General features: G+C 46.3%; 2 protein-coding genes across 2 annotated transcripts in view; one reads left to right on the top strand and one right to left on the bottom strand.

Moving 5' to 3' along the window:
• DRC12 (dynein regulatory complex subunit 12 homolog) overlaps positions 1-884 on the bottom strand; it is a 106,527-nt gene extending 105,643 nt beyond the window's left edge. The window contains exon 1 of the mRNA XM_086958773.1: positions 831-884. The gene's annotated coding sequence lies outside the window, so the exon portion shown is untranslated. The remainder of the gene's footprint in view (positions 1-830) is intronic.
• Positions 885-201,579: 200,695 nt separating this feature from the next.
• CBL (Cbl proto-oncogene) lies at positions 201,580-566,485 on the top strand. The gene is made up of 16 exons (XM_086956760.1): positions 201,580-202,004; positions 259,355-259,602; positions 321,117-321,263; positions 327,809-327,965; positions 350,045-350,166; positions 392,892-393,029; positions 402,688-402,775; positions 402,981-403,112; positions 404,104-404,313; positions 417,220-417,345; positions 461,343-461,726; positions 532,276-532,370; positions 539,095-539,244; positions 559,296-559,393; positions 559,848-560,039; positions 560,331-566,485. Exons 1-16 carry the CDS (start codon positions 201,861-201,863, stop codon positions 560,594-560,596), a joined length of 2,697 nt encoding a protein of 898 aa, XP_086812886.1. The 5' UTR covers positions 201,580-201,860; the 3' UTR covers positions 560,597-566,485.
• The last annotated feature ends 10,231 nt before the right edge of the window (positions 566,486-576,716 follow it).

The raw sequence follows: 576,716 nt of genomic DNA, 5'->3' as shown, positions 1-576,716 counted from the left end.
TGTTGCAGCCCTTGCTCATGGCTGAGCTCTCACTCAATGAGTACAACCATCCGGTGGAGCCACAAACTGTGAGGGAGGGAGGGACAGAATTCTGCCGGTTATTTACTTCTACACAACCCTACTTGCTGTAACACTCAGAGCAAGCAGCACCGACTTTGGTCAGAACACATACAGGTGCACGTATCGCTGTTAGTGCTTAAAAAGCAGCTTAGTAAAATACATATCATGTTAGTTGGAGTGAAGTCATTAAGTATAAAGTGTAGTTCCACTAACAGTGACCAACTCTGCTCATTAGGTCTCATTCCTAAGAATTTAAAGAACGTGAAGCACTGAGCTTACAGTAACACGTTATACAGGCACAAGAATGAGGAGGTGTCCCCACAGACCTTACTTTGCTGGTATTAGAGGCACAATGGGGTGAGATGTAGCTCCCTGCAAAGAGAGGGTGTGGCTTAACGGCTAGAGCGACCGACTTTGAAGCTGGGCAACCAGGTTCGAGTCCGGCGAGAGGTTCAAACATCCTGTGATTCTGGGCACATCACTGTGCCTAAAAACGGATGTGTCCGTATCCAGTGACTGGTGCGCATATACTCTGATACCTTCGGGTCGAGTTCGCGGCCGCTATATATGCAAAAACTTTTTTTTCTACAGAAACGCGTCATACACACTGGAAAGTGAGAGGAAGTTCTCTGCAAAGCTTACAAGAACGCGTTATTCAGGCACAGAGGTTGTGGAGGAGCTTTCAGCAGAAATCACAAAAACAAAATAAACCGGCATGGGGGAGAGAAGGTTGTAAATCTTGAAGCCCGAGCCGCCCCCGCCCTCCGTACCTGCAGACAGGAGCCGTCCCCGTGCTGTTCTACTTTGAGGGATTCCTCCTACACTACAGGGCCAAATAATAGAAGGTGGTGGGCGGGACTACAGAGGGCTGTCTCGGACCTTCCGATAATGCGTTGCTAGGCAGCAGCTGGGTAACTAGGGACGCTATACCGGGTTCCGCGGAGGCAGCCTGTCCTGAGCAAGCGTGAAGTCACGCTCAACTCCAACAGAGCACTTGCTGCTGTTGTCAAGTGTAATAAAATCCCTAAGTACACGTATCGCACAAACAAAGCACTGCGTCACTCATAAATGTAACCAGGTCTCCTGGAAGGAACTCACTCTGCTTGGATACTTCACGAGACGTCCTATAATATGCATAACATCCCTCTTACTTTAGAAATTCCAACGCACAGGTCTGTCTGTACAACCCTCCGTGCACTGTGTCCCACTTCATTCGGATAGACCTTGCACTATTACATGCCATAACCTCTCTGAGTGCCATTGTTAAGGCATGGGCAAAGTGGGCTCTAGCCCAGAGCCAGCCTTTCAGGGGCCCCCTTATAGAGACACCTCTGTTCTGCAGATAGTTGTTGTAGAAAGATCGTAGGCTCACACGAGTTGTTATAGACAGGAAACGTAGCTTAATTTGCATAAGTAGAAGAACAACTGGAGAGGACTTAAGGGGACACGAACACACACACGAGGAAGAGGCAATGTACAACAAACCTCCTTCACTTAGGGGAACTTTAACATATGTAATCATTTGAATAGAAAGGAAGTCTATGAAGACGTGAGCACCTGGAACTACGAGAAGCAGAATGATCTTGAGTAACAACACCCTGTTCACTGGGACCAGTGGCAACAAGACCATCAAGATCACCCTGTTCACTGGGACAAGTGGCAACAAGACCATCAAGATCAGGAACATTATCAAGACCATCAGCATCCCCACCACCTTCCTCCCTGCGATTAGAAAGATTGGAAAGTGAAGGAACACACGTTTCCACAGGAGAGGGAAACATGTACCCATTATTTTGCAAGGACTTAAGGGAACACGAACACACACATGAGGAAGAGGCAATGTACAACAATAGTCTTGTCCTGATGACCTTGAATACTTCTTAAACGGATTGTAATAGGCTCTCACACATCACCTATATTCAAAATAAACGAAAGGAAAATGGTATTTGAAACAGAAGAGAAATGTTGCTTTTATGTTTCATTCTTTCAGAACAAAGCAGGACCTCACATATTCATATGTCAGAGATTATTTGCAGTAATTTTAGTGAGCTGCCGCTGTGTTAAAATATTGAAAACACACCTCACTATCCATAAATATTAGATGTAAACACATTTAGAATATGGACTTCTGTGCCTGTTCACTGTCAGTGACTTGGCCAAAGAGGGCATGAAAGATCTGAAACTGGATCATAAATTCAAAGCTGTTCTGAACAGGGGCCCCCAAAATACGTTTGGTCCAGGGCCCCCAAAATCTTTAAGATGTCCCTGAGTGGCACAAATCTCTAAATCACGGTCACTGTAAGCTGTCCAGCAAGGGTTATACTGTCTTGCACCTGTGTGAATTAGTGCACTGTGTAACAAGGCCTCCCGCTTTGGGCACTAGTCTTAAGTGTGCCATGCTGGATCAATGACACAGAGCTAAAGTATGAGCCAGCCCGTCTCTGTCCGTTTATGATATAGCCTCTGGCCACGCCTGGCAAGAGGATGCATTAGATTCAATTCCAGGGCCTATCGTCACAGCGGGATCGGTGCCTGGTGGTTGTTACATCCCTCCCTAACTTACCGTTGGATTTTGCTGTCGTGCTTGGCATGCAAAATCTCTGAGTCTCTGGCTTAGGAGTGGATTGGGCCTGAGGTTGTACTGCTGGTGACGGGAGCAGTTGTTATTGTTCTCAGACGCCTGGCTGCCCTGATGAGTGGTGACGACATTGTGTCTCCTGTCACTTGACACAGGGGTAGGGCTGTTTGCCGGGGCATAACCAAGCCACGGGAAAGAAGGGCAATGTTGCTAAAATGCAATGTGCCTAGGCCACGGACTGCTTAAACAATGGACGCTTATTAAATTGGCTGAATCGTGTGAATAACAAATGCTGTAATGGGGAGGAAGTGCACATCCACCCAAATGTATCCAATCAGAACACAGGATGTTGATGTTAGTTACTTTTCTAGATAGATTAAGTTGAGAATTAGGGTAAAAAAAAACTGGACTTGTAAGGTTGGGGTCGCTTTTTCCATTTCTATCGGAGATGCTTCCCGTTTGCTGACCGATTCCTGGATGTAAGACCTTTCATGAATTTCTTATTTGTTTGCTTTGCAGGACTGTTAGGATAAGATGAGGGTGTTAGTCAGGGATGTTAGGAGTGACGGAATTTGGAACTATCTGCTCTTTGCTAAACTTTACTGAATTCTATAATAAAGCGATTTTCTGAGCTCTTAATAAAATGATCATGTTTTGAAATAAAGTCTAAGAATTATTGAATAAAGAATAAATAAATGCATAATGTCGGACATACTAAAAGTTTGCTTTGAATAAAAATTAGATAAATGACGAATTAAAAGCTGGTCTTTGTTTCTTCCTACGCCTAATTTTCGTTCCAGCAGATCCATTGCCATTATGTCGGTGTGTCTGAATATAAGTGTTTCATATAAAACCATGGTAAAATTGTTTTGAACTTTTAGTGTAAATATTAAATAGGTTTTAGACGCTCCACCAAATGTTACAGCATTTCTCCATTGTGATTCATCAGAAGCCTTGAAACCAAGTGTAAGTGAATAGGGTAAATGTGCAGTGTTATGGGCCCCACTGGTGCATGTTTTGTGTGTTTAAAGGTTTCAGGGAAATGGTGAGTAATGATAGAAATAATTTCTGGAGCCACGCTGTAGCACAGCAATTCTGAGGTTTTTGTTCAGGGTGTGCATGAAGCGCTCAACTTCGCAGATGGCTTGTGACCATTGAGGGGCAATTCTGCGATGTTTGATCCCCAAGTTGTCCAGAAGTTCTTTGAATCCCGATTCCTGGAAGGGTGGGCCACTGTCTGTCTTTATTTCATGTGGGAGGCCAGGCAGCGCAAAAGTTCTTTCCAGCTTCGGGCTATGTTTGTGAAGGCTATGGATTCTACCACATGAACAATGGGAATCTTAAAGTAACTGTCAACCATTACGGTAGTATTGTGTCTATCTGGGAAGCTCCCAAAGTCTAGACCATGGAGGGGTGCTCGGTTCCTTAGTGATGATTGGCGCTGGTGGTTCTTGAAAACATGTGAGCTGACACAAGGGAGGGCGTTTCACAGCTTCATCAACAGCTACCCCTAGCCTGGGAAACCAGACTTTTTCTTTCATTCTGGACTTCATTTGAACTGTCCCTAGGTGTTCTCCATGAGCTAAGGCAGTTACCTTGTCTTGCAGGGTTTCAGGAATTACAATGGGGGTGCATCGCAGCACTAATCCTTCTGGGATGGCGCTCAGCTCATCATGAACTTACCACATTTTGATCAAGCGTTTCTTTTCGGGGCCAAGCTAGTCATTGGCCTGTCTTAAGAAATTCTGCCACGACCCTCGATGGAGGGCATCCATAACCTTCATTAGGACTGAGTCTGACTACATGGCATCGCTGCTCTCCTGGAGGGGGAGTGCTTTCGGGCATGCACTTTGTGTCACCATGCTGAGGTACTCCTCGATATCGCTGTCGAGGTTGTCTTTGGCATAAGCCGACGGGTATCGGGATAGAAAGTCCACTGGATTCTTGGCCCCAGGTTGATACGTTATTTCCATGTGCTAGTATTGCAGGTGAATGTCCCAGCACTCGATCCATGGAGGAGGATGTCAACCTGTGCCACAAAATAGAGAGACAAGAGGCTGAAGGTCCGTGCTTTCAGGCATGCACTTTGTGTCACCATACTGACATACTCCTCGATGGCTTCCAAGCTGTCGAGGTTGTCTTTGGCATGAGCTGGTGGGCGTCGGGATAGAAAGTCAGCTGGATTCTTGGCCCCAGGTCGATAAGTTATTTCCATGTGGTAGTGTTGCAGGTGAATGTCCCAGCGCTCGATCCATGGAGGAGGATGTGGAGCTGTGCAGCAAAATAGAGAGACAAGCGGCTGAGGGTCTGTGACCACACAGAATGGCCTACCACTGAGGTATAGATGAAAGTGGCCACATATCCATTTGATAGCCACTGCTTCTCTCTCTATTTGGAAGTATTGGGTCTCTGTTGGCGTGAGGGCTTTGCTAGCGAATGCAAGGGGTGCCCATTTTCCTGGCTCTGCTTCTTGTTTGAGGATGGCTGCCTGGCCTACGGGGCTGGGATCAACCAGGAGTTCAATATGTTTCTTGGGATTGAAATAAGTCACTGTGATTTTGCTCAGCAAGGCTTCTTTCACCTTTTGGAAAGCCTCCGCCTCTGTCTGGCCCCACTGCCATGGGCATCCACATTCGTCAAGGCATGTAGAGGCTCATCAATAGTTGCTAGGTTCAGGATGAAGCAACCACAATAGGTAGTCATGCCCATGAAGCTTCGAACTTCAGGTACTGTTGTTTGTGCTGGGGCTTGCTTGATGGCATGCAACTTGCGTGGATCAATCTGGACTCCATCTTGGTCGAAGACATAGCCGAAGAACCCAATATTATTTTGAAAGAAGAAGCACTTCTCCCAGTGGATGGTGACACTGTGCTCTGACAGCCTCTTCAGTGCTGCTCAGAGGTGTCTCTGGCGCTCCTCGGTGGGTGCAGAGTGGATCAGGGCCCATTGAAGGCCAGACAGTGTCTCTCTGATAGCATCTTGGATGATTTCCGCTGTGGACGAGATCTTGAAATTCAGCCGCTTATATCTGCGTAAATCTAGATGCATTTAGAAGGTGGTGATGTAGTGATTCTCCTCTGTTAGCAGCAGCTGGTGGTATCCTGTGTTGAGATCCAGCTTAAAGAACTGCCTTAATCCATTCAGATCAGCAATTTTGTCATCCATTGTTAGAGTGATATGTCATTCTCACTTTATGGCTTGGTTGGGATGTTGCATATCAATGCAGAGACGTATCTTGCCAGGTTGCTTTGGTTTTTCAGCGATGACCATAGGAGACACCCACAGGATTGGACCGGATACTTTCTTTATCACCACTAGGCTTTCCAGCTTGCTTGGCTCTTGCTCCACCTGTGGTCTCAGATGGAAAGGCACACGCCTGTGGTGAAGAGTGATTGGTTTCACAGTTTTGTTGATGTGTAACTTCACTTGTAGGGCCTTCAGGCACCCGAACCCTTGGAACAATTTGCGGAACTGACCGATGAGTTTGTCTACTTGAAATGCTTTCATGTTCCTTGCAAAAGATTCTAATCTGAGGTCTTCCGCAGTGTGACTGCTGATGTGGGTGCTGGCCTCTTTGTCAACAACATGGATAGTTGCTATGACTTCTCGGTCTTCAGATCTTATTTGTTCTGTCATTTTTTCTCTTAGCGGGAGTGTCAGTTGGCTTCCATATGTGAATATTTTGGTATTCGTACTGACTAACAGCGGCCTTTGTTGTAGGCGCTGATATTGTTGGATTCCCATTACATTTACAGAAGCACCTGTGTCAATGAGGGCTTTGATGCTGGAACCTGTGACATCAACCAGGCAAGTCGGTAGTGGCCATCGGTGTTGTTTGAGTTCTATTGTGAAGGATATAAGGAATACTTCTTCCTCGTCATCAGGTGAGGAGTTCTCCAGTTGGCGTGGAGGTACCTTGGCTGCCCTTAAGGATGTAGGGTAATCCGTGGACAGCCTTCTGACTCACTTTGGCCTGTTCTTGCCCCTTCGTGTGTCACGTCTTAAACGGTCTTTTCTACAGACGGCAGTAAAATGGTTTAGCATACCTCATTTATAGCATATGCGACCCTGTGCTGGGCATTCGTCCAGTAGATGCTCACTGCAGCCGCAATAATCACAACTCAATCCCAGCTAACATGGCACTGACGTCTTTGTTTTCCTTGCCTTGCTGCCAGTGTGCACAGTGTCAGCTCGTTCCACTTTCACCGTGGGCATGCGTTCTAGCTGTTGCGTGATTGGGATATTCATTTTAGCATCTCTTGCTACAGACAGGTCATGAGACCTGACCAGAATCAGAATATCATCCAGGCTGATGTTTGGTTCCCTCTTAGTACTTTGCTCCTGTAGCCCTTGGTGATTTGGGCCCCCACCTTTTTAGGTTGATCGTCAACTGTACAAGTACTGGCTAGTTCACGCAGTTGTTCGTAGAAAGTGTCTATCGACCCACCTTCCCTCTGGCAAGCTTGGCGGAACTTGAAACGCTCCAAGTCTGGGTTTAATTCTGGGTCAAAATGCGCACTGAGCGCTTTTACTGCAGCCTCATAGTCAGTTGCAGCACCTGTGTTAGGGAGGTGCTCAAATAATTTGTAGATTTCTTTGCCTTCATAATGAAGAAGGAGAGAAAGCTTTATGGCCCCATCAGAAACACGGGTAGCTATGAAGTAGTTTTCTAACCTTCCAAGCCATGTCTACCAACACGGAGAGGCTGTTGCTGGGTCCACTAACCCACTGAAGGGTGTCAGGGCGCCAACTATTGCATGTGGTGGGGCAGGCAGATCTTGTGACACCCTTGGCTGAGGTGCTACATTAGCATCATCTGGATGTGACAAGGTATCGTGTCTTGGCATGTCCCTTCACTCTCTTTTACTTTGTTTGTGTTTTTATTCATTATGATCCCCTTAACACGTCTTGTGGCTCTTCTTATAACTGGTTCTTTCTTTTTTTTCTTTCAGGGTGCTAGTGTTTCACAGTATCAGATTTGCGCATCTTTCTCTGATAGGTGCCCTGGAGCCGAGTGCGGCAGCAGTCGGGCATAACGATGCAGAGGGAGGTCTTGGGCCCTCTCAACAGGGCATCCGAGCTTGCAATTGCGGGAAAAGAGGAGGGCCACTGAGCGCTGCGTGTACCTGAGCTGGGCCGAGCAGCTGTTAAGCGATCAGCCCGAGACTCATGCTCTGATGCGAGCCACCTGATGTGGGTGGAGTAGGGAGGAGGCTGGGAGCAGAGGCATGCACAGCCAGCCGTGGGGCAGAAGCAGCGGAGTGTTGACGATGGTCAGGTGCAGTTCTCACCTCTGAAATCAGGCAGGTACTTGGTCGGCAGCCCGTCACAGCGGGCGCTGGGCAATGCCATCTCTGCTATGCGTGTTCTGCACACCGCTGACATAAGTTGACTAGACTGGAGTCGATACAGACCTTGCGGACGCCACCGCTGAACAGGTCGATGGTGGCTAGCGAGAGTCGGCAGTGTAGTGCCCATGGAGTCACTGTAGTGACAACAGTGTAGCCCTCATTGCTTTAAAAAAAAATGTTAACTCTTTTTATTTTTGGAAAGTAAGCACTGTAATAACAAATCAATCATATCATCATATAGAACATAATACATAAACAGCAAGGAAAGAGGAGATGCCGTTATATATTAAACAAATGAGTAAACAAGTAAAATATAAAGAAACATTAAGAAAATATATATTCTTCCTTACTTAATCTATCAAAGGTCCCCAAATTCGATAGAACTTCCTCCATGACCCTATGTCTCTACCCTGGGCTATAGCCATCTCTCTCTCTAAAATCTCCCTTAATGTTTCCCACCATTCAAAAGCTCTAGGCGGTTTTTGGATATCCAAGCACGGGCAACGCAAAGGCGTGCTGTTACTAGCATAATTGATATTAGAGATCTTAGTCTGAGAGGTACATCTGCTTTATAGCCAAGTATAATCTCTTTCTCTGCTAAGTAAAAATCCATTTTAAACGATCGGCTGTAATGTCCCGTATCTCATTCCAGAAGACAGTTAAGTCTGGACAAGTCACAAACATATGCAAACTATTTGCAGCTATCATTCCACACTTGGCACATTTACATTTGTCATTTGTGTTTATATTACCAGAATCTATCCACTTAACTATACGTTCTGGTGTATAGTAAAGCATAAACATTGTTTTAAACTGTTGCAATTTAAGGTTAATAGACTGGAACAAACTATTTAAGTTCTCCATTGATTCTTCTATATCAGCTGGATTAACAACTTGACCCAGTAGCCCAGTCCATTTGAGTGCTATCTTTGGATAATCATTCTCCCAAGTTTGGGAAAGTAACTGATATGCCTTGCTGATAGTCAATTTTGAGTCTGAATGTATATATTGCAGTAGATCTGATCCCATAGGTTGTCTTATCCCCTTGGATCCCAGTAAATAATCTTTTAACTGCAAATATTTATAAAACATGTTTTTCGGAAGACCAAATGAAGTCTGCAAATCTAAAAACGTGCGGAATCCAGCAGCATTATACAAGTGGCTAAGCTGTCTAATACCAAATCTATCGAAAGATTTAGCTACCACATCATGGAAGACATCAGGGAACATAGGATTCCCGCATAGTGGCATGTTAAGATGTATCAGAGGCAGAGAATGATTAGCTGTAACTTCACGCCATATATAGGCTATATCTTTAAGAGTCTTAAATCGAACCCTCTTAAAGTAATTTGGGTCGTTTATTCTGTATATAAACATATTATTCTCTTTGCCGATAACAAGATTATAACAGCTTTGTTTACTCCTAACATCAAGGAGATCTCGCAGGCGCCCCAAAAAAGAAGCCCAAAAATATAATTTAAAGTCTGGTAATTTGAGTCCACCCTGACAGTAAGGAAGTTTTAAGTATTTTATAGCACGCCTCGGCTGTTTATAGCTCTAAATAAAGCTACTAATGGCACCCTCAAGTTTATTAAAAAAATAGTTTCGGACTCTCAGAGGTATTGCCCTGAATAAATAAAGAAATTTAGGCAATGCAATCATTTTTATAATATTGCAACGCCCTATAATACTAATTGGCAGTTTGTGCCTGACCCTCGTTTTAGAAATTATTGATTTAAGTAGAGTATCATAATTCATTTTTATGTCCTTCATATGTCTGAGGTGATCTGAACACCTAAATAGGTAGCTGACGTACAAGCGCCAGTTATAGGCATTCTTGATTTAAAGTTAAGGATAGTCGGAGTTTTACTAACATTAAGCTTATACCCTGAAAAAATGGCCAAATTAACTTCGGTTTGAATTACTTCTATTGCTTTTGATGGATCTGTAGAAAATACCTCGATGTCATCGGCATAAACCGTGACTTTCAGTCCTTCAGACCCTAGAGTAACAGGTGGGATAGATGGATTGGAAAGCAAAGATTTAATATATGGTTCTATATATAAGGCAAAAATTAGGGGTGATAAAGGGCACCCTTGCCAAGTAACCCTAAGAACCTTAAATGGTATAGACTGGTAAGTTAGATAGATTAACTTGGCATTCGGCGACCTATACAGGGCACAAACGCAGTCATAAAAGCGGCCATTGATATTATACGCACTAAGTGTGGCCCATAGACAGTACCAGGTTACACGGTTTAATGCCTTTTCTGTATCGAGTATAATCATTCCTATGTCCAAATTAGTTTTAGAGGCAACATCAAAGGCAACGATAGCAGTGTTCACATGTGCAGTTGTATCCTTTCCAGGTATAAATCTGTGTTGTTGGGCAGAAGTAAGTTGTAACATAAAAGGTGCAAGGCGCATCGCCAATATTTTTGCAAAGATTTTTGCGTCAGCATTTATTAATGATATTGGGTAGTATGACTCTATAACTTTAAGCATTAAAGGGGTTAGACCAGCCTTAAAGATCTTATAAAATTCTGCCTGTAAAGTATCTTCTCTGGCTGCTTTCCCTGGCGGTAGAGCATCAATAGCACCGATATCTCTTCCACTGAGACTACTGAGTTCAATACGACTGCCTGATCTGTTTCCAATCTGTTAGTCATTTCATTAAAATCACACTTTTCCACATAGCTGAGAAATGTTCCCTCATCAAACAAATTAGAGTTACTATATAAGGTCAGGTAGTAGCAAGACAATTGTTTGACAATCTCTTCAGGTTGTGGGTGAAGTTGCCCATCATTACCTCTTATACATTTTATCACCCGCTCTGCACATTTATCGGAAAGTTGATGTGCTAACACTTTTCCAACATGCTCACCATATTCATACTGTAGAGTTTTATATAATTTGCAGCCATTCTTTCTTTTAGATATCGATTTGACGCTGCACGTTTTTCAATTAAAAGAAGATATTTTGGAGAGTGTGTAGGAGCTACCAAGTGTTGAAAAGTGCATTTCATAATTTTGTCTGCGTGTGCTACCTCAAATTGTCAAATAGCATCTCTAGTGTCCTTATTTACCTGATTTTTAATTCTATTCTGTCTTAATACATATTGTTGAGTAGCACCCCTTATATAAGCCTTAAGTGAATCCCAAAAAAAAAAAAGAGAAGCAGAGCCTTAATTATCCTGTATAAAATTACTAATATATTCCAGCATAAACATTTTATACTCGCTATCTTTCAACAGATAGCGGGGAAAAAAATTAATGGACTGGTCTGATGGATGAGCTGTGTTAGTGTTAGAAGTAAGGGAGTGTGATCTGAAACTATTTTAGGGCAGACTTCATATCTAGCACTTTTAAGAAGGGAATCACAAATAAAAAGCATATCAATTCTTGAATATGATCGATGTGGCGCACTATCATATGTATAGCCGGGCATTGAAGGATACAGTGTCCGCTAAACATCTTTCAAACCGTGTAGCCTAGACATTTCCCCAAAAGTCGCTCTAACTTTCCTCAATCTGACCGAAGCTCCTTGATTTGTCGAATCAATACTAGGATTCATAGTACAATTTAAATCACCCATAATTATTAAGTCTTGCTGCCAATCAAGAAGCTCCATAGTTAAAGTCTCAAAAATATATGGATCATCAGTATTAGGTCCATAGATAGTACATAATACATTTTTATGACCGTTCATAAGTAACTGCAATATTATTCACCTGCCGCGTTGTCATAAGAAGCTCTAAGCAAAGTGTAGTCTAGCCATTTGTCGACTAAAATTGCAACCCCTCTGATAAAAACTGACTGAGATGTGCAAGCAACTATCTTATAATTCAATTGTTTAAGTAAATGTCTATCTTTGTGCGCTAGATGCGTTTCGACTAGTGCAACAATATGAGGCTTATAATTGCGAATTTCCGCCCGTACCAACTGTCGCTTATTTGCTGAGTTCAAGCCAGCTACATTCCAACATAAACACTTTACAATACCCATTATTGTGATACTTGAATCATAGCAAGGCCCCATGGCCAAAGAGCTGTGGTCCCTTTAACATCAATTTAAAGTAAAATAAAATACATCAAGCATTCATAACATTCCCTGCTGTATATGTCATTACAGATATAAAGTATTAGATCAGGCATATTCTTTCTGCTTGCTCCTTCCAATTTTTCCTGCTTAACACCCCCAAACTCACCCCCATCCCCAGCTCCCTGAGCACCAACAAGACCAGCACTAGCCAGATCTGGGGGGCCCTCCTCCCACCTCTCCCTGTTCCTTGGGGGAAAGAATCACCCCCATCCAGGCTATCGATGGACTTGACCGCCAGTGTAAACTAGCACCACCCCGAATGAAACCCGCTCCTCCCCTAACACACGGTATAATTCTTTAAGGTAAATTGCAGAAAAAAATCCCACTAAGGCCTATTGATAATATTAATTCATTCAAGCTCTCATAAACATTATCAAAGATATACATTCAGTAGATATAAAGTCTTAAGGAACTGGTTGTTTGGGAGACTTCCATTGATCCAGAGCAAGTTGCGTCTCTTTGACTGAATGAAAAAGCCAAGTATGGCCCCCACGAATAGCTTTAAGTCTAGCAGGTTCTTGGAGAAATACTTATGCACCAGTGGCTTTCATGGGATCAATCAGCTGACGTAGATTCCATCAACGCTCCATAGTTTCCTTACAAAGATCTAACCTCAAGGAGAACGAATATGAGTTGGATGAGCCAGGTCGAGCTTGAAAGAAAACTGCCTATCTAAGCAAAAAATTGCCAAAATAAATAACCAGAGGTCTAAGATGCTGTCGGCTGACTCGTGCTTCTTGATTTAGGAACGAAGGAAGCCTGTGGGCCCGCTGGATCTGGGAGTCCCAGTCCCAGTCAGAGAGATCTGGAAAAGATTTCTGAAAAAGCTGGAACACATAGGCTCTAGGATCCGCACCCTCTTTTTCCTCAGGAATTCCAAACAGCCGTAAATTACTCCTTCATTGTCTATTTTCCAGGTCCTTGACCTTATTTTTAAGAGACATAATTTGATTTTCATGTATCACTATCATTGAAGCTGATACTGCGACAGTGACTTCCGAGGTTGCCAAACGTTGTTGCAATTCCATTATTTCTTGAGTAATTCCAGTTAAGTAGGTTCATCATTACTATCTTGCCTTTGATCGTTTGAATTTATAGAAGCAGTAGAAGCAGTAGGAGTAAGAGCAGTGATAGTTAGTGAAGAGGAGTCCCGTTCAGTGCCAATCGCACTGCCTGCCGGATGAGCAGAAAGTGTTTCACCAACATAAGCACCAATAGCAGAGCCTGGGCCAGAGCCTGGGCATGAACCAGGTTCCAAATCCTATGATTCCTGTATTTGTATTTGCGTTTCATTGCTTGGAGAAGATAGTCTTAAGATCATAGCTTTTACATCCCCTTTGGTAGTAACCCATTTTCTAAGGGGGCTAATTTTATTAGCGCAGCCATCTGCTGATATTGTCTTTGGCGCTACAGAGTGTAACATAGCCTGCTCCTTGGCTTTCTGCTTCTTCTTCAGCTTTGCCCCCTTTTTGCAGCCGTTATCAGCTTAAGGTTGCCTCCAGTTTATATCAGCATTGAATTTGAATTTAAAATTATTTATAAAGCGCTCGTTCGCCAGCGGCTTCATGGCGCTACAACTTACAGAAAACAAGACAGAGGGCAAATGTAAAGTAAAAGAAAAAAGAAAAGGAAGTACAAACTACAAGAGAACCGTTAATTGAAAGCTTTGGTAAACAAGTAAGTTTTAAGTTGTTTTCTGAACTGGGGATATAGAGTCAAGGCTCTGAGCTCAGGAGGCAAGGAGTTCCAGAGGAGTGGAGCAAGGGTCGTAAATTTCGAGCCTCCCCATTTCTTCCTCCGCAGACCCCTTCCTTTTAGATGGAAGATTACTACCCTTAGGTGCTGGATCAGATGTAGTGACAGAGGTAGAAGAGTAGTTAGGGGGATGAGTAGAATCTGGAGCAGCATTCATCAGATTGTTTATAGCTGGGTCAGTATCCTGTCCTAAAGTCGGTGCAGATATATGGCAGACCCCAGCTTCGATAACAAGACGAAATATCGAATTCAAAATATAGAATTACCAAAATACCTAAATCAAAATATAGAATGGACAAAATATTGAATGAACAGAATATAGTGGTGAAAAATATCGAATTGAAGGTAAGTAATTTAATATCGAATAGTAATTTTAACCCCTACGCTATCCAATGCTTTCCCTACTGTTGCACTCTCTGGAGTGGGAATAGTAATTTTTACCCCTACGCTATCCAACGCTTTCCCTACTGTTGCACTCTCTGGAGTGGGAATAATAATTTTTACCCCTACGCTATCCAAAGCTTTCCCTACTGTTGCACTCACTGGAGTGGTAATAGTAAATTTTATATTTATTATTTCATTGATTTTAAATAACTTTTAAGACATTTTAAAAAATTCGATATTTTGCCTAACTATATTTTTTAAAACTTCATTTTTGATTCAATATTTTTGTACTTACCTGTTTGTAGATAGGAATTCGATATTTTTGTATTCTATATTTTTTCTTCGATATTTTGGTAATTCTATATTTGTGAATTTGATATTATGTCAGTGATCTCCCAGCTTCATAAGTTGCGTTTTCATTAAGATCTATTCTCCCAGGGTCACTACATGTATCCTGACCTTCCCCAACTTCCTCCCCTCCATTTATTATTTTATCTGGCAAAGAAGCAGTTGTTTTATTAGCAGCCTCTGGCCTTTCTGAAGAAGAATATGTGGCAGCAAACGCCTCAGGATTCACAGTTGACATGTTGCAGATATCATTGCCGGCATTTAACGTGCTGATAGAATTGGCTGAGTCACAACTGCGGCTACAGCTACAGTCGCTGCTACAGTCTCATGCATTAAAGATTTCTGCACACTCTCTACTGGCAAACAATCTGAGGCAGTTTTTAGCATCAAGTCATTACTTCGCATTGCTGTTGTAGTCGTCGGACTGGCGTTCAGTTCAGTAGAAGAAGAGCAGGATACAGAAGTTTCTCGGTCTCTCTCCTGCCCTCTGACCTGTTCCATCTCCACTGCCTCCAATAGAGCTGCTGCCACAGACTGATCAGAAGAGGGGCTTGGGGGGGGCAGCCGACCGAAGGGAGGTCCCCCCCGGGCAGTTTGGGAGGGTCCGGTGGGGGGGGGGGTTTGCAGCCCGGGGTTTTCATATTTGGGCTGTTTCTTCCCTACCAGATTATAACTCAAGCATAAATGCTTGCGGCTCCTCCCCCCGGCCACCATTTTAGGTTTGGGTGACCTGGTGGCCGGGAGTTTCAGTCAGGAAGTTTTTTGAGGTAGTTTTAGGTGTCTGATTAATACAATTAATTTGAATTCTAGCTATTTGCTATAACGGCGGCAGAGGATTATAGAGTCTTAGAAGCCATCCGGCTGCTTAGTGAGGCAGGGAGGCTGGATTTAGTGATAGGCAATTCGGCGGGCCCGTCGCGGCCTCATCGCCAAGCTTCAGATGGTGTTGCGGCGGTGGTGGCGACCTGTATCACCCCTAAGCGTTCTTGCTCGGGGGCAATAAGTGAGCGTGGCCGCTCCAGGGTAAGGAAGACGGTCCAGAGCGGGAAGGCGCGGAGGCCTGAGGAAGCGCCGAGCGATGTCACGGAGCGGTCTTTGGTGCCGGTAAGTCCCGCTACTGTTGGGGCTTTGCCTGCTGGGGGGCCGCGGGAGTTGCTTCAGGCTCCGGCGGTTTCCATTAGGGCGGGCTCGGTTCCTCCTTTGCGCGGAAAGAAAGGTGTGCAGCGCGGAGGCCAGAAGCGTTCTGCTTCGGCCTCCGTGTTTGAATTGTCAGCGGCTGCGCGGTAAGGGGGGGGGATCTGGCTCATGTTGCGTGCTCCCCCTCGCGCTTACAGTCGCATCCTTTTCCGCCGAGTATGGAGGGTCATGGTTTCACTTCCCGCCCAGCGCTTGCTATGGTGCCGCAATTAAATGTGTTGGGGAGGGGGCGGATTTTATGTCTCAGCCTTCCCCGGGGGGCAGGGAGGTTTGGTGAGGCAAGGAGGTTTTCAAGTGCAGGTAGGGAAGGAGGTCTGTGATCAAGGTGCGATGGGGCAATTTAGCCCTTTGCTGTTTCCCCCCCCAGCGTCTGTTAGGGGCGATGTGATTTCTGTTCAGAGTGGGTCTGTGGGAAAGGGAGAGTGGGCTCAGACAGGGGGTTGGGAGGAGGTGTCTTTTGGGGCTAGGGGTTATGAGGTAGGCGTTTTATCTTCCCCTTTGCATTCCCTGGGGTCCAGTAAGGGGGTTCCCAGGAATCTGTTGCAGGCTGGCACTTTTCCTTCTGGGAGTGTGGTGAGTGGGAAGTCTGGAGTGGGGGCAAGGTCTTGGGAGGGGCTTGATGTTTTTCCTTCATGGTCCAAGGGTGTACAAGAAGCTGGTAGGGATAGGCCTGGTGTTAGTTTTGATCATCAGAGAGAGTTTCAGGGTTTTGTTGATTTGAGCAATTCTGGTTTGGGGGGTCAAGCACCTCAGGTTCAGGTTGTAGGGTTTCCGGGACAGGAGTTTTCAGGGGGCCAAGCTTTGGGTTCTGCGTCGGCGGTTTTACAGGCCATGTTAGATTGGAGTAGTGGGGAGGAGGTAGTGGAGCCTTCCCCTCCTTCTCGCAGGGTTGGTTTTTCTTCAGATGTTGTGGTAATGCAGAATAAAGGAAGTATGCGGGGAGCTTGGTCTAAGGATTCAAGGGTTTCAGGTGTAGTTGGTAGTCAGGGTCCCGGCACATCAGCCCAGCCTTTTTCTTTACAGGTTATGGATCAGCGTGCGGCAGCGGACTCGGTAGGGCGCAGTCCAGCCCATGGTCACCGAGGAGAAGGGAGGGTGGAGCCTAGCGTGGCACATTCCGTACCGTCGGGGGAACCCGGCGCGGTAAGCAAATGCAGGTCTGGCGCGACCTCGCTGGCCCCTACGTATCGTCACACAAGGAGGACGGATTGGACAGCTGACAATTTTTACAGGAGTGGTGAAAGGTTGGAGGAGTACCGGCGTGTACAGTCGGCTCCCCCGTTAAGAGTGAAAAAACGGGTTGGTAAGGCCCATTCTTTGGTGGAAGAGCTTGGAACAGCTCATAAGAGGTTGTTGGTGTCTAGCCCTCCCCAGATTGAGGAGCCTTTAATTTTGGACTATGATGAGGATAGCCCCGAGGAAGGGGAACTGCGTGATACTGTTTCTGGGGGGGGGGGGGCATTTTCATGCTTCTCGTAGTGTTTTACAGGCACCGGTGGAGGTGCAAGCGAAGAAAGCGGTGTCTGGACCAGCTCGAGAGCGCGGCTCCGCAGGAAGGGTTCCTCGGATGGTGGACAACGCAGAGAGGATGGCCTGGAGGTCGGGGCCAGGGCATGCCCCTGTGTTAAACCCAGGTGAGCTTGGTGACCCACGGGCCAAACCAAAAATGGTGTCGGTGGGGATCGGGGGTGAGCCTGCGGGTGAGTCGGAAGGAAAATTGTATAAAGGTCGCTACGTGAAGGATCAAGGGGTAGGCACAGGTGATGGTGACAGTGCGGCCGCTAAGGCTGAGAGTGGCACGAACACTGAGTCGATGAAAGGGTCAAACCCTCTGCATAGCAAGGAATTAAAGATTAAAAAATTACCCTATATGGGTGTGACTAAGCCTTTGGGGGCGCATTTGATGGTTTCTACTAAAGAAAGAATTTGGAAAGGTGAGTATGTGGAGCTTCTGAAGCTACTACATAGGGAAGTGCGCTCTAAAGAGGGCTCAAAAGAGGAGGAGTATGAGCTGGCTAAGCGCCCTAAGGTACCGCTGATGATTGAAAATTGGACGTCAGCCTTTTTGATATATGCTAGCGTTTATTGCGAAAAGTTTCCAGAGCGCTGCGTTGCTTTATTTAAATACATGGATGTGATCAGAAAAGCGCAGATCACTGGTAGTGGCTTTGCATGGGCACAATATGATGAGGAATTCAGAGCTCGTATGGCTTGGGACCCTGATGCCAAGTGGGGCGAGTCGGACACGGATCTTTTGCAACACACAATGGGGGTTTCTGTCAGTGGTAAGACGATATTTATGGCTAGCGGCTTACTTTTAGTGTATCGGCCCTTTCAGGGTAAACCCACCAGGGGAGGGATGGGAAATACAGCAGTTACACAGTCAGGAGGGGGGCATGTTGGGACTTTAACAAGGGTCTCTGTTCAAGGGAATACTGCAGATTCCGGCATGAATGCCCTCAATGTGGTTGGAAACACCCATTGGTCAAATTTTGGGGGCCTCGACCAGCAGGCGGGCAGCTGTGGCCTCAGTAGTCGGCTAACACATCAGGCCCCTCTCAGCAATCTCAGTAAAACAGAGGGGGGAAGAATGCCCCTGGGTTGGGCCAAAAGGCTCGTACTCCGGTTAAATTGGATCAGTTGGCAGTCAGTTTGAAGGAATATGGGGATGTAAGAGCTCAACAACTTTTGCTGTCTGGTTTTCGAGAAGGTTTCCGTTTGGGTTATTCAGGGCCCCGCCTGCGGCGATGGTCCAAGAATTTGAAGTCGGCAGATGAGCTTAAATCAGTGGTGCAGGGCAAACTGGATAAAGAAGTGCAGGAGGGTAGGATGGCTGGTCCTTTTGATGATTGGCCTTTGGAGGACTTGATTGTTTCACCCATAGGAGTCGTTCCAAAAAAGGAGCCAGGGCAATATCGATTGATCCAACACTTATCTTGGCCAGAGGGGGCATCAATTAATGATTTCATTGATGAAGAGTCAGCTTCAGTGTCCTACTCATCGGTGGATGTGGCTATGTCCTTAGTGGTGACAGCAGGTCCTTTAGCGGAAATGGCGAAATGCGATATAAAATCTACATTTAGACTGCTTCCAGTCCATCCTGAAGATTGGTGTCTTCTGGGCATCCATTTTCAAGGAAAATGATACGTGGATAAGGCACTGCCAATGGGTTGTTCGATGTCCTGTGCTCTTTTTGAAACCTTTAGCACTTTTTTGCAGTGGTTTTTCACACACCAATCTGGTCATGAGCTAGTGACACACTACTTAGACGACTTCTTTTTTGTGGGGCCCCAGGGATCTTCTAAGTGTCTGGCAGCTTTGGAAAAGTTTCAAGAACTTATGGCATTTTTGGGAGTTCCTCTGGCACCGGAGAAGACCATGGGTCCTTGCGCGACCATGTCTTTTTTGGGCATTGAGCTCGACTCCGGAGCGATGCAGGCTCGCTTGCCACAGGATAAGAAAGTGAAAATGCTGGATCTTTTGCACTCCATGTTGTCAAAACCAAAAGTTACAGTGAAAGAGGTACAGGTCCTTTTGGGGCATTTAAATTTTGCTTGCAGGGTTGTGAGAGCAGGTAGGACCTTTTGCAGGCGACTGGGCAGGGCACTGTCGGGTCATCATTTACCTCATCACCGTGTGAGATTGTCTGCTGGGGTGAAGGAGGATTTAACGATGTGGTCCACGTTTTTACATTCATTCAATGGAATTCCTTTGGCGCAGGAACAGGATTGGTTGTGGGAGGTCCAGATCTTCTCTGATGCGGCAGGCAGTGATGGTTTTGGTTTGTACTGGCAAGGCAGGTGGTGTGCAGAGAAGTGGCCGGACCGGTGGAAGGATGGAGGTAGAAGCATTGCCTTTTTGGAACTGTTTCCGGTGGTGGTGGCCTTGACCATATGGGGGCAGGAGTTGTCTCACAAAAAGGTTCTGTTTCGCATTGACAATCGTGCTGTGGTCGACATTATCAACAGACAGTCTGCCAGGGATACTCAAATCCTGAAATTGCTGCGAGTTTTTGTGCTGAGGTGCCTCAAGTTTGACATCAGCTTTAGGGCCCTACATATTCCTGGTGTGGACAATGACATTGCTGATGCTTTGTCTCGTTCACAGTGGGAGAGATTCCATGGGCTTGCTTTGGAGGCGGACAGGACACCGACACGCATGCCGGAGCACCTTTGGGAGGTCGGCAACACAGGGTCTTACAGTTGGTGGTAGGTTCGTTGTCTTCATCTACTCGAGCCGCTTATGACCTGGCTTGGAGGGATTTCCTGGCGTCAGGGGCTTGCAGACGTGAACCTGGTTGGAGGCGTACTGAAGATGTAGTTCAATTCATTTTGTGTTTGATGGATAAAGGGTTATCTGGGATTACCATTGCTGGGAAGTTAGCCGGCATTTCCTTTATGGGTAAACTCCTTTGGGGATATTCTCCTTCGGCTGGTGAACTAGGTAGGAGATTGTTGGAAGGGTGGACTCGTGAGAGAGGAGTGCATTTGTCGGTTCGGAACCCTTTGTCCTGGCAGAATTTGGCACGGGTGGTGGAGGTTCTTCCCCATATTTGTATAAATGATTTTGAGGTTTGCCTGTTGTCCACGCTCATGGTGTGGATGTTTTTTGGAGCTTTTAGGGTTTCAGAGTTATTGGGTTCCAAGTTTCATAAAGGTATTGGCTGGTTGGACGTTCATTTGTCTGAGAAAGGGGTACATTTGTGGCTGCATCGCTCCAAAACTGATCAACGAGGTAAAGCTAAAGGGGTTTGGTTGATGGCATCGTCCCCCTGTGACATGCCCCTTACAATGGGCCAGGAGACAGTGTTCTGTTTCCGGGGGGGCTCCTGAAGCTAGAGTTTTTCAACATGCTGATGGCTCCAGGGTCACTGAGTATCAACTGCGCATGGTATTGCGCAAAGCATTGAGGAGTATTGGTTTGAATGAAAAGAACTATGGCACTCATTCTTTTCGAATTGGAGCAGCGACTGAGGCACATAACAGGGGTTGGTCGGGGCAGGATATCATGCGCTTAGGGCGTTGGTCCTCCAGGTGCTTTCAGCGCTATGTAAGACATGACGTGTCCGGGGCGCTGGCGTCATCCTCGTTGTCTTAAAATCTGATACTGCTTTTCTCATTTCAGGTTCGGTGGCTGGTCCTCAGTCAGCGGCGATGACCATTTGGATTGTGGGTCATTCATTTGTGAAGTAGGCGCAGATTCAAGCACCGAATAGCTATTTTGGATCACTACTTGGTTTTAATGAGCGCTTTTTCAATGTGAATTGGAAGGGTAGGGGGGTATGTGCTGGAAGGATTTGATTCCTGCCCTTAATTCTTGGTTGGGTGGAGGCAACTGTCCTGATGTTTTAGTTATTCACCTTGGAGAAAATGATTTGTGCTGGGTTAAGGGAGTGGTTCTTTTACGAGCAATGAAAAAGGATCTTCCTCTTTTGAGGCAGCAGTGGGCGGGTTGCCATGTTTTTTGGACGGAGTTAATCCCTAGGAGATCATGTAGAGGGGCTCATAAGCCCAAGGCAATTGATAAGGCTCGGAAAAAGATCAACGTTGAGGTTTCTAGGTTTTGCAGAGATTTGGGTTTTAATCGTGTGACACATGGTGACATTCGGTATGATGAAATTGAGTTCTTTCGTGATGACGGTGTTCATCTTTCCAGGTTGGGTATGGACTGGCGGGGTTTAGTTGTGTTTTTTGTCAGGCTTGGCAAGTTTGTGGTTGGTTTAAATTGGTTGGCTCATTCGGCAGGGGGAATTGGGCATGATGACTTGTTGGGATGGTTACAGCGGTTGGGGGACAAAAATGGGTTTGAGGGTAAACGGTGGAGTTTGTTTTATGGTTTGGAAGGTTTTGATAAGTTGAAATGTTTATGCGGGGTTTTTGCATTGTTGGATTTGTAATGATGTAATGTTCAGGCGGGGGCGTGGTCAATGATGTTTAGGGGTGGGACTGGGGTATGGAAAGTATATAGTTGTGGAAGGCTTTTTGCCGAGTTTTAAATTTGTTAATGTGCACCTGTTTCAATAAAGCAGCCTTTTTCACACACAGAAATGTGTCCGCGGTCTGCTTTCCCCCCTCACCCCTCCCTCCCAAGGGGGTTTGGGGGGGGCCGCCGACCGAAGGGAGGTCCCCCCCGGGCAGTTTGGTAGGGTCCGTGGGGGGTTTGCAGCCCGGGGTTTTCATATTTGGGCTGTTTTTTCCCTACCAGATTATAGCCCAAGCATAAATGCTTGCAGCTCCTCCCCCCGGCCACCATTTTAGGTTTGGGTGACCTGGTGGCCGGGAGTTTCAACAAGGAAGTTTTTTCCCTCCCTCCCTCCCTGCTTTTTTCGGGCCCCTTTATGTTACATGGTTTTGTTATATTTTAGCGTTTTTTAGGTTGTGCATTCTTTCACTTTTCTTCTTTTTCTTTTTTCCTGGGGCCTTTTTTGCTGGAACAGGTGGACATGGGGCATTGTTTTGTATATTTGTCGCTTGGAACAGGTGCTGTGCGGGGTTTAGTTGTGTTTTTGTCAGGCTTGGCAAGTTTGTGGTTGGTTTAAATTGGTTGGCTCATTCGGCAGGGGGAATTGGGCATGATGACTTGTTGGGATGTTACAGCGGTTGGGGGATAAAAATGGGTTTGAGGGTAAACGGTGGAGTTTGTTTTAAGGTTTGGAAGGTTTTGATAAGTTGAAATGTTTATGCAGGGTTTTTGCATTGTTGGATTTGTAATGATGTAATGTTCGGGCGGGGGCGGGGTCAATGACGTTTAGGGGTGGGACTGGGGTATGGAAAGTAAAGAAGTTATTATTTAGTGAGGACTAGTTTTGGAAGGCTTTTTGCCGAGGTTTAAATTTGTTAATGTGCACCTGTTTCAATAAAGCGGCCTTTTTCACACACAGAAATTTGTCCGCGGTCTGCTTTTCCCCCTCACCCCTCCCTCCCAAGGGGTTACGCAAGACTGTATAGCGGCTGCCGCCTTGTCTGATTGGAGCAATTTAAGAACAGGTATCCCAATGCGATTATTCTCCCCTCTAGCATCACTGACAATGCGTGGGACGGTGGAGGTGGATTCATTTGTTTTCGTACCCCTGCTGTCTCGCGCCGTTGAAGCATTACTAGGCACTGTGGCAGGAGCATGCTGGTTTTGGCCGTGCTGCGGGCCATAACCCTCTCCAGGTGCTGCAGACCACGAGAGCTGAAAGAGTAGGTGTTCTGGGAGTGCATATTCAAATCCCGTCACGGGGCACCCGCGAGCCAAGCAGCTACTCGGCAGAGTCGCAGCGGTCGACAGGCAGCACTCAGCATCGGCACTTTACACCAGAAGACTTCAAAAAACCAGCAAGCCAATACGGAACAGGTTGGTGGTAGCCGAAGCCGGGACCAGTGTTCTGGGAGCAGTGGAGCCGCGGTGACGATTCAAATCCCGTCACAATACACCCGCAAGCCAGGCAGCTAGGCGGCAGAGTCGCAGCGGTCAACAGGCAGCGCTCAGCATCGGTGCTTCACACCAGAAGTCTTCGGAAAGCCAGCAAGCCAGTAGAAGAGGTACGGAACAGGTTGGTGGTAGCCGGAGCTAGGACAGGGTCGGGAGCAGCCGGGGTTAGTAGTTCACAGCGGCCGCATCAACCCGCCATCTTCCTTCCCCACATGACCAGCAATCCGTTGGTGGTAGCCCGTCGCCCTCGCTGCAATTGGGCCTCGACATTACACCCTCATCGCCAGTGTAACAAGGCCTCACACTTCAGGCACTAGGTCTAAGCGTGCCTCGCTGGATCAATGATGCACACACACAGAGTTATAATGTGGGCCAGAAGACCGTGTACGGTCTCTACCCGTTTATTATATAGCCTCTGGCCACGCCAGGAGGATGAATTAGGTGCAGTTCCTGGGCATATCATCACCGCTGGGTCTGTGACTGGTGTTTGTTACATGCTGGACAAGGATAAGGAAGTACTCTATTAGGGGAGGGGTATGCCTCAGTAATTGACAGCTGTCTGCTTGCGTGCAACAACCGCTAAGCGAAAGTAGGCATCAGTGGCTGTCAGGCTGTAGGCAGTAGCAGCTTGCTTGGCACCTGTTGTGTTCTTATTTTGGCGCAAAATTTGCTCCAGTGAGCGCACTGCAAGAAATTTGATCTCACTTGGTACTGGCTCAGCTTCTGCATGCCATTAGCCTGGTCCGTTTCCCTGCTCGAACAAGGGTGTGAACAGAAAATCCTCAATTTCAGAGAGTGGTGCAAGGAAACCTCGGTCAGCGGAGTGTTCATCCGACTTGATTGGTACCTGCTTGGCAGATTTATAAAGTATGTGGAAGGTGACCATATAGCCAGCTCCCCTGTCTTGAACCAAACAAACAGTATTTCTTGCTAATTCATATGTTACCCTTGAAAGTAGCTACAGTAGTAAGCCTCCATTCATGAGAGCACATCACATGTGGTGTGTCCTGTGGTCATAATAAGGACACAAGTTACGATCTGCCGGAACGATGGATTTAGCCCAGATCTCTGTACTGGGGTGAATGTATGACATTGTTCTGCATTCTGTCCATCAACTGTTGTTTTTGCACTTACCTTGAGCCACCAGCTCTGGTTATTTCAATATTAACTTGCCAAGGTCACATGGGCTAAACCAAACCACAAGAGTAATGGGGGCCCTCTAGAAACTTCCCTCACATCGACATATTACCACACCTCCAAACGAGCATGGGCAATGCTCCATTCCTTCCCACAACATAACCGTTCAACGTGACAGAATTCTTCAAATCCCCCAGCTCCCTTATCCTACTGTTTCCAATGACAGTATCTTTTTCAATGAGTAGGATGAGTTTGGATATGGTACTGAGGATGTTCAGAGGCCCCACTTACAAACCTCCCCTCACATTCACTTCAGAGTCTTCCCCTGACTTAGACATTCTGTGAGGACTGGGCACTCTCACCTTCTCTGGAGGAGCCAGTGCGGGAGGCCCTTTCACCCCTTCGCAGACAATACCACATCCTCATCTGATATGGCTCGATCATGTGCCTGAGAACATTGGGAATCTTCTGCATCATATCCTGCTCAGTCAATTTATTTGAGAATGACACATTACAGTAACTGTCTCAACCCCTCAGCGTGATATCACCTTAGCGTCCCAAACTTGCACTGTCCCTGGGGTGGGACCCGATGATGAAGCATGCCACCAACTAGGTTGGTGGGTGAGGGTCTTCATAAAAAAAAAATGTTTTTTTCGCACAACCTAAACATTGAGCTTCTATTCTATAGCTAGATCCCATTGATTTTTACATTATAACACACACATTCATTTGGGGAAGACCTTATAAAATGTAACATTTTATCTCTACTTGTTATCCTGAACTTAAAACATAAAAGAGTTATAAAACGAATGCGTGCTGTTGAAACAGCAAGGCAAATATTGATAATATGTCTCACGTCTTGGGTACCTCCCTGACACAAATCACACACTCTAGTGGACTTGCACCAGCGGCTTTTGTAGAAATTGAAAGAAAGCACCCCTAACATAAACAGCGGCGGTTCCTCTGTTACGGCACAGGAGCATCACCCCACTGCACATTCAAGCTTGAAAATGCAATGATAATAACAAAAAATTATTAGCATGCTGTTTTTCATCCTGCAGACTGCTAGCCCAGCAGACTAAGCATCTCAGCCAGTCTTAGGGCGGGGCCATCCTGACAGGGGTAGGAGGAGCGGTGGGCACTGCAAGGGCGCATGGCAGTTTGGCTGTCTGTCCTAGGACGGCCAAACTGACATGCTCACTTAGATCTCTCCCACCCGAGCTATGTTGCAACGCCGGTGAAGAAAGCACACAATCTCCCAGTCTCTATGTGAGCACAAAACCAGTCCACTCACTCAGACCAATCCCGGCGCCTCGCTGGGAGCCTGTGTACTGCACCCATGGACTGCCAGGAGTCTGTCACTCCTTGCACGGATCACTTCTGTCTGTAGAGAGTGAGAGGAAGGTTATTTGGAGCTGCTGCAGCACGAGGCGCTGGGCAGGCTTTAAGGCACACAGTATTCTGAGAATGGAGCAGTAAAGCGCAGGTCGTTCCGCACAGAGGGTTGCACAGCCACCTCTGTACTCCTGCACTCACCTCAGATAAGTGCCATTAATTTCACTACCTCCTGGACCAGGGGGAGTGGGTCAGTTGAGGTTCTGTTGTCTTTGAGGACTGCATACAGCTACTTTCAGCTGACTATATTTGTTGGTTAGACCAATGGCAATGCATTTTTGTGAGGTTGTGTAGTCACGTGCTGTAGATTACACTCACCCCTGACTTTAACAGATCATTTCTTGCTCAAAGAAAGTCTATTAGTAAATAAAAACTCACGAGTGAGTCAATATCACACATGGTATGTGTTGCAAGCTGTGAGGTATGCACAGTTTTCTCGTTCTGTTAAAGGGGTCTGGTAGCTGTAGTTGTTTGTTAAATGGCCTCCAGTAGCTATTCTCATGTTAATGGCTTCTGACTCCAGACAGGAGGAGAAGAGCACTGAGTCGGCAGCCGGCAGTAGTGCTAGGTAAGATGAGCAACAGGCGAGAAAGCCTGTTTTTTTATTTAATTGTGCTGCATGCCAAAGATTCCCTTGTCATGGCCACATTCGAGGCTTTTACCTGCCTTGTAAGAAGACGAAAATGCGTCAATCAGGTTTACTAAAGGCTGCACGTTATTTGCAAACTTTTCATGAACATTAAAACAATGGTTGTCGTACAATAGCAGAGACCTGACATTTAACCACCCCCATACACCTCACCACTTTCAAATGTCACTAGCCGCCACTGAAACCTAAGCAACAATGTTGTCAATTTAACAACATGTCCTAGGTTGAATGATCGATACTTTTGTGTATATATATATATATATATATATATATATATATATATATTCACTGAAAAAACCATAGGTTTCACACCAGTTATAGTTAGCTGGAAATTTTACTGATATAAAACCATTGAAATTCCCACGTTATAGTTAGTCGGACTCACTATAACTTGCGCGTGCAATGCACTGCTGATGACATCACATATTACATCACTCATGACATGGTCAGTGACATCACTCATGACATCACTGATGACACCATCCTTGTGACACAGTGACAGACCTCCTCTCAGTGTAAAGTAACCCTTGAGACACATATTCAAAAATAGAAACTGAAATTTTTAAAAAATGGACATACCTATATCAGTTACAACAAGCAATTCTGTACTTCCACTATCTATATACTCATCCACTCATTCACCAACAGTTCTATATAGTCACTCATACATATACTCACTCATCATATGAAGAGATACACCTATACATTCTGTTACACACCGACATTCATCCAAAAGTTACTCACACACATATTCACACGTGCAAATAAACTATTGAACAACCATTTATTTGAATATAGAGTTATACACACACTTCCACCTTACTTATATTGAAAATTACACATATTTATTCTCTTAAACAATCACTTATAGAAACACATACTTATTTAAACAGGAAATCTTACAATCTCTTACTCTCACATATACTCACTTATATACATCAATATTCATATATACTAGATTAAAACATATGTAGTTAATGATAAAGACACTAGTGAGACAGTCATTCACTCACTAACAAACACATATAGACACTCATCCACCCATACAGTCCTGTACATATGCTGTCTTCAAAACACATACAAACAAAGAGTCAGTCACTCATGCATCTATGTGCTAAGTAATACCTCCACCAAACCATATAGACACTCATACTAAAACTAATAAAAATATCAAATAACCCATATACATACGCATGTAGCTACTTATCAACACATGTAGCCACTTATACACAAAGTGAAACACTAATATATGTATTTAAATATTTAAACATAACTCACTAATATTTATTTTTCAGAAAGACACATATTCACTGGATGGTGTCATCAGTGATGTCATGAGTGATGTCACTGACCATGTCATGAGTGATGTAATATGTGATGTCATCAGCAGTGCATTGCACGCGCAAGTTATAGTGAGTCCGACTAACTATAACGTGGGAATTTCAATGGTTTTATATCAGTAAAATTTCCAGCTAACTATAACTGGTGTGAAACCTATGGTTTTTTCAGTGAATTTAATAGGTTTTTTAAATGCTAATTCCTAACTATAACTGGTGTGAAACCTATGGTTTTTTCAGTGAATTTCATAGGTTTTTTAAATGCTAATTCCTAACTATAACCGGTGTGAAACCTATGGTTTTTTCAGTGAATTTCATAGGTTTTTTTAAATGCTAATTCCTAACTATAACTGGTGTGAAACCTATGTTTTTTTCAGTGAATTTCATAGGTTTTGTTAATGCTAATTCCTAACTATAAGTTTCACTTTATAAATAAGACTGTTAGCACTCTAGTTGTTCTTTTTAACACTCTGGTACATTCTGTCATTGGGCTACAGTTGGGCTACATCTAGTTGAAATTTGGGCTACATTTACAATTTTTGGTCTCTGGTGGCCATCTTTGGGCTACATTGGGCTACTTTGGGCTACATTTGGGCTACATTTTGGCTCTAACATATATTAAGCCCAATGTAGCACAATACATATTTTTCTAAAGTTAATTTTTTTACAAACCACTTCAGAATAGGGCTACCTGTCCCTACAATTATCCCATTTTTTTTTTTTAATTTTTGGGGGGAGCGCTCCCGGAGCGCGCCTCGGGGAGCGCCCCGAAAAGCGTATTTCTGAAAAGCGCCCCGGGGCGCGCTTCGGGGAGCGTCCCGCGAGCGCCAATATCGCAAACGAAAACATGATCGTGACGTATCGCGTAGCCGCGACCGCGTAATACGCACGGCGTAAGCGCACCCGGAAGCACTCGAGCGAATACGATCGTGCAACGTAGGCGTCTGACACGCTTACGCGGCGCGCCTCTGGCCGCGCCCCGAGGCGCGTCGCGTAAGCGCGTCGGTTCATGTGACCAGAAAATAACACTTTTCATTGGTTCATAACAGTTTTGGTTTCATAATGATGAAGCCCATGGTCATGTGACCTGTAAATAACACTTTTCATTGGTTCAATAATTATTTTTTTCTAAATTTAGAGAAACCCACCCATTTCTCTCACTATTGATTTGCACTTGGAGAGAGCAAGAGGTGTTTTGTGAATTGTCTACTCATTAATTTCCTGATCTACAGCAATGGCTGCAAGGGAGTCATCCAGCAGTGATTCAGATGGATTTGTGCAAGAGGACCCTCCTCAACAGAAAACAAAGAACCACTTCATCTGGAAATTTTATGAGATCCCTGAAGGACAAAAAAAAGTTAATGCTGGTAAAGTAACCTGTAAAATATGTGGCAGTATTTTATCCAGAGGCAATCCTCTAAAAAAATACAGCTTCGGAAATGCCAATTTAATTAGGCATGTCAAAAGAAAACACCCCAACAATTACTCCAGGGAGAGTGTCAGGGAGCTGGCAGAGAAGGCACGGAGAGATGGCAGCAGCACCTCCACTGGTGGAGCAACACCTTCAGCTTCAAGACATGCAAGAATGGTCCCTAACATCCAGCCGGTATTTGCAGGAATAACATTTTTATGCAAGGACTGTGACGAACTACTCTGTTACGGGGAGCAGAGCGTTGAACTCATTGCAATAAAGAAACAGGAACACCAATGCTCTCCCCGTCCCTAAATTTTCTCATTTTTTTGCTCCTGTTGAGCATTTTTTGAATCCCTGTTTTTGTTTTTCCCCTGAAAAAAAACCAAAAAAAATATAAAATCGTTTCAAAAAGTATAAAAAAAATATAAAACAAAAAAAACAAAAAAAAAGTTCTTTTCAGAACTACCTCCAATTTATAAAAAAATGACACTTTTTTTTAAAAAAAAAGTGTCATTCTTTTTCTCAATCGTACGCTCACCGGTGCGCGTACCAGGCGCTCCCTCGGCGCAAATTTAAAAAAAAAAATTTTTTGGGGCCCCGTACGGCTTTTTTATGACCCCCACATCAAACCTAGGGGGTCAGGGGGGGTGTACCCTGCCCCCTTTTGCTCATTTCCCCCTTTGATTTTTACCACCTCAATCCTACCGAGGTACAAGATGGCGGCCGCTGCGGACTGTTTCGAATGTTTACAGACACCCGAGAGCCAATCAGCTTTCCGTACGCAAGTCGCGTGGCGCGCTTTGAGCGCTCCCCTGCGCGCGTACCGGGGCGCGGCTCTAGATATATATATTTTTTTGAACCTAAATTACTCAAAATCCACTTGAGCACATATCTCGAGACATAGCAAAGGCACATCGGACTACCAGTCCCTACAATTTTGACAAATTAGGTGGAAATCCATTCAGCCGTTCGGGCTAAAAGTGACATCGACCGCCCTATGGAAATTAACATGGGGAAAACGCGTTTTGGGACCACCCTTTTATCTCGGCCCCCGCTTCACGCATCCCCCCCAAACTTTCAGGAAAGGACCGGAGCTCCACGAGGCCATTTTCAGGACATTTTCAGGCAGATTCGTCAACCGGCGCCAAAGTTATTCCAAATAGAATTTTGAGATTTAACATTGAAAAAAATCCTAACTATAACTACCTACTGGCGACCGCCAGTAGGTAATATATATATATATATATATATATATATATATATATATATATATATATATATATATATATATATATATATAAACATATACATATACATATACATATACATATACATAGAGGTTATAGCAGTACTCCAATAGAAGGAGCCATTAGACGTACTAGGAAAATCACGAGGGAGAATGCACTTATGCCTAAAACCAAACCCAGTGCAGAAGGTAGTAACAATGAGCAAATCCAATCTAGAGCCATTGTAACCTACAGTAACCAACATTCCCAGATTAGAAAATCCTAAATAAGAACTGGAATCTGGTCAAAGGTGACCCTATTATAGGTGACCTGGTACCAGATAAACCTAGTATAACTTTTCGCAAATCTCCTAGCCTTGCCAGTGCCCTAGTCAGTAACATGTTAGAACCCACAAAATCCTGGATGGATCACATCACTGGTTTCAAAAAGTGTCTTACCTGTAAGGCTTGTCGCCATGGGATTAATAAAACTCAAGTCCCACGCCCCTTCTCAGATAAACCCTTCATTATCAACAAAAGACTAACATGCAAGACAGAATACGTTGTCTATGTCTTGCAATGCCCTTGTGGACTGCAATATGTTGGGAGCAATCGCCCACCTGCACACAAGCGCATTCTACAACATCTGAGGGCAATCTCCGGGAAGGACCAGGCCTACCCAGTGGCCAGACACTTTGAAACCACACATAATAGTGACCCCAGCAGCTTACAATATTTCCTTGTGGATTCAGTTTTGCCTCTAAAGAGAGGGGGTAACCGGGACGCAAAACTGCGCCTTCTGGAAACCAGATTCATTCTTGAATTCAATACAAAGAGCCCGGGAGGTCTTAATAATAGCGAGGATCTTTACACCTGCCTCTAGCTGTAGAACATATTTTCTGAGAATTACTCCTGATGTAAATAGTAATTTCCCCTAGCTGACTCTCAATCTGTTTTTATCTGACTCTGCTACCTGCAGTTAACTGTAGCATGTTTTTAATCACTAGTATTAGCACTTATTCACTTTATAAACACTTTTTGCTCTGCAGTAACTATAAGAGGTTGCCTTAAAAAGTGCATGTCTTTATTTTTGTTATTTAGCTTGTGCAATTGTTCTATATATGCCCACTGGGGCATAATAATCTCTTTTGAGTGAAGCCATGTGTTTCTACAAGTGGTAAATGAGGGTTCCTGAAACTATATGTGTTATATATACTGACTAAATTTCGTGTGTATATATATGGAGTATAATCAATGAACTTAATTACTATGGTTTAATAATTTTTAACCATGTGTACATATATGAAATGAAATCTATTTATGGTTTAATACATATTTTTTTACCATGTGTATATATATGAAATGAAATTTATCTATTCTTTTTTTTAAAATAATAATGGTTATACTGTACCATTGCGTTATTGCACATTGGAACCCCTCGGGCACTATGCCTTTTATTCATGTTTGATTGAACGCAGTATGTCTTCACTGTTCATGACTTGAAAAAAATGCAATTTGCACATCTGAAGTGAATTACGCATTTGCACTTTAAAAACCCTCGTTTGTGTTCATGACACGCTATGTGAACAAGCCTCTCTCGAGGTGAAACGCGTCATGGCAGAATTGCAGGCTTTAACTTTGGCACGAAATAAATTGCACTGAGAAACTGCACTTATCTTGTGGTCTCGCTTTCTTCGTTGTTCTGTGCGGAAGGCAGAGTGTACTACGACGACCTTTTGGACATACATATACATATATATACATATATATATATATATATATATATATATATATATATATATATATATATATTCACTGAAAAAACCATAGGTTTCACACCAGTTATAGTTAGCTGGAAATTTTACTGATATAAAACCATTGAAATTCCCACGTTATAGTTAGTCGGACTCACTATAACTTGCGCGTGCAATGCACTGCTGATGACATCACATATTACATCACTCATGACATGGTCAGTGACATCACTCATGACATCACTGATGACACCATCCAGTGAATATGTGTCTTTCTGAAAAATAAATATTAGTGAGTTATGTTTAAATATTTAAATACATATATTAGTGTTTCACTTTGTGTATAAGTGGCTACATGTGTTGATAAGTAGCTACATGCGTATGTATATGGGTTATTTGATATTTTTATTAGTATCAGTATGAGTGTCTATATGGTTTGGTGGGGGTATTACTTAGCACATAGATGCATGAGTGACTGACTCTTTGTTTGTATGTGTTTTGAAGACAGCATATGTACAGGACTGTATGGGTGGATGAGTGTCTATATGTGTTTGTTAGTTAGTGAATGACTGTCTCACTAGTGTCTTTATCAGTAACTACATATGTTTTAATCTAGTATATATGAATATTGATGTATATAAGTGAGTATATGTGAGAGTAAGAGATTGTAAGATTTCCTGTTTAAATAAGTATGTGTTTCTATAAGTGATTGTTTAAGAGAATAAATATGTGTAATTTTCAATAGAAGTAAGGTGGAAGTGTGTGTATAACTCTATATTCAAATAAATGGCTGTTCAATAGTTTATTTGCACGTGTGAATATGTGTGTGAGTAACTTTTGGATGAATGTCGGTGTGTAACAGGATGTATAGGTGTATCTCTTCATATGATGAGTGAGTATATGTATGAGTGACTATATAGAACTGTTGGTGAATGAGTGGATGTGTATATAGATAGTGGAAGTACAGAATTGCTTGTTGTAACTGATATAGGTATGTCCATTTTTTAAAAATTTCAGTTTCTATTTTTGAATATGTGTCTCAAGGGTTACTTTACACTGAGAGGAGGTCTGTCACTGTGTCACAAGGATGGTGTCATCAGTGATGTCATGAGTGATGTCACTGACCATGTCATGAGTGATGTAATATGTGATGTCATCAGCAGTGCATTGCACGCGCAAGTTATAGTGAGTCCGACTAACTATAACGTGGGAATTTCAATGGTTTTATATCAGTAAAATTTCCAGCTAACTATAACTGGTGTGAAACCTATGGTTTTTTCAGTGAATTTAATAGGTTTTTTAAATGCTAATTCCTAACTATAACCGGTGTGAAACCTATGGTTTTTTCAGTGAATTTCAAAGGTTTTTTAAATGCTAATTCCTAACTATAACTGGTGTGAAACCTATGGTTTTTTCAGTGAATTTCAAAGGTTTTTTTAATGCTAATTCCTAACTATATAAGACCTGAAAGCCCACCAGGAATCTCCAGTATGCGCCAGGGGACTGCATTGCAGAGAGGTGTAATGAAGCCACAACCCTTTTTACACCTCTCTGCAACGCAGCCCCCGTGCATGTTTGAAGAGGGGGAACTAATTCCCCTTGCATACTGGGGGCCCCTGGGGGCCAATTAGCCCACCTGGAACCTCCAGTATGCGCCAGGGGCTGCATTGCAGAGGTGTAATGAGACTATGCCCCTTGTTACACCTCTCTGCAACGCAGCCCACTGCCGCGTTTGCAGAGGGGGAACTAATTCCCCTTGCATACTGGGGGTCCCTGGGGTCAACTGGTCCACCAGGAGCCTCCAGTATGCGCGAGGGAGCTGCATTGCAGAGAAGTGTAATGAGGCCACACCCTTGTTACACCTCTCTGCAATGCAGGCCACTGGCGCGTTTGTAGAGGGGGGACTAATTCCCCTTGCATACTGGGGGTCCCTGGATCATATCTGCCCAAACACCGATATTCCGAACGATTGTAAATTACTTTCCTTGAGAAACATTTGGATTTGGATTATCATGTCCTATACTTTGGAATTTTTGAAAGACTGACTTTGAGGATGCTATAAATTACTCAAGTCTGCCCGAATTGTGTGGGTAAAATTGATACCTAGTCACTTTGAATAAGAATATACTTATGTCTCGTCTAACATTTGGAAGAAATATCTAGTTATATGACAACTGGATACCGACATAACTTGAAGGAAATAAGAACGCCCTGAAGAAGTTCTGTTGTACAGAACGAAACCTTTCGGCTGGCTGTGGTACATAAACTTAAGGAAAATAAAAGCATTTGAATATACACCAAGATTCAGCGCTTCAATAAGGACTCTAAGTGATATGATTTGATTGGACTCATTGTGAAAGTGGTGCTGTGCCAAACTTTGGAATATTCTCCACTACTCTCTACTACTTACTCTCTCCTACTCCACTACTCTCAAATACTCACTGTCTACTACTCATTCTCTACTACTCTACTACTCTCTCTCTACTACTCACTCCCTACTACTCGCTACTCACTACTCCCTACTACTCACTATCTACTACTCTCTACTACTCACTCTCTACTACTCTCTCTACTACTCACTCTTTACTACTCACTACTACTCTCTACTACTCACTCTCTACTTCTCACTCTACTACTGTCTACTACTCACTCTCTACTACTCTCTCTCTACTAGTCTCTACTACTCACTCTACTACTCACTCTCTACTACTCACTACTATTCTCTCTGCTACTCATTCTCTACTACTCTCTACTACTCACTCTCTACTACTCACTCTCTACTACTCACTCTTTACTACTCTCTACTACTCACTTTCTACTGCTCTCTACTACTCACTCTACTACTTACTCTCTACTACTGTCTACTACTCACTCTCTACTACTCACTCTCTACTACTCTCTACTACTCACTCTACTATTCACTCTACTACTCTCTACTACTCACTCTCTGCTACTCTCTCTACTGCTCTCTACTACTCTCTACTACTCACTCTCTACTCTCTATTACTCACTCTCTACTCTCTACCTCTCTACCTCTCTCTTCTTCTCTCTCTACTAATCTCTACCTCTCTACCGCTACCTCTCTACCTCTCTACCTCTACACCTCTACACCTCTACCTCTCTACCTCTCTCTACACGCACACATATACACATATATGCATATATATATATGAATATGCATTTATATATATATGTATGTGTATGTATAAAAAAAAACAACAAAACATTTTTTTTTAAACAGCTACTTTTAAAACTGTCATTCTTTTTCCCCATGGTACACTCCCCGGTACGCTTACCGGTGCGCGTACCGGTGCGCGTACCGGGCGCTCACCCCGCGAAAATCAATATTTTTTTTAATTTTTTTTTTGCTCCGCGGGGCCCTTTTATGGCCCCCACATCAAACCTAGGGGGTCAAGGGGGGTCTACTCTGCCCCCTTATGGTCATTTCCCTCTTTGTTTTGGCCACCTCTCGTGTCTCGATCCTACCGAGACACAAGATGGCGGCCGCTCCGGACTGTTTAGAATGTTTACAGACATCCCAGAGCCAATCAGCTTTCTGCGCGCAAGTCGCGGTAAGCGCCCGGTGCGCGTACCGGTGCGCGTACCGGAGCGCGGCTATAGATATATATATTTTTTTGAACCTTAATTACTCAAAATCCACTGGAGCACATATCTTGAGACATAGCAAAGGCACATCGGGCTACCAGTCCCTACAATTTTGCCAAGTTTGGTGGAAATCCATTCAGCCGTTCGGGCTAAAAGTGAAATCGACCGCCCTATGGAAATTAACATGGGGAAAACGCGTTTTGGGACCCCCCTTTTATCTCGGCCCCCGCTTGACGAATCCCCCCCAAACTTTCAGGGAAGGACCGGAACGCCGCGAGGCCATTTTGAGGAAATTTTCAGGCAGATTCGTCAACCGGCGCCAAAGTTATTCCAAATAGAATTTTCAGATTTAACATTGAAAAAAATCCTAACTATAACTACCTACTGGCGACCGCCAGTAGGTAATATATATATATATATATATATATATATATATATATATATATATATAAATATATATAGTTCGACTCGGGCAGCCAACGAAGATTTATGTAATTTTAACTGGGTGCAGTGCTTTATCCAGGTGGATAGATATTCCACTTTGCACTCCAACTTATTTAAGGCCAATTTTAGGTTTTCATTAAACGTATTATGTTTTTCCAGTGTTATAAAGGATTCCTTCCTCTAAATGCCTTAAGTTAGCCTTCTGTTGCTTGCCACTAGATTTGCCATTGCTGAGGCAGAGGAACTCGTAAGGTCAAATTCATGTTGCAATGCCTGAACGGGGACTGGTTGGCTTACTGAGGACAACTTGCGAAGAATTTTCCCTTCATAGTAGTTCAAAATTACCATTGCCATATAGGCGTATACTCAAGAGAATATATGAGGTTTGGAGGGATTTTTACTGCGTATATTTCTTGTAAATGTTTAAAATGTCTCTTTCCTGAGGATTTATAGAATTGGTTTAAAATAGCCATATGCCCCATGGCCTTATTTCCTAAATGTGTGGAATGAGATTTACTATTGAGATTTTGACTAAATGCTATTCCTAAATATGTATATGATTTTACCATTTCCAAAGGTGTTTCACTTATACGCTAGTTGAATGTTTTTTTCTTCCTTGAAAAGCCATTATTTTAGACTTTGTGCTATTAATTTGTAAGTGATCTTTTCTTGCATACTCATTCAAAACTTCTAAATTACATTGTAGACCTAGAGGAGTACGGTTAAATCAAACCACATCGTCTGCATACATTCAAATATATACATGATAAAAAGCGACACATGGAGGAAAATTGCGTAAATTTGCAAAGTGGGCTGGCAGTGAAATATAGAGAAAAAAGGTAATGGGGCCAACAGGCAGCCTTGTTTCAGGCCAATCTTCATTTGTATCTTTGTGGTTAGGCCCTTACTTCCTCCCATTAACACTCTGCACCACGTGGAGGACCTTTATGCTATTAGTAGTCTCAGTAAATTCAGAGGAACGCCCAGTGAGCTCATGTTCATCCAGAGGGTTGGCCTGTCGACTTTATCGAATGCCGTCGAGAAATCAATAAAAGCACTATGCAGGATTTGTGATTTTCTTACCACATATTTATTTATCTAGTTTAGTTTGGACCATTCCAAGGTTCGTCCATCACAGAGTGGTTTGATCTGAAACCTATACAAAAGTTTTCCTCTGGATTTGTTGTGAAGATCCAAACTTTCCCTATGTGGATGCTTAGTTATCAACCTGAGAACAACAGATATAACTTCAATTTAAAAATAACAAATTATGCTCCAATCACAATATTAAGAATCTCATAAATATTTAATAAAATACACCTAAAATACTAGTGACACTTGTTACTATAGCTTATCATCCTTTGGGCCAGATACGTCATCAAAAACATCTGGTCCAGAAATAAGATAGAATACAACTGCATCCAAAGTATGCAAAAAAATTCTTGTGTTGACGCAGCGTTTCAGTGGCTCCTTGACCTTTGTACCATCTTCTTCAGGACCAATAACTGAATTAAAACTGGGAGGAAACATAAAATATATATCTCCATAAAAACAATTGTTATCTAGATTATATAAACACATAGAGTTGGGCATACAATGTTGTCCTTAACATAATTATTTTACCCATACCACAGATCAAAACAGAAAGACATGATTATCAACATGGTGTATATTTATACATATCAAGAATCAATAGACATGGTTTCTTTGTTATATATTATTCTTTGCCATGCCTAATTTCATACACATTTAATTAATATTTTCAGGTATATTGTTTCCACGAATAGCAAATAAAAAAATCTTAAGGGACATCCTTAATTTCCTTCCTTTATATTTTACGTTGTTTTAACAGCGTTCTTACCCAATTGATATTCTCCAAGATTTATTGTGACATACATGGATTAATAATAATTTATTATTGTCTTTATAAAAGAATGAAAAAAACATTTTATTCCTACGGGTTCTTCTCTCATTGGGAAAGAAACAGACCCTTCGTACTATTAAGGGTAAAGGACAATAAAAGCAAGACACCTTCAATATACATGATACAAAATTCCTGAAAACTCTTATGAACTTGCCCAGGTCAAATGGGCTAACACAAATCACACAAAGTATCGGGGTTCCACTAGAAACATCCCTCATATCAACTTTTTACCACCCCTCCAATCCAGCATGTGCAATGCAACAACATGTCCTCCCAAGGCCTGGCACGGCCCACGGGATACATTTATGGGGCAAGACTGCCCAGGGTCTTGTGCTGGAACAGTTCTATTATAGGAGTTCCTGGTATGCCTAAACGCCTGCATTCAAAGGTCTAGTGCCATTTTTTTGCACTCTTTACACTGGTGCAAAGTATGCGCTCTGATCATGTATTTGTTTATTTATTTGATGGGTTTTATATAGCACCTGCCCTTCGCTGAATAGACCTGATGTGGCAGTGCGTGATGTCTCAACAGAGAAGGCATCGACAGCCTACTCCACATAACACCCTGGCCTGCAGCCCTCCACTCGCCAGCAGTGCAGTGGGCTGGCTGTGCTCGACGACTTGGCCCTCGTGTCGGTTCGGACTGCAGAGCACTGATCCCTTGAGGTGCCTGAGGCAGGAGGACTTTTCGGGATCAACGCACAGGTGGAGGGCAGCGGTCCATCAGCTTCTCAGCTCGCCCTCACGGTGCCCTTCGGTAAATCCCTGAATGGAGGTGCTGATAATGTGCGCCACTGCCTACCCTTACCAGGACACAGCCGTCATCACAAGCCCAGGCCAAGCTTACGAGCCATGACGCAAAGGTGGCAGGTGCATGACAAGGCCACAGGGTTGGGAAAGGTAGCAAACCAAGAAGCATCCTCATGTGGAACTCTATAACCTGTCTACTGTGCTCACAGTAGACAATGAGGACTTCATGCGAGAAAGTTCATCATATACTAGCGCGGGTGATGGTAGATAACCAGAAACAGGGAGAGGCTCCTTAAAAAAAATATATATGCAAAAGTTGCAGTGCCAGCATCTGCACCACCAACCCAGGGCTTCCTGTCAATACACTACTCATTGACTGCACTTCCGTCATTCAGCGAACGGGTGGATCCTGACACAGCAGTACTCCAATGGAAAACATGTCTCTGCAGGCTCGATATTTACTTCTGGGCCACCCGTGATACTAGCAGCACTGCGAAAGTATCTCTACTGCTCCTCGTTACAGGGGAAGAGGGGTACAGGCTGTTTGAGAAGCTCCCTAACTCCAGAGATAACCTTGATGCTGCTGCAGATCCCCTTAGTGGATACTTTGACCCCCGACAAGAGGTTCAAGCTTAGACAAGCAAGGCAGTGAAAAGGGTTGTTGATAGACTTTTTCTCTGTGCGGTTGCATGAGCTAGCAAGTACTTGCACTGGCCATGATCCGGCAAAGGAGGTGCAGGCACAAATTATACAGGGATGCAGCTCCTCAGCTAGTTCTACGCAGACTGCAAGAACCCGGGATGAAGCTTGACACCATATTTTGCTGGCCTCGTTTAACGAACTCTCCAACAGCAGGGCTGAAGAGATGGAGACTGACTTCGCAAAGGGATCCATTGCACCGAAACCAGACATCATGCCATGATTGAAAGAAAAAAAAAGTTAAAGCTCTATGGAGTAGTAGGTCCCCACAAACCCAACCTGCTGGCCTAAGAAAGGGAATGGGTCAATCTGGGCCCGGCAGCATGGAACCCCAAGCACCACGTATTTGTCCACACAGAGCGAGACCTATTCTAAATGCAGAAAAACAATTCAGCTTGCTGAATCTGTCGCAGTGGGGAAGAGGTCAAAAATCAATGGAGAGAACATCAACATTGTCGTCACAACAGAAAATTGTCACAAGATCTACACACCAAACCTAAAAAACACACAATTTCACGACAGGCAACGACTTTGATGACGAAGAATAGATGTTCCTCATCTAGGCCGTCTATAATGGGAAAACTCAAAGAAGGCCACAAATTATGTGTGAGGTACAGAAACATAGATTAGAATGCTCATTCACTCCATTGCTACTAGATCCATCAACATTTTTCCAATACACTTGGGGCTCCCACAATACAAGTGGATCTATTTTGAAAATATTCTGCTGTTGAAGTATTGCAATATGATCATAACCACCAATGAATCACTGGGACTCAAAGGAGTCATAAACATCGATTATTACATCCTGATCTTCTCCAAGACTGTGGATTAACATCACAATAGCCTACATAACACACTAAAAAAACTGTCAGACCAAGGTCTCAATGGGCACCAAAAGAAATGGAAATATTTTAAAAAACAGATTCAATTCTTTGCATATGTCTTTTTGGAGGGGGGGATCGAAGTATATCAGAAGATTCACCCCACGTCCCGGCCCGAACCTCAGCAACAGTGGTGAGGAGTATTCTAGGTATGGTAAACTATTATGGGTGCTTTAAACTAATTCTAATGCAAAAACAACAGTTGATGGACAGAATGCAGAGCAATGTCACACATTCACCCCAGTACAGAGATCTGGGCCTAAATCCAACGTTTTTTGCTCATCATGCCATTCCAGTTTGAACCCAGCCATATACAAATCAGTCCTGACCCTGTGCCCCATGGGAACAGTCCAGCCCGAACTGCCAAGCCAGGTCCTCCCTGGACCGGAAACAAGCATCCTAGGACAGGTTTCTGGCTTTCAGCCCTCATCAGCCAGGATAGCTTGATTCCAGTGGCATGGAGGGCACGGGACTCACGTCTGAGCATACCCGTCCCACTTGGGGTGACAAATGCAACAGTTGATGGAGAGAATGCAGAACAATATCATACATTCACCCAGTACAGAGATCTGGGCCTAAATCCAACGTTTTTTGCTCACCATGCCATTCCAGTTTGAACCCAGCCATATGCAAATCAGTCTTGATCCTGTGCCCCATGGGAACAGTCCAGCCCGAACTGCCAATCCAGGTCCTCCCTGGACTGGAAACAAGCATCCCAGGATCGGTTTCGGGCTTTCGGCCCTCATCAGCCAGGATAGCTTGATTCCAGTGGCATGGAGAGCACGGGACTCACTGGGGTGGTGGAGTGAGCTAAGGAATGATGATGGATTACACCCAGATCAGTTGACTGGGGGTGAGTGTTTGATTTGCTCGCGCGCTCCGTCCATCATCCCCTTTGGTATCGCTTTGTTCGCTCTAAGTTGGCAGGGTATGCCCAGACGTGGGTCCCTTGCTCACTTTGCCACTGGATTCAAGCTAGCCTGGCTGATGACTTCTGATTAGCCAGAAACCGATCCCAGGATGCTTGTTTCCGGTCCAGGCAACACATGGCTTGGCAGTTCGTGCTGGACTGTTCCATGAGGCACAGGGTCAGACTGATTTGCATATGGCCATGTCTGAACTGGGGTGGTGGAATCAGCTAAGGAATGATGATGGATTAAACCCATATCAGTTGACTGGGGATGAGTGTTTGATTTGCTCCAGCGCTCCGTCCATAATCCCCTTTGGTATCGCTTTGTTCCCTCTAAGTTGGCAGGGTATGCCCAGACGTGGGTCCTTTGCTCACTTTGCCACTGGATTCAAGCTAGCCTGGCTGATGATGGCTGATAAGCCAGAAACCGGTCCCAGGATGCTTGTTTCCAGTCCAGGGAAGACATGGCTTGGCAGTTTGGGCTGAACTGTTCCCATGAGGCACAGGTTCAGACTGATTTGCATGTGGCCATGTCTGAACTGGGGTGGTGGGGTGAGCTAAGGAATGATGATGGATTAAAACCAGATCAGTTGACTGGGGGTGAGTGTTTGATTTGTTCCAGCGTTCCGTCCATCATCCCCTTTGGTATCTGTTTGTTCTCTCTAAGTTGGCAGGGTATTCCAAGATGTGGGTCCCTTTCTCACTTTGGGCCCGATTCACAGAATTAATTTAAGACTAAATCCTAAACTTACTACTATTTGGTACTCACAGAATGCACTTACTACTTTCGGGATTCACAAAGTGAACTTACTACTTTCGGGATTCACAGAATGAACTTACTACTTTCGGTATTCACAGCATAGATTTAAGACTACTAACGACATCCACGGCCCCTGGTCAGACCCATGGCTGCAGGGGAGCTCAGTGACACTGGACACCCTTATCTCCCTGCTGGTGGCTCTGGGAGACAGCCAGGGGCACCCCTTCACAAAGGTACCTTCGCCACTCCTGCGTCACAGGGAAGTGGATGCATCTTGCCATTGCTGACAGCGAAAAAAGACTGCAACACTGGATGGCGGTGGCCATCTTTGTTCACAAAGTATTTCCCCCTCCCTGCCCACTCCTGCCTAGACGTATCCCTACTAGGAGAAACTGGGGTAGGACTATGCACCATCTTTTCAGCAACAGGCAGCCATTTTGGAGGCTCTCCCTTCCAGGACGGGCACATAAAATGCTGAAGGTCTACTCCTTCTTGAGGGTCTATTGTATTGTTCGTTTGACGCAACCCAAATAATGTTGGCGTGCAAGGCACGGTCCCTGATAGCTGCAGATAAAAAGACTGCCATGTATGTAAGTCCATCATCTATCCGAAAATGGATCATCCTATACTTCCATTGTATATCATTTCATATACTGTCCTTTGTCTACTCTCAGTCTATAATGTTACCTTTGTTTATCATAAAGCTATGCAATATAATATCATTATGCTATTGCTATATTCTTTGCGCTAACTCTCTCCCAATACTCTTTATGGGCACTTCCCACCAATATTGGCATATTATATCTACATTTTTTGTGTTTAGACGCATGTATCTATTTCGTAACTTGTATGTAATGCAGTTTCTCGGATGTCCCTTTGCAACATAACTGGTTTTTATTTTAATTTTATTTTATTTTAGTGCTTTATAGAGCGCGAACCTGACCCGCGAGGGTTTCAGAGCACTTTACAGTAGTAACAAGTAGCATACAAGGACATAGGGGGAAAGGAAAAAGTCAAGGGAATAGGGACAGGTAGATGCACCATATGGTAGAAACAAACAATCATAATAACCAGAAACATTTTGGAGTAGGATCAAATCGATACATCAAGCCAGAGAAGCAGATTCAGTACCCGGGGGTTTGTTCGGAAGAGCCAGGCGGGTATCAAAGGAGAGAAAGCCCCAGGCTAATGCAGTCACAACAGGCGAGGCCAGGTTACGGAGGTGGTTGTAATATGAGCGTTAGGAGAGGAATTTGCCCATTAGGAAAGTTTTGGCTTCTTTTTTGAAGTGAGCTAGAGATGGTAATCTTCTGATGGCGGGAGGGAGTGAGTTCCATATTCTTGGGGCAGCCCCAGAGAAGGCACGATTATACGTTCTTTTTTTCCTGAAGCGTGCAGGTTGGAGCAAAGGTCCCTGGCGGACGGGGAGTTTCTGGTTCCTCCAGATATCACATGTTTCTGGGCGAGAAAAGCAGGAGACTTGGAGTAAAGGGCCTTGTGGGTGATGCAAGCCAGCTTGAATTGGATTCTGGCCTCAAGAGGGAGCCAGTTCAGAGCTTTGAGATGGGGTGAGATAAGGTCGTACTTCTTGGACCCCGTTAGAAGTCTGGCGGCTGTGTTGAGGCAGGCTTTCAAGGGTGCCACAGAGCTCTTGGTTAGGCCTGTGAGGGTGGAGCAACCATATTCTAGCCTAGAGATGACTAGAGCCTGAGTTGCTAATTTTAGATCTGGGGTGTCAAGTAATGGTTTCAGGTATCTTAGGTAGTTCAAGTGAAATCTGGCTGTTTTGGCCATTGCATTGATATGGCGACGCGTGTTCAGGATGCTGTCTAAGGTGATTCCAAGGGATTTGGCAGAGTTCACAATGGTAGGAGAGCAGTTAAGAGCTGTGATCGCCTTGATCCATTCTTGAATGTCTGAATTGACGTTAGGTGGTGCAATTAGGAGGAATTCCGTTTTTTAGCATCGAGTTTAAGCTGGTTAGAAGTGAGCCAAGTGAACAGTCAGCTTCAGGGCCTCATTCAGGGAGGAAATATCCTCAGGAGAAGAGATTTTAATGTAGAGCTGTGTGTCGTCAGCATACATATGGCAGGAGATATTGGCGGTGCGCAGGACCTTTGCAAGTGGTTCAAGGTAAAGGTTAAAGAGGGTAGGGGATAGGGTTGAACCTTGAGGGACTCCGACCATGATTGGAGAGGCGGCGGACAGGTTACAATTGATCAGGACTCTCTGTGAGCGATTCTGGAGGAAGGACCTAAACCAAGCAAGAACAGTGCCATCAAGGCCCATCCTAAGATTGAGGCGATTAAGGAGAATTTCGTGGTTGACCCTGTCAAAGGCCGAATATAGGTCCAGGAGGATCATGAGACAGGTTTTGCCTTGGTCAAGGGCTAGAAGGGCATCATCCACAATGTGGAGGAGTGTGGTTCCCGTGCTGTGACCAGGTCTGAATCAGGATTGCAAGTCATCTAGTAGGTGGAAGTTGGTGATGTGACTGCTCAACTGCTGTTGAACCCATTTTTCCAGCACTTTAGGTAGGAGAGGGATGTTGGAGATGGGTCTGTAGTTTTCGGGAGAAGCAAAATCTAGGGTGTTTTTTTTTTTAAATGGGAATGACCTGGCCGGCTTTGAGAGAGTCAGGTATTGATCCCTGTAAGAGGGAGGCGATGATTATTGCAGTCCAAGATGGGATGATAGCCTGGGAGGCAGCGGCTAAGCAGTTTGCAGGGAGAGGGTCGTTATAGTGATTGTTGGGGTTTAAAGAGGGTAGAATTTTAGAGACAGATTGTTCATCATAGACTTAAAAAGTTGGTCCAGGACGCTTGGTTTTTGAGGGAAGTCTGGCTGGGCGACGCGGAGTGAGGAAGTTGCGCCGGCGGGGTTTGGAGGTAGGTAGCAGATATGAGTTCCTTTCCTAAGGCAGAGATTTTATCACAGAAGAAGGAGGAGAATTGCTCGTATGGGATTGTAGATATAGGAGTTTCTTTGGACGATTTGGCCAGTTTGTTTGATTGGTGTTTGACAAACTTGAATAATTTACGAGGTCAGTTCTTGGCGTTATCCAGTTCTGTCCTAAAGAAATCTTTTTTAGAGTTGAGGATTTTCTTGTTATAGGCGTTTTTGGCCTGGCGGAGAAGTTTAAGATGGGCTGCTGATGGGTGCTTTTTCCAGTTCCATTCTGTTTGTCGGAGGGACCTCCTCTCGTTGTTGAGGGATCCGTTGAACCAGGGGTTCCTGTCTTTGATCTAGGTTCTTTTTAGTTTAAGCGGATCAAGGTCATCGATAATATTGGAGATAGTTGTGGAATAATGTTCAGTGAGGTTGTCGACCGTGGTGAGATTTGGAGGAGGGGGGAGGTCAATTACGCAACATGCAGCCAGTTTATCGAGGTCAAGGTTCTTGGTGTCTCTGATCCATCTTTTGGGGATCACCAGTTGTGGTGTCTATGTCTTGTGAGTGCCAGGCCAGGTCAGACCAGTCGCAAGGATCTATGGAGATGAGTTTGACCACAGATTCCTTCGAGATGATCCAGTCTAGAGTGGCGCCTTTCGAGTGGGTAGGGAGAAAGCAGGCTTGGGTAAGGGCTTGGTCGGCCAAGAGGTCTCTGATGGCGTTGACTTTCAGGTCCTTGGGGTCATTCCAGTGTAAGTTAAAGTCGCCAAGGAAAATGTCATTGGAGTTATGGGAGGCCTAGGCTGTGATGATTTCCATGAGGTAGTCGGTGAAAGTGTCATTGTCATTCCTGCCTGGGGGGTGGTAGAAGATGTGCAGTCTGAACTGAGGGGTGGTGTTGCTGCAAACGGAGAGAGCAAGATATTCGCTAGAGTCTGTGGGCTCGGCCAGGAGTTCAGTGATAAAGAGGTTGGAGCGGTAGATGCAGGCAATGCCACCCCCTTTTTTTCGGATTGCCTGTCCAGCCTTACGATATGATAGTTGGGCGGGACTAGAAGGTCTAGGCATGGTGATGAAGACTCATTTAGCCAGGATTCAGTCAAGATCGCTAAGTCCGCGTTTCGGTTCAGAATAAGATTGGCAACATCAGAGGCATGCTTTACTGCAGAGCGGCAATTGATAAGGAGACTGGAAAGAGGGGGATTGGATGCGTGTCGTGACTAAGGGCAGAGGTTGGGACTAGCGCTAGGTTCCTGTTGACTACCCCTCTGTTGTGGAGAGTGGCTGATCTGTAGGGGTTGATTGCAACTGAACGTATAGGTTGTTCTTTCTGTGGGTTAGAAGGGCCTGAGGTTTCATAGCTAACAAGGAGGTCCACAGTCTTGTAAAGCACTCTGACACCTTCAGGTAAAGTATATGCTATATAAAAATGCATAAATAAATAAATGCAGACTTTTGCACCATTCCGGATGGAAGACACTCCTGCGTTGCCATTGGTTCCTGCACTAAATTCCCATCAATGAAACCCAAATCAGAAATAATTGTTGCCACTTATGGATTCTGCAGGAAGGAGTGACTTTTAATGCTACCTGCAACAGCTTGTAGTGCACTACGTCAAAATCACCCCTCGATGAACCAAAGCCAATGCAGAGGTAGAACGCTTCATGAGGACCCTGAACAAAGCACTCAGGATCTAGGTTAAGCCCAGCACGGACGAAGAGTGGTCTCTGCACATTTTTCTGAGAATATGCAGCACTCAGAGTGGCTAAACACTAGTGACTGTCAGCAGAAAACTAGGAAAACCAACGAGCAGGTGAAGACAAACAACACATTCCAACCTGCATGTGGGTGACCGTGTTCTGGTCAAGGGTCGCCACCTGGGGTGGAAATTTCACACTCCCTATGAGAAGTATCTACGGACAGTCTTTCATATAAATGGAACAATAATAACAGCCCAGATGGGCCTATTGATAGTATAATCGAAAACATATCAATGTTTAAAAAAATACCCTAGCCTACACACACTGTCTAGGATCCCAACCTCTTCCTGGAGGGTGAGAAATGGGAATAGACGCCAAGATCACTAGTCCGGGTCACCGTGTTCATTGGAGAGCACTGCCAAAGGGGCGCCGACCCCCAGGGACAGGCCACACTCAGGCAGAAGCTCTACCCAATTCCGGAGAAATCCCAGTTTGACTTGAGCCCAAGAGCAAGGCGATGCCAGAGACTCCAGGACCAAGGTTGAAAATGATGGTGTTTTGACCCAAGTGACTGAGTAGCACTCTAATGTGGGAAGACATGTAGTAAACTACCCGGCCCCAGTACTTTTTACGTCAAGCCTCGGCAGTGCATGGAGCTGCTCTGCCAGGCATGCTGTTTTGAGTTAGGGACTTGAAACTCCGCCCACTCTCCGTCCATATTTTAAATTGGCTTGTGTCATTTTCCACTGTAAACTGTGACTGTTCATTGGTCAATAGGTTTAGTAGTCCGTCCTTAGTACTGCCTTGTCTCATTTTGTGAACTCCCATTGCGACATCCCCTATTACGAGTGTTGTTACTCGGTAGGCTTTAATTGCAGCCTCCGAGCCCTATTTTTTCAAATAGCAATAGGTCTCGCATTTGTGAGAGTTTAAGCTATTGGCATTGTAAATGACAATGCCTTTTATTTATCTGGTTTAAAAACAACAAATAAATAAAAGGCATTGTCCTTTACAACTCCAATACCTCAAACTCTTGAAAATGCAAGACCTATTGCATTGCAAATGCTTGTTGTACCAGTTGTCTGTCTGGGCGCCTGCTTCCTCCCTGCGCAGATGGCTCATTAGAGCTTCTACCTTAATAGAAAACCTTCTGCTTGCAACACTACACTCTGCACCCGGAGCCATCAAAATACATTCTTTACGGTAGCTTGTAATTCGTAAAGCGCTATTTCGAGGTCTAATGGTTACTGCACTCCCGTAAATCATACCATGCGTCGTCTCTATAAAAGATATACCTCAGCGATATTGAGTTTATCAAATGTAATACAGCTCAGTGGTTTAATCCATATTGAAGCAGGTGTCAATGCAATCGCGGACGGCATGGTTCGCGGGTGGGAAGTGGGCACAGGGTCGCGAGTGACTGGGAGGGTCAATAATTTTTTAAAAATCAATGAAAACTTACTTTCTTGCCAGCCTGAGCTCCGCGTCTTTATTTCTCCTGCTCTCCTGCCTCCGGCAGGAACAGGAGGCAGGCAGCCTCCCTCCTCCAGTGGAGCGTAGTGATTGGTCGGCAGGACACCCAGCCAGGAGCTGTAGAGGATGACATGTTCTCCATGTAGGCTGTAATGCAGCCTGCATGGAGAAGTGAAGAGTGTGCATGACTGGTTTGGACGTCTCGAGAAGGCAGACCAAGCCAGTCATGCGTACTCTTGAGTGGGCGAACCACTCCTGCCAGGGCCGGACTGGCTACTGGGCAGTTTGGAATGCTGCTGAGCTGGGGGCTGATTTCGTTGATGGGGGCATGCGTGTACTAAACGAAATTTGTTTTGCTTTCATTATTTCGAAGCGCACGCAGGTCTCCATGAACAAAATCAGCCCCCACTGAAGTAAAATCCGCCAGCAACTCAGCAGCATTCCAAACTGCCCGGTAGCCAGTCCGGCGCTGACTCCGGCCCTGCCCAGGCAGCTCTGCCCACCTGCCCGCCCGCAATGCAAAAATAAACATAAAATGGTAGTTACCAAAAGTTATTACCATTTTATGTCTTGGCTTTTTCGCACTGCGAGAAAGCAGTGGGGCGACGCTCCTCCACCCTAGTGTAGGAGCCCCCATGTGTCTGTGTGCATTGTATAGGTTTCATTACCGCTGATAAAGCTCAGTGGGTTAAAACATCTGCTGCAGGGCTCTATGTATGAGCCTCTGCAGGACACATATTCTAGGGCCAGATGTAGGTAGCCCTTTACCGGTAAGAAACGGCCGAAAATACCGATTATCGGCCGTTCCCGACCGGTAAAGGGCTATGGAGATGTAGGGGCTGAAAAAACGTACATTTTTGGTAATTTTACCGAATCGGTAATTTTACCGAATCGGTAAAATTACAGAATCGGTAAATTTACCGATTCTGTACATTTTACCGATTCGGTAAATTTACCATTCGGTAAAAATACAGAAAATGTATTTTGTGATGTAGGTAGCACTTCTACCAGTGCTACAGGGCCTTTAAAATTCGGTATTTACCATGCAATACAATTGCATGGTAAATTACGAATTCTTGTGTACATGCACATCTGTGCATGTACACCTGTGCCATGTGGCACACAGACATGCCCTAAGGGCATGTATGTGTGCCACATGGCGCAAAAGCCAGTTATAGGGGTGCAACAGGGTGTCAAAGTGACACCCTGTCCCCCTTAGCAATTCGGTATTTTTACCGATTCGGTAAATACCGAATCGGTATTTGCTATTGAATCCTATGGGCTTCAGGGCCCATAGGATTCAATAGCAAATACCGATTCGGTATTTACCGAATTGGTAAATACAGAATCTTACCGATTCTGTAAAAAATACCGAATTTTTACCTACATATCATTTACAGATTCATAAATACCGAATCTGTAAAATTCGGTATTTATGAATCGGTAAATGAGATTTACCTACACCTGACCCCTAGTGTCTTAACCCCTTCGCTGCGGCGGCTATTCTGCCGCAGCGCTAAGGGGGCGGGGGGGCCGCGCGGCGGGCGCATGCTGGTGACGGAACAGCTCCGTCACCAGCCGCGGTTGAGCTGTGCTCATGACGGAGCAGTTCCGTCATGGCCCGCCCTGCTCAATAGAACGCGCCGCGCAGGCGCGAAATCAGCGGCGCGCAGGCGCGGCGGCCGGGCCATGACGGAACCGCACCGTCATCAGCACAGCGCCACCGCGGCTGATGACGGAGCGGTTCCGTCATCAGCATGGAATGAGTTAAATAAAGCATCAGTGGGTTCACAGCGGCTTCGCAGCTTGTTTGTAATCTGAAGGACACAGATCTGCATATGTCCTACAAGTTGCAGTTGCAGCTTCTTTGGTTACTTATCGTGCACAGACCGCTTTGCATGTCGACGGGCAGAGATTTCATTCTCAGAGGGGTAGCTCAGGGGGCTAAAGCACTAGCTGCAAATATTTGTGTCTGAGCTGTAGGCCCACATCTTCCGTGTCTGTGACTTCCGCCAGCATTTAATTATCCTTAAGTTAATAGCTTGAGAAGTATTTAGTGGTTTGTGTCATAACACTGGGTGCTTAATGTGCCAAGAAAACACTCTTGCAGTCTGTCTGGGAGCTAGATGTTGTGATCTGAACATGGTTGAGAGGGTGTGGTCCCTTTTTCTGGGAGGACAAAATGATAATCCATCCCATATGGGAGGACAGTATAGGAGAAACCGTGCCTGGGTTTCCACACATGGATATTGGATCGAAACCCATAATTACTCGTGTTCGTTTGTGTGCGACGTGAACGGGAACCTGTATTTTTGCTGTAAAGCTGTTCATCAGGTCGGGCAGCAACTGAAATAGATCTGGAGCCAGTCGCACCACGTGGCAGGTATTATCGACCCGCCAGACCGGCAGAGGGCAGATCCTGTCATCCGTTGTTTCCTGCTTAAGTTGTTGCGCCTATTAACGCCCTCCTCTTTTTTCCCAGTTTCTGTTCCGCGTATTGTCCTTCTGTACCGCGTATTAGGCGCTCGTTTTCAAGCACCCCCCATCTTTTTTTGTATTAAAGTGTTTCACTGTAATGTAGGCCTTTTACACTTCGTGGTTTTTCGTTATTTGAGAAACCAATCGACTGATAGAATGAAAAACAAAAAAGTGAAAGTATGCAGAAACTTAGACGAGTTCCCTTTCCTCCTTGGATTTTACGTCAGGGGCTAGAAATTATGCTTGTAAAATGTTTCAATAAAATAATTTTGAATTAAAAAGTATGGGGACGGTGCTCATTGTACTGAGGGTGGGGTCCGCGAATTTGCGGCCAATGCAACAAGAGGTGTGAATGATAACTGCTAGTGTAAAACGAAAAATGATTGGGAACGGTGTTCCCAGTAGATCCCACCCATTTCAACAAGGGATTTGTATGACTGGGCCAGACAGCGCAAACATTGTTTTTTTAAAGAAACAGCAGATAAAAAATGACGTTTGCCTTTGCCACCACACCCGTGCTTCCTGCCATTAAAGAGTCACTCCTCTCTACCCAAGATTCCTTAGATTCAATAAAAACTCCTGAACATCCTTTGAGTCCCTGCTGCTGCTCACCTTTCTCCCTGACTCCTTAGCAGGTCAGGTACCAGTTTGTGTACAAAATTCACAGTCGTTGATACTTCTCTCTTACTGATCTGTTGTTTCTTCCTCAGAGCTGAGACACCTTTGTTGCTTCAGATCCTGGGCAAAAGCTCACGAGGTCATGAAGAACAGAGCACGTGCCTTAAACCAGCCTAACAGCTAGTGCTTTAAGTGGGATGAAAAGACTGGGGGGGTGGGGCGACTCTGAAAAGGGTGTGGTCGATATAACTAAGGGCGTGGTTTAAAAACACCAAAACAAAAAATCCTGGGGCAGATTTACAACTTCTGGCGCATCTCTGCTAATCAGCAGGGATGCGCCAGAACAGTTACGACACGCCAAGGCACCCGTGCGCCACCACTGATGCGCCGCATTTACTATGCATAAATCAACAATAGCTCAATTGGATTCACTTGAGCAACAGATATATTTGCATGTACAGGACATTACAAAGGATCTGGACATAAAAGAAAGAGAGACTCAGAATTTCAGTTTTTTAGAAGTGCATATAGCATCATATATTTTAGGATAGATTTTTATGCAAAACAGTAAAAAAAAACAGTTAAGAAACAGAACTGGAGGCATATAATGCGGTGACAACCCAAGGGAGCTTTTGTGCACTACGTGATAGTGAAACAAAGGTGGCGGCGCGAGTGACATATGGGTGAAAACAGCGAAGGATGCAAAGTGACACAATGAACAAACAGTATATACAAAGTTGTTGGATCCTCCTTAGAGAATTAGTAATTGCTATTAGTTTGGGAACCAAAGAAGGTAATGCGCCATGAGTCGCGCTTTATTGCGGGTCAACAGCGTTTCGATCCTATCGAGTTAGGATCTTCATCAGGACCGGGTTGTCAGATAAGGAGAGTGAGGAGGGTGAAGGCTCAGATGAGTGGCCCCGTTAGGATTGAAGGGCAATAGTGGTGGGTGTTAAGTGGCCGGGTTGAGGACGCACGATCCACTTTGCAGGTCCAGATGGATTCAAGTAGGTGGTTGCTCAGAAACAGGTCCCCATTCTGGCCGGAAAAGGTAATGGAAAATTGATGAGGGCGCTTCAACGATTCAATGTGTCCACTTGATTACGCGTGTGTGCGGGAGAAGGCACAGAGACGGAGCCCCGTTTTGGCCTGTGTTTCAATCAAATTGTTAATGGGACAGGAATGGCAGGGTCAGTGGATCCGCTGCAAAGGTCCCAAACGGATACCTCGAAATAGGTGTAATACCACCGTCACAGTCCGGGGGTCCAAGGGCGGGGTGTGATCTGGTCAGTAGATTACGGCCATTGCCAGTCACGGACTGTGATCCATTGTAATGTCCTGTACATGCAAATATATCTGTTGCTCAAGTGAATACAATTGAGATATTGTTGTTTTATACGTATGTACACCCAGATCTCAATCTGGTCTACGGGTTATACTCCTGTTGCTTATCCCTGCATTTACAATGCGGCGCACCGTGTTGCACGGATGGACGCGTGTCGCATCCCCCGGCGGAAAGGCTGCGCATTGCTTGAGTCACGTCGCAAGCGCGACGCAGCTCCAGCAAGGCTCGGAATGCCCCTATTTCTTAACATGCCACGTCAATCCTTACGCCTGCTTCAAGCAGGCGCAGGGTTTTGACGCAGCATGACCGTAAAAGTGACTGAGTGAAATCTTGTAGATTTCACTCAGCCACTTTTCTGAGGCATTCCTGCACGTGAACCCCCCCCTGTGCCGGAACGCCCACATGTGGGGCAGGGATTTACAACGTGGGTCATCTCCCAGATGTGTCACGTTGTAAATACCCCACAGCATGGCGCTGGCTTTGCGCCACCGCTGCGTCACAAAAGTGATGCAACGGCGGCGCAAATGTGGCGTACGGGGCTTGTAAATCTACCCCCCTGTGCTTAGCATAGTGTGCCGCCTGGCTGGTATTTTGCTGCTTCTTTAATTGCATCCAGATATATGATACAACAAGTAACATTACACCTACAGGAAGCCAGGACTCTTGGCTTTGTTAATGGTTGTTAGTTGCAAAAGATAAATAAGCAGCAAGTATGGCTTCGTTGTATATGATATGGAAAATGCTTTTCTTCTGAAATGATGAGACTGTGAAGAGCTATACCAAGTCTTGTTGAAGTTACCTCAAATATAAACAAACAATGGTCCGAGACCTATATATTTCCAAACGAGCAATAAATCAAAACTTATTCAATTAAAAGGCGTATGTTATTTAAACAACCCTGCTCAATCAATGATAAACGTAAAGAAGATAGGCAACAGCCACAGACTCCAAATCTATCTGCAATATTTTTAATCTATTGTCATAATGAAAGCGAATTCACAGTATTATGTACATTTTCTTATATACATTGCCCCGTATTTAGAGCGTGCAGTAAAGCAAAAAGAGGTGTCAAAAGAGTGTGAACGTGGTGAGATGAAAGGAAAAGAAATCACACAGAATTATAAAGATATTCTCAATGATTCAAAAAACAGCCAATGAAGGCCGGAACAATATATCCTGGCCACTTCAATTAGTCAGCATACAATCCCTAATATTATTCTAAGACATAAGATGTAAAGATGTCTGCACTATATCATAGAGGGAGATATAATTAGTGGTCCAGGTTTCTAATAAGTGTCGACGTTTCGACTCGTCTTGCGGCCTTGCGGTTGATTATGCCTGGGCCATGCGAGTCTTCTTCAGGACAGATAGGACGGGGCAACACGGGGATCTCATTGATGACCCCTTCTCGGGATGTAGTGGTCGTTATTCCCACTCCAATTGACTCAGTCCTTATGAATCCAGAAAAGTTATTGTCCAAGTGTTCTCTTCAATGTGTTAGGGTTTCCTATCCTAAGCGGATGCACATGTGCCACTACATGTCTTTGAAGAACAGGAAGCTTATATTCTGATTCCAATCGTAGGTATTGGGCAATTTCAATGTAAAATATTGGTCAGGCAACTCTTCACGGACACGCGTCTGTAGGAAAACCCAGGACAACTGCTCACCCGCGAGCAGTTGTCCTGGGTTTTCCTACAGACGCGTGTCCGATCTAAGCTACTCTGCCTCATTTTTTTCGCTGCCTGACTGCTTTGTTCAAAATCGGCAAGTGACCAACATTTAGCCCATCGACTAAGCCACAAAAATTAACCAATTCAGGGTCATTATTTCGTGAAGAGTTGCCTGACCAATATTTTACATTGAAATTGCCCAATACCTACGATTGGAATCAGAATATAAGCTTCCTGTTCTTCAAAGACATGTAGTGGCACATGTGCATCCGCTTAGGATAGGAAACCCTAACACATTGAAGAGAACACTTGGACAATAACTTTTCTGGATTCATAAGGACTGAGTCAATTGGAGTGGGAATAACGACCACTGCATCCCGAGAAGGGGTCATCAATGAGATCCCTGTGTTGCCCCGTCCTATCTGTCCTGAAGAAGACTCGCATGGCCCAGGCATAATCAACCGCAAGGCCGCAAGACGAGTCGAAACGTCGACACTTATTAGAAACCTGGACCACTAATTATATCTCCCTCTATGATATAGTGCAGACATCTTTACATCTTATGTCTTAGAATAATATTAGGGATTGTATGCTGACTAATTGAAGTGGCCAGGATATATTGTTCCGGCCTTCATTGGCTGTTTTTTGAATCATTGAGAATATCTTTATAATTCTGTGTGATTTCTTTTCCTTTCATCTCACCACGTTCACGCTCTTTTGACACCTCTTTTTGCTTTACTGCACGCTCTAAATACGGGGCAATGTATATAAGAAAATGTACATAATACTGTGAATTCGCTTTCATTATGACAATAGATAAAAAATATTGCAGATAGATTTGGAGTCTGTTGCTGTTGCCTATCTTCTTTACGTTTATCATTGATTGAGCAGGGTTGTTTAAATAACATACGCCTTTTAATTGAATAAGTTTTGATTTATTGCTCGTTTGGAAATATATAGGTCTCGGACCATTGTTTGTTTATATTAGTATAATACCCAGGTCCAGTACCTTTTGGGTTACCCCATTGCTTTAATGGAAGTTACCTCAAAGGCAGTGGAGAGTGGTACTGCTTCAAAGTTAAGAATTTTTTTTCACCCTGAGGGTGAGGGCAAAAATGGCGAGCCCGATAGGGGCCCGTCTCGGCACCTGCTTTTTTTTTTTTAGAACTGCCGGTGCTGATCACCGGCAGGACCCGGCCCACTTAAAGCCCTGATAACAGCCATGTAGTTTTAAAGGTGAATACTATACCACGCTTCTCCGCATACACTCTGCTTGGGCTGCCAAACCCCCTGACTTTCCCTCTGCGCTCGCTTCAGGGTCGGCAGATGGCCTTAGTGTTAAATGCTGCACCAAGTGATCCTTGCACACTGGGGGTCTGAGAGCATCCCAGACCATGTTTCATGGTTACATAAACTATGGTTTTCTTCAGCAATGGAACGTATGTCCCTCACTGTCGATCACAGAGCATCCGCCTACCCTGATTAATAAGCCCCCTTTATCCGAATCCTCTCAGTAGAATGTAGGGAAGTTACCTGCCCCAAATACCTGAAGATATTGCGCTTGCTCCCCCCAAGAGAAGCTGAAGTAGCGTAGACTTTCCTCTTCGTATTGGACACATATGGGGTGGGGCCTATTGCTTTGAATTTTTCTTGTGATTTCTCTTGCTTGCTTTATTTGTTTATCGTTAAAATGGTCCATGCATCACTGCCGACCTCTGGGTTGTAGGTATACAGCTATGTATATTTGGTTGGCCTTCTGCTGTTTACGCTGCCGGCCATTGGTTGTAGGCAGTAAAGCTGTGTTATATACATTGCGGACTCCAGTAAACAGAACTGTTCCATAAAGGTGAATACTAACAATGGAAGATTCATCGAATTCAGTCCATTCTGTGTTAAGATGGGACCACTTCCTGCTTCCATTTTGCTCAGAACCCTTTGTTTTGGTTCGTACTGAAAGTATTGCATTGTAGGCCTTGAAAGTGCTTGTTTTTTTTGTTGAATTAGGTCCCCCCTCAAAAGCTGCTTGCAATATATTTTGTTAACCAAAAAACGAGCATTGGCAAAGCCAATAGGTCTTGGCAATCCGAGAGATATAGGCATTGGCAATGCATTTGTGAACGGCTCTAGGGCTGTTTTTATTGATATCCCAGCAGTAGTATTCAGTCATGGGCAGTGCCACCCAACCCCCGCACCCAGGCGCCCATACATTGTGCCTGAGTGAAAATGTTACTTGATGAATGTATCGATTCAATTTGGGGAGGGGGGGCTCTTTGTCTTATTCTTGCATTCATTAATTCACATACTAATTTTATGTTTACTGTAAAGAAAATAACTCAAAACAGGTATTATATGCATTTTAATGCATACACTAAAATTCTAAATGTTATCCTTGTAAATGGAATCACTGTTCTGTGGTACATAACCGTTAAAAACAGCGGCAACATTACTTGCACATTCACCCCTTGAACTTTCCCCACTGACTATTAGAGATTATTCAAACATATTTAAACTTCTGGATTCAAAATTGCTTGGCATTCAAGTAAAACTGTATGTGGTGGGCTAGGAACAAAGAGCAGGGGGAGTGAGGATATCCAAAAGCAGGATCTCTAGAGATCTCAGGGGCTGTTGATGCCTACGAGAGGTCGCACACAATATGCTGAAAGCTGCTCAAAGCACACACAAGCAGGAATAGTGTGTAGTATTCGGATGTTATGGTTTCTCTCCTATGTTATCCTGTTCCCTAGCTGCTCAGCCTGTGTGAGTGTTCTGAGTGGAATGTTGGTGTTTGGGCCATGTGTAGAATGCATGGGTGACTGGATGAGGAGTGACAGTTGGTGGGTGGGCTGAGCAGCTGGCAGGCTGCTCCTGGTGGGGCTGCTGTTTATGATGGTCTACAAGTTACCTGTCAACCTGTAAATAAACCTACTTGGTTTACATCATACCAGCGTGGCGTGATTACTACATACATTTTGGCGACGAGTTGAAAACCTCCGATGCTCTACAGTTGGTAAAGATGCTTTCTACAACACGTTGAGAAGAAGCCACAACAGGGAGAAGACCACAGGCACAAACTACAGGGAAAAGAAGCAAAAAGCAGGAAAAAGACGCAAAAAACAGGAACCTCGAGATGAAACACAGACATTTAAGGAGCCTCAAAGGGAACATAAACAGCGCGCCATGCAGCCCCACCCGTGTCCATCACATCGGACAGCCCCAGCCAAAGCGTGCTGTGTTGTATTCATTTTAAACATATCGACAAGAACTGCGTCATCATTTGATGTAAGTGACATAATTTTAGATTTGCTAGTTGACATGGTTGGAGTGTTGCAATGTACCATGGTGATTGAAGTTGAAGCAATGTTGGTCCATATTGCAGAAGAGACTGGAATGCTGTGGCCCTACACAGTCTTGTGGATGCTTTTCTTGTATACCACCTGACTCCATCAAGATGTGAGGAGGAGTGTCTGTTCAGAAGGAAAAAAGTATGGATGCTGTGCACGCTGAGTTTAACATGTACATTTGATCTGCAACAAGCCTAGGCAGGTGCTTTGCATCCTCCTGGAAACCTACTCCTGGAGAGCAGTGGTGTCTCCAACTACATAGTGGAAGGTGTGTTTACTCTAACTGTGGCATTGAGAAACTGGTATCAATGTAGAGATGTGTTTGGTGTTTGGGCTACACACCAGTGGTGGCTTACAGGCGAATTTGAAGCGCAAGCACTAGATAAGAGAGGTGTTTTACTGGCAACGTGTTTATTTGGGTCTGTTCTGCCGGCCACTGGTGCAGAATTTGTGTGGTGACCTGCAATTGCGGTGGACAGTTATCGTCTTTCGTTGTTAGTGTCCTTTGAGCCAAAATTGCATTTGTGCCCGTTTAACCGCTATTGGCAAGTTTAAATGGAGACGCGAGACATGGACAGCGCGCACATACAGAGCGCATGCAGAATTGCCTGCGTCATGAATTCTTGCTGTTTGTCAGTGGAATCTTCTTTGACGATGTAGTATGCTCAGAGTCTTTTGGCTGCTACTGATGGACGCTCTGCTGCGCAAGCGTGCCATGCGCCACTCGGCAGGTGTCACTGTGTGTCCCGCCATCTTGTAGTAAGCTGCAGCATTGGATCTCTGGATTACTTCGTGTTTGGCAATATTTCTTCGGAGCTCTCTGTCGGAGTGAGCATACATCAGTTTCCGGCACAAGTAAAAGGGGATATTTTCAAGTAAAGGTAAATTTTAGTTCTTTGTCTGTTTCCGATCTTCAGATTTGTTCCGTTTTTCCAGTACTTGCTGTGACCTGCAAGATCTCACGCTGCAAGAGGAGCCAGAAGGTGGATGTCTAATTTGTTTATTAATCCTCAGTACTGAGTTTTGAAGAGCCATGGGACATGACGTCTGATGTACTTTTTGGTGGTTTATCCGGATTTCACCTTTCACATGCCCTAATATTTCAAGGAAATTTGTGTGAGACATCGCTCATAGCTGTGACCTTAGTTGTGGTGGACAGTTTATTTCATTTTCACATTAAAGGTTACAGTTGGGGTGCACTAGGTGAGAGTGTACCCTAGGTCCCACTGCTTGGGTGAGAGATCGCTCACCGGCGTGTCACAGTTTATTATTAATGCACTACTATTGGAAATGTTTTTACATACATATGTATTAACTTTTCGTGTGTTTTTTATGCCACAGTTTACTTTTGTCTACATTGGGTGGCCTATATGTTTTCTAGATGGCTCTCACAGTTTTACTTGGGGTGTGGTTTGTGTTATAACCCCATTACAGTTGTTTCCCTTACTTGACGGAAGGGTTTTGGGTTAAAGTCCCATTTCGTTTTTTCACATTTTTTGACCTCCACATGGGGGTGGGTTTATGGTTAAGCTAAGGTACCCTTACATGAGTGTTTTTATTCAGGAATTTGTTGATGCAAGGAGACATTTTCCTTGCGTGTGTAGACACATTGTGTCACACGTTATTTGTTTGTTGCAGGGGTGGGTTCCCTGTGTGCGTAAGACACCTTGTGCTGCACGTTATTTGTTTGTTGCATGGGTGGGTTCCCTTGTGCTGCATGTTATTTGTTTGATGCAGGGGTGGGTTCCCTGTGTGTGTAATACACCTTGTGTCACACGTTTTTTCTTGTGCAAGGTTTTGACCTTGCATGCCTTCTTACATGGAGAGCACATACGTTTTTTCAGGTTGTCCCTTGTAGATGTTGGGAACAGGACACTGGATTTTTAGTCTCTCTAGTCCACATGACCTGATTCTCCTCACAGAGATCATGTACGGTTGTCCCTTGTTATGATGGGGGCAGGACATTGGGTTTCAGTCCCTTTAGTCCACATGACATTTTGATTTATATTTATTTTCCATATTTGAGGAGGGGGGTGGGTATTGTATTCTGTCTCCATCTTTCCTTCTTGTCTTTGGTTCCTTTCCCTCTCGTGGTGCTGTGTTCCCGTCATCCCTGGGTCTGGGCTTTTGACTCTGTTTTAAATAGTTCATTTCCTCTTTATGATGTGTGTTTTGTTTTCTTTATCTTTGGGTTGTGGACTATTTATTATTGCTGTATTTTTATGTTTATAGTTTTATACATTGGTTCCGTTATTCTTCTGTTCATTAGGGAATAGGTAATGTAGTATTCTGATGTTATGGTTTCTCTCATATGTTATCCTGTTCCCTAGCTTCTCAGCCTGTGTGAGTGTTCTGAGTGGAATGTTGGTGTGTGGGCCATGTGTAGAATGCCTGGGTGACTGGATGAGGAGTGACAGTTGGTGGATGGGGCTGAGCAGCGGGCAGGCTGCTCCTTGTGGGGCTGCTGTTTGTGGTGGTCTACAAGTTACCTGTCAACCTGTAAATAAACCTACTTGGTTTACATCATACCAGTGTGGCGTGATTACTACACAGTGATGGGTCCTCGTTAATTTCATTTTAACTAACAATTAAAATCTTAGCTATCCAAATGACACAACAAGAGGCCAATTCAAGAGAAGAGATGGTAAAAGTCTCTATACATTAAGTACATTATAAAAGGTTATTAACACAAGAAGATCTTGGCTAACAGCAGACTTTAAAACCAGAAGTGCAGTATGAAGCGCTATATGCAGAACAAGTTTTAGTATTCAAAGTGTTGGGGGAGGACATCTGACCGAGTCTGTATGCAAAGCAAGGCATTAGCCAAGTGTTGGAGGGGCTGAAATTGAGTCTTTCACAGTGAGAGAATGACTGGGCGGGGAGGGCGCTTATAGCCACATAAACTGTCTACATTATGTGCTACTGTGAGAAGTTGGCCTTATATGTTGTGTTTCCAATTCTGGAACCACTTGGTATCAGTCCAAACAAACCCCAAAGATGTCTGGTTGTAAGTCAACCTTGTTAGACAAGCTATCCTAGTGGTAGCATGGACTAAGCAGCCTTAAAGGCTTAACTTAAGAGGTCGTGTTAAGCGAGCTGTTTTACCACATACAATCCTGTAATCAAATGAAAGGACACCACATAAGTATATATTATAAAAATATATGTATTTATTTCTAAATTACTCCCCAGTACTCTTTATGAGGAAAGGGGCACAAGCGTTAAATCAAAAGCACAGTATAACATACAAAGTTGCACAATTTTGGATAAGGGCCGGTGGCCACTTAAACCATATACTAAAAAAATGGTATAAGAGATACCAATCGAACAGTGGTTAGGCCTAGGGCCTAGAGATTCGCTGGGAGCAGTCAGGACTAGCAATGCTGAAGTCGGGAGTAGCCCACAGGAGACGGGTGCAGCACGGAAAGTGCGGCTTGCACCAATGCAATGTCAATGGTGCGTAAAAGTTACACAAAGTGAATTAAAAGAGGCTTCCGCTGAACCTAGAGGAACAAAACTTTAGACACAGACCCTAGAGGTGTGTACCAGTGTGGGAACACCGGCCTTGCAATGTTACCTCACCCACAGGCCGTGGGTGCACAGGGTCGAAGTGGCGTCGGGTTTTGACACGCAGGCTCTTGGTGCTTGGAGCTGTTGCAGCTGCAGGCGATGTGAAGCAGAAGTGTCCGGTGCGATCCAAGGGTGGATCGAAGTGGAAAAGTACCTGAAAGCAGAGGGGACAGAGTCTGGGTCACTCAGCAGTGACCAGGGTGGAACCAGGACGGAACCAGGCAATGTCGGGCGCAATCAGGTGGTTGTCGATAGGCTTCTCTCCGCTGTCACGTGGGCTCTGGGGCATCTGCGACGTCCAGGAGCAGGTCACGATCTGTCCCACGTAGGCTCTCGCCGTCAGCACCGTTGGCTTCAAGATTGCAGCAAACAGCACTTGGCAAAAGCAATCCACGCGGAACCGGGAGATTGCTTATCACTCGAACCAGGAGGGTCAGAGTGGGGGCTCCTTTTCACAGGAGCTGGTGCAGATCTGGAGCAACCAGAAAAGCAAGTTGTATTCAAGTTTTCGTCGGCACAGGGGCCACAAGCCAGCTGGCAAGTGACCGGGCCAACGCGTCGAGCCAACACAAGCAGAAGGGCCCCACGCAGCACTCGTCGAGTGTGGAGGGGTGAGCTTTGGTGCAAGTGGAGCTCGGGGTGGGGGCTTCTCAAACCCCGGTGTACAGCTTCGAGGGTCACTCGTGGGCTGCACGGTCAGCGTCTCGTGGCCTTTTCAAGATGGCGTGCCCCACGCTTCCGGTCGCCTCCACTGGTCTCAGCTCTGCAGGGACTGTGGATCGGGCAGGGAGAAGGCAGGCAAGCTTGATCTCGTCGATCTCTGTCGCTTGAGTTCCGGCGGGAACTGCAACAAAGCAAGGGTCGAGGGCTGGATGTTGCCTGTTTGCACAGGGTTGTCACTCCTTGACCACAAGGGAGATTCTTCAGTCTTCTAACGTCGAGTAGAAAGTCGAAGGGTCCAGAATTCGTTTCTTATGTTTCTTCAGGATGATCTGAGTTGCATTAGCACTGCTCCCACTCTTATTCGAATCTGGTGGGCTGGACATCCTGCTAGGTCCCCTCCTATGGGTGGGACCCAGGAAGGGGGTGGTTACACCCCTTTCCTTTGATCCAGGCCGCGCTGGGACGGGGGCTGGAAGGCCCCAGAACCGGTTTGGCCGGATTATGCAAGGGGCAGCCTTGTGCTCCCCAGGCAGTGTCTGGTTTCTTTGAAACCTCCCTACTACAATCCGCTATCTCCTGTCTGGGGTGGTTTGACACCGCCCTGCGACAGGAAACTCTTTGTCCAGGCCACCATATGCTGAGTTTCGGTCAGCAGCAGGAGGCCATACCCGTGTCTGTGGCAGAGGCATCCATTTTGTGGATCTGAGGCTCATTTTAAATCAACCGCGTTTCAGTAAAGTAACATGTCTTATCCCTCTAGAAGGGTGGAATGCTACCCCCGTCGCCAGAACTGGCGAGGGGGTAGTATTCCAAATCGTATGACACCTTACACGACATGTTTTGATAAAGCCAAACCAAAGTTGCTATATAACCGCGAGGATTATAAGGCGCTTAAGAGTATATGGTATGGCATTATCCCGGATCAGCTTAGGGAGTTGTTCCCGACAGCTGCAGACAGGCTCAGCTCATGCCAGAGCTCCATCTCACATAAAACCACGCACTCTGCCTCCAGGATTGATGAGGCCTTCCATAGGAGTGGCTTACAGGCTATATATGTGTCCAGATATAGGTTTAGATATAGGTATACTATATCTAAGCAAGGGGTGATTACACCCACTTGCCCCAGCTGAGTGATCAGCCAGTTGTGTCAATTTAAGAACCAGCCAGGGGTGGCAAAAGCTATGCTTCAGCCCCTGGTAGGCCTTGGTGGCACCTATGCCCTGAGCACCTATAGTGCATGGTACAGGGGCTGACAAGGAGTCCATTTCCAATTGTGGTATGTACCTATAGCACATGTATTATAAAGTTAGAGAGAGAACAGCAGGCTGGGGGTCTGATTAGCAGGCCCACAGCCTCAGTAAGTCGAAAACCAGTGAAGCAAAAAGCAAAAATTGGGGTGACCATAGGATAGCAGACCCTACTCTCCTACAGCTACACAGTGTGACGAGTACAATAGGAATGGTACATAACACAGAAGGAGTGCAGGATGAAAGTCAGAGTGGTGGTTGGGCGGGGCGGGGCAGCTGCATCAGCCAGGCACATTTTTATTGCAGTTCTGTGCTTAGGAGCAGTTTCAGAGAGGATGGCCCTGGTAGCCTTATTGTGTGCAAAACCTAGAGCTGGCTTTGGAGACACCTTTTCTGTTTTGTTTAGTCACCAGTAGCTTCATTTCATTAAAAATGGCTAGGCGTGATGGAGTGGGGCTGGGTTGCACACTACAGTAGGTGTCAGCCGTGTGTCTGTGAATATCGATGTTGTTGACATGTTGTAGTTGTCCTACAGCTGCAGGGTTACATTTACACAGAATGAAGGTTTTCTTTGGTGGTCAGTCTTCCCCTCACATGTCTAATAACCTCAGATTGCCGACGATTGCTATCGTGAGCAAGTGAGGTCTCTTGTTCTCCTCATAGCACTGTGCCCGCTCCCTTAGAATACGTAAAGGAGATCGGTATAGCACTTTGTGGAGCTAGACATTCAGGGATGTTACGCACGCTGAGAGAGCACGAGGCGGGGGATGTGTTCCTCTTATAAGGAGAAGAGTATTACCTAGGGAGTACTGAATGTGACTCTGATGGTGTACAGAGGCCTTGGTGGCACCTATGCCCTGAGCACCTATAGTGCATGGTACAGGGGCTGACAAGGAGTCCATTTCCAATTGTGGTATGTACCTATAGCACATGTATTATAAAGTTAATGAGAGAACAGCAGGCTGGGGGTCTGATTAGCAGGCCCACAGCCTCAGTAAGTCGAAAACCAGTGAAGCAAAAAGCAAAAATTGGGGTGACCATAGGATAGCAGACCCTACTCTCCTACATAACCCCCCCCCCCCAAACGCAGGGACATTAAACTTAACCTTGACCAGATAAGTCTTCATGTTCTAAGTGGAAGTACCTGGAGAGACCATCTGCATTACCATGGTCAGTCCCTGGGCGGTGCTCCACTGTAAAGTCCATCCCCTGTAGGGAAATGGACCACCTGAGCAGTTTGGGATTTTCACCCTTCATCTGATTTAGCCACAAGAGGGGCTTATGGTCTGTCTGAATTAGGAAGTGAGTATCAAACAAGTATGGCCTCAACTTCTTCAGGGCCCAAACCACAGCAAAGGCCTCCCTCTCAATAGCTGACCAACGTTTCTCCCTGGGGGTCAGCCTTCTGCTAATAAAAGCAATGGGCTGGTCTTGACCATCTTGATTAAGTTGTGAAAGCACAGCTCCCACCCCCAACTCAGAAGCATCTGTCTGTACAATGAACTGTTTGGAGTAGTCAGGACTCTTCAGGATAGGTGCAGAGCACATGGCCTTCTTCAGGTCATCAAATGCCTTTTGACAGCTAACTGTCCACTGAACCTTTTTGGGCATCTTCTTGGATGTCAAGTCATTCAATGGTGTCACAATGGACCCATAGTTCTTTACAAATTTTCTGTAATACCCAGTCAGGCCCAAGAAGGCTCTGACTTGTGTCTGGGTAGTTGGAGGAGCCCAGTCCTGTATGGTCTGGATCTTGCTCTCCAGTGGTTGAACTTGACCCCCACCTACTAGGTGGCCCAAGTACACAACCTTGCTCTGCCCTATCTGGCACTTAGTAGCCTTGATAGTCAGGCCTGCCTTTTGCAGGGCCTCCAGAACCTTCTTCAGGTGGATCAGGTGATCCTCCCAGGTGGAGCTAAAGACAGCAATATCATCTAGATATGCTGCACAAAAGTCATCCAACCCAGCAAGGACTTGATTCACCAACCTTTGGAAGGTGGCAGGTGCATTCTTCAAACCAAAGGGCATTACCACAAACTGATAATGTCCACTAGGGGTAGAGAATGCTGTTTTGGCTTTTGACTCTTCAGCTAGTCTGATTTGCCAGTAGCCAGCTATCAAATCAAATGTGCTCAGAAACTTGGCAGAAGCCAATTTATCAATGAGCTCATCTGCTCTTGGAATGGGATGAGCATCTGTCCTAGTGACAGCATTGAGACCTCTGTAGTCCACACAAAACGTCATTTCTCTCTTCCCATCTTTGGTATGAGGTTTTGGCACAAGGACCACTGGGCTAGCCCATGGGCTCTCTGATGGCTCAATCACTCCAAGCTCCAACATCTTTTGCACCTCAGCCTTTATACAATCCCTGACATGGTCAGGTTGCCTGTAGATCTTATTCTTCACAGGCAGACTGTCACCAGTGTCCACCTCATGGGTGCACCAGTTAGTCTGGCTGGGTGTGAGTGAAAACATATGTCTGTGGGCCTGCAACACCTGTCTGCTGTCCACCTGTTGCTGCTCAGTGAGGCTGCCTGCCAAGGCTACTCCATCAACTGAACCAACATCAGGGTTCTGGGAAAGCAGGTCTGGGAGAGGGTCACTCTCTTCCTCCTGATCCCCATCTGTGGCCATGAGGAGACTCATGTCCTCCCTGTCAACAAATGCTTTTAAACGGTTTACATGGAGCACCCTGTGGGGGCTCCTAGGGGTGCCAAAGTCAACCAAGTAGGTGACTTCTCCCTTCTTTTCAATGATAGGGTAGGGTCCAGTCCATTGGTCCTGGAGAGCTGCTGGCCCCACTGGGTCCAACACCCACACCTTCTGCCCTGGCTGGTACTCAACCAGAACAGCCTTTTGGTCATGCCAAGCTTTCTGTAATTCTTGACTGGCCTCAAGGTTTTTGGATGCTCTTTCCATGTATTCAGCCATCCTGGAGCGGAGACCAAGTACATAGTCCACAATGTCTAGTTTAGGCTTTTTGAGAGGTAACTCCCATCCTTCCTTCACCAAACTCAATGGACCTCTCACAGGGTGGCCAAACAAAAGTTCAAAAGGGCTGTAGCCAACCCCCTTCTGTGGGACCTCTCTGTAAGCAAAGAGCAAGCAGGGTAAAAGGATGTCCCATTTCCGCCTAAGCTTCTCTGGTAAACCTTTTATCATTCCCTTTAGGGTCTTGTTGAACCTTTCCACAAGCCCATTGCACTGTGGATGGTAGGGTGTGGTAAACTTGTAGTTTACTCCACACTCTTTCCACATTGCTTTTAAGTATCCAGACATAAAGTTGGTACCTCTGTCTGAAAGAACCTCCTTTGGAAAGCCCACTCTTGAGAAAACCGCAATGAGGGCTTTTGCCACCACAGGAGCTGTGGTGGTCCTCAGGGGAATTGCCTCTGGGTACCTGGTGGCATGATCCACTACCACCAGTATAAATCTGTGCCCAGATGCTGTTGGAGGATCCATGGGACCCACAATGTCTATTCCAACTCTTTCAAAGGGTACCCCCACCACAGGTAGTGGTATCAGGGGGCCTTTGTTGTGCCACCTGACTTACCACTGGCTTGGCAAGTGACACAGGAGCGACAAAACTCCTTGACATTTTCTGACATGTGAGGCCAGTGAAAGTGTGGAACAAGCCTGTCCCAAGTCTTATTCTGGCCTAAGTGTCCTGCAAGGGGAATATCATGGGCCAAGGTTAGAAGGAAGCCCCTAAACTTCAAAGGTATGACCAACCTCCTGGTTGTGCCAGGCTTGGGGTCTCTGGCCTCTGAATAAAGGAGCCCTTCATCCCAATACACTTTATGGGTACCTTGAGCATTCCCTGCAGCCTCAGCAGCAGCTTGCTGTCTGAGGGGTTCAAGTGAAGGGCAATCTAATTGGGCCTGCCCCAGGTCTGCCCTTGAGGGTCCCCCTGTCCCCAGAAACTCAACCTGTTCAGGTTCAAGCTCATCTGAGACAGTCTCCTCTTGGACTGCAGAATCAGTTTCCTGTGAAACTTGATCCTCAACCTGGGACAAGTGGGAAGGCACAGCCTTAACCCTCTTGCTCCTTCTCTTGGGTTGTGGTTGGTCTATTGTTTCAAGATCCACCACTGGTTCAGGAAGGCACTTCTTAGCCTGAGACCTTGTCACTGCAAGGACATGAGCTGAAATCCCTAGCATTTCTGCATGAGTCCTGTACTCCACTTCTGACCAAACTGAGCTTTCATGATCATTGCCTAACAGACAGTCTACCGGGAGGTCTGCACTCACAACAACTTTTTTTAGGCCATCTACCCCTCCCCAGGAGAAGTTCACAACAGCCACACTATGTGAAGTAGTGGAGTTGCTTGCATTGGTCACTAGGTAACTTTCACCTAGTACAATCTGACCAGGGTCCACAAAGTCAGGTGTCACCATAGTGCAGGGGTATTCAAACTGTGGGGCGCGACCCCCAGGGGGGCCGTGGAGCGATGCAAAGGGGGTCGCGCCTTCACAGTGTCACTTCTGCCCTGGCCTCCAGGGCTTCAGCCCCCCTCCTCCCCCATCCTGTATCTCAGCCCGGGCTGCTGCAGTGCAGCTTGCGCTCCTGGGGCCTCGCTGGGCAGTGTCTGGAGTCTTATCTCAAGCCCGAGTTTTTCACAGGTCTTTAAAGACCATTAGCATATTTACATGCCTTTGTTAATTGATTACCAAAGCTTAGTTTTTTAATGGTTCCTGTACCCCCTGGGCCCCCACTCTGCCTATTCCTTACATTTGTATTTTTACACTTACTGCTGTAGTGTGAGAATGCATTTAAAGAAAAAAAATATAAAGTTGGGTTGCCAAAAGAAACATGCCTGCTATGTGTTGTTTAAAGATCCTGCAGAGACCTGCTCTTGACACTAAATTGAGTTATAAATAAAAAAGAATGTATTAATTAGTGATGTGACTTTTCTGTCTTTATTTTCTTTAATTATTAGTCATGGATCATTGAGGCATCCCTAGAACACAATTAAAAGTGCTATCTATGTATATTTGCTGTTTTAAGTATTCACAGATAAGTGCAAAAAATACAGCTTTAGGTGACTGCTTATTTCTGGGCCATCAAAATAATGAGCTGGTAACCCTAATCATTAGAATGGAAGTTTGTTACAGGATCGGCACATTATTTATTTCCTCCACCCTCGAACCCTGATTAATGCCATTAAAGCAACAGTTTAACTTATATCTGAAACCCTACGCTTCAAGTTTCTGGGAATGCACCCTGCTTTCAAACTACTCACTTCTCATTCTCGCCTTCACTTTCACGTTCACCCTGCACTCCCAGCGATCGCAATGCACTCACACTGATCACCATGCACTCACACTGATCACCATGCACTCACACTGATCACCATGCACGCACACTGATCACCATGCACTCACACTGATCACCATGCACTCACACTGATCACCATGCACTCACACTGATCACCATGCACTCACACCAATCACCATGCACTCACACCATTCATCCGCTCACCCTGCACTCAGTGATCACAATGCACTCACACTGATGACAGTGCACTCACACTGATCACCATGCACTCACAACATTCACCCACTCACCCTGCACTCACAGTGATCATAATGTACTCACAGTGCTCACAATGTACTCACAGTGATCACAATGCACTTGCACTGATCACCATGCACTCACACTGATCACCATGCACTCACACTGATCACCATGCACTCACACTGATCACCATGCACTCACACCAATCACCATGCACTCACACCATTCACCATGCACTCACACCATTCATCCGCTCACCCTGCACTCAGTGATCACAATGCACTCACACTGATGACAGTACACTCACACTGATCACCATGCACTCACACTGATCACCATGCACTCCCGGCCATGGCCAGGTGAGCTTCTAATTTGGCAGCGCGTATTCCTGCGGATTGGGAGGCCCTTCACAGAGGTTGACTAGACACCTTTCTGATGTTAATTGCTGTATTTTGGTTATAAACTGGTACTGATGGGGGGAAATCTTTCCTCAGTATTACTGTGTTTAAAAAAAATCTAAATAATAAAGCAATGCTACCCCAAAATACGCAGCATCACAGAACATTATTTACATTTTCTACTCTCACAATTTAGTCAAGCCTGTCGCATAATTTGGTCCTCACCTTCCTCATAACCTAGAGGTTTAGAAATTTTTGTCAGGAGGGGGTCCTTACGCTTGAAAATGTTGACCGGGGGGTCTCGGCATCCAAAAGTTTGAGGACCTCTGCCATAGTGACACTGGCACAAGTGTCCCTGTAGGCCTAAGCCAGTTTCTCATTGATTAAGGGAGTCTGCCTATATTTGCCCAGGTTACTGGGGCTTACTGCAGTGGGCAAAGATAAGTCCACATCATATAGGAGAACTGCCTGTGTGGGGATTCTGACTAGGCCAGATTCCCCTTCAGTACCCAGGGTCAACCCTACTAAACCCTTTGGCTGAGTACCACCTGATGTAAATAAATAATTTACTCTTAATTTCTATGCAGGTAAGTACTTAATCAATAATAACTCAATTGGAAATGAAAGAAAACAGAGTCTGTGGTGTTAGAGTTCTTAGGGGTTTTATTCCTTAAAAAGGAAGGGTCAAGACCAAATTATCATGTTCCGAACACCACACAGGGTGTCAGAAGGGATAGAGCGCGCTACATTTTATTAACAGTACATAGCTTATATACTTATTTTGCATCATTGGAAACAGTATAGAAGGCGTAACAGCAGAGAGAAGACAAGATAACAGTATACACGTGGTACATGTGCGTAATCAAGAGGCGTGAACTGGAGGTGTGTTCTAGAAACGTCACAGGTAGGTGTCACCAAAGGGGTGGCACCAACAGAAAATGTTGCAATGTCAGCAGAAATCGGAAACTTGGATGCGCGCGCAGCTGCATGACGTGTGCATGACATGGAGTCGGAGGGTGCTGGGGACTTGACATTTGCACTGACGGAAAGAGACAGAAGTCTGGCATGTCAGATCAACTTGTGCTTCTATCATATCTGATATCTGATGTTTAGGAACTAAGCTATCTGGGCGGAAAGGTCTCTGGGGCAGAAGCTATTCTATACTGACTGTGAGTGCGTGTATAAGCGCCTGAATGTCTGTATGAGAAGCGTGGGGCACGGGGCCTTCCAGGGGAGCATGGCAACAGAAGCTATGAATTACTTGAATTAGTTGCATAGAGACAGGTCGGCCCTTTGGCCCTGTAGCTGAGGAAGGATGTTTACTGGAGCTAGCAGGCAGGAATGTATTTTCGGGGAGGGAAACAGATAACTCGAAGGTTATAGTCAATCTTGGCAGGCAGCAGGCTGAGCCGAGCGCGAGGGGCCGCGCTGAAAGTAAGTCAGAGTTCACGAGTACAGGGGCTGCCTGGGCAGAGATTCTCGGAGTCAGAAGCCAGAAAAGAGGTTCGGTGGCAGAGATTCAGGGCCTACTTCAGCCAGAGCTGAAAAACGTAGGAGTACACTACAAAAAGACGTTGGCATAGCATACTTAGGAACGGACCACTCAACCCATTCATGGTGGGTCTGAAACAGGACATGTTAACGTTGGACGCAAATGTATTTGCGTCTTCATAGCTGGCACAGGAGGGAAGTTACATGCACTTTAACTCGTACATGGAGACGGTGGGGTACTCGCTAGGGAACACAACTCGACCATAAAATTCATATTTCCTCATTCCCTCCTTGTTCCCTACGGACCCTTCATGAAATATCGATCCTCATGAATCGATCAGTTTGTTCTTGTAACATTATATGTTCATCTTTCTTTCTTTGACGATTTGAGAGACAACTGGAATGTTCAATGCAGGAAGTGGCACACAGTCCACATATTGCCGGTCCACATTGTAGACACAGGCAGCAACTGAATACTATGACTAGGCCAATGCCTAGGAAGGATAGGATCTTCCATCCCCAAGCTGTTAACGTTGTCCAGAACCAACCAGACCAAGTCCAGGTGCCTGGATTCTGATGTATCTGATTTGCAATTTTATGCAGACGGGTAATAGCTTGATAGACAGATGGTGCATTTTGTGGGATGAAAACGCAGCAACTTGACCCGATGACCTTACAGGCTCCACCTCTATCTGCCAAGATGACGTCAATAACAAGACGATTTTGAAGGACAACAACCCGCATAGCAGATTGCTCCTCTGTTAAGTTACCTAAGGCGGAGGCAGTTTCATGTACTACTGCTTCAAGTGTTCTAGTTAATCTACGTATTAATTTACTGTTTTGGACAGGTCCTAGAAAGAAAAAGAATCCTTTATTGAAATCAGTGTACTGTTCCCATGCCGTTTCTGTGTAGTCGACAAGTGGGATATCTCTTCTGGATCTATTCTTGACTAGATTCGTGTTTCTATGGTAATCAGGGGGAGCTAGAAAAACAGGTGGCAGAAGGAATGCAATATAACAGGTACCATCCCAGTCTGGAGGCAGACGTATGTATGCGGTATGACCACAAACAAAATAAGAGTGACTGATAGCTTTGAAAGACGATTTACCCTGATCACTGAATTCGACCACAGTAGTGCATTTACTATGACCTACGTGTACTGAACCTTTCTTTCGGACACACAATTCACCTGTGACTGGTAATACTAACATATGGGGCAGAACTGGAACGGCTTCGGATTCAACAGTAAGGATCATGAGACTAATTGTGTAGTTACCTAATCCATATACTTCATTTTCTAGATCAGTTCCTATTCGAGTAGGGAGTCCCTCCTTGTCAGGGTAACAGACATCTAACAGAACTGAGTTCAAGTTTCCCCAAACCCAGCCTCCATCGAAAACAGCAATATCAGGATCTAAGGAATTAATTATTTTAAACCATGCACCACAGGAGCCATTGTGAGTGAACGGGTACGGAAAGAGGGGCAGAGCTCCCTTGTAATTCTGGTAGGGAGGGAGTCGGCCACATATCCAGCAGTCTGTAGCATTATTTGTCTGATGAGAGTGGTGTAACATACTAATGAATGTGTTGTTACGCAGCGCAAGTCTGTAAGAGAGTTTATGTGCAGGTAATTCACTAAAAGTGTGTTCAGCAGAGACATTGTAAGCAGATTGTTCACGCCTGAAAATAGGCCAATAGATGGGTAGCAGAATGCTGGCAATAATAATTAGAACACTTAAGAAAAACATTATTAACAACGTCACTATACAGTGACTACGCAGGGATTTGCAGTATGTACGTTTCTTTGCTTCTCTCTCTCTCTCTCTATCTCGATCTAGGGGATACATGTCAGAAACTATTTAACCGATTCACCTAGGGGAGGACTTAAACAATTAAACTGTCTGACTTGCTAGATCGGAGTTTCATACGATATTGTTCTTGGGGAGTCTTTTCTCGTTCGGTAACGGTAAAGTCACTTGGTTTTATACAGTCTTTGGTGGGGGTGGACGAGTCAGAGTCCTGTTTTAGTTCGTTTTTTAGTTCATTGCAAAGCTTGATGTGACTCGTGTGGACCCACCCCTTTCTCCCCTCTATCTTCACGGCGGTCCTCGTGGTGAGAAGAACGGTCTTCGGGGACTTCCAGCGGGGCTCCAGCGGACTTTTCCGGTCGAAATTCCGGACGAGTACCAGATCCCCAGGACGGACCTCGTGCGGCTTTACATCAGTGTTGTCAGGGAAAGCTGCGGCAACCTGTGAACGACATGATTGGAGTGCAGACATCAAGGAGGCAAGGTAATCTGTCAACATATTGCAATCAACATCAGTGATTTTCTTCGGAATGGGCGTCCCCCACATATTCGGTGGTCTGCCAAAGACCACTTCGTACGGGGATAGCCCTGATCTCGAGTGGGCGACCATTCTCATGTAGAATAGTGCCACGGGCAGGGCGACTATCCAGTCGACCCCTTTGTCCTGACAGATCTTTGCAAGACGTAATTTTAGTGTCTGATTATGCCTTTCTACAAGGCCTGCTGCTTCGGGATGTCGGACACAATGGAACTTCCACTGGTATCCTAGCAGTAGAGAAACTTCTTTCATTAATGCAGATGAGAATGGCTGACCGTTATCTGAGTATACGACACGAGGCAAGCCGTATCGTGGGAAGAATTCACGAACCAGTGGCTTGGCAGTGGTCGGAGCAGTGTAATCTGATACTGGGTATGCTTCGGTCCAGCGGGACAGAGCACAGACAACTACGAGAACATATTTAAAACCTCGACAGCGGTCCATCTGGATATAATCCATCTGGAGGACTTCAAAAGGGTGATCGGGAGGATGAAATCCACCTTGCTCTACAGGGACGCTTTTACCTGGATTGAACTGACAACAGATCATGCAAGTACGCACTTTCTGTTTTGCTGCTGCTCGTAAGTGTTTGTTGTGCCAGAGATTCTGTAAACTGTCTAACATCGCTTTCTCTCCTAGATGTGCCGGGCTATGTGCTGTATTTATCATGACTTGAACCATTGAGTCAGGGAGAAACCATATAGATTTTTCCTTCGTTATCCAACCTTGATCTGTCTGAATCCCTCCTAGTTCAGTCCATTTCTTTATTTCATCTGAAGTAGCATGTGTCTGGATATCAATTACGTCTAGGGCGGGATCTCTAACTGTCATACATTTTGTCGGTACTATTGTCTTTGTCACATCAGTAATCTGGGTGTGAGTCAGTGCTGTATGTTTTGCTGTCTGGTCTGCCAGGTCGTTACCCTGGGACACAGAATCTGTAACTTTAGTATGTGCTTTACACTTCATGACTGATATGCCCGAAGGCAAATGTATTGCTTCTAACAGTGCTTGAATGAGGGGACCGTGTTGAATCTTGGCCCCATGAGAGGTCAGGAAACCTCGTTCTTGCCAGAGGACTCCGAAGTCGTGTACAACTCCGAATGCATAACGTGAATCTGTGTATATGTTAACATTTCTGTTTTTGGCTAGAATACAAGCTCGGGTCAGAGAGATGAGCTCTGCTGCTTGAGCAGACAGTGTGTCAATACGATGTGTTTCTTTAACTTCAGTTTCAGTGGTCACGGCATACGCGGCCACTAATTCTCCTGTACTTGTTCTCATGCATGAACCGTCCACATAAAGTGTCAGGTCTGGATTTGTCAATGGAACATCTGTTAAATCTCGTCTAGGCTTTGTTACTGCATTAATGATTTCTATACAATCATGTGGGGCTGGATCCGTCATAACTGTTGGTAACAGTGTTGCGGGGTTCAAGATACTGCAGCGTCTGATTTCTATGTGTGGCTGGAATAGTGTTAATTCATAACCTGTCAGTCGTGCTATAGTCAAGTGTTGAGTCTGGGTTCTGTTTAACAAAACCTCTACAGAATGTGGTACTTGAACTGTTAACTGATGACCTAAAACAATTGAATCACTCTGTCGTATTGCTAACGCTGTTGCTGCTACAGATTTTAAGCACGCAGGGAGTGCCTGGGCTACTGAATCCAATGTACTTGAAAAATAAGCGCAAGGCTTATGTGAACCTGCTTGATCTTGGGTGAGGACAGACAACGCTGTACCATCACGTTCTGTAACGAAAAGTGTAAACGGTTTGCTGTAACATGGTGTCGCTAAAACTGGTGCTTGACATAAGGCTTTCTTTAATTCTTCAAAAGCTTGTGTGTGTTCCTGAGTCCAAGGGAGGGCAGTCGAAGTTGCTGCCTCCTGTGTCGTTAACTGAATGAGTGGTTTAGCTAGAAATGCATACTGGGGAATCCATTGTCTGCAGTACGAGGTGAGGCCTATGAAGGCCCGCACTTCCTTTTGTGTCTGGGGTTGCGGCATGTTTACTATTAACTGAATGCGATCGGGAGTGAGCTGTCTCCCCACTTTGGACAGCAAGTGACCCAAGTACACAACTTGCTGAACACAGAATTGTAGCTTCGAAGGAGACACCTTGTGCCCCTTGTCGGCCAGGAAATGTAAAACTGTCAGTGATGCTTCTTCACATTCGGGCTCACTTCGTGCGGTGATCAGCAGATCATCGACGTATTGCAGTAAAGCGGTGTTAACTGGCATTTGAATGCAATCTAGTTGTCTTTTCAGTGCTTGACTATAGATGCTGGGGCTTTCTGTGAATCCTTGAGGTGCGCGCGAAAATTTGAAACTGCGTCCATTTAAACTGAATCCGAAGAGATATTGGCTCTCTGGATCAATAGGCACGCTGAAGAAGGCGTTCTTGAGATCAATTACAGTAAAGAACGTTGCTTCTGAATCAATGGCAGTCAATAGGGATGAGATATCGGGGACCACAGGATACTGTGGAATAATGCATTTATTTAATTCTCGAAGATCAATCACCAGCCGATATACTGGCGGTGCATTGGGATCTGTACGTTTAAGAATCGGAATGATGGGTGAATTACAGATATTGGAGTCGGTCTCGACGACCACTCCTTGGGCAATGAGCTCGTCAATGATTTTCAGTAAAGCCACTACAGCATTGGGTGGTAACTTGTATTGTCTGATTCGGGGTAATACAACACCTGTTTTGAGTGTTACACGGTATGGTGTGATATGCATGCAGCCTACATCAGTTGGGCCTTTTGCCCACAAGTAATCTGGTACATTTTTCAATCTGACATCGAATTCTCGCAAAACATAGTGACCCTTGAAATCCCGCAGAAAGAGTCTAACCCCCTCCGGGGAACAGCATATTATAGCTCCTAGAGCCTTCAATGTTTTAATTCCTAACAGATTTTCTGGACATGATTTCGTGAGTAACAGGTCTGTAACACGTGATAATGGACCCACAGCCAGGGGAACTGGTTCTGATACCTCATTTATAGGCTGTCCTGAAAAACCCAGGGAAACATTCTGTGAGCCTGAGAGGGGTGCCCCTGGAACTTCATCATGACTGATTGTAGTACGACTTGCCCCTGTGTCAATTAAAAACTTTCTGTCTTTTCCCAATACTTGACTGTGTACATAAGGACCTTCTTGATCTACAGGAATCTCAATAAGAGGCAAGCCACCTTCCCTCTCTAGGCTGTTTCATGTATATCGTGAATATTCGGGGTAAGCGGACTGGGCATATTGGTACATCTGCTGTGAAACTTGTTGAGTTGCAGCAATGGGCTGTGGCTGTGGTACTGCTACGGTCTGTGCTGGAGTCGAGGAAGCATGCATAGGCTGTGTACTCTGTGTATTCTGTGAAGACTGATGCTGGTTATGGTCTTGTCTAGGCGGATGCGGTCTTTCCTTAGTTTTACCTGTCGCTATGTTATGTTTCAGGACTGGGCATTCGTGTACGTAGTGACCTGGCTGCTTGCAATAATTGCATGTCCCTTTAACGGGAGCTGCCGTGTGACTGGTCTGGGTCGTACCCTTTCTGTGACCGTCGGATGGGACCGTCTGAGCTACTAACATTTTCATCTTTGTGTCTTTCATGCGTTTTTGTTCCTGATCTTGTTCTTCTCTTATTCTGTTCTGATGATATTGTAACATTTGTAACATCTGTGATGGCGTATTTGCTTGCCATGTACTCTCAACCTTGTATACACGGTTTTTAACTAACGGTAGGGAATTCTCGACTAACTTTGATACAAAAAGATGCGGGTACGACTCGCTACTTGGCTGGAGGCCACTATTAATAATGAAACATTTCTCGAATCTTGAATAGAAGTCACTAGTATCTTCATCATGTTTCTGCTTACAGGACGAGATGGCGTCCCAATCTTCCTTTCTAGTTGTCAATAATCTGGGCAGGACCTGTACTATCAAACCTGGTAATGCTTTAGTTTTGTCCCCAAGGCCTAACCCTGGGACCCGTTTCTTTTCTTCGTCCTCTATTTCTGCCCAGGCAATCTTTGTGTCCCCCACCTCCCATTCCTTTTCCTTTAATTTCTCGAAGATACCCGTGGGTAATAGTACCTTTAACATTTTCATGATATCATCATACGTGTAATCCCCCATTAGTAACATGTCTTTAAGCTCTCTATGAAAACCTGCAGGGTCTTTATCATGGCATGGTACTAGTTTCTTCATTTCTAACAGTTCTAATTTAGTCAGAGGCGTGTGTACATACACGCGTTTCAAGGTTTTATCCTCACCCATAACAGGGTGCACTTCTCGTAAGGGGTTCTGACTTTCAATACTACCCCCGCATTGCATATGGTACATTTTCCTTTCTAGAGGTGGGGCGGGAACATATTCAGAGCTTACAAAGGTATCATATCTATGTCGTTGTTCTAGAATTATTTGAATTAATTTGGTACTTAAGCCTCTCCATCTATCCATCAGTAGTGCTTCTAGTGTTTCATGTAAGGGACCGGGATCAGAGTAATGTTTTCTGTATTTGATAAGAAGGTGCTGAATCATGTATACACCTGCTAATTTCTGTTCGTCGGGGGAGAGGTTCAGAAATGTCTGTGCCACTGTGTCATCATTATATATGTCTGCATTTTCGGCCCATGATACAGCTGATCGGGCTAGTTCTTGTTCATCCATAGAATTGAGTACATGGTACCCAACTCGATCTCGAAGCCTTTTATCAGTTTCCTGGAACTGATGCTCAGCAGAATTCGGATTTGTCAAGGCAGAGAAGAAAACTCTCTTGCTCTCTGGACGGATACCCTTCCTAAGGTAAGTTCCCTTACCTACATATGCTATGGTGCCTACATTTCTTTCGGATTCTTCCTGTTCTTCTTCCTCCTCGGAGGAAGCCTCTTCTTTCTCTTTCTCGTGTACTGCTATCACTGCTTTCCTAATCTTCCTGTACATAGAGGCTATGCAAGTCCCCTTGTCGTGTTTTCCTTCAGCTATATTTTGACCCCACTTGTTCAATGCATCTAATTCACTCTGATCTGTTCCGGGCCTGTCTCGTTCTCTTATCAGACAATTTATGAAAAATCGTAGTACCAGTGCTTGCATGTCAACTTTCTGTTTCTCCATGGCATCCTTAATACTGTCGGGGTCTTTTCCTGTCTGAACAAACTCATATATTCTATCTAGACGCTCCTTCATTCCTACATAGCATAGCAAGTTATCAGTAGCAGATCTTAACCGTAATGATGCCAATATCATTAAATCGTCTTTTCCGGGTACTGGATCATATCTGCAAACTGACATGTTTTCTTTTAATGCGTCAAGGCGGGATGAATTAGAGGAGTGGGGAGACCTGTACGTAAGAGGACTCTGCATACCTCTGAGATTGAATCTGTGAGTTGGTGGCGGGGTCTGAGGACCCGCGGTCGCACCTCCTGAAGCGGAAGCTTGTGCATTACCTCCCTGTGGAGTCTGTATCTGAACTTGAACTTGTCGTTTAGGTGGATCAGATAAACGTGGTTTCGGTAGGTCAGTTTTGAGTACGGGAAGCGGCGGGGCTGGCGGGACAGGAGAAGTCTGTTGTGGAACTGGCGAGGCATGATCTGGGGGCGGGGTGCCGCTCCCGTCCCTGTCGGTAGGCAGGGCACGAACAGGCAAGTTGGTGTAAGCTGGAGCTACATCTTCTAGGTAGGAATTTAGGAATATGTCTTTAGTAGTCTTATGCATTACTTTAGTTGGAACTAATGGCGACGGCAAATTTTTCGGTATTTCTGAAATGGCGTCAGGTGTACCCTCGGCCACAAGATACATGCCGTTTACTTGGCTATTTCGGATGCGATCTATTTGTTCTGATTTTACTCGGATTCCTTCAATAACTAGTTCGTTTTCTCGAGCTTTTTCTGATTCTCTAAGTCTGTCTTCTCTACGAAGTGCTCTTTCAGCACGTTTATGTGATTCCTTACGCCAAAATTCTATGGCATCTTTCTGAGACTGTCTGGCTTTCTTTTTCCGTAATGCCTCTTCTACCTTCATGATGCACTCGGCATCCCATGTTCCATTAACTGGCCATCTGTGTCTCTCTTCTAGGTGCTTTGTATAATCGGTCCATAATTCTAGATACAATATGGCATCTATGCCATGCTTATTATACATAAAATTGCCTGGAGTGTCCCTAGGAGGGATAGGAATTTCTTCCTCTAGCATCCCTTTCCTAGTTCCTATCTGCTTTAACTTGTTGAAAAACGGCATTCTGCTTACTTGATACTGAAATGCGCAATCCTTGATACTTAATTCTGAATGTAACTAGTTATACAAGAAACAGAATAATGCACAAAAACAGTCACATTCATACCACGACATTAATCACACAAAAACATTTAAGACATAGATGACTACCCCACTATACTGGATGTACTGCTCAACAGTACAGATACACTGGTGTAACAGTGCAAAAATTCAGAAATTCGGAATACTAGATATACTGCTCAACAGTACAGATACACTGCCCAAAAACAGTGCAGACCGGACTTGTGTACCCAAACCCGTCTAGATACGACCCAGCAATGGTACTCACCGGGAAGCACGGAAACAGAAGGCCTCGGAAAACTCGACTGGACTCGACTCGATACTTCGGAAAACTTCGGAAAACTTCGGAAAACTTCGGAAACCTGGTGGGCCTCTTGACACCTCGGACCTTGCTTCTTTCGGCTGGGCTCTGGTCGGGATCCTCCGCACTCCTCACCGCCTCGTCTTGGTACTGATCGCAGTCTTCGTCACCTCCGTGGGTCAGAGGGAGATGCAGGAAATCCTGCCGATACGCGTATGTTCCGGCTAACTGACGGCAGGGGACATAGGTTGCAACGCACCAACCGGCGCGTGAGGTGGGGGAGGGGTCCCTGTTCGGGCGCCAAAATGATGTAAATAAATAATTTACTCTTAATTTCTATGCAGGTAAGTACTTAATCAATAATAACTCAATTGGAAATGAAAGAAAACAGAGTCCGTGGTGTTAGAGTTCTTAGGGGTTTTATTCCTTAAAAAGGAAGGGTCAAGACCAAATTATCATGTTCCGAACACCACACAGGGTGTCAGAAGGGATAGAGCGCGCTACATTTTATTAACAGTACATAGCTTATATACTTATTTTGCATCATTGGAAACAGTATAGAAGGCGTAACAGCAGAGAGAAGACAAGATAACAGTATACACGTGGTACATGTGCGTAATCAAGAGGCGTGAACTGGAGGTGTGTTCTAGAAACGTCACAGGTAGGTGTCACCAAAGGGGTGGCACCAACAGAAAATGTTGCAATGTCAGCAGAAATCGGAAACTTGGATGCGCGCGCAGCTGCATGACGTGTGCATGACATGGAGTCGGAGGGTGCTGGGGACTTGACATTTGCACTGACGGAAAGAGACAGAAGTCTGGCATGTCAGATCAACTTGTGCTTCTATCATATCTGATATCTGATGTTTAGGAACTAAGCTATCTGGGCGGAAAGGTCTCTGGGGCAGAAGCTATTCTATACTGACTGTGAGTGCGTGTATAAGCGCCTGAATGTCTGTATGAGAAGCGTGGGGCACGGGGCCTTCCAGGGGAGCATGGCAACAGAAGCTATGAATTACTTGAATTAGTTGCATAGAGACAGGTCGGCCCTTTGGCCCTGTAGCTGAGGAAGGATGTTTACTGGAGCTAGCAGGCAGGAATGTATTTTCGGGGAGGGAAACAGATAACTCGAAGGTTATAGTCAATCTTGGCAGGCAGCAGGCTGAGCCGAGCGCGAGGGGCCGCGCTGAAAGTAAGTCAGAGTTCACGAGTACAGGGGCTGCCTGGGCAGAGATTCTCGGAGTCAGAAGCCAGAAAAGAGGTTCGGTGGCAGAGATTCAGGGCCTACTTCAGCCAGAGCTGAAAAACGTAGGAGTACACTACAAAAAGACGTTGGCATAGCATACTTAGGAACGGACCACTCAACCCATTCATGGTGGGTCTGAAAGAGGACATGTTAACGTTGGACGCAAATGTATTTGCGTCTTCATAGCTGGCACAGGAGGGAAGTTACATGCACTTTAACTCGTACATGGAGACGGTGGGGTACTCGCTAGGGAACACAACTCGACCATAAAATTCATATTTCCTCACACCACTGCTGACTGTACTAGGGGGTGCAGGTGCTTTAGGAGCTGCAGTGGTGGGGACTGGATTTTTCTTAGTGCATTCACTGCCCCAGTGTGAAACTGATTTGCAGGTATTACACCAAGGTTTCTTTCGGCCATCATTCTTCTTTTTCTTGTTTCCATTTTGGGAACCCCCCTCCTTATTGCTAGTTTGGGGGCCTGAAGACTTCTGGTCCTTTTCTTTATCTTTCTGATTCCCACCCTTCTGGTCTGTTTTCTTCTGGTCACCTTGGTTCTGGTTTTTCTGCTTAATCCTTGTTCTGACCCATTTGTCTGCCTTCTTTCCCAATTCTTGGGGAGAGGTCAAATCAGAGTCAACAAGGTATTGATGCAACAGCTGGTTCTGACAGTTATTAAGGATCTGCTCTCTCATAATAAGATTGTACAATCCTGTATAGTCTGAAACTTTACTTCCCTGCAGCCAACCCTCCAGAGCCTTAGTGGCGCAATCTACAAAATCAGTCCAGTCCTGAGTCTGTGCTTTTTGGGTGTCTCTGAACAACAACCTGTATTGCTCAGTCGTTAGGCCAAACCCTTCACTAAGAGCACTCTTCAGAACAGAGTAGTTTTTGGCATCCTCAGGTCTAACAGTGAGGAGCCTGTCCCTCCCTTTCTCAGAAAAGGAGTACCATAAAATTGCTGCCCACTGATCCTCAGGGACCTGCTGTACCATGCAGGCCCTCTCAAGAGCAGTCATCCATTTGTGGATGTCATCCCCTTCCTTGTAGGGGGGCACAATTTTTGTCAGGTTTCTATTGTCATAGGCCCTGTCTTTTTCTTTAGGAACTTTGCTGCCACCAGTGGCATCTAAGCCACTCAATTTCTGCTCCCTTGCCAAGGTAAGTTTAGCTTGAGCCAAGGTAAGCTTAGCTTGAGCCAGGGCTACCTCCTCCCTCTCTATCTGGAGTTGGACAGCCCTCATTCTGGCCCTATGCTCTTTCCTCTGGGAGGGAGTCATCCCTCTCTGAGATTCTCTTGAGGCACTAGAAAGATGAGAGTCCCCTGATGGAGATCTCACCCTCCTGTTACCTGGGAGAATTTGGTTATGAGATCTGGAGTGGTGCTGGCCCTCTCCATTCTCATGTAGGTCTAGGTTGGCCTGGTTAAGCCTGGCAACCTGTACCTGGTTCACCCTCTGATCCTGATCTTCAGGCTCATCTACATCTGAGCCTTCCTCTTCCTCTTCCTCCTCCTCTTCTTCATCTTCTGGAAGATCCTCATTCTCAGGGGAGTTTATCCCTTCACCTGAATCTAAGGGAGCCTGACTCACCTTATCTAAGTCATCCTTTTCTAGGATAGCTATTAGGGAAGGAATGGTAGGGCCTCTGCCCTTTTATAGCCCCCTGGCTGTGCATAAGGCACTCAGGTCTTTGTGGCTAAGGTTGTCATATCTGGAAGTTGCCTTGGTAAGGTCAACTGCTACAGGGGCAGACCCTGAGGCTCCACCTGTATCAGACATGACTGCTAGTGAGGTGTAAGTGATGCACTTACCTACACCTACTGTACCTTGCTAGTGAGTTGTAGTCAGGGTGTGCTAATCCCTTTAATCTACAACTACTAAGTTCAGTAGAACTTAATATGCTAAGCTTTTGATTTATATGTACCTAAGGTACTTGATGTGATCTTTCAATTTGATGTAAAGATTGCAATGGTAAAACAAACAGCAAGCTCAAATCCGCACCGCTGCACACCAATGTGAGAAGTTGGCCTGATATGTTGTGTTTCCAATTCTGGAACCACTTGGTATCAGTCCAAACAAACCCCAAAGATGTCTGGTTGTAAGTCAACCTTGTTAGACAAGCTATCCTAGTGGTAGCATGGACTAAGCAGCCTTAAAGGCTTAACTTAAGAGGTCGTGTTAAGCAAGCTGTTTTACCACATACAATCCTGTAATCAAATGAAAGGACACCACACAAGTATATATTATAAAAATATATGTATTTATTTCTAAATTACTCCCCAGTACTCTTTATGAGGAAAGGGGCACAAGCGTTAAATCAAAAGCACAGTATAACATACAAAGTTGCACAATTTTGGATAAGGGCCGGTGGCCACTTAAACCATATACTAAAAAAATGGTATAAGAGATACCAATCGAACAGTGGTTAGGCCTAGGGCCTAGAGTTTCGCTGGGAGCAGTCAGGACTAGCAATGCTGAAGTTGGGAGTAGCCCACAGGAGACGGGTGCAGCACGGAAAGTGCGGCTTGCACCAATGCAATGTCAATGGTGCGTAAAAGTTACACAAAGTGAATTAAAAGAGGCTTCCGCTGAACCTAGAGGAACAAAACTTTAGACACAGACCCTAGAGGTGTGTACCAGTGTGGGAACACCGGCGTTGCAATGTTACCTCACCCACAGGCCGTGGGTGCACAGGGTCGAAGTGGCGTCGGGTTTTGACACGCAGGCTCTTGGTGCTTGGAGCTGTTGCAGCTGCAGGCGATGTGAAGCAGAAGTGTCCAGTGCGATCCAAGGGTGGATCGAAGTGGAAAAGTACCTGAAAGCAGAGGGGACAGAGTCTGGGTCACTCAGCAGTGACCAGGGTGGAACCAGGACGGAACCAGGCAATGTCGGGCGCAATCAGGTGGTTGTCGATAGGCTTCTCTCCGCTGTCACGTGGGCTCTGGGGCATCTGCGACGTCCAGGAGCAGGTCACGATCTGTCCCACGTAGGTTCTCGCCGTCAGCACCGTCGGCTTCAAGATTGCAGCAAACAGCACTTGGCAAAAGCAATCCACGCGGAACCGGGAGATTGCTTATCACTCAAACCAGGAGGGTCAGAGTGGGGGCTCCTTTTCACAGGAGCTGGTGCAGATCTGGAGCAACCAGAAAAGCAAGTCGTATTCAAGTTTTCGTCGGCACAGGGGCCACAAGCCAGCTGGCAAGTGACCGGGCCAACGCGTCGAGCCAACACAAGCAGAAGGGCCCCACGCAGCACTCGTCGAGTGTGGAGGGGTGAGCTTTGGTGCAAGTAGAGCTCGGGGTGGGGGCTTCTCAAACCCCGGTGTACAGCTTCGAGGGTCACTCGTGGGCTGCACGGTCAGCGTCTCGTGGCCTTTTCAAGATGGCGTGCCCCACGCTTCCGGTCGCCTCCACTGGTCTCAGCTCTGCAGGGACTGTGGATCGGGCAGGGAGAAGGCAGGCAAGCTTGATCTCGTTGATCTCTGTCGCTCGAGTTCCGGCGGGAACTGCAACAAAGCAAGGGTCGAGGGCTGGATGTTGCCTGTTTGCACAGGGTGGTCACTCCTTGACCACAAGGGAGATTCTTCAGTCTTCTAACGTCGAGTAGAAAGTCGAAGGGTCCAGAATTCGTTTCTTATGTTTCTTCAGGATGATCTGAGTTGCATTGGCACTGCTCCCACTCTTATTCGAATCTGGTGGGCTGGACATCCTGCTAGGTCCCCTCCTATGGGTGGGACCCAGGAAGGGGGTGGTTACACCCCTTTCCTTTGAACCAGGCAACGCTGGGACGGGGGCTGGAAGGCCCCAGAACCGGTTTGGCCGGATTATGCAAGGGGCAGCCTTGTGCTCCCCAGGCAGTGTCTGGTTTCTTTGAAACCTCCCTACTACAATCCACTATCTCCTGTCTGGGGTGGTTTGACACCGCCCTGCAACAGGAAACTCTTTGTCCAGGCCACCATATGCTGAGTTTCGGTCAGCAGCAGGAGGCCAGACCCGTGTCTGTGGCAGAGGCATCCATTTTGTGGATCTGAGGCTCATTTTAAATCAACCGCGTTTCAATAAAGTAACATGTCTTATCCCTCTAGAAGGGTGGAATGCTACCCCCGTCGCCAGAACTGGCGAGGGGGTAGTATTCCAAATCGTATGACACCTTACACGACATGTTTTGATAAAGCCAAACCAAAGTTGCTATATAACCGCGAGGATTATAAGGCGCTTAAGAGTATATGGAATGGCATTATCCCGGATCAGCTTAGGGAGTTGTTCCCGACAGCTGCAGACAGGCTCAGCTCATGCCAGAGCTCCATCTCACTTAAAACCACGCACTCTGCCTCCAGGATTGATGAGGCCTTCCATAGGTGTGGCTTACAGGCTATATATGTGTCCAGATATAGGTTTAGATATAGGTATACTATATCTAAGCAAGGGGTGATTACACCCACTTGCCCCAGCTGAGTGATCAGCCAGTTGTGTCAATTTAAGAACCAGCCAGGGGTGGCAAAAGCTATGCTTCAGCCCCTGGTAGGCCTTGGTGGCACCTATGCCCTGAGCACCTATAGTGCATGGTACAGGGGCTGACAAGGAGTCCATTTCCAATTGTGGTATGTACCTATAGCACATGTATTATAAAGTTAGAGAGAGAACAGCAGGCTGGGGGTCTGATTAGCAGGCCCACAGCCTCAGTAAGTCGAAAACCAGTGAAGCAAAAAGCAAAAATTGGGGTGACCATAGGATAGCAGACCCTACTCTCCTACAGCTACACAGTGTGACGAGTACAATAGGAATGGTACATAACACAGAAGGAGTGCAGGATGAAAGTCAGAGTGGTGGTTGGGCGGGGCGGGGCAGCTGCATCAGCCAGGCACATTTTTATTGCAGTTCTGTGCTTAGGAGCAGTTTCAGAGAGGATGGCCCTGGTAGCCTTATTGTGTGCAAAACCTAGAGCTGGCTTTGGAGACACATTTTCTGTTTTGTTTAGTCACCAGTAGCTTCATTTCGTTAAAAATGGCTAGGCGTGATGGAGTGGGGCTGGGTTGCACACTACAGTAGGTGTCAGCCGTGTGTCTGTGAATATCGATGTTGTTGACATGTTGTAGTTGTCCTACAGCTGCAGGGTTACATTTACACAGAATGAAGGTTTTCTTTGGTGGTCAGTCTTCCCCTCACATGTCTAATAACCTCAGATTGCCGACGATTGCTATCGTGAGCAAGTGAGGTCTCTTGTTCTCCTCATAGCACTGTGCCCGCTCCCTTAGAATACGTAAAGGAGATCGGTATAGCACTTTGTGGAGCTAGACATTCAGGGATGTTACGCACGCTGAGAGAGCACGAGGCGGGGGATGTGTTCCTCTTATAAGGAGAAGAGTATTACCTAGGGAGTACTGAATGTGACTCTGATGGTGTACAGAGTGTGGAGGCTGCAAGTGAGGGTTACAAAGCTCAAAGGGTGCGCGCCAAAGCACTACCCTCTGTAGATGGTGCAGGTGGTACAGCTGCATGGTTTAGGAAGAGGGTGCGGCTGAAGGTACATGAGGCCGAGGACACGTGGGATTGCTCACAGGGTTGATGGGGAGACAACTGGGCAGAAGGTGCGTGAACAGACTTGTGGAAGCGTGTGACGAAGCGTGTGACGAAGGGTCTGCGAGAGCTTGGACGTGGAAATGCATGAAGGAAAAACAAATTAAACAAGAGGCAAGCAATGGAGGGAGTAGGGCGGGGCTGTATATGTTGTAGGCAGATTGTATCACCAGAGAAAAAAGAGTGGGATCGACGAGAGAGCATGCCTGCACTCACCGAGCAGCAGAGCACCCCTGTGGCAATATATTATGGCCCATATTATACAAAGTGCAACGGGGGACGCAATGGGCGTTTGCACCCACTTTGCAAACCCCCACTGTACTAGGGGTCACAGACGCTTGTGCTGCCCTATCTGTAATACCACTGGCGCACATATAGTGCCAGCGCTATCACTAGAATGTGTTCCCTCATTTGTATGGGGGCGTGGCCACATGCAAATGAGGGTACCCCTTTGCCTCTGCACCCACGCCGTGTTATAGACACAGGGGCAGAGGCAAAGAAGCTGTCAAGAGATGCAATGGTGGCGCACTCTCAGTGCACCTCCTGATGGCAGCCTTCTGGAGAGAGCAAGGGTGTCCTCTAGACCCCTCAGACATCCCCTTGCGGGCAGGTGCATTACTTACTGCAGCCGTCTACAAGGGGATCTTTAATCCCTCTTAAAAAAGCAGGCAGGTTGCCGCCTGCACAGTAAAACACGCAGTGGCTGCTTCAAAGCTGCTCTGTTTTTCACTTGAATGCGCTGTCCTGAGGGCAGTGCAAGTTCACAGCTGCCCTGGGGGCAATCTATTCAATGTAATAGGGCGAAGTTTCTCTGTTTGCGCCCGGGGTACTGGTTTTAGGTGGAGAACATGCGCTCTATCTGTAATAGGACCCCAGTTGTTTTTTTCCGGCTACGACCAAAGAGGAAATTAAAGGGGACAGAGTTAAAGGTGAAGCCGAGCACGAAACATGAGGATTGTTGTCCCGGCATACTCCTGCAGAGGAGTATGCCGGGACAAAATGCAGAGACTCAAACCCATTTTAGAACATGTTTTGCTCAATCTAGAAACACATTCTATTTCTTCACATTTGCCCTGGGTGCACGTTTTAAAAAAAAATGTTTCTTTGCTGGTACTACATGGCACTTCACAGCCTTCAATTATTAAAAAAAGAATTACAAGCACATGCTGATTTTATAACAGTAAAGGACAAGGAACACAAAAAAACAGTTAGGAGTAAACACAGGCAGGAAAGGAAGAAAAACATAGTCCCACAAAACTAACACATAAACAACTAAAGCGCAAAGATACAGTACTTGTGCTGTGCTCCGTGGGAGTTAACAAAACATAAAAAGGAAGGTCAAAGAAGAAGGAGTCACCACTAGCAAGTAAGCATCTTTAAAGGACAATGGAAGGAACGACGAAAAAGGCAATTGGAGGTCTGTAAACCCACAAAGTATACACAACAAGTCTCGAAGAGACAGCACAAGCGCTGTGTAGCTGAAACCTAAAAAGAAGACTTTACAACCCGCCCATTCCTAACCATTTGCTGGCTTCATGGCACACTAATTTCCTTGATTCTCATTGGCCAGCACATGCTGTTTCACTTTCTTCTCCTGTGCTTGTCCCTTTGATGAAGCATAGACAAAGTACTGATTAATTTTAGTTCACCAGTGGCCTCCTTTTGCTGCACAACTGGCATTCATTTACTTTTCGTTTCTTCTCCTCTTTGTTAGGTCTTGCCTATCAGTGCTCATGTGCTGCTGCTGTTAGGGGTACCGTATGCAGTAGAGGGCTTGGAGCCCCACCATCACTTACCATTTGCAGGCTCGATTGTCACTATATGTAGCTGCCTCCTAATTGGCCGCCATATCCCTGAAATCACTTCTCGATATTTTTCCAGCGCATGGACCAAGTAGTAATTAATTTTGCTTAATTTGTGCCCGTTTGCAATTTGTGCTCTGCTTCCGAGAACTTTTTTTTTTTACAACATTTATTTTGGATCGCTATTTTTATTTTAAAAAAATGTATTTCACTTTTTTTGGACAACAATTTTTTTCAGATGTCCATTTTTTGTGTTCAATCTTTCACTTTGTTGGGCATCACTTTTTTAATGTCACCAACTATTAAAGCAGCGCATGTGACTGCATGTCAATAGGACTTACCTTCAAGTTTACCAGAGCTTTTGTAGGCTGCATTCTTTGCCTTTTGGGGGGGGGGGGGGGTTTGAGTGAGAGAATGTGCTTTGGGGATTCGGTGCAACTGGAACACATATTGCTCTCTCTTTCATCCCTCTCCATATGCCTCCTCCTTCTTATCCATGCCTTTTTTGTTTCTTTTTGTTTGCAATCTTGTATAGGGCCAACTCGACCTAACAGTAACTGAGCAACAGTTACATTACACAAGGTCACATTCCTCTTTTTTAGGCACGGGGAGATCAAGCGATTAAACCTTGCACATGGCAACTCCCATTGCAATGAAGCACGGCAACACTTGTATGTGTTTGGAAGTATTTGTCCAAAGTTGTATTTGTTCAAACGGATATACAGCATGTGCCCCCATTTGCTTTATTGGTGGCCATAGATCATTCTGCCTGTGTGTGGGTCATAAATCAATCACTGTCAAGGTAATTGTCAGGACTCCATTAAAGTCCTCTAAAATGGTCATCCAGGTTTTGAGGTCCTGTTTCACCCCCATCCCTAATCTTGTATGGTGGTGCTTCTTATGCAGCCCCCTAGTCTGTTGGGTGAGGCGCCGGGCAAATACTCTTGCCACTGGGATCACCATCACCCAAAATTCAGCTTCCCTATGAGCTCATGCAGCTTTCCTAGTGTAGCCTTCTCCTTGCTTCCCAGCACCTTGATCCCTTTTGTTATGTCCTGCACCTCGTCCTCTGGTATGCGACTGTACCAGTGGTGGAGTCCAGCTCTATGCTCAGAAACACCAGCTTTGTCGAGGGGCCCACTGTTTTGTCCATTGCCAGTGGGACACTTAGCTCAGCCACCAGTTGATGGAAGCTTCCACACTCTGCCCCGCCCTGTCAACCAACGAACAAGAAATCATCCAAGTAGTGGGGCCTGCCTCTTTAGGGTTCCTCTTGTGCAGTGTCCATTCTAAGAGTGTACTGAAGTGTTCAAAATATGCACATGATATGGAGCACCCCATGGGCAGGACTTGACAAAATATGTCTTTCCTTCCAACCTGAAGCCCAGGAGGTGGTATTTGTCTGGGTGCACTAGGAGGAGTTTAAAGGCAGATTCAAGATCCACCTTTGACATCCTGGCACCCCGCCATGCTGTGCATACTAACTCAATTGCGTCATCAACAGAGGCATACATTATGGAGCAGTCTTCTGGGTTGATCCTGTCATTCACTGAACCCTCCCTCAGAAAACGATAGGTTGTGTAACAGTCTGAATCGGGAGGGTTCCTTCTTGGGTACCACTCCCAAAGGAGAAATTACCAGGCCAGATGGGGACGGGGAATGAGGCAGGCCCCCTACTCTTCCTAAATCCTTCTCGCTCTCGATCTTCCATTGTACTAACACTGGGTGTTAGAGAGCTGAGTGAAGGTTTTTTGTGTCTCTCAACCTGATGGACGCTGTGAAAAGGGTTTTATAACCTCCCTCAAACCCTTCGCACAATAGTCGTGCATCTGCCTTCTTGTCATATTGGTTGGCTGGCTGCCTTAGCCTGTGGATATTAATGGGGGAGCAAGCTAGCTGGGAGTCCTGCCATGCCCATGTGTTGTGCCTCCTTCTTCACTAGATCTTCTCACTTTCTCTTTCTTGTCCCAACAGTAAGGCCATGGCAGCGTCTTTAAAGAGATTTCACTGCTCACGGGACCATGAGACAATTTTGAATCAAGCTCTGCCCCCCTCCTCCCATTGTCTTTTTTTCTTTCCCTTTGGCACCACCGCTCCCCATTGCCTCCCCCACTCTCTTTTGGGGCGAGGGTGCAGCTTCTGTTTGTTATTTATTTATTTGTTATTTTTATTTTATTTTTTCATGCAAGAAGTGTACAGTTCAGTTTTACAAAAAACACCAAACAGGCATGCTGAACAGCTAAAAGAAAAAACAAAGAAGCCGAGGACAAGCAAAATAAAGCAAACAATAATAGATAAAAGCAAGCACGAGACAAAGATGGTAGATAACATTCTAACCAACATCATTGCAACCTTAAGCCAACCCCTACTACCACTTAGATCCAGTCAGTAATAGCGGACCAAATCTTAGCACCAATTGCACTCTTCCTCCTCCCCTTGGTCTTATATATTGCTAATTTAAAATTATACATGGCTAATAGTCTTGACCGCCAGCACGAGAATGTCGTCGGGTCAGGGCTAATCCAATCCTTAGTAATACAGGCCTGTACCACGGCCATACAGATAAACAAAAAAGATACCATTGCACCTGATCTTGTCTGTGCCTGGATGTCCGTGCTAATCCCGATCAGAACCAATTCCCCTGTGATACAGATGGGAGATCCTAATAATACTCCTAAAAATTGCTCTATTGAACAGAATAATTCCCCTAATTTGGGACATTTAGAAAAGATATGAACAACATCCGCAGCATATAAACCACATCTATTACATTTAGTCCCAGAAGATGTTCCCCATTTTGACCCATTCAAAATGGGGGAGGGTGAAACTTCTGACCTCTTTTGTTTTTCCCCCCACCGTAGGTCCAGGCCTCTGTGTGGTTTACACCACCACCCCCTCTAGGCACGCTTTGGGTGCCGGCTTCTCGCCGTGCCCAAAATCCAAAGTCAAACAAAAGGGGATGATGGACGAATCCGAAACCGGTCCCAGGATGCTTGTTTCCGGTCCAGGGAGGAATGGCTTGGCAGTTCGGGCTGGACAGTTCCCATGAGGCACAGGGTCAGACTGATTTGCATATGGCCATATCTGAACTGGGGTGGCTGAGTGAGCTAAAGAACGGTGATGGATTAAACCCAGATCAGTTGACTGGGGGTGAGTGTTTGATTTGCTCAAACGCTCAGTCCATCATCCCCTTTTGTATCGCAAAATCCAAAGTTGGCAGCTTTGACCATTCTGCCACAACTTCTCTCAATTATTATTCAGTACGATTTTAGGTTTCCATTTAGAGTAACAGTAAACGTGACGTTTTATTTGAAATGCTGGATGGGCGTCCATTCGATGAGATAGGTACATGAACGCTTTTCGTTTTTTTTACTACATGATATTGGTATTTGAATCGGGTCTTTTTCCTGCCGCCTTCCCTGCCCTGACAGCCATTTGTCTGTGGTGTTCACAACAGCCAGTTGACAGTGGTTGATTGATGTAGAGGCTGGAATCGAACAGCTGCTCATTTGATGATTACTAATGCAACTCTGGTTGCTAGTAGATGCGCGCGCTAGACTTCTCTTTTTATTATGGCTAAATTTGGAAATGCGCATGTGTGAGCGTAGCTGTAAGCTTATCTGTGGCGCCAACGCTCCCCAGCCATTTCATGTGCACAAGGCTATTGCCGCAGCCATGACACTTGATGAAGACACCTTTTGTGGGGCATAGTCATTCTCAAGGCTTGTTGATCGGTTTGCACACCCTTGGCATCTTTGTCTTTTTTTCAGTTCATTTCCTCGGTATGTGCTTCAATTAATTGAGATTGCCGACTTATTTATTTATTTATAAAGTTTTATATAGCGCAAACTTGAACCCGAAGGATATCAGAGCACTTTACAATTCTTTTTATAACAACAGTTGAACCGCATTGTAACAGTTGGGAACATAATTCAAAACATAAAGTGAGACATCAAATCACCGCAGGCGCATGCATCAGGAATTCTCCATCCGGAAATGTGATAGGACTATGTAGCTTTTGTGCAGTGGCTGCTTTGCTTGTGCTTTATTTTCCAAACATCTTGTTTCAAATCAAATCGACTATTCTTTTCCTCAAAACATGCGAAGTGTTCATTTTTCACATATTAAGCAATCGAAAGCTGCATGAACCATGGTTTCTGGCGGATAGGGCGCATTGTATGAATTTAAGCTAGACCCTTTATTCAGTCCCATGGTTCGTCTTATGTGCAGGTGAGGAAGTGCCTGGCATTTTACACACCTTTCCGGAGTGCACCAGATGTATCATTGAAAATGTACTTGCTTCGATAGAGTGGATCACGGTGTGCCTCTGAACCCTTTCTCTCCATCAGTGAAGAAGATGAGGCAGTTCTGGCTGATGATAAGTTACAAACATTTAATCACGCATATGGACATTTTGAAGTTCTCTCCAGTTTCAGTGCCAAACATATAGGCCCTATTGTACATATACAATTTGCCAATTGTTGTACAACTGATTCTTGGCGATGTTATTTCATTCCCCCACTATAGAAACAAACATTGGCAGTGCTTTTTGCCAATGCTGTCCAACAGCAGAAAAAGAAAACAAAATAGTTACTGCAGATGTTGAACATCATCAGCAAAAAAAAAAAAAAACATTGATGAAGCCAATAGGGCTTGCCAATGTGAGATCTATTGGACATGTCTATGTTTTTTTAAGCATGGTGCACAGCTGCTGTACAGTACGGATACAAGTTTTAAAGAAAAGAAGCTGCTATGACCAATGTTCCCTCTAATTATTTTGCTCTCTGTGCACCAGTGAAGGGTTTCTTTGCACCGTAGCAAAGGCTGTGTGCGCTGAAGACTAGTGAAAATTCACTATGCGTGAAAGTGCGTGAGCTTTTAAATTTAGTTGTTTTCACTCTAATAAAGATTTATTTGAAAATGAATTCAAATTTTTCATTTTGTTTCAGTTTATCAACGTGAAAGCAGTGGCGGCTGGTGTATTTTAAATGTGGTGAGTGGAAATGTTATACTGGAGTATAATGTGCAAGTGCAGCAAACGAGGACTGGAAAAGGAAGGTGCGTGGAGTCTCTCACCGCAAGAAACTTTTTACATAAAAAAAATCTAATTGGGGATATTAGGGTATACAGTTAGTCATTATAAACTTTGCACTTCAGTGTAAGGCAAAGAACAACAGCACATTGTGAAGTCTTTTAACTGAGACATAACTGCACACATAAGTATGCACAGACAAATTGAGACCCATTTCCTGGCTTTGCACAGAAAATCTGGATAAATCAAGACTTCCCTGCTTAAATTATGTGATCTTAAGCAAATTTTGTATTTAACCAAAAACTCTTTTTTTCTTCAACATCACTTATAAAAGCTCTTTCAAATACGTGAATTCAAACTGCCAGGTGTACAAAAACTATGACTTTTGATAAGTACTTCTTTAGTGCAATGCTATAATGTGCCTTATTGATGTTAAAGCTTCCACATGGTAAAGAAATATTTGAATTCTGAAGAGATTTTGCTATATTTTACACAATTTTGTTGCGTGAATTGCATAGCAAATATTTCCAGGAATCGGCTTGTGCCCGGACTCTAAGATCCAAGTCAGAGCCTTGGCTGGGCCCGGCGTGGTAATTTGTTGGCTCTCCCACCTCTACAAATTTATTGCCAGCACTGAAGCCCAAACAGACCGTCTTCAGTGAGCATCTCTAATTCTACCATTGAAGCATGTGGCTTGCTTGTGGCTGAACACTAGTGTGAGAGGGATGATTGAGATGTAAGAGGGAGCGTTTTTGGATACGCAGAACAGCCCACCCAAGAAGCAGCCAAATTATGATTTCTTGCTCATTCTCTGTGGACCTCTTTTTGAATTAATTAAACTAAGGAGACCCAGGTAAGCATGATGAAAGCACACAATACACAACAAACACAACAACATTTTCTTTCCTACTCTCACCCTGCACTCCTCGCACCCTACCCTCTCTCCTCTAGCCCCTCTTTTGCTGTACTTTGTTTCTGTGACTTTATGTCTCTGTAGCTTACTGTCACAACTTCGCTGACCTCCATTGGGCCTGTACTCTGTCAGGGTCAGGAGCGGCCTGTGCAGGTAAGAGCGGTGGGGCGGGGTGGAGGCACTCGACAAACAACAAAGGCGAGGGAAAAATAAATAGAATAATTAATTTTCCCTGGTCGTGTGTCGAGTCTTACCCCCGCCCCCCACTGTTACCTGCACGGGCCACTCCTGATCCGGGTCACAGCAGACAGACATGGGGCCATATGTATCATAATGTTCTTTTGCGATTCTCAAATAGCGATTTTTTGCGAATCGCTATTTGAGAATCGCAAAACGCTATGTATGTAGGATTTGTAAATAATTTTGTGAATCTTACATATTCCTTAATTGCGAATTGAGAATCTCAAATAGTGATTTGCAATTAAGGAATACCTCTCTATTCATTCCTATGGGCCTAGAGGCCCATAGGAATGAATGGGAAGACATTCTCAATTTGCGATTCTCAATTAGAGAATCGCAAATTCAGAATGCAATTTCAAGGGTGCCAGGGTGTTAAAAGGACACCCTGTTGCACCCCTGAAATGTGCATGTGTGCACATATGGCACACATACATGCCCTAATGTATGTGCAGCACATGGCACTTTGAAAAATGCAAAAAAGTGAATTTTTCAAAGAAATCGCAAATCACAACCAACTGGTGGTAATTTGCGATTCTTTAAGGCCAAATCGCACTTTTTCTGTGCCTCTTACATTGCATTTAAGGAATTGCAATTTGAGATTCCTTAAATGCAATCGCAAAATAGGGAATGCAAATTTTGTGAATCCTTATTTTGCCAGAGAGTTTTTCTTTAATACATACCATTAAGCCCAATGGCGATCGCAAACGCCGAAATTCTGCCAATTTCGGCGTTTGAGATCGCAATTTGAAATGATACATATGGCCCCAAATGCGGGCATGCTCATTGAACAATCGGACTGTGGCTGCGTGGGAAAGTTTACCTGTTGTGTGATGCTGAGGGCTCTGAGCACACGCATGCACAATTGTACTGCTATCGAGCCACACCAGTCTCTCTCCCAAAAACCAGAAGAGCTGCTAAGCTGGAGCAGGCACATATTTCCACTGCTCTCCATCACCTCATAACAGCAAAGATTGTTTTAAATTGTTCTCCCACCCTGGGCCCTCAGGCGAGCATTTGATTGCAGAGCAGAAAGGTGAAAAGCATGTTTTAAGCATAAAGTGGTTTTCTGCAGGGGAGGATTACAAAGTCATCGGTGTGAATGCCTGTTAAGGATGCGCTTTGTTACACCCTGCCCTGGTGTTTGGGAGGGGGCAGAGGTTGGTCTAACCCTCACTTAAAAGAGAGACCTTGACAGACTCTGCCATACTGCCTTATACATTCCTAACTGAATTAGAAGTGGAACAGGCGCGCACCTTGGAAGGAGCATAGGCTATGACGTGGACACTGCTGGCCGCATAATAGTGGTCTTTTCAATCATACTGCACAGCAACCACGCTGCTGTACAACAGGGCGTACACAACACTGGCAATGCCTTAAAATACAGCTATTTGGCTTAGTCATTTGTTGCCATGCTGTCCAGCAGTGCTGCCGCTGTGCGCATGACATAAAGTAAAAAAAAAAACACTAAGACATTAACAGTGCTTTTAATTTTTTAATTTAAATCTTTATTTCGACATATGACTGTCATAAAAGAAACACAGTAAAATACAACTTTAAGAATGTTAAAACATCAATTACTATGAGGAATTAAAAAAAGAAGTATAACACACATTATCTAACATTAATTTTTTTACTTTCAGCCTGACTGTACAACATGACTTAAAAAAGAAATATTGACAAAGACAATAGATCTTGCATAGGAAAAAACTATTTTCTTTGCCAAAACTTGCTAAAGGAGCATAAGTGTGTGAAGTTCTCAAAGAACTGGGTGCAGCTGCATCAGCAGAGTCGAAATCTGTGGTGTCACAATCGTTTTACCGAATGCGAACGGAGCCCCTAACCTGTTTTGCATAGCGCCACATGGTCATACGCTATTTCATGGAGCTCATTTCCCCATAATGCACTGCAACTCCCCCGCGCCTATGACGGGCCGTATCCCCCAGCGGCATAAGATGGGGGGTGCGGTGGGTGAGGGCCACCGTGGGTGTCATTACTGGGGGGGGGTGACAAAATGGCAAAAATCTGTGTTTTAAACACATATTTTTGCCATTTTGTCAAGCCAGGGGTGGCAAGTGTCATTACTGAGGGGGGTGATAAAATGGCATAATTATGTGTTTTAAACACATATTTAATTTTGCCATTTTGTCAAGCCGGGGGTGACAAGAAATTTTCCGCACCGGGTACCACCTGACTTTGCTACGCCAGTGCGCCACTATTATCCCCAAAGGCCGAGGAGGGATTGGGAAGCATCAACCCCCATTAAAATTAGTACTCAAGGATGGGTTGCTGTTACAAGAAAAAAATCTATTATTTGTCTAACCAGTGAAGAAAATTGTGTAGCACATGGCTCTAGTAATCAGTGCTTCACCTGTTCGACGCTGCTGACGGAACCGTTCCGTCACGACCCTCGGGTGGGCTGTGCTGGTGACGGAACGGTTCCGTCACGGCCCGGCCGCCGCGCTTGCGCGGCGCTGATTTCGCGCCTGCGCGGCGGGTTTAATTAAGCGGGCGGGGCCGTGACGGAACCGTTCCGTCACAAGCACAGCTCACCCGCGAGCCGTGACGGAACGGTTCTATCACCAGCACGGGTGAGCCGCGCGCCGGCCCGCGACCGTTAGCGCTGCGGCGGAATAGCCGCCGCAGTGAAGGAGTTAATTTGAGCCGGTGGTTTCTGGTGCTCGGCACCGGCACTTAATTGTCAAAAACAGCACTTCTATTAAAGATGAGCAGAACAACACATGTTTATTAATTCAATATACATTAAAAAAAAACTATTATCAGCCGCCCAAGCCATTCTTATAGCTTTGGAGTGCTCAAACAGTCTGAATTGTCACACTTGTAGCAGTGTGATGATTAGTAGTTGTGTATGTACTGTAATTGGCCGGGCTGGCAGGGGCAATGGGTGATGCAACCTGTGGTGGCTAGTGACGAGGGCCCTGGCACTTATTGTTTTTACAAATTAAGCACTGCCTTAGTTTAAGACACAGAGAGCACTGTCACCAATTTATAATAAATTACAATAAAATAGGTTTCCAGTGTTTTGTGATTCAGTGAGTTTTAGGCTATATGATATTAAAACATTCTTTAAGTACCGCAAAATGTCAGTGGTGAACAGTTTACGGTTGTGTCACACGTTAGGTGTCCTACAGCAGTTGTGCATGCCTCCTCTCACTAGGCTCTGATATACACTGGGCAGCATAACAAGCGCATCCTCGTGGATTAACAACCGATAGGCCATACATGTAAGCCACTGGCGTGACGAAACTTTAGGGGTGCCCCCTGCAGGGTATGTGGAGTGGTGCCCTCCAGACTCAATCAGGAGCTCTCCGGCCAGAGTACTGTGATGAGGGGGCCCCCTGGAGATTGGGGCCCCCCCCGCACCGTGGGACTGCAGAGCCCGTGTTACGCCACTGATGTAAGCATTTCACTAACTTGTAACGCAACACTGGTTGTTTAACAGGTTTAAAAATAAAGCAACACGGCTCCCAACATGCCCACACCCTGGAGTAAGGAAGGTTCCCACGAGGACAGTGTCACACGAGTCCCTGGAAATGTGTACTGGTGGAAATCGGGGCAGAGTGCTCGGAGACACCGGGAGCATATTGTAAATGCACCATGGGCAGCAGCACCCTACACACCTCATCGGTGCAGGTGCCCCTCCCACTGGTGAGTGTGTAAACCCCAGCTCACACCAGAGCTTGTCACCCGTGAGGCACAGTACAGGATCCACACTCCATATAAGGTAACCGCAAACCTGAACTACCACAACATACTGATGCGGTGCAGGTGATATGTAGTCTATTGCACTAACAGCATGCTCACTGATATCTCAATACGTGCATTGCATGGGGTGTTAATTATGTTGCATAGGATATTAATTATGTACCACAGGCAGCATAGTGTTATGCCGGGAGATAAACACTGTATATGAGCTAAAGGTACAATGAGGCATTTTATTGACTTGAGAGGAGACTTAGTAAAGTCAACACCCATGTACTGCATATGAGATCCTTTTACAATCACCTGCACCACTGAAACAAGCATTGGCAATTCCATTAGGCATGGCTTTAAAAGAAGGCTGCATGGTAATGAGAAGCATCAAATAAATAGCATGAGAATGTATATGTATTTGTGTGGAAGCAAAGAACGGTAGTATAATGTTAATGTAGGCTAAAAGGTCAGGTGACAGTGCATTGTCAAGCCACACCTAAACATCAATGTAGGTTAATGACTGCCCCCCTCCCATCTGTGCTGCTGTCAGAGAAAACCACTATAAATTATCTAGTTATCTAAGACACTTATTAGCAGTACAGTGTCATGTGTGTGCCCCTGAAATTTCAAGCTCAGGCAGCTGGATAAATAAACAAAATGCTCACAGCTGTGCGGAGGGCAAGCACTTTTTTGTGAAAGCACACAACTTCTGTCCAATCAAAACCTGTATTCCAGATTCCCAATACGTGGGTGGAGCCAAAGCCCCTCTCTAGTGATGCTCACATAATTGTATGGCGAAAGCTGTGCTGTCAAGCCAGACCACAAAAAGGGTGCACTCAAGGACGGGCACACAGACATACACATATGGATTAAACTGTTGCATACAGTGCCAACTAACTTTTAACCAAGTACACAAACACACTCAGCATATGAAATATGCACACAATAGTAATTCCGCACAATGGATGTACTCACTGATGGTGGGCAAGCCAACATATGAGATATGTGTACAGTCCATTATACTGTTACGTATGCATATATACATATGTTTTCCATATGAGATGTGTGTGCAGTCGGTAAGACCGTTACTCAGAAAACCTAGTACCGGAAGGCGTCTGTTCAAAGTCCAGCAGACAGTGTTTCAAACTGCAGCAGTAAAGCATATTTGCATAGAGCACACTGCAATCGGAAAGCCCTCTAAGCACGGACACCAAGCTAATGTCACCCACTTTATTGGTGCCGGATGGAGGAAAGAACTCCTCGCTATTTGAATCTGGGAGCTTCAGATCACTGTACCAGGTGCTCTGATCCACTAAGCTACTTAAAGCATATGCTAAGTTACACTTCATGAAATAATCCTAACTGCAAAACATAACAAGTGGCTATTCTAACTTTTAACCCCTTCCATGCTGATAACGGCCGGGAGCCGTCATGACACACAGTGCTCGTGTGCTGATGACGGCTCCCAGCTGTCATGACCACGCCCGCGATCGGAATGTGCCGCACAGGAGCGGAATTCCGGCCACGGGCAAGGGGTTAAATGGGTGAATACACTGTGTGATTTGTTCCTATAGTAGATGACATACTAAGTGGCTTATTCATAAGAGGCTTTTGCTGCCGGAGCACCCCTTTTTCTGAGGCTCCAGTGGAGCAAACCTTTCTACCATATCTATGAGGCCACGCAAAGCCACTTTGCGTGAGTTTGCATGGCCGATATGGAGTAAGACAAAGGAACGCAAGTCGCTGCGTTACCTTACTCTGCGCCAGGGAGGCGTTCCAAGGGCATTGAGGTGGGTTTTCCTACGTAACAACTATTGATTTTGATGTTGCCCCAGAGTTACTTAATCACGTGAACCTAGGGCAGCACCGAAGCCTTACACCTCCTCAGAGCAGGCGTAACAAGGAAAAATATTTTTTTTTCTCCTTATTTTTTCCTCTATCCATGTATGCTTAATTCTGCAGCACACACAGAAAGAGGGAAATACCTCTTGGGATTGTTTTTGTGCAGGGTAGCGGCCCTTACTGCACAAAAGCATTCCTGCGTAGAACACAGACACTCTTGCACCATGGTGTGAGGGTGCCTGCGTTGCCGCTAACAGCAAATTGGGCACCAGTGTGGGGGGAAAGAACAGGAATGCATTGCATTTCATAAACATGGTGCAAAGTAAATTTTCATTCCAATGTGACGTAGCAGTCCTTTCTTTTCCATGCACGCTTGGAAGTAGCCCGAGGTGAGAGGGTGAATTCCTGGACCTAGCATTCCGAGTGAGCACTTGGCCTGTGGGGACACGAGCCCTGAGCATGTCTTCACAGGTGAGTGTTACCGGACGGTGATGCAAGCTCAGAGACCGGTGCCACTGTACACAGCCGGTGCACCGACGTGCACGCGCTCCAAGTGCACAGGCACTGAATCCGGCAGGTTCACCAAATTATTGACATTGGACGGTTTCCTACTTTGGCAACATCTTTAAACAAACATGTAGCAACTAGCGGGTACAAGTATCTTTTATTTAAAAAACAAAAAGTAATACAACCTTTTGATAGTTTGCGAACAGATCAATTTTTGTGGTTAACTTTTTCCAAACTCTTCTTAGCAACCCTTTAGGCACAAAGAGCAGGGAACGAAAGTCACTTCTGCGCATATGGATGTATGTCGTTACAACGCATACTTTTACAACGCATACCTTTACAACGCATTTTTTACACAGCAACATCCATTACAACACATGCCATTACAACGAAATCTTTGAAACTACCTTTACAACGCATTCCACTACATTGCATACTACATTTACAATGCATACCATTACAATGCATACCATACATTGCATGACTGGTAAGTATTGGATAGTGTAGGGGTAAAAAATACTATTCTAACTCCAGGGGGTGCAACAGTAGGGTAAGTGTTGGATAGTGTAGGGGTAAAAATTACTATTCTAACTCCAGGGGGTGCAACAGTAGGGTAAGTGTTGGATAGTGTAGGTATGCGTTGTAATGGTATGCGTTGTAATGACTGCGTTGTAAAGTTATGTGTTGTAGTGGTATGCGTTGTAGTGACATGCGTTGTAATGGTTGCGTTGTAATGGCATGCGCTGTAATGGATGTTGCGTTGCAAAAGTTTCGTTGTAAAGGTAGTGCGTTGTAAAAGTTGTGTTGTAAGTGTTGTTTCCCGCGCATATGCATGTGAACTTTTGGGATACTGTATGTTTTGTTTGTGTGTGTGTGTGTAGTAATAAATGTAGAAAATGTTTTTCTTCTGTGATATACACTGACTTGGTTTACTATTTTCTCACGTTTGTACATTTTAGTGGTGTGTTTTTCCAACGCCAATGATGAAGCATGACACTCGCAAGGGTGTGTGAGGCCATTATTACCAACATATTGGATACCCAGATGTGAAATCAGACGAAACCGATGTACATAGACAGCATTCATTTCCCTTCTTCTCCCACTCCTCTCCCTGTGGGCTCCATAGATACTGTAAATTATTGATCGTATCACCCTGTCAGTAAGAACCCGTACCCTTATGCATATGTACAGCCATTCCAGGCACCATGGCCTTCCTACCCACTGGAATCCCCAGCTTCCCTCCTGCGCGTATCTTGCACTCTCTCTCTCATGTATAGACCACGAAACCCTTTCCCTTTGCGCGATCCTGATGTGAAAAGGTAACCCTCCTGCTTGACCCAGGCCTTCCCCATTTCCCTCTCGAAGAAGCATCCTTCGCCTCAGCTGACATAGCCCCCCCCCAGTTGTATCTGACTGCCCCTGTTCTCTCATGTACAGGTCATAAGATCTCTCTCTCTCTCTCTCTCTCTCTCTCTGCGCGACTCTGGCCCTGCACGCACCCTGACCCCCTCCTTCTCCTCATATGAGCAAGTCATAAACCCTCTTCTTCCGCAAAACCCTGTCCTTGAGAAGTCACGGCCGCGCCTGACCAGCACCTCCTTCCCTTCCCTGAATGCCCCTCTATTGACAAACCCTCCCTCCACGCTCGATTGTCCACGCAGGCATGAATACCACTCCTTTGATGACCCCTTCCCCCGAGTTCGGCTGACCACACATGTCCGAGGCCATCGCCTAAGCCAGGAGATACCATTTACTGCCCTTATTGTATGCCTAGCCACCCCACCCCCTGGGCCATGATCAGGCGCACACATCCTACGACACACTCAGCTGCATGATTGCCCTCCCCTCTTATTAGCAGGTCAAGGGTCCCCATTGTGAATATATGTGGAATAGGATCATCACGAGGATTATAGGGCTGTCCTCCTTTTGCGACATACTGACCTGATTGTACCATCAAATGTTTTGCAAAGTATATAAGCAAGAGTCTCAAGCTCACTTGTTAGAGCACCTCCCGAAAGACACTGTGTTTCGTGTCCGAAATGACTGGCTCTCCTCATGAGAAATAAACTCTGTTCTTGATTCCTGCTCCCAGCGCCCGTCTCTTTATTTTGGTAAATATTCAGCATGGGAACTAAGAGGCGGTTTGCGCCAGCAGCCTGGGCATCGATAGAATTATGGGCTCACTTTCAACAATTGGCGTCCCAACGCGGGGTCCATCAGTGACATGGGGTTCGGTAAGAGAGATCCAGACGAAGAAGTGAACGTCTAAAATGATCGGAGTATACCTGCCTTGAGAGGGCCCTAGCCCGGCTGCCGATCGACAGAACTTCACCAATTCTGAACGGACCTCTCTTGAGTGACCTATTGTCCTGACTGGAATCCCACAGGAATGCTACATGGAGTAAGAGAACGATCGGGCGCTGGAGGAGGGAGTCGAAGAACTGTCCGTATGGTCCGGTCCGGGTAAGATTAAGTAGGGTGTTTTTACGCCTGATTGGTAGGGTGGTTCTATCCACCTGATTGATTGATTGATTGTATTGAAATCGGTATTTGTATACTGATATTGTATTGGTTGGTATTGGTTCATTTAGCTTTGAAGGCTACTTGACATATTGGTTCTCTTTTGAGAACGAGACATTCTCTGTTTGCAAACAGCGGCGAATAGGAACGTCGTCCCTCTTTGCAGATAGAGAAGGGTAGGTAATGCAGACTTTTGTCCCCGTTGTAATCCGTCATGCCTACTTTTCTCCCCACTGAATTGTTTGAAGTCGATTAATAATCGATTGTTGCTCTTTGAGATCTTCCCTGTCCACAAACAGAGACGAATAGGAATATTCTGTTCCCTTTATGGATAGCGAAGGGCAGGTAGTGCAGACATTTGTCCCCGTTGTAATCCGTCATGCCTGTTTTTCTCCCCACTGATTGGTTGGTTGCCTGGACATTGTTGTTCCAGGAATTGTTTCGTTTGAGGTATTTTCTATTTGCAAACAACGTGAAATAGAAACACTCTGTCTAGTCTTTGCAAGTAGAAAAGGGTAGGTTATGCCCCTTTGTGAATTCGTCAGTCCTACCCACTCCCCACTGGTTGGTAATTGTGGGGTAGCTCGCATGGTCCGCCCAGGAGACTACCCTTATGGAGGACATATGCTCTATACTCATGGGCCATTTAGTAGAAAATAGACCGACTGGTCCGTCCAGGAGGCTACCCTAGTAAGTGGAAGTACATCGCTCGGTCTGTCCAGGATGATACCCTAATGAAGGAATATATGTTCCCCTTTTGATCGATAAATCTCGTTCCACCCCGGACCATTTATTGGAGGGGACTCGTCTGGTCCGTCCAGATGTACCCCCCTAGTGAAAAGGACACATAAAAATATGAAGTGATCACCGTTCCCTACTAACAGAAACCTTTAGCTCGAAACACGCTAAGGAAGAGAAAGAAAAATAAAAGGAAATCAGGCTAAGTCAGTAACCCCCTGATGAGCTTTTGACTTCACCAAAAATAAGAAACATTAGAAATAATTTGTAATAAGAAATGTAAAATGGCGAAAAGATTCGATAGCAGAACATAGCCACGAGGTAGCTAGGCTTCACTGCCTGTTCCTGCTCCCAACATGTCTGCCTCATTGCCCGCCCCGCCCAAATAACGGCCACATGAAATAGAAACAACTCAATAGGTACCTACCCCCGTTCCGGAAGCTCCCGAAGTGCAACAGGTCCGCGGTTACGCCCATCCGGAAGGCGAGGCCTGGAGGCACGAGGGACTCGCCTGGCCACGGTCAGGAGGAGATGATGTTGGGCAGGCGGTCCAAAGGATGACAAGGACCTCTCCATCTTCTCCCTTCTGCCGCCCTGCAGGCCGCGGGGAGAGAGGGGGCTGTCTTGCCTCGGCCACCGACCACCCCTCTCTCTCACCCGATCCGGCTTTTGCCGAAGGCCGACGCCAAGGCGAGAACGGCGGCGAATCAAGTAGTCCCGCCACATTTCAAATTCGCCGCATGCCATCGCCTGCTGGTCCAGAGCCGAAGCCAAGGCAAGAACGGCGGCGAATCAAGTAGTCCCGCCAGATGCCAAATTCGCCGCCTGCATAGGTGCAGGCAGTCCCGCCACATTCCACGCTCCCTGGAGAGTTGAAGGTAGTCCCGCCACATGTCGCCAAGGGAAGGGGGGGGGCTGTCTTGCCTCAGCCGCCGACCACCCCCCCCCCCATCATCAATGGCTGGCACGGCCAATGTCGAAAACGATGGAGCCGGAGAACGGCGCGGGGTCGCTGGAAGGGGGAGGTGGCGCGAACGACCCTCCCCCACCTCCCTCCAGGTGGAGGCTTCCAGCGACACCCCAACACTCTTTGCTTAAAGAGGGTCAACATCAAAAAGAGGTCTTCTGCCCAGGACGGGCACTCGCTCCATATCGCCTCTCCTCGACCTTGAAGATTCTATAAGAGCCGGGGTGCCCCCGCCCCCTTCGCCGGGAACCACGACATCGGTGCTACTCCTGCCGGCACCAGACTCGGATCGGAAATGGCTAAGATGCCGCCACGGCACAGGCTTGTTCAGTTCCGGAGGAACACCAGAATGACCCGGTAGGAAAATTGTTGCCGCCCTTCCCACTCTTTGACTCATGGTCCATATTTGTTAGATTGTTAACCACATTGCACGAGACTTTCTGAACTGCCAATGGAAAGTTCTGGGCCAACCTTGCGAGATTAGAGACACTCTGACTGTGCTAGAACTTGCCTGACCCCACCCAAAATGGCGCCGACCCAAAATGAGACGTTTTTAATGAACTTTGTTGCACCCTGATTGCGACAAATAAAAGTTTTTTAAAGACGTAGGCTTAAACATGACTGTTCCTCCTTAGAGCATAGCAACGGGAGGATGGACTGACATAGAGACTGGACAAGTACTGAATGACAAAAATAAAATTGACTAGAAACGACGCGTTAAATGAAATGACTGGACGTTTTGACTAGGTAGGGAAAGGACAAAGAAAAATTGTACGGGTAAGGGTTGCCACGGCACCACCCGCCTAGGAAGTTAGAAAATGTTGCCGATGTTCAAAATACACTGCCCCCTTTCTCACACTCTTGCAGATATAGCCAAGCTGTCCGACTGTTTTCCCGATCAATACTTGCCATTACCTCAGCCTGGAGAACTTTCCACCAAAGGAAGGAACTGAAAAATGGTTTAAAGATCCAACCATGGGTAACTAGCGCAACCAGGTTAATTTCTGATCGACCAACCGAGGTGTGAGTATTGGTAATTGGGAACGCTCGCAGGCATGACACGCGAGAAGGGAAAGGGGGGAAGGGCAGAAAGAGCTAAGCACGTAGATAAATAGGATAGTAACGATATGTAGAAAATATAAAAACAGATCTTGTAGACTAACACTTGTTTCCTGTCTTGTCGTGAATGTCTCGTACATGCGTAATATATGTGCTGTCTTCCCTGTCTGAGTTTGTGTGTATGTAACGTACGAATTTATGTCTCCCCTCTGTCTGTATCCATAGGTCACCTGACCTTTGCCGTTCTGTGTTGTGAGCGCACTAAATGACCTATTTTCGTACACGTCTCTCTCTCTCTCTCCCTCTCTCCCTATCTCTCTCTCTCTCTCCGCTCCTTTTTATCTCTTTCTCTATCTCTCTCTGTCTCTCCTTACATGTCATACGTGTACCAAATGGCTCGTTTAGATTGCGGACGACTCTCGCTCTCTATGAGAGTCTCCCTATTTGTTTCTCCCTCTTTTGGTAAAATTGTGCCCCACCGGCACCAGTCTGATTTGATACATATTTGAACGCAAAGGTGTTCAGCGAAATTGACCGAAACTAAAATGAACATCTCTCGCCATGTTACTGCCTCTCCTTTCTGTAAAATGAATGAACTTGAATTGGCCGAGATAGAAAGGACAGGTAAGACGACTAAAGTCCCCCAAATCTGGCCATTTATAGGGGAACTGTATGTCAATGGCATCCTATGTCTGTTCTTCAGAAACGAGCGCCAACGTCTAGACTGACACCCAATACCCAGATTGTCCCACCCCCTTTGCACCCAAGCGCAAGCGCCCGAAGCATCCCTGCCCCATTTTTGATAGAACAACTTCTGCTGTCCCGGGTATAAACATAATGCCCATGAGTAGCTGTTGACCCTTGAGGAAATGTTGTTTTGCCCGACTCTCGATGATAGCACCCCCGCCCTGTCTGAAAATATGATTGTTCCTGAAAGGAAATGCTCTGTAATATTGAATATGATGTGACGCACAGTTGATGGAAATGTCATTTATCCTCATGTGAGTTATAAATAGGACAATGAATAAACCTGCCATAAACTCAGTAGGAATGCTGATACATGCACTACTTGGTAATAGACCTCTGACTGTGACCGATGAGCATAAGAACTCAAATGCGGAGGATTGAGGGAGGAATTCATATGCGTAGATGTCTTCTTCTGCCATTTCTCTAAAAACGTTGTCTTGTACCCATTCAAAGATTCACGATCACCGGAGGAGATGGGTCAGATGTGACGTTCAGCCTGACTGCAGACCTTGGGACACGTATGACATCGACCAGAAGTGGAGCTGCAGAGCGACAAGGCACGGGACGAGACCGCAATTTCAACGTGGAAAATGAAAAATGACGGGCCGCCTCGAAGCCCTCCGACTGCTAACCCACGTGTGCCTGGAGTCTCCGTCTGCCTTCTTTGGGCCCGATTGATGGGCCTGCCTGCTCGTTATCCTTTGCTCCCTTGGTCCCTTTTGTGTGTCCCAGGAACTCTGACCCAACTCCGCTCGCCTCTTTCTCCTATCGACTATTTGAACCACATCCACCCACCTTCCCACGTGACTTTCTGCCAAAGGAAAAAGCTGCAATTATATGGGAAGAGGGTGTTGCCACAGAACTATAGGTGCCGAGCATAAGGCGCTGCCAACGGACTGTTTAGGGAACAGGACTGTGGTCTAACAGCAGAGGACTGACCGCACCCTGCAACGCGTAAGGATCGAACCGAGCTGGACCTATAGCTCCACCGCCGGTGCTCAACAGCGCCAACGAAAGTACCCGGATTAGAGCCTACCAGTGATGGCTCGCTGATAAAAGACACTGTGACGAAGAGATCTTGTGTATTGAACTGAATTCCGCTCTCAACTATCTGGTCAAAACTGTTCATTGGTCACATTTTTTTTTTTTTTTAAGTCAGAAAGATTTATGCGATGTAGTGCGTTTAATTGCCAGGAACACAACGAAGAAGTAATTTCCTATGTACTGTATTCTTCCCATCACCTTGACTGTCTATGATTGTACGTCACATGTTAGTATCGACAAAGTGCTAATTCGTCAACGATGCTTGTCTACCTGTAATGCCATCAGCTGCGAAAATGATTGCTGCTATGTAAAAAGGGGCGACTGTGAAATCAGACGAAACCGATGTACATAGACAGCATTCATTTCCCTTCTTCTCCCACTCCTCTCCCTGTGGGCTCCATAGATACTGTAAATTATTGATCGTATCACCCTGTCAGTAAGAACCCGTACCCTTATGCATATGTACAGCCATTCCAGGCACCATGGCCTTCCTACCCACTGGAATCCCCAGCTTCCCTCCTGCGCGTATCTTGCACTCTCTCTCTCATGTATAGACCACGAAACCCTTTCCCTTTGCGCGATCCTGATGTGAAAAGGTAACCCTCCTGCTTGACCCAGGCCTTCCCCATTTCCCTCTCGAAGAAGCATCCTTCGCCTCAGCTGACATAGCCCCCCCCCAGTTGTATCTGACTGCCCCTGTTCTCTCATGTACAGGTCATAAGATCTCTCTCTCTCTCTCTCTCTCTGCGCGACTCTGGCCCTGCACGCACCCTGACCCCCTCCTTCTCCTCATATGAGCAAGTCATAAACCCTCTTCTTCCGCAAAACCCTGTCCTTGAGAAGTCACGGCCGCGCCTGACCAGCACCTCCTTCCCTTCCCTGAATGCCCCTCTATTGACAAACCCTCCCTCCACGCTCGATTGTCCACGCAGGCATGAATACCACTCCTTTGATGACCCCTTCCCCCGAGTTCGGCTGACCACACATGTCCGAGGCCATCGCCTAAGCCAGGAGATACCATTTACTGCCCTTATTGTATGCCTAGCCACCCCACCCCCTGGGCCATGATCAGGCGCACACATCCTACGACACACTCAGCTGCATGATTGCCCTCCCCTCTTATCAGCAGGTCAAGGGTCCCCATTGTGAATATATGTGGAATAGGATCATCAAGAGGATTATAGGGCTGTCCTCCTTTTGCGACATACTGACCTGATTGTACCATCAAATGTTTTGCAAAGTATATAAGCAAGAGTCTCAAGCTCACTTGTTAGAGCACCTCCCGAAAGACACTGTGTTTCGTGTCCGAAATGACTGGCTCTCCTCATGAGAAATAAACTCTGTTCTTGATTCCTGCTCCCAGCGCCCGTCTCTTTATTTTGGTAAATATTCAGCATGGGAACTAAGAGGCGGTTTGCGCCAGCAGCCTGGGCATCGATAGAATTATGGGCTCACTTTCAACACAGAGTAGTCCTCCACAGAGCACTACCCTTACCCTCCTTGTGACCATACCTTAACCTCATCTAACTTTTCTTAACTTCTAATTTGTAGGAACAACCTAGTCTATCTTTGCTCGACATTATCCTTAGGGCTCTGACTGTGGCTGGACCTTCCATTCTGAGATTTTCCCGAATGGTAATTTGAGCCCTTGGATCTTGATTTGATCCACTTCCCCTCCTTTTTGATATATAATCTGCATACTGAGTTCACATGACATCTGTCTTGCCCCTTCGTTCACTAATCGTACTGTCGCCAGGGTGGCAGCAGGGTTAGGAACGGTTCTAAGTTCATTTTAAAAAACGATCGTTTCTGAGAGGTTTCCGAGCGGTGCTATAATGTGATGTATTAATGTCAAAACTTCCGTATGTTAAAGAAATACACTTTTTTTTAAGAGGCTTTATCGCATTTTACGTGATGTTTGTTGTATGATTTACATAGCAAACATTTTCAGGGTTTCGCTTGCGCATGGGCTCTAAGATCCACACCAGACCCTTAGCTTGGCTGTGGCTCGGTTCTCCTTGATAATTTGTTAGCTCACCCACCTCTGGCAAATATATGTATGATGTATTAATCTGGACTACTCTGGGGTGTCAGGAGCCCAGAACAGACCTGGGAGCCTCAGGATGTATATAGGCACTAAAAAACATTAAAGTAGTTAAAGAAAGAATAATGTATACACACGTGTGTGTAAAAGTGTACACATGTGTGTGTAAGATCCATCCATACCACACAATGCCAGGCCAACCATAATATGCCATACTATACAATGACATGCTAAACCATACCATACCTTGGCAGACCATACCATACTGTACAATGATGGGCCACGCCATGTCATACCATACTGTACTATACAATGACAAGCCATAGCATACAATATGATGACAGGTCAACCCATTCCATCCCATCCCATCCCATATTATACAATGACAATCCATACCATACCATACCATGCCATACTACACAGTGACAGTCCACATCATTCTATACCATACCATACTATACAATCACAGGCCATATTATACCATACTATATAATGACAAGCCATACCATACTTTACAGTGACAGGCCATACTATGCCATACTATTCAATGACAGACCACATCAGACTATATACAATACCATACCATGCCATACCATACAACATAACTAAACAAAAAACAAACAAAAACACTGACGAAGCCAATAGATGTCTCATAGGCGAGGCCTCTTGGCTTTTCCACAGCTTGTTATCTTGGATGAGGAGAGGTTGTATCCAACTTCAGAGAGCAGGTGGTCAGACGAACTGAGTATGCACAAACAAAGGATAATTTACCTACTTGGGGCTTCCCTAGAAACATGCACATTCCAGAGTCTTCCTTGCTGCTGCTGAAAATACCTCCGGGACGTCTCAAGGAACAAAATCTTTGACCACGAAAAAACATCATATGGATTGTAACATTCTTTAGGCTGTGCCATATCTAGGATTTTAAGACACCGACAGAAAAGTAAATTTGGACGACCACTTGTGGTCAAGTCTGATTGCAGTTATCCCATGAAATAGAGACAACAGGATGTTATGTTATTTGGATTTGTTGTAGAGCGTGACTTATCCCCCGAAGGGCAGCCAAGCGCTGGATGTGGTGTGATGGGAATATGTTTGACGTAGAGACGCAAAATAAAGCCCTCCCCAAAACCAAATTTCAGCCCTTTTCTGGCCAATTTTTATTCGCATCTGGTGACATAAGCTTGTCCGTCATCTATGTTTTACCATATTTCAGAATTAAAGACTTTATTACAATTAAATTAAAGGAACTGGTACTTGTGATATTGAGGCTGTGCATACGCAATGAAGCAAGCCAAGACAAGAGTACTGGGCCTGCCATGAGTCTTCAAAATTACCAACCCCTCAGCCTGTGTCTACCCACAGGGAGAGCTTTTTTTACCTCTTGCGCTCTACCAGAGAAAGACAAGCATTTGCAACGCAATAGGTCTCGCACTTTCGAGAGTTTGAGCTATTGCCATTGTAAATGACAATGCCTTTTATTTATGTGTTTTGAAAACCTGCAAGTGGTGCGTAAACACACACTTTGTACTTTGCAGGTTTTCTTAACACATACATAAAAGGCATTGGCCCACATGCATCAAGCTATTTAGGAATCGCAAACGGTACGATTCTGTAAAATCGGCCGTTTGAGATTCCTAAATACCTTTTTACTATGCATCAAGCATTTTTGGAAAAATCGCTATTTTTAGCGATTTCCAAAAATGCAATTGCTTTTAAGGAATCGCAAATTTGCGATTCCTTAAAAGCAATGCATGATTGTTTTTAAAAATGCGAATTCGCAATTATGGGGGGCAAATTAACACGAGGGTGAACCTCGTGGTAATTTGCGAAAAATGTTTAAAATGCTCAAATTAGCATTTTAAACACTGTCATGTTACAGACACACATGTCCTTAGGACATGTGTGTGTGAAACATCCATTTTAAAATACATTTCAGGGGTGCAGGGGGGGGTCCTTTGGACCCCCCCTGCACCCATGGAATGCATTAACATTTTGCGAATTCCAATTTGCGAATTCGCAATTCCCATTGATTCCTATGGGCCTTTTGGCCCATAGGAATCAATGGGAATTGCGAAATCGCAAATTGGAATTCGCATAATATTTGCGATTCGGTAAAAATTGCGATTTTTACCGAATCGCACATTTTATGCAATTTAATTCATGCATCCCGTTTTGCGATTCCTTATTTGCGATTCGGTAAAAATCGCAAATTAGGAATCGCAAATTTGGACTTTGATGCATGTGCTCCATTGTCATTTACAATGCCATATTGCATTGTAAATGCTTTTCGCAGTGTGTATTCTATAAACAATCCCTTCTCTGCAAGAGCAAAATGACAAAAATGGAAATCGAGCAATAATTGCCAAAAAGAGAAAGCGAACAAGGAACAAACTAAGACTTGAGGGTTAAGAAAGATCTGAGCAATAATGCGAGAAACAAGGGTTAAGGACAGAGAGTCAAGATCGAGGAAGAATCAAAGGGGAAGAGAGAATGAGTGACAAGGTGCGAAAAGCACCAGGCAAAAGAGAAGAAACGAGTGAGCAAAAATTTGTAAACAGGGCAGCGAAGCAGAGAGATGGCAAAAAGAAACCACACTGATAACCGGAGCAAAAACGTGGCAAAATAAGGCAAACGGAGAGGTACAGCAGGGAAACAATGGCAATACCAAACAACCTGAAGAAAACAAGGCGAGAGAGAGAGAGAGAGAGCGCAGGACAAGAGAGAAGCAGCTGGAGCAAGGCAGGAGCCTCACACGCACTGGACCGGGGTCGGAAAGGTCTTTCGCTGGGCAGAGGACCAGGTACAGATAAAGTCCTCGAAAAGCACCTACACAAACAAACAGAAAGTAAACTGGACAATCAGCATTATTATCTGCCGGACACAGACCCAGGTCTAAAAATTCATCATTTTATGATTGGCCTATCACTAACATGAACATGAAGTAGCCAGCCTTCTAAGAGTATCAGCTTCACATGTTTTTTCATTCCATCCAGATGGGACTCAACGGTAAATAGAATTGTGGCTCAGAAGGGCCTAGTCTCCCAGCTGTGAAGCAGCGTATCTTGTCCTAATCAACATGCTTAGATTACACATCAAAGTCAGCATCAGCTTTACTACAGTATTAAGCAGCACACAGCAAAAGGGATTACATTATTTTACAAAAGCTGCTATCAGCAGGCATAAAAGATAAAACCTAACTTATACATGCACTTAAGGCCAAGTTCCGAGGATGTCCCTTTGCTCTTGCACATATAGCCCAGAACAAAACGATTTATCGATGGTAAATTCATAAACGTGATTTGCAATTTAAGTACAGAAGCAGACCTGCTCAGGGGAACAAACATTTGTTCACATTAGTAACATCGACTCAAGTCCACAGTAATTACAGTGATATTTTCTTACATAATGCCTGTCCAACAAGCCTTAACAAATTGGCTGTTTCGGACAGTTTGTTCTTACAGTAGCTCTCTGAAAACCTAAGTGCCCTATTGCAGTCCCAACACCAGCAACATCACTGTGGCCTAACAGCAAGAGCGATCGACCTCGAAGCTGGGGAACCGGCTTCGAGTCTCGGAAGGGGTGCTCAACACCTTGTGATTCTGGGCAAATCACTTCATCTTCATCACATCTCTAGTCAATGAATGTGTCTGTAACATAACTGGTGCTCATGTAAAGCGCTCTGATGCCTTCGAGTCGAGTTCCGCTATATAAAACTTTAAAGAAAACAACGCACCTATACTTGATGCGGTATATTAGTAAGTCTTGTAATGGCGCTTGGTGCAACAGCTTCTCCACTTAATTATTGATAGGTTTCAAATAAATCCGTTTTCAATTTTTAACACCGTGGTAGCTCAAAAAAATATGAGAACTCAAAGTATGACCTGATAGACTACACAATACATCCCAAATAGTAACTTAGAGTTTCAGGTTTTCTAAAAACACGCTGATCATAAAATACTTTCACATGGCATCAGCTAGTCAGGTATCCAATTTCTGCTGCCTGTCAAGCAGGGCAAGGGGGCGGAGTTATAGTAACACAAGGATCTGTGAACAGTAAAGGGAGTGAGTATCAGTATAAAAGGTGCCGTCATAAGGTGAAGGGCTCGACCTTCATTCCGTTCTGCGGAGATCAGTCGTTTAGAGCGATGGGACAATGATCAAATCAGTCTTGCGCCGCCAACACGAGCCAAATGTAACATTTTCGTTTTTTTCCTTCCAGAAAAAAACATAAACATGTACACATCAACTTAAGTTTTGAGCAGCATATTAGATGGAATAACAAGCAAAGTGAATCGGGGATAAGTGGCAGGACAGAGTATGGGGCAGAGTGAAAGGCACAGCAAGGCAGGAACATTAGTATAGGTGGCAGGACAAAGTGCGGTGCAAAGGGACAGTCACAGTGAGTCAAGAACACAAGCAAAGAAAGCATGTTTAGAGATACAAACTAACAACTAGGTTACATGTTTTCATGTTGAGGTAATATGGCTTTGTTTGTATGTGCGTAGAGGATGCAACATCTGAAATGTGAAAAGACTACGCTTGGGAAAAAAAGATGTTGATATGCCTGAGCTCTGAAATGTATGTGTCTGCCTTGTGTGAAGTCGCAGCGCCGTAGTGAAAGTGAAAGCTAAATCAAGCGCGTGAAAGTGAGAGCACGGTGGGAGAGTGTGAAAGCTAACATCGCCAGAGAGGAGATGCTGTGCACGTGCACATTGGCTGCCCAGGCAAGTGCACATTTCCTGTGCCCCTTCGCCTACCAAACCAAAAATAGGTCTTGCCAAGGCGAGCAGCACATGCGCTGCATCGCTAGACGCGACCTAAAAATTGGGAAAACTGGCAGTGAGTCCCCTTACCCATGATATGATAGCATGCCAGGAGTGTTATGCCCCTTGTCATTGGCTGTTGACAGACAGCATAGAATGCACACTTTGGGATTAATCCCACTTATAAAAAGATAGAATTTGGACCCACGGCCCACATAACGGACCGCACCCCGCCAAACCAACGAGTCAATGACAGACAGCAAACTGTTTTGGGAAGAAAGTCATGTTTATTACAAACATAACATGACATCTTAACATTCTTATCCTTTTAAAATTTAAACACAGCACACATCTTTAAAAAATTGTCAGCTGGGTCAAGAAAAACACAGTTACAATTGAATGAATATAGAATAGCAAATCGTTACAATCGGACATTGTCATGCTAAAATCATTGATATTATACAGTTTGTCATATTGGAGCCTCCATTACTTAATGATGCAGCACTAAATTCCAGTCAACCTTCATTCCAAGGAGAACAGCACAGGTGGACTCCACCTGCATACCTGAGGGACAGTCCACACTCCCAGTAATTTTGTTCGCACTCCCAAGGACCCGCCCTTACAACACCAGGATGTCTGCGGAGTAGCTGGAGTGTGACCAGGGGCTGGAGCCCCATGCCCTACATTGTCTAAGCGTGCGGTCTTGCCCCAAACCGGTGTGAACATTCTCATTTGGGAATCAGATTGCTGCCTACCCCCTCAGAAATGAGTTGGAGGACTCCCCCCGCTGTTGTAAAGCGATCTTGTGGTTCATTTTTTTGACACAAGGGCAACCGGTCCTTCACCTTCTCCAACAAAGAACAAGTTTTGGGTAGAGGCCCAGATGCCGCCAATAAACCAGTAGGTACCCAAGTCAGATCAGTGGACCCCATCTCTGTGAAAAATATGTCACCCCTGATCAACTTGTGCGGTATATCGCACAGCCATCCCAGCCCGGGGAACAGCTTGGCCATTTCAGTGTTGAGACACCTGATTGACACATGCAGAGCCCTGGATATAACCTTTGGACCCCACTTGTGATGCGGGAAAACACAATGCCTCCTATGCCTGAGAAAGGAAGGGACCAGGGACGTCATGCCCTAAATAGGCACGACTATCATGACAGCGGAAGCAACACGCAAACCGGTCACCACTCCCTACCATCGCTGGCCCCACAAATTCTCTGGATGCCGCCCTAGGCCCGTCCCGAAAGTAGACCTACACCCACACCCCTCCCATGGCCAGAGAGTCGTGATTGTGGGGAGGGAAGGTGGGGCTGGCCCTCGGGCTCCCGGCCCTAATGCCACTCCCCCGGTGAAGTGGGACTCTCTGCCCATTCTCGTTGGTTTCAAATAGCCATAAATTGCTTTATGATATTAGTCACAATTGTAAACATGAATAGTATCAGGTAACCAATTACGAATATTTAACTTGATCACAGTAAAATGGAAGCATGGATTATCCTACTTTTACTTCGATGAAGGCCATGAAAACATATACAAGAAATGTTTCTTTTTTTTAAACATTAAAACCTAGATAAAATAAAAATATCATTTCATTTAAGTGTAAAATGCTGACATATAATGCGACCAAGCGACAAGTAGCAGAGAGATATGCCTCAGATTGTTAAACAGAATAAAAACCTCAGTACATCCAACTACTTATGCTCATTGACAAGTAAAATCCTCCAGGCTCTCCCTTAGCCTCACTACAGCCACAAGAAACCTGAAAAGTGAGAAACAGCTAAATGAGTTTCATAGCATAAATTAACAAATGTAGATGTACGTTCTCAAGTCTCCTCTTTCACCAGCACTAGGTACAGGTACCTGCACCGCGGATTGAAAAACAAAATATAAAATAAGTATAGAGAGAAGAAAGTGCACCCAGCATTGCCTACAGATAGAATCGCAGCGGCTGGGGAAACGCTGCACTATCAGATCTATAGTTCTGAGAAAGCTAAGTCTCTAGGAAATCAATCTGAGCTTAAAGTGAGAGGGCACAACGCCCTCACATGCACTCATACACATTCTAAATATGGTTCCATGCCCAACCAAGACGAAGTGCGGACAGAAGACCAAACAGAAGTTTTAAGGAGCTCGGTTGTTTTCCTTTCTAAAGTTTGATTTACCATAAACCATGCTACAAACAGTTTGACATCCTTTGCTGCAACAGAGAGTGGTGTACCCGCGAAATAATCGAAACCTAGTGATGACGCGGGATTATCAGAATTTTATTAACTTTTAGGAGTTACACCTACACCATGACTTACCAAATCCTTGTCACTTGTGCTCTAAGTCCTAAATCTAAGGGATCAAAGGAGTTAGAATAATAGGTAGCGATTGACATTTACCGTCATGAAATAACCACAGACTCGGGTAAGTTTTAAACACTCAGATGCCACAATAGTGAGATTAGGGACTTTGCAAGTAAGAAAATAACTACTAAAGCATAAATCTTGCAAGACTTTAAGAGAATACCTTTAGACATTGTTACCTGTGAAGGGTGAGAAAGGGAAACGGTACAAGGACATACCACATAGATTATATTTAACTAGAATGGTGCGAGGACCAACCCTGGCCACTAGCTGGGACAAGGAAAGGGCTCCCAACTAATCAGTTGCCAACAGGACAGGACAGGTATCCTCAGCGAAGTGCAACGCCAGCGTCACACCCCTCTCTGCGATTACTCTCGAAATCCCTTCTGGGTGACAGAGTCTTCTCCCTCAGCAATTTCCAGATTCTTCTTTCAGAGTGCTCGATAGGCCCTCTGAAGTCTGCGGCATCCACGATTCTTCTCCAGCATACGTTGGGTCAGTGACAAGCCTGTGACAAGTCGGACAAACTAACTAACTGAACCTAGCTTAGTTATACCACTTTTCAGGGTATGTACCACCCCCCAGTGTTGCAAATTTGTGTATTCCCTTCATTTTATTGGTCAGAAAGGCGAGGAGAGGTCATCACACCACTACCAGTATGAGATCATTTCCATTCAATAAAGTTGATCAATGTTCCCGCCCATGATTTACTTTGCCATGCATTTTTATTTCACCCAGCAATATTATTTCATTTAATATACAATGTATAAAGTTTGTGCTTTTTCTTCCTCTTGCTTCGGGTCATAAGGTAAAGTTCCCATGAACGTCGCGGGTAAGATGGGTTTTGGCAGCAGTTCAATGACAGAGCTTCAATGATCTTGGTTTTAGACTGGGCATGACCGGCAATTTAAAAATGGAGTTTGCGACACCCTTCAGGAGGTGCAGTACTCTTTGCAAGTTGCTTGGGTTCAACAGGTGCAGTCCGGTCTTTGGTGCAGCCTCTGAGGACTGTGTGCCAGGGGTGCCACTTTTATACCATCTTTGTGGACGTGGAAGGGGAGGACTCACCAGTCAATGGGGAAACAATTCCCAGGTGGAACGTCAATGGGTTATTAGATCGCATTAAACGCACTGCTGTCCTTAGGAGCGCTCAGCGTCAGTCCCCCGACGTCCTCCTTCTGCAAGAGACAAACCTCCTGAGAACCCAGTGCTCCTTCCTTGCCCGATATGGGTTTGACAGGATTTGGCATTCAGGCTTCACGTGTGGCTCCCGAGGGGTTGCAATATTGCTTCGACGTGGGCTCCCCTTCACACCCCTCCAAGTCTCGACTGATATGCAGGGATGCTACATATCCCTCTCCAGCAGGCTTGAGGGAAAGGCCTTTAATTTCCTCTCAATCTACATCCCCCCTGCTACGCTTTCCTCCACCCTCCGCTGCCTAACGGAGGTGATCACCGCCCTGCCTCACGGTCATACCATAATCGGTGGGGACTTTAACGCGGTACTGCAGCCAGCCCTAGATGCCACAGGGCCCCCTCCTCCTCCTGTCTCACCTGTTCAAAATGACTCTCGGACTGGTCATCTGCACTCGGGCTCTGCGACACCTGGAGGCTATGGCACCCCCGAGAGATGCACTACACTCATACCTCTGCAGCTCACCATACCCACTCTCGTATCGACTTGCTTCTTCTCCCTGCCACCAACTGCTAACTGATCTCTGGAGTTTCTATCCTTCCACGAGGAATTTCAGACCACTCCACTATTTCTCTCCGCCTTGGTACCTCCTCTGGGGGAGACACGCCTGGTCTGGCGGTTTAATGCCTGGTTTCTGCAGGACGCAGAGACTAAGGACGCGCTCGAACTAGAGTTGAGAAACTATTTCTTGGCTAACACAGGTTCAGTCCCTTCCATCTGCATTATGTGGGAGAACGGCAAGGCCACCATACGTGGGCTGGTCAGAGGTCTAGACCATTCGAAATGGGCGGAGTAGATCGCCTGCCTGACTCAGCTCGAAACACAGGCTGCGTGAATGGAGGCCACATCTGTAGCTGCGACGGACGCCTACTCAGACAGACAACTCCCATTGCTTCGCGAGGAGATCCGCCAAATCTCCCTCGACTCGGCCAAGACACTGTGGCACTCTTCTGTGGCCCGTGTCTCTGGGTGGGGAGACAAAAATGGTAAACTGCTTCATAACTTGGTCTCCTTTCCTAGAGCTAACAGGATTGTCCCCGAAGTACAAGATGCTGCCGGTACCCATCACTGTACCTCTACAGCCATAGCCCTGACCTTTGCGGGGTATTATGCCCAGCTCTACACAACGCGACCCCCGTGACATCCTTGGCCGCGGTACTTGTCTGTGTGTACGTCCGACTTCCCTGCCTTTCCCAGTCTGACTCGGCAGAATTGGACCATCCCTTCACTCCGGAGGAGATCAGGGGTGCTATTTCCTTGTTACACTCCGGGAGGACTCCAGGGCCGGATGGTTTCCCGCAGAAATACTATGCGGCGTATCGAGACCTACTGGTTGCCCATCTCACCGATCTATTCCAACACATGGTCAAGACGGGGTCCATTCCTCCCGAGACTGATATGGCCACCATCGTGGTCATTCCAAAGACTCAACCACCCTCCCTATCTTGTGTGGTTTAGCGCAACGTCTTCGCCCCTTGTTACACTGCTTGATCCACCCCGACCAGTGCAGCTTCATGCCTGCATGTGGCACTGCATACAATGCCTCCTCTTGGCCCTTGCCCATCGCCATCGACTCACCCCGTACATAGCCCTGCTGCTAATAGACTTTGAGAAGGCCTTCAATACCGTAGACTGGTTCTATTTGGGGAATGTGCTGACTGAAATGGGCTTCAGCCCCCACTTTGGGAGCTTCATTCAGGTCTTGTACTCAAACCCTCAGGCTAGGGTCCTGATTAATGGCGTCCTTTTTGAGGCATTCCCCATCCGAAGAGGCACCCGCCAGGGCTGCCCCCTTTCACCACTTTTATGCACACTGCCGATGGAGCCATTAACATGCCCCATACACACTGATCCCCAGATTCAAGGCTGGTCTTGGGGTTCCCAGAAGACTGACAAAATTGCCTTGTATGCAGATGATGTTCTGCTTTTCTTGTCCTTCGAAGACGTCTCGGGCCTGCGACTCAACCCCGCAAAATCAATTTTGGTCCCCCTTCACCCCTTGTGATCCTGCTTTGATTGGCAGTCTACAAGCCCTCTGCGGAGACAGTCATTTAAATATTTGGGGATTTGGATAACCCTGCTCCCTGAACCGGAATGGGCTCCCAATCTTACCTCCCTGGTAACAAAAGCCAAATTTGATCTCAAACGGTGGCAGTCCCTACCACTTAACCCTCTCGGTAGAGGAGCACTTTTTAAAATGATCCTTCCCTGTTTTTTATACATTCTACAGGACACTACTTTTCATCTCCCAGGTAGTTGGTTTTGTGAGTTCGAAGGGGTGATTACAAAGTTCCTGTGGGTGAATGGCAGACCACGTATGGCCCTGGCCCTCTGTTGGATACCTCCCTTTGACGGAGGTATGGGAATGACCAACCTCTACTACCTTGCTACCCGGCTTACTGTCATTCACGATTGGGTTGCTGGGGGCTGGTCTGACCCGGCTTACCAGATCGAACTTGGGACCATGGACTTCCCTCAGCGGCAGGCCTACCTATACGGCTCCCCTATCCCACAGACTATTCCACCCATCACCAGAAAGGTCTTAATCGCATGACGCTCGGCCCTGCGCTACACACACTGGGACAAGAAAGTCACCCAACATACCCCTCTGTGGCTCGGGACCTGGCTGCCGGAGGTATCAACCCTTAGTGGGTTTCGCCAGTGGGACCGGATTGGAGTTACACTTTTTGGGGACGTCTGGGTTGGGGACCACATCCGAGCTTTCTCAGATCTGCAACAATGTCACTCCCTCTACCCGACACAGTTTTACAAATATTTGCAACTCCGCCATGCCCTCCTTGCACAGGTTTCCCCCGGTACCTCACTTCCCGAATTCGACCCGCTTGAGGCGCAGGTCATGGTGGGCGACTTGGGGAAGGGGGAGTGTCACAGATCTATCGTTCCCTGGTGAATAACAGCCCGGCCACCTTAGATGCGCTGCAAACATGTTGGGAGGGATGGGTGGGCCCCCTAGAGGACGCAGATTGGCGAGACGCTCTTATGGCACCCAAAACTCAAACTACCTCCTCCAAATTGCACCTTATCCAACTCTACTATCTCCACACAGCATATCTGACTCTGGTACGCCTATATAGGGCTGGGAACCGTCCCCTACGGGACTGTACCCAATGTAGCCATGTTCCGGCCAATTTCTACCACATGGTCTGGCAATGTCATGGTTTGGCAATGCCCTGGTCTTATCTCCTGGGCGGGTGTAGAATCTGAACTTACACAAACACTGGGTTGGCAGGTCCCCCACTACCCCCTACTTCTCCTACTAGGAGTCTTTCATGGATTGGATGGCTCTCGAGCCGAAAAACGCTTCTTGGGTACGGCGGTGGCGGTTACCAAGCGGGATATTGCTCCTGCATGGTCCGAAGCTAGGCCTCCTACTGTTCGTAAATGGTGCAGAGGGGTGGACTGGTGTTGGGCCCAGGAGGAACCCCCTCTTTAAGGCCAGGGCATGCCCTAAAAAGTTAGGGAAGATATGGGACAAGGGGTTAAATCTACTGTTTTGAGGTCTGAGTCAGCTTCTCCTTCCCACAAATGTTTTTTCCCTCTACAGGGCACATTGTGCTTATGAAAGGGCACAGTTCCTAAAGTGGGGTGCTAAAAGTCACCCAAACTTAAGGTGGCAAAAAAAGTCACCCATACATTTAGAAAGAAAAAAGGAAAGAAAGGAAAATCTTAGGTAAGAATACCCACTGGTGAGGGGAAAGAAACCTTTGTCCTCTGTTGCCCTCACACACCCCAAGGGGTGTCATGCTTCATCATCGGGCAGTTGCTCCTCGTAGGGCCGGCGCTGCAATTCCCTACGGGCCCCCGAAGGGACACTTTGTCGGAGATCTTTTATAGGACTGCCGGATGGTGCATGGGGGTGTGCGGGGAGTGGGTTCAATGAGGGTAAAGAAGAAGAGAAAGTGCGTGCAAAAATGTTTCATGAGATAAAAAGGGTCAACATGCAGCGACATTGTAACTGTTGTACCCTAGGCAGTCCGAAAACCGCAGAAATAAAATTGCCCCAAAGGCACACTATGCCCGGGTGACAAAAGGTCATAGGTCAACATGTTTCGCGCTTGTCTCGCCCATATAGGGTCGTTTGCGCTTCTTCAGGACCAAAGTAATTAAAATAAGTGAAGTGCACGTGAATAATGTCAGTAGAATAAAATACCCTCTGTCTCAATCAGGGTGGAACAGCGATTTGTTTACCCTCAATGTGGCAACGGCTGTATGTTGGAGACCACTCGTGATTTAATACCTAGAAAAGAAAAAACAAGATGAACCACAAAATTGGACACCAGTACAACTTGATGCCACAAAATATGCCACAACTATGTGCATATTGGTTAAGTAACAAAGGAAAGGAGTAACCAAGCACACGAGACCTGTCCATCATATTAATTAGGTCCCATCTTTTATTGGCGTGCTACTCTGTAGTTGACAGCCACATGCTGCCTGCTTGGATTCCCACCATGGTTAAGGCTGGAAATGCACATGATTATTAAAGCCCGGGGTTTGCTTACCTAGCCATGCTGAGACAATTCATAAAGACGCAAGCGTAAAGTACGCCCGCCGGTGGCCGGAGAGTTAATGCATGGACTGCCACCGCCGTGTATCACCCTTCAAAGCGTGTGCCGGTAAATGATCTGCCGGAATTAGTTCAGGTAAGATAGAAGGGAACTGGGCGGCGTCCTTTTCCGGCTCCCGGTTCCCCGCCTGCCCATCGGATGTCTGAGCCATGCGCTTCAACAGTGGAGAAGTGCGCACGTGCAGAAGTCGGGAAAACTACTCCCCCTGCCATGCGCGTTTAACATTCCAGATAGCTTAGCGCTGTTAGTAAATAATTATCTATAGCTATCTCCTCCACACCTCTCCCATCATTTGAAGAGTTGGTAAAAAAGGGGGGGGCGTGATTACACACTGTAATACTAGTGGGATGGGGCGGTCTCGTGTGAGGGGTGCCAAATTTAAATACAAGGTGCTAAAGTTCAGCACTAGTAAATTATGCATATGCAACTGTTCAGAGTTGAGGACTCCCTGTATCGATGTGACTGGTACTCGTGTGCCTGGGAGAAAAAAAGGAAGTTATAGAATAGTAAGGTCCCTCGGCTGAGCCGCCGTACAACATATATCACACAAAAGAGGGGGGGACCCAGGAGCTATTGAAGGTCCAGTGTCCATGCTCCTAATGCATACGTGTATACCAATGAAAGGACACAGTTCCTAAAGTGGGGTACAACAGTTACAATGTCGCTGCATGTTGACCCTTTTTATCTCATGAAACATTTTTGCACGCACTTTCTCTTCTTCTTTACCCTCATTGAACCCACTCCCCGCACACCCCCATGCACCATCCGGCAGTCCTATAAAAGATCTCCGACAAAGTGTCCCTTCGGGGGCCCGTAGGGAATTGCAGCGCCGGCCCTACGAGGAGCAACTGCCCGATGATGAAGCATGACACCCCTTGGGGTGTGTGAGGGCAACAGAGGACAAAGGTTTCTTTCCCCTGACCAGTGGGTATTCTTACCTAAGATTTTCCTTTCTTTCCTTTTTTCTTTCTAAATGTATGGGTAACTTTTTTTGCACCCTTAAGTTTGGGTGACTTTTAGCACCCCACTTTAGGAACTGTGTCCTTTCATTGGTATACACGTATGCATTAGGAGCATGGACACTGGACCTTCAATAGCTCCTGGGTCCCCCCCTCTTTTGTGTGATACACATTGTGCTTATGGACATATTCCTTGGCTTGTGCCTCCTAATGTCTGAAGGTGATGAGTTTTAACGTGCTGTGTATTTCATGGCTGCCTTTTTTGTTCTCAGCATTGAAAATGTCAATAAAATTGATTATCCCCAAAAAATAATTTAGCACCCTGCTTTGTGGGCTACCAAAGCCATCCCCATGGATGACTTATTATTATTAACAAGGAAGGTGACTGATTGCGGAGGGAAGGCTATGCTGGTATTATTGGATCTTTCCGCGGCCTTTGATACCGTCCCTCATAACCGTCTTCTTGCAAGATTGCAGGATATTGGACTTAGAGGGACGGTATTAAATTGGTTTGAGTCCTTCCTGTCCGAGCGCCAACAACTGATCTGGGTCCCTCCTTTTTCAGCGATTGTTCCTCCATTGGCAGTAGGTGTGCCACAAGGGTCGATACTGAGTCCCACTCTTTTTAATATTTTTTTATCCCCCCTGGCCGAATTGGTGGAGCCCTTTGGCGCCCGAATCGTGACCTACGCTGACGATACGCAGCTTCTTTTTACTTGCGATAAGAACACTGAGTTCGATGGCGATTCCATTAAGAGCTGCCTTGAGGCCGTTTTCGCTTGGTTTCAGCATAATCAGCTAAAATGTAATTCAGATAAATCTGAAATTATCTTTTTGGGCGGTGCCCCTGACACTCATTGGAAATCCTGGTGGCCTGTGGATATGCACCCCCCGTCTTCACCCACCTCGGTCGCCAAAGATCTGGGTGTCAAAATTGACAATGGTTTAACTTTTAAACCCCAGATTCTCAGTTTGGTTGGCCAATGCTTTGCCTTGCTGTGTACTCTTAGGAAATTTCTCTCTTTTCTCTCTGTCTCTCACAGGAAAATTATAGTCCAGGCATTGATCGGCTCTACACTTGACTATGCTAATGTTCTTTATTTAGGGCTCCCAGAGTACCTTCTAGCTCGCCTGCAGACTGTTCAGAATTCTGCTGCCAGGGCAATTTTTGGCCTTAGTCGTAGGACTCACACCTCAGCCCTTCTTGACTCGCTCCACTGGCTCCCAGTGAGAAAGCACATACTTTTCAAGACCCTGACCATTACTTTCAAATCCTTGCATGGTATTGGTGCTGTCCATCTTAGGAAACGCGTTCAATTTTACTTTCCTTCCAGATCACTACGTTCGGCCACTCAAGCCTTGGCCATTGTTCCAACTACCAAGCGTGCCCGTATTGGGGGCTGCTCCTATAGATTATTGGCACCTCAGCTTTGGAATAAGCTCCCACTTTCTCTCAGGAAATTAGACAACCTGTTGGCCTTCAGGAAGGGTCTGAAAACCTGGCTGTATGGCCTTTAGTCTGCTGTGTTCCTGGTTTCCTCTACAGATCTATACAGCGCCGGAACACTCTGTCTGAGTAGCCGTGCGCTCTATAAGTCATCCCCATAACATAACATAACATAACATAACATTTTGACCTGGCAAAACGTATTTATTTTGCCATGTTGGGTTAGCAGTTGTAACTCTGCTTAACTAGACTGCAGTAGCAGGGCTAGATACACATTCTCACTGTGTCACTGCAGTTGTGGCACAATTAGGTGCTGCAGTCCACTTGTGACATTTAACTTACTAGCTCTGAGTACCTATTGTACTATACTAGGGACGTACGGGTAAGTTACATATGCCAATCAGGTATTAGCCAGTTGTACACATACTTTGAGGGGTGAGAGCACATGTTCTGGGGGGAACATCCCCAGTCCACAGTCAGAACAATGACTTGCCTTTACAACCCAGTCACTACCCTGATCACACATTACCACATGTTCCTTTATCCTGTAAGTCATTATAACAATTTGCTTTAGGGGACGCGTTGTTGGACTGGTGCTGTATTCTAAGTCCAACACCTTCCCTACAGTTGCATAGAATGGAGTTGGAATAGTAATTTATATTATTCCAAAGTCCAGCGCGGTAACATTGCAGTTTGGGTAGTGACTATGTTGTAAAGGTATGCAGGGTAAATGCATGTGGGGTTCCATTATATAACCGCTCTGGTACTCTTAGGAGGCAAATGTTCGCACAGGTGCTGGAACAATTTTCAGAGGTGGGGTGCTGCCATCAATGTTACCTCAAATCATCATAATTGTGAAAAATCCATGCATCACACAAAGAACAAGTCTACCAAATGAGCAACACCCATTCAGCAGGAAAGTGGTAAGCAGGGGTACAACTAGACCTGAATTTGCAGGGTTGGGGATGCTAGATGGTCAGTCAATGGTGGGCGCAAACACTTCAAGAAATAGGGAGGAATTATCTTTGGAGCCAACTGATAAAATAGAGTGATACATTTTGCATTTTAAACATTTCATCAAACCCTATTCGAAAACAACAAGCATGTTTTAGTGTATTTGACAAAGGGTATAGGCTACAGATAGATTTTAAAAAAACAGGCATTGGAAATGCAATAGGGCTCGCATTAGGAAAGTTTGAGCTATTGGTCTTATAAATTAATTTTTTTTATTTATGTGTTATTTTTTAAAATAGCTAAATTAATAGCTTTGTCATTTACAATGCCAATAGTTATAACTTTCGCAAACACCTATAGCATTTGTAATGCAACATGTTTTGTATTTACGTGACTTAGATGTATTGATATTACAAATAACAATGGCTTTTTAAAATATTTAATACTTAAATAATTTATTTAATTTGTAATGGCAATAGCTTAAACTTTTGTAAATAACTTTTGGGAAGATTATTTTCAGTGTTTTTTATTGTGACGAAAATCCAAGAACAGAAGTGAAATATTAACATCTTTTTGTGATTTGTAATAAAGCATGAAAGCTTGAAAACAGCTTGAAACATTGAAAGAACATATTTGAACCAGTGATGCTGTGGTTGCGCTGAGTGATGCTGTGGTTGTGCTGAGTGATACTGTGGTTGCGCTGAGTGATGCTGTGGTTGTGCTGAGTGATGCTGTGGTTACGCTGAGTGATGCTGTGGTGGTGCTGAGTGATGCTGTGGTTGCGCTGAGTGAAGCTGTGGTTGCGCTGAGTGGTGTGTGCATCGGTGGAGCTGCGTGGGTGCATTGGTGGAGCTGTGTGATGGGTGCATTGGTGGAGCTTAGTTAGTGCATCGGTGGAGCTGTGTGGTGGGTGCATCGGTGGAGCTGTGTAGTGGGTGCCTCGGCAGAGCTGTGTGGTCAGTGTATCGGTGGAGCTGGGTGGTGGGTGCATCTGTGGAGCTGTGTGGTGGGTGCATCGGTGGAGCTATGTGGTGGGTGCTTCGGTGGAGCTGTGTGGTGGGTGCATCTGTGGAGCTGTGTGGTGGGTGCATCTGTGGAGCTGTGTGGTGGGTGCCTCGGTGGAGCTGTGTGGTGGGTGCATCGGTGGAGCTGTGTGGTGGGTGCCTTGGTGGAGCTGTATGGTGGGTGCCTCAGTGGATCTCTGTGGTGGGTGCATCGGTGGAGCTGTGTGGTGGGTGCATCTGTGGAGCTGGGTGGTGGGTGCATCGGTGGAGCTGTATTGGTGGAGCTGTGTGGTGGCTGCATCGGTGGAGCTGTGTGGTGGGTGCATCCGTGAAGCTGTGTGGTGGGTCGTTCGGTGGAGCTGTGTGGTGAAGAACCGGGTTTTAGAACCCAGCGGCACCAGGGAAAACGCCCGATGTCTTCGAGTTCCCCTGCCTTGGCAAACAGAGACACAGGACACTTCCTGATGACGTCAAAGACCAAATTTATTGGCTGCAACCAGGAACAGAGGTCTACGAAGCACAACACGGGTGGTTCGCTAGAGACTGCACAAATTCATAGAGCGGAGCATCGTCTTTTATGCTAAAAATCACATTCCTGGCTAGCATCAATTACATACAAACTGACCAATTGGAGGGTGATATTTCAAACATATCGCATGACGACAATCCCACTTTCCGTTGTCCAGCCCACCAGAAATGACCAAGCAAAATCCAACATTCCTGCTCCAACAGGCCGGACGGACCCATCATAAAGACCTCAACCCATATCAATAATTAAGCCATAAAGGAAGGAACAAAAGCAGATGAGAAGCAAGATAGAGGGGTGTGTGCATGTACCATAAACTCAGCAATGTCCTGCTCTTTGATCTCTACCTGACCAGCTGCTTAACAAGGAACTGGCTCAACGAGATCAGCCTCGGGCAAGGAGTCAGCTCGTTCAGGTCACTCAGAAGTCAGCTAAGGTGTACGTGTCCCAAAGACTCGTTCAGCCGTAGTCATATGCCTATGTGAGGGCAACCACACAAAATGGCTGCCGTACACAAAATAGAACCCGAGGGTTCAAACTAAATCCATGAATACGTAGTGTTCTCATTGATCGATTATTACGAAAACACTTGTGCATACCACACTCGTCATTTGCGGTCTGCTGACACCAAAATCGTTTATATCCGACGACCTTTATTGAACAGGTTCAGAATCACGGAACCACAGAACCACAGTGGTGGGTGCCTCGGTGGAGCTGTGTGGTGGGTGCATCGGTGGAGCTGTGTGGTGGGTGCATCGGTGGAGCTGTGTAGGTGGAGCTGTGTGGTGGGTGCATCGGTGGAGCTGTGTGGTGGGTGCATTGGTGGAGCTGTGTGGTGGGTGCATCGGTGGAGCTGTGTGGTGGGTGCATCGGTGGAGCTGTGTAGGTGGAGCTGTGTGGTGGGTGCATCGGTGGAGCTGTGTGGTAGGTGCATTGGTGGAGCTGTGTGGTGGGTGCATCGGTGGAGCTGTGTGGTGGGTGCATCGGTGGAGCTCTGTGGTGGGTGCATCGGTGAAGCTGTGTGGTGGGTGCATCGGTGGAGCTTAGTGGGTGCATTGGTGGAGCTGTGTGGTGGGTGCATTGGCGGAGCTTTGTTGGAGCATCGGTGGAGCTGTGTGGTGGGTGCATCGGTGGAGCTGTGTGATGGGTGCATCGGTGGAGCTGTGTGGTGGGTGCATCGGTGGAGCTGTGTCGGTGGAGCTGTGTGCTGGGTGTGTCGGTGGAGCTGGGTGGTGGGTGCATCGGTGAAGCTGTGTAGGTGGAGCTGTGTGGTGGGTGCATCTGTTGAGCTGTGTGGTGGGTGCCTCGGTGGAGCTGTGTGGTGGGTGCATCGGGGGAGCTGTGTGGTAGGTGCCTTGGTGGAGCTGTGTGGTGGGTGCCTCGGTGGAGCTGTGTGGTGGGTGCATCGGTGGAGCGGTGTGGTGGGGGCATCTGAGGAGCTCTGTGGTGGGTGCATCAGTGGAGCTGTGTCGGTGGAGCTGTGTGGCGGTTGCATCAGTAGAGCTGGGTGGTGGGTGCATCGGTGGAGCTGTGTCGGTGGAGCTGTGTGGTGGGTGCATCAGTGGAGCTGGGTGGTGGGTGCATCAGTGGAGCTGTGTGGTGGGTGCATCGGTGGAGCTGGGTGGTGGGTGCATCGGTGGAGCTGTGTGGTGGGTGCATCTGTGGAGCTGTGTGGTGGGTGTATCTGTGGAGCTGTGTGGTGGGTGCATCAGTGGAGCTGGGTGGTGGGTGCATCTGTGGAGCTGTGTGGTGGCTGCATCTGTGGAGCTGTGTGGTGGGTGCCTCTGTGAAGCTGTGTTGTGGGTGCATCGGTGGAGCTGTGTGGTGGGTGCATCGGTGGAGCTGTATGGTGGGTGCCTCGGTGGAGCTGTGTGGTGGGTGCATCGGTGGAGCTGTGTGGTGGGTGCCTCGGTGGAGCTGTATGGTGGGTGCCTCGGTGGAGCTGTGTGGTGGGTGCCACAGTGGAGCTGTGTGGTGGGTGCATCGGTGGAGCTGTGTCGGTGGAACTGTGTGGTGGCTGCATTGGTGGAGCTGTGTGGTGGGTGCATCGTTACAGAGGGAAGGAATCTGTACTTGGAGGAAGTGGTGAGAAAATCGGTAGGGGATAGGTAGAGCTTGAGCAGGGAGAGAAATGCATCTACAAGCGGCTTGCCAATAGTGAGATTACAAAGCTTCACACACAAAGCAGAGCCGAGGAGTTTGACAGAAACAAAGGTAACTCCGGGAATGGGTACAAAGCAAAAAACTAAGTTTTTCATGAAAAAAAGAGAGTAAACTGGCAGTGGAACTACCCAGACTACCGGAGCAGTTTTGAGTTTCTTAGCACACCTCCGCCTGAGCCCACATTCAAGGAAAGATCAAAATGTCAAACAAACATGGGCTGCATTGCTAGGCACTGCTCGTCAGACAATGTCCACAGGAAAAAGAGAAAATATATCCTTAAATGCGCAATGAAAACAATTACGACTGGCAAGGTGATCTGCAAGAACTATACTTACAGAGGGAAGGAATCTGTACTTGGAGGAAGTGGGGAGAAAATCGGTATGGGATAGGTAGAGCTTGAGCCGGGAGAGAAATGCATCTGGGAGAGAAATGCATCTACAAGCGGCTTGCCAATAGTGAGATTACAAAGCTTCACACACGAAGCAGAGGAGTTTGACAGAAACAAAGGTCACTCCTGGAATGGGTACAAAGAGAAGGGTTTAGTCCGGGAGATTGATGGGAGACGAGAATAGGGTGAGGGAAAGCTAGAAGACATTCAACCAGAAAAGGAAAAGCTGCCATGTTAAAATAAACGCGAGACACGGCCTGGCGGTCGTGTAAAGTGAAAGTACGGCCGGCCTGGGCAGTGAAAGGGGAGGAGGGAGGAGAAATGCGAGTCACGGCAGCAGCAGCCTTCGATGTTGCTGCCGGCCGTGCAGTGAATAATTAGGGGAGGAGAAATGCTGGCTGGGGGAAGCTGAGATGGCTGTGGGAGGGAGGCTTTGATGTGCACGCGCTTTTCGCCAATGCGCTTGAGCATTGAGCTTGTTTTTCTCGGGCACAGCAACAAATCACCGAGATGGTTAAGCTCTAGTTAAGCCACAATATAGCTCGCCAGCTATGCGCAAGCGCATCAGCAGGCGAGCCCTAAAAAGGAATTAGTGATTAAACTGCTAAAAAGATTTCCACACAGATCACTATGGAACCAGTTTTTGCAAAGTTATTTCAAGACAACGACCCTTTTTCCAGTTTTCCAAAACTCCTTATGAAAAATGATAATGGGCTCACAAAATATTTTTCATTCCACCTTCAGAAAGATGCTACTGTTTGACTGTTGCCCAAAGGGAAGTTTTATTTTGCTCACTGGGGCGTTCCAACGTAAACATCTTTGAGGCTACACACATGTGCAGGTCGCAGAATACGATCTTAGTGGGTTAACACACTTGATTTAGGAATGTGTGATAAGGCAAAGGTTTGATTCCAATGCATCTTCCATTCCTCCTGAGATTGAAGAAGTGATTGTGCATCAGTTGGCAATAGACAATATTACCGCCTGTTAATTGCTCTGCCAGGAATTTGCGCTATTCTAAATCTAAATAAAATCCATGCTTTTAGGACCCCACTTTGAGCAATTGTCACATGGGATGACAAATCTACATCCTTGCAGGAAGCCATCAGGTCAAAAGAACTGGAAAATAGTAGTTGCCTTGAAATTGCTTTGCAACAAATGGTGTTCTAGCAAGAAAACATTATGGGTATTCCTTAAAGCTCCAAAACACCTACAAGGTGTGGCTACTGGGCAATGCCCTAAAAAGAAAGAGTGGCTTTTTAAAAGCATATGTTATATTAATAACCATGCTTTTGATTCTGTTCCGCAGCCCAAGCACAAAGTGTGAAATCCACTAAAATATCAATATTGTTTTTTTAAATCTTGCAGGGACCATGCGCGTTATAAAAATGCAACATTTGTGACAAAATGTTTCCAAAATTCCTTTGAGAATAGTCACCATAGTCTCCATAATGGTTGTTCCTAAAGGTAAACACTAATTATAGCAATTAGCCTGGCATGGGGAGAGAGACAACCTTGAATGGTGTAAAAGAGAGACACCAGGCAGGCAACATTGTTACCCGTTTGTCATTGTAACACTGGAAGAAGAAGTGAGCGAAGTAGTGTTTTCATTTTGCAACACTTTTGCTTTGGGACCTCTTATACACTATACACTTATAACAGATCCACACTGAGTTTGCCGGCAGAATAAGGTTTTACAAGATTTTTGCTATCACTACACTATTTTGAAGAGGCAGGACACAGTGGGGCTGTGCCAACACAAGGGGAGTGCAGGTGTACTGGTTTGGCATAGACAACACTCTGGCAAAAAAATCACAAGTTACAGCAAATTCTACATCTATCTTACAATGCACTCTGAGAACCTGATCACAAAGGTGATTGCTTGAGGCGGAAGAGGTATGCCTCTGGCTAGACATAAACTCTATGTTCAGGATTAACATAGTTGAGCTATCTCTCAGTGTACCCACAGGTCCGGCAGTAGACACTTTTGCTATGCCTCAAGTGACAATGTTCCATCAGCAAAGGACAACAGCCACAACCTATCATTTCTTTCCAATTTCTTCTAAAGTTGCCATCAGCCCTGTGTTTAGGGCCTAAAGGCATCCATGAAATATATTGAAAACCTACACATGCAAGATATGAGTTGAGTTATTACTTTAGTGCAGCGAAAGTCCTAAGGTGTCTTGGCACTGAACTGGCACTGAACTGACTAACATCAGAAAAGATATGAAGATAATTAATAAAACATATTACGTTTAAGATCCATCCTAAACATAGATTGGTCCTCTACTTTGTGCAGGCCAAGATGAAGTACATTCCAAAGAGATGAAGCAATTTAAGAGAGGGAGCATTTCCCTCAGCCCCCATTGAGTCTTTCTCAATTGGGTGACTGATTGTAAAAGAGAAGAGCCACAATGAAGAAATTGTTTAGACTTGTAAGCAAACACATATGCCGCATGGGGCCTGTTTCATAATAGGCTCTATGCGCAAAGCTGACTGCCTTATCAGGGATCCTACATGCCTTTATGGATATTATCATGATAGAAGATTTGGAGACTAAGGCCATTTCAAGTTTTGAAGTATTTGGGTTATAATTAGTGCACATGGTAATTGCCACTAACCTAGTGTAGGATATTTAATGCATAACAAAATTAATGTCTCCTGAGTTCCCTCACTTTGAATGAAGCTTTATTAGGGACTCGCCGTGCTAAGGGGTTTGAGAATACGGTTTTGTATTATACTCGTTTGTATACAGTACTTCATACTCTTAATGAGGCACAAATGCGAAAAGGCAGAACACTCCTCTGTGGAGTGCCATAGATAGAGCAGTGTGTGCTGATTGTGTGGTCTATACAGGAATCCTTTTGATTTCATCAGGACTAGAGGTATGCTCTAAATAGGTTTTGCGGCTATGCGTCTTTGTGAATTTTAAGAAAAAATGAGTGAGAAATAGGTTGAAGTGATTTTACCTCCTGGGATTTCCAGCCGGGCAAATCTGTTTTGTTGTTCCCTCATCTAGTAAATCTCAAAGGAAGAATACTGGAGCTCTTACAATTCTGCCTAAGAATTCCAGTCTGTACAGTTCCCAATCAGGGCCCATGGGCACTTTGCAAATGGGCTGATTAGGCAGAGAGATGACGACACCATTAGGCGTGAGAAGCAATGAAAAAACAATCAAAGACTCCTCTACATGTAAATGGCTTTTGGATCACCTCAGTGGTTGAGGTGGGCGGGATCCATTAGTAACAATATTTCAAGATTAGTTGCCAAACTTTAAGAAAGCAGACTTCCAGATTGGATAGTGCTGACATTACAGGGCCTCTGAGTGAAAAGGAAGGGGGTGGTCTTCTGTTCTATAAAGCCAAGGTACAGGCAGATCGCAAAAAAAGAAACAAGCTTTCTTGCCAGGGTACTGCTACCTGAAATAAATGTAAATGTGTGCAGTTGGTTAATCAGCAAATCTTAAGGCTGCTTGAGACCCAGTATACAGTTTTACTTGATGGAGTCATTTAAGGCTTTATGGTGACAAAGGTTTACTCTTTTTGAGAGGAATGTACAGGTGTATCAGCTGTGTTTTGCCTTCTGATGGAAACTCATTCAAAAGGTTTGCACTACATATAGTCTGATTGCGTATTAATAAAAATATATAGTTTTATCATATTTGCTGTATTTTAAAGTCTAAGGGCCTAATATATCAAATATAAGTGGCTGCAATTTAGTATCACATCATGATACTGTTGGTGGGGGAGGGGAGTGGGATGTGCAGAAGTGGCGACATTGGGCTTGGCTGTTCAACATGATTGGATTTGATGTTTTGATCTCTTCTTTTAGTTCCTTATGGACCTTTAGGGCATTTAAGATATTATCTATCTATATGACATTATATATGCAGTTTGTATATCAATTTGGCTAAGAATGCCTATTGGCACTAATGTGTTGCATATTTCGTTGAATATCACATAATGACTGCTTTCAAGTTCTTCTGATGTTTGTAGATGTTTGTTGAGAATAAAATCGATAAAAAGATTAAAAAAATATTGTGCACCAACTTTTCGTGACTGCAAAAGAATTTTGCGAGCCAACCTATGTACTAATAGGTCTGCTCACAGAATTGCAAATAGTAGTGGATCACAATCTGGTCTACCTCATCAATTTTCCTTAGGTAGGTCACAAATTGCAATGTACTATGACTGGAGGCCATCACAGAGATGGATGGTGGTCAGCTGGGGTCAGCAGATCATCATGTCTGTGATTGCATGTTACTAAAGCAAACTTTTTTTAAGTGCAGCCTGTTTTTCTCAGAGAAAACAGGTCTGCATTTTAATTAGAAACGTTTTTTGTGACGTTCATTTGAGAGTTTGGGGGAGTCCCTTGGACCACTGCTTACTCCCAACAAACTTTGTTTTTACATTCACATTTGCTATTGTTTTACCATGTTAGCTCAGGATTGAGTTAGTAACTTTTAAATGTTTTGCGATCGGATTTAATTTGCAAAATATTGATACATACCATTACAAATCCCTATTTAGAAAGGATGCCTTAAACACACCCCTTCTGAAAAGTGATTCATTAGGCTTTTCTAACCCCATCTTGCAATTTAGTAACTTGTTGCGCTAGCAAAATGGGTTTAGTACTGTTATAATAACGTCCTCGGTATCGGTTTGTTGATTAGTACGCCCACCTCTAGATCGAACCAACGCCTGAATTGCCGTAATGGCACAAAGCATTGGGAAGAACAAGTGAGGGGAAAAAAGGAAATGATCAGGGAAGGAAAAGAAGGGGACAGCGGGGAGGTAGATCTGAAAGACATAAACAGAGCACACACATAAGACTACGTTTCCACTAATCAGTACTAACATTTACACATCAAACATCCTTCTATTGGTTATACCTGTAAAGGAAAAATAAACCTCGTAGATGTGCAGAGGTATCTGGTAGCGTTGGAGTTGTTGCAGTGTAACTACAGCAATACAAAAAGGCATGGAACAGTAATATGATAAATGTCAGAACCCTTACAGGATGTCACTCGAATCACATGTATCACCGATATAAGAACCTACCTAATTATACCTCTACAATGCTTCACAGGGGTAGAGTGTAAGCCATACACCTCCAAAAGACCCCTGTTAATTAGAAGAGGTATAAACAATAGTTAACACCCATACACAAATCAATGCACGCTGCCACATTAGGATGAGAAATCCAATCCAACGGAAACAAACAATTGAAGACCCCTGGAACACTTAGTTCATCCAAAGACCCATATAATGCCTCTTAGATGGGTGTGGGGTAGAACCCTCAGTATATGCAAAGCACAATCACTAGCGTTAATGTTGCACACAAAAAACACCACAGGCCAGTAGCGGTGTTTCCCTCCGTCGGCCAAAAATGCCGACCGAGCCAAAATCCAACTCTCCAAACAGTCAAGAAACCAATACCGAAGTAACAGCCGTTACAGTTTAGCCAAAACACACAGTCTTCCTGGAATCAGCGATCCCGCTGAAAAGCACGGTGGTGCGAAGCACCCTTGCCGCACCGTCGTAGATCCAAAACCCAAACACAGCAAGCCAGTACTCTAAAGAAATTCCCGACACCGGTCCCCTGCCTTAAGTGCTCTCTCGTGAGATTGCGCTCCGTCGCAGAGGATCATGGGAACGGTAGTTCTGGCCCATGGAATGCCTGGAACTGTAGTCCCGTACTACCGCGATCTTGACAAGTACACACACAAAAGCCATTTTGTGATGGTAAACCCTGTGATTTTGCAATGGCCATTGCGTGCTTGGTGTTAAGGGTATGGTATGTAGTCGGTGATGCATTTTGGAGCACACTCTTACACACATATTACTATAGCATGGTGTGGTAGCGTGCAATTAGTTACAGAAAGCACATATTTACATTGAAAAGGTCGAATTTGCACTGACTTACAGTTTTACTGATAAAACTATATAGCGCACAAAATTTGTGTGTGGAAATTGGTTTCAGCACATATTTTACTGCTGCATATAAAGAAGTATAGTGCCTTGATTTATTGTGATTCTTTTAAAATCTGTGTTTTCATCACACTTCAGGAATACAAAAATGCTTGATTTGTGCTTTCTTAGCTGCTTGTATATTCTGAAATAGTTGTACAGTTCATTTACAGGTATTTAAATTTTGTTCTGTGATGAAAAAAAATGACGCCCAACAGCCTTTCCGTTCACATTCCTCGTACCCCAGCAAGATTGTCAGACACGCCTTTAACTTTACAGTCAGAGAAAGAAAAGTAAAGCCCAATCTCCATGTTAAAAGATTAATCAGAAATTTGTCAGAAGATATAGCCTGACATTTGACCTTTGTCTTTGAAGGCACAGAAAATATGACAAGATAAAAACAAAATGTAATGGCAACTTTATTGGTCATAAACCTTCTGAACCCCAGCATGGTTATTTTGAGGGGTGCTGCAGCACCCCATACTCCTACTTCCAGCAATTATGTCCAATTTTGCCCTCAAAGGCAATAAATTCCGACCCCAGCGTAATCCCCTGTTTACGGGTTGGAATTACGTGTAGTTCATTTTTTAACACATCCTATAATTATCCTACGTGTTGAATAACTCAATCATCATTTCATTTCGGCAGGTCAACCAGTGCTGAAATTTAGCAAAAGAAAACCATACTGTATTTGCCGTGTCATGCAGATTTTACTGCGTTAAACACTAAAATCAGCATGTTATTGCCCAGCAATGTGCTATAAGTGGTATTTTTCTTTTTCAATAAATTGAGTACCCGTTATTTTACGTTTTCCGCTGCATCGTTAGTTATCACGTGCGCTGTTTACCATTGTATCATTATTTATTCACGTGCGATAAATAGCACCTATACTTGTAATCGGGGTCAAAGTGTTTAAAATACGACAGATTAGTTATATAGGGGCAGATTTACAACTTCTGGTGCATCTCTGCAAATCAGCAGGGATGCGCCAGAACAGATGAGTCACGCAATCCCACCCTTGCGCCACCACGGATACGCCGCATTTACAATGCGGCGCACCATGAAGCAAGGAGGAGCAGATGCATGACATATCTTGTGGCGTACGAGCGGCGCATTGCTGGAGTCGCGTCGCAAGTGAGACGCAACTCCTGCAATGCACATGGTCCGCCCATACGTGGCGTAGTGCGTCACTCCTTATGCCTGCTTCAAGCAGGCGTAAGGGTTTGATGCAGCAGCGTGGTAAAACTGACTCAGTGAAATCTTGTAGATTTCACTGCGTCAGTTCTACAGGGCTTTCCTGCGAGGGTATGCCCACCCTGCGACAGAACGCCCACATGAAACCTGAAGCAGGTTTCATGTGGCGCAGGGTTTTCACAACGTGATGCATCTGCATAGATGTGTCACATTGTAAATAAGTTGCAACGTGGTGCATGGTTTACGCGACCACTGTGTCACAAAAGTAATGCAACATCGGCATAAAAGTGTTGCAAGGGGCTTGTAAATCTGCCCCATAGATTTGAAATACTCCACACTTGCGCCTCTTTCTCAGGAGTCACTTGACTTCCTGTCCTCTGCATCAGGACCCATGAGTTTACTGCACTCTACAAGAGGTTTTCAAAGTAGACCCCTATTTGCATAAACTGCTGCATCAAAGCTTTACCCCTATATGGCCACTGCCTTTTCATATCTTACTTTCGCTCAGCAGGACAGGGGGCCTTATTTATGAACGCCTTGCGCCGCAGTTACGTCACTTTTTCCCATTTTAAAAGTGACGCACTGGCGGTGAAAGGCCTTCATAAATAAGGCCCAGGGTGTTTTGTAGTACAGAAACTGCCCACTGTGTGTCATTTCTTCCTTAATAACTATTGGTGCTGTTAAGACCCATTGCTACCTTGCTGACTGCTGGATTCAGGTAGGAGTTCAATCTTCCACTAAGCCATGCAATTCCATTACCTTTCACCAAAGCTGAACTGCACAACTTTTGTCAGTGGCCTTGACTTGACCAACCCTTAGGTTTGTCTCTCTGACCAAGGAAGAATTGCATTCTCTCAGAAGTCTTTGAAAGTTTACTGCAAGGAAACAGAAGGTAAGTCTTTTAGTTGCAGAGGATCCCCACCATGGCAATGTGTGCATTTAGGATAGGCTGCACTGATCTGGGAAGGCATCCATCTTGGATTACGTGTATCCGCCCCTGCTCCAACAAGTGTGGCATCCATGCGCCATAAACAGGAGCCTGTTTGGAGGTCTTGGTGGTGCCATCAATGGAATGCAATGGGGTAGCTGGCCCAGTGCTTAATTTGTAAAAAGAAAGACGTACAGGCGCTGAAAATTTTGCCAAGGAGGCAACAGCTCACTTCTTCCTCTGGTAAACCCCACTTTCAACAGTCACACTGCCTCAGTCTCTATCTTCTAACCTTGATCTGTTATCTGACCCCTAAGTCTTTGCTCTAAGAGTCTATCATCTCACCTCTCTAATTGTTTTCTATCATCTTTGTCACAACTGGTGTGTTAACTTGTTCCCTGTATTTCTGATTTGCCCTCCATTCATTCTAGCCCTGCCCTTTTTCCTCTTTACTTTTATCCATGCTCTGCTCTCTCCCCTCGATCTTGTCTCTTTACTATCACTCTTCTAGCAGTGATTAGCTGTGTCTCCGTTTTATCATTTGTCTGCTTTTTTTCCTCTGTCCTGTCCTTTCATCTTCTCTCTTCTTAATGCTCCCTTCGTCACATCATGGCTGCTTTCTTTATCTATCTGATTTGCTCTCCGTCCTTTTCTTCTACTTTGCTCCATCATATCTCTCTCCTCTCCTGTTGTTTCTTTCTCCTCTTTACTCCTGCTCTCTCTCTCATCTATAACACTGTGCTGCCTGTGACCCGTGTCGTCAGCCTGTACATGTCCCTGCTATTTTGAACTCTGCGTTTTCCAGTTGTCATTCCTAAAGAAGTGGAAGATGCCGTGTTTTACTTTCTTACCTACACCGAGTGCAAAAACAAAATGTACACCAAATGAAAATGCTTTTTTTGCATATATTGATCAGTGCGGTATGACTGGGTTTATTGCGGAACAGACGGCTGCTCAAGCAAAGCAGGTGATGTCACTGCTTGTGCTGCCTGTAATTAGTAGGTCCAGGGATGGCTACGGCATCGGCATCCACTACTCAGCTTACTGTGATCCTGCTTGCTACAGCACAGGCATTGTCCCCAGCCGTATTGCTACCAATGCTGGTAAGTATGGCTGTGGTACCTACTGGGCTCACGCACGCTCAGCAATTACCATGCTGGGGCGCAGCGAACAGATTCTACAGGTGACGCCATGGCGCACAAAAGTTGTGTTGGGTCACAGCCGCATCGAGCACGTTGATGATAACAGCAATGCAGGGCTGCAGTATATGCTACTCTGGCTACGCAGCAAGTGGAAAGTCCACACTTGCTATCGGTTATTCTTCCTCAAGAGCCCTCACTCCCAAGTTCCAAATGCGCTCCCACAGCTTCCTTGCCTCAACTCCGTCATGAGCCAGCCCTGTTGTTGACTTCTTGGACTTTTGTGATGGGCGTGATGACATCATCACTAATGTGGAGATACACAATCATGCCTGCCTGGACAGGCGTATACTGGCCTGTCTATGAACATTTACCAGCCAGTCACCATGCAATGTATGTTATTTTTATTTTGAATTTGAACAATTAATATTGAGACCACCACCTACAGGGTCAGAAATTGTAGCCCTGGCCCTGTGAAAGAAGTGCCAGTGCTAAGCACCTGAAAGCACCTGCTCAAATTAAGCTCTGCGTACACACTCGATGTGGCATTGGAAGCTTTTTTTGAGTAATTGCCAAGTATGAATTTGAAAAAAATACTGCTCTAAACACTTGAGCACAAAGGGATCCTGTGTGACATAAATAGCTACACTTTAATAAAGATAGTACAGGAAAATGACAGACAGTGGAGTAATGCCTTCATATCCGTGACTTCACACCAGATTTCTCTCTTACGGCTACACCACTCCACTCTCCTGTTTCCTCATTACAGGTCCTATTTACTTAATCATGACTGATGTTCACCAACCCTACCACAAGAGATTTTTGGGAATTTACAAGTCGTGGCCAAGCTAGAAACTCAGAACTTTGTGCTTAAACAGGTGTCTCAGCCACTCATTTAACCAATGGCTAATTACGCGTATGGCTGTTGTGAATGGTAACCTCCAGTCCAGGAATCACTGTTTACTGGACCTCTTCATGTTTGAGGACAATGCTGTTTGTGTCTCGAACTTGGTAGTATCTTCTTTTTCAAGGGATTGAATGTTTTTCTCCCTCAACGGTCGGTTTATTTGTCTTTCTCCATCTTGACTGCAAACTTTCCAGAGTGCCAAGTGATTTTTGGTCCACCTTTTTGCTTCAATTGATTTTTTTTTTTGGACCTGCAAAAGCACCCTAAAGATGCTGTGCATTGGGATGACTATCCAGCAGGGATGCCTAGTTCTGTACCTTTATCATCAATTTAAGAACTTGCCCGCTTGGTCTCCATCTTCTGTTAACTTGTCCATTCTGAGACGTGTGACAAAAAACCATCCACACAGTGAGTGGACAAGAGTGAATGGCTTTGGCTCAGAGTTAAGGAGATCATTTTTTTCAGGGATTGTTATTTTTTGTTTATCTTACATCAGGCCAGGTGGCACATTGTGAACAGATTTGTGCAAATCATATTTAATATCAGTGGTGCTTACAGGAGTTGATTTCCCTAAAGAACATTGTTAGGTGGCTCTTGAAACTCTATTGTTCTCCCTGTTCAGCGAGTCTTGGCCTAGGGTTGTGATGATAAGCTGCTGACATGGAAGAATGTTTTCCTTATACCAATATCAGCCATAAGGACAAGACAGTTCTAGTCCTTTCTTATGGTAAATCGCATTGTACACAAGGACAAAAAGCATTTCTCAATTTTGTTTTTGTCCACATGTATGTCAGATTTCTATTTGAACTAGGACATTTCCTTTCCTCTTTTTTATGTCTGACCTAGAGACAGCTTTATTTGGTTAGACTCATGTAATTAAAACAATTCCTAAATAAAAGAATATATGAATAAATACACATCAATCCCACGTTTGACCAGAGGTTTTGCTGCCTTTTGATCTGGTGCTGGTGCGGCCAGTCTCTTTGATATGCATACAGAATCCTCCTGACTGCTGAGAAAAAGAAATACGCCAGCTTTCAAAGAGGCATGAGAGTGGAATGCATAATTTAAATCATGTGTAAAGAAATTGGGTAAAAGGCAGTGAAATGAGATTCGACCCTACCTTCATGGATCTACCTAGGACATATGGAGTGCTATGTTTCTTCCCCATAGAAATACACAAAATCTTAGACGAAGTCAGTGTTTAGTCCATAGAAAGCAAGGAAAGACTATAACTTTGCCTCTTTTTCGTTGTCTTTATTCTTGCTTAATCATATTCACTGATAAGCCTAACATAATTGTATGCAATTTCTGCTACATCTACAAGTCCAATATTACATTAAATTCACCTGATTTTCTAAATTGAAAAGATTAATATTCTTAAGGAATATACACTTAATAAAAGCCGAATAGCAGTGTTTGCTTTTAATGTCCACAAGGATATGATTATACACAAGTGGAAAATCATCATTCTGATTGTAACCTTTTTCTTGCTGCTGTATTACTTATAAGAAGAATCAGTCGATAAAAAACTGTTTATTGGAAGTTTCACCCTGTTATAAAACTTTACATTATGATTCTTTAAAGGAGCATTTTTTCATATTTATGTGTCGTTTGAATTCAGCAGTTAAGGGTTTATTCATTGAGGATTTTACGTGGATACACAAAATCAGAGTTCATCCAAGCACTATTGGAAATCAATTCTTGTAACACATTAGGAGTCTATATGAGTCACCCTTTCAAGTTTCTAAAAACAAATGAAACAAGATAAAAAGTAATGAACGAAAAGGGCAACTTGGACTCCACAGCTGGTTGGCTTTTAAGTCTAAACTGTTTCAATTCACTGAAATCAAATGTATGTTCAATTCTTCCAAGTTCAAACCTGTTGGATGTTTAGTTTATAAAATAATATAACATAAAATAATGTATTCTGACTTCAGTTTACACAACTTAAGTTCAGTATTGCCGTCCCTCTCATTTAATTTAACAGTGTCTATCTCATAATAACTAAGGGCCTAATTTAGAGTGTAGAGGAAAGGGTACTCCGTTGCAAATTTAACAGAGTACTCTTTCCGCTGTACTGAAGACTCTCCCGCCTCATTTAGAGTCAGTTAGACCTTCAGTATGTCAGTGGCTGAGACTACTCCGTTCTCCGCCACTCATCCGCCTCCGTTGGCTTGGCGGCCTGTGAAAGAGATTCCTGCCATTGTAAGAGATGTCCTCTGGGACAGCGTATATCACTACATTTGGAGTGCAGTTACTTTGTCATGGGTAACACTGACTGAGTAACTGCACTATAAATCAGGCCCTAAGTAATTCTGAGGTACCATTGAGCTTGTGGTACAAATGTTGAGCAACTGTAGATGTAAAATGTCAATTTCTTGATGTAAAATATCGTTCTCCTCTGAAAAAATGGTAATGTCCGTATATTTAAGTTTGCATGGATATCTAGTAATGTGTATACCTTATTCTGTTTAACAGATCATAAATGCTGTAATGGGTACTTGTTCTGATGTGGCACTCTGTATGTTTTCTTGTTCACACTATTCTTGCAAGCTTTAAAAGAAAATGACTCAGTGAGGGCGGAGAGAGAATTTGGCTGGAGGGTCAGTCTTCCCATTTGGAATCTTTTCTGGGGGCTGCTAAAAAAATGCTCTGTGAGTGTTGGGGAAAGATCTGGAAATTTAAGTTCAAGTAAGTCACTTGCGCTTGTGTTTATTTGTGGTGTTGGCGACTTTCAGTGCTGTGAAAAAATGTAACGTTTAGTATTCAAGGTTGTTTCAGCATGCCATGCATGCTTATTTGGCTCTGGCATCTAGGAGAAACGTTTCCTAGTTGTGGTTACAAGGCTCTCCCCTGCTTAAATAACACATTTGCATACATGAGTCATTTAAATAAACTTTTCAGAACTCTGCTTTTAAGTTGCTTCTCAGTCCAGCTTCATGTTTGTGTTCAAGTCAAGTCTTATGCACTTGCACCATTATCTTTAAAACAGGTTTATAAGTACCTCCATTACGATCTTTTGTTTCATTGGTACAACTGGTGTAATGTATACTTTAGTGGACTGCTATGACGGGACTGAGAATGCTTCTTCAATTGTACAGAAAATCAAAGCAACCAAAAAGCACACTGGTTCTAATTAGAACAAGTGGCTGCATAAAACTTTGACAATTTCAAATGTGGACGTCAACATTCAGCCTTCCAGCTGTTTCAAGTGTTAAAGGAAGATATGCTTCCTGCTGTTTGTACAGGCAAACTTCTGCATAATTATGTGTCAGTCAGATAACTTTATTCGGTTATAATGCACAATAACCATAAAAGTACAATAAAATCACATCTTCTATTCAACATATAATAAATATAAAATACAGAATAACAATCAAGTTATCCAACTTCATGCAAAATTCATACAATAAGCTCATTACGATTTAAATAGTTATTGATTTCCGTGAAAAAAAAACATTTTTAAGAAAAGCCGAGAGGGATGCGACAGTAAAAATGTTATCTAACCTCTGGATTGCTAAAAAGGCAGGTCGACATTGTCTAAAATTCATATACTTTAAAATGGGCAGTATAATTATGTGAAATAAGCCACTGATGGACTATGTTGACATAGAAGCAAGTGTTTTGAAAAACAAAACAAAAAAACAGAAAAGATAGAGAGATAGAGAGATAGATAGAGAGATGGATAGACAGAGAAATAGATAGATAGATAGATAGATAGATAGATAGATAGATAGATAGATAGATAGATAGATAGATAGATAGATAGATAGATAGATGGATAGATGGATAGATAGATAGATCTAACATTAGGGGCAGGCAGGTCTCAAAACAGTCCAGCAACCCCCCACTATCAGGTATCTGCTTTTGGGATTTGCATGTACTGTACCTCAATTCACTCAAATTTGAATTACATTTTTTCTCAAACTGTACATTTTCTCTTCACATCTTGAAATGAATTTGGTGTAGTACTCAACTAAACTCATAAGGGATCATAGTTGGTCTGTATTGGCTGGTGGCCGAATCTCCTCAATGGCTTTTAAAAGACTAGACTTTGGTTCAACTCACTCTGCCAACAACTTGTGACCCAAGTAATCAACACTCGATATGTTGATCTTGCACTTATCCACACTGAGAGTTACCCCTCTTTCTTTAAGCATATTCAAAACCTGGTGTAACCTCACACCGTGTTCATTTTGGTCCTTCCCAAAAATTAGGACATTTTTCCTGAAATGTAACGATTTCTTTTAAACCTTTAAAGTAACTCTCCACCACCCTAGGGAACCCAGCTGAGGCCAACGCTAAGCTGAAGAGCATCCATTTGAATTGGTATAAACCCTTCGGGGTTATAAAAGCTGTGAAATGTCTGGAATCTGGGTGTAAGCTGATTTTGTGGTAGGCTGCAGCCATATTGAGCAACGTCAAAACCTTGCCCCATGTCAAGGTAGACAACATCTCTGTCTGTTAGGAAGTGGGTGGCGATCGATCCATATTTGATCATTCAAGTCTTGCAAATCGACACACATGCGTATGGTCCCATTAGCTTTACAAGCTATTACAAAGGACACAGCCCCATCTTAAGATTAAATTGACTCATTCACATCTTGCTTACACAATTTATCTAATTATTTTTTCTACTCTGAAGGTAAAGCTAAAGGCACTCTGCGGACCTTATGTACGATGGGACACGCTTGATCAGAAACATTTATCTTATGCACACAACCCATAATAATGCTTAAGTTCTACTTGAATACTTCAGATTACTGTTTTTGCCATAGTTGCTTCTCAATACACAGTAATTGCATGTAGACCTTCTTTAATACTCACTGAGCTCGATTACTAGGATCTAATAGTATACCTAAATTCTTTTGATCATGCCACCCCAACATCCACAGCCACATACGAAACACCCTGTGTAATGCTGTTCTGAAAATTGAATACTACATCAAATACTCCTATTATGTCAATAGTTTTGCCCCAATAACCAACTGGAGGAATCGGTGTCTCTTTCAATTATGATCCACCAAAGACCTCCTTCCACACTTTTCTGCTCAATAGTGTAAAAGGAGATCCAGAGTCAGCCATGACCTTCACTTCAAGTCCATTGATAAATAATTAGCTAAACAGCCTTTTTAACATGTTCGACAATACCCCACATAACACTTCCTCATTTTGATTATTACACATTGACACTTCTTTGACCATGAACATATCATCATCACTTGTCGACACCTCATTGTCACATGACTTATTAAGTTCCACTCTGTGAACCTTGCTCAGTTGGTTTCTTGCAGATGACTTGCAAACCCTTTCAAAGTGCCCCTTTTTCGTGCACTTGGCACATGAATGATCTTTAGCAGGGCAGAAGTTGGCATTTTCTAAATGCAATGTGCTACCTCATCTATAGCACTCTAATTGCTCAAACAGTTGTCTCCTGCCCTTATCTAACAGTTTTTCGCTCCCTTCCTTCTTCTTACTCTTCTCGTATTTACTTTTTATTTACAGTACATTCTGTGGTTGCTCCTTTATATCAGGCACTGATAATTGATCTATATATGACACAGTACACTGCATTATGGTAGCTATCTCCACTGTCTTTTCTAAAGTCAAATTAGGTTTAGATAATAGCACCTCCTGGGTGTATTTTTTATTGTTTTTTTCGATCAGTTGATCCTTGATCATTTCTTCATCAAAGGTTTTAAAATCACAGGATACAATCAAAATTCCTAAAGCTCCCACAAAACTTGGTGTTTACTCTCCTGCGACTTGTACTCTTTTATAGAAGTTGTGCCTCTCAATAATCACATTTTTGTACTTCCTGAATCTTGGTTCAAGAGGCTTCATGGCCGACGCATGTTTGTCAATGCCACCATCACCTTCCTCCAAAACCACAACTTCCTTTGGAATATGCTTTAAAATTGTGAACCATTCTGGACCTAAACAATGTCTTAAAATAGCAAATTCAGTTTTTACGTATCAAGGTATCCCCTTCTAAAGCATCACAGTAGGTTTCAAAACTTTCTTTCCAAAGTTCCCAGTCTGATTCAGTAGAAGCCGGATTAGGGGAAAAGCCCAGGGGTGGAACCCGCAAGTTCTGCATTGGATACTAATTGTTTATGTATATAAATATTTGCTCAAATTATGTGCAAAACTGAAAGATAACACAACTGTGTTATTCTTCACTCTATGACATAAATATAGTTTGCTGGAACAACTCAAGGTAAAAACATTGACACTTGTAAATAAAATTCACTCTTGAATGTGTGCCTGTCACCGGCATGAAGGCACTTAATTTGAGAGGTGTGCCTGTCACTAAACGTGAAGTCACTTATTGAAGGGAGATCTAACCCACACAAATTTGAGCAACAAGACAATGATCTGTGCGGATCAGTGAATGTGGACCCTCATAATGGCTCTCACATGAAGACACCTCAGGCTTATTTGCAATCTAGTGTTCCTTGTTCAACGTCACAAAAGTATGCAGAAACATGAAACGCTTAGAAAACTGCAGCGCGTGGCAACCATACACGCGATTAGGAGCCTCTGTGTCAAGGAGATCGCAATACGCGCAAGACACGAACGCGATGAAGCAGAAGAAAATATGGCTATTTGGTTTAGGCCAGGAATGGTGGGTCGGTTTTAAGAGTGCACCAGCACTCGATTTCGGATGGTTGCTGGTTATTTATGAATTATCTCACTGTCTCATGGTCATGGGTTCTTCACTGGCTTAATTTACATTTAATAAATCAACTGCTTAGTTTATGTCCTTCATGCTGGTCATCATTTCAACCCCTACCTATTGGCAATGTGATTCTGAACTGGGAGCCCACCTACATGGTTTTTACAATTATCGCTGCATCAGATTCAGTGCACAGTTAGGATTACTGTGATCGGATTGCAGGCACAGTGAGAATTACTGTGAGGAATGTTGGTGATCATCATCACCATTACTTCGCTGATCTCAACCATTCTGGGGCTGTATTATGGAAAGAGCCCCGGGGAAACGACGGGCATGTGTGCAAGCTTTGCGCGCCCCCAGGGCACTTTGGTATTACAGAAAGGGCCGCAGGCGCTTGAGCGGCTCTTTCTGTTATAGAGATAGCGCTGGCGCACATATAGCTTATGTATGTAAACCAAGTGCTGTGGGCATCATTTGATTAGTAGGAAAATACACAAAGAATTAGTGAATTCCTCAATTAATGCACCAACTCTATTGGTATAGAGAATGTTCTCAATTCAAAATATACAAATACAAACAGGTCTGACAAGGGTTTCATTGATAAAGTATATTCTCCAGATTCGCTGTAATAATTAATATGACAATATATACACAAAAAGCTCAACTGAAGGGGAGGGTATATCAATCATACACAAAAAGACAATGTTTGCCCTTGGTTTAACTATCAATTCAAAATGAGTATACGTAGTATATCATTGCATATCCATAGTAATCCCATTGGATCACCGGCCCAGGATAAAATGTCTATGTTTCATCCCAAATCGAATGGAAGGGACTCCTCAGGACTAATTTCTTTGGCTTTAGTGCCATAGAGAGTGTGAGAAACCTATTAGGATATTCTCACAACACTGCAACCAGGAACTTGCAAATGAGGGAATTCTTTTGCCTCTATGCCGTTTTAAAGATGTGGATGCAGAGGCAAAGATGCTGTCAGGAGGTCAAAGAAGCACTATCAATGCATTCCTGATGGCAGCCCTCTAGAGGAGGGAAAGGAGGTCCTATGGACCCCACAGAAATCCTCTTGCAGGAGTGTGATCAGTCATTGCACCTGCCTGTGAAGGGTTCTCTCTCCCCTCTTAAAAGTGCAGGCGGGTTTGCAGCCTGCATAGTGAAAGACGGAGCGGCTACTTCAAATCTGCACTGTATTTCACTTGAATGCGCTTCCCCAAGGGCAGCACAAGTTCACAACTGCCCGGGGGCAGAACATTTAATGTAATACGGCGCACTCTGCTTGTGATCGCACCTTTTGAAAGGTGCCCCTGGCGCTAACAAGAAAAATGTGCTGTGTTGTATAATACTGCCCCTGGTGAGAATATATACATTCTATTATTGCAAATTTCCTTGTTTTAATCATAACTGTACCGGCTCAAGCGCGCTTGCTTGAGCACAACATTTAAGTAGAATTTAACCTAGCACTTGCAGCATTCCATCTCCAACTCATTACCTTGCTGCCATCCTTCATCATATTATTTACACGCTTTGCGTTACTCTGCCCATACACACATAATGTTAGGGAAGCCATTTTAGATTGGTCAAAGCCCATAATACTGTTCAAAGTGACAGGATTCACTGTGTTTTCAGCGACGGCAGGGGGAGACAGAGTGAAGAACTCTTCAAAAAGCAGCTGCATCTTTTTTTTTCAGGAATTCATCTCTATCATTCCTGGGCATTTTTTTCAAATAAGATGCTTTGTTGGAGATAACATTTTTGCTCAATGTTGTACCTTTGCAATTACTTTTGGGTCTTCATAGACCTCCTTTGTTTGCACACAGTAATTCATTGCAGTACAGCCAAACAGTTCTTCTTATTTGTATTTACCATATTAAACCGTCATGGCAACAGCACAACAGATTATGCAACTTCCTCCATTTTTACAATTAGTTGTCAAACTAAGTTGAAAGAATGGTCGCACATTTTCAAAAAATACCTAGTTGCAATTGTTGCAGTAAAGTTCGATACTCAGCGCAAATCAGCTCTTATATTTATTCATACTGGTCATGCCAGTCAAAGGGTTTTCAATAACCTAGCAGAATTAGACACAAGATATGGGCAGTTTAGCACATGGGTTGAGTAGAAATAAGTGAAAAGAAAAGACAAGTAAAGAATTTGATGATGAACTAAGTGTATTGTTGGAATGCCATACCTTTTTTAACCAAAAATAAGAATATGGAACTTTAGAAGAATATGTAGCAGCACTGCACATTTATCATGTATATATAATATTTTAATTCCAGGGAATGATCGACATCTACATCAGGGACTAATATGAATGTAATTGCAACTCGAAGAAAATACAGGAACAATTACTAATTTGCAAAGATTTGAATCTATCTGAGAATATAGACATCGCTAAAAGTACTGAAAGATCTCATATTTCTCAAAAAGCTTTAGGCTTCTCAAGATAATTTATCTTCTGTAAATAACGGCATAGATGAAACTGATATTTATGTTGTTAGTGATCACAGATCTAAAATGTCATGACAAAACGTACTATTCAATGTTATGTTGTACTTGTGGTACTAAGTAATTATGAATTATGAATTTGTCCGGCAATTAGCAAAAGGTGTAGGAAAATGGTACACTTTCAAGTTATTGCTAAATTCAGTTATTATAGAATGACAATTAACACCATATGGTTGGCTGAGTGTGAAAGAGATTTAAAGATTGTAATGCTTATTCTTGATGTGACAATGCATCAGAATTCAGGTAACATCAAAGGTCCTGTGTGTGAAGCCATAATTGACGGTGCATGTAAAGGTGTGATGGCAGACTCTGGAGCACCAATAAAAAATTTTTCAGCCAATACACACTTTACGAATTAGCTACAAGCCAAAGTTTTGATGGATACAGATGTAAGTTCCAAATCCTCAGGTGACCACGATATTGAAATGAGTGAATTTTTTTTGGGTCAATTTGAATGTTCAGGCAGAAAGGTACAATCCAATACCTATGTTGCAGAGAAAGGACATACATTACTGGTGTGGAAAGATTTGGCATTATTGGGTTTATTGCTTAAACCAGGTTCAGATAGTCACACAGTACTTGCCCATTTTGTTGACCAGAAAGAAAATTCTGTTCAGAATGTAATTTCAAGATTTCCACAAGTTTTTATTAATAAACTGGGAACTGTTAAAGGTTTTGAGTACAAAATTCGGTAAAATAAATTAAGCTCTACCCACTTTTCACAAACTCAAGTCAGTGGCTTTGAGTATGTGCACTGATTTGAAAACATTATTAGATAAGCTTTGCTCTGAAGGTATCATAGTTCTGAAATATTCACCTAAATGGGATTCTCTAATTGTTCTAGCCAAATAACACTGGGGAAATGTATGTCTATGTGCAAATCTACACATGTTAAATAAGAATTTATTTTGGTGGATTAACACATTATCACCTGAAATCCAAGAGATGTTAGCAAGGCTACCTCAAGCAAGGTATTTTCTATCATAAATCTTCATTTTGCGTACTATCAGATACAGTTTACCAAAGAGTCACAATATTTAACCGCATTCATAACTCTAGCTGGAGCATATAAATACCTCTAAATTATCATTTGGATTTGCATCAGCAGCCAGCTTTTTCCAAAAGTTAATTGCTACACAGGTCACAAACCCCTAGTGTACCTATTAGCTGGTAATGGTTTGGGCGAAGCTTCTGCTTGACTAGTAAGGTTACTGTCTAAATTACAGAAGTATAACATAACTGTAAAATAAATACAAGAAGGCAAATGTTTTAGAGCAGATTGTCTTTTCAAAATGCCTATTGTAGTGGATAATACTAATTTGAGTCTAAAGATGACATTGAATGCGTGACTGCCCCTTTTGATACTGTGTACAAATGAATTGGAGTCTCTACAGAATAAGAATGACTTAAGGGTTCCGAAGCAGACGATGCTCAGCAGCAAGTTATTACTTATTTATGCAAAAGCTGGCCAAACATCAGAAATGTGATTGAGGAGCTTAAAATCTTTGTATAACAGCGACCTGCAAAAAACGTTGCTAGTTTTATTGGTGGCCTCATATGGCTGCTCGGGTGAATAATCTGATTGATAATTGTAAAGAATCTTAGTGCTCTGACAAACATTGATGTACAACAGAATGACCACTTTTTCCGGTGCAGCTTCCCAATGAATCTTGGAAGAATGTAGATATGGATTTTTCTCATCTTCTCAAAATATCATATGAGATACTTGATTGTTTTAGTGGACTATTTTTCAAAGTTGTTGTATTTTTCGTTTGGTGCCTTCCCAATCACACAAAATGTGATTATATTTTTGGGGAATGATGTTAATAATAAAGGCTCTCCCAGATTATTGTTACTGATAATGGTACACATATTTGTGTCATACAACGTACACATTTGTAAAAGAACATGATATTAAATACCACAAAGTAGCTCCATATATTCCAGCTTCAAATATTACAGTAGAAAGCTCAAACCATTTCCTAAAGGAGGGCATTCAAAGAGCGTTGTCTGCTGATTTGGAGGTTAAACAATTTTTGAGTTACAAAATGTGCCCAGTTCTTCCATCTACTCATTTGATGACTAATCTGACGCCATTCAATTTAATAAAGGGGAAGAGAATCAAAAACAAAAGGTTTCGTGACTGGTCAAGACATTTTTTAAAGATGTAAAAGGTCAGTTGATCACTGAATCAGATAAAAGTTTGTGGAAGAGGGTGTTTGAAAAGCAAATGAAAGCAAAAAATGTTTACAGATTCATAGAGAAGAGCAAAAGAGATTGATTTCTGGATTGATTCTTACCAAAAATATATTCAAAACAGTAAAAGGTGAACCCAAATTTTCAGAACCTTCTAAAGCTCTTAAAGTATCCAAAGTTTCTGTTTTATTAGAAGAGAAAGGATATTGGAAAAAAGTGTGTCTGGTTCCAGTCACTGTTCATTAAGCAGATATTATTAATATACACAAATCAGATGTAAATAGTAGATGGCTGCAGTATTCTGACTCTATATTAATGTTCTGACATGGTTTTTGGCTCTATTTCGGAGTGATGAAGACTTTAAGCTTGCCAACATCTATAGTCTGTATTCTTACCTTGTGTTGGCCCTTTTAAGCCCTTTCTTCCAGACCTAGAAGAGGATAGCTGCTTTAAATGATGATAGATCCCTTATTCTTGACTCTAATCCATCTATTGCCTATTGGCTTTGACATAATTATGTGTCCTTTCATTATCCTGCCTATAGTAGAGGGTGGATCCTGTGGTCCTGACTTTATATTACACATTTGTATGGTCTGTGTAGGTACTCTGACAGAGCTAAGGGTTATTTCATCCTTCTCAGGCCTACAAGGCCCAGAACTAGAGAGACTCCATTTTGCTTTCTATCCCTGCAGAGCTGAGATGCTTGAAGGGTAAAGGTAATGTTTATAGTTAAGCCTGTTGTCTGCTAGGGGAAAACCAGCCAGGACTGGTTCTTATCGGAAGAATGTGTTTGTCTCTTGGACCCAGACGTAACATGCAGATGGCCACTGCGGTTGCGCGGAGCGATCTGGAGCAAGCACAGGAATTCGGTGGGAGGCAGCCCTCTGTTGGAAATTTCCATGAGGGGAGAGGATTCTATATTAGCGAACTGCAGGAGAGGAGGAGTGGTCAGTTTGGTTCTTGAAGAGTGAAGGGTAGAATGATTGCTGGAGCTGAAGAGTACAGTTCAGTTCAATTGGTTTTCTGGAATGGAGAAAGAAGGTAGATAATTGCTGAAGCTGGAGAGAGCAGTCATATGAACAAAGTTGGAACTATCAGCTGGGGCTGCCAGTTTATCAGAATGCATTAAAGCAGATGGAGGAGTTGAAGCTGCCAGCTGAAGCAGTTGAGCCAGAGGAGTGAAGCTGTGGTGACGGAGGGAGAGAGAGAGAACCCTGATCCCACCAGAGAGAGAGAGAGAAACATTCCTTCTAATAGGTGAGGTAGTCTAAATTAGTTTGCTTTACACTTACACCTTAATCTTGTCTTTATTCCCTAGGCTATTGTATGTCTAATCCTTTTTCTTTCAGCGGTGTGTTACAGTTCCTGTTAGTTACAGAGACCCCGCAGATCTGTGTATGTGTCTATTCCCATTTTATTGTTATTGTAATAAAGATACCCCAGTTCTTAGTGAACCAGTGTGCATGTGTTATTCTTATGATAGAGCTAACCTTTCTTCTAACCAGATGCTTTAGCAACTGATGGATCAAAAGGAAATAGGAGCGTTTAAATCAGGGAATAACTCTTGCATACAGTGTGTGTCTCTTGTTCTTAAAGCGCAGGTAACCTTTCCTTCTAGTCAGGTGTTACAGCCAGAACAGATGCTGCCCCTGATCAGGTAAGTAGCCCCTGAATAATTAGGGAGAGAGAGGAGCCCTTGAGCTAAGAAAATAGATAGACACTAAGTAATTCGGCCATTCCATAATATTATTGTAGTAGTGAACCTTTAGTGAATAGTGAGAGAAACTTCCCAACATAGAGAGAGAGAGCTGAAGGTATTCATAGGAAAGTGATTGTCGTTGGTAAGCGGCGTTAAAGAGAGCATCAGGTGGAAGCCTGATGTGTAGGTCCGCCGGAAGTTCCCAACCAGGTTTTATTAGCAACAAGACACTAAACAGGTAAAGTGTTCACCACTAATTGTTCAATGGGGTCACCAGCAAAAGACTGCGACACTGGGGGCAATTCAATCCCTCTTTAGCCGGCCCACCGGGACCAGATCTTTCCATGCTTCTGTGGGCATCCCTTCGCCTAAAACACCATGACCTCTGCAGACATGCATCTGTCGAGTGCCTTTCTCCATGTGGTAATGCCGGGTGGGGATGAGTCCTTCCAATGTTGTGCTTTGTCACACTTGGCTAAGGTGAGGCCCAAAAATAAAAGGTGTCTCTTGTACCGATTCCCCCCAATGTCCTCTGTACTGTGTAAAAGCGCCAGTCTGGGGTCTAACGGGATATCCCACACCAGGACACGGCCCAGGCAGTACACCACGCCGGACCAGAACGGCTAAATCACACAACCCCACATCGTCTGCAAAAAACTAACCATCATCCGCGTGGCAACGGACACAGATCGGATATTGGATAGCTCCCATTTTCCAGAGTCAATGGCGAGTGTAATACACCATATGGAGGTATTTGAACTGGATTAGTCTGTATCTAGTAGACACGGCTGCATATCAAGGACTAGCCAAAATCTCAGCCCAGTCATTGTCTGTAAGGGCCGGCAGGTCGGCGGCCCAAACCTCCCAGGTTTTATGGATAGTGGTCTTAGTATGTGCGATGTGTACACATAGGCGGCTCCCCTGACACTCACAGGGAGCTTAGCCGGGCACTACACGGCATCACAGAGCCGAAATTGCTTTTAAAAAAATTATTTTCGAAGTTGGTTAGAAAAAATTTGTTTTACTTTTTAATTCACTCCTTGTCACAGCGCCTGGTCATATTAGCAGTTGGGGGCTTTTTCGAGCCGTTTCTGGGTTCTGAATGACCTCTGGTAACCAAAGTCTAAACCGGAAGGTCCCGCCATCTTGGATTGGGAAGAGGGCATTTTGCGCTCTAGTGGGAGGGCGAACACAGGCCCTCGTGCTTCATAAATGGCTGCACTCACTCGTCCGCGCAGCGGGCGGGCGCAGCGGGCGCGCCGATGGCGCGCCGGAGGCAAGCCCGTCTGGGCCCGTCCGGGCCCGTACGGACCTAGGGCCAGACATGCTGCCCAAAGCAAAGCGAGGGCCTCTCACATACTCGCAAGAACAACTTTTGTCTCTCTGCCCCAAAGCCTCCTGCCTTTGTCCGAGGAGATTGAGGATGGATGTGCTTTTCAAAGTCTGCGATCTATGTACTACGGAAAGTAAAGAGGCACAGAATGCTCCCCCCCACAGGGAACCACTTCGACTAGCCCTCCTGAACTGTAGATCTTTACCTAGGCACTCCTTACACATCCACCATCTGATTTTGGATCATAAGCTTGATGTGCTATTTTTGTCGGAAACATGGACATCTGACAGTTCGGACTTCGACATGGCGAACGCTCTTCCCCCCGGATTTTGTATCTTCTGCCTGCACAGACCGCGAAGCAGAGGGGGCGGGCTGGCCATTATATATAGAGACACGTTGACATGTAGGGCCGCTGAAGGGTCTATCAAGGATGCGGAAAGTTGTAGATTTAAGATTCAACTGTCCCCCAACGACTCACTGTCGGGGCTGCTGATTTACCGGCCTCCGGGTAACATCAAGCAGTTCGTGAACTCTCTGCTTGAAGAGGCCCCAATGCTAATAGCGTCGGCACCCAATTTTCTCCTGCTTGGAGATTTAAACCTACATTTCGACTCAGCGGAGGATAAAGTTGCAAACGACCTAAGATCCGAACTTGGGTTGGGGAACATCACCCTCCATAATCAGGAGCCCACCCACGTCAAGGGCCACCTATTGGATACAGTGTTTTCTAATCTTCCCCTTCTCTCCATGTCACCGTCCCTGCCTCTCCCTTGGACTGATCACTTCCTGATCCCCTTTCAAATGGGTTTTGTTACAGCTCCCCCACCTCCCCCGGCAGCCACAGCACAAGTACCAGTAAGGGTATGGTCGAAACTCCCGGTCAGCGATCTTACACGCAAGCTGACACATACCATCCCGGTGCTTAATAGGGATCCTATAGAGGCAGATGAGGCTTTCTGCGAATGGCTCAGCACAGCCTTAGATGCGGTACTTCCCCTGAAAATAGCCAACAGGAAGACGGGGGGCCCCAAATCCCTATGGTTCACCCCAGAGCTGGGTCTTCTGAGAAAAATTTGTAAAAAGAAAGAACGTGACTGGCGGAAAAACTGGACAGGAAACTCCAAAGAAGAGTACAGGGCAGCCATGAGAACGTATAAAGTGGCACGCAATGCCACCAAAGCGGCCTACCTTGAAAATAGGATAAAATCATCAGCCAGTTCTTCAAGGGAAACCTATAAAATTCTCAAAGAGCTGCTCAAAGTTCCAGTATCTCCAGAACCCTCAGAGGGGAGTACGGACCGCTGTAACCTTCTGGCCCAGTACTTTGACCAGAAAATTCAAAACATCATAGCCGGCCTCCCCTTGCCCCGTCAGAGCCCGCCCTTAGGGGAGAGCTGTCTGGCCACTGATAGAGTCGTGCTAGACAAGTTTGCCCCGATCACTAGGGAAGCTTTCAGTAAAGACCTGGCCGCGCAAAAAAGTGGCTCTCCGACGGATCCCATGCCTATGTACATCCTAAAGCAGTTTACGGATGTCATAGCGGGTCCGGCAGTAGATCTACTCAACGCTTCCTTTGCCGCCGCCAAGGTCCCCCCCAGTTGGAAGCAGGCTATAGTAAAAGCCCTGCTAAAAAAAGCGGGCCTTGACCCCGCCGATTTGTCCAACTTTCGGCCAATCTCCTTACTGCCAGGGATGGGAAAGATCGCTGAGAAATGGGTTAACCGGCAACTCTCGTCCTTTTTGGAATCCAACGAGTTGTTACGGCATACCCAGACTGGCTTTCGGCCCGGTCAGGGCACTGACTCGGCGCTGATCACCATGGTAGAAGAGGGCAGGTGCATCTTAGATTCAGGAGGATCAGCAGCCCTGGTCCTCCTGGATCTGAGCGCGGCATTTGACACGGTGGATCACAAGATCTTGATCCACCGGGTGGAGGAGCTGGGAGTAAGAGGCCTGGCGCTCACCTGGCTAACGTCATTCTTGAGTGATCGAACATATCAAGTGTGCGAGGGCAACAATAGATCAGTGCCCACCCCCCTTCAGTGTGGTGTCCCGCAGGGCTCATCTCTGAGCCCTACGCTTTTTAACGTCTACATGGCCCCACTGGAGGGGGAGGTCGCACCCTTTGGAGTGAAACTCGCAACGTACGCGGATGACACCCAATTGATTGTTTCGCTCTCGCTCGCAGAAAACCATGGTGATAAGTTTGCCGCTTGCCTTACCAACATCATGGCATGGATGGCCGACTCAAGACTCAAGCTTAATGCCTCCAAAACCGAGGTGATGTTGCTGGGAAATCTCTGCACCTCCCTCCCCAAATGTATGTGGCCGGCCTGCTTAGGAGATCCTCCGACCCCGAAGGGATCCATAAAAAGTCTCGGCGTCTGGCTTGAACCGGAGCTGTCGATGCACACTCAGGCGAAAAAAACAGCAGGGTGTTGCTATGGGCTGCTCCGCTCAATACGGAAAGTTATGCCCTTACTCCCACTAGACTCCAGGAAATTGCTGGTACAGGGCCTTATTCTGTCAAGACTGGATTATAACAACGCCCTTTTCCTGGCTGCACCGGAATACACCCTGAACGTGCTCCAGAGGGCACAGAATGCAGCCGCAAGACTGCTGACGAATACACCCAGAAGAACGTCAGCGAAACCGGCCTTGAAAGCACTCCATTGGCTGCCCATAAGAGCGAGAGTGAAATTCAAAGCGCTCTGTACAGTGTTCAGAGTCCTCCAAGGCACAGGCCCTCCGATCCTCAGAGATCTGATCCGCCCTTACAAATCATCACGAACGCTCCGCTCTGGCGAGGAAAACCTGGTAGCTATCCCGAGAGCAAAAAGAGCAAGGGCCGGAGGACGCCGCTTCTCAATAAATGCAGGTCAGCTATGGAACTCCCTCCCAACATCAATGAGGAAAGAACCTAACTTGACCAGATTCCGAAAATCTCTGAAAACGTTCCTTTTCCCCCAGAATGACTAACATCTCTGGATGCGGTTCAGAGGAGGTCTGTCTGTGTGTACACGTAGCGCTGGGACGCTCAAGGGCAGCCATGCGCTTTAGAAATTCTTTTTCATTTCATTTCATTTCATTTCATGAGTTTCTGATAAATTTGCCAGATTGTGTGAGCCCCAATATCCCCCATTAACGAGCGACTCTCCAACGGATGAAACTCAGGTAACGCCTCCAACTGCTGAAGCAGGGGAGTCAGGGCATGGAGGAGCTGCAGGTAGCGATGGAACTGCGACTTGTGAAGATCAAAATCCGATTTCAGCCTCTGAACGGATTTAGGAGTGGTCCCTTGCGTAATATCTACGAGCGTGGAAATACCAATAAGGTCCTACCTGCTGACTCCCTCAAGCTTCGAAACAGGCCGTAAGTGGGTGCCTTGCCAGAGGGTAGTGGCGCCCGTCAGCCTGGCCCACCAACCTTTGGACCGAACCACCCGCCTCCATGTCTGGATGACTATCAGATAAGCCGCAGGGAGCACATCCAGTGACGCACTGATTTATAGAACCCTCCTCTTCTTTTTAACAACAAAATCACAACCACACAACCCTTACACTCCACTGTACCACACATATTACCTCTTTTAGAAATCAAATCTAACACAAGCACTCTTGAAACTTCTTCATCCCTTCACACACCACAAACACTCTTTTCCAAAACACATCACTACCCCCTTTACCTTGCAGCTTCCACTCAACAAGACTTTACATAAAAATACTCCTCAGAAGACAAATACATCATCGCCTCCTCTCACTACTCCTCAAAAAAACAAACATAAGACACACACCAGCACAACAAAATCTCACACACACTGTGGAAATCGATAAACTTTAGGTATACATAAGCGGAGTTCATTTATGTTCGCCACAGCCACTGTTAAGAGCAAAGTGAAGATCGTGAAACATTGCCGGCGCCATCTTGCATAGTAAGGGTCTCTGCGTGCGCGTATGTAGCAACCATTTTAGATATCGCAGCCATTTTGTATTCTAATGGTCACCTTTTTCTCACCCTGCCCTTACTAGCACCCATCTGACCCTCTGACCAAACCTGGTATGTGTGCTGAGGCCATAACTAACAGGCATGCCTTTGATGGTATCTTCAAAGAGACATTCTTTTGCCACAACAACCCTTAGCGCCCTTTGGCTATACCACCACCTCTTCCTGTCCTCGATAACTAATGAACTTATGACCCTTTGCATTCTTCTCCCCTCCCCACACTTGTGTACTAACCAAAGATTTCAGATACTAAGATGCCCCTTGCAGACATGGTTTATTGCAACGCAAACAGCAAGACTTGTTTTCACCAACAATGGGACCTGTTTTATCAACGGAACAAACTCTTAGATCTGGCCGGTTTCACATGTTTTAGACCCTGAAGCAAGTCCCTGTTATACCATAATATTGTCTGTTTGACCCGGGTGGGAGGAGAATAACAGTGGGGCTTGTATGACAACACACTCGGAGCGGGGACTCAAATCTTGTATAAATATGTTGATATAACAAAGGTGGGCTGACATGACAACAATGCATTGTGTAAAATCTGTATAAAAGGAAGTACCAAAATGAGATGCAGTTAGAACACCTCACAAAGACATTCTGCGTGTCCGAGTTGATGTGTTCTCCTCTGGAGTAATAAACCTGTTCTTGCCTTCCAGTTTGCCAGTGCCTGCCTCTTTATTTTGGTAACTAATATTAAAGGGAATCAGAGGCGTCTTGCGCCGGGCAGCTTTGGTATTTACAAGAGAAATGCTGTTTTTCTACAATTGGCGTCCCAACGTGGCGCCCATCAGAGACTCGTGGGTCCGGTAGAGAGGTCCTAACGACGGAGTGAACATCTAAACGATTGGAGTGCACCTGCCCGAAAAAGACCCTCGTCTGGGCTGCCGATCAACCTGAATTTCACCGGTTCTGAACGGACCTCTCTCGAGTGACCTGCGGTCCTGACAGGGATCCCACAGGAGTGCCGCAGTAAAATTGGAGTAAGAGGACGATTGGGCGCTGGAAGGGGAAGGCGAAGAACTGTCCACATGGTCCGGGTAAGGTTGTGTAGGACGTTTATTGTCTGATTGATTGTTTGATTGTCTTGGAATTGTTTGGATTGAATACTAGTATTACGCTTTTTTTTGGCTCTTTGGTCCTCAGGATATTTGGTTCTTTTTGAGATGTTCCCTGCTTGCAAACAACGAAGAATAGGAATATTCTCTCTCTTTGCAGACAGCGAAGGATAGGTAGTGCGGACCTTTGTCCACAATTGTTTGAGATTTTTTATTGACCGCTAATACGTCATGCCTATCTTCTCCCCACTGATTGGTAATTGGTTCAGCCCGGACAGTTTATTAGAGGTCAGTCATCCGACTCCACTGGAGGGCAACCCTAATTAAAATGACATGTATGTGAAATACGGATTAATCGCTGTAGCTTATAGCAAACTATGGCATACAACTCACTAGGAAAAATCGAGGCCACTGATGGGATCTTTCAATCCCGCTAAAATGGAAGCGCTGGGAATAGCCCTTCACAAGAAACATGGAATTAGCATCGCAAAATATTGATTGATTGGTAGTTTTTGAACAATGGTCACTATTTGCAAATAGTAAAGGACAGGTAATGTAGACTTCTTGTCTGAATTTAGGATTAATTGAGAGCTTTGTTTTGACCGATATCCATCATGCCTGTCTTTTCTGAAGTTATTGGTTGTTTAAGCCTGAATCGTTTGTCGAATAAAAAGTATGGTATTTGTCCCATAATGTATGACTCATTGTGGAACAAATACGCAAAGAAGAAACTCGAATTTAAATGGCCAGTAAAATGAGTAACTCGATTCTAAAAAGTTAAAAAGATACAGTACGCAGAAACAACATCAAAAGAATAGTCAAGATCTGTTTTATTTTGCACTCCTACAAAGTAAGCAATTGGTAAAGATCCTGACATTTAGATATATCAATGAAGAGGACAGTAGATCGAACCTCTTTTACTTAGCAGCTCCCTCAGAGGAGCAAAAGCGCGCCTTTTTATCATTAGGAATTTTTTGTTTATATTACAGTTGTAAGGTTCCCAAGGAAGTACATTAGCCCAAAATTGGTTAGCTATGAACCCCAAATGCATTCTGGTTCTTGGAGTCCTAAATATCGTAATCTTTTTTTTGCACACCACATGTTTCAAAGGAGTTTTTCAAACGCTCCTGAGCCTCACCAGGAGAATGCCATCCAGTCTAACATTAGGCCGAAGTGAGTTATAAACGTATTAAGTAACAAGCATTTGCAATGCAATAGGTCTCGCATTAGGAAAGTTTGAGCTATTGGTATTGTAAAAGACAATTTTTTTATTTGTGTTGGTTTTGAAAATAGCGAAATGAATAGTTTTGTCATTTACAATGCCAATAGTTTTAACTTTCGCAAATGTAACATCTATAGCATTTGTAACGCAATATGAGTTGTATTTACATGACTTAGATGTATTGATATTACAAATAACAATGGCTTTTATTTTTTTTAAATAATCAATACTATAACTAATAATTAATAATAAATGATAACAAGGGTCAAAACCAAGCAAACAATTATATTTATATCTGGAAACACTTCTTGCATTGTAAACAAGAGCACAACAGCAACTTAATGAATAATGAAAAAGTTAAAAAAGCGCCATGACGCAGCCATCATTAACTGCGTAATAGTGTTATTTTTATTTTACAGAATGTAATGCTGTGCGACGTCAAGTGCAAAAACAGCAGGGGGGTTTGGGTCTGGCAAACAACAAGAATGAGGAGGGTGGGTAACAAGAATGTGCAGCAGATATACACATTGTATTCTCTGCGATCTGACATGGTGGTCAGACTTTGATATTCCCCCACATCCTCATCCATTGAGTTTGTGCCACACTGGATGTAAGACGGAAAATTGCCGGCTCACCATCGCTACTTTATTGGGTTAGGGTCGGCGTCCTCTTGCACGGACTACAGTATGAGAAAATAGGAAAGCGCACAGTGGACTCTCTCTGATCTAGAGCTGTTGCTTCACACTCGGATCGACCAATAGGCATAATGTAGGTGTGGCCTGCATTAGCTCCACCAGTCTAAAAATTGTCACTCACTAACTCACATAGGGTAGGAAGCGCTATACAAATATCTTAATACAATACAATACCTTGGATACTATGCCTAATGTGTGAGCACCTTCCCATGTTGTCTTTGTTTGATCCTCCTCCGATTCACACCATGGGTGCATACATGGCCACGCCTTCATGCCAAGAGCCCGAATTTTATCATGTAAGCCCACTCTGTTGCCAAAAAAGCCCAGTATTTTTCTGTACAATCTCCTATTGTATCTTCTCAAATTGACTCTGCACGCTGATCATCTCCCAATAGCATTCAATAAAGCACATCGAAAGAGAGCCAACTTTCCCACTGCTTGCAAATAAATTTGTCATTTGCAGTTCAGTACTATCCCAACACTGGTAATTGGAGTGATTATGGACATCATATGCAATAAAAAACAAAACAAAAAAACTGTATTCTGGGTGTTAACGACGCTAAAATGATGTTCACCTGTTGTACAGTTTGAGAAGTCTCGACCTATGGTAATCATATCCAAGACGCTTATTGCATCTGGGGCCGGCCCATTTGTTATTTCTAGGAAAACAAGCAATACACAATACGGGAGCGGCAACCGGAGTCACAGAGTGTAACAAGAGCAGCCTTGTCCCCCTCTACCCAGTTGTCATAACTTAATCTCAGCACGCCTACCAAAAATGAATGTGTTGTTCTGTAACGAATGTGGTGTGCATGTAAAGCACTCCAATACCAACGGATCGAGATCGCACCTTATTAAAAAAAAAAAACTGACAATTCTTTTCCAGGGCCGGCAGCGGGGGCATAGTGCAGTGTTATTTGCCCGACCCTAGAGACAGAGCAGGCGCCGCTGGGAACCAGCAGGACAGGCACAGCAAGTAATACAAAATGCAGGAGCGGCAAAGGGAGTCACGGAGGTAGTGACATCGGCCCTGACTCCGCTCACTCAGGCGTCATGAATAACTTAATCTCCACGCGCCGCACGAAAATGAATGCGTCCTTTTGTAACGTTTTTGGTGCGTATGTAAACCACTCCAATACCTATGGATTGAGTTCACGCTATATACAAAAAAAAACAAATACAACAAGGAGCAAGACTGCCAAACTGACGGGGTAGAAATGAATGTGTTTAAAAACAAGGATTGGCGGCCCCTTTGAAGAGAATGTAATGGTACAAGCAGCAGTCACTGAGCTCCGCCAGACAGAAGTACTGCGGCAAGCCTCTGACATCACACAGGTATGACTGGTGCCCCAAGAGGAAGAGAGGGCAGCGGAGCTCTGGGGTCAGACGACGCAGTCATTCACAAGCGCCCGGTGCATCCTGAGGTGGCCACACGGGATCAACAGACAAGTGTGTGTCATCGAAGCTGTTGGATAAAGAAATCAGACACCCATACAATGTGTTACATACGACATGGGGCCACTTGGCAACTATGAACTGCACAGCAGTCACCAGAGTGGATTAAAAGCGTGAGAGCAAGAAAGTTTTCTTACTTATTGAAAGAGATGGGCTTCTCCTTGTCGTACCTGTTCCCTGCAACCGTAAGCTGAGCAGGACTGAACCATCTTCACACCGAGCACTACGACTGCTGCGCGTTTTTAAGAGAGGACGAACAACATTGATATGTGCCTTTTTGTTTTAACAAATAACTTGTTTTAGAGACAAACACACCTCTTTAACTGCCGCTGCAGGCTAGAATACTATACGTAATCTCTCACTGGTATCGTCAAACTTGCTCGCGGTCCACTACAAAAAGAAAGGAAAGCTGGTTCAAACTCGGGCATGACACCCAACGACACAATCTCCTGCTGGCCTCGTGATTAGAAAGTATCTACCTGTGCTCCCCTCAGTTGTCGCTTCTAGATTCTCCCATCCGTAGCTGACCTCTCGTAACGAACCCGGCTCTCGGTCAACAAACAATTCTGCTCAGCGCCTATTAAACACCTACAAAAATGACGTGCCAATCACGCGCGATAGTGAAAACTGACGACGGACTCAAAAAACTAAGGTAGTCCTCAGTGCTAACCCCATGGGCGCCATCTTAACATGTGAAATGTGGTGTGAATACGATCACAAGGTGAAAATAATACTGTCTATTATATGGTTTACAGGTTACAAAGATACAAATGAATGACACATCGCAATCGGCCTCTGTGCGTACTGTTCTGTGCAATATCACAAAAAACAACTAAAGTCAACTCGATCATTGATCCCTTTGGGATCTTGTGTCTGCAACCTCTTGATCCAGTAAATTTCTCTTTGTAGTAGAGTTCTTGTTAGACTTTTTCCGGGTGTGGGGGTCACCATTTCTAAAATCTGGAATTTTAGTTGAGCGATGGTGTGTCTATTTTTGTCCCAATGCACTGCCAGGCTGCTTTTTGCGTTCTTATTGCGAATAGTGCTCTTATGCTCTGAAATCCTTATTTTAGCTTTTCTCTCTGTTTTCCCTACGTACAAAAGACCGCAGGGACATTTGATGGCATATATGATATTCATGGAATTACAATCCGCATTTACCCTGAGGGGGATAGTTTCACCCGTGTGTGGGTGTTTTACCGAATCTGTAACAATCACATTGTTGCAATGAATACAGTTCTGACATTTTTTCATCCCTTTGAAGTTGGTAGAAGTCCTTGTGGTGTTTGATTTTAGTAATTGTTTAATGTTGCAGGACCTTTTATAGGCAAAAATAGGTTTGTGTATAAACAATTCCTTGAAATCAGTCTCATTGCTCAGTAAATCCCAATGGGAAATAATGCTTTTCTTGATTTCCAGCGAGCAAGTTGAGTATTTGGAAACAAAAACCTGGCGCATTGATTGCTCTCTTATTTTTTTGGTCAACAGAACTTCCCTTGGTAATTTATCAACCTTGTCCTTCGCTGTCTGTAATACATTAGCAGGGTACTTTTTAGATGCATATTTACTGCAGATAGTGTCAATGTTTTTATGAAGAGTCTCATCCAGGGAACAAATCCTTTTTGCCCTTAGCATCAGGGAAAATGGTAAATTGTTAATGAGGTTCTTAGAATGGAAGCTGTTGTATGCTAAAGCCGTGTTTTTGTCAGTGGCCTTATGATAAACCTCTGTTTCCAAAGTGTCTTCACCCAATTTCACTAGTACATCCAGATATGGAATTGCCTTGTCATCAATGGTGTGCGTGAATTGAATGTTCTCATCACATGTGTTCAACTCAGCTATTTTCTGTTCAAGCAACCTTGTTGAGTTCTGCCAAATCAAAAAAATGTCGTCTATGTAACGACAATAGAGAACAACGTTGTCGGTCCAATCTCTGTCATTCATTAAGAATTGTGCTTCAAATCTTGCCATATAGGTATTCGCATAGGCAGGGGCCCCAGAAAAGCCCATGGAAGTTCCTTTGTTTTGTAAGTAAAATGCATTGTTCCAAAGAAAATAGCTGTGGTGAAGGCTAAAGTGAAGGAGTTCTAATAAGAATACTTTGCTCACGGATAAGTTCTCTTGTTGCAGCAACGCCCATTCAACCGCCTCTATTCCCTTGGAATGTGGAATAGAGGTGTAAAGGGCCTTGACATCCAAGGTACATAAGCACATTCCTGGTTTGATTACAATTTTTGATAATTTTTGCAGGAAATGGGTGGTGTCTTTGGTATATGAGTACCATGCCTGTACAAAAGGTTGAAGAAATCGATCAATAAACTGCCCCAGAGGTTCGAAAATGGTGCCACACCCAGTGACGATGGGACGAAATGGTGGGTTCAAAAGATTTTTATGGACTTTCGGTAGCATATAAAGTCCTGGTTGTTTAGGAAAATGAACTGTGAGAAACTGTCTGGTTTTGGTGTTAATCCATTTCATCTCCTCTGCTGTATCCAGGATTTTTTCTAATGTTTCTTTCAGTTCTCTTATAGGATCTTTATCAAGCATCAAATAAGTGTTCACATCAGATACATGTTCACGGACTTTAGTTTCATAGAATGTCTGATCCATTACTACTATGGCGCCGCCTTTGTCGGCTTGCTGAATATGTATTTGAGAGTTCTCTGACAAATCCTTGAGGGTAGCCCTCTCATGTTTTGAAAGATTCCATTGACACTTTTTATTAGTTTGGATGTTTTTCAAGTCTTTCAGAACCAGGTTTTCAAAAGCATCCAGGATCTTATGTGATGTCGGTGCTTGAAAGGTGGATTTGGGTCTAAATTCCAAATATTCCGGTGGTTCTGATACAATCTCTTGGCTAGGAAGGTTGGCGAAAAAATGTCTCAAACGCAAGATTCTCATGAATCTAAAGAAATCAATTTCAATTTCAAGAAGATTGGTTTGGTAGGTGGGAACAAAGTTGAGTCCTTTATTGAGCACTTTAGTCTGTTGCACAGACAGATCATATGTAGAGATGTTAATTACTAAGTTGGTCGGGTGCTCCTCAGGTTGGGTTTTGTTACCTCCTTTGCCTCTCCTGGTTTTCCTTTGATTTTTCCCGGTGGTTGGGTTGTCTCCGCGTCCTGGGCGGAAAAAGACGTCTTGGAAGAAGCTGCTCCTTGACTTTCTGGGGCAACTGGTGTACTTGATGTGGTTGTTACAATTGTAGGGGGTGCCCCATTCGTGTTGGTATCTCCTTCTGTAGCTATACTTTCTTTTTTTTTTTTTTTTTTTTTTTAAAACCTTTATTGGTAGGACGCACATTACACAGCGTCTGCCTACAACCCATTCGGGCCGGCCGCCATGACACAAGGATAAAGGGAAAACAAGAGGGCAGTACGCCTTCGAAGCAATCAAGGAGCGTGCATTATCATACTGTACATGATACCATAGATAAAAGGATAAGAGAGGTTTAATTTTATAATTTTGTCGAGTGCGATTATACGAAACAATGAGGAGAGTTAGAGCTAATAACTGACCAGGAGAGCCATCATCAGTCCCATAGCGCCTGGAGGGAAGCATGAAGGAGGAAGGCATATATCAAAGACACAGTTTCTCCTCCTCGAGGTAATAGAACAAGCAACTATGCAAAGCTAAGTTACAATATAATAAAATCCCCGCTAGCATCAACCCCCGACCCCAAATTAGAAGAAAAGGAGTTTAGGAAAAGGAAAAGAGAGAGAAGAAAGAGAAAGAGGGCCATAGAGACAAAGAAGAAACATAAAACACAACCCATCCCCCCACCCTGCATACCAGCGGAAGGCCACGGCCCACCCCCCCCCCATTAGGCATGCCTGTCGCCCCAAGAGACCCCCAAGTGGGAAAAAGCGGAGGAGGGCCCCAGCTCCAGCCCCATGCGCACCCCCAATCCCCCAACCCCCAAAAAGCGGAAGTCCACTAAGAGGGAGCGTAAGCAACATTGTAATAACACCCCAGCCATTGTAAAGTTTTCAATTCGAACAACATTCCGCTTCGGCAACAAGAAGACTCAGGAAATATCGAAGCAGCGGTCAGCCTTGACCGGACCGGAAAAAGGTCTGTACGCCACCCAGTCCGTGCGCAGTGAAAGGCAGTGCACCAAAAGTACCAGTTGGGGCCACAAAGATCCCCAGCAAAAGCCACAGTGATAGCACAGGGAAAGTTCTCCACGGCATGAGGATAGTCGGTGGTAAGGCAGGGCGCCAATGGTCGGGAAACAAAGGAGCCGGTAGTAGATCGATGAGGGTCGTGGGCACCTCATTATAGGTAGAATGTTCCTCAAACTGCCCATCTGGCGGCACATACACATGAAAATCGACCATTGCGGCCGTCGGGGATGAAGAGGGCAGATGCTCTTTGATGGACTCATCCACAACAGGGTGCGTCGCGACAGGAGGAGCAATCCGCTGCACAGGACGCAAAGTAGCCCCCAAATCTTGTAAGGCAGTGTGGAGGTCGTCGATAGCCAGCAAAACATCCCTCACTGTAAGCGCCATTACACACCAGTCAGTTAACCGGGACCTCGGGACTCAATGCACAAAGGATGGAGCCGCCGCAGCAGCGGACAAAATGCAGCAGCGAGCGTGCAGGTCGCAGGAGACACCCCGAGGGTAGGAGTTGAGCCCCAGCCAGCCACCGCAGCGCGCACTCCTTACCACAGTCGGGTTACCGTCAAATCCGGCAAGAAAGCCTGCCTCGCAGCATGCCGTTCCCGATGTTAGAAACTCCAGACAAAGAACTGTGGCATACAATTAGTGGGTCCGGCGCTGCGAGCGCGATCGATGTCTGCGGCAGGGAGGTTTCAGTTTCACCTCCGGGGCTCCGGATCATCATGGCCGTTGAAGGCCGTTGTTTATCCACTGCAGGGCGGCCATACTGCAGCCCGAGGTCCCGGCTTATTCGGACTGAGGGCCGAAGACTCCCGGACGGCGTTTCCAAGCCATCCGGGGGAGTATGCGGACCGGAGTTGGACGGTCGGGCTCCGCTACCATTCCCACGCACGAAGCCATGGCTGGGGTGAAGGATCTCAGGCAGGAGACAAAGGGAGATGAGGGCGAGCGGCGGAGCTGGGCGTCCGCGCGGCCATCTTGGCCGCCGTCCTGGCTCCTCCTAGCTATACTTTCTTGAGATGAAGTATTCGGTGTACGTTTTACAAAGGTTCTCCTTTGCGCGTACACCTCCGCCCAAGTGTACACCTCATTCAACTTGTAATCAAGTGTGTCTCTTTTATATTTCCTAAGTTTGCCTTCTTGGATCTCTTTAGAGTGCTTCTCCATTCTGGCGTTCATTTCCTCCAGAAATTTAGACCAATCTTGCTCATCCATTCTGGTTTTTAGGTCTGATTCAATTACTGTAATTTCGTCTGTGATTTCCTTGATTACTACAGCAAGTTCTTCCAGTAATAAAAGAATCAAATCCAAGGAACACTTATTTAACACTGCATACCAGCGGTCCATAAAATCTTTTTTCATATGAAAACGAAAAAGCATGGGTTTGATGGGCATTCTGAGGCCTCTCGGTATTCTTTTAGCACGATGATACTGCACCAGAGTGGACGCGTGGAGGCGCTGATTTAATTGTCTCTTTGTCAAAAATTCCAGTTGTTTCAATTGCTGTGACAAGCTACTCCCTTGCACATTAAAGGACCTAACATCATGAATCAATGAATATATTTCTGAAGCTTGTTCATTGGTATATGTCAAAATATTAGCTCGATTGTCCGTCAAACTGGTAATGGCATCAAACGACATTCTTTAGTTATAGTGGGTGCTCAATCCCTGTGGACAGGGTACAAAACAAAAGTTAATAATGGGAAAGGCACTCCTTTACTCACAATACTCACAATGAATGATTCAACAAATGTATCTATGCGTGCTGCAGAAGGAGATGGATAGTCCAAACTCCATCAAGTAATTATTGAAACAAAGACATCAAGCAGAACCGCTTGCCTATAAAAGGTCCTGCAACATTAAACAATTACTAAAATCAAACACCACAAGGACTTCTACCAACTTCAAAGGGATGAAAAAATGTCAGAACTGTATTCATTGCAACAATGTGATTGTTACAGATTCGGTAAAACACCCACACACGGGTGAAACTATCCCCCTCAGGGTAAATGCGGATTGTAATTCCATGAATATCATATATGCCATCAAATGTCCCTGCGGTCTTTTGTACGTAGGGAAAACAGAGAGAAAAGCTAAAATAAGGATTTCAGAGCATAAGAGCACTATTCGCAATAAGAACGCAAAAAGCAGCCTGGCAGTGCATTGGGACAAAAATAGACACACCATCGCTCAACTAAAATTCCAGATTTTAGAAATGGTGACCCCCACACCCGGAAAAAGTCTAACAAGAACTCTACTACAAAGAGAAATTTACTGGATCAAGAGGTTGCAGACACAAGATCCCAAAGGGATCAATGATCGAGTTGACTTTAGTTGTTTTTTGTGATATTGCACAGAACAGTACGCACAGAGGCCGATTGCGATGTGTCATTCATTTGTATCTTTGTAACCTGTAAACCATATAATAGACAGTATTATTTTCACCTTGTGATCGTATTCACACCACATTTCACATGTTAAGATGGCGCCCATGGGGTTAGCACTGAGGACTACCTTAGTTTTTTGAGTCCGTCGTCAGTTTTCACTATCGCGCGTGATTGGCACGTCATTTTTGTAGGTGTTTAATAGGCGCTGAGCAGAATTGTTTGTTGACCGAGAGCCGGGTTCGTTACGAGAGGTCAGCTACGGATGGGAGAATCTAGAAGCGACAACTGAGGGGAGCACAGGTAGATACTTTCTAATCACGAGGCCAGCAGGAGATTGTGTCGTTGGGTGTCATGCCCGAGTTTGAACCAGCTTTCCTTTCTTTTTGTAGTGGACCGCGAGCAAGTTTGACGATACCAGTGAGAGATTACGTATAGTATTCTAGCCTGCAGCGGCAGTTAAAGAGGTGTGTTTGTCTCTGTTTAGTCAGTATCGTACGAGTGATGCTGAAATTTCTCAATATAATGTAGCACGCCTTCTTTTAAGCAGTGGGTAGTGTTACGGAATTCATTTGCACGTTTCCTCATGTTTTTTTTCAGTTGTCATGGAGTATACCTTTCGGGTCCAGTGATATATAACTTGAGTCCTGTGTGACCAGTGGTCGTTTGTCACGTTGAAGCCGGCATTTCCATTTGCGTGCTCTCGAGTAAGTGATAAGGAATCCCCCATGGAGTTTCTGGTTAATTTTTACAAATGTTGCAATATGGTACTAAAAGCGAACCATTTTTTAATTTTAGAAACGGAGGGAGGCTTCCACATTCACACACTTGTATGTGACTGTCTTCATTCAACTTTAATTTTTTGTCTCTAAGTGAGTATGATCACACAATACTGTTGACAGATTTACAGGATGATTAATTAATCAGTGTAGTAGCAGGTTCAATGAACGCACTTTTGTGACTTGCGGTGTACTTTGCATATTTAAAGAACCTAATGCATTAAAGTAAAAGCATTTTTTTTGTTTTTTTAGGTATTGCCCCTGACGAAGGGCCGGGAGGCCCGAAATGCATTGGGCAGGGAACATATGAATAGTATCCCATTGTTGATTTATTTCTTCATTTGGAAATGAGATGTTTGTAATTTATAATCTTCTTTGTACCTATGAGAGTTGTACATTGAAAGAATGTCATGAGTTGATTTGAAAGATATGTCAGTAAAGGCAAAAATCAAATACACATAACTTGTAGAGTGTTCTTGTATTTAAAATGTTTAGTATTTAAACACAACGTAATTATTAATTCCACTTTTTTGGGAATTGCAACAGTGCGCAGAGGGCAAGCGGTTCTGCTTGATGTCTTTGTTAGCACAGAATACTTTACCAACTCAGAACTGGGCGGAATAAAAAAACAGGCGGGCGCACGCACTTCCGCACAGGCGGAGAGTGTTATTGGGCACTTCTCCGCTTGCTGATGGCGTACAAGAGGTGATGGACGGTACGAGAGGAGCCCAAGAGACTCGGTGAGTGGGGGGGGAAGGGGGATGGGGGGACGCGCGTGTGTCTGTGTGTGTTTGAGTGTGTCTGTTCGTGTGTCTGTCTGTGCGTGTGTCTGTTTAAGGGGGGGTGCGTGTGTGTATGCAGTGTGTGTGTGCGTGTGGCTGTGTATGTGCGCATGCGTGAGTGTAGCTGTGTTTGCGGACCTCAGGGAATCTGAGGCAGAGGATCGGCACGGCGCCGGGCTGGGCGTGCGCGCCCACGAGGTGAAGTCGTCGCTCGTACCCGCCCCCTGTCTCAGATTCCCAGGAGACGGGCGGCTATAGTTGTCAAGCTGGACTCCAGCATGCTCCGCATGCTTTCTCTAGCTCGACCTAAAAAGGAGAGAAAAATCTTCTCTAAACATATTTTCCCGCATGGACAAAGCTAGGGTTCGAAAAACATCGCAAGAAAGCTTGTTTTAAATGTTAGCGTTTGATGTCCTTGCACAAGTTATATGATTAGAGAGCATTTTTAGGAAAGTCCTGCTCTGTTTTAACCTCTCGTAACCTCCTAAAGCAGCGGTCATCTGTTTAGAATATATATGGGAAAACATTTCTAGGCAATGTATTTTAGCAGTCAGGCACAAATGCATATTACCGGTTTTTAGAAAGGTACAGTTTCTTTTGTGCATTATAGATTGGTATGCCTTACACAAATATTTAAGGCATGGCCTAGTCCGTGCTTACGGACCCCATGAAACGGGTCTGCCAGCCTTGGCAATTATGAATCTGTGATTTTCTGGCACAGCTGTGTCCCCGCGTTATCGAACTAGAGCTGCGCTGTGCCCCCCACCCGCCCGTAAAACTGATCACCATGCAGACATTAGACAAGTCCCTTAGTGGTCTTACCGTGTAGCAAGAAGGCATACCGTTGGAAACCCGAATGCACCCAATGAAACTCGCCACCTCCTATAGTTTCCCTGCTTTGCGAATAGGAACAGCCCCAGGCCACTGTAGATTGTTTTCTTTAGTAAAAGCACTGATCCATCACCCCCCCTCGCCTTATACTGAGTACCTCTGGCACTTGACCCCCTTTTTTTTTCTCCACACGCGGTCCGTAATACCGCACTCGAATGATCTATGTAGTGATCATTCTACCATCAGTTATCTTTACCGCACTAACAGTTCTTCTGGGCTTCAATGTCAAGATGCCAAGGACTGCATCCCAGGAAATAAGTCAGTAACATGGTAAGTAAAAATATTTTCGTTATAACATGCGTTGATGTGCTTTAAATGCTGCCCCCTCTTATCTTTTTCTTTAGGTTACATCGGAGTTTCAGCTGAAGAATGGAGAAGGCCTAGCGCACTGTATTCTACGCGGAAATAAGCTAGTACTGTGAGATAGTACGTTGTATGCAGAGGCTATCTCTGGGGCGTGAAATATTTGTATAATATGAATGCGTATGTGTCATGTGCGCCTGGGTCGATATGAGAATGCTTTTTGTATGACTGAGGTGTTGATCGAGCGGTCAATGGGATGAGAAAAATAGGCCCGAACATGGTGCCTACATGCGAAAGACGAATAGCATTTTTTTAAAAATAAAGCACATTCCTTACTTAGAAATGAGTCTATCTCTTAAGCCAGTGAATGGGAGGGTAGCCTATATCAGGAGCTTGAAGGATTATTGCAGTACAACAAGCCGACTCCAACCGTTATCCCAAGTGTGCAACCTTTTCTAGGAACACTTTCTATCCTGTTTAGACCAAAGTAATGCGCACCAGTGAGTTGATTTATGTGCTGACCAAATAGAGAAGTGAAGAGCCCCCCGGGTTGGGGTTCATCCAAATCCTCCTCCACCCAGAAGTTAGGGATATTGTCATGTTTTAGATTTACCCCTTCTTCTTCCATCCACATAGAAAGATAAGAATTGTACCGTTGCACATCCGACTGGCGTCCCTCCTTTACCTCAACTTGGACTGTCGTTGCTAGATGTTGGGGGAACCCCACCGTATCAGTACAACTGGGCTAGTGTCCGACCAATTAAAGGGAGTAAGTATTTTCAAAATAGGTCGTCTGCTTAAATGATCGACTGTTAGGAAGGAGGGAAGGAAGGAGCCTGACCCCCGAGTAAAATTAAATGAAATTCTGAGATGTGCGACATGCAGGAAAAAGTCCTTTTGTCCAAAATACCTCTGTGTTTTGTCTTCGGTTTTTGTACTTGGTGCATGTACTGTTGCGTCCTATTCGGTATTTGTGTGTATGTAAACTATGCATTTATGTTTTTCCTTAGCTTGTGTGTTTAATATGAAAATCGTCCTGTACTTTTCTATGTTGTACGTGTACTGAATAGCCTATTATTGTACACACACACACTCTCTCTCACTCTATGTTGTACGTGTACTGAATAGCCTATTGTTGTGCACACTCTCTCTCTCTTTCTCTCTGTGAGCTTACCTACACTGTCCAGGAATGACCATACTGGGACCAATTCCATAAGACAACTGGGTGGACTCACCCTTAGCCGTTCACTTCACAGAATGCTGTGAACTCACTTTTGAATAAATGACGACACTGTACCTCACCGGTACACATCTAATTGGCTTTAAACACGACAGTGTTTGAACAAATTGACAGAGACGAAATACCATATTTTGCCAAATTACTACCCCCTCCTTTCTGTAAAATGATGGAATTTAATTGGCTAAAAATGAAAGGATGGTAAGACGACTGATGCCCCCTAATCTGGCCCTTAAAAGGGAGCTATATGTCAAAGGCTTTTGTTTTAGTGCCTTAGTGGCACAACCATCATCGTTCATGTTACCATGCACATTGCACATAAGTATAGTGACCAAAACATCCCCGTTTTGCCAGAATGGTCCCAGTTTTGTACCAGCTGTCCCAGAAAATTTCAAGAAATATAGCTCATGTCCCGGTTTTTAAAGATAAATCGACTAAAATTGGTAGGAGTTAGCAGTTGTTTCAAGAAAAGATTTAATTAACAAGCAAGCTACCAGGTTTAAAAATCGAAATTTATGTAAGTTCTTACTGACCGTTCTGCAACTCTCTGCTAAGGAACGCGCTCATCGCTTGAAGTAAGATCGTAGTCCTTCTTCCAATTCTGTGAAATGTCCTCTGTTGTTTTGACTTCAAGACTCTGGTCACCCTACATATAATTCGCATGGACACCGCAAGTCCTTCATTAACTAATGAAGTAGCTAGGTTGTAAAGGATAATGCAGAAACAAGAATGATGTTTATAAAAAATGATTTGAACTAAAGTGAAAGGAATGTTGTAGTAAGCCCTGCTGAATAGGTACTGAAGTCAAAATGTTTAGCTAAAAGTAAGGAACATTGACAGGATGGAGCAATGCTTAGCCTGTGTACTTTATGGTAAACAATAGCTAGGAAGGGTACCTGTATGCCCATGATAATAGCACATCACACTTTTTGTAGTTAGCAAACCTTGAAGGAAATAGAGCTCAACAGGATTTAGTTTATTACGACAAGTCTCTGCCGGAGGAGCCGGTTCGAATTTGACAGACTATATAACTGATAGATATTAGATTTCTTACCACAATCACAAACGTAAAAGGAATGGACACCGAAGATAAAAATTATGATGAAAATTCATAGAAATGCTCGCAGACCAGCACAACAGTAATGGTTCATGAGTAAATAATATGCACAGATGTAAGGATTAAGAGTATCCATGCTATTGTCATTTTTGAGTAACCGATAAATGTTTCCCCAGCTACTTGGGGTTGGGAGAGAAATTTAATTGCGTAAACATCTTCCCATGCCAGTTCTCTAAAAATTGTTTTATACTTATTACTAGATTGAAAATATCATACAGTCTTCGGAAGAGAGGGGTCGGACGCGACGTACAGCCTGGCTGCAGATCATGGGACACCTATGACCATGACCTAGGTGGAGCCGCAGAGCAAAGAGATGCTGGACGAGGCACCATTCCCAACAAGGAAAATGAAAGAAAGAAGGGCTGTCCAGAAGCCCCCAACCTGTTGATCCACCTGTGCCGGAAGTCCCAGCCCATTGAGCCTAATTGGTGGGTTCACTTGCGTGAAATTTCTGCCCCCCTTGGTCCATTTCAGATCTGACCCCACTCCACCCTCTCTTCCCTTGACCTCCCCAAACACTCCCCCCCCCTTTTCATATGGGGTGTTTGTAATTGACTTGATAAGGAAACACAGCATAAAGATAGAATAGGGTTAATAGGGATGGACTTTGCGGATCAAGAATAGGGTGCGGGTACCCTGGCTAAGGTACCTATGATAGATTAGTTAGGGAACAGGGCAAAAAGAACTGTGATCTGAGAGCAAGAACGACCATGCCCTGCAACGCGGAATCTGGATCAGAGCTGGACGCATAGCTCCACCTCCGGTGCTCAACAGCGCCAACTAAAGGAGAAAACAATGGTAGCCTACCAGTGATGGCTCGCTGTAAAAGACACTGGAAAGAAGAGCCTTTTGAACATTATCACTCCCTGACCATCACTTATATTAGGTTGAATTTCTCTCCCAATCACCTCGTATTGATTATGTCCCAATTGGACAAGAAAAAGATTTTCCTTTGAAACCTTACATCGGTCGCTTTCACTGTGTCATATTGTGAATAAGTAACGTAGAAATATGGAAGAAAGTGTAAACTGTGCATCATGATAATTGTAGAACATCAGTTGTCCTCATGAACATGCTTATTAGTTTAGATCCCCAAGGAGTCTAGGCCTCAAATAATGAACTCAATGGTCCTTATCCTACCAGAACAACTTTAATGATAACATTTTTTATTAGAATGCATTTACTGCATCATCTAAGAATTATGCTCATCTCCAGGTCTAAACGTATGGTACGACAAATGTCATTTTGTATGCACTGTCTCCCCGCTTGTTACATTGACTGCATAGGTTATTGACGAAACTGTTTGTATTGACAGCAGAATTGTTTTCATCTGCCTGTAAAACATATAGGCCAACAAAGACCTCAATGGACAGCCCAACTGCATACTTAACTTTTGTGTGTAATAATGTCAACGTGTACATCATCACAACAGATATGAACAGAAATGAACTAACTTATGATAAAAACGGGGGGCTATGGAAATCGATAAACTTTAGGTATACATAAGCGGCGTTCATTTATGTTCGCCACAGCCACTGTTAAGAGCCAAGTGAAGATCGTGAAACATTGCCTGCGCCATCTTGGGTAGCAAGGGCCTCTGCATGCGCGTAAGCAGCAACCATTTTAGATATCGCAGCCATTTTGTATTCTAATGGTCACCTATTTCTCACCCTGCCCTCAGTAGCATCCATCTGACCCTCTGACCAAACCTGGTATGTGTGCTGAGGCCATAACTAACAGTCATGCCTTTGATGGTATCTTCAAAGAGACATTCTATTGCCACAACAACCCTTAGCGCTCTTTGGCTAAACCACCACCTCTTCCTGTACTCGATAACTAATGAACTTATGAACTTTTGCATTCTTCTCCCCTCCCCACACTTGTGTACTAACCAAAGATTTCAGATACTAAGATGGCCCTTGCAGACATGATTTATTGCACCGCAAACAGCAAGACTTGTTTTCACCAACAATGGGACCTGTTTTTATCAACGGAACAGACTCTTAGATCTGGCCGGTCTCACATGTTTTAGACCCTGAAGCAAGGTCCTGTTATACCATAATATTGTCTGTTTGACCCGGGTGGGAGGAGAATAACAGTGGGGCTTGTATGACAACACGCTCGGAGCGGGGACTCAAATCTTGTATAAACATGTTGATATAACAAAGGTGGGCTGACATGACAACAATGCATTGTGTACAATCTGTATAAAAGGAAGAGCCAAAATGAGATGCAGTTAGAACACCTCCGAAAGACATTCTGCGTGTCCGAGTTGATGTGTTCTCCTCTGGAGTAATAAACCTGTTCTTGCCTTCCGGTTCCCAGCGCCTGCCTCTTTATTTTGGTAACTATTATTAAAGGGAATCAGCGGCGTCTTGCGCCGGGCAGCTTTGGTATTTACAAGAGAAACGCTGTTTTTCTACAACACACACTGCCTCATAATAATTTAGTCATAAACTAGAAATATTTATCATAAGTGGACTAAGACACTTGCAACTATGTTACACACAGTTGTGTATATAACCCTCATAAACGCTCTGTTTGACTGGATGCGGTTTATCTTGATTCTCCACCCCACATAAACGTTATGGCATTTATCATTGGGTCATCTATTGTGCTGCATGCCAGCCTCAAGCCTGAGGTCAACTCTGGAGTAGCGTAGTAGTGTCCAGAGAAAGGTGACGCCACATGAGAGGGTACATTTTTTAAAAAACACACCTACATCCAAAATCACTTTATTCTAAAAAGGATGTGGTCTGTTGTTAAAAAGCTACATTTGGGTATACAATTGGATCAAGTTACTGGGTCCTTGTATATCACTTGAAACAAACTGTCAACATGTTTCTGCTCCCTTTGGCCAAGCCGGGTCTGTGGAGCATTCGTCAGGACAAAAACAATTTTAAAATTATACTCACACACTTTTTGTGTTGTATGTCAGGGGTTATAATTGTACCCACTTTGATATTTTATGGAAGGTTCTGTTAAACCTAGAAAGGAAGTCACAATTATATTCATGGCGTTTCTGTTGATCTGTGGCTGACACACCTATATTAATGCAACATTGATTGAAACACTCGCTTAGCTTAAATTTCTCTGCAGGCACATTTTGCCTGTTTAGATTCTTCAATAAGTGTTAGCAGTAGTGGGGGACTAGTTGGCGAATTACAGTGGGAAAGTTAATCGTGAGACTCGGTTAGCATGTTTTTAACCAGACAGATTTGTACAAGTTTATATCTAAATTAATTCGACACGGTGTTCGCACAGTAAGTGATATCGAACTTTGCTAAGACATGGTTTATCTGTGTTCCAGTTTACTTCTAGTACATCGGAAAAGATTATACGGCTCATCGTTACTTCTAATGCTCAGTGGTACTACACATAGATACAGAATTCATTATTCTGCGTGATAAGCACTAGTTGTTAAGTTCAATACTGTATATTAGCGCAAGCATTACCTCTGTTGTATCAAGTTGTGTGTCCTCGGGGGAACGGACACATGGGTCCCAGGCTGTGGTCAAAAGAAGGGGCAGTTATGTACATTACTGTCATGAAGTTGCGAACCCAAAGTGTTCAGCTGTTGAAAGCAGTCTCGTTGTTGCCAGGCGTCTCTCCTTACCCGCAATGAAAAGCGTATTCCGTGTCTGGTGCTGGCGCTGCCCCCAGACGCGGAAATGTCGTCAAGGTAGAGTATTTGTATTTTACAAATTCATGGAGATAGATGACAGACTCTCAAGGGATTGATTAAAGAGTACACATAAAAATCGGACTTTCTTGGTGTTAAGGGAACCCATGGCTTGTTTTTTGCACATAATTTATAAACCATATTTTGTGTTTTATGCAAAATGGTGCCACTGAACATTATCATTTAGGCCCCTTTGGTGGGTTTTGAGTCTGTTTACCCATCTTTGTTCTTTTTCGTATAGGGTTTTTTCTGCATTGCCCGTCTTACCTGTCAACATTTCAATTACAGTCCATTTAAATATTCTGCTTTGTGGCCAATTTCTACAAAATGTGTGCAGAGTTCGGTATTCTTTTTAATCTTATATTGCTCTTATGTTCCCCGATTCTGAGCTTTACTTTCCTAATATAGGTGTGTCAGCCACAGATCAACAGAAACGCCATGAATATAATTGTGATTTCCTTTCTAGGTTTAACAGAACCTTCCATAAAATATCAAAGTGGGTACAATTATAACCCCTGACATACAACACAAAAAGTGTGTGAGTATAATTTTAAAATGGGGTGAAAGATTCTTATAAGTTTGAGTCAGTTTTAGATGATATCTTTCCAAACCTGGCCAGGAAGTTATACCTCCAATGGCGGTATAGTACTCTTCCGCTAAGAGCATTTACAAGTAAATGGAAGCAGCAGTCCCTGGAAAAGTGCCCTGGTTGCAACTGTAGGCTTGAAGATGAATTACATCTAGTTTTCTTCTGTCCTGCCTACACTGCGGCCAGAAGGTTTTGGGTTATTCCCTTATGTAAAAACCTAGCGTTAAAACTGACCTATCAAAAGCTACTGTGTTTGCAATGGCCAAATTTCTAGAAGCAGCGTGGCGCAAGAGATTGCTCCTAATTCCCAGGGTATCGCATTCCTGAGCCCCCGTTCGTGCTATATTTTTGCCTTAAATATTCTGTGTTATGTCACTATATGTATATGTAGATTCTAGTTTTACTTGATACATTGTTTTTAATTGAAAATTAATAACATTTTAAATTGTTTAAAGGAATCTCTAGTGGCTCATTGGACTGTTATATAGAACAGGTGACGCTTTCTCTTTCTTTACTTATGTGTTATGACGATTTGATGTAACATTGATGTCTGTTTTGCTTGTACCAATTTTATGTGTATCTTTTATGGCTGACCGCCGAAATAAAGATTAATAAAGAAAAGAAAGAATTTTAAAATTGTTTTTGTCCTGACGAATGCTCCACAGACCCGGCTGGGCCAAAGGGAGCAGAAACATGTTGACAGTTTGTTTCAAGTGATATACAAGGACCCAGTAACTTGATCCAATTGTATACCCAAATGTAGCTTTTTAACAACAGACCACATCCTTTTTAGAATAAAGTGGTTTTGGATGTAGGTGTGTTTTTTAAATTTTATCCTCTCATGTGGCGTCACCTTTCTCTGGACACTACTACGCTACTCCAGAGTTGACCTCAGGCTTGAGGCTGGCATGCAGCACAATAGATGACCCAATGATAAATGCCATAACGTCTATGTGGGGCGGAGAATCAAGATAAACCGCATCCAGTCAAACATAGCGTTTATGAGGGTTATCTACACAACTGTGTGTAACGTAGTTACAAGTGTCTTAGTCCACTTATGATAAATGATTCTACCCTGGGGAACAGACTAGACACCTATTCCTCCTCCCTACCTTCTGATTAAAAAAGTATTAAGCAGCGCACAGCTGCGGGAGTACAAACCGGCTACAAACTCGAGTAGCACTATAAGAATTCATAAGAATAGCACCATGGAGGATAACCTGGGCTTGAGTTACACGGAGAATGACATCAGTGAGATACTAGCGGCACAACCGTTATTACAGAATACAGATCTAACCCAGGCATTAGCACAGACGGACGATTGGGATAGCCTATCTGAGAAAAAACGAGACCAAATAAGAACAGCCATCCATGGCATCATAATGACCGAGTATTTAAGATCTAAATCGGCACCAAGAGGCTTGTGGGTGAACAATGTACCGAGAATCTTCTTATATGACCTGGCATTTAGACGCGATTGGTCTTCTATATCATGCAAGTGTACCCTTGACTATCTGGTCCTCATAGTAAAAACAGCGAAGAGTCTATCAGAATCACTACTGGCACAAATACAAGCTTGTGAAAATGAATTAAGGAAAGGTATATCTCCATCAATATTCAAAAAGAGACTTGATGAAATCAATAAGGAGATGAATGAGACACGGGAATACCTAATGCAAAGCAAGTTACAAAAACTTGCTAAAGATCTAAAGAGATTTAGCCAAGAGAAGATGCATCCCTATATCAAGGAAGAGTATACACCACCAGACCAAGACTCGGAGCAGGATTCAGGAGGTCGACACTCCAGTGATGGCTCAGAAGATGGCTCTGAAGACTCAATCCCCAGAAGGGGGAGAAATAACTTTTGCCAATTTCGTAATAAAAGAGGGAACAGACGACCAAGACAGAATTTCACTGGCAGGGGATTCAATGGCAACCAAATCCCTTACTTTCAACCTTTCATGCCACCATATGGAGCATGGATGAATCCCTAAAATAACGGAATGTCACATATGCCTCACATGATGGGTCTTCAAATGCAAGGAACAGAAAGTTCTAACCAACAGTCTTTTTTAGGAAGAGGCCAACAGCAAAGAGGACGTCACAAAACCCTCACTTGGCAAGAACAACACAGGAACATACAAACACGCAGCATGACAACCGAGAAACCGGGGACCAGCAAGAACAGTCATTGATTGTCAATCTAACTGATTTGATCCTCTCTAAAGACAAAATTAATGTCCTCAATAAGGGACTCGGATTTGTGCCCACTCCATCCCTAGATACTTTCAAACTTAAATGCGAGCTGGCTGAATTTTGCCGCACTTTGAAATTGAAAGCACACTTCTGCAATAGTGATCAGAGAATAGAGGCTGGCGATACCAATCTGAGGAGAAAGTCTACTTTCAACCCTCCCAACATTTCAATACCTATTGAAATCCAAACTTTCGAGCAGGCCATTCTGAAAGGAATTGACAAAATAAGTACTGAAGAGAACCACACTTACCAAAATCTGTCAAGAAAAGAACGACAAGCTCTGGATGATCTACGAAACAATGACAAAATTGTCATAAAACCCGCAGATAAGGGTGGAGGTATTGTTATCCTTGGAAAAGAAGGCTACAAACAACAATGCATATCGTTACTGGCCGACAAGAGATTTTATTCCAAAATAATCTCTGACCCAACACCAAGATTGAAGAATTCCATTGCCATGATGGTCTACGAAGCAGAGACGAACGCCTGGATATCTAAGAAGGAGGCTGATTACTTAATCACGAAGGAACCAAAGATCCCCTTTTTCTATTCTTTACCAAAAACACACAAGAATAGATCCCCTCCTCCAGGTCGCCCCATAGTATCGGGCATAGGCTCAGTGTTAGAGCCCCTATCACAATTTGCAGACCAATTTCTGAAACCCCTAGTTCAAAAGACACCGACTTATCTCAAAGATACTCGTGATCTACTCAATCAAATACATGAAATGCCTTTCGACAGTACTACAACGCTGTTAGTAGGACTCGATGTAGAGTCATTATATACGAGCCTACCATAGCAAGAGACACTACAAATGTTGGAAGATACTTTGTTCTCTGAGGAATGGAACTATCGAACACCGCGTCATTTTGTCCTTGAATGTTGCCGACTGGCATTGACTGAAAACTATTTCGAATTTGATGGCAATCTGTTCCTACAAAAACATGGAACTTCTATGGGAAGTGCATTCGCCCCTTCGGTGGCAGGTTTGTATGTCAGCCAATTTGAACACAATAATGTATTTTCTGACACCAATCCCTTCGCTACCAGTGTGCTTTATTGGAGGTGCTATATAGATGATATTCTAATGTTCTGGAAGAAGGACAAAGATCTGAATTCATTTATAGACTGGCTAAATACGAGAGATGAATGCCTAAAATTCACGTTTTCAGCAGATGACACCAGTATAGACTTCCTAGATCTGACAATCTTTGTGAAAAATGGACAAATCGAAACAAAAACTTTTACAAAACCGACAGCGAAGAATAGCTTATTGTCTTACAAAAGCTTTCATCCAAAACCTCTGAGAGACAACCTGCCCTACAGTCAGTTTTTGAGACTTAAAAGAAATTGTAGTCAACAAAATGATTATAAGAAACAGGCACAAGATCTCACAAAAAAACTACAGTGTCGTGATTACAAAAAGACCACCATTGCAAAGTGCAGAAAAAGGGCAAACAACCAACCAAGAACTGCTTTGCTGGAAACCTTTGAAAAAGAACCTGTCCAAGATCTGGTCACGTGTGTCACCACATACTGCCCGGCCACCTACAAAGTTCAGAAACTGGTGAACAAAAATTGGCGAATACTAACTTCGGGGAATCTTGAATGGCCAAAGCCCAGATTTGCAAATCGCAGAACTCGCAATCTCAAAGACATACTTGTTCATACTCGTCCAAGGAAACAGCTGTCTATTTGTAATTTAAGAAATCCATCAATGACCATAATAACGGGTCACTACCCCTGTGGGAGCTGTCTCACCTGCAATCTGACCACGACTAGCAAAACGTTACAACTAACAGAGACATTACTCTGGACCCAGAGACAACATACCACCTGCAATTCAACACATGTTATATACATGATTACATGTCCTTGTAAAAAACAATACGTCGGAATGACGTGCAGGAAAGTAAAGCTCAGAATCGAGGAACATAAGAGCAATATAAGATTAAAAAAGAACAATACCAAACTCTGCACACATTTTGTAGAAATTGGCCACAAAGCAGAAGATTTAAAATGGACTGTAATTGAAATGTTGACAGATAAGACGGGCAATGCAGAAAAAACCCTATACGAAAAAGAACAAAGATGGGTAAACAGACTCAAAACCCACCAAAGGGGCCTAAATGATAATGTTCAGTGGCACCATTTTGCATAAAACAGAAAATATGGTTTATAAATTATGCGCAAAAAACAAGCCATGGGTTCCCTTAACACCAAGAAAGTCCGCTTTTTATGTCTAGTCTTTAAACAATTCCTTGAGAGTCTGTCATCTATCTCCATGAATTTGTAAAATACAAATACTCTACCCTGACGAACTTTCCGCGTCCGGGGGGAGCGCCAGCACCAGACGCGGAATACGCTTTTCATTGCGGGTAAGGAGAGACGCGCGGCAACAACGAGACCGCTTTAAACAGCTGAACACTTTGGGTTCGCAACTTCATGACAGTAATGTACATAACTGCCCCTTCTTTTGTCCACAGCCTGGGACCCATGTGTCCGTTCATCCGAGGACACACAACTTGATACAACAGAGGTAATGCTTGCGCTAATATACCGTATTGAACTTAACAACTAGTGCTTATCACGTAGAATAATGAATTCTGTATCTATGTGTGGTACCACTGAGCATTAGAAGTAACGATAAGCCGTATGATCTTTTACGATGTACTAGAAGTAAACTGGAACACAGATAATCCATGTGTTAACAAAGTTCGACATCACTTACTGTGCGAACACAGTGTCGAATTAATTTAGATATAAACTTGTACAAATCTGTCTGGTTAAAAACATGCTAACCGATTCTCACGATTAACTTTCCCACTGTAATTCGCCAACTAGTCCCCCACTACTGCTAACACTTATTGAAGAATCTAAACAGGCAAAATGTGCCTGCAGAGAAATTTAAGCTAAGTGAGTGATTCAATCAATGTTGCGTTAATATATGTGTGTCAGCCACAGATCAACAGAAACGCCATGAATATAATTGTGATTTCCTTTCTAGGTTTAACAGAGCTTTCCATAAAATATCAAAGTGGGTACAATTATAACCCCTGACATACAACACAAAAAGTGTGTGAGTATAATTTTAAAATTATTTTTGTCCTGACGAATGCTCCACAGGCCCGGCTGGGCCAAAGGGAGCAGAAACATGTTGACAGTTTGTTTCAAGTGATATACAAGGACCCAGTAACTTGATCCAATTGTATACCCAAATGTAGCTTTTTAACAACAGACCACATCCTTTTTAGAATAAAGTGGTTTTGGATGTAGGTGTGTTTTTTAAAATTTACCCTCTCATGTGGCGTCACCTTTCTCTGGACACTACTACGCTACTCCAGAGTTGACCTCAGGCTTGAGGCTGGCATGCAGCACAATAGATGACCCAATGATAAATGTCATAAAGTCTGTGTGGGGCGGAGAATCAAGATAAACCGCATCCAGTCAAACATAGCGTTTATGAGGGTTATCTACACAACTGTGTGTAACGTAGTTACAATTGTCTTAGTCCACCATTTCTGAAGATTACTACAGCAGCAACTTTCTAACACTGCCGACGAGCGGGAACGAGCTCATCTGTTGGATTATTTTATTTAAAGAGAAAAAAAAATACAACAATTATTGGTATTTGGGGTTGGACACTCTCTTTTACAACTACGCAAAGGAATACAATTTGTGGATTTGCTCATAATTGTTTGTGGTGAGTAAGTAGCAGGAAACTTACTTGTTTTCTGACTATTGGAGCCGCTGGGAACCGTCGATCGGCCACATTTATCACGCGGCTGCAAAGTTCTATAGTTTCTGCGAAGTACGTCTTTTAGCTGGTTGTGATGGTGCCTGATGTGACATGGAGCACACTAGGAAACACGGAGCGTGTCAAGTCATCATGTGAGGTCGTGCAGTGTGACCTTGCGTGACATCCATTTTGGGAAAATTCTTTGGTTTTATCGTTAGCCAGCATCTCCAGTGTCGGAGGATTATCGAGCATGTTGTAAGCTCGGAGTTCCGGCTCAGTTGTGGTGCGATAAGGACTAAGTATTTTACCAAGTGCTGATTTCTACTACTACTACAGATTTGGGAACAGGTGAGAAAATAGCAAGTTCAGCACGTTCTTTGGCGGCCATCTTTACTGCTTGGGAGGATTACCATTGTTGAACTTGGAAACACAACGTTTATTTTTTTTTGTACATCTGTCCGGTTTGCTACTTACGCAAGTCAGCAGCTATCTCTGGGGGCACTTAGTTTTGTTGTATCGTGGGAACCAACAAACCGACTGCATACACTGCATCCTGTGATATGCATACATTTCGTCTATATTGTTAAATGACCACGGTGACTACTTTTTTTGTTTTATCTAATTTATTACATACTTTCTGCTTTTGCTAATTTATTTCTACAGCTATATCTGGCATTGTGTTTCATTAGTATATTGTATCAACTATGTCTGGCATTGTTCCACCTCCTTCTTTTCTGGCATCTCCTGAAGAACCATTAATGGACTGGGAAATATGGGAACCAGTATTTCTAGCTTATGCAGAAGTACTTGAGGGCAGGAATGTGAACCTGAAAGAAAATTAGCTTTATTGAAACACTTTTTATGTGGGATAGGTATAAAAGAATTCAAAAACGTACCTCCATTAGTGAATCCTGGAAACATTCATGTGTACGAGTATGCATCCCTGCAATTTAATCAAAGATATGTGGAAAAATAAACATATTGTCATGGAAAGATTCATTTTTTATTCTAGGAAACAACAACCTGACAAGTAGATTGAAGATTTTGTTGCGGCCCTTAGGTCTCTTGCAGTAACATGCGATTTCGAGCATATTTCATTTGATCAAGTACTCAGGGGTCAAATATTAATGAGAACAAACAACAAAAAAGTGCAAGAAAGGTTATGGACTACATCGATATGTCCTTAAATGCTGCTATTGATATAGCTAAATCAATTGAACATTCTAAAAAATGTGTTAAAGAGATAAGAGGCAATGAGGAAAGTGCTGTTTTTAGTGTCCCTAAAGAAACTGAGAAACCAAAGCAATTTGTTTCACAAAAGATCAGCAATAATTCAAACAAGCATTTGCAATGCAATAGGTCTTGCATTAGGAAAGTTTGAGCTATTGGTCTTGTAAATGACAATTTTTTTTATTTATGTGTTGGTTTTGAAAATAGCTAAATTAATAGCTTTGTCATTTACAATGCCAATAGTTATAACTTTCACAAATGTGACATCTATAGCATTTGTAATGCAACATGTTTTGTATTTATGTGACTTAGATGTATTGATATTGCAAATAACAATGGCTTTTAATTTTTTTAATTAATTAATACTTAAATAAAAGTGATTGTAATTTATAATGGCAATAGCTTAAACTTTTATAAATAACTTTTGGGAAGATTATGTTCAGTGTATTTTATTGTGACGAAAATCCAAGAACGGAAGTGAAATATTAACATCTTTTTGTGACATTTGTAATAAAGATTGAAACATTGAGAGAACATATTTGAACCAGTTGTTGTTGAATGGTTGCACAGAATAATGCTGCGATGGCGCTGAGTGATGCTGTGGTGGAGCTGAGTGATGCAAGAGTGGCGCTGAGTGATGCTGTGGTGGTGCTGAGTAGTGCTGTGGTGGTGCTGAGTGGTGCTGTGGTGATGCTGAGTGATAATGTGGTGGTGCTGAGTGGTGCTGTGGTGCTGCTGAGTGGTGCTGTGGTTGCGCTGAGTGATGCTGTGGTTGCTTGTGCTGAGTGGTGCTGTGGTGGTGCAGAGTGGTGCTGTGGTGTGCTGAGTAATGCTGTGGTGGTGCTGAGTGGTGCTGTGGTGGTGCTGAGTGATGCTGTGGTTGCGCTGAGTGACGCTGTGGTTGCGCTGAGTGATGCTGTGCTTGCGCTGAGTGATGCTGTGCTTGCGCTGAGTGATGCTGTGGTTGTGCTGAGTGATGCTGTGGTTGTGCTGAGTGATGCTGTGGTTGCGCTGAGTGGTGCTGCGGTTGCGCTGAGTGGTGCTGTGGTGGTGCTGAGTGGTGCTGCTGAGTGGTGCTGTGGTGGTGCAGAGTGGTGCTGTGGTGTGCTGAGTAATGCTGTAGTGGTGCTGAGTGGTGCTGTGGTGGTGCTGAGTGATGCTGCGGTTGCGCTGAGTGACGCTGTGGTTGCGCTGAGTGATGCTGTGCTTGCGCTGAGTGATGCTGTGCTTGCGCTGAGTGATGCTGTGCTTGCGCTGAGTGATGCTGTGCTTGCGCTGAGTGATGCTGTGGTTGTGCTGAGTGATGCTGTGGTTGTGCTGAGTGATGCTGTGGTTGCGCTGAGTGGTGCTGTGGTGGTGCTGAGAGATGCTGTGGTGGTGCTGAGTGGTGCTGTGGTGGTGCTGAGTGGTGCTGTGGTGGTGCTGTAGTGGTGCTGAGTGATGCTGTGGTGGTGCTGAGTGAAGCTGTGGTGGTGCTGAGTGATAATGTGGTGGTGCTGAGTGGTGCTGTGGTGGTGCTGAGTGGTGCTGTGGTGGTGCTGAGTTATGCTGTGGTGGTGCTGAGTGATGCTGTGGTTGTGCTGAGGGGTGCTGTGGTGGTGCTGAGTGGTGCTGTGGTGGTGCTGAGTGGTGCTGTGGTGGTGCTGCTGAGTGGTGCTGTGTGATGCTGTGGTGGTGTTGAGTGGTGCTGTAGTGGTGCTGTGGTGGTGCGGAGTGATGCTGTGGTGGTGCTGAGTGGTGCTGTGGTGGTGCTGAGTGATGCTGTGGTGGTGCTGAGTGGTGCTGTGGTGGTGCTGAGTGATAATGTTGTGGTGCTGAGTGATAATGTAGTGGTGCTGTGGTGGTGCTGAGTGGTGCTTAGGTGGTGCTGAATGATGCTGTGGTGGTGCAGAGTGGTGCTGTGGTGGTGCTGAGTGATAATGTGGTGGTGCTGAGTGATAATGTGGTGGTGCTGAGTGATAATGTGGTGGTGCTGAGTTGTGCTGTGGTGATGCTGAGTGGTGCTGCTGAGTGATGTTGTGGTGGTGCTGAGTGGTGCTGTGGTGGTGCTGAGTGATAATGTTATGGTGCTGAGTGATGCTGGGGTAGCGCTGAGTGATGATGTGGTGATGCAGAGGGCATAAAGGCACAAAAAACGAGTCTAACAGAGGGCTGAAGGGCACAAAAACAAGGGAAAATGAGTCTAACAGAGGTCAGAAGGGCACAAAAAACGAGCCTAACAGAGGGCAGAAGGGCACAAAAAACGAGTCTAACAGAGGGCAGAAAGGCACAAAAACCGAGTCTAACAGAGGGCACAAAGGCACAACAAGAACCCACAATGTGGTGTGTAAGTGCAAAACATTTTTTTCCGTGTGTAAGCAGCTCTTTTGCCATAATTTATAGTATATATTTGCTTAGTATAGTACCCACGTTGCTGACTATCGCACTTATTGTTCCTTATAATTGCAACACATAGCTTTTTGAATTAAAGAATCAGCAAGCGAGTAACAAAGTGGTCCGCTGGCAAAGTGCTTCAGCACCACATCAAGATCAGAAAGCGCTACTTAAATTTTACTTAAACAAAACTTACCAGTAGTAAGCAAGGTGACGGTTGTAAAAGGAGGTATGTGCCTAACTAGTTCAAAGCGTCACAGACACAGTGGTCAAGCAAGCCATGGTATTTCGCAGCAAAGGGGTATGCAGTGATTGAGTGTGAATGAGCGGCATTTGGCAGTGAAAGCACACAGGACTGTAAATGCTTCCAGATGGGCTGAGGGGAAGGCGTGGTAGGGCTTATTTGGCAGCGTTAGTGAGGCAGAGACAGAAGGCGAGCTTCAATGGCTAAATAAAGTCTTGCAACAAGCTGGGCTTCCCAATAACGTGAAAGTTGGGACCAAGCAACACTATTACAGGTTAAAGGAACTGCGAGGAGGGGTGGCACAATGAAAACTAACTACGATAGCGGACAGAAGGCCACAAGTAAAACAAGGACGGAATATAACTAGAAATAAACTAACTGAAAAATGCAGATGGATTTCTTTAAACTGTGCAGCGTTAAAACATTTGTCTTTAATGTACCATTATTTCCAACAGTTGCTGTCGGTCTGACCTAAAAAATGGCAAACTTATTTTGACTTTTTAAAAAACCTACAAAATAAATAAATAATGAGACACAATATTTAAAAACTTTTTTGTGTTCTCGTTTGCCAAAGCCTGAGTATGGCACTTCAAAATATGTGGTAACGGGTATATTGAAAACTCTACTGGCCCCGGGGCGCTAGATTACCGAACTGCAGTTAATGGTACATGAAAGGAAATGTGTGGTTGTCACTCGCCCTATATATCAACAAACCCGGTTACGCCAGCAAGAGCATCTGTAGGGCACATTCCTGACTGGGATTGCATAGAGGGAATGGGGGATGTGACATACAGCAGCGCAGTTCTTCTGCGCAAATAAATCAGCGTAAAAATCTCAGACGCAGGGAAGACAACTCAACACTCGCCCTGACACATGAACAATTAATAGCATGTCTGAGCTGTGACAAACCAATCAATTACGTATGTTGTGACCATTTACGAAAAGTCAAAACACAAATAAGCTTGCAGCCGCCTGTCAGCACAGTTCTCGCCCCAAATACACAATTTGTATGTTTGTGTGTGGCAGAGAAAGGTTGCGTTCCTGCGCTTGAATTACCTAAACCTACAAAAAAGTCTACCAGGTAGAAACGCTCAATTGCACACAGGAAGGCATGTGAAAATAATGAACAAGGGGGAGCGGCTTGCATAATCCTGATCTAAGAAGAAGCCCAGGGTAGCTTTGAAGCTCTCTGAGAATGGGAGTCACGGCCTGGCGGCCGTGAAGTGTGAAGCAGTGGGCGGGGAAGCACAGGAGCAAATGGTAAGGGGAGGAGAAATGCTGCTGGCAGGCGGAAGGCTCGGGCAAGCTCGTGCACGAGGACGTGCATTTATGGAAATCCGCTTTTTGATTGAGAGCTTAGTTTAGCTCTTGGTTTCACCCCAATAGGGCTCGCCTATTATATCCCTGCGGGATATTAATAGGCGAGCCCTAAAAATGAAGGACGGATTAAAGGGCTGAGGAGCGAAAAGAAGAGCGTCTTAGTTTGTTACAGATGTGGAAGTAATAGACACTTAGCTAATTCTAAAATATATCCAGCTATTGATAAAACCTGTTCAAAGTGTGGCAAGAAGGGTCATTTTCAGCAAAGCTTGTAGGTCAATTTATAGAAGGGTAAATATGATACAAGACACAGATGATTGTGATAGCATCTATGAAAATCACAAAAATGATATTAACACTGTTATCAATTTTTGTGGAAGTGAGGGAGTCAGCAAATTTTCCTCATGTGAGATTTGTGTTGAGGGCGTCAATTTACAATTTCTTGTTAATTTGTGTGCATGGTATACCATTATTGCATTAGAAGTTGTAAACTACAAATGGCCCAACAGAGGTTAATTGCTCCTGATGTCACACCAGGAGGTTACATTGGACACAAAGTTGATCTCGTTGGGTATTTTTGGGCCAATTTCGGAATTCCTTGGACGTCACACATTCGGCAAAGTGTATGTCGCAAAGTCAGGGCAATCTCTTTTAGGGTGGCCTCACCAAGAGCAGCTGGGGATTAAACTTGATCCTTGAGCTAATCCTCCTATTTATGTAGTAGAACCCTTTAAAATTCTTGTTAATGGCAGTTCCCAATTTATTTCAGAATTAAAAACACAATTTCCAAATGTTTTTAGTGGTAAATTGGAAGGATACCAAGGTTTTAAACACACTATTAAACTTCATGATAATGCTGTATCTGTCCGTCACAGGGTAAGAAATGTTCCTCTCTCTTACAGAAGCAAACTCAAGGACATGCTTAAAGATTTATGTGACAAAAATATCATAGAACCTATAGAATCATCACTGTGGGTGTCTCCGGTTGTGATTTCGGTTAAATCTTCTGGTGAAGTCCGGTTATGTGTAGATTTACGCAGTTTAAATAATGTGATTCGGGTAGATGCTCATCCACTACCCAACCTGCATGAAATGTGTTAGACCTGACATCATTGGCTTGAGTCTCTCCTCCATTTTTTCTGTTTGCCTCCACTGTTTTACGATGTTTTGCTGGATAATGCTTTGGGTGCCGTGCCACTGCTGATCAGTGCCACAGCGCAAGTGCTCCCTATGTTAAATTGATGTATCGATTGTATTCCATGTTTGGCTTATTTGGTTTACTGTCAGTCCCTAGTCTAGTGCACCAGGAGTGCTGGGGCTTGTAAATACAAATGCCGCTCGTGGGATTGCAGCACGTGTTGTGCCACCCACAAGAGCGGCCTCGTAAAAGAATGTCTACGGGTCGGTCATTGCGAGGCCCACGTGCAGTCTGGTACTGTCACGCAGGCTGCGCAAGTATACCTACTGCCAGTCCCTCCAACCTTCCCTTAACTTCATGTTAGTCACCCCTATGGTAGGCCCACGGGCAGGGTGCGTTGTAAGTATAAGGTAGGACACGCCTGACCAAGTTGGCATGTCCTGATAGTGAACAACAGCCATCTTCGTTCTTCACTATTGCGAGGTAGCCTGCTCTCCATTAGTTAGAATGGGCCGCCAGGATTATTAATGCTATGATCCTAGCTGGCTCGGGGAGCATGGTGCAATGTCGAGTTTGGTATCCCTGAACTCGGGGTTTAAGGACGCATCCGTTGGTGTGGATGGTTTTTGGACTTTGGGTTTGAAAATAGCACTTTTAGAAAGTGTCTATTTTCTTGTCTAACCATTTCTGGTCTCTGCTGGTCTTGCGTGTGTGTGACAGGAGCTGGGTGGCTCCAGAGGTCTGGATGAGTCAGTGTGGGATGAGTGGGACATTTGCGTTGAGAGTAGGGGGAGAGTAGTTGCTGATAGCCTGCCCTGCCTGATACAATGCTGGCTCCACCCCCTGCCAAGCGGCTGATGGCTCTGTGCCTGCCATGGACGATCCTAGCCCCACCTCCTACCAGGAGGCCGATAGCTCTGCTCCTGCAGTGACAATGCTGGCTCCACCTCCTGCTGGGCGTCTGAGGACCCAGCCCTGCTCAGTGAATAGGCCAGGTGCTTCTGCCTGGCTCCACCCACAACAGACCCAGGATGTTGGGAAAGTCCCCGGCATGGACAAAGGGATCAAAGCCGATAAGGGGTATAAGAGAAGGACCCTTGAACCAAGAAATCAGATCACTTCTGACAAGGAACCCTGTAACCAAGGACAAGAGGCCTGCTGATCTAAGGACTTGCCTACCCCTTCTGCCAGTGTGCTGTTTGCTGGGGGGAATCCTGCAGTGCTTCTTTATTTTTGCCAAGGAACCAGGAGAGAGGAACTGTGTGTGTACTCTCACGCTTGCTAAGAAAATCTCCAAGGACTGGAAGAGTGCCAGTCTCCTGCTGAAGTCACAGGGCTAAAGGACTTCATCTGCTTAAAGTGCTATTTGCAGGAACCTGTGAATCCAGCACCTCTGAAAGAACCAAGCAATCTCGACGCCGACGGACGTCGCTGAATCCAGCTCGACATAGTGAGTAACGGCTCCAGTGTCCCGCTTCCTCGACGCCGGCCGCCGGGCCCGATCGACGCCAGCAGCAACGCCAGTGAGTAGGGAGTTCGGCTCCAGCTCCAAGGGACCTCGTGTCTGCACCGCTGCTGATCGCATCGCCCTCGTGCCATCTCGACGCCGTGAGCGCTGCTCACTCTTTGCAACATCATCATCAACATCGACGACTACTGAGGCCTGATCGACACCGAAGACGCGACGCCGGATTGCTCGACGCCGCTGATCATCGTGTGCTTCATTTTCCAAGGTACTGTGTTGGGGGTCCGGTTGACTCCGGGCTCGACGTAGCGCTCCTCGTGGTCGACGCCGAACCTTTGGATTAACTTTGCCTCGACGTCGTGTAGCTCCCGTGTGGGTTACCTTGTTGCTAAGAACTGTGTTGCCAAGAAGAAGAGTTGCTTTGATACGAAAGGACTTTGTACTAAAGAAGAATCTGCATTTGAACTATTATTTTCCCTTCCAAAAGTATTTATTAAGATTGTGTATATTTTTGTCGTTATTTGGTCTTGTGCTAAGCCTTATATAAAAATACTTATTTTTATAATACTACTGTGTCGTGTCCATTTGTAGTGTATTCACTTTATTACTGTATGTGGTCATAAATGCTTAACGCACAGCCTCTGAGATAAGCCTGTCTGCTCTGCCAAGCTACCAAGGGGGTGAGCAGGGGTTATCAAAGGGTGTGATCCCCTTGCCCTGACTAGAAAAGGAGTGTCCCTATTTGTCAGAAGTGCATACCTCTGCCAACTAGAGACAGCCGGTTCTAACAAAATGGTGTCCACATTAGCTGGAGCCCAAGTGTTTTCCTATATTGACTTGAACTTATTTTGGAATTAACCAGGCAGAGGTGCTGGCCCCACTAGCAAGAGATATTAATGTTGTGCAAGAAAAATGCCAAAAACCTTGTAATATAATTTGGCTTGGGGACTTCAATGCCCATCCTTGTGACAAGAGTAATGCTCTGGTGTGTGGAGTACAGGTTGTTGAGGGGGGGGTGCTTCTCACTTTAACCATACAGTGTATGGTAATGCTTTAAATAGACTGTTATCTATTAATGATCTTGTATTTTTAAACGTCTCTGAACTTTTAACTGGTCAGTTAGGAGCTACCTTCTTGAATCATTTTGTTTCTTCTACCCTTGATTATGGTTTGGTTTCACATTCAATAAAAGGGCTTTTTACCTGTTTTAAGATCGATTTTTATTCTTATGGCAATCATGCTGCATTAACTTTTCTTGTTCCCACTTCAAAGAAAAACAAGTCTGTTTTCAAAATCCTGGTAAACCCTGTGGTTGCAAGAAAGAATAGTAACGCCCTGAAGTGGGAAAGAGTGGACCCTAAAAGGTTCTTGGCCAATTTACTCGCTAAATGCTCTGGGGAGATAATGCACTGCTTAGACCCAGCTTTACCTGATTGTACGGGTTCGGCCTTTCAGCTTATTCTATCTGATGTTAAAAAAAAATTCCCTGTATTATACGTAACGATCAACAGAAAAAAGTCGCTGGTTTGATGATGAATGTGAAAAATCTTTAAGAAACCTTCACACAGCCTTGAAGTGCAATCCCCGCAATCTACAACTAATCAAGTCCTTGCACAGAGATTATAAAATAGCAAGGACTACTAGACTGAAAACCCTAAAGAAAGAATGGTGGGAAAATCTGCAGAAGGCTGCTATATTAAAAAGCCATCAGATCTTTTGGTCATTGATTAAATATTTTTAATAAAATTGCCCAAACATGTGCCCCACCATTGTGTAAAAACAACAGTAATTGTTCCCATTTATAAGAAGGGAGATAGGTCAACTCTGAAGAACTATAGACCTATCTCACTGATAGATTTGACTGCTAAGTTAATGGGACGTCTTCTTTTAAATTGGTTGGAAGAATGGGCCTTGGATAAGAATATTATAATCCCTTGTCAGTTTGGTTTTAGAAGAGGGAAAAGCACTGTGAATCAGTGTCCGAATCTGAGCCTAATCATAGCGAAGTACACAGTAGCAAAAAAAGGACACCTCTAACTTGCCTTCATGGATCTGTCCGCAGCCTTTGACTGTGCGGCACTGTTAGAACCGGCTGTCTCTAGTTGGCAGAGGTATACACTTCTGACAAATAGGGACACACCTTTTCTAGTCAGGGCAAGGGGATCACACCCTTTGATAACCCCTGCTCACCCCCTCGGTAGCTTGGCAGAGCAGATAGGCTTATCTCGGAGGCTGTGCGTTAAGCATTTATGACCACATACAGTAATAAAGTGAATGCACTACAGATGGACACGACACAGTAGTATTATAAAAATAAGTATTTTTATATAAGGCTTAGCACAAGACAAAATAACGACAAAAATGTACACAATCTTAATAAATACTCTGGGAAGGGAAAAATAGTTCAAAGGTAGTTTCTTCTTTAGCACAAAGTCTTTTGTATTAAGCAAATCTTCTTCTTGGCAACACAGTTCTTAGCAACCAGGTAACCCACACGGGGGCTACACGACGTCGGGGCAAAGTTAATCCAAAGGTTCGGCGTCGACCGCGAGGAGCGCTACGTCGAGCCCGGAGTCACACGGACCCCCAACAACACAGTAACTTGGAAAATGAAGCACACGATGATCAGCGGCGTCAAGCAATCCGGCGTCGCGTCTTCGGTGTCGATCAGGCCTCAGCAGGCGTCGTTGTCGATGATGCGGTTGCAAAGGGTGAGCAGCGCTCACGGCGTCGAGAGGGCACGAGGGCGATGCGATCAGCAGCGGTGCAGACACGAGGTCCCTTGGAGCTGGAGCCAAACTCACTACTCACTGGCGTTGCTGCTGGCGTCGATCGGGCCCGGCGGCCGGTCGTCGAGGAAGCGGGACACTGGGGCCGTTACCCACTACGTCGAGCTGGATTCGGCGACGTCCGTCGGCGTCGAGATTGCTGGTTCTTTCAGAGGTGCTGGATTCACAGGTTCCAGCAAATAGCACTTTAAGCAGATGAAGTCCTTTAGCCCTGTGACTTCAGCAGGAGACTGGCACTCTTCCAGTCCTTGGAGATTTTCTTAGCAAGCGTGAGAGTACACACACAGTTCCTCTCTCCTGGTTCCTTGGCAAAAATAAAGAAGCACTGCAGGATTCCCCCCAGCAAACAGCACACTGGCAGAAGGGGTAGGCAAGTCCTTGGATCAGCAGGCCTCTTGTCCTTGGTTACAGGGTTCCTTGTCAGAAGTGATCTGATTTCTTAGTTCAGGGGTCCTTCTCTTATACCCCTTTTCGGCTTTGATCCCTTTGTCCATGCCGGGGACTTTCCCAACATCCTGGGTCTGTTGTGGGTAGAGCCAGGCAGAAGCACCTGGCCTATTCATTGCGCAGGGCTGGGTCCTCAGACCCCCAGCAGGAGGTGGAGCCAGCATTGACACTGGCAGGAGCAGAGCTATCGGCCTCCTGGCAGGAGGTGGGGCTAGGATCGTCCATGGCAGGCACAGAGCCATCAGCCGCTTGGCAGGAGGTGGAGCCAGCATTGTATCAGGCAGGGCAGGCTATCAGCAACTACTCTCCCCCTACTCTCAACGCAAATGTCCCACTCATCCCACACTGACTCATCCAGACCTGTGGAGCCACCCAGCTCCTGTCACACACACGCAAGATCAGCAGAAACCAGAAATGGTTAGACAAGAAAATAGACACTTTCTAAAAGTGCTATTTTCAAACCCAGAGTCCAAAAACCATCCACACCAACGGATGCGTAATTAAACCCCGAGTTCAGGGATACCAAACTCGACATTGCACCATGCTCCCCGAGCCAGCTAGGATCATAGCTTTAATAATCCCGGCGGCCCATTCTAACCAACGGAGAGCAGGTTACCTTGCGATAGTGAAACACGAAGATGGCTGTAGTTCACTATTAGGACATGCCAACTTGGTCAGGCGTGTCCTACCTTAGACTTACAATGCACCCTGCCCGTGGGCCTACCATAGGGGTGACTAACATGATGTCAAGGGAAGGCTTGAGGGACTGGCAAGTAGGTATACTTGCGCAGTCAGCGTGACAGTACGAGACTGCACAGTACGAGACTGCACGCAATGACCGACCCGTAGACATTCTTTTACGAGGCTGCTCCTGTGGGTGGCACAACACGTGCTGAAAGCCCACGAGCGGCATTTGTATTTACAAGCCCCGGCACTCCTGGTGCACTAGACTAGGGACTGACAGTAAACCAAATAGGCCAAACATGGATACAATCGATACATCAATTTAACATCTGGAGCACTTGCGCTGTGGCACTGATCAGCAGTGGCACGGCGCCCGAAGCATATACCAGCAAAACATCGAAAAACAGTGGAGGCAAACAGAACAAATGGAGGAGAGACTCAAGCCAATGATGCCAGGTCTAACAGGCACAGTCTAGGCTGTGACAGATCATGGGGGCAATGGGGATTGACCTGAATATTATTAACATCGTTTGTGACTTATATTAAGGAGCTTCTGCCTGTGGAGACCTGCCAAGCGTCCACACAGAGTCCTGAGGAGTCCTGATCCTCTGGACTCTGTGTGGATGCTTGGCAGGTTTCCAGGGGGCCGCCATTAGTTGACAAACGCTCACTAAAAGGCCCCCCCCATGGTATTCATGGGGTTTAACTACAATCAGTTTTAAATGTGTCTTACTCAGAAGGATGTAAGCACGCTGAACCGTAAGTACACGGTCTGGCATTTAGCTGAGTCTGGGACGGTTGCACCTTAGCGTGTGCAAACCTTTCGACTCAACTCACCTGGTCCTGACGAAAACCTAACAATGAATGGAAAGGTTGAAACATGTTGACCATTTTTTCACTATAATTGCGGTACTTTCTGGTCAAATCACACCAGTAGAAGTATCTCACCTGTTTTTAATTGTGGCACATGACTCTAGAATAAAGACAAAAGAGAGTACATGTAGTACACTTTTTAATCCACTTTCACAACTCACAAATCAACCAGCTCTGCTGCAGTTGCAGGTGTCGAAGCACAACTGAGTGGCACTGGGTCACTCGGGTGGACCCCGATGATGAAGCATGTCACCAACCAGGTTGGTGAGTGAAGGGTTTATAAAGAAAGATTTCCTTTCTTTACTTGCATTTCTTTCTCTCCACATTTGATCACTAGGACACTGCATCCTGGGGATACTCCTTAATTTGTTTTGTAGAATTCAAGCTCTAGGGGACTAGGAGTATAACCCAATAGAAAACCCTTACTCTCCCATTGTTTAGTACGTAATGTATCCACCACTCAGGTTACTTTCATATTTCACTATACTAATTCACCACTAATCCTGTTTGGTTTTCAGAGTAGCGTGCTACCTGCCGAAAAAGCAATACACATATATAGGTACATATATATAGTTCAAATAAATGCTTATATACAGAGGGATATGCTGTATATTTCTGTTTGCTTATGGTGGTTATGTGGGGGAGAGAAAATTCTTGAGTACTTTTCTGAACATAAGGGGCTTATGTTGGAGGGTAAAGAGTTCCATAGTTTGGGTGCTTGAACAGAGAAGGATGTGCCACCCATGTTTTTTTTATTGTACATTGGGATTTTGAGGCGAGGTGCCACTCTAGAGCAGGGGTTCCTTTGTTGAATGTGTTTGGTGATTATATTCCTGATGAAGAGCGGTCCTTTTCCATGTATCGCTTTGTGGGTGACATAAAGCAGCTTGAACGTGGATTGTCTGGCAACCGGTAACCAATGCAAGGCTTTCAAGGCAGAGGAGATGTGGTCTTCGGCTTTATATGTAAGAGTAGTCTGGCAGCCGAGTTCTGAATCTATTGTAGTCTTTTCATAGTCCCTAAAGGTGATCCGTGGTAGAGGCTATTGGTGTAATCGACTTTGGACAGAACAAGAGAAATGGTAGCCTAGACCTTGTGTGGAAATCCCAGATGGGGGAAGATTTGCTGCAGAGTTTTTATAGTAACAAAGCTTGATCTTGCTAGTTTGTCCACTTAGGCATTCATTGATAGCTTGGAGTCAATGGTCATTCCGAGGTTTCTTACTTCCTTCGATACTTTAGGCGGTGTTCCCAGGTCATCAGGCCAGACGGCGAGCAGGTCATAATTTTTCCAATCGCCACATGTGACTATTTCCGTTTTGGAATAATTCAATTTGAGATGGCTACACATCATCCATTGTTCCATGGCTCTGAAACAAAGGAAAATTGGCGAGTTTCCAATGTGTTTCTGGCATTCCAGTTGAAGGAGTATTTGCGTGTCATCTGTATAGTAATATCACATGAGGTGAAATTGATTGATCAGTGCTGGTAATTACTTCATGTAGATGTCGAAAAGCATGGGCGAGATGATAGAGCCTTGAGGGACCCCTGCTTTGTGAGGTACAGTTTGGACAAGAAAGGGGGGGTATGGATGGCATTAGTTATGTTGCGAAAGTAGGATGTGATCCAGTCTAGAGCAGTCCCTTCTATGCCGGCTTCTTAGAGTCTTTGTACCAGTGTCTCATGGTCAACCATATCAAAGGCAGCCGAGAGGTGCAAGAGAAGTAGCGCAGCAACCTCGTTGCAGTCAGATGGCATCCCAGATGGCAACAAGAGCAGATTCTATGCCTCTCCTGGAAGGAATCCCGCTTGGAAGTCTGAAAGAATAGCATTATCTTCAATGAATTGTGACATCTGGTCGAATTCTGCTATTTCTACCAGTTTGCCCAGGAAAGATCCATTTGTAATTGGTCTGTAGTTGTCAGGGTTCAGCTTCTTTGTCCACCTATTGTTCATATTTGGTTCAGGCCAGGCTTTGTGGGTTGGTTCTAGAGTGCACCAGCATTTGGTTTGGGAGGGTTGATGGCCACATATGAAATATCCCGCTTTCTTATGGCCTTGGACTTTTCACTGACTAAAATTACTTTTATTAAACCAACTACTTAATTTATGTCCTGAGCGCTGGTCATCATTTTGATTCCTTCATATAAGATCAACAAAAATAAACTACATTCAACAAAAAAAACGACATTCTATTAGAAGATGAAACATACAGCCAGGCTTGCACAGAAACATATGGAGAAGGGTGGAGGGGAGTGACAAAAAGAGGAAGTAAAGGAGGAGCAGAGAGAAAAAGGGAAGGGGAGAAAATAGAAGGAAGAGAAGAGATGAAAGTTAGCACAGGAGATGGAAAAAAGACAGAGAAGAAGTGAGATGGATGGGAAGAACAGGAAGGAATGACAGTGAAGAGAGGATGATAAACGAGAAGAGGAGGGTAGGCAACAAAAGTTGAGGGAAGAGAGACGACAAGTAGAAAGACGTCGGCATGAATGCCAGTGCAAGAGATGCCCCGTAGATACATAGCTGCCAAGGTTTCAGATTGCTTGGTGTGACATTTTCATAATTGTAGTGTAATTATGAGTGATATTTCAACTGATATAAGTGACATATTTTGCGAGTAAAATCAACCAATGAAGATGAGGGAAACATATAAATATCAAAAATTATACTAAAATTATGAAAAATGTCACACATAGCAATCTGAAACCTTGGCAGCTATTTAACAAAACTTCAACTCCAACCTTAGTATGAACATTTGAAATGTCAGCAGCTTTCATTTTTTTACTCTTACCAAGTTTAATGAGTCACAGTGTTGCAGCTGGAGATCTAAAGTTTGCTGGCAACGGGTCCCCCATAGTCTCTTGGAGTCTGTCACACTCCTTAGTTGCAGACAGCTGCTGGCAATCGGGATACATTTCAGGTAGTGATGACCGTGAGATAATCTGCTAAGTGGCACTGCTGTCTTGAGAGCTGTGCTTGTTAAAGACACGCAGCTCCTGCTGTGTGGGATACAACCTTCAGGGATCCCCCTCGACAGCTAAAAAGGCAGGAAGTGTGGAGGTCAGGAGGTCACAGGCCGAACACTGGCCTCCTTGTGTAATTATCTAACTCAGCACAGGGGCTGCAATGAACTCTTAGAGGCCGGGCGAGCAGGAAATTCTGATTTGATTGTGTCAATGGAGGTAAATACCTTGACCGTACTTTAAATGACAGAGCGAGCGCAATCATCACTGTAGGTTCTGGTACGGTCGGATTCGCGTTGCCCGCATTCTCAAGAGGTATAGTTGCAGGCACTAAATCTCACGGGCGGCGGAAAGGAAGTTATATATATTACTGACACCACAGCGCACAACACAAAACTGTGCGAACACTACAGCGGCAGGACTTACTAGCTCTTAACAAACTGCACATAACTGGTGCCAACCCGGCCCGCCTTTAAGTGCCATGTCTCGGCTGTGCAGCCACTCTCCTGACGTGGGCATGTGATCCAAAATGCTGAGGGTGAATGTATCTCTGCAGCTGAGCCAGCCGCAAGCATTGCGGACTGGCGTAGACAGCGGCTTTGCTCAGAGTGCAAATTATAATACTGCAGCCCTCCAGCCTTGACAGCTAAGTACGAGAGGCGCTATATGCGTGATAATTATTTTTAATGCGGCAATGCGGGGACTTACCTTCAAATGGGTTAGGCTAACGCATGATGCGTGACATTTGGCAGGACTGTAGATGGAGAGAAGTATCACGAGTTGCCTGGTCTTTAACAACAAGGGAAGGATGGAAAAGGTATAAATGTCTTCAAATAATTTATATTCACTCGCATAACTGTCTGGTTCTGATGATAAACTGTCCCTTAAAGTATCACACGCAAGGCATTGAAAATGTCACACATAGAAAAAAGCACTGCAAACATAAAAACGTCACACATAAGCAAGCAAAAAACTTTGCACTTATAAGGAGCCTTTCATCAGTAATGTTTGCTCTCGAGATTCAGCGGTGTCAACTTAGGGCTTGCATAAGTTATAAAGCTTTTGTTTCCTTACGAAGGTGGTGTATCCTGCTGTCCCCATTTAAATTTGGCCAAGTTTAGGAGCTTTAATCTTGGCACAACGCGTGTGCCTTTCCAACAATAAACATGGCTCCGTGAGCTGGCGTTATTGACTAGAATAGTAGCTAAGCACAGAACCATGTATTGTGCGTGTTGTGCCCTTAATAAACATGGCGCACGTGGTGGTCATTTTGCCTTGGGAAACTGTGGGATGTCAACGTTAAGAAAGCGCATGCGGAGTACCATTACAGGCTACGGTTGGTTGAAACCTGGACTACCCCATCACAGACAGCAGCACGCAGGCGCATTGCTATTTCCTGTCACGCCCTGCATTGGCGCATGCGTAGCCGGTCCTGTTTGTGGGCGGTGCAGTGTGTGCGGCGCGTCGGTTCCGCTTTCCGGGGGCGGCGGGGAGGAGGGAGTGGGGGATGGAGGGGCGAGGGCCGGAGGAGAGAGTGGCTAGTCTGTGATCGGAGAGTCCTGAACCCGGAGCCTTGCCAGTGGGACACCCAGCTGGGCCTCAGCAGACCTGTCTCAACCGATTCCCCCAGACAGTGCTGTGGCTGGTGCCCCCTCGGGACCTCTCTATCCCCGGGGTCCCCTGGAACCGGACATGGCCGCCAACCTACGGCGTGGAGGAGGTCTGATCGGGCTGATGAAGGACGCCCTGAACCCCCACCATCACCACATGAACCCGGCACAGCCGGGGGCAGTGGACAAGCGGACTGTTGAGAAGTGTTGGAAGCTCATGGACAAGGTGAGCGGAGGGTATATCTGCTTGCGATGTTGACAGGCCATGCCCGTGGTTTACAACCATAATATTGAATTATGAGGAGAAGTGGACACTGGCGAAATGCTAGAATCTCTTGTTTACGGTGAAAAGGTACATGACCAGTCCGGGGGGGGGGGGGGGTTGGGGGGGTTTAATTATACAGGGCTGGAAAAACTCCCCAGCAAATGCACCCCCACCATGGGCCTCCAGTGTCGTGGAAGCTTATGGAAAAGATTAAGGGGGCATGACCTGAGGAAGATGGTAGTGGGTGGGGTACACCCCCCCCCCAACTTGTACCAACCATGAATGTCATCTGAGCTCGTAAAAAAGGTTGGGAGGAGCAGTAACTGTGGTGTTAGTTGAGAGACACAAGCCCTGCAGGAGAGTAAAGGATTGCAGACAAGCAATTGGGGTTCATGGACCAGCTGAAGGATGTGCCTAGTTACTTGTTCTGAGCATGTATATAATCACTGAAGCAGGGGTTTTTCTTAACTCTCTTAGAAGTTTATGTAGCTTGTGTAGTTTCATAGGTACAGTGAAAGTGGGCGTGTAAGAATACCTGGCGAGGACAGGAGGCTGCCCTCTTTGCCTCTAAAAGTGCATCTGAAAAATGCTGGAATGTCTTGGGGAAGCGAAGATGGTAATACCTGCGCTGGTTTAAGAAGGTTCCCAGCGGATCAAGTAATTGCACCATGGAGTGGAGAGGGTGCGTACCGTCCTCGTGGGTGACTGTCACATGAAGGATACTGTTAGACAACGTGGCATATTATCTGGAGATGTAGATCCTTATTTTAATGGCTTTGAGGTGTGATCATTAACCTAAAGCGGCCATAATCCCATCATTTGACATTTTCCTCTCCGGGAACCCTACCTGATAAGATTATATCTGGAGTCAACTACTCCTTAAATAAGGTGCAGCTCTTTTGACCTAAAAAAATTCTATGAGGATCTATTTGCCACAAATTCAGATAAGAGTTTGGGATTCATTTTTGCAGGGAAAATTCTGGACAGTTTACTGGGGATTAGTGGAGCAGTCTCCGGTGGGCTCACCTAAAAATATAACACTACCCATGAGTGCAGTGGCCATCTGTGGTTTAGTCATGAATGTACTGCTCCACTCAATGTGTTGAAGGCGGCCACAAATGCCATCCCTCGAAATTTCTGGGAAATTAGCGAACCCATACTCGAGTATATTATAAATAAACAATGGTCCTGGAACAGGTATTCAAGGAAGAGTTAGATTAACAGAATTATCAATTCATTTGAGCTTACATTAATCAGCTGATTAATTTAAACTCAAATATATTGATTCTGTTAATCTAACTCTTCCTTAAATATTTGGTCCAGGACCATTGTTTCTTTATTATAACAGATACCCAGGTCCAGGGACCATTTGGGAATACCCTACTGTTTATAATGGCAGGCTCAAGTATAAGCATGCATTACAGCAAAGGAAAAAGCGGCATGCCTAAGAAGTTCTAAATAGAGCAGCACAGCTAAATGACTGCAGACTTTTTTGGTAGTTGGTTAATCAGCCTTTTTTCCTGCATAATTCTTCCTCGAGGATAGATTGTCACATCTTTGAGTAAGACTGGGTAAATCATTATTCTCTAGTGTGTAACCTCGGTAAATTAGGCAGACAAGATACCAAGGCCAATAGTTTGTCCCTTTACACTGCAAGCAATGCTTGAATAGCAGACCGCATAGATCTGTAATTGAAGCTATTATGATGCTGCAAATGGGAAGGCCCAGATGAGGTACCAGTTGGCTTGTTTAAATCTAATATTGTGTTTTGAGCCTCATTGGTCACCAGTGTGTTGAGGGCAACAGTGCAGGCAGGCCCAGTCATTTAATCGTCAGGTTTCATAATAGTACCCATTTAAAAAAAAGGAAAATAAGAATTTACCATCATGATATTGGCCAAGTTCACTGATAGATTTAACTTTAGTATGTGTTATTTTAATGAAATTGGAAAACTGGACAGAGAGCAATTCCTTCTTCTGCACAGTCCATTTGGCTTTCGCCCGGGACTGTAGAACAAACCCTTAATATAACACTTATTGTGAGTAAGTGTGTCAAGGCGAGGAGGGGTATCATATATTCACTTTAATGGACCTCTCCTTTGCCTTTGTCCTTGTCAAAGGCAAAGGTTTTGTTGTGGAACTTGATGGAACATGCTGGAATCAATTCCTGTCCTACTTGGCCTTATCAAAGGTTTGCACTGGAACACTGCAACTAGAGTGCAATATACACAGACTGGAGATTGCACAACACTGTACGTCATAGGAGTGGTTAGGCAAGGCTGCATTTTAGCCCCCTTCCTCTTTTCTATAACTTCTTTGGATTCAGCATTGAAATCGTGTAGTAAAGACTTTCCCCATACTGCTGTATGCAGACGATGCAGTTCTTACACCAAATGGCCTCCAAAAACCTTTATGATTTTAACAATTTTATGTTCAGCCTTAGTCTTAAGGTGAATCGGCAAACGTCTTTTATAATGTCAGGTGCCTCATAAATATTTAAGTCTAAAACATTTTTAAACAGGGAGACCCTACGAGAAAGTGCTTACTTTTAATTATTTAGGATTGTTATTGGATACCAATGGGATCTGGGGCAAGTTAATAATTAATAGCAGAGAAAATGGGGCGACTTGTGACGCAATGTTTGGATTTGCCAAAAGGCTTGACCAAAAGCGAATTTGGGAGATGCTTCAGCTGCATAAGAGTACATGTTTGTTAGTGGGCACTTATGGGACTGGTGTTTGGGTTATGTCTCCCCTTGGGAAACTTCAGGTTGCCGAAAAGTTTCTTGTGCAGACTGCTAGCTGTAACAAAATCTACAGAGTCTCATCGCACACATGGAATTGAGTTTAGGTTTTATTGAAGAAAAGTTAATATGGGCCACTTCTCTTATGGCTAATAATATGGAATTCCCCTATGGCCCAATTTTCGCAACAGGTGACAGATTGTGTAAATCTAGAGAACCTGTCTGCCATTTCATGGCTGGTTCATGTTAAAAACATCTTTTGCAGCTTGGGCCTCTGTAACCTCTATGACCACCCTGAAAACATTGGCCGTAGATCTAAAGAGATAGTTATAGGGGCATTCAGGTCACTCAAAGAGAAAACAAGACTTGAGAAGCTGCTTCGATAGGTCATCTGTCAATAAATATATGCAAATTTCCGTATCTACAATCCTGGAGCCCTATCTCAGCTGGATAACTAAACCGGAGCACAGATTTTACCGTACCAGGTTGAGACTGAATTCAGTCCTGTTGCTTGTTGCCATTCCTATGGAATGCACCTGACACACCTCTCTTCCTTTTTAGGTCGAGCCTAGAGCAGCGCATGCGCTGCTTGCTCGACTTTTAGTAAGGGGGTTTTAAAAGTGCTTACCCACAAGCTGTTCCGGCCCTAAAGCTTATGTTCATGTCCGCGTGAACGATTTTTTTGACTGTTACACAGTCAATGCTCAAATATTTTAGTGAAGGAAAAATGTAGAAGCAATAAATACTTTTCATTTCCAGTTCAAAGGAAAAGAAAGCGATTCTAAGGTTTTGATGTCGGCACCTTTACCGTAATTGGAAGAGTGTGAGCTCCTGGTAGTGCTCCCGGGTAGCTTATTCATTAGCACCATAACATGAAAGTGCACTTTCTTGGGAGACAGACAGCCGGCAGTGACATGAACATCCACACTCCTGAGTAGCGCAGTTCCCGTTTGCTGATTGGATACTCTGCTCATACATATTCACTGACAATATTCCACCAGCCTTGCATCTATTATCTGGCGTAACAAGACATAACAGGCGCAGTATAGTAGCCATACTCATGCAAGAAATGCGCGTGTGCATCGTAAATGCTATAGCTGCTGTCTGAACAGCGAGTCTTTTATGAAGGCACAGCAGGAAATTGGAGCAGATTCATAAGTATGTACTCTAAATATCACATGCCTCTTTTGAGTGTTAGATGTTTTTGTGCGATGTATATTGTATAATTTCTGGTGTTCTTCCATATTAAAGTTAGGGATTTTTTTTTCTGTGATAAATGTATGAGTTGATCAACACATTACGTCTCGGGCTCTAAGTCAGTAAATAAATGAGTTGATCAACACATTACGTCTCGGGCTCTAAGTCAGTAAATAAAGTAATAATAATTGCTACTTCAAAAAATAGTAAATACGGTCCAGGGTTGCATGCGCGTGTCATTTTCAGAGGTTGACTCTGTCCATATGAATCTCAATTTCGTGAAAAATGTAAACATTTTTTTTCAGAATTCCAATATTTTTAACATGGTTGATACAAAAAACATTTGCATGCAAGTATAATATGCCCCCGTCCATGACATGCCTTGTAGGGCAGTCCTTTGCATCTTTCCTCCAGGCACATTCTAATCTGTTACACTCTTCTCTTTTTACACCCATTTAAACGAGCAGTGGCATAGCCAATAGGTCTCGCCTTTGGGACCTTATAAGTGTTTAGCCATGCAACAGTTAATGTTGTTGCAGTAAGGATATTGTGCTGCATAACTAAATACTTATACGGTCCCAAAGGCGAGACATATTGGCTATGCCAATGCTTGTTGTCCATGTGCTGCAGCCAGTGCCCAATCTACTGAGCACTTTTTGCACTTTGTATGAATCTCTTAGACTACGTTTATTGCGCCCAATTCTTTAAATAAAGAAACAGCATTTTTGTATCTTATAGGGAGGTGCTAATTTATTTGCAAAATGTATCTTCTGTGGAAATTTGTATCGCTGTCCTTAATTACATTGTTGCTGCAATCAAATTCAAAAGGAACAATGCATTTTATCCATTAAGTAGACAATCGCTATCCATTTGAGAATCACTGTCGTTAATTACAATTGACCAAAAAAAGTTTGTATTTTTAATCTATTTGGAGTGGTTCATGGTGATAGGTTCTTTTTAAGAAATTTAGATATCATTTATCTATTTTAAATGTTTTCGTTTCGTTGTAGTAATTACACAAATTCAAAGTGGTTTTATTTTGTGCTTTTATTGTCGTATGTATTGGCAGAATAAAGATATTTTGACTTGATTGGACACACCTGAACAAGGTGTGTTTGGTGAGTGCATAACTAGCACGGGGAGAATGATTTGGGTTTTGAGAAGGGACATCTAGAGAGAGAGTCTGCCCTCGAGTGCCCCTTGAAGATTGCAACCCTATTACTAGCTAAGAAGGCTGAAGAGAATTTTATGGACTGGTGTCATGAATCTTGGTGAGTGGGACCCTCCACACGCACACACCACCCTGGACAATGTTCCTAGCATGGGAAAGGAGGAATGTGGGGCAGTTCTTGAAGCTCATAGACCATGCATGGCATGTTATGTGACCTGGCCTTAGGAAGGGGAATTTGAGGGGAGAGGATTAGCCTATCGGAGTTAAGGAGTACTGGCCTTTGAAAAGGTGCTGGAAACTCGCAAACAAGGTTGAGTGTCAACTAATAAAACCTGCTTTGCGGAATAAAGAAGTACTTAGTGGAGAGTTGCAGGCCTCAGACAAGTTACAGCCTTAGCCCAGGGGAAACGGCAGTTGAGCATTGCTGAAATGTCCTAAGTAGGTGAGGGAGAGGTAGGACCAGCTCCCTGGGCAGCAATGTTCCCAGGAGCCAAATTAAAGGACCTAGAAAGCGTAGGTGGTGCAGGGCCAGCATTTGTGGGGAGGTGAAGCAGTAGGGGGTGTAAGCGAAGTGCTTTAAGCTTGTTGTCATGTATCCAGAGATCAGATAATCCACATGTATCCGAGCTTCCCAAATAATATTTAACACAGATCATGATAAACTCTGCGGGGCTATGCTCCAATCATCCCACGTGTGACACGGCTCAAGAATACCATAATCATTAGTCTGTTCGTTATTAACCCAGAAAACCATAAGCCACAAATGGGTGTCTCTGACCCCATGAACAGACTGGGGCGAAATCGTCGCCCCGACCAAACGCACAGCTCATGTCGCCATTTAGGCTGTTATCCAATCCTACCAAATTAATACATGTATTCCATTGAAATCCAATTTTGTAAAAATTTTATACAGCTTTTTCTATCGTTAACTTTTCCACACGCGGAGTGGATATGCCAATTTTCAAAATGTTCTCATGTTTTGGCCGGGCCATCCAAAGCTCTTCTTTGCACAAAACACGAATTAAGCAATTTCGTCTGGGGCAGTGTTGTTTATTGTAAAACCCAATGAATTACAGGCCACTGGGGCCCTTCATCAGGGGTTGCTAAAATGACCAATATTACCATGACAACTCTACCAACATTAATACTACGACATTAATGTATAATCAAATGTAAATATACCATGTGAATTAACATGCTTTACGCCGCTTCTCACATTGTCACTAAACATTATTACACTGGCGGGATTCTTAAACATTACCCAACTTTTATCTCTCCCACCCACCTTGCTACCTATATCCATAGTCTGTCAAGTTCCCTGTTCCTTCTGCAATAATTCCTTCATTTGGCTTTTCATGTTTCAACAGTGCGTGTTTGCCAGGTTACCAAACCTTTTATTGACATTTCTCATCAACCTTATACGTTCAACAAACTCCCCCACTTGTATACTCAAATTGTCTCTGACCACACCCATCCCAAATAGAATGCCCTATATCTTAAATGTACTCCATCAATAATCTGGGTAAAGACAAGGTGGGGCCCTGGAAGAATTGTACATTACTGTACCCTATTCCTTAGAAACAGGAAGAAATGTACAGACCATAAAATACCGCCAGAAATTGTGAGAAAAAATGTGTATGTCACTGTTGAAAGCATGACATTGATTACAGCATAAAGCAGGTCTGTGGTAATCAAAAGCACACGACTAGTAGGAGAGAGATATACTCACTGGGAGAGGTATAGACAGATCCATTGTAAACCCGATTTATGTGATCTGGAAGCTCATGACAAAAGTAAGAGGGTACAGGGCCAGTTTAAGGGAGGGGTGATGCTCATTGAGGAGCTACATACTAGTCATCCTGGTGGGGTGGTGCCCAAGCACAGGGAAAATTATCTGGGAAACGGTTAAGGCTCATAGGCATATTGAGGGGAGTACCTGGAAATAATGGTTCGACCACTATGAGGGATACAGTGGGCAAGTGCCATAATTGACATAAGACCTAAGGGTTATAAACTCATGCACCTGATGCAGTGCAGTATCCAGAGAGAGGACCAGCCCCCAAGGAATATTCAAATGAGCATAATAATGTACCAGAGGGTGGGGAAGCGCTGTAAGATCATGGAAAAAGGAGACAGGCATGTCTAGGGAAAGAGGTACAGGCACTACATGTAAGGTGAAGGGTACACGGGGCAGCTGCTCTCTACCAATCTGATTTAAAGTAAAGTGCTTCTACCACATGGTAGCGTTACATTTAGGGCTACTGGAATTTTGCGGCTGGAGAGGGCCAAACTGCGGCAGGGTTGAGTAAATTATGTGGTGAGAAAAGGCAAATAATGTGCCATGTTTTGTAATAATATTACTACTTTATTTTTTGTAATTTTTAAACTTGGTAACATTATCTGGACATTGGTTGCACCTCTTCAGTACAAGTTTAATATCCAAGTATAGCAATTAGTAACAGAAAGGTGATCAGTCTAGCTGTGCAAAGAGCCTTCCACTACGCATCAACATGTCACTGCATTTTTTAGTAACTTTTGAACCGTTGAGCTAGAAACAAACAACTTTTTGGCTAGAATCTGCTGATTATGCGCAGATAATGGATTACGTGGCAAATGCAACAAATCTATATTTATGTGACAATTGCAGCAATGCCATAATCGCATAATTCCAGTGGCCCTGATTATATTGCTTGATGCAGGTGCATTTTCCATAGTTTTTGGAACTCTAAGCAGACCCTGTCAGGAGTATAGGGTGAGTAACAGCTGCTGACTTAAGAGGACTCTGGTGGTAGAGTACCCAAATAATGTGCATCCAGCATACGGAGCGGCTACCCATATTGTAGTTGGCACTTTGGCCGGTAATATCCAACAGCTCATCTTTCTTGCCATAATACATCCAAATTATGTTTTAAAAAAAATGAAACTAATGATTAGAAATGATAAAAATGAAAACTAAATGCCAAGATACCTAAAATATGAAAGGGTTTCGTGAATAACCACGCAAAGGAGCACAGATCTGATGAATAAAATATGGTACGTGTTAGTAATCTGGAGCTGCCAACCTACAATCTTAAACACCCCATTGAAAAACTCTGGTTGATCACAATTTAGTGGAAAACTATTGGAGTTGAGAAATGTACTGTACTGAGAGAGTGGTGAGAATGTCTGCTGCTCCCAAATTATCTTTAAGAAGCCAAGAAAGATGGGAGTATCAGGCCACGCATGGACTGAGTGATTTATGCTGTGACCTTGATGAGGCCTGGTAGGGGTTGAAAGCCTACAGGTAGGTACAAGTGGAAACCCTTCTGCTGCAGGTGAGAAGAGGAGTAACGTGCGAGGCTTTGTTTCCAATGTGAGGCTTGGTATACCACAGACCAATGGTCTCATAAGCCTGACTGGGCACAATCAAGGCTGAAGGAAGAGGGAGGCCTTCTCATGGCGAAATGGGAGTTAACCAGGGTCAAGATTGAACAATGTGTTGGACCGAGCCCAGTGAAGCTGAGGGTATGGAAAAGTCTTGTATGTCGATAGCTGCTGACTACTCTGCTGGGTCAAGGCTAGGAATATTAGAAGGCAGCGGCAAAAAAGTGGGGAGGAAGTCGTTTTCTGAAGCGAATTCGTGCTTGCATTTTGTAAATCATCATTTGCACCCCCTTTTGTAAACTGAACCATGTCTTGCGACTGTGTAGTTTCAAAACCTTGACCAAGAACCCTGCACATGTACATCTCCTATGGCACCTAATTTGACCTGATTTTAAGCCTCTATCTGAGGAGCCCTTATAAATCCCCATGTGTCCCTGTACCCCCACTTCTTTCTTAATTTCTTCTGCCCATCACCGGATGCCTGGAACTTATCTTCATCCTGGTGTTTCCTGTTTCTGCACCTCACAATTTCTTCCCATGCTTCCTTGTACATGGATATATATTTACAACAAGGGGTGGTGAGGGACAGAGTCTCTGAATTAAGCAGAAAACTCTCACCCAGTCAAGAGATCAGGGCTAGATCCAACACCGTTTTTTAGCTCACTGCACCATCCCAGTTTCAGAACCTGGCTGTATGCAAATTAGTCTGTTCCTGTCCCAGTGCGTGATGGGAACAGGGCAAACCAAACTACAAAAGCCAATTCTTACACTGGGAAGGAAACAAGCTCCCGGGGACCGGTTTCTGGCATTACAGCCGTCCTCGGCCCGGTTTGCTTGAATCCTGATGGTGCAATGAGCAAGGGACTCATGTCTGAGTATACCCTTCCACGCTTAGGGTGGACAAAAATATTGCACCATCAGGATTCAAGCAAGCCGGGCCGAAGACGGCTGAAATGCCAGAAACCGGTCCCCGGTAGCTTGTTTCCTTCCCAGTATAAGAATTGGCTTGGTAGTTTGGTCTGCCCTGTTCCCATGATGCACTGGGCCAGGGTCAGACTCATTTGCATATAGCCAAGTTCTGAGCTGGGATGGTGCAGTGAGCTAAAAAACGGTGATGGATAAAGCCCTGATCTTTGGACTGGGTAAGAGTGGTCTGCTTAATTCAGACACTCTGTTCATCACCACCGCCTTTTCTGAATCATTTTTGTCCACCATAAGCGTGGAAGGGTATACTCAGATGTGAGTCCCTAGCTCATTGCACCATCAGGATTCAAGCAAGCCGGGCCGAAGACGGCTGAAATGCCAGAAACCGGTCCCCGGTAGCTTGTTTCCTTCCCAGTATAAGAATTGGCTTGGTAGTTTGGTCTGCCCTGTTCCCATGATGCACTGGGCCAGGGTCAGACTAATTTGCATATAGCCAAGTTCTGAGCTGGGATGGTGCAGTGAGCTAAAAAACGGTGATGGATAAAGCCCTGATCTTTGGACTGGGTAAGAGTGGTCTGCTTAATTCAGACACTCTGTTCATCACCACCCCCTTTTCTGAATCATCCTTGTACATGGGGCTCTTTCTTTCTTTACTCATGACAGCTCATGCTTGTATTTTCTCTTCTGTGTGTGCTTTAAGCCTAGATTCTAGCTACCTCGCAAAATATGGAACTTCTGATGTATCATCAGCTCACCCTATCTCTCAATGCTGGTTCCCCCACACACCCGTTTCTGGACTCTGAGTTTATGTCCTAACCTTCGAAGCAAGGTTTGTCATAATCCCGTCCTTGTTGAGCTCGTGATGGTTTAGGCTGCTGTCTGTTGAGTCCCAAGTTGCTAACCCCTGACCTTCGCCTTTTGTTAATTTGCTAGTTTTCTTACTCTTGAGACAACGCCCACTTCTTTTGTCACATTGGTTTACCATCCAGGGCGCAAGATATTTCTTGCTAAATCCTCTTTCATTTCCCTCGCCACGTCTTTTCAGTTATCAGAACTCCCAACCCGCCCCTCTCAATATTCTCACTGAACTGTGTTTGTCCTGAGCACCCGTGGTTAATAGTTAGTTTAAAAAGATCACTGAGTCTTACGCCCACATGCTGTCTTCTGATGGGTATTTCAAGGTCGGTGTGTGAATTCTTTTTTAGGCCAACCCCCTCACTTCCGTCAGGGGGCCCTCTAAAATGTGTTCACTGCTCAGTATTCTGGCGGGTGCAATTGCTGGTGTCAGAATCCACCACTGGAGGCTTTAAGTATGTGAACAGGCAGCTGAATTAGTTTCGCTTTAAAGAGCCTTTAATGTCCTTTGACTCATCATGTTCCATTGTTCAAGGGGGAATAATTTCATCTCCAACCGAAAAGTTCCTTAGCATTAGTCAATAGTCGGACTGGTATGAGACATAGGGTTACTGGGCCTTAAAATATGCACATGACAAAACTTTCCTTGGAGCATGGAGACTTCCCACGGGTATACGTCTCACCCTCCTCACACCAACTTATGAGGATGTCTCATCCTTACAGTGAGGCTTTTCCTGTCGCCCAGGATATGCTGTTCATTACAGTACCTCAGAAGAGGTTTCTAGAATGTATTTGTTAATGTTACTGAGACTTCTAAAGCGCTCTGTTACCCTGGGGTGTCCTGACACAACCTACCTGGAGATAAATAGGATAATATTTTCGCTACCAAAATCTTTTGTGTGTTCTCTTTTTTTAAATTTTTATTTTTTTAATGCAGGTTATGTTAAATAGTGTTTTGCAGCATTTCAGCGGTATTATTTTCTGTACTTCGAAAACTGATTACCGTAGCAGTGTTAAAATAGCATCATTGTTCCTTCCTCATTGAAAAATATTGCATTTTCCTGTGACACACTGTCTACTTGCTTTGCATTTGCCTGAACTTGGTGCCACAGTAGCGCTCAGGCGCTTCTCTTTATTGGTTTGTTTTGTGCCCTGTTCTTTCTTCCGACACCCGCTTTTTGGACATCTTTTCTCTTTCCCTTTTGGTACAACTGAATCCTGCTTTTTGCAAGTCTTCTGTGATGGTTTTGACAATGTTTTTATGGTCACTTTACCCAGCTTTCCAAAAGCTGAAAATGTCACTTTACCTGTTGCATTATCACTTGCTTTTTATAACCACCTTTTAGTTTCTTTTTCAAGCTCCCTTTATTCACTTCCCTCATGAAATGATAACCACAGTTGGGAACTAGAAAATGTTCTACTGCTTGTAACGTTCTGGCGAGAGCAGAATTTGAGTGTATGTATCCAGGGCCACTGAATCTATACGATTCTGCGGCTGCTGTATTTTTCACATAATTATAGATTTGCCACATAATCCATCATCTGCTGCCTAATCTGCAGAGTTTAACAAAAAAATTGTTTTCAGCTCAAACGGTTTAAAAGTTGCTAAAAGTGCAGTGACGCGTGTTGCTGTGCAGTAGAAGGCCCTATGCAAAGGGTGATTGGTCATCTTTCTGTGTTGCGTATTGCTATATTTGGGTATTGAACTGTTACTGGTGAGGGGCAACCAGTACTCACTGTGTTAACCAGTTTCAAAATAACAAGTTAATGAAGTAATGCCACCTCAAAGTGTGCCACATTATGCTGCATAATTTGCCTTTTCATGGCGCATAATTTTCTCAACCCTGCCGCAATAATTTTGCCCTCCATTCCTCATAATTCTAGTGGCCCTAATTACATCTTCTGTTTTGCATTCCTGCGCGTGGAAGATACTGTTGTGGAATGGTGGGTTTGCTTGAGTTTACAGAGTAGTTGGTGTCTACTGATGGTGGTCTTTGGTCGATTTACAATGGATTCATTTTTGTGAAGTTCCCTAGCTATTGTTTATCATTTGGAGTGAGGTTTTTTGGGCTCTGGGAGCTTGTTACCAATTGCGTTTCAGTAAATATATGGGATTGTAGGCGCTTTTGCAATAATAAAAAAAAAAGTGATTAAAATGAAGACCTCCTATCACCCCTCTCAGCTTCCCTCACCCATAGTAACCATACCTTGGTGCCCCAATGGTAATTCAGCTCTTGAAATAACTTAAAAAAAAAAAAACAATTTTATTGATACTTCTCTTTTTAGGTTGGGTTGCAAAAGACCTATTGAGGGCTTTCCTGAGCATATAGCCCGCTGGTTGGCTTGGTCACTTAAATTTCCTTGCTTCCTATTCAATACCCTTTCGTGTGGCGCTTGTCAGTCCCTTCTCTTGGAGCAAAACCTCTTCACCATATCTCTAATTTGACTGTCTGTTACACCTTTCGCTGCTAACTTTTAGCTGCTAACTTTTAGCAAACTAATTATTTTTCTTTTAGGTTAGGCACCATGTGAGTTCATGTGTTTTTGAGCTGTCCTCCTCCTGTGGTTCTCCGCCCTGCGCCCCGTATTGCTCTCATTTGTGCTTCTCCCCTCCACTCGTGCTTGTGTTCCTCACTCTCACCTATGTGCTGCTATCTTGGCCCAGCGCTTTTCTCTCTCTCTCCACCTTGCCCCTCCTGCACTCTACGTTTATAGGTACACACATGTGCTTGTACACAAAATTACGTGACCTTGTGATCACACATTTTTTTCTTTTCCTTCATCTAAAAAAAACATTGGAAAAGGTCAAAAGCGAGACCTATCTGGCTATGTCAATACCAGTTTAGTATAGTTCTCCTTTGGGGTAGGATTTTAGGGTTTTTTTTTTTTCCGCACCCGCCACTAGATTTTGCTTGGGGCACCAAACATGTTTTGCATGGGTAGAATAAAAGCTCTGAACTTTTTTCTAAATTGTGCAGACAAAGTAGTGGAGACAGACTGCGTTCTCTAGATGGAGACCAACTACGTGGTTTGTATTACATTTTTTTTGCGATCTGATCTTAAAGACACTGTTTTCGCCTGTTACTGAGGTGAAAATAAGAAAGACTGGGCTAAAGGCTGACTAGCCTTTTTATTTAGTTGTTTTATTACTAAGTATTTGTAGCCCCTTCCCACCTAGAAAGTATTGGAGGGTTTACACTCAACCGATTAGGGATGAGACTAGAAATGCATGAGATCGTATTAAAGGTTGAGCATTGGTGAACATGTTAGAACGCACATACTGTTATCACAGTAAGCAACATGAAGCCTGAGAATCTGTTCAAGGAATCAGGAAGCAGTTAAATGCAGCATCTGGGGAAAAACAGGTTCTGGAAAAAAATATGATAGTATGGTTCCTAAGAGTTCAAAAACCAGTTCAGACATGTTAACGAGTGAGAGCAATGCAGCAGCTGCACGTCAATCAGAAAGGCTGGTTTCTAGGGGATACATGTCTTAATATCTGCATACTTCATGCCAATTGCATGCAAGTTTCTTGAATCTTGGTGCAATAGAAGACCTTACTGTAATATCTGAAGCAAAAACAACAAGGTTATGGATGGAATGCTTGAATTAATCTGTCACTGGCAGTCGCTTGGGGCCACATCCCAATCCATTATTTTTCACCCACCATTCCACCGTAGTTTGCACTCAGCCTTATTCAAATCAGTGTTGATCTTGTCTCTCATGGGAACAGCCCAGCCCGAACTGCCAAGCCGTGAATGTCCTCCCTGAAACAGAACAAAACAATCCAGGGCCATTTTCGCCCTTGTTGTAGGTTCTTCAGCAGTAGAATAACAAAACTTGAGGGGGGCCCCTCAAAGTACATGGAGAGCTCCGACCCGCCTCCCCTCAGAAACAACCAGGAGTTCTCAAGCCAGATACTGTGCTGTGCTGAGGAGGCCCTCTAGAGCTCGCCTCCCCACACACTACTGGCGCTGCTGGAGCCTATGTTATGCCACGGCTCTTCAGCCGGGTATAGGTTGGTTACAGTGGCACACACATCACACTTTTGTATACTTTAAGTATCTGAAGAGCGCGTTGTTTCCAACGAGCCAACTCTTTCAGTAGCACCCCCCTCCCCCCATAACCTTTCTCATCAGTTATCCCCACAAACCTGTCTGTTTGCCTTGTATTTTTCCACCCACCACCGTACAGGGTACAAATGAAACCCACAAGGCATCAGGCTGTAAGAACAAACTTTTCAGGGTTTGAAAGAGGTACCGTTAGTATCTCTTGTCCAATGATGAAATCAGGTCAAATGTGATAGAATCATAATCAAGTCTCCTAACTAAAATATAATTGGTGTGGCAGTTGGTAAAAGAGCCTTAAAACCAGAAAAGTATTATTAACTTGAATTGGGAGCCTATCCTATCTCAGTTGATCTGTGTTTTTTTGGTCTGGTTTGACGTTGATGCATGCTCTACGTGAATCCATTTTTATCTTAATCTCCGTGCTAGCAGAACTTATTTGAGGAATTGCATCCTGAGATTTGCAGTTGGACTCTGTGACTATGACAAGAGAAAGTAAGGTGTGCTTTTGGGGAGGGTGTAATGGACAGAGTAACACTTGGGGCCTTATTATGGAAAGTGCTCCGAGGTGGCGCAACAGGCATGTGCATCCACATTGCGTGTCCTGTGGCACTTTGATGTTGCAGAAAGGGCTGCAGATGCTTGTGCAGCCATTTCTGTAATACAGATAGCACTGGTGCACATATAGCACCAGCGATTTCACCAGAGGGTGTTACCTAATTTACATAGGGGCATGGCCCAATGCAAATGAGGGAGTCCCCTTGCCTCTGTTTCTTGAAGGTGTGGATGCAGATCAAAGAAGCTGGCGGGGGTGCACTAACTGTACGTCACTCAATATGTGGCGCACTGTCAGTGCACCCTGTCTGCAGCCCTCTAGGGGGGAAAAGAGGATCCAACTGATTTAAACCCCCCCCCCCACCCCCCTCCTGAGACATTTTCTTGCAGGCAGGTGCAGTTGCTCACTGCACCCGCCTGCAAGGAGATCTCTCTCTCCCCTCTTAGAGGTGCAGGCGGGTTGCAGCCTGCACAGAGGAACATGGAGCGGCTGATTAAAGCTGCCCATTTTTTTATTTGAATGCGCTGCCCTAGGGGCCGCACATTCAAAGTAACGGAGCGCAATTTCCCGGTTTGCGCCTCACGCAACCGTTTTAAGGTGCTCCGTGGCGCAAATAGGGAAAGCGTGCCTTATGTGTAATAGGGCCCATGGTGGTTTATGTAGGTGAACCTGATGCAAAACTATTTTCCGTAATACCACAAATTACTGCTCAAAGGCCCAGGTTGCTTTTAAGCAAATATTTGGAACCTATGTGTTTTATGCATGGCAAAATCTTAACCATTTGCCGATCTAGGAAAAGCCTAGAAATTCTTTTCAAGATTGACAGATTTTTTAACACTGGCTATGCAGGTCTCTGGGCAGAACACGTATGTTTGATACGGTTGGAAAGGTGATGCGTTTAATATACATTTGGAGACGTACTAATTCTTACATTTTCAGTCATGCTATAACTATCAGGCGCTTGATGGACCGTAGTGCTACATCTGTAGTATGCTAGTTGTTGAAATGCCGATACTCCTGGAAATACATAAATACATGACCCTCAAAATTCCCTTGTTTTTAGGTCTTGCGCCTAGCGATGCACTGCTCAGCAGTGCTCGCGCAGCGAGAGTCCTTTTGCCCGGGTTCCCAAATGGACCCTGGAATTGTACGCGCTTGTGCGTGTGTTTTTAGTTTGCTCTTCTGTTATTGGGCTTTCAGTGCGTGTATTTTTTAAACTGAGCACGCAATAGGCCAAAGGCAGGCACATTGCTCCGCCCACGCCCTATTGGTGTCTGTTACGCACACCAAAGCACATATGTTTGTAATTACGTGCCCGGGCGCGATAATTGAAAACGTATGCCTCGCAGTGGCATGCATGTTTTTTTTTTTTTTAGCAATAGTTTTCCCAATCACTTTCAGTGCTGCTTGATTCATTTGCACTGACCTCGCCAAGAGCCGGTTCAAGCTGCGGAAGAAACCTTGTTTCTATTGTGAAACCGAAGAGGGAGGCGGCTTCGTCCTGGGGCATCAGGTAAAAGGGTTTACTTTCCCTGTTCTGAAACCGAAACTAAAGCAGGGCCGACTTTTATTTTCTTCACTTCTCCATTTTTGTTTTCTTATTTATTGCATTTCTTTGCCTTCAATTATCATTCACTGTATTTGGTGGTAGTGGAGAACACCGAGAAATGCTGGAGGAAGGATCAGAGCTTGTCCTACCTCTATATCCAGCCACATCTGCTGCCAACGACGACACAGGCTTGCTTCTGAGAGGGCAGGGCTCCCCAGCTAAACAGCACACGCACCACGTGGCCCAGCGGCTCAGACTAGCACAGCAGATAGCACTCGCACCACGCAGCCCAGCAGACAGCCCTGCGTCCACAGGCGAGCATAGATGCTGTGCACTCAGGATGGTGCACACAAACCAGCCGCTGGCGTGACGGCAACTGTGAGGCCCAGCGGGTGCCAATGCTTACATCTGTCTGGATGTCTCCCACCGCAGACCCCTGCGCAGCGGTGACAAATGGCAGGCCGCTGCGGCAGGAGGCGGGTAAGAGCCACGCTTGCCAACATTTCTCACTGACCATCCAGGTTAAATCTGCTGTTCTGGAAATACACTGTCTGTCTTAGTCCCATGTGTTGTTTCTGTGCCTACCAGTATCCAGTTCTGTCCCTCTGCGGTGTCTGCACCAGAATGCCTCTTTTGTTTCGATAACCCTGTCTCTGCGTTACTCTTCTCAGCCTTCAATGCCTGTCTCTGACTGTCCTTCATCTGTTCAAGTGTGCCTGCTTGCCCTCTGCATCACCTGTGTCTCGTTCCCTGTCTGACCCCTGGATCTCAACCTGTAGTCTCAACAACCGTCTGTCTCATGGAGGAAAGGGCTGGGGCAGCGGTGCTGACCGATACGTTACATGTTTACATTCCTCAGTACCAGCTGCTGACGCTGCCCAGACTTGTCTCTTATCAACACATTCCTGCTCTAGCCATCCCCCGTCATGAGCTGTGCGCTCGGGGGAACAGAGGCGAGGGCGGCACAGGCCGTATTCCGGGACTCGCTCCCATGTTATGGACCATCCTTAGACTGATGCTGCCCCACTACCCCCTCCCAGCACAATCTCACAAGGCATGGAGTGCAACCTATCTCTCTCGGAACACAGACTATAGAGTACTCGCTGCTAGAGCCTTCCCGCCCCCAACCCCTCTTCCCTCGAGCGTGGAAATTCACTTTTGCACCCTAACAGCGTCCGACAAGGCACACTCTCCGAGCATGGGTTGTAATATCCACTTCAAGTTTAAACATATTTTAGCTAATCTAACGTGAATAAACAAAGAAAAAGCGACTTTCCTGAGGCGCGGTGCAGTTACACATATGTCGAGAGAATTTCTGACTATCTCCTCCAACAATGGCAACTCTGAGTTGATGTTGTATTCATTAATTGATTTTTAAAGGGTTAGAGTGACAGAATTTGCTTGCCGTTATATATAATAAAAACTGAGCCAAATTGTCAACAAAAAATACCACAAGAGCTGGCATCTGTGACAGAGCTAAGCTGACCACAGGCTCTGTCTCCAGTCACGAACTTACAAATCGCGTTTTTCAAGTTTTTTAGTCTAATAAGTAACATGGAAGCTAAACAAGACCACAGCACCCAGAATGCATTAGCCTAGCAGGCTAGTCCGGTGCTGACCTGGAAGGAGGCGCTCACCCTAGATCATGGGTACTCGGACATTCTCCCATGGCCAGTATGTATGGTCTATGGCCTGACCGAGGGCCACATTAAAGCCAGCAGGATGGGCGTGTGTGCACGTGTGGGTCTTGAGGTGGCTGTAGGGTGATCGAAGCTTGTACATGGTATGGAGTTATTTCAAGGGTTTCGTTCTGAGCTACCCTCTAAATTAACCCCCTAGTCTCCTAGAGTAGGCATAGATTTGACAATACTGCGCAATGCTTTACCTGTGTTATACCTCTTCCCCACCCAGGAGTAAGCCTCCTCTTCTTACTGTCTAGCTCAGGTAAATCAAGTGTACAAAGGAAATAACTTCATGTTTCAATTGGAATGAAGTAGAATCTTATGCCTCACAATCTCCTTAATCTCTCACTTGTGAAATTTAGGAATGGTAAAAACAAGATAAGTTAAAGAAGCTATTGCTGTAAAAACAAGCATTTGCAATGCAATAGGTCTCGCGTTTGCGAGAGTTTAAGCTATTGGCATTGTAAATGACAATGCCTTTTATTAATGTTTTAAAAACCAACACGTAAGTAACAGGCATTGCCATTTACAGTGCCACTAGCTCAAACTCTCACAACTACGAGACCTATTGCAATAGATCTCGCATTTACTAGAGTTTCAGCTATTGGCATTGTAAATGACAATGCCTTTTATTTTTGTTTTCGTTTTTAAAACGTAACTAAAAGGCATTGTCATACCATGCCAATAGCTCAAACTCGTTTTTTTTTATATAACTGTCCTTTCCTTTTTATTTTTCCAGAGTCTTAACAGCCCATTATGTTGCTATTATGCTTCTTAATTTTCCTTTTCCTGCATTTGCCACATAATTTAGTCAACCATGCTGCTTAATTTGGTTCATTCCTGCCACACAATTCCAATTGCGGCGCCTACAAGTTTTCTGGAGGCCTCATGCCACAGCACTCAAAGGCTGAACAAATGAAGAGCTTGTGGCCATATAAGCCTTATGTAACCATTTGGTTCCAGGTGAACTAGTTCATGCACACTTGTGCAAAGAGCTTATAGTGCCTCACTGATATGTGAGCAAAGAGTTCCTTCGCAAGGTCCTGTTTCATTAACAGTGCCTGCATGCCAGAGGGAGGGCCAAACTGCTGCATAGATGCTGCATAGTGGGATTGAACAAATCTCCCCTTATGCAGCAGGTGTCTACAGGCTGTCTTAATTGTCATTGGATGCAAGGAACCACGTGAGCAGATGGACTGGGGCCTCTTCATATCGATAGGCCTGTGATGGTCCACGCACATAGGTCAGGGGGTGAATTCTCTACGTGCGCCTTAAACGAAATGTGAAGCAGGACAAAGCACACAACAAACATTGTGTCTTTGCTTTGTCCTCAGTATGAATTGTTAAACAGCGCCCACGTGAACTAAAGAGCCTCACGGCACTGTGGATAGCGAATGTGTTTATGAAAGAGACTGTCTAACATTGGACATCCCAGGTTAGGTGTGAGTAGAGACAACTATCGCTGCACTGACACTTATTTACATCAATTCAAGGACCACATGTCCCATAATGCAAAGGAAAACCGCATCTCTTGAGTCTCTGCTCACAACTGATCGGGAGGATGCTTAGATCTTTGTAACAAGTTTACTGGGCAGCTTAAGTTCCTTCTGACAGGGCTGAGTATCTGACCAGCTCTGTGTTTTAACTTTGCATTCTGGAGCTTGTAGTTCGTAATGTTGTGAGGCACCAAAAAGAGTACAAATAATAGAAAGACATTGTAATTTACAACACAATTACTTGTTTCTTTTTTGGTCAGCCGCACATGAAAGTCCATGAACCAACAATCATGAGCAAAAGCTATGCATCAGCATAAGCGTGATGAAAACAGGAAATTATGTGAGTTACAAGTAGCCCAGGAGATGGTATCTATACAAGATTACAATCGTATAATAAAAATTCAGCATGGTCTAGTTTCATGTCCTCTTAATATTTAGATCTGTTGCTGACAAAATGTAATATGTGGTGGAGAAAAATCAGTGTTGATGCATATTCAGTGCTTGTTTACCTCGATGACGCCCCCTTTGACTTTTGCTTCCACAACGCTATGCTTTGATTTAATAGAACTGGTTTAATTTATTGGCTTTCATGGAACGCGACCAAGGACTTGGTCTTCTCAGAACGCTTTAGAAAAGATTAGTTCTGACATACTGACAAATTCACTAGCAGTTTTAGAACAAGAATTTGCAATGCAATAGCTCTCGTATTACTGAATGTTTGAGCTATTAGTGTTGCATTATTATTATTAGCAATGCCAATAGCTCAAACTTTAATAATGCGCGACCTATTGCATTGCAAATGCTTGTTAGGAATTGTTTTCTCCTTTGTTTGCCATTCATACCTTTGCACATGACCATGTGACAAGAACATTCTTCCACTGGCATGGACTTGAAGTTAGTTTGGTTGTAGTAGTTTAATGTTTCCAGATATGGCACTCAGCTGAGTTAAGAGACAGTACATTGCTAACCTTCATGGAATAGTGATCTAATCATTGTGCTATCTCATCCGGATTACAAATGGAGCTCTTAGAAGATCCATAAAACCAATTTCATTTACAGCAACAATCTCAAGAAGGTTGTAAGAGATGACTACAGTTCCCCCATTGCAAGTGCGTGCCAGGAGCACCTTTTGCTTACGTGCGCAAGAATTGGTTTTGTGGCAGCATGTCTCCGATTTTCAGTGATTAAATGAATGAAAAGACCTGCCATCCGGTTCAGATGCCCTGCTTACTTTTGAAGCGGTGAAGCTCATTGAGTCCTGCTGGTTAGGCTGGCAGAGTATGTAATTGTCCGGTTTCTGGTGCACCTAGTGGAATCTATGAAAATAAATTGTTCAAGTTGCTGAACCTTAAAAGATTTCCTGAGATTGTATTCCCCTTCTGCTTCCTACTTTCCAGAGAGCAAAATATTACACACACTGAGATTCAAGATCTTGTCAGTGGTCCTACAGTCGATTGATTCACTGTGATGTCAGACATTGCACTAGATGTGAGGAATTGTGGTTTTAGGCATGCCTGTCACACTAACCGTGGACTGCTATCTAAAAATATTTTCTACTGTTAAGATAGACACCGTTGGGAATCCATCAGTGCAATATCCCAGTTTAAGAAATCTGATCTGTAATACTCTGATACTACATGTGTTTAATCTGTGATTTACTGCCATATCAATCATCTGTTTACCAGTGACATCTGCTTGCCATCTAATTATTGTCTTATTCTTATTGTTTATTTCCGTATGTCTATTCCATATGTCCCTCGTTTGAAGTATTGTATGTACTGTTTAATTTGGAAACGACCAATAAAAAACTTTTGAAATAAAAAAGAAATCTGTTTCAAAGATGGCTACTGCGGATGCATGTGTTCCAGATGCCCATCTTTGAATGGACTTTCTTAAAGTTTAATACATTGCTTTCAAAGATTGCCACCATGGCTACATATACATCTGTGGGGGCCTTCTTTTAATGTATTCTGTAATATTTAAGAAACTTCTTACAAAGATTGCTGCTACGGAATCACTAGTATTTATAACATAAGATGTGTATTTGTAAAGCGCACGTTCAACCAAGGGTTGGATAACAGATGTTTATTGTTGCCCAACTCAGTTGTACTTATCAATCTACCTCAGAAGGATGAAAGGCTGAGTGGACCCGCTGGTATTTCAACCAGTGAATGTGAGGTCGAAAACAGGCCCCTACCGTGGACGCATTAGTCCACTAAGCCACCAGCCTATTCATGGATTTGCCTGTGTGTGGATTTTTTTATTCCTGCTGTAGCCGTATAATTATGCAATAAATCTATATATGTTTAAAACTTGCAGGAATTTTTATTTTATTTTAAATGCAGTTTGACAACTGTTATGTATTGGAGTTTCCTTGTCACTCGTTGAAAATAAAATTCTGTTAATTTCTCTTGAACGTGTTTGAAATAAAAATCATTTAATAGTCTTATCAAGTCTCCTCTTTGATGTTTCCTTTGAAGTGATCAAAGGGCCAGTAAAACCCCATGTATCTGTCTAGGGGGACCAAAGATCACTAACTTTATTAAATCTACCTCTTTATTTGCAAATTATCAAATTAAGGAACCTTGGATGGCGATTCAAGGCAGCTTAATTCTTTTTAGTTTGCAGTTAATCTGCTACAGCACATTTGCATTCAGTCCTTGACTTCACAGCATCCGATTACTTAAATCAACGAGTTTCACAGTGAGACGAGAAAGGGCTGCTTAATGTTTATTGTTTTGGGGTGTACCAACACTGCTTGTGTATTCTAGGTTTGGCGATAGTGGTATTTGGCCCCATTCTGCTGCTGCAAAGCCTGTAACAAAACAGGCTCTTAAGCATTATGCAGCTATTTTGCTACCTAGGTTTTTATGACTTTGAAAGTGCAGAGGTCTATAAGCTTGTCCTGACCACCACTTTATCTGACTGCACATTTTCCCCATGATCATCAACTTGTGAAAGGTTTATTAGTTTTGACTTGACAGTATCGTTTTTGGTTTACCTTTTGCTACCAGTTCTTCAAAGTATACATTGTGGTAGATTGTGGCGCTGCCTAAAGGAGTATTTCTCTCACTACATGCTGCTGACGGTTTTGTGTATCATGCTGCCTTCTGGGAAGGGTTTCCATTGGAATGCTTGCGAGACTAATTTTTAGGTTTCATCTGCAGCGCGCATGGGCTGTCAGTGAAAGCTTGTGTGTGTGTATATATATATCTCTTCACCACCAAAGATTGCTTTTCCAAATGACGATGAGCGGACCCAAGGTTCCTGGTGCCAATCAAAGTATATATAACACTCGTCGTTCCCAATGCTGTTGAACTTGTAAAAGACGAAAGCAGTCCCGGTTTAAAGTGCATTGAAGTTTATTGTCGACCCTGCACCTCCGCCATGACGCGTTTCAGGCCTCCCCGGCCCTAGATCACATGACACGCTATGGAGCGCTGACAAAGGATTTAAAGTGACAGTGCTAAATTGTGCAAGTTACGTTTTGTGCGTCATCATAGACATTAGAGTCTGCGTATTTCGTATACATAGCATTACATCATTTTTCTTAAAAATTGTATTTTGTTTAAAAAGAAGAACCATTTATCAATCTCATCCCTATCTTGCTTTCATAATCGCTAAGGCTGGGAAATCTCATTATGCATAGCATAGTGAACATAATTTACAATATCACCATGATGTCATCATGTTGTTGTATCTCATATGTAATGATTCAATCGATTTGTGAATTTGGCTCAGTATTACCCAGACCTAAATAAAATATTTAGTCAATTCAGGTAAAAGATGTAAAAATACGCTTTTTACAAGCGACAATTAAGCCCAAGTGGGCAATGAATAGATGACATTATTATAAAGTGCAAAAAGTGCAAAAAATTACAGTGCTTAACGAACTGTGCACATATACAATTATGTGCAAAAAGATATACATAATATTGCCTATAAAATAAAGATACTTTTTAAATAGAGGGAAATTGTTAAAATAACAATTTAGCAGCTGATCATGATATAGTATTCCAAGGAAATAAATGACACTTTTAGACTCGGGATTCATTTAGCAGCAATAGTACGGGTAAAACCATATTTATAGACATGTAAAAAATCTTCACTGGAATTTAGTCCTGTTGGATATTTACTGTCAAGGTCTAGAATATATTGAGTTTCCAGTTTGCGAAGAATAGCTTCTCTATTGCCTCCTTCGGAGAGGCATGACTGCATCTATCACAAAGAACCTAAAATGTTTAGGATCTCGTTGATGACAGTCATTGAAGTGTCTGGCGACTGGATATGCCTCGTCGCAGTTGGTAATGGCTCTCATGTGCTGGAGCACCCTTTTGTGGACATGTAGTTTTGTACTCCCCCCATATCTCAGTCGACAAGGGCACTCCAGCACATATATGGCATACTCTGTTTTGCAAGTCAAATAATTCGAAATTGGAATGGCTTTGTCTTTAAATGGTGTCATGTATGTTGATGTATTTGTTCCATATTTACAAGCTTTACACGATGTGCACTTAAAAACTCCTGTGCGTGAGCTAAGCCAATTCGTGTTAGTCAAGACTTCAGGGCTGCTACTAACAAGGCTGTTATGCATAGAGGTCGCTTTTCTGTATGTGATGGTTGGAGATACACAATTTGCCAAGTTTAAGTCAAGATAATTTCTAATGAGTGCCCAATGTTTAGATATGATGTTACGCATAGCAAAATATTGCTTGTTGTAAGTTAAAATAAGTCTAATCGGTTGCTCATTTTTTAATGTTGGACTCCCCTTTTTAACAGCAAGGGTCTCATCTCTAGTCATTGTGCTAGTACGTTTTATTGCTGCCTTAATGGTCTTGTCGGAGTAACCTCTAGCGAGAAAATTAACACCGCATATGGCCTGTGCTTCCTTCACATCTTCCTCCTTACTACATATTCTCTTAATTCGCAACATTTCCCCATAGGGGATGCTGTGAATTAGGTGTCTAGGGTGATGGCTGGAAGCGTATAGCAGCGTATTACCCACAGTAGTCTTGCGGTGGAGTTTTGTTTGAATTGTACTATCTAAAATGAAGACTTCAACATCCAGAAAGTAAAGGGATGTTTTGCTCATAGTTGATGTAAAATGAAGATTAAGTGTATTGCAGTTAAGTTCGTCAATAAATAAAGAAGCCAAACTCTCATCACCCTTCCAAATAAGGAAAAGGTCATCTATGTACCTAAAAAGGCAGATTACATGATCAGTCATGGTTTTGGAGTGTTGGGTTCTGAGAACCTGCTCCTCCCATAGTCCCATATGTGCAAACATGCGTAAATGGGGGAGAAGCAGGATCCCATGGCCACGCCCCTAATTTGTTGAAAACAAGATTGTTGGAACAAGAAAAAGTTGTTCTCCAAACATATTTCAATCAGGTTCAAGAACATCTTGTTATGGGCGATACAGTGTAGTGGCCTGGATTTAAGGAAATGTTGGGTCGCCTTTAGACCATCTAGATGATTGATGCTCGTATAGAGCGCAGTTACGTCTAAAGTCATAAGGATGTAATCATCTTACCACCCTATTTTCTGTATTCTTCTTAAAAAAATCTCTTGTGTCTTGTATGTAAGACGGTAAACGTGTTACGGGTTCCTGCAGGAAAAAATCTATATACTTAGATGTGTTTTCTAAGAGGCTTTTGCATGCAGAAATAATTGGTCTGCCAGGTGGTTTTAAACTGTGCTTATGATATATATATATATATATATATAATATTTTTCATCTCAAAGGGGGCTTGTAGCCTGCTCATTACTTACCTTTTACTTTCTATTGTTTGGCTCCCATGGCGTCTGGCTTCCACCTCGCCCTTGAGCAGGCGTAATTGTACCACAAGAGTGACATCAAATTACTCTGGCATAATTAAGTTTGTCCAGGCCTACTTATACCACTACAGTGTAAAGCACACAGTAGCTGAACCTGTCTGCTGACATGATACATGCTGTATCCTATATGTATTTCCCCAGTCAAGCCCTACCCCTAGAGAATCACCCTCAGTCTGACGTCCATAGACCATTTGAGGTTTCCAGGAGTTATTTTTAGGTCTCGGCTAGGCAGCACATGCGCTGTCTAATGCGCTGCCTGCGCTGTCTCGTCGAGAGATGGTGTATACAGTATAGTGGGGGAAGCTCCGCCCACTTTCCAGCCTTATTTCTGATTGGCTTCAATCATAAATGCTGCATTTTGATTTTTCATCTTCTTAGTCCCTCCTCCTGACGGCCATGTTGCCATTCATATCCTTCCCTGACTATTGGCCCCTTTACTCCAAACTATTTTTTGGCCATGTGTATCGCCCCGCCCCCTGCAGCAGTTTGTGACTTTTCACCCCCCCCCCCCCCTTACGCTCCCGTTCGTGCCTTCCTGGACCCCCAACCTCCTGTTTCCAATGCAATAGGATTCGTGTAAATTCGAGTCCTATTGCATTAAGAAATGCTTATTTGTTGAGGGATTGGCTGGCTGATTGCACTCTTTTTTTTTGGTTTTCTGCTGCTGACTGCTTATTTTGCCTGACCAAAAGATGAGTCTCTTTAACGCATGCACAATACAAGGATGCACATGCTTCACTTCCACAACTTGTTTCTTTCTTCCTTTTACCAGTGAATTGGCTATGTGCAGTTTAGATATAATTATAAGCATTTTAGCGTCTCCATAATTCCTTACAAGGACAATGCCATCTTAGTGTGATCTTTCCCCTCATATTAAACATAGCTGTAGGGTGACTTCTTAAAATTGGCCATGTATAGTGCAGATCTAATTATAATCGCTTTAGCGCACGTACAACCATCAAAGATGGCGATGCCATTTGAGTCCACTTTCTATCTTTCTCTTTACACCCGGCCGTAGGTCTTGCACAACCCCACATTTAGGAAAGTAACCTCATACGTTCTAACACTGAATTTAAAAGGACTCCTAAGACTGGTCTCGAGTTCTCCAGACCAGTAATACAGAGGCGGACGTACTCCAAAAGACACACCGTGAGAAGCGTATCGCATTTCGCTAGACATCTACACGTTATCAGCAAGTTTTTACATCTGGGACATTTGTTTTATCTAGAACAGCACGGTCGTTATTCAGAGCGCCGTGATCCCAATCGGCCAAACTGAAGTAGCCACTAAGCTCTAGTAAGTGTACACAACTATGGACAATTTTTTTATGTAAGTACTAAGCCAAATAATACCAGACGTGAGTCTATTAGAGCATACAAAATAAACATACCATACATAAGATCTTAACCTGCATATTTAACAGTATCGATGATGAACTGTGCTGTATTATTTCTGTAATTATTGGCTGTGAGAATTAAAACCCCCAGGTATAATCATTAATTTGCAATGATACTTGTTGAACGAGGGAAAAGAAAAGGCTAGGTTTCACAATTCTTTTTATATTTTAAAAGCATTATTTGGTCAAAACGGGATATTGTGGCGGGGGTAAATCGGCAGATTGTAAGGATATCCATATAAATATTAATTTCTGTACAAATCATCTAAGTTCAACTACTTTCTGTTTGTCCTTTTTTAGGTCTACACTGGAATCCTCTATTGTAGGGGTTGGATCTTGTGCTGGCTGAGTGCCCTAAATGATAGGGGCCATTGTGTGATCACTTTTAGCTGCCCAAGTGCTGATCCCTGTTGCGCTCCTTAAACCTCCTCGGTCCTGAATTTTGCAGGAAGGCTTGTGGGTGGAACATATTTATATTATATGTTCAAAGAAAAAAAGTAAGTTTAAAGTTCAGAAGTCAGTTATTATGATAAGAGAAGGAGCTCTAGTTTAAACGGGACACGTTCTTTTGTCCACATATAGCCTAGCTGTACTCTCAAGATATCCAAGAAAATGTGCATACAATCTAAATGGGGAAATGCACATTGTACATGGTTCTTGTAAAAATGTGGCTCATGTACAACTGTTGAACATCCCACAGGAAGAAGACAAATTCTTAGAAGAGCCTTTGTGAATAGATATAGTGGTGGGAAGTGGGAATCACAAGGTGACATGTACTGAGTAGGTGGTGGAAGCAGAGGACTGTGAGATGTGGCTTGAAACAAATTGTTGCGAGAGCTGGCATTTCTGGTTACAGCATTGGAATGAATACTTGAGTGTTGGGATAGCAGTTGGTATTTATAAATATGCTTTGAAAAATCATTAAAATGTTACCGGACCTGCAGGTCTTGTGACTTGAACAATTGTAATGTGCTTGACCAGTTAACTGGTCTCAGATTGTGTGATCCCTAGGCAAATATTTTATTTTATATGTGAGACACCTTCAAATATGTGAGTTCAGCATTTCTGGTGTACAAAACCTCATGTTTGATTTATTAGACTAAAGTTTTGTTCCATGTATATTACGAAACCAGCTTGCATTTAAGGTACATTAGACACCTGACTTGCCTCTTAGTTCACCAAAAGCATTGTCCTCAGGGTGAGGGCTGGAATGTTTCTCGGCTCATGTTTATAAACTCTTACTTTTAATAAATATATTACTATAGCATGGTGTAGTAGCGCACTGTCTTTTTCCAACAGGTAATTTTCCATTGAACGGCATGACAAAACAATATAGCATACAAATGAAATACGGGTTTCAGCAAACATTTATTATTTGCACATGACTAAGTAGTGTTCTTATTTGTTTTATCCTAATTATGCTTTGTTTCCTTCAGAAATAGAGAGAAAATTGCTCTCCTGACTGCTGATATATTTTAAAATATTTGTAGAGAGTTGGTTTACAAGCTAATCAAATAAATTAGAAAAAAAACTGACTTCATACAGCCTTTCATTTCACACTTCCTGTACCCAGCACGATTGTCAGACAATTTACGTTAAAAAATCTGACCTTTCTGTTGGAGAAAGAAAAGTAAACCACAATCTCCAGTATAAAATAATCGGCAATTTATAAGAAGAAATAAGCTGACATTTGACATTGGTCTTTGGACGAACAGCAAATCTGTGATAATAAACAAGATTTAAAGGCTTATTTATTGCTCATTCATCTTCTGAACAAACAGAACAGCAGCTCTCTTGCCAGAACTTGTTAGTGGGAACCAAAACTGGCTCATCCCCAATCTAACCATAGTGAGTGGGGTGGATTGTTTGAGGCCTGAATATTCCTTGCATACTTTAAGCACTCATCATGGTTTGAAACTAACTTGTTGGCATTCTTTAGGTTTCGTTTGAGACAGGCCATGCACTGTGGCTTGCAAGAAATGTTGCATACTTGCAGGAGGCTCGGAGTCCACCCATTGATTGACTTCTTTCATTAATTTCCTCGCTCCTCTTTGGTCAGCACGTGTCTGCTTCACTTCCTCTTTCTGTGCGTATCCATTAATCCTCCTGGAACTTGGCCCATGTACTGCTTCCTTATACCTTGACCTACCGCAGTTTGCTCTTTTACAGCTACTTTTTAGGTTTCGCCTGCACAGCGCTTGCGAAAAATCTCTTGTATTAAAAAAAAAAAGAAAATCTTAAGGGGCTTAAACCCCCCATCCATTACTTACCTTTAGTTACTATTGGTAGGCTCCCATGCCATTTTCGTCTCCATGCTAATCAGTGCCTTCTCACCTCCCTCGTTGTGCTGGGGAGCCTGGACCAAGTACTGCCTCTGAATGCCAGTGGCCATCCACTGAATGCATGCTTCTGGGGGTACTTTAAAAATATATATATATTACAGTGGGAGCGCTCACATGCTGTCCGTTGCGACATTAAGCTTCCCATCAGCTTTCTGCTACGTGTGTGTGTACGAGTGATGTGGAATGTTCTCAGATGTGCTGTTCTATCCGCAGAGCCTGGTAAGAAGAGCTGTGCACACGTCTGTCATTCAACCCCCTCACGGTATGTGGGGGTCCCGATAAAGCTAATCATTCATGCACCATATCAGTCGTAACATGACCCTTTAACCAATTTTTCTTGTTTTTGCCCCCCCCCCAAATGCACATCTTTCCGTTCGCTGTCCAGGAGTACACCTCCCCGCATGTAGCGGTACACCGCCTCATGCTCTAATGCTTTCTGCTGTCAACTAATTGATATACACACTATAGATATGCTTTTGACCAGTTTGATTTCTGAAATGTTTTAATCTTTGTGAAGACACCCTGGGTCCAATTAAAATCCAGTACTTGTTATGCTACAAATAGTATCATTTTCTATATTACGTACATAAATCTGTTTATGTACTGCTTTTTAGTGCCTATTTTCTTCTACCATTAGCATTATCTTCGAATACTTGTGATTGCTGCCATTAAATACAAAGAACACAGATGCTTTTGAGCCTTGCATGTGCGACACAATAGTGTTAAATATCATAATCTAGAAACTTTCTGCGTCGTTGCTTGCCCGGCTCCCTTCTGCGTCGTTGCTTGCCCGGCTCCCTTCTGCGTCGTTGCTTGCCCGGCTCCCTCCTGCGTCGTTGCTTGCCCTGCTCCCATCCCGCCAGATCAAAAAACCAATACAACTTTACATGTTCTGGTCGCACAGTCCCACTTTTTTTTTTTTTTCCCACTTTCAGCCATGCTGACCTTTACGGTGTTAGAGGCTCTTGTTTATGCAAGACCTACTAAATTCGCCAACGCTTTTTCATTCTGCAGCATTCGAGATTTCCACAGTGGCTGACTTGTACATCTTGCGGTTGGTCAGTTATAGGATTATTTGATTAAATCAATCACTTTAGCCGCATCGCTGCTGCGGCGATTTTTGCGCTGTGCTGCATTTTTGTAATTACCGCGATACATGACGAGCTCAGCTTGTCATCAGCACACGCCACCCGTGGCTGATGACGAGCTGAGCTAGTCATCAGCATCGAAAGGGTTAAACTACTTTGATAACCTAAGGGATAAAATAGATGTTTATTGCTCTGGCTCCATAGTTCTGGTCCTTACTGACCGGTTCTGGACAGTTGTTAAAGTGTGGCCAGAAGTAAAAGATGACAAATGGCTATTGCGGTGAACTCAATCAGTGTTTTTTTGGGGTTAAATTTGAAGCAATGGTCCCGTTTTTATAACTGTATTGTAAGATTTTTAATCCGCTAGTCAATTTGTTTTTTTTTGTTTGCCTTCTGGCTACGTTTGCTGGTGAATTCACTTCTGGGCCCTGTAGCCTCAATCTAATCTGCTTGCATTTTGTATACGGTAGTTAAAGAGTGTCAAACATTGGAGTATAAAAATGTTCTTAAAATGTTTATGTACTTATTAAACCTGGACTATCTTGGTCACACCACTGGAGATTAGAAAAGCCTCATTTCTCCACGTCTTAAGGAAAAGCTATGAAAAACGATCAATCTGTAAATACGGGGTCCATCAACAATATTACTGGAGCTCAACTTCTATAACCTCAAACTGCATAAAATAAGTTGCCATGGGTATCGCTCTCCCACCCTCTTAACAGGTTACCTAATCCGTAATAAGTACATTTCGCAAGACAAAATTAAATGCAAAAAAAATTACATAACTTTATGTATCCGTTAAACTGGAGAGAAAGTACATAACCCTAATGTCTACATAGATTGCTAGAAAGAATGATATGGCACTTTTGGAAGCATGCGTCTAAATTGGTATGTAGACAAGACATTAAGTATTCAAAAAGTGATCTGCGAATGCTGCACAATTAGTATGTAATGTATACCCACCCATGAGATCAGTTTGATAGAAATATCCCTTTGCTTGTGGCTACTCAGTATGCACATCACATTGTGTAGAATGCTCCAAGGTCGTAATGGTAAAATTAGCTATGAAAAAACAAAAATTACACCCACAAAAATAAGTAGTCCAGTTAGTTTTTGTTCTGTCAGACTATACTTTCTGTTAAAGTGTGCGGGAGGTATCTCGAATATGGTATGCTGGCAAACTTCTGCTTGAGCTAAAATTCAGAGCAGGCTTTCTGTTCGAAGCTCGTCCATCCTTAGTTATTAGTTCTTTCCTATGAATTCAGAGCGGGTTTAAGAAACGTTGTGTTTTCGCCTCTCCTTTGATCGATAGCCGCATAAAATGCATTTCAGAAAAGGGGGTGGTGATGAACAGAGTGTCTGAATTAAGTAGACCACTCTTACCCAGTCCAAAGATCAGGGCTTGATCCATCACCGTTATTTAGCTCACTGCACCATCCCAGCTCAGAACCTGGCTATATGCAAATCAGTCTTTCCCTGGCCCAGTGCATCATGGGAACAGGGCAGACCAAACTACCAAGCCAATTCTTCACCGGAAAGGAGACAGGCTTCCGGGGACCGGTTTCTGGCATTTCAGCCGTCGTCGGCCCGGCTTGCTTGAATCCTGATGGTGCAGTGAGCAAGGGACTCATGTCTGAGTATACCCTGCCACACCTATAGTGGCCAAAAACGATTCAGAAAAGGGGGTGGTGATGAACAGAGTGTCTGAATTAAGCACACCACTCTTACCCAGTCCAAAGATCAGGGCTTGATCCATCACCGTTATTAGCTCACTGCACCATCCCAGCTCAGAACCTGGCTATATGCAAATCAGTCTGTCCCTGGCCCGGAGTCCCTTGCTCATTGCACCATCAGGATTCAAGCAAGCCGGGCCGACGACTGCTGAAATGCCAGAAACCGGTCCCTGGAAGCTTGTTTCCTTCCCAGTGTAAGAATTGGCTTGGTAGTTTGGTTTGCCCTGTTCCCATCATGCACTGGGACAGGAACAGACTAATTTGCATATAGCCAGGTTCTGAGCTGGGATGGTGCAGTGAGCTAAGAAACGTTGTTGGATCTAGCCCTGATCTCTTGACTGGGTGAGAGTATTCTGCTTAATTCAGAAACTCTGTCCATCACCACCCCTTGTTGTGAAGCATAAAATGCATTGACACTTTCCTGTCCTGAAAATCTGCGCCTTCTGTTTCTGTCCAGTCCGCATGAACGTGAGGTTGAAATAGTTCTACGATTAAAAAAGTAGTTGAAAGGGAAGAAAGCTTTGAACTTGACGGCAGAAGGCCCGTGCAGGCTTAATCTTCCTCTTGCTGCTCTGTAATTCTTACTCGAGGTCCGTTTTGCAGTCGAGGCAGCTGTATCATGGCTCCTGTAAGCCGGCCTTTACCATTTGTCTTTACTTTTTTGCATGCATTGCTCCAAAACCAAGGACGCTTTTTGTGAGTAAATGTTTACTTTGACTGCTGCACACTCCTTTGCCGCGCTTCTCCTCGAAACTGCGCACACTGCCTTGCATGCCATCTGGATGGGAGTCTTTGAGGCTAAATATTTACGCCTCTGCGCAGCGATCAAATCTACTGCTATAATTAACAAGTCTACCGCGTGCCAACATCTAGTCTTTATCTTGGAGCGCGAGAAGGGACGGTGTTTGTTCCCAAAGGCGTTGATTACCGCGTGGCTTTCGAGAGAAGTGCCTGGTTCTTGGTGCTGTGACGTGAAGTTCACCAATACATGGCTTTTAAATTGAAACGCTGGTTGTGGCATTTGGTGGTAGAGATTACAGGAAAAAGTTCCTCTGTATACAGGACACAGAGTTCGGTGTGCTCAGAATGGGGTTACTGTAAGTTGTGCAAACATGAGGGTTGGTGAGCGCGGCTTGAAATGCGTTTAGAAATAAGTCATGGAACCCACATCAAGGGGGAATTCGTTATTGTGATGACGCAAAAGTAGCATCTTTCGTAGCTGAGCCCTAGTATGAGAGACCTCCATGTTCTGCAGGCCTTGCAGATGCATATGAACTACTTGTGACGCTTGAGCACAGGTGGCAAGAAGTGCCTACAGTGTCAGCTGTTTCAGACTCCGGGGCGTAAAAACTGAGTGGAAGGCTCAAATTAGTGCAGCACTCGCGCTCTTCAGAGATTTAGGAGTAACAAGTCCTATGGGCACTGAGTGGATGAGGGCTTTCCATGTGCAGAGTTTACAGTAGAACCAGTCCTATTCAGAGGTGTTGGAGTCCCCTCGGCGCTGTTTATAGCAGCCCACCAGATAGCAGGGATCTCCAACCATTTATTTACTTAGAGCTACTTATGTTCAATGAAACACATTGAGAGCTACTAATATTATTAGTGTTGTATAAGCTCAATTTTGTTATATGTATGTTAATTCAACCAAGCAAAAGCTTTCTAATTTAGTAAGCTGAGCTGCTCACGGGTGAGCTATTCGCGGGTAGCTGAAGAGCTACAGTAGCTCACAAGAGACCCTTGCAAATAGGTACACGGCCGGGAGGGAGTGGCCTGCAGAGCTGCAGGCCCAGGGATGAGGAGTTTATTGCATAGCTTACAGGAACATATCGTCCACATGAGATGAGAAGTAGGTCCTCTGCCGAGCCAAGAGTAAAACGTGTAGCACATCGGATGGGCACCAGGAAGCTTCATCTGCTTCGAAATGGGTTACTATATCTGATTCACGATCTCAGGCGACTGCGGTTTATTTGCACATATTAGGTGGTTGCTGGAATGTTTTTTGGGGGGGCACCGTGCAGAAATTTCCAACCAATTTTCAGACGTATTATCCAACTCGTTATCTTTATTCAGCTCAAGATCACTACCTAGAATTACCTTGCTTTAAGTTAACCCACTGTGGAGGCTGAGCTTGATCAGTTATTTGAGTAAATCAGCAACCAAATCTTGGTATGTGCTTCCTGGCTCAATTAAATCTGTGGCGTTTAAGCCACATCCCGAACACCTGCTTATGAAAGCATGCACGGTCCTATTTTACTGATCTGTTGGTTGGTGTTCTGTGAGACTCTGGAGTAGGACGTCCAGTAGAGTAGCAGTTGTGCTTTATAAACATATTAACATAATGTTTTTAAGACCTCAGTCAGCAGAACGCTTTCGTAAAGCACTGGAAAGAAGTTGGCCTAACTGCTAGGGCGGTCGACCTTGAATCTGGGGACCTGGGTTCGAGTCTCTGAAAGGACGCGAACATCCTGTGATTCTAGCCAATTTCACTTAATCTCCCCGTGCCTAACAAAAATGAATGTGTCTTCATGTAACGCAACTGGTGCTATGTAAGGTGCTCTGATACCTGAATCCGGGACAAATTTGCGCTACATAAAACTCCGTTTAAAAAAAAAAAGTAGCTTCTACTGGGTACAGTTGTTGATCTCGTCATGAAAGAGGCTCAGTTAATTCGCAGAAATTGCACATGTGTGCTTGAGCCTATCTAGAATCCAGACTCTGGGTCTAAGGGAGATTCATTTCACTACCCTTTTTCTGCAGGTGCTCCGAGGCAATAGAATCTGTAAGAATGCACCGTTGCTGGAGGCTGCTATTTTGTGGAACTCGACTGCCTATCTAAAACCTTTTGTTTGTTCAAGTGCAAATATTGAATTAGTGAATAATGATGATCTTTTAGTAATAATATGATTTAGAAAGCGCATGGTTACTCCCATGGACGTGTACGCGCGCGGGAGGAAAACCCAGAAACCTACAGACCCACAGTCATCACCTATAAATAGATACGAAGCCAGCGAACTACCACTACCCAACCTTACCTTGTTCCAGAGCATATTTAAACAGCCACGTTTTGAGCTTCTTACGAAAGGCCTCTTTCGAAGGTTCCAGGCTCCGCTGTAAAGGCAGAAGATTTCACAACTTGCTGGTTTATCTTTTCACCTAATTTATATCTAAACTGCCACTAACGGCACCTTCCTACAGTTCCTTTAGTGGCTGTGTCCTGGTCATTCTTGCGTCTAAAATGCCCCAACCATGCCTTACTTCATTGCCTGCTCTGTATCTTCTCTTGATGACCGTTGTCATATTTCTCAGCACCTCTTTTTGTATCTCTTTGGGCCCTGCCTGACTTCTCTGAAGCTCTCCATCCCCCCCCCCCCGCCCCCTCCCCCTCCCCCCGGTCCGTCCGTCGGAAGCACCTTCACCTGCATCTGACTCTTGCTCCCTTTACTTACTTTGCCTTCTGCTTGCCGCTTCACCAACCATACATTACCTCCACCTGTCATCTATTCTTCCCTCTTGCCCGGTTTCAGTTGGGTGTCTCGTGCCTTGCTGCCTGTTCACCCCGGTACACCCCCCTCCCCTGCGTCCCATCCGAGACAACCCTGCACCGCCTGAGTCTAACCCCGCCAAACAGATCTCTTGTGCTACCCTTTATCATAGGTGACATTCTTGTCCCCGCCCCCTCAATTATGCCTGGCTCATTTGCCCCGACTACCCAATGTTATTATACCTCTTTCTCGTTTATTACCGCACATATGCCGTGCTGGTCAGTTCTTTCTGCAGCTCGCACAATATCTTCAGTTCTGGCTTCTCCACCCTTTCTTTTTCTTTACATTACATTACGCGTGACTTATATTTCCTCTTTACTTCCCTTGATACAAATGTTGATATTACTTTCTTTGGTTAAATTGTATACCTATGGTTAAGTTCGAATATTCTCAACCATGTAGAATGATCTTTGAGAAGGAGCGCTCTTGACGGTATAGACTGCAGGGTAATGGAAAGGAACCCTTCCTTTGATTGTATGTCACTACATACTACAGAGTGGAACATATTATAGGTTGACTGGTTTTAAAAATACCCCTTACCCTAGGTGTGCTGAGGGACCGCAGCCTTTCTTTTGAACCGCATTTCATCTTTCCTTCTCTGCGTGTACCATCTGCCCGCTCTGCATTTTTGCTTGCAGGCATGCCGTAGCATTCGGTTGTAAGGCATGGCGATATTTCTGGTACTGTACACCTGGCTTTCTCTGAACCCGGCTCTCTTGCACCAAGGGCGTCACGTGGGATTAGATTTCTCAATTTCCGGTGGTGCTCTCAGCAGCTAACGCTGTGCACAGTGACGAGAATTCATTAATCGGCATCTCTGTGCCTGTTCGTGACCGCGCTGTCGTAAGCTTTCTGCGCACATTGTGTGACCTCCAGCTCCAGACTAAACCATGTAAGAATGTGGGTGTTCCTTTTCCCCCTTTTGTGCCACAAGTCCTGAAGTTTCGGAGGTACTGTTGCGTCATCCTTTGATCGTGAGGTGACGCTGAGCAGCCTGAGACCACAAGGGATGGCATGGCGAAATCTTCCATAAATGCCACATGAATTGTATTTACTGTAAAATGCGTGCTTATTTTATTTAAATGTTTGCTGCTGACGCTGATGGCGCCACATGTTCTTATGTATCAGAATGCGTTTTGTTTTTTACGTCACATGATGCTTGTTGTCCGCTTTGGCGCGTAATAATACCCCCCTGAAATAGGGTTTTTATAAATGTGCGTCGAAGGGGAACTTAGGGTTGTGATCTGTGGGTGCACATGGGCCTTTTACAACAGTTCATCCAAATGTTTGGTAGAAAGAGAACCACTGGAGCCTCTCCCCGTGAGATCTCGTTAGGTCTGGCTAGAGGGTGCAGCAGGATACATATTGTATTTGTTACCAATACTTAAACATCTACATAATGGGCTTTTGCTAATTCCCAGATGAATAATACTCTCCCCCTCATGCTCTTGGCTCTTAATGGTATACATTTTCCTCCTATGGAGGGCTTGCATTAAAGTGCATATGGGAATAGTGTACATTTCAAAAGTACAGAATCATCACACAGCATCTCCTTTATTTTATACATGCATTGCATACACAAAGCGGAAAATTATATATGTATGTATGTATGTATGTATGTATATGTGTATATATGTCACTTGTGTGTACGCATGCATTTACGTTGCCCCTTTTTGTTGTGTCCCTTTAGGTTGGAGCAGCCTGACCCACGAGGGCCACTAAAATCTCGCATAGCTATGAAAACGTTTAGACCGCCAACGTTTTTTTTTTTTATTGGTCGTCTTATTATTCAGTGAATGTGTTCATGTATTTATTGGCGCCTAATTGAAAATGCTGTGGGGTTGTGCTTCATCCTCAGCTCTGAGCTGTGACAGGGCAGTGCGGAAGATTTGAGACAGAGACTTATGCTGGAGCTGAGCCCTTCCAACACACAGCGCCAAAAACTGAGCGAGAGTCAAAAATCCCATATGTACTAATTGCTATAAACATGGCTGCCATATTGAAATAGTCTTTCTTGGGTGTCGCTAATTCGAAACATGATAACGCTCATTCAAATCATATGCCCATTAGGGATTTATGTGAAATTTTTTATTATTTTTCAGCCCGTGGCAGTACGAAGAAGAAATGCACCATTGTTTCGTTCTTGCAGTTCACATGCTTCTTTTATCATCTAAAATACATTAGTGTTCTTACGTTGCCACTTTTAAACATAATTAGGCCATATTGTACTCTAGTAGACAGTTCCTTCCTCGTAGCCACTGCCCGCGGTTAACGTACACACATTTATGTTTTGAAAAGATGTGGATGCAGCACCATTTTGTTATTTATTTTGAGAGGTGGCAGTGCTAGCATATCTCTTCAAGTGTAGTCCTGTAAGATATTGGAAAGTCACTGAAATGTGGTATCAGCAATTTCAACACGTGCCGCAGGGAGAGAGCTGGAGTAGACTGGCTGCTCCCCGGCATGGTTACTAGAGAAGAACATGTTAATAAAATCGAGCCTTGGCAAAGTCCATAGGTCTGGCGTGGCTTCCAACCTTTTGTTTTTGCAAATGCTTACTTTTGTTGAGTTTTTTAAAACTTCATTTAGATAACCCTTTTTGCTTCATCGATCTTGTTAATAAAAAGCCTACACTGAGCCACTAGTCGCTGAGATTACAGGACCTTACTTTTTCTATATAAGTGCACATCGTGCCGGAGCTCTCAGTGAAGTTAGCCAATGGCTGAAGTGGGCTGGCACGTTGCACTATGCTGTACCATTAGTGAATTAAAGACAAATGGGAATGACACAAAATTAGATCAATGCACGAAGGTGACTGGTTTAAGGCACCACTTAGCAAGGCCTCCTTGAATTATGTGGCGGAGGAGGACCAAATTATGCGACATAGTTGACTAAGTTAGGCAGCCAGAAAAGGCAAATTATGCCACAGAAAGCGGCACACTTTGTAATAGCATTACTTCATAATTTTGTCATTATTTCACGTTAACACTGTCAGAAAAGATTTCACCTCCATACCAGTTTAACATGCAAATACAGTAATAAGCAACTGAAAAACGATCAGTCAACCTTTTGCATGGGCCATCCACTGTGAGGCAGCACGGGTTACTGCAATTTTAGTAACTTTTGATCTGCTTGAGCTAGAAACAAATGTTTTTTTCGTTAAAATCTGCATTATGCAGCAGGTGATGGATTATGTGGCAGATACATAATTAAGTGAGAAACACTGTGACTGCAGGATCGTACAGTATCATTGGCCCTTTCTAAATGTAAGTATAATATATATTGAATGTTACTAAAATCAAAAGGTCTTCACTGAGGCCAGATCTAGTGAAATTGAATAATAGAATGAACTTAAAAATGTATTTGAAGGTTTGAAATCGTGCAATAATCGATGGTATTTCAAGGCTGGCTGAAGTGCCGGTGCACATTCTAGGTAACGTTTGGTTATTTCCAAAGCGTTTTGGATGGAATTTGTGATTTCAGAGTCCATTAACACTCAAGTGGATGGTGCCTAAAAGCTGCATGCATTTGTCTATACCACATTGATTTTACTATGATTAAGTGGATGGGTGGGTAGTTCATTTGAAAAAAGGGACCAGTACTAAAATAGTTATGGGTGACACACCAAGAAGACACCAATTTGACAAAGCTCAGTGGCGAGGCCAGCTCTGAAAGCATTTTGCACTTTTAAGAACATCATCGCGTGAGGCACCAACAGCGGTGGACCGGTGATAAGTGTACGTTTCAGAAAGTATATTTATTGCCATAGAGATTTGTTGGATTACAGAACCCCTGTAAATTCCCCTTCCTTCCGAAAGTGTCTATTTAAAATCATACTAAAACAGATCAGGTGTGATGTATCTAGAAGAGGTAAAATATCTGAAACCCTGGAGAACAGCGCACTTAGAACAGGTAACTACCCACAAGTGGTCAAGCCCCGGAAAAACATTCTATTTAAGAGGCTGCTGTTGCAGTGACAGCAATTGTCTTAGCACAGCCAAAAAATAGGCATCTGAAGGGATTCATTTATTGGGGAGTGCTTTTTGTTGGTGCTTTATTTTTGCACCTCACTCTTTTTCCCTGAAGGAAACTCTGGTGAAGTTTAAAACTGCATTTTGACCAGCGTCTCAATTAAAAAAGAAAAAAACCTGCAAATGTGAAGTGTGAGAAATGCTTTTTCGGCCAAGTTTAAAAGGTGTTAAGTGTGTGGAGGGCAAAGTCGAGCAAGACTGTACTTCCTGCTCTGACTCCTGCATGTTGGAGCTTAGCTTTACAGATGTGAAGTATTTGGCACTGTAAATATGCTCACTCCTGTGCCACACATGTCCAATCCTGTGTTTTAATTAGTGCTGTGCAAGCATCTGCTCATGTACTTGGTGCTGTACATACACATGCTCGTTCCTGATAACCTCATTACAAGTGCAACTCCCACCACACGCAATACTGACACCAGTCACACACCTTACACACTTACATAATGCCCTGCATAAACCTTATTGCTGCACTACATTTCTACTCCAGAAGAATTTTATTTGTTAGTAATAGTTTGAACTTGAATTTGCTGCCAGCCATGTCATTGTTCGTGTTCACCTTTAAAGTATTTTTTTCTTTGAACTGTACGTTTTGCTTTTGACTGGAACCCCTGAACGGTTGGCAGGTGTCGCCTCGAAATGTTGAGCTGCCTCGCAGACTGCTTATAAACGGGCAAACATGCTTGCTATAGGCATGCCATGTCACCATCGTCAGAGGTGGTCTAGAAAGAGTAGGCAGATGAGGGCGACCTCATCTTTCTGTGGCGTTGTCTTGGCCGCCTTGTGTATGTTTGCCACAAAGACTTTTGTAATAGAAGGTGCTAGAGCTTCTGTCTGGAGGCTTCGCGGGACAGCGCTAGTTTGGCCTGTCAGAGATTTTACTGACGGGCTGGTGCTTTTAAAAGGCCCACATGAGGGAGAAGGGTCAATCCGACGTCACAAAAGTTAACTGCCCTGGCTCTGTCTTCTTTTAGTGGTATTGGCCTGTTTGTACATCTATAGACGGTCCGTCCTTACTTTGGAGACCAGATATATTTCCACTTTCAGATGCGTTCTTTACACGCCTTTACCTTCACACTACTGCCTTCGTTGGAGGGGGTACTTAACCCTCTGCCATGTTGACACTTTGAAACGCACTTCGTCCTGCGGCGGGAAGCCATACGCGGCTGTAGGATATTTTCGTACTACAGCAAGATTTTACTCCCTATCAGTTTGCTGAACCTCCGGAGTGTGCGATCATATCAGAAGTGGCTAAGCTCTACTGACAGGGAGCCAGTGCCTGTCGCTGCCAGGCTGCCCTGAGCTCTCTGATGAGGCAGATTGCTAAAGTTCAGCAAACGTGCTGCAATTTAATAAACCACTCACTGTTCCATTACTCCGAGGAGTCCATGCGACTTGCAGGATGCATACAGCGGCGGTGATGCTTGGGTGTTACACTGAAAATGCTACTATGTTTGAATGGCTTTTCTAAGGGAGCTTCAAAACAAGTTCAGTTGAATTTCTATTCTTGACCCTAGGTTTCTGTTAAATGGAAGGTCAAAGCTGTTGCTCGAATATGAATTTACCTTGAAAAAACAAAGACCAGAAGCGTTTGGCAAAGCAGGAACAGTTGGTTTAATCAAACACTATGGCAGGGGCACAGTTGGACAGTATGGGTCTGAGGATTGTCTCAAAGTACAGTCCTTTTGAGCGTCTTTTTTTAAACTTCTTGAAGCGTCATAAAACAATTCACAGATCCTGTTTAGGGAGAGGAATATAGGCCAAGTCATGGAGCCATAAATTACTCCTACCTGATGACAAACGCAGGTGGGTCTCGACCTTGCAAAAGACACACAATTGATGGAAGGAATGCCTAACAAATCAAAACATTCTCCCCCAGTCAAAAGATCTGGGTTAAATCTATCATTCTTTTGCTCACCATGCCACCCCAGTTTAGACCTGGCAATGTGCAAATCTGTCTTGACCCTGTGTCCCATGGGGACAGTCCAGCCCGAACTGCCAAGCCAGGTCCTCCCTGGACTGGAAACAAGCATCCTAGGACCGGTTTCGGGGTTTCACCACTTTTCAGCCAGGATAGCTTAATTCCATCGCTTGATGCAATTCTCTAGGATCCAGCTAGAGCTCTGCCAATGAAAAGAAGATACTAGTGTTGGGTTAATTAAAACCAGATGAAAAGAATAACTTTTGGGGGCTAGCTACGGGAGGAACAAACTTCCTTACATTTCAACATGATCCATTGATAAATACCAGAAACCCTACCATGTTGGAAACCAGGGGAACTTGGTAGACCTTTTATTTAAAAGTAGACTTTTTTGCCTACCAAAGAGTTATTTTGACAGGTTGACCTAGAGGTTTAAACAGCACTGATCAGGGTATATATATGGTAGGTCTAAAACCATGTTTTAAATGGCGACCCTATGGGTTTCATAATAGGTGCTGCAGTCTACAGGTGTCATTTAACTTCCATGCCCTAGGTATTTTTCTCCACCATGTAACTGGGTTTCTAGGCAATTTAAATGTCAGTCTGGGTAAGCAAATGAAACCATGTTTAAAGGGGAGCACACACACTTTGCTTTTGGTGTGCAGGGAAAACGTATAGTTCTAAGTCTAGCTAAAATAGGGTCCAGAAAATGGTGAAAAATCTGAGGTGACCATGGAGAAAATGTGGATTTCATACACACATACATCGAGGCATACGTATGAACCTTTGAGTCCTCCTTCCTCATCCATTGCCATTGGTCTATTCAAGTATCAGTCTAGTATAATTTTGCTTCCAACCACAGTAGTGTGCAACACAGGGCAGTAGGACAGTCCTACTTCAATCACTGGCTGTCTTGCATAGTGAGTTACAGCATTTTTCCTAATCACGTGTGCACAGCAAAAAGTTGACTGCTTGCCAAGGACCGACCTGTTGGTTTTGCTAAAGCTTTTTTATTATCATTGCCGAACATTCTAACAGAGGAACAAGTAAGATCCACAAACTACTGAAATTAGTTGACACCAGGTTAGTTTCCTGGTCTGGTCATAGAAGCAATAGTCACCCATGTTAAAATCAGTACCTCTTTTGATACACCCCAATATTTTGCATAGTCTAACACACTTCGGGTGGGCAAGTCACCATATTCTGGAAGTGCATTGGTTAAGAGATTTGTTGCTCATGCCTTACATCAGAAAACATACAGGGTAAACCAGAACATTATGATATGGAGCAGGTTGTTACATGGACTCTATACCAAGGAACTTTCAACTCCATGTGGAGCAATTGAAAAACTGTGTTTTCTATCTCAATGCATTAAAGAAAATGTTCATTTAGCAAAATTGCCCACATTTTGCGGCATTGAGCATTATATCTTCACCAGTACTTGTTTGTTTTAGGGCTGGCTCGACCGTGTGCTGTCATGGGACTATATGTGATCAACAGAAATAACAGATTTAACGAGCAGTAGTGGAAGTAGGTTTTGGCTCCTACATGTTGAAATTGTTAACTACAGCATTTGATTGGGCAGAAGTTGTAGGCTTCTGCTGCAAAAGTGCGTATTTTTAACTTCATGCCTTGGTGGAGTGCTTATGCTCAATGGAGTAGGCCTGATTATTTGCCTTTTGGTGACAAGCCAATGATGGAATTTTTCTGATAGCCTAGATTTGATTTTTTTTTTTTTATAAATTAAGTTACGACAAAGGCAGGCCTGACTTACTATTGCGAAAAATAATTGTTAAAGTCAGTATGCTTGGAATGATGGCTTATTGCACTGTGGTAAAGCTTATATACTGGTATGTGGTTACAATCTCACAAATTACCGTAATAGGCAAGACTTTTGGTGGTATTAGCGTCATTGACCTACCCTTTAGTTAGAAGACTAGCTCTCCCAGAATCTCTGTTATGCCGACTTGAGAGTGGGTGTATATTGTTTTGCCTATTGTAATTTTGTACAACTTTAATGTTATTGTATACAAATGGCTGCTTTCTGAGGAAGTCTGTATTCAAAACAGTTGCTTTGAATTGTTATGCTGTTTGTCAGATGGCCTAGGTTTGAGCTGTTGGTGAAAATTTATGACTGGGCATTAAGCTTAACTTATTTATTGTGGAAAACATGTTAAAGGCACTAGGCCTGTAACTGTGAATACTCATTACTGTGGTGAAACCTGTATGTAGGTGACTTGTTGCATTGAATCACACAGATTACTATACATGGCATGGATTTAAATGTTCTTTGTTATGACAAACCCTTGGTGTAGAAGATTTGCTCTGCGAGAAGCTTTGTTAGTCTCATTTAGGTTTTGTTCATTTTACTTTTGCGCATATTTGTAATTTCAGAGCATTATGCCATTGGCTGCCTTGTGGGTAATCTAACATTCAATTCATTATCTCCAAATTTGAAAAAAAACAATGGAAAAAGTCTATAGACCGGATTGCTTCATTAGGAAACGTTGTCAAGTATTGTCCCTGAATTATTCCTTATGAAAAATTACAACATGGGCAATAGGTCTTACTTGCAGTGAAAACACTCCATGCTCAAGCCAATATGCCTTTTAGTTGTGGATTTTTATACTTTGTTAAAACCATGAGACGGGTATTTAGTTACTCAGTCTTACTGGCTACCATAATAGGTAAGGGTTTTGGTGTAGATTACTCTCTGACAAACTTTGAGGTTAGATTTGCACCATTCTAACTTTTGTTAGGCCTGCTTACGCGATCTAGTATATTGTTTTGCCTGCTGTATGTTTGTCTGTTGCCCAGTGGAAAACCTATGTTTAATACAGTAGGTCGCAGTTGGCTATTTTGACACTCCAATGACAAAAGCTATAAGCCCAATAGGTTCATTGGGAAATGTCATAGCTGATGCCATAGGTCTGACCTGTTCATTGTGAAGGTTAAACAAGCATTTACAATGCAATGGTCTCGGCATTATTAAAGGTAGAGCTATTGGCATTGCTCATGATTTTTTTTTTTAAAACCATAAATAAATGTCATTGTCATTTACATTGCCAATAGCTTAATCGTTAAATAAATGGCATTGTCATTTACAATTCCAATAGCTTAATCGCTCGCAAATGCAGGCCCTATTGCATGACCTATTTGCAATATTGAAACCCAGCAGCTGCTCGCTAATATTGAAAATAATCTCTGTGATCCGTTCCCATTTCTCATATGTGAGGTCCTGTTTTGATCTTAAAAAAACTTTTTTATGGATGTTGCATAAAACAAACATTTCTTTGCAAAATATCAGTAATAAACTCACACATCACTCACATTAAAATTAATGAAAGGAAAAAGGTATTTAAAACAATCTGTTGAAGAATTATTCCAGGTCATCAGGGCAAGACTCTGCAGAACAGCAATGGCTCTATCAGGAACCCCTGAAAGCCAGGGGCCTTGGGCCAGAGGGCACTTTGCCCCTGCCTTAAAACGTCTCTGCTTACACCATATCTGCAAGACCATGAAAAGCCACGCCAAGTGGCTTGGCCTTGCCTTGTACATATGGTTTAGCTCTCTGCGCCACCGAGCATCATAAAAAGTGATGCAGTGCCAACGCCAGTGCTTTTAAATACGCCCCATGGTATGGAGACTATAAAAGAGAACAGCTTGGTGCCATATGTTAATGAACAAAGGGCTGAGGGGTTTCATATTTTTGATAATTGGCATGAGAACTTACCAGCAAACTGTACCTCCCACCGACACCCCATAAATATTGAGTAGAGTTTGGATGAATAATAAAAATACCAGCCCTGCCAAGTGTCACATATCTTGTGTTATAAGAAAGTATGTTGTCACTGTACCGCATTTAAAACCATTGTCACGCAAATAAGCTTAGTAAAAAGACCAACAGCACCACCCCAGGAAGAGACGCACTAGTAATGTAATACATAATAACAATAACTGCGAACCCTTCTGCTCCCTCCCAACTCTGCCAAAAGTGACGTTAATGAACTACGAGCAGCCAGTTGAACCCTGCGAGGCCGCATTCTTGTGGAGAGAGCAACATTATGCTTTAGTAAATCAGAGGCACTATGCTTTTCTGCAACTGGTATTCGGAACACGGGTATTTGAAAGTACTTCCCTTCGCCATATTGAAGACAAGCACAACGGAACCGGGGGCAGGAAAGCAAGCATATCGGAACAGGGGCATCAAGCACACAGGGGGCACAGCAAGCACGACGGAACAGGGGGCAGCAAGCACGACGGAACGGAACGGGGCAGGAAAGCAAACACGACGGAACAGGGGCAGGAAAGCAAACACGACAGAACGGGGGCATTACATGCGGGAAATGACAGCTAAAGATGTTCCTTACCTCATTAGAGCGCACTTTGTTGTGGCGCCGGTCAACCCAAGCAGTGTGTGCTTCTTGGCGCTAGTATAAGGACCAGTGAGCGGAGTCCACATTCCCACGTCTTGGAGGCAGCGGACTAATGATATTGAATTATTTATAAAATATTGTATTTTCCCAATAAAACAGGCAACTGTTAAAGACTGGGTTTGGAAAATGCAGCGAACTGTCCCTCTGCAGACGGGCCGTTGGCGCAGCCCGCCTGCCCCCAGGGTGTGCATGCAAAGGGGTTGGGGGGTCCTTCCTCCCAAAACCAGTCATAATCCGGTGCTCGATGGCTCTGAATGAGGAGTTCAACCCCCCCCCCCGAATGGATCACGCAAGCCTCTCACCTTGGCAATGGCATGAAGGAGTCACAGCCTCTGCTCTGCAGTCTCCCCCCTACCTCGAGCGGTGCGGTCTCTCCTCTCTAGGGAGGGGGCAGCCGCTGCCGTCCAGTGGGAGTAGTCTCTTGACTCTTCCTTCAGGTCGCTGTAGTGTCTGGCTTCACGTTCCTCGTTCTCTGCAGGCTCTCGACCACAGCTCCTCGGCCTCTGTTTACTGTCTCTGCCGCACCTGGCTGCAAACCCGAGGGTCTCTGCTTTCCAATAGCCGTAGTCTCTTGCCTAGAGCTCTACGGTCTCTGTTGTCCGGTTTCTGGGGCATCTGATTGTATTTGCTTATTATTAATCGTTCATTATTGGTTTGGGAGAAAACATACCAGCAGCTCTCGCTGCAGTCTGTTGTAACTTCTCTTCTTTTCACAGTCCGTCGTCTTTTGCTCCAGTCGCAGTGGTCTCTGCTTTCTGCTGTCTCTTCTCTAGAGTGCACACCGTGACAACACTCAGGGGCCGGGTTTGCAGACTCTGTAGCCTAACAGTACCTTGCAAACTCTGCAGTCTAATTTTAGCTAGCAAGCAGTGTTTTGCAGTGTCTGACTCTTGTTGTCAGCCTTTCTCACTGTAATTCGCGTTTGAAGGCAGTCTCAGCCCTGGTCTGCAGTCAGACTGGAGCTTAGGGGCAGTCTCGGCTCTTGTTTGCAGTCTTGAGCCTGGAGGAAGTATCGGCTCTGATTTGCGGTCTCAGCACTGGTCTGCAGTCAGACTCGAGCTTAGGGGCCGTCTCTGCGCTTGTTTGCAGTCTCGAGCCTGGAGGCAGTATCGGCTCTGATTTGCAGTCTCAGCACTGGTCTGCAGTCACACTCGAGCTTAGGGGCCGTCTCGGCTCTTGTTTGCAGTCTCGAGCCTGGAGGCAGTATCGGCTCTGATTTGCAGTCTCAGCACTGGTCTGCAGTCAGACTCGAGCTTAGGGGCCGTCTCGGGTGTAGTTGGCAGTCTCGGCTCTGGTTTACAGTCTCGAGCCTGAAGGCAGTCTCGGCTCTGGTTTGCAGTATGTCTTGAAGTTGGAGGCGGACTCAGTTCTTGAGATTCACTTCCTAAGACTCCGCGCACTTCCGCACCAGTGCTGTTCAAACAGAAGGTTCAAAGGGTATTCACCACAGCGCCAAAGTGGAGGCCGAGGAAGTTATTAGTAGACAAAAGCCAACAGAAAACAGCCCAAAACTATGAACTAGCGCCCCCCCTCCCCGACGCTGCCTACCTCAACCATACCAGCAGCAAAATGGCTGGCTCAAGCTTGCGAAATTTTTCGGATTCGGGGGCGTGTTTTGCTGTCCTGAGTGATGGACGACGTCACGAGCTAAAGAACAGCAAAAATTACGCCCCCGAATCCGAAAAAGACGGGGCTTGTTTGGAGTGACTCACTTCTCTTCCAATGGCTGGCCTCTGTTTAGGAAGCCAGCCAATGAAAGCGAACGGAGCAGGGAGGCGGGTTTAAACTGCCCCACTCAAAAACAATAATTCTCTGGACTGGAAGCTGCGCAAAGCTGCGCTTTGCGCAGCTAGGTCCCTCGACCTAAAAAGGCAGTAGGCCATACCTCCCTTTTTAATTTTTTTATTTATGAAAACCATGTTACACAGCCAGTAGGCCTCTGAGATCGGATTGTTGTGTTAAAGCCTCTACAGCAGTATTTTGTCACATTAAATCTTAGAACTGTAGTAAGCAAAATATTGTGTTTGTTCACCCCCCCAACCCATGTAACCCACTCATGGTTGATCTACTCTGTGGGTGTTCCTTTTAGGCTCACTTATGAGAGGCTTTATTGTATAATGTTTTGCCAGCTGTAATTTTATACATATTTGTAACTACATGGCTGTATGCCTAGCTGTTGCATAGTGGCAAAAACGTAGCCCCTGGAATTATGTGATTGAGGAATGCCAAATTATGAGGAAGGGTTGACTAAATTGTGTGACAAGAAAAGGCAAAACATGCAGCTTAATGCAGTAACTTTTGTGATGTTGTTACTGCATTATTTTTTTCTTTAACACATTAAACAATGTTTGTGCAAATATTTAACCTTACTAGAAACATTTTACTGCTCAGTAACACTAATATGCACTTTAAAGGTGAGCAGTAAATTAATGCGATGGGCATTTTCATTGTGCGGCAACACATTTTGCCATGTTTTTAGTAACTTTTTGTTTAACACAATAGGCCAACGTTGACTATGGATAAAAGGCAATATTGAACCCTACATAAATTGTTAATTGCAAAAAGTTTGGTCAGATCACTTGTCTGTTCCGTTTATTACAAAAACAATGAAAAGGCAGTAGGACTGACCTATGTATAGTGAAAAGCATGCTAACGACAATGGGTCTTAACGTGGATTATTATACTTACTATGTTAACCTGAAGAATGGAATTTTGTTACATGGAATCTGATAGGCTTGTGTAGTAGATTAGGGTTGTTTGTGTTAAGGGGGATTTATAAAGTGCGCTGCTATCCAAGAGTGTATCTGGGTGCGAATGGAACAGTAAGGGCAAGGAATAGGATGACACAGCTGTCTACTGAACAACAAGCCAGGTTTTAAGCATTTCCTGAACAGTCTTTCATCCTCCGTACACCTCGGTTCTAAAGGAAGGTTGTTCCAGCCCACTGGCCCCAAAAAAGAGAGACTGCCTGCCAACTCTTGCAAGGAGACTCTCGGAACCATGGCCAAGAGATTGTTGTAGTACCGCAGCTTTCTAGAAGGGCTGTAGAAGGAAATCCTAGAAGACAGCCTGGTCCCTAGTGGTAAAGCGCTCTATGCACAAGGAGAGAGATCTTAAAAAGAATCCTCTTGTTCACAGGAAGCCAGTGCTGATTCTACAGATGAGGAGAATTTACTCCTTTTAGGTATACTGAGAATGAGCCTAGCAGCTGAATTCTGTACAGTTTGAAGTTTCTTAAGCAGATATTGCGAGAGGCCACCGTATAGGGCATTGGCATAGTCCAGCCTCGACATGACCAATGCCAGGACCACTGTGATCAGTATTAGGACCAACAAAGTGTCTGGTTTTCTTGAGCATACGTAATATGCCAAAATGTTTGCGAACCACAGGTTTAATTTGATTATACTATCCAATTTCGCACCCAGGTTGTCTGTTTAAACATGCCTATTGAGTGGAGGTGCCCCCTTTTGGCCAGTGCACTTCCAACTTGAGGTAAAAATTATGCCCACACAGAGCAGCTGTTTTTTTTTGTATTCTACTTCAATTGGAAGAAGCTCATCCAACGGAAAATGGCAGAGGCATGGTTTTATATCCTCTTGTTCAACGGGCACCCCTTTGACAAATTTGAAAATAATCTGAGTGTCATCGGCATAGATTATTTTGGCCCCCAACAACTCAACCAATTCAGCGTGGGGAAGCATATTAATATTTAAAAAAACGTGGAGCTTAAAGCTGACCCCTGAGAGTCCCTGACCCAAGACATTTGGGTGCCTGCAGAGAAGGGAGGTAGCCACATTTCTTGTTTCTGTCCTCTTTGCTTTGGTATTTGATACTTCTTCTTACAGGCCCTGGGGGTTGAAGATTGTTGCTCGAGAATCTTTATTAAACATATTAGGGTGGGTCATATAGTTTACCTACTATCATTTTATGCATAATTGTAACTGTGTGCATAACAATTAGTTGTGTATTAAAGTACCAGTTAGATCTGTTTCTATTCTAAACTCACAACCTTAACTCTGCCAGGCTCTTGAAATAAAAAAATCATTAAAATGCATGCATACACACATAGATGGACTTTGTCATCCCTTTTCTTTCATTTTCTGTAATTAACCGTTTTTTCATGTTTTAAATATAACTGTGTATATAATATGTAACAATGCATCAGCCCAATTTGGAAATTGGCTGCATTGCCCTCTGAGTGACAGCATTGTGCCTGATCACATGTGCACATCTGCCCTATAGTATATGCTCTTTAGTGCCAGTGCTCCATTCCCTTTTGTTTAGCTTTTTTTTTTGGGTCCCGGTTTATTACGTACCTTTTTGTTTTCTTTTTTAGGTCTCAGATTGCGTAGGCTGCGCTTGCGCAGTCTCGCTGGCTAGATCTTATGTTTTCCAGAGTGGGGCTTGAACTCGCCCCTCTTCTCCATTGGCTGGCTTCCTAAACGGAGGACAGCCATTGGAGATGACGGGCGTCTTTCCATTTAAGCCCCGTCTTTTTCGGATTTAGGGGTGTGTTTTTTAGTTTCTTTCTCTCCTCTTCCCATTGGCTAGAATTTTACATTCCAGCCAATGGGAAGAGGAGAGAAAGAAAAACATGCCCCCCAGTCCGAAAATGTTGGGGCGTTTCTCCGAGGCATTTCTGCTTGACCTCAGAGAAACATGGTGGTGTTATGGCGTGGTCCGCTTTCCAGCCGGAGCTCGCTTGTTGAGTCTTTGAAACACAAGCCTTTGACACCACCACACACACTTCTCATGCTTTATCTAAGGTCTCACTCTTCGTAATTCTATGGCAGTCATGTGTGGGGCTCTCGCTTTTGGAGCCTTAATAATAGTAACAGGCCGCCCTTATCTCAAATTTTCGAGCCCCACCTAATCGGGGTATTGTGCGTGGAGCCCCGGGGCTCTGTGGGAGTCCTGGACGCATGTTTTGGGAGGTCCCGTCTCCTCACACAGCTCAGTGTCGAACCTGGCTCGGGAGGCGGAGTGCAGATCCATGTGCTCCGGGGAGGAGGCGCCAGACGCCGCTGGAAAGAGGGGAGGAGGATACGGAACTTCCTCCCTGGATGCGGGAACTGTGCTTCTCTGAAGCTGGGATATGGCAGCTGCGGGAGGTGGCTGGAGCTGGTGCAGGGGGCACCTGCAGCGGGTGCCCACTCGGGGTTCGACGTGGATGTGGTGAAGCTGGGCTTCGGGACCCGGGCAGCAGCCGCCGCGCCGCTCGCACCCGTCAGAAATGTGGCTGAAACCCGAGGAGGTGGTGCTAAAGAGCGCCCTGAAGCTCTGGGTTACACACAAGTCCAATAACTACTTCATCCTTTCGCGCCGGGGAAGGCACGGGGACAGCGGGGGCCACTTCACTGGTAGGTGCTGGTTCTTTACTAATTCCCTTCTCCGCCCCTTCCTTTGTCATACCTAAGGAGTAGAATTGATAGGGTGATCTATACCACACCTCAGTCTCCAAGTGCACCTTGTCAACACTGCCTTCCAAGCCACTCCATATTTCCCCTTACTACTCCTCTACCCCACTTCAACCATACCGCCTTGTCACCAAGCGATCCCAAACCTTTTTATCACTGCATTTTTCCCATTGCTAAACCAAACCTCTGCCACCTTTTGGAGCTCTTTTCCACTAGCATGCAAGCTCGCTCCTCCTTCCCTGGGTTTGCTCAACCACCTTCCGCCTGTCTTACATTCCTATGTTTCTACCATTGTATTTATTTATGTTAGGCCTTATGTAACACGCTACATGCCACTTCAGCTGCCCTCAGTGGTCGTGTCATGGGAAGCAGACAGGTCTTTACAAATCGATGGTTATTATGGTCTGCTTGCACAGTTTATTAAGTCCATACTTGTTGCTAGCGCCTTCTTGTATACATCTGTTCCCCTTATTATGAATGCTTAAAGCGAGATCTGTGGTGCAGACAATGTTGTTCTGTAATTAGTTATTTGTTTTGTACTTGCACCCTTGGTAAGGACATATCCAGATTGTTCTATTGATCTTAAGCCAATGCTTGCTTCGACATTATCCCATTACTGTTCTTTATGCAGAACAAGAGCTGTTGAAATTAAGAACTTTTAGGTAGTGAAATAAGTAAAAGACATTGGGTAAACTGGAGACAATGTCCATTATTCTTTGTTATCCTCTAATTATGTTTGCTCGTAATTTGGTACTCTGGAGTTTGTGCACAATTTTCTCACTCTAGCTACTTTGCCCCAACACAAATTCCTCCTGGAGAATTTGCATAGGGAAAACATGACGAGTATGGGGAAAACATGAATTTCAAGTATGGCAAGACTGCATCTGCACACTAATCTCCGCCACCGCCGCTCTGTGTGTGGGGGGGCTCTGTGTGCTTGCGTGTGGCATTTGCGAGAGATTAAGCTATTCGCAATGTAAATGACAAAGCCATTTATTTATCTGTTTTCAAAACCAACACATAAATACAAAATTTGTCATTTACAATGCCAATAGCTATAACTTTTGCAAAGGCGAGACCGTTGCATTGTGAATGCTTGTTTGTTTGAGCACCCAGCCGGCTCCTAGCCACTACAAGACACTCATTTACCATTTTATTTTCTTTTGCCGGGCTCTGCATTCCGCACGTCCTCTGCTTTTTAACTGGGTTGCTATTTTGAAGGGTATTGCCCATAATATGTCTTTATATTACTGTTCCAAGATGACCGCCACATTTAGAAGCAACTTTGCAGGCCACTTAGATTAGTAAAGGAGTTACTCATTGTAGACAATACCATTTCAAAATGGTCACTCAGTGCTACATTTAATTTGGTTGCTCTTAAGTGTAGGCACTTGCCAGGCCCTTTTTTTTAGGTCTCGTAGCGTTACAGCGCAAGCGCTGTCTCGCCGAGATCTATTGTTACTGTGTCTGCTTCCCAGGAGACAGCACCTGGCTGCGCGCATCTCGCAAAAGGCTAACGGCGCAGGCCACGCGAGTGCGAACGCGCTCGCCGTGGCTGTCTCCTGGGAAGCGCAAACATACACAGGCACACCTCCCCCTGCACGCATGCACACACACATACACAAGCGCACATACACGCACGGAGAGACGTCCCCCACCCCTCCGCCGTCGCACACACAGACAGACAGACAGACAGACAGACACACACACGCACACATACAGGCATCCCCCCCTTCCCCGCTCACCGGCACTCCGGACTTGTGCAGCCTCCGACCGCGGGGCTCTTCCTCGGGCATGGGAGCCCCGCGTCACCACTGCTCCTCCAGGCACTCCGTGGGCGCGGGCTTCACAAAACGGAAGTCCCGCCCCACAATAGGTTTCGTTTTGCGCGCTCACTTCCACTGCCCAGAAACTGGAGCACGTTACTAATTAACATATGCTATGGGTGAACGACGGCTCAGACACAGACGAGTTTATTTATGTTGTTTCTTACAGCAAATACATTTATAAAGTCAACGGGATGCGGGAGTGAAGTGACTGAAGGAGTCATGACGCGCACAGCTGCTGGTGAGTACCGCCTGGCAGAGCGGCTTCGGTCCTGGCGGAAGGGGCAACAGCGCCTGTGGCAAGAAACACCGGGTGTGTAGCGGGGTCACGGGCGTGTCACCTTGTGTTGTCCCCTGCTCACTGCTTTCAGGCCAGAGGTATCCCGAGGCCTCGTTAGCTACTGCGTGCCCCGGCTTTTTATTGCCCCTTCCTTGGGACCATGCTGGTGGCACCCCCTCCACCCACCCTTTCTCCCTCCCTAGTTTGCTCTCCCACTGCTTTATCCCTGTTCTTGTAAATTAACCCGCATTTCACTGCATGCAGCCAAAACGTTACTTTTACGGCCATGATACTTGTTATTTCACTTTTGCGGGCAGCGGCGGGCACGATGGCAGCTGCATTCCTTAAAACATGTGCACAACTCGTTATTGTTTCCTGCCTTGGCTCATGTACAGCTGTGGGTTGTATTCCAGCGCCTGCCCCTCGACAAGCCCTCTCGGAGTGGCGCCCAGCCACTGGCAACGACAGCTGGCAAGCCAATGCAGGCAAAGCCACTTCCCATCTGCACCACAAGCTCATAAGTGAGCGCAACGCTGCGCTCGGTGCCTCTTTCTTCCCGTTGTGATCGTAGGGCTGACAATGCTGGCTAAAAGCTTGTTATTGGGTCGTCGCTCACTCAGCTGATTGGGAAACAAGAAACTAATCAGGAAAACATTCTTTACTTCAAAAAGCCTTCTGCCACATTCCCGACGCATTCTTTCCAAAGCAGAGGTGGCCAGTAGATTAATTTATTAATTACCGTAACACTTGTGGTAGGCACACAGATGATTCTGCAGCCTACATTTGCCCTGTAAAAGACCTCATAGTGTGTGTCTAAAAAAAAAAGTCAAATGGTGTCTTCTTTTGGGCTTCTCGCAGTAACCGATCACAATGCAATACATAGAGAAGAAAACAGCAACTGGGGTGCTTTCACCTGTCGTGCGCATCTCTGCCTGTACGTGACATCATACACAGTTGCCTGGCCGCCACGGGGTCCTAGTAACACCAACACATAAACATGTTTTAAATATTTTTCCTTTTACTGCAGCGTGCACAACAAGCTTCTACCGAGTATATCCTTTTTTTCAGTTCTCTAATTGTGTCTCACTTGTGCAGCTTGTGAAATCACAGCAGGTCATGGAGACGGAAGCAGCACCAGATGTGCGTCACTTACCAACCACCCTGTTCCTCTGCTGGTTAGTGGCTTCATGCACTTTTCGTTTACTGGCCTTCTTCATCCCTACTTCTGTGGACTTGAATAGACAAACACATTTTTTTTCCCCTTGGCTTCATTACGTTCACTGTGCTCTTTACACAGCTCGCCAGTTTACAAAGCAAGTTATAGTCTTTGTGGGAAGTTTGAGGTCCTGGTGTTTATGGCAACTGTGTGTTCCACACAACTCAAATTACCTGCTTATCTTGACAGACACCTGGCTGACTCACACATCCGCTCCCATCATCGTCATAGCTATCACCCCAGGTATAAGATCAGAAGGCAAGACAATTACAATAACTTTTATTTAAGTATTAAATATTAAAAAAAATTAAAAGCCATTGTTATTTGTAATATCAATACATCTAAGTCACGTAAATACAACACATATTGCATTACAAATGCTATAGGTGTCACATTTGCAAAAGTTATTACTATTGGCATTGTCATACACAATGCCAATAACTCAAACTTTAATGCTGCGAGACATATTGCATTGTAAATGCTTGTTACTACTTCTCTTTATCTTGCATATTTTTGTTGTATTTTGTGTGTTTAGTGGATGAACCAGTGGGTGAATAAGTAGATGACTTGGTGCAAGGAGGGGGGGCAGTGAGTGTATGCATGATGTATTGAGTACCTAAACTCAATGTGTATGTATATATATATATATATATATATATATATATATATATTCAGATCTATACCCACACCTAAACTAAATGCATATACCCATTTGCACACAATCCCCGATCTAGTGGGACATATTCAGATATATCTTCTCAGATCTAGTGGCATTGCCAATGCTGGTTTTTGTTCCTTAATAGTCACTGTACAGGTTTCTGCGCATCCATGTGCCTCAGTCACTAGTATCTGACTCTTCTCATATTACTTACCTATTCCTGCTGTACTAACTTAGCTCAGCTTTGAAACAGGTAAGTGTTGATCTTTGTATAAAGTGGGCTACTAATCTTTATAGATCTCAAACTGTAGTACATTAGTTCCCCACACTCTCTAAGATCCCCCACCCCCGGGAGACTGGCCAGTATCTGCTTCGGATTCCTAACCAGAAAATAAAGGCCTATTGCTAGCCTTTGACGTTAGGCTAGTAAAGGCAAGGCGAGCCCAAAGGAGGGTGACGTGGAAATCTGGTACTAGAAAGTGGGGCTGCGCAGACAGGACGAGGAGTAGACGAAAAAGGGATAGAACAGAAAGAAAAACAGTTAAAAGAAAGAGGAAGGGGAGAAGGGGAAGAGGATAGCAGGGAGTACGATTAGAGAAAAGGAGGAGGAAGAGATGAGCCAGGGATAGAACAATGAAGGGGAGAGTCTAGTGAGGAAGAGAGGGCATGAAGGGAGGAAGTGAAAGAGAGGCTTGAGGGGTACAAACCTATTGTTGCATCAGAGCAGAGAGCCAAGTGTCTGCGTTTATTGATGCTGAGGGGGCGGTGTTGGAGAAACTAACCATACCCAAATGCTAAACAAATAGTGTTCCCAAATTCAGAGGCCCATAGTAAATATGGTATGACATGCGTATTAAATAAGGTATATGAATGAACATTGGATAAGAATGCAAATAAACCCTTTTTGGTGTGATAGAACCTTTTTTGCAAGACTTTAGGGAAAAAGGGACATTGGTATCTACAGAGGACATCCAATCAGAAAAGTGTAGGCAGTTGCTGTTCCTTGGAATGAAAGTCAATGAAGGGAAGGGTGTCCAGGTAAAGGGTGACAGGGTAAGGGCATTTTTTTTCCCTTGGCGTCTTCCATGTTTGCGCTTTCAAGTCCAGATAGGAACTAGGCCAAAATGGCGGTCTTTCGGCACACTACTTCTTCGTGGCCCCCTCCACAGTTCAACCATAGGTGACTGCAATGTGTTTTGCAAGGTTTAAGGGTACCATCTGTGGGTTGTTCGCATGCCAGTCTTGGGTAGACTGCCCATTACTCCTTGGAGGTTTTGCAGTGCCTGCAGTGTGTTGCTCATCTGCTACACTTAAGTAGACTCTGTTAATCTTTGGCGGTTTGACAGTGCCTCCATTGGTTGCTTACTCTTCCTGGGTATACATGACTAACTTGTCCTGATGCACATGAACAACCGTTTCTTCATGTGGTACAATCCTACAATAAGATTAGAACTTGTGTGCTCATCTGGGTCTCACACCTTTGCAGCATCAATGCTTCTCCACCCAATGCAACCAAACCTAAAGACTTCACAAGGGGTGTGGAAGGCAGTACATAAATACTCCTAAAATACAATATTTAGGATCAAGGAACCAATCCGTGGCTTATCTATGTGCACTTATCTGTGCCCTTTTGGGAAATCTTGTGATATCTGGAGCCCCAATCTCTGCTTTGCTTGTTAGCTCCTAGATAGTGCCATCTGAGGTGCCATTAGCTGGTATTTCAAGGCAGTTCTCCAACCTGGGATCTTGCACAGAGTTGCCAAAGGCCTGCTAGATGATTTTGGTGGACTTTTAAAATTACCTTTTATAAAAATTGAATTTAATTGTTTTGTACGTCGACGTTACTTTGCCTAAGAAATTCTCTTAAACTTCAATAACTTAAAAAAACAATTTTGAACACTTGTTGCAATGTGATCGGTTGAGACCGAATTGTTGAATTGCTTTCCTAAAAATGTTAGAAGTAACCTTTTTTTTGTCTGATGTAGGTGGTGCGTCTCTGCCAGAATCCCAAACTTGCCTTGAAGAACAGCCCCCCCTACATCCTGGATCTGCTGCCCGATACTTACCAGCACCTTCGGACTATCCTGTCTCGCTATGAGGGTAAGATGGAGACACTCGGTGAGAACGAGTACTTCCGGGTATTTGTGGAGAATTTGATGAAGAAAACCAAGCAGACAATCAGCCTCTTCAAGGATGGGAAGGAGCGTATGTACGAGGAAAATTCTCAGCCCAGGTAAGAGAGCTGTGACTTTTGAACACAAATCCAACTCTTATAACAGCCGGACGCCAATGCTTGTTGGGTGCTCATGAGTGTCCTGACAGGCCTCTGCACAAAGGATAGGAAGATCCATAAAAGTGGGACAGTCCCTTAACTTCTAATAATGTGAACTTGCCTTTGGAAGGGGAACAGCCTAGCTCCCGACTGTGTCCGGTTCTGTGCTGCCTGTAACCAAAATGCAAGGACCCACGTCATCTTCCATTTGGGAAACATGGTAGCCTTGAATTACTGTTTGCTTCTCCCATAAGTGGCATACTAACTGAATGTTTACTCTTAAATACCATGCTAAAAATATGGTAGTCACAATATCGACTAAAACTGTGTGGTTGTTGTTGGTGGTGGTGGTGTGTGTGTGTGTGTGTGTGTGTGTGTGTGTGTGTGTATAGCGTCTAGGTTGGTAGATGTCGAGTGAAGATTAGTAAATGTTTACTGTACATATATAAACCTTCACAGTAGTCTGGTAGTCAATATTTTGTCTACAATACCTTCTGTCTGCTCCTTCCAATTTGGCGACCGTTATCACCGTGTCACAGCTAGAATCTGATTAGACACTCAGCGTGCAGGACTTCCTTGTTCCCCCGCCTTGATTCTCCACACATCCGTGGAGTATGCTGAAGGCATATAGCACCCCAACGTAACGGACTGGGCATCGCTCCTTGGCACCTCTCCTCCCGCTACTGCGGGCTCCACGTTTCTCGAGGAATCGCTCTAATTGGGAAGCGAACTGAACATGGTTGACCTCCCCCTATTCATGGTTTAACGCGGGGGACTCTATCGGAGAATTGGTATATGAGGCTTCTGTCTCGCTAGCGCCGCTCGCATTGGTTCCTCAAGGCATAGCTCACAGGCATAAATACTTGTGTCCTGATGATGATCCCTTGATTCATGTTGGGATCGAAACATCGCTGACTAGTGTCTTGACTTGAATTACCATATATATATTTTCATAAAAAACAAAAACTTTTGTGTATTGTGACTCTGAATCTGTATCGCATCGTGTCACCCTAATGAATAATGCCTTAGTACTGGAAAACTAGTGATTTCCGTGGTCTGCCCACTCAATTGTTTGCGTTTTTTCTTTTATGTTTAAAAAAAAATGTGTTTATTGAAAAGCTTGCAATACAATATATAAGCTCCACATGTGAGCCATTAGCATTGTGTCACATTAAACAGTACAAGCATTTTAGAGTTCCACAAATTACATCAAAAATATGCAAAATAAATATATAGCAACTATCTCCTGTAAAACGAAAGAACCCATCCCCCTCCCCCTGGCAATGCAACAGAAATGACATATATGAATAAAGAATCTTGACTGCTTATAGGCACACATGAAGAGTAATACGGAAACTTGATTCCAATTGCATTAGGTACCCTTAAAGTAAAAAATGAGAATGCATGACACCTCACAGATCAGGATGACTCCGTAGATATAACAGTGGGGCCCAGAAATCCTTGGGCCTAGACGATTCAGGCAGTTCTTCTGCATAGGCCTCCAATTGCTCCCGACAATAAGTTAAATCTCGGATCCGTTTCTGAACAGTGGGCAAGCCCTTTTCTCCCCAACATTGTGCCACAGCTCGCTTGGCCATTAATGTTGCCACAGCAACCAACCTTCTATTGTACGAGTTACTTACCTTCGGCAACGATGTATCTGGTAGAGACTATTCTAGCCGCAGATTCCTTAACGTAGAATTATCCCCAGGCGTGTGATAGGATCCGGAAAACTTTTCTGACACAGCATTCCTGCGCGCTGCGGGGAAGCCCCCCAACGTTACTCCACCCTGATGTCGTCTGCGACGTCAGCGAGGATACAGAAGTCCCACCTGGCGTATCTGCGTCAGTTTTCTTCGGAGAACATTTCCGTGCCACAACGCAGAGTCACAATGCGGGGCCATCACAACAAAAACTGTGAGAATACGGGAACAGTGTGCGAAAAAATTAGCTAACAGAAAGGGAAGAAACAAATGGTGTGGAAAGGCACCATCTAGAATAGTGCCAGACGCTATGGCACCAGAAGTCATGAAAGGAAAGAACAGAGCACAGCTACTGCAAGCAAACCTGCAAACAATATGACAGCCTCCCGGGGGCAGTAAGCATGTGAAAAATGGCACAGCAGACAAAGAAGTCTGCAACCACAGCCCAGAACCGAGAAGGGCATCAAGGCCAGAACGGAAGAGGAATGACAATTCACCCCTGACAACATCAACAGGGAGAGACATCGCCTACAAGAACAAAGTGTTGAGACCCGGCCAAGGGACCTTAATCTTCAGAACTGCAAAGGGGCCAGAAGTGCAAGCAACGAGAGGAAGAAGAGCACGAGCAAACAGTCAAGTCATAAAATTTGTATAGCGCACTACATACCCAGAGGGTTTCAAGGCGCTTAGGAAGGGGAGGAGGATTATTTGTCAAATATCCACGTTTTAAGCTGCTTTCTGAACGCTAGGTGGTTCTGGGTGAGGCGAAGGTAAGCGGGGAGTGAGTTCCATGTTTTAGCAGCCAGGTATGAAAAGGATCTGCCTCCCATGGTGGTCTTGTTGATGCGAGGTACAGTGGCGAGGGCTTGGCTGGAAGAACGTAGTTGGCGGGAGGGGGTGTAGAAGGACAGTCGAGAGTTGAGGCAATCTGGTCCGATGTCGTAGAGTGATTTGTGTGCGTGGGTAAGCAGTCGGAAAGTGATCCTCTTATTGACGGGTAGCCAGTGGAGGTCTTTAAGGTGACCAGAGATGTGTTCGTTGCGTGGGATGTCTAGTATGAGCCTGGCTGAGGCGTTTTGGATTCGTTGGAGTTTCTTCTGGAGTTTAGCGGTGGTACCTGCGTAGAGGGTGTTTCCGTAGTCCAGTCGGCTCGTGACCAGAGCGTGGGTGACTGTTTTCCTTGTTTCGGAGGGGATCCAGCGAAATGTTTTTCTGAGCATGCAAAGAATGTTGAAGCAGGAAGAGGATATGGCGTTGACTTGTCTGTTCATTGAGAGTGAAGAATCCAGGATGATGCCAAGGTTCCGTGCGTGGTCTGTCGGGATGGGTGCTTTTCCGAGGGCTTCCGGCCACCAGGAGTCGTCCCAAGCAGAGGGGGATGTACCTAAGATGAGGACTTCTGTTTTGTCTGAGTTCAGTTTCAGACGGCTTTGTTTCATCCATTCGGCAACTTCTTTCATTCCTTCGTGTAGGTTAGTTTTGGCGGTGTTGGGGTCTTTGGTGAATGATAGGATCAGTTGGGTGTCATCCGCGTAGGAGATGATGTTGAGGTTGTGTTGGCGTGCGATGGCCGCGAGGGGGCTCATGTATACGTTGAAGAGGGTGGGACTGAGTGAGGATCCTTGTGGTACGCCACAGATGACTTCAGTGGCCTCGGACTTGAATGGTGGGAGGCGGACTCTCTGTGTTCTTCCGGAGAGGAAGGAGGTGATCCATTCAAGTGCTTTTCCTTGTATTCCGATGTTTCTGAGGCGCTGTAGAAGGGTGCTGTGGCAGACTGTATCGAATGCTGCAGAGAGGTCGAGGAGGATGAGGGCGACTGTGTCTCCATTGTCCAGTAGAGTTCGAATGTCGTCTGTTGCTGCGATGAGGGCGGTCTCAGTGCTGTGTTTTGCTCGGAAGCCAGATTGTGAGGGGTCGAGGGATTTGTTGGCTTCGAGGAAGGCGGCGAGCTGGTTGTTGACGGCTTTCTCGATGACTTTGGCCGGGAATGGAAGAAGCAAGATGGGGTGGTAATTTTTGAGTTCGGTGGGGTCCGCTGTTGGTTTTTTCAGAAGGGCGGTGAGTTCAGCGTGTTTCCAGTCTTCTGGGAAGGTAGCGGAGTTGAAGGAGCAGTTGATGACGTCTCGGAGGTGCGGTGCTATGACGGAGTCTGCTTTGTTGAAGATGTGGTGAGGGCATGGGTCTGTGGGGGATCCTGAGTGGATGGAATTCATCAGGCGGATGGTGTCCTCAGTGGAGATTGGGTTCCAGGCGTTAAGGGTGTTCACGGGGGGAAGATGGCCAGCAGATGGTAGGGTGGGTTGGTGTCCGGGTTGGTTGTCAAAGCTGTTGTGGATGTCTGCAATCTTGTTGTGGAAAAAAGAGGCTAGGGAGTCGCAGAGGGTTTGAGAGGGGGTGATGTCGTTGGAGTTGGCCGAGGGATTGGAAAATTCCTTGACGATGTTGAAAAGTTCCTTGCTGTTGTGGGCGTTGTTGTCAAGTCGATCCTTGAATGCTGTTTTCTTGGCTTTTCGGATCAGTTGGTGGTGAGTGCGGGTGGCGCTTTTGAAGGCGTCCTTGGTGCTGGTGGTTGGGTCTTTTTTCCAGGCCTTTTCAAGGGAGCGGCAGAGTTTCTTGGACTTCTTGAGATCATCGTTGAACCATGAGGCTTTCTTGCTGCCAGGTTTGCTTTGACGTTTTTTCAGTGGTGCTAAGGTGTCGGCGGTGTTGGATAACCATAGGGTGAGGTTGGCGGCGGCTTCGTTGGCGTTAGAAGAGAGGGCTGGGGAGTTTCGAAGGAGCGATGCGGAGATTTGGTCCGTGGTGTTTTTGTTCCAGTTTCTTTGCAGGGTAGGTTGGGAGTGGTTGATGGGTTTCGGCTTGTTGTAGGTGAAGTGAACGCAGCTGTGGTCGGTCCATAGGAGATCCGTAGTGTGGCTGAAGGAGACATGATTGCTGGAAGTGAAGATGGGGTCGAGTGTGTGACCTGCGATGTGGGTGGGGGAAGTGACTAGTTGTTTAAGTCTGAGGTTGGCGAGGTTGTCCACGAGGGTGGCGGTGTTGTGGTCGTTTATCTTTTCAAGGTGAAAGTTGAGGTCTCCCAGAAGAATATAGTCTTTGGAGGGGAGCGCGTGTGGAGAGATGAAGTCCGTGATGTCTTCACTGAATTTTGCGCGGGGTCCTGGTGGTCTGTAGAGGAGAGTGCCTCTGAGTGTTGTTTTGGGGTCGATGTGGATCTGGAAGTGAAGGTGTTCGGAGTTGGCGAGGTTGGCGTCAGAGCTGGTTGAGATGCGGATAGATTTCTTATGGACGATAGCGATTCCTCCTCCTGTGTGGCTGGTACGGTCTTTGCGGGTGATCTTATAGTCTTCAGGGATGGCAATGGTGATGTCTGGTGCGGAGGAAGCATTCATCCATGTTTCCGTAAGGAAGGCGACGTCTGGAGAGAAGGTGTCTAGTAGGTTCCATAGGTCAATGGCGTGCCTGTGCACCGATCGGGTGTTGAGAAGGATGCATTGTAGGTGGTTGGGGTCGGGAATCTGTGGTGTGGTCGTAGCGGAGATGTTGTCGGTGCCGCTGAATTTGCAGGAGTAGCAGGAGAAAGGTCCAGCACACTGGAGACCGCAAAATTATCAACCGAGCACCAGAAGGGAAGAAATGGAGCCAACAACAAGACTAGCATCCCCCAAGGGAGGGAGTAAGAAAAGGCACTCGTAGAAAACAAACACCTGGAGGCAGGCGAGTGCAGAAGACCAAAGAAGGGTCCTTGCAGAACGGGGAGGCAGGGAGGGTCGTGAAGGAATCTGCGGCTAGAATAGTCTCTACCAGATACATTGTTACCGAAGGTAAGTAACTCGTACATCTGATAGACTACTAGCCCCAGATTCCTTAATGTAGAATAGATACCCTAACCATACCCAAGAGGGAGGAGGGTCTGCTAGAGGACCTCTCCAGCCTGGACGAGCAGGGCCCCAATAGGGGATGAGTCACAGGGACAGGGAGAATAGCCCAGTTATCCCAGGCAGAAGAGAACCTCATCACCACTAAAGAACACCGGACCCAGAGGGGGTGCGTGATGACGACAAAATGAGAAGGCGCACAACCCTCATCAAGCAGGAGAAGGCAAGGACATGGCGAAAGGAGGCCAGTGCAACCCACGCCCAACCAAGGTACCAGGGATCTCCACCAGAGGAGTACCGATAAAGAAGAGCCACCCACAGACTCCAAGTAGAAGAGGCAGAAACACAGGCAAAGCCCTCCACCGGAAAACACACCCAGTGAAGAGGGCAGCTGAGCCTATCACAGCTGGAAGTCAACAGACAAGACAGAAAGGCGCCTCAGCAATAAAGGCAGGTGGGAGAAGAAGAATGTGATCTCACAAGATTCCAGCAGAACAAGAAGCAGGGTCACCAGAGCCCACGCCAAGGCCCCCGGCCACAGAACAGAAGAGCATGCGGGTGCAGCCAGCCGCTGGCAAGCGCCACAAATTAAATGCCCAGACCACGTTGGGCTCGGAGCAAGGGCAAGGCGAGAAAAATCCCGAACGACCCCTAAAGGGGACCGCTTCCGACAGAATCTAACCACGAAGAAGTGCGATCAGCTAGAATAGAATAGAAGAGGAGACCAGTAGAACGGACCAGGCCGTCAAGTCAAGAAATTATCCCTTCAAACACCAGACAGAGGACCAAGCCAAACGGCAGACAAAGTGCAAAAACCCTGCAGCACCACACCATAGATAGCATGCCCAGGCCAGGCCATGCTCAAGTAAGTACCACGGGCCGCACCAGCGTAATACAACAACACCAGGAAAGGTGAGGAACCCGCAAGGGGAAGCCCACATCCTCCCAGCATAAGACAGGGCTATACAATAGCTACCAGTACCCCACATAGGGTAGGGCACGTCCCAAAGAAGCATGGAACCCAGTCTTAGGGAAGAAATCCTGCATCAGAGAACAAATTATAAACCTGCGGCAGAAACCACAGAATGCTTAGTAAGCAGCCAAAAGGTACATTTGTACCCAAAAAAGGGGGCTGAACCAGCAGCCAACAGAAGAGAGACAACCAAAGGCCCTGAGGGTACAGTAACTCACAGAAAGTGTAACAGCCACTCCAAAAACGAAATACGTGGGATAACGCCTCCCACCTAGACCCGGAGGATCAGCAAACCAACTCACTGAGAAGGAGGAGGGAGCCCCGCAAGAAGACGCTGAATGGTGGAGTCTTCATGAGTATTAAACAGCAGGACCCCGTCAAAAGGCAGGTCAACCAGACGCTCTGATATTTTCTGGGAAAACAGCATCTCATAGCCAAGCATGGCGACCGAGAGCCACAGAAGTAGGCCATCGCACGGCCAAGAGTATCGGCAACATCCAAGGCCGCACGAAGAATAAACTCAGCCAGCTCCCTACCATCCAACACATGGCTCTGCAGATCAGCATGGCACCCTCATGAGAGACGTGAGAAAGAAGGGACTCCACAGAATCCCACAGGCTAGAAGTAGCCCTGGTCAGCGCACACAAAGTGTTAAGTGCCCCCAAGGCAGCACTAGAAGACATTCCGTCCCCATGAATCTAACCACCGGGCCTCCCGAGACAGAGGGAACAACACCACAGGCAAACACGGAAAGGCATTTCGCAGTAGAGGGCCTTGAGTAGGAGGGTGGAAAGAAAGACGGACCGGGTCGTGCGGAGCAGGACGATGGTGATGTAGTAGTGCCTGAGGCACCGGATCACCCGTGGCAGGGCGCCCCCAAGACCCCATAAGAGAATTATGGAGTGATGCTTCGAAAGGAAGGAACAACTCCCATCCACCAGAACCCTGGTGGAGAATCTCCAAGAGGTTGTCTGTAGGAAATGGAGTGACAGGTTCACCCATCCTCAGAATACCAGCAGCCGTGGAAATAGCCCGAACAAAGGCAAAACTGGCCTCAGTAGGGCGCTGTGGAGGTGACAGCAATTCCTCCTTAGATGACGGTTGCAGACTGAGCCGTCCATCCCCAAGTCCAGGGGAAGCGGCCAGCCCCTGGATAGAGGAGGATCCACAGAGGAATGGGGAACCTGAGGAGCCCCCAGGGGAGGGTGGAGAGGCTGGTGGAGAAGCCAGCCGCAAGCCACGGAAAGAAGGGTTCGAGGATTTTGGCCGTGTGGATGGTAAAGAGCCTTCCCTGGAAGATGCCGGTGAAAAGGCAACTACACTGTGCCCTGTCTCCGGGGAGAAACACACCAGCAGATAAAGGACCTCATGAGACGAATCCGTAACCCGGCGCCGCTCCGTTGAGTCTGCCATTGCGCCTGATCAGCGTAGACCAGTGCCAGAATGGGCCTCTGTTGCGCCGGGCTGACTCCTGCCACCATGTGCTCCCCAGGAGAATGGGGCGAGGACGGCGCCGGACCGGCGAAGGCACAGTGCCGAAAACACGCAGACTCTGCCTTGGATGGGGCAGCCGCCCGCACTGAGGACCGAGAGGGCCTCCACCCGTAGCCGGGGAGGAAGGCTCCTGGCGCAGTTTTAAATGGCGCCAGCTTCACCTCTGATGAGGCAGCTGCCTGCTCATAGGACTGAGAGGGGCTCGGGGGCAAGCCCGGAGTCCCGACGATCACCTGCGACGCCACAGGGAGCCCCTAAGGGATTTGCAGAGAGGCAGGGACGTTAGGTGCCGAAGAGGGGCGCACTGAAGGACCACACCCCGACGACGACACTCTCCTAGAACCTGGAGCCGAAACCGCCGTCGACTTTGCGGAAGTCCCCGCGTGAGACAAGGGATCCGTGGACGTCTCTGGAGGTGGATGAAGGGCCAAAGAAGCCTGCAGAGCCGCAGCGTAGGCTGTCATTTGGGCCCTAGTTGCCTCCGCGCTGGGAAACGGCGGGTAGCGAGGTGACAGACTGGGGCGCACGTCCCGGGGGGAGACGGCGCCCACCGCGGAAGGAGGACAGGGCCTCGGAGACACACTGAAGGACCTACCAGCTGGTTAGCCATGCTGAAAGGGCTGCAGCGAAAGACGATTCCTCAGAAAAAAACGGTGGCTCCTCACCTCCGAGGTAGGGGACGGGTGCTGGGACAACACCGACCTGTACAAACGCGCAGACAGTAACTTCATCTGGCGCTCCCGCCGTGATTTAGGCTTATGGTGCTGGCAGGCGTCGCAACTCTCAGAGTCGTGGTGCTCACCAAGGCACCACATGTAAATCGGTTGAGGGTCTGTTGCCGACATGGGACGTGCACAAGAGGTACACGTCTTGAAGCCTGAAGGCATTTGCACACTGTTCCACTGAAATGACAAGCGTGAAAAGGGATAGAAGGTTTGAAAACTGGCCAGGACACAATCCGGATCTGCGTTGCACGTGGAAAAGAGAACAAAATTGACATAGGCATGCCGGGGTGGGACTTATGTATCGTCGCGGACGACGTCAGGGCGGAGTCACGTGGTGCTGTCCCCCCCCCCGGCACGCAGGGATGCTGTGGCTGAAAAGTTTTCCGGATCCAGTCTCACGCCTGGGGATAATTACGTTAAGGAATCTGCGGCTACTATTCTCTATCAGATACAGGGTTTCAAGAACTTCACGTTACCCAGCAGGCAAATATCTGGTATACATCGCACCCGTTCCAGAACAATCGCAACTTTGGACCAAAAAGTGGCTATCCCTATACACTGCCAAAATAGATGAAAAATTGGCATCCGCCTGTCCACACCGCACACAGCAAGCTGTATCACGCAGTCCAAATTTCCACTATTGCAAAGGGGTATAATAGAGCTAGTGTAAAAATTTGAAATGAATGATATGAAGCTTAGTTAGTTGTAAGGGGCCCAGTCAGCTTACAACAGAATTGCCAATATCCCAGCGCTACATACTATTTAAGGTATGGGGGATGTTCCTCCGACTCCCTCTCACGGAGAGAAGCGGCATACAATTTTGTAATCAGACCCTTACGCTCCTCTCCAGCGAGCACCGCCTGCAGTGCTCGCAATGTCTGAGGCTCAGCTGGCTAGTTAGGGTATATAGCTCCGACTGCTTGTCGAACCCTAACGTATGTGAAGCACAGCATAAAGCTGTGAGTCTGGCCCGCCTGCACATCCTGCAGTGAGCGGAAATGGTCTTGTTTGTACAGATCTCCCACTTGCTTAACCCCAACCATCTGCAGTACACGTAAAGCTGAGCGCTCTTGCGCTGCCGAGATATCAGGATGCGCTGCTATCGGTAACTCTGGGGCGTAAAGGAAGTCCAGCTGTGCCAGTCTAGCCAGTGCCTGCCAGGCCTAGGCGTTGCATTGCACTGTGTTAATTTCTGTCCGAGGGCCTTCACCACCACCTGAAAGTGCAGCCGCCACCAGCGGCAGTATTGCATCAGCCTCTATCGCCATGTGGGGGATGAAACGTTGTGGGCAAAAACAATAATGCGCAAATTGCGCTTGGGCGCATAAGTAATAGAGGCGCATATCCGGTGCCTCGAAGCCGCTACTTTCAAATGGTTGTACCAGAGTGTCCCAACTACAATGATAATAGGGCCGTTTGCAGCACCTTAAAGGTGGAGATATTCAGGCAAATGGGAATATTCACACATAAATATAATAATTTGGGCAGGATAGGCATTTTAGTCACCGCTATACGATCCGCCAGTGAAAGGGGCAGCCAGGCCCACCGTTTAGCCTTATCTGTAAGTTGTGTGATAGCGCGACCATAGTTCATAGAAATTACCTGCTCAGGGTCTCTGTGCAACCAAACCCCCAAGTATTTTACCAGGTCGGGACAGAGGGAAGTCTAATTCAATCTCAAGAGTGCCAGCCGTCGGGGGAAATACCGTCGTTTTTAGCCCAGTGTATCCCTAAGCCGGAGAAGCCTTCAAATCTAACATATTTGCGTAGCAATTCCGGAAGATAGGTTGCAGGCTCACGGACATATAATAGCATGTCGTCTGCATAAAGCGAGACAAAAAGTGCTCGCTGTCTGAAATGCAACGCCGCAGAGGCATGCTATTGGCGCAGCTTGCAAGCGAGTGGCTCCAATGCTAATGCAAAAAGCATTGGTGACTGGGGCAGCCCTGCCGTGTGCCCCTGCCTATAGGAAAGGATGACGACAGCCATCCATTTACGTGAACTCTGGCAGCGGGTTCGGTAGAAGCTGAAGTCTGAGAGCGATCATTTCTGCTAAAATCTTAGTGTCCATGTTAATCATTGAGAGTGGCCTATAGGAGTCGCAACAATTGGGCGCCTTATCAGGTTTTAACAGCATCACTAAGAGAGCTTCCCTTAAAGAAGGCAGAAGGCGTGCAGTATCATACGCCTCCGCATAAACTTCAAGTAGTCTGGGGGCTGATCATCCACAAAGGTCTTATAAAACTCGCTAGGGAGCCCATCTAAACCTGCAGCCTTACATATGGGGAGGGGCAAAATGGCAAGCTTCATGTCCTCCACATCAAAAGGTTGAGTAAGATATTCCCTACGGACTGAGGACAGCCAGCCCAAGTGCGACATCATCCAGATACGAGTGGGTGTCTTCCGGCTGTACCACTGACCTATTTCCATAAAGGGTAGTATAAAAATCCCGAAGAGCTGGAAGCACGCCGAACTCAGTGCTCTACTCAAGAAACCAACAGCGGACCCCACCGACCTCAAGAATTACCGCCCCATCTCGCTTCTCCCGTTTCCAGCCAAAGTCATCGAGAAGACCGTCAACAAGCAGATGGCCGCCTTCCTCGAGACGAACGGATCCCTCGACCCCTCACAGTCCGGCTTCCGAGCCAATCACAGCACCGAGACCGCCCTCATCGCCGTCACCGATGACATCCGGGCCCTGATGGACAATGGAGAAACAGCGGCCCTCATCCTCCTAGACCTCTCCGCGGCTTTCGACACGGTCTGCCACCGCACCCTAGTACGGCGCCTCAGCAACGTCGGAATCCAGGACAAGGCGCTGGAATGGATCATCTCCTTCCTCGGCGGAAGAACACAGAGAGTCCGCCTACCACCATACAAGTCAGAGGCCTCCGAAGTCATCTGCGGCGTCCCCCAAGGATCTTCTCTGAGCCCCACCCTCTTCAACGTCTACATGAGCCCCCTCGCGGCCATCGTACGCAAACACAACCTCAGCATAATCTCCTACGCCGACGACACCCAGCTGATCCTCTCCCTGACCAACGACCCCGCCGCCGCCAGAGCCAACCTACACGAAGGGATGAAAGAGGTAGCCGAGTGGATGACGACCAGCCGCCTGAAGCTGAACTCGGACAAGACGGAGGTCCTCATCCTGGGCTCCTCACCCTCCGCCTGGGACGACTCCTGGTGGCCCCCCGCCCTGGGCACCGCACCCAAACCGACAGACCATGCACGCAACCTGGGCTTCATCCTGGACTCCTCCCTCTCCATGACCAGGCAAGTCAACGCCGTCTCCTCGTCGTGCTTCAACATCCTACGCATGCTACGGAAGATCTTCTGGTGGATCCCCACAGAGACCAGGAAGACCGTCACCCAGGCCCTCGTCACCAGCCGACTGGACTACGGCAACGCCCTCTACGCCGGCACCACCGCCAAGCTCCAGAAGAGACTCCAGCGGATCCAAAACGCCTCAGCCAGACTCATCCTCGACATCCCACGAACCAGCCACATCTCCGGACATCTGAGAGACCTCCACTGGCTCCCCGTCAGCAAGAGAGTCACCTTCCGCCTCCTCACCCACGCACACAAAGCCCTACACGACCAAGGCCCGAGCTACCTCAACAGCCGAGTCAACTTCTACGCTCCCAAACGCCACCTCCGATCAGCCAACCACGCCCTCGCCGCCGTCCCCCGCATCCGAAGAGCGACTACAGGAGGAAGGTCCTTCTCCTACCTGGCCGCCAAGACCTGGAACTCCCTCCCTCCCGACCTGCGCCTGACCCAAGACCACCTCTCCTTCAGGAAGAAGCTGAAGACCTGGCTGTTCGAGCAGTAGCGGCCCCCCCCCCCCCCCCCCCAGCGCCTTGAGACCCTACGGGTATGTAGCGCGCTTTACAAATGTCACTGATTGATTGATTGTATGGTCTCACTAATTTCAGCTGTGGTATGAGCCACCTCTGCCTCACCAAGCATCTCCGTAATATGCTCTTGACTCCGTGGATCGGCCAATTTCTGCGCAAGGGAGCGGCTAGTCTGTAGTGACCAGATATCTCCTCCTTCCAGAAGCGAAGAAGGAGCCAAGGCAGCCTGTCGATGCTTTACCTCCAAGTCGTCTCTCCCTCGAGGGCCAAACTGCTACAAACTCCGAGGAAGTCGGGGAACGCGAACTGCGCATTGCATAATGGAGCAGCCCAGCAATTACTATGCAGTGTATTCAATCCATTCTGCAAGTGTGTAACAGACAAATGTAAATGCTGGTCTCCTTCGTCACCGGCACATACAATCAGGGTGGTGCCACCCACACTGCAATTACTGTCCCGGAGATGTCGCACTAGCCGCTACACCCCCCAGGCACCCGTCCCAGCTCGCAGACCGCGGCCCCTTCCAAGGCCCACACCCGCCGCAGTTACGGGCCCGGTCAGGCCAAGCCCCACTCAACGAGACCAGCACCGTGAGAGTCGCTGTCTCCAACAGTCCTCAGCACTTCAGCGCGGGCCTAGGAGAAGTCCTCGCCGGGCCACACCACGTCCAGTCGGGACCTGTGTTCCCGCCAGAAGCGCACGATATCCCAGGACTTGGTATCACCGCTCCAGGGTTCACACAGCTACGGCAGCCCTCTTCTGTTCGTCGCTCCTACCCAGCGTATTGAAGAGGGTCTCAGCAGTCGAGCCCAGTTAGTTGAATGTCTCGCAGCCGCCACCTTAACGTACTCACACCGGGGCCCAGCACTTCAGGGATCCAACCGCTATGACCTTCCCCGCCACTCCACAAAGCCACTGATGCCTGCTGAGGGATTATACAGTTGAGATTGCGCGGTTTTAAAGATTCGAGGCAGCGATTCCAGGCGGAGAGTGCCTTAGCCGGGCAGAACAACACTAGGGTGCGGCCATCTTGCCGTGCACCCTCTAGCGCCCCCTGTTTAACTTATGTTTGAATAAATGATTTCAGTCTCCATTTGGAGTTCATATACATAGTTTTTAGTTGTAATTTCTATGTCTTATTAATCTATCTTGGAAGTTTTTTTTGTTTTTTGTAATACAATAACTTTGGAGCAAACTATTTATGTGCGTGGTATTCTTAAATGCAACCTCAAGGGTATTTGAATCCCGACTCAAGGAAGACTGACCAGGGATGGAGAGGACGTGCGTTTTGTAATTTTGATGAGAACTGCGGGAAACTTTTGGCACGTTAGCTGAATTATGGTTCTTGCTATTGGTGTCGGAATTTTGTTTAATATTCAGGAAAACTGCTTGTTAACATTATAAAGAGGTTTGTACAATTTTCTCCTGCAGAATTTGTGAATCGGAGACCTAATTGCTTTTAAAAAAGAATAGTCTGCCTTAAATTAATGTTTTCTTTTTCCTAAAACTACTTCTCCTCTAGGCCTGCTTCCGACCTGGTTTGGGATAACAGCTTAAACCCCCTCCACCATGTTTGGTGCTATAGGTAGATTAGAAATATTAGCAAGAGAAAGGAAACTTTGAGGCAGTCAGCAGCTGCTGAGTATTGGGGCAGTTTCAGTTTCAACCCTCTGCCACATACAAGAGTTTCATTTGCCTTTTTCTGTTGGATGCGTCTGACCACGGTTTCCTCACCTTCAGACTACCCCAGGTTCTAAACTGGGTCTGGAGATGTTAATGTTTTTAGCAGTGTTTCCATACCTTCCCGGAAAAGGAGCTCCATATAGGTACCCTCCCATCGCACTGACTTCAGTTTCTTTCTTTCCACGCATTCTCCGTCCTACTTTGGCAGTCTCCCGACTTTTGCAAAATTCTTTAACAGTGTACAACGGAACCATGCTCCATCAAACTATTCACATGTCCCTCACATATCCTGACATGGTATGCCTTTGGTTCTTAGGCTCCACTCACGACTCGTTGTGCATCAAGTGTGCTCTCGTGTACCAGAAGGTGACCAGAGACCCGGAGGCAAAAATCTACAGCGCCGAACAGAGAGAAGAGGTGTTAGCTGAAGCATAGGTTCCACTCCAATTCAAAGGCTGTCACATCGTTCCTGTGAGCAGTTTACTTCACGTTCAGTCTTCCGGTAAAAGACTCTTAAGTCAAATTAATTTTCATAAGTCTTTATTTCGATTTAGAAATCATAAAAGCACAACAGCTAGACATTTACATATTTAAAAGCTAGCCATGAACAAATTAAACAGCAAGAGAGCCAAATCAAATGTTAACCCATCCGTCTAATAATTAAAACAATAAATTAGGTGCAATTGATGAATTATAACAAGTGTATTATATCTTGTGTTTTTAAATCCTATCAAAACACATATAATTCATTATGCAAGTTTCTTTAAAATTTGTAAAAATATTGAAGGTTAAAATACCATAGTTTTACACCTACAACATATACCATTATGTATACTTTAAGGTGGCATGATCACATAGATAACTTTAAGAAAAACGCAATTTGTCACTGTAAGCTTGTTTTGCGTGCTCGGATGATTCACATCCAGTGGAGACACTTCGCAACGGCTATGACCACTGCCTGGGAGCTATTGGTTCGAAGAATCCTTAGGGACTCGCAGCCTGTTTTAAGACCTAGCTGCAAGCAGATAGGTTTTAACCATGTTATCCTCTAGGCACTTTATATTCAGGGCAGACAAAAAGTATATGCCCAATGCCTTCCCGTTGAGTAGGGCAGAAGGGACAAACAGAGCTATGTACCCCGCTCCATTTCGCATTGAAGGCATTGAGTGGGAATGTCCCAACCATGAATTGGTGATATTTCTTCCTATCCCCAGGAATGGTAACCCAATCCCAATAACCCTCAAGAGCTGGAGTGTTTGTCCCAAGAACTCCACTGTTAGAGATGGGCTAGTACAACGCCCAAATCTTTTTAGCTCAAGCATATTCCAGTACAAATGTCTAAAACTTTTTCTTGGAGGAAATACATTAGCAGTTGGGTCGTCCCACAAGGGGGCTAGGCCCATAGCAGTGTATGTTGCCCTTACTTCCCTCATCCAAGGGATTTTGTGTGCCCTATCAGCATCTCTAACCTCGAGAAAAGTCTGTGCATACTGGGAGAGGTCTGGGGTAACCCACAATCTCCTCCTGTAAGCTGCTGGTCTATAACGGGCCAAATTTTTGAGGCGTTGAGATCCTAAATCATAGAAAAGAGGAGTCAAGGGAGTCTAAACCTAAGACCATGAAGCGGAACTCAACCCCCATCCCACCACTATAAATCCTACAAGATAACGATAGGGCATCAAAATGAAATCACACCTCTTTGTACCCTTAATACTCTCCAGAAACCAAGCCGATTCTGCATTCCATTCGTTTTTAGTTATGATTCTGACCCACTACCGGGTGGTACATATAGCCCATCATTAAACTGATAATGATGGTGGGGTTCTCCACACTCATTAGACTGATGACTCACTGTATCTAGACTTATAAAGTACCAGTTGGGTAGAGAAGTCTCTTGAAACAGATCTTGACTCTGCACATGGACCACCAACAGAGTAAAGTCCCTCGTCTGCATTGGTGGTTCAGAGGATAGCTGAGACACCAGAATTGCAGTCCTCCACCATTGAGGTGAAAACTTACCTTCTTGATGAGATTCTCCAGCCATGACCCAATTCATTAGAGCCATTACTGCTACTAAATGAAGGCCTCCGTGTTGCTGTGTGACATTCACATATTATACTCCGCCACAGACATGCTCATGGTGATCAGGACTATCTTACGAAACACCATTCACTGGAGTGCCGGACTGTGCTGGCCTCATCGAGTAAGGTCAATCCAAATTCTTTTCCACCCAATCCTTTGTAGTGGGACCCCGAAAGAATTCATGTTATCGGGGAATATTTCATCTGCAAGCCTGGCCATTAGACCTTAAAGTGACGTGCTTATTCAACAGGTACACATACATTATGAGATGGGAGACTATGAGTTCTTGCAGGCCTTTCCAGGAGTCTTTAAGGCCTTGATGGCGTGGATGATGCATAATGACCAGGATGCGACAAAATACATACTCTTACATTGGCAGAACTATTTGCACCAGTGCCGTGCACAGACAACACGCCTGGATCATGTTAAATAGATTTTCTTTGACATGGAAGCATTCCTTTTGGATATGCTATTTGATGGGTTCAGTATCTTCTATGAAAAGACGGATTCTGCTCTAGCAGTGCTTTCAAAAAATGTTAAGTATGTGGGAATGCCCTGTGTACGTCTCAGAAACCCACTGCTGCTTACACCACCCACTTACCCTGCCAGCACTGCCACATACCTGCACTGGTGCTAATCCTCTCGGTCCTATAAATGTCAGTTTGAAATATTCTTTGTCACCCAAAGCTGTCAAAATGGCCTCCATGCACTAGTTTTTATTTTTTAATGTATTAAGTACTCTGATGTGCTCGTTTAAAAAAAAAAAAAAAGCGGGAAGCGCCACCGTGTGGTAAACTATCAATGGGTGCTGTTGTAAGGCACCATGAAACCCTGCCACAAATTAAGCACTGGAATGATTCAAATACAGTTGTGCCACTACACGATTCATGGGATAGACAGCTGCCAAGCAGTTTTTCTCAGTGGCTCAGGAAATTCAGTGTTACTCTAAAGGTCTATCGTAGAGGCGCAATGGCCAGTCCTGTGAACCAGTTGTACAGCAGCCAGCATAGTTCTTATAAGTTTTTGTGAAGTGCACCAGTAAGAATCGTACATGGCAGCAGTCTTCCAGTTCTTCCTCCCCTGCTGCAAAGGATACCAAACTGCTTTAATTTCCCCTTAACTATTCATGCCTGACCAGTAGGAAGTGGCATCCTACTTTTTCTCCTCAGCTGCAGATCTTCACAGATTGGTCTGACAGAATATTTAAGGGGCTGTACCCTCCCTTTTATTCGCTTCCCACCATCCTCCCACACAGAACAGATTTTGGAGGAGCATTGTGCAATCCTGATGCAGGAGCTCAATCATTTACTCCTCAAGGTGCCTTCAAAAGGGTACCAGACTCTGAGAAAGGACAAGGGTGCTGCTTACACTACTTCCTTGGCTAAAGGACTATGGGGCCTCAAACCTATTGGGATTTCCACCTGTTGAATGCCTTTCTGTGGAAGAACAAATTTAGATGCTCCTACTGTCTCAACGTTTCTTCTGTAGACCTAGGAGACTTGATGGTATCATTGGTCTGGGGGACTTATTTCTATATACCTGTCATCTAGTTCCATAGATGTTACCTGTGTTTAAAGGTGGGCCATAGCCATTTTTAGTTTGCCTAACATCCTTTTGGCCTTAGCTCAGCCCCTGTGGTGTTTACCAAAAAAGGTGATGGTCGCTGTACATCTTTGGAGATCAGGAGTACACTTAGCTCCTGTACCTCAACAACCAAGTGCTAGTAGTAGGCTCACTGGAGTCCGTTCTAGATCACCTCTAGGTGACAGCCTTACCCCTGGTGTCATTGCGTTTCACAGTCACTGAGCTGAAGTAGATCATAAACCCACACACAGGCTTTCATTCCTTGGGGTAATTCGGATATTTCCTCTGCTACAGCAAGTCTTGGACTTTCAGGGTATGATCCCAATGTTTAGTTTTCAGTCCAGGGTATTGTGAGGATAGCTTTGAGGCATCTAGGTCTCTTGGCCTTGTGTCCTCAATCTGAGCCCCAGTTGACACATATGGGCTCTGTATTTGACCCTTTGATCCCAGCATTCGTACTGCCCCTCCAACTGCAAAGCTTCTAACAAACATGAGACAGGTCTGCAGTGGTGGCTGGAAGACACTCACCAGATCTGTGGCAGACAACTCTTTCCTCCTGTACCCAGAGTTCATGATAGTGAGGTACTAATTGTTGGTGGGTTTGTTTAGCGGAGGGGGCATCTTGGGTAGGTGGAGATCAGGGGCCTATCATCTCTGGCAGGGAGCTAGCTCTGTATCAAGCTGAAGCTTTGAGGGATCTCTCTGGCCCATCAAAGTGAGGCTGCTGCAGGCCTCCTGGTCAAGACCAAGGTTCTCTAAAGTCTGTCCTAGAGAACCAGATCTATGACAAATTTTAAGATAATTACATTTATCTAAATAGGGAAATGTAAGAATAGATGCTTACTGGGTAAGTAACATTATCATTATCTAACTAGGGAAATGCTTACAATCTGGCATGGATCTGGCCCTTCAGGACAGACTTTGAGAACCCTGTTCAAGACTACCACCATGTGGTACGTCAATTAACAGGGCATGGTGGAGTGATGGATCCTGTGCCAGGAGGCTCTAGGCCTTTGCAGCGGGCAGGCCCAGCATAAAATATTCATGGTCGCCAACCAACTAGTGGGATTTACAAATTGGCCTGCCCTAGCTGCAACTGATAGTCACCATCAAATGTGCTGTGATTTTCTCCTAAGGCATTTTTAAAAGTACTCATTCTGACTAATATAATGTGGGGCTCCTGTACACATTCTCACCGCTTCCCCCTCCTTGCTCAGTTCGGCAGATCAGGAAGAGCAAGCCCAAGTCTTTCTAGTTGCCTCGGACTGGGCACCTAATGTGTGTATTAGAAATGGAGGTCTCTAGTTGTATTGTATTGTATGTTGGATATATATAGTTGGCAATGGTTTGCATCTTTGTCCAAGTAGGAACCTTTTTTCCTAGTCCGGATAAGGGGATACACTCCTAAATCCACCCCTGCTACCCCCCATTGGTAGCTTGGGACGAGCAGTCAGGCTTATTTCCAAGGCAGTGTGTAAAGCATTTGCAGATAACCAACTTTAATACAGTGAAAACACTACAAAAGGACACCACACCAGTTTAGAAAAATATCCAATACGTTTATATATCCAAAGCAAGACCAAAACAATAAGAATCCAACATACAGTACTTAAAAATATATACTTTGTAAGATATCTTTAAAATTGCAGAAATATCTCAAAAACACAATTCTTCTGAGTTGATAGCTCCGTCTAGGGCTACGCGATGCTGAAAACAGTAGTCTAACCGTTCCAGCCGTCAGTACGGGCCAGCTATAGTGTGGACAGACTTTTGAACAGTACCTTTCTCGTTGCGGCCAACACGTCGGTGTGAGTTGGTCGGAGCAACCCTCATGTTTGTGTTGCAAAATGGAAGCTGTGCCCTCACGATGGAGTGCAGGCTGCGGCTTGGTGAGACCAATGCTTATGCGGCCAGGTAGTGCAGGTTGTGGTGCAGGAGACCGAGATGGTTAGTGGGAGCTGGCGTCAGTCGGCCCAGACTGCTGTGTGGAACGAGGTGGTGCGTCATGAAACTTACGAGCGGTGCCTCCAGTCACGATGAGGTCACAGGTGTCGAAGTCAGCTGGCAACAACAGTGTCTGTGAGACCAGGGTGGCGAAATGAAGCGGTGCGGAGTGCGGTGCCCACAGGTCACAGTGCAAGCAATGGCTTGGTGTCGGTCGTCTGTGAGCCCAGGGTTGCGGTGCGAGATGCGGCTGTGTCTTCAGGATCCTGAGACAGCGACAGAGTGTGTGACTGAGTTGGTTGCTTTTCCCTACTCTGTGGTAACTGAAACAGCGGTTCCAGAAGCGGTGGCCAGAGGTTGGTGTAGTCTTTGCAGTCCCCGAGACTTCACAACAGGAGGCAAGCTCTCCTTCAAGCCCTTGGAGATACTCCGCACAAGTAAAGAAAGTTCAGCCTAGTCCTTTCACTGCCCAAGGCACACCGCAACGTGGCAGTACTCCTCCTGGCAACGTGGCAGTACTCCTCCTGGCAGTTCTTCCAGCTCTTCTTCTTGGCACGTTCCTTGATTCCAGAGAGTTTTAAAGTTCCGGTGTCTGGACCCCAATATTTATACTCCAAATTCCTTTGTCCTCTCAGACAGAGTGTGTTTGTGCTTAGTCTAAACCAGTTCTGTCCTCTGGCCCAGCTAAATGCAACCCACGTCTATTCAGCCTGACTCATCCAGGAAAGGCAGGACACACCTCAGTGGCTGTCTGAAGAGAATGCACATCCTCAGCACCTGTCTCGCCAAAGCCAGACAGTCAATCCACAAACCCAGCAGAGGCACACAGGATTGATAAGCAAGAAAATACCTACTTTCTAAAAGTGGTATTTTCAAAGGCCGAACATAAAAGTAATGCTAAAAGATGCATTTTTACATTCTGAGTCCAGGCATACTAAACTCCATTCCCCTATCATGTCCCAATGGAAGTTAAGCTTATAAGATGTTATAAGTAAAACTCCTTTTCTATCCTATGGGACAGATGGCCTTTCCATAGTGAAAAACGAAATGCACTGTAATTCACTACTAGGGCATGACACGCAAACCAGTACATGTCCTACCTTTACATACTCAGCACCCTGCACACATGGGTACCATGGGCCTACCTTAGGGGTGAACTATATGTAAGAAAAGGTAAGATTAGGGCCTGGCAAGTGGGTGCACTTTCCAGGTCAACATGGCCGTTATAAACTGCATGCAGACACTGCAGTGGCAGGTGTTATATACAGTTTCAGGCCTACTCATGTGGGTGGCACAATCATTGCTGCAGGAACACTAGTAGTATTTGGTTTACAGGCCCTGGCACACTTGGTGCACTTTACTAGGGGCTTACCAGTAAATTAAAAATGCAATCATTGGAAACACCAATCCATAATAACAATTTACAACAGGAGCACTTGCACTTTAACACTGAACAGCAGTGAGAAAGTGCGCAGAGACACGAAACCAGTAGAAACCGAGTCAAAACCGGGAGGTCAAGAAGCAAAAAGACCGAGGAAACACGCCAAAAGATGCGATGTCTAACAGTCTGGTACCCAGAACGCATGAGCATTTATTTTGCTTCCAATCGTACTACCACTTCAGGAGGATCTTCTCGCAAAGCACCAGTGCAGGTCCCTGTTTCTGAGTCCTCTGTGTGGAGATTGAATGGACCCGAATGCTTTTTATTTGATGAGAGGTGGTCGATTAAATCCTTGCTGCTAGATGCTGTTCCATAAAGTCCATCTTGGCGGGGAGTTGGGAGAAACTTGTTGCCTGATGTGGTGCCTGAAATACCACACCTTTGCATGGCAAATTTTATGAGGTACGTTTATTCTTTTGTTAGCCAGTCATAGTCTTGCAATAGGTACCATAAAAGATTTTCTATCTGCCCTTTCTGTGTTTCCTGAACTAAATGTCCTTTTTTAAGTAACCAGTTGCAATGCATTTTATTAGAGGTTTGAATAACATGTTTCCCCCAAAACTGTTTGTGGTGAGAATGTGGTACCTGAACCTGCTCTTGACGTTTTTTATGTTCACGCCCTTAAAACATTTTCACAACTGTTCCTAAAAAGCTCTGAACGTTGAAAACTGTTTATATTACCGCCATCATATCGGCGCACTACTTGAGTGAACTGCAGGCATTGTTGGCACATACATTCTACACCTCCTTCTTTCTGGGCACGTTCATTTGAAGGACACAGATGCTCTTCCTTCCCAAATGTGTACCCTCCAATGTGGACTGAGCGATCCCTGTGCCAGTGTTCTTTGCTCCATGTCACCCTTCAAAGGAGGAGGAGTGCCTCCATCACCTTGATCCAAAGAGGGCTTTTAAGTTTTTACATCACCTGCATGAAAGATCAGTAGGAAAATCATCTCTTTGTTGTTTTCCAGGTGCAAGAAAAGCAAAATGGTGCAAAAATGTCTATTGCGAGCAGCTACACACTAGCATTGTGAGTGCTTTATTGTTTTTACCACAGTTGTATAGTGGTGTCCCCAGTAAACTTCTTCCCAGTACAACTGATATGCGTAAATCCTTTCACCTCCAAATGTTTCTAGAATGGGTATATAGAATGTATATCGAAGTTAATAAACCTGGAGTGACCTTTAGGGAATCTCGCGGTTTCACAGGAGACTGGTCAGTGGCGGCTGCTGCCACTAAAACTTTGTGGAATCTAAGTGGGGTAACGCCTCCCAGACCATTGATCAAATAGCGATTTACACAAGGAACCCAAATGTTGTTCCTTCAATTGTCTTTAATTTGACCTATTATTTGCAATCTGTCTCCCATGGTATACACGCTTATATATGACAACTGTTACTCGCTCTTCCCCTACCCTGTGAAATCCATTTTTGTTTATGATGATCAGACTATGGTTGCATGCTTGCCCCCCCCCCCATGTTTTGGTGGGGAGCCTAGTGAGTAGGTTCTTTTTTAAGGTTTTTTAGGGACTTTATGTTTTGCTTTAATCCCATTGTCATCGAATCCCCTCTAGGTCTCACCCTTAACTGGTTTCTTCTTCTTTTTGTCCACGGTCACCCCTTCATCTTTTGACTCACATCCTGAACAGGCAGACGTGTAACCAGTTCCAAGCTGCAATCTGTGACCAAATGCAGTCCATTAGTTCTTATCTGTTGAATTGTATTCAGAGTAAGCTTCAGATTGGTGCTTCTTGCATCTGGTGTGGCATGGTGACGTCTGACGTGAGACCAATCAAAAATGGCTACCTCTGGGCCTCCTTTTGAATTCCTTGACACGCATCTTCTGGGCAGGTGTGTTTGTTTGTAATAACTTAGTTTCCTTCTATCTCTGCTTTGGTGCAAAAAATTATTGTACGTGCTCTAAGACCAGGCAACTGGGCGCTTGGTGTAAATGTTCTTAAGTGCTTCCTTCCACAATGGTTCAATGTGACTGAAGCTTATGGTGCACTGTTTGCTTCCTATATAGCTACTTGGAAGCAGTACCCTGTGGCAGCAATATTGGAACAATTCCCAGGTTCCTCGCACACTGAATGTTGGATCCTGCATTTCATTTAGGACGTAGAAGAGGCTGGCCAGTGAAAAAACTGTTTTGCTTGTCATGGGCAAGAAGCAAAAGATTGATTGTCTTTGGAAGGCTTGTGAGAATACAGATGAAGATTCTGGGTCCCCCGTTAGTCTTATTTCTATATCCGTTCTTGCTCCTCTTCACCGCACAGTGCCTCATTCCTCATCTTCAGCTCCTAGACCCATCCTTCCATTTCTCACCAGGTTGGTAGGAGGGACACTCATTCTTTCTCACACTTTACTTGTTTTGCTTTTTGGCTTAGTTCGTGTCTCATTGTTTTGGTTGCTCTTTCCTTTTTAGGTTTTGCCTAGCCAATGCGTACGAAGTACGCATGTGCTAGGAAAAATCCTAATGAGTATAGTATGGGGGCTGGGAATCCGCCCCCGTCTTTCATTGGCTAGCTCCATAAATGGAGGCTAGCCATTGGAAGACACGTTTGTCCGTCAATGCAGGACCAGATTCGGGGGCGTTCCCGAGACTTTTTGGCTTTTGGCGACGTCAGCCGAAAGCCTGTTCTCGGGAACGCCCCCGAATCTGGTCCGGCATTGACGGCACCCGGAAGAAGTCCAGGTGAGTGCTTGTTTTTTTTTTTTTTTTGCCCGTTCCCACCCCCTCTCCCGCTCTCCGTGTCTCTGGCCCCGTTCCCGCCCCCTCCCGCTGCCTCGCTCTCCGTGTCTCTGGCCCCGTTCCCGCCCCCCTCCCGCTGCCTCGCTCTCTGTGTCTCTGGCCCCGTTCAGACCACGCGGGAAAAGAAGGCTCCTCCCCAAAAAGCAGTGGCGGCCAGCGTAGAGCGCAAAATATCACAAACGCCGCCATTATAGCGCCTGCATACACCGTTGATGTCTATGGGGCAAAAATACTAACTACACTTGTGAAAGGGCGGAGGACACCGTTTCATAAAAAGATTGCAAACTCGTACAATACCGTCGGTCGGCGTGACTAGGCGTTTATGAGCGCAGGTGAAAGCGAGACAGGGTTACAAAGTGTGACCGGCTGAGTGAACTTTGGAATTAAGGCGCCCCTGGTACACATAGCGTGAAAGTCGAAGATTTGAAAGCGCTCGGAAGGCCATCTTGATGCGATCCAAGACCGGCAGGGAAAGATTGCACTTATATTGGGCCTCTCATCCCTCCGAGGTCGATAACACAAGCACCAGTTTCATCTGGTTAATAACGTGTCTATAATCATGCTCTGCCACAACAAAGTCGTGAGTACTGTTAACTCTGCAACCACAATATTTTACATTCTTTTGGGAAGTATTTTAACGGGGGTTGAGGGCGGGTTCGAGTTGCAACAAGATACAAAGGGCCCTGTACACCGGAAGACGACGCGATTGGAGAGCGAAGACGGAACAGCAACGGGCAAGTTAGAAACACGCTACTTTTCCATTCCAGTGTCTCCTACGTGTCATAGAACAATTGACATACACAGGGCACCCGCAACCGTGGTGCTGTGGAGGCGGCCGGAGACCCCTTCACGGTGGGCACAGGGTGGAGTAACCACTCCCCCCAGCTCGACAAGGCTTGCACCAAGTCGTGACCCTGATGCACTGTGTGGGTGGGGTCGGGTGTAAGAGTAGGCAGACAAGACATGCCACACGGTCCCTGGGAAGCTGTCGTGAATGTGCTTTGAAATCAGAGCTGGAGAAGGGGTGGGGGGGGGTGGGACATGGGGGCGGCGCAGCTCCAGCTGCCGATCAGATTTCTATGCAGCCGTGGCAGAGGCAATCCGAGCTCCAGGACAGGCTGAGTGGCCCGACAGGCCTCCCAGCCCCCACTCGCCGCCTCGCCTGCGCATATACCTCCACGCACCCCGTCCTCCATCAGAGAATCATTATGCATTTTAAAGTTAATCATTGAAGTTTTTGTCTTCATGCACCTCTTTATGTATGTCCTCTGCTTTTTGACAGGGAGTTGGGACCTGCTTTCCCTTATTCATATTTATTAGTGGAGGTGGGCGTGTGACACGGTTCAAGCATAACCTCAAGCTGCACTCTTTATTTTACACGCTATACTTACATGAAGTTGAATAAAATGCAAGAATACAAATAAGGATATGTTGCTGCTTTGTTGTGTAGATACATATAGTCGTCATTGTGGTGTAGCGGGCTCCTGTACACCTGGCACATATTGCCACTAATGATAGGTGCGCCCCTGTCGGCGTGCACAGATTTCTGGTGAGCTTGGAGTTGGAGCAAGGTATTGCGAGTTCTAGTCAGAAGGCATCTGATTAACGGAACTGCCGTAAAAAGGTGAGATCAGTTGAACTTTGACCACTGCAGTACCTGAGCACAGACCATGTGAGACAGGAACTGGGTGGTCTGTTACTGTCTAAATTGAGGTTATTATATTGCTAAAGCTCGACAAGGTTTGTTTGCTTATTCTACTTTTTCTTCTTCTTCTTCTCTTCTCTTTCCCCTCCCCTCTCCTCTTTAATCTGTATATCTGTCCCCTTGTTTCTTCTCTTCTCAAGCTGGGGGTCTCTGTATATAATTACGCAGATGACCTCCAGCTTGTCTTTGATCTGTCTTCCTCTCCTGATTCTATTCCCAAGTTCAGTTCCACCCTTATCTTTATCTCGGAGTGGATGAGCGCCAACCATCTTAAGCTCAACCCCGATAAGACGGAACTTGTCCTCACAGGTGGTTCCTCTAACCCTTGGTCCCCTGCACATTGGCCCCCCTCTTTTGGCCCCCCCCCCCACGCCCTCTTCCTCTGTTCGCACCCTTGGCATTAAAGTCAGCTCTGACTTAACCATGCACAGCCAGATCAGCTCTGTTGTGTCTTCATGTTTCCTCTCCCTCCGTCTTATTTGGAAAATATCTCGCTTTTTCACCATCGACGCGCTTAAAACCATAGTCTTGGCTTTAGTCATCTCACGCCTCGACTATGGCAATGGCCTGTACGTGGGTATCCCCGCCCACGAATCCCGACGTTTACAGGCCATTCAAAACCAGGCTGCCCGTCTCATTCTCTCCCTCCCAAAATCCTCTCCCATTACCCCGGTTTTGAAATCCCTTCACTGGCTCCCCATCCGCTTCAGATCCCTTTTCAAACTTGCTTGCTTTGCCTTTCGCGCCCACTCCCGCTCTGCCCCTGCCTACATCACTTCCCTCATTTCTTCCTATGTTCCCAGTCGCACTCTCCGCTCTTCCTCTCTCTCCCTTCTTCACATTCCCCGCTTCCGCAAATCCAGATCCGGGGGCACTCGTCTTTCCGTCTTGGCCCCCCAGTTCTGGAATAGTCTCCCACTTCATCTTCGCTCCATTCCCTTCTTAGGTCCCCTGTGTCCCCCTCCGTGAGTTCTGACCCAGGTCCCCCAGCGCCAGGAAGCCGCTTGGCAGCAGTGCGCTTTATTAAATATTGTTTTCATTTCATTTCATTTCATTTCATATCAACGGTGGGACAGGCACTGTTAAAATTCAGGGGATTTCTTTGTTTTTGCCTACAGAAGCGATGTGAATAAATGCATTCAATTAAAAATCGCTATTCAAACTTGTTTAATTTCTCAGCATGTCATTGAAATGTGCTTGTCATCAAAAACAACAAAGCTTTGCTCATAAAACAATCCAAACATACACCAGAAAATGTAGCCTACTTCCGTAGGCCGGTCCTACCGAATGAATATGTGGTGTGTATACATATCTTTTTGGGGGTGGGGAATTGGCCTGCTATTTACAAGTAAGGGTTCACCAATCCCACATAGACAGGTGTTTGTGCACTCTTTTACATATAGCCGGCGCTTTTACATTGAGCAGTTTGTTATTGAGTGTTTATGTAGATTGTTAGCCGTTGACTGTTTAAAGCGTGACAATATGTGGTGGCTTCTTTGGCGTGTCTGCTTACAGCTAAATAATTGGGATGTTTGACTCTTCCTTCCCTCTCAGTGGCAGTTAAAACAGCAAATGCCAGGGGCAACTTCTTGACTTATTGCATAGAATGCCTCCCAATTACCTATTGTGAATGTTTTGCTAATGTCCAATGGCTGAAAGACAGAGGTACTTTTGTTTTGATTCTTGCTATGGTGAGAAGTGTCACTTGATCTAGTTTTCTCCTCTGCATGGTGTGTGCCTGCTCCCTGGTTCACAGGCCAATTTCGAACGTTGTCATGTTTGCAATTCTTTCAGCCCTAAAGAGTTTCTGGTGTTGCATTTGCCCTTTATCCAGTGAGAAGGCGTTTGTTACCTTTATTTACCTTACCCTTGGCTGTCCATGGAGTAGGCCCAGAATCAGCATACCCTCATACACCTAATCGAAACACACGATTTGAGGTAACTTCACACCGAACGTTGTTACTTTGCAAGCACACCTTTGGAGACTACAACGACACCTATCCCTCCCTCACCACACACCTTCCTGCTCCATGCATAGCGCATCCCCAAAGCGCAATGCCCGTCCATCCTCTGACACCAAGCAATGAACACACTTACATTCACCTAACATTCAAAATCAATAACATCGGAACACAAAATGTAACCTAGCAACCGACACATAACTCTTTACAGCACACCCTCACACATCCGGTCCTAGCAGACTACTCAGCAGCCGGTACACACATACCTCACTCTACTCAAGGTAGCTTCTTCGCGCGCGCACCCCAAGACATGGTGCACTCAGAGTCCCGTCACACTTTGCCAAACACATCACACAAACTATACCACGATGTGCCTGGCATGCCTCCACGCACACATCAGGATACCACTCCATGCACATCACACACACTCCCTGTTGTCGCCCTCTGCCAGCACGCACCGACTCCTAGAACTATATGTATGTGCGTGTGGGTATACGTAGAGTGTGAAACTACTCGCAGTGTGTGGGTGTGCTCTGTGTGGGTGTGTGTTGGGGGGCTCTCTGTAGGTATTTGTGGGTGTCATTTGCGAAAGATAAAGCTAGTGGAATTGCAAATGACAATGCCATTTATTTATGTAAAAAAAAAACAAATACAAATAATGTCAAGAGCATTGCCAATAGCTCAAACTTTAACAAAGGCAAAACCATTGCATTGTAAATGCTTGTTTATTTATCCTACCTTCTTGCTTTAAATCTTCATGGGTCTTCTTGCCTGCACTGCCTTTCAGACTTTTTTTTTTTACCCCTTTCACTCTTTTGGGCCTCGTCCTTTTCTCATGTTTTGGGCCTGCTTTACGATCTCACCCTTTTAGGGGAACCTTTGTTAGTGCATCCTTATTGACTTAATTACTATTCATCTTTTTGTGATTAATCCATACAATTTTGAGTACTTTCACTCTTTACTTTTTGAAGTCTCTTCCCTTCGTTGTGAGCATAATTTTTCTTCAGCTTGTCCATCTTTGATGCTGCTTCCTTTTTTTGCACCTGCAACCACCTTTAACCCTTTTGCTGTCTCCCCATTCATCTCCGTCCATTGGACGGAATTCCTTGCGTGCTTTTTCTTTACTCTTTTAACCCCATTTCTTATGGCAGAGGTGTGGTCTGCCACCCCCCCCCCCCTTGTGGGCACCTGGTGATTTTTGGTTTTGATTAAAGTATTGATAAGAGGATGGTGCACCCCTCAACCCAGTGTCCGTTCAGGCCCTGGCCGTTTGCTAGTTTTCAGGCACAGTCTGCCTGGGTTATCTTCTCCCCTGTCTGAACCTTAGCTAATCAGGTTTGGGCTTTAACATTTTAATGTAAATCATTCTGTTCGCGGTAAGAGCGACCCTAGAGTCAAATTTTAATTCTGCCAGAGATGAGACTTTCTGTGGCTTTACTTTTTGTTCTATTAAGAACTGAAAAAAGCAAGTTCTCCAAACACAAGTCTTGGTCACAGCCTCCCAAAGAGGCACTTCCCTTTTGTACTTGAGACCACAAACCAAAATGTTTTATGCCTTTGTTTCAGTTTGCTGTCCGCCCATGTGTAGCTTCACAAAAATGCTAATTTCCCTAAAGACTTTATGTGTCCGGTGTTTGGTTGATATTTTGTCGGAAAGACTCACTTCTGATTGCGTGGAGCTGTGCATTTGAAGAACCGCACACCAACTTCAATCTTCCAGTTTTTAACTAATGTAGAATTTAGGCTAAATGTGTCTGAATCAAACTTTAATGGACTTAGAAGCCACTTATTTCTTTCCATTGTTTGGCACTGGCGTGCTTGCTTAGCATTTGATGGCTTGCCTTGTTCTTGTCACTTTACCTTTTCATTGGCTGACTTGTTGTCTTCCACTATTCACTACCCCTCCTATTACCTCCAGTAAGTCCCACACAGCAGGATTGATGAGAAGTTGTCCCCTTGACTCCAGAGGGACGATGCTGAATTTTTTCGGCACAAGCACCGACATCACAGAAGTGTATTCCAAACGCTTCATCTTCGTTGAACGAGAATTCTCGTGTCATGGATCTGCATCCTTAAGCTGGCTATGCTTAATTGACCCTTTTCGTACTTGTAGCAGTACACTGTAAGTAATTATTGGGTGTACCCCAAACAGGCATTTCTTCCCTCAGGCATATATTCAAAGTCCTGATGATGATCCCAATAGTTCAATGAGGGATCGAAACGTTGTCGACCCGAAAGCACCATGACTATTACAAATGTTTGCCTGAGATATAAATAGCATGGGTATTATATAGCATTATGTGGTGCTAATTTAATACATAATTAGGGCACCTTCCTACAAATGTTTGAGTTTGATATATATACTAGCAGCCTGCCCCGGCGTTGCCCGGGGCAGAAGGGGGCTGGGGGCAACATCGCAGCAGGAGAGGCGCAGCAGTGTGGCCGGGAGCAGCAGAGCGTACTTAGTGTTTCCTTGCTCCCGTTTTGTTTGTCTTGGCCGCTTCTGCCCACGCTGGTTCTCCTCGCTCGTTTTCTTGGTCCTGGCCTCTTCTGCCGACTCTCCTGTCCGCTCTTACTTTGCGCTCCCCTGGGCATGTTGACGCTCCTCTACTCGCTCCGGACCTTGGAGGGTGTTGCTTCCGCTGTTTCTCCGTGCTCGTTTTCTTTGTCCTGGCAGCTTCTGCCGACTCTCCTGTCCGCTCTTACTCTGCGCTCCCCTGGGCATGTCTACACGCTCCGGACCTTGGAGGGTGTTGCTTCCTTTCTCCTGTCCTCTCCTCGCACGGTGTTGCTTCCGGCTTCCGCGCTCCCCTGTGATGTCCGCACGCATCAGCACGCACGTCGTTAGCTGGCGCTACTTCTAAGGGACTACTTTCCCTTAAATTACGTTTCCCTTCTAACATGAATATTTTGTTTTTATATAGCCTATGTCCTTCTGCTTGCCCTGACGTTTTCAAAGATCTATTGGGTGTTTGGATTGGTGGTGTACTTTTCGAGTTTACCTGGCTCAAACGACACAGTTCTCTCTTTATAATAGTAGTATAGATAATTTGTGCAGTTCTTCCTGTTGCATTTTTTCAGACGTCTCCTGCCTTTGTGCTTCTTTCAAAACATTTATTAAAATTACTATGTATGTGACCCCATTCTAGGTTGCTATACTTTTTTTAATTTTCTATAGATAACGTGTCCATTTCTCTGGTAAGGGGGTAAGGGACCTCTTGTTCCTTTATAACTAAACTTCACCCTTGATTACTGGCAGATCCTTGGGTGCCCTTGTTTATTATAACTTGCTATGAATAGGTGTCCTGAATGAAAAACTAACTCTCCCTCTCATTTAAAAAAAGAAAAAACACCTGTTGCTGGGGGTTGGGGGGCTGGTCATATGATAGCTCCAAAGTTTTTCCTTACCAAAACTCAAAACATTTTGGTCATTAGCTAGAGTAGCCTGTATAACCTCTTTCAAAAACCTGTTTGCCCTTCCAACTTGGCCATTGGCCCTAGAAAAATATAAAGGCCCCCTTTCCGATTTGATACCACAATTCTCTAGAAAATGCGACCTCTTAGATTAGATAAATTGCACTCCATTATCTGACATCAGTTTGTGTTGAAACCCTTCAATCTGAAATGTTTCTCCAAAAGCGGAATTACCACATCACCTCTTAAGTAACGCATCCAATAACCTTTTGTTCAGTCCCAATACATTGTATTGACAAGAGAAATCAATGGAAACTATTTCCCATGGTTTCTTCGGCCCCTCTTGAGAATTAGATGGTTCACAAGAAACTGTCCAATGCTTAGCTGAATTAATACATATAGGGCACTCATGAATTAATCTTTCCACTGCTGCATCCATTCCCTGTCCACCAATAATGTTGTTTAAGCAGGTTTTTTGTATTGCACACACCCAGATCTCCATGGTGAGCCAAAATAGTCAGTTTGGGTTTAATACCTATTGACGGCACAAACAAATCGTGTCCTAACAAAATACCGTTCTCCACACTCGACTTACTAGAAACTTGTGCAAAACTTTGCAAACCTTTTTCCAAAACTCTACTTGGAGGCCAACCTTTTTCAAGATACTGTTTCACTTTCAACATCTGCTCATCCTCCCCACACATCCTCACCCACTCAACTTCTGACACCACACTACAACATTTGTCCAAAACATCCACCACAAGCGCCAAAGCACTCCTGCTGATCTAAAACTGTCTCGCCATCATCACACTTTTACCCCATTCTGGATAAACAATCCGCTGTTTACTGCCACCAAAATATGTACAATTTTTAAAGTTACATTCTTGCAACCTTACAGTCAGCCTCACTAGTCTTGATGAAGCGCTTTATTAGATCTAACACCAGCCATCATACAAACTTAAGATTTATGATCTGTAAATAGCACAAACAGTTTCCCCCATAAGAGTTTCTTAATTTTTTCAACTGCCCAAACACAAGCTTCGGCCTCTTTTTCTATCGTGCTATAACGTAATTCTGCACCTCTTAAAGCTCCAGAAATAAAAGAAACCACTCCTTCTTTCACATTGACAATTTGGTAAACGGCTCCTACCCTAATCTGTTTCATCCACCGTCACACAAGATTTCCCACTTGGATCAAATGTTTTGAGCGCTAGAGCCTGCGGCAATCAAGGTCTTAACTTTACCAAACGTATCTTCATGTTGTTCAGACCATAGAATAATTCCCTCACGTAAATCCTATGACTCAAGCAAGCAGTTTCTTTGACCAGAAACTTGCACTTGATTTTATTTGCAGTCATCCCTCTCTTTTCAAGAACCTGCAGAACTCTCTCCAACAATTTATCCTGTTTGTCACATGTTTTAGCAAAAATCGGGATATCGTCCTGAAATGCCCGCACCCCACACAGATCCTGGAACAGCGGGTCTATTAGCTTTTGAAAAAGGCTGGCTGCTGATGCCAGCCCAAATGGTAACCTGGAGGACGTGAATACTCAAAATGGAGTAACAAAAGCTGTTAAATCTTGTGACTTCTTCCAAAACCACTTAATGGTATGCGGATTTGAAATCAATAACTTAAAAATATTTGGCTTCATTGACAGCAGCACTAACTCCTAAATTCTTGGCAGATGGTGGCAATCAACCACAGTATTTTTATTTAAATATCTCCACTCGGCAGACAAACACAAGTCCCCATTTAATTGTAAAGCTACGACCACATTCGAAATCCACTCTGAACTGTTTGTAGGTTCAATAACACCTTCGGCACGCAACCTCTCCAGATGCTGTTTGAGCTGATGACGAACTTCCAAAGGTACCATATGGACTTTGTTTTACAGGAACTGCCCCCTTTTCTTGCTTAATATGGTGGGTGAATCCTTCACCAGTCCCATCTTATCTGCAAATACAGCACAAAACATTTCAACTAACCTTTCAGTTAGACTGTTTAATATCTACGTACTCCAACGAAACATCTCTTAACTCAATCGGACAATCTTCCTGGACACAGCATCCCTCCAAGTTTGCCCAAATCATACCACCCAACAATGTCTTTACTGTGGATTGCTACATGCATTTTATTAAGCATAATTCGTCCCTGAAACTCCAATCTGTCCTCAAAATCCTCAAACATGTAGATATCAAAATTGCAAATGCTTTAGGGTTAGTGTCTGTTTTTTTCAAACTTTAGTGTTTCCACCTGGTCCTAAAACTATATTCTGAAAATATAGTATTCGAGATCCAGAATCAGCCGTTGTCTGTTGCAACATCTCCTATATGTACCTTTCCCACTGGTGCCTTGAATTCTGCATTGATATTGTATATAATATAATCATTTTCATTGTCATATAATGTAAGAACTAGGTTTTCCAAATGATCAATCACTTCTTCCAGTGTTTACACTTACTCTGCCACTGGACTTTGAACTTCTGCAGAAACTTTGCAAATGTTCCACTTACTACATTTCATTTTAAGTGCTGGATATATGGGATTGTTACTTTGATGTGATTTCGAACCACATCTGAAGCATGTAAGATTCAGATTATTTCCCTTTGCTTCAATTGTTTTCCTCTTCATTTGTACAGTGCAAACAGGTAAACTAGCCTTAACCTCCTCAGATGTGAAGCACTCTTGAAGATAGATCTTTCTATTCCTTTGGCAATATCCTCGCAGCTCAGATAGTTTAGGATTCCGCCACGCTAAAAGCCTTTCTTGAATTTTCTTGGATTTGTAATTAAATGCAAATTGGTCCCCTATATGCATGTCAACATTCCGACCAAAGTCACAATTGGCAGCTAGCGCTCTTAATGCCACAATATACTCCTCCATGGACTCCTCCCTAAACTGTTTTCTTTTGTAGAAGCTATGTTGCTCAATCATAACATTTGACTCTTCAATTAACTGTTTGTCAAGCCTAGATACTGCCTCTTTAAATGCATTTTATCCCTTGGTCCATCTTCAGTTACTGGTGCAGGAATCTGTTGTAATTTTCAAAAATCTCAATGGCCGCATTTCCCAAAACGCTGAATAACAAGGCTAATTTCCTTTCAGCTGAAAATGCTTTGCCATCTATAGCTACTAGGTAATTTTCAAATGCTTAAACCATTTTTTCCCCAAAGTAAGGGTGGTTTACTCAGTATTTGTAAAAAGAGCGCTGGTTGATTGAACATCTATGAGTTAGCTATGACACGTTTACAATTTGCAGCAAATCTACACAACCGCACTAAAAAGGCTCACCAATGAGCAATGTACAATATGCAAATTTCATCTTGACATGTACACCCCACTGGCAATGACAGACGTTGTACACCTACTCAGTACATTTGTAAACGCTGCAAATACCTCAAAAACTGTTTAGTGTCGAAATGGTCCTCAATTTTGAATCCTATGCAGTTGCAATGTACACCATAATTACAGCGTGCGTATGGCTCTAGAAACCGGTCTGAAATTTTGAATCAATGACTGAGCAACCTGCAAAACAGTGTTATTATTTGAAGAGCGCAAATCACAATCTCAGACCGTCAATCAAAACAAATTGTAATTAAGTGTGCACGCCACTGTTCTAACACGCTACTCCCAACACTAGACTACAAAAAGTGTGTTACTGATAAAACGGGTAAGAAAGTGTACTAGTCGCTGACCGGATAACCCGCAAAGTAGTGAACGTAGATAGTGTTCACGTCACTGACTCAGACGTTCAGCTAAAACAATATGCAAATAAGTGTGTACATCACTGTTCCAGTGCGCTGCATTAAATACTGCAAACTTTTGCTTTCAAAATGGGTGTGCGCTTTGACGTCATGCATGCACCCCGTCCGGAACACAGCGCTCCTTTGGCACTCCGACACACAGGCATGCTGCTTGGAATCTCCTGATTGTTATGCACGCAAAAAGAAACTCCCACGCGGCAGCGCTGACAGAGATGCGTGTTAGCCGATAAGGTACTATACAGTTTGCGTGGATTTACCCATGTAAACCCGGGGTCTGGAGTATAGATTGAGCAGACGTCCGATAATTTGAATACTGCTGATGTCTGCCTCGTATCGCTGTTCCCCTTTTGTTTTCCTGTTGTTGAAGGCTTCGACGAAATAATGATACACTGCCTTCTCCACAGTGGACTGACCCATAAATCGCTCGTCACCAATTGAAGTACATTACAAATGGAAAGGATATATCTGTAGTAGTGAAAATTGTTTTTCACATACAAAGGCCCACTGGTGAAGAGCGGTGCAGCACAGTCTCCAGCTACCAGCTCAAACACCCGTTATTACACAAACTGCATTCTACATCATAAGAGAATCTAATGACATGATGTGATTGCAGCTTCAAGATTGTGAACTACAAAACATTCACGTTTCAAGTGTTTATTTACCCAGTGTACGCCTATTGGCCTCTGAAGGATGATCATATCTTTCCAGCCGGGGCCCCTGCTGCAATATCGGCACTCGCTGTATATAAGTAACATAATAGTAATAGAAACTGTTATCATTTGACTCTGTGCATTAGTTGGATTATCTTCAACATTCAAGTAGTGAATCGGCTAGACTCCATATTAAAAAAAAAAAAACAAAAAAAAAACACACCCCACTTCTAATTTATCCACAATACCACCCGTGATCTTGCCTGCTTGTTGTTGGCAGAAGGCATATTCCTTAAGTTTAGTTCGTGTTTGAGGTCATTGCAGTCTTTGATCGGAGTATGCATTTGTTTATTTGGTTCCGTCCATCCCAAGCACCCCAAGGTGTGTCCAAGAAACCTGTCTTGCCCGGGTGCATTACCTTTGGGCTGGCTGCGTACAATAACATGCAATTAAGCTGCATCACTCTTATTTTTTGCTTAACTTAGTTGATCGACTAGCATTGTTTGACTTGTGATGTATAGTTCAGGAGGACCATGATTTTTTAGGATTTAAGTCTGATGTCGGTTATACAGTTGTTTTAAGGCTTACATCGCGGTCTAGTGACGTATTATCTCCCTCTGTTGTTGTACAGTTTCTCAGTTTTAGGTTGGCCCACTGGGCAACTCTAGCTCAGATTCCAGTTCAAAGACTTGCTCTGCAAGGCCACCCAGCAGTTATCGGGCCACAGGTAGAGCCCACTCATCCTGTCTGCTCTTGCGGCTACATTTCCACATCCCTTTTCTCTTACAGACAGGCTTCCTCTCTCCTGAAGTCTTGCAGCCTCCTGTTGGTTTTCATCTGTAAAGTGGGGGAGTGATCAAGTCAGTTGCTGCTGGGGTGGAATCACCTTCTTGGGAAGACTACAACAGAAGGCCACTACTGTTGGGTCCTGTCTCCCTAATAGGTGACGTTCGGAGTTCACAAGTGCTCTGCACAGTCTGTCCAACATGATTTGTTTCTCACAGCCTACCTCACTCCTTAGTTTCAGTAATGATACCTAGGCCGCACCCTTGGGGGATTGTTATAGAAGGCATGATCAACTGCTCCAGAGTTCCGGTGCAGGTCCTGGCAACCCATCTTCTTGTGGGTTACTTGCAAGTGTTTTCACTCCTTGATGGCAGCATGAATTACAGGATTCAGCTGTATCTGATCAGACATTATCGGTTCTAAATTACGGCTCCCATCTTAGTGGTCAAGTCACTTCTCAAGGAGTGGGTTTTTCTTTTGAATTTCTGAAGATAGCTCATTCACTTTCAAAAGCTTACTTGAATTTGTTAATTTTTATGCTTTGTTTCATATAAAAAAGGTTCCTTTTTTTATATGCCCAATTTGGATTGCAGCTCTTGGGTCTCTCTGTGACATACTCAGGGCTCAGCTGGGAAGACCTGAGTATCCATTGTTTTTTTTACAAGCTGCTCGGTGCTGGCTTCCGACTTGTTCAAGGGTGGCTGGTTAGAGCAGATATGGCAGTAGTCTTCTATCCTTGGTCTTCTACAGCTGTCTGCAACATCTGACATTGTAAATGACCCTACTTTCATTTCTCCATACCATTGGCATCAAGGGCTCTCTGCTTCAGTTATTCTTTCAGACTGCTCCTTCTCAGTTTCATATGGCTCCCAAGTGATCATTACCAGCCTCTCTTCCAGTTAGGTTCCCTCAAGTGTCATTACTAAGTTCTCTTCTGTTTTCTTTCTACACCACCTTCCTTGATAACCTCGCCTTCAGTTTCTGACATCTTTATGCTGATGAAACACATCTCCTGTTCCACCCTCTCCACTGTCTATGGTCATGCATCATTGCTACCAGATGTTGGATGGCCCTCGGTCCCTCTTCCTTGGCATCAACTCATCTGCCTGGTTCTTCTTACTTTCTTGGGGTAGCTTGACTTGGCTCCTCCTAGGCTAGAAACTGTGTGATTCTCTTTAGTCATATGATCCTTATGGACCCATTTATCTCTGCCTCAGTCACGGCAGCTCACTGCCAGGTACTTAATATAAGACACATGTGCCATTTTCTACCTTTCAACATGGCTAAAGGATTAATTAATCACAAAGTACTTCTGAGAATTATATTACTGCAATACTCTGCTTTTCAATCAATCAATCAATCAGTGACACTTGTAAAGCGTGCTACATACCCGTAGGGTCTCAAGGCGCTTGGGGGGGTGGGGGGTGCCGCTACCGCTCGAACAGCCAGGTCTTCAGCTTCTTCCTGAAGGAGAGGTGGTCTTGGGTCAGGCGCAGGTCGGTCGGGAGGGAGTTCCAGGTCTTGGCGGCCAGGTAGGAGAAGGACCTTCCTCCTGTAGTCGCTCTTCGGATGCGGGGGACGGCGGCGAGGGCGTGGTTGGCTGATCGGAGGTGGCGTTTGGGAGCGTAGAAGTTGACTCGGCTGTTGAGGTAGCTCGGGCCTTGGTCGTGTAGGGCTTTGTGTGCGTGGGTGAGGAGGCGGAAGGTGATTCTTTTGTTGACGGGGAGCCAGTGAAGGTCTCTCAGATGTCCGGAGATGTGGCTGGTTCGTGGGATGTCGAGGATGAGTCTGGCTGAGGCGTTCTGGATCCGCTGGAGTCTCTTCTGGAGCTTGGCGGTGGTACCGGCGTAGAGGGCGTTGCCGTAGTCCAGTCGGCTGGTGACGAGGGCCTGGGTGACGGTCTTCCTGGTCTCTGTGGGGATCCACCAGAAGATCTTCCGTAGCATGCGTAGGATGTTGAAGCACGCCGAGGAGACGTTGTTGACTTGCCTGGTCATGGAGAGGGAGGAGTCCAGGATGAAGCCCAGGTTGCGTGCATGGTCTGTTGGTTTGGGTGCGGTGCCCAGGGCGGGAGGCCACCAGGAGTCGTCCCAGGCGGAGGGTGAGGAGCCCAGGATGAGGACCTCCGTCTTGTCCGAGTTCAGTTTCAGGCGGCTGGTCGTCATCCACTCGGCTACCTCTTTCATCCCTTCGTGCAGGTTGGCTCTGGCGGCGGCGGGGTCGTTGGTCAGGGAGAGGATCAGCTGGGTGTCGTCGGCGTAGGAGATTATGCTGAGGTTGTGTTTGCGTACGATGGCCGCGAGGGGGCTCATGTAGACGTTGAAGAGGGTGGGGCTCAGAGATGATCCTTGAGGGACGCCGCAGATGACTTCGGAGGCCTCTGACTTGTACGGTGGTAGGCGGACTCTCTGTGTTCTTCCGTCGAGGAAGGAGATGATCCATTCCAGCGCCTTGTCCTGGATTCCGATGTTGCTGAGGCGCCGTACTAGGGTGCGGTGGCAGACCGTGTCGAATGCCGCGGAGAGGTCTAGGAGGATGAGGGCCGCTGTTTCTCCATTGTCCATCAGGGCTCGGATGTCATCGGTGGCGGCGATGAGGGCGGTCTCGGTGCTGTGATTGGCTCGGAAGCCGGACTGTGAGGGGTCGAGGGATCCGTTCGTCTCGAGGAAGGCGGCCATCTGCTTGTTGACGGTCTTCTCGATGACTTTGGCTGGAAACGGGAGGAGCGAGATGGGGCGGTAGTTCTTGAGGTCGGTGGGGTCCGCTGTTGGTTTCTTGAGTAGAGCGCTGAGCTCTCAGGGAAGATGGTGGTGTCGAAGGATGTGTTGATGATGTCTCGTAGGTGGGGTGCGATGACAGCGTCGGCCTTGTTGAAGACGTGGTGAGGGCAGGGGTCGGCCGGTGATCCGGAGTGGATGGAGTTCATCGTGCGGATGGTATCTTCGGTGCTGATCGGGGTCCAGGCGTGTAGGGTGGTGGTGGGGGGTGGTTGTTCGGTCATGGTGTGCGTTGGTTGGTTGTTGAAGCTGTTGTGTATGTCCGCGATCTTGTTGTGGAAGTATGAAGCGAGGGAGTTGCAGAGGTCTTGCGATGGAGTGATGTCTTTGTTTCCTGCGCTGGTGTTGGAAAGCTCTTTCACGATGTTGAAGAGTTCCTTGCAGTTGTGTGCGTTGTTGTCCAACCGGTCCTTGAATGCTGTTTTCTTGGCGGCGCGGATCAGCTGGTGGTGTTTCCGGGTGGCAAGTTTGAAGGAGGTCCTGTTGTCCGGTGTCGGTTCCCTTCTCCAGACTTTCTCGAGGGCTCGGCAGTTCTTCTTGGAGCTCTTGAGTTCGTCGGTGAACCATGGGGCCTTCTTGCTGCCGGGTCTGCTAGGCGGGGTCCTCAGTGGGGCGAGTTCGTCCGCGCAGTTGCTGATCCACTTCGTGAGGTTGTCGGCGGCCTGGCTGGGGTTCGCTGAGCTGGCAGGAGGGTGCTGGCTCAGGGAGGTGGCGAGCTGGTCTGCTGTGATCTTGTTCCAGCTTCTGCGGGCGGCCTGTTGCTGGTGTTGGTGGGTCGTCGTTCTCTTGAAGGTGAAGTGGACGCAGCTGTGGTCCATCCATTGAAGCTCTGTGGCGTGGCTGAAGTCGATGTCTGTGCTGGAAGAGAAGACTGCGTCGAGTGTGTGTCCGGCGAGGTGGGTGGGGGTGGACACCAGTTGCTTGAGTCCAAGGTTGGCGAGGTTGTCGAGCAGGGTGCTGGTGGTGGTTTTGGGTGTTCATCAACACTCCCCACTGGTCCAGGATCTTAAATTTGCCACTAGAACCTTATTTAGAATGCCATAGTGCAAACCGACCTATCTATTTTGTCAAAGCTGGGTGGGTCTCTAGTGAAAACCGTGCCATCAACAAAGTACGTAGGCATGACCTGCCGTAAGATCAAGATACATATAGGAGAACACAGGAGCAATATAAGACTTAAGAAGAGTACAACCAAACTCTGCACACATTTCGTGGAAGCTGGCCACTCATGTGACGACCTTAGATGGACAATCTTGGAAATGCTTCATGATAAGAACAATAATGCTGAACGGATCCTCTTTGAAAGGGAACAAAGATGGGTCAACCGACTCAAGACCCATATACTGGGGATGAACAATAACATTCCATGGCACCAGTTTTACTAACACTACCTGATTTCTAGTATGAACATTTCCCTAAGCAACAAATATCAGGTGCACTGAGTACAATTCTTACCTTTTTGTCTGCTATAACAGAACTCACACAGACGTGGGACTCCAACTAACATTGCACTGTGATTATAAAATTATAAAACCTCTTTTTTTCCCGTCTGACTTAGTGTCATGTGCTCTGAGAAATATTAACATTCTTTATGTATATTTCTTGGTCAGAGACCTATTTAGTACCCTTCGACACTGTCACCACTCAATAATTTCGAAGGCTTCACATCGGTAGTTAATAGTGCCTCGCTGCCCCTTTAAACCCTCGATCCTGGAAACACACCGGGTGACTGCGCTAACCCCTCGTTGCTTCTTATTCCTTTAAAAACGAACGAAGAAGTAACCTCCCACTTTCCAGGGGCAGAGTCAGCACTAGCAACAATTGCATACTAACACGAGGGTAAGAATGGCGTCTGGAGAGTCTCCCTTATTTAACACAGTAAGTGGCGGTGGTCTGTTTGAACTTAGTTTCATCTTCACGCGGCGTGTTTGCTTTTATTATTTCAGCAAACGCCCTGTGTACTGCGACTCTAATGTCCGCCTGATGCGGAGAGATTTACCGGCAATTAAGGTATTTGTAAACATCGCGCTTTATTTGTTGTGCGCCGTAACCTTGCCACAGCCTTACGCTTTTTGTAATGCCTAAGCGTAGAATACAGCCTCCTCAGTCCTGTGAACCTCTATGTGCACTCGAGAATCTGTCGTTCAACACTACCGCGTGCACTTAACACGCTGAGACTACCGGCTTCTCTCCCCATAAGAACGCATGCTTTTGCATTCATTATAAACGGCACAGCCTCGTTCTCCCAGATTAAGAATTCACTAATTCGGAAAAGCTTCATTGCCCTCGCTCAACCTAAATGGCAACTGCCCTCTTGTATACTTACCAATTCTTTGTAAATCAGCTTTTACACGTGAACTGCAGCCTACTCCATTCTGCTACTATCGGCTGATCATTTCACTTACATCTACGAAAATGCAACTCAATAAGACCTGATCTAGTATCCCAGTTTAATGACCCGCTCCCTTGTTCCCCTATTCTTCCAGCTCCAATTTCATTGTAGTACACACAGTGCGGTGCTCACAATATAAAGAAGATTAAATGACTATATTCTCATTTATGTCTTGAACTAACTATAGAGATCCTTTTTAGGTATGCTATATGCTGTTAATTAATGTGACAGTATGAACTTAAATGCCAAATCGTATTTTGTTTCCTCAACACAGGAATCCGAGTGTGAGATTTTCATACTTCCATTGAACACTACACTAATAGTGTGAGTATCAAGTTTTGTTTTGTCCTGACGAAAGCTCTACAGACCCTCCGGGCCCAATAGAGCTGAAACATGTTGACCTACTGATAGTTATATGGTAATCCTGTAACTCGATTACCGAATATATCACTATTTCCCCCTTTTAATTCACAGTGTGCATCTTCTTTATAATAAAAAGTTTTTTGGTTTTTGGTGCAACACTGTTTTTAGACTTTTTCCTTGTGGCACTGCACTCTATCCCTCTGGACCAGCTCTCACTATTTCTGGACACTTCTACACTTTCCAGAGGTTGCCTCGGGTGAGGCAGGCATATAGCACGTCGTTTGTCAACCCGATGACTATGCCATGACGCTAGAGAAGGGGCAGATAAAAGATACACCGCAACAACAAAATCTCAGCGTCTATGAGGGTTGTCAATAAATAACCATTGGTTATTGTAGATACAAGTGTCCATTCCCTTTTGTGATTATTAAAATCAACAAAGTACTGCCAATTGTATATAAGGTAGTCCACTGTTCTTCACCAGACTGCCTTGACAACATACTGACACAATACATATACTAAAAGGTGTGTATGATTGTGAATCTGAATTTGCTGGTCACACCCAAGCCACATAGTATATCGTCAGGATTCGGATTCATCAATATTCTAGGCCTCCATCACTAACTTGCTGCCTTATGAAATCTGGGCATACCCCACTCTCGTGCTCTAAACTACTCTGAAATGCCATCTTTCAAGTTTGAAATTTAAGAACGAATGAAGCACATTGCACCACAACTAGACAGGACTCTATCATGGTAATTCATAGTTGTATTTCTTCCTCTCCGTTGGGGCATTTTTGCTTTTTCACCACAAATTGCTTATTTGTTCAAAACTTCCATCATCTTTCTTTTTGTTGAATTCCATTAACTCTTGCCCTACGTCTGCTGCGTGTGAGCTAATGTAAAATATGTCTAGTTGTAATGTTGTGCCGCACTCTCCTAAGTAAATAGGGACTTAATTGTTGCTAATTGAAGTCATTTCACTATGTTAAAACGCAGAATGTTATCTGGCCCGGTACACACCCGCTCCTTTACATATGCCTCTCCTTCATGTTAGTGAGGGCACAGAGTAATGGATGGAATTGTGAAATCAATATATCGAGTGCATGGATTGTGAAAAAGATGGATGCTTGGACAAAGATAGAGTTCATACTGAGGCGCCATTTGTACTGCAGTGGCGTTGGATACACTGGCCACAGGAAGCTAGCATCTTTTGAAGGATGTTGAGCGCCTTTTAACTTTGGTCCCTATGTCCGTGACAAACTGGGTGTTCTGCGTGATCTAATGATAACACAGTGGACCCTGAAAAGTGCATTAAAATACTGATTTTTAGGTGTGCTCCCTTTAAAGTAACTCGCTGCCATTTTCCCCCCATAAGATTGGAGACGCCACAAAACCGGGCAACAAAGGCTTTGGAGAAAGATCATGCAGTCAAACAATGGCATGTTTAACATTGTGCGTAGGAAGTGAGGAAATCAATTCTGACTCATTTGAGGTTAATGCCTCACCCGGGCTTCAAACAAAATAAGTTGAAGACCCTAGATTGAAATTATCCAACTGAAATGTGGGCATTTTTTTTTTTTTAAGGTAAACTCATTTTTCCCTTAATTTGCCTTTGTTAAACGTGTTTTTGATTAGGCCAGGAAGCATTGTGTTAATAAGGCATGTTTTTTGTTTGTCCATTTGAAATAAGGCTGCTTAATGAACAAAGGGTGGCATGGAAGTAACCATTGGAGCTGCATGGTTTGTGTAAATGTAAATGTGTTTGTATTTATATAGCGCACTTCTACCCAGAGGTCTCGTAGCGCTGTATTCATACCGCTGTGGAACCCTTCCTGGCTTTCCTGTGAGATGTCCACTCCTGGGCACCCCCAAGGTGAGGCCAAGCATCCAAGCTCGGCTGGGGCCGTTGTGGAGATTAAGCAAGCTATTGCCCAGAGTCACAGAGTGGGACCCATGATTAGACTAGGCACTGAGGCGAGAATTATCAGGTCCGGGGAGATTGAGTCCAAGAGCCGCCAAGGCGGGAATTGAACCCTCGTCCCGGCCAGACCTCTGCATCAGGGTCTGCCGCTCTAACCATTGAGCCTCGCTTCTCCATTTGTGCTTTGGCTCCTCTTCAGTGCCCTTGAAATAGTGCGACCATTGGAAATTAACATCACTTGACCAAAGTGTTGGCGAAGGACTATGAAGGGAACGCTGGGAGATGAAGCAGTGGGTCTCTGGCTCTGCTAACCATACACCAAGTTGAAATAGCCCGTCTTGCTTAACACTTTTACTTAGCTCAAACCTCACACTAGGATTAGGGAAGCACTTTCAAATGCCTACCACCTTTCATCTGGATGCATGCCTCCGCTTGTTTCTGTGAGAGACTTTGTGGTCAGTATTGATCATTTTCATGCCCGAGCAAATAGGACCAAATTCAGAGATCCACTGAATTGGAACATTTCTTGCTTAGTTTTGGAGTATTTGATTAGATAATAATGCAGGAGGGAGGATGTTAAGAACGCACACCAGACTTGTAGGGACGGATGTAACCGGAACAGTCCTATTAGAGAACAGTCTGAAGGGGATCATTTGGTCAATGGGACGTTATTTTCTGAGATTTGTCCAGACAACGACGGACCAAAGGACAAGCCATAGTAATGAGCTGGAGAAAGAGGATTAGCAGTAGTGGAAATTGTGCATTAGATTGCTGATCTTTATTATAAAATGTATGGTTCTTTGGAAGTCCAGTGAGATACTTCTACGGCTAGTAGAAAACTAGATGACAAAAAAAGTATGTGGAGGAAAACACAACTGGAGACTGGAATACTCATCTGTTTTCGAGTAACTGCCCTGCTTTCTAGATTTGAAAAGTCCTTCAAAACTGCTTGCAGCTTTATGTATTTGAGATCCAATATTGAAGGTGCAGCTAAGGGAACAAATTGTAGAGTACTTCCAGAGCAGGCCCCAGAAGAAGAGCATAGGATTACTCTACAGCTGTTATAAGGAGCAAGTTCATAAAATTAAGTAGGGAAAAATGAACTTTTTTTTCCTGTCAGGGACGACCTGGCTTGGCAGTTCCCATGAGGCACAGGGTCAAGACTGATTTGCATATGGCTGGGTCCAAACTGGGGTGGCGTAGTGGACAAAAGAATGATGGATTTAACCCAGATCTCTCAACTGGGGGAGAATGTTTGAATCATTCAGCATTCCGTCCTTCATTTGTTGCAGTTACACTTTTCACCCTAAGTGGGATGGGTATGCCCAGACGTGGATCCCTTGCTCACTGTGCCACTAGATTCAAGCTAGCCTGACTGATGATGGGTGACATACCCCGAAACCGGTCCCAGGATGCTTGTTTCCGGTCCAGTGGGGACCTGGCTTGGCAGTACGGTCTGGACTGTTCCCATGAAGCACAGGGTCAAGACTGATTTGCATATGGATGGGCCTAAACTGGGGTGGCGTAGTGGGCAAAAGAACGATGGATTTAACCTAGATCTCTTGACTGGGGGAGAATGTTTGAATCATTCAGCATTTCTTCCATTTGTTGCAGTTACACTTTTTAAGTCTGAACTGGCGCTTGCAGGAAAAAAAAATCACTGACCACCTCACCAGGCCTTAGAATGCAAGATAATGTCTCTGAGACTCAAACATTAAACAATAGCTAATAATAAAGCAGAACTTACTGCTCTCCTACTGAAAATAAAGGACCTCATATGATCAAGGTAATAAAGTGGGTACATCCAGCCAGACAGGTCTGACACTTTACTGCAGTTACATTGGGGATATTAATCACCACTCTGGGCAAATGCTATAAAAATAGGACCAACTATAAGATTTTGTAGAGTACTACAAAGTTCTTAACACACAAGACTCCCACGTAGAAGAAGAAAAAATTGTGCACTTAATATCTGCCAACTTTTCGAGTCGTACTGGTGAGCAAGCAGGGAGTCCCTAAACACTCCAATGGCTAATGTAGAAGTTGGGAATTCTGTTCAGGCACTCACACAGCGGAACGCTCTCTGGCTGGATCAGCTAACCTGCTTTTTAAAAAAACATTTACACCAACGTTGGTGCTCCGGTGACTAACATTTTCAGCTGTGTAGTATAATGTGAAACAGTGACACACTCCTTACCCCTCTATGAGGGAAGCCACATTTAGTTAATTCCAAAACCTGGAAAAGACTCCACACTATGCACGTCTTACTGACACATAGCGCTGTTTAAAGTGGATGTTAAATTGTATACCATGTAAGAGACCATACTTCCCACACTCATCCACCATGATTAATCAGGCTTTATTCAAGGGAGGCAAATGCATAATAGAATTCAGAGGATACTCCACTTCACCAAGAAAGTGCGGAAAAAAAGTCCCTACAATATTAGCATTGCTTTATGATGAGAACACTTTCAATCTGGTGGTCTGGCTCTTCTTTATTAAAACACAGATTTTGTTTTGGGGGACATATCAGCTGGGACAAGTGGTGCTGTGGTCATGCTGGGCGTTTACTTGGGGCAGTATGTGATGGTTTGTTAGCTACACCTTGCGCTATTCATAGATTGCAATGGAATGGTCTCAGCCTTTGGCGTTTGGGTGGATGTGATGACCTTGGAACTGGTTGGCTCAACTTGGACTGGGGAGGGATGGTTGTCAAGCTTGCCATTTTTGCTATGGCTGTGGGATAAAGGCAGTAGTTTACGCAGGCTTGGTTAGACTGGGAGGCGAAGGCTTCATATTAGAGAACCTGAATGGTTGTTGGGAGTGGAGTCTGATTGCTGCTGAACTCTGGTTCTTCCTCGACCTGGGAGAGATGGGCGCAGCATGACTCTAAGTCGTTTTGCTTAATCCAGGGCGTTAACACTGGCGCTGCATGTGATTCTGCTTGTATGTAGCAGGGTCCTGTGCTGCTTTGTTTCCAATAGAGTATTGTGCTTTGGTTATCACTCTGTACAGGTCTGCTTAAGCTGGTTTGTGAGGACAGCAGGCAAAGGAGTCTTATTGAGCGGGCCTCCTCTCTGGATGTTTCTGCATGGACCAGGATGCGATGGTTGATGGTGTAAGCGGTTCTGTTTGGATCGGGGTATCTCTACATGAACCAGATGCAAAGGCTACAGCTCTGATTATTTACTCTTGATCGGACGTGAGGTGGTTGAGGATCTGGGCAATTCTTTGTAAATCGACATGCGAGGGCTGCATTTGCAGGTAGTTCTGCTAGGACTGAGGTGTGATGAGCACAGGTGTAGCTGCGTCTGCTTGAATACGATTTCAACTGGAGATGTAGGCGGTTCTCCTAAAATGGAGTGGGCTGTTATGACTTCTCAGTTCTGCATGAACCTGTATGTGAGGACTGTAGGTGTATGCTGTTTGGATTGGGGTACGGTCGAAACCACTCCTGGAGGCCCAGCGTGAACCACCGCCACGACCTTGGCCTAGTTGCTTGGCCTCAGACTACTGCAGCCCGCCCTGGCCCGAGCACAGAGCATCACTTGTTCTGACGCCCCTTCTCAGAAGTGGAAGGCGCCCAGGCAGCGAAGGCTGCTTCTCATTAACTGACAGATCTGCTACGTCCCCTGCAAGAGGAAGTGTACACGGGAAGTGCTCCAGCTCCATGGCTGCTGTGACGCATTTTCTTTAGCCATGGCCACTTCCTGCTTAGTTTATTAACCCCTGCGTCGTGTTCTGTCCTAGAAAGGCCAGCTTCTCGAAGTTGTAATTAACGTTAATCCTGCCTTCGCTTGGCTTGACCCCAGTTTAACATAATTACAGAGCTCAGGCCCGCGTCCCCCTCCCAACTTTTAATAGCGCCATGTTAACTTTATGGCATGGCCATGTTGTAAGCAGAGATAATGTAGTACACAGGACCTTGGGCAAAGATCATGAGAAAAGAAACAATCGTAGGCACCTCGGACACGGTAAAATGCCACCAATTGAAACCATAATATCCAGTATTCAAACGCGAAATACTTTTTAAAAAATTATCTTCACTGCTGCATTTCCTCAAAAATGGAAGCAGAACGTGCCAATGCAGGCGAGGGAAGCTAAACATGCAGCAGTAATGTTAGAAAAGGGTGGACGAATCGGGAGTATTGCAAGGAAAGATAACAGAGTTGCACGGCAAAAAACAAGACCGCAATCTTCATGTTACAGACAATATTTTCTTTGTCGATCTTTCAAGCTTGGGGCCAGGAGGAATTAATAAAAACAATGATTTTAGCTGACATTATTGTAGCTCCTCCCTTCAGTCTGCAAAGCACCTTCTACATCCCACTGGGCTGGAATATTGAAGATGCATTTATGTAGGAGATAAGAGAATCCGTTAACGCCTATTTTAAGGATATTGCAAGAGTTTTGTTACGATATAGTGGAATGAGGCCAAAGGGCAACTTCTTATTCAGAACGTCGAAGGACTTACAATACCCTTTTAACATACCGCAGAGGATATTTTCCGTATAATGCATGTTAACATAACCATTTCCCAAAAATTCCTTAAAGTCTCGCTCTTTCATGTGAAAGAGGGAGTATGGTGGTAGACATGAAGAATAAAAATGGAATTTGTTGTGAAAAATTAAAAACATCTGAAAGCAGTTATAATTAGTTGTAAAAATCCTATAATCTATTTAATCTAAATCCGATTTAAAAATGCTGTAATTAATGTGTCGATGCCACCAGATTCTAGCTTCCCTGTAATGGCTTATGTGGAGAAATGCGACCTTTTATCATAAATGTTGTATTTCTGCTGATCACTAGGTAGAGAAAGTGGTCAGAAGAACGAAAACCCAACTCTTGTTTTCCTGGTTTACACTTCAGGTGTAGGGATCTGCCTCTCACCTTGGCAGCTGGCACCGGCAGCAGGCATTAGGATGTCTTATTAGGACATTGGAATGTTGAGAGGTCCATTGAAGACAATGGAGTAGCTCCGGGCTTCTAATGGCTAGTATACGCCTGGAGCTCCGACACTCCAATGTTTGTCTTTTCGGTTTCTTCCCTTTTGAATTCAGAATGTTATACCCTTAGTGGGTGGAATGTTCTGTTAGCCTTATAGCCCTTCTTCTTCGGGCTATAATGGTTGTTAAAAGGCCCTCACTCATTATAGGCCCTCGCCTGTGGCTGTTGCCTAGAATTCTGGCTCAGGGGCTTAAAAAACGGGTATAGCCTCTGCAGTGGATTATGAGGCTATACTATGTCATGTTTGTAGTTGAGGTGTAGAGATGTCCCAGCTCTACTGTAATAAGGAAATTGGATATGGGCTTTTTTTTTATAGGGATTGCATCCTGCAGTACTGGTTTCTAGGACTAATGAAGGTTTAAAACTCGGCACCAATTTATAGGATTAAGCCTTCTGTGAAAACACAACTGGTTGTGAGCATTTGCGATGGTTTCGCAAGCAGGTTCACATATATTGGTATGACCGCTTGCCATGCAGGGTTTTTAAGAGGTGAAAGCAACACCTGGTCTCCACAACAGGCATCATAAGCATGCATAACTTAAGCTGTTCTTAGACATGCAACATTCCATATTTTAAAAAAAGCACAATAAATCAGGTAGGACGAATGTGATTGCGGTGTCAGCTACCTGTAAGATTTTGTCATGCTCAATTTGCTGCCGCAATGTTAACCACAGAGATACATTTATAATTGTATATCCTTCACCTCCTGTACACCCAGGCTGCAGGAAAGCATGTTCAGGATGCTAAGATAGGAATCTTTCTTCCACTGTCTCATGATGCTCCAATTAATCAAGTTGTACTTGTATAGAGCAGCTTATCACCGTAGAGGGCTTCCAGGCGCTGTGCTGCAGAAATCCGTCGAAGAGCCAAGCCATGAGTCCCTTCCTGAAGTGGGTCAGTGAGGGTGCGGTGAGGAGTTGAAGCAGGAGGGCATACCGGCTTTGGCATAGAGGTGGGAGAAGGAGAGTTCTCTGGAGTGGCTGCGGTAGTTGCAAGATACAGGTGGACCGGTACTCTTACTGTTGTCTTATACTGGACACTGTATTATGAAGCCTACTACTCCGGTGGCAACCAGGAGAAACTTGAATGGCATTGGGGGAGAATGAATATATTTGAGAATTTAACTTCGGTATGGGTGGGTGGATAGTGTGTCCCACCACTGTATAATGCGCTCCATGATGTGGAAGACTAGCACCACATTGTAGTGCTACGCTTGATGTACACGGCCTTCCACCGTTAAGAGCGTGCTTGAAAGAATCTTCTATAAACTTCAAGGGGCTTGAGTGACCCAAGTATTTCAGTGACGAGCGCTTTCCTATGGGCAAGTCGTGCAAGGAAACTATTTCTAGTGTGATGAGTTCAGGGGTGATTGGTTGAGTGGCCTCAAGCTAAAGTGTGGGTGATCCACGTTAGCAGCAGAGGCGTGTAACTGACACTGGCTGCTTGATTTCCATTAATAGGAGGCATTTGGACACAAGGTCAGCTTAGCTAGTCAACGCAGGTGTTGTGGATGATTTTTGGTAGACCGGATTTGTGCTTTCTTGGGATCTTTTTAAGGATTGCTAGTGTCCTGCTGTTCCTGGTGAATTAGTTTGCCAGGGGGGGGGTAGATGGGTGTAAAGCCCTTCTTGAGTATTGTGCGGCATTGGTTCCAACAAATGGTATTCTTAACCTACAGCATACATTCTTCCTGGATAGTCACACTGACTCATTGCTCGATGGCAGAGGTTTCCAGAGATGAGCGTGATTCACGGGCACTGATGTGCTCTTGAACACATTAGGGGCTGCGCTGGCCACGAGTCCAGCTGACTTGCATTACCTTTCCTGTGAATTAAGGGTGTCGAGCGCGGTTCCGGCGGTGTCTATTTCTGTCCGAGCACTATGCGGTGAACTCTCAACCCTTAATCAGGCAGACGCGAGCTACGCCCTGTTGCCTTCCGGTGCATGCGGATGCTGTGCTTCACGAGTGGCAGTAGGTCAGGTCAGCAGCATAGTGGTTAGAAGCTGGAAGGCACTAATCGTGGGCGCTGCGTGTGCAGTTTATTCTACTGTCCGAGACTTGGGTGTCCGGGCAAAGCGCACACTGATCGTTCTTCAGTGCCTGGGACTGTATGTCCTGTACTTTCTGTGAGTCCCTGTGCAGCACGTATAGGTTGTACTGGTGTTTCAGTTCTGGGTACTCGGACGCAGCCTATGCAGGTTGTTCTTCGGGTCTGGAGTTCAGGTTACAGATTGTACAGGTCATCTGTGTTTTGTGGACTATCGGTGTCTGCGTGCAGGTTGTTCTGCTGCACGTGTGTTCTGGGTATAAAGGCACAACATGTACAGGTTCTTCTGGTGTGAGTGGACTTGGTACCCCGACCTAGCATGTGTTGGTTGCCCAGCTGCCTGGGTGTGTATGGACGTAGCATATGCATTTTTCCGCGGTCTTGAGTTCTGGGTGTCCAGGTGTAACATGTGCATGTTGCTCTGCTGTATGCAGTTTCGGGTGTTATGAGTGTGTGGGAGCAGGTTGTGCCTGACGACCGGAACTCGAGGAGTGCACAACATGTGCAATTGTTCAGCATTTGGGTTTGTGGTGTACACGCACGACATGTGAAGGCAGTTCAGTCCTCAAGTTGTGGGTGCGCGGTTTGTTGCAGCCCAAAAGTTCTGGGTTTTCAAAAGGAGTACGCGCAGTTTATTCTGCTTTCTGAGCTCTGGTAGGTCACCGATATGATTAACTTGTAGTTTACACTTAAATCATGTACCTCATAATTTACCCATAGAGAGGTCACTGACCTCATTCATCGTTGGATCCCATTAACATCCTAATTACTATAGGACCTCAATAGCAATTAATCGGCTACTCCTGTAGATCGAACAATTAGCAGAAGATGACTTTAAGGCCTATCACGATCACTAATAATCTGTAGTTCGGTACAGATCATAAATAACTTGCAGATAGATGCCTTAGCTGCTGATCATCATCACTGGTGACCCGCAGCTTTTGTACAGGTCTCACTGGACTGACCTGTGAATTCTGTGCAGCTCACAGATCGGGATTAGCTCGCGAACTCTGTGCTTAACAGGTCACAATCTGTGACTTCTGGACAGCTCACTTTCCATTTCGCAGTGGACTGGATCCTTCAGTGCGATTCACAATTAACCTGTGACGTGCCTTAAATCAACAGCTGGCGTAGAAGATTCGCCTGTAATTTCTTGGGGAGCAGGGCTAGAAGGAGCAGAACTCCCCCATAGTACGAGTAAGTGCCATGTGGATAAGCACATGGTCTTAAGGTGACCTCGATGGGTCTCATCAACACCTCTTCGAAGTAGCTGACCCATGTCACAACACCACCACCACCAGCAGCTGCGTGCCTTGCACATAACATGCATAAACATTCCTCTTGTGTGCAGGATGCCCGGGGACACATAGTAGTTTTTAGGTTGAGCCTACTAGCATGCACTTGCGCATCATTTGTTCCTCACATGGAGTTTTGTTTGTTTACTATGTCTGTTGATTGGCTGGCTTCGATGCTGCCTCTGTTTGCTTTTTAAGTGCAGGTTATTTCTTTTTGTTCAGGCACTTCAATGGGAGTGTGTTGTGCATCTTTTTGTCAACATTTTTAGGTCTCGCGCCTGCGATGCATATGGCGAAGCCATATGCCATCGCGCAGGCGCGATACTAATGCTGTCGGGTCTGCTTCCCAGGAGACAGGAGATGTCACGCGCACGCTCTGGAAAGCGATCGGCGCCGGCCGCGCGCGTGCGTTTCCCAATCTCCTGTCTCTCTGGGAAGCACACAAGCATGCCCAGCAAGCCCCGCCAAGGTAACTTTGAAATAATCTTTATTTCTTGTTTTCTATTCTAACTGGTCAGCATGTTCTTTCACAACCGTATCCTTCTCTGCATATTTCTGTCCGTGGGGGTACAGAATGCCAAACATCGGAGGTTTATAGCCTTTCCTAGTTTCTCTTAACTTCTTCCCACACACTTCAGCCTTTCGTCCTGCCTAAGCCGCTCACACTTTTACCCTGCCTCCCCCTCCGCCCATCACAACATTCTTGCAGGTCTCCCCCTTTCACCACTGTCAGCCATGCCCTACGGCTCCACCCGGGCTCCCTCTACTCAACCACACATCCTTCGACCATTGGACCGTTCCACTCCTCCCCCCACCCCTTAACACTTTCCAACCGCTCATTCCTCCCCAAGTAGTCACTCCTCCGCTTTTCATCCCTCAATTTGTGCACTCACCCATCAGCCCTCCGCTCCCTCCTGCAGTCCCCCATCCACTTATCGCTCTCACCTCTGCACCCACCTCTCTCACTTTTCTTAACTGCTTCTCCTAATCATCTCGCCTCCTCTCTCTCCATTCTACCCGTCAATCACCCGACCAGGACTCTTGCCGGTCTATCCGTCAGTCCCTCACCTATCCACCGATCCCTCACCCATCTACCCTTACGGTGTCTATTACTACCCCAAACATCTCTTCCCCACCCGCTTGTTTCTTTCTCAACTCATCCACCTCTACCTCCGCACTGTCCCAATCCGAACTCCTCGGCCACTGTTCTTTATTTCTCTCACTCATCCATCCGGTTCCTTTCCCTCTCCTGGTACCTCACACTATTGTTACTTTCTTAACTCTGCGCACTGTACCCCATCCCCAGCCTCCGCACCCCGCTCCTATATGTCACATCCACCTCACCATTGTCTTCCTCTCATCTTTGCACCCTCTTCTCATCACTCACCCTCCACCCATCTCTCACTTTCACCCTCTCCCGTTTCTCATCACCTCAACCTCTTCTCACCCCTCCGCCCTGTTCCCACCTCACACCCTCCACTTTGTTTCGATCACTCACCCCTGCCCCCTCCCCCTGTTCCTATCTCTCACCCACCATGATTATGCTTGTTTTTCTTTCTGCTGCATGGTGGTGGGCACGCCCAAGGGGTTACGTAAAAAAAGACCATGCCCTTCCAGAACCCTCACCATTGGAGCTGTCTTATAAGTAACAGCGACAGGGTTTCACGTTTTATCTGAAATGTCTCCTTAGAAAAAAAAACACATCTGTAGTGGACCAGAGGCGTGATACGCCCACTGCGGAGATCTTTGTGGTCACACCTAAAGGCTCCAACCCTTTAAAACACATGTGTAAGGGACTTTCAGCCACAGGTTCCAACGCAGGTAAAACATCTGAGCGGGTAGCCCCATCTACAGTGTGCAAGTAGCATGTTACAATGCGAGTCACTGCTCAAAGTTTCATCTTACCTCAGTTGATAAAATAAGCACTACTGCGTTGATTGGTAAAACCGGTGGCTATACACTATTTACGAAGGTTAGGTAGGAAACTGCAAAATCGGCGGCAGTGGCTCGCGCAGAATCAGTTTTTTAGGTGTATCTATATTACTTTGATATATTATGTTGTCAAAAAATCGAAAATAAACACGTTTTCCTATAAATGCATTTCTCTACCTACCAGCAATCAAGCAGTTGTTTTCCAGTCTCTGTCACCGTGTTCATATAGGGCAGTCGTAACCTATGTAAACCCCTTGATTTTATTTTTGTTTAAATGTAAATCATTCCATGTCAAGCCGTGTGCTTCCAGCCTGCAGGCGGCTGCACCGCTCTGCGACCAGACGTTTGAAGCCCATGTTTTGGGCCAAGCAGAACCCCGTCACATTTAAACACAGCCACGTGTATTGGAAATAAATAAAACAACAGAATGAGTCTTGTGACCCTAGAACTGGATGTACAGACGATTCAAGGGCTTCCAAGGGGTTTATAATCCTGCAGTGCCGGTCTAAATCTAGCTGCTATGAAGTGCAAATGCGTCATTCATGCTGAAGTAACCAGGGCCTTCCACACATTGGACACTGCGCTGCCTCACACACACACACTACGCTGCCTCACACACACACACACACACTGCGCTGCCTCACACACACTGCGCTGCCTCACACACACTGCGCTGCCTCACACACACTGCGCTGCCTCACACACACTGCGCTGCCTCACACACACACACTGCGCTGCCTCACACACACACACTGCGCTGCCTCACACACACACACTGCGCTGCCTCACACACACACTGCGCTGCCTCACACAGACACTGCGCTGCCTCACACACACACACTGCGCTGCCTCACACACACACACTGCGCTGCCTCACACACACACTGCGCTGCCTCACACAGACACTGTGCTGTTACACACACACACTGCCCTATGACACACATACTACACTGCCTCACACACACACTGCGCTGCATCACGCACACACTGCCCTGCTACACATTGCACTGCCTCACACACACTGCGCTGCCTCACACACACTGCGCTGCCTCACACACACTGCTCTGCCTCACACACACTGCGCTGCCTCACACACACTGCGCTGCCTCACACACACTGCGCTGCCTCAACACACTGCGCTGCCTCAACACACTGCGCTGCATCACGCACACACTGCCCTGCTACACATTGCACTGCCTCACACACACTGCGCTGCCTCACACACACACTGCCCTGCCTCACACACACGCTGCGCTGCCTCACACACACACTGCGCTGCCTCACACACACACTGCGCTGCCTCACACACACACTGCGCTGCCTCACACACACACTGCGCTGCCTCACACACACACTGCGCTGCCTCACACACACTGCGTTGCCTCACACACACACTGCGCTGCCTCACACACACACTGTGCTGCCTCACACACACACTGCGCTGCCTCACACACACACTGCGCTGCCTCACACACACACTGCGCTGCCTCACACACACACTGTGCTGCCTCACACACACTGCACTGCCTCACACACATACTGCGCTGCCCTCCCTCACACACACTGCGCTGCCCTCCCTCACACACACTGCGCTGCCCTCCCTCACACACACTGCGCTGCCTCTCACACACCGCGCTGCCTCTCATACACACACACTGCGCTGCCTCACACACACACACACTGCGCTGCCTCACACACACACACACACACTGCGCTGCCTCACACACACTGCGCTGCCTCACACACACTGCGCTGCCTCACACACACTGCGCTGCCTCACGCACACTGCGCTGCCTCACACACACTGCGCTGCCTCACACACACTGCGCTGCCTCACACACACTGCGCTGCCTCACACACACACACTGCGCTGCCTCACACACACACACACACACACTGCGCTGCCTCACACACACACACTGCACTGCCTCTCACACACACACACACTGCGCTGCCTCTCACACACACACACTGCGCTGCCTCACACACAAACACTGCGCTGCCTCACACACACACACTGCGCTGCCTCACACACACACTGCGCTGCCTCACACACAGTCACACTGCGCTGCCTCACAAACACAGTATGGAGCCACACACTGCTGTGTGTCACTCACACTGTCCGATCACACACACTGCGCTGTTACACACACACACTGCCCTATGACACACATACTACACTGCCTCACACACACACTGCGCTGCATCACGCACACACTGCCCTGCTACACATTGCACTGCCTCACACACACTGCGCTGCCTCACACACACTGCGCTGCCTCACACACACTGCGCTGCCTCACACACACTGCGCTGCCTCACACACACTGCGCTGCCTCACACACACTGCGCTGCCTCACACACACTGCGCTGCCTCACACACACTGCGCTGCCTCAACACACTGCGCTGCCTCAACACACTGCGCTGCTTCAACACACTGCGCTGCTTCAACACACTGCGCTGCCACACACACTGTGCTGCCTCACACACACTGCGCTGCCTCACACACACTGTGCTGCCTCACACACACTGCGCTGCCTCACACACACTGGGCTGCCTCACACACACTGTGCTGCCTCACGCACACACACACTGCGCAGCCTCACACACACTGCACTACCTCACACACTGCACTGCCTCACACACACTGCACTACCTCAAACACTGCGCTGCCTCACACACACTGCACTGCCTCACACACACACTGCGCTGCCACACACACACTGCGCTGCCTCACACACACACACACACACATTGCACTTCCTCAAACACACACACGCTGCCTCACACACACACACTGCGCTGCCTCACACACAAACACTGCCTCACACACACACAATGCACTGCCTCACACACACACACTGCACTGCCTCACACACACACACACACTGCGTTGCCTCACACACACACACACACACACACTGCGTTGCCTCACACACTGCGCTGCCACATAATTACCCAGCTCTCAATGCAACATACACTCCAAATACCACTCAGTGCCACATAATTATATGCTACATAGTTACACTGCACTCAATGCCATATACACTCCAAACAATACAACTCAGTGCCACAAAATTACATATTACATATTTACACTGCACTCCATGCAACATACACTCCAAATACTACTGAGTGCCACATAATTACACACCACATAATTACACTGCACTCAATGCAACATTCACTCCAAATCCCACTCAGTGCCACATAAGTACACTCTACTGAATGCAACATACACTCCCCATATTACCACTCAGTGCCACGTAATTACACCCCATATAATTACTCTTCTCAATGCAACGTAAATACACTTCACATAATACCACTCAGTGCCGTATAATATGCTACATAATTACACTGCACTCAATGCAACATACACTCCAAATACCACTCAGTGCCACATAATTACTCTACTGAATACAACATACACTCCCCATATTACCACTCAGTGCCACGTAATTACACCCCATATAATTACTCTTCTCAATGCAACGTAAATACACTTCACATAATACCACTCAGTGCCGTATAATTACACACCTCATACTTACACTACTCAATGCAACATAAATACACTCTATCTATCGCACTTACTCTATCTATCGCCATCACTCTATCTATCTATCACCATCACTCTATCTATCTATCTATCGCCTTCACTCTATCTATCACTTCGCCACAGCATCACTCAGCACCACCACAGCATCACTCATGGGAAATACAACATCACTAGGCGCTACCACAGCATCAATGAACGCCACAGCATCACTCGTTGCCACCACAATATCACTCAGCGCCACCACAGCATCAATCTGTGCAACCATTCAATAACTGGTTCAAATATGTTCTCTCAATGTTTCAAGCTTTATTACAAATGTTATAAAAAGATGTTAATATTTCACTTCTGTTCTTGGATTTTCGTCAAAATAAAATACAATGAACATAATCTTCACAATTTTTTTTACAAAAGTTTAAGCTATTGCTATTATAAATTACAATAACTTTTATTTAAGTATTAATTATTAAAAAATGTAAAAGCCATTGTTATTTGAAATATCAATACATCTAAGTCACGTAAATACAACACATATTGCATTACAAATGCTATAGGTGTCACATTTGCAAACGTTAGAACTATTGGCATTGTAAATGACAAAGCTATTAAATTTGCTATTTTCAAAACCAACACATAAATAAAAAATGTGTCATTTACAATACCAATAGCTCAAACTTTCCTAATGCGAGACCTATTGCATTGCAAATGCTTGTTGTACTTCTATCCCCGTGCACTGTGTTGCTCTTGGTCGTGTGCTTTTCTCAGCCCCTTTCCATGTTGCTTTTGTGTATACCCTCCTCATCTTTCTTGCCAGTGTGCTTCTCCTCGCCTGCTCCACGCTGCTCTTCCGCATGTTGCCTCATCTACCCCCCCCCCCCCCCCCACCCCCACCCACACACACACGCCATTTTGAATAAGTGCTCATGTGAGGTGCTGGCGGCCACTTTTACTTTACATTTTTTTTTATTGTAAATTCTTTATCCATGAGCATGTGTAACCCATTGGCAATGTCAATAGGTTACACAGAAAGACCTAACGGCTTCGCCATTGTTTGTTTCATTATCCTTAGATGGTTGTGTGCTATACAGTACCATGTGGTCTGGTTTGCCTAGCCCAACGGGTGCTTAATGCTTGTTTTTGACGTTTTGCATACTTGAATATTGACAACAGATAAGGTTCTCTAAACTCATTTCCATGCCTGCTGTACACTGCTGGCTACTCAGCCAGAGTTGTATTTGTGTTCAGCCAATATCCTGTACGCCTATTGCTGTGTTAGCCTCCTATTGAAGTAACGGTTCAGTGTGAAAATATAATGACAACAATTCTATTTTCCAAAGTGTCCATCAAAGTAGCGGCTTTCAAGTAAATACATAGTCCACAAGAAAATGGATATGTGTACTTAATTTGTAAAACCAGTCAAACTCAACTCTGTTAATAGTAAGATTAGGTGGACGTTGATCTTTTTGTAGAAAGGTAGTTAATTAAGAACCAGATTTTGTTAAACCGTTTTAAAGGTTCCGTTTTTGAAAATATAATTTTTGCAGTATGTTTTCATGTTCTACTCAGTGGGTTCCACACTCCTGTCCTAATATCAGGCGTCTGTTCACCACAAATGATGAGGTCTCCTCGGCTGTATTAATGAACACTCCAGAGTGTGTCCTATCAGGCAGTGCTAGCTGTCTGGGGATGAAGACCTGATACGGGCTTGCCAAGACTTAAGGGTAGGCTTACAGCCCACTCCTAGCTTACCATTAGTTGACTCTAGTTTCACTCTCCTGTGCTTGCTTCTTATCCAGTGACTTGTTTTCCTATTCTTGTTTTGCTCCCTCCACTGGGGCATAGACACTTTGCCATCATTTTCACTGGCACCCTTTGTCCTTCTCCTGCTCACTTCAAGGGAACGTTTTTATGTTAGCTTGAGCTGTCCATGAGAATGCATTTGTTTTTCAGCTCTCTTCCTTGTGTGCTTGCTTGTCAGTCAAATATGCAGGTACATTTATTTAATTTTAATTTTCCCAGTGGTTTCCAAACTCGAGGTTTGGAAACCCAGTATTAATCTCCTTTTATCTTAAGTATTTTTTTGATTGCTTGTGGAATATATTAATCTGCTATACTAATGTAGTGTAACAAAACATTTTCATGTATGTCATTGCCGAATTCCAGTGCTTTGTGGAAAATGCACAACTGGTTACCATTTATTTTTCATTCCCACCTGATTACCACTTAAGATCCAGTCCCATCTACTGATGGTTCCTGTGACACTTCCGTTCCTTCCGGCTCTGGTGTAATCTCTCACCAGAACCAATGAATTGCACCAAGACCATGAAAAGATTACGATTTGTTTCTTCTGTATGAATGTGTGGCACCGATGTTGCTATTCTGTATGTCCCTTTTATACTCTGCCCCGAGGCTGGCATGTGGAGCAGGACAAGAGCAGTCAGTAGTTTTTAGCGTTTCCCTTTTTAGGTTTTGCCTAATACATAGTGCAAGCAGGTTGTTTCTGAAAAGACATACTCTTAGGTTACAATGGTTTTGGAGCCCACCCTTTGCTTAGGGTTGTATGTCAACCCAACGCGGGCTTTTCTCCGCCGTGCCATTACAACGCGGGCTTTACAATGCAAGTCGTTACCACGACTTGAACTGTAGGGTGCTGGATTTAGGAATAGTAAAATTTACTATTCCAACACCAGCCTACGTACAGTAGGGAAGGTGTTGGAATAGTAAATCTACTATTCCTTGGCCTAGAGCGCCCTCCAGCGCAAGTCGTGGTAACGACTTGCGTTGTAAAGCCCGCGTTGTAATGGTAGTGCGGTGTAAAAACCGCGTGGTAATGGATGTTCCCTTTGCTTAGCATTGGTTGGCTTTGTCTCTCCCACTTGATTTCTTTTTATTTGTCAACTTGTGTGGGCTTTTTCATTTCCTTGTGTTTGTACCTCCGTTGTCGTCAGACCTTATGCGATCAACAGAAAAAGAGCTTTCAGAAGTACTACTGAGAGAGAGGAGGGGCTTAGTCTCCGCGAACCTGTTCTCTTGAGTACAACATTTGATCGAGCAGAAGTTACGTGCTTCCCCTGAAAGGGATACATACAAAGGTGGTTCTGTTGGGTGACGCCAATCTCTTTGAAAGTAGGCAAGGTGCGCTCTGTACACATTAGAAACAAACTCTCTGAAACAAGAACATATGGAGAGGAATCGGATATTTCAAAAAGTACTTTATATTCGTAGTGAAGTAAACATATTAGATCTGAATCAAAACTCTAGCCACCCTAAACCCTTGCATATAATAACATCTCTCCACGTCACCGGCCCTTAGCTCTCGTCAGCTGGTATCTGGTGTGCTTCAGCAGTGCTGGCCTACCGTTGATCTGCTTCCCTGGCAGACATGGAGGGTGCCCTAGTTCAGAGCCTCACTGATGTGCGGCAGTCTTGTATCTGTGCCCTCTGATGCTCTGCTAGGTGGGTAGTGATTAGATGTAGAGTGCAACGATGAGAATGCATGTGTGATGATTTTCCCAGTGACCAAACCCAGTAGTAAGTAAAGAGGCACTTCCATCTATAAGCCATATTTATTTACATTGCCAGTGCTTGTTGGCACAGCTATGATTTATCTGCTTGTGACAGATGTTCTAGCTCTGACAGCACTTTATCCCATTCCATCAAGTTTTGTTGTCCAAGCTCAGTCCTTCAGTAAATAGACATCGCCAAGAGGCTTAATATGCAATGTCTTTGCAATGTGAATGCGATTACCTTCCCTCACTCAGTTTGATCTTCCTTGCAGGCGTAACCTGACGAAGCTGTCCTTGATATTCAGTCATATGCTGGCCGAGCTGAAGGGAATTCTTCCTAGTGGCGTGTTCCAAGGAGATACCTTCAGGATCACAAAAGCAGATGCAGCAGAGTTCTGGAGGAAAGCTTTTGGAGAGAAGTAAGTTCTAGAGTGAAGCAGTCCGTGTTTGGTGCAACTGTGACAAGCCTAATACTAGAGCAACACATTCTTTGTATGAAGGCTGGGATGTGTGCTAAATGTGCGGGGCAAGTTAGATATAGTGACCTTCTGTAAAATGTACTCTGTAATTGGTGTCTAGGCAGTGCATACCTGAAAGCCGATCATGTCAAAGACTGGAACATCTTTACCATACTCAATTAAAGGCAGAACATAGTTCCAAGGATGCTAGCGGAAACTGGTGTGGCAATATTGGTTGGAGATCTGGTGCAGTTCTGCAACCCCAAAATGCATCTTTTAATAATAAAGTGTTAACCTTCGAACTAGTTCAGTTTCCTTGCCTGGGGAGGGTTATGTGAGCAGACTAGAACTGCCTGCAATGGAATGGAATGGAATGGAATGGAATGGAATGGAATGGAATGAGAATTTGTAGAGCGCGATGGCTACCCAGGGGCGTCCCAGCGCTGTAGAAAACTGGATGGTTGAGCAGAGGAGGGGGGAGTGGGGTTCGTAAGGAACAGAAGGGGTTAGGTGGGAGTTTTATTAAAAAGCCACGTTTTTAACAGCCTTCGAAAGGTAAGTAGGTTGGATTCTGACCTGATTGAAAGGGGAAGGGAATTCCAGATCTTGGCCAGATTGTAGGAGAGCGCGCGGCCTCCGCATCTAGCTCTTCTTATGCGTGGTACAAAAGTGAGGTGAGAGGTCGCGGATCTGAGGGGCCGGGAAGGGTGGTAGGCTTCTACCAAAGGCTGGTTTATGGCGGGGCCCGTTCCCCAGTAAGAGCGATGTGCAACGCACATGCTCTTAAATTCTATCCTAGCACGCACAGGGAGCCAATGAAGGTCCTTCAGTCTCGCCTTGACTGAGGAGCGGCGGGGGAGGTTCAACAGGACTCTTGCCGCGCAGTTTTGAACAACTTGTAGTTTGGCGAGGGTGGACTGTGGGGCGCCAAGATATAGGGCGTTACCGCAGTCGAGACGTGACAAGATTAGTCCTTGGACCATGATCCGTCTTGAGTGAAGCGGGAGAAGGGGGAGAATCTTTCGGAGTAGTCTCAACAGCCCAAAGCAGGTGGCGGCAAGTTTGGTGGCTTGATAGTTGAAAGTGAGGTTTTGGTCGAGCCAGATGCCCAGGCTCTTAATTTGGTCTTTTGGTTGTGGGGGGCTGCCTAGACAGAGGGGCCAGATGGTATCAATGGATTTGGTGATGTTATTTCCAAGGAGCATTACCTCTGTTTTATCCCCATTAAGTTTTAGACAGGAGTCTGACATCCAGGTTGCGACAGCTTTTAGGCATTTATGTAGGCTGTGGTGAGAGTTGAGAGGGGGGTCCAGTGCCACCACCAGCTGGGTGTCGTCCGCGTAGGTGACAATTTTCACCCCGAAGGGGCGGACGACATCAGCTAGAGGACGGAGGTAAACATTAAAAAGGGTTGGACTCAGGGAGGAGCCCTGAGGCACTCCACAATTAAGCGGTTTACTAGAGGAGGTGAACTCCTTTTCGAATACCCGGAAGGATCTGTCTGTGAGGAACGATTCTATCCAGGTAAGCGCAGTTCCTGACACCCCTATCATAGCAAGCCGGTGGAGTAGGATGCCATGATTTACAGTGTCGAAGGCGGCACTCAAGTCAAGTAGAACGATGGCCGTGGAGCCGCCACCGTCCAGGATCCTCCTTGCCTCCTCCGTCACTGCAATCAAGGCAGTCTCAGTTCCATGGCGAGGCCTAAAGCCCGTCTGGGTGGGGTCCAGTATATTGTTAGTTTCTAGGAAGGTTGCCAACACGGAGTTGACGTGTTTCTCAAGAAGTTTGCTGAGCCAAGGCAGAAGGGAGATGGGACGGTAATTGGAAGGGTTGGATTGGTCGAGGTTGTTTTTTTTTAGCAGAGCTTTGACCATAGCTCTCTTCCATAGGGGGGGGACGATGCCAGTATCAAGGGAGGAATTGAGCAAGTCTCGAATGGTGGGTAATATCTGGCTGGTTATTTGAGTGAGAGCCCTAGGGGGAGCTGGGTCGACAGGTGATCCCGATTTGACTAGTCTCATTAGCTTTTCTAGAGAAGTTTCGTCAAGAGCCGGAAGGTTATTGAGGATACTAAGTGGGACTGTCATAGGATCTGTGGTGATGAGGTCACTGGCCGTGATGGCAGGGGGGGGAAAGGAAGAGTAAATGAATTCTATTTTATGATGGAAAAACTCCGCTATGTCCTCACAATGAGTCTGAGTGTCATTGTGATCTTTGGGAGTCTCCGGAAGTTGCAGGAGAGATTTAGCTATGCGGTAAATCTCTTTAGGTTTAGACGCTGCATTACTTATCTTTAGTTCAAAGTATGTGGCTTGAGCTTGTTGGATCTCTACTTTGTAATTTTTAATGGCTGCTCTATAACTAACTTTGTCTGCTAGGCGGTATTCCATGCGCCATTTTCTCTCCAAACGTTTGCAGACACGTTTTTTCTCCCGAAGATCGTTTGTGTACCAAGGGGCTGTAGGATTGCCCCGCTTGGGATGGATGCTACTCAGAGGGAGTACAAGGTCCAAGGAGTTGGTGATCCATCTGTTGTAGTTATCGTTACCCTGAATAGGGTTGGATGAGCTGGGAGGTATTGTGCACTGTAGGGAGGTTTGCCATTCCGGTAGAGGGATTTTTTGCCAGTTCCGTGACTGCTGAATCGCCGGGGGTTTGGGGTGTGAGTAGTTGGGAAGGATCCAGGTAAATGGGATAAGAAAATGGTCAGACCAGGGCAGCGGGGAGGGGTTTTTGGCAAGTAGGTTGGGGCAGTTACTGAAAATAGGGTCTAGGAGATGTCCTTTTTGGTGTGTGGGCCCGAGGACAAGTTGGTGTAAGTCCAGGGCTTGTAGGCCTGATAAGAGTTCTCTAGCAGAGGGGTCGGTCTGATCATCCAGGTGGATGTTAATGTCGCCCAGGATCGTATAGTTGGCTGAGCTAAGTGCCAAATTTGCGACTGTCAGCGCTAGATTTGAGAGAAATAGGCCTTGGGATCCTGGTGGGCGGTATATGAGCATACCGGAAAAAGTATGAGTGGGGCTAAATTTTATACTTATGCAATACTTGATGTATTCTATTTGCACAGTTTAACTCCCTCGGGAGCGGTTGATAATCATCAAATGTCTATCTTTTAGACTAAGATAGGGATTCTATGTTGGATGCTTCCCTGCTCTGCTAGCTGTTCTGGAGAGATTACAATGATGTGTTTGTGCTACAGAGTTCAGGGCGTTACCTCTGCTTTTCATGTCAAAGATTATTCTTTGCAAAAACAACAGTTGATGGACAGAATGCAGAACAATGTCATACATTCACCCCAGTACAGTAATGTGGGCCTAAATCATCGTTTTTTTGCTCACCACACCACTCCAGTTAAGACATGGCCATATGCAAATCAGCCTTGATTGACCCTGTGCCTCATGGGAACAGTCCAGCCCGAACTGCCAAGCCATGTCTTTCCTGGACCGGAATCAAGCATCCAAGGACCGGTTTCTGGCTATCGGCCGCCTTCAGCCAGGATAGCTTGACTCCAGTGGTGTGGAGAGCACAGGACTCACGTCTGAGCATACCCGTCCCACTCGGGATGACAAATGCAAAAACCACAGTTGATGGACAGAATGCAGAACAATGTCATCCATTCACCCCAGTACACTGATCTGGGCCTAAATCCATTGTTGTTGTTCTTTGTCCTAGCCTTCAAGTGCACTACTTTAAGGTACTCAGATGGAGTATATTACATGTTACTCCTGAAAGTAATATAAATAGAGAAGGAGAGTACCCTGCCTCAGGATATATAGGCCCTGGCTAGGGGGTCCTAACTGATGTGTATGGAGGGGTGAATAACCTAGGGGTTGACACTACATATAACAATCACATGGTCAAATCAAAAGGACTATACAGTTCAAGTTTAGAAAATATATATTTTTTTATTGTTTTCTGATAACATGGATATTACAAAAGATTTTTTGGGGAAAAATATATTTTTTTGTGTATCATAGGTACATATAAGTCATAAATAAAACAAACAGATATAGGAACAACAATATCAAGACAATTCGTCCTACCCAGTAACAGCCAATCTTTACACACACAGTATCATTCACTTCAATCCCTACTCACTCTTTCTCTCCTTATATCATACACCATTCATTCTATCATTCATTCTACTATTCCTTGCGAATACAGCACATAGGTGGTCAAATCGGGATGTTCGTCCGGATAGATGGTTTTAGCTACGGGTCCTGATGTAATGAGGACAATGACCGTATTCCTGGAGACATACGCCGACGCGCGTTTCGGTGACAGGCCAATAAGGCCGCACCTTCGTCAGGGCAAGGGGCAGTATACTGGGACGGGCACAGGGATAAAAACTCTTTCAGGCTTCAAATAGGCGTTTCTAGGCGGGGATTCCAATCGTGTTCTGACCTATCGGTTCTTTCAATAAGTGCGTTCAGAGGGCGCAGAAGTGCAGAATTCAAGAGGGCATCTACGAGCCTTTCAAAGGTAGAGTAGCCGTTCCTAGGCGGGGGTTTCAATTGCGCTCTGTTATGTCGTTTCCTTTCGTGGGTAGCGGGTGGAAGCGATGCCGTCCTACAGTTCCGAGCCACCTTCGTAGGGTGCTTGCTGATGCACCGCCTTTGTCCCGGAGGCTGTTATCATCAAGCTGGGATTCCGCCGACTCGGTCTGTCGGCCAATGGATGGATGCCGGATTACCTGAAAGTAATCCCAACACAAATTTAGGAACACAGTGAGGAAACCAAAATGTTAACAGTAAACCGCAAAATGATACAATCCGAGTGATTGAGGCTCAAAAAAATCTTTTTATTGAGAAAACTTCATCAGAACTTCAATGAGTTGTGAAGAATGAAGGCTATAATAATTGTCTTAGCTTCTCCGCTTTTTCAGTAGGGGTTCGGCTCTACCTCCTCTTCAGGTGCACACTAAATTGTACCAGTGTTGATGTGTTTTATCTAGGAACCCGATTCAATATTGTGACTTTATGCCTCTACACGGCTATAATCAATAATATCCCTATAATGGCATAATAATCAGATCCATATTTCAGTAAATCGCCCCTGCGGCCCAAGGCATGGCAGAAGCTACTTCCTTAGATTCCTAGAGAGCACACCGAGTTCTTTCGACATCCCAAATCTCCAGCAACCTGGGAAAGCCCCGCTTGCTTTGTTTTGATTTGTAATAGAACTCCTGCGAGCACTGGAAGAACGGGCAGTTCTTAGTGACATCTTTGACGTCTTATGTCCAAACCTTATGTCAAACTCGGCACCTTTCAGGTATAAATATACCAACGTTGCCTTAAGCAAACACACAGTGGTGATTCTGGAGCAGAGCAGCTAATCTACTTTACGAGAGCCCAGCAGAAGCGAGAAGCCCACGGACGCTGCCCCTCCTCTTTGACGGGCTGAGAAAGACGCTGTCTTTTCTCCTGCCGAGAAAATCCAGCTCCGGCGTTTCCAGCCTACCCTTGCGGGTGACTGGTATATCGGGTCCTGAGAGGGAGATACCAGACCTCCTACATTCTATTCCCAAGGTACAGTGCTGACTAAACCCTTAGAGAGAATTCTTGAACAGATCCTTGGCAACAAACCTACTTAACTTAAACTGCTACTTACTTACTCCTTCCCACGTACTAGGCTTAGGTCAGGTACACCGGGGTAGGCGTATTTTAGAAGCACCAGTTTAGCACGTTAGCCTATGTATATATGTATATATATTTTATCCATTTTAAAGTGTCTTATGGCTAAGAAACCATATCAATGCTTTTACAGTATTATTTCATAATACTCCTTTTACTGCACGTACTTTACTTCACAATAAGTATTGCAATTGTGGCAATTCATTTCTCTTGCATGAGAAGGAAGACTGCTCAATAAATAATACCTTTTATTGAAAACGCCTGTCTCTCTATTCTCTGCACCCTGGTGAAATTAAATATGCACAACTGACTGAGTGAAATAGCTGTCTATTGTTTCACACGACTCTAGAGATTGACTCTGATTCAGAGGGAGCAAAGTTGTCATGTTTATGCGGTTGTTGGAAGCTGAATCCCTTCTTGTCTGAGCCAGGGAAGCTGATCACTTCCTATTCAGTCAAGAAAGTTTCCAGTGACCTCTGAGCTAGCTGGCGCAAACCTAAATTAAGTCTAACATAGTCAGTAGAGACCTAGAAGACCTCAGTCCTAAGTCTAAACTGCTGTTTATGTTATTCCAATGCGCAGGGCCTTTAGGGAAAATAGGAACTACACTACAGTGTCTTTTTCACTGTTTGAATTTATTAGATTTGTTAAAACTGAGTGCATACCAGCTGTGTTTTCTTCACTTACAAAGATTATTTTTGACACTTGAGCCTCAAACATTAGTTCACACAATCTGCAATTGGAAAAATCTGTTCTTCCCATGGATGTCAATTGGTGGCAGTCATAAGTTTACTCTCCGTGCCTTGTTACAATGGCCCCTATACGTGATAGGATAGATCTGTAACTAAAATGACTTGTTTTGTCTTGCAGGACCATTGTTCCTTGGAAGGTTTTCCGGCAGGCCCTTCATGAGGTGCATCCCATCAGCTCTGGCTTGGAGGCCATGGCACTGAAGTCCACCATCGACTTGACGTGCAATGATTATATTTCGGTCTTTGAATTTGACATCTTCACACGACTATTTCAGGTAAATGGAATCTTTATTCAGATGGAAAGCTATTCAGGGCAGCGGGCATAGAAGTAGCATGCTGACAAGGTCCTCTTCGTCATTGTTCATAAATGTAGGTGAGTATTCCTAGATGCTGAGGCTGGGGTGGTGTTTGTCTTAGGTTTTGGAGTGGAGTTGGATAGAGGTATTAGGAACTCTTTAGGCCTTAGTAGAAAGGCATAAACAGGTAGGAGGACCCCACTCTAATTTGTAGAGGACGGTGGGGAAAGTGATTTTAAGAACAGAACAGACGTCCAGAGTAGGTGGGCAGTGAGGATGGTGTCTTATTTTAGTGTTGGACAAATGGGCATCACCATTATAAACTATGGTAATTATCAATACTTGAGGGGCATATTTACCCTGGGAAAGGCAAAAATTCCACACTTGTTAGAAAGGCAGAGGGCACACATTTATATAATTGTTTGTTTCAGGAAAATTACGTATGTGCTAGTTTGGTAGAGTAGACACGGGAAAGTGACAGATTCTTAGAAAGTTGATTCAGTTGTCTGAAACCAATATTATGCATTTGATTACAACACTACGACAAGTTTTAAACAAGTTTTTTGATTAAAAGCATATCACCACATGTGTTTGGTAACAGTATACAAATTTTATTACACTTTACAAAATATAAAAACACTTTAAAAACATTTAGCAATAAACATAATCATCACAATGTCTTGAATAAAAAGTCACAGAATCAAAAGGTCGACGCGGCGTTTCGGCTTTTTCTAGTACACCTTCATCAGGACTGATTCTAGACAATTAAAATCATAAAACACAAAGTTACCAAACAAATAAAAGTGTCTGATACATTATTTATCTGTCCATTGTTGCTTTGCATCACCCTGATCTAAGATACTGTACTCTTTCTCATAGTCTACACACATATCTATTGAATTACACTGCACATTGTCGCTTTTTATACAATTCACATATTTTTCTTGTTGACAGGTATTATTCATACATTTATACTCCTCTCTCTTTTTTGCCTTCCCCTTGGCCATGTGTACTATTGTCTTGGAAACCCCCATCTTTCCATCACTAAAAAAATATAAAAAAATAGTCCCTCCTGTGATTGGGTGCGTACCTTGTTAATCCAAATGGATTTATTATCCACGTGGATGGAACTTGTTGGTTCTACGAGGAGTCCTTTTTGGAAAATTTGGACTGTTGGTGCATTAGGCTTTGCTAGTGATTATTCGCAAAGTTGCTCTGTCTCTGAATAAAGACATATGGATACCAAGTAAATTCTTTATATATACATGTTAATTTTCATGTTTCGGCTGCATATAGTCACAACTCTCTTTATTACATACCAAAATCGTGGGTTAATTGAATTTCCACTACTTCGAGATCGTCTTATTTTAGAATATGGTAGGAGACTTGATACCCTCCTTTTATGCCTGTGGGTATAAAAGTACAGATGTGTAGGCTTATTTTTAATTATTCCTACCCTATTTTTACTAGTAGACAAACATACCTTGATAAGGCTCTGTTCTTGCCGTGTCTTTAGCTGCCAGGAGGAGCCACCGTTCTATATGATCAATCGTCTGGCACTGTTCTCCCTATAGAATTAATATTCATATTGTAGGATATATAGCCTCACTTTCTTATTGCGCTCTCATTCATTTTGTTATAAATTTCCCTGTAGTAGCACTCACCGTGGGAGCCGGAGTGCTGGTTGCAAACAAACCAAAACCTCTTTCAATTGGGTAAGGGTATGTGTCGCACACGATAAATGTTTCGTGATTCTCCTCTTCTGTTTGTTGATATCTGTGGGGATTATGTACCAAGAGTTATAATCCTATTTTTAGATCCACTTGCTATTGTTTATATTAAATCTAAATGTATAATTGGGGCATATTATTTATATTTAAATCTAAATGTATAATTGGGGCATATTACTCTTTTACATGTAGCTCTCTCATAAGGTTTCCTTTACCTCGAGTTTTAGACAATTTATGTAAGGGGCCAATAAAGGACCAAGTTATTTAAATAGACATACAGTCTCTATATTTCCTCTAGTTTAAGCCCAAGGGGTCTGCGCTATGATCGTTGCGCTTACCGATATACTTGCAGTCGGCCTCCCTGCTCCTTCCTTCTTGGCAGCCCGTCTTGTTATCACCGCACGGCGTTCTCTGGAAATGAACGAACCGTGGCGTACGGCAACCTAAATAGTAATTGCCGGTTGATTGGGCGCCCAATTTTCGCTGTTCTGATTGGGTGCTTTCGATTGGTTGCGATTTCTCTATGTTGACGCGGTAGCTATGGCGACGGCCGAATTGGCAAGCTCGTTCCGATTGGCTAAATTTCTATTGAGGGAAAGCCTATTCGATTAGGGCCAAAGGACGCGTTACTATGGTAACGTTGTCGCTGTATTCCCTGAGATTGTCTCTCCTGTTGCGGGCACAAAAAATAGATTTATTGGGAATGAACTGAAAAGCTGTTTTGTTATTGGGACGCTTTTCTCTTTGGCGCCCAATTGCCGCTATTTTAGTAGCCTCTGGTATCTTTATGTTATAGGGGTAGCTCCGGCGAGACGTCGTTTTGATAAGCTTGCTCCGATTGGCTAGACTTCTTGTTAGGGCCAACCCTATTGGTTAGGCGGGGATGAACGCGTTCCTATGGCAACACTAACAAGTGTGGAATTTTTGCCTTTCCCAGGGTAAATATGCCCCTCAAGTATTGATAATTACCATAGTTTATAATGGTGATGCCCATTTGTCCAACACTAAAATAAGACACCATCCTCACTGTCCACCTACTCTGGACGTCTGTTCTTTTCTTAGTAGAAAGGCTGCACACCCTTTTCTCAATGCACACTCTGAGAAACATTGTTTTCTAACAATGGGCTTGTAGGCCGCCTATTACTTACCATTGACCCCTCCCTCTGGCTTCTCCTGTGTTGTACGCCTGCCCCCACTCCCTCCCACCCCGTTGTCAGCTCCATCCCCCTGTTGTCGTCAGCTTGCCCCCTCCCTCCTGTCACTCCCCCCTCCCTCCTGTCACTCCCCCCTCCCTCCTGTCACTCCCCCTCCCTCCTGTCACTCCTCCATCCCACCCTCCTGTCATTCCTCCCTCCTACCCGCCTGTCACTCCTCCTTCCCACCCGCCTGTCACTCCTCCTTCCCACCCGCCTGTCACTCCTCCTTCCCACCTGCCTGTCACTCCTCCTTCCCTCCCGCCTGTCACTCCTCCTTCCCTCCCGCCTGTCACTCCTCCTTCCCTCCCGCCTGTCACTCCTCCTTCCCTCACGCCTGTCGCTTCTCCTTCCCTCCCGCCTGTCGCTTCTCCTCCCTCCCGCCTGTCGCTTCTCCTTCCCTCCCGCCTGTCGCTTCTCCTTCCCTCCCGCCTGTCGCTTCTCCTTCCCTCCCGCCTGTCGCTTCTCCTTCCCTCCCGCCTGTCGCTTCTCCTTCCCTCCCGCCTGTCGCTTCTCCTTCCCTCCCGCCTGTCGCTTCTCCTTCCCTCCCGCCTGTCGCTTCTCCTTCCCTCCCGCCTGTCGCTTCTCCTTCCCTCCCGCCTGTCGCTTCTCCTTCCCTCCTGCCTGTCGCTTCTCCTTCCCTCCCGCCTGTCGCTTCTCCTTCCCTCCCGCCTGTCGCTTCTCCTTCCCTCCCGCCTGTCGCTTCTCCTTCCCTCCCGCCTGTCGCTTCTCCTTCCCTCCCGCCTGTCGCTTCTCCTTCCCTCCCGCCTGTCGCTTCTCCTTCCCTCCCGCCTGTCGCTTCTCCTTCCCTCCCACCTGTCGCTTCTCCTTCCCTCCCGCCTGTCTCTTCCCCCTCCCTCCCGCCTGTCGCTTCTCCCTCCCGCCTGTCGCTTCTCCCTCCCTCCCGCCTGTCGCTTCTCCCTCCCTCCCGCCTGTCGCTTCTCCCTCCCTCCCGCCTGTCGCTTCTCCCTCCCTCCCGCCTGTCGCTTCTCCCTCCCTCCCGCCTGTCGCTTCTCCCTCCCTCCCGCCTGTCGTTCCTCCCTCCCTCCCGCCTGTCGTTCCTCCCTCCCTCCCTCCCGCCTGTCGTTCCTCCCTCCCTCCCGCCTGTCGTTCCTCCCTCCCTCCCGCCTGTCGTTCCTCCCTCCCTCCCGCCTGTCGTTCCTCCCTCCCTCCCGCCTGTCGTTCCTCCCTCCCTCCTGCCTGTCGTTCCTCCCTCCCTCCTGCCTGTCGTTCCTCCCTCCCTCCCGCCTGTCGTTCCTCCCTCCCTCCCGCCTGTCGTTCCTCCCTCCCTCCTGCCTGTCGTTCCTCCCTCCCTCCTGCCTGTCGTTCCTCCCTCCCTCCTGCCTGTCGTTCCTCCCTCCCTCCTGCCTGTCGTTCCTCCCTCCCTCCTGCCTGTCGTTCCTCCCTCCCTCCTGCCTGTCGTTCCTCCCTCCTGCCTGTCGTTCCTCCCTCCCTCCTGCCTGTCGTTCCTCCCTCCCTCCTGCCTGTCGTTCCTCCCTCCCTCCTGCCTGTCGTTCCTCCCTCCCTCCTGCCTGTCGTTCCTCCCTCCCTCCTGCCTGTCGTTCCTCCCTCCCTCCTGCCTGTCGTTCCTCCCTCCTGCCTGTCGCTCCTCCCTCCCTCCCTCCCGCCTGTCGCTCCTCCCTTCCTCCCTCCCGCCTGTCGCTCCTCCCTTCCTCCCTCCCGCCTGTCGCTCCTCCCTTCCTCCCTCCCGCCTGTCGCTCCTCCCTTCCTCCCTCCCGCCTGTCGCTCCTCCCTTCCTCCCTCCCGCCTGTCGCTCCTCCCTCCCTCCCGCCTGTCGCTCCTCCCTCCCTCCCTCCTGCCTCCCTCCCTCCTGCCTGTCACTCCTCGCTCCCTCCCTCCTGCCTGTCACTCCTCGCTCCCTCCCTCCCGCCTCTCCTCGCTCCCTCCCTCCCGCCTCTCCTCGCTCCCTCCCTCCCGCCTCTCCTCGCTCCCTCCCTCCCGCCTCTCCTCGCTCCCTCCCTCCCGCCTCTCCTCGCTCCCTCCCTCCCGCCTCTCCTCGCTCCCTCCCTCCCGCCTCTCCTCGCTCCCTCCCTCCCGCCTCTCCTCGCTCCCTCCCTCCCGCCTCTCCTCGCTCCCTCCCTCCCGCCTCTCCTCGCTCCCTCCCTCCCGCCTCTCCTCGCTCCCTCCCTCCCGCCTCTCCTCGCTCCCTCCCTCCCGCCTCTCCTCGCTCCCTCCCTCCCGCCTCTCCTCGCTCCCTCCCTCCCGCCTCTCCTCGCTCCCTCCCTCCCGCCTCGCCTCTCCTCGCTCCCTCCCTCTCGCCTCGCCTCTCCTCGCTCCCTCCCTCTCGCCTCTCCTCGCTCCCTCCCGCCTCTCCTCGCTCCCTCCCTCCCGCCTCTCCTCGCTCCCTCCTCCCACCTGTCACTCCTCGCTCCCTCCCTCCCGCCTGTCACTCCTCGCTCCCTCCCTCCCGCCTGTCACTCCTCGCTCCCTCCCTCCCGCCTGTCACTCCTCGCTCCCTCCCTCCTGCCTGTCACTCCTTGCTCCCTCCCTCCCGCCTGTCACTCCTCCCTCCCTCCCGCCTGTCACTCCTCGCTCCCTCCCTCCCGCCTGTCACTCCTCGCTCTCTCCCTCCCGCCTGTCACTCCTCGCTCTCTCCCTCCCGCCTGTCACTCCTCGCTCTCTCCCTCCCGCCTGTCACTCCTCGCTCTCTCCCTCCCGCCTGTCTCTCCTCGCTCCCTCCCTCCCTCCCGCCTGTCACTTCTCGCTCCCTCCCGCCTGTCACTCCTCGCTCCCTCCTGCCTGTCACTCCTCGCTTCCTCCTGCCTGTCACTCCTCGCTTCCTCCCTCCTGCCTGTCACTCCTCGCTCCCTCCCTCCCTGCCACTCCTCCCTCCTCCCTCCTTTCCGCCTGCCACTCCTTGCTCCTGCCTGCCACTCCTCCCTGCCCATTGTCCGGTCCCCCCCCTTTTTGTTGTGACCTTGCCCACGCCCTCCTCCATTGTTAGATTTTGTCCGCTTGCCCCCTCCTTCCCGCCCCAGTATTGTTGGCAAGCACTCCCTGTTGTCGGATTACCCCCTCTCTCGCCCCCTGTTGTCGGCTTGCCCCTCCCTCCTCCTGTAATAAACATAAAAAGTCTTATTAAGTGACTGCGACAAAGCATTATTCCCCCCCACACTCTGCCAGTGTTGCCTCCTCTCCCCGCCCCCACCCCCCACACAAGCCCTCCCTCCTTGTTGGTTTCACCCTGCCAGCAGTAACAAAAAGAAAAAAACATTTGGATACTGCTGCAGCTTTTTTTTGTTTTGGTTTTTGTTGCTTATTTACATTAGACATGCTGCTCAGCTGCCTCACAACGTGGCTAAAAAACATTGAGAAAGCCAATAGCTTTACGCGAGTCCTAGTGGCTTTGCTAATGCTTGTTTTGTATGTTTTATTTACTTAAGTATTAGCTGTTATCCTCTTTTGTATTTTGGTTCTTTAAAGGAGGAAACCACACCTTTTTTTTTTTTTACCTTAACGTTTGTATTTATGAAGCCTGGAAAGGCTGTTGGTCCTTTTGTTCTTTTTAAGTGTCTAGGTATCCTTGTAGAGGAGAAATTAAAGCAAGAACTGGAATGAGTAGATATGGTCATTGAAAAAGTATTGTCTCAGTAGTCAGTCATTCAGTCAATGTTGCGAAGTGTCCTTCCGTTGCCATATATCTGCGGCAGTACTCCTGCCCCATCATGCATTTGTCCTGCCAATAAGGTTCCCCAATAGTTATTCTACTAGTAACCGCTAGCCCTCCCTAACTAAGTATTACAGTAGCAATTACCACTTCCCATTTGCTGCTTAACTATCGTGCAGTTCATCCTTCAACCCTTGCCAGTCACTTGGCCTCTTTTGAACTTTGACTATGCAGAATTTGAGACAATAGCCAGAGAGCTATTGCACCTATATCAGTGCTTGCACTGGACAAGTCGCAGAAAAATTGCTACTCGTAACCCCACCATACCCACAAAAAGTTATTTTGCCAGTACTTACTTGGTAAACATTTTAGAGTCGTTTCAGAAGTTCTAAGTATTTCAAATACATTCATTTATCAAAATATTTTATTTTGCATATGCAAATGTGCTGGATGTATCAGTTTTATCATAAAACATTGCAGATTGCCTGATGTATGGCTAATTGCACGCAGTCTCTCACAGTTCAAGTTCTCACCCAGTGAGATTTGGTTGCTCAGTCAAAACCGCCCCTGTTAGATGTTATCCAGTTGGGCAGCCAACAGGATTAGTCTCTGCCCATCTCCTCTCTCCTGCTTTTGGGAAAGCACTCAACTGACCGTTTTGTAAGGGCCTCTTTTTGTGCCACACATTTGGCAGATGCGTCTTTTGCGGGGCTGCTGCTTCATCTTGCAGGTAGGAACTGCAGTCCCTGTGGTAGTCTGGATCATACATCCGAACAGGTGGGAAGGTGCTCTGGGATCGATGAAGCCCCTCTCAGGCCCATCTCATCCAGGCAGGTCTTCCATAGCAGTGCAGCCACACCTGGCCAATCTCCAACTGAGCAACGAGTTACTTCTGGAGAGTATCTCTTAGTTCCGGCTACACTTCTTTTGGACACATCGGAGTTAAAACTGTGATTTTTCAGCATGAGTCTTTTCTGTATTCACGTCCTATGCCTTATTCTTTATGGGCATCGACCAGTAGGTGGGCAGTGCCAGCTGCCCCTGACAGTGAAAATAGGCTCAAAATGCCCCAATGCATGGTCCTCGTTCATCAGCCTATTTGTTCTGCGGTTGGAAGCAGGGCCTGAGCTCCGGGTCCGTGATTGCCGAAGAAGTAAAACCAGAAGAAAAACACTGAAAACGGTCAACTGAATGCAAAGAAGAAAAAATCATCAAAAAAATCTTAGACTAGAGACGTTATTCTTTTGGGCTTCAACCATCTGAGGCAGAGAACATGCAATCAGGGAATTCTAGTTTTTCCTAGACCACCACTAAAATCTGGAAGGGATGCAAAATACTCCTTTTAGATTTTATTCTTAACTGCCACCACAGGTTGGCCCCGAAAGTCAAAGTTTGCTTTTTTTTCCTACACCAGGACCATAAGTCCGAAGGGAGCAAGGCTTTTCTCAAAAGGACCCTATAGGTCCGATAAAAGTAGAGTTGTGTTCATTCCACTGACTCGTTCTAAGTAAGTGTCCATAAAAGGGCTTGTGGCTATTGGATGAGGAGGATATTCTTGAAGAAACGTAGGCACACCAAGCTGAATAGGGGTCGGATGCTGAAGATACCGCTTCCCTGGACTTGGAAAAAGAATAGGCGGTGCAAAAGACATTAAACGAAATAGCTCAGACTCTGAAAAAGCATGCAGAGGCAGTGGGGATAAGTTCGAACTCAAAAAACCCCAAGCAATACTCGAAACTGACACTCTGTAGTCGAGGAGCATCTAAAGAAAAGTAGCCCAAGGACTCAAATTTGAATAGTACCAGAAGAAACAGACCATCACATCCTGACCCAAGCCCGAACGGGGATCAGAGGAAAGGAAGAAGAGGTGGGGGTGGGGTGGGAGGGGGAGGCCGCTTCGATGTGCGACACCAAGCAATAAACATTGAAAGGAAAAAACACCACTTCAAAGCTGAAACAACATCTTTAATACTGAAAAAGCTGAACACCGAGATGCACTGCATATGTTAGATGTCAGGAGATAAGTAATGTATTGGCAGCAATAAATACAATAGCTTCTTCCTATGCACTGACAACGGCCTACTATTGACATGGACAAGATGGATATTACAATCAAGACCCTCCATACTTCAGCAGGAAAAAAAACCTTAAAAGACCTAGGGCACCCTGCACCTGAGAAAATAAGGCTTTTTTAGCCTTCAGAGCAAATGGCTCCATAAATGGCCATCAACCAAACCTTCACAGAACGTAACTGTGTAGACATCCATGCCAACAGAAAGGCTTAAGTAGGATAGAAGCTCTTGAGAAACTTTTTCCAAACATGTGTGCACTCTCCCACACGCAGATCCAATACTGCTATGTAATCTATGTACAGCATATAGGGACAGTTTGGGATACCGCCATTTAATGGCAGAATGCTGCACAGTATGTGATTCCAGAAAGGTTTTTAAGCTGCAATTTATCTGGGCACGATGGCTGTGCAGACCACTCCAATTCTGATTACAGACCTTACCGGGCTTCGGAGATCATTAGGTAGAGTCTGCATGCTTGCAGCCAGGAACAGTTGGTACAGAGACTGTAACTTGCTAACACAAGGGTACAAAGCTTGTTTTTCGCAGTAGTCTTCTAGGGACCCTCAACAGTACTAGGGCCGCGCTGCACCTCACTCCACCTGTACAGTCCCTTCTCTTAAACACTTAATGTTTAAGCAGCAGACAGAGGACTAATTTCTCCATCTCCCCTAGCGGATCGGCCATCTTGGTCTGTCTATCCCTGGCCACCTTCATGGACTAGTCATTCCTCACGATCAAATGTCTGCCTTACTGCAGTGGTACTTTATGTATATGCCTATTTGTATCTTGCACACTTCACTTTTTAGTCAACTGTAATGCACCGAAGCTACCTCATATATTTGCATCATATGTTTACACGCAAGATTATGATAGGGTGTCCGCCTTTTACGGTGTTACTATATGTCTATATTCCTAATGGTATACTGCACATCCCACTTTCTCTGCACCTTTATACACCAATTGCTACCTAATATATATTTTGGTTGCTCACTAGTGTCACTATAGGTCACATATAATTTTTTGGTTGCAAATGTATGTTACTACTGATTCATATACCTCATTTATTTTTTGGTTGCAATTGTATGCTACTACTGATTCATATACCTCATTTATTTTTGACTACGCACTATTGTTATATAGCATATAACTTTGTTGCAACTCTATCTTGCTGCTGTTTCATGCACCTCATTTATTCTGAAACACTCATTTTTGACTTTTCACTTTTGTCACTTTTGATTCAGGCGTTTTACTATCTGCATCAGTATTTCAGTCCAGCACATCAGTATTATACCTATATTTTATGCTGTACATGTTTGTTACCCACTACGACTTCACTGTAATGCACCGAATAATTGCTTTTATTGACCTGCTACAGTTATATAACCTGCTCCCATTTCAAGTGTTCATACCTTTTTGCACCAACTACTACCTCATACACTCTGGTTGCTCATTAATGCCACTGTTGTTATAGGCAATTGGTTATTAGTGCATGTGTTTGTACTCTGCTCCCGCATATCATTATTGTACACCCTACATCTGTGCAACCCGCACCCACTACAGATCTTACCCCTGTTTGCATTGACTACTACAGCATACACTTTGGCTGCCCACTAGTGGCACTTTCAGTCCATGCAACCGGCGATTACTGGGCACCCTCCCCCACCTACCGACTCCATCACCCCAACATGGAGCTCATCGGCAAGCACACATACAGAATCAACTACCCACCCGCACTCACCAAAAAAGCAGCTAAACTTTTTAAACACAACTTACTGAGGTCCCACCCTGAAGTACCCTTTGCAGACACCTTCCACTCACCGGTCAATGGTGCAGTAAACATTGATATCATCTTCCACACCGCACGCAGAGCTCTATGGAGAAAAACGTTCCTCTCTTTACTCACCGTATCCATTACCAGGAAATCCGCTCATGGCCAAACACTCCATCACGCCATCCCAACTCTTCCCAGGCAGAACCTCCATCACTATCTATAACAACGGGATTGTTCTAATCCAATCCACAGACAGGAACCTGGAACAACTAGACAACCTGTTCCCAACTTTCGTACAGCACCTCTCCAATCCACGGACCCCACTCAGTCCGATCACCCTTGACCTCACAGCCCCCAACCATAACGATGCTAACCCAACTCAGTCCCTAAACGACACGCACCTCTCCTCCACCACCGGCACCGCCGTCAACCACCCACCTATTGCATCCACTTCACACTCATCGATCACAGACTTAGATCTCTCCCCGACATACACCAGCCGTACCCCCTCCCGTCCCACCAATACCCGGACTTCCTTTCATACCACTCCCATTCCTCTATCCCCTGACAACACAGCCCCCAACAACAACGCCTCTAACCTACCTCAGCCCCAAAAGAACGCACGCCTCTCCCCTACCACCGGCACCTTAGTCATACACCCACCTACGGTTATTACCCCACACCCCTCAATCACAGACAGTTATGTCACCCACACACACCAACCTTACCCCCTCCCCCCTTTCACCAGCCCACATTCCCATTCTTCTCACCCATGACATCACAGCTCCCACCCACAATCCGCCCAACCACGTTCAGCACCAGACCGACACGCACACAGACAAACCCTACCCCTTATTCCCCCCACTCTCAGCCCCCACTTCCACCCATTAACCAACCACACCGAGCACGCCTCTATCATTTCAACTCCGACTTCACAAAAAAGAACATACAATCACACTTCCCCTCCCGTTCTCACCCCCCAATACCCTACATGCGCCCCCATCACCACTTATTCACGCCCATCCTCCACCATGCACTCTCCAACTACCACCAATACCCTCCCCCATACTATGTCATCCTACCACGACCTTCCAATACCCACTACCAACACTAATCCCACACTAGACTACGTTATGGCCTCCCTCCTCCAGCTCAAAGAGGACATTCACATCAAACAACTACTCTGCACGCATTCTAGACACTCCTCACCCACCACCCTCCTCAAGTTCAAACAAGACATGCACATCATCAAACAACTACTCTGCACACATCCCAGACACCCCGCACCCGCCTACACCAGCACCACCCTTCCCAACAGGACCTCCACCTGGTCGGCTGACTCGTGCACTCAACGCCCCCCGCACTGGACCTCAATCCCTGTTCGCAATCAGGAAAAACGTCCCCATCGCTCCTGCAACACACTATCGGACCTCGACACAGTTACCCTCCTCCGCTCCTACGACCCAGCTCCCCTTAACAACACCCCCTCCACACTCCGCGCCATTCCAACGATTCTTCCAAATCCCCTTAGACCCCCCACGTAAAACAGAATGTCTATCCTTAGTAACCTGAGAAAAGTCCCCCTTTCTCTAGAACCCCCTTCCACCCTCGACACACCCCGTCTCAAATGCACCCTCCTCAACTGCAGGTCGGCCTCTAGGCACTCCTCTGCAATCGCTGATCTCATCTCATCACTGGACCTTGACCTAATCATCATGACTGAAACCTGGCTAACTGAATCCTCTACACCCATATTGGACATACTGGTTCCCCCCCAACTACCACATCACCAGACTAGACGGGGTTGGTCAAAAAGGTGGGGGAATCGCATGTATACACAGGAGTAACCTCTCTGTCTTGAAAGTAACCTCTCCCTCCCTAACCTCCCCAACCTCCTGTGAATACATTTGCCTAGATATTATCAGTGAGGGCAAACCGATATGCTCTCTGCACGGCATCTACCACCCACCTGGAGACAACTTTGCCTTCTCGCAACAAATCATGGATTTGATCACAACCAATTCAGGGCGACAACTCACACAAATATACCTTGGTGACTGCAACCTTCACTGGAACGATCAGAATGACGCAGTGGTAAATAGCCTTAAAAACTTCCTCGACGCCCTTCACCTCACCCAAATATGCAACAGTCTGACTCACGAGAAAGGCTCTATCATCGACCTTATCATCTCCAAAGAGGACTCTATCCAACTCGAATCTATCCAACCCTGTGACTGGTCAGATCATCACATTGTCACGTTCTTCATCAACGAAAAAGTTAAATTTAACCCGGCTCAATCCATCAAGCCCAAAGTCTGGAAAAGGGACCTGAAAAAACTTAACCCAAACTCTCTACCCCCCCAACAGCTGCAATATATTACTTCCTCCCACTGGCGTTACGGATGTCCAATCCTTGACGGATCACTACCTCAACGCGATGACCTCCATAGTTAACGAGGCTGCACCTATGCAGCTAAAAAGAGCATCCACAAAAATGTCCAATCCTTGGTACGACGGGAGTCTCAATGACGATAGACGGCCATGCGAATGGCAGAGCGCACTTGGAGATCAGCCCCCTCCGCACTGCACTTAAAAACGCTGAAGAAAAAGAGAAATGCCTACTTCAGGAAAATAAAACGCTCAAAATCAGATTTCTTCAGCCGCCAGCTCGACCAAGCCAAAAATCGTCCGAGAAAGCTGTTTGAGCTAATCAGAACACAATCCAAGGAACAACCCCAACCACTCAGCACTCTTGGCGAAGCACCCTCCTGTGAAGACTTTGCTTCTTTCTTTATCCAAAAAACAGACAACATAAAGAACGATCTCCTCATTGACGTAAGTCTCTACCCCAAACCCCTCTGCACAGCACCCACTGAACCTAAAAACAATGCTACATGGTCATCCTTTGCCACCTACTCGGAAGAAGAAATTGGTACACTACTCGGCACTGTGAAACCAGCCAACCATTTCTCGGACCCCCTTCCTGCCAACGCTGTCAAAGACCTTGCCCCGTCGCTCCTCCCACTCTGGACTAAAATTATCAACAGCTCACTTCAACAAGGGACCATCCCCGACTCCCTCAAAGTTGGACAAGTCACACCGCTACTAAAGAAACCTACAGCTGACCCCTCTGATCTAAATAATTACCGTCCCATTACCAATATTCCGACTCTTGCCAAATTGCTGGAAAAATGCGCACAAACTCAATTGACTAGACACATTAATCAGTTTGATCTACTCAACCCCCATCAATCAGGCTTCAGAGCGGACCAGAGTACAGAAACTGCTATGATTCACATAATTGACGACGCCCTCCAAATCTTGGATCAAAACGATACCTGCCTCCTTATCCTTCTGGATCTCTCTTCTGCATTCGACACCGTCAAACATGAGAACTTACTCGAGCTCTTAAACACAAGAATGGGTATATCTGGAACTGTGCTCAAGTGGTTTACGTCCTCTTTACACAACAGAACGCAGAAATTCAAGAGTAACAACTTGATGTCTTCTCCAATACCGGGATCGCTAGGCGTCCCACAAGGATCCTCCCTATCCCCAACTTTGTTTAACCTAGTTATGGAACCTCTCACCACCTTGCTACAGGCATCCAATATTCAATTCCACATGTACGCTGATGACACCCAACTTTATCTCAAAGTACAATCACCCAAAGACATTATGCTCTTGAACTCAACGATCAGAAGCACCCAATCATGGTTGGCCGCTAATCATCTCAAACTCAATGCTCTTAAAACAGAGTTCCTCTTGATCTCACCCCCTGCGAAGATCACTACCACTCAAATCTGGCTTAAACACCTAACCGCACTCAATGTTCACCCCACTATCGTAGACTCCGCAAAATCTCTAGGCATAACACTTGACACCAACCTCAACATGCAAGAACAAAGAAACTAAGGGGGCGAACTACCAGATCAATACCCTAGGGAAACTCCAACCCTTCCTTCCAGCCAAAGATTTCCAAAATGCGGTACAAGCTCTAGCCATCCCCCGAATAGATTACAGCAGCATCGCCCTCTGCGGTCTCCCCCTAACTACCACAGCACCCATAAGAGCTTCTCTAAACGCCGCAGCGAGACTCATCACCGGATCAAAAAAGCAGTCACACATTTCCCCTGACCTGAGAGCCCTGAACTGGCTGCCTTTTGAAGCCAGAATACATCTGAAAATCGCCTGCATCACGCACAAGGCTGTCCACCTGAGATCCCCCGTATATCTCGCCCAGAAGCTGACGATTTCCGGAGGCTCTAGAAACACCAGAGGTACAAACAATCTCCTGCTAAAGCCCCAAAGATTCCGCAAGGAAAAAACGTATAAATGCTCCTTCTCAGGAATGGCACCCAGGATCTGGAACTTACTCCCCCCTGAAATCAGGCTCATCGCCTCTACCATACTTTTTAAGAAAGAAGTAAAAGCTATCCTCATGGCTAAATACACTTGAATTATTACTGAGGTTGATATTACAGACGTTGTACCATTCAGTTCTACTGATCTTTTCTGCATTTTTGTATGACTCGTGTTACTGACCTGTCTGAGTGTTTACGCTATCAATTATTTGTATTTGTTTCATTATTGATGTATTTGGTTGACTATGTTCCCACATGTACCTTCCCCACCCCATTTGTTATTTACTCACACGCTCTTCCTTTGTCTGTAAAGCGCTCTGATATCTGCAAAGATCTTGTTCGCGCTATATAAAACTTTCAAAATAAATAAATATCTAACCATGCCTATTCAACCCTTCTTAAAATTTAGTTTTCGGTTTTGATGGAATTCCTGTTACCGTGTATAAAGAGAAGCATTGCATATCATTAAAAACATTCAGAATTTTGATATGCGAGTTCACTGCAGCTAGTGCTCCCATGTGTCTTAACCTGTAACCAAATGAGTTTTCCTAAATTATTCATCCAAGTTAAGCGATTAAAAATGTATTGGACACAATTTGTTCACAGTTATGGGTTTACAAAACTTTGTAAGCTGTCACCACTACTCTGTGTGCGAAATCCACGACAGAGACAGTAGTCTCTTGCCTGTCAATGAGGGCACTATTGGTAAGTCCCTCCAGATCACAGGACAGGGCCAGGACCGTACTTCTGTCAAGAGACAGGCCTAGGGCTCTGTTCACATGCTAGATTAGCGTGAGGCTAGGGTCAAAATCTAAAACCAAAATACCAGATATTTGTACTTGGGCACTAATTAAGTTGGGGAGTGCAAGGGATAGTCCGGTCCTAGGGCTGTCTTTGAGGTGCCATAACTGTGCCACTGCCTTCTTTTCTCCTACCTCATGCAAAATATTGCAGGCAGTGCAAGTGGGAGAGCTCTGCCCTGCTAAGTAAAGTGGAGTAACAGTGCTTCAGGCTGGGGTGCTAGCATGCTCGCTGCATACTGCTCTGATAACTGTCTCCCGCCCAGACCTCCCCTGGAAGCAGCACCTTTTTAAAGGTACATAGGCTGAACTTTATTGTTGTTTGATCAGAGACTTTGCTCCGCTTTGCTAACATTGGTTACTTGATTGTCTAATGACCTCATATTCTTATGATTGCGATCCTATTATGCTACTCACTTACTACCTATTACTACACTGTGCATATTAGTCTATTGATAGATCCACGGACTAGCCAGGATAGGGGGACAAAACTTACATCCTTTAATGTACTTTCTCCATCCCGACATGACTGAATATTCATGAAATGCTGTTCGTTCAAGAATATGCACACTTTTTTGCCAGAGAACCTTCACATTGTACACCACCTCAGAACTTCAAACTCTCAAAGCAGTTGGCATATTTTAGCGTTCATGCTTGTGTTTTAGATATATTTCTATGCTAATGTTTTATATTGGCTTCTCCTTTAGCTTCACCACTCCACCATAACCAGATCTTACAGACAATTCTAAAAAACAATATTGTAACGAAATTGATGCTGCCCATTTAATCCGCCTGTCTTTTTCACTCTTGGAACACCTGCTATGGAACTTTTTACTGTGGCTGCACAATGGGTGATTCACCCATGTTAAACACTTGGTAAACATACTGCTCGTGTTTACTGACAGTAGGGATGCAGCGACACAGCAAGGGTATATAGGACTTTTGGCTAGTAACACGTGTACACATGCATGTGGGCTACACGTGTAATACAACTGTAGTGTGCAGCGCGTTAGCTGTGCACAGGGAGCCCTGCACAGAAAAGACTCTGCAGGGTTACATATTGACCTTGGGGTAGGCTGTATAATAATAACGGATGCTCAGGGAAAAAGTCAGTATGGTCTACTTTTTATCTGCAGTGACACATTATTATAGACCATGGGGAAATCTGCCTTGGAGATCAGTTTTGCTTCCCTTTGGCCTACAAAGTCCAATGTAGTATTTAACTGGGGTTAAAGATATGTGCCAAGATCAAATCTGCATGATCCAAGAAGGTATCCGTACACCTTTATGGATCATCCAGAATTGTCATATTTCTCTGGCTTAGCTGAGGATCAGAGCCCAAGCCTTTTGTCACGCTGCTGGGCCGAGTTATTACATTGCTCTCGCGCATAAGGAGCAAAGGCCTCCCCACACAGAGGGAGCAGTTAACAGTGCTTCACTCTGCTCCTGAGGAGGAAGAAGTTGGGAAGCAAATCTGCATCCGTTAATTAGCTGTTGCACTGTACCATGATTGGGACAGCCCAGGCTCACTGAACAAAGGAGGGCGCCCAGACACTGTAGCCAACACAGTAGGGCCTCATCTTTAAAGTTTTGGTGGGGAAGGCACTGGAAGTAATGTCAGCAAGGGCAGAGCCTTGGTCCCCAGAGGAGATGTGACCAGTGACTCCTGGATGAAGCCATCTTGAATTGTCCCAGCATGCTGTGCAAGAGCGTTGGGACAGTGGGTGTAGAGATGATGTGGCACCTTAGTATTGTCCAGGGGTGCCTGGCTTCTAGAATTTTCCACCCCCACTTAAAAAGTATTGTACAAGTGGGCGAGACTGCTTTTTGTTGGAGCTGGACACCAAGAATGGACTGTGGGAGCCATGGACAACTTGAAGGAGCAACCCCCTGATGCCCAGCTGGACTAAGAACTCTGACTACAGTTGACAAATGGACAAGTGGGTTTCTCTTCAGGACCAGGGAAGCTGGCCCCTTTGCATCTCCTAAGGACCAATTTGGGGAAGAACTGGACTTTAGCACCAAGCAGGAAAGCCGCATCAGAGGACAGAAAAAGGCTGGCGCAGGGAGCCAGTGGAAGTAGCTCCTCGCACTGTTTGCCGTCTTGGAGCCCAGAAGGCGTGAGGAAATGTCTCCAGGTGGCTAGGCCTCACCAACAGGAGCTAAAGTAGCCCAAGATAGCGCAAAACAGGCATGCAATATCCAGGGATTTGACCTTTGACAATCACCCTCCCGTTCCCCCAGCGATGACACCGGGCATGTGGCGCTCCGCCGCTGGAGGTCAAGAAACCCCTCTTGGGTTGGCGCAAAGATTATTCATTTATGAACCCTGAGAAAGGGGTGAGCGTGGAGGGCCTAGAGATCCCAACCCCTGGGCCTGTTTACATGTATGGGGGCCCAGGACCCTATCTCCAGGCCCCCAGTCACTAAAGAAGCGGGAGTAGTTCTGTTGTCCCAGTCCACCCCCTCCGGCTTCCATCCCTTCCCCCCAAAATGAAGAAGAAAGGAGCCCGGGACCACATCCTTGGGCCCTGACATGCAAGGATATAGAGGGAATGCTGACCCACTACCCTCAGCTGTGGTCTTCCTGCCCCCGCCATTGTCTGGGGCAAGCAGTGCGTCCACCATGAAGGAAAACACCCTGCCCGTAGGACCAGGATTCCATGTTGGGAGCCTGGCCTAAAAAAAAAGTTTAAAAACGGGGAAAAAAACAAGCTGTGTGCCTGATGCCCTGCGGCTGCAGGCAGGGAGATGTTTCTGCCCTATTACATTGGCCTAGAAAGGTCCTGGGCATTCTACAGGGTGATATCAGAGAGAAGAGAAAAATCCCCCAGTGACACACTCCGGCAAACCTGGTCATTCGTCCGCTCTCTGTCCACCAGAAAGGGAGAGCGGACAAAAGGCCAGGTTTGCTGACAGTTGGGACCTTTAATGGTAATTTTACTACAGGGCCTACCCCCTCCGCCCCTGATAAGTAAAACAGATTTCTAGCTGGGGGACTTCCAAACACAGCAAGTATACTAATCCTTTTTTGCATGCTCAACTTCTCTTTTGCATGCTACGCATCCACCTGTAAAAATTACAGAAGTGCGTTACTGGGGCCTTTTCTCTTTTCTCTAGTATCTGGGAGTATCTTCTGTGATCACAAATTATACAGCAATTCACCAGATGAAGCTCATGTGCACTTGTGATTCCATTGACAGTCAAAGTTCTGCTTCTCTTTGGAAGTGAATGCCTTTTTAGGTTGAGCCTAGCGCAGCGCGCATGCACTGCTCTATGGGAGGCTTCAAGCAATCACTCCAAACTTCCCTGCAAGTTCTCAGTGTCTGTTTGGCAACTCCCACAGATTCCATTGGCCTTTGCGTGTGGCTTTCAATAATGAAAGCACGCAAATGGCCAAATGCGGGCGCATGTCCCACCTCTTTGTTTACTGTTCACCCCCACAGCGTTTTGCTGTTTGGAGCGAGCAGGGGCGCGCTGGGTGGCAGCTGCATTCCTCGCATCCCACGGAGTTTTGCATGAGGGAGCGAGCAGTGGTGCGCACGGTAGCAGCTGCAGTGCCTCCTTGTTTTGACATGACGTGGTTTCTTTTTGCTCAAGGCTGTGGTTGTATGACTGCACCTCCATTGTGGGTGGTCACAGGGAAGCACACTTCTAGCCTCTAGTCCCGGGAAGGCTCTCCATTCTCCAGCATCTAGGTGCATCCGTGTTATGAAAAGATGTAGGACATTTTTCAAGGTGCATTGTCTAAACATAGTTTACGCTCGTGGCTTCCGGTACAGTCATCCTGCTGGCGGCTCCGGGATCCGGCACGTAAGCCATGCTAGTGGCGCCCGTGACAACCTCGGGTAAACGTTTTAATACTACTCAGACAAAACACCCATCTTAAAAACATTAAAAGACTAATGACACATATTCTAATAGTGAACGGGAACCGGCAGGGGTTGCCACCTCAGCCCCACTCTCCTCCTGGAGTCAGGTTCCACTTGGTAAAATATGAAGGAGCTTTTATGGAAGTGTAGACTCTGGGTGCAGGGGGTGAGCCGCGTCCATGAGAGACGCACTGTCCATGGGCAGTTACAGGGATGATCGTTCCTAGGCGGGCAACACCATTTCGACGTAGGTGCTAGTCACGGAGATCACGATTCTTCGTCCAAGTAAAGACAACTCAGTCTATCATCGAGAGGTTGGCAAACTTCCTAGAAATATGCTATTTACAACACTTAGACACAGCATACTGTAGCAACAAGCGCTATATAAAATGTATTATTTTTCTCCCCCCACAAAGAAGCTCCTACCTGCAGCAGGACAGCTGGAGCCCTCACCTCTGCAGTGCTGTTTGAATTCTATGAACAAACCTGGCGCCTACAGACACGAAGTGCAACAGTAGCACCTCTATTGAATTATATGATAGAAATAATATACGACGTGCAAATAAGAAAACTGCATAACGCGCTTGCACACACTGCGTTGTGTTCACTCTGATACACAAGACTGTCAACCATCGGTGTACATACAGTCTGCTCAGCTGTTCGTCCCTTTCTAGGAAGTGGCTGAGGGATCTGAGCTAAAGCTGATAGTGGGACTAACCTATTTAAATATAGCGCTTCGAAGTCGTTGCTAAACGTTGTATACAACAGGTTTTACTAATCTGATTTAATGGTACAAGAATAAAGGGCAGAAATAAATAGTAAGTTGCACAGTACTAAATGTTTTCTTTAACCTGCTTTGTGCAAGCAGGGTTTGTGTAATGGACTATATATGTTCCAGGGGGGTAAACAAGAAATTCTACAGGTAAATTGAAAGTAGCATTTGAACCTGCAAAGCACCATTAGCTAGGGCCAATATGCGAGTGCACACATCTGAAAATTATCCGCAGTAAACGGCAGAACCCCATATACTAGCAAAAGGGTCCTTGCATCCTTTAACAACTGATCAAGTGGAATCTCAACCAGGCAAATAATACATGCAACTATAGAATTACAGATGAGCCGTTCTTGAAAGAGCTCCATAATGCAAACAAACTCACTCAAATGGGTGTTAAAATAGCGTGCGGGCCTTAGCGCACAGTATATTTACTTTACTACACTCAGTTGGAAAACCTGCTCTAAATACTACAGGTAACGTGCGCTCTGAACCGAAATAAGCATGTGCTATTCCAGCACCTCTGAGCCCTCTTGGCGCGTTTCTAAACAAGTGGGTCAACTTCTTTCCCGAATCAATGCAGGTCCCGGACCGTTTTCAGAAACCCTGTGTGCCGCAAACTTGGGTGGTAACGCCGCCTGCCTCTAGACACAAACGGGAACAACCGGCGTGTGCTGGGTAAAGGTATGTGCGCATATGACTAACTAACCGCTGCACCTGCTAGACATTAAAAAAAGGTACAAAAGGGGGTGGTGATGGACGGAGCATCTGAATCAATCAAACACTCACACCCAGTCAAAAGATCTGGGTTTAATCCATCACCGTTCTTTAGCCCACTCTGCCACCCCAGTTCAGACATGGCTATATGCAAATCAGTCTGTCCCTGTGCCTCATGGGAACAGTCCAGCCCGAACTGCCAAGCCATGTCTTCCCTGGACCGGAAACAAGCTTCCGAGGACCGGTTTCTGGCATTCCAGCCGTCTTCAGCACGGCTTGCTTGAATCCAGTGGCAAAGTGAGCAAGGGACTCACGTCTGAGCTTACCCTGCCACATTTATGGCGGCCAAAAGCGGTACAAAAGGGGGTGGTGATGGACGGACGAATGTCAGAAACCGGTCCTCGGAAGCTTGTTTCCGGTCCAGGGAAGATCTTTTGACTGGGTGTGAGTGTTTGATTCAGATGCTCCGTCCATCACCACCCCCTTTTGTACAGACATTAACCCCTTCGATGCTGGTGACGGAACCATTCCGTCATCAGTCACGGTGGAGCTGTGCTGATGACGGAATGGTTCCGTCACGACCACACCCTGTTCATAAAAAAGCAGCACAGCAGGAAAATTCCTGTAGCAGCGATGTGGTTAAAAAAAAGGCATTGTTTGTTTTCTCCCGGTCTCTAGCTGCACTAAAATCTCTGTGGTTCATAAATTCTTTTTTTTTTTTTTTGAAACCTCCCAAAAAAACCAAGTAGGTGCTTTTATTTTGTGAATTGCCTGAAAAAAACAAATATATATATATATATATATATATATATATATATATATATATATATATATATATATATATATACACATACACACACAGCAGCAGCAGGGCGTCCTTTGCAAAATATTTTAAACTATGCACTTTGGTTGATACACTTTTCATTCTGTGTATCAAGCAAACCTGTAATCCTGGGTCAGACTGCATGACCCAGTGCGTAGTAATCGTAAAGCTGTTCAATCCCTTCTGGCACAGCACCTCGGATAGTATGCTGTATGGCTAAACACTTACAATGTCCCAAAGGCGAGACCTATTGACTATGCTAATGCTTGTTATAAATTACTTTCTCCATCTTTCCCCATTTGTCCTACCTCTTCAGCCATGGTCATCTTTACTCAGGAATTGGAACAGCTTGGCAGTGACTCACCCAGGTTACATGGCATTCCTCACATACGATGAAGTGAAAGCAAGACTTCAGAAATTCATCCACAAACCTGGCAGGTTAGTACTTGTGAACTCTTTCCATATAAGGTGTGTAGGTGTTGCATATTTTGAGGGTGGTTAATGTACAGTATGTTTTAGTGAGGGTGTTTAAAGAGTGGGGACTAAGGTTAATATATTTTTTTTAAGCTTTGTAAAATATGTGCATCAGAAATGTTTTTTTACACTGCTTTGGCGCCTACAAATTGGTAAGAAAATAGAGCAAGCACTATGAGGTTAAGTTGACCGGTTAGTTGAATGGGGTGTGTGTGTGAATGAAACACTGGTGTGTTAGTGAATTAAGTGGAAAGAATAGATGGTGAGAGCAAGGCATTGGGGGTGTGCAGAGAATTTGGGCGGGGTGGGGGAATGGGATGTGGGGATGTTAGCCAAGATGTATATATGCTGCATTCCAGGTAGTAGTTTAGACTGAATTTTACAGGTGTTTGTCAATGATTTACCTACTTTTTAACTAATTGAAAGCCATTGTTTCACATCGATGTAATTGGGGATATATGTAGCTTTGCCATCGACTAAAGTCTGCCATAATCTACACCAGTTCCATCTCCAGTGAGCTCTTGCTTTCAGAATAATTAAACTACTCATCACACTAACAAAAGTGAACTTTGGGTACCTTGTAGTGACACAAACCACATAAGCGCTGAACTCAAATACAGCATAATATTAATTGCACATGACTAAGCCGTAAACACCTTCTAGAACTGCTGAGATGTTTTGCCATACATGAGAGCTGCAGAGGTGTTAAAAACTTTGAGCACCTGTTTGATGTATGCCATACTGTTTTTAGGTCTCGCCTGAGCCAATGCGCTTGCGCATTGCTCCGGCGAGATTATAGTAAGCGGAAAAGAAAATTCTACCAAAACGGCTGCGGATCGCGTACAGTTCATGTGATCTATTCGTGTGCACACCATAGTCAGCCACATATCACACCACCATTTGTCTGTGCCTCGGCATCAGACTTCAAAGGCTGCTGCCCCCCGCATGCACATCGCGCACCACCATTTGTCTGTGCCTCGGTATCAGACTTCAAAGGAAGCCGCTCCCCCGCCCATCAGACTTCAAAGCAATGCGCTCCCGAACTTGCTGGCCTCGCTCTCGTGAGCCTTTATTTACTTGTTTTCATGGTCTGTTTTTCATCCAGCTCTCTCTCTCCTTACCTCTGTTTCTTCCCCTCTCTCTCGCTTTCAGCCTTGTTCAACCTTGTTGTTTCATATTGTTTGCCCTTGCTCTTCTCTTCCATACAGGCTCACTTCTGTTGCTCGCTGCTTTTGCTCCTATGAATTTTGGCCTATCTCCAACCTCCTCCCTCCCTGATCTTGGATCTCGGCCCCCTCCTCCTCTTTCCTCTCTCCCTCGCCTCACCCGTGATTACTGTTCCTGTCTCCTATTCATTCATCTTCCTCATCCAATTTACCACCCTCTCTTCATCTCGCAGACATACTTCCATTCTTGGCTAAGAAAATCATTGCAGTATTGATCTGTGCCTACTCGTTTCTCTTAATAACACATCCCATGCTTTGTTATATACATAACAAGGGTTTTGTTTACAGGTCTATTAAGAGGATACATCACTCGGGGACACCACCACATCACTCGGGGACACCACCACATCACTCGGGGACACCACCACATCACTCGGTGACACCACCACATCACTCGGTGACACCACCACATCACTCGGGGACACCACCACATCACTCGGGGACACCACCACATCACTCGGGGACACCACCACATCACTCGGGGACACCACCACATCACTCGGTGACACCACCACATCACTCGGTGACACCACCACATCACTCGGTGACACCACCACATCACTCGGGGGACACCACCACATCCCTCGGGGGACACCACCACATCCCTCGGGGGACACCACCACATCCCTCGGGGGACACCACCACATCCCTCGGGGGACACCACCACATCCCTCGGGGGACACCACCACATCCCTCGGGGGACACCACCACATCCCTTGGGGGACACCACCACATCCCTTGGGGGACACCACCACATCCCTTGGGGGACACCACCACATCCCTTGGGGGACACCACCACATCCCTTGGGGGACACCACCACATCCCTCGGGGGACACCCATCACATCCCTCGGGGGACACCCATCACATCCCTCGGGGGACACCCATCACATCCCTCGGGGGACACCCATCACATCCCTCGGGGACACCTCCACATCCCTCGGGGACACCACCACATCACTCAGCCCAACCACATCATCACCACAACAGCAATGTCCTTGCTTGCTCCCAACAAGCATTGCCATAGCCAATAGGACTCTCATTAGGATAGTGTAAGCTATTGGCTTTGTGAATAACAATGCTATTAATTTAGATATTTTCAAAGCCAACACATATTTAAAAAAAAAAAAATTACAATACCTATAGCTCACACTTTCCTAATGCAAGACCTATTGCATTGCAAATGCTTGTTATGCCAGGTTGGCCATGGATGCATTTCTTTGCAAGCTGCTACTATCCGGAACTGTGTGCAGAATGTCACTGTTGGTCCGTACATACCAAGGACATTAGCAGCTTTGCACACAAACTTAGAGATGCTTCATCCTCTGTGCAACCATGTCCTGCAGTAATTGAAACTTCATAAGAACTCAAGCAAGTGTTTTGGACTGGAGTGCTTCATACTCAGTCTTTCTGTACGATGGCAATGAACCACAACAATCTATCTTGAGCCTGCTATTCAATTTTATTTTTATTTTGAGAGCCTCATAGTTGTTTCAGAGCACTATCTGGTTGTTTTAAGGAGGGACGCATTGGGTCCTGTGATCATTCATGGAGTTGCTGGTTTTACATAGCATTATGGGACTGGGTGTTGCGCATGTAAGCCCCACTGTGTCATGCCCACCAACTTATTTTAATGACAGATGAAGAGGGAGAGAATTCCTGATCGAGATTCCTCCCTCAGAACTGCTGGTATTTTACAATGTTCTTGACTCATCGGAATTGCTTGCGTTGGTGGTAATATTAGAAACAACAGAATGATGACCACTGCTTTACTTGATAGTTGATGGTGGGTGTTCTTTAGAATGGCACATAGCTTGACCTGGTGGTCTGGTTATCAAGCAGTGATGTAAACAGTCCAAAGCTCTCTCATCCTGTCCTGGCAAAATAATTCTGATATCTGCCAAATAGATGAGTCACCTAAGATAACAGATTTTTTGTTTTTTTTCACAGTTTTATATAGTGCAAACTTGACCCGAATCGGGTATCAGAGCACTTTACATAGAACTAGTTGCATTACATGAGAATTAGCAGGAGAACATGAGGTGCTTCCATTCATGCCATGTCTTCTGTTCTTTTGCATTTTCTGCATAGGCCTCCCAATTTCCTACTTTGATCTAGCCTGCAGACCACACCGGATTAGTGCTGGAAGAAACAGTGAAGCAAAAGGTTTCTTGCCGCTCCCCAGACTTATTGACTATTTCTCTATTATGTAGCCAAGTCTCCTTTTCAGGTTATTGGTGTGCTCCTTTTTAGGGTGCAATCTAGTAATATTTGTTTTAATGATTGAGCATAGCACGTGCTTTTTTATCTCTTGTATGGGTCTTGGCTCTGCCTTTTTCTTGGCAGTTTTACTTCCTCCTCCACTTGAAAGGTGTATGCCTTTTGCCTTTTTTTGCATAATTCCTTCTGAAACAGAGAACTACTCTGTCAAGCTAGCAGAATACTTTTTAGATTGGGTTCAAGGGATAAAGACTTTAATAGATACCATCCATGTAGTTGCTGCTGCATCCCATCAGCGATTGTCTGAGGAGTGAAATAAGCACCTTACAGAAATCATGTGATTGAGATGATACTGATGCACCATGTGCTATGCCAGATCTCCCATGTGCATTTCACTCCACAGGGAAGAAGTTATCTTTAAGATAGCTTGTAATCTAACACCTCCGCTACACCAGAGCAACCAAGATAAAATGCTCATTCTAAAACCACAGCGTTGCTGCCTAATTTAAAGCATGCCAACGCCAAAGACCATGTGCTACACAGATGGTAGTAGTACAAGTAAGGTTTGGTCTGAGTTTGAAAAGTAGCAAATAATTCAAAGTAAGCACACAATCACCATTAACTTTAAAAATGGGTCGGAATAATGGAACAACTTATTCATTTCATACATTTTGGCATTTTAATCATGCAAGGTCAGAGTGCGATCCAATTGCAGCCAAAGTTAAGTAAACAGATTGTATTGTATACATGTAATTGTAATATCATTACATTCGGTATTCGAAAACGGTGCTCTCAGAAAGATAGCTTGTAATCTAACACCTCCGCTACACCAGAGCAACCAAGATAAAATGCTCATTCTAAAACCACAGCGTTGCTGCCTAATTTAAAGCATGCCAACGCCAAAGACCATGTGCTACACAGATGGTAGATACAAGACTGACGCAACAATAATGTGCCTTCATAGTGAGACAGAATGGGACTGCGTGCTGGTTTCTCCCTCCATTTAAGCACTGATTTTTTTAACTGCATCATAGGATCTTCATTGATGGTCATAAACCTAGACCAATTTTGTGTTGCCTGCGTGGAGTAAAGAACACCTTCAGTATATTTTCAGACTCCATGAAAGATCTGTATGTTCGAGGCATGTTGGATGCTGAATTCATATCTGTGCATAGATCGCCGCCTAGTGTTGGGTCCGGATGATTGCACATTGTTGTCCTGGAAGAGTCTTCTAAGTATCACGAGATAGGTGGCTCCTCCTCTGGACTACAGTGCGCATGGGCATCCTCTCCATCCTCAGATAGTTTTTTTCCGCCATTGGGTTCGGATGTACTTTCGTTACTCGGAGTTCGGAAATATATTTCTAACTTTCTAAAGGCCAAAAGGCCTTAGGGGCGTCGGTATTGTATCTTCGGTCAATACCTACAACTTATTCCAATTCTTTCTACTCAGGACGTCTAATCGGGCCGCGTGGCCTTCTCGACACCAGGGCCAATCGTCGATGGAACGAAGTCCTTTCAATCGATGCCCCAACTGTAACTCTAAATACCCACACATTGATAAACACCCAGTCTGTAATAAGTGTTTATCTCCTGAACACAACGAAGCCGACTGCTTAGCTTGTGCTCAATTTAGGTCAAAAAAGACTCTTCGGGTTCGACGTGCGGCGCGACAGACGATGCAGAGGTCAGCGCCCGAGCCTGAGAACATCTTTGAAGACGACGAAGAGGTCGTCGACCCTGAGGACTCGGTTCAGCAGTCGGGGCAGGGGTCTGAACACTACTCCAACTACTGCGTTGATGACGAGGAAGACATCATCGAGGTAGGGGACGACGAACCAGGCGAGGACACTGTGCCGACCGTGAGTACGGAGCCCAATGTATTCTCAGGTTCAGATCCAGAGGCTCAGGTCGAGGCATCGCCGGAAGGCCTTAGCCAAGATTAGAACGACGATTCGATAGCCCCGCAGTTAAGCCCGGCTACGAATATATTACAAGAGCAATCGGTATGACATTTCCAAAATCTGGAGAAATCGAAACCGAAAGTGATGGCTACCAAACAGAAACCAAAACTGATCGACATCCCATTCTTCGGACCGACAATGGCGGATCCGTCGAAGCCGACCAAGCAAAAACAGGTCGTCGACCCATCGAGGTCGCTTGCAAAGGTTGTCTAGGCCAGAGCTGCTACTCCCACGTCCGCGATTAAGCGGAAGGCAGTCGACCCGACGACATCGACGCCTGACAACACTAACAAGCATTTACAATGCAATGGTTTCGCCTTTGGAAAAGTTAGAGCTATTGGCATTGTAAATGACAAAATTTGTATTTATGTATTGGTTTTAAAAACAGATAAATAAATGGCATTGTCATTTACATTGCCATTAGCTTAATCTCTCGCAAATGTGAGACCTATTGTACCCTACGGACGAGCTCAGCAGACAGCAATTACTACCACACACACACACAAACACACACACCCAGAGCCACACAGACACACACACCCAGAGCCACACACACCCCCCCAGAGCCACACACACCCCCCCAGAGCCACACACACCCCCCCAGAGCCACACACACCCCCCCAGAGCCACACACACACACCCACCCAGAGCCACACACACACACACACCCAGAGCCACAGCCACACACACACACACATACCCAGAGCCACAGCCACACACACACATACCCAGAGCCACAGCCACACACACATACCCAGAGCCACAGCCACACACACACATACCCAGAGCCACACACACACATACCCAGAGCCACACACACATACCCAGAGCCACACACACATACCCAGAGCCACACACACATACCCAGAGCCACACACACATACCCAGAGCCACACACACATACCCAGAGCCACACACACATACCCAGAGCCACACACACACACACCCACCCAGAGCTACACACACACACCCACCCAGAGCCACACACACACCCACCCAGAGCCACACACACACCCACCCAGAGCCACACACACACCCACCCAGAGCCACACACACACCCAACCAGAGCCACACACACACCCACCCAGAGCCACACACACACCCACCCAGAGCCACACACACACCCACCCAGAGCCACACACACACCCACCCAGAGCCACACACACACCCACCCAGAGCCACAAACACACACACAGAGCCACACACACACACACCCAGAGCCACACACACACACCCAGAGCCACACACACCCACCCAGAGCCACACACACCCACCCAGACCACACACACCCACCCAGAGCCACACACACACACCCACCCAGAGCCACACACACACACACACACCCACCCAGAGCCACACACACACCCACCCAGAGCCACACACACCCACCCAGAGCCACACACACACCCACCCAGAGCCACACACACACCCACCCAGAGCCACACACCCACCCAGAGCCACACACACACACACACACACACCCAGAGCCACACACACACACCCACCCAGAGCCACACACCCACCCAGAGCCACACACACACACACACACACACACCCAGAGCCACACACACACCCACCCAGAGCCACACACACACACCCACCCAGAGCCACACACACCCACCCAGAGCCACACACACCCACCCAGAGCCACACACACACACCCACCCAGAGCCACACACACACCCACCCAGAGCCACACACACACACACCCACCCAGAGCCACATACACACACACCCACCCAGAGCCACACACACCCACCCACAGCCACACACACACCCACCCAGAGCCACACACACACACACACACCCACCCACAGCCACACACACACACACACACCCACCCAGAGCCACACACCCACCCACCCAGAGCCACACACACCCACCCACCCAGAGCCACACACACCCACCCACCCACCCAGAGCCACACACACCCACCCACCCAGAGCCACACACACACCCACCCAGAGCCACACACACACCCACCCACCCAGAGCCACACACACACCCACCCAGAGCCACACACCCACCCACCCAGAGCCACACACCCACCCACAGCCACACACCCACCCACAGCCACACACACCCACCCACCCAGAGCCACACACCCACCCACACCCACCCAGAGCCACACACACACACACCCACCCAGAGCCACACACACACACCCACCCACAGCCACACACACCCACCCACCCACCCAGAGCCACACACACCCACCCACCCACCCAGAGCCAAACACACCCACCCACCCACCCAGAGCCACACACACCCACACCCACCCAGAGCCACCCACACCCACCCAGAGCCACACACACACACCCACCCAGAGCCACACACACCCACCCAGAGCCACACACACACCCACCCAGAGCCACACACACACACACCCACCCAGAGCCACACACACACACACCCACCCACAGCCACACACACCCACCCACCCACCCAGAGCCACACACACCCACCCACCCACCCAGAGCCACACACACCCACACCCACCCAGAGCCACCCACACCCACCCAGAGCCACCCACACCCACCCAGAGCCACACACACACACCCACCCAGAGCCACACACACACACCCACCCAGAGCCACACACACACCCACCCAGAGCCACACACACACCCACCCAGAGCCACACACACACCCACCCAGAGCCACACACACACACCCACCCAGAGCCACACACACACACCCAGAGCCACACACACACAGGAGAGCAAGCACAGCGAGGGGGCAGGGAAGCAAGCACAGCGAGGGGGCAGGGAACTAAAAGTAAAATACTAAAAATAAAATATTCCATGTCGCAATTAAAGTTACCATCACCCAGTCACTGGTTAATGACTGTAAAAACATCATCATCATCATCACCTATGTACCGAAGGGAGGAGTAAAGAACCTCAGGATGCCCTTCAGTGTAAAAGTCTTCATTGGCTTAGGGTGCAGGTGGTCTTATTTGTGTTTGAGCCAGCAGGCTCTAAAGCAACTATGCCCAGATGTGTGAGTCCCTCCTCAGGGGACTCGGTACCAACCATGCCCAGGTGGAGCCCTTGTGGGCTTTAAATCAGAAATGCCCCTGGGAGCCTCTCAGGCTCTCGCTCAATTATGCCCCTTGAGCCTCTCCTTGCTCCGGTCCCACTCCGATAAGGTCACTCTGCTGCCGGCATGCGGGACTCTCTGGCTGCTGGTCTGCTTCCTTCGCCCTCCTCTCGCTGGGGGAGCCTCGGGGAGAGACGCTGGCTACAATCCGGTGGTGGAGGAGCATGGGGTAGGCTCCCGTGGACTTCCTGCCTTTCTCTTGGCCAATAGCTTCCTCCCAGCCGGGAGAAGTGGAAATGGAGCCTGCGAGGCTCTTCTCTATGTCCCGGCCGGCCTCGCCCACCGTCAGGCGCGACACCGGCTTCAGCTCTTTTCCTCGTCCTTCGTGGCAAGACGGGCAATCACAGCACACATTTTTGCATTTACCTAATGACAAAAGATCAGCGAAAAGGCATCGGACTGGGAGGGGGTGGAATGAACGGGGAGAAATGCCACGGCTGCGAGATCAGAGAGAAGGCATCGGACTGGGAGGGGGGTGGAAAGAACGGGGAGAAATGCCACGGCTGTGTCTCCTCGGCTCTGGCAGGGCATGGAGAGGCTGCAGGAGGTTCCTGACGAGAAAGGAGCATTACGTGAACCCACCCGCTCGCCCTAGCTCCTAGAAAAAAATGCCGGCCGCAAACATCCTGGGGAAAAAAAAATAAGACAACACCCACCGCCGCAATGAAGGCAACAAAGGGGCGGAGAGGGAAAAAGTCACTGGAACGCCCACGAATCGCCTCGGACAATGACGGACAGATCTCTCTTCCAATGGCTAGCCTCCATTTATGGAGCTAGTCAATGGAAGAGAGAGGCGGGACAAAGCCACATACTGCTTCTCAAAAGATTTCGCCTGACCAGAAAGGAGAAGCACAGTGATGTAAATCTGGAATTAATAATAATCTTATTTGGTGAGGGCTACAGGAAATGTGGAACAAACAATAGAAATAAGAAAAAAAAATGTGCCATAGCTTACCAAAGCAAAAGAAGAAAAAAAACCTAGATAGTCGTTTAAGAAATGCGATAACGCCAGGACACGTGGCTCAGTGATTAAGTTAGATGTAAAAATATATACACAAATTCGTTGCTGACACTAAAACCAAGATTCAGAAGTTTTAGAGCTGGCTTTCCCACTTGTGATCCTGGACAAATCTGTTACCTCCCTGCCACACGCTCCTCATCTAAAAGACACACCGACTGTTTACTCAGACTAGCTGCCACAAAAAATAACCACAAAACAAGAGATTTGCATAGATCTAACAGCTAAAAAAAAATTCAATAATTATGAACAAATATGTAGGAGAAAAACCTTGAAGTTTCTGGCTTTAAAGAGAACGTTTCCCCAGGACCACAAATACACCGCACACCCCCTTCCCTACTTCTAACAGGAGCATTCACCCCAGAATCAAAGCACTGGCAGGGACCCACTGCAGCTGCCAAGCAGCATTTACAAGATCATCAGAGGTGTCTGCCGAGCTGCCAATCACATACATCTGATAGTGCAGTCCTCAATCACACTTCAGCTCTTCTCCTCACTTATACTCACTCATGTGTGGAGACAGAAGGGGCCACTAGAGAGTCACTGGCACTGGGAGACAGACAGCAGAGGGCGAAGGCATGGACACGAGGAACACACACTGGGAGACAGAAGGGAGTCACAGATGTAGGGGAAATGGAAACGCAGGAAGAGGCAAACACAGGCAGTTACAGACAATGGGAGACACAGACACTAAGACACACAGACCGAGGCGGACCACAGAACCTGCTGACACTGGGAGAGAAAGACCATGGGAGATGTGGACACATGGGAGGTAGACACAAGAAATCACAGACACTGGGAGACACAGACACTAAGAGACACAGATACAGATGTGGACCACAGAGCCTGCAGACTCTGGGAGAGGCAGACCATGGAAGATGCGAACACATGGGAGATGCACATGGGAGAAACAAGCCCATGGGAGAGACAAGCACATGGAGACACAGAGGTGGGCCACAGAACCCGTAGACACTGGGAGAGACAGACTTTGGGTGATGCAGGCACATAGGAGATGTACACTGGAGACCAGACACATAGGAATCATAACGCAGAGACACAGAATATGGGAGACACATACACTAAGAGCGACACAGATGGACCACAGAACCTGCAAACACTGGGAGAGACAATCCGTGGGAGATGCATATGGGATATGACGGCACGTGGGAGAGAAAGACACATGGGTATCACAGACACTGGGAGACACAGACACTAAGACAGAGACACAGTGATGGACCACAGAACCCGCAGATACTGGGAGAGAGAGTCATATGGGAGAGGCAGATACATGGGTATCACAGACACCGGGAGACACAGAGACTAAGACAGAGAGACACATTGATGGGCCACAGATCGCGCAGACACTGGAAGAGCCAGACATTGGGAGATGCAAATGGTAGATACCAGGACATGGCAGAGAGAGATACATGGAAGAGAGAGACACATGGGAGAGGCAGATACATGGGTATCACAGACACCGGGAGATACAGACACTGTGTTACAGAGAAACATTGATGGATCATCGAACTCGCAGACAGTGGGCGATACAGACCTTGGCAGATGCAACACGGAGTATCAGACACATGGGAGAGGCAGACAGAGTGACTCACAGACACTGGGAGACACAAACACCAATAGACAGATGGACGACAGAGCCTGCAGACACCAGAAGAGACAGACTTTGCGAAATGCAACAAGCAATACAGGGAGACTCACACTATGGAAGAGGCAGACAGAGTGACTCAGACACCGAGAGAAAGACACTAAGAAACAGAGAAAAAGAGATGGGCCACAGACACTTGGTGATACAGACTTTGAGATGCAACAAAGGGAGAATCAAACAAATGGGAGACGCAGACGACTCAGACACTGGGAGACACAGACACTAAGAGACAAACGGACAACAGAGCCTGCAGACACTAGAAGAGACACACCTTGGGAGATGGCAACACAGGTAGAAACAGAGGACACAGTCACACAGACAAGAGCTGCACACACAGAGAGACTAAGACACAGAAAGCAGACAAATATATGGACCAGAAAAGCCAGACACTGGGAGAGAGACAGAGAAACACCAGCAGCCGTGAACACCGAGACACACGCTGCTGTGCACTTTTTTTTTTTTTTTTTTTTTTTAGAGTCTTATATAGCACAAACTTGACCCGCATTGGGTATTAGAGTGCTTTACATAGCACCAGTTCAATTACTTGAAGACACATTCATTTTTGATAGGCAAGGGATATTAAGTGATTTGCCCAGAATCAGAGGATGTTCAGCGTCTGCCGAGACTCGAACCCAGTTCCCCAGATTCAAGGTCGACTACCCTAGCCGTTAGGCCAACTCCTCTCTCCCCTAACACCTTGAGCAACGGGTGCTGAGAGACTGAACCATGGACACTAAGACAATGGGGTTCAGAGACATTTGGGCGACGCAAACAATGGAAGACACAGGGAGAGGAATGGACCCCGCGAGATGCAGATAGGATGACAATAGATCGTTACGGACATCGGCGAGATGTGCACACTGAGGGAGGGGGGTAGGGCGAGCTTAATGGAGGAGCAAACATATGGGATGACACCGAAAGATAATGGGGTGTTTGGGATACTGGAAGACAGAACCGGACACAAGGGCGTCTGTGACACTGGGAGACAGAGGCAGGCACTGGGGAGTCTGGGACACTGGGACAGAGAGCGGGCAGAAGGGAGTCTCAGACACTGGGAAAGGATGAGTCGTCACAGAAAATTACACCCGGGAGTCCTGGTCTCTGGGTGACTCTGGGAAGACACTGACATGAACCCAGAGGCACAGTACCATAAGAAGACGCGCGAAGCCGAGGGCACAGTGTCTAAGCTGAGCGCACACTGCTAACAAACAATCCCCTCATGTAGCAGGGTCTGTTTTGCACACATATAAAAGAAGAGACACAAATGAATGGCAAAAACGGTTGCTGACCTATCTATCACCAGTTCCTGACCTGTGACCAAGGTTGTGACAGTGAACGAATAAACGAGCACAGCTGCTAACTCCACCTGCTTCTAACAGCTGTACTTAGGTCCGTGAGCGAAAGGGCCAGAACAAAGCCCAAAGTCGCACAGTGTGTCAGTGATGAAGCTGCTAACAACTGAAATGCAGGGGGAAGTTTTGAGAAACCTATAGGCAATTTGATTTTGAGCTCCCGCAACGTTAAAATCAAAACTACAAATCCCATAATGCATGTTGTTGGCCGAAAAGCCCGACATGGAACCTCACGTGCTTTGAAGTGAGACACATCCACACACCAACACTCAAGGGGGTGAAGACTGCAGCCAAACACAGATCACACCAGGGGCAGGAAGTTAAAAAAAAAAGTTTCAAAAGTGGCAGCTGGTAATCTCTCCCTGCGTCCTATCTGTCCGCACTGCTCTCGCCCCCTGCGAGGGGGGCCCAGCACCCCCTGGCCCCTCTTCACTGTGACCGGAAGTGGCCCCCGTAGCCCCGCGCCCCTCAGCACTGCACCGCTGCCTGGAGTCTACCGATAAAGGCTCGGAAGCCGCGGCCCAGCTTTCATACCTTGGCCGTCCCCCGCACCCCTCTTCAAACAAGCAACTCTCAGGTCGGAGATCACACAGTGTGACGGTCACAACAGAGACAGCCAGAGGACTCAGTCGACGGCGGCAAGCAGGCGGCCACGCATGTTAACGGGCACCACGTGTGCTCTCTTTAAAGTTTGTAGGGGGAGAGGTGCTGTCCGCACACTGGAACCAGCAGGGAGAGTTCGAGCACTGGAAGAATGGCTCCCTGATCGAAAGAGTGCGGGAACAAAAACAAATGCATCAGAGGATGCAGTTTAAGTGGACGGGCACAGGACAGGGGCGAGCACAGGGAGGGAGGGTGGCGGGAACGGGCACAGGACAGGGGGGGGGGGCGGGAAGCGGGAGGGGGGCGGGAATGGACCCGAGCCGAGCTCCAGAAACAAATCCCTTTCACATGGGGAGAGGGGCGGAACGGACACACGGGGAGGGGGCGGAAAGGCAAGATGAGCAACTGCACACGCACTTCCGAGCGGGAGGGGGGGGCGGGAAGCGGGCGGGAATGGACCCGAGCCGAGCTCCAGAAACAAATCCCTTTCACACGAGGAGGGGGCGGAACGGACACACGGGGAGGGGGAGGAGGGGGCGGGAAGGCAAGATTTAACATGCACTCACCAGGGCTTCCTCCGGCGGCCGTGGTCGAAAAACGGGAAACGTGCACAGGACAGCGAGGAGGGGGGAGGAGGGACACAGAGTAAGGCAGGACAGCAGCAAGCACGGCCCGGCCGGACCAGATTCGGGGGCGTTCCCGGCTTTTGGCTGACGTATCATGACGTAGCCAAAAGCCAAAGATTCTCGGGAATGCCCCCGAATCTGGTCCAGCCATGACGGACGCCTCTCTGTTCCAATGGCTAGCCTCCATTTATGGAGCTAGCCAATGGGACAGGGGGGCGTATTCCAGAGTCACTACTGTAATCAAGAGATTTCTCTGGAGGCGGAGCTTACAGCTCCGTCCCCCAGCGAAACCTAAAAAGGGACTTGAACGGACAACGGTTGTCGATCTGAAGTTACGCTTCGAACAACCGAAGCAAGTGCACACAAAGACACTTATACCAAAATCGAGACTCGAGCCGAAGAGCTCCGTCGATCCGAGGGACAAAAGCATCGCTCCAAAGCAACATCCTCCAAAGTCTACACCGGGCCATAGAATGGTTATCGAACAACCAAAAACAGTCTTATCGAAAACCACGGCTCCAAAAAAGATCATACAGGCGACTAAAACGGTCCAACAACCTCTCGGACCCATAAAATTCAGACTTCCTCCGCATGTCAAGCAAAGGGTGGTCGAAAAAGATAGCGGATTCGAACCGACCCAGCCAAAAAGGCCGAGAATGGGGGAAAAAGCTACAGTAGCAGAGGAACAGGATCCCTCAGCTGAAGAACAGTCTAAACTGTATGTGGACCCTAACTCTGGGATGGGTTACCCTGGGAGGGTTACCCTGTTAAAGAGGAAAATCAGGCCTGAAACTACCGTTGAGTCCTACCAGATACCTCTAAAGAGGAAAAGAGACACTTCTACATCTCCAGTTCTCTTTGAAACTATCACACCATCAAGGGTCTTAACAGCCCGGTGAAGAGAAGGAAAGTCTTAGAGTACCTGGGGAAGCTCAAAGGCGACATATATGTACTACAAGAAACTAGGCTAGAAGCAGAACACATAGGGCGTCTCAAAGCCAGCTGGAGAGGCGAGGTAATCGGATCACCCGCACAGAACAAAAAGAACGGGGTGGTAACAATAATTAGCAAAAAATCAAAGCTAGTACTGGGGAGCTTGCAGGCGGATACAGATGGTAGAATGCTAGTGACCAGCTTGACAAGAGGCAAAGAAGCAATACATGTGGCCAACATCTATGGCCCTAACACGGACGACAGGCCCTTCTGGGACAAGGTAGGAGAACAACTATACACATTATCACTAGGCGAGCTTCTAGTAGTAGCAGGGGACATGAACCAGGTCCTAGACCCAGCCATTGATAGACACCCGCATAGACCGAGCCAAACATCACAAAAGGGCAATATCCTGGGGAACCTGTGCTCCAAACTAAATCTCAAGGACCCGTGGCGGCTCCAAAACCCAGACAGCAGGGAGTACACATTTTACTCAAACCCACACAACTCCTACAGCAGAATAGACCACATCCTAATATCAGACACACACACCCACCTCACAGACCACACTGAGATAGGCCCACAAAGCATTTCAGATCACTCACATATCAGCCTAGTCCTATCGGGGAAACACAACGAGAAGCCGACTCGCAGATGGCGTTTCGACGACAACCTGCTTAACAACACGACAGCGAAGGCAGAGATAGAGACAGCAATAAGAGAGTGCCTTGCAATTAACGACACCCCCGAAACGGACAGGAACTCACTCTGGGACGACCTAAAAGCCACTGTTAGGGGGACAATACTCGCCATCAAGGGAAGGCTGAATAGAGAAAGGAACAAAAAGATTGCAGAACTAGAAAAAGAAATCAAACACTTAAAGATGGGACACATAGCGAACATAGAGGATAGGAACACTCTCACGACCCTAACTTAACGAAAATACGAACTGAACAGAATCCTCAGTGAGAGGGCAGGAACTTGGATAAACAAGTACAAAGCCATCAACCTGTGTACAGCAAACAGAGCAGGGAAAAATCTGGCATCTTACCTCAAGGAAAAACAAACAACACTTGATAGCAGCGATCAACGACAGAAATAACAAATCCCAGACCGCAAACAAAGATACTTAAGGTCTTCAAAGACTTCTACGAACAACTCTACACGAGGGACACCACCTTACGAGATGACGGAGGCAAGGAACTCCTAGAACGAATATCCACACCAACACTAACTGACAACGAGCGAGAAGTGCTCGACTTAAACATCACAGGGGACGAGGTAGGGAGGGCTACAGCCAGTCTCAAAGATAACAAAGCACCGGGGCCAGATGGCTTCACGGCCGGGTTCTACAAACAGTACCTCCACATACTCAAGCCCACAATGACGGAAGTCTTCACAAACTGTGTCCAGAGTGGACGCATGACACCGTCCATGGCAGAGGCCAACATAATAGTATTCCCAAAAGAAGGTAAGAACACACAGCAGGCAAAAAACTACAGACCAATCTCACTTATAAACGTAGATTGTAAAATCTACGCTAAGATCCTCGCATCTAGTCTCAACGCACTCTTGGCCAACTTGTGAACAGTGTATGAGCTTGGGTATCTTAAAAACCGCATGTCCCACGACAACACAAGGCTGCTTTGCAACATAATAAACCACTCCTCCAAAAGCAGCAATGCAGCAGTCATGATAGCCCTAGATGCAGAGAAGGCATTCGACAGAGTATCCTGGCCATTCCTAGATCAGTGCATGCAGAAATTTGGGCTCGGTCCCAACTACAGGAAGATGGTTCTAGCCCTATACAACGATCCCAGAGCACGAGTGGTAGTCAATGGTGGGACATCTGACCTACTCTACCTAGAGCGAGGGACCCGACAAGGGTGCCCGCTCTCCCCAGCCCTGTTCCTTCTAGCGATAGAACCACTGCTAAACATGATTAGAACTAACACAGACATAGCAGGGATACCAGTGGAGGGGGAAACCTTCAAACTAGCGGCCTATGCGGACGATGTCCTAATCACCGAAAATCCAGAGAAATAAATCAAAGCCCTGATGGAAACAATAGAACAATATGCTCAGGTCTCGGGATACAAATTGAACAGGGAAACATCAGAGTGCAAACCCTTAAACGTCCACACCACAAGGACAGTACTAGGCACATCCGGGCTGACATGGCAGAAAAAACCCATCAAATACCTAGGCCTCCTTTTTGAGAGGGACCTCAGGTCCACACTAGATCAGAACGAACAAGCCATACTACGCAAAATAAAGGAAAGAGTAGAGGGATGGTCTCCCAAATTCACCACATGGTGGGGGAGGGTGGAGACGGTCAAGATGATGCTCACACCAATAGTGAACTACATGCTCAACATGCTGCCGCTGGTTAATAGAGGACTTCCACAAAAAATTGGACAAACTGCTCAACACCTTTCTATGGAAAGGGAAGAAATCCAGACTTAGCCTACAGAAACTCAGACTAACGAAAGACCTAGGGGGCCTAAACATAACAAACTTCAAAACATTTCAAAAAGCATGCATAGCAAGACAGGGACTATATTGGCTCACCCCCAAACACGACTATACCCCGACCTGGCTCACACTAGAAAGAAGACTACTGAGAGGGATCGACCCCATTGCTCTGCTTACCGCCACCCGACACCCTGCAATCAAACCCAACCCCATTTTAAGAAACACCAAGACAGCCCTCCGAAGTATAGATAGGCTACTAGGGACTAGCATAAAGAAAACACAGCTAGAGTCCATATGGCACAACCCCAGAATCAAATACAGAGACAAAACACTGGACATGCACTCATGGTACAAGCACGGCATATACACAGTAAGCCATCTACAAAAGCAAGGCGCACACACTACTTTCGACACACTCAAAGAAGAACACAAAATGGACAGCATAGAACTGTACAACGTCCTGAAGATCAAGGTAGCAATAAGGAAGGCAGACCTGAACGGACAGACACAGTCAATCCTGCAATACGCCACTAACCTTAATAAACTGGGACATCAAGTAGCACACCTCTACAAAGCCATGACCCCCCCAAATCCACCAAACTCAACAACAAAGTCATGACCTTCTGGGGAACACTAGGGGGAAGGGTGCTACGCGAGGAAGAGAAGGCTGATCTACGGTGGTCCACGTCAAGGAAAAAGGTAACGACGACTCTAGACCAGACCAAATTCTGGCTGATACACAAGGCATACTGGACCCCCGCCCGCCTAGCCTCCATAGGAATCCGTGACAGTGATTCCTGCTGGAACTGCAACAAACCAAGGGGGGATCTGGCACACCTGCTCTTTCACTGCACCAAGGTTAAGAAGTTCTGGAACACAATTGAGACACTGATAAACGACATCACAGGGGCCGCTCTACAACTGGATTTTTACAGCCTAGCAATGGGGTTCATGGCCCCTTCAATCACAGCCAAAGAGGACAGGGACCTCATCGACCTGCTGTTGACAGCAGCAGTCAAAACAGTATTGAACAATTGGAAGGACACAGGGAAAGCCACGTCTAGAGCATGGTTCAACTGGGTCACATTCCTGAGAGGGGCGGACACCATAACGGCGAAACACACACCAAAGACACGTAGGCAGTCAAACATGTGGGAGTCCCTAGACAACTACCTGTCCTCGCATAAACCCCCGTAGGCAACACAGCCAGGTACCCAACCCTACAGGGGCCACCAGCACTCAGCCCACCTGATAGTGCAAACCCCACAAAATCCTGCGCTGCTCCACTCTCTCTCTCTCTTTCCTTCCCACGGTCGGGGCTGGGGATCAAAGAGTGACAATCAATGCAAGATGGGGGGACGGAGGAATCAAACGACAAGGAAGAGCGTGAACGACTGGCGGTTGGACTAATGCCAATAAGACTGAAACGGACCCTCCCCCCGGGCGTTTCTCTTTTCTTTCCCTTTTTCTCTTCTTCCTCCCATGTATATGTAATGCTCCATGTAAATATATTTTTTTCCAATAAAAAATTACTGAAATAAAAAAAAACTATCACACCATACGTACAGGAAACATATATGTACTCGCCCACACGCACAAATGACTATGGGGAGTATGAGGACAATGACCAATACAGTTATCCAACGGATACTGACCAGGACACACAAACTCAGCCATGGACTGACCCTGTGGATCCTGGAGATTCTCAAACAATTCCTGACAACTCTGCGTACCCTGTAAAAACATCGCCTACAGAGGACACAGCTGCCTTTAACGCACCGATAGAAAGGGCAGCATATAATCACCATGTGGAGATGCACGCAGATCCCATTGATGAAGACTTCCTCTTTGACACTTTTAGCACCTTGGAGAAAAATGTCAAAACATTGCCAATGCTGAAAGGGGTGCTTAAACATGCAGGGGGACATATTTAAAGACACAACCAGGGCACGGGTCATTAACCCTAGGATAGAGAGAAAATATAGACCAGCCCCGGTTGACCCTACATATATTAAGGGACAACTGCCTTTGGACTCTCTAGTTGTCTCCAATGCACGTAAACGTGCTAATTCTCAAACATCTGCCGCAGCTCCACCTCCAGACAAGGAGTCAAAAATTCTGGAGGCATCAGGAAAAAGGGTGGCTGCTCAAGCAGCTAACATCTGGAGAATTGCAAACACGCTAGCCCTGTTAGCTAGGTATGACAGGGCGCACTATGACACACTGGAACAAATCTTTCAACACCTATCTGACCTTTATAAGGAACAGGCAGAATTCCTGATACAAGAGGGCAAACTCATATCTAATGCATCCATAAAATGTGCCTTAGATGCAGCAGACACAGCAGCCAGGGCTATCAACACCAGCGTCATGCTCAGACGACATGCGTCGCTACCCATCTCCGGGTTTAAAAATGAAGTTCAAACCACTTTACTTAATCAACCCGTTAAGCCTGACTATTTATTTGGTCCTGATGTGCACACCATACTGGACAAAATGAAAAAGGACACCGAGACTGCCAAGTTTATGGGTGCCCTGCAGTCACAGCAATATAGAGGCGGTTCCTTTTGTCGCTCCGGCAACAGAGGAGCTCTTAGAGGAGCCTCAACACAGCAAACCTCTTATACTAAAAGCAACTCTCAAAACACCTACAACAAGAACAGTAGAGGTGGATACCGTGGCAATAGCACCAAGGGTAGAGGACGAGGAAATAACAGCTCCAGATCCTCCACCAACACCAAACAGTGACTTCTTGTCACTGCCCCCAGACCATGTAACACCGGTCGGGGGAAGACTACAGCAGTTCCTGCCAGTCTGGGAAACCATAACTACAGACAGGTGGGTGAGGCAAATTATACAACATGGATATTGCCTAGAGTTAATGTCCACACCACCCAACATACCCCCAAGACAACGTCCTATGTCCGCAGAACACCTACACTTATTGCAGCAGGAAGTCATCAGCATGCTACAAAAAGGGGCCATAGAACTAGTACCCTTAGAACACCAAGGTACAGGGGTGTACTCTGTACTTTCTAATCCTCAAAAAGGACGGGTCTTTCAGACCGATTTTAGACCTCAGGCCCCTAAACCAATACATCTTATAGGAGCATTTCCAAATGATCACTCTACAGCAGCTGTTGCCACTGTTGCGTCAAGGAGACTTCCTCGCAACATTGGACCTCAAAGACTCATATTTCCATATACCTATACACCCAGCACACAGGAAATATCTCAGGTTCACAATTATAAACCAGCCTACCAATTCAAGGTCCTCCCTTTTGGGGTAACAACAGCCCCAAGGGTGTTCACCAAGTGCCTGGCAACAGTAGCTGCACACCTCAGTAGACAGCATATCCATGCCTATCCATATCTGGACGACTGGCTAGTACAAGCACAGTCAGCCCAGAAGTGTGCCAGCCACATGTCGCGCACTATTCACCTCCTGCACGATCTAGGTTTCTCGCTGAACTACAACAAATCCCATCTCCAGCCTGCCCACGTCCAGCAGTATCTGGGAGCAACAATAGACACTCTCTGCAGCAAAAGCACAACCGAATCCTGCCAGAATAAGCAGCATCCAAACGCTCATCCAGAAGTTCAGGCCGCAACACTCACTCCCAGCCAGAGTGTTTATGCAACTGATTGGCATGATGGCCTCGTGCATCCTCATAGTCCCTCATGCAAGACTTCACATGCGTCCGCTGCAAGAGTGCTTAGCACGGCAGTGGAACCAGGCTCAGGGACAATTAAACGATCTAGTGTTGGTGACCAGTCGTGCATTCAACTCTCTGCATTGGTGGAAACCACAAAACCTTTGCAAGGGACGACTGTTCCAGGAGCCTGTACCACAAATTGTGCTGACAACGGACGCATCCCTGATAGGGTGGGGAGCCCATGTTCTCCACCACACAGTACAGGGCCTATGGACCACGCAGCAGAGAAAACTGCACATCAACCTGCTAGAGCTGATGGCAATTTTCAAGGCAATGAAAGCTTTCAAAGTACATCTCTGCAACAAGACCGTGTTGATCCGGACGGACAACATGACTGCGATGTACAACCTACAGAAACAGGGAGGAACACACTCTCCACAGCTGTCGCATCTGGCACAAGTGTGGAAGTGGGCCATTCAAAGAAACATTTTTCTCCTGGCAGAACACCTCCCAGGCAAGCACAATCAGATAGCGGATCTGCTCAGCAGACACAGCCAGCAAATGCACGAGTGGGAGATTCACCCTTCGGTGCTTCAACCAGACTTCCAACAGTGAGGACAGCCAGAAATAGACCTGTTTGCCACAAAAGAAAACGCAAAATGCCGGTCCTTCGCCGCAAGGTTCCCACACCCGCAGTCTCAGGGGAATGAGATATGGATGAACTGGCCAGGCAGATTTGCATACGCTTTTCCACCAGCTCCGTTGATACCGCTAGTGGCACGCAAGCTGCGCCAGCATTCCATGACGCTAATCCTAGTTGCTCCAACATGGGCGAGGCAACCGCGGTACACCACGTTCCTAGAACTTTCCGTGGTGCCCCAACAAAGGCTATGTCTAACACCCAGCCTATTAACGCAGAGCCATGGAGACATTCAGCACCCAGATCCACAGCAACTGAACCTTGCAATCTAGCTCCTGAGGTCTTCGAGTTCGGCTACCTCAACTTACCTCCTGACTGCATGAACGTCATCAAGGAGGATTGAAAGCCTACAACAAGAGCTTGCTATGCGTCAAAGTGGAAACGTTTTGTCATTTATTGTAACAACAACGACATAAACCCACTGGACGCGTCCATTCAAAATATCATATCCAATCTTTTGCACTTACACCGCTGCAATCTAGCCTATACGTCCATACGGATACACCTAGCAGCCATAGCTGCTTACCTTCAGAACAGACAGCACCTTTCGCTGTTCAGAGTGCCCGCAATCAAGGCGTTCATGGAGGGCCTCAAACGAGTGATTCCACCAAGACACCCTCCTTCCTCTGTCTGGAACCTAAACGTTGTGTTAACCAGACTAATGGGACCAACTTTTGAGCCATTGCACTCCTGTGAGATACAATTCTTAACCTGGAAGGTGGCTTTTCTCGTAGCCATCACTTCGCTTAGAAGAGTTAGTGAGCTGCAAGTTCTAACTATTCAAGAGCCATTCATTCAAATTCACGCAAATAGGGTTGTGCTTCGGACAAACCCTAAATTCATGCCTAAAGTGGTATCACAATTCCACATAAATCAAACAATAGAACTGCCAGTGTTCTTCCCGGACCCACAATCAGTACCTGAAAGAGCCCTGCACACACTGGATGTGAAAAGAGCTCTGCTTTATTACATAGACAGGACGAAAGATTTTAGGAAGACAAAGCAGTTGTTAGGGTTACCTTTAGTGCTGTGGTGAAAAGGCAACTATTTCAAAAAGTGGTTTAGCTAGATGGATAGTTAAATGCATCCAAATATGTTACATTAAAGCTAAACTTACTTTAACAGTGCCCCCAAGAGCGCATTCCACGTGCAAAATGGGAGCATCTATGGCTTTCCTAGGGAACATTCCTCTAGAGGAAATATGTAGGGCAGCCACATGGAACACCATACATACATTTACCAAACACTACTGCATAGATGTACACTCCAAGCAGCAGGCAGCTGTGGGACAGGCTGTTCTCAAAACTCTTTTTCAGACTGCTGCAGCTGGCACAGGTAGCCACTGCTAAGGGAGAGACTGCTATACATTCTATGCACAGATATGAATTCAGCAGCCCACATGCCTCGAACGGAATATGCTACTTACCAGTATGCATCTGTTCTTGGCATGTAGGGCTGCTGACATTCATATCGCCCACCCTCCTCCCGGGTGCCTGTCGCAGCTGTAGCATTCACTCTTACTCTTACTTTCTTGCATGGACATCTCTCACTGTATCACACTCCATCTCTGCCTCAATGGCGAAAAACAATCTGAGGATGGAGAGGATGCTCATGTGCACTGTAGTCCATAGGAGGAGCCACCGATCTCGTGATACTTCGAAGACTCTTCCAGGACAAGAATGTGCAATCATCCGGACCCAACACTAGGCGGCGATCTATGCACAGATATGAATGTCAGCAGCCCTACATGCCAAGAACAGATGCATACTGGTAAGTAGCATATTCCTTACTGTGGCTGGAAGAAGGAATTTTTCTTGAGCGATAACCATAAGGCCTGGAAGCAGAGGTAAGAGAGGCAGGCATTGCCGTAGCTCTAGGTTGCAGAGTTTTCAGTATCGCAGACAATAATGGTTATGGAATGTTAACTTGAAAGTTAAGTTTAGATGCACATCTGACTAATGCATATTGAAATGTGGTGATCTCATCAACCGATAAAGCGAGTGGGAGTGGAGTTTGTGTGCTTTTGCACAGTAGGTATGTTTAGAGGTTGCAAAGGAACCTGTAGATGGATCAGTAGGTGGAATAATGGGCCGGATTGGTGGGAGACTCGTGTCTCGTTCAGGTAATGGACGGTCTGTACATTGACGATCCTGACCAATGTGAGGAAGAAGAAATCTTTGAACTGAATGATATGGTCCACCATATCGTAGTCCGTGGTGTAGAGAGATGTCTCTTTGCCAAGTGGGAATGCTGCTTTAGTGTTGATGGTTGAGATTTCAATGCCAAATGGTATGACCTTGAGGTTGTGACACGTGGTTTTGACGTTGACTAGTGAGATCTTGACGTTGAATGATGTGAAGGCGATGCTGCTCAAGAGTGTGAAGGCGGTGCGTGACAGTCTTTGGCTTTGAAGAAAGTCCTGTCGCCGGCCTTGATGTCAAACAGTGATGCTGTAGGAGTCCCTTTGACATAGAGCCTTCCCTTAAAGGCGAATAGGATGGGACCAGACCACTTCAAAGCTGCCGCATAGCAGTGATGTAAATGATGGCGGTGTCCAGAGGAATTTTTGGGATTGAGATCTCCTCTTGTGGGAGTCTACCTGTTTTTTGTCTTTTTTTTTTCATGAGTGGTGTGAGGAAGAACTCTATAATCTTTTCCTTATCTTGATCCAATACTTATACTCTGGAGTCTCAGCGAACCCGCTGAGTGAGTCCACTGCGCCAAGGGATCCACTCACACTTGAGGTATGGTATGGCACCCCTTGCCAAAGCACTCCCTCTCTCCTTTTTGGGGCAGGATCCAGTATGTAGGCCTTGGAGTCTCCGAGACCTCTCTGAGAGAGTCCACTGCGTAAAAGGAGCCTCTCGCAATAGAGATAGGGAAGGGATACCACTTCTCCTGGGATCACAGATGACTGGACTTTGGACGTTGCCTTGACTCCTCTACCGGTTTGTGTTCCCGTCACCCTTCCCCTCTTATCCCCATGCTGTGACTCTCACCCTCCCCTCCTCTTTCCCACCTTCATTATCTGTCTATTTCCCCTACTCCAACCCCCCTGAATCTCTCACCTTGCCTTCTTTTCCCCTTACGCATTTGTGCTTATTGTTTATCTCGACCTTACAAGTAACTATGTTGCCATGCTCTAATAACTGTGTAACCTTTGTAACGATGTAACCTGTAACTATGATCTGATGCTCATGTAAAGCGCTCTGATACCTCCGGGTCTAGCCAGTGCTATATAAAACTTTTAAAATAAAAAAATTAAATCTTACTTGGTCTGCTTTAAAGTCTTCCATCCAGCCATGCAGCCTGATACCTTCCCTCTCTTTAAGTGTTCTTTTTGACATTTTGCTGCAAATGGCACATCCCTTTGTAAGTTGCGGCGGAGATAAACACATCACTCAAACCTTGTGGGCATGAGAGGAAGCTTTTATTCTGCCACTTGCATTTTGACAAACATTCCCTTCAGAAGATTTGAAAAAAGAATTTTATTCGACAAGAAAGTGATGAAATGTCAAGTAAAGAAGCTATGAAGACGCCAAGATGCTTTTTCCAATGTAGTATGGTGAAGACGATAAAAAAAACACTGGGGGTGTTCAGAGATCCTGCCTAAAGGAGCCAGAAAAAAAGGACTCACAGGCAAACTACCACTGCAGTGTATTGTGTGGTAGGGTCTCTCTAGGGAAAGGTACAGGTCAGGTTTTGAACTTACCAGTGTTAGCCTATCAGGCTGTCTTTTCCTTTCATGCTGTATCTACCAGACGCAGCCCTTTTACAATCAGTGTTGCAAGCTTTTTTTCAGTTCATTCTTCCTGCAATTCTTGCCTGCATTCTCCAGTTTAATACATCTCGGGCAGTCTACACTGTAAATATATGGAAAACTGCTTTCAGTGATCAATACTATAGATATATTTCCTGGATTCCGAATATGTATTAAAGGTGTTCTGGGGTCCGCGCAGGCAGCATAGAGTTATTCTAGGTTTATGACTTTAATGAAGATTCCTAATATGCAGGACTATGTCTACAGGTATGTAACTTTTCCTTTTCTGTTTAAAAATTGGAATTTGATCAGAAGTCCCTCTGCCATCCAAAAGCTGCTTCATAGTGCAAGAACATGCTGAGCATCAAATACACAAGCATATTTTCAGTACAGGGACTATGGATTTAGCTTCCTGTTGATCTCTGATTCTAGGCAAATGGCCTCCTTCTTTTTAAAGATTTGGAAAAGCAACAGTTTTTGACCACCCTGTTGTCTCGATGAGCATAGAGGTGCCTTTTCAGCAGAGGGTTTAAGGAGTTTAAGGTGCTGTGACCAGTCTCGGTTTCAGTGCCCATCTCTTTCTGATGGATACTTCCAACTGCAGATTCTTCACCGTGTGAATATCCACAGGCACCACACAGGATCTGAAGATTTTTCTAAGCATTGCTCCTGTGGGCCAGCATGTGACGTTGTGCGGCTCCACGTTGAGTGCGTCGCACCCTGGAAGTGACATCAGAGCCTGGTATAAGCTCCAACATCAGTTTGAGTGTTCATTCCTTTCTTTCTGAGCCTGCGGATTCGAACCTTGTACCTGAAGTTTTATCTTGGTTTTTTGCAACATTTGAGGAACTGTTAAAACAGTTGTATGTCCGATCCCCCCATGAGTTCCTGCCCAGGGCCCATGGGTACCAGGACAGGAGGGAAAAGTAGCTAATCACGAGGTATTCACCTGCTGGCAAGTACCACCCCTAAGATGGGCTACCTGAAGCACACACAACTTGGAAGATTCCACCATCTTGGTTTTTATTGTAATTGGGTCCCCTGGGTCAGGGTTATACCCACTTCCTGCAGGAAGTGGTCATATAGAGGGTGTTGTCACGCTAAAGGTAGGTAGCCCATTGGCTATCACCTGTCACTCCCTATAACACCCCTAAATATAGTATTCAGGTGGCAATCCTGATGTCAGGACTTCAGATTCCACAGACAAGAAAGAGGGGACAAAGAGGAATGCGGACATGAGAACAGAGGAGCAACTACTGACTTGCCATCAACCCTGCCTGCCTGCCTGCTGCCCCGGCAATCTTGGAGAAACCGACTCATCCTGCGACTGTGCATACTCCAAGAAACCCGGAGGGCTGTCAGTGCTTCGCAAATCGCCAGAGAACTCCCTTAGAATAGAGGAGCTACTCTGCTGCAACCTCAGGCACTGAAGAATCAAGGTCTGGTTCACAGTCCTGCCACTTACCGGGACTCCCGATGCTGCAGTCGCCCATGAAGAGGTCTCCATGCTCCCACAGGTCAGAACCATCCATATGAACAGGTTCAACCCGATCTAATTTTTACATCTTCCGCTGACTGGGTATCCAAACGTATGGAAGCGTTCTGAAAACAGAGGATTTCTTCTGCAGTCTAGCTATTTGCATTGTCAATGCTAGCTGCCTCTCGGGGAGATACTCACACGAATTGAGTGATATGGTCAAGATTTTGCAGACCATCCCTGAGGAATTTTGTGTCAATTTAGCTCATGTTATTCGGGATGGGCACAATGCATCATTTCCCCCTGCCTGACTTCTTAGGCAAGGCAGGCGGTTGCAGTGTGGCGCTTCGGTGGCACATTTGTATTAGATGGAGTTTTTCGGGTTGTGATAGTGCCATCTTTCTTGCCTTGGTATGCCCCCACTTTTTTCGGTATTGCTGATGTGCCTTGACTGAGTGTGTCCTGGGCTCCTGCCAACCAGGTACCCAGGGCCTGTTTCCTTCCCTAAAAACTGTGTTGAAACAAAACCCAATTGGCATCTCTGGCCACCTATCAGCCCCTAGTAAATGGTACCCTAGGTACCCAGGGCAGTGTGACCAGAGAAGATCCCTAAGGGCTGCAGCACTTACTGTGCCACCCTTAGGGGTCCTGAACCTGGGTACCCACGCACTGCCTTGGCAGGGTGAGTGCCTAGGTACAGAACTAAACAAAGAGTCGACATAGCACACATCCCTGTATGCCAGCCCACAAACCCACTGCCCTGGCATACATCAGTCACCCCTCTAGCTGGGTGCCCTATGCCAGTGATATGGGCCCAGGTGCATGAGCCCTGTGTCCCTACAGTACCCAGGGCCATTCCTGGGCACTGTAAGTGCAGTGATGCCATTAGGAGTATATGGTGCTGGGAGGTTGTCATTACGAACTCCATAGTACCATAATGGCTACACTAAAGACTAACACGTTTGGTACCAAACCTCTCAGCACATTAAACCTGCACTGATGCCAGTGTGAGATTTAATGTAAACTGCACCAGAGGACATTTTAGAGATGCCCCCTGAAAACCTAACTTGCAATCCACATCTGGCTGAGTGGCTGCAGAGGCTGCCACACAAGACATGTTGCTGGACCATTGGGTAGGAGAGACCCGCTCTCATGGGCCTGCAACAATGCACATCCTGGGCGAGGTGCTAGGTCTCCTCCCCCAGGATGAGCACGGGGAAGCTTCAAAGGCATGCCGCCTCTGTGAGCTTCTCCAGACCATTTGCTGTACCCAGCAACCAGCCCCCACCAGTCCTGCCCCCCACTCGGGCGGTAAGACTGGCAGGAGAAACGACGTCAGGAAGGGGGTGTGCCAGCCTGTGCCAACCCCACCCCTCAGGAGGGGGAGACTAGGTGAGGCCTGACCCCGGGCTCCGGCCATCTTGAAAATGGGGAGGCCTGCCCAATCACAGCTAGGCTCCTGCCCCCTCTCACAGGAGAGGAGCAGGCTAGGGGGTGTATTCACCCCAGGGCAGGGACCCATTGGGCCTGTCGATCCTGGAATCTGCTCCTGCTTAATCCGGCGACTCCTGTAGACAGCAACCTTGGGACACCCGGAGGACCTGGCTGCCTTCACCCTCTTGAAGACTGGGACTCTCTGATGGGACTCTTTGCATTTCAAACATTTGAATGTTACTGTTTGTTCTGTCTTTGGCGCAGCACAGACTTGCAGTGGACACTCTTAAAAGTAACCTGTTTCCCCTTTTGACTTTATGCATTAACCCGACCAACTGTACTTGCTTCAATAACCTGTTGTGATGCTCTTTCTTTAAAGTTTAGTTCATATGCTTCCACCGAAATCTTTTGTAACACTGGAGGAGGGCCTTAATTTGAGAATTTCAGCACGTCACTATAGAACTGCAGGTTTTGCAGCGTGAATCTTTCTGGATTCACTATGCTGTGCATTATTCCGCGATCTGGTGGTTGGGTCCGGATTCGTAGTCTTTTTTTCTCTTTTTTTTTTTTTTTTTTTGTAGCCCAGGTGGGCGTCGACGTCCCACCATTTGGTGCACCTTCGTGACGTCGGCACGCTTCCTGCGGAAGCTCCCACCCTTGGGCGCCATCTTCAGATTCTTTTTTCCGCCGTTGGGTCTGGATCGTCGCACGAAGCTCCGGAGAAGTTTCACGAGAAAGAAGGAAATACACAAGTTTTTGGAAGGAAAAGGACCGAGGAAGGTCGGAGAAGAAGACCTCCTAGAACAAGAACGGAGAAGGAGGAAGAAAACATCGAGGTTTTCGACAGCCACGGAGAAGGAGCGGGCAGGGGACCCCCTGACCGAGCACATGGACAACACTCCATTCAAGTTCTGCCGTAATTGCCACCACAAGTACGCGCAGAAGGACCAGCATCCAGTCTGCAACCTCTGCCTGCCGGTCGACCACTCCAGCGAGGATTGAAACGCCTGTTCAGTCTTCACGCCGAAGACTTTGAGAGTTCGAGAGAGACAGAGGGTGGCCCACCAGACGATGCAGGGGAAAGGGACCACGCCGACGCTTTACGACCTGGGCGCCTCCTCCGAGGAAGAGGAGAACATCGCCGAGGGACCAGATGACTTCACGGTCGTAGAGACCGATGTGAGACCTTCAAAAAAGGTAGGAGAGTCTACGACCCCGAAAACCCAGACAGGGCCTAGAAAGCCTGAGGGAGAATCCCGAAAAACAGAGGCTAAGTCCTCGAAAGGAGCACCGGCGACGAAATTTTCGACGTCCGAAGTTGCATCCTCCGAAAAGCCCAGCGGATCCTTCGAAAAGGACTCCCAGATGGCGAAGACCAGCGAAAAGCATAGGTCGTCGAAGCAGGCCCTCGAGAAGGGACCCGCGAGCGAGAAGACGCTCAAAATGGCCTCCACGTCGAAGGCGCCGTCGAAGAGACCAGCCGAGAAGCTCGACGCCGAGCAGGCGGCACAGATGGAGAAAAAGAGAAAAAGGCTCGAGGCCGAAATGGAGAGTATGCTCCAGAGGAAGAGAGACTTCGACGAGAAAATGAAGAACTACTCGATTCCCTCGAAGACCGCGACTGCCGCCTCGAGCACCGCAGCGCCAGCCGAAGAGGTAGAGTTGCAGGAGGACTTCGAGGCCGAAGAGCCGCCGAAAACTCCAGAGCCCACAGATGAAGGGGAAGAGGAGGACTTCTACCGCTCGGAGGGAGATTACCTCCGCGACAGCTACTACTCAGAATGCTCGGCGTCCTTGGACGAAGAATGGCAGGATCTCGAGGCCGATAACCCCGAGGAACCTGTGGAGACGTATCCGTCGAGGCCTTCGCCGCCAGATGACATCGGGGCTTACTATGAAGTCGTCAAGAAGGCTGCAACCGTCTACAATGTAAAGTTGGAGGAGGAACAGACAAAGGCAGACTTCCTGCTGGAAACATTGCTCCCCTCACAGACAAAAAGCAGTTTCCTGCCCATGCAGAAGAGCGTCACTGCACAAGGAGCTGAAGCCTTCAAGGAACCGGCTACATGCAGGTCGGTGACCCCGAGGACGGAGAAGAAATACAAGTTCTCCTCCGGGGACCCCCCTTATATCCAGGGCACCGTGGCAGCGGACTCTATTATCGCGGCAACTGCCAGGAGAAGGGCCAACGTGCCAACCACATCTGGTCCACCACCTGATAAGGAAAGCAGGAGGATGGACCTCACTGGAAGGAAAATAGAAAGGAATGCGGCCATGCATTGGAGGATGGCAAACTCCAACGCACTCCTGAATAGACACCAATTCCAGCACTGGGATGAGATGAGCCAGTTGCTGAAACACATGCCTGAGGAGTACAGGCAGAGGGCAGCCCACCTCGTCGAGGGGGGAAAGGACATAGCAAACGCATGCCTGAAGACGGCCCTAGACGGAGCAGAAACATCAAGCAGACTGATGGCCATAGGTATCACTGAGAGAAGGCAGGCCTGGCTCAGAATATCGGGGTTCAAGGCAGAAGTACAGAACAACATCCTGAACACCCCCTTCAATGGGGAGACACTGTTCGGAACAGCGGTGGATGACAAACTGGCCCAGCTGAAGAAAGACAATGAGACAGCCAAATCAATGGGAGCCCTACAATTCAGGGGGATGCGGAGAGGCACCCCCACGAGGAGACCAAATGGTAGAGGTGGAAACCAGCAATCACATTTGCATCAGTCGCACCACCATGGTCAACAAGGGGACAACCAATGGCAACAGGGTCAACAGAGACAGAATTGGAGCTCCCAGAGTAGGGGCCAGTCCTTTCGAGGGAGAGGAAACGGACGGGGCCAAAGACTGAGAGGTGGTGATCAACCCCCCCAGAAATGACTCCAAGAAGAGGGAGGCGCTCACCCACCCAAAGCCTCCGGGGGGAGAGCACCTGCAGCTAAGGGGAGGCTCACACGGACACGGCTCAAGAGAACACACAGCACCAGTAGGGGGAAGATTGAGATTTTTCCTACACGAGTGGAGAAAAATAACCACAGACAAGTGGATACTAAACATTATACAACACGGATACTGCATAGAGTTGGAAAGATACCCACCAAGCAGGAGGCCAAAGAGAAGGGGTCACAAGGGCAGAGAACTGCGCCTGCTCCAGGAGGAAGCTCAAGAACTGCTCCTCAAAGAGGCCATAGAGCCTGTCCCGCAAAGAGAACGGAACAAGGGAGTGTACTCAAACTACTTCCTAGTACCAAAGGCGGACGAAAGCCTAAGACCCATCTTGGACCTACGCTTCCTGAACACCTACGTAAAAACTCAAAAGTTCAAGATGACTTCCCTGCAAGAGGTCATCCCGCAAATAAGGCCCGGGGACTACTTGTCCACAATAGACCTAAAGGACGCATACCTGCACATCCCCATGAACAAGAAACACAAACACTTGTTAAGATTCAAGGTGAACAAAGACCACTATCAGTTCACGACCCTGGCTTTCGGGCTCAAGTCAGCACCAAGGGTTTTTACCAAATGCCTCGCGGCGGTGGCCGCACACCTGCGAAGGGAAGGTATACACGTGTACCCCTACCTTGACGACTGGCTCGTGAAAGCAAGCTCTTACACGAGGTGCAAAGCCCACGCAGAACAGGTCACAAGAACGCTCACGATCCTGGGCTTCTCCATCCACTGGAGGAAGTGCTCCATGGACCCAGAACAAGTAAAAATCTTCCTGGGAGCCCGGATCAACACTGTCGAATGCAGAGTGACACCCAGCGAGAAGAGAACACTCAGCCTGCTGAGGGAGAAACGTCACTACCAGAAGGGGCAAGTTCTGACAGTGAGGACGGTGAGCAAGATCTTGGGGATGATGGCGTCATGCATCCACCTGGTCCCCAATGTTCGCCTAAAGATGAGACCACTACAGGAGTGGCTGCAACAACAATGGTCACAAGCAGAAGGAAGTTGGGAAGATCTAGTGGTTGTTACGCACAATGTGCAGGAGGAGATGACATGGTGGACGAAGGAGAATATAACGATGGGGAAGCCTCTAACGCCACCGGACCCAACTGTGACCATCACCACAGACGCATCCCAGAAAGGATGGGGCGCACACATGAACACGCTCAGAGTCAGGGGTCTGTGGAACCAAGGAGATGCGGTCAAGCACATCAACTACCTGGAACTGAAAACAGTGTTGCTGGCCCTCAAGGCCTTCCAAAAGCACCTTTACAACAAAAGGGTGCTGATACAGACAGACCACACCACGACGATGTTTTACATCAACAAGCAAGGGGGGACTCAGTCATTCCCTCTGTCGAGCTTGGCTCAAGAAATATGGAGATGGGCGATCCCACTCAGGATAGACCTGCTGGCCATACACCTGCCAGGGAAGGACAATGTGGAAGCGGATTGGCTCAGCAGGCAAGCATCAGTGTCCCACGAATGGGAACTGAACAACCAGGAGACAGAGAACCTGTTCAGGAGGTGGGGCACACCAACAATAGACCTGTTTGCAACACGCCGGAATGCAAAATGCCAACACTTTGCATCGAGGGAACAGGAACCAATGTCCCATGGGAATGCCCTATGGATAAGCTGGTCAAAGAAATTTGCCTACGCTTTTCCACCGACGCCACTGATCCCCAGAGTCCTGAACAAGTGCAGGTCAAGCAACATGACTCTCATCCTGGTGGCTCCCCAATGGGCGAGGCAGACTTGGTACTCCCAGATTATGGAGATGGCGCAGGGCAGAGCACACAAGTTCCCAAAGAGAAGAGACCTTCTCTCCATGGAAGGGGGACAAGTTCTACACCCTGAGCCAGAAAGCCTCTGCCTGTCAGCGTGGCTCCTGAGGACTTAGAGTTTGCTCATCTAAAACTGCCAGAGAGCACACTTCGGGTGCTGAGAGAAGCAAGGAGACCCAGTACACGGAAGTGCTATGGGGAGAAATGGAAGAGGTTCACGCAGTGGTGCCATAAGAAAAACCTAGAGAAAAAACTGACTAGAGAGTCTACAGTACTCAGATACCTCACGCACCTGATCAAAGCCAAACTAAGCTCGTCCTCGCTGAGGGTTCACCTGGCAGCGATTGTGGCATACACAAGGGGAGAAACGGGGAGAAGTTTCTTCACTTCCAGAGTAGTGAAAAGGTTCTTGGAAGGAGCAAAGAGAATAGCGCCACCCAAGAGGATGCCGCCGCCGGCATGGAACTTGAACGTGGTACTGACGGAACTCATGAAGCCGCCGTTTGAACCCATCCATAAAGCGTCACTACAAATACTGACAATGAAGACCGCTTTTCTGGTAGCAATAACATCGCTACGCAGAGTGAGCGAACTACAAGCCTTAACGCTGCAAGAACCGTACATACAAATACACAGTGAGAGGGTCGTGATGAGGACAGACCCGCATTTCATGCCCAAGGTGGTATCTAAATTCCACATGAACCAAAGTATCCAGATCCCTAGCTTCTTCCAGAAGCCCACATCAAATGCGGAGAGGGCGCTCCACACTCTGGATGCAAGGCGGGCAGTAATGCACTATATAGAAAGGACGAAAGAACACAGGAAGACAAAACAATTCTTTGTGTCCTTCGCAAGGAGTCTCCTAGGTAGACCAGTGACTAAGAACACCATAGCGAGATGGATTGCAAAAACAATACAGCTCTGCCACATGCAGGCGGGCGAGGAGCTCACGGAGGGGCCACGAGCCCACTCAACCAGGAAGAAAGGGGCAACAATCGCCTTCCTGGCAAACACGCCCATCCAAGACATATGCCTGGCGGCAACATGGGCTTCAGTGCACACTTTCACTAAACACTATTGCGTAGATGTGCAGATGAACAAGGAAGCACAAGTGGGCCAAAGAGTGCTTCAACATATCTTTAACAACCAACGCTCATCTTCCACCCAGCCGCCACATGAGTGACAAAACCGCTACGAAATCAATGCACAGCATAGTGAATCCAGAAAGATTCACGCTGCAAAACGAATAGTTTCTTACCTGTCGGTGTAGTTTTGCAGCTTGAAGATCTTTCTGGATTCACTAGCGAACCCACCCACCTCCGCCAGAAAGATGAGGCTGGAGAAGGTGGAAGGACTTTAGAGTAAGATGGAAACGCTTAACAAGACAAGTATACGTCAAGAAGTTTACGTTGAAGGAAAGTTTAATACACATAGCCATGGATTCACCACAAAAGAGGAAAGAAAAAAGAATCCGAAGATGGCGCCCAAGGGTGGGAGCTTCAGCAGGAAGCGTGCCGACGTCACGAAGGTGCACCAAATGGTGGGACGTCGACGCCCACCTGGGCTACAAAAAAAAAAAAAAAAGAGAAAAAAGACTACGAATCCGGACCCAACCACCTGATCGCGGAATAATGCACAGCATAGTGAATCCAGAAAGATCTTCAAGCTGCAAAACTACACCGACAGGTAAGAAACTATTCGTTCTTGTCTGTTCAACCTCCATACAGCACCTTTTTCCCCAGATAAAATATTTTTTTTTAATTTTTTTTTAAAAAGACCTTTATTGTGAATACCGCCAACTGTCAGCATACATCGTCATTTCAGTTCGACTGTACAGTGCACAGAACTTCTTATACACAGCCTGTGTGCCGGCATCCCGGAGGCCCGGCGGCGTAAACTGATGGCATAATTCAAAACGTTACATTCTTATCGTGCACTGTTAGCTCTCAGCTTAGCATCAAGGCAGTCGGCAATCACCAAATGGAGACATAGTAGGACAGTCTTGCATGAACCGGGAAAGGGCAGGAAAGGAAAAGTGGAAAAGGGAAAAACTAACCTAAACTACCCCTAAACACCCCCCGGGCCCTCCCCATTTGCTATTGAGTACCGTGAAGGAATGTCAGTGACGCTTTCTATGTGAGTGATGTCACGTGTGCACTGTGTGTGTTCTGCACCCACCACCCGCTTGCCCTGTCCACTAAGTCAAGACACACCCGACCCACCCTCCCCGTGAACCGCCCGCACTCTCCCTGGACCCACCACCCCCCGAAGAACATTAAAGCCCCCCCTGCGGTAATTGCCTCCGTTCCATAGCAGTCTCTAACTCCTCATCCTGATGTTCCTCGGCTGCCGACATATCACTGTCGTCCACCTCCCCCTTCTGTAGGTACTCCTTGTAGAGATCCCAAAAGGACTTCGGTCTACTCTTGGGCGGGAGCAGCTCGCTGTACAATTCCGTTTGAGTGCAGCAGTATCGGCGATCCCTGAGCCATCTCGTCTTGGTGGGGAGTGGACCGCGCATCCAGCACGCTGCCACCACCCTTCTGGCCAACAGCAACGCTACATCTACTAATCTACGCAGCGCGGGGGCTAGCGGTTTGGAGAAGCCCAATAGCGCAAGCAATGGGGATCTCGCCAGCGGCTCCCCTAAAATCTTTTCCAACTCCGCGAAGACCTCCTCCCAGAAAGCGCTCACCCCCGGGCACAACCACGCTAAATGAAAGAAATCAGCGGTACCGGTCCTGCATCGCTCACACTCCGGGGAGCCACGTAGGCCGTAGCGGTGAAGTCGCTCCGGGGTGTAGTATACTCTTTGTAGAAATTTGAAGTGCACCAAACGGTGCCTGCCATTAAGCGAGACCCTACGGGTATTGGCGCAGCAGTAGCGCCACATAGCATCGTCAATGGGGGTTTGGAGATCCGCCTCCCACGCCGCCCTAGGAGCAGAAGTGGGTAGCGTCTGGTATGAAGGTCCAAGCCTGTTAACCACAGAGACCAATTTAGCCGGAGTTTTCGTTTTGATGATATGTGTCAGTTCAGGGACCTCCTCTGGCTCCTGTAGCTCGGGGCCCAGTATGGCCCTGCAGGCCGTCCGTATCCTGTGATATTGGAACCTCTGCAGCAGCGACGGTGCCGGGGTGATAGGGGGGAGTTGTTCCCAGGTTTTTAGTGTACCGCCCAAGAACAAGTCCTCCATATTTCGTACGCCGAGACCCTTCAAGGCCTCCGTCACCCCCTTCTCATTTAGCGGATCCAGCCATAGGGCCCAGTCCACCGGCATCTGTGGGGAGTACAGTAAGGCACATCCCCGTTCTCTCAGCAGGGCGTGCCATGCATGGTTCGTCGCCTTAAGCGAGTCCATCCGACCGATTGCTCGGTCTGTTGGGAGACAAATTGTGGCCGGCAGGGGGAGTGGGTCAGCGAACAGCCTCTCTAATATGAGATGTGGAATGCGGGTATCTCCATGGATCCAGGAATGCAAATGGGTCGCCTGTGCCACCCGGTAGTAGCGCTCCAAGTCCGGCGCCCCTAGTCCCCCCATTTCACACGGGAGTATCAGTGTCGCCCATTTTATACGAGGTTGCTTCCCGCCCCAGGCGAGCCTGACTAGGACCTGGTTTAAGCGCTTAAAGAAGGACTTCGACAATACCACCGGAATGTTGACAAATAGGAAGAGGAACCGGGGAAGCACTACCATCTTCATAAGGGCAATTCTGCCCAACAAAGAGAGGGGGAGCTTGATCCAGGCGTCCACATCGTCCACCAGTTTGGTAAATGCGACCCCGTAGTTGTCGCGGATCAGGATCTCAGGATCCGTGTGGAGACGGATGCCCAGGTATCGCACCGAGTCGTCCGTCCACTGTAGGGGATACTCCATCTCAAACCGCTGCGTGACCGGGGTCAGGGGGAAAGCGATGGACTTGTCCCAGTTCACCTTGAGTCCCGACAGGGCCCCAAAGCGGACCACCTCCCTGAGTATCGGCGAGAGATTAGTTACGGGGTCCCGGACATACAGTAAGGTGTCGTCTGCATAAGTCGAGATGCCAATCTTATACGTGGGGAAGCTGACACCCTCCAGGCTATGGTATTCCCGCATGGCACACGCTAGTGGCTCAGCCACCAGTGCATACAACAGGGGGGACAAGGGGCATCCCTGCGGAGTACCTCTACTGATGTGTATCGGTTCCGAGACCCTGTCGCCGAGGCGTAGGCGGGCCGAGGGGCGATGATATAGTGCCCCTATTCTCTGCAAAAACGGTTCTCCTATCCCCAGTTTGCGCAATACCCTGACCATGAACGGCCATTCGACAGAGTCGAACGCCTTCTCCATATCTAGGAATATCGCCAAGGCAGGATTCTCCTGCTTCACATGCTGTATCGTTCCCAGCACTGTGCGGATGTTATAGGTTAGGTTCCTACTAGGTACGAAGCCCGACTGTTCCGGCGCCACCAGGTCCGGGACCAGCAGCGCAAGTCTGTTGGCTAGAACCTTTGCATAGAGCTTCGCGTCTACATTCAGCAAGCTGAGCGGACGATACGATCCACAGTGGTCCGAGGGCTTCCCTGGTTTCGGGATCGTTACCAGCAGGGCTTCCCGCATTGAGGGCGGCATTTCTCCCTCCTCGCAGACGGTGTCAAAGAGGGCAACCAGATGTGGGAGTAATAAGTCTTTAAATGCTTTGTAAAAGCCAGCCGTAAGGCCGTCAGAGCCTGGGGCGCTCCCCGAACGCATGCCACCCAGGGCATCCAGAATTTCATCCTCGTGAAAGGGGGCCATTAGAAATTCCCTGTCTGAGTTCTTAAGGAACGGCATCGAAATGTAATCTAAATAGTCGTCAATCTCTGTTTCCGCACCCCCCGCCCTAGAACGATACTGTTCCGAGTAATAGCGTCGGAACGTCTCCAGTATCTGATCTTCCTCAACCACCCGGTCGCCCTCCGGGGTCTGCAGTCCATCTACCACTAACGGTTTACGGGATCCCTTGGCCATGCGGGCCAGCAGGGCTCCCGGCCTCTCCCCCTCCCCATAAGCCCGTGCCGTGGCATACTTTCCCATATAGAGGACTTCTCTATCCGCAAGTGCGTGATAGTCCGCCAACATGGACACCAGTTCTCGTTCCGCAACTCCTCCCGGGTCCGCTAGCTGTGCCCTCTCCAGGGCCGCCATCTTGTTCTCCAGGTCGGAGAGTTCCCTTCTGATGGAGCGTAGGACACTGGAGTGTTTGGACATGGCCATCCCCCTGATATAGACTTTGAAGGCCTCCCACACCGTGAAGAAGCTATCTACGGAATTAATATTGGTGGTGAAAAACCTTTCTATATCATCCGCCAATTCCCCTCGGAAGGCGTCGTCCAGTAGCGCATAGGGCGGGAAGCGCCAAGTAAAAGGCGGGATCCCCCTGCGGTCGGTGGAGAGACTGATCAGGACCGGGGAATGATCCGATAACGTGCGTGGGAGAACTGCACACGAGCTGATGCCGCTCAGCACCGAGGAGGAGGCGAGCCAGTAGTCTATCCTCATGTGTATGTTATGATATGCTGAGTAATGCGTGTAACCGCCCTGCGTCGGGTGCTTTTCCCGCCAAACATCCACCAGATCCAGCTTCGTCATTTCCGCCCTCATGTAGACAGCAGATGCAACTGGTCTTCGAGTAGGGCCCGCAGAACGGTCCCTGTCAGGATCAAATACAAAGTTGAAGTCCCCCCCCCCCCCCCCCCCATAGCATCTTGGTGTGCGTGTGTGACCTACAGGTGGCCGACAGTGCTGCATAGAACTCCGGGCTATCATGGTTAGGGCCATAAACGTTTACCAAGAGCAGGTCCAGCCCCCTCCCCGTACACCTAGCCATCACATATCTACCCTCAGTGTCCACTGATAGCGGGGTAAGTTTCAATCTCGAGGTAGGGTTAACCCAGGTGATCACGCCACGGGCGTGGGAGGTGAAGCCTGCTGCTACTATATTCCCTGCCAGCCCTCTAGCCCTCAACATCTTACTATGGACGGGCAGGTGTGTCTCTTGCAGCAGGGCTACATCCACATGGTGTCTATTAAGAAAGCTCATTACCTTCCGTAGCTTTCGGTGGTCATTCAGCCCTCGCACGTTCCAGGTCAACAGGGACAGCGCGCGCTGGGTCTGCGGGCGTTCAGGTATTACAGCAGAAGACATCGTAAAGCACAATGCGCCATAGTAACTCCATCGGGAGGTGGCGAACCCTTAATCGGTGCTTCATCGTTCATGGCAAGCAGACAGACACTCCGCCCACGCGCACTCACCATTCGCCCGATACTCACAGCAAACCACAGGCCCTTCAATTTACAAACAGCAACAAACCCCTCAACTTTAGCCCCACCACCCTCCCCCCAGTCCCCACCCCACCCACAGCTGACCACCCCCAACCCGGCCAGACAGAGCCCCCCACAAATCCCCATCAACTCAGGTACCTCAAAGTAGCGGGCGATACAAGGCCCAACTCCCTGGGGAGTGTCTCAACCAAAAGCACAGGGGCAAAGCGTGCCGAGACTGCATAAAACCACCAGCGGTGTAAAAGTTCTTTTTCCTCCAGTTCCGCATCCCCTCTTAGCCCCCCAGTGTTGCAATGCCGCACACTGAACTCACCCAGTTCCCCCCCGCCCCCCCCGCCCGTCCCTGAGTACAACACAGTGAAAGCCTCACCGGCATTTGCAGATTGGTCCAGCAACCACTAGGCAGTAGGAGCCGCTGCGATTTTACTCCACCCGTCTCCTAGCAAATGTCTCCAGATGGGTCGCAGCTCCTAATATGGAGATTCACAGTTTATCCACAGTAGTATGGCCCACAACGACCCTAGCAAATAAGTGCAGAAAAAAAACTAGGTGCGCTGCCTCAGTCCTGCTCCTCCTGGGTCGACGCCTCCCCCGAATCCTCTCCGTGCTGCTGTCGGTGTTCCTTGCGTTCTTTGGCCCAGTTTTTCAGTGATTTCTGTAGTTCCTTAGGGTCCGTGAAGAAGTACGATTTCCCGCCGGTGTTAATCCTCAATTTGGCCGGGTACAGCATCGCATAGTCTAGGCCCAGCTCGCGCAGCTGTTTCTTATGCGGAATGAACTGGCGGCACTCCTCCTGTACTTTTGCCGTGAAGTCAGGGTACAGCGATATTTTCATGCCTTCCACCTGCAGTTGTCCCTTTTCCCGAGCCAGCCGCAGGGCCGTGTCTCTGTCCCTGTAGTTTAGGAGCTTGGCAATGATGGGCCGGGGTGGTAGTCTGGGTTGAGGCTGAGGGCCCAAAGTACGATGCGCCCTCTCCACGATGAACATTGGGGAGAAAGCCTCCTCCCCAAGAAGCGTTTTCAGCAGGTTCTCCACGTAGAGCTCCATCTTGCCTGTCCGAGTCGATTCCGCTACTCCCGTTATGCGAATGTTCGATCTGCGGGAGCGCGCTTCTAAATCCTCTGCCTTATCACGGATCACTTGGAGCAATCTTCCGAATTGTCTACGGTCTTTGTCCCTCTCGGTCTGAGCCTCCTCCGCCTCCGTGAGGCGCCTTTCTGCCATGTCGAGGCGCTCCGCGTGTTTGTCTACTCGTTCCGCCATGCGGTCCATGCGGTACGATAACGCGTCTATCTTGGAGCCCACCGCCTCTATGCTGTTCTGGATTCCTTTCTCCATCGCTGCCAGCAGATCTCGAAGATCCGTAGGCGCCGTGGACGCCGTGGCTCCTTTCGGGGAGGCTTCCGCCGCCGGGGGCTCCGACCCCTTCGTCTTCCGGCGGTCAAAGGAAAGTTTGGCCTGCGTTGCATCATTTTTCCCCATGATGAAGTGCCAGGTCCAGGGAGGGTTTCTGTCTCACGATAACCACCCCGTAAACGCCCGGGCAGTGCCGCAAGGGTAGTGCGTCGTTCACTCCTCGGCCCCAGAAACGTTGGCGCTGGCGGGCCAAAAATGGCGGCTGCGGCGCAGGTGTAACCTCCTGGGTGCGGCTTGTGTCGGAGTCCGCCAACCGCCAAGAACTGCGCCGGCCCCGGCTGGGCGCGCTAGCGGCAATGTCCCTGCAGTTTTAACGCCGCTGCGTGTGGGCCCCCAAGTGGGCCGTGGCGATCACACGGACCGTGCGCCGCCCCAGTTTCAGCGTGCTGCGCTCTCCGGCTCCTCTGGAAGTCGAGGCCGCACGTCAGGTGACGTCGTGCGGCCTGCTCCGCAGGGTAGGTCGCGGCTTCAGGCCTGGTCGGCGCCTCTCTCCGTCGCCGATCGTGTACGGGTCGTCACCCACAGCTCTCGGTCACTCCGGGCCACTCAACCGGGTCGGGGGGGCACCAGGGGTCACCAGGCACCGAACTCAGCTAAATTGGCATTCAGTAGGATAGTTTAACAGGATAATTTAGGGGCTTAGGCGAGGAGCCGAAAGCTCACGCGTCCGCCATCGACGCCGGCTAGCTCCGCCCCCCCCCCCAGATAAAATATTGTTGCGGATCAGAGCGACATTTCTGCTGAAGTTTGTGGCTCCCTTTCTTGTAGTCCAGTTCATCACGCTTCTGGCTTGATTAGCCTCCCCTCAAGTGGCGGAGCGACTCCATTGCCTGGACACCAAAAGACCTTTGAGTTACTACATGGGCTACCAAGGACTACCAGGTGTATGATCAGCACTTTGTGTGGTTCTCTGGGGTGAGGAAGAGTAAGGAAGTGCAGAAAATTACCATATTGCAGTAGATGTTCCTCTCTATTAAGAGCTGCTACACAGTCGCCAAGAAGCAGCCTACAGAGGGTCTGAGGGCTGATTCGGCACAGAGTGCCTCTTCTGGACTTTAAGTAGTGACATGGTGATCAAGTCATAAGTTCAAGAAGCACTACTGCTTTGATAGCATTGCTTGATGGCAGGGCCATAAATGCGTTCGTTACTATAGGACTTCGTGGTTTGAGCCATTCCAGAGACCCAGCGCTTGGGAGGTCCTGCTTTGATACCTATTCACAAGGTGATGAATCTAAGTTTAGAAGCATTCATCAGAAGACCAACACCTTTTCTGGTGGATACTCTAAGCTCAGATTCCTTACCACTCTACCACCTTCCAATCCAGTTGAAGGGTCTCTTTACCTATGAAATGATCTACTTTATGAATCTGCATATTGTCACATCTGATAGAGCGTTATGCTCTGTGTTCGGCGCAAACAGAGTAAAGAAAGAAACTGACTTCAGCACACAGAATTGTTGCTTTTGTCTGGCTCTATTGGCAATTATGGGTTTGGGCGAAGCTGCATGGCTCCATTTGTGCAGGAGCAATGCTGAACAGTCTTCTGATCCAGTCTGGTGCCTTGTGCTATTCACAAGGTAAGAAATCTGCGGTTGGGTAGGTTACCCACCAGACAGCATTGCCGAAGGTAAGTAACTTGTTCATTCTGCACTTGAAATTTATCTCCTTGTTCTCACCCTTTAAATGATTGCCAGAAAATATTTATTTTCAACATAATTTGTAGAATTCTACAGGTACTACTCTCAACAGTCTGTGACAGTCTGACCAGATCTGCTATTGGACATAGCCTGGGCCCAACTACATGCTACATGTCATGTCTAGTACACTGGCTTTTCCTACTGTTGGGGTGTTTCTTCTCGTTATCTTTAGGGATCATCAGAATACTGATAATACGTTTTTTTTCAGCTTTCATGTGGCAATTTCTTGTCAAAGTGGTTTTAAGTGACATATCTGTGCATGTCGCACAAGTGCAATATTATGCCCCTGACCACCCTTTTAAATTTTCTATTTATCCACAGTTATATCTTTCGCCTGAGTTGTACACGGCTTGGCCAATGGGCCATTGGATATGTGACGGCTGACGGAAATATACTGCAGACTATCCCTCACAATAAACCTCTCTTCCAGGCTTTGATCGATGGCTTCAGGGAAGGCTTGTAAGTAGACAACAGAAAATGTCCTTCAGCTCATGCCACTTTATCTTCATTCTCCCTAATCTGACAGTATTGTGCCCTCCTCTTGCCCCCTTCTTTGGCATTTCTAGGTAAGGCTTTGATAACTTTAGCATGGAACCCACATATTGACTCTGCTACATTCAGTATGTGGTTTTTAATTGCCTTGCTTTTTTTTTGTTTTTATTTTCCATTTAAACTGGTGTGCAATTTAAAAAGTAGTAATTGTTTAATGAACAAGTTGCTCCAGAAATGTACTTGTTCTGCAAAAAAAATCCACTACTCTATTTTGGTATCAGTGCAGTGACAAATTACAGCAACTTTCTCATTATATCACAGATAATAGCATTTCCATCATGTCTAGGCACATTATCAGGGCATGGATTCTAGCAAGGCACAGATTTTGCTGTGTTCCTGCAAGTCTACATACAGGGGCTGGGAGTATGCGAGAAGCAATATTTTCACATTTGAAATGCCCTGTGTGTTCACGAACACCGCAAACTTCCATGTTTAAGGGTATTCGCCAATTTCTCTTCAATCTCTTCTTATATTAGAAGAGGTTGAAAACGTACCTGGCTAGTGCAGACGGAAAATATTTTCCAGTTGGGGAGAAGAGTGGGTTGATGGGAAGTGAACTTGCAATCGCTTAGTACATTTTTGAATGAGCAAATATGCAAGTGTATATTTGCTTATGCAAAAATTAAATGTGCAAATTATTCTGAGTCCAGTTTCCAGACCTCCTCCTGCAAACTCTTATGAATTCCTGAACAGTTGGAATCCATACCAATGTAAGGACCGATGCCTGAGGGTGCTCTTTAGTGACCTTTAAGCAGTGATCACCTAATTTATTTGTGTTGCCCGTCCAGGTTTTACACTGACAATCCATTATTCTTTGTTTTGAATGTTAACATGCATCAAACATGTTTTACAAAATGATGTCTCCGAGAAATAGCATCTAAAGTTGCATAATATTTTAGCAATATTTTAAGTTGCAAATGTTTTGGTGTACATTTTATTTTGAAAGCAAATAATTGGCAGTCTTGCTTTCAGGCTTCTGCATGTGTTTGCAGAAAATCAAGTACATTCTGGGGGCATTATAAATAGCTTCAAGTTATTAAATATTGCATATGGGTGTACACTTTTTTTAAATATTAAAATCCATGTTAGTAATGCAAATTTAGCTTATTAAATTTTCTTGGAGTGCTCACCCTAATAGTAAAGACTTTGCATTAATGAACTATGTAGAAGTTCAAACAAAGTAGGCGTATGGATACAAATCTCGTCTCAGTTGTAGAAAGCCCTCTTATAAGCTCTTTATTGTGTTACTGTAAACTTGCAGACAAAGTGCTTTGGCTAGAGGGGATTGGGGATGTCCGTCCAATAGACAAAATGTACTTGGCAACTTGTCCTTTACCCCCAAACAATATACGTAGGGCGTCGGCTGATGGGAATTCCGCACCCCTGATTAACATTGCCTATCACATCATGTTTTTATTTACTTTTTATTTTTTTAACATGAAGCTGATTTGCTATAATTACATGGATGTAAGTTTGAATGTAATGGATTAGGGGCAACCCCTGCCATCAAAGAAGTAACATTGTGGGGTCACTGGATATGTAAATGGTTTAGAATAGGCTTTGGGGTACAGGCAGGCCCTGCTGCTCGTTTGACCTTTTTTGTATAGGGCCCTGATCATCAGTAAAGAAGACCCATTTTTTATAAGTGGAGGCGTCCTCTGTGGTTTCAATGTAAGGGGCCTTGCCTTGCAAAAGTTGCACAAGCCTTCAGAGACTTAATTCAGCAGTGTTTTGGTTGGGGATGGAAGCTGTGAGCCTGTTGCTTCCCCAGAAACTACTGAGTGAGGGTTGAATCCCTTCACACATGTAACCAAAAAAGTCCTGAGTCAGCAGTGATGTGAGGTGAAGTGTTCAGGCAATAAAGTGTGGCTCAAGTGGTTCGAGCGGCAGACCCTGATGCAGAGATCTGGCCCGGACCAGGGTTCAGTTCCCCGCCTCGGCGGGTCTTGGGCTCAAATTTCCCCGGACCTGACAATTCTCGCCTCGGTGCCTATTCCAATCATGGAGTCCCACTCTGTAACTCTGGGCAATAGCTTGCTTAATCTCCACAACGGCCCTCGCAGCGGGATGCCTGGCTTTCACCTTGGGGATGCCCAGTAATGGGTTATCTCGCAGGGGAATACCAGCAAGCGCTGGGACGCTTTCGGGCAGCCATGCGCTCTACAAATCAAATTTCATTTCATTCATTTCATTTCTCCTTTAAAGTCCAAATCCATCTTGAATTGCATACCCTTGCTCACAGTTGAATCTCAAAAACCGTCTCTTTAATAGAGCTTCTGCCCCTCTTATGCTTAAGGGGGGTGTGGAGGTGAACACACTGTTTGCCAGTTTTGTGGACATTGTTTGTATAGGAGAGAAATTACCTTGTTTCACTAGCTTTTTTACTTTTTTTTACTCTAGCTTTTTTACTTTTTTTTACTCTTGCCATCTAATAATTGGTGCTGATGTTGCAAGTTGTTCTTCAAAGCAGAGATTTTGGTTTTGAGATGACTCTTAATCTCTCCCCTAAAACTTGTAATGCTTTAGTACAGACTCTACCTCAGATTGTTTCACCATCCGACTCGGAGAAAGCTGTCAGAGCTCCAAGACCATACCGTTAATGGACGAAAATCTTTAATTGCTATACTGAAATTCACACCTGCAAAGTGAGAAATTGTGTTTCGGCCAACTACTTTGGAATATAATCAGACCAAAGGTTTTGAGGAAAGGTTGTATGACACTGACTTGTTGGATGCTGTGTTGTGGAGAATACACTCTCCGTTTTGTCCTAAATGTAATATCAAGTTCCCAGGTAGGAATGACATAGGGTCAATCTCCTGAGGGTCCATGAGGAATTGTCCTGTTCTGGTGCTTAGGTCTTCAGGTGAAAAAAGTCAGTTTCGTATCTAAACGACGGACATTGGATGCACTATGGAATGAAGTGTGTTAACTCCAGAGCCATCGACCACAACCAGCGTCAAACGCACTTCGATGAAGAAAGGGAACTACCCTCTAGTTTCCCCGGGAATGAGGGAGCAAAATCCAGAGTACTTTTCCTCTAATGAATCCAGCTTCGGAGATGCTCCTTCTACAGGTCCCCCTGTGAATTTCAGACCAGTACAAAAATTACACCTGTCTTCCCCACTAGACTTTGCCTCTAGATTTGCCATTGAGGTGATCCTCTGCTCCGGGCAGGGAACAGTTTTGAGATGTTATTGACTCAAGGCCCAAACTGCCTCTGAAAAAGCCTCGACAATCTGCAGCAACCACTGATCCAGAGCAGTCTCATCAAGAGTTTTGCTCCACAGAAGCCTCAACAACCATGGCTTGATCCTAGATGTGAAGAGACTCCAACTTGGCCGCAAGAATCAAAACTGCCCACCATGGACTTAAGGTAGACTCTGAAATCAAGCTATATGCCTCCACTGGCCTTGATGCTAAGTGATCCAGCTCCACTAGAAGCCCAAGAAGAGCAGTCTGACCAGAGGCAGATGCAAGTCTACATAGCCCATGTGGCAGGGCACATCTTAACTCATCCGCCACACGCTACACCACTATGCCAACCCCATGCCAAAAAGCAGCAAATCACGTTTAAGAGACATTATCTGGGGAACTCAGAACCTTCCCAATCCCTAATAAGACTAGGCCATGGCAGGAAAGACCTCCATCAGTCCATGTCCCCTTTGCAACCACTTCAGAGCCTGATCCTGCAGGTCTTCTAAACTCCTACAATGAGACATTCCAAACAGATGATTGAGACAACTCTTGTCAAGTTTTACAATGTTGATTACCCCAGGATTAGCATTCCTTAGAACTTTACCCAGTTAAACCATTTCCATCTGATGATATCACCTCCTACCATGCAGTCATCTTGCATGTGGCGGACCATCACATGGTCAAAGTCCATGTGATCGAGGATGTGGACAGCTTTCTTATTGAGGTGCTGTCAACCCGTGACAGTGCTTATAGAACACCTTCTCGATGAGTACAAGAAGTGTGGCAAAGAGATCATCCGGGGAGATATATCTGTAGCTGCAACATTAGGTATGCCCTGTAAGTAGCTGACTGGCTCTTGGAAAACCAGCTCTAGCATTCTCCTCCGAAGGCATGCGTGGCTAAGCGTTCTCTGGATTGCAACCAGATGTCTGGCAGCACCCAATTGTGCCTTTTGATATGCACTGCTATTTGGCCCTTATAAGATATTTGTAAGTTGTGGGTGGTAAGCACCCAACTCAAGTAATAATCACAACCTTTGTCAGGTTGAACCGTTAGTCACTAAATTAACCTGAGCTCTACCTTACTTTAGATATGGTACAGAGCAGACACTTAACTTGGAGGCAAAGTGCAAAGTATTTCTGCAGTTCTAAAACAGTAATGAAGTTGAAATGCTGAACAATAAAAATCCCAAAACAAATTTTAAAAAAATAACGTTTAATAAATTATAAAATACAGTAAGGGAAAATGTGAATTTTTAAAGTTTTAGGTATAAATAGCACCAAAAAGCACAAAGTGCCAATGATAGTCCATGAATGCGGATGTCCAGGACCTAGACACAGTTTAACTCGGACTGCGATAGAGCACGGGTCAGGTACACTAACCATGATTGTCCTGCTCAAATATTTTTCCTTTTGACTTTAGTCCTTTAATTCCCAGTCCACCAAAGGAGTAGTCTACCTCTAGAGCCCCCTCAGACGATGCACTTAGATTCACAGGGTGCCAAGCAGAGCCCAGTCGCCACTGATTAGCTGGGCAGTTGCAGGAATGGCCTCTTGTAACTTTTTGCATCCCTGTAACTTGAAAAAGAGGTCAGCCTTATGAACCTTGGCGTCCACTTTTTTGCCCTGGGTACGAAGAGGTAGAGGAGGTCCAGTCATTTAGGGCTTTTCTCTGGTATCGGACAAGTCCAGTCCTCTTCTGATTTTCCACCGGTCCAGGAGTATTCTGAGATGGGTGCCCAGAGTTGCCACATTTATAACTGGCATACACTAGTGGGTGGGAATGTCCCCCAGGGGAACCTTAAGCAATGGGTTAGAGTTTCTCTGGGATAACTCTATCCACTTTAGGCTGTCCCAGGTTCTATCTACCCTTAATACAGAAGGCTGACTCATATCTTCACAGTTAATACAAGTGCTATTAGGTATTGCAACAAACTGGGCTGGGTGGGTCCTGAACCCTCTGCCAGGAGGCCCTGTGCCTTTGGAACTGGCTGAATCGTCATGGCATTTCTCAGTTTCCTGATCGTACACCACCAAGCAGCATCTTTAAATGCCCTGTCGGGCAAACTGAGGCAACTCCCAGGGGATTCTAAATGGCAGCTTCTTCCAAGGCGGTGCAGGGCGTCTTCCAGGAGTGGGAAGAACCCCGGTTCAATTTGTTAGCCAGTGCTTAGAACACACAAAGTGGATGCTCTTGTGTTTTGGAGTTCCCAAGGCTTTCTCAGATATTGTCTGCTATTAATTACTTCACCAAAGTACAGTTTCAGCTCTCTATTGAGAAGAGGTTTTCACTTCACGATATCGCACACAACTCTAAGATAATGAAGATGTTTTTCCTCCTTCACCATGGTCTTTTTTTAAATAAATATGGCACCCTGTCTCCTTGCATAGTATTTCACACTTACATTAGTGAGGAACGCAGTGTCTGAGAGTTAGCCATCTGTAGGAGCATTTACAGCTTTCTGAGACTAGGAGACATGAAGGAGAAGCCTACGCTGTGTTTCCACCAGTACAGGGAAAGGGTAAGTGACCTTTTAAATCCTATCGCTACTTCCATTCAGTTAAGGAAATATATGTTTTTCATACAGTATGTGTATATATATATATCTATATATATATATATATCCGCACTGTACTTTTCACTGCGACAGTCTCCAATTGCCGACCCCACACAGGAAAGAACAGGAAGACCCAGAGTGCAGGTGAGTTTCGTTTATTCAATAGCACACCACGGCAGCATAACGTTTCGGCCTGCACAGAGGCCTTGGTCACATGGCGCACTGAAAGAGGTGCAAGAAATTTAAAGGGCACATTCACAACAGAAGGGAGCATTTGATTGGTTGATTTGAATGCAGTGGGAGTGTTACAAACTGCGACGGAAAAGAGTGATTGCAATTGCACTTTTTAAGGCGGGGGAATTTATGTCAAAAACAGGTAAGCCCTGGAAAATTAATCACTGTATGAATACATTTGCGAATTCCGACCTTTGTGTAAATTCAGTTAAATTAATTAATTAATTAATATTTTTGGGTAAACAGTGGGCAACCGAGGTATGTACAACATGTAATAAATAATAACATATATTTACATAAAGTGCAAACGGCAAATGTCTATCAGATGTCATTGTGATAGTCATTAAAAGGCTATCAGCATAAATGCTAAAAATACACATATTCAATGCACAATATACCAGTTGTACCACACATTTAAAATATATACAGCATATTTAATATATATACATCTATATACATCATAGATTTTATACTCCTACCCCAAATTGCTTCTGAAAAGTCAAATAATAATAGACCTCACGGCCGGCTGTTCAGGGCACTATTTTATATACCTCAAGACATCTCCCCCTACTCTTCCAAGAAATATCAATTTCCAACACCAATCACCCATCTCTAATGTGAATGCTACAAAAAAAGTGAAAAATAAAATAGGTGAATACATATTTTTTCCAAGTAACGTTAAAAATTTCAGTGACATTTGTTTTCTGAGAAAAATAGCAACCTACAAACTACCTTAAGATGACCTAGTGTGTTAATTCATAGATAGTCATCTTGCTAGTTTCGAACTTTTTCTTTCTAGTTCCTGGGCAGTCGCTATTTTACGCTCTTAACCATAGACAGATAACATACATTTGTGAATATAGACTGCCATTATGACCATGGATAAGTTATTCATAAGATGGGGGATATAATAAAGGAGCATTGGTCAGTGTTCTTCTGTCTTCCAAACCAGCCTTGCTTGTTCAAGTTCCCAATTGTGATGTGTTTTCTGAAAGGATTGAAAAAAAGCTGTATCCTCCAGCTCCCTTTGTTCTTCCCCAATGGGATCCTCAACTAGGTTTAACTTTTCTAATGGGGACTGCGTTTGAGCACCTGCGTAGTTGTCGTGTAAGAATGTTGACGTTGCAAGCTTAGTTCTTGCCCTCCCTTCACCACCTTTTATCCTGACAAATTGGTGTTGCGAACCAAGGCTGCTTTCCTTCCAAAAATGGTGGCTCACTTTCACCTCAGTCAGCCCATCATCCATATCCCCCGAAGGAGGAGGAATGGTTGCACAGGTTGGATCCTAGGCGTGCAGTCAACTGCTACCGGGATCGCACCAAGCCCATATGGCTATTTAACCCTCTGCTCTGTGGCTACTGAGGAGCCAAAAAACATGCAATGCAGTGCAGAAAAGGACCTTGTCTGGGTGCATCAACCTCTGCAATAAGACTTGTTATGTTTTGGACAGAAAGGACCCTCCGGAAGTGATCAGGCCCTATTCCACCAGAGCTAAATCGACTACTTCTACTCTTACTAGAAGAGTTCCAGTGCCAAAAATTTGAAAAGCTGCAATGTGGATGTTCCTTTTCAACTTCACCAAGCATTACTACTTTGATTCTGAAACACGTAGAGATGGATACACCACCTGATCCGTTCTGCAGGATTTACTCATCTAATCATCCATCAACCTTCCTTCTGACAGGCTATTGCTTTGGAATCTATTCTACAAGTGAGGATTCTGCAGGTGGAAGTATCAATCTGAAGAAAAAGTTAATAACTGCAGTAGCAATCTTTCTAGTGGATACACTATCTGCCAGCAGACTGTCACCCGGTTTGATGGATGTGTTATAGGGAGAGTTAAAAAAAAAGTCAGTTTTGGTACTGCACAACTATATCCAAGTGACTGTTGACTCGCCTTCGAAAACTGGGAAGAATTGCATTGAAACTGACGTTATTGCACCAAGGATGGGCGATATAGGGCTTCAGGACGTCATCTGATGTCACTTCCAACACCTATACTAAGCCAGTACCCCCTACCAGCGAAGTAAGAGCTTTCGAAGCTTCTGAATCTAGTCTGAGGTTTGGTATTACTCTACAGGTGAGGAACCTACAGATCGACTATTCACCAGGTAGGTTACTTCTTCTTGTTGATACTCTTTCTAATCTTAGATTCCTCATCGCCCTCCCACCTCCCCATTCTGTGGAATTAACTTTTCCATCTAATAAGGTTCAAAAGTAGATATCTGCACGCATAATTGATTCGTGGGATCTTTGTCCAGAGAAAAAGCGGACGTCCGTGCGCTTGGGTAGGGCCTATGTGAGGCTTCCAGTAATCCGTGGGGAGGAGCGATGGAGGACGGAAACCCTATCAGAGGTACCGTATTGCACAAACCTATTTACAATCATTCTACACGCCGGTTATCATCCCGAGTGCGCTGACCCCCTCCGTTTTGCAGTTCCCTTAAGGAGTCCAGGATCAACACACACCTCGACTTGCTCTACCTTACATCTCAACTAACTCGGGGGACTAGAAACACCATTCAAATTGGAACTGAATTTTAAAGTTTACTCAGGAATACTTTGTGGTCTATTGTGATCTTTCTGCTACGTCAGTTTCCTAGGAGTATTCTCATCTAGGACCATCGCACCCATCTGACTATTTAGTATATGCCCTGATGAAATTCCCTTGGCACGAATGGGAATGAAACGCGTTGGCTGTGCCGTTGTATGCAAAAGGAAAATAAAGAATTTATTTAAGAAAAGAACTGAAGATTCACACATTTAATGAACTTTTTGTGCTATTGACTCCATTGAGTGCGCCTCTCTATCTTTTGTACTATTGCTCTGACAGACATCCTCGGCAGCGGATGGTGAGAGTAGCTGCACCACCAAATATTTTTGAAACAGACGAAGTTGATGTGCAAAACCTTGGTCAGCTGCTGTGTGCTTTTGGATTACAGGATTCAGTAGTCACGTCCAGGACAGAGTAGAGTTGATGCACAAGCGCGCGGCACCACCTGCTGATGCGCAGAGGCTGTGCTGAAAAGTCTACCAGATCCAGTCTGTTGCCTGAGGATATTCTGAAAGTGAGGAATTTGTGGTTAGAATATCTACCAGAAAGTGCTCCACCAAAGGGAAGTAACTTGTTTGTTTGGTCTGTGGCATGTTCTGAAAGCCAGAAGGCAGTCTCCAGTAGATTGATGCATATTCTGAAGAATATCTGTTTTCACCTGACATCTGCGGTCTTTGCTCTGTACTGAAGAATATTTTTACTGGGGTTGTTTTTCTGTTGTGCTTTGTTCTCCCTACTGCTGTTTCATGTTGATGAGGTTAGTGGAGCACTGCAGGGCCTACGATTGGGTCCACATGTCTGGCTTCTCAGTGTGAGAAACCCATGCGGTCATATATCAATAATAATTGTGGCTTGAAGCGTTGCCACACGAAAGGCACATTAAGAGGGGGAGTTGATTGTTTAAATTATTGATCAGTTGAACACAAAAAGTTTACTTGTTTATTCCAAAAGATTTAGAAGGTGTTGAGAAATGCACGCAGAAGCGGAATTTAACTTTGTGTTTTCTGTGTCAACAATTTTTACAGTTATCTTTATCCAGATGGGCGAAATCAAAACCCGGATCTGACTGGCCTGTGTGAGCCAACACCCCAGGACCACATTAAAGTGACACAGGTGAGCCACCTCAACTGAGCCCCGCACTTATTCGAATCAAAAAGAAGACAGTGCCAAGGTAAAAAAAAACTAATAAGAGTGAAAATGTGCCTTGCATTGCGTGGGGTTGTTTACTAGCCTGTTGGGGTCTCAATTGACCATACTCTTTTGTAACAAATGCAAATGCAAATGTTTACTCACAACTGACTGACCTGTTTTGTCACAGGAACAATATGAGTTGTACTGTGAGATGGGCTCCACGTTCCAGCTCTGCAAGATCTGCGCAGAGAATGACAAAGATGTGAAGATCGAACCTTGTGGTCACCTCATGTGCACCTCCTGTCTTACTTCCTGGCAGGTACTGTGCATTGTACAGATGTTTCATGCCTGCATATCCTTTCTGGGTTCTTCCTTCAGGTCTAATGCTTTTCCTTCTCTACCTCCTGACGTGTTCAATACTATAGTGTCCTCATCTGCCTTTCCACCTCACAGGTACTGTGCCCTGTTCTGTTTTGATTTGAGGTCTCATCTTTCTTGCATTTTTCCTGGCAGGTACTGTGTGCTGTACTGCTGTCATATGCTCTTTGCCCTGTTTCCCACAGCTTACAGAAAATGTTTGAAGTTTCTGCAAGGCTAGCAAGACTCTCACTCACAAAGCATGTATAGCAAAGTCCCCTTTGTGTTGGGCATGTGTAAATGTATTTCAGTCTTTGCATTTTATGAACAGACGGACAGATGCATTTCAACAGTTCCTTTCTGTCTACCTCTTCTGTGTATCCACCTGTCTTGGTTTCCAGTTTGTGCCTGCCTTGCCATCATCAGTAATGTCAATGCCAAATATTGCAATGCCAGCGGGGCTCACATATCTAATTACTTGTACTTGCAGTAAATAATCATTGGGTGACTTTGGGCTTGAACTGTGTACTTGAAGTTGAATGTGTGAAACCCTTCTGTGAAGCACCCATTGGGGAGGGTCTCTCAGCTGTACGTCTTTGGAAAGGAGCAGTGGTTTGTCCACTACTCGTCGTGGCTGACGTTGGATGGACCTCTTGGTAGATCTCATCTAAAGCACATCAACTCCCAGGGGATCCTAAATGGTGGCATCTTCAAAGGCGGTGCAGGGCGTCTTCCAGGAGTGGGAAGAACCCCTGTGCATGTGTGTGCTTAATCAGTCCGAAAGAATTGTGGAACCTTGGGTTTCAAGACTGTCATTGCTGAAATTTGTTTAATTAAATGCAGTAAAATGTTTAGTAATGCTGTTAAAAAAAAGAAAAAAGCCTGGCGCTTTCTGCAGAAAACCTGGGAATTGGCTCTTTTATATACATGTGCATATTCTTTTCACACTGCAGGAGTCTGAGGGCCAGGGCTGTCCATTTTGCCGGTGTGAAATTAAAGGAACTGAGCCCATTGTTGTGGACCCTTTCGATCCCCGAGGTGGAGGCATGGCTGCACTGATGCGGCACTGTGCAGAAGGGGCTCATTCTCCCAGCTACGACGATGACGACGATGATCGTGTGGACGACTCACTTTTTTTGATGAAAGAGTTGGCCGGTTCAAAGGTAATTACCAATTGCCTAGCATATCATGACTGCTTGTTATGGGGCCCACGGGTTCTTAGGTGAGTAAGCACCATGACAGAGGTACAGTTCATAAAATTATACTCTGTAGATTTTAAGTTACTCAAGTGTGATAAATGTGTCAAAGTCCCTGATTTCAGGTGGAAGTACTGAATCCAGTGCAGAATCTGTGGGACTGGTTGAATTCCTGCGACTGTAGAGATGGCATGCTGAAGGAAATTCCACCATATTTCGTACATCCTCCAGAAATCAGTATTTTCCATTGTAGCCCTTGTATTTTGTGCTCTAGTTGGTTGGGCAAGTTGTCACAGAGAAGCATGATGGAGTAGTTCTTGACAACAATGTATCATTCTCAGTAAATCACTTCAACTGCCTCTGTTACCAGGTTTGTGACAAATGCATTGGGTAGAGGCTGAATTCCAGATATATGAACAAGACTTCGCAAAAAAAAGTACAAAGAGTCCATTCTGAACCCAGTCACTTGATGGAGGAGTAATGTGAATTCGAAATCAACAGGTTCATGACGAGACAACTGGAGAGTAGTTAATTGGGAATATATATTGAAGCACACAGAAATAAGTATCTTGGTTTCTTACTCCAAGAGCCTTTTAAGAAAAAACAATTCTTCAAATAAAATATCAAAGGTGAGAAAAGACACTTTAAGGTATTTTGGTGGTTGGCATAAGACTACTTTTTTACTATGAATCCTTATAATACCAGCAACAAAGGAAACATATTAAAGAATAATTTACTTGCAAAGCTAAATCATCACCTTAAAAGTCTTAGTATGAAAATCCCACTTTAATTGCCTTGTAAAAAAGATTAACTGGCATTGGCAAAGCCTGTGGGACCTATTGGCTTTAGTGCAATTTTCTATTGTAATTGTACTTTACTAAACATTGGTAAAGCCAAGAGGTTTTGACTTTACAAGACTGAGCTGTTAGATTTTCCATTGCTTATACAGTATATGTGAGCGGAGTCGCATTTAGGTGTCCCAGTGAATTCTGGTTGTGGGAGAATGTTCATCATAATGGGGCAAGATTGAGCGCACAGTAGCTGAGGCTGAAGGCAGTGTGAGTCAGTGGTCCAGGACAGTATTTAGTTTACTTGTTCATCCAATCCTTATCCTCTCCCCAGTGTACACATAGTGAAGATTACATGTGCTATTTGTAACTAAACGTTATAATTCTTTACAACAAAATCGTTGTTACTCATTTATGTCAAACTGCAACAAGCACTCACGCAGCCAATAGGTCTGTCTTTTTTTAGGGACAGGCTTTTTGTTGTGTGATATGTCTAGCCTAGATGCAACAGAAGAAAACTTACCGAGACATCTAAATGCTGGTCAGGCTGCCTGCCTTGTAAAGCAAAGAATTGTAGTTTCATGTTATAAGCAGGAACCTATATTGCTTTGGCTATTTGTGCCACCATATCCCTTAAGAAGTGGAGCTGCATGTTTGTTCTCTGCAAAGTTGATGCAAGTCATGCAGGTCATTTGCTCTCTGGCGAAGCAGTCCCGAATATCCTCAATTTCTTTGGGAATGAAGCATGCTGGTGAGAGTGGCGTGAAAGGGTTGTGAGGAAACAAAGGGCAGAAGCAGCACAGGGGAATGAAGTGGAAGCAAAGTAACTGGGGCAGAGAGAACAATGTAGAGCACAGGGGAGTAAACGGGTGAGAACCACAGCAACTGGTAGGGAAGAAGTAGACTGGCAAGAGAACTCAGCTGAGAGTGTGTGGGGGGGGGGGGGGGGGGGACACTAGGGAGGCCACTGGAAAACATGCACTCTTTTTGAGTTTTTAAGCAGGAAAAAGTAGCACCTGCAAAATGGTCAGTGGAAGGACAGAAGTAATACGTCCATACTCAAGGGGAGTGACAAACACAAAGAAGAATAGACCACACAGGTAGTGATTAAGAAGCAGGCAGATGTGTGACAATGAAGTCAATTAATGGTAAGCAGTGGACGGGCTGTAACCCAACGTAAGCCAAGTGTCTCGCAACAGTCAACTCATGCTCTTTCTGATGGAGACTTCTAAACTCAGATTCCTCTCCTTGGAATATTTCCCAGGTGTCATATTGGATCCAGAAACTCTTGAGCTGTACCTCTGCGGGCCGGTAGGTGGCGTTGGTGGCTTTGCGTCGACGTCATCCACTCCGGATGTAACCTGCACAATACTTACAGGCACAACCCCGGTTCTGACACTAGTTACGTTCTTTCCGCACCAACATCCGGGATCTGGAGAGCTACCGTTGTCATTTTTTTAATACATTTTAATACATTTTTTAACATTTTTGTTGACTTTTTTTGAGCAGTTGCTCTCACTGGGTTAGGTATATGTCTCCCAACAAACCTACTGGTTTTAAACCTTGTGGGGAATGTCACAGGTAGATGTCTGTGTCTTATCCCCACTTTATCTGTGTTTGGGGTTGGACCACGACTCCAGGGAATGCGATGACTGCCCGTCGATGCACCTGAAGGAGGCTATGTCTACTACACTCTTCTCCTAATTCCCCAGAGCAATCCCTTGCCCAACATGGGGAATTTTATGCAGCTATACACCATCTTTGGGCCACCGACTCCCTCTGGAGCACCTATGGGCCCCATAGAGCCAAGAGGTTCTCCAGCTGGGTTACAGTCTGAGAGTCCATCCACTCCCCCCACCCCCCCCCCTTCCTTTCCGACGGCAGCTGGATGCTATGGATCCATTGTCTTATCTGGAGTTACCTTCCCCTCTAACCCCATGCCAAACCCAGATCTCCGATGCCAGTGATTCGGAACCTATTGTCCTGTCTAACGTGGATACTGTGCTGCTGCATGGCGACACCGGCACAGATTGGACCGCCAGCAGTCTGGTTTTGACACGCTGCCTCTGTCTTTTGACACACAGTAGACATTCTGACTTTGAAGGTTGTGTTCATGACTGCTGTGGCTTTACGGACCCAGCTGATGAACTTGGACAATCCTATCATATGGACAATTGGTACGAGGCTCTGGGAAATGCTAGTGGACTGGACACCTCCGGATTCTGGCTTGGTCTCCTCTGGGACTTGCCACTGAGGAAGGCACATACGTCGTTGTGGATGTGAGGAGAGTGTGGAGGTCCTCTACCTGCAGCTTTCTTCTGTTGTGGTTAAGTCTAACGTTCTGATGGAGGTGCGTCAACCAGGGCTGAGCTCTGTGGAGCCCCCTACTCCCCTTTAATGAAGCCCTCACTGATCTTCGCCTGGGGACCTGGACCAAACCTTGCACAGGGGTGGCGGTTTACAGGCTGGATGCCCACTGCCAAAGCCCCGCACCTGGGACCCAGCTTTCCTTACCGAACACCCTACTCCTGAGAGCCTAGTGGTACAGTCCTCAGCTGCCAAAGTCAACCCAAGCGAGTTCCTTACCACTCCTCCACACGGGAAAATCCAAGAGACTGGACGCTTTGGGGAAGATCATTTTTCTTCCACTAGCCCAGCTTTGTGGAAGGTCTGCTGTTTTGTAATTGGCATGCCATTTTGACGCCCCCAACAACCACCCCCCCCCCCCATTCGGTGACCAGGCTGACATGGTGCTTGAGTGGCTCCGCACCAACTGCACTCCTCCTTTCGTCCATCCCGTGGCTATGGCAGGGGCTCCCAGCTCTGCCTGCAATTCCACCCTTACCTTCAGGGCCATCCTGCTTCCCAGCCTTTTTGTGACTGTGTATGCAACTCCTACAAAGGCTGTGGGACCCAAAGATGGAGTACTGTCCAGTTCCCCTCCCCTCCGGGTGCCACAGCCTCAAAATCCCTTTAGAATGCCCTCACTACTGCACAGTTACCCTTTTGGTGGCAGTATCGAGCACCACCTGCCCCAGTGACCAGCAATAACCTCCGATGCTGCAAATCATCCAATATGATTATGCCCACCCATTCCTGGTAACACCGCCACCCTTGCCGCCATCCTCCGCAAAGAGAGGTGGTCCTACATCAGCAGCTAAGTCACGAAGTGCAGTCTCTGCTGGCCAAAAGAGCCAGTGAGAGGGTACCAGCATCAGACATGGGGCACGCTTGTTAATCCCACTACTTTGTGGTGCCGAAGGATGGGGACCTCCACTCTATCCTAGACCTTTGCCCTCTCAATGCCTTCCAATAAAAAGAGAAATTCAAGGTGCTTGCTTTGGCCCAATTCCTGTTTGCCTTGGATCCCGGAGACCGGATGATAGCATTGGATGTCCAGGACACGTATTTCCATATTCCCTTCCTGCAGACCCACCGGCGTTACCAGTGGTTCATGGTGGGCCAGGCGCACTTTGTTTGCTGTGCTCCAATTAGGGCTCCTCCGTGTCCCTTGGATGTTTTCGAACATGATGGCGGTGGTTGCAGCATATCTTCGGAGGTTAGGGGTTCCAATCTTCCCCTACACCGGCCTACTTTACAGACCCTCTGCTTCATCAGAGCCATTCTGGACACTGCAGTTTCCAGAGTGGAGCGTGCATGACATTCTGGGTATGATCACAATGGCTGGATCTCTGAAATCCAGGGCAGACAGGCATAAAATGATCAGACTTATGGAGACCTCAGATACTTTACATAAAGTGTCACACCACTATGATCCAGACTCCCGTGAGAGAAGAGCACTCAAAAGTTACCCCAAAAGTCGGCCTAAAGAGCCAGGGTGTTAACTTTTTGGGAAAAGAGCTCCAGAAAGGGTCTCATGTATTGAAAGGGAAAAAAAATTCCATATTTTGGGCGTCAGGTAGTTGAAGGATTATAGGAATCTGGCTGTTTGTGATATATCAGTAATCTGATATACAGTGTCGAGGGGTTCCCTTATAAGTGGATAGGGGCATGCTCTAGCCATCACAAGGTGCTCTGAGGAGTAGTGTGGTCGAGAAGAGGAGTGCAAGACAACTGCAAATATACGCAATGATCAATAAATGACTCAAGAAGGAGATCCACACCAATTTATGGAAATAGCAAGTATATGTTTAGGCCTCAGAGAAAAATAGTTTTGCAGCATGAATCTTTCTGGATTCACTATGCAGTGCGCTATTCCGCGGTCTAGTGGTTGGGTCCGGAATCGTAGTCTTTTCTCTTTTTTTTTTTTTTTTATCCCCGTAGCCCAGGTGGGCGTCGACGTCGCAACTTTTGTGTCCTTCCTTTGACGTCGGCACGCTTCCTGTGGAAGCTCCCACCCCTGGGCGCCATCTTCAGGTTATTTTTTCGGCCGTTGGGTCTGGATAGTCACCGTGAGGTTCCAGAGTTTTGGGAGAAAAGAAGGAAAAAACTGAAATCTACTGAAAGTTTGGAGAATACATCCAGAAACAAGACCACTGAGCCACGACGACGAAGAAGGAGTACATCGAAGACTTCGACATCCAACGGAGAATGCACACACAGAGGGCCCCTGAGTGCAGGAATGGACAATACCCCGTTCAAATTGTGCCGCAATTGGCAACACAAATACGCGCAGAAGGACCAGCACCCGTTTGCAACCTCTGCCTGCCAGTCGACCACGAGAGCAAGGATTGCAACGCCTGCTCCGTCTTTACCCCGAAGACCCTCCGGTCGAGAGAGAGAGATTAACCAACTACAGCATGCAAGGCCAAGGTCAACCTCAGTCGCTTTGAGACTTGGGCCTCTCCAGTGAGGAAGAGGACAACCTCGCCGAAGAAGCAGATGACTTCCCGGTCATAGAGACCGATAAGAAAACATCAAAAGAGGTAGGAGAGACATCGATCCCTAAAGCTCCAACAGACTCTCGTAAGCCTGAGTCAGACTCTCGAAAAACAGAGTCTAAGTCCACGAAGGGAGCACTGACTCCAAAAGTCTCGACGACCGCAGCTGCATCCAAGGATAAACAGCCCAGCAGATCCTTCAAAAAGGACTCCTAGACGGCGAAAACCCAAGAAAAATGAGGTCATCTAAGCAAGTCCCCGAAAAGGCTCGCTCGACGCCGAAAGAAAAGGACCCAAAGGCGACTTCTACGTCTAAGAGATCGCCCGAAACACTCGACCCCGAACAGGCCGCCGAGATGGAAAGGAAAAAGAGAAGGCTCGAGGCCGAAATGGATAATATCCTGCAAAGGAAAAGAGAATTCGACGAGCGGATGAAGAGGTTCACCATCCCGTCGAAGCCGGCGATCGTCGGGGTAGAGGACTAAGTGGAGTTCGCCGTCGAGGAGCCGCCAAAAACTCCAGAGCCCCAAGAACACCAAGAGTAAGAAGGCCTATACTATGACGAGGAAGACCAGCACACAAGTTTAGGCTCGGCATCCTCTGTGGTGCAGGACCTGGATTGGCAGGACCTAGATGCTGAAAGCCCAGAAGAGGCCGTGGAGACGTATCCTTCGAGGGCTTCGCCGCCAGATGGCATTGGTATCTACAACATGGTCATCAGGAACGCGACAACAGCTTATGGAGTGAAACTGGAGGAAGAAAAACTAAAAGCCTGCTTCATCTTAGAGACCCTGCTCACCACTCAAACCAGGAGTCCATTCCTCCCCATGCTACCAAGTGTCCTGGACCAGGGGAGGGAGGCATTCAAAGAACCAGCAAGCTGCAGGTCTGTCACACCTACGACAGAGAAGAAATACAAGCACTCCTCTAAGGATCCTCCCTACATCCAGGGATCCGTCACAGCTGACTCCATTGCAGCAACAGCTAGAAAAAGGGCCAACGTCCCCACAGACCCATCACCAGACAAAGAGAGTAAGAGGATAGACCTCACTGGGAGGAAAATAGAGAGGAATGCAGCAGACATACGTACCAACATTGGGAAGAGTTTGGGCAACTGCTCAAACACCTCCCTGAGCAATACCAACAGAGGGCAACACACCTGTTGGAGGAAGGCAAGAATATAGCAAACTCATGCCTGAAATCAGCCCTGGATGCGGCAGACACCACCAGCAGGCTCATGATGACCCGGGTCACAGAGAGAAGGCTTGCCTGGCTGAGGATCTTAGGCTTCAAGCCGGAAGTACAGAATAACATTCTGAACATACGCATTCCCCCCTTCAATGGAGAAACCCTTTTCGGAGCACCAGTGGATGAGAAACTCACTCAACTCAAAGTTTCCTGGAAGGGGCTAAAAGGATAACACCACCCAAAAGGATGCCGCCACCGGCATGGAACCTTAATTTAGTCCTAACAGAGCTTATGAAGACGCCCTTTGAACCCATCCATAAGGCCTCACTACAGATGCTCACAATGAAGACAGCCTTTCTAGTGGCAATCACCTCGCTACGCAGGGTAAGCGAACTGCAAGCACTAACGCTACAAGAACCTTACATCCAAATACACAATGACAGGGTGGTGATCAGAACGGACCCACACTTCATCCCTAAGGTGGTGTGAAGGTTTCACATGAACCAGGTAAATACAAATACCAAGCTTCTTTCAGAAACCATTCACAAGCACAGAGAAGGCACTGCACAATCTGGACGCTAGAAGGGCAGTAATGCATTACATGGAAAGAACTAAAGAGCACAGGAAAACAAAGCAGTTCTTTGTGCCCTTCGCAAGCAGTTTCCTGGGTAGACCAGTAACAAAGGGCACTATCGCACAATGGATCGCACAAACTATAAAATTCTGCCACAAACAGGCAGGTCAAGAACTAACAGAGGGGGCACAAGCCACTCTACCAGGAAAAAGGGAGCAACAATAGCCTTCCTGGCTAACACCCATTCAAGACCTATGCCTGGCGGCAACATGGGCTTCAATGCACACGTTCACTAAGCACTACTGCGTGGATGTACAAATGAACAAGGAAGCACAAGTAGGACAGAAAGAGCTTCAACATATATTCAATAACCAACGCTCATCTTCCACCCAGCCGCCACAAACATATAAAACCGCTACAAAGTCTATGCACAGCATAGTGAATGTAGAAAGATTCACGCTGCAAATCTAATAGTTTCTTACCTGTTGGTGTAGTTTTGCAGCTTGAAGATCTTTCTGGCTTCACTAGCGAACCCACCCACCTCCGCCAGAAAGATGAGGCAAGAAGAAAAAAAGAATCCGAAGATGGCGCCCACAGGTGGGAGCTTCCGCAGGAAGCGTGCCGACGTCACAGGAAGGACAGCAAAAGGTGCGACCTCAACGCCCACCTGGACTACGAAAAAAACTAAAGAAAAGAGAAAAGACTATGATTCCGGACCCAACCACTGGACCGCGGAATAATGCACAGCATAGTGAATCCAGAAAGATCTTCAAGCTGCAAAACTACACCGACGGGTAAGAAACTATTCGTTCAGGAAAGTATATTTTTTAAATATGAACTCTTTTCAGTTCCAAAAGTGGACACAGTGCAATTTTTGAGTTCTGCAATGTTATCCTAAGAAAGGAACATGCTCTGCAAACTGTTATAGTACAGCGACTTACGGGACCAGTCTCCAGGAGTTAAGGTGGGTGGTGGGCACGGTCCAAGGCAGCACCAACAGTATACCACCAGCGGCACAAGGGTGGCAGGGTGCAAAACAGCATTGGGAGACCTGTGTTATTCTATGGAAACAGAAGGTGGTGACTCCCTTCCATGTCTGCCAAAGTATTATGCTGGATACTCCGTTTCCTGGACCCCCAAAAAGCCCTGTCTTTTATATTGATTGCACCAAAGAATGCAGGGTGGACGATCAGCTCTTCATTTGGTTCGCTGGAGAGAAAAATGGCAAAGCAGTGCAGACCAGACCATCCCTTGATGGATTTCACTCCGTATAAAAATCTGTGTAAAAATCTGCCGTGCACTAGTTAAGAAACCGCCCCTGAGGGCATGTGGGCTCATTCAACCAGAGCGAAGACCACTTTTATGCATGAGTCAGATACCAAGGGAATATTCTAAAGTGAGAAATCTGTGGTTACATAGTCTCTCCCAGAAAAAGCATTACCAACGATAAGTTACTTGTTCATCTAGTAGGTTTCAACCTAAATAATGGGAAATGGTGTATATGACCATGGCCTATTGCTCAGGAGAATTTGGACACTTCCTTTAAGGAATCCAGAAGTCTCTGACTCCAGTTGCATATCTGTATCCATTAGATAAATCATTTGGCCATGAATGCCTGATTGAGGATCAAATTAATGGCATAACAACTGTATTTCTGCCTTAAAGGTTTTGAACTGACCGTATTTAGGAATTCAAACACTGTTCCCATGATTAAGCTTAATATTGCAAATTCAACTTTTCCTTCATTTTGTGTTCTGCTTTGATATTCATAAACCGAATAGAAAAGCAAGCTCACCCTTTGAACCTAGAAATCCAGAATTATACTCTGAAGCAAAAATCCAAATATGTAATCAATCTATCCTGAAACCTGGCCCACCCTGGTATCTGTTTTAGAGTCGCACTTAATGTGGTAATGAATGTCACGTTAGTGGCTGCTTCTGTCAATTCTGTCGTGACATTTCTAACGCGCCTCTGTGACCACTGTACCACTTGAATTTGAGTAATAAATCAGAAGACTTATCCATCTGGCTATCACTTGCTTTATGATGATAAAAACAATATTTTAGACGTTGAGTGTCTGTAAGTTTAGTGTTTAGGTAATACCTTGATGATCTCTTTATACTTATGGTATGAAGTGGACAATTGGAGCATAAATTGGGGTATTAACATGTTTTGCTGCAAGGATATTGACCTATCAGCAGACATTCTGAACCAGCCTATGAAAATAATGTACATTAACTATTAAAAACATTTGTTCATCACACTGCATGTTACATATTCATACTCTCCAGATCTTAAATTTGGAGCATTTTGCTATGCTCAATAGCGTAAGCCTTAGCCCGGATTAGGTTGTGGAGACGAGAATGGAGAGTTAGAGGCTCCTGTGCGTTGTAAGGAGTGAAGAAATATGTACTGTTTGTACAGGCGCATGGCTAGGAATTCTTGGTCACTAGTTTTTTCGTTGTAGTTCATCCCATCAGCTGTATAGACCATGTATGTGGCAGAAAATTCAGCCTCGGGCACAGATAAGCCCTAAACCATTATCTGTTAGGCGCAATTAGAACAGTGAAGCTGGTTCATGAATTTTTGTTTCAATTGAGTGTTATAAGTCATGTGCTGTTAAGTACTTTGTGAGTTTTGTGCCCATTGGTGACACTGAAATATGAGATAGCTGAATACTGTATGGAGGTTCATGCATTAGTTTGTGATGTGGTTGCCTTGCATACACTAGAGTGGCGTGGTTAGTCTCAGGCCTCGCAGTATGTGTTTGACTATTCTGGACTATGAGTTGTTCATTTTTAGGTCGAAGCCTGGCGTTCACTGCGCAAGCAGTGTCGCGCAGGCTAGATTTTTTGATATCCAGTATGGGGCTTTAACCCGCATCTCTCTTCCATTGGCAGAGCTCCATAAATGGAGGCTAGCCATTGGAAGAGAGATGTGGCAATCATTCCTGGAGCAGATTCTGGGGCGTTCATGTCTTTTTTTAAGCCCCGCCCCTTTTTCCGTCATGAAGTTATGGGCGTATACTTTTTTTTTTTTTTTTACACCAATGTTTTTTTTCATTGTTAACCTCGTCCCTGTCCCGCGTGGTTTTATCCTGACTACCTTCCCGCTGTCCGCCCCCCCTCCCGCTGTCTTTGTTCGCGCCCCCCCCCTCGCAGGTCACTACAGTCGCCGCTTGGGCAAGAGGTGTCTTTGTTACCGCCCCCCCCCCCCCTCGTTCCCGCCCACCCCCTCGTGGATCACCACAGTCGCCGCTTCGGGCAAGAGGAGCTTTTAATATAACCGTGCGGGGAAAGCGGGGGGGGGGTCGGGGGGGCTCCCAGATTCCGGGCACCATCATTATGGTAATAACGTCATGAATCCATCCTTTTTTTGACGACCCTGCGGGCGGATTCATGACGTTATTCCCGTAATCGCCTACAAAGAACGAGTACACCACGTCGCTTTCACCAAGCGCTTCTCAAGTATCGGTCAACGGAAGTGGCCCCACTTCTTCTAACTATTGATTTCACTTAAATATTGTGCTTCGTGCTAAATCCATCAATCCATGTGGCCACATTTCCTCTAAACCCAAGATTTTGCACTGTGATATTGTGTTCTGCGCCAACCCACTGTCCAAGGCCACAACGTTTAAGTACATATATTTCAGGGAGTATTTTCAGCAAAGAAATATTCTGTCCTGATGATGGTCTACATGACAACTGCCCCTTAGACCGAAACGTCGACATTCGCATCACCTCCAGTCACGTTGCTTAGGCACTAAAATACGACCATTCCTTATCAATTAATTTTGGTTGTTTATTTAATCCACCAGGAGTTGATGTTCTTAGTTGTGAATTTGTAGATTAATTATCACTCATCTCTGTTCATAACTTTTTGCATTATTTAATTTTCTATATCTGTCTCCCCAACAACATGTTTTTTTAGTAAATATAAATTTCTCCGAAATTCCATCTGTGTTCCATTGTTCATCCTTCCATTGATTTATTTCTACTGCATTTTTTGTATGATATCCTGTGGATTCCTTTGAGTGTGTTACATCAGTACAACTCAGAACTAAGCTCCATTGTTGCTCGAATCAAATCCCTTGTAGCACATTTTGACTTTAACCATACAGCGCCCAAGCCTACAAGGGTTAATTGGGTTTCCCCTGCTTACAACGTGCTTTCGTGTGTGGCGTCGACAGCCACAGGCCGTGTTACTGGTGTGTACACACAACACACCACCAGGGCTCACTTCTCCACACAGACACACCTTTAGTGTTACACGCTTTTCAGGAATAAGATACCCATCAAATCAATGCTCGGCTGCTCCTGAGTCCTGCAGGGGTTCGAACAGGCAAGCACACACAGACACGCACACACACGCCCACACAGACACGCACACACACGCCCACACACACAGACACGCGCACAAGTTACAATGTTGCGTATTCACATTCGAAGTGTTGACTTTCTCGATTACTACAGATAACCGATTCGAAGCTCTAACAACGTGCGTGCAGCTTTAAATACAAACAGTAGGTTTAAACGACATAACAAAATGTCCCACATTGCGCGAAACAGTGCCCCCCTCATTTCTCTAGTCGGTGCACCCCCCTCCCCTGCTGACACTCCCAACTCACCCCTCCCCCTTGAGATCCCGGGCCCGGGGTGAGACAGGTTCACCACTGTCTCCCCTCTCCAGCCTCCCTGTCACCCACACGTCACTGCTCACCTTTGACCTCTCCTTCAATACCTACAAAGCCCTCACTCGTCATACCTTCTGTCACTCACACTGAACCCCTCCTTCTCGCCCATAACTACCTTAACCCTGCCCTCTACCCACACCCGGCAGCTCCCCCTCCCTCACCGGCACACATGGACACTTCTTGAATTGGAAGACCCCCCCCCCCCCCTCAGACTCCCTTGCCCCATCGGCATAAGTTGTCACTTCATGGAAGACCCATCCCTGCATCCTGGAGCCAGGGGCCGGGGTGCAGCCCCCCACACACTCCCTCACCCCATGGAAGTGCCTGTGCCCTTCTCTTTGTGGATAGCTTTTTTTGTAGGTGGCTCTATGTGTGGGTGGCTCTGTCTGTGTGAGGGTGGCTCTGTGTAGGTGGCTCTGTGTGCATGAGGGTGGCTCTGTGTGTGTGGGTGGCTCTGTGTGAATGACTGTGTGGGTGGCTCAGTGAGTGTGTGTGTGGCTCTGTCTGTGGCTCTGTGTGTGTGTGCAAATGCAATAGATCTCGCATTTGTGAGAGATTAAGCTATTGGCATTATAAATGACAATGCAATTTATTTATCTGTTTTCAAAACCAACACATAAATACAAAACTTGTCATTTACAATGCCAATAGCTCTAACTTTTACAAAGGCGAGACCGTTGCATTGTAAATGCTTGTTGTATATTTTGATTTTCTTTCAAGATAAAACTATGTAGAATTTGCATTTCCGTGTGCGTCCTTGTTAATCCATGGCTTTATCTTCCCTGGTAGGTGGAACGTCCACCATCCCCGTTGTCCATGGCTCCTTCTCTTCCCCCGGTTCCACCACGGCTGGATCTTCCGCCCCACCGCGCACCCAATCCCCTTGGAGCCTCTAGCCCAGGCACCACTTCAAAGGTAAGGCGTCTAGGATCATCTGTGCAGTTGTCTGTTACAAATGCTGTGATTGAATACCTTTATTTAAGGAGTATTGTACCCTATAAAGTTTGATCATCTCTACCCTTGACTCGTATATTTGAAGGTACATGTCCCAATTTTTGTTGTCTCGCAGGACCTACTATGTGGGGTTAAGTTAATACACAAACTATCGCTGATGTCCAACTCACGCTGCAGGCTGTGTTGCCCTTTTTTATTGGAAATTAATTTTCCCATATGTTTTTTAATTGGGAAATTCTATTTCCCATGTGTTATTTTCTTTAAGAAAAAATTCCTGTGTCTTCCATTATTTTTTCCTCTTTTTTTTTTTTCGGGCAGAAAATGTATATTTTCAGCACAGAATGGTGGTGTTTTGCTGCACCTAAAAATGCTTACCTGTTGATTGAAATTTCCTTTGAAGTTTCAGTTCACATGCTTTGAAACCTTTTTTGGGGGGGGGCGGTCATTTAATGCAAATTGTTCCATGCCTCGGTGCCACAGCACCCCGTGCGCTTGAGTAATTCTAATGGTGCTCCCTATGGCAGTGGAAAATGTTGTTTTTACAGCAAAAAACCTTTGAGTCAGTGCTGACTCGAGTTTAAAAATGGGTGTAATATTTTTGGGGAGCTCCTCTGCTGCCATTCACATTTGGGGAAAAGATTCAAAATGTAAATGACTGGTGTTGCGAGGCATGACAGATCTACAAACTGAAACGATTAAATTGTTTGGTGCACATCTATTCAAAGTGCACTTTCTAAGTAAAGTTCCACTTTCATGCCCAGTTTTTCCTAAACCTGTTAAGTGGTTTGAGCTGTAGGTGTGAGACAACTTTTCCTATTGGAACTAAGATAAGAAAGCACTTAATTCTCCCCCAGGTTGCCCTCCCTCACAACACTCCTTCTTAGGTCTCGCCTAGCGACGTAGCCCTGTCGCTAGCAAGCTCTATTGTTGTCGACTAGGCTTTGGAAGGGGGACAGGACATGTGCATGCGTACAAATGACTGCAGTTGTGCACGCGTACTGCGGAGTTACCACAACTTCCAGGACCGGATATGCGCACGCGGCAGCTTGCGCCGCGTTAACACGCCTCCTTCTTCCTTGCTGAACAAGTCAGAGGACTGCAGATGTGCACGCGCCAACTCGCGACGCGTTACCACGCCTCGTGCTTTCTCACAGCGTCTGTTTGAGCTTGTTCCCTTACTGTCTCGGAGGTTTCATTCTCTTCCGGTTCTGGATACTGGGGTGTGTGCCTCAGTCGGAGGGCTGTGCAGGCACTCTGCCCAGACCCGAGAAAGGCACAGAATCTGGATTAAACAATGTAGTGCCATGAAAACTCGACCCTTGAACACCGGGTTCCTACAAGGGGTACACATGTGACAGCAGATGCAGAGACCCTCTGGCTTGCCTCTTATCTACCATGAGGGATGAATGTCCCCCTTTGCTTCTGTGCTGTCGGTTCAGCAATCACCGTCTCGCGCCCCTCGCATGAATAAAACAAGCATTTGCAATGCAAAAGGTCTCGCAGTTAAACGAGTTCAAGCTATTGGCGTTGCAATTGACTGCCTTTTATTTATGTTTTTAACACGAAAATAAAAATAAAAGGCATTGTTCTTTGCAATGTCAATAGCTCAAACTCACGTAAATGTGAGACCTATTGCGTTGCAAAGGCTTGTTTTTCTTGTGAACGGATCTTCACAAACGTGGCATGCTGAACTTTAGCGCAGTTAATAGATTGCCCGTAGAAGTCTGTCTTCTCAAAAGTTACAGGGAAATTAAGACAGATTTTTCAATGGGGCCACAGTCTAAACCATAACTACACATTATGCCACTATGCAAGATATATACATATGTTTGTGTATGTATTGTCTGCATTTCATGTTCGAGTTGCGGTTTGCATGGCTACTGTGCAATATAGAGATTGTGCTCTTAAACATAATTTGCAAATTTAAGTGCGTTTTTGGTTATGCTGCATTACCATAAGTGCACAGACTTTGAGATTTTTAAAATGTTTGTTCAGGTATTAACCAAAGCAAACCATAACTTCACTTTAAAATTTAGTGTTTTTGGTAGAATTTTGGGGGCTGCTTTTTATCACATTTCTGATCCTATACTATATTCAACAGTTCCTCCGAAGTGGACCAACCCCCAGAGGGCCTGGCCTAAAGGTCATGTGTCATACCCACAGTAGTCAGTCTTCATTATTCATGGCCCCCTGTCCTGCGCAGTGAAGTTGAATGCAGGCCAATGCTCCAACACTCTTTTGTGGGCAGTCCTGCAGTTCCTATTGCACTAGATCTTCATCTGTGCACAGCAGGGGTTGTGATGCAGTGTAGGAAGCTGGCTCTGTATATACTGCACCAAAGTGAGGTATAGTGTGCACAGAGCCCAGTGGAATCCCAAAGGTAGGCAGAGGTAAAAGTAGATGGCACTTTACTCTCTATTTGTGGTAGTGTGGGCAAGCAGTAAGGCTTTATCAGAGGGTAGTGTTAAGCATTTGTTGTACACACTCAGGCAGCAAATGATGTCACACACTCAAAGACTGAACTAAGACCAATTTGTTTGTATAAAAATATTATTTAGTAATATTTATTTTCTTGATCCAAGCAAGCCTGCCATAGGTAAGTGTAAGTGATACTTTTTAGGGCAAGTGGAACAATACAAGCAAGCTGAATAAAAATGAGTTTGTTACAGGTATGTAAATAGTTTTGAATACAGTGTAAGTTACTGTTAGATTACTTTTGATTACTTTCTAGATTACTTTATATATCTGATATACGTCTAGTCGCAGATTCCTTAACTTAGAATATCCCCAGGTGTCAGACTGGTTCAGAAACTTTTGCGCAGCAACACTTCTGTGTGCCGGGGCGTCGTCCATGGACTTGACATCAACGGAGTCATATGTGCCCCGGCGCGCAGACATCAGTTTTCTTTTCCACCTCGCAGATCCTGGAAACCAGCCGTTCCTAGCCTAGTTTTGGGCCTTCTCGTACTGGAATAGTGTGTAATGCCCTCCGGGTTCAAAGCCTGTGAGGCCTGTGCGCGTCAGATGTCTGGCACTGATCCACACCTTATTTGCATGTGATGCCTTGGTGTGCACCACGATTCCAAGCAATGCGGCTACTCAACAGATGAAGCCGAAGTCCCTTCGGGAACGCCGTATGAAGCTGTTGGCCGCGCGGCTGTCTGGCCCAGCTTCTTCTCGTCGCCGCTCTCTCTCTCCAGAGGGGGCTCGCTCCCGAGGCCGCTCCCGCGACCGGCGCTCTAGTAAAAGTAAGCAGAGCCACAAGCGTCCACTGAGGTCCACCTCCTCATAGGCTTGCAGTTAGGGCCCACTCCTCTCGTACAGGGTCAGCTACGGGCGCCCAGATGTCACCTACTCCTTACCCTCCTTTTCCAGGAGTTGGAGAGACGCACGCCCAAATGGAGCCCTACTCCCGGCTCTTCAGGCCTACTTTGAGCCCCCCTCTTTCCCTGGCACGCCTTCGGGCCCGCATAGAGGCGGAGGATACTCGGTCTGGCCCTTGTTGGTGGATCCTTCTTCGTCCAGGGTTGTGTGCACCGACTGACTCCGGAGCCGATGGGACGTCGTTGGGCCGTGGCCCAGACCGTCCTGGTCGCTCTAGCACACTCCGCAAGTCAACCCATAGCCCTGTGCGGCTACCTGCGCAGACGGTGGAAGCGTCGTTGGCGACGCTGGGTTCGACGCTGGCTCTCACCGCCAGTCGATGCACAGCCCTGTGCCGCTTCCTTCGCGGACGGCGGGGGTGGCGTCTATGACGCTGAGCTTGGAGCTGGTCTCCACGTCTGACTCAAAGCCGGGCTCAGCGTCCAAGCCCACACCCAGCTCTAAGCCTGAGCCCACGTCTGGGGTGACACTTCGTCCGACGCCGGTCGAGGTTGCATCCCTCGTGGAGGACGCCAACGTCCAGTCTGCTCCGACACGGCGTCCACCGACGCCGCTGTCGACACATCCATCGCTGCCGGTGTCCATCCATTCATCGTCGCCGGTATCCATGCCTGGGGTGACCTCCCTCCGGATTCCTTTGTTCTGTCCTTTCAGCGGGGTCGGGCGACACCGGTATCGGATACAGCCTTTTCAGATGCTGCTGCTTCCCCTGGTCGGGAGCCACTGGTACAGGTCCTAGTGTGGCTTGGCCTTCGGGTCGTTCCCCAGCCCCACCCTTAATGGCAACTGGGAGAATTAGTCTCAAACCGTCTCCTACAGACTGCCTCTTGTCCCCTCCTAGGGTGACTACTGAGCTAGGGGCCGCCTATGCGCAGACTATCAACCGGGCAGCTGCTATCCTCTGCTTATAGCCTCCTGTGGTACACCTCATTCCTGATCCCTTAATGGATCTGCTTCATCTCGGGGCCATTACAGTGGAGCCCTTGCTACCCCTTGGGGGTGCTTTATTAGAGGTTCTGCGTGGTGCATGGGCACGGCCCTCTTCCAGGGCTCCCGTTGATTGGGCCATTGCTGGTAGGCACCGTCCTGCCCCGGGGTATCCACTTTGTCTGTCCCTCCACCCTACTGCTCAGGGCCTGGTGATTCAGGCGGCTTTTGGGTTACAGGACTCCACTTTGCCCTTGTATCCTCCCACCTGGGAATCCAGATGGCTGGATGCATGTGGAGGACAGCTTTTTGCTTCTTCTAGCACGGCCATCCACGCTTTAACCACCACATGCGTGTTTGCGCGTGCGTCCTCCACACTCTAAGAGTCCGCAGCTAACCTTATTCCTTCCTTTCCGGAGGAATTGCGCTCAGAGCTTCTCAGTCTTGTTCTTCATGACCAGGGGATGGCATATTTTTCAATCCTCTCCTTCTTGCATACCACAGACTCTGGACCGTTCTCTTGCACGGTTGGTGGCTTTGCGCCACCATGCCTGGATGCGTCACAGTTGATTCCCCGATAATATTCGGGAAAGCCTCCAAGACATGCCGTTTAAAGGAATACATCGTTTTGGGTCCCATCGGACTCTGCGATTTCCAGGCTTCTGTCAGGGCTGCCGTAATTCTGCTGTATCACTATCTGACTTCTTCCTGGTTGCTAGTCTTACTTTATGACCCGGTTTTTACCAGAGACAGGTTGGTGTCTCTGTATTGTCTGTACAGCAGTATAGCTGGTTGGTTTTGTTTTCAGCCCTCTAAACTGTCTGTTTTGCCAAGAGGACGCCCCCTTTTTGCCAGGGGTTGACCCATGCCTTATGTGGGGTATTGGCTGGTGGCAGATGTCTGCATTCGCCTTTGTTTGCTCTTGTGGAGTTTTCATTGTGGGTGTTCCTCTGGGATTCATATACCCCTTTACTGCGTCCCGTAGGGTCGCATCGCTCTGTTGTCTGTGGTGCTTCCACTCCTGGTCTGGGTCTCTGCTGTGTAGTATCTACCTCGCATGCCCTGCCATCATGCATTTTTGTCACATGGTCCGTTCTTTGACGCCAGCCCCTTCTGGGTTGTTCTTGCCGATGAGTAGTTACCGTGGGGCCTCTCTGTTGTACAATTGTTATGGCCTTTTGGCTTATTCCCCAGCAGTTGTATCCACATCCCAGCTGCTTCCACGCAGGGATTTCTGCGTCCTGCTGGCATTCTTAATGTGGCGGATTCGTGGAGCCGGTTCTCCCTGAACTCCGCTCTGCCTGGCGTCTAGGACCCGTGAGTTGGTTCTGAGTACTCCCTTATTAGGTTTGTCTTTTCTTCTAAATTTTCCTGCGAGGGTACTACTCTCTCTTCCGGACTGGAGGCAAACCCTGCTTATAAAATCAAATCGTAAATCATACGTTCTTATATAGCGCCTTTCACCGTAAGGTCTCAAGGCGCTTGCTTTGGGAACCCGTCCTGGCCTTTCCCTGCGGCCCCTACTGGGCATCCCCAAGGTGAAAACCAGGCATCCCATTGCGGTGGGGCCGTAGTGGAGATTAAGCAAGCTATTGCCCAGAGTTGCAGAGTGTGAACCCACGATTAGAGTAGGCACCGAGGCGAGAATTATCGAGTCCGTGGACATTTTGAGCTCAAGGCCCTGCCGCGTCGGGGATTGAACCCTGGTCCCGGGTCTGACCGCTGCATCAGGGACTGCCTCCTCTAACCGGTGAGCCACACTTCTAGCCTGGACTAGTCCCACCTTCTGTATAATGCTGGTACTTTTGAGCGTAACATAGTCCCTGGGTTTGGCTGGGTTTCGGCATACTCTTAAAGCGGTTTCTGCTCCATGTTCTTTCTAATGGCTTGTGCAGGCTTTCCTTCCTAGGTATTGGACCTGTCCTCTTACATCACCAGATCTTCTCTGGTGTCGGTGGCTGTTGCCGCCTTGCTATTGTGTGCATCTTAGCTGTTCCTGCTAACTTGCTTCCTGGTGTTCCTTCTGGGCGCGTATGACCTTCTGACTGTGCATGGGCATCCTTTCAATGCTCTCACACGTCTGGCTGGGGAGGGTCTCTGCAGTACTCTTCCTCTGTGGTACATGTGGGGGCGGTCTGCATTCTCTCCACCATACCACTTACCAGTCTTTTGGATTGGCTTGTCGACTGCGGTTCTTTCACGCCATAGGTTCAGTTCTACTTCCTGCGAGGTGCTGAACCCCTTTTTCAAGCCAGTTTCTTTACTAGGTGTGTTTTTATTCCATATTGGCCCGTGCTCGGCAGAGGTCGGTATCCTGCTGCCTTCGTATCTTTACAGAAGCAGCTTCAACAATGTTGTACGCTGTTCGGGTTGTTTAGCTGGGGCTTCTTGTTGACACCTTGGATCCTGTGAATCCTTCATGCCTCTTGCTCATCTTCTTCCAAAGGTGGCATTTTTCAGTCAGGCACAAGCGTTCTAGCTTGGTGTTTTTCCTTCTCTCATCCCTTCTACATATGGGGGGTTTTTCGTGCTAATCTGGATGGGCTGTGGTGCCCTAGCTTCCCCTTGATTCCCGTTCTCATCGCATACGGGTCTGGTGGTTGGCTGCACTGTCATTTCTGTCCGCACTGTATTGCGTCCTTTTGTTGACGACACTCTTTTGGTCATGTTATTGACTGCTATGTTCTCTCTGAACCTTATTGGGGCTTAGTCGCAGTCCGCCTCTATGGGTATGGCTTTGGTGTTTATTCTAAGTTAGGGAATCTGCGGCTAGACTTCTCTATCAGATGAACAAATTACTTACCTTCTGTAACGATGTATATGTAGAGACATAGTCTAGCTGCTATTCCTTAAGCCAGCCCGCCTGTCCTCCACCGTCCTGTTACAACCTTTTCAGGTTGGGCTTCTTGTTTTCGCCTCCCTTCTGGTGGCTTTAGTCCGCCGCGGAGTGACGTTTTCTCATCTCTCCGACTCACGATGCTACTTTCGGTTTCGTGGCTCTGCTCTACCCATCCTTGTAGTTGGACAGTAGGCCCATATACCATGTGTCCTTTACAAACCTTACCCTGAGTTGCCCGTTGTGAGTCTAAATCCTTTCTTCTACCACTTGAGGTTTCTAGCCTCCCCTGCATTCTAGTGGTTTAAGTCTCTGGCAATGCTACATTCGGTAGGTCCCTTATTCAGATCTGACTTCTCCTTTTGGGTGACGGCTTATGGTAGTTTCTCCTTACTCCTGGGTTCTGGACTGGTTGTCCTTCACTGTCTTAAATTGTGGTCGCAGCCTTTCTGCCGACTGCTGCGATTCACCAAGGCGCTATGGCTCAAGGGTAAGTCTTGTGCCTCTGGTGGCACAGGCTCACACAGGCCAAGGGTTCGAATCCTGCCTATGCTCTGCATCTTCTTCTGCCTCAAGAGGAAATTTGGTCTTAACAATTGCTGGGGTTCCTCCCACAGTGGTGTTCTGTTCATCCCCCCCCCCTTTCAGTTTACAATATATGGTGCCTGCCACTGTATTTCTATGGTGATGTTTTTCACCATACCTTGTTTTTTCTTTTTCTGCACACTGTTCCCATATTTTCAGTTTTTGGTGGTGGCTTTGCGTTCTGACGCGGAAAAGTCTTTTGACGAAAACTGATGTTGGCGCGCCGGGGTGGGCATATATGGCTCAGCTGACGTCACTTCCATGGATGACGTCAGGGCGGAGCCGTACAGCGCCCACCCTGACGCCTGGGGATACTCTAAGTTAAGGAATCTGCGGCTAGACTATGTCTCTACCAGATACATCGTTACCGAAGGTAAGTAACTTGTTCATTACTTTTTCTACTCATTGTGATATGCCTAGATATCACACTGGGACATTTCCTAGAGAAAAGGTAAGTAAAGCAGTTTTTAGATATTTGCAGTTTAAAAGTTCTCATACAAAACCAACTCCATACTTGGAACAATTTTCAAGAAAAGCAGTCAATGCAATCCTATGGAAGGAAATTAAGTTATTGGTTTACAGGTAAGTAGCTATTTCTGAGAGTTGGTATTCTGGGGTTAGCACCAGGGTTCCCCCAGGGTCAAGGATGCACTCTTGAAACCCCCTCAGCGGCACTAGGGCGGCCGGGTGCTGAGGCCCAGTGTTATCCATTGGGGTACTGGTGGCCTCCGGTTGGTAGCTGTTCACAAGCAGGCCACAAGGTTGTGGGAGTAAAGCTCCTGGTGTTAGGCTCAGGGCAAAGAGGGATCCGAGTTAGCACCCAAAGTACACCTTCATGAGTGGCCGGGTGCAAGGTGCTGTTTTGCCGTTGGGTGCTCTGTTCATTTCAATGGGGATTCTCCGGTTGCAACAAAGACTGCAGGCTCAGGGACGAAGATCTTCTGGAGGGAACCACTGATTGGAGAGGTAAACTGGGATGCCTGGGGATGCTTGGACACTGTTGGTTGTGCCACCCAAGGCCGTGGGATGTAGGGTGCAGGGTGTCTTCAGGCGTCTGGTTTTCTTACCACCTCCAGTCATGGGGGTCCTCCAGAAAGAGACTGCAGGTGTTTGGAGAGTCGAGGCAGGTCAGAGATCGTCAGATCAGGATCGCTGGGGAGACCACCTCATGATGTTGGGCCACTTGAACACGGCTGTGGGCGTCGGGTGCAGAGTGCTGCAGGCTTGCGGTGTTGGCCAGGGCCTGAGTCTGCGGGGTGAGCAAATTTGGTGCTCATGGGAGACAGTCTTTGGCTTGGAAGGCCCAGCAGATACTTTGAGTTCTTGAGGCTGCTGGCTGCAGGACACAGAAGGATTTTGCTTGAGCAGGTTCGAGGTGGAGACGGGTCTGAAGGGCTGGGACCAAGTCAGTGGGCGTCCGCCCCTTCTTAGTTTCAGCGCGGCTTCTTCGCTCCTATTTTTCTTCTACTGGTCGATTCTGGTCTAAGAAGGCAAGGTTCAGGGTTGTCCCTAAATACTAGATTTAGGGGCGTTACAGGTAAGTATATGTTGCAACCAATGGGTCCCTTCCTTGGGGTGGGTACAACCCCTATTATGCCACCCTCCAGTGGGAGGGGTGCATATGTCTCGCTCTGGTTGGCTGGATCCCCCATCTGCAAGATGGCGGGGACTGAGAGTTGTGTTTCACCACACCTCCCTCACCTGAAGGGTGGGGTTGGCAAAGGTGGGCACACCTCCCTTCCTGACTTGGTTTTCCCGCTGATTCTCCTGTCCAAAGTGGGGGTCAGAACCTGTGGAACCAGTTGCTGGAAGCAGCATAGGCCTGTGGTAGCTCACAAAGACGGCAAGCCTTTGAAGCTTCCCATTTGTGGACTGTGCCTATCCTGGGGGAGGAGGCTTGGCACCTCGTCCCAGTATGTGCATTGTTTCAGACCCCTGAGACCAGCAGGCTCTCGACCCAGGTGTCCGGAAACATGTCTGGTGGTGGAAGACGGCAAGCAACCACTCAGCCTGGACACCAGTGTTAGGTCTTATTTCAGAGGCTATCTCTAAGATGTCCTCTGAGTGTATTTTTCATTAAATCCCACACTGACATCAGTGTGGGTTTAATGTGCTGAGGAGTTTGTGTTTGAGGCATATGGGCTGCATATCACACACTAGTGCATAGATCGCCATTTGGTGGTGGGCCTGGATGATTACACTTTGTTGCTGTACTGAAAGAGTCTTTGTATGGTAGATGACGACTCCTCTGGAGTATAGTGTGCATGGGCATCAACTCCATCTTCAGATTGTGTTTTCCGCCATCGGGCTCGGATGTGTATGTCGCTCGGTTTCGTTACCAATCTCATTTCGACGCGCATTCCTTGGTCCCTACCATCTGTATTGTTTTCGATCGCGACTTCTTTTATACACCGTCTCTAACAACCTTCCCTGCTCAATTCCAGTGATCGTCTGGGGCTGTCTGGCCCAACTGTGCCATAGGGCCTTCGGCTCATGGAAAGAACACCCTTCAAGAAGTGCCCTCAGTGTGGACACAAATTTCCCCACACTGATCTACATGAGGTGTGCAGTCTGCTTGTCCCCAGAGCACGAAAGCCGAGCTTGCCAGGTCTCTGCTTCGTTCCGGTCAAAAAAGCCAATCCAAGACCGTCTAGCTCAGAGAGTCATGGCACAATAGTCTTCATCGGCATCAGACACCCTCGTTGGAGTCCAAAGAAGAAAAGCAGGAAGATGTCATAGTTTCCAAAGCAGAGGATTCAGCTTCCACATCCGATGAGCAGGCAGTAGATGACGATCCCCTTCCAGCTGGTCAACGGGTCGTAAGTAGACATCAACCCTCATGATACCCCCACACAGTTTGAGGCTTCGGTTCCACCTTCGGGCCCGGATGCACACCGATCACAAACTTCTGATTACCCGCCTTCCGCCCTGGCAACGAAGACTTCCAAAAAGTCTCTAGGCGACTCGTGCTAGAGTCAGCCTCCAGTCAGTCCCGAATAACAGAAGGTTCTCAAACCAAAACTGAAACCTGTACAAACTCCGGCACTGAAGAAAACTTTGGCACCTAGAACGGTCGAACTGAAGCCAACTCCAGCACAGAAGCAAACTTCGGCACCTAAAACTGTCAACCCGAAACACGCTTCGGAACCAACAACTCTGGATCCGAATAAAATCTCCGATCCGAAGAAAAAACTTAAACCGAAAAAAGCTTCCGACTAAAAGTCTTCGGAACCGAAATCACAATCTAATCCCAAGACTGTACTGAACCTTGCTAAACCTATCAAACAGCTTGATCCCAAACATGACAAGCCGGTTCCAAGAAAGGATTCTCCCATAGAAGAGTTTTTCAGTCCAGATCCAAAGCAAAAGACTCTTCTTATTCACCCAAAGACAGGGGTTATAAAACACGCACCAGACTTATTTAAAGATCCCATCAGGGCCAGTGTAATTAATCCCAGGTTGGAGAAAAAGTACAAAGCCACTCCGACTGACCCAGCCTATATCAAGGGCCAACTACCATTAGACTCTTTAGTGGTCTCCAACGCACGAAAAAGAGTTAACTCTCAGACAACAGGGGACACTCCGCCCACTGATACAGCCCAAACTCTTAGATGCTTCAGGCAAACGTATGACATCTCAAGCAGCCAACGTCTGGAGAATCTCCAACACCCAAGCTCTGTTGGCAAGATATGATAGGGCTCACTACGATGAGCTTGAAACCATTATACAACATCTACCAGACAAACACAAGACCAGGGCTACTGATTTGATACAGGAAGGGAAAGTCATTACTAACACTTCCATCCCTTGCGCTCTAGATGCTGCTGACAAAGCTTCAAGAGCAATAAATACTGGCATACTTTTACGCAGGCATGCCTGGCTGCGTATTTCTGGGTTCAAACCAGAAGTACAAACCAGTATTCTCAATCAACCCTTTGACCAACAACATCTGTTTGGTCCCACGGTTGATACCTCTCTCTCGAAAATGAAAAAGGACACTGACACTGCAAAATCCATGGGAGCTTTACAAAATCAAACTCCCAAAGCGTTCTTTCGACGCTCCTCGTAGAGGGGTGCCTGAACGACCTTTCCTACCAATACTCCCTCCTCTTCGTACAAAACTCCCACCCAATCCTCGCTCAGGAGAGGTTATTACAGAGGAGGATACAAAGGCAACAATACTTAAGGTAGAGGCAGAGGTAACAACACCCGTACTGCCTCCACTCCCAAGCGGTGACTTCACTCCCCTCCCCCAGACCATTCCACTCCTATCGGGGAGAGATTACAACAGTACCTACCTGTCTGGAACTCCATCTCAACAGACAGGTGGGTGAGACAAATAGTTCAGTCAGTTTATTGCCTGGAGCTCACTTCCGCTCCTCCAACAATACCAGCCAGACATTGTTCCATGTCACAAGAGCACCTCACACTCCTAAAACAAGAGGATGTCGCTCTACTGCACAAACATGCAATAGAACCAGTTTCACTACATCATCAAACCACAGGGGTTTACTCCCTATATTTCCTTATTCCCAAAAATGCTGGCTCCCGCAGACCTATATTAGACCTCAGACCCCTAAACCTGTACATACAGTTAGACCACTTCCATATGGTCACATTACAGCAGGTCCTTCCTCTGTTTTAACAAGGGGATTTCCTTGCCACCCTGGATCTCAAGGACGCCTACTTTCACATTCCCATTCACCAAGCTCAATGAAAGTACTTTCGGTTTGTAGTGGACCGTCCGCATTATCAATTCAAAGTCCTCCCCTTTGGAGTTACTACAACACCCAGAGTCTTCACAAAGTGTCTTGCGGTAGTAGCAGCACACTTGAGAAGGGAAAACATCCATGTCTTCCCATATCTGGATGACTGGCTAATAAAAGCCAAGTCATACCAGCAGTGCGTCCAGCACACACACAAGACCATTCACCTCTTACACAAACTCGGTTTCATTATAAACAAAACAAAGTCACATCTCCAAACATGCCTGTCTCTTCTGTATCTAGGTGCCACAACATATACCTCCAAAGGACTTTAATTCCCCCATCCTGTAAGAATACAAAGCATGCAAGCTCTTATACAAAAGTTTCAACCGCAACACTCACTACCAGCTCAAGTGTACATGCAACTAATTGGAATGATGGCATCTTGCGTTTTCGTAGTACCGCATGCAAGACTCCAATTGAGCCCCATGCAAGAGTGCTTAGCAAGCCAGTGGAACCAGGCTCAAGGTCAATTAAAAGGTCTGGTGGTGGTCAACGGCCGGACACATCGCTCTCTGCAGTGGTGGAACACCAAAAACCTTTTGTAAAGGACAGGTGTTTCTCGAGCCAGTTCCACAGGTAGTACTAACCAGACTCATCCCTCACCGGCTGGGGAGCTCATTTGTCACAACACACAGTAGAGGGCAGGTGGACACCACACCTGAAGCTACTCCATATGAACCATCTGGAGTTGCTAGCTATCTTTCTAGCTCTAAAATCTTTTCAAAAATACCTATCTGGCAAGGCTGTCTTAGTCCGCACAGACAATATGACAGCCATGTACTTCATTCAAAAACAGGGAAGAACACACTCCTTACAGCTCTCCCGGCTGGCGCAGAGCATATGGAGGTGGGCCATTCCTCAAAACATCTACCTACTATCAGAACACCTACCAGGAGTTCACAATCAGGTTGCGTATTTGTTGAGTTGTCTGAGACAACAGATTCACTGCAGCAACACTCCCTCACACTGATTCTAATTGCACCAGCATGGGCGAGTCAACCGTGGTACACCACACTACTGGAACTCTCAGGGGTACCACATCAAAAACTGCAACTCTCACCACACCTGCTAACCCAGAACCATGGAGAGATCATGCATCCAGACCCCATGCTGCTCAACCTAGCGATATGGCTCCGGAGGTCTTAGATTTTGGATCTCTCAATCTCCCACCTGATTGCATGAACTTTCTCAAAGAAGCTAGACGTCCACCACTAGAGCTTGCTACACCGCTAAATGGAAAAGATTTGTTATATATTGCACCAATAACATCAACCCACTAGATGTTTCCATCCAGAACATCATATGCTACTTGCTGCATCTCCACATATGCAGTTTGGCATACTCTTCAATCAGGTTACATCTTGCTGCTATAGCAGCTTACCTTCAAAACAGACAGCATCTATCATTATTCAAAGTTCCTGCCATCAAAGCCTTCATGGAAGGTCTCAAAAGAATAATTCCTCCCAGGGTACCACCCTCTTCTGTATGGAACCTGAACTTTGTTCTCACCAGGCTCATGGGTCCTCCATTTGAACCTTTGCATACGTGTGAATTACAATTTCTTTCATGGAAAGTTGCTTTTCTAGTGGCTATTACATCACTCAGAAGGGTGAGTGAGATCCAGGCACTAACAATTCAATAATCATGCTTTCAACTCCATCACAACAAAGTGGTTCTAAGGAAAAATCCCAAATTCCTTCCAAAACTCATTTCACCATTTCATCTCAATCAGTCTGAGTTGCCAGTATTCTTCTCCTAACCTCAAACGGTTGCTAAGAGCTCTCCATACATTAGATGTTAAAAGAGCTCTCCTCTACTTTAGTGAGAGGACAAAGCCATTTTGTGAAACAAAGCAGCTTTTTGTGTCCTTTCCTCCTCCACACAAAGGTAATCCCATTTCAAAAACTAGGATTGCAAGGTGGATTGTTAAATGCATTCAAGTTTGCTACCAAAAAGCAAAATGCACTCTATCCATTCCCCCTAGGGCTCATGCCACCTGTAAACTAGGGGCATTTTTAGGGAACATTACCTTAGATGATATCTGCAAAGCAGCTACATGGTCTACACAACACATATTCACAAAGCACCACTGTGTAGATGTGCAAGCAAAACAACAAGCTAGTGTGGACCAGGCTGTACTCAAAACACTATTTCAAACCGCTGCAACAGATACTGGTACTCGCCGCTAAGGGAGAGAACTGTTATTCAATCAATGCACTAGTGAGTGATCTGTAGCCCATATACCTCGAACGGAAAATGCTACTTACCAGTATGCATCTGTTCTTGGCATGTAGAGCTGCAGATTCACACACGCCCACACGCCTCCCTGGCTACCTCTAGCTGTTCCAGTATTATCTTAATTAGATACACTATACATGGACATCTATTTCTGTTTTCACACAACTCTATCATTTCCTGTAATGGCGAAAAACAATCTGAAGATGGAGTCGATGCTCATGCGCACTTTACTCCAGAGGAGGAGTCATCTACCATACATAGACTCTAAAGGGCAAAGACTTCACCCCTTTACTCCTTCCACGCTGGACTAAAATTATCAACAGCTCACTTCAACAAGGAATCATCCCTGACTCCCTCAAAGTTGGACAAGTCACACCTTTACTAAAGAAACCTACAGCCGACCCATCGGATCTAAACAATTACCGTCCTATTACCAATATTCCCACTCTCGCCAAACTCCTGGAAAAATGCGCATAACTACAATTGACCAAACACATTGATCAGTTTGATCTCCTCAACCCTCATCAATCAGGCTTCCGTGCAGGACACAGTACAGAAACTGCTATGACTCACATAATAGACGACGCCCTTCAAATCCTAGATCAAAATGATACCTGCCTCCTCATCCCTCTTGATCTCTCTTCAGCATTCGACACCGTCAAACATGAGAATTTACTCGAACTTTTAAACACAAGAATGGGTCTATCTGGGACTGTTCTCAAGTGGTTCACTTCCTTCCTTCAAAACAGGTCGCAGAAATTCAAGAGCAACAACCTGATGTCTGCGCCAATACCGGTATCGTTAGGCGTCCCTCAAGGATCCTCCCTATCCCCAACTTTGTTCAACCTAGTTATGGAACCTCTCACCACCTTGCTACAAGCATCCAATGTACTCTTTCACATGTACGCCGATGACACCCAACTATATCTCAAATTACAATCCCCCAAAGACATTGTACTCAACGATCAGAAGCACACAATCTTGGCTTGCCGATAATCATCTCAAACTCAATGCTCTGAAAACAGAGTTCCTTCTGATCTCACCTCCCGCGAAGATCTCTTCCACTCAACTTTGGCTTAAACACCTAACTGCACTCAATGTCCAACCCACCATCGTGGACTCAGCAAAATCTTTAGGCATAACACTCAACACCAATCTCAACATGCAGCAACATATCGGCATGGCAACTAAGGGAGCGAACTACCAAATCAATACCCTGAGGAGACTTAAACCCTTACTCCCTGCCAAAGACTTCCAACCTGCAGTACAAGCACTAGTCATTCCCCGAATAGAATACGGCAGCATCGCTCTCTGCGGTCTCCCTCTAACTTCTACTGCACCCGTAAGAGCTTCTCTAAATGCTGCAGCGAGGCTCATCACTGGGTCAAAAAAAGACTTGCATATCTCCCCTGACTTGAAATCCCTGAACTGGCTGCCTTTTGAAGCCAGAATACATCTGAAAATCGCCTGCATGACACACAAGGCTGTACACCTAAGCTCACCCGGATACCTCACCCAGAAGCTGACAATCTTTGGCGGCACTAGAAACACTAGAGGCACAAACAATCTTCTGCTAAAACCTCGAAGATTCCGGAAGGAATAAACTTATAAACGCTCCTTCTCAGGAATGGCACCTAGGATCTGGAACTCACTCCCTCCTGAAACCAGGCTCATATCATCCAACACACTCTTTAAGAAAGAAGTAAAAGCTATACTCCTGGCTAAATACACCTGAGCTATTGACGTCGGTTTTCAAAGTCGCTGCACCAGTCGGTATTATCTGTTAGATCCCTTCGATTATTTGTTGTACTTGTGTTTTTGATTTACCTGACGATCTATGCTTTCACTTATTTGTACCCCTTGCATTATTGATGTAACTGTTTTACTATGCTCACTCCTATGCCTTCCCCACCCCACTTATTACCTACAATTTCGCCATATCTAATGGCCTGTTTTGTATGCACTGTAAAGCGCTCTGATATCTGCAAAGATCTGGTTCGCGCTATATAAAACTCTCAAAATAAATAAATAAACAACAAAGTGTAATCTTCCGGGCCCACCACCTGATGGCGATCTATGCACTAGTGTTTGAATCTGCAGTCCTACATGCCAAGAACAGAGGCAACGTTTGCTTTTGTAATTTGTTCACTTGTAATTTTCTACTCCTGTATCATTACTGTAATTTTCTACTCCTGTATCATTACTGTTCCTATTGTGAAGCGCTCCGACACCTTGAGGTAAAGTACGCGCTGTATAAAAACGCACAAATAAATAAATACATACTGGTAAGCAGCCTTTTCCTTCCAGTAAAGCCATCTTGGTGCTGTGGAGTAAGAAATGACAATCTCCCAGCATTGTATACTCTTAATGGCAGTACTGCACTTACAATGTCTAAGAATTGGTTTAGACACTGTAGGGGTACAGGGCTCATGCACCTGTTCCCTCACCACTGCTATAGTTCACCCAGCTAGAGGGGTGACTGACCTATGCCAGGGAAGTGGGTTTGTAGACATGGCACACATGAATGGATGCCATGTCTACTTCTCACTCTGTTCTCCACCAAAACCTGCAGCCTGCAATGGCGGTGTGTGTGTGAGTGAGTGAGTAAAGGCACAGGGCCCCTAAGGGTGCCCTTGGTACCTTTGGTACCATTTACAAGGGACTGGCATGTGGTCAAAGAGTGCCAATTAAGTTTTGTTGAAATGCAGGTTTTAGGGAAAGAACATTGGCCCTGGGTACCTGTTTGGCAGGAACCCAGCGCACACTCAGTCAAAGTAAATCGGCAGTTTAGCAAAAAGTGGGGGCAACCATGCAAAAAGAGGGCACTTTGGGCTAGATGTAGATAAATAGGTTTTACCGATTCTTAAATACCGAATTTTACCGATTCGGTATTTAAGAATCGGTAAAACCTATGTAGGTAAAAAATCTGTAAAAAATACCGATGCGGTAAGATTCTGTATTTACCGATTTCGGTAAATACCGAATCGGTATTTGCTATTGAATCCTATGGGCCTTGAAGCCCATAGGATTCAATAGCAAATACCGATTCGGAATTTACCGAATCGGTAAAAATACCGAATTGCCAAGGGGGACAGGGTGTCACTTTGACACCCTGTTGCACCCCTGTTTCTGGCTTGTGTGCCATGTGGCACACAGACATGCCCTAAGGGCATGTCTGTGTGCCACATGGCACAGGTGTACATGCACAGATGTGCATGTACACAAGAATTCGTTATGTTCGAGGCATGTGGGCTGCTGAATTCATATCTGTGCATAGATCGCCGCCTAGTGTTGGGTCCGGATGATTGCACATTGTTGTCCTGGAAGAGTCTTCGAAGTATCACGAGATAGGTGGCTCCTCCCCGGGACTACAGTGCGCATGGGCATCGACTCCATCCCCAGATTGTTTTTTTCCGCCATTGGGTTCGGATGTCTTTAATTCCCTCTTGTCGGAATCGATAGAAAAACTTTCTGGAGACCAAAAGGTCTTTAGTCTATACGTCGGTATTGTCTTGCGTTCGGCTTCACTTCTTCTAGCTCGGCTCCGAGCCGGTTTCTGTACTTCCGCGTGCTCTCGGCGCGGAAGGCCTAGTCGACGCTCCTGATTTATCGACCATCCATCATGGAACGAAGTCCATTCAAGAGATGTCCGGTCTGTAACTCGAGGTAGCCACACATCGACGTCCACCCGGTGTGCAACAAGTGTCTGTCGCCGGACCACGATGAGGCCAAGTGTATGGCCTGTTCACGATTCAGGTCCAAGAAGACACTCAAGCTCCGACGAGCTGCGCGCCTGGAGGCCCGGCAATCTGCTCCGGCGCCTACGGACATTTTCGATGCTGGGGATGTCGAGGAAGAATATATCCCGGACGTTTTGGAATCGAACCCCGCGTCGGACGTCGCAGAAGACTACGGCGCTGATGCTGAGGTGTTCGAAAGCGAAGAAGTCGTCGAGGAGGTAGGAGACCACGACGGTGCCCTCGGGGCCATGGAGGATAGCTCGGACGAGGAGCTCCCTCAAACTGACTCTGGGGCCGTGCCTATCTATAAGGCCCAGGTCGATCGATCGCCTTCTGGCCTTACCCAAGACCTCGATATGGGTTCCACGGCCCCGCCTTCGGGCCCGGCCACGGACATTGTTACCGAGCCACTCCCGGTTAAAACGAAACCGAAAGTGAAACCTACGGTCTCGACGCCAGATACTGCGCAGGTGCAAGTATCGAAACCGAAAGTGCGCATCGCATTAGTCGGATCGAAAACTTCTGAGGCCTCGGCTCCGAAGAAGCCGAAGATGGCTGTCGAGCCGAAAGGCCAAGTCAAGGGCGCCGAGACAAAGTCTGCCGCGCCGAAGACTAAGGTGAAAGTGGTCGATAGTGGCGCGTCGGCGCCGAGGACGGTCGACGCCGGCAAGGGCCTTGTCGACCCGAAGAAGGCTGTCGACGACCCGAAAAACTCTCGGCGACCCGAAGAAGCGACCCGATGACCCGAAGGTCCTCTCTGCCCCGCGTCCACACGACAAGGCCAAGGGTGCTGCGCCACGAGAGTCGACTCCGAAGGTGGCCTCAAAGGACTCGACTCCAAAAGTGGCCTTAAAGGACTCCGCTGAACCGGCGCGTCCATCCGCCGCATTCACCAAAAAGGTCACGGACTCCCTGCAACGCATCAGGGACGGCACCGCAGCGGTCGAGCCGAAGGACCCTCCGCCTGCGAAGCATGTGGAGAAACCGGTTAAGGCGTCCACGCCGATCCTCTTTACCTTGCCGCCTAAGACGCCCCGAAGGCTTTCGCTTCTAGGCCAGGGGCCGGTGTACCCGAAAAGGTCTCCTCGGCGCCGAAGGCGTCGTCGGGGGTCCACGGCCCGCGGCCTCGACACCCTTCGGAGGATGAGCGTCAAGAACACTTCATCGACGCCGAAACGGGCAGACTTTCCCTTCTGAAGAGGAAACTCACCCCAGAACTCCAACTGGAGTCTTACAAGATCCCTCTCAAGAAGAAGAAGGACTCTGCTTGCTCTCCTGTCTTGGTGGAACCCCTTTCACCACAGACTTGTGATGTCGCCCACTTACTCCGATGTGGACGCTGGTGAGGGTGATGAGGAGGATGAATACAGTTATCCAGTCTATACAGACCCTGAGGATACAAATGAGCCCTGGGCAGCTGGTGGTGACCCTTGGGATCCTTATTCAGGACAAGACCCTCAACTCTTTTCTGCTAAGACTTCACCTACTGAAGACTCTGCTGCTTTCAATGCCCTCCTTGAACGGGCTGCTAACAATCACAATGTCCAGCTGCATGCTGACCCTGTGGATCTGGATTTCCTCTTTGACACTTTTTCAGTATCGGAAAAGACTGTGAAAACTCTGCCTATGCTAAAAGGTGTTTTAAAGCATGCTGCTGAGGTCTTTAAGGACCCTACCAGGGCGAGGGTGATAAACCCTAGGATTGACAAGAAATACAAGGCAACACCTACGGATCCTACCTACATTAAAGGACAGTTGCCTCTGGACTCCCTTGTTGTCTCGAATGCCCGGAAGAGGGCCAATTCTCAGACTACGGGTGATGCTCCTCACCCAGACAAAGAATCCAAGGTCTTTGAGGCTTCGGGGAAGAGGGTAGCAGCACAGGCAGCCAACATATGGCGCATCTCTAACACACAGGCGCTCCTAGCGCGCTATAACAGGGCGCACTACGATACACTAGAGACCCTGTTGCAACACCTGCCTGATCAATACAAAGAAGGGGCTGAGATGCTAATTCAAGAAGGGAAGCTAATCTCCAACGCTTCCATTAAGTGCGCTCTGGACGCAGCCGATACCGCTGCCAGAGCTATAAACACCAGTTTTATGCTTCGGAGACATGCCTGGCTGAGAATCTCTGGATTTAAGCCAGACATCCAAACTACCATCCTGAACCAAACAGTTAACCCAGATCACCTGTTTGGACCAGAGGTTGACACCACCCTAGAAAAAATGAAAAAAGACACTGACACTGCAAAATCCATGGGTGCCTTGCAGTCCCAGCAGTTTCGGGGTGGGTCCTTTCGTCGCTCCAACACTAGAGGCGTCTCAAGGGGTCAGCTTTCCCAATCCACGCAATACTACAAGGGCAACACCCAGACTACTTATGCCAACAAGAGTCGAGGTGGATCTCGCGGCAACAGCGGCAAGGGCAGAGGACGTGGCAACAACAGCTCCAGGTCCTCTACCACCAGCAAACAGTGACGCCTTGTCACTGCCCCCCGACCATACAACACCGGTCGGGGGGAGACTCCAGCAGTTCCTGCCCGTCTGGAAGTCCATCACCACGGACAGGTGGGTCAGAAAACTTATCCAATACGGTTATTGTCTGGAGTTAACTCCACTCCACCCAACATGCCCCCAAAACACCGTCCTATGTCGGACGAGCACTTGCACTTATTGCAGCAGGAGGTCGCAGTCATGCTGCAAAAAGGGGCAATAGAGCTTGTGCCTATGTAAGAGAGGCACAGGGGTCTACTCCCTGTACTTCCTGATACCAAAGACCCATCCTGGACCTCAGGCCACTCAACTTCTACATCCTGTCGGAGCACTTCCATATGCTGACCCTGTAGCAAGTGCTCCCGTTGCTCAGGCAGGGGAGATTTTCTCGCAACATTAGACTTAAAGGATGCGTATTTTCACATTCCACTGCACCCTTCACACAGGAAATACTTCAGGTTCACCATCCAAAGCCAGCACTATCAATTCAAGGTTTTGCCTTTCGGTGTCACCACGGCACCCAGGGTGTTCACAAAGTGCCTGGCGACAGTGGCGACACATCTCAAGAGACAAAACATCCACGTCTACCCTATCTGGACGACTGGCTCATCCAAGCGAAGTCAGCCCAGCAGTGTGCCGCCCACATGTCCCACACCATTCACCTCCTGCACGATCTGGGATTCTCACTGATTACCCAAAATCCCATCTCCAGCTCGCCCACATACGGCAGTATCTGGGTGCGACCATAAACACTCTGGCGGCCACAGCACAGCCGAATTCAGTGAGAGTCAGCAGCATTCAATCGCTGATCCAAAAATTCAGGCCTCAACACTCACTTCCAGCAAGAGTGTTCATGCAGTTGATAGGCATGATGGCCTCCTGCATTTCCATAGTCCCGCACGCGAGACTACATATGCGCCCGCTTCAGGAGTGCTTAGCACGTCAGTGGACTCAGGCTCACGAGCAGTTGAAAGACCTAGTGTTGGTGAGCGGTCGGGCATACAACTCTCTGCATTGGTGGAATCCACAAAACCTTTGCAAGGGCCGACCGTTCCAAGAGCCTGTGCCACAGATTATCCTGACGACTGACGCTTCTCTCCAGGGTTGGGGAGCGCATGTACTCCATTACACTGTGCAGGGACTATGGACGCAACAGCAGAGGAAGATGCACATCAATGTTCTGGAACTGATGGCGATCTTCATGGCACTGAAAGCCTTCAAAGTACATCTGTGCAACAAGGTCGTGTTGACCCGTACGGAGAACATGACGGCAATGTACTACATTCAAAAGCAGGGAGGGACACACTCTACGCAGTTGTCTCATCTGGCTCAGAGCATGTGGAAGTGGGCCATTCAGAGGAACATTTTCCTCATGGCAGAGCACCTCCCGGGCAGGGACAATCAGATGGCGGACCTGCTCAGCAGGCACAGCCACCAAATGCACGAGTGGGAGATGCATCCATCAGTTCTCCAACCGTCCTTCCAAAGGTGGGGTCATCCAGAGATCGACCTCTTCGCCACAAGGGAGAACGCAAAATGCCAAAGCTTCGCCGCCAGGTTCCCACACCCACAGTCGCAGGGCAATGCGATATGGATGAACTGGTCAGGCAAATTTGCGTACGCTTTTCCCCCAGCACCTCTGATACCGCTGGTGGCACGCAAGCTCAGGCAGCACTCGATGACTCTCATCCTGGTTGGTCCAACGTGGGCTCACCAACCATGGTACACCACGTTTCTGGAACTGTCCGTGGTACCGCATCAGAGGCTACATCTCACACCCAGCCTTCTGACGCAGAGCCATGGCGACATTCAGCATCCAGATCAGCAACAGCTCAACCTGGCGATCTGGCTCCTGAAGTCCTAGAGTTTGGCTACCTGCACTTGCCTTCTGACTGTATGGACATCATTCGGGAGGCAAGGAAGCCCACCACCAGAGCATGCTATGCGGCGAAATGGAAGCGGTTTGTAATTTATTGTGCAGACCACAACATTAACCCGCTAGATGCTTCTATTCAGAATATCATCTGTTACCTTTTCCATCTGTACAAATGTAATCTGGCATATGCTTCCATTCGCATTCATCTATCTGCAATGGCAGCTTATCTCCAGAATAGGCAGCACCTCTCCCTCTTCAGGGTGCCTGCCATTAAGGCTTTTCTGGAAGGACTCAAACGAGTCATTCCTCCGGACTCCACCAGCTCCGGAGTGGAACCTCAATGTGGTCCTCCCAGGCTAATGGGTCCTCCCTTTGAACCACTGCATTCCTGCGAGATTCAGTTCTTGACGTGGAAAGAGGCTTTCCTCATAGCAATCACATCGCTACGGAGGGTTAGTGAATTACAAGCCCTAACTATCCAAGAGCCATTTATTCAAATTCATTCAAACAGTGTAGTGCTTCGCACTAACCCTAAGTTTCTTCCCAAGGTTGTGTCTCAATTCCATATCAACCAGACTATTGAATTACCTGTTTTCTTTCCAAATCCCGAGTCCTTGGCGGAGCGGATGCTCCACACCCTTGACGTCAAAAGGGCCCTGATGTATTACATCGATAGGACCAAGGATTTCAGGAAAACTAAGCAACTCATTGTCGCCTTTGCACCACACCACAAAGGTAACCCTATTTCCAAGGCTGGTATTGCTCGGTGGATCGTTAAATGTATCCAGATCTGCTATCTGAAAGCAAAACGTTACCCTTACCATTCCACCAAGAGCCCACTCCACCAGAAAGTTGGGGGCCTCTATGGCATTCCTTGGAAACATTCCTTTGGAAGACATATGTAGAGCAGCCACATGGTCTACCACACACACATTTACAAAGCATTACTGTGTTGATGTGCACTCCAAACAGCAAGCAGCTGTAGGGCAAGCTGTTCTCAAAACACTTTTCCAAACTGCTGCAGCTGGCACGGGCGGCCGCCGCTAATGGAGGGACTGCTATGTATTCTATGCACAGATATGAATTCAGCAGCCCGCATGCCTTTAACCGAATATGCTACTTACCAGTATGCATCTGTTCTTGGCATGTAGGGCTGCTGACATTCATATCGCCCGCCCTCCTCCCCGGCGCCTGTAGCAGCTGCAGCATTCGCATATACTTCTAGCATGGTCATCATTCACTGAGTTTCACTCCATCTTGGCCACAATGGCTAAAAATAATCTGGGGATGGAGTCGATGCCCATGTGCACTGTAGTCCAGGGGAGGAGCCACCTATATCGTGATACTTCGAAGACTCTTCCAGGACAACAATGTGCAATCATCCGGACCCAACACTAGGCGGCGATCTATGCACAGATATGAATGTCAGCAGCCCTACATGCCAAGAACAGATGCAATATGGTAAGTAGCATATTCGTTACCATGCAATTGTATTGCATGGTAAATACCGAATCCTGAAAGCCCTGTAGCAGTGTTAAAAGTGCTACCTACATTGGAAACCTACAGAATCGGTAACTTTACCGATCGGTATATTTACCGAATCGGTAATGTTACCGAATCGGTAATTTTACCGAATCGGTAATTTTACTGAATCGGTAAAATTACCGAATCGGTAAAATTACCGAATATGTATGTTTTCAAGGGCCCTACAAATCCATAGCCCAATACCGGTCGGAAACGGCCGAAAATCGGTATTTTCGGCCGTTTCCGACCGGTATTGGGCTACCTATATATGACCCTTTCTTACAAATAAGGGCTATCCTCCAGCCAATTCCTGCTTCCACCCCGCCGCGAACAGCCAACCCCAAGTGCGACCGATCGCCAGGCACAGCAGCCATGTACTAAATGCCCCCTTTCTTTTCTTGGGATTTGTGGATCGTATGCTCAATTCTCAACTCTTGTGATAAAAATGTTTTAATGATTATTTTATTGCCTATGCTCCTTTTGTGGCCCCACAACATGGGCCTTTGAGGGACCACAGTAGTTTCACCCTATCACCTTATGCCCTTGCACATTTGATTTTACGAGAAATTATGTAGGGGCTCCAGGAAAGCCTAACAAGAGGGCTTTGGAATGCGGATTATGGCCAGTGCATGTGAGGCATTCAAGCGCGAAGCTGGCATCTGGACTGCTTTCATAGCGCTCGCTCGGCCTCACTTCCTGCTCCCCCTCTTACTTTCGTTATCGCTCACACCCCATTTGCTCTTTCCCTCCCACCCTTTCTTTCATGCCAGAGGGCTTTGGAATGCGGATTATGGCCAGTGCATGTGCCTCACAATTTGCCCCCCCATCAGACTTGAAAGGAATGCACTCCCCACTATCTTGTTCTTTTAGCCCTACACTCGCCATGCATTAGCTAAAGCTCACCAGTGGGCCTTTTGCCCCTCACTAAAAGCTCCTCTCCTCATGTCTTTCTCGCACCCACGCTCTTTGTTACTCCTTGCTCTCTTTATCTCCATTCCTCCCCTGTAGTTCTCTTTCTCGTGCTCTCCCTCACGCTCCCCGTAACATCCCTCTCGCTAACCTACTTTCCCTTTCAATGCTGAATATTGAAAAATATAAGCAGTCGCCAGGTGTTTTTAACTCATTTTTTAGGTCTCATAGAGAGACCTACTGCAGTCAAACCAGAAAGCTGAGGATTTGTATAAGTGCACGTGCTTGTGAACGCGCTTCTATCCCCCTGCCTTGCTCTTCAAAGGCTCCCCTTACCATTTGCTCCTGCTTCCCCGCCCACTGCTTCACAGTTCACGGCCGCTAGGCCGTGGCTCGTATTTCTGCCCAGCCCCCCTCCCAGCGCTGCCTTGTTTTCACGGCCCGGCTTTCAACCCCACCCTGTCATTGCTTGTTAATTGCACGCTTTCACTTTTAACAATTGCGGCCGTCTCCATACCACCCAATCCCGCCCTCCCAAGCTTCCATGTTGCTTCCGGACTATAGCGTTAAATGAGCAATGCTTGTTTTTTGTTTTTACAGTGCTTGCTTTTTGTTTTAGTTTCAGCGCATTACAGTGCGCTTTTACTTTTAACAATAGTGGCATTTCCCATCCTGCCCGGTCCCGCCCTCTAAACCTTCACGGACTCTTCGATCACTTCCTTGCAGTCTGCCTGCTGAAGTTTCACGCCGTGTGCCAAGCGCTTTGTTTTTTTTGTAGAACTTGGCCTTCGGCTTCTGGTACCTCATGGCCCTTATGACTGATTCCTACTCTGATGTTTTCTGCCACACATGGGCGCGGCACAATTTCATTTTAGCAGCCGCGCACCTTCAGTTTATTTTTTTCCAGCATTGCAGCTTGCTCCTCTTTGTGTCCCGTGTAATTCCGCTCCAGCGTCCATACTTGTGGTTCCCTGATCTTTGGTGTGTCTCACTGTTTCTTGGGTCACTTTATATCACTGTCCCAGCATTAGTGCTCTCTCCTTCCCCCCCCCCCCTCTCTCTGTTGGTGTCTCCTTGAATCTGTGTGCCTCACCATTTGTTGTCTGAGCCTCGGCATCAAAGGGTCCGCTCCCACACCCCATCAGGACCCCCTCCCCCACCCCCGCCACCCTCCCTCGGTGTCACCTCCCATTTGCAATGCAATCGCGGGCCGCAGCACTCGTGCTTTAGCTGTAAACATCTCAAGTTGCAGCTCGGTGCCGCGATTGCATTCAAATGCTTGTTTCATGTACTTCCTTTCATGTTCCTATTCTTTTTCCCCTTCAGGGAACTTTTCCCTTTCTTCTTTCTTCACCTCTCGTCATCATCTTTCCTTCCCTCGTAGTTCATTCCTTTTCTCCCCTTTCCCTCCCTTCTGAGTTGTCGCTTCTCCTCCCATCCTTTCCCTCTGCTTATGAACATCTAAGCTCTTCTTTCCCTCTCTCTCATTTTCCTGTTCCCCTGTGACCTTTCTCTTCGTCCTTCTTTAAGATCATTTCTCCTTTCTTTCCCCTTAATTCAGCTGTCCTTTTGAACCCCTTCGTCTTTCCACTCGCTTTCTTCCTATTGTCTTTCCTTTAGCTCTCTTTTCTCTTTCCTGTCTCTCTCTCTCGCTCCTTTCATCGCTCTTTCTTTTCTGTACTCAGCAGCATTCCCACCGGGGGCTGCTGCATCCCCCACAACTCTGTTGAGAATGACAAAGCTCGCAGTGTCTCTAAATATTAAACCACAAAATGTTTACCACACATTTTGGACCAGAATCAGAATGCCTCTTTCTAAGTATCTGTAGGTTTTTTTTCAGCCCGGGCTCACACCCGTGTAATGCCAGTCACGGATTGGCTCTGGGTTTCCCGACCGTACATGCCTTCGGCACTGCCCTCTTTTCAGCCTGGTTTCCTTTTCTACCTCCTACCACTCTAACCATTCTCCCCCTCACTCATTCCATTGACATTGTTCCTACCTTCAGCCCCCCTTTTCACCACCTTGCTATTACCCCATCACACGTGTCTCTGCAGTGTGTGTGTGTGTGTGTGTGTGTGTGTGTGTGTGTGTGTCTGAGTGTCTGAAACTGTAAGTGTACACTGGCATGCGAGGACGTGTTTGTATGTGACGATGTGGTTGTATGCGAGTATATCTGAATAGTGGTGAAAACCCATCCCCTGCATGTGTGCATTGGAAGTGTGTGTGTGTGTCTGGTGTGTATGCATTCAAAGATCATCGCGTGTGTATATTCTATGTAATGTGTAAGTGTGTATTAACCGATGTTGGTGTATGCATTCAAGAATCCATCTGTATGTGTTTTTGTGTATGATGATTATCTTTTTGTTGTGGTGTTATCTGCATTCAAAGACGGAGTTGGGTGTTTTTCATTTTAATGTATCTTTTGTTTTGTGTGTGTATCATGCCTGTGTGTAGCATAGACGACGACTTATCTGTTCAATAATGTTATCTCGCCTATATTTATATAGTAGCATGCGTCTGAATTTGTGGTCTGTCTTGACTGTCCATTTCGCCAATGCTTTTGCATATTGTGTTGACCGGAGTTGATTTTGTGCCATTTGCTGTGTCTAATGCAGTGTGTATTTTATCTGGGGCTATGGGAGAAACTGAAAGCCATTAGTCGTCCATTGTGTGAGGTGCCACCCCAGCATCACTCAGCACCACCACAGCATCACTCAGCACCACCACAGCATCACTCAGCACCACCACAGCATCACTCAGCACCACCACAGCATCACTCAGCACCACCACAGCATCACTCAGCACACCACAGCATCACTCAGCACCACCACAGCATCACTCAGCACCACCACAGCATCACTCAGCACCACCACAGCATCACTCAGCACCACCACAGCATCACTCAGCACCACCACAGCATCACTCAGCACCACCACAGCATCACTCAGCACCACCACAGCATCACTCAGCACCACCACAGCATCACTCAGCACCACCACAGCATCACTCAGCACCACCGCAGCATCACTCAGCACCACCGCAGCATCACTCAGCACCACCGCAGCATCACTCAGCACCACCGCAGCATCACTCAGCACCACCGCAGCATCACTCAGCGCCACCGCAGCATCACTCAGCGCCACCCCACCACCACTCAGCACCACTCGGCGCCACCGCAGCATCACTCGGCGCCACCGCAGCATCACTCGGCGCCACCCCAGCATCACTCGGCGCCACCCCAGCATCACTCGGCGCCACCCCAGCATCACTCGGCGCCACCCCAGCATCACTCGGCGCCACCCCAGCATCACTCGGCGCCACCCCAGCATCACTCGGCGCCACCCCAGCATCACTCGGCGCCACCCCAGCATCACTCGGCGCCACCCCAGCATCATCACGGCATCACCCCAGCATCACCCCAGCATCACCCCAGCATCACCCCAGCATCATCACAGCATCACCCCAGCATCATCACAGCATCACTCAGCGCCACCCCACCACCACTCGGCGCCACCCCAGCATCACCCCATTATAGCACCACCAGAGCACCACTCTGCACCACCTCAGCATCACTCGGCGCCACCACATTATCACTCGGCACCACCACATTATAGCACCACCAGAGCACCACTCGGCACCACCTCAGCATCACTCGGCGCCACCACATTATCACTCGGCACCACCACATTATAGCACCACCAGAGCACCACTCGGCACCACCTCAGCATCACTCGGCGCCACCACATTATCACTCGGCGCCACCCCAGCATCATCACAGCATCACCCCAGCATCATCACAGCATCACTCAGCGCCACCCCACCACCACTCAGCACCACCAAAGCATCACTCAGCACCACCACAGCATCACTCAGCACCACCACAGCATCACTCAGCACCACCACAGCATCACTCAGCACCACCGCAGCATCACTCAGCACCACCGCAGCATCACTCAGCACCACCGCAGCATCACTCAGCACCACTGCAGCATCACTCAGCACCACCGCAGCATCACTCAGCACCACCACAGCATCACTCAGCACCACCACAGCATCACTCAGCACCACCACAGCATCACTCAGCACCACCGCAGCATCATCACAGCATCACTCAGCGCCACCCCACCACCACTCAGCACCATTCAGCGCCACCGCAGCATCACTCGGCGCCACCCCAGCATCACTCGGCGCCACCCCAGCATCACTCGGCGCCACCCCAGCATCACTCGGCGCCACCCCAGCATCACTCGGCGCCACCCCAGCATCACTCGGCGCCACCCCAGCATCACTCGGCGCCACCCCAGCATCACTCGGCGCCACCCCAGCATCACTCGGCGCCACCCCAGCATCACTCGGCGCCACCCCAGCATCACTCGGCGCCACCCCAGCATCACTCGGCGCCACCCCAGCATCACTCGGCGCCACCCCAGCATCATCACAGCATCACCCCAGCGCCATCACAGCATCACTCGGCGCCACCCCAGCATCACCCCATTATAGCACCACCAGAGCACCACTCGGCACCACCTCAGCATCACTCGGCGCCACCACATTATCACTCGGCACCACCACATTATAGCACCACCAGAGCACCACTCGGCACCACCTCAGCATCACTCGGCGCCACCACATTATCACTCGGCACCACCACATTATAGCACCACCAGAGCACCACTCAGCACCACCTCAGCACCACCACAGCATCACTCGGCGCAACCCTAGGTTATAGGTGTCACATTTGCGAAAGTTATAACTGTTGGCATTGTAAATGACAAAGCTATTAATTTAGCTAGTTTCAAAACTAACACATAAATAAAAAAATTGTCATTTACAAGACCAATAGCTCAAACTTTCCTAATGCGAGACCTATTGCATTGCAAATGCTTGTTTCACTTTCTAAGTGCGCACCACTCGTGTTATATTTTTTTCTCCTCCTTCCCCTCTCTCGTCTTTCTCGCTCTCGCACCCATGCTCTTTCTGTTACTCCTTGCTCTCCCTCGCATTCCGCCCTCCGACTCTGCCCTCCGACTCTGCCCTCCGACTCTGCCCTCCGACTCTGCCCTCCGACTCCGCCCTCCAACTCCGCCCTCCAACTCCGCCCTCCAACTCCGCCCTCCAACTCCGCCCTCCAACTCCGCCCTCCAACTCCGCCCTCCAACTCCGCCCTCCAACTCCGCCCTCCAACTCCGCCCTCCAACTCCGCCCTCCAACTCCGCCCTCCAACTCCGCCCTCCAACTCCGCCCTCCAACTCCCACTCTACCCTCCAACTCCCACTCTACCCTCCAACTCCCACTCTACCCTCCAACTCCCACTCTACCCTCCAACTCCCACTCTACCCTCCAACTCCCACTCTACCCTCCAACTCCCACTCTACCCTCCAACTCCCACTCTACCCTCCAACTCCCACTCTACCCTCCAACTCCCACTCTACCCTCCAACTCCCACTCTACCCTCCAACTCCCACTCTACCCTCCAACTCCCACTCTACCCTCCAACTCCCACTCTACCCTCCAACTCCCACTCTACCCTCCAACTCCCACTCTACCCTCCAACTCCCACTCTACCCTCCAACTCCCACTCTACCCTCCAACTCCCACTCTACCCTCCACCCTCCAACTCCCACTCTACCCTCCAACTCCCACTCTACCCTCCAACTCCCACTCTACCCTCCACCCTCCAACTCCCACTCTACCCTCCACCCTCCAACTCCCACTCTACCCTCCACCCTCCAACTCCCACTCTACCCTCCACCCTCCAACTCCCACTCTACCCTCCACCCTCCAATTCCACCTCCACCACATCACTCGGGGACACCACCACATCATCACTCAGCACCGTGCAGCATTGTCCTTGCTTGCTACCGACAAGCATTGCCATAGCCAATAGGACTCGCATTAAGAAAGTGTAAGCTATTGGCTTTGTGAATAACAATATTAATTTATATATTTTCACAGCCAACACACATTAAAAAAATTTCATTTACAATACCAATAGCTCACACTTTCCTAATGCGAGGCCTATTGCATTGCAAATGCTTGTTATACTTCCCAGTAGTAGTTGGTACTTCTGAGACCAATAAAATAACTCTGCCTGTGGCCATAATTTAATAAATTGAAATAGCCTTCATGGTGTACAGGAAGAGGGCATTTTTCCTTCAGCAACAATGGTTGTTGCCAACACTTAGCCTTGTTTCTAGGTCTGGGCTGTCCTGGATTTTTGATTCTGAAAATCTGGTCAGCCTACTCTCCACTGTCTTTAAAAAAAAATATATATATGTATATTCAATCTATGCTCTAATATGGAAACAAGATTTATTCTGTATGTTTTATTAAGAAGTTTCATCGAACGCTGGCTGTAGCATTGGTTATTTAAATGCCCTACAGTGGGAACCTGTAGGAATTGGCTCTTTATGTGATATACCTATAATTGTTTATATTGTGTAAAGAGGCCAGAGATTCCCCCAGAAGTGTAAAGGGCTTCTATGAAAACCCAAAATGCTGTATTTGCAATAGTGTGGTCAAGCTGCTTTAGGTCTGACACATAGCAGTGTAAGATATTTGTTATACACACAGTGGTAAATGAATGACACACAACTCAAAAAGGAGGTCCACAGCAATTTTAGGAAAATTAGCTTCTTTCAAAAATTATTTCAAGACCAAGAATTGCGTTAAACGTGGAGTACGTTTTTCAATATAAATACTTTTCACCTTAAAAAGTGGAGATTTTTCAGTTCAGCAATGTTAACCTATGGTTGGAAAACAAGAATGCAGTTTTGCAGTTAAGTATATGACTTGCAGTCTTGGTTTTCAGTATTAAGAATCAACACCAGGCAAGGTTCTGGTAGGTAGCAACTCTGCACCTCAAGCTGCACATGGGTGGCTGGGTGCAGGCTTCAAATTCGGAAACTGGCGCCAATGTTATCCAATGGAGAAATAGTGTAATTGAAGAGATTCTACTTACAGGTAACTAACACGATTTAGTAACCCAGTCCCTGTGGGTTAAGGTAAGCACATGGGAACAACGTAGCACCAAGCTTACATCCTCTGCAGCACTGGAGCGACCAACACAGCTTTGGGCGCCCTGTGCAAATCCATGGGGGAGATCAGTTTAGGAAAAAGGCTGTAGGTATTAGCCAGGAGGCTGGATGGAGAAATACCAGTTGCCTAGGTAAGTACTAATGCTTGACATAAACTTGATTTCATGCAGATATGCCCACATCTCAGATATAGTGCACCCTGCCATAAGGCTTGTAAGGACTGCTAGAGGGGTGACTTACCCATACCTTAGGCAGTGCTGCTTGACATGGCACATAGGCTGTGTGCCATGTTGATATTGTAGTTTTTCTCTGCACCAAGGCATGTAGGCTGCTGTGGCCTTGATGAGGAGTCCCTAGGGGATCCTCTTCAGTCCTAATGACCTAGGTACCAGAGATACCATTTACTAGAGACTTGCAGAGGGGGTCGGAAGGAGTGCCCATTTCTGCACAATTTAAGGGAAGGAACACTGTCACTGGGAATCTGGTTAGCAGGGACCCAGTACTTTGCAGTCAAAGTTGCATCAAAAGCCAGGCAACAAGTGTTTGTTTGTTTGTTACGTGTGGTACTGCAACAGAAACCCACTTTCCTACAGAACCGGTAAAGTGCAAAAGAAATCTGACAGTATATATTGGAGCAGGGGGAAGAGGGAGAGGCAGACTTTTGAAATTCTTGGGCCCCAGTCCCCAGGAGTTTGTGTATACCATTACATTTCCCCCTGTGTGTGGGTCTCTTTTGGTGTTCACGGTTTTTCAAAGCAGAGTTGAGAGTTCAGATAGGGAAGAAGAGTACAGTTTTGATGTCTTTATTTGAGACTTGATGAATCCCAAATAAAACCTTGGAAGCTCATGAACAATTCAATTCATTGAAGCCTCAACATAAAACTTCTCTCATAGCAGCGTGTTATATGTTTACACTTATATGAATACAGTTTGTTCTTCCGAGCTTGAAGCAATCTGCACTTTTATTTTAAAAATTATGTGCATGCTTCAAGGAATTTGGTCCTGATGGATACTTCTTACCACAGATTCCTCACCATGCGAGTATCCATAGGTGCCAAACTGGATCTATGAAATCTAATACTCCTGCGCACTGGCAGGTGGTGCTATGCGACTCCGTGTTGACTCCATTTTGCTCTGGAAGTGACTAGCTGAGCTGCATAGAAGTACCACCCATTCACACTGATGATGGATTCATTTTTTTCCTGACCTTCAGATGTGGATCTTGAGCTTCAACACTTTTTTTTTCCCTTCACTTGTGACAATATTTTTTTCTCCCAAATGTTTCCAGTATGCATGGGATGCATCTTTTTAGGGTTTAAGCCTAGTAGCCACTGTTGCAAACTGATGTCTGTGACTGGTTTCATTGCATGACTCGAAGGCCTGCAATACCTGCTTCCAAATAAACCTGAAAGACGCATGAAAACCGAAGGTGGCGATGCAACAGAAGGCTCCACACAGGTCCCGATTCAAGTCGAAGTCAAGAGAGCGGGCATTCTTCCAAACTCATTTCCGGGGTCACGCAGGCACCGTGGCACAGACGCCACAAGAGGAAGACCTGCAGCTTATTGTTCAGTCTGACTCCAACTGAGGCCACATCAAGATCTTGCGGTCCACTATCTGTACTGAACCCATCAGGACCAGACATGGTGCCACTAACAACACGGTCATGCACATACATTGTACCAGCATTGTGGCTCTGGATGCAGCATGGAGATGACAATGGAAGGGGATTGGGGGGGGGGGGTGGGAAGACCTTACTCTTCTGTAGTAGGGGATCTCTGTTATAGTCATAATCTAGTGAATAGTCCCGCCCATGTGCGTGGACCCCGGCAATCAAAAATAATCTCTTAAGTTGTCAAAAGAATGCAGGAACTGCAAAGACACTTAAGAGAGAATTAAAGACAAATAATGCAGCCTATATCCACAGGCTACACTGTCCAGTACTTCAACTAGAAATTCCACCAAAATTCACCACACACAGCCCAGCCTGCTAGTTTCTACCATAGAGAAACCTGCCTCCCCAGTCAAAGACCCAGGAATGATAGAGAGGAAGGTAGGGACAGACAAGCCCCATAGGCTGCCATTATGTGGCTTAAACAGGATACTGTGCCTTTAAGAGAACCTTCTAGACTTCTCCCAGTATCCCAGAATGCATAGCAGGTCCAACTTACTTTCAGTTCTTTTTTCCGGCTCCTGCTTACAGGACCCTGGCATTGAGCTCTCCCTTTTTCAAGGGTTTATTGAATTCGTTTTTGCACTTTTGTCTTTTAAAAGTGTTACAGTTTATTTCTTGGTGCTCTCCTCTCCCTTTTGTGCTGGTTTTTAGGTGTTTTGGGGCTCCAAAATGCCTGGCCTTTTTGTGAAGTGCCCAGCATGTGAGAGGAAGAAGGCCAAAAGCGACCCCCATGATGTCTGCATCGTGTGCCTTCCGGAGAATCATGGCCCTGAGGAGTGTGCTATCTGCCAGCAGCTTTCTGCTAGGACCCTCAGGGACAGATTGAAGATCAGGCTGGCTGGCCTGGAGGATAGGCGTCAACGTGCTGCAGGTGGGTCTGGGCAGCCTGGGAAGGATCCCTCTGCCTCTGCTGAGGCCCCTGGGGGGCTCCCCGGGGGCAGGAAGTCCAGCCAACGGTCCCATTCTCCGTCGACGTCGAAGGCTTCGACGACGGCGTCGAGAGGGATGACGACGGCGTGCTCCCCATCTCCCCGGGGCTCCGGGTCGAGACGGCGTGGCGGATCGACGGCGAAGGAGAAGCCGACGTCGAGGCCGCCGTCGACGTCATCGTCTTCGTCGACGTCGACGTCTTCATACCGACGCCGACGGCGCAGGGACGTGTTTCGGCGCTCGCCGTCGAAGCGGCACCGACGCTCGCCGTCGAGGCGACACAGTCGGTCGTCGTCGAGGCGACACCGCCGTTCGACGTCGAGGGGCTCCTCGACGTCGGGGACAACAAGGCGACGTCGACGATCGACGCCGAGGGCGGACCGCCCGACGTCGAGAGGACGGCGTGAGAGATCGCGCAAGAGGAGATCGACGCCGAGGAGTCGACGTTCGACGCCGAGGATGAGAGGGTCGACGTCGAGGGGACGACGTTCGACGCCGGAGTCCAGGAAGCGCCGTTCGACGCCGGAGAAGCGTCATTCTGCGTCCAGCAGACAGCGGTCAGCGCCGAGGAGTAGATCTCCTTCTCCCAAACGGCGCAGAGGGGGCTCTAGCCCCAGGAGTCACGCCACTTCCGGTGGTCGCAAGAGGAAGAGGTCGCCTGCGGATGGGGATGGCTCCCCGCGACCGTCCCCTAAAGGGTCACCGGGCTCGGTGTACTCGGAAGTGTACACTCCATCTCGACCCGGGACTCCTCCTCCTCCACCCGTACCGAAGGAGGACCCTCCGCCCATACCACCACTTCCTAAGGGGGATTCTGATCCACCTCCGATCCCACCTCATGGGCCCGCCCCGCAGCCGGTGGTCCCTCCGCCGAGGTCCACTTCGCTGCCGTCGCTGCCTGTTCCTCCCAAGGGGACCCCGAAACCGAAGCCCCGGGAGGCTCCGAAGAGTCCCCGTGAGAAGCCACGGAAGACCTCTCCTCGCAAACCGAAGGAGCGCCCTAGAGCTGGCAGGTCTCGTTCTCGCTCTAGGCGCAGGTCTCCCACGAGGTCGAGACACCGCCATAGGAGGCGCGAATCTCGCTCTCGCACGAGATCTTCTGGGACCAGGGACTATTCACCTACGCTGTCGGGGTCGCCGGACACCAGAGTGTCCCCGATAGACGACCTGGTTGCTTTTCAAGACGTCCTGTTGCGGGGCGCGGCGAAGCTAGGCATTACACTGACGGTGCCTACTCCGAAGACGTCCGTCATTTTCGAGACTCTGCATCAGAGGCACATGTCTCGTCCCCTCCTGCCCCTGGTACCGGGCTTGGAAGAACCGGCTATGGCGCTGTTTCTCACCCCGGCTGTGACGAGAGCGGCCCCTTCCAGGCTGCTGAAGAAATACCGGGCTCCCGAATCGGATCCGGCCTTCTTGAGAGCGGAGCCTCCGCCTGACTCCGTCATCGTCACGGCGGCCCGCAAGCAGCACGCCACCACTCCGACCTCCACGGTCCCCCCGGACAAGGAATCTAGGTGGATGGACTCGGCGGGACGAAAGATCTGTGGGACTTCCGCGACATCCATGAAAGCGGCGAGTGCAACGGCTCTGTTGGGGCGTTACGACCGCGCCCTCTGGGACTCCCTCGAGCGCTTTGCGGAGCATTTGCCTCGGGAGCAGCGGGAAGACTTCATGGAGATCCTGAGTGAGGGTATGCTGGTGGCCAACCAGATCATCAGTGCGGCTGCGGACTCCTCCCTGTTGGCTGCTCACGGGTTCTGCCACGGGATCAACCAGCGGCGCCACGCATGGCTCCGGCTGACGTCCCTGAAACCGGACGCGCAGCAGCGGGTGGCCAATCTGCCGTTTTCCGGGGAGACCCTCTTCGGGAAGCACGCTGATGATGAAATGGCCCGCATGAAGGCGGAGGCCGAAACGCTGACGGCTGTGGGCTTGGAAAAACCCAAGGAGACCAAGAAGCAGTACCGCCCTTTCCAACGGCGGTTCGGAGGTCAAGGCCGAGGACGGGGACAGGCTTCGGGACACTCACAACAGCAGCAGCAGCAGTTCCGTAAGCCGTTCCAGAAGCGGCAGAGGGGCAGAGGAGGCCAGCAGTCGGCTCCGGCGCCCAAGGGCCAGGCGGGGTCTAGGCCCTAGGAACTTACTTCCCCCGGATCCGTTACCCACTCCGGTAGGGGGAAGCATCCAACTTTTTCTGGCAGAGTGGAGAAAAATTACTCAGGACAAGTGGGTGCTGAATATTGTTTGCAATGGATACAGTCTTCGGTTCACCAGCCCTCCTCCAGCGATTCCCCCGGTCAGCTCGCAGTTTCAGCTGCGCGAGCTTCAGGCGGAAGCGGATATCCTGTTAAGGAAAAGGGCGATAGAAGACGTACCTCTGTCTCAGAGAGGAAGAGGTCTGTACTCCCGGTTCTTTCTGGTTCGCAAGAAGGACAAGAACGAGTTCAGGCCCATTCTGGATTTGCGACAGGCAAACAAGTGGATTCGCAGAGAAAAGTTCCGCATGCTGTCGTTGCACCAGATCTACCCTCAGTTGCAACAGGGAGACTGGCTGTGCGCGATAGACCTACAGGATGCTTACTTCCATGTGCCCATTGCTCACAAACACAGGAAGTTCCTGCGGTTCCAAGTCGGCACCAATCACTATCAATACACAGTACTCCCATTCGGGCTGAAGTCTGCGCCAAGGACATTCTCGAAGTGCATGGCGGTGGTAGCGGCACACCTGAGGAAGAACAAGGTGTTCGTCTACCCTTACTTGGACGATTGGCTGATCAAGGCATCCTCCTTCTCGGAAGCGCGAGCACACTTCCAGAAGACGTGCGTTCTCTTGAACAAGCTGGGGTTGCACATCAACATGGCCAAGTCTGTTCCGACTCCGGTCCAATGCATACAGTACTTGGGAGCCTCCATCAATACGCTGTCAGCAAGCGTGTCTCCTTCGGAAGAGCGACGATTATCACTCCTTCGGAAGGCTCAGGCTCTTATGACGACTCCATCTACAACAGTGAGGACGGTGTCTTCTCTACTGGGATCGATGGCCTCTTGTATCTTCCTGACGCCACACGCACGGCTGCACATGAGACCGTTGCAGGAGTGCTTGGAGGACCAGTGGGATCAGAGGAAAGGATCTTGGGACGACGAGGTTCGCCTATCGCTGCATGCTCTTCAGTCCCTGAAGTGGTGGTGTTCGGCGGAGAATCTCCTCAGAGGGGTTCCCTTTCACAAGGACATTCCCACGCAGACGGTCGTGACGGATGCGTCTCTTCTGGGATGGGGAGCGCACTCCGGGACTCTGCAGATTCAAGGCACGTGGTCACCGATGGAGGCCACGTATCACATCAATTTTCTGGAACTCAGAGCTGTTCACTTGGCGCTGAAGGCCTTTCTTCCGTCCTTCCGGACCAACTCTCTGCTTGTACAGACGGACAATACCACCACGATGTATTACCTCAACAAGCAGGGGGGGTCGAGATCGCGCACCCTGTCACAAGAGGCGCAGACGATCTGGCACTGGCTCCTGGCCAGAGGACTGACGATAACGGCCACCCATCTACCAGGTGTGCAGAATGTTCAGGCAGACGCACTGAGCAGACTGCTTCAGGAAAACCACGAATGGGTCATAAACGACGAAGTACTAGGAGAAGTCTTCGCAAGGTGGGGAACTCCAGACGTAGATTTGTTCGCCACCGCCGAAAACAGCAAGTGCAGAGACTTCGCCTCCAGGTACTTCCAGCAAGGGACGCTGGGGAATGCGCTATGGATCGACTGGACGAACAACTTTCTGTACGCCTTTCCTCCCATTCCCCTGATTCCTGCGGTGCTCATCAAGCTGGCCCGGTCCAGGGCTCGGATGATACTCATCGCCCCGGAGTGGCCCAGGCAGTGGTGGTTCACGGACCTGCTTCACCGGTCTCTCCTTCCTCACATTCGGTTGCCGTGCAGGCCGGACCTTCTCACGAAGTTCGGGGGACGGATGTTACACCCCAACCTATCGTCTTTGAGTTTGGCGGCATGGCTCCTGAGATAGTGCAGTATGGCCATCTTAATCTGCCCGATGATTGCATGGACATTCTGAAGGAGTCCAAGAGACCTTCCACTAGGACTTCATATGCTTACAAGTGGAAGAGGTTTTGTATCTGGTGCCAGTCTAAGAACCATGATCCTACGACCTGTAAGGAAGATGTCATCCTTCCTTACCTTTTACATTTGGCGCAGTCTGGCCTTAATGTGCATTCCATTAAGGTTCATCTGGCTGCATTGACTGCCTACAGGAAATGCCCTTCACAGACTTCCTTTTTCCAGATCCCCGTGATCAAAGATTTTCTGGAAGGATTGAAGAAAGTATTCCCTCCTGTCAGGCTTCCCTCGCCTTCATGGGAATTGAATGTGGTGCTGTCCAGGTTGATGAAGGAACCTTTTGAACCTATTCATAAGGCTTCGTTGCAGCACCTGTCCTGGAAGGCGGCGTTCCTCGTGGCCATTACATCGGCCCGCAGGGTGAGTGAAATTCAGGCGTTGTGTTGTAATGAACCTTATACTGTATTTCATGCTGCTAAGGTTGTTATGCGTACTCACCCTAAATTTCTTCCCAAGGTTATTTCTGACTTTCATGTCAACCAGACTATAACTTTACCTACGTTCTTTCAGAACCCTTCGTCCCCAGCGGAGAGGTCTCTCCATTCTCTGGATGTTAGGAGGGTGTTGAAATTTTATCTGGATAAAACCAAAGATATTCGTAGGTCTGACCAGTTGTTTATCAATTATGGATCGGTCAGGACAGGTCTTGCGACCTCTAAGCAGTCCATCTCTAGGTGGATTGTGTCCTGCATACAATTGTGTTATCAGAAGGCTAATAAGACCTTAGGAGGTAAGCCTAAGGCTCATTCCACCAGGGGCAAAGCTGCCACGACGGCTCTGCTCCGTAACGTGCCGATTGCTGAAATCTGCAAGGCAGCCACTTGGAAGTCGGTTCATACCTTTGCTAAGCATTACTGCCTGGACACTGACGCCAGGGCAGACGCTCAGGTTGGACAGGCTTCACTGCGGAATTTGTTCGCACAATAGTGGCATTATGTATTTACTCTCCACCGCCGCTTAGTTGGGGGATGGGCTTGCCATTCTATTCACTAGATTATGACTATACACAGAGATCCCCTACTACAGAAGGAGTAGTTTCTGTCCTGTAACTCCAGTTCTGTAGTAGGGGTATCTCTGTTATAGTCATAAGCGCCCTCCCTCCTCCCCGGTGGAGAATTCTTCATGTACACAATGCTGCAGGTCTGGCGTTGTATACGCCTTCAAAAAGAACTGAAAGTAAGTTGGACCTGCTATGCATTCTGGGATACTGGGAGAAGTCTAGAAGGTTCTCTTAAAGGCACAGTATCCTGTTTAAGCCACATAATGGCAGCCTATGGGGCTTGTCTGTCCCTACCTTCCTCTCTATCATTCCTGGGTCTTTGACTGGGGAGGCAGGTTTCTCTATGGTAGAAACTAGCAGGCTGGGCTGTGTGTGGTGAATTTTGGTGGAATTTCTAGTTGAAGTACTGGACAGTGTAGCCTGTGGATATAGGCTGCATTATTTGTCTTTAATTCTCTCTTAAGTGTCTTTGCAGTTCCTGCATTCTTTTGACAACTTAAGAGATTATTTTTGATTGCCGGGGTCCACGCACATGGGCGGGACTATTCACTAGATTATGACTATAACAGAGATACCCCTACTACAGAACTGGAGTTACAGGACAGAAACTACTCCTTACTTATGATGTAGACAGCTGGTATATGGAATTACAGGAGGCCATTGGACTGGATAACTCTCCCAACAGTGTGTTGGTTTCCCACCCCTGGATCAGTAACACAAGAAAGTACTTCCTTTGTCACAGTAATCTGAAGGGCTGCTGAGGTCCTTGACCTTCACCCCCCCCCCGCCATGTAGGTTAAGATGAATATCCTCACCGAAGTTCTACAGACTGATCAAAACATTTTTACCTTTCAATGAAGCCCTATGTGACACACTGTTGGACCAAGCTATGCTCTGTCCTATTTCAGGTTGCTGTGCTCCCATTTGGCCACATCAGTGCTCCTCTGGTGTTCAGAGGTGATGGGACTGGTCCCTGTCCACTTGATAAGGTCATGGTTACTGACTTTCCCCTACTACGACAACTGGCTGTTGAAGACTGGCTTGCCACAATTGGTCACTGACCAACTCCTGATAACTGTAAACTTCTTGACATCTTTGGGGGCTCTCAATCAACCTGATGGTCACACTCAACTCTTTTGAAGAGGTTCCCTTTCATAGGAGGCATACTACTTATGGTACACATTAGAGCTTTTTCTCTGTACCAGCACGACCAAGACACCTGGGCTATAATCCTAATGTTTGAACCTCTGTCCTGGGTCTCGTTAAGTGGCTCTGAGGCTTTTGGGCCTATAGGTGTCCTGCATTCTGCCGGCTGATCATGCCAGGTGGCAGATGCGAGTTTTGTAGTGAAACCTGAAGTCAATCTTATGAACAATAAAATACCTTCAGAGAGTTGCCTGGGCCCCAAAGAGAGCGCCCTACCAGTCGAATAGTCCATACAGCCCGGATCTCTCGCCTCCCGCAGGGAAGGGGGTGACGTACCCTCCTCGCCATACCAACCATAGTACCGGACAAACTACCTCTGTTTAGTTGCCATGTTTTATTTACCATCTGCACAGGTCCTTCTTTTGCACTAAGCACTTTCTCAACTGGACCATATGAATCATTTGGCCTTAGGTGGAATAATGCTAATTTGCATGTACTTTTGTTAAGCTGCCTCTTGCCATTTGCACAGAGGAAGACATTAACTTTTTCGCCACAGACCAGGACATTGAACACTGATTATCCTACTTCCCTTATCCGATAAGTTAGTTTTTACTATTTAAGGTATTTATTTATTCATTTATTGCATTCAATATATATGTTGTAATGATTTTAATTAATCAAACAGTAAAGCTTACTTTGACATTGAAGTCTGTGGGTCCAGCACCAAGGGAACCTATCTGTTTCCATTCAGATGTCTGAGGAGACTGCAAAAGTTCTGCAGTGGTGGCTGCTTGACTGCAGTTGGACTAGTAGCAGACCCTTCTGACTATACCATCCAGAATTGACATTGGTGACTGATGTGTTGCTCCTGGGCTGGGGAGGCCATCTAGGGGAGGTGGAGATCAGAGGATTCTGCTTTCCAGTGGTGATCTGCCTCCACATCAACTTGTTGGAGTTGCAGGCCATTCACTTGGTGTTTTAAGGCCTTTCTGCCCGCCATCATTGGGAAGGTGGGGGCACTTGTAGGTTCTCACCACTATGTGGTATTGTAACAAACTGGGCAGAGTGGGGTCCAGAGAGCTGGCTGTATCATCGGTGGATGTTCCTGGTGGGTGCACCACCTGGGGAGATTTTTAAACACCAGGGCAGGTGAAATCAGTTGGGGATGTCTAGTGGATCATGAATAGCAATTGCTTCCAGAGATGACACAGGGATTCTTAAAACGCAGGGGAGAAACCTGGCTAGATTGGTTTGCCACTGCCGACAGCATGCAATATCAATGCTTTTACTCAATTGAGTTCCCATTAAAGGTCTCTCTTGGAGACTCATTCCTCATGGAGTGGAAGACTGGACTGCTGTATACTATGCAGCCACTACCTGTTCTACCCAGAATTCATTGTATTGCCACAGTGCCTCTTCAATGTAGTCCAGGCCTTTCTGATGTGTACTCCTTTCGAACAAATACACAATTTGTCATTGTCTACTGACCTTGAAGATGGTCTTCTGTGTGTTGATAACATCTACACGCTGTGTGAATGAACTGCAGGCCTCTTGGTCCAGCCTTCTTATACTATCTTTAGCCTGTACAAACTGGTGCCAAGGACTTGCTGCCGAATGTGGTCAGGCCTATTCACATTGAACAAGCCATCACTTTTCTAACCTTTTTTGCTCCGCTCCATCCTTCGATAGAGAAAGAGAGACTCTATTGTTTCAACTTTAAGAGATCGCTCAGATTTCACACTGAACATATCAGCTCTTTGTGGTGTTCTCCGGGGCAAAGGTAGGGCAGTGCAAAAATGGACCATGTCTCGCTGCAGCATTCTCCGCATCATGGGCTGCTATGCACTGGCTATAAAGTAGCCTCCAGAATGTTTGTGGGCTAACTCCAACAGGGCCTTGACTGCTACCAATTCATAGGCATTCAAAGTACATGTTCATGATGTTTATCAGGCAGGTCTGTGGGCATCAGTGCACACTTTATTGAAACACTATTGCCTTTACAGCCTGGACTGCCTAGATTGACATTTTGCCCGCTCAGTCCTGCAGAACCTTTTAGTTTGAGCCATTGTATAGACCAACCACCTTGGGAGGTACTGCCAGGGTTTCTATCCACTAGGTGAGGAACCTGCGTTTAGAAGTATCCATCAGAAGAAACAATTACTTAGCTTAATTAACGCTCTTACTGGTGGATACTCAATCTAACCGCAGAATCCTCACTGCCCTCCCACTTCCCTGGTCTGTGGAATGTCTCTCTGGTCTAAAAAGATCCCAAAGTAGGAATCTGCACACTGGCTTTTCAGTTGGTCAGTGGGCTCAGCGACATAGGGCATGGACAGATGAATGAAGGAAACTGACTTAAGTGCACATGGGTTGTGTTTACATGTGACTCCGTACGCCACTACAAGAGCCAATTGGCATTTATGCGGTGTCGCATTGCGCCACCTGCCGGCACAGGAGCACTGCTTTGAAAGATTTTCCAGATCCAGTCTTATGCCTGGGGAGATTCAAAAGGTGAGGAATCAGCGGGTACAATACCGACCAGAAAATAGTTACCAACAGTAAGTAACTTGTACTTTTGGTTGTCACGGTGGCTTTAAAATGTGTCCAGGTGGAGAAGGAAAAGGCAGTGAAAGGAGAACTGGTGTTAGCTAATGCTTTAGATATATATGTTGTACAATGGGAAGGTTGTCTTAGGTGGCTGTGACACTTATCCTCCCTATGCTTTTTCCCCCTCCCATTTCAGTCTTCAGCATGCTCTGGTGCCATGCACAAGGATAAACCATTGCCAATGCCTCCCATTCTGAGAGACCTTCCACCACCTCCCCCACCTGACAGACCGCATTGCATTGGAGCTGAGAGTCGATCGCAGAGACGACCATTACCTTCCACACCTGGTGACCTTCCTGCTAGGGACAAACTGCCTCCTGTTCCATCAAACCGCCAGGGGGAACCTTGGCAACAACGGCCAATTCCAAAGGCTCTTGCTGCAGGTTTGAGTGCTCAAGAGCCCTGGGCGAGTCGGGAGTTGACCAACAGACATTCCCTCCCCTTTACTCTTCCTTCACAGATGGACTCCCGGTTGGATGGTCACCGGCATGGAAGCACGCTCAGCTTGGACACTAGTACGGTGAGTAGGCCGAAGGACAGGATGTTTACCCTGTTAAGTGTGTACCAGATTACAATTTTGGTGGAACATGTTTCTAATCTCTCAAACTATTTAAACTGAGAAGTTCATGGAGTTACAAGATTTGGATTTAGATGTCCAAATACAAAGGCTGAATGTGAATTCTGTGACGTTTGGGTTGTCTAGATATTTACGAAGCCAGTAAAGAATGAGATAAATTTCAACTTTGTGGTTAAGTCTGTATGACTATGTAGCATCCCTTGTCTAATCAACAAATTGTGGCATCACCCTTGTTGAAAAAATATCCATGATTTGATTGCACTGTTTTATAAACATGTGCTGCTCTTTGATTTGAAATGTGTAACATGAAACTTGCCTTTTCATACTTTCATTCATGGTAGCCTCACTTCTCAACGGCTGTACTCACTAGCAGTTCACAACTGTCCCACTTTGTTTTCCAGAGAAAAGCAAGAAGCTCCTTTCACATCATATCTATAGCGTTTGAGTAATTGATATTTCTACTGTATTCTTTTTTATGAACCTTTTCTATGCAGGTTTCATTCCAATGGAGTGGTACCTTTGTGTTGGTAGTTTTTATCTTTGTGATTAGGGCGTGTAGGAAATATACCTTTTTTGTCCTATTTTTCCTTTTTGTTGGACACTATATTTTTGCTAGTGGTATAGCTCTGTGCACTTTACCACTGCTAAACAGTGATTAGGTGCCTGTGCTCCCCTTTAACCCCTTCCATGCTGGTGACGAACCCCAGCCGTCATGCACTACGGTGCTCGTGTGCTGATGACTGCTGGGGTTCGTCATGACCCGCCCCTGTTCGTTTGTTTACCGCACGGGGGCGGAATCGGGCCAGCAGGGAAGGGGTTAAACATGGTTGAATTGGCATACTCCTAATTGGTATTTTTAACTTACCTAGAGGCCCCTAGTATGTGGTAAAAGGTGTACAGAGGGCCTTGAAGTTAAATGTCACTGGTGCACTTCAACACCTATTGCTCCATCCACTTCAGTGGTAATGCAAGCATAGCTTCAGTTCTACCATGTGCAGCCTGACTGTGGCATTGTAAAAACTGCAGTTTGACCTGTTAAACCCTTTTGACAGGTAAAAATCTCCCTTTTGCTTCTACTATGTAGGCTTTTTATTCCTCCGGCAGAGTACATGGTATTTAAAAGTTGGACATGTTGAAATTTAATGTCAATATGCCTGCACCTTGACTCGCAATCAAAAAGCCTTTTTTCATTGTGACCGGTCTAGGTGTCCAATTTACAAAACTATGGATTAAAATCTTAATACTTTATCTCATGAATGGGAGTAGCTAGAAAGGTAATTGAACAGCTATTTTTACTAGTTATTACAAATCCATTCATTGGTGAAGTCTCGTTTTAAATATATATTAAGGAAAAGTAACTTTAAGAAAGTTGCCTTTTCTTTATCTGAAGTTCCTGGAGGCTACATTTGCACGTGCTCTCCCACTGTTGCCAACCTGTAATTAGCATTTTAATAGGTGTGAATGCCTCCCTGGAGCAAACAATCGGCTGACCTGAATGGGCATTGATGACTCTTCTGAACCTCCCTGAATATGTAGGGTGGGTTTGTATCGCTTTGGCCATTAAGTGTCAAATCGTGCTCGATTGTTGAAGCCTGCTTGACTGGTCTGCTGGATTTGCATATTTGGGGCGCACTTGAAAGGCTGAGAACGGAATGGCAAAATAATTCTTATGTATCCACTGTCTGCTTGCTGATGTATGTTGCTTTATCCTGCCAAACATCTGTCTCTCTTTTACGTAGAACACTGGGGGTGCACTTAAAGGAAGGGAAACAGGAAGCCAAAACAATCCTTGCGTGTTTACTGTCTGGCTGCTGGAAAACCCTACGTTCTATGACATGTGGCTATAAATACACCTGCTTTGCATACTCCTGCCATCTAATGTAGTGTTCGGAGCTGGGCAAGTTGTTTTTCTTGGAAGTAGTCTTTTGAGTCAAGAGATAAAGCGGCGACTCCTCTTGGTGATATTGAACCCCACCATCACCACACAACATCTGTCTGGGGAAGACTATAATTGTTTCGCCCAGTCTGGAAATCCATCACTACAAATCAATAGGTAATGGCCATTATCCTGCATGGTTACTGTCTGGAACTCATTACCACACCACCCAACATCCCACCTAGCACTCACAGGATCGCCAAACACAGAATCAAACAAGGGGTACAAGCACTTCTTCTCAAAGGGGCATAGGACCAGTGCCTCATCAAGAAGGCATAGGAGTATATTCGTTATACTTTTTTTTTTATTCCAAAAAAGTACTGATCCCTAAGACCAGTCTTAGACTTCAGACCTCTCAATTACTACATCCTGTCAGAAGGCTTTCATATGGTCACACTAAAGGATGTCATTCCCCTTCTACAACAGTAAGACTTTATGGCCACACTGGACCTAAGGGACGCTTGCTTTCATATACCCATACATCCTGGTCACCGCACATACCTCAGGTTTGTCATAGCAGGAAAACACTACCAATTCAAAGTTCTTTTGTTTGGTGTCACTACTGCACCTCGAGTTTTCACAAAATGCTTGGCAGTAGTCGCAGCACATCTAAGATGACAATGTTTACATATTTCCATACCAGGACGATTGGCTCATAAAAGCCAGAACCCATCAACAATGTCAACAACACATCCAGTTGACCGTGGATCTGCTGCACAGTTTAGGGTTCACAATCAATGTCCCCAAAGCTCACCTTCAACCTCTTCAACTTCAACCATACTTAGGAGCAATCATCAACACACAGTTGGGTGTAGCTTATCCCAATCACGCTCAAATAAAACATTTTGCAACAATGTTACCTCCATTCAAATCAAACAAAACATTCACAGTTCAGACTGTCATGCGTGTACTAGGAATGATGCTGTCCTGCATTGCTATAGTTCCTCATGCAAGACTACACATGTGCCTTCTACAACAGTGTCTGTCTTGCCAGTGGTCTCAATCACATGGTCACCTCCAGGATCTAGTGTTCATAGACCACCACACTCACTGTTCTCTGCAGTGGTGGGCCTCCAACAATCTGTTGAAAGGGCAGCCTTTCTTAGACCCTGTGCCTCATCATTCTAACTACAGAATCTTCAGAGACCGTTTTGGGTGCACATCTACAAGATTTGACAGTACAAAGTCTGTGGGATGCCAAACATTAGTCTCCACAAATCACCTACTTGGAAACTTCAGGCAGTCTTCCTAGCACTGAAAGCTTTCCTTCCTCATCTATCCCACAAGGTTGTCCTAGTCCGGACAGACAATATGACCGCCATGTACTATCTACAAAAATGGGACGCGGAGGGAGTTGGGGGGGGGGGGGGGGGGGGGTCCTCTCCGCTGTCACATCTCACTCAAACCATCTAAAACTGGGCTCTTCACCATCACATTCATCTGTTGGCAGAATTTCTGCTGGGAATGGACAACATTCTCGCAGACTTGCTCTGTACGACCCATCAGTTGACCCACAAGTGGAAACTCCACCCACAAGTTCCCCTTCCATACTTTCCGAAGTGGGGGGTTCCACAAATTGACTGTTCGCCACAGTCAAACTTAAAATGCCACTACTTCGCCTCCAGGTACCCACACCCACTTTCCAAAAGCCACGCATCATGGATGAGTTGGTCAAGGTTATTTGTCTATGCAATTCCACCTCTCCCTCTCGTTCCATTTCTGGTTCAGAAACTCAGATAAACGTCTCACCATGATCCTTGTATCTCCTACTTAGGCACCTCAACCCTGGTTCACAGCATAACTAGGTCTCTCAGTAGTCCCACACGATAAGCTGCCCAACAGGCCTGACCTTCTCACCCAAGATCAAGGATAAATCAAACATCCGGACCACATATTTGCATCAAGTCTACTAGCACGTCTATGTGGATCTTGAAACAAGGATACAGCCAATAAGGAGGGCGTTGTCGCCACCCTCTCAATATGCAGGTGTTAAGACGGGTTTGTTGATGTAACCGAAAAAAGCAGGCAAACCTTGTGCAGTGCGATAATAGAGTTCCAGGTCCGGGGCGCCTAGGCCCCCCATGAGTATGGGAGAGTTAGTATGTCCAGCGGACCCAGGGTTGTTTTCCGGCCCAGGCTAAACGGTTCAGAGAGTACCGAAGTTGTTTAAAAAATGGAGCAGGGGGAACCAATGGTATGTTACAAAACAGGAACAAGAATTCCAACTCTATAGGGCCCAACGCTGGCGTAAGAGTGAAGTTAGCAAATTTGGCCCGGTTGATTCGAAGGCCTGTGAACTCACCATATCGCACCACCTCCTTCTGTACCGGGGACAGGTTAGTCTTGGGAGTCCTGATGTAAAGGAGGATATCGTCACGATAGATGGAAATGATTAGGTTATATCCAGGGAATCTAATCCCCCTATGACTATGGTACTCCCTTAGACCGCACACCAGTGATTCTGCCACTATAGCATAGAGAAGTGGTAACAGCGGACATCCCTGGCAAGTTCCCCAGGTAATCTTTTTTTTTTTTTTAACATAATATTTTATTGGAATGAAAAAGCAGAGTCAATAAATCAGTCGCATGTAAAACGACACAATTGAATCAAAATACAGAGTAATCCGGATGATAAATCAGCTTACATTTCGACATAAGGGTCCAGCCCGGGTCATGGCTAATTCAGCTGTCGGAGATTCACAGAGTTAACCACGGCATTTATTCCAGTGTCCCCATTTCTTATCCCACTTCGTGGGGCACCCTCTAATTTTGTACACTGTTTTTTCGGCAAGCATGCAGCGGTCCATCTCAGCCATCCAGCCCACCACCAGCGGTCTTTCGGGAGAGCCCCACTTCATAGCAATGAAGCGCTTAGCATGCCGGAAACCCAATGCCCTCCACTGTAGTTCCCGTTCGTTCAGGTCCGTAGCCCCCCATATATTAAGGACACTTTCTTTTGGCGACATTGGGACTGGCTTACCCAGGGAGGTTCTCATTTTACGAACTGTCCCCCCCCCCAAAAAAATTGGTGTATTACCGGGCAATCCCATAGGATGTGATAGAAGGTACCAGGTAAGCCTCAACTCCTTAGACGCAACGCATCAGGGCGCCTTCCAATTTTGGCCAGTATGGGAGCGGACATGTAGGCTCTATGTAAAATCTTTAGTTGGATTAGTCGGAACCGATGGTTGATTGCTGTTTCCCTAGGGGACACTAGGGCCTCTCGCCATTTCTCATCTTCTAAGAGACCTAGGTCTTCCTCCCATTTGTCCCGCAGTGGTTGGAAGGTGTCAGGGAGATTGTTACAGAGCTTACGGTAAGTGTAGGATATGGCCTTTTCAGGGAGAGGTTCAGATAGCAGTCTATCCTCCAGGGGGGAAATCTCCGGTATGGAGGTGAGGTAAGGGATGGCGGTGAGGATGGCATGTTTGATTTGGAGATAGCGGAAAGATTCTGTCAGTAGCTTGCCCCTATGTACTAAGTCACCCACCGTCGAAATCCCTATCGTGTCCCATTTATCGAACCCCTGAAGGAAGCAAAGGGAGCCCAGTTGTTGCGACGACCATAGTGGTGTCGCTTCGGTAAGTTTGTCCGACCACCCCATACACTTGTTGGCTCTATGCCATATTGCGACCGTGTGTGCCATGGGTCCAACATATCTTTTCCTGACCGGTTTGCTGTAAAGGGCCCCCAAGTAACCTTCACGCCCGTTCTGACATCTGTCAAGGAGGAAGGCAGGATTCATGGGCGAGCCATGTATCCAGTGATCGATGGCCACCAATTGTGACGACCAATAGTAAAGGCGCAGATTAGGCAAGGCGATGCCTCCGTTATACCAGCTTTGGGTGAGTTTATGGAGGGCGATACGGGCTGCCCCACCGTCCCATAACAGAAGACGCATGTCACTCTCCACAGCGCTGAAATAGGAGTCAGGGACCGAAAAGGGACAGTTTTGCCGGGCGTACAAGAAACGCGGGAGCACCAACATTTTAAATAAGGCCGCCCTGCCAGGGAGGGAGAGTGGGAGAGATCGCCAGTGGGCTACGTCACTGTGTGGCCTGCGTAGGGGACCCAATAGGTTCCGATCATGGAACACTTCCGGATCTGGTGTAACAAAGAGAACTAGATATTTAAATCAGTCTGAGGCCACCATGATGGAAAACCCTTGGGGCAGCATGGGCGGAGGGCCGTGTAGCATGTATAATGTCGATTTAGACCAATTGATCGAATAGCCCGAATATTTCCCGAAATTGGTGAGGATATGGAATAAACTATTAATAGAGGACCGGGGGAAAGTTACATATACCAGGATGTCATCGGCATAAAGGGAGATTTTGTCTGTGATCTCGTCGGTCCATTGGAGGCCTCTGATGGAAACGTCCGTGCGGATCCTGTGGGCCAGGGGTTCCAAGGTGAGGGCAAACAGCAGTGGTGACAAGGGGCATCCCTGACTGGTTCCCCTGTGGAGTCTAAACTACTGAGACGTATGGTTGTTGACCCACACTTGGCCCAATAAATCTGTATACAGGAGTCGTACCCATTGGATAAACTTGGGTCCGAAACCAAATCTGCGCAGGACTTCAAAGAGGTAGGATCACTCGATCGAGTCAAACGCCATTGTGGCGTCAAGGGACAGAATGGCGGCATCTTGTTGTATAGTAGGTTGCAGACTCAGAACATTGTTGACCCGTCGTAAGTTCAGGGTTGTGTTGCGTTCCGGAAGGAAACCAGATTGGTCATCATGGATTAGGGAGGAAAGCACGACGAGGAGGCGATTAGCCAGAAGCTTAGCCAGGATCTTGGCCTCCGCACTAATCGGAGAAATCGGTCTATAAGAACCGCAATCGGTGGGTGGTTTATTCGGCTTGAGGATGACCGCAATGGAGGCCAGTCTTTGATCGAGCGGCAGGGTACCACTATCCCGGCTGTCTATAAACATGTTTTTTAGATGAGGGACAATTCCGGGAGCCATACCTTTCAGAAATTCGATGGGAACTCCATTAGGACCCCTAGCCTTGCCAGAGTTAACGGCAAAAAGTGGCTTAGTTAGCTCGTCCTCCGTAATGTCAGTGTCCAGAGTCTCTTTTTCAGTCTCTGAGAGGGTAGGGTAGGTGCATCTCCTCTAAGAGTTGTCTGGACTCCTCCGAGGTGTAATGCGCTCCAGCTGTATAGATTAGCTCCAGATGGTTGGTGAAAGCCTCTGCTATTTCCTGTGGATCCACAGTCAAGGATCCATCCTTTCTTACTGTGGATGATACCCATCTAGTTCCCTGATCATGCCGTTCCAGCCACGCAAGCATCTTCCCCGCACTGTCACCGAATTTGTATACTCTGTGACGTGTGTGGAGTAACCGAGCTTGTGCCTTTTCCTGTGCAGTGCCTTATAGACGATTTGCTGGGCACGGAGACGGCGAGACGTATCATCCGAGGGGGCAGCGCTATGGGACATTTTAAGACTTGAGTGGATCAGATTCGGCCTGGTGGATCTGTTTGTTGTGCTTCTGTATGCATCTCATTTTAAGTGCTAATGCCACACCCCTAATAACCGCTAGGTATGCCTCCCAGATTGTAACTGCCGAGCCCACCGATCCTAAGTTTTCCTCAAAGTAGATGTCGGTTTACTCTATCAGGCTATCTTTAATGTCCGGAATCCGCAGAAACCACGGATCGATAATGATGGGACCTCGGGTGTAATGGCGGTGATATGTTAGATCTACACTAAGAGGAGAGTGATCAGAGATGCCCCGGGGAAGGCCCTTCGGCTGTGTGAAGAAGCCAACGTCTGTTGTGGGGCAGAAGAAATAGTCAATCCGGGACATGCGGTTGTGCGCGTTAGAGTAGTGTGTGAAATAGGGCGTTTCGGGATAGTGGGTTCGCCAAACATCCTCCAGTCCATTCGCCTGTACAAAGTCTGAGAGGTCAGAACTATGCCTGGGTGAGCGGCGCCTAGGATGTCGGTCAAGTTCGTCATTCATTGTCATGTTAAAGTCTCCCCCAATGAGAAGTGTGCCGGTGGGGAGGCCTATCAGCCCGGTGCCCAGTTCTCTGAGGGAATCTCGACCCAAAGTCGGTGGGAGGTATGCCGATACGAGGTTCAGAGGACGTCCCTCCCATGCGGCCTCAACTAGTTCAAAGCGGCCCAGAGGGTCAGCACACGTCTTCGTGTAAGTTGGTGCTAAATTCTTTTTAACAAGAATCCCCCTGCCACGGGATCCAGAGGTGAACCCCGCGTGTACCAGTAGTCTGTAGCCCCCTCTCTGAAGTGCTTGACAAATGTTGCCCACTAAGTGCGTTTCCTGCAACAGTACGATGTCGGGGGAGTGGTGCCTTAGGTATTGAAGCACATTTTTTGCCCCAACCCATTAACATTCCACAACATTATCGTGATGGTCCAAGAGAGGGTCCGTGGCATAATGGTGGATAATGTGGGGTCTGTGTAGGTGTGTCAAGAGGAGAGGCAATATGCACTTCTGAATGGTCATAAGGAGGAACGCAAGACATGGGGGTCTCTGGATCTCTCGGGGACTAGGTAATACCTGAAGGAGCTGATACGCCATGACTGAATCCTGAAGGAGATGTGAATTGTGACAAAGGAAGACTCTGCTGTAAGCGCCAAAGAGAACCAACAAAACCTAAACAAAACACCTAAGGACCCCCCTCCCTCTCAATCCAACCCCCCACCCTGCCCCCCTGCCAGCTGACTTGAAACTATCCACTCCCCAACTAGGCAGAGTGCCTGTTGCCCTCCCAAACATATACGGGGTGTGTGGAGAGCCATGAGTGCCCTCGCCAAAAGTTTACAAGATGATGGAGCCTAGTGCATCTTAAGTCAACTTATATCAGCAGTGGCATTTACATAGTACAATAAACAATGAAAAAACTGGACGGTCCATAGTGTCCGGACCAAAGAGAGAAATGCATGGAGACCATGAGAGAATATAAACCAGACAATACAAGGCTGGTCAAGGATAAAAGGGTTCAGCAATATGAGGCGGGTCTTGGGACATCTTGACTGACCATCGAAGAAGGACCGGGCAACTGAAAACGTCACTGGTCATCCTGATTGCCCTCGGTGAACAAATCCTGGCTATCTGGGAGCAAGCTCTGGCGGAATGATCGGCCGATCCTCTGCGGTGATTCAGAGTGGTACCTGATTGACGCCATCCCTTGAGCCAGTCCCAGACCTCTGCAGGGGACACAAAGAACCAAGTCTTGCCTTCCGACTCCACGCGTAGGTTAGCAGGAAACAGCATGGCGTACTTTGTTCTTAGCACGGAGTGCCTTTTTTAATTCAAGAAAACTGCACCGACGAGCCTTAACTTTCACCGTGAAGTCGGGGAAGAGCGTTTTCTGAGCATTCTCCAGGCGCAGGGGTGGCCCGCTCGTGCCGTTTGAAGGATGACATCACGGTCTCGGAAGTTAAACACCCGAGCAATTATGGGGCGGGGGGAAGCGCCTGGTTTCGGCTGACCTCCCAGGACCCTGTGTGTCCGCTCTATGGAGAAATAATTAGACAGTTGTTTCGGCTGGAGATGTTTCAGGAACAAATTTTCAACAAAGAGATCAGTGGTCGAGCCCTCCATCCGTTCCGGAACCCCTAGGATGCGGAGGTTGTTGCGCCTTGCGCATCCTTCGTAATCGTCGAGGAGCTCTCCCATTTGCAGCTGTTGTTTTTGGAGTTGGGTCACTTGTTGTTGGAGGGTGGAGGTGTCGTCTATTAGTGCTGTGGTTTTAATTTCTATGTTTCGTACTTTGTAGTCCATTTTGCGGAGATCTGCGCGTAGTAGGGTAACCTCTATGTTCACCGAGTCTATGCGGGTCTCCAGCGATGAGTGGACGCCAGCTATCGCCTCCATCACATCTTCCAGTGTGGGGGTTCGTGTTGCAGGAGGAGGGATTGCGGTTTTAGGTGCAGTCTCTGGGTTTGCCTCCTTGTTTTCACCCTTAGATCCCCATGAGAGTTTATTGATCTGTCTCTGATTGGACGGTCTGTTGCCTTTATTGGAAGCCATCGTGAGAGCCAGCTCACACGGTGTAGTTCAGTGGCGCTGGTGTAAACCCGATCAGACAGGAGGTGGTCCTCACTCCCCCAGTCCGGGCAATCCGTCACCACCCCCACTGGGTCGCTGCCACCAGACTTTCCAGGGCCCAGGCATGAGCAGGGGAAAAGGAGCAAGACAACAGCAGTGTGTAGGGGAATGCAAGCGTGTCACGCAATATGAAGCAGGTCAGAGGCCGCGTGTATAGGTCCCCCACACAGGAGGGAGTCCAGGCAGTCCATCCAAGAGGTGTGCCCCGGGACCAGGCCACGTTATTGAAATACACAGTCAGGGGTAGAGCTCACGAAATCAATGCACCGTGCGGCGGAGTGCAAGGGCGATCCCCTAATATGTTCTAGGGCCAGGTTTAAGGCAATAGACGGCAATTACCCAGCTACAGCGTCCTGTCGGTACCCTCGGGGAAAAGGAGGCCCTTTGTTTATCGAACAGCCAGGGGAGCTTGATTTTCTCCAAGTATTCTGAGGCTGTACCTCTAATTCCTGATGTCCTGGATTGATATAACTCGGAGTAGTACTCCTTAAATCTGTCTGCTATGGAATCTGGGTCATGCAATATCTGCGCTAAGTTCCGTGACTCCTGTCCTTTCATGTCTGCCCTTTAGCACCACCGCCAGTGTGGCTCCCGAGCGCTCGCCCTCCCCAGAAGACTTAGCGACTGCATACTTTTCTAAGAATTTGACTTCCCTATCAGCAGTCTTGTGGTATTCTTCCAAAGTGCTCTTCAATTCTGCTGCCACCCTGTCTGCACCGGCATGTAGGGCTTCCCGCTAGAGTGTGACAAGCTTCTTTTCCAGAACTACCAAATAATCTGATAGAGCGGAGCACCCCTGCATGTTTGGTCATAGCAATGCCTCTTATGTAGACCTTAAAAGCTTCCCACGTAGTGGTAAATAGGGGAACTGAACCAATATTGGTATCGAATAACCCCTCAATAGCTTCAGCCATTTCAGCCTTAAACACAGTATCGAGTAGGGCATAAGGGGGGAACCTCCATGTGAAGGGTGCAGGCCTCTTGACGCTGTTTTAAGGTGCAACAGTATGGGAGTGATGGCATCCCTGACTGCTTGTGCCGTGGACGACAACCTACGGATCGGGTCCCCGGATCTGTCCTTTGTTTCCTCCCCAAACCAAGGAAAACGCCACCCACCTCCACAAACGCTCTAAAAATTGTGGGTTTTCGAAATTGGGACCATATACATTAATAAGTTCCATCCCCTTCCCATTGATATTTGAGATGACGAACCTACCCTCCCTATCAGTCTCGAACGCCTCCAAGGTTATACCGCTCTTAGGATTAACCCATGTGTGCACCCCAAGCGCATGTGATGAGAAACCTGAACCATGGAAGGCGCTGTGTAGGCATCTGAGATTGAGCATCTGGGAGTCTGGGGGCAAATGTTTCTTGCATGAGCGTAACATCAATATTGTGTCTATTGAGGTAGGCAATCACTTTCCTTGTTTTCCGAAAGTCGCTTAGTCCCCTGATGTTCCAAATTAGAAGCTTCAGTTTATCACCCTTTGTCTACCTAAAGGGACCAAAGTATCCTGAATTTCCTCCCTAAATCTAGATGGGGATGCCCACCTAATCTCCGACTTGCTTACAATCGCCACTGCTGCATTGTATATACTCTAATTACATTCTGTGACAGTAAAAAAAAACATTTAAACAAACATTTTGTATCTTCCCCCCACCCACCACCTACGCCATGCAAACTCCAACTCTGCATTGATGACAGCTGTCCACCCCCTACCCTCCCTCCTGAATTACGTGCTAAAGTTAGCAAAAACAGTACAGTGAGTAAAACGCGGGGGCGGATGTTACCTTATTACTTACAACAGAAAAACACACTAATTAGGAACATTGTCCCGCTTTTTTTTTTGCAAATATAAGCATCCAAGTTAACCTAGAACTATACAAGCCTCAAGCGAAAATAGCCCAATTCCCCTGCCCTTATTACAGAACATCACCAAAGCCTAATAGGCTTGGAATTTAGCAGGTTAAGAGAATCCCCTCCCCAACCCCCATCCTGCAAAGTACTATAATACTTTTAATACGATGTCTTCAAAGAGAATGTGGAGCCAGTATATTGAGTCAAGCTTTGTGCAGCCATGCATTGAAGCAAGAGGGAAAGAGGGGGGTGGGCAGGGGGAAACGGGGGGTGGGATGACAGGATTGTACCTGACATCTCAGAAAAGGAACAGTCCAGAGAAGCGCAGTGAGTGCCCCACCAGCCGCACCACCAGATGCCTATCCCGACCCCTCGGTCTCATGATTGAGCCCCGGCGTCCTGGAGAGGTCCTTCAATGCTTTCTGAAGAGACTTAGGGTCTACAAAAACCTTAGTGGCCGTTCGTGTTCACCCTCCGCCTTGCCGGGTAAAGCATGCCATAGTCAATGTTATGTTTGCGTAGGCGTCTTTTCATAGGAGCAAATTGTCATCTAGCCTCCTGTACTTTCATAGTGAAGTCCGGGAACTGAGAGCGCTCAGAGCCCTCGAATTGCAGGTCCCTTTTCGCTCTTGCTTGCCTCAGTGCCCGCGTCTCTGTCTCTATAATAACCCTCGCATGTGCCTACTCAGTGGGTCACCCATACATACTTACTTGCCGGTCGGCATTCCGCATACCTTCTCCGTCATTACTAGCAAATAATGTCAGCCAACAATCTCAGCTCTTAGTGGTGGTCATTGTTGGCCGCAGATTTATTAATATCAATAATGATTATTAATAACAATATTAATAACATACTGGTTGTACAATCTTCATTTGCGAACTCTAGCCATCAATCATGCACATCACTTTACAGTTTATGACACCTTCCTCTGATACAGGTGTCTGTCTCTAGTGCACCCATCAGTTCGTAAATGGCACTTGTGTACAACCAGTTCTTAGTCAGTTTATTGGTGTTCCAGTAGTTGGTTGGCCACACCCCTTTTGGGTGTCATGGAGGGGAGCTTCTCTGCCTGGAGTTAGGTCCCCAGCTCGCTACCATTTGCGCCCTGCCGTCCGGCCGGGTCTGGGCCGCGAGTGCCGTCTCCATCTGTTCCTCCCCTCCTTTGTGCGGCCACGTCACCCTGCCGTGCGGCATTGAAAAGTGAGTGGCCCTCCTCCTACACACCGCCCACCGGTGTGTTTGGTTAGCCAACGATTGTAGGATTTCCGCCAAACGCCTTCCCCACTGTCCAGCACTGCGACTCTGCTGTTTTTTAGGTGTGGGTGGGTGGGCTTCAAACGATGTCGTTGTCGCGCCGCTCTCCCAGCTCCTTCGAAGACGTTGTGCTTCTGCTGGGGAGCGGCGGTGCTTAAATCCTCTTGAGCCCCCTAAGGGTCTCAGGTGAACCCCCTTTGATTGGGGGTTCAAAGGTAGCAAGGTTGACCATTGGTCGCCCCCCGTGGGCGCCCAGGTCACAAGGTCACTTCCTGTCGGGGTGGCTGGTGCGCACCCCGTTTCCGCTGGTCCTGGCCGCTTCGGGGCGCCCAGAACCAGTTCCCATCCCCCTGTTGGCACCGCGTGGGTTATGGCGCCGGCCCTTAAGCCTCCCCCACCCTGCGGGCGGGTGCGGCGGCCTCTGCAATAACCCTCGCATGTGCCTACTCAGTGGGTCACCCATACATACTTACTTGCCGGTCGGCATTCCACATACCTTCTCCGTCATTACTAGCAAATAATGTCAGCCAACCATCTCAGCTCTTAGTGGTGGTCATTGTTGGCCGCAGATTTATTAATATCAATAATGATTATTAATAACAATATTAATAACATACTGGTTGTACAATCTTCATTTGCGAACTCTAGCCATCAATCATGCACATCACTTTACAGTTTATGACACCTTCCTCTGATACAGGTGTCTGTCTCTAGTGCACCCATCAGTTCGTAAATGGCACTTGTGTACAACCAGTTCTTAGTCAGTTTATTGGTGTTCCAGTAGTTGGTTGGCCACACCCCTTTTGGGTGTCATGGAGGGGAGCTTCTCTGCCTGGAGTTAGGTCCCCAGCTCGCTACCATTTGCGCCCTGCCGTCCGGCCGGGTCTGGGCCGCGAGTGCCGTCTCCATCTGTTCCTCCCCTCCTTGGTGCGGCCACGTCACCCTGCCGTGCGGCATTGAAAAGTGAGTGGCCCTCCTCCTACACACCGCCCACCGGTGTGTTTGGTTAGCCAACGATTGTAGGATTTCCGCCACGCCGCAGGGAGGCTCACGTCTTTCTGCGGCTCCCCCCTTTGCCCCTTGGTTCGTGGCTACCTCCATTTCCCCCTTTCTCTTTTATTTATTTATTTATTTATTTATTTTTTTATATAAAGACAACCAGCGAGCGTCATTGCGCCCCACAAGTTGCTCCAGAACACCTCCATTCCTTTGTCGGACAGATGCACCCCATCTTGTCCGTAGAGCTCTGGGCGGCCTGGGTGGATGAGGCCGTGCCGGATCGATTCCAGGCCATTGGTTGAGCAAAACTTGTGCATGGCGATGTTCAACTTGCGCCTTGCGTTATCCACCGCTTTGTTGGAGTCGGCCCCCCTCCAGTGCCTCCTGCTGATCATCTCCGACCAGACCACTGCCGTGGTCCCCAGCCATGCCGCCGCTTTGGTGAGGTCCTTCTGGATGGCTTGGCCCACCGCCTTGCGGCCCAACCGTGTTAGGTCGTTCCCTCCGAGATGTATGATCAGCACATCTGGCAGCCACGCTGAGTCTGCCATTAAGCCGTCCAGGGTCGGTAGTAACTGCTCCCATCTCATGCCGGGCCGTCCGATCCAGCGGATGTATGTCGCCTTGGGTCTGCTTTCTTTGTGGCCCACTCGCCGCCACCAGGACTCCATTCTGGATACGAATGAATGTCCCACGACCCAGACAAGCTGTGGGCGTCCCCCTGTCGAGAGAAAATGCTCTATTAAGGTGGCTTTCTGCGCACCGGGTGTGGACGAGGGAGGGCAAGAAACCCTGCCGTGCGGCATCCCCCCCCCCCCCCCCCCCCCCCCCACTACCCCTCCCCCTTTTTTTTTTTTTTTATATGAGATGCGGGCGTATGTATGACTTGTAGGCCCTGGAACGCCATCTGCCCACGGCCTGGATCCTGTCCTCTGGCATGCCATACTGCGATGCCGAGGTCTCCGCCCCGATCCTGAAGGAGTGCGGGGCAAATGATGTTGCCTGGAACCCAGCCTTACTGAGGCCCTGGCGCATTACGGCTGTGAACTGGAACCTGCTCAAGTTCCTTCCATCCTGATGTACGAAGAGGGGGCCCTCCCCCGCCGGGCGGGCCGCCATGTATCGAAACAGCCAGCACACTGCGCAGAGCCCCACCTCTGGAATACAATGTAGGCGTATCGTCGTCCCCTTTCGCGCCCTATCCGTTTTGGATTGCCTAAGCGTGAGCTCCACAGCTCTTACCATCGGCTTGATGTCCCTCGCCTGCAGGCAACGCTGTGCCGGGCCTGACTTGTTGGGAGCCACTATCTCACTTACCCGAAATGCCCCAAAGAAAGCCGTGGTGAACGCGGCCCCGAAGAGTAGCCGCTCATATTTGTCTGCAATGATGCTGGGTAGGGCGCTCAGTAACTGACCCAGCTTGTCGAAGTCAATGGGGCGCCTGCCGTCCTTCCTGGTCCCCTCGATTTTACGCCAGCCTTTCAAGGCTGCTTTTAGGTAGGCAGATGCCGTGGGGTCCTCGCCTGTGTAGAGCCTGGCAAAGTGAGCAATGGCGGCCAGGTGCGCCTGGGCCCAAGACCTTGTTTTCTTGGCGTCGAATGCCCATTGCACGAATTTTTCCACCGCTGTGCGCGCCTTTGCCTTGTCCTCCAGCGACTCTAGGCCCCCGATTCTCATTACTGTGGCCGCGTATTTCTTGTATCTCCTGTGTGCCTCAGAGGTGAGCGAGTGCCCTATTAATCTGGACAGGTCAACCCCCCCAGGTCCCACAGGTATGGTGGAAAGGGGGTCATCTCCTCGTCCGCCCCGGGTAGAAGTTGTTTGAACCGCATCATCTGGGACCGGGATAGCGCATCTGCGACCGTGTTCTCTGCCCCTGGCACGTGTCGAGCCTTCAGCTCCAGGTTCCCCTCGAGCTGCAATTTAACCAACTCTCGCATTAGCCTCAACATGTCCGGGCATCTTGCTGCGCCTCTGTTAATGGCCTGCACTACCCCCTTGTTATCCGACCATAAGGTGAGTTTCAGGTTCCTTATCTCCTCTTTCCACACGGTCAGAGCCACTATTATTGGGAATAGTTCGAGGAACGTGATGTTTTTGGTGAGCCCCTGCGCATGCCACCTGTTTGGCCACTGGCTGGCACACCATCTGTTCCCCAGGACCGCCCCAAAGCCCAGGCTCCCAGCTGCGTCTGTGTAGAGGGATAGCTGGTCCGCTGTCACCCAACCCCTTTTCCAGATCAGAACACCATTGAAATCCTGCAGGAAGTCGTCCCATACCTGTAGATCCTGCCTCACACCCGTGCTCAGCCGGAGGTGGTGGTGTTTGTGGGTAACGCCAGCTGTTAGCGCGGTCAGGCGCCTGGAAAAGACCCTGGCGGGCGGGATGACCCTCGCCGCAAAGTTCAGTCTGCCTATCACCCCTTGGATATCCCTGAGGGTGGCCTTGCGCCGGCCCCGTAGTTTGGCTATTTCTTCCCTGAATTCCTGCACTTTATCTGGGGGGAGCCTGGCGGTCCCCGCCGTGGAGTCAAGTTCAATGCCCAAGAACGTTAGTCTTGTCGTCGGGCCTGTCGTCTTCTCTTTCGCTAGGGGGACCCCGAGTGTTTCGGTGAGGGCCTCGAACGCTGCCAGCGTACTGGCGCACGTCGTGGATCCCGCCGGTCCTGTGAACAGGAAATCATCGAGGTAGTGCAGCTTACCGCCCCCTTGGTGCCTGTCGTGGAGGGCCCATTCCAGAAAGGTAGCGAATTGCTCAAAATAGGCACAGGATATGGCACATCCCATGGGCATGGCCTTGTCGACGTACGTGTCCCCTTCCCATTGGAAACCCAGTAGGTGGAAGCTGGTCGGATGAACCGGCAATAAGCGAAAGGCAGATTCAATGTCCGCCTTGGCCATGAGGGCTCCCTTTCCTGACGCTTTGACTAGTGCGATCGCGTCATCCACTGACGCGTAACCCACCGAGCATGCTTCCGGGTTAATGCCATCGTTTACGGATCCCCCCTCGGGGTATGACAAGTGGTGTATTAGCCTAAATTGGCCCTTTTCCTTCTTGGGAACCACTCCCAGTGGGGAGATGACTATTCCTTCATACAGTTCCTTAGGAAGGGGGCCCTCGATTCTACCCAAGCTCCTCTCCTTTTCTATCTTCGCGCTCACCACCCGGGGATGTTGCCTCGCTGACTGCAAGTTATTCGCTCCCGTTAATGGCAGCGGGCCTTGAAACGGGATAGTGAAACCTTCTTCAAAACCCTCAACCAGTGTCCTGGCGTCTGCTTTGTTTGGGTACCTGTTTGCTAACCTGCGCAGCTGTTGCGTATTAATGGGGGACCTAGCCAGCTGGCAATGTTGAATGTCCACTAGTGCCCCGCCCCCACTAGCCTTTGGGCTAGTGCTTCTTGTGTTTCTCTTTCTTTTCGCTCTTCGATTCGCGCTTGGAGCCTTTGCACGCCACTGCGGCGTGTCTCCCCCCGCAGCTTGAGCATGCATGTTGAAATTTGCACGAGGAGCCCCATGAACAGTCCCCCGCATCGTATCTCCAGCATATTGCCTTGGTCGCGGGGGGGGAGTTGGACCTCCCAGAGGAATGTTTCTGGTAATTTTTGTTCTTCCCCTTATGGGACGAACTCCAAAAGGACTGATCGTATTTGCCCGTCCAGGCTCTCACTTCTTTGGCCGCGAGCATTTTATGAATAAAACCTGAAACGTCTTCCTCATTCCACTCCATCTCTGGGTGCCTCTGCATTTTTAATCTGAAACCCTTATCATATTCCAGCCATGCATCCCCAGGGAATTGCCTCTGCGCTGAGTGTATGTTAGCCTCGTACAACCATAGGTCCGCTGCGCAATGGGGGAACCTCTCCACTATAATACACGCCATGATTCTGAAAGCGTCTAGCCAATTCTCGAAGTTCCGCTCCTTTCTAGCCCCGCGCCTCTCCCTATTTCATCCTCTCTCCTGTCGCATGTGGTCAGGTCGAGGCCCTCCAGCTGTATTTCCAGGAGCGAGAATATATCTATGAACTCCTTGCGCCATATCCTCTCTTTTACTGCGAGAGGAATAAGGCACGCGAGCCCCGTGGCTTTCGTCGTCAAGGAGGCAGGCCCGGGGGATGGTCTGGCGTACAGGTCAGTGCCTAGCCCCCCCGACCCCGGGCTCCCGGACCCAGTATTGTACCCCCACCCGGGTAGTGGGGAAACCTGATCACCTTGTGCGGACAGGCCCACCTGTTCCTGCACCCTTGACTGCCGGGCCCACCCTGGATCAATCATATGCCACGTTAAACCCCCTGTCTCGTCAGCGCGTTGTTCCCTAGGCCCCGCAGCCCCCTGCCCCGAGCCGTTCAGGAATGTCGGCGCCAGCGATTTCAAGCATTCTTTCACAATGGTACTAATATGCTCACCATTAACTGCTCTGCCAGTCGTCTCGCCCTGCTTGCTGTCGTCTAACCTCGGCGGCGGGAGCTTCTGGCGCACCTTCTTTGGGGGGTTCCTCTTGGAAGTTTTCTTTCTCGGCGTGGTCTTGGGTTTCTTGGGTGCTGACGGGCCTGCTTCCTCCTCCGCCTGGCCGTCCGGCCTATTCTCTTTCCCTTTGGCTAAGTGGGGTTGGAGCCATTCGTCGCCGTGTACTGCCGATATCTTGCGGATTCTCTTCAGCACTTCCGCCATGTCTTCTGGCTGATCTTCCGTCATGATTGTCCCTAGGCCCTAGGCCTGGTTTCTGCGGGCTGGTCTGCGCCGCTGGGTCGGAAGGAATTCCGGTCCCGCCCTTGAACTTCTTTGCACGTGGGTGTCGTTCGTGTGATGAAGCGGCCCAATGCGCGCTCCGAACGGGACAGTCGCTTACCACGCTGGAGCTTGGCTAGGCCGCCGAGCTCGTCGTCCTTCTCCGTCGCTTCGGATCACCGGGATCGGGTTCACGGGGAGCTGGGTGGAGAACTTGTAAGGCGCGCTGCTCTGCGGGGTCGTCCTTCTGCCCTGGCCGTCCTTCACCGCCTCCTGCCGCAGTCGATCCTCTTCAAACGATGTCGTTGTCGCGCCGCTCTCCCAGCTCCTTCGAAGACGTTGTGCTTCTGCTGGGGAGCGGCGGTGCTTAAATCCTCTTGAGCCCCCTAAGGGTCTCAGGTGAACACCCTTTGATTGGGGGGTTCAAAGGTAGCAAGGTTGACCATTGGTCGCCCCCCGTGGGCGCCCAGGTCACAAGGTCACTTCCTGTCTGGGTGGCTGGTGCGCACCCCGTTTCCGCTGGTCCTGGCCGCTTCGGGGCGCCCAGAACCAGTTCCCATCCCCCTGTTGGCACTGCGTGGGTTATGGCGCCGGCCCTTAAGCCTCCCCCACCCTGCGGGCGGGTGCGGCGGCCTCTGCAATTAAGGAGCTTTGCAATCATCGATCGACGCGGCGCCCCCGTGGTGTTTTGGGGCCGAGGGATTGATGTGCTCTCTCCAACACAGACATGTCCGAGAAGGCGATCTGCTTCTGGGCTGCGTTTGTTTCCAACTGCGCCTCCTCCACCTCCGAGACTCTACGCTCGGTAATGTCAATGCGCTCTGCGTGTTTGTCTAGCCTTTCTGACATTCTATCCATCCGGTAGGCTAGTGAGTCAATCTTACCGTCTATGGTAGTGAGGCTTTTCTGCATAGTCGTGAGCATCTGCTTCAGATCCCCTGGTGCGACCTCCTCTGACATGTCTTTTCGATCTTCAGGGGAAGGAGGTCCCTCCGTTTTTACCTGGATCTGGACTTGCACTGTTCGAAGTGCAGCTTGGGTTTTGTCAACCGTCCCCATGATGGGTCGCCGGGGCAGGGGTGCCGGGGCGTTGCTCCATCAGGTTTTGTGCACGCGCCAGGCAGTTTCCTGGGATCTGGCGCAACCCCCTCTCTGCATCGAGTGGGCTTCTATTTATCGCAGGGATCACAGGCCCGCCAGGCACCCCTGGCACACACAGCAGGCAATAATACTAGGGGAATTCCACCAGCGCTGCTAGGCCTATAGTCATACTGGTCTACTCACTTTCGGTTTGTCCCTGAGGCGCACCCCAGGCCAGCTCTTCGCGCCTGCCTCCTAGGCCGGAGGTCTGCCCTCAAGAACCAGCAGCGCATGTGTGTAGATGGGCAAAGTGAGTCGTCCCACCGAGACCCCCGCACATTCAGTCTCCTAGCCAGGCTTCTCTCTATCCAGACATGATGCACTCTACGTGGGACCGGGGTCTTTCCACTTCAGGCTTACAACCTCTCAGTGACTCATGCGAGTCGGCCAGGGTAGGGGACGCTGCACAGGCGGTCGCGGGTGCAGGTCCCGGTCGATGTTTAAGCTGCGACCGTGGTACCAGTTCAGATCAGCTCCGGCCATCCGTTATGGATTGCAGTGATTACTTCGATGCAGGATAGTTGTCAGATTGTTCCGGTGACTTGCGGAGCTCGCTCAAGAACCGCCCATCTTAGGCACAGGCAAGCTCTGCCCCCTGATTCAAACTGGATTTTAGTTTTTGATGTGGTAGGACACTAAGGATACTATGGTTCACTCTACACACCCCCGCTCTCAGAGCACAAGTTTCAGTGTTGCAGAAGACATTTGCCTTCTTGAAAGCTAACGTGATAGGGTTGACCTCAGGCACTTTTACCCCATTGGTTATGGCATGTGCTAGAGTCATTCTTGCCCATTAACTTGTACTGTGCCAGGCCTTGAGAAATCTACTTGCCCTCTCACTATGGTGAGTCTGATTTTTATCAGAGAGCTATTTTTAGGGACTACTGACCCGTTCTGACGAGCTAACAAAGAACAGGTGTTCTATTTACTCAGAAAGCAAATGAGAAATAAAGATAGCTTTAAATCTTATCTCGTCACATTTGCTCTGTTCAAGACGGGGGTCATATGTCCACTTATGTCTTACATATTACTGCTTATTTTATCGTGGAGGCTGCTGTTTAATTTTCTTTATCTGAATACAAAGTTAAAGGATTGCGGAAGTGAACTGTCTGACAACTGCTGCACAATTAGTAGGATGTCCGTCTTTTTCTAACAAAACATTCAAACAGTTTGTAAATGAGCTGCATTAATATTTCGAAATATATTTCAGATGTTAAGAACGCACATTTTTGCAATTTTGTGTGATGAACACAGAATTTAATAGGATTAAAAAAAATCTGAACACTTTGATAAGTGATGTGCAAATTATAAATACTTTTGCTGAAATCCAATTGCCACACGCTGTTTATATGCTGTATAGTTTTTCAGCAAAACTGCATGTTAATGGGAAACCCTAGTGGCCATTTCAGTTGAAAATGTGCGGTCTGTAAATGACGGTGTGCTACCAGGTCATACTTTAGTAATATATTTATTAAAGTGAGTTTTTAAAAATGAACTGAGAAACATTCGAGCCCCTGTCCTGGTAACAATGCTGTTAGTGAACTAAGAGGCAAGTCGAGGGTCCTGTGTATCCTATATGTGGGCTAGATTATTATTCATGAAGCAAACCTTTAGTCTATTGAATCAGACGAGTTTTTTTGTACAGCAGAAATGCCAAACTCCCAAATTTGAACATACACTCATATGTGATTATGAAGAAAAAGGCCACTCCGTAAAATTAAATATTTGCCAAGAATCTCACAATTTGAGACCAGGTTACGGGTCAAATACATTAGTTAAATTATTCAGGTCACTAGACCTGCAGGTCTACACTGGGACACTGCTGATCAACTATTCAGTACATGTGCTCAGATACTTATAATAAGGCGGCAGATTGGCTAACAGCAAATGATGTATTCATCTGTTCCTTTAAGTAAAGTCACAGAAATGTGGCACAGAGTTGAACATGTCATCAAAGTTAAATGCTACATAAGTACTTACACCACTTGACGGACTTTAGAAGAGTGTCTGCCATTGCATCCTTGGGTGATAGAAGCCTAAAACAGCAGCAGCGGTTGCCAAAGAAAACCTTTTTTGAGACAAAGAAACATACTATTTAGATTAGCCAAGTTTCTTCTGAGTAGTTCCTCGAAGCCCAGAGGGCCTGAGTATGTATTGTAAAAGTAGGAGTTATTTGTCCCTGCAATGCCCACAGCCCATTTTCAACCAAGGACTGGAAATGATTTTCAAGGGGTAGATCATTTTGCCTCCTCTAGTCTCTTGGGCTGAAATGGAACAGTGGACTAGTTGGAACTGGCATTCGTAACTGAAGCACTGGCTGGAGTGAATTGTTTGAGTGTCCTACCGGTTGGTGACCTGGTATCCAGTCTCTGCTGGAAGTCTGGGAGGGAGCCGTAGGTGTGACAAGGAGCAAGCTGTTCAGCAACATGAGAAGTATGGAAGCCTTTGAGTGTATCAGCTTGCAACATGACCATGCCCCTACCCATCCAGGGTATGTGAGACAGAACAGGTGGCTAGTAACTGCTTTTTTATTTGGTGCCAATGTGGCTTTTAGCGGTTGCTTTTAGTAGTGTATCTAGACTTGAATTGATGTTTTGAGGTTTCTCAGTATTATTTGACTTAAAATGTTTTACAAACTTTAATGTGGTTCCTTTTATCCATTTTTAACTGTTCGTTATTTTTACTTAGGTTTCATCTTTTTTACAGAGTTGCTTTGGGAATGTTACTGCATTTCCTGACTTCAATCTTGTTTTGCTGATGCTTTAATTCTTACCACTAGTTTCTTGCGAAAAACAGCTGCTTTTTACCATTCTTAATCATGATTATTCACAGGTTTCTAATTGAACCTACTGATCTTAACAAGGCATTGAGTTTTTGGCAGTGTCCCTCCAAACTAATAACCATCATCTTACAGTAGCCAGGCAAGTAATTTTGTGAAACGTGTGGCTCTTTTTTTTAATAACAGGAGTTCTGTTGAATAGCTTCCACTTACTTCCAAACTTTTTTTAATGTGGAAAGAATGTGACCAGACTTGTCCAACATTGTATTGTCCCTTTTAATTTCTTTGCTAGTTGCCATTCCAAAGTCACTTTTTCAACTTTGCTATTTCAAAGCTCTCAAGTCCAAGAAGCCCATCTTCTGTTGTATTTTAATTCCAACTGATTTTAAAGGCGGCAATTGTACATTCAACCTTTGAGAAAACTTAATGAATGGTGTGCCTTTAAACTTTGATAGGGACCCCAGTACGAGCTTCGTAACTCTGCTCATTCATAATCATTTGTCCTAGCCTCTGTCTTCAGGGTGCATGGAACACCTTCTCCGAAAGATTCTATTATTTTGGGCAGTTCCTCCCCTTTATGAATTCTCCTTTTCCTTTAAGGGTTTTTATTTTTAATAAAGTTCCAATAGGCTGTTTGAACAAAATATACCCTCTCTGCTCCCCACATCATTTTACAAACCGTAATAGTCTAGACAGCTGACTTTATGGAGGCCTACATGCCTTGTCGAAGTATCATCCAGTGAGTTCTTGTGCTCTCTGTGCTGCAATATGCACAATTTTTCTGAGTAACTGTCATTCCTACAGTCACTGTAACTACTTGTTTGAGACCTGTGTGGCTGTAGATTCATAAGCTTAGCATAATCCTGGTATCTAGTGTTGTGCTCTGAAATGTGCAAGTTTATCTTCGAAGAAAGTCTTTGTCAAGTCATGAGGTATAGTGAATCCTCCTCTTGCTGGTAATGCAAATGTTTATAGACTCTATATTGTTAGATGTTTCGCCTGTGCTCTGGTTCAACAGTCATCGTTACTAGTTTTCCATACTATTCTGTCGGTATTGTTTTCGATTACGGCTTTTAAGAGTCCCCCTAGCCGTTCACTGACGTAGACTTCGTCTGGGCGACTCAAGTCGGCTGCAGCCCTCGTTGGCCTTCACCATTTGGGCGCACTTCATAACTTCGACATTCCCTCTATGCCATGTCCACTCTGTGATGGAACGGACACCTTTCTACGTCTGTCCTTGCTGCCACCCTAAGTTTACCTGCACCGATCTCCACCAGGTGTGTATCTTGTGCCTCTCCCTGAACACCAGGCAGTTATCTGTGAGGCGTTCAAGTCTTATGTCGAAAAAGGCGTTCCATGACCATTAAGCTAGAGGGCTAGGGATGCCCCACCGTACTGTTGAGGATATACCAGAACTCTTAAGACCAGAGGACCCTTAAGATGAGGTGCAGGCCCAGGCGTCGGCTGCTGATGATGGCACCTTCTCCCATGAGGACAGCTCCGGATCCAAACTGGAGTTGCAGGATCTCACACCAGGTCAAGTCGTGAGTACTGCACCCACTCCACGCCCATCCAAAAACTATAGTTGGGCCACCACTGCTCTTGGGCCATGGTCAGCACCGACCGGTTGCATCGGACACACCTATCTCCAACTCCGCACCAAAAAAGCACCATAGGCTGCATGCTTTTAAGCTGACAACTCCAGCGGAGTCGAGCCAGCTTTCGGAGCTGAGACTCTCTGCATCAAAACATCGATCCACCTCTGCACTGAAAATTCCAGTTTTGGAGTTGGAACCCTCGGGACCCAAATCTTCGACATCGGAGCTGAGATCCCACAGCTTGCACAAGCTTACTGAGTTGAGTACTACAAGGGCTGCAAGAGGAGATGGGCTTGAGACAAAAACACATTATGATTCTGGTCGTATCATTACTAAACCTGCTCAATTTAAAGCATAGCCAACTATCATTTGAGGAAGCTTCGGAAGTCCCAATATCACCAAAGCAGAAAAAAGGTGGACAAGGCCACAAGCCAAGTGCACTTTAGTCCCCCCACCAACGCCTGCTGTGCCCCACACGCAGTCACCACTGCCTTCAACTACAAAACCCACACCATACTCTCCAGAGGGTTCCATACACTCTTTGACAGGGTAGGGAGGGGAAATGATAGAGAGGGGTTTCTCAACCCACCACAGAATGGCCCATTGGCCTCTTATGATGCAAACCCACCTACAGATACAGACCCGGATCTGTATCCCCCTAAACCCTATCCCTCAGACGACACAACTACCTGCCACGATCCAATAGGCAGAGTTACCACCTTCCACAAAGTCCAACTACATACTGAGACTCTAGACAACAATTTCTTATTTGAAACTGTCCTCCAGCCAACGCTCAACACAACACTTGTCAGTGCTCAAAGGCATGCTGCACCACACAGCAGATATATTCAGATGCCCCGTCAGGTCACGACTTATCACACCCAGGGTTGACAAAATATAAAGCAAACACCAGGAGATGATGGTCGGAGCGCTAAAAAGTTTTCAGACACTCACCCCCAGTCACAGATCTGGGCTGAATCCATCATTGTTCTCTAGCTCACTTCGCTACCTCAATTCAGACCCAGCTATATGCAAATCAGTCTTGACCCTGTGCCTCATAAGAACCGTCCAGCCCGAACAGCCACTCCAGGTCTTCCCTGAACTGAAAACAAGCATCCTGGGACCCGTTTAGGGGTAACACCCCTCATCAACCAGGCTACCTTGAATCCAGTGTCAAAGTGAGCAAGGGACCCACATCTGGGCATACCATGCCAACTTGAGGCAAACAAAGCAAACCCAAAGAGATGGTGGACGGAGCACTGAAAGTTTTCAGACACACCCCCCCAGTCACAGATCTGGTTTGAATCCATCATCCATCATCGTTCTTAAAAAATATAAAGAATCACGCAGTGACCCTATGCACATAAGATGAAGCTCCCATCTGATTCTTTGGTAGTTGCCATGGCACTCAAATGGGCCAACTCTCCAACATCTGGTGAGGTATCCCACCATATAAGCACAGTAAAAAGATTGACGATGCTGGTAATAGGGTAGCTGCCCAATCTGCCATTCACTGGAGGATTGCTAACTTCATTGCCTCCTTTCCCAATACAACAGGGCCCACTGGGATGAGATGGAGATGCTCCTCCAACATCTCCCAGAAAAGCACAAGAAGTGGGCATACCAGTTTGCCTCAGAAGGCAGACTAATTTAAACACCACAATTTAGTGTGCCCTCGATGCTGCTGGCTCCGCAGCTAGAGGCAATAATTCTAGTGTCCTCCTTTGGAGACATGCCTGGCTTAGAGTATCAGGTTTCAAACCTGAAGTGCAGCAAAGTCTCTTGGCTCTCCCTTTCGACTGGGAGCACCTATTTGGTCCCTAGGTCTGCACCCTCTTAGAAAAGAATACTGAAACGGGCAAGGCCATGGGGCGTTGGATATGGTCGCAACATGGTTCCATTCATTGCTATTCTTAAAATGGAGGATCCAAGAACACGTCCCCTAAGAACTCCTCGTCCTACCAGTGTCCCCAGGCACAAATCAACTCGCCCAGGGGATACTACAGATGATCCTATTACTGCAATAATTTCAAAGGTATAGGCAAGGCGGCTGCACCAAGCTTCCCCCTCCCCTTCCTTCTCCTCTTCCGCCACCACCAACAAACCCTGACTTTCCAACCATTCTCCCCAATCACACAACACCTCTTCGGGTAGACTATAACAGTTCTTTCCAGCATGGCGAAATAGCACCCCCCAGCAATGGGTGTTGGCCATTGTTTAAAATGGTTATTGTCTAGGCTCACTTCCACTCCCCCAAACATTTCCCTCGCAAACATAAATTCATGACAACATCTACAGTTGCTCAAGGAGGTAGTTCAGGCACTCCTCAAAAAAAGGAGCCATAAACTTAGTGCCTATACACCAGCTAGGCACAGAAGTCTATTCACTCTACTTCCTTAGTCCCAAAAAGGATGGATCCCAAAGACCAGTCTTTCACCATAGAGCAGAGGTCTTCAAACTTTTGAAGGTTGAGCCCCCCCAGCTGAATTTTTGTAAATGTCGGGCCCCCCCACCACCTGACAGAAATTTCTGGAATCTGGTACACTACATAATTGACTGCCACCCGCATATCCCTGGCCATATCCGGCAAATAATGTTCAAAACAATGAGTGTTTCCTCATTCTCCATGAATTCCCTCACTACCACTCACCAACAATGCACCTCATCTCTCTATAGCACCTTTCTGGCAAACATATATTTTTTTTTATAGTGCTACTCATAGTTTCATCATACTCAGGGGCATATGTACAAGCCCCTATAGACACCACACCATCACTTTTTACGATGTTGTGGTGGCGATAGGGGCATTGCCGTATTTACAAGGCAGAGTTAAGACACTTAACTTGGCTTAACGCTGCCTTGTAAATAAGGCCCCCTTTCATGCATGCTTAGCGTGAAAGGGTGGGCAGTGGGTGTTGCGGTGGGCGTTCCACTGCAACAGGCACTGATTTTGATGTTGCGCCCTATTTACAAGGGCAGCGTAAAAGTGAGTCAGCGTTAAAATTAAGAACAGGGAAAACCTGGTCTTAAGCTGGTGAAAGTAGGAGAAATGCATTATTTCTCCTCATTTTTCATTCATCCATGTGTGCTGCCTTGTGCAGCACACATGGAAAAAGCAAAATGCCTTGTATTTGTACTCTTTAAAAAAAATCCATTTTGTGATTTCTGTGTGCTGCATTAAGCAGCACCCATGGAAGTGAGACAAATGGCATTTAAAGATTGTTTATGTACAGGAAGGTCCCCCCTCCTGAACATAAACAATATTTTCCCTGCACCCAGACACCCTTGAACTATGGTGCAATGGTGTCTGCGTTGGCACTACACTGCTAAGGGGAAACGCAAGGCTGCACCATATTGTTGTAAATATGGTGCAGCCTCCCGTTTCTGAAGTGGCGGAGAGAGGCTTTAACCCATGACTGCTAAACGCCTCACTCCGCAACTTCCTTGAACATATGCCCCTCAGTTCTTTGATCTGCATGGTACACCTTCTTTGTAGCAGGCACATTAACCCTCTGTGCTGTGAGGGTGGCAGGAGTGGTCATGTGAGTGCACAGTGAGGTATGCAACAGTGTGAGAGTAGGGTAAATGGAGTGACTGCATGGTGAGGTGACCATATGAATTTGGGTGTGCATGTTAGTGCAGAGTGGGTCTAAGGAATGCATGGTTAGTGATGGGCTTGTTTAAGTGAGATTGCAGATTGAGCAGTGAGGGGGACAGGTGAGTGAAGTGTCACATGAGTGCAGGGTGGGTAGTGTGCGTGTGTGGCTGCAGGTTGAGGTACAGGGAAAACCGCGGAAGTGCATTGTGAGAACAGAGTGATCACTGAGTGCAGGGTGAATGGTGTGAGTGCATGGGGGTCAGTATGAGGGAATTGTTATCGCTGTGAGAGCAGGGTGAGCATGAAAGTGAAGGGCGAGAATGAGAAGCAAGTTGTCTGAATGCAGGGTACATTCCTAGACACTTGCAGTAAATAGTTGCAAAATAGATGCTTTCAGTTTTAGAAAAGGGGGCTCCTTGCCTCCCACTGCAGCTAAAGCATTTCAGCTGTAGGAATTAACCAGGATAGCCCCCCCCCCCTCCCCCCCCCCCTCCCCCAAACATAGCTGCCAAGGTTTCAGATTGCTATGTGTGACATTTTCTTAATTTCAGTGTAATTATGAGTGACATTTCAAGGACTATGAGTGACAATTTCTCGCAGGCAAACTCAAGCAGTGAAGACGAGGGAAACATACATATCAGAAATGACACCCATGTGAGCAGCAAGGAACTCTAAGACGAGTCACATCATAAACCACAAGCTGTATTACTGAGCGGTACACCCCGGTCCTGAATATTGCCCACTGCTTGCCAAGCCCTGCTGGTGGCCCCATTACACCAGTTGCAGCCTGTCACACAGAGCTACCCGGTATGCTCTTCTGACTCTGTGTTGCTTTGCGCGCTGAAAAGTTACGTTGGCAAGCACCACAGTGGCTCTGTCACCAGACCCAAAACAGGTTGGTGCAAGCAACTACTAACACAGCTTACTGTCAGTGAGAAGACAGACTGCTATGTAATGTACAGTTCTCAGCTGGTACAGGGCAGACAGGCGGCAGCTCTGAAGATGATCATGACTGAGGCACAAGAAAAAAAAAATAACTGTCAGGGGTGTTGCCAAGCAGGCCTGCGCAAATTAAATAAAACAAGAAAAATAAAGATGCGCAGTGAAATTCGTCCCAAAGCTGAAACCTGCACTCCATGCAAACTTCTCAGGAAAGATCTGCTCAACGAGTCCCTAGGAGGCCTCTGCAACACGTTATGAGATTACTTGCATTTTGATGTGAAACAGAGACCGCACGCTGCAGAGATGAACAGAGGCCCCTGCACACATTTGTTTTCAGATATATAAGCGGCTCTATCCCCTCTCCAACCATATGGTTCACCTTTGTCTTCAGAAGGGCAGTTTAAACCCTTTATCAGTGCTGCACCCTCCCACAATAATTACGTGTCATTTACACCTGTGCTTAGTCCCTTTACAGCGGATTACATGGCTGAAAGATAAATCTCGTATTGTCAATGAGGCTTTAATAGTTTTCACACCTTCTTCGGGCCCCTGCAGCTTCACTCTGCCGTCTGTTTCTTTAATTAGTAGAGGACAAAGGTGAGATTTACGGCAGACTACGCGCCCCCCCTGAGACGGTGGCGCGCCCCCCCAGGGGGGCGCGCCCCACAGATTGAAGAACTCTGCCATAGAGCCTTAAATGAATACATTTTCTCAGAACTCTTTCATAGTCCTCCTTCAAGATGTCATTCCATTACTACAACAAGACAACTTCATGGCTGCACACGACCTGAAGGACGCCTATTTACACATTCATATTCACCCAGCACATCGCAGATACTTCAGATTTGTAATAAGTGGGCAGCATTTCCGATTCAAAGTGCTTCCCTTTGGGGTCACAGCTGCCTCGAGTGTCTTCACCAAATGTCTTTCAGTAATAGCTGCACACCTTTGCAGGCAAAACATCCATGTCTTTCCATAGCTAGACAACTGGTTCATCAAAAGTGCTACTCGTCAAAAACTCTTTCAACATACTCAAGCCACCATAAATCTACTTCCGCAAATAGGCTTTACAATCAATGCTGTCAAATCCCAACTCTAACCCTTAAAATACAGCCCTACCTGGGAGCCAATCCCACCAGGGATACCTTACCCCAATTCCTTCAGGATTCAATTCTTCCCTCATACCCCTGTTCCATCTTTATCTCAGCAGGTCAGTCCGGACAGTTGTGCTTCTTCTTGGTATAATGGCCTTATGCATAGTCATAGTACCTCATGTCAGACCGAACATGCTTCTGTTGCAAGGGTGCTTAGTTCACCAAAGGACTCAAGTGGAGGGTCAACCGGAAGGACTAGTGTTATTTGGCCATCAAGCTTGCCACTCTTTGCAGTGGTGGAACACCAACAATCTCTTTAAAGGATGCATTTCCTAGACATGGTTTCACAAAGAACCATAATGGACACCTCCCTCACAATAGGGGAAGCGTATTCCCAAGATCTAACTTTACAGGGAAGTTGGACACCCAGCCAGAGACCTCTCGATATCGATCACCTGGAGTTGGTAACTGTTCATCTGGCGCTCAAAGCCTTCCTTCCTCACCTAATTGTAAAGGTAGTCCATATCAAAACAGACAACATGACTACTGTGTTTCTGAAAGAAACAGGTTAGTGTTAGATTTCTTACCTTAGAATATCCCCAGGCATCAGACTGGATCCGGAAGCTTTTGCTACCAGTACCCCTGCGCGACGCTTCGGGATGTCGTCAGAGTACTTAGACGCCACCCTCGCGCGCTGACGTTAGATTCCTCACCTTAGTTCTTTTTTCCGCACCAGCAAGCGCAGATCCGGAAAAAGCAGTACTCCGTAGTCACTTTTTGACTATCTTTTTGATCCTGTTTTGAGTCTTAAGACTATCGGTGCCGGTAGGGATACCCGGGTTCAAGCCCTGTGCCGATTGCAACTGACTGATGTCAGTTACCGACCCCCATTGCTGGTGCCTGTATTGCCTTGGGGCCGACCATGACAACAAGTCGTGACCCGACTGCCGGGCCTTGACCTCGAAGGCTAGGTGGGAGCGGTCCCGTAAGCGCCTCGAGCTCCGGCAGTCGGCCCTGTGCCGTTCACGGTCCAGGTCGAGGAGGAGGTCGAAGGACTGGTCGCGGGCCAGAGTCATCGAAGCTCGGCGAGTCGAAACCATTCGTCGGGCTCCAAGTCCTCAGGTAAGAGGCTCAAGAAGTGAGACGACATCGCTCTTCCGACTCTTCCCCCCCCCCTCCCCCCGACGCTCGTGCGATGCGGCTGGGGGTTCGGGAGACACTGCCGATGAGGCTGCCAGCTCCATACCCGCCGGTTCCTGGGCTGAACACGACGCCGGAGGAGATCATGGCCATGAAGTCGCTCTCTCCTCCGTCTGGTTCCGCTGTGGCGCCTTCGGGCCCCGACTGGGAGCCCAAGCGGGCCTGGTGCTTCGGCCCCAGCGCCGTTGGGTGCATTGGCCCCGGCGCCGTCGGCGACTCCGGGCCTGACGCCGCAGGGCCCCTCCGGATCCGGGTCGCCGCTGGTCGACCTTACGACCCCTCCGCCGGCACCGACGCCCAGGGTGTCTCCCCCGACGCCGTCCTCCCTCGTCCCTCCCTCAGTCCAGATCCGGCGTCGCTCGACGCCGCATTCGACGCCGAGAGAAGAGCAATTCTTCTATGATCCGGCCCCATCCTTTCAACCGGACTATCAGGAGATGAGAGACTAGGGGGATTGGGAGGAGTCTGAGAACCCTCTGGCACGAGAGTGCCAGTCGCGTCAGGACTGGGTAGTGGATCTAGGGGAGGCCAGTGGTTTGGACACTTCGCCCAACAGTGGCTTTGTCTCCCCTTCTACCGTGGCTACGGAGGAGGGGGCTGCTTACAGCGTGGTGCTGACTAGGGCGGCAAGGCCTTGGGTCTTGAGCTCCCCGTCGCGGCCATGAGGACTAACCTCCTCACCGAGGTCCTTAAACAACAGGCACGCTCTTCGGAGCCTCTACTGCCGTTTAATGAGGCCCATACTGATGTTCTGTTGGGCACTTGGTCCAGGCCCTCTACAGGTCCCCCTGTAGATCGGAACGTGGCCAGGTGCCACCGCCCCGCCCCAGGCGACCCTAGCTTCCTGTCCACCCACATTACCCCACCCCGAGAGCCTGGTTATCCAGGCCTCTAACTCCCAGACCGCATTCCCGACTGCACTACCTGATCGGGAATCCAAAAGGTATGAGCAGTTCAGTAAGAAGCTGTTCTCCTCACTTAGGTTGGGTTTGCGGTCGGTCAACACTGCTTACCTTTTGGGCCACTATACCCACTCTCTGTGGGACACGGTCGCGGACGTGCTGTCAGTTTGCCCGGAGGAGGCCCGGGTCAAACTCGCTCAGGCACATGCGGAAGGGCGGGATGCAGCATGGTATTCTATCCAATGTGGGCTGGATACCACGGACTCGCTGGACAGGGCGATTTCCACGACTGTGGCGGTTCGCCGCCACGCAATGCTGCGGTCCTCCAACTTTTCGGCTGATGTCTAGAATTCCCTCATGGACATGCAGTTTGATGGCCGTCGCCTCTTTGGCGACAAGGCAGGCAGTGCGCTTGAGCGTTTCAAGGACTCCAGGGCTATGGCCAAATCCTTGGGCAGACTTCTGCCTTTCGCTCCTTTCGTGGCCAAGGAAGGGGCGCACCCTCACGTCCTGCCAGCCACGGGCCGCAGACTAACAACCAGCGCGGTGGCGGACATGGTAACCGCTGTGGCAGTGCCAGGGGACAGCGACGAGGCCAGTCCACGTCCACCCCCGCAGCATCCGCCTCAAAGCCTTCCTAGTCAGAGCTTTCAGTCCCATTTGATGCCAGTGGGGGGGGAGGGTTCGCCATCACCTCCTCCACTGGCGCTCCATCACATCGGACAGGTGGGTGCTGCAAATCGTCCAAAGGGGCTACTCCCTCCCCTTCGAGGAGACCCCTCCAGCCATGCCACCGCAGTACCACCGAGTGTCTGGGGATCACTTGCAACTTATGCAGGAGGAAGTTACGGCCCTCTTGGCCAAGGGGGCCATGGAGCGCGTTCCTGGGCCAGAAGTAGGGTGTGGTTGTTACTCCCACTACTTTCTGGTTCCCAAGAAGGGCAAACTGGGCCTACGCCCTATCTTGGACCTGCGGAACGTCAACGGCTTCCTCTGGAAGGAGAAGTTCAAGATGCTGACTTTGGCTCAGGTCTTAGCTGCCCTAGACCCAGAAGACTGGATGGTAGCGTTGGACTTGCAGGACACATATTTTCACATCCCCGTCCTGCCGGCTCACCGGCGTTACCTGCGGTTCACGGTAGGCCGCAAGCTTTTTCAGTTTACCGTGCTCCCCTTCGGCCTTACCAGCGCCCCTCGGGTGTTCACGAAAGTAATGGGGGTGGTCAGAGCCCATCTGCGCAGATTAGGGGTGTCAGTCTTCCCCTATCTCGACGACTGGTTGTTGAAGGCAGGCTCACCCCAGGCAGTCGTCCGCCACCTCCAGACTACGGCCGGCCTCTTGAACCTGCTTGGGTTCTCCATCAATGTGCCGAAGTCAAACCTGTGTCTCTCTCAGAAGCTCCTCTTCATTGGAGCGGTTCTGGACTCGGTGCAGTTTCGGGTTTATCCTCCCGAACAGCGGGTTCGGGATATTCAGGCTCTAATTCCGATCTTTCGGCCTTTATCCCAAGTCTCGGTCAGGTTGACGCTGCGGCTTCTGGGGATGATGTCCTCCTGCATCCTTCTGGTGCATCACGCCAGGTGGCGGATGCGGGCTCTGCAGTGGGACCTGAAGTTTCAGTGGGCCCAGCATCCGGGCAACCTGTCCGACCACATCCTGATCTCGGAGGGCACTGCGAGACAGTTGCAGTGGTGGCTCACGGACCGCGATTGAGTCAACGGCAGATCCTTCTCCCTACCCCAACCGGAGCACGTAGTAGTGACTGATGCGTCCCTCCTGGGCTGGGGGGCACAGGAGAGAGGCAGAGATCAGAGGCCTCTGGTCTCCGGCGGAGTCCCTGCTCCATATCAACCTTCTGGAGTTGCCGGCGATCCGACTTGCACTGAAGGCATTCCTTCCCTCTGTCCGGGAAGTGTAGTGCAGGTGTTCACGGACAACAACACCGCCATGTGGTACGGCAACAAACAGGGCGGGGTGGGGTCGTGGACCCTTTGTCAGGAGGCTCTGCGCCTCTGGCAATGGCTGGAACACCAGGGCGTTACCCTGGTGGCTCAACACCTGGCAGGTTCACTGAACGCCAGAGCGGACTAACTCAGCCGCCGGTGCATTATGGATCACGAATGGCGTTTGAACTCGGATGTGGCGCAAGGTCTCTTTCAGCGATGGGGAGAGCCTTGGTTAGATCTATTCGCCACCGAAGAGAACGCGCAATATCATCAGTTCCGGGAGTTGGAATTTCCAAGGCGGCACTCGCTCGGAGACGCTTTTCGTCGAGAGTGGAGCTGTGGTCTATTGTACGCCTTTCTGCCTATACCACTTCTGCCCAGAGTGCTGAAGATTAGGCGCGACAGGGCCCAAGTCATCCTTGTGGCTCTGGACTGGGCACGAAGATACTGGTATCCCGTGCTACTCAGCATGTCAGTCGATCCCCCGATTCGTCTCCCTCTTCAGCAGGGGACAGTCCTCCACCCGAACCTGTCCGGTCTCCACCTCCATGCGTGGAGATTGAGCGGCGACAGTTGAGGCCATTTGACTTTCCTCCTGAGGTCTGTGATGTGATTCTGGTAGCCAGGCATCCCTCCACAAAATCGGTATTCGCCTGCAGGTGGAACAAATTTGTGGCATTGTGCACAGCAAAGGCTGTGGATCCCCTTTCTGCCCCCCTTTCAGAGGTTCTCCTCTTTCTTCTCTCTTTTGCCCAGCAAGGCTCTGCTCTGGGCACTATCAAGGGCTACCTCTCTGCCATTTCAGCCTTTTTAAGGCTACCTGTCGTAAATAGATTCTTGAAGGGCATCACTCACATGTTTCCTCCTGTTCCTTTCGTTATGCCTCAGTTGGAGTTGAACCTTGTTCTTACCTATTTGATGTGCGCTCCTTTCGAGCCACTTCACAGTTGACCTCTTCGTCTTCTCACTCTTAAGACTGCCTTCCTGGTTGTCATCACCACTGCTAGGAGAGTGAGTGAGCTCCAGGCTTTTTCTTCCAAACCTCCTTTCCTTTCTGTCTATCCGGACAGAGTTGTCTTGAGAACGCGTCCCTCTTTTCTGCCCAAGATAGTCACAGCCTTCCACATCGGGCAGTCCATTACCTTGCCCACCTTCTTTCCGCCTCCGCCTCCCTTGAAAGAGGAAGAGAGGCTCCACTGTCTGGACCCAAAACGTGTGCTCTCATTCTATCTGGACTGCACACGACCGTTCAGGGTGGACTACCAGCTCTTTGTTGGTTACGTGGGCGCTAAGAAGGGACGGGCGGTGCACAAACTGGCCATATCTCGGTGGGTCGTGTTGTGCATCAAGGTATGCTACTCTTTGGCTAAAAAGGAGCCTCCTGTTGGGCTAGGGCTCATTCCACTCAGGCCACGGCGGTTACTACTACCCTAGGTCGGGGAGTCCCCTTGCAGGACATCTGTCAGGCAGCTACGTGGGCCTCGCTGCACAGTTCGCTAGACATTACTGCATGGACAGCCAAGACCGGAGAGATGGCTTTTTCGGCCGTTCTGTCTTCCAGGACTTCCTGGTGTGATCATTGGTTCGCAGACCCACTACCGGGGTTGGTATTGTTGGGGTATCTATTCTAAGTTAAGGAATCTAACACTAACCTGTTTCTTTCAGATGCACAAGTTACTTACGGTAACAATATATCTGTAAGAAACAGTAGTTAGTGTTAGATTCCTTACCCAGACCCTCCAGGATTTCGCGGTTTGCCGCGAAATCGGCACTTTTGTAAAAATGCCGCGATTTTTACAAAAGTGCCCGCGGAATCTGCACTTTTGTAAAAATGCTGCGATTTTTACAAAAGTGCCCGCAAAATCGGCACTTTTTAAAAACTATTGCAGAAGTTAATGTAAAAATGTTGCATATTTCCAAATCCTAAAGGTGCAGTTTTCTAAAAAAGAAAGGCGGTGCATTTTATTTGTAAGCACCACTCACTGTGTCTGACTCTTCTGATAAGGAGAATGCCCTTTTTGTATAGGTTGCGCCTGCCATGAATTAGACTTTTATTTTGTAACTGGGTCTAAAGCCTTTTGATGTGAATTTAGTCTAGACACGGGTTATATTTCTAGAAAAACAAAGGGCCTCCTGCAATTTCACAACCTGTCTCTGATTCTTGTGAAATTATGCAGGGCTGTGGCTGAGTCAGCTGTGCACAGGGCACTGAGCCTCTAGTATGCATACTTAGGGAAGTTAGACGTGGGTTTCGATGAACATCCGCCATGAACACACTTGTTGCGCCTCAGCACACATGCATACACGGTTTAGAATGGTTGTTTTTCACATTGAGAATGCTTGAAAAAAATATCATTATTGTTGTTTTCTCCTTATTTCTCTTTTATGCCTACCAACTATGCTCGGTGCTTTATGTACGGACAGCGAGGTCTGAGCATATTCTGCTATGTATCTTATTTGCTGAGCATGAGGAGCACATGGTCGACTTCCCCTCTCTAATGGACTTGTAAGAGATGAGGATTTTGTATATGCAAATAAAATCAAACAGATTTGCAAAAAGAGAACCCTCGCAGAAGCGTTGACAGAATTGAAGGTGTTAGAAACAAACTACAGGTGTCTGGGCAGCAGTTGGGAAGGGATTTTCTGCTGTAGGTAGTTGACTTAGCATTACTAAAAGATGGATGACTAAATCTTTCTAATAAACCCTTACAGTTTAGGCACCATCCTCTCTGTAGTTATTGCGGAAGCAAATTGGTTTCACTGCGATTAAAATGTATTGTTGATACAATTCAGAAGAAACAAACACAATAAAACAATGACTTTAAACTTTCCCTCATAGCCGGCATATGTTGTTATGGGTGCAGTTTGCTGACATAAAAGTAATATCCAAGATGCATTCTTGCAATTTAGGAAATGCAGCATATACAATTCTAAACGTAATTAGTGCAAAACTTTCTATATACAATCTTAAATAGTAAAATAATCATTGGGAAAGAAAGAAGAGGTGGTAAAAAGCTTAATAAAACCAATAATAGATTTAAGACTGGGCAGAGGGCCTCACATAATATTTATTTAATCTAGGGGGATACTTTTGTCTAGACGTAACAATCCAGACCCTTACTTAATCTTCCTCATAACAGCCTTTCAAGGTGACTCAAAGATTTACACCTCCTAATTGTATTCTTGATATAAGTTACAATAATGTGACATTTATAAACATCCGGCAATTCCCTGAAAAAATCAAAGGCCACCTGATGATAAATGAGCCCCTGGGATACAAAATAAGGGATGGAATACTCTTGATCTGATATCTTTATAACATTTGCCGAACAGCATAAAGTGCATTTTAGATTGCCTAGCTTTTCCATCTCAGGGGCACTTAGGTAAATTTGATGACCAAACCTTTGATTTGAGAAATCCAACAATGTGATGGATTATTTGGAAGAGTAGTCTAATCAAGTAAAATCTGTCCTGCTTGTGAGTCATGCTTGATTATGAGTAAAATACAGTGCCGCAAAAATGTCACAATTTCCATATTTGTGCCGCAAAATTTCAATTTTTGTGCCGCTAAATTTGCTAATCCTTGCAGCTATATCCTGGGGGGGTCTGCTTACCGCCCGACCCATCCTCCCCGTTCTGCGAACTGATATCTAGGGTTAAGGTTCTTCCTTTGAGGGCCCTAGTTTCATCGCACCAATTTCGGTTTTTATCATGGCTCTGCGTTCCTGGCGTGGAAAAGCTGTGTATAAGAACTGACGTCAGCACGCGAGAGTGGCATCTAAGTACTCCGACGTCATCCCGGCGCCGACGACGGACGCGGATCCACAGACTATGCCTCCCGACGCGCAGGGGTACTGCTTCGCAAAACTTTCCGGATCCAGTCTGACGCCTGGAGATATTCTAAGGTAAGGAATCTAACACTAACTACTGTTTCTTACAGATATATTGTTACCAAAGGTAAGTAACTTGTGTATTATGTTCTAAAATAGGGGTTCACCAAGTCCCCTCATCTGTCTCCTCTAGCCCAAACCATTTGGAAATGGGCCCTCCTGTAGAACATTCACCTGTTGGCAGAGTATCTCCTGGGGCTGGACAACAACTTTTCAGATCTCCTCAGCTGGAGGCAGCAATTTCATGAGTAGAACTCCACCCGTAAGTCCTCCTTCAATACTTCCAGCATTTGGGTCAACCACAAATGAGCCTCTTAGCCACAGCAGGAAACGCGAAATGTCTGAAAGTTGCCTCCAGGTTACCACAGTCCAGGGGCAATGCACTTCGGATGAGTTGGTCTGGAATATTTGCTTACGCTTTTCCCCCTCTGCTACAGTTTGTGGTCCACAAACGTCGGTAGGCATCTCACACTCTTCCTAGTGGCTCACATGGGCAAGACAAGCATGGTTCCTCACACTTCTAGAACTATCAGTAGTTCCGCACAAGATACTGTTGAACAGGCAGGACCTTCTTATGAACAGCCAAGGAGAAGTCTGACACCCGCAACCTAGGTCCCTCAACCTTGCGATTTGGCTCCTGGAGTTTCAAAGTTTGGCTATTTGAAGATCCCACAACCTTGGATGGACATTCGGAAAGAAGTATGCAGGCCCACTTCTTGCACCTGTTATGCTGCTAAATGGAAAAGATTTATCCACTCTCTCATTCTAAACACATTGATCCTTTAGCTGCTATGCTTCAAGAATTTGTCTGTTGCTTTTTTGACTTGTAAACTTCTGGTCTAGCTTTCACATTTATAAGTCTACATCTAGTGGCACTAGCTGCATAGTTCCAAAACAGTGGACTGCCTGAGAGAGAAGACACTATTGACCCCTTCTGCAGAGGTAGGTTCTCCAGGTTTATCTTTGTGGTTCCTGTTGAGAACTGCACTCAGAAACCTATGTACAACCATGCACCTGCCAGAGTCTGGCTTACACCTACTTTGCGCTCTGCATCAGACCAAGGTAGGCTACTACTGCTATGCTGTGTGCCTCAGTTGGGTTGTAACAATTGTATTCGGGGGGAGGTCGGGGGGGGAGGATTCCTCCTATAGCCACCAGTCGATTTGTGTAGCAATTATTGCTGTATGATTCATTTACTTTCTTTTTCAAAACCACAAGGTCTAACCTGGATGTTCAAATTGTATCTGTTGGTTGATGGGTTCTTAGCTCGTACCCTCTCCCATTCCACCTCACACACTACCTCCCTGAGAAGCCTGTGGCTGCTCACACTCACCCTCTTGAAACACATGACACATGTCTAGGAAGAGGTGTAAATGGCCCATTTTGCAGAAACATTGTAGGACAAAGACTGTTGACAAATGACCCTAAAATGGAGCGTGACACTGGTTACGTACCATGACATAGAAGTGACCAGTTCAGAAGGGAGACTATTGACCTGTTAGCATGACAGAAGCTCTCGACACCTTGAGAATACGGGGACAAGCATGTTCCAAGTTTCACTAGTGTGAAAATTGCTTCCACTATTCCAGAGTAGAAAAGTTTACTGCTGAATTGTTAAGTGCCATGCCTTCCTCTAATGTGAAGGAGGGTAAAGAATGGCCCTGGCAAGTGTCCATAAAGGTGAACTCTGAAGTTTCCTATTTCTGCGTGACTGGCTAGGAAATAATGTGCTGAATTAATATTCACATGCCTTCACTTAGTTTGCCACACTCTGTCTTTTGGGCATCATCCATGCCTTGAAACATCATAAAAATTTTACTAGACCTGCAAGTCTAGTGACTTAATCTACTCTTGACCCATAAACTGTTTTCAAATGATGTGATTGAGCGTGGGCAGTTTTTTTTTTACTTCACTGAACCACCATTTTCTGTATTATCACATGTGAGAGCACATTCAAATGTGCAAGTTCAGCATGTCTGCTGTACAAAAAACTATTCTTTGATTTAACAGACAAAACTTTTCTCCATATATAATTCAAATCCAGCCACATATAGGATACACATGAAACCGGACGTGTCTTATTTCATTAAGTTCATTAACATTGTCATAAGGGTGGGGGCAGGAATGTTTCTAAAATCATGATTAATACCTATCACTTTAATAAATGCATATCTAAAGCATGAAGTGTGGTAGCACATTGTCATTCGCAATAAGCAGATTTTACATTGAAGTGGCCACAGAATTTCCCACTAACCTGCAATTTTACTGATAAAAATAAATAGTGTACAAGCAATGTTTGGAAATTAAGTTTCTGCACGTGTCATTTACACATCACCAAGTAAAGTGTTCTGAATTGTTTTGCTCCAGTTTAAATCTTTGCTTTTGTATTAAACTTCCTAATTACAAAAAATATGTGCTTTCATAATTACTGCAATTGTTTGAAATATTTGTACTATTCACTTATAAGCTATTTGAATGTTATGTTAGAAAAACCCTGACCTCTTCAGACAGCTCAATTGACAAAAACCTCTAACTGCAGTAAGAGAAAAATAAAATGTATTTTCCAAGCAGCAATTAGCAAAAAGACAAAGTGACATTTGACCTCTTTCCTTGAACAGACAGCAAATGTGTCAAGATAAAACAAGATTTAATGGCATCTGTATTGCTCAGTCACTTTCTCAATGAACAGAAAATCTTTTCCTTTCCAGCTAAAGTTCACTCGCCAGTATGGACTAGTGGGTTCTGAAAATAGCTTGAGCGATAAAATGTGACTCCCCATTGTGAGTGGGACTGATCATTATTAACCATAAATCTTTCTTCAGGCCAAATTAACTCAAACAGAAAATCTCCATAACTGAGCAGATGCAGAACTCCCTTTGCTAGTAGTCTTTGGAGGCCAAGTGCGAAAGATGTGTATATTCTTTATGGATACACATTGTCAAAGATCCCTCATCTTATGTGAAAGAAAGTGCCCTCTTTTTTTTTTTTTTGCATGGTTGCCCTCACTTTTTAGGTCTTTGCTGGGCGTGGCACGACAGTTACAGGACCGCGATGAGAGAACCAAAAGTGAGAGAAACGAAAGTGGCAGATTGCAGAGAAACAAGGAAGAGTAGCGCTCCCCCACTGAGTCCCAAACAGCTGCGCCGGTGCACCATGAGCATTCCCTGCAGCGCTCCCGCTGCTTCGTGCACGGCACTCCCGCTGTTCAGTGCACAGCACTCCGTGCACAGCTCTGCCGGTACACCTAAACCCCACAACACTCCCTGCTGCTCTGTGCACTCCTCTGCCGGTGCACCGTGAGAATTACCTGCAGCTCTCTCGGCTGCTCCGTGCACAGCTCCGCCGGGGCTCCATGCACAGCACCCCCAGCGCTAACTTCAGACTCAGGCAGAGATCACTCGTGCTGCAGCGGATACGCTCAATCTCGGGCGGGTTAGGGGCTCACAGCAGAGCGATCTCTCAGGTTACGCAGCCTCTTCCTCCAGTCTTGCAGGCTCCCACAGCAGAGCTATCCCTCTGGTTACACAGCCTCTTCCTCCAGTCTTACAGGCTCACAGCAGAGCTATCCCTCGGGTTACACAGCCTCTTCCTCCAGTCTTACTGGCTCACAGCAGAGCTATCCCTCGGGTTACACAGCCTCTTCCTCCAGTCTTACAGGCGCACATCAGAGCTATTCCTCGGGTTACACAGCCTCTTCCTCCAGTCTTACAGGCTCACAGCAGAGCTATCTCTCAGGTTACACAGCCTCTTCCTCCAGTCTTACAAGCTCCCACAGCAGAGCTATCCTTTGGGTTACACAGCCTCTTCCTCCAGCCTTACAGGCTCACAGCAGAGCTATCTCTCAGGTTACACAACCTCTTCCTCCAGTCTTACAGGCTCACAGCAGAGCTATCTCTCAGGTTACACAGCCTCTTCCTCCAGTCTTGCAGGCTCCCACAGCAGAGCTATCTCGCAGGTTACACAGCCTCTTCGTCCAGTCTTTCAGGCTCCCACAGCAGAGCTATCCTTCAGGTTACACAGCTTTTTCCTCAAGTCTTACAGGCTCACAGCAGAGCTACCCCTCAGGTTACACAGCCTCTTCCTCCATTCTTACAGGCTCACAGCAGAGCTATCTCTCAGGTTACACAGTCTCTTCCTCCAGTCTTACAGGCTCCCACAGCAGAGCTATTCCTCGGGTTACAAAGCTTTTTCTTCCATTCTTACAGGCTCACAGCAGAGCTATCTCTCGGGTTACAGAGCCTCTTCCTCCAGTCTTACAGGCTCACAGCAGTCTTAGACTCACAGCAGAGCTATCCCTCAGGTTATACAGCCTCTTCCTCCAGTCTTACAGGCTCCCACAGCAGAACTATCCCTCGGGTTACACAGCCTCTTCCTCCATTCTTACAGGCTCACAGCAGAGCCATCTCTCAGGTTACGCAGCCTCTTCCTCCAGTCTTACCGGCTCCCACAACAGAGCTATCCCTCGGGTTACACAGCCTCTTAATCTAGTCTTAGTCTCACAGCAGAGCTATCCCTCAGATTACACAGCCTCTTTCCTCCATTTGTGCAGGGTCCCACCGCAGAGCTATCTCTCAGGTTACTCATCCTCATTTCATCCAGCGGCGTAGGCATGCTCCTGGCCCAGTTCCCCTCTTCTGCCTTAGTTTCACACCAGAGCTATCCCTCGGTTTACACAACACTTCTAATCCGGAAAATATATTTAGGTACTTCACATAATTCAAAACGCATTCATTCCTCAATTCTTCCCAGGAATCTGAGTGATTGGTGCTCTTTTGTGAATGTCATCAGTAACCTATACCCCCTCATTTATCTTAGTTGATTGTTGGAATGCACCCCACTTGATCTATAATCTTAACCACATAGCCTTTATGCATTCGAAATAAGGGTGCCCCAAACCCATCTAATTTTGCCTTGCACTCCTCTAAAACAAGCATTTGCAATGCTGTAGGTCTTGCAGTTACGCTATTGGCATTATAAATACCAATGCCCTTTACTTATGTTTTAAAAATAAAAATAAAAGGCATTGTCATTTGCAATGTTAATACTCAATAGCAAATGCCTTTTATGTTTTACAGAACAAAATAAAAGACAATGTAATTTACAATGTCAATAGCTCAAAATAATGTAATTGCGAGACCTATTGCATTGTAAATGCTTGTTGCTAAAATGCTAATGTACTTTGACTGAGTGTGCCCTGGGTTCCTGCTAAACCGGTACCCTGGGACTATATTCTTTCCCTAAACAGCATTAAAAACAAAACCCAGTTGGCACTCTTCGACCACAGGTCAGTCCCTTGTAAATGGTCCCACAGGTACCAAGGGCACTGTGGCCAGGAAAGACCTGTAAGGACTGCAGGACTTATTGTGCCACCCTTAAAGGCCCTGTACGTTTACACATCCACAGTGCCTTTGCAGGCTGCGTGTTTTGGTGCAGAACAAAGTGAAGAGTCAACATGGCACCCATCCCTGTGCGCCATGCCCACAACCCACTGCCCTGGCATAGGTTACGCACCCCTCTAGCTGGGTGCACTATACCAGTGGTGAGGGTACAGGTGCATTAGCCCTGTACCCCTACAGTGTCTTAAGTCAATGCTTAGAAATTGTAAGGGCATTAATGCCATTAAGAGTATATGTTGCTGGAAGTTTGTCATTACGAACTCCACAGTACCATAATGGCCTTACTGAAAACTGGGAAGTTTGGTATCCTGCTTCTCAGCACTTTTAACCCACACTGATGCCAGTGTGGGATGTAATGGTAAATGCACGCAGAGGGCATCTTAGAGATGCCCCCTGAAAAACAACCTAACACTTTTGTCCAGGCTGAGTGGCTGATCGCCAGCTGCCACCACCAGACATGTTTCTGGACCCCTGGTTCAAGAGCCTGCTGCTCTCGGGGGTCTGAAACAATGCGCATCCTGGGACAAGGTGCCTCCAGGATGGGCAAGGTCCACGAAGGGGAAGCTTCAAAGGCTTGCCGCCTTTGTGAGCGACCCCAGGCCTTTGCTGCTTCCAGCAACTGGCTCCCACCGGTTCTGACCCCCACTTTGTGCGGGAGAATCAGCAGTAAACCGAGGAAGGGAGGTGTGCCCAACTTTTCCAACCCCACCCCTCAGGTGGAGGAGGCGAGTTGAAGCACAACTCAGTCCCCACCATCTTGCAGATGGGGGACCCGGCCAACCAGAGTGAGGCATATACCCCCCCCCCCCCCTCCCACTGGAGGGTGGCATAATAGGGGGTGTACCCCCCAAGGAAGGGATCCATTGGTCCCAACCTTTACTTACCTGTAACACCCCTAAATTTAGTATTTAGGGGCAACCCTGAACCTTGCCTCCTCAGACAAGAACCGACCAAGAAGAGAAGGACCTAAGAGCCGTGCTGAAACTAAGAAGATTTGGACGCCCACATACATGGCCCCAGCCCTACCTGCCTGTCCCCACCTTGAACCTGCTCCAGCAAATTCTGGTGTCCTGCAGCCAGCAACCCCAAGAACCCTGAGGACCTGCCCTGCCTGTCACAAGAAAGACTTTGTCTCCCATGAGCACCGTACTTGCTCCCTCACAGACTCAGGCTCGGCCAAATCCACGAGTCTGCACCCGTTGCCTACAGCCAGAGTTAAAGTGGCCCAACACCACAAGGAGGTCTCCTCTGCGATCCTGACCTGAGATCTGGTGATCCCAGACCTGTCTCGAATCTCCAAGCAAAGCCTACAGCTTCTTTCTGGAGGACCCAACCGACCGCGAGTGGAGCTGGTAAGAAAACCCGACGCCCAACACCTCTGCACCCAATGCCCCCCGGCCTTTGGTGGCCAAACCGACGGTGTCCCAGCATCTCGAGGCGGTGTCCCAGCATCTCGAGGTATCCCAGCATCTCGAGGTATCCCAACTTACCTCTCCAACTGGTGGTCATCTCCAGAAGAATTTCGTCTCCGAGCCTGCAGTCTTTGTTGCAACCGGAGAATCCCCATTGAAATAAACAGGGCACCCAACGTCAAAACAGCACCCTGAATCCAGCTCCCCCTGGGGGTGTACTTTTGGTGTGGTGCTAACTCTGATCCCCCTTTGTCCTGAGCCTAACACCAGGATCTTTGCTCCCACCACCATGTGGCCTGCTCATGAGCAGCCACCAACCGGAGGCCCCTATCCCCCATTGGATAACATTGGGCCTCAGCACCCGTCCTCCATAGTGCAGCTGAGGGTGTTTCAAGAATGCATCCTTGACCCTGGGGAACCCTGGTTCTAACCCCAGATTACCAACTCCCACAAACTGGTACTTACCTGCAAACCGTTAACTTCATTTCTCTCCATAGGAATACATTGACTGTTTTTCCTTGAAAATTGTTCCAATTGTGGAGTTGGTTTGTATGAAACAGTGAAAAACTGCAAATGTACCAAAACTGATTTACTTAGCTTTTCTCTAGGAAACGTCCCATTCTGATATATAGGCCTATCACACCGAGTAGAAAAAGTAACTGATAAGGTAATCGAAAAAGTAATGTACAAAGTAATCTGTATAGTAACTGAAAAGTAAATTCGAAACATTGACTTACCTGTAATTCAATCAACTGCATTTGAATCTTCATTCAACTGTAAACATTGCATAAGATTTTGCAAAGCATCTATTTCACTTACCTACACCAGGCTTGACTTGGGTCTAAGAAATAAAATAACGTAATATTTTTTATACAAACAAATTGGTCTGGGTTCAGTCTTTGAATATGTGACATCATTTGCTGCCTGAGTGTGTACAACAAATCCTTAGCACTACCCTCTGATAAAGCCTTGCTGCTCCCCCGCACTACCACAAATGGAGAGTAAAGTGCTATCTACTTTTACCTTTGCCGTCCTTTAAGGTTCCACTAGACTCTGTGCACACTAGACTTCATAGTATATACAGAGCCAGATTCCTACATTATGAGCACACTTTCCAGTGGTACAGAAAAGGTTTTAAACTGCAAATACTGCAACGATGCTAAGTGGCACCATGCAACTCAAGCTGAGAGACTGATTCTGGGTGTGAAGTTACCGGAATATAAGATACTAACGTGTCACAAACCCACCTACACCTCAGTCTAAAGATTAACCTCTAAAGTATACTAGTTAGTTTCATTCTCTGGTGGATAGGGCAGCAATGAGATATTACCTGTCAGTTACGGTTGGAGACTGACTGTTTACTATAGGTCTCAGAGGAACCAGTGAGAAAATCAGTCAAAGTGATACTTTTTGTGGACTACATCTGGAAAGATGGAACAAATTTAATGCAAGTACCATCTCCAGTCCCAGTTGTTATACCAGAATAGATAAAAAGTACAATATTCCTGAGAGTTTACCTCTTTGCCTCCTGTGTCCTCCAAAAGCTGAATCCGTAATCATGCAAGCAGCGCTGCTGCATTCAAGAGACTCCTTGGCACCGTTCACAACACCACCGTACCAAGAGGGCCACAGAATGGACATTGCAGGTAAATGTTTTCCGCTATGTCTATCAGAGCTGCTGTTACTATGGCAATAGTAGGTAGGTATGACCGAAATATGGGGTCCACTATAGCCCCATATTTGGACCTATTGCCTGAAGATAAAAAGTAAGAGGTGAAGGCTATTTTACATAAAAGACAAAGTACCTGCTAGACTCTGCAGTTGTCTAAATTTTGGCTCTAGACAATTTGCCAAATCTGCCATGTTACACTGATGAGGATGGCTGAAATCTACTTTGTTCAGGCCGGAAATTCAGAATAAACTTATGGACATGCCATTTTACGGAGAACAGTTATTTGGGAATCGTGGATAATGCTCTGCAGACTATTTAAACAGACACTGCCAGGTCCCTGGGTGCCCATACGAGAAAGAAAGCCTCAGTCTTTTTAAGCAAGGAGGAGAATGCAGCAACCTATACCACATATATAGATAGTCAGCATATCCACTATCTTGCCAACCTCACTCAAAATAGGATTATAGGCCTCATCAGCTTCAACAATATCCCTATAGACTGGTGCAACAGCAGCTGCTCCCAAGACCATCTCAGAAACGCGAAGCCCAACAAAAGGGTCAAAACTCCAGACGTCACTGACAATTTTCAGGCACAGTATTTCAATGAAAGACCACCAAGATATCCGGCCCTGTGATGGGCAGAATCTGTACCTTTTACAATAACTGGAAAGCAATCACTAAATAGAAATGTGTGCTAGATGCAATTCAGTATGGTCATGCTCTGGAGTTTATACAACACCCACCAATGATTCCACCCACCTAAATAAAAAGCAACATCTGCACTTGTTAAAGGCAGAAATTCTAACAAGCGCTATAAAACTGTTCCAAAATATAACCAAATGCCATATTTTATTCCAGGTACTGCTTGTTTATAAGAAAAGTGCAAAAGACTGTAGATCCATTTTAGATCTGCACCAACTCAATCTCTTTCAAAGGCAACAATCATTCAGAATGACGACACCAAGAAGTATTACCACTTCTGATGAGGAGTGAATCAATGGTATCATTAAAACTTACAAATGCTTTTTTTCCTTTCATAGAGTACATCACAAGTTCCTAAGATTCAAGGTAGCTGTTTGCTACTACCAATTTTGAGTCTTCTTTGGTTAAGATTCTGAGTGCAGATCAAAGACCAACGGCGTGGCTCCTTTCGGAGCCCACCTTTGAAAACTAGGACAATCGGTCTACCCCTATGTAGATGACTGGTTGTCAAGTGCTCATTTATAAGCTTTATAAACCATGTTATAGCAGCTTCTATCAGACTCTTCAAGTCACCGATCTCCAGATCAACAAAGGCCAGACCTCTCTGAAGCCTTTGAAGACCACTTCTTATAAGCAATATTGGACACTGCAGAATGAAAAGCATTTCCATCCATGGAAAGACAAATGGTTTTATCAATGCTGGCAAAAATGAGATAGAAATGGAGAAGTAAAAGTGCATCTCCTAAAGAGTCTTCTTGGCATTATTTTGTCATGCATAGTACTAATACCATTTTGCAGACTGCACATGTTCACCATAGTGGTCTTGACACTTCGCCAGACACTGGTTTTGTCTCACCTCCTACTGTGGCTTTGGAGGAGGGGGCAACCTTCAGTGTGGTGTTGACGTGGGAAGCCAAGGCCTTGGGCCTTGAGCTCCCCATCGCGGCTGTGAGGACTAACCTCCTCACTGAGGTCCTTAAACCGCAGTCAAGCTCGGCTGAGCCTCTGCTGCCGTTTAATGAGGCCTTAACTGACGTTCTTTTGGACACTTGTTCCAGGCCCGCTACAGGCCAGCCTGTAGATAGGAACATGGCCAGACGCCACCGCCCGGCCCCGGGTGACCCTTATTTCCTGTCCACCCACCCCACCCAGAGAGCCTGTTCATCCAGGCCTCAAACTCCCAGACCGCATCCCCGTCGGCTCCGCCTGATCAGGAATCCAAGAGGTATGAGAATTACGGAAAGAAAATATTCTCCCTTAGTCTGGGATTGCGGTCTTCCAACACCGCATGCCTCTTGGGCCGCTACACCCACTCCCTGTGGGAAACGGCTGGAACGTGCTGCCACAATGCCCGACGGAGGTCAAGGCTAAACTCGCCCAAACCCTTGCGGAGGGTCGAGATGCAGCATGTTTTTCCATCCGGTGTGGGCTGGATACAACCGACTCTCTGGGCAGAGCGATGGCAACGACGGTGGCGATTTGTCGCCACACCTGGTTGAGGTTCACCAACTTTTCAGCGGATGTCCAGAATACCCTCATGGACATGCCGTTTGATGGCCGTCGCCTTTTTGGCGACAAGGCAGACCATGCGCTTGAGCGCTTTAAGGACTCCAGGACTACGGCCAAGTCCTTGGGCCTCTCTGCCCGCGCCAGCAAACGGGTGCCTTTCGCTCCTTTCGTGGCCAAGGAAGGGGCGCCCCCACACGTGCTGCCAGCCACGCACCGGAGACTAACATCCAACGCGTTGGCGGCCGTGGAGGCGGTCTGGGACAACGGCAAGGCCAGTCCACACCTTCCCCCGCAGCATCCGCCTCAAAACCTTCCTAGTCCGTGCTTTCAGGCCCAAGTGACCCCAGCGGGGGGCAGGGTTCGCCATCACCACTTCCACTGGCGCACTGTCACATCACACAGGTGGGTGCTGCAAATCGTCCGAAGGGGATACTCCCTCCCCTTCGATGCGACCCCACCAGCCATGCCACTGCAATACCACCGCATGTCGGGGGATCACTTGCAACTTCTGCAAGAGGAAGTTACGGCCTTCTTGGCCAAGGGGGCCATCGAGCGCGTTCCTGGGCCAGAAGTAGGGTATGGTTGCTACTCCCACTACTTTCTGGTACCCAAGAAGGGCAAAGGGGGCCTACGCCCTATCTTGGACCTGCGGAACATCAACGGCTTCCTCCGGAAGGAGAAGTTCAAGATGCTGACTCTGGCTCAGGTCTTGGCTGCCCTAGACCCGGGAGACGGGATGGTAGCGTTGGACTTGCAGGACGCCTATTTTTACATCCCCGTCCTGCCGGCGCTACCTGCGGTTCACTGTAGGCCACAAGCACTTTCAATTTACCGTGCTCTCCTTTGGCCTTACCAGCGCCGCTCGGGTGTTCACGAAAGTGATGGCGGTGGTCGCAGCTCATCTGCGCAGATTAGGGGTGTCAGTCTTACCCTATCTCAACGACTGGTTGTTGAAGGAGGGCTCGCCCCAGACCGTCATCAGCCACCTCCAGACTACGGCCGATCTCCTGCACCTGCTGGGGTTCTCCATTAATGTGCCGAAGTCACACCTGTGCCCCTCTCGGAAGCTCCCATCGGAGTGGTTCTAGACTCTGCGCAGTTTTGGGTTTATCCTCCCAAACAACAGGTTCGGGATATTCAGGCTCTGATTCCGATCTTTCAGCCTTTATCCCGAGTCTCGTTCAGGTTGACGCTGCAGCTTCTGGGGCTGGTGGCCTCCTGCATCCTTCTGGTGCATCACACCAGGTGGCGGATACGGGCTCTGCAGTGGGACCTGAAGTTTCAATGGGCCCAGCATCAGAGCAACTTGTCTGACCATGTCTTGATCTCGGAGGGCACTGCAAGGCAGTTGCAGTGGTGGCTCACGGACCGCGATTGGGTCAGCGGCAGATACCTCTCCCTAACCCAGCCGGAGCACGTAGTTGTGATGGACACGTTCCTCCCGGGCTGGTGGGGGCCACATGGGAGAGGCAGAGATCAGAGGCCTCTAGTCTCCGGCTGAGTCTTAGCTCCACATAAATCTTCTGGAGCTGCGGGCGATCCGGCTTGCACTGAAGGCATTCCTCCCCTCTGTCCGGGGGAGTGTAGTGCAGGTGTTCACGATCAACACCACCGCCATGTGGTACTCCAACAAACAGGGTATGGGTGGGGTCGTGGACCCTGTGCCAGGAGGCTCTGCGCCTCTGGCAGTGGCTGGAACATCAGGGCGTGACCCTGGTGGTTCAACACCTGCAGATTCCCTGAACGCCAGGGCGGACAAACTCAGCCGTCGGTTCATGATGGACCACGAATGGTGTCTGACCTCGGACGTGGCGCAAGGTCTCTTTCAGCAGTGGGGAGAGCCTTGGTTAGATCTATTCGCCACAAAAGAGAACACGCAATGTCATCAGTTCTGCGCGTTGGAATTTCCAAGGCGGCACTCGCTCGGGGACGCTTTTCGTCATTAGTGGAGTTGCAGTCTGTTGTACGCCTTTCTGCCTATACCACTTCTGCCCAGAGTGCTGAAGATCAGGCGCGACCGGCTCCAAGTCATCCTTGTGGCTCTGGACTGGGCACGAAGATACTGGTATCCCGAGCTACTCAGCATGTCAGTAGATTCCCCCGATTTGTCTGCCTCTTCAGGAGGACCTTCTGTCACAGCAGCAGGGGATGGTTCTCCACCCGAACCTGTCCAGTCTCCACCTCCATGCGTGGAGATTGAGCGGCGACAGTTGAGGCCATTTGACTTGCCTCCTGAAGTCTGCGATGTAATTCTGGCAGCCAGGCGTCCCTCCTCAAAAACAGTATACGCCTGTAGGTGGAACAAATTTTGTGGCATGGTGCACAGCAAAGGCTGTGGATCCACTTTCTGAGGTTCTCCTCTTTCTTCTTTCTCTTGCCCAGCAGGGCTCTGCTCTGGGCACTATTAAGGGCTACCTCTCTGCCATTTCCGCCTTCTTAAGGCTTCCTGATCAGCCCTCTTTGTTCAAGTCCCCGGTTGTAAATAGGTTCTTGAAGGGCATCGCCTTGTTTTGACTTATCTGATGTGCGCTCCCTTTGAGCCACTTCATAACTGTCCTCTTCGTCTTCTTACTCTCAAGACTGCATTCCTGGTTGCCATCACCTCTGCCAGGAGAGTGAGTGAGCTCCAGGCCCTTTCTTCACAACCTCTTTTCCTTTCTGTCCATCCGGACAAAGTTGTGTTGCGGAAGCGACCCTCTTTCCTGCCCAAGGTAGTCACAGCCTTCCACATCGGGCAGTCCATCACCTTGCCCACCTTCTTTCCGCCTCCGCATCCCTCGAAAGAGGAAGAGAGGCTCCACCGTCTGGACCCAAAACGTGCGTTCACATACTATCTGGATCGCACACGCCAGTTCTGGGTGGATGGCCAACTCTTTGTTGGTTACGTGGGCGCTAAGAAAGGTCGGCGGTGCACAAGCGAACCATTTCACTCTGGCCACGGCAGCTACTACTGCCCTGAGTCGGGGAGTCCCCTTGAAGGACATCTGTCAGGCAGCTACGTGGGCCTCTCTACACACGTTTGCTAGACCCTACTGCCTGGACAGCCAAGTCCGGAGAAACTGTTTTTTCGGCTGTTCCGTTTTCCAGGACTTTCTGGTGTGATTATTGGTTCGCAGACCCACCACCGGGGTTAGTATGGCTGGGGTATCTATTCTAAGGTAAGGAATCGAATACTAACCTGTTACTTTCAGATGCACAAGTTACTTACCTTCGGTAACAATATATCTGTAAGAAACAGTAGTTAGTATTAGATTCCATACCGCCCCGCCCATCCTCCCCGTTCTGTGTACCGATATCTAGGGTTAAGGTCTGTTTCATGGCACCAGTGTCAGTTTTTATCATGGCTCTGCGTTTCTGGCGCGGAAAAGCTGTGTATAAGAACTGACGTCAGCGCGTGAGGGCGGCGTCTAAGTACTATGGCGACGTCATCCCGGCGCCGACGACGGACGCGGAGCCGCAGACGACGCCTAGCGACGCGCAAGGCTACTGCTATGCAAAAGTTTCCGGATCCAGACTGACGCCTTGGGATATTCTAAGGTAAGGAATCTAATACGAACTACTGTTTCTTACAGATATATTGTTTCCGAAGGTAAGTAACTTGTGCTTCAAGTCTAGGGCAAACCAAAAATAGACCTTCGCTACAAAGGACAGCAAGAAATGACACTCATATGCAAACAGGTATCCATAGCCTCATTTATGGAAGAATGCTGTTTGGATTGGATCGTACAAGGTGTTTGCCTATGCTTTCCCATCGATTTCCCTCCTGCCAAAAGTGATTGCCAAAATGAAGAGAGAACCCTACAGGTTGATACTCATAGCCCCCACATGGCCAAGCCAGTATTGTTTTTCATACCTGCTACAACTAGCACAGGAACTACCCATTCTGCTTTAGTCAAGACCAGATCTCTTATACAGATGTTGGGGCTGGATTCTTAATTACAACACACTCTTTCACAAATTAGTGTTTTAGCTCCTGAATACCATGAGTTTAGAAAATTAGATGTCCCGGAAGCCTGTAAAAATATCTTGGCACAGCCAGCACTGTTCCTACAAACGGGAGGTATATTGTGAAAGGGGAAAGGTTTTGTGTGTGGTGTTACACTAAAGTATTTCAGCCTATTCATGCACTGGCCCATCAAATACTCCAAATGTTCTGGAACTGGCAGTTAGGACCAAACCTACCTTAATCAGAGGTCACCTGTCAGCCATCTCACATTTTAAAAGGGCACAATGATAACAAACCATCTATATGGTCACACCGGATTGTAAAATAGTGTTTGGGGCATATGAGCTGTAGATCATATGCTTTGCATAGATTGCCATCTAGTGTTGGGTCTGGATGTTTGCACTTTGTTTTTCTTCGAAGAAGTCTTTCCAGTCACGAGGTAGGTGACTCCTTTTGGTAATAGTGTGCATGAGCATCGACTCCATTGTTAGATTGTTTTTTTCCGCCATCGTGTTCGGATGTGAATTGTTGCGCTCCGGTTCGGCACCGTTCTTCGGGCCCCATTCGAACCTCGCTGGTATTGTTTATTGATCGCGTTTCTCATTCTCCGTGTATCATTTGCTCTCGAAAACCTTCAGTCAGAACATTCATGAAAGGTCATTAGGCATACCTGCACCAGGATCGGTAGTAGCTGATTGAACGGAAGCCATTCAAGTTATGTCCAGGGTGTCGCGCAAAGATTCCGCGCACCGAATTGCACTAAGTGTGAAACCTTTGCCTATCCCTGGACATGACGAGAATGAATGCAACGCGTTTTGGTCGATGAAAACCCTCTGTGATCGTCGGGCTCTACGCCACGAAATGTACCAACAAAGCGAGACTGCACCAGACCTCCTCAGAGAGGAGTCTTAACACGGAGAATCGCAAGTGCAGGATGTCGAAATGGAAGAGGAGCACGTCTATGTATCCGAAGCCAGCGACCTCACACCAGGAAAACGGATTGTGAGTAAAGAGGCTTTGTTCCCATACCATCTCCTTTATTAAAAAAAGGCTCCAGTCCCTCCTTAGCCTTCGGGCCAAGGTCTGCACAGAGAAAAGGTTTTGAGCACCCCGCCTTCGGGCTTGGCGTCGAAGCATAAACTGCCTACCTGCTCGGGCTCTACCTGTCCCCACAACGGTGCTAACTCGAAACGTTCTGCGTTAAAAACTAAACACCTTCTGGTTTCCGTACCACCTTTACGTAAACTTAAATCTTCGGAGCAGAAACTTTTGACGCCAAAACCGGCATCTAAAGAAAGTACTGCAACTAAAGAGCCTCGGACCAAACACCCACTTTCGAATCCGAAAGAAATGGAAATCGTAATTAATCCCCAAACTGGACATATTCATGCCAAACTTCCTGAAAAGAGTAAAATAGGCTTACCAGAGGACTACCACATTCCTTTAAAGAATGTGACCACTGACCCTCTTCCTTATATTTCACCTATTCACGAAGACTTACTCATTACACCTACACATTCCCCTACAACACAATTACCACAGGATGTAGGGGATAGAGATATTGATGACTATGCACCACAGGATGCTGATCCTTGGGATCATTATAATGTCCCTCAATCCGATAATGACGCTGATGTATATCTGTCCAGGCCTTCGCCTCCAGATGATAACATTGGGTACATTGAGCTCCTTAATAGGGCCACACAATGTCATGGAGTAGAGCTTCATAAGGAGAGTTTAGGGGAGGAGTTTTTTTGGAGACCCTGAGTTCATCTCAAAGGGCTACACAAACATTACCAAAGTTAAAGGCGATACTCACACGCACTGAAGATATCTTTAAAGACCCTGTAAGATTTAGGATCATCGCGACCAGGGTGGAGAGAAAATACAGACCTGCACCTAATGACCCTGTGTATATCAAAGGCCATTTACCCTTAGACTCTCTGGTCATTTCGAAGGCTTGTAAGAGAGCTAACTCTCAAACAGGGGACGCCCCTCCTCCTGATAAGGAGTCCAAATTATTAGATGCTTCAGGAAAAAGAATAGCCTCACAAGCGGCTAATAATTGGCATATTGCTATTGATGGAGCTTATTATTACAAACTCGAAAAGCTCATTGAATTCCTAATGGATAAGCATAAGACTAAAGCCAGTGACCTTATTCAAGAAGGCAAATTAATAACTAATACCTCTATCAGGTGTGCATTAGATCAGGCAGATACAACAGTTCGGGCAGTAAACAATAGTGTACTACTCCGAAGTCTTGCTTGGCTAAGGATTTCAGGGTTCAAGCCTGAAGTACAAGCCTCTATTCTTAATCAACCTTTTGATAAAGAACATCTTTTTGGCCCAGCCGTCTATGTATCACTAGAAAAGATAAAAAAAAATACTGAAGTTGCTAAATCCATGGGAGCCTTACAATTACCTTCTAACAGGGATTCCTTTTGTCGCTCATTCTATAGGGGCGGCTCCAAAATTGTATCTGCAGAGAATCCCCCCTCTCCTTACTAGGGGAACAATCAGTCGCCCTCTTCAAGAAGTTATCTTAGAGGAGGATACAGAGGAAACAATGGCGAGGGAAGGGGCAGACGTAATTCAACACCCACCTCCCCTGTAAACACGCAGTGACTTATTAACCATACCCCCGATCATTCCACTCTTGTCGGGGGAAATCTTTCACAATTTCTACCCATTTGGAATAAGATTACATCAGACAAATGGGTTCTACAAATTATTCAATCTGGTTATTGCCTAGAGCTTACAAGCACTCCACCGAATATTCCTCTTCAGCCTCAACACTCCTTACCAGCTCGAGTGCAATTACTGGGAATGATGGCGTCTTGCATTTTCATAGTTCCCTATGCATGACTTCAGATGTGTCCCCTACAGGAATGCTAAGCATGTCAATGGAACCAGGCTCAAGGTCAATTATCAGATCCAGTGTTGGTAGACAGCCGCACCCATCGCTCTCTGCAGTGGTGGAACACACAAAACCTTTTCAAATGGCGGCCCTTCAGCGACCCGGCTCCACAGACAGTCCTGACAGACGCATCACTGACAGGCTGGGGAGCTCATCTCCAAACCCTCGCAATTCAAGGCATGTGGAGCTTCCAACAAAAACAAGCTTCTGTCCAAAACATTATATGCTATTTGTTACATCTATAACGTTCCAATTTCGCATACACATCCATACGTTTACATCAAGCTGCTTAAGCTGCATACCTCCAAAATAGACACTCTCTCTTTTTAGAATACCTGCCATTAAAGCGTTTATGAAGGGACTCTAGTTATTCCCCCGAGATGTCCACTTGCTCCAGTGTGGAATCTCAACATTGTTCTCACCAGACTAAAGGGTCCACCCGTTGAAACATTGCACAGATGTGAACTGCAATTTCTCACATGGAAAGTTGCTTTCGTAGTTGCTATCACATCAGTCAGAGTGGGTGAACTTCAGGCATTAACTATAGGAGAACCTTTTTTACAGATGCATCAAAACAAAGTTGTTCTGCTTTTCATATCAATCAATCTGTAGAGTTGCCAGTGTTTTTCCTTTGACCAGATTCAGTGGCAGAACGAACACTACACACATTAGATGTGAAAAGACAAAACCTTTCCGTAACACATCCGCTTTTTGTCGCTTTTGCTCCGCCACACAAAGGCAATCCTATATCAGAAACAGGTATTGCAACGTGGATAGTCAAGTGCATTCAAATATGCTATGCAAAGACTAAACTAGCATTAACAGTTCCCCCTAGAACACACTACACGCAAACTGGGGGCTTCTATGGCATTTCTTGGAAATATACCCATAGATGATATATGCAAAGCTGCAACATGGTCTACACCTCACACATTCACAAAACACTTTTCCATGGATGTGTTGGCAGCACAGCAAGCTAGAGTAGGCCAGGCAGTTTTACGTACACTATTTCAAACCACTGCAACAGCTGCAGCTTAGCCACCGCTTTGGAAGGTAATTGCTCTTATTCTATAAACAGCATATGATCTACAGCTCATATTCCTCGAACGGAAAATGCTACTTACCCAGTATGCATCTGTTCTTGGCATATAGAGCTGTAGTCATATGCGCCCAACCGGGTACCCATACCTGTTGCAGTAATATCTTACTTAGATACATGCATTCATGGACATTTCCTTTTACTACTCTTACTAACTCCATTATCACCCTCTCCGGGAAAACAGTCTAACAATGGAGTCGATGCCCATGCGCACTATTACCGAAAGGAGGAGTCACCTACCTCGTGCCTGGAAAGACTTCTCCAAAGAAAAAGAAAGTGCAAACATCCGGACCCAACACTTGATGGCGATCTTTGCAAAGCATATGACTCTACAGCTCTATATGCCAAGAACAGATGTATACGGGTAAGTAGCATTTTCCTTCTGAAGGGCTTATTCGGAGTGTTCCCACCATTTAGAAATCCTCCCATAATTTAGAAACCAAATACAGTGCTTTTACAGTTGTCACACTCATCCGAATTAATTCACAAATCAAGCCCAAAATGCTTAACCTCAAACTGCATTTCTCATGATCATAACGTTGGTGAGGAGAGTTAGTGAGATCCAGGCCTTTACTGTCACAGAACCTTTCTTACAGTTCTCAAAGGACAAAGCCATATTAAGAACTAACCTCAACAGATTTCATCAGAACGATCTTGTAATCCTAGACAGTCTTCAAAATCTGACAAATCCAACTGAAAGAGCTCTGCATTCATTGGATGTCAGATGATGTCTCAAGCCATCTGGTAAGCAAATACGAAAATCAAATCTGCTTATAGGATCCACTCTTGTAAAGATTTCTCATTCACAAAATGGGGAATATCAAGATTGGTATCTGCTACAATAGCTTTTTGTCAACCGAAAGTAGGAAGAACTCTTATGCAATTGAAGCCTGTTTTTCTAGGTACATGGCACCTAATCAGTGAACTGTGTGTTAGTGGCACTAAGTAGCCATTTGTTGAGCAGAAACATGGAGGAACAGACACCTTCTCAATACAGTGTTGCTCGGAAGCAGTTGCAGAGATGTGGTGGTGGGTCATGATGGTTCTCCATCTTCTCAAATACGGTGAGCCTGTCTATACATTGACGACGGGGAATGAATCAAGTGTGTGAATCTATGAAAGATACCAACGCCAGCGAACAATAGTTACAGGTAACTCATTTTTTGCTTTCTCCACCAGATGTTTAAACTTTGCCTGTAAAGTTGGTTAACTTTGCTCCCCATGAAGGTTGCCGAGTTTGCCTACTTTGCCCAACACTTTGCGAAGAAATTCATAGATAATGTTACATATTCTAGGATTGTATGCATCGTTCTTCCATCTAGTGGTTTGATATGGAAATCTCTCTTTGCTGTTTAACCCCTTCGATGCTCATGACGAGCTCAGCTCGTCATGCAGTACACTGCTCGTGTGCTCATGACGAGCTGAGCTCGTCATGAACAATGGGAATAAATCAGAAGTAGCACAGAGGGGGAATTGCTGCAGCACTGATGGTGTTAACTGTTCCATGTTGGTGCGCCTCATGATGTATGTTTAGGGTAAATGCACAGTGCTCTAGTACATAGTCTCCATCTTGTGAGTTTTTCTTCTGCTGTTGAAAGAAGTTGATCTGCGTTGAGTATTGCTCTTTGAAGCTGAGAAGCAGCAATGTGCTAAGAATTATGTCAGAAAGCAATAGAAAATGTTCGATGAAATATACTTTTAAATACGAGATGTTTTTTCAAATTCCACTTACACTATAGGAAAGTCCAAAAATGCATGTTTCAAGGATGCATGTAATCTCTGGACCTCTTCACCTTAAAAGGGCAGTGGTATCCAAAGCAGCATCATAAATTGCCACAGAAAGTTTCTCACAAAGTTGCATCCTTGGTCTACCGAAGGACAATCAGTCTGAGGAATCTCTGACGTAAGAGCTTCAAATAACGGACCCTTCAGTTCCGGGCGTAACTGTGCTGGATAAACTGCATTAATGCACAGGCAATACTGTTCTCAATGGAATAGATATGTATTTGATGATGAAGACTCTGAAGTAGCCTGGACCTGGAGCAGCTGATGTGGGAACATTCTATGGATACGATGTGAAAGACTGCACACCCATAGACATGGGGGTAACAAACAATGCCACAACAAATATTAGACTCCAAACTCGAGTGATAAAGACTTTGGAAGATATTTCTTCGGGATGGTCACATCGGATTGCAAGACTAAGTCTACTTGTTCTGCCAAAACGCTTGACAGTTGAAGGATATAAACCAGACGTACCAGGATTTTGTTCCTGGGTTGGAAAATTTTTGCAGCCCCAAAAATATTTGCTGCCCAGAATCTACAAATTTGCTTTAGTTTTGTGATTGTCGTAAAAGGTGCCGGTTTCAAATGTGCACCTTGCCTGTGCTGTCACTGCTGGGCAATGTGACTTGGTAGTGTAGCCAGCAGCACCACGAGATGTCTGGCTCCAGAGAGAACAAATTTCAGTTTGCTCTCTCTGATGCATCGGGAGCATACTTTCCCCTGTGGTGCAGCAGGACAGCATTCAAGAGGTGGAGGGGTAACAGGAGTTTGTGGGGTCCAGGAGAGTCTCAAGGGTGGGAGGAGGGTCACATAAGTTGCACGAGCAAAGGGGCATAGTAGACATGATGGTGGTGGGGGCAGCACAGGAGTCTCGGAGCAGCAGAGGGATTACCAAGCGTATGTCATCCAGATCGCTTCTGAGAGGTGGCCAGATGGTTTACAGGAGGGAAAGGGGCACAGGAGACCTGACGTGGTGGGAAGAACAGAGGAGTCACAGGGCAGAAGTGGGTTGTGCAAGGAAAGGAGGGAGATTAAGGGGAGAGGGGGCACAGGAGTCAAAGGGCTGCAGGAGAATGGGGGCAGGGAAGACTTTGGGAAATGGTTGTCGAAGACCAGCATGATGAAGAGAAGGATTTCAAATACCCAAGTCTCCTCATTGACCATCACAACGGGTATGTCACTCTCTGGATTGTGTGCACACATGAGGAAACCACATTCATGATGGGTGGACACAAGAGGAAACGGTAAGGCGCACAGATTTTGGAACTCAAGACTGTTTATTCAGCACTGAAGACATTCCAGCCACTGATGGCACAAACGTTTGTATAGAAACAGACTTACAACACAATACCTTTGTTAGAAGGTAATATATTGCCTTCTAACACTAATCCAGGGGATCTAGAAGTGAGCCAATCAGGATGATTATATCAAAACAAATGCATACTCCAAAACGACAATGTAGAGGTAAATTGACTATGTAGGAAAATGCGTCTAGAGCTAGTTCATATGATCTTATAAAAGTGAGGTACCCCAATCATAGACCTTTTTGCAACCGAAGCAAATGCAAAATCCAAAACTTGCCATCCACAGGAATGTGCTTGTAACCAATTGGCACAGAACATCTCCTTATGCTTTTCCATCCATACTTCTGATTCATTTAGTGATCAGCAGATGCACAGAAACAAGAATGATACTAATATTAGTGGCACCATAATGGGCATGACAACTTCCTCAGCCTAGCTTCATAAATCTTGAAGACTTAGAATTTGGCCACTTTAAGTTTCCACAAAGATGTATAGAAGTATGAGGGCATCAAGCAAACTAACCACTAGAAAGTATTCTTCTGGAAAATCCATATTGTTTGTGAGTTGGTGCTTACTTTGAGGCATGATTTGTGATCTAAAAATTGAAACAATGTTGAAGACCTCGACTACTTATTGGATTGTGAAATTTCATATGCGTCCCTTAGAATGCACTTGTCAGCAAAAGCAGCTTACAAAAAGGGAACAACATACAAGAGGCAGTAATCAAGTGAATTGTTTTAAGTGATAAAGAGAATGTTCAATCTTATTTACTACTCCAATGCAGATTTGATGTTATGAGGATTGAAGGGATCGTTTGAACCAGTGTTTAACACTAAAGACCGCTTTCCAAATTGCACTCACATCATTGCTTAGGGTGAGTGAGAAGTAGTGTTCTGGAAACTTACTTTGCAGGGATTAAGTGGTTTCAACCCCCTGTTTATCTGTTAAGGCATGTCAGTTTTATATGAGCCGTTCATTTACCATCTTTCTCCAGCAACCAAAAGTCCAGCAGAAAGAGCATTACACAGAAATTAAGCAGTTATGTGTTATATTTAGGTAGGAAAATCACTGAGGAAAATACATGTTCGAGGCATATGAGCTGCAGATTGCACACTATACATAGATTGCCACCTAGTGTTGGGCCCGGATGTTTGCAGTTTGTTTTATAGAAAAGTCTTTGGAAGTCACAGGATAGGTGACTCCTCCTTTGAATGATACTGCTCATGGTCATTGGCTCCATCCCCAGATTGTTTTTTTCCGCCACCGGGCTCGGATGTGTTTCCAGCGCTCCGTGTTGAAACAGAATTCCTACGGCACGCAATCCTCACCAACTTTCAGAAAATAAGTTTTAAACGCTTCTCCACCAGAACCTATTCTTCAACGTCGAATACTTTGATTCCAGTCGACTGCCTTCGGGCCTAACTAGGCCTCAGCTCCAGCTCATGGAAAGGACACCCTTCAAAAAGTGTCCTCAATTTGGGTCGAAGTTTCCCCACACCGACCTGCCTTTCTCTGGAGCACGAGGCAAAGGACTGCTCAGCTTGTGCCTCTTTCCACTCCAAAAAGTTTATCCGGGACCGAAGAGCGAGAAGAACAATGGCTCGATCTTCAACCTCCATTCCGGACAACATCTTTGAGGAAGGCGTCAACGTCCCAGAACAACAAGACGTCAACATCGGTTCCGAACATGAAGAAGATTCGGATGTCGAGGACGTCACTCCAGCGCAACGGGTCGTAAGTAAGAACGTCGACCCCGACCCTTCCTCGACACACCCAAAGAAGACCCAGGTTACACCCTCGCCGTCTAACTCGGGTGCACACCGACACTCCGCTTCTACTGCCCCACCTTCGGGCCCGGCAAAGAAGCCAATTAAGCCTTCGGGCGACTCAGGCTCAAGTCAGCCTTCGCATGGTGCCGGCGCGAACTTACCGGCGCCGAAAAAGACAGACACCGGCTACGCCTATGTCCAAACCATTGGCGCCGAAGCCCACAACTCCTTCGGCACCGAAACCCAGGTCGGAACTAAGCAAAGCCTCGGATTCTAAACCAAAAGAAGCATCGGATCCAAAGAAACAACTGGATCCGAAAAAACCTTCGCAACCGAAAAAACATTCGGAGCCGAAAAAACTTTCGAGCCGAGAGACTCCTGCTTCCCCGACAAAGGACATTGTCAAAAAACCAAAGCAAGCCGCTTCGTTGCCGAAACCTTCCACAGCACCAAAAGATTGACCTCCGGCAGAAGACTTATCTGATCCAGACCCTGCCCAAAAGAATCTGGCTAGGGAGCCAATAACTGAACATTTGATTTTTGCCTCAAAGAAGCGACCACTGGACAAACCAGCTCCGCATGCAAAGGAGGACATGGCTACCTCGCCTTTAAGACCGCCTTCCCCTTCTCCTCCACCTATGCCATCACCACACTCTCCCATACCACAGCATTCCCCAGCATCCTCTCATAGGGATGATAGTTCTGATGATATGGGGGGTAACATGCCTGATCCACATACACCTACAGGATCACCTGACCCATGGGATGATTACACCACTCCAGATGTCCCTCATCATAGTGAAGTAGTGTGGCTCACTGGTTAGAGGCGGCAGACCCGAGAGCAGAGGACGGCCCGGGACCAGGGTTCGATTCCCGGCGCGGCAGGTTTCTGGACCAGGGTCAGCGGACTCGATAATTCTCTCGCCTCAGTGCCCACTCTGATCAGCGATCACACTCGGCAACTCTGGGCATTAGCTTGCCTCATCTTCACTAACGGCCCCACCAGACCGCCGGGAATGCCTGGTCTCACCCTGGAGATACCCATTAAGGGACCATCTCTCAGGGAAGCCAGGAAGGGTTTCGCAGCGTTCGAAGCGCCTTGGGACCCTACGGGTAAGTAGTGCACTATATACAGACCCCCCAGGATATAGCGGCATGGATTGGCAAATTTAGCGGCACAAAAATGAAAATTTAGCGCCACAAAAATGGAAATTTAGCGGCGTTTTATTTTGGGTTTTTTGCAACACCAAACACAGATATCTTACTGTTTGAGTTATTTGACAACATGGAGCTATGTACATTTTGTTTATTTACAATTCAGCCCATTTGTTTTAGTTAAAAGGCATGTTAATCTTGGCCATGTACGTTCAGTTCTTCTGAGCCCCCATAGGTTTCAGACTAGGCATGCTGGAGGCAGAGACAGGTCTCGGAGCGAGTGGGACGGGTATGCTCAGACGTGAGTCCCGTGCTCTCCATGCCACTGGAATTAAGCTATCCAGGCTGATGAGGGCTGAAAGCCCGAAACCTGTCCTTGGATGCTTGTTTCCAGTCCAGGGAGGACTTGGCTTGGCAGTTCGGGCTGGAACTGTACCCATGGGGCTCAGGGTCAAGACTGATTTGCATATGGCTGGGTTCAAACTGGAGTGGCATGGTGAGCAAGAAAACAATGGATTTTGGCCCAGATCTCTGTACTGGGGTGAATGTATGACATTGTTCTGCATTCTGTCCATCACCTGTTGTTTTTACAATCCACAATGTTTTAAGGCAAAGGTCATGCAAGAGAGCTATATTTTCTAAGGAATATGCAAAATTTGTAAAGTTGTGGCCTGGGAAAGTCCACTCATTTCATAAACCCACTTTTAAGCAAAATGACTTGTTGTCTGAATGAGGCTGTGAATACAAAACATTGTTCCTTAACGCATGTCAGTCAAGGTTAAAGTACAAAACAGCATAAACCTGGGGAATGGAAAATGGGTGCGCATGGGGCTGGATTTTAAGGCGGAAAACGGCGGAGACGGCAAATTTCGTGGGCTTTTGTCCAAATATCGCGACATTTCAACAGATCGGCCGATTTCGCGGTTTTTTTGCAAATTGCGAAAACCGCGATAAGCTGGAGGGTCTGTATATGCACACACACACAAAACACGCACACACACATACATATACACACAATATGCATAAAGACAGAGTGAACGAGACAGACGTAGAGGGAGTTAGAGAGAGAAATGTGGGAAAGGAAGGAGAGAGAGCTTAAGGAAAAGAAGGGAAATTAGTGGAAAAGATGGGGATTTCGAGATTGGAAGAGTGGGAAAAAATATGAACTGAGGTAGGGGCGAGAGATACAGAGGGTTATGGAGAGGCGTAAAAAAAGAGAGAGGGTAGGTAGGAGGGTGAGACATTGAAGCTTTGCTTCCGGGCGCCTCTAATTGTTTCCTTCACAGAAAAGCCCCCACTGTGCTTCTTAGTAAAAGCGTGTTTTTTGTAGCACCTGTGGGAACTGTATTATTACTTGTTTATACCGTGGCTCTGGCAGTCACTAGATCGTTTTAGTCGCGTGGCAGCCAGAGGCGGGCTTTGTTGACTGGAATAAAGGCTTTGACTATTTTCATTTCAGTGGGTTGGAAGGAGCGCCATGTAAGGCGCCGACCTTGAAGAAATCTCTATAATTAGCGAGGCGCTGCAGTTTGCTCACTTTTGTCACGTTTGTGTGCACAGGGAAGAGACGAGGCTCTAGCATTTGCACCCTCCAGTCCCATGAGTTGCTGGATGTGACTCACAGCACGTGGCTCTTGTTAGCGTCCGAAGGTGTAACTCAGGCTCTCTCTAACTGCGGACTTTCATATCAAGCCTACACCCAAAACCCACAGAATGTCAGCGCGCAAGCTACTGAAATGTGACAGCTAGTGCCAAAGACAACATGACGTTACATAAGGAAATTACTGGTTTAATAATACACTCTTAAGCTCAATTAACTTATAAGTGTATGTGTGTGGTACGCAGGTCACATGTACTGGGCCAGTTCACCCCTCTCATGTCCATATAATGTGTACCTTCGACCTGAGTAATAAAACATCTACAACTGAAAGGGGGAGTTTGGTTTAGCTTGAGGTGTGCGTAAATTACTGTCAGTATGCTTTATGTTCTCTGTGATCCTTCAGCGTATTTTATCTTTTCAGTCGACAAAACTCTGCACTCTGTGCGGGGGGCCTTTGGGGGACATTAATCTTTTATTTTTAGTATTGCTATATGTCGGAAATGACTTCCGAACAGTTTCTTGTTCCCTGCTAACGCGATCCTGGCAGGGACGTCTGTGTTCGCCGGCCGGCTGTTCTCCTGCTCCAAGTCCGCTTCCCTGGTCTCTGGAGAAGAGGAAGAGGCTTCGTGTGTGTGTCGCTGCCGCTTCTTGCTGGTCTTCTCCCTCTCTCGGCCGCCGTGGTCTTCTCCCTCTCTCGGCCGCCGTCCTCGACCTCCTCTCGCTCCTTCTCTCGCCGCGAAATCCTGGGGAAGGGAAAATGGGTGCGCATGGGGCTGAATTTTAAAGCAGAAACGGGCAGAAAACGGCGGAGACGGCGGAAACTGCAAATTTCGCGGGCTTTTGCCCAAATATCGCGGCATTTCACCAAATCGGCCGATTTCGCGATTGTTTTGCAAATCGCGAAATCGCGATAAGCTGGAGGGTCTGTATATAAATGCCAATACATACACAATACATACATCAGGATGACTTATACCCCTCACGGCCTTTCCCACCAGAAGACACTATAGGGTTTAACGAATTGATACACAGGGCTGCACAATATCACGGGGTAGACATACATACAGACCCTGTAGACGAAGACTTCCTGATGGATACCTTTGATAATGCACAAAGGTCAGCATCCATCTTACCAGTGCTCAAAGGAGTAATTAAACACGCTTCTGAAGTCTTTAAAGATCCAGTCAGAACTAGAATCATTATTTCTCGTATAGAGAAGAAATATAAAGCTGCCCCTTAAGACCCAGCATACATTAAGGGGCCAGTACCACTAGACTCACTTGTAGTTTCTAACGCACGCAAGAGAGCAAACTCGCAAACATCAGGTGATGCTGCCCCACCAGATAGAGTCTAAGCTTCTTATCACATCAGGGAAAAGAACTGCGTCTCAAGCAGCAAACCTGTGGCGTATTGCCAACACACAGGCATTGGTAGCCAGATATGATAGAGCACATTATGACTAATTAGAGTCAATTAGACACTTCCCTGATAGGTACAGGTATAGGGCACATGAACTCATCTAAGGGTAAAAACATTACAAATACCTCTATCAGATGTGCCCTTGACGCAGCGGATACTGCGTCTAGAGCAGTTAACACCAGCGTCTTACTACGCAGACATGCCAGGTTACGTATATTGGGATTCAAACCTGAGGTACAAACTGCCATTCTTAATCAACCTTTCGATGAGCAACACCTATTTGGACCGAATGTGGATGTATCTCTTGAAAAAATTAATAAAGATACAGACACTGCAAAATCTATGGGAGCCCTGCAGTCGCAGGCTCCCAGATGTTCATTTCGTCGCTCATCCTATAGAGGGGGCACCAGAGCCTATTCCTCAAACACAGCCTCTGCCTCATACAAAGGCCCCACACAATCCACTCACAGCAAGGGCTACCAAAGGGGTGGGTACAGAGGCAGAGTTAAAAATAACAATTCCCGCTCTACCTCCACCCCTGCCCAATGACTCCCTTCCCCTTCCCCGCCCCACTCCACTCCTGTCGGAGGAAGGCTTTAACAATACCTGCCAGCCTGGGAAAACATCACATCAGACAGGTGGGTGTTACAAATTATTCAATTAGGTTACTGTCTGGAACTAAAATCTACCCCCCCCCAAACATACCACCCAAGCAGCGTCCAATGTCACAGGAACATTTAACATTGCTCAGACAAGAGGTAATATCCCTCCTGCAGAAAAATGCAATAGAAATAGTTCCAGAGCACTAGAAAAACAGAGGAGTATACTCACTATTTCCTAATACCGAAAAAGGATGGATCTCTAAGACCGATCCTAGACCTCAGACCTCTAAACGTTTACATTCAGTCGGACCATTTTCATATGGTAACACTTCAACAGGTCCTTCCACTACTGGTACTAAACGACTTCCTTGCCACCCTAGATCTCAACGACGCCTACTTCCATATTCCCATCCATGCAGCGCACAGAAAATACCTCAGATTTGTGCTTGACGGGCAGCACTACCAGTTCAAAGTGCTCCCATTCGGAGTCACAACAGCGCCAAGGGTGTTTACCAAATGCCTAGCAGTAGTAGCAGAACACTTAAGAAGACAACACATTCATGTCTTCCCATATCTGGACGACTGGCTCATAAAAGCCAGCTCATACAGCCAGTTTGTACAACACTCACGCTACCATTCAACTGCTTCACGACTTGGGATTCACAGTAAATCACACCAAGTCGCATCTACAACCCTCACATGTATACAACAGTATCTCGGCGCTACAATAAACACCCAGTTAACACTAGCATATCCCTCTCCAGCAAGGATAACAAGCGTACAACCTCTTCTAACAAAATAAAAGCCGCAACACTCACTATCAGCTCGAGTGTTCATGCAGCTCATAGGAATGATGGCATCTTGCATATTTGTAGTCCCTCACGCAAGATTGCAAATGCGTCCACTTCAAGAGTGCCTAGCACACCAATGGAGCCAGGCTCAAGGTCAACTAACAGACCTAGTGTTGGTAGACGGTCGGACTCATCGTTCTCTGCAATGGTGGAACACCAAAAACATTTCCAAAGGGCAACAGTTTCTAGAGCCAGTTCCTCAAGTAGTCTTAACAGCGGACGCATCGCTCTCCGGCTGGGGAGCTCACCTCCTGCATCACACCATGCAAGGCAGGTGGACACCGCAACAAAAGCTACTCCACATCAACCACCTAGAGTTACTAGCTGTGTTTCTAGCCCTAAAAGCTTTTCAAACTCAAGTATCCGGCACAGCTGTCCTAGTCCGCACAGACAATATGACAGCTATGTACTGCATATACAAACAAGGAGGGATACACTCTCTGCAGCTCTCTCAGTTAGCACAGCAGATATGGATATGGGCTATACCACTAAAGATCTTCCTAGTAGCCCAACACGTCCCAGGAGTACTAAACACTATTGCAGATCTGCTAAGTCGACAAACTCAGCAAATCCACGAATGGGAACTTCATCCACAAGTTCTTCATCCGTTCTTTCAAATGTGGGGACAACCTCAAATAGACCTCTTTGCCACCCACGAAAACACGAAATGCCCAAACTTTGCCACCAGATACCCACACCCATTGTCCAAAGGCAATGCGATATGGATGAACTGGTCAAAACTATTTGAGTACGCTTTTCCTCCTCTCCCACTAATTCCATTAGTGGTACGCAAACTTCAGCAACATTACCTAACGCTCATCCTAATCGCTCCAACTTGGGCCAGACAACTGTGGTACACCACGCTGTTGCAGATGTCTGTAGTACCACATCAAAAACTAAACCTATCTCCACGCCTATTAACGCAGAACCATGGAGAGATCAGACACTCGGACCCCGCTCAGCTCAACCTAGCGATCTGGCTCCTGAGGTCATAGTTTGGTTACCTCAACCTTCCCCCAGAATGTATGAACGTTATCAAAGAAGCTAGACGCCCCACCACTAGAGCATGTTACGCTGCTAAGTGGAAAAGGTTTGTCATATACTGCCAAAACAACCAAATTAATCCTTTAGACGTGTCTATTCAACACATCATTGGATATTTATTGCACCTTCAAAAGTGTAACTTAGCCTACACATCTATCAGGTTGCACCTGGCAGCTTTTGCAGCATACTTGCAAAATAGACTACATCTATATCTTTTTAGAGTGCCAGCTATTAAACCTTTCATGGAAGGACTCCAAAGAATAATTCCTCCCAGAACACCACCCGCACCAGTGTGGAATCTAAATGTGGTTCTCACAAGGTTAATATGACCTCCCTTCGAACCATTACATAAATGTGAATTGCAATTTCTAACCTGGAAAGTAGCTTTCCTAGTAGCCATTACGTCTCTCAGAAGGGTTAGTGAACTACAAGCATTTACCATTCAAGAACCCTTTCTGCAAATGCATCATAAAAAAGTGGTTCTTCGTACTAATCCAAAATTCCTTCCAAAAGTCATTTCTACTTTTCATCTAAATCAATCTGTTGAGCTGCCCGTATTTTTCTTCCAGCCTCAAACAGTCGCAGAAAGAGCTCTACACACTTTAGATGTCAAAAGAGCATTACTGTACTACATTGAAAGGACACAAACTTTTCGTAAGACAAAACAACTTTTGTGTCTTTCTCACCTCCACATAAAGGCAATCCCATCTCAAAGTCAGGGATCGCTAGGTGGGTTTTTAAATGTATACAAATATGTTCTCAAAAAGCCAAACGCACATTAACAATCTCACCAAAAGCCCATTCTACCAGGAAAATAGGGGCTTCAATGGCATTCTTACGGAACATTCCCCTAGATGTCATATGCAAAGCAGCCACATGGTGTACACCGCACACATTCACAAAGCATTACTGTGTAGATGTGCAAACTAAACAAGCCACTGTGGGCCAGACTGTACTAAAAACTCTGTTTCAAATGACTGCAACAGATACGGGTGGTCGCCGCTAGATGTGGGAATCGCTATGTAATATATGCATAGTGTGCAATCAGCAGCTGATATGCTCGAACGGAAAATGCTACTTACCAGTATGCATCTGATCTTGGCATTTAGAGCTGCAGAGTTGCACATGCCCACCCGCCTACCTGGCTACCTTTATCTGTTCCAGTATTATCTTAATTAGATACATATCACATGGACATCACTATCTCTTATACAGCTCCATCACTTCCCTATTGGTGAAAAACAATCTGGGGATGGAGCCAAGGACCATGCGCAGTATCATCCAAAGGAGAAGTCGCCTATCCCGTGACTTCCAAAGACTTTTCTACAAAACAAACTGCAAACATCCGGGCCCAACACTAGGTGGCAATCTATGCATATTGTAAAACTCTGCAGCTCTACATGCCTAGAACAGATGCATACTGGTAAGTAGCATTTTCCGTGTCCATTTTAGCATCTGGGTTTTACAAACCATCCAAATATTTTGCTTCCTTGAAGATTTTGAAAATGTAGCCAGGGGTTCATTATAGTATGTAATAGAGAAATACACTTGAATACTTTGTGAATGAGACCATAAAATTACAACCACATTGTAATCGGTTCACAAACCAATGTTGTGAATGATCAGTCCAGCAGTGAGGAATAAGTATGTGATAGAATAGTTCAGCAATGAGGCACAAGAGACGCTGAAGGTATTGAACCATTCCCTACCAACCACAATATGACCTTCCTCCCTGAGGTTTGTGCCTCTAATTATAGTTATTCACAGCATGTGAATCTAGAATAGGTGTATGCTCAAAAATAAACTATTTACGTCCCCGTAACAAAAGCTTTATAACTCTAATCTTTTAAGGAGTGATCCACCACCCATCGACGGACAGTGATTTGCTCCAAATAAAGTAATTATAGGGCTACAGAAAAAGTAATAAGGCAGAAAAAAATCTGATCATCGAAATTGCATACCCTGCAATTGTGGGCTTATACAAAACTTGAGTCACAGGCTGCTAGGGTCGGTGTCTGAAAAGATAAAGATCTTTTGTAAAATGAGATTTCTGCACCCACTAGATTGCGGAATATGACTCCACATTTAAATCTTCAAGTTCGTTGCTCTAACTATTATAACAGTTAAATAAAAACATATTGTCAATTTTTTTTCCACAGATCCCTTCGTTGTGCATAATATTTTGCCTCATTTCAAAATTTGTGTATCTTCTCAAACCTCACAAAGATTTTGACAATTGTGTTAGTTTACCAAACAAAGTTTTACAACTCCTCAAGGCAAACAAATTCATCTGTGTTAACATCCACTTATAGATGTGCTTACGCCTGTTCTAATGTCGCGTTTTTTTTCTTTAGAACATGAGCAGCACGCCATCCTTGGTTTCAGACATTGAGCATCCCAAAGTCAAACCTTCATCCTCAGCCAATGCCTTGTATGCTCTGGCTTCCAGGTACCTTAATTTCTGCTTTAGTTTATCTTTTTGATAGCCGTTTGTTGTGATAGAAGTGGGAAGCGGGCTTGAGGGCATGTGCTGTGGCAAAGTTGTTCTGTAGGACTAGATGTTCTGCTAAAATGTTAATTTGATTGCTGATGAAAATAATTTGTAAGATCGCAATGAGCAGTGTTCATTCTTGCTCAACATGGACATATGGAGCTGCAGTTCTTTAAATCTTTAACGCTGCCATCTTTTACAGCTGGACATTTAAATAAAATCAGCTTAACGAGGACAAGCCTAGAGCCTCGTGGTTAGGTTGCTGGTTTATGTACCATCCATAGGGTAGTAGTTTATTAAGGTGTTTTAAAATATTGTTGAACATTTAACCCCAATTGTGCCTTGAATTTAGTAGCCCTCTTTGGCTAAACATCTTATGACCTTTACACCTGTCAGCTTTTCTGGTTTGACTAGAACATGGGTAATCACAAACATTCCTCAGGGGCCTGAAATGCACTGACTGGGCGAGGCTAAGTTGGGGGGACTGGAGAATTTGGTGGTCAAGTTGTACCACGTGGAGAGAGACCATGCATGGAATTTACAAAAGAACTTCCTTAATCTGTTACAAAGATTGAGAGAATACTGCATTATGAAACAAACCTCTGCTTCAATGCTCACATGAAACATCTGTCTTCTGTGTCACACCTCGTTTTTTGTAGTGCTACATTAAGTCTTAGGGTATGATGTTAAGAACCTACCATAGGTCCATGTTCTCAACATTGGCATGCAGTTCGGGCTGCTCTTAACGGCAGTGTGGTCTTGACATTTCAAATATGTGCTCCTGTTCCTATTACAACTTATTCTTTTGGTTTGACAGAGTTAAGGAAACTTACATCTCCATGCTACAGGTTTCTATGCCTGGAGGGCTGGCTTTTTGGATGTTACCAGCTCTAACAGCTTACTGTTAGATCATCATTTTGAGCCCGAGGTACACAATTTCAGAGGGAACATTGCATCTGCTTTAATTTATGTTCTAACTTCAAAGAGTTATTTTCTTTTACACTGAATCTAGTTCATATACAACATACAGTATGTAATCTTATCTCACAAAGGACTAAACATTTACTTTAAACTCCAAGAGTCCTGCTTTTCTCCAAACAGCGCTACGGAAGGAACACGTCCTCAGTAAGCCTATTTAAACACATTGTCAATTACCTTTTTCTCTGGGACATTTCTTACATGAGAGTCTAGGTCCTGGCAATATTAGCCAAATGGCATATACTCCTCCTTTCTGACCATAGCTGGACTGGAAACCAAAATCAGCTGATCAAAAACTCGTGAAACCAGCCCCATACTGCAGGAGGTCTCTGTGAATGTGCCTTGTGAGTATGATTGAGTGTTTGAAGGTCATTCTCCTCTGAAAGAAGCTCCATGCCGCCTAATGCGAGAATGCAAAATGGCATTCTAGCCATTCAGGCCATGACTGTAACTACCATTATTGGTTATGATTGAAAATCGCTGACTTTTGCTTGAATCGCTCATCTTCAGCTTTCCTGTCCTATGCCATATTATAAGCATGGGAAGGAGAAGTCACCATGCATCAATTTGGGATTAGGGAGCCAGATATTAAACGATAATCTTGGAAGGTATCTCTTGATTTCCATCATTAATTTCTTTGCAGAAACCATGAGCAATCTACACAAACGAACCGTTGCAGAGTTCCAAAGTTTGTCTACTTTTTAAAAATGTATAGCTTTTTTGGGTCACCCTAGGCTTCCATAACTATTTCCTCAACAAATTGCGAGTATGTAGAAAGCACAAACAAAAGGAAAAATTGATTATTATTTAGAAAAAGGCACAAACTGTAGTTAAATAGATTATTTTCAACTCTGCTTGCTCCAGAAAGCTGGGAAGATTATCTTAGTGCAGCAAACCTTTCTTTTTGATGGATACATCTGCCTGTGGTTTCCTCACCTTATGAATATCCCCTGCGCCAGCATTCCGCAGAAACTTTTTTTCCTAGCTCTGCACGCCGACGAGGACATCACAATGCCACGTCTCCGCTCACGACTCCGCATGACGTCACCGGAGCCGTAAGAGAGCCTCGTCTGCGTGATGACGTCAGTTCCCTTTTTTCCGTGCCAAAGTGTAATGGTTTTCTGGCTCTCTCCATAGTGTTGAGATACTTTGTAGTGAGATTCTTCTTTAAACTGTTGCTTTTAGGATGTAGTCTTTGAGGAAGTCTGCATTCAAGCCGTGCAGAGAGTGTGGGGGTCTCATGTCCATCACTGACCCCCATGAAGACTGTTTATGGTGTTTGTCATCTGATCACGACGTGGAGGATTGTTCCAGCTGCAGGAAGATGAATCCTAAGGCTCTTAAGGAACGGGAAGCAAAGCTCTTTATGGCTAAGGCGCAGAAGGAAGAGGTTGAAAAATGGCTAAGTCGAAGTCGTCTGCTTCGCACTCGTCGAAGTCGAGGAAACACGAAGAGAAGACATGGATCTCGGCTCCGCTCGTCGAAGGGTAAGGCTTCGAGGTCTCCTTCGCCTGCCCCTCGACTTCGCCAAAATAACTTGTCTCCTTCACCTTCTCGAGTGAGTCCGGAGAGATCTCCTTCGTCTAAAGGCACTCTGGCGCAATCTCCGGCGCCAAGGGGTTTGCCAGATTCGGGAGAGTTACCATTCCAGATTGTTTAGACTCCTGCTTCTCCTGTGCAAAAGGTCAATCCTGTGGCTCCGGTGGACCCAGCTGTTCCTATTCTGGAGGTTCCTCTTTTGGGTTCTGGGCCAAATCCATTTCTTCAATTTCCAACTCAAAGATTGGATCCTACTCTTTTTTTGAATGCTATGTATAGAGTTTTTGCTAAGGCAGCTTTCCTCTCCGGAGCTCCTTCAGGTCCTGTGGGTCCGCTGACCTTCATCTTGGGTGTGCCACAGCACTATGCCCAGGCACCCTTTGTACCATTCATTCCGACGGCACCGTAATGGCAGTTTCCGGCTCCGAGGGTTTCGATGCCGTTCATGGAGTCCCTGGTGCCGTCTGTTAGACCTTCCTCTCGGCTTCGTATGTGTCCGATTCCGCCTTCGGAACCTTCTTCGACGCCGGTTCCAGAGATGTCTACGCAGTGTGTGGCGCCGCCGACACAGATTCCTAGAATTAGATCGAGGAGAGAGGCGCAGATACTGCTTGAGGAAGAGCAGTATCAAAGGCAGGAGGTTGAAGAAGGTGAAATAGAGGAACCCGTGGATGATTTTGAAGGCATACAGGACGCAAGTGGACTGGACACTTCTCCTGAGTTGGAACATTCATCCACAAGGGCTTCTCCGCCTCAAGAGGTAGCTCCATACCATACTTAAATAAGAATGTCGGCACAGCTTTTGGACTGTTACCAACTGCTGAGTATAGGCCGAATTTGCTCACTGAGGTTCTACATTCACCAAAACACATAAGATGAAGGACGGAATGTTGCACATTGGCAAAACATTCACCCCCAGTCACAGATCTGGGTTTAATCCATCATTATTTTTCTCACCACCCCACCCCAGTTCAGACATGGCCATATGCAAATCAGTCTTGACCCTGTGCCTCATGGGAACAGTTAAGCCCGAACTGCCAAACCATGTCTTCCCTGGACCGGAATCAAGCATCCTAGATTAAACCCAAATCAGTTGACTGGGGGTGAGTGTTTGATTTTCTCTAGCGCTCCGTCCATCATCCATCTTTGGTATCGCTTTGTTCTACATTCATCTTCATCAATAGTTGAACCTTTGTTACCTTTTAATGAAGCCTTGACTGAGCCTATTCTAGAGAATAACCACTATATTCTCCTGTAGTGTCTTTAAGTCGGTGGCAAGAAGGTATAGGACTGCTCCAGGGGATCCTTTGTCATTTCATCCTTCTCCAGAAAGTTCGGTTGTGCAGGCGTCCTGCTCTAAACAGTCTTCCCGTGCTTTTCCCCAGGCTCCTGCTGACAGGGACTTTAAAAAGCTGGAGAAGTCCGCTAAAAGTCTTCATCTTCAAGCATGGCTCTTAAATGTACCAATGCTACCCATTTGTTGGGCTGTGATATTCATGCCTTGATGGACTCGGCAAAGTAATTGGTACCCAAGTTGCCTAATGAAGAGAGGGGAAATTTTATGAAGGTTCTTACAGATGCTCAGGCTGCTGATAGACAGGTTATTCAATCTGGCCTAGATACGGCAGATTCAGTGGCCAGAGTTATGGGTTCTTCTATTGCTCCCAGGAGGCAAGCCTGGCATAAACCGTCTGGTTTTTCCCCGGATGTTCAAGCAACTCTGGTTGATTTGCCTTTTGATAGGTCGAAACTTTTCGGGTAGAAGGTGGATTCTGCCCTTCAAATGTTTAAAGACTGCAGAACTACGGCGCAGTCTTTGGGACTGCAAACCCAGTCAAGAGGGTTTGGATATAGAAAATATCACAGATTTGGAAGGTCTTCCTTTCGTGGCTTGCGACAACCTCAGCAGCAGCAAAATCCGCTCTATAAGTCCTATAGAGGAAGAGCCAAGGGTCGCCAACGTGGGTCTACCCGCAATCCCTCCTTCTCCTCTTCTACCTCCCCTGCTCCCCCTGGTAATGCAGGAAAGCAGTCCTAGATCCCCCATCCTGGATCATGTAATCCCTGTAGGGGGTCGGTTATCTAATTTTCTACAGGATTGGAAATGGGTCACGTCAAACCTTTGGGTTTTAAACCTTGTAGAGAATGGGTACGCCCTTCCCTTTCAGGAATTTCCTCCACCTTACCCTCCTTTCCAAGGTTCTTGTCCAGAGGACCGTTTAATTCTCCTGCAGAAGGAAGTCCTTGTGCTGTTACAGAAAGGTGGGATAAAGGGGGTCCCGGAGCAGGAGAAGGGTCAGGGATGCTACTCCCGGTATTTCCTGATCCTCAAGAAGGACGGCAGGTTACGTCCGATCCTGGACCTCACCATCTTGAATTTTTACCTCAGGCAGGAGAAATTCAAGATGCTGACACTTGCACAGGTTCTTTTGGCGCTGCAGCAAGAGGACTGGTTAGTGTCGATCGATTTACAGGATGTATATTTTCACATCCCCATCCTGAAGTCGCACAGGAAGTATCTCTGTTTTACAGTGGGGTAGCAGCACTACCAGTTTGCGGTCCTGCCGTTTGGTCTTACTACTGCACCTCAAGGCTTCACAAAGGTAATTGCAGTGGTGGCAGCTCATCTCAGAAGGTCGGGATTCCAGTGTTCCCTTATCTGGACGACTGGCTGCTCAAAGCGGAGACGCCAGAGATGGTGTTTTATCATCTTCATGTAACAACTTTTCTGTTGTTCAACTTTGGCTTTTCAATAAATGTGCCTAAATCTCACATGGTGCCCTTTCAGCGCAACCTGTTCATAGGGGCAGTACTGGATAGTACTGTGTTGAGCTTTTCCTCCCCCTCAAAGAATTCTTGAAATTAAGGAGATGATTCCTTTGTTTCACAATGGAGCTGCTGTTCCGGTCCTGAAGGTCCTTCGCCTGCTCGGTCTGTTTGCTTCCTGCATTCTGTTGGTCAGTCATGCGCGCTGGCACATAAGTGCACTCCAGTGGTGCCTCCGCAGGCAGTGGTATCAACACACCTTGGAGATCTCGTGGAGTGCGCAGGGCTACCTGGCTCAAGGGAAGCCCTTTCAGTCTCCTCCTCCAGTGGCCACAGTGATCACGGATGCCTCCACAATAGGGTGGGGTGCTCTTCTGAAGGATCTGGAGGTCAAAGTTCTTTGGTCTCCAGAGGAAAGGTTGCTATAAATCTACTTTCTGGATTTGCGGGCAGATGTATCCATCAGAAGAACAAGTTACTTATCTTCGGTAACGCTTTTTCTGGTGGATACAGTATTCTCCTGTGGATTCCTCACTGACCCAGCCTCCTCCCTGATGTCCATCCTTCTATACCTTAAAGGTGTTTTTATTTACCATGATTGTTTGATATTGATGTATCATTTTGTGATAATAGGAAATGCTTTTGCTCTTCGGCTTTCCTTTTGATTATACACTGTGTGTTTATTGCACCTGTTGTCTGTTCACCCTTTCGCCTCGGAGGCACGGAAAAAATGGGTGGAACTGACGTCATCATGCCGACGAAGCTCTCTTATGGCTCCGGAGAAGTCATGCAGAGTCGTGAGCGGAGCTGTGGCATTGTGATGTCTTTGTCTGTGTGCAGAGCTAGGAAAAAAGTTTCTGCGGAATGCTGGCGCAGGGGATATTCATAAGATGAGGAATCCACAGGCAGATACTGTATCTACCGGAAAAAGCGTAACTGAAGGTAAATAACTTGTTGGTTTCATATTTTGGGGCCAAACTTTTGCTTTCTTGCACAGCACGTTTTTGCCATTTACTCAAACATATCCAAAATGTTGCAGTATTTTGACTACATTCTTGATTCCTTCTAGGGGAGTCTACAAAGAAACCCATGGTACCTTTTAGAATCTTCAATGTGGTGTAAAGAGCGCAAATTTGGTCTGAATATCTTATTTGGGGGGTAAAAAGTTCTGAAGACCTAAGCCCGAAGTGCAAGAAATATATATATATTTTTTAAGTGTTCAACACAGGGATGGGGCTGAGGTTGGAAGCCTCAGCAGCTAGGGGTTTAATTTCGATTTTTCTGTGGTAAATGCTACTTGCCATCTGTAAACTCTATGCTGAGTGCTTATGTTTACTTATGTCGAACGGTCCATCCTGACTCTCTGCTCTTACCAACACCACCTTCTCCTTCCACTCAGGCCACTTCCAGTGCCACAACTGCAAGCTGGAGACCATTCAGATAGTGATGAGGATACAGAGTACATGTGTCCGTCGTCGAGGCCTGTGGTGCCTTCGGTCCCTGTGGGACAGACTGCTGATGCCATGAGACCTTCTAGTCCAGCAGTACGGTAAGATACCTTTTACTTCTTTCTCAAAGCCATCTTTAAAAAAGTAGATGGGCAAGTGATTTAATAAATGAGATCTGTAAAGGGCTTATCTAATGGATGCTTCTTGATCAAATAGGTGAAAGTATTGTGGTTCAAAGAGGTGCACTTTCAAGTTTTTTGAATGACAGGTGATTTAACTGTACAAATGTTGGCAAAGTGTACCTTTTTAAAGTCTGGTTTCCTGAGATTCATTGAGTAGTGGGTGGGTAGAGTTTCACTATTGAGGTGTTAGGGTCAATAAGTCAACTCTGATGTCCACAGATAGACGTACTTTAAGGTGGTCAGGGTGTGTCCATCTTGAGAGTTTTTTGCAAACAAAATGTGGCTGCTGCTTTGTCACTGCTACCTAACAACAAAATATATTTTTTCTGTAACCGACATGGAGAGGGTTAGAATGTGCTAATCTAGCATAGCTGGTATAAGGGCATCTTGGCCAAAGAAAGCACTATTTATAGGTGTCTGAAATATACGCTAAAGTTTAACGGTAACAAAAAATGATTTATAGCTCCCAATGATCCCATCCTTTGCCCCTCTTATTACACCATATTTCTTCTGTCACCTATCATGTTGCTTCCTTTACACTTAGCTACACTTTCCTAATCTCTTGCTCCTTTTCTCTTTAAATGCCATTGTCCTTTCCTGACCTTGTATCTCCATCCGCCTGCAGATTTCTGTACTACCCTTCTGTTTTCTGTTAGTCACACTTGTATCATCTATCAGTCTTACCACTGACTTAGAGATATATGCATTCTTTATTTTCATGTGCTCCTACTGCCAAGTGTTAGCATGCTAGGAAAAGATCTAAGGATGCTTGATTGGTTAACACCGGGCAGCTGATGAACCAACATTTCTGGTTTACAGTACTAAGTCAAAATGTTGGTGTTTAGTTGTTAAGTCGATCTTTGGATGGCCTACATGCTTTTTCATTGCTATTAGTATTTCAGTAGTATTGAACTTAGTGACTGAGATGTTAAGGTTAGATTTCTTCATATTTTGTGCCAGATTTGTTTTTAACATTCTTTTTATTAAACCATTGCTTCTTACACCTTTCAGTATAGCACAAATACAGGGTGAAGTATGGTATGCAGTATATCAGGGGATCCATCTATAAAAAGATCACATACAGAAAAGGAAGTAATAGGAAAAGGAGATTATCCACTTTAAGCTCTAAATTACATACCTACACCCCTCCCCAATTCCACTTATTGCTGAATTGTATACTGCATCCAAGCAGTCCATATCTTTACCTACTTCCGGGGGCAGCCTCTGCTTTGGTAAATAACTTTTTCAGCCTGTTGGCATCAATCCACAGCTCACTTCCAGTCTCCAATCTTTGGAGCAGTGCCCCCCCTTTCCTTCCACCCTTCTACTCAAGGCCTTTCTTCTGCAGACTGCTTTTCTTTCCTTGCATTTGGTGGTGTTTCCTCCTTCAAGTGAGGCCTAGTGGTTGGATTCATGGGGGCGTAACCTCGTCGCTACCTCCAGTGTTGCTTTGCGAGGCTCAATACACTTTGTGTGTTGGCCAGGGCTACCTCCAGCCTGTGGGATTCTGTCGAGTCCCCTCTGTCTCACGTCTCCCACGAAGGTGCCCGTGCTGATCTACGGCACCATGTGTTAGATGGTCAGGGTTCGGCCGTGTTTATTCTCTGTGCGGCCTTGGATGTTGCTGATGCTCTCTACCGTGCTATGGCCAGTTCTGTGACTCTCCGTTGCCACGCTTGGTTGCAGGATAGGTTTTTTCCTGAGAATATCAGGGAGCGTCTGGTTGACCTGCCCTTTGATGGGGTTCTTTTGTTTAACACTCACGCAGACTCTGCCATTCAACGTCTCCTTGCGTTGTGGCGCGGAAAAGTTCTCCGAAGAATGTTGGCGCGCCGGGTTGGGGCTTATGTGACCTTGCTCATGTCACGCTCACTGACAACGTCAGGGCAGAGTCACGTGGTACCCCCTTCCACCGGCACGCAGAGATGCTGTGGCAAAGAACATTTTCCGGATCCAGTCTTACGCCTGGGGATAATTCTACGTTAAGGAATCTGCGGCTAGAATAGTTTCTACCAGATGCATCTTTACCGAAGATAAATAACTTGTGCTTTTGTTGTCATACACCAGATTGCTTGGATAAATTTCAACATCACAAATACCACCCAGAAACTAGTGTCTAATTTGGAATTCCTTGAAGTATTGTGGTAATGCCTTACTCCCAGATGCGAGCAAAGAGGTTTAATCCAGCTATATTTTTAACCCCATGTATGCTTGACAAAAGAATAGCACATTCTCTTCAGTTTCATCAAAAGTGTTACAGCTAGAGCACAAATCAGATTAAGGTACCTGCCAACCACTCTCAAAGGATGCCTATGTGTGCAAACCAAATCTGCACTGCACTTCACATACAGAGTACTTCATGAGTAGGGTTTAAAATAATCTAAAAAAGAAGTTATATCCATTTAGCATATTTAAAAAAGTACTAGTTTTGCAGTGTGCATCTTTTCTGGATTCACATGCTATGCATTATTTTGCTGTCTAGCGATTGGGTGTTGAATAGTCTCCTTGTAGTCTTTTTTTTTGGGGGGGGGGGGGCAGTCCTCAAAACCTGCCTCAACAGTGGTTTATAGGCATGGGAGGGAGACCGCAAAACACAGCTCAACGACGTCCGCAAAGACATTGCCCGGGACCCCAAAAAGCTACTCTGCATTGACGCAAAAGGTTGCAGAAGCAACCAAACACTCGAGCTTAGCACCAAAATTTTAGCCATTGACATTGAAATATGGAGAAGGAACCAAACTTGATGCTGAAATAAAATAGTTTGAGGTAGAGTGAAAGAGGATGTATCTTAAGGCTGAACTCAAAGGCCCTAATCAAGAAAAAAAGGGACTTCAACACTTTCCTTCAGAGATCCAGGATTCCAATAAAGAAACATGCTGAAGCATAGGAACCAGAGCAGTAAAACCCCATCACCCAAGAGCTGATGGAAGAAAAAGTCATCATACTGGAAGAGGAACAACAAGCGGTTCCTTCACAAATGAGATAGACAGGACACTTATGCGGACTCGTCCGATAAACAGGGGGAATCTTATCCATTTAAGCCATCGCCACTGCATGATATCACTGCATACAACGCAGTAATCAAGAGAGCTGCACGTAGTTATGGAGTTCAGCTGGGAGAAGAGCAGTCAGTCATGCTTTCTCCTTGAAACACTGCTACCATAGCAGGAGAGAACTCCATTTCTTCCTGTGCTACCCAGCAATGTGGACCAGGGCAGAGAGGCATTTAAAGAGCCAGCTGCATCTAATGCCGTAACACCAAGGGTAGAGAGCACTGCTTCTTGTCCAAGGATCCACCCTACATCAGGGGAAACCTGCTAGCTGATTCTCTCATCATGGCAATGGCATGCAAGAAAGCAAACACCCCCACGTCTACTGGACTACCTCCTTAATGAGAAAGTAAGAGATTTGACATGGTAGGCCGAGACATTGAAGGATCAGTAGTGACACAATAGTGGATAGCATACTCGAATGCCCAGATAAAGAGACATGCCCACCAACAGTGGGACAAAATGGAGGTTCTCGTGGATCACCAGTTAGAGAAGTACAAGAAGAGGGCAAGTACAGTATTACACAAGAACAAGACAGTCTAATACGTGCATGTAATCTGCGCTGGACCCAGAGGGCACTGCAGTAGATAGCTCTGCGCATCCATCACATTCCGCAGACACGCTTGGCTGAGAATCTCAGGATTTAAACAGGAGATCCAGCCAGCTATAATCAACATGCCTTTTACAGGGAACAGTCTATAGGGAGAGGGAATAGACAAAGCACTCCAGTGCATGAAAACAGATAACTAAACCGACAAAGCCATGGGAGCCCTACGGTATATGGGGACCAATCCGGGAAGGCATGAACCGTAGTAAAAGAATTAGAGGATTCCTGAAGGCATGGGAAAAGATCACTTCCGATAAATGGATACTAAATATAATAAAATATGGCTACTGCATTGAGTTAACCTAGTTACCAATAACACCACCACCAAAAATGAAGAAGATAAAAGTAGATTAACAATGACTACAAGAGGATGTGGAAAACCTAGCTAGCAAACAAGCTAGAGAGATGGTACCCCTGAACCAAAGACTCAACAGGAAGTACTCAAACAGTTTTCTGGTACCAAAACCAGAAAGACCTTAACACCAGTCCTGGACTTGAGATCCCTAAGCAAATTCATAAAGACTCTAAGATTCATGATGACGGCGCTAGAAGAAGTTATCCCTTTAAAGGGAAAGGAGACTACATGGCAACCATAGACCTCGAGGATGCGTATCTGCTCATACTAGTAAACAACACAAACTAGTAAACAAATGGCACAAGCAATTCCTCAGGTTCGTAGTGAACAGGAGACACTACCAATTCAAGGTACTACCATTCAAGATAAAATCACCTACACAAGTGTTCACAAAATGTTTAGCTGTGGTCACAGCACACCTCAGACAAAAGGGAATACACGTGTACCCATACTTAGACTACTGACTAATGAAAGCAAAGACCATCAACAAGTGCAGAAACCATATCATCAAGGTCATACGGAGCCTACATTAACTAATGTACTCCATCAATTATGGAAAATTGCCACAGAACCCAGACACTGAGAAGACGTTGCTGGGGTCGATCTTGGACTCAGACTGCAATGGCAAGACCAGTGGACAAGAGTCCGAGAACATGGAGCAGTCTCTCCTTTTCCAGAAGGGCCAATGTCTGACTGTGGTGAAAAAGATTGGCATGATGGCCTCCTGTATTACCTTAGAGTCACACGAAAGACTGCACATGAGACCAATACTGGAATGGGTGCAACAAGAATGGTCAAATGCAGCTGATTTTTGGGACAAGTTTTAAAGATAAATACAGTGGTGGAATCAGCAAAACTGACACTGGGGAAACCATGCAAACCACCAAGTCCCTCTGTGACCATCACAACTGGCTCGCACTACATAGGATGGGGAGCTCACATGGACAAGCTTAACATCAGAGGTCTGTGGAACTCCAAAGCACTGCAACACGTAAATGTGTAGACACTATTCCTGCACTGAAGGAGTTAAAGAAACATGTAAGAGGAAGGACAATCGGATTCAAACAGGCAACACAACAATTTTCTACCTGAACAAGAAAGGGGAACAAGGTCCTATCCACTCTCAGCAGTGACCCAGGAGATTTGGAGATGGGTGATAAAGAACGGGATATTGCTAATGGCAATATACCTACTGAGAAAACAAAATTCAGAAGCTAACAGGCTCAGCAGAAAAGGAAGCGCGCCACACAAATGGGATCTAAAACCAGAAGTGCTGTTGCAGATCCTACAGTTATGCGGGACAACACAAGTACATCTATTCACAATGCACAGGAACGCGGAATGCCAAAGCTTTAAATCCAGGTTTTACCACCCAAAGTCACTGGGGAAATTCCTGTCGATAAAATGGTAAGATTTGCATACAATTTCCCCTAATCCTGATGATACCGTAGGTGATACAGAAGTGCTGGCAGGAACAGGTCATCCTAATCCTGATAGCCCCTCAATTGTCTCGAAGACATGGTACTTAGACCTTATGGAGATATCCCAAGGACAGTATATTTCACTCTCAGCACACCAACATGTGCTTACGATACTGTCCGGGAGAGATTGTGGGGATAGCAGCCATTGTAGCATATGCAAGAAATCTACTAGAGAGAATTATTTTCTTCACACCAGTGGTAAAACGCTTCATGTAGGGAGCAAAGAAGGTGGCAGTCTCAAAAAGCGTGCCCATGCCTACATGACACCTGAATGTAGTACTCACACAAGTCGGGGGGAATGCAAATTGTGCGCTAAGAAAAGGCAAAATAGTATGTATTTTATGTACGTACAAGGAAATTATGCTGCATGTTCTGAGACATTGGTTTCTTAGCTATTTTGACGTTTTTACATTTCAACAGAAAATACAATTGTGATTTCAGTGCGACAAAAATAAATAAGCTTAACAAAAAGCACTAGCAGAGTCATAGATTTGCCCATGGCAAAGGTGCAATTTTATTTGCAAACATTTGTATTAATACCAAAGGTAATACCAAGCAAACATGAAAAATGTCTGACGGTTGTGTTCCTATGTTTGCAAAAAAAGAGAATCACAAAATAAATAATCACAAAAGTGACTCGTATAAAAAAAGTAAATGAAAGTAGGAAGATCTAGCTACGAAGTAGATCACTTTCCAGGTGGATATTCACAAGTGTAAAACGAAAATACCAACACTCACAGGGAACAGAGCCAATGGATGAGTGAAACTTAAATGACACCTGAACGAACCAATCGTTATATAGGAACATGTACCTGTACGTATTTTTTATAATGCATTATTTGTAATGTGAGGTTGGAAATTCCACTAAAAGACAACTCTAGGCCAAACCTAAAATAAAGACATTCAGTACAATGTTTCCGCCGACATTAATTTTGAATTGCATGGAAGCACAGTTACACTGCTCTTTCTGTCAATCTAAACAGACAGTATGTAAAATGTACACAACATTGCGCTTAGCAAAAGAAAAAAAATATATGTAAATATTTTTTGTACTAAAAAGGTAAGTCCTTTATTAGCGCACTGTGTAATAGGGCTAAGCTTGAAACTTAAGACCATTTTAAAACATATGTTCATACCATAGGGCCTCTGGAAGCACCTCTTTCCCTTAAAAATTACCCGAGTCCCTTTGCCGGCCCTGGGCGGACCCAGTAATACGGCTCTAATGCCTTCCCGCACGGAATCCTGAAGCCTCTTCGTGGGGGACGCGTTGGGAGCCATAGCCTCCTTGAGAATGTAAAGTGTGCACGGAGAGAGAGGGTTCTCCAGGGTCACATTCTTTCGCTTAAAAAAAAGCACGCGATGCGCGCGCTGTGCCCCCTGTTTTACTGCCGAAAGGAGACCAGAGGTGGCACGCACGGACAGGAGCTGTGCACACGAACGGAGTGCACATCTCCGGTCCGCGCTTGCCACCTCCTGTCTCCTTTCGGAGACAGGAGGTGGCAAGCAATAGAGGCTCTCCAGCGAAGCAGCTGCGCTGCATTCGTAGCGAGCCCTAAAACATAACAAGCAACCATTGGCACAGGCAGATAAAAGTTGCCAGCATTGAAAGGGCAAACAAAAAAACCTCAAGACATTATTTATTGTTAATACTTTTTTTTTTATGGTCGTTCAGTTGTACATAATGCTTTCTTGGTCATATATAAGGTAACAAAAGCTTCTGACACTTCTTTATTATAACTTTTCAGCATGCTGCAGACTTCTGTATAGCACAGGTTAAAGACATAGGCAAAGTCAGTATCTCTGGCTAAACACTTATAAGGTCCAAAAGGCAAGACCTATTGGCTATGCCAATGCTTGTTCTCTTTTCCATGCCTCTGCATGGCCTGTTTTAATCTGCTTCTGCCTTGTGCGAAGCTGCTGTTTCTTTCCACTTTTGGATTGGAGAAGTTTTGTTGACGCCTCAAATTATAACCCCAATGTTTTGTTGCTGGCTTGGCTGTTCCTCAGACATGCCTTCTGCCCCTTATTGGGGATTTATGGCTATTTTTCATTTTCTGTTTCTCCTCGAACATGAGTTCATTGACTACCCTCTCTGGGTTGATTCGTGTGCAGGTTGGTGATCCCTTGGGAATTCTTTCCGGGGAGTTTACCTCCTTTCTTTTGATCATGGATACAGTTCCAACTACTTGGGGGATTTGTTTCCCTTAAACTAATGAGCATATCAAATCCGTTTTTGGGTGACGTCAGTATCCTCACTCACAATGTTACCTGGCTTGTTGGCCAGGCATGGGTTCCATCTGTGCAAATGAGAACTTCTTTTGCTCTGGCCTCCATGCATGTTAGGCTGTAGGCAATGCCTCCCCATCTTTGAATTCGGTTATTTGCACTGGTTCTTTGGTCGGACTGTCACTGGCGTTGGTCTTCCCATACTGTTCTTCAGTATTTTTGTCTACTGCTTCAGCCAGGTCATTTTTCCATATGCTATTCTTTCTTTTAAGATGGGAACTTATCTGATTGGGCCTCCCCAGTGGTTAATTTGTAAAATAAAAAGTGCTGGGGCTCTCCTCAGGAGGCAGCGCTAGCAGGATAAGTGTGCTGGTGCATACTGCCTCCTGACTAGAACCCCGTCACTTATTATTCTGGAGAGGACTTGGCCTAATGGCTAGAGCTGCCGATTTCGGAGCTGGGGATCTGGGTTTAAGTCTCGGCGTGGCTAAACATCCTGTGATTCTGGGGAAAAATGCATGCCTTCCAATTGGTTGTGTCCTTAATTGGTGCTATAGCGCCGGTGCTGAGGATTAGGTGCTGGAGCTCAGCACCGGCTCAAATTAAGCACTGGACCTCCCCTGTTCTTGGCCTCCTTCAACTCGACCCTTTTTACAGTCCTCTACAGCAATGTTTATTTTTCTTTTCTAGCTGGGATGTTTCTCTTTCTGTTTTATATTCACTTGCCTCTCGACTCTGATCATAACCATTCAGGCGATAGTCTTGTTTTTATCTGCTCACTTTGTTTTCTGGGGTTAATGATTTTCACCACCATCCCTTTTATCTTTTATATAGGGCCATGTGGCTGGTTGCCAGCTCGCAGTTGTGCCATCTTAGGCCCATGATCAATGCTGTGGCTGTTTTATATGTACCATTCTTAGGCAAATTTTATTATACAGTGTAAATTTCTGTGTGTATATATAGATGGTCTCTCTTTTTTTTTTTTTTTTCTTATACAGACCGAATAGCCTAGCCAGGGATCTTTCTTGGATTCGGTTTGCAGACCCTCCTCTGGGATGAATTCGTTTTGGTATCTCACTTAAAATAAGGAATCTGAGGCTAGGCGTGTGCCAGATGAATAAATTACTTGCTTTCAGTGATGCCTAAGCCAGATTTCTTACCGACGCACACATTCTCCTCGCGAACTAGTTCTCCTTTTCTTCAAAATCCCTTCTGTGCACTCTTGTGCCTTTCATTGTTCTAAATAAAATAAATGATCTATAAACGTTTTTCAAATAGATTCTTTTTGGGCACACTGTTTCCTTAGCAGTTTCTATACGTGGTTCAGCGCTTTAGCGTGAAAAGTAGTTGTGGAAGAAACTGATGTCAGTGCGCCAGGAGAGGGCTTATATGGGCTCTGTTGACATTACATCCTGTGGACGACATCATTATGGAGTCGCTCTACACCCTCTACTGGGTACTGCTGTGGAAAGGTTTCCGGATCCAGTCTGGCGCCTGGGGATAATTCCAAGATAAGGAATCTGCTGCTCAATCATGTCTCTGCCAAACCAGGTGTTACCGAAAGTAAGTAACTTATTCTTCAATTCCTGGTGCCAACATGTTCCTCAGTGTAGAACAATAAAGGTTTTGGATCCAACAACTGTCCAACCCGGATCTCAACAATAGGGAAAACAGAAAAAGGTGGCTGGACAGGAAAATTATCAAAAATGAATTTAAGTCACGTAGTCAAGATATACCACGTAACCACCGGGTAGGAATCCCAAATTAAATTTATTTTCTTTAAACTCAAATTGTTAGGAATTCAAATGCACGGACACAGACAAAACAACTGTTACAACAGTGAGTTCTGTGATAACACTATATACAAATATACAAGTTTTACAAATTTACAACACTTGCAAAGATAAATCAAACAGGGCAAATGAGCAGGACACACCAAAACAATACAGAATTCAGTGAACAACATCAATTGTCATTATATACAGTGCAAAAACTTCCAAGTGTGAAACCAGTCCATAAGAGTGTGAGACCATGGGACAGGCGGGGAAGATGGAATACAGAGCCTGCCTGTCAACCAAACCAGTGGCTAGTTGTTTATAACGGATTTGCCCGGCTAGGATCCACAGTGATTAATAAAATTCTATCCTAGGGGCATCCTTCGGGTTTGCCACAGGGAGGGAATGTCAACTTTTTGATAACAAGATTCGTGATGTTCAATACCAGTGCACTATTTCCGTCTTCTTGGCCTTGAAAAAGTCTCCAAAGAGACGAAACACGTGTCGGCAGGACAAGCTGGAAATAATTTTAATGAATATAAAATAAAAGATTTGAAGTCTAACGCTTGACTCTGGATCCGTATTTTGGAAACCTTTCTCCTATCAATGAACTGTATTTTACAAATTCATGATTATCACTTGGATCATTTTATATCTTGTGAGGGTGCTTGATCAATGCCTGTTTTCTTTTTGGTATTCAACATTAGTAAAAGATTCATTTTTTGCTAATTTAACACTCCTGGTGGTGGGTGTTTGACAGGACAACAGTGCACCTCACATTAGGAACTGTTTATAAGTGACAATACACGTATACGTGTTTAGAGTATTGTATTACTCATATGTGCGGACGTTTTCTCAATTTTGAGAAACACTACCACCACAAACCTGTCTTGCATCATATCAACCATCTTGTTAAACAGCCAACACTGATGAAAATACAATCTATATTACTCCTACAAGAGCCCCTTCTCTAGGTTGAAGTGGGATTACTGTCAAAAGCAGAGCATCCATTTCATGCATGTAGGCCGTGCAACAAAGTAATATCAACAAATTGTAATCCGGCCTTTGTGAGATGTTTAATGGGTCTGGCATCTAGTTCTGGAGTACTCTAGTATGCATCCTCATCTCTTCCTAGGTCCTCTTGCAGGCTCAGAATGGTTCAAAACTAGTATTAAAATCCCCTAACAATAACAGCACAATCTTTGCTATGCGATTTTGATAAGCTATGACATAAAATTGAAGTAGCAGAATCTGCTGCCTTGTTGGTAGTCCTATTATACATGATTCAAAGAGCAGCTATTGCGTTCTGTTGTAATATCTTTACAGCTAGTATACCAGGGGAGATAGTAAGGATTTCTTATACATCACATTGTAGTACAGTTTTTACCCTTATACATAACCTTCAGAAGGTTGACCAGCAGCAGAGTTTTTGGACATGTCTTGAAAAATTCTATATCAGGGGTCTCCAGCCAGCAGCTTGTGAGCTCTACTACTACCTCTGAGTAGCTCACTTGTGTGCATCAGAGCTTATTAAATTAAAATGCTTTTGCTTGGTTGAATTATTTATACATACAAATTTGATTATACAGCACTAATATTAGTAGCTCTCAATGCGTTTCATTGAACATAAGTAGCTCTTACTACAGAAAAAGATTGGGACCCCTGTTCTATATCCTGGCCTAAATACATAGCTAGTAGACCAGGTCTCTTGCAATAACCATACATCTAAAGTATTTATAAAAAAAATTGCTATCAAAAGTGTTTGATTTTAAGCCTAGATATTCCAGCTAAGCATGAGAACATTTCTTGGGGTTCAAGATGGCACTGCATCTTCCAATGAGCATTGCAGTTTCACAGGTTTTCTCTTGGTCTTAGCTGGGCAACCAATGGAATTAGTTGCTGTAAGGGAGTCATGTGTTATAGAAAAGAATGGCCCCTATTTTTAGAGGAAGCATCATTTATATACAATAATCGTACTCTAAATAGGTAGTATGTATTTTGTCCAGCCGGACAAGAATTTATTTTGCAAATATATATAAAATTAAATTGTTAGAAAACATTCAATGACAAGTGGGCACAGCCGTGACTCACGAAACAGTGAGACAACAAAACGAAGCACAGAATGGCCAAAGGGCAAAGTGAAATACGTCTGTACATTCCTATTCGAAAGTTTTAACAGACTAAGATCATTTTCCTATACACCTTTGGCCATTCTGTGCTTCGTTTTGTTGTCTCACTGTTTCGTGGGTCACGGCTGTGCCCACTTGTCATTGAATGGTTCTAACAATTTAATTTTATAGGTATTTGCAAAAGACATACTACCTACCTATTTAGAGTATGATTATTGTTATATAAGTGATGCTTCCTCTGAAAATAGGGACCATTGTTTTCTATAACATGATACTGCCCAAGGTCCCTATACTATACCTTTTGGGTTCCCTTGTTTTTTGTAACAACAAGGGAGTCATGTGCCAAGGTATTTGCTGGTCTAGTTGAAGTTAGGATAGAATCCGAGTTGGAAGTTGTACTCAAATTGCCAATCTTAACACAAGTTCATATTTCCAAATTATGGTCCATGCTCACAATCCCAAAAGTGTAAGAGTGGCTTTTAGAGTCCATATGAGTATTCTTGATTTCAAAATTCCTCTTATTTTGAGTCTGTGTCCCGTTATATTTCTGATCTGAACAGGTAGCAGCTTTACGCAAAAATCTCGCTATCAGTAAAGGGAGCGGGGGAGGGGATTTCCTAGCCCCGTGGGGGGTTGGATCTGAGGCAAATTGTTGTTAAACCCCAAGCAAGAGTGGCATCAGTGAAAGTAATTCTGATGTAATCCCATTCGCTATTTGAATGTGCATAACGCTTTGCATTTACTATAGCTCTGTAAATGGGATTTGGTTATTGGGGGGGGGGGTTAACTGATTAAACTGGATTTCCTAGCCATGTTAAGCAGTGGATCTATAGGGCACCATCTTTTGTTTTCAGATTTTGGCCAGCTTTTTTTGGTTTTCCATTTGGCTCTTCCACAGAGCGTCCATCACCCAACATGAATTCTGCTTCCTCTTTTAGATTCTCAATGTCGCAGCATTCTTGGCTGACCTTTTCTTATTTTGTATGCCCTGGGGGCTTAGTGCGTCTTTCCTCTTTCCCATTCTGCCCAGGCCAAACAGCTTGTACCGAGTCACCACAACACTTGTCCAATAGTGGGCAGGCAGTACTTGAAGGGCTTGTGTTAAAAACACCCATTTAACTCCAGTTCCGGCACATAAAGAACAAGCAATAGACTTGTAAATAGCATCCAATAGGACCTTGTCAGGGAAGCAGCAGCCAAATAGATATTTAATGGTTCTGATGGAAAACCCAAGTGGATTGGCCCAGGCCAGCCACGCCATTTCAAGGAGATGACCGGCAAAGACTGACCAATGCTGTGGGAGATTCTCTCACTATGTAGCGCTTTTTGCAGTGTGACACGAGGGCCTTCCTCCTCCTTGGGATAATGGCTTGTGGTGTTTAGAGTCCCCAAGCAACAGTTGAAGCATCCCATGCACCGCTGACTCATACATTCAGAAGTCCAGGGCTGCAATCTCTATTATGAGAGGTTTTTCAGCTCCAAAAGTCACACTACCACATTGTGGAAATCTTGTGTACTGTTTCCTGCAGGCCTATCATTATTGCATGATTTGTGCAACAGTCAGCGCGTGTTTCATGGATTCATCCACTTCTTCGGGGCTGTGTGTCTGGGCCTCGGAGTGCTGCTAATAGGGCCCTGGGAGGGGAAGTGACAGGGAATAAATCACACCTCGTGTCCTGTTTTCCTGGCACTCTATTATTGTGCTAGTGGACATGCACATTCAGTGACTGCTCCGCAAAATGCCTGCCGACAGTATTACGTGAATGTGCGCGGATTCCTTATTATGTTAATCATTTCCTTAATAATACTTTTTTATTAAATTACATTTAGTTAATATTAATCCTAAATTGTATTACATTCATTTTATAGAAGTTCCCTCATTCGTACACAAACCATATCCTTTAGTTAAATTATTTTAAATTAAAATACTCAACCTATCCTTTCTTCTGTTTGAATATATAAGAATTAAACCCCATATTGCAATCCAATTTCAAACCCAAGAATTAGTTTAATTTAAAATATTGAACTAAATTAAATATGAATACTTATAAGTCTTATTCTGCCCCTAATAATAATGCTAACCATTTTTTTGTTAAAGACTGTTTTAAACTGATTGCATCCCATTTTTTTTTAGTACAGAAACTAACCCAAACAGTAATGGTTCTTGATGTATTTCATATCAAATATGTTTAATCTAAAGCTATTCTAACACTTATCCTTTTATTTCAAATAAATAATTGTACATTTAATTTTAATGCTAACCCTATTTTAAGTAAAAGTACATTAATATAATGTTCGAGGCATATGAGCTGCAGATTACACACCGTGCATAGATGGCCTCCTAGTGTTGGGCCTGGATGTTTGCAGTATGTTTTGTTGTAGAAACTTCTTTGAAAGTCACAAGATAGGTGATTCCTCCTTTGGATGATACTGCGCATGGGCATCGGCTCCATCCCCAGATTGTTTTTTTCCGCCACCGGGCTCGGATGGGTTTCCAGCGCTCCGTGTTGGAACCGATTTACTTTGGCGGGCAATCCTCACCAACTTACAGAAAATCAGTTTCAAACGCTTTCCCAGTCAACGCTACTCTTCAACACCAAAGATTTTGATTCTGTCATCGTCGACGGCCTTCGGGCCTAACTAGGCCTCGACTCCAGCTCATGGAAAGGATGCCATTTAAAAAGTGTCCTCAATGTGGGTCGAAGTTTCCCCACACCGACCTTCATGAAGTGTGTAACCTTTGCCTCTCCCCGGAGCACGAGGCCAAAGACTATTCCGCTTGTGCCTCTTTCCTCTCCAAAAAGAATATCCGGGACCGAAGAGCTTGGAGAACAATGGCTCGATCTTCAGCTCCGATTCCAGAGGACATCTTTGAAGAAGGCGTCGACGTCCCAGAACAACACAACGTCGACAGCAACCCTGAGGCAGAAGATTCAGAAGTCGAGGAGATCACTCCAACACTGCGGGTCGTAAGTAAGACCGTCGACCCGACCCTTCCTCGACAAATCCAAAGAATGCCCCGCTCACACCCTCTCCCTCGGGTGCACATCGACACACTGCTTCTACTGCCCCACCTTCGGGCCCGGCTAAGAAGCTAACTAAGCCTTCAGGCGACTCGGGCTCGAGTCAGCCTTCCCACAGTGCCGGCACACAACTACCGGCACCGAAAATGACAACATCACTGGCCCCGTCGACATCCAAACCACTGGCGTTGAAGCCTACCGCTACTCCTTCGGCACCGAAACCCAGGTCAGAACCAAGCATACTCGCTTCAGATTCAAAAAGACCACCGGAACCGAAAAAACCATCGGATCCCAAAAATCATCCGAGCCGAAAAAGACTCCTGCTTCTCCGGTTAAGGACATTACCAAAAAGCCAAAAGAAACTGCTTCGGTGCCGAAGCCTCCCTCCGCACCAAAAGATAGGCCTCCTGCAGAGGACTTATTTCATCCAGACCCTGCACAAAAGACTCTAGCTAAAGACCCAGTCACTGGGCAGCTAACTTCAGCTTCAAAAAAGCGACAACTGGATACACCAGTGCCAGCTCCTCTTTCAAAGAAAAAATACATGGGTACCTCGCCTTTAAAACTTCCTTTCCCTCCTCCACATATACCATCACCACCTGCTCCCCTACCACAACATTCCCCTGCATCCTCTATCATACCAGACGATGACAATAGGGATGATAGCTCTGATGATATAGGGCATAACCTAGATGATCCATCTATTCCTCCAGGCTCACCAGACCTGTGGGATGATCACAACGCCCCAGACGTCCCAAATGTCCCTCAAGATGACATATACCCCTCAAGGCCTTCCCCACCAGAAGACACTATGGGTTTTAATCAGTTGATACACAGAGCTCCGCAATATCATGGAGTAGATATGCATACAGACCCTGTAGATGAAGCCTTTCTAATGGGTACCTTTGATAATGCACAAACGTCCTCATCCATTTTACCAATGCTTAAAGGAGTGATTTGGCATGCTCCTGAAGTCTTCAAGGACCCAGTCAGAACTCTGGTCATTAACCCTTGAATAGAGAAAGTATAAAGCTGCCCCTTCAGACCCAGCATATATTAAAGGTCCAGTACCACTAGACTCACTTGTAGTTTCCAACGCACGCAAGAGAGCAAACTCACAAACATCAGGTGAAGCTGCCCCACCAGCGTCTAAGCTTCTCATCACATCAGGGAAAAGAACTGCGTCTCAAGCAGCAAACAATACACAAACATTATTGGCCAGATATGACAGGGCACATTATGACGAATTAAAATCACTAATGCGACACCTCCCTGATAAATACAAAGATAGAGCAAATGAGCTTATTCAAGAAGGGAAAAATATTACAAACACCTCTATTCGGTGTGCACTTGATGCAGCGGACACCGCCACCAGGGCAGTTAACACCAGTGTTTTATTACATAGACCTGCCTGGCTACGCCTATCGGGGTTCAAACCTGAAGTCCAAAGTGCTATACTTAATCAACCCTTCGATGAGCAACACTTATTCGGACCCAATGTAGATGTATCACTTGAAAAAATGAAAAAGGATACAGATACAGCCAAATCTATGGGAGCCCTGCAGTCGCAGGCTCCCAGACGTTCATTTCGCTGCTCATCTTATCAAGGCGCCACCAGGGTATACTCCTCAGACACACCTTCTACCTCATACAAAGCCCCTACACAATCCACATATAGTAAGGGCTACCAAAGGGGAGGTTACAGGGGTAACAATAACAAAGACAGAGGTAAAAACAACAACTCCCGCTCTGCCTCTACCCATGCCCAATGACTCCCCTTCCCTTCCCCCGTCCCATTCCACTCCTGTCGGGGGAAGACTACAACAATACCTACCAGCCTGGAAAAACATCACATCAGACAGGTGTGTGCTTCAAATAATTCAATCAGGTTACTGTCTAGAGCTAACATCCACCCCTCCCCCCCCCCCAAACATACCACTCAAGCAGCGTCCAATGTCACAAGAACATTTAACACTGCTCAGACAGGAAGTAATATCCCTCCTGCAGAAAAATGCAATAGAAATAGTCCCAAAGCATCAGAAAAACACATGAGTATGCTCCCTATATTTTCTAATCCCAAAGAAGGACGGATCTCTAAGACCTATCTAGACCTCAGACCTCTAAATATTTACATACAGTCGGATCATTTTCATATTGTCACACCAACAAGTCCTTCCACTCCTTTTACAAAAGACTTCCTTGTCACTCTAGATCTTAAGGACGCCTACTTCCACATTCCCATCCACACAGCGCACAGAAAATATCTCAGATTTGTGCTAAACGGGCAGCACTACCATTTCAAAGTGCTCCCATTCGGAGTCACAACAGAGCCAAGGGTGTTTACCAAATGCCTAGCAGTAGTAGCAGCACACTTAAGAAGACCACATATTCACGTCTTCCCATACCTAGACGATTGGCTCATAAAAGCCAGCTCATACAGCCAGTGTGTACAACACACACACGCTACTATTCAACTGCTTCACGACTTGGGATTCACAGTAAATCACACCAAGTCACATCTGCAACCTTCACACATACAACAATATCTCAGCGCTACAATAAACACCCAACTAACACTAGCCTATCCCTCTCCAAACAGGATAACAAGTGTACAAACTCTCCTAACAAAATTCAAACTGCAACACTCTCTTCCAGCTCGAGTGTTCATGCAGCTCATAGGAATGATGGCATCTTGCATATTTATAGAACCTCACGAAAGACTGCAAATGCGTCCACGCCAATGGAACCAGGCTCGTGGTCAAATAACAGACCTAGTGTCGGGCTCATCGCTCTCTGCAATGGTGGAACACCAAAAACCTTTCAAAGGGCCGACTGTTCCTAGAGCCAGTTCCTCAGATGATCCTGACTGCGGACTCATCGCTCTCCGGCTGGGGAGCTCACCTACTGGATCACACCATGCAAGGCAGGTGGACACCGCAACAAAAGTTACTCCACATCAACCACTTGGAGTAACTAGCTGTTTTTCTAGCCCTAAAAGCATTCCAAAAACAAGTATCAGGCAAAGCCGTCTTAGTCCGCACAGACAATATGACCGCCATGTACTACATAAACAAACAAGGGGGAACACACTCTCTGCAGCTCTCTGTTAGCACAGCAGATATGGAGATGGGCTATACCACTAAAAATCTTCCTCTTAGCCCAACACGTTCCAGGAGTACAAAACACCATGGCAGATCTGCTAAACCGTTCTTTCAAATGTGGGGACAACCTCAGATAGACCTCTACGCAGCCCACGAAAACGCAAAATGCCCAAACTTCCCCGCCAGATACCAACACCCGCTGTCCAAAGGCAATGGGATATGGATGAACTGGTACGGAAAATTTGCGTAGGCTTTTCCTCCTCTCCCACTACTTCCGTTAGTGATACACAAGCTACAGCAACATTCCCCAACACTCATTCTAGTAGCTCCAACTTGGGCCAGACAACCGTGGTACACCCCACTGCTGCAACTATCTGTGGTACCACACAAAAAACGAAGCCTATCTCCACGTCTCTAGACACAGAACCATGGAGACATCGGACACCCAGATCCAGCTCAGCTCAACCTAGCGATCTGGCTCCTGAAGTAATAGAGCTTATTTACCTCAACCTTCCTTCAGAATGCATGAACGTTACTAAAGAAGCCAGACGTCCCACTACGAGAGCATGTTATGCTGATAAGTGGGAACGATTTGTAATATACTGTCAAAACAACCACATAAATCCTTTAGATGTCTATTCAACACATCATAGGATACCTATTACACCTTCAAAAGTGTAATTTAGCTTACACGTCTATCAGACTACACCTTGCTGCCATTGCAGCATATTTACAAAATAGACAACATCTATCTCTGTTTAGAGTATCTGCTTTCATGGAAGGACTCAAAAGAATAATCCCTCCCAGAACACCACCTTCACCAGTGTGGAACTTAAACATTATTGTTACACGTTTAAAGGGACCTCCCTATGAACCGTTACATAAATGCGAATTGCAATTCCTAACTTGGAAAGTAGCTTTCTTAGTAGCTATTACTTCTCTGAGAAGAGTCTGTGAACTACAAACATTTACCAAATGCATCATAACAAAGTGGTTTCAACGCACTAATCCTAAATTCCTTCCAAAAGTCATTTCACTATTTCATCTAAATCAATCTGTTGAACTGCCCGTTTTTTTCGCGCAGCCACAAACAGTCACAGAAAGAGCTCTACACACCTTAGACATCAAAAGAGCATTACTGTACTACATCGAAAGGACACAAACTTTTTGTAAAACTAAACAACTTTTTGTGTCTTTTTTACCACCACATTAAGGCAACCCCATATCAAAATCGGGGATTGCTAGGTGGATTGTTAAATGCATACAATATGTTACCAAAAAGCCAAACGTACGTTAACAATTCCTCAAATAGGGACTTCAATGGCATTCTTGGGGAACATTCCCCTAGATGATATATGCAAAGCAGTTACATGATCTACACGCACATATTCACAAAACATTATTGTGTAGATGTGCAAACTAAACAAGCCACTGTGGGCCAGGCTGTACTAAAAACAGTTTCAAACGACTGCAACGGATACTGGTGGTCGCCGCTAGGTGTGGGTACTGCTATACAATCTATGCACAGTGTGTAATCTGCAGCTCATATGCCTCGAACAGAAAATGCTACTTACCAGTATGCATCTGTTCTTGGCATGTAGAGCTGCAGAGTTACATACGCCCACCCGCCTTCCCGGCTACCTGTATCTGTTCCAGTATTATCTTAATTCGATACAAATCACATGGACATCACTACTTCTTGTACAGCTCCATCACTTCCCTAATGGCGAAAAACAATCTGGGGATGGAGCCGATGCCCATGCGCTGTATCATACAAAGGAGGGGTCACCTATCCCGTGACTTCCAAAGACTTTTCTACAACAAAGCAAACTGCAAACATCCGGGCCCAACACTAGGTGGCTATCTATGCACAGTGTGTAACTCTACAGCGCTACATGCCAAGAACAGATGCATACTGGTAAGTAGCATTTCCTTATCTTCTAATATCCTGATACCCAATTATACTTGCATTAAAAGTGGACCCCATGCATTGAGCAAAGTGGCACTGTAACTTGGTTAATGCTGATTATGGTTTTGTTGGAAGTAAATACCAGGCCAAGTAAAGGTTTGACACTATGGTGCCATGCTGCAGGAGCCTTGGCTGTCAGCCGTAGTGGTAATCTAGAGCTGGCTAGCCACCACTAAATAGGCTATCTTTACCTTGCATGATTGGCGATTTGTCACCAATACAGTATCTCATTTTGCCAATTCTTTGATTTACAGACCGTTCGAGTGTGACCCGGTGATTGAGCAGATAAGATATGAGCAAATGGGCACAATCCAAGCGCAAGCGACCGCTTCCGATCCTGCTGCCATGTCTGGTATGTGCTGAGGGATTCATTTTAAGACTAGAGACCCAACCCAGAAATGCAACCGCAACAAAGTGCCTCCATTAGACACACCCTTGAGTACAGTCGGGCTGTAGTTAGAATAGACTTTTGATTTAAGTACGCAAAATTATAAATATCAGTCACTGTGGCACTGGCTGCTATGGTAAACCAGTGTCTTTTGTAGTTAATGTTGCATAAGGTGGTGTAAGACTGAATGCAAGGATATGTTGCAACCCAAGAGTTAGACTAGGCTGATATATGTTAATGAATGCGATTTTAATTTGAAATTTCCCATTGAGCGGATAATGCCAGTCTGATAGAGTGTAAGGAATACAAAGGGTTGATGTCCCTGTGCCCATTTCATCTATTTCTGCATGTATTTTTCTCCTGCTTGTCTGCCAGTGTGTATATGACTATACTGTTAACTAAGTCCAACTCTGTTCAGGTGAGGAGGATTTGCCAGTAGGACTTCTCAGCAATGGGCCTGAGGAGCCAGAGGAGGAAGAGGACTTCTATGATGTCCCCAGGCCACACTTGCCAGTTGCACTCAATCGCCTTCCGCTTGCTGATGGTGCTGGTGTTTTGCCTGCCTTCAATCGGATGTCTCTGGACAGTGATCAGTTGGCGTCCGCAACAGGTGCGACACCATCACAACAGTAACTGTCCGTTTAATACGTGTGTTCCTTCATTCAACTTCACACTGTGATAAGAACTTGTTCACTGTGTGGTCTCATACTGGCCACACTACTTTTTCACTGACTTAGCATTCCTGATATATGCTGTAGCTCTGCTTACCTTTGCTTCTGATTTGTTATTCTGTATTTTGTTATTCTTGCCATTGTCCAGTCCTTCTTTTGTCAGCTAATGTCTGTCCCTAGATTTGTATATCACTTTGGTTCATGAATATTAACCTGCTATTTTGTTGTAGGTTTTGTAGATCCGTCCCAGGTTCCAGAGAGACCACCAAAACCTTTACCACGACGGATGAACTCTGAGCGTCGTGCTGGAAGCTCTCCACAGGCCACAGCCAACTCATCCACTCCACCACAGCTGTCTGGCGAGATAGAATCTCTCTTGAGCCAGGGCTACTCATATCAGGACATCCAGAAAGCACTGCTTATAGCACACAACAACATTGATATGGCAAAGAATATTCTTCGTGAGTTTGTTTTCCGTGCTCATGTGGCTACATAGCATTCTCCCCCTGTATGTGAACTCTCCGGGACCAATGGAGCCACAAGCCCTACAGCTTCAGTGTCTATGTGCCTAGAAAGCTGCGAAGCCCTGTGCGGAGGGACTTTATGCTTCAGCCCTGCCACATGGACTACAGTGAAGCAGTGCCTGTGTTCGCAGACCTGGCTGTCGGAAGAAATGGACGAGACTACCTCTGGGAGAAGTCATTTCTGACATGGCTGTTTTTTCCCAGTTACATTTCCATGCAGATTTGCCTGTGGTGGTGTTGCACGTCACCACATGGCTTACCCCTGAGGTGATGCATTCAGGTTCCATTCTCCCTGTGTAGGATGGGAGGGTGGTGGAGGAGCTGTGAATTTAAAGGAAGACTTGAGAATTCCTTTTCCGCACTGGAGGGCGGGCAGGAATTTTCTCAGATGCAAAAGTGCTGTTTCTTAATTTTTTCAAGGGAATGCTCAACTGGTGGTTGTCACTCATTGCACATGATATAGGGACAGATCACTCCTCTCGCTTTTAGCGGGCTATAACAGAAAATAGTGGATGCTTTGTTGTAAGCCTCCCAAAGCCTATGCAGCTGCCGGTTCCATTCGGTGTGTTAGTAAACAACTTTCTACTTAATCAGCTGAATGCTTTGTGTGGGGTGGCCCTATTTACGCAGAAAGCAATGGTTATTGATTTTTTGTTTGTTAGGCGGGCAAGGCAGCTTGGAAGACAAATGGCTTGACCTGAGGTTTTGGAGGCAAGCTCTGACCATGTCCTTAACCAGTGGGTCCTGATGGAGTTTGCGTCGTCCATTGCTGGGACTGTAAGAGTAGGTTGATTGTGTATGGTGGGATAGCTATTCTTGCCCTGGCGGTCATCAAGGCCACCAGCTATTCGCTAGTATTAATGGAACAATTGGTGCTTGAGGATATTAGCATGCATGATTGTCAACCCCGACTTGCTGGAGAACTGCCTGTGACTAGATCATTCTTACTAAGGGTGCTCTTTATTGCTTGTGCTGGTCAATATGCATCCTTTTGATGAACTGTGACCTGCAGTTGTACTGTCACCGCTATGGAGTACAGTTTACCTCATTTGTAGAATTGAGATTCTCTGATGAATAATTAGAAATTAGGAGATTTTTACAGAAAGTATGCAGGACTCTTTCTCTTTACAAGAAAAAAAAAGAAATCCCCTTTTCCAATCTTGCAGACACAAAAGGCTCCTTCTAGGGTGCACAATTTCTGCAAGACTAACTTTTGCAGTTTACTGGACGGATTGAATGTGGGATTGTGTGTCTGGTCTTTGCATTTGGGTTTGGAAAGTCTGGAAGTGAGCTACACATTCATGAATTTCCGTGGGTCAAGGAGTGATTTGGAAACTTAATTTAGATCATGCAGAGCCAGCGCTCCCCGTCCTGTTCTTTGATTGTGCCACTGACTGCTTAGCTTCAGCTCCATTTCTTCTTCTTTTGTTACTCAAGGTCTTTTTCAGTTTTCTTTGTAATACTTTCTTTTTCATACATTAGATGCTTTGCCAGGATTTTTAATTCCTTGTGGATGGTTAATTTGCTCAGCATCACCTCCAAAGGAGCAACTGTTGAACTTGCACCAAAGTGACTGTAGAACTTATTGGTTTAGCAACTTTAGACTATATGCACGTACTCCAGAAATTGCTATTGAGCTTTGAAAATGAACACGCTGTGCATCTCAACCCATACCTGGTTAAGTTATTGACGAGAGCTGTTTAGGAATGTATTGAGTCAGTAGGTTGCAGTCTTGGCTTTCCTACTTCATTTCTCCTTTTTCGTACCTTAAAGTTGGTGGCCAAGGCAAGTACAATAGTATGGAGATTTTCCTCCCCTATCAACAGGCCATGTCTGTGGGCACCAGGAATGATGGATGCATAGATGCTGAGCTGTCGGTAGGGATATTATTCACCTCATACTGAGCACTGCACTCATGTTTGAGTGCTTCTCCCTTTTCCGAAGGCCAGTTACTTATGTGCAATATGCTGCCTTTCCTTTAAAAGTGCTGTTTGTCCCAGTCTCATGCCCACAGAATGGGCATTTCACTGCTTTGATCCAAATTTGTTTCCATTTAATTACTGATCTTGAAAAGAAAAAAAAATCCCCTCCAACAAATCAAAACAGTTCTACCATTGAGAATCGCGTGTTCCCACTCTTACACTGTTCAGAAGTCTTCTAATATAAGTGATCTTTCCTATGGAGGAAAATACTCAATTTCTGTAAGGCAAGCACCCCACCTTTCAGCCTCCTGGCATTTTCCTTGTGGCTGTGCAAAGATTTATTGCAGCATTGCTTGAAGTCCTTTATGCCCCAGATACTTTGGTGGATTGATGATACACCTAAAAATACAATAGATACAACAGGCCAATTTAACCACTGCTCATACAGGAGCTTTGACACTGCTGTATTTGTTTGTTAGAACACCTATAATCTCTTTGATTTTTGTGTCCTCCAACCCACAAATTGGTCTTCTCTAGATGCCACTGTGAATGTAAAATCCAAACGGTTTGGGCCATGTGCCCAACAAAAATGATGTATGTCTCTGAATCTGTGCTCATTTGGAACTGGCTTTTTTCTCGAGCCTAGCTGCTTGTTTTTTTAATCACATCCTTGCCTTATTTTATTCCATTCAAGTGTTTTTAAGATTTTGGTGGTCAAAAATAATTGGAGAAGCGGTATGAGCTACATGAACCTGGTGTTTTTCGCAATAGATGGCAGTGTGCTTCAACTGACCTATGTAAAGCTGTACTATGATTAAAGTCTTGTCCAGCAGAGATGTGAAATTATTTCACAATTGTCAACTTGTTACAGGCCGTGCGTTTCTAAATGAATTGTTGTTGACAGTTGTTTTCATCTAAGTTCTTACATTGGAGGCTGGCTGTTGTGTGGAACTTGTTTGCGTTGAGGTTGATTTGGGTCCCCAGAGTCACAGCTCATAATTTAATCTGTATCCTGGTGAATACCTCACCACAACCCTTGAATTCGTTTTCACCTCCCACATAGGGAAACTTCCTTCTGGTTGGCAAGTGGTGGTTCTCTTAAGATCTTCATCTACAGTAATCAGTAGCGTTCAGTAGCTGCACATTTTCCTTCCAATACCATTTGTCAGAGTAGAAATAAAGCACAATGCATGTCCAGGGCAGCTTCCACTTTTGAGAGTGTTAGGAGAAGCGACACTCATTAGCTTCTGTTCACCTTTTGCTGCCGTGCTAAACAAACAACTAGTTTGTTAATATACCATACTTTATCACCTATTGTATTAACGGGCTGCTCTTTTGTTATCTGCTGGGCTATGGTGACTGCTGCTGTCCTTTGGTGTCTGCATTTGTTGAGAACCTACTATTATGCTTTGTCGTATTTCATATTTTCCAACGTGACTTTCATTTGAAGTTCTGCGGCTAGTTGAGATTTGGAGTGTAGTAACCTAAAACCATTTGACAGACTGTTTTTCTCAGTTCCAATGCCTCATCATAGGGACTTCCACTGTGATTTGTTTTTGAGCTTTTTATTAGTTTTTTGAACTGGCACTCTGTGCCATTTGATATTTGCTAAAAAAAACTATTTTTCAATTTGTTATTTTTGTTGGTCTGGTCGTTGTTTTGTATGACCGAATGAATCTGCCAGTTTAGAATCATGTTTACTCCTATGGAAAACTTTAATTCCGCTATTGAAATTAATATAATTTCAGAGTTTCTCATGTGAATATTTGCATTACACTATTGAGTAGTTTGCATAGGATGATTGTTCATAACAAAAATGTCTTGCCGATAGACATGTTCTGCTCGAACCAGTCTCCTGTCTGATAAACTTTTTTCAAGCAAACCGGACTCTTGCTTGAAAAACATTTCAGAGCAAAATGCGATTTATGGATATTTTGCCCAATGTGTAATTTAGGAAAATGTTAACGAAACACTGCAAAATTTCGCTAAAAGTGCACCATTTTGTACTCCCTTACTGTTCTGTATCAGTAAGCCACTTGTTCCGAGTATCTCTTTTTCACAGCTTAAAACACTTAAATGTCAAGGAGTTTCTTCAAGAAAGCTGGTGAAACTACTGTTCTCGGTTTTTAAACGGTTTCCCGCTTCAGGCGGGTAATTTGAAGACGATAGGGCCACTACTGGAATTTCCCAATAGTCATGTATAGAGTAGCTGTCCGACCAGTCCTAAATAACCCTTTCATTAACAGGCGAGACCTAAAAACATAGGGTGTGATCTTCCTTCGGCTGTAGCTTCTAAGTTTAATTATTCATTTATGTGAAACTCATGATAACATGCCTTTGTTCAAACTTGACCATACTTTCCAGTAAGCAACACAGAGCTCATTTGTGCACAATCTGTGGTTGATGGTCTTATCCTGGCCATGCTGCACTCTTGAATAAGCTGTTCGATCCATGTAGGGACATTGTCTGGTTGAGGTTACTCTTTGTTGGCAAATTTCCAATAATGCTGACATGCTTCAGCCAGATGCTTTCACTTGACTAAAAAGTGGAAGAGTTTGATATCGCTGCTTTGTGCAGCGCTGGATTTTCTGGAGGTGTGTGAAAAAGGATACTCTGCAGATAGTAATTGCTTTGCTCAAAACAATGGGCATGATGGCAGCGATCCACTGTGAAATTCTCTACCATTGTTTAAATGCATGAGCCTCCCCTAACCTTTTACTTTCCGGGTTGCTGCAGTGATATTTTGGCGATATCACAGCTTGCACTCACAGATCTATGTACCTCAGATGACCAGGTTGGTGCAGAGTCTAGAGTCAAAGTCCAACTCATTTCATTCCAGATCATTTTTGGACCCTTGTGTGACTGATTTTAATAACGGATGTAGGCTAAGTATTATCAGTCTAGCGCAGCAGGTTTTTGTGATTGTTCCAATTGGTGTGAGAAATTACTTGGAGATCCAGTAGGAAGGGTTGCATACTGGTATAGATGGGGGGAGGAATGGACTTATAACTTTTAGTGCCAAATACTGTAAAGTATCCTACTCTTACTGCATGTAAAACACGAGCGCAACTACTAACAAAATACTACATTGGTAAGGGATTGTGGAGTAATGTGTGCTGGGTCATTGTCCTAAGTTAGAGTGGCCATTCCACTCCGAAACCTCTATAGCACACCTCTAAAGACCTACCAGAGAGAGCATACCCTTCCCATTATTTCCCTTCTTGCACATCCAGTCAGGACAAAAAAAAGTAATGTGCTTGTCGTCACTCTGAACTTGGTCTAAAAACACAATTGGCAAAATATGCTCGATTTCACTCGGGGGCCTTAATGACTTTAACTGGCTGAGTGAGGGCCTGACTAACTTTCTTTTTCACTCTATTAGACCAACCATATGTTAGTAGGCCCTTAAGTGTCTGCCAGCTCAAATGTACTCTGCCTCTAACCTCTTGAGCAATGAAGATCTGTCTGCTGTAGTCTTTGTCTCCTTTCTGGGGCCTTAACGTTTTTTAGCAAGCCCCATGACTGGTCATTGTTCTTCACACCGGGGCCTTAACCTCTTTATTAGGTCCGGTGCGACCCCAGGTCACCACTGCAAGTATTATAAGGACATTAATATAAGACTTTTCTATTAGCTGTATTTAATCCTGTCAACTTGTAAAGAATTAATAAAACAGAAGATAAATATTCTTACAAAAGAGTAGAACAGTTTTAAGTTTTATTGGGGTGTCCCGTTTTTTGGTTTGCTGAAGCATTGTTTAATAATGTCTAGAAATTATACTAATGTTATTTATTAATTTCCCAGTGTACGCTGCCCACTAAAGAGCTGATCATTTTTATTATAATTTTTGGGACTGGAGTTATCATGTATCTTCTGTCCAGGAAAAGAAAAAGAAACAAAAAACATTTTATTTTTAAATAAATTTTCTTTGTTGTAGCAAACATGTGACGATGCATCATTCCTTGTGAGAAGACCGTTTTTTGAGTGGGAAGTAATCCTTAAACTAGGGGTGCGTATGAATGAATGATCAAAGTACAAAGTATTGGGGCAGTATCACTGTTTTGTTCTTTGGTATGCATTAATGTTATGTTTGCACTATGCCTCTCCTGGCTTGAAGGCCATGTTCTTAAGGGGTTTATGCATATTGAACTGAACGTAGAAAAAGGTGTGAGCTCTTTATATTTCACTGTTTTCCAAGAGGGATCTCTGCCATGCCTTTAATTCAGATAACACTTACCACTGGGAGGCTTTTCGGCGTTCACCCTTAACTGTTACTTTCGTCCTCAGTTGTCCAACCCTGCTTACCTTAGGGAGGATTATAGCTTAAAAGATTGAAGTTAAAATGATGAAAAAGCAAAATTTTGAAACAGAAAGCGAGAAACTTAGTTTGAAAATTAATGCAGTGTATGTGATTCAGTTTGATAGTCAAAAACAAAAAATATTAACTTAAAATGAGAAATGTTGTCGTTGAAGTTATTCGCCGATGCTATAAGGTACCTTTAACCCTATTTAATGCCCCAGCCCTAACCTACTCTCTTCTAGCACCTTCCCTACCCATTATCCTAACCGTGCACCCCTCCCTGACCTTGTTCCGTAACTAAATCTAAAAAGTTCCTTTTAAACGTACTCCCATTTTTACTTTTTTGAGTCTGGGAAGGCACAATTAAGCTTTCATTCTCCTTTAGAGGAATCCCATGAATAGTGTCGTCCATTGTTCACATGCAGGTTCCCGCACCTTCCAAGAATATATCTCTATTCTTTTTTTGCCTTCCTTAAGGAAGGCGGGATTTTCTTAAATATGAGATAATTTAGTAGCCTATAAAACAGGCTTTATGACCAACTCCTTTCATTTACTTTAGAAAAAAAATGTCATGGGAAAAAGGGGGGGGGACTTTCACAAACCTTTCTTTTGAAAGGATCTGCAGGGAAAATTAGGACAATATAGCCTCTTGGGTTGCAGGCATACCAGGCTGTAAATGGACACTTGTTTAAGGGTTCCAAGTCTTCCAGTGTTCCATCCTGTCCTGTAGGTGTTGGTTATCTCAGCCCAGACCGGGGTCTCCATCAGGAAGAACTGGGAGGACAGAGTAGTGAGGATAGGGTGTCTCCTGTACCAGTACTCCAGTGCCCATCCCTGAGCAATCATTCAGAAGGAGATATGAAAGGAGATTCAGTCATGAAAAGCTGTGATGTTCCTGGAGGACACGGAGGCAAAGTATTGTTTTAACATGTTCGCTGTTGACAACTGGGTCAACATCAAAGAGGCATTCAATGTTGAGATAGTCCATGAAGTCGAAGCACCTTTTGACATTTAGGCACACTGCATCCATTGAGAAGTACGCTGAATGGCTTCGGAAGATGAAGACTAGGTTATCCGCAACATCGTACTCTGAGTAATCGAGAGCCTTTCACCATCCAGACCTTCATCCCAAGTGGTGATACCAGATTTTCCAGTTCCTTAACCGTCACCTCTGTCTCCAATGCCTCACCTCTTCGGCAACATCCAAACACATCTGCTGAGCCATCCTTATCCAGATCACCGCCACAGGTGCCCTTCCGGACTCTGTTTCCTTTGAGACCACCCTTGGCACCAGTCACTAATCTGCTAAGGAGATCTAAAACAGTCATGTCATGGTAGATTTCCCTTCAGATCCAGAACAAGATCATGGTTGTGCCATTCCATACTTCCCAGACCTTTCTCTTAAGCCAAGTGTTCTTGTAGATACTAAAACAAACACAAGGATATGATGGACAGAGAGCTGAAACTTTTCAGGCACTACCCCCAGTAACAGATCTGGGTTGAATCCATCATCGTTGTTTAGCTCACTTTGTTCAGACCCAGCTTAATGCAAATCAGTCTTGACCGTATGCCTCATTGGAGCAGTCCAGCAAAAACTGCCAAGCTAGGTCTTCCCTGGACCGGAAACAAGCATCCTGGGACTGGTTTCGGGGTGACACCCCTCATCAGCCAGGCTAGCTTGAATCCTGTGGCATAGTGAGCAAGGCACCCATGTCTGGGCATACCCTTCCACCTTAGGGCAAACATAGCCTGGCTGATATGGGGTGGTACCCAGAAACCGGTCCCAGTATGCTTGTTTCTGGTCCAGGGAGTGCCTGGCCTGGCAGTTCGGGCTGGACGGTTCCCATGAGGCACAGGGTCGACTGATTTGCTAATGGCCGGTTCTGAACTGGGGTGGCGAAGTGAGCTAAAAAACGATGATGGATTCAACCCAGATCTGTGACTGGGGGTTAGTGTCTGAAAAGTTTCAGTGCTTCGTCTATCATCTCCTTGCGTTTGGTTTGTTCTTGTAGATGCTGACATTGTTCTAAAACATGCTAGCCTTCCTCATGGTATCTACCAACCTCTGGGACTGGTAGATGGTCATCGTCCTTGACCGATTTTCTTCCAGCAAGAATCTCTTCTGTATTAACACTTTTCAGGAGGTACTCATCAGAAGGGCTAATAAATAAAGTATTCTTTGCTTCTAATTTCATCTCTTTTAGTGCTATTCAAGAATGTTCGCCAAAAGTCTCTCATCTTGCCTCTATTTCCATTAGTTCCAGGTCTATTGGACCCTGCAGTTGGAACTATTTAACACCAGCCACAGCAAAATCACCTCCTTCCAGGCAGCAAAAGAAATACAAACCAGCTGACCAGATTCCACACCCACTATTTGTCCAGATGGATCCTTCACCTGACTCTGCAGTAGTTAGGGTGGAGAAAAATTATCATGCCACTTCTACTTAGCTCACAGTTCTACCAGATAAAGAGCTGGAAACCGGATTCTGTAGGAGGACAGATGCAAGGCACATCTGCTACCATTATGAAGTCTGTGAGTGCCACAGTCCTATGAGGCAAGTATGACAGGTGTTTTTGGGCTTGTTCCAGCAATTTGTAAACAACCTCCTCTGTGGTCTAAGGGTCCGCAGCATTAACACCTGAGACCTTCCTAACATCAGAGGTGCTAGTCCAAAGCTGAAGTAGGTCACAATTGGCAGGGGAAAAACCCCGCTGAAGAAGAATATAGCCTTTTATGAGATTCATCAAAAAACACAATGGGTTCTGAATATTGTTCCAACTGCCTCTTGTCTCGAATTCAAACATGCTGTCCCAGCGATACTTCTGATCCTCACAACAGCTGCAGAAGCTTCAGCAGGAAGTCCATATCCTCTTGCAAATACAAGCTGTGCAGAGAGTATTATTCTATTCAGTGCTTAAGGTTATCAGTAGGTATATCCTTAAAGGGAATCAAAAGGGTTCTTATCTGTAATCCTATTTTTGCAGCGTTAATCTTTTCTGAATTCACATGCTGTGCATTATTGCGCCATCTAACGATTGGGTCCGGAATCTTCTCCCAAAAAACATTTCTTCTACTACTAATTTTATGTTTGTTAGTGGGTGTCAACGTACCTCCATTTGGTGCTCCTTGTGACATTATCGTGCTTCCTCCGGAAGCTCCCACCTTTGGTCGTCATATTCAGATTCTTTTTTCTCGCCGTTGAATCTGAATGCATGCAGGAGGATCTCCAGTGACCTGAAGAAGAAGGTTGCTAAAAATCCGTGAAGAATCATCAAAATTCCACGAGAAGAGTTCTCGGACCAGAGCAAGGTATTCTCATCAATGCTGAAAATGCGCATGCATGGGGCTCCCTGAACTCTGTGAGAAGACACCATTCCAGTTTTGCAAGAAATGCCAGCATGAATTTGCAAAAAAGGACCAGCACCTGGTCTGCAACCTCTGCCTACCGGTGGATCTTAGTAGCGAAGATTGTAGCGCCTGTTCAGTATTTGTTCCAAAGAATGAGGGTAAAACCGTGGCAGAGAACAGTCCATCATGCAATACAGGGCCAACATTCAACATCATCTCTGAGATTTGGGCCTATCTAGCGACGAGGAGGAGAACATTGCCGAAGGCCCAGAGAGCGATGCAGAAGCTGACATTCGGATCATGGCCACAGACCAAAGGGGCAAGACAACTTTGAAATGAGAGGTAAGGGTCTCAGCATCTTTAAAGTCCGTAGACAAGTGACAAAAATCTGAAGCTTAAACCTCTAAGACTGCGTCCACACACTCAACGACTGCAAGCATGTCCAAAGATAAAAATTCCCTTGTTTTTTTTTTTAAAAGACACCGCAGCGTTAGAGACCACTGAAAAATCTTGATGTCGAAGGACGAGGAAAAGACACTTAGACATCGAAACAGGAACAACATGGGTTGTCAAACACGTTGTCTTCTAAAGATTTGTCAGCAAACTGAAAACACAATATATACAGCCAACAGCAAGAAGCAGAGATCAAAACGAAGAGGCGGCGATTCAAGGCCGAAATGGCTATATCATACTAAAGAAGTAAGACTTCAACGAAAGTATTTAAAATTCAGAATTCCAAGCAAGTCCTATACTTCGAAAGAGCAAATGGATGAAGACCTTGAAGAACCAGAGGCACTTCTAACTCCTGAGCCTCAAGAAGACTAAAATCTTCGAAGAGGAGGATGAGGAAGAATAAGTTTTACAGGGTTCTGGTATCTATATTGATATTTATCATCGGGTAATTAGGAAGGCAGCAGAGACATATGGCGTAAAACAGGAACTGTAAGTTCTCTTCCAGGGGATCCTCATCAATAGTCATAAGTGTGAGAAGTTGGCCTGATATATGATGTTTCCAATTCTGGAACCACCTTGTATCAGTCCAAACAATCCCTTATGGTGTCTGGTTGTAAGTCAACCTTATTAGACAAGCTATCTTAAGGGTAGCATAGACTAAGCAGCCTTAAAGGCTTAACTCAAGAGGTCGTGTTAAGCGAGCTGTTTTACCAATCACAGTCCTGTAATATCAAATGAAAGGACACCACACAAGTATATATTATAAAAATATATGTATTTATTTCTAAATGAATCCCCAGTACTCTTTATGAGCAAAGGGGCACAAGCGTTCAATCAAAAGCACAGTATAACATACAAAGTTGCACAATTATGGATGAGGGCGGGTGGCCACTCAAACCATATATTAAAAAAATGGTATAAGAGATACCAATCGAACAGTGGTTAGGCCTAGGGCCTAGGGAATCGCTGGGAGCAGTCGGGACAAGCAATGCTGAAGTCTGGAAAAGCCCGCGGGATTCGGGTGCAGCACTTAAAGTGCGGCTTGCACCAATGCAATGTCAATGGTGCGTAAAAGTTACACAAATAGAGTTTAAGGACACTTCCGCTGAACCTAGAAGTTCCAAACTTTAGACATAGACCCTAGAGGTGTGTACCAGTGTGGGAACACCGGCGTTGCAATGTTACCTCACCCACAGGAAGCGGGTGCATAGGGTCGAAGTGGCGTCGGGTTTTGACACGCAGGCTCTTGGTGCTTGAAGCTGAAGATGCTGCAGGCGATGTGAAGGAGAAGTGTCCGGTGGATCCAAGGGTGGATCTGAAGTGGTGAAGACCTGAAAGCAGAGGGGACAATGTTCAAAGTCACTGACCAGTGACCACCGTGGAACCAGATTGGAACCAGGCAAAGTCGGGTGCAAACAGGTGATGGGGTGTTGCTTCTCTCTGCAGCCACGTGGACACGAAGAGGTCAAGGACGTCCAGGAGTAGATCACGAGCTGTCCCACGAAGGCTCTAGCTGATGGCGGTGTCTGCAATTTGATTGAAGCAAACAGGCCTTGGCTAATGCAAGCCACGCAGAAAGTGAAAAAGGCTTATTACTCGAACCAGCAAGGTCAGAGCGGGTGCTCCTTTCTACAGGTGCGAGGGCAAGTCTGGAGCAACCAGACCCGCAGTGTAAATTGTAGGTTTCGTCGCCAAGATGGCCGCTGACCAAGTGGCCGGGATGGCGCGTCGAGTGGCACAAAGCAAAAGGGCCCCAAGCAGATCGTGGAGATGCTGGAGGGCTGATCTTTGGTGCAAATGCTGCTCGGTTGTGGGGCTTCTCGAACCCCAAAGCACAGAGTTGAGGGTGCCTCAGGTGCTGCGCAGTCAGCGTCTCGGGGGTCTTCCAAGATGTCCGGTCCCACGTCTCTCGGTGCCTCCACGGGTCCCTTCTTTGCAGGGACTGTGGATCAGGCTGTGAGAAGTCTGGGAGTCTGGGTCTTGGCAGGCTCTGCACTCGGGCTCCGGCAGGAGGCGGCGGCAAAGCAGACGTCGAGTTGCTGGATTGTGCCTGTGTTCACAGGGTGGCCCCTCCTAGGTCACAAGGGAGATGCTCTTCAGTCTTCTATTCATCAGAATGTCGAAGTCCAGTCGTCTTCTTAGTTTAAAGTTGATTCAGGATGATCTGAGTGCTTTGGCACTGCTCCCATTCTTATACCAATCTTGGGGGCTGGATATCCTGCTAGGTCCCCTCCTATGGGTGGGACCCAGGAAGGGGGTGGTTACACCCCTTTCCCTTTGTCCAGGTCGCGCTGGGGCTGGTGTGCCCCAGAACCGGTTTGACCGGATTATGCAAGGGGAAGCCTTGTGCTCCCCAGGCACTGTCTGGTTTCTTTCAAACCTCCCTGCTACAATCCACTATCTCCTGTCTGGGGTGGTGTGACACCTCCCTGCGACAGGAAAGCCTTTGTCCAGGCCTCCTCTGCTGAGTTTCGGTCAGCAGCAGGAGGTCAGACATGTGTCTGTGGCAGAAGCATCCATTTTGTGGATCTGAGGCTCTTTTAAAAATCAACCGCGTTTTAGCAAAGTAACATGTCGTCTCCCTCTAGAGGGGTGGAATGCTACCCCCGTCACCAGGACTGGCGAGGGGGTAGTATTCCAATTCGTATGACACCTTACACGACATGTTTTGATAAAGCCAAACCAAAGTTAACATATAACCGCGAGGATTATAATGCACTTAATAGTATATGGTTTGGCATTATCCCGGAACAGCTAAGGGAATTGGTCCCGACAGCTGCAGACAGGCTCAGCTCATGCTAGAGTCCCATCTCACATTAAACCACGCACTCTGCCTCCAGGATTGTTAAGGCCTGCCATAGGAGTGGCTTATAGGTTTATATGTGTCCAGTTAGGTTTTAGATATAGGTATACTATATCTAAGCAAGGGGTGATTACACCACCTTGCCCCAGCTGAGTGATCAGCCAGTTGTGTCAATTTTAGATGGCCAGCCAGGGGTGGCAAAAGATATGCTGCAGCCCCTGGTAGGCCTTGGATGCACCTGTGCCCTGGGCACCTATAGTGCTCTGTACAGGGGCTGATAAGGTGACCCAAGCCAATCTAGTTATGCACCTAGGGTACATGGAATCCATTTTACAGAGAGAGCAGATAGCCTGGGACCCTGATTAGCAGGGAACCAGGCCAACTAAGTCGAAAACCAGCTAAACACAAGGCAAAAAATCTGGGGTAACCATAGTCAGGTAGCCACCTTCCTACAATAAGCATTAGAATATTCCCGCCCATGTGCGGGACCCCGGAAACACTATATTATATGTGCCCCATATATATATATATATATATATATATATATATATATATATATACACAATAGCAGCCAAATAACATCAGAGCTGAAATATGCTGTGAAGAATTTCCACCACACATGAATAATAAGCATTAGAAACATGAGAAACAACACCAAAGATTGTTTAGAAACTGTTTTAATGCTCAGAAAGCAGTAGAAATTCTCATAACTCACTGGAAGCATAGAAATCTCCCAGGCTGCATTGCAAACACAGTCTAAAAAGACTGAAAAGCTAACCTGTAGCTGCATAGCAATAAACTGACACTGTGCCTTTAAGGCACCCCTGAACCCCTGTATCCCATCATGCCTCAGGGGTGACAGTTAGGTCAGTTGTTCTTTCCGGCTCCTTCATGAAGGATCCTGGTTACACAGCTCCACTAATTTCTGTTTTCTGACAGAAAATTGCTTCACTTTGAACATCTTTTTCACTTACATTGACATTTTTCAACTAGTCAAGTAAGGAACTGCCTTTTTAAGTCAGTTTAGTGGGCATTTTCAGCTGAAAATGCCTTCACTTTTTGATAAGTGTCCTTCTTGTGGCAACAAGAAAGCAAAATCAGACAACCACGATGTTTGTATCCTCTGTCTGCCTTAAGAACATGATCCAGGCACCTGTCCCCACTGCGAGCACCTGTCAGGAAGAACTCTCAAAGATCAGCATCAGGCTTGGCGCTGAGGAAAGAACCACCGGTGGATCGTTTGGCTTAAAAAAATGCCGTCGACGGTGGGCTCGCCGTCGAAAAGAAGAACCGGTACGTCGACGACGTCGAAGGATCCAATTCCGTCGTCAAGATCCCCTCCGCTGTCGTCAACCGGGCGACGGTCGGTGTTGAGATCAAAAGCCCCTCCGTCGTCGTCATCCAGGCGACGATTGGCGTCGAAGTGTGACCCCTCCGCCGTCGCCCAAGAAGCGGCGTTCGGCGTCGAGGACCAAGACCCCTCGCCATTGACAGTAACCCGTCGATCGGCGTCTGAGATGCTGTCTCTGTCAGTGTCTCGTCGACGCTCGGTGTCGAGGGTGTCCAATACCCCTCTGCCGTCGTCGCACAGGCACTCGACGTCGAGTCAAGGCTCCGTCGACGGCTGGTCATCGCCGTTCAAGGTCGAGGCAGAGAACTCCGTCGTCGGCTGGTCATCGCCGTTCGACGTCGAGAGAAAGGGCTCCGTCGACGGCCGGGCATCGCCGTTCAACGTCGAGACAGAAGACTCCGTCGACGGCTGGTCATCACCGCTCGACGTCGAGAGACCATGGATCTCCCATCGATCGCCGTCGAGGCATTCGAAGTCGAGATTGTTTGACCCACCGACCCCCCCCCCCCAAAGGCGTTCGGCGGTGAGAGAACGCTCGACGTCGAGACATTCCGAAAGAAACTCTGTGATCATGGTAACGGAGTCAGCTTCTCGTCATTCAACTTCACGGTCATCTGGCTCCTCAACTGCATCTTCAAGGTCCAGAAGTCCTGTGCGCAGATCTCCTGTTTGACTGCCAGATCCTTTGGCTGAGCAAGTTAGACTGTCACCTAGATGGTACAAGTCTTTGGACCATTGGCGAGATTCTGGGGCTGCCAAACGTATGCAAGAATGTCAGCCCACAACACAGGTCTCCTCTTCAGAGTCTGGTAGAGGAGATGGACAAGCGTAGTCCTCCCAGGCGCAAATCACCTGTGAGAACACCAACCAGATCTCCCAGAAGATCCCGATCTCCCAGAAGAGAAAAGCCGGTCAGGCCTCGTTCAGAAGATCGGGTCAGATCTCGCTCTCCTAGAAGGGATGAGCGTTCAAAAAGATCGCGGGAGAGGAGGCACAGTGCTCACCGTAGGCGTCGACTAACTCAGTCTACTTCATCTACCTCTTCTACCAGGTCTTCCAAGAGGGATTACTCCCCTACTTTGACGGACAGAAATCCGCATTCAAAGACCGACTAGACAACAACGCCCACAACAGCAAGGAACTATTCAACATCGTCAAAGAGTTTACCAACCCCATTGCCAACTCCAACGACCTCACTCCCTCTCAAATCCTTTGCGACTCCCTAGCTTCATTCTTCCACGACAAAATCGCCGACATCCATAACAGCTCCGACAACCAACCCGGAGACCAATCCACCCAACCTACCTCCGAACCTAAACCCCCCTTGAACATCCTTTGACTGGAACCCAATCTCCACTGAGGACACCATTCGCCTGATGAACTCCATCCACTCAGGATCCCCCACAGACCCATGTCCCCACCACATCTTCAACAAAGCAGACTCCATCATCGCACCCCACCTCCGAGACGTCATCAACTGCTCCCTCAACTCCGCCACCTTCCCGGAAAGCTGGAAACACGCCGAACTCAGCGCCCTTCTGAAAAAACCCACAGCAGACCCCACCGAAGTAAAAAACTACCGCCCCATCTCGCTCCTACCATTCCCGGCCAAAGTCCTTGAGAAAGCCGTCAACAACCAGCTCGCCGCCTTCCTCGAAACCAACAAATCCCTAGACTCCTCACAGTCCGGCTTCCGAGCCAAACACAGCACTGAAACCGCCCTCATCGCAGCAACAGACGACATTCGAACACTACTGGACAACGGAGACACAGTCGCCCTCATCCTCCTTAACCTCTCCGCAGCCTTCGACACAGTCTGCCATAGCACCCTTATACAACGCCTCAACAACATCGGAATCCAAGGGAAAGGACTGGACTGGATCACCTTGTTCCTTGCTGGAAGAACTCAGAGTCCG

The sequence above is a fragment of the Lissotriton vulgaris genome, chromosome 2_1 (assembly GCF_964263255.1).
Source record: "Lissotriton vulgaris chromosome 2_1, aLisVul1.2, whole genome shotgun sequence".
NCBI classification, from domain to species: Eukaryota; Metazoa; Chordata; class Amphibia; order Caudata; family Salamandridae; genus Lissotriton; species Lissotriton vulgaris.
Note: the sequence above shows the minus strand (reverse complement) of the source record. Positions and strands in the feature narration are given on the sequence as shown.

Coding starts and splice junctions, on each gene's coding strand:
- CBL (XM_086956760.1), top strand. CDS start 201,861: ATGGCCGCCAACCTACGGCGTGGAGGAGGTCTGATCGGGCTGATGAAG. Junction 393,030..402,687: donor GATGGCTTCAGGGAAGGCTT/GTAAGTAGACAA, acceptor CAATTTTTACAG/TTATCTTTATCCAGATGGGC. Junction 532,371..539,094: donor TTGTATGCTCTGGCTTCCAG/GTACCTTAATTT, acceptor CCTTCCACTCAG/GCCACTTCCAGTGCCACAAC.